Here is a 542402-nt window from a genome sequence, read left to right as displayed (position 1 = left end):
AAAAGGATCCAGGGGTCTTGGTGGACCACAAGCTGAACATGAGTCAGCTGTGTGTGATTGATCTAAATTACCATTATTAAACATCAACAAAATGTATCATGACTTATCAGTGGATATCGACAGATGACAGTCAATATAATACAGGTAAAAAGTTACAGGTAGGTAGCCGTGTTGGTCAGAGTCGAAGCAAAATAAAAAAATTCCTTCAGTAGCACCTTAAAGACCAACTCTTCCGAAGAAGTGTGCATGCACACGAAAGCTCATACCAAAATAAAAAAAACTTAGTTGGTCTTTAAGGTGCTACTGAAGGAATTTTTTTATTTTACAGGTAAAAAGGTAAAGGACCTCTGACAGTTAAGTCCAGTTCTGGGGAAAAGTCAATGCTCTTAAACTGGACATAATACCTGGACTCATTTATATCTTAAGAGAAGTTCCAATTCACATACCAAGCAAATAGTTTCACAATATTAAATCCATTTTTAGAAAATGCATTTGGGGCTCTTCAGTTCCAACAACATCTATTCAAAAAATGCAAATATTGATAAAAGGAGGATTTGGGTTCCCAGATTAAGAACTGTATCACCAAGCATATTTACAGTCAGGTACACAATTCTGGAGACCCACAATTGAAAATAACTGTCCAAATTGGGCTACCTTGGAATATTCCTATGTAGCACTGCAAGAACGTTGGGTGGCACTCAAGTCTAAATATGTTAATATTCAAGATACGATTGAAAAAATAACATTAATTCAAACGATATGGCATCACATGCTCAAAGAATATAAATTTGACCTTTTCTCCCACGGCAAAATGACTTTGTGGGAAAACACATCTTAAAAATCGGGAAATACTGTCATAGGTTAAGATCTGGTAAATAACAATAACAACTCTGTAAAGTATAGAGTTTGGGGGTTTTTTTCACCCCGTCCCCCCTTTACTTTGCCTTCTACACAGCTGCTGTTTCTCCTCCAAAATATGTCTCTAGAATATGACATTGCAAGGAAGCTCCGAGGACAAAACCATATGTGAATACGTTGCTAGAAAAACTAAGAAAGAATGTGCTTCATGTATTATTGGTAACTAAAATAAAAGATTATACTGCCTAAAAAACAACAACAAAACACTGCTTCAATGACTTTTGGGGAAAGTCGTTTGGAGTGTTAGGACACTGCATGCCAAAACACAATTTCTCTTTCCAGGTTTGTTTTAGTTTTCTAAGAAATACAGTTCATTGGGAAACATGGAGGGAGAAAACCAGGAGGTTTTGTCATGGTGGAGCTAGTGTGTTTTCCCAAATCCATAAACAGCCCAGGGGGTCATTTGGAGGAGGGAATTGAAATTAGGTGAGAGGTCTTTGCTTGGCTCATCACTCACCCTGATAGGGACCTACGATTCCAAATCCTCTTAAATGATCCACTTCAACTTCCAATATCTGATGAGAGAGTCTCAGTGGTTCCCTTTCACTGGGTAGCTATTTGGTAGGATCAGCTTGACCACACCTTCATGGACTCTATGAGGTCATGGGTATATTACCCTCTTTTGTGGACTGGCTTACCTGGTCCTCTGTGAGGTCACCCCCTCTGTACCTGCTGGGCTACTGACAGCCACCAGGCCTGAGAGGCTGGTAGGAAGATCAGGCCACAATATTTTAGAAATCTACAGGGGGCAAGCCTGATCTATTGTCACGTCGAGCAATGGGAATGCTCATCAGATTTGCAGATGGCACCAAACTGGGAGGGGTAGCTAATGCCACAGCAGAAAGAATAAGAATTTAGAGTTGCCATTTGTCCTCTTTTTCCAGGACACGTCCTCTTTTTCATGGGCAGAGTCGTCATAGCGATCCATAGTTAAAAGCAGAAGTTGGCAAATGTGCCCTCTTTTTTGCAACCCTACATTGAGCCCAAGCTAACAAAATGAATTTCAATAAGGACAAATGTCAGGTTCTGCACTTAGTCAGGAAGAACCAGGTGCACAAATATAGGATGGGGGACACCTGGCTTACTAGCAGTACATGTGAAAAGGATCTAGGGGTCTTGGTGGACCACAGGCTGAACATGAGTCAATAGTGTGATGCAGCAGCAAAGCTTATGCTATTGTTAAACCCTAAAGGTAAAGGTAAAGGGACCCCTGACCATTAGGTCCAGTCGTGACCGACTCTGGGGTTGCGCGCTCATCTCGCATTATTGGCCGAGGGAGCCGGCGTATAGCTTCCAGGTCATGTGGCCAGCATGACAAAGCCACTTCTGGCAAACCAGAGCAGCACATGGAAACGCCGTTTACCTTCCCGCTGTAGCGGTTCCTATTTATCTACTTGCATTTTGACGTGCTTTCGAACTGCTAGGTTGGCAGAAGCTGGGACCAAGCAACGGGAGCTCACCCCATCACAGGGATTCGAACCGCCGACCTGATCAGCAAGCCCTAGGCTCAGTGGTTTAATCACAGCGCCACCTGGGTCCCTTGTTAAACCCTAGGAATGAATAAAATCTAGGATTTTGATTAATTGGGATATGGATTAGATTAGGACGTAAACTGAAGAGCTGTTCCAGACAATGAATTCCTGAGCTGGCTTGTGCAAATTAACCTGGGTGACCTGTGGCTATCAAGAGTACAAATAGGGGTCATTAACAATGCAAGGGAACTTCCCTCTTACCCCTAGATGTGAACAAAGGCTGGGGATTTGGGAGGTTGCCAGGGTACCTGCTCTGGGGGAGGGGGAGGGCAAGGGGTTTGGGGGACGAAGGAAGTGCGGGGAGGAGAGATCCATCTTGGAGAAAGAGGCTTTCTGCCTGTACTGCTGCCTCTTGAACTGACCATGCCATAAGATCTGGACTCCCTCCATGCATAGCTGAATAAACCCTATTTCTTAAAGTACCACAATTTCCACCATGTCGTTTATTCTCCAAAGTGACTCTAGGCTACATCAACATAAATATAGTGTCCAGATCACAGGAAGTAACAAAGATAAAAGGTAAAGGACCCAAGAACGGTTAAGTCCAGTCGAATCTGACTCTGGGGTGTGGTGCACATCTCTGGGGTGTGGTGCACATCTCAGTCCGAGGGAGTCGGCATTTGACATCAGATAGCCCTGGTGGTGAGGCTGCATCCAGAGAATATTGAGAAGCAAAGCAGCTAGTAAGCCTGATATTTATTAACTGTTGCAACAGGGTGCTCCCCCGCACGCAGGACAGAGGAGGAGGACCCCAAGCCATGTGCACAAGCCATTATATAGACATTTTAAATTGCCCGCCCTGGAGTCCAAGACCACCCCCGAAACATCATACATACATCACAGAAAAGGCGGTCTACAACAGAAATCTGAGTGTGTTGTTTATCTCCTGTCTGGCAAGTTACCTGATTGCATTATCTGGGTTTGTCCAACTCTTCGTGACCCCATGGACCAGAGCATGCCAGCTACTCCTGTCTTCCGCTGCCTCCCGCAGTTTGGTCAGACTCATGTTGGTAGCTTCTAGAACGCTGCCCAACCATCTTGTCCTCTGTCGTCCCCTTCTCCTTGTGCCCTCCATCTTTCCCAACATCAGGGTCTTTTCCAGGCATGTTATTTTTTTGTTAGTTTGTTATTATAACTACTTAATTCCTGCATCTAGGTCACAGGTCACAGGCTCACACCCTGTTCATATCTTCAACGTGCCCTTAAGACAGGATTTGTGAGGACAGAATTTGTGAGGAAAGAGACAATGGGAAGGTTTCCCACTTTGTAGAGAAATATTTGAGGTGAATTTGTTCAGGACCTTTTCTGTGGGGCTTCAGACATGTGGTTTATATATACATACATATATATATATATATATATATATATATATATATATATATATATATATATATAGGACCCAGGTGGCACTGTGGTTAAACCACTGAGCCTAGGGCTTGCTGATCAGAAGGTCGGCGGTTCGAATCCCTGTGACGGGGTGAGCTCCCGTTGCTTGGTCCCAGCTCCTGCCAACCTTGCAGTTCGAAAGCACGTCAAAATGCAAGTAGATAAATAGGAACCGCTACAGCGGGAAGGTAAACGGCATTTCCATGTGCTGCTCTGGTTTGCCAGAAGTGGCTTTGTCATGCTGGCCACATGACCTGGAAGCTATACGCCGGCTCCCTTGGCCAATAATGCGAGATGAGCACGCAACCCCAGAGTCGGTCACGACTGGACCTAATGGTGAGGGCTCCCTTTACCTATATATATATATATATATATATATATATATATATATATATATAATTATTTATTATTTATACCCCGCCCATCTGGGCGGCTTCCAACAAAACACCAAAATACAGAAATCCATCAAACATTAAAAGCTTCCCTAAACAGGGCTGCCTTAAGATGCCTTCTAAAGGTCTGGTAATTGTTGTTCTCTTTGACCTCTGGTGGGAGGGTATTCCACAGGGTGGGTGCCACTACCGAGAAGGCCCTCTGCCTGGTTCCCTGTAACTCAGCTTCTTGTAGCGAGGGAACTGCCAGAAGGCCCTCGGCGCTGGACCTCAGTGTCCGGGCAGAACGATGGGGGAGGAGACGCTCCTTCAGGTATACTGGACCAAGGCCGTTTAGGGCTTTAAAGGTCCGCACCAACACTTTGAATTGTGCTCGGAAACGTACTGGGAGCCAATGTAGGTCTTTCAGGACCGCTGTTATGTGGTCTCGGTGGCCACTCCCAGTCACCAATTTAGCTGCCGCATTCTGGGTTAACTGTAGTTTCCGGGTCACCTTCAAAGGTAGCCCCACGTAGAGCGCATTGCAGTAGTCCAAGCGGGAGATAACTAGAGCATAACTCTCTCTCTCTCTCTCTCTCTGTCTCTCTGTCTCTCTCTCTCTCTCTCTCTCTCTCTCTCTCTCTCTCTCTCTCTCTCTCTCTCTATATATATATATATATATATATATATATATGACCTTAAAAGTCTTATAACACATCATACATTTAAAGCACACTGCTTCCCTCAAAGGATCCTGGGAACTGTAGCTTGCTCACACAGAGCTATGGTTTTGGTGTACGCCCTCCAGAAGCCCAGCAACAGCTGCAAAGTTTTCTCAGAGGCTACTCCCACAAAATACTTAGGACACAGGTCTGTGGCCCTGCAGACTCTCATCTGCCCCAGATCAGAAGAATCTTTATTTGCATCAGCTAGTAGCCATAGCAATAAAATAAAATAAAATAAATATACGTACATTTTGGAGGTTTACATTAATAATCAAATAACCAGCATGGCCAAAGGTCAACGATGATGGGAGTTGTAGTTGAAGAACACCTGAAATTGTGTTCAGGATTGTATGACAAACACTGTGGAGAAAGTTAGCTACTTTGGTGAACTAAAAGCGCCTTTAAAACATACATAGGAAGATGGGGCAGAAAATGTGCAATGCCTGAACTCAACAGCAGGTTGTAGCATGTAACCTTGAAGACTCCCAGCTGCAGAAAAGTCTTCTGTGCATAAAAATGACAAGACACTAGACTTTGTTCTGTTCTGTTCGGCAATGAGCCGCTCTCACGCTTTATTACGGCAACACATTGCAGGGCAAAGGCTCTCCACAATCACACGTGTCTAACTCTGGTTGCAACACTGACCAGTGAAAATTCTCTGGGACATTTAAGATCTTGCCCCTGATGAATCTCTCCTCTGTATATTCCTGCGTATAAGACTACTTTTTAACCCAGGAAAATCTTCTCAAAAGTCGGGGGTCGTCTTATACGCCGGGTCGTATTTCTTATAGGGCAAGTATATCCCAAATTCTATATTTTAACTGGAAAAGTTGGGGGTCGTCTTATAAACCCAGTCGTCTTATATGCCGGAATGTACGGTATTTTAAGGGAAAGTAGAAGAAAATATTTTAACGCAACATTCACAAGGGTTTCCATCTGCAAAGTGTTGTAACCTTAATAGAACGTTTTTGTTGTGTGTTTCGCTGGGTATTATAGAAATTACATTTGGCGACACTTTCAAATCAAAGTCCAACTTCGCCAAGCCTTTCTCTCCTGGCCATGCTAGGCACATCACAAGGGGGGGGGTTGTGAGATTGTGTACAATGTGCATATTACTAAATTGCCTTTATTTGGGGCATCTTCTGTTTCTGCACAAAGCGTGTGTTGCTGCCACCTGTGCACATATATGCGCATATCGCCCTAGCAAATCTATATTTAGCTAATCTTCTTTATGGTGTGTTTCATCTCCTTTTTTCTTTGTCATCTAGTGGAGGCCTGAGGTCTTAAGCATTCAGAATTCCCCCTCTTTGTCCAAACAAGTGCCAAGAGACCTTGGCTGTCCTCCTCATTTTCAACTTTGCTCCGATTATACTATGATCCTGGACGAAATAGAGTTGGGTGGAAAAGGTAGGCATATGCAGAAGGGGTTTTTCCTTCTGGTCGCGGCCGGACAGTCTATACCGTGGAATGGGGAAAATGACCCAAGCAAAAGCACAGATGCCTTCTCCCCACAGATGCCTTCTCCCCACAGATGCCTTCTCCTCACAGATGCCTTCTCCCCAGAGATGCATTCACGCACACTCCACTTGGCAATACCTCAGAACATTCTTTCCTCTCAAAACGTTCCAAGAGTTTTCTCACGCGATCCCATATTTCAAGGGCAGCTATACTTCCAGGGTAGCCAACTCCCAGTTTGAGAGCTTGATCTGGCCCACAGACCATTTTTTTTCCTGGCCCTTCAGAACCCTCCACTGTTTTTGGCAATGGCACATATCTATAAATAGTGGGTGAGGCTCAGCGCCCTGGTGGGATGTCCTGGGAGGGGCAGCTTGCACCCCCATCTATCTTTTGTTTTGTTTTTGTTTTTAAATGTCTTTATTAATTAAAAGTTAAAAAACACACAATTACAAACACACATATAAGACATAAACACAGCCAAATTCTCCATTTTGCTAACAATTCATATTAAACAATCACCAATAAACATATTTCATTTTAAGCTTCTAATCTATTATTTAAACTTTCAGCTGACCTCCAATTAGACTCGCTGTATTTTATCTACTATTGGAATATTTTCGCATGATTCATATACATATTACCTCCCCCCCCCCTTTTATCTCTTGGTCTTCTGTTACTCATTTGTAATAAAAATTGATGTTATACCAGGTTCAGTCTAGTTCTGCCAGAGGGGTTTCTTTTATGTCGTTACAGTGGTACCTCTACTTATGAATTTAATGCGTTCCGAACACACATTTGTAAGTCGAAGAAAATTGTAAGTCGAATCCCATAGGAATGCATTGGGAGAAAAAAATCGTAAGTCGAAGCAACCCTATCTAAAAATTCGTAAGTAGAAAAAATCCTATCTAAACTGCATCCAAGATGGCGGATGGAGCTCCATTTGTAAGTAGAAAAATTCGTAAGTAGAGTTATTTGTAAGTAGAGGTACCACTGTATTTTTAAAGTATTCTTTAAATACTCCCCATTCCTTGTTGACTTCTTGTTTCATCTGCCCTCTCACTCTACCTGTTGTTTTTGCATGAGTAGGGATGCAGTTGCCACCTCCACCTCAGCTGGTCTTTACTGCTCTGGTGAGGGGGGGGGGAGTTGTCTCTGTGCATGTCTGCCTGTGTGTGCACGCACGTAGGCATTCACACATGAGGGTGTGCAGTGCCCAATGGAAGGCAGAAGCCAGTGTGGTCCTCAAGACAGAAAATTCCACCAACTCCTGCCCACGATATGCGGGAACCCTTTGTCTCTCCCGATGTTGGACGAAAATGCCCATTAGAATCATGGTATTGCAGAGTTGGAAGGTGTCACAAGGGTCATCTAGTCCATGTTGGGATATCCCATTCCACCTTAAGAGCAGACGTGGGACGGTTGCCTGTCACATGTCTGCGTAACACACCAGGATTGTATGCTGGGAACTACCATTTGTGTATAGCTTACTGTTTTTACTTTGGACACGAAGGCGATCAGACATGTTTCTCTTTGTCCTGAATTACACTAAATAAACCTGCTTGTAAATATGCTCACACAAGCCTCTCGTGCCACTTCTGACGTGCAGTGCTCTCGGCAAGTTTAGTGTGCCCAGACTTCTGCAGTCTGGGTCACTGATTTATGCTGAACCAGGGATCGGAGATCGGCCAGCACTTCGGCCGGCAGGGCTGGAGCCAGCTAGGGGCCTGCCAGTTGCCCCCGTTTCCCTGGTCACGTGCCAACAGTCCAACCCACTTTAATGCAGGAATCTCAACTAAAGCATCCAAGACAGATGTCCATCCAATCTCTGCTGAAAAACCTCCAAGGACGGAGAATCCACCGCCTCCCAAGGGAGACCGTTCCACTGCTGAACAGCTCTTACTGTCAGAAAGTTATTGCTGATGTTTACTTTCTTGTGACTTGGAGCCATTGCTTTAAATTCTACCCTCCAGAGCAGGAGAAAGCAAGCATGCTCCCTTGATATGTTTGAAAATGGCTCTCATATCTCCCCCAGTCCCCTCTTTTCCAGAATAAAAATACCCAGCTCCTTCAACCACTCCTCATCAGGCTTGGTTTCCAGACCCTTGATCATCTTGGTTGCCCTCCTCTTCACACATTTTGAGATTCCAAGTAAGACTCACCCTCCTTCTCATTTGCAGAATACCCAGTTATTTCACAGTTTATTCAGAATTACATAACTTAAAGAGCAGGTAGTGAGTTTTTAAGGAATCAGATAAATGTCACACTGCCATCCTATATAATAATGTCCATGTTGTCCCTGCGTCCAGATGTCCCGTGTGTCCCTGGGTCACTGCGCATGTGCCCCAGGGATACAGGGATTGGACAGCAGAGACTGCGCGCGCGCACTCTCCCCCCACTCTGCCTCCTCCAACCGCCGCTCCCGCTGGGGTGGAGGCCGGCGAAGGCCTCCTCACAACCCTCCCTGGCCGTGAGGAGCGGCGGTTGGAGGAGGCGGGGGGGGAGAGTGCGCGCGTCCTTCCTGTCGGCGGCTGGGGGAGAGGAAGGAAGGAGGAGAAAGCGCCGCTTTCTCCTCCTCCGTTCCTGTCCCCCTGCCGCCGACAGCAAGGACGGGTCCCAGGGTTCGGAGAAGCGCTGCGCAAGCGCTTCTCCAAACCCTGGGATGTCTGCTTCCTGTCGGCGGCTGCGGGAGAGGAACGGAGAAGGAGAAAGCAGCGCTTTCTCCTCCTCCGTTCCTGTCCCCCTGCCGCCGACAGCAATGACAGGTCCCAGGGTTCGGAGAAGCGCTGCGCAAGCGCTTCTCCGAACCCTGGGATGTCTGCTTCCTGTCGGCGGCTGCGGGAGAGGAACGGAGAAGGAGAAAGCAGCGCTTTCTCCTCCTCCGTTCCTGTCCCCCTGCCGCCGACAGCAAGGACGGGTCCCAGGGTTCGGAGAAGCGCTGCGCAAGCGCTTCTCCGAACCCTGGGATGTCTGCTTCCTGTCGGCGGCTGCGGGAGAGGAACGGAGAAGGAGAAAGCAGCGCTTTCTCCTCCTCCGTTCCTGTCCCCCTGCCGCCGACAGCAAGGACGGGTCCCAGGGTTCGGAGAAGCGCTGCGCAAGCGCTTCTCCGAACCCTGGGATGTCTGCTTCCTGTCGGCGGCTGCGGGAGAGGAACGGAGAAGGAGAAAGCAGCGCTTTCTCCTCCTCCGTTCCTGTCCCCCTGCCGCCGACAGCAAGGACGGGTCCCAGGGTTCGGAGAAGCGCTGCGCAAGCGCTTCTCCGAACCCTGGGATGTCTGCTTCCTGTCGGCGGCTGCGGGAGAGGAACGGAGAAGGAGAAAGCAGCGCTTTCTCCTCCTCCGTTCCTGTCCCCCTGCCGCCGACAGCAAGGACAGGTCCCAGGGTTCGGAGAAGCGCTGCGCAAGCGCTTCTCCGAACCCCAGGATTCTAGCGCCCGTTATTGAACGGGCTGAAAACCACTAGTCCTATATAATAATGTCCATGTTGTCCCTGCGTCCAGATGTCCCGTGTGTCCCTGGGGTACTGCGCATGTCCCCCAGAGACACAGGGATTGGACGGAGGGACAACCAGGGACACAGGGATTGGACCCGTGCTCTCGGGACACAGGGAACAGCCAACTGCCGCTCCGCCAACCGCCGCTCCGAAGCCCAGTCTCATGCTGGAGGTGCGCGGTGAGGCGGCGGGGGAGAGAAGCGCTCCCCCCCCCCGGCAGCCTTGCCGCACACCTCCGGCATGGGACGGCGCTTCCTCGGGGAACCCGAGGAAGCCCAAGCGGCAGCGGGCGCGGAGGGAGGCCCGCTTTGGCTTGGCAGCGGCGGGAAGAAGGGGAGGAATTCCTCCCCTTTTTCCCGCCGCCGCCAAGCCAGTCCCGGAGCCGAATTGCGGCGCGGCGGGGTTTTTCGCCGTTTGCCTCCCCCTCGAGGGAAGGCAAACGGCGAAAAGCCCCCGCTGCGGCCTGGCTTGGCGGTGGCGGGAAGACCCGCCACCGCCAAGCCAGTCCCGGAGCCGATTTGCGGCGCGGCGGGGTTTTTCGCCGTTTGCCTCCCGGAGCCGATTTGCGGCGCGGCGGGGTTTTTCGCCGTTTGCCTCCCCCAGGGGAAGGCAAACGGCGAAAAACCCCCGCTGCGGACTGGCTTGGCGGTGGCGGGAAGACCCGCCACCGCCAAGCCAGTCCCGGAGCCGAATTGCGGCGCGGCGGGGTTTTTTGCCGTTTGCCTCCCCCAGGGGAAGGCAAACGGCGAAAAGCCCCCGCTGCGGACTGGCTTGGCGGTGGCGGGAACATCCCGCCACCGCCAAGCCAGTCCCGGAGCCGAATTGCGGCGCGGCGGGGTTTTTCGCTGTTTGCCTCCCCCAGGGGAAGGCAAACGGCGAAAACCCCCCGCTGCGGACTGGCTTGGCGGTGGCGGGAAGACCCGCCACCGCCAAGCCAGTCCCGGAGCCGATTTGCGGCGCGGCGGGGTTTTTCGCCGTTTGCCTCCCGGAGCCGATTTGCGGCGCGGCGGGGTTTTTCGCCGTTTGCCTCCCCCAGGGGAAGGCAAACGGCGAAAAACCCCCACTGCGGACTGGCTTGGCGGTGGCGGGAAGACCCGCCACCGCCAAGCCAGTCCCGGAGCCGATTTGCGGCGCGGCGGGGTTTTTCGCCGTTTGCCTCCCCCAGGGGAAGGCAAACGGCGAAAAACCCCCACTGCGGACTGGCTTGGCGGTGGCGGGAAGACCCGCCACCGCCAAGCCAGTCCCGGAGCCGATTTGCGGCGCGGCGGGGTTTTTCGCCGTTTGCCTCCCCCTCAGGGGAAGGCAAACGGCGAAAAGCCCCCGCTGCGAACTGGCTTGGTGGTGGCGGGAAGACCCGCCACCGCCAAGCCAGTCCCGGCAGCCCGCTTCCTCTAGCGCCCGTTTTTAAACGGGCTAAAATCCACTAGTATAATAATAAAAAGCTCAGCGGAAGTTCTTGAGTGCAACTGATTTTTATGTCAGTCTCCACCTGAATGCAATAAATTCTCCTCCAGTGGAAATCTAGCAGACTGACTCCTTTCGGGTGGTGTTATCTTCTCCGTTTACTCTTTTTCTTTTTTTTTGACCTTGCTTTTTGATCAGGTAGCAGTAATGATGACACCAGCTCAAACAACACAGTAATCCAGGCCAGACCAACGACAATCCAAATGGCTGCGATTTGCCGGTAGCCCACAAAATAGGTCCTGTCACGGTTCCTCCCTGGAGACACAGACAAAAGCAACAATAATGTGTGAAGAGGTGATTTAAAGGACCCGCCAACTCAGTTTATCTAAATTTCATTAGGTCATGTTCACATCATACATTTAAAACACATTTCTACCACTGAATTGTGGGAAGACGAACACAGGAAACTGCCAATGTCCTTATTATTGCCTATTTGTGATGGTTTGGGCTCATCTGCTTTGGGGTGGTTGCCCTACCACATTTCCAATCGGTGCACACCCTACAACTTCCTGCTTAATAATAATCATCATAATATTTGTACCCCACCCATCTGACTTGGTTTCCCCAGCCACTCTGAGAGGCGTCCAGAATATATCAAAACATTATAAAACATACAACATTTCGAACTTCCCTATACAGGGCTGCCTTCAGATGTCTTCTAAAGATTGTGTAGCTCTTTATCTCCTTGACATCTTCCTGGTTCCCTGTAACCTCACTTCTTGCAGTGAGGGACCCACCAGAAGACTCTCGGAGATGGACCTCAGTGTCTGGGCTGAACAATGGGGGTGCAGTTGCAGTTCCCACCAAGAGAATGGTGCAAAAATCACTGTCCAGGAAAAGGTACTGGGCATTTTCCTTTTCTTTCATGTTTGATGCATCTAGCCCAACCTTCTGCAATGCAGGAATCTCAGCTAAAGCATCCATGACAGATGGCCATCCAACCTCTGCTTAAAATCCCCCAGGGAAAGGGTCCACCACATCTCATTGGCCGAACAGATCTTACTGTCACAATTTCCCCCAAATGCTTAGTCGGGATCTTCTTTCTTGTAACTTGAAGCCATTTGTTTGAGTCCTACCTGTCAGGGATCTAGCCGGGTCAGATGGATGGGAGGGGGTCTGACTCGGACAGTGAGAGAACACAACCACAGGCAGGACAGGAGTGGGTTAACTTGACCCTCTTCCTTCTTAGTCTTACAATGCTGGCGGAGTAAGAGACTGAGACCTTAGGGAGAGACATATTGAGGTTACTAGGCAACCATGAAGGGAAGAGGGTTCAAGGGGAATCTTCAGCGGAGACCAAGAAGGGGGAGTGCCTATGGTCTCCTCACAGCAGGAGGGATGAGAGGGTGAGGATGCTATGTAAGGGTCAGAAGAGCAGGGACAGACGTTGTCCACCCTTGTGTTGTCTGAGGAACAGAAACTAAGACTGAGCACCTGATTACCACAGAATGGCTGGGGTGTGTCGGACTCTGTGTCTTTGACCTGTAAATAAACGTACACAAATCTCTCAGAGGCTTGTTACTGCATACTGGACCCGTCTGACTGCCTGAGATCATTACACTACTCTAAAGAGCAAGAGAAAACAAGCATGCTCCCTCTTCCATGTGACAGCCCTTGATATATTTGAAGATGGCTACCTTGTGATGTATGGAAGTGAGAGCTGGACCATAAAGAAGGCTGATCGCCGAAGAATTGATGCTTTTGAATTATGGTGCTGGAGGAGACTCTTGAGAGTCCCATGGACTGCAAGAAGATCAAACCTATCCATTCTGAAGGAAATCAGCCCTGAGTGCCCACTGGAAGGACAGATCGTGAAGCTGAGGCTCCAATACTTTGGCCACCTCATGAGAAGAGAAGAATCCTTGGAAAAGACCCTGGTGTTGGGAAAGATTGAGGGCACTAGGAGAAGGGGACGACAGAGGACGAGATGGTTGGACACTGTTCTCGAAGCTACGAACATGAGTTTGACCAAACTGTGGGAGGGAGTGTAAGACAGGAGTGCCTGGCGTGCTCTGGTCCATGGGGTCACGAAGGGTCGGACACGACTAAACAAGTAAACAACAACAACCTTGTCTCCGCTCAGTCTCTTCTTTTCCAGGCTAAACATTCCCAGCTCCTTCAACCATTCTTCATAAGGCTTGGTTTCCAGACCCTTGATCATCTTGGCTGCCCTTCTCTGCACATGTTCCAACTTGTCAAGAGCCTTCTTAAATTGCTGTGCCCAGAACTGGACACACTATTCCAGTTGTGGTCTGACCAAGGCAGAATAGAGTGGTATTGTTACTTCCCTTGATCTGGACACTAGACTTCTATTGATGCAGTCTAGAATAGCGTTAGCTTTTTTTTCTTCTTCAGCTGCTGCACCACACGGTTGACTCATGTTAAGATTGTGGTCCACCAAGACCCCTAGATCCTTTTCACATGTACTGCTAGTAAGCCAGGTGTCCCCCATCCTATATTTGTGCAGCTGGTTCTTCCTGACTAAGTGCAGAACCTTACATTTGTCCCTATTGAAATGCATTTTGTTAGCTTGTGTCCAGTTCTCCAATCTGTTAAGGTCATTATGAACTGTGATTCTATCTTCTGTGGCATTAGCTACCCCTCCGAGTTCGGTGTCATCTGTGCATTTGAGAAGCATCCTCTTAATTCATTCAACCAAGCATTTATAAAAATGTTGAAGAACAATAGGCCCAGAACAGAACTTTTTTTCCCAGGATGTTGAGGAACCATTAATGAGTACTCTTGGGGATTGCTTCTGTAAATCCGAAACTGTTCCTGGAAAATAGGGATACTTGGAGGGTCCGTACTTGAGAAACTTAAAATATGGTTTGGGTTCTAAAATATAATAATTGCAAACCATCATTTTGTACGAAACCTGAACTGAGCTTTCATATTCTTCACTGTACAACCAGTTAAGCCCACAATATCAAAGTATTTTGAAAGCCTTACCTATTAGATAGTCTCCAAAACCAATGGTGCTGAGCGTAATAAATGTAAAATAGATAGCTTCATAAAAAGTCCACTTCTCCATCAGTTGAAAGAAGATTGATGGCAAAATAAGAAACATTAGAAGTCCCAGAACCACAAACACGAAAAAGTATCTTGCTGATTTCTGAAAGATAAAGCAAGAAAAGAAAAAAGGCAGGTTTGATGCAACAGAGCACACTTCTCTCGACCTTCAGCCATGCACTGTGAATTTAGGCTGCATTAACAGATAAATAATAATAATTCCACCCTAGTTAAACTTCACCTGGAGCACAGTTCCTGGTGATGTCACAATTTATGGTGGTCGATCAGTATGGTGGTTTCTCTCATTCCTATTTGAAGGCAGGCAAGAGTTAATCTTCCTCAGTTAGAGGGCATAATGCACAAGTCTAATTTATTCCTGTCTTCCTCCTCTTATATGCATATGTATATGCAATATAATAGGTAGAAGAAGAGCCCTTTTGGATCAGGCAAGGGCCCATCTAGTCGAGGATCCTGTTCTCATCAAAGCTGACCAGATCCCCACAGGAATCCTGCAAACAGGACCTGAAGTGCAGCAGCAGTCTATGTCCTCAGTCTTGTGGCTGGTAAGATTAGATTAAAGTAACTGAATTACCGTCCTGCCTTTCCTCCTATACACTTTCGCTGCACAGCGTTCGAAGAGTCTTGAGACTAAAAAGCCAATATAGTTCAAGCAGATGAGGTTGAAGGGGATTCCAAAGAGAGCATAAATAACACAAAAGATCTGACCTTCTCTCGTTCGGGGACAGACGTTGCCATAGCCTGTTGAAAGAATAAGAACGGGTTGCAAAGGATGTCAGCAACTGTCAATTTGCCAATTGTCTAGAGAAGTTACAGAGCAGGGTCCCTATTAAGCATGGGCGTAGGCAGGGGGGCAGGAGGGGGCAATTGCCCCCCCTAGAAGCAAGGCTGCTGGCCAGCCTGCCCCGCTGCCCGCCCGGTGCCGTCTCCCTTCTCCCTGGCTGGCTGTGGGGCGGGCGGAGGGAAAGCCCCAGAGCCGCGCAAAGCGTTTGGCTGGCTTTCCCTCCGCCCGCCCCACAGCCAGCAAGGGAGAAGGGAGACGTCCCTTCTAGCCGGCTGGCTGTGGGGCGGGCGGAGGGAAAGCCAGCCAAACGCTTTGCGCAGCTCTGGGGCTTTCCCTCCGCCCGCCCCGGCGATCACAGAGGGGGAGGAGGGGATCAGAGCAGCCCGATTTCGGGCTGATCCTGGCGCCCCCTCGCCCCTGCCAATCGCGGAGGGGGAGGAGGGAGTCGGAGCAGCCTGATTTCAGGCTGATCCTGGCGCCCCCCTCGCCCCTGCCGTTCGAGGAGGGGGAGGAGGGGGTCGGAGCAGCCCGAAATCGTGCTGCTCCGATCCCCTCCTCCCCCTCCGTGATCGCCGGGGCGAGTGGAGGGAAAGCTGGCAAGGGAGAAGGGAGCTTTCCTTGCCCCGCTGTGGCCCCTCCCCCCGCCCTTGGCCCCGCCCCTTGGTCCCACCCCTTGCCCCCCCTAATTTTCATCCTGGCTACGCCACTGCTATGAAGGGTTGTTTCCAGTGGAGAGCTGCTTGTGCATTGAGACTGACTGCTCCTTCCTTTCCTCTCTCCTGTACAACCCCCAAATCTGCTCCAGAGGATCCCCATACTCTCTGGGGCAGACTTTGAGGGTGCTAAGAGGGGTGCAGGGAGGAGGAGAGGGATAAGTTTCATTGTGCAAGCAGAGGTCTGTGCATGACCAAAATGGCAGCCGTGGATACAACCCAATGTATTTATTTTATGTACTGCACTTATTGACTTCCTTTGTGCCAATGCACTTGGGGCAATTAACAGTTTCAAACAAAGAAACATCCTCCAGGCATAATTATGTGTGTGCTCCAAGTGTCTCCCTCCTGTTTCTTGGAGCAGACAGGCCCACTGTGGAAGAAGAGGCCAAGTGTGCAGGTATTACTTTGGAGACCTTGTGAAACATTGGGTGAAATGGAGACTCACCATGGCAACCCTTTAAAAAAACCCCCAAAAGATTGACAATATATTTGTCATGAAAATCTGGGCATCACTGCATTTTCATGATAATGAATAAAATGTAGGTTAATCTGCAGTGAAGAAAGAGCAGAGTTCCTCCATTCGTAACCATCATGGCTAAAATAAGTTGCAATTCCCAAGCACCTAAAAAGAATGCTCTAGAAATTTGATTACTCTCAACTTCAGTGTGACCTGGCCTGGCCTGTGAATTGGAACATGCTTAACCTTCAGATTTTTCGGTTCTTCAAAATTTGTGATACAGTTATTGGATAAAAAAATGAATTACAAAAACTTATTTATTTTGGGATAAATTTAGAAATGTATTTGATGATATGTCTTTGGTGATGAAATAGGGCATGCAAGGAGAGTCCGAGATAGAGGAACCACCATCGTGCCCAGAGGGGTTAATTAAGAGGCTGAAAAACAAAGCAAAAAGCTTATCTTAAATTATGGATGATCAATAATGTTTACCAATGGATAAGGATGATCTGGTTTGCTCAAAATCTTAATCATATATTACTTTTAACTTTCCATCCCGTCTCTGTGTTGCTGTTTATAAAAGTGAGATTGAATCCATTAGCATGGGAATAGTAATAATATAATTATAATTTATTATTTTTGTGTCGCCCATCTGACTGGGTTGCCCCAGCCACTCTGGGTGGCTTCCCCTGTCCCGCAGAAACAATACTTCAGTCTTGTCGGGATTCAACCTTTAGAACTGAATGCACTGTTTACTTAAAGGGACAGACACAAGTTTTCAAAGCAGAAGCTGCTAAGGGAGTGATGAACAGAACTCAATATGGCAAGGACACGGCTGAACACACCACTGATTGTTAGTATCATCCCACAATTATTGGATGAGCAATTGCAAGAGTTCAGAGATGAGATGCACAGAATGGTGAATGAAAATGGATCAGAGAAAAACCAGACTAAAGAATTTCACAGGACCTTTGAGGGAAAATATTGATCAACATATGGCAGAGATAGAGAGAAGATCTTGTGTACAGGTGGAAGTAAACTCAGAGGAAAAAGCCACCAAGCTTCTGGCAATTCATAGAGACATTGAATCGTAAAATTGCAGTTGGAAGGAACCCCAAGGGTAATCTAGTTCAGCCCTCTGCAATGCGGAATTTTCAACTAAAGCATCCATATCAGATGGCCATCCAACCTCTGCTTAAAAACCTCTAGTTAAGCAGAATCCACAACCTCGTGATGGAGTCTGTTCCATTGTCAAACAACCCTTATTATCAGAAAGCTCTTACTGTCAGAAAGTTTTTTCTGATGTTTAGTCAGAATCTCCTTTCTTGTCTTTTGAAGCCATTGCCTCGAGTCATACCCTCCAGAGCAGAAGAGAACAAGCATGCTCCCTCTCCCATGTGACAGCCCTTGAGATATTTGAAGATGGCTCTCATATTTCCTGTCAGTCTTTTCTTTTCCAAACTAAACATACCCAGCTCCTTCAACCATTTTTCATAAGGCTTGGTTTCCAGACCCTTGATCTTCCTGGCTGCCCTTCTCTGCAGATGTTCCAGCTTGCCAAAATCCTTCTCAAATTGTGGTGCCCCAAAAAGGACACAGTATTTCAGGTGTGGTCTGACCAAGACAAAATAGAGTGGTACTATTGCTTCCCTTGATCTGGATACAATACTTCAGGTGATGCAGCCACCAAAAACTCAGATCCTTTTCAAATGTAGTGCTAGTTACAGGTAGGTAGCCGTGTTGGTCTGACGCAGTCAAAATAAAAATAAAAAATCCTTCCAGTAGCACCTTAGAGACCAACTAAGTTTGTCATAGGTATGAGCTTTCGTGTGCTTGCACACTTCTTCGGAGTAGAATCCCGATGTCCCCCATCTTATATTTATGCATCTGATTCTTCCTGCCAAACCTTACATTTGTGCTTTTTGAAATGCATTTTGATAGCTGTGGCCCAGTTCTTCAATCTGTTGTTTTGAATCCCAATTCTTTCTTCTGCAGCATTAGCTACCCCTCCCAGTTTGGCGTCATCTGCAAATTTGATGAGCATCCTCTCAATTCATTCATCCAAGTCATTTATAAAGCCAAAACCCTCTGGCACCCCACTTGTCACTTTTCTGCAGGATGTCAAGGAACCATTAATGAATACTCTTTGGGTTCCATCAGTCAACCTACTACAAATACACCTTACGATTACCTTGTTCAACCCACATTTTACCTGCTTCCTCTTGAGAAAATCATGGAGTACTTTGTCAAAAGCCTTACCGAAATCAATATACATTATGTCCACAGCATTTCCCTAATCCACAAAATTTGTAATTCCACCAAAAAGAAAGAAAGAAATGAGAATGGTCTGGCATCACTTATTTTTGAAAAACCAGTGGTGGGTCTTAGTAATCCCAGCATCCTTTTCTAAGTGCAGGAAATGGGATTGGTATATATGGAATGGAGTACGAATTAATGACTATACAACAAGTAAATAATTGTTTATTGTTGCTCTAATCAGGGATGTTGGAATTTCTTGGAAATAAAGTCATCACACTGGGCTGGAGGAAGAATGTTCTTGACATTTATGCTAGTAACGATTGAAGAGCCCCTTTTTGACATTTTGTGCGGAAAAGAAAATGAATGAACTTGAGATGTTTGGGACTGAAGATTGGGAAAACACCACCTAGCTGAACATTATTCTGGAATACAGCTGGTTACCATCCTAGAGTAAATATTTGGAATATTCTGAATATTCAACATCTTTATCAATGACTTGGATGATGGGCTTGAGGGCATCGTGAGCAAGTTTGCAGATGACACCAAATTGGGAGGGGTGGCTAATACCCCAGAGGACAGGATCACACTTCAAAATGACCTTAACAGATTAGACAACTGGGCCAAAGCAAACAAGATGAATTTTAACAAGGAGAAATGTAAAGTACTACACTTGGGCAAAAAAATAAATAAAATGAAAGGCACAAATACAGGATGGGAGACACCTGGCTTGAGAGCAGTACATGTGAAAAGGATCTAGGAGTCTTGGTAGACCACAAACTTGACATGAGTCAACAGTGTGATGCAGCAGCTTAAAAAGCCAATGCAATTCTGGGCTGCATCAATAGGAGTATAGCATCTAGATCAAGGGAAGTAATAGTACCACTGTATTCTGCTCTGGTCAGACCTCACCTGGGGTACTGTGTCCAGTTCTGGGCACCACAGTTCAAGAAGGATACTGACAAGCTGGAACGTGTCCAGAGGAGGGCAACCAAAATGGTCAAAGGCTTGGAAACGATGCCTTATCAGGAACGGCTTAGGGAGCTGGGCATGTTTAGCCTGGAGAAGAGAAGGTTAAGGGGTGATATGATAGCATGTTCAAATATATTAAAGGATGCCATATAGAGGAGGGAGAAAGGTTGTTTTCTGCTGCTCCAGAGAAGCAGACATGGAGCAATGGATTCAAACTACAAGAAAGAAGATTCCACCTAAACATTAGGAAGAACTTCCTGACAGTAAGAGCTGTTCGGCAGTGGAATTTGCTACCAAGGAGTGTGGTGGAGTCTCCTTCTTTGGAAGTCTTTAAGCAGAGGCTTGACAAGGATATGTCAAGAATGCTTTGATGGTGTTTCCTGCTTGGCAGGGGGTTGGACTGGATGGCCCTCGTGGTCTCATCCAACTCTATGATTCTATGATTCTATAACTATTTATTTGGCAGAAAGGGGAAGACAAAGATGAGATGTGAAGGAGGATGAAAGAGCAAAAGCAAAGCCTGCAGTTTAACACAATTTATCTGAGTGAGAGCATTCGGGTTCCCTGCATATTATATTCGGGGAGAAGCCAGAATCAAATGACAGTACCTATTGTGGCTAACATAGTGCCCACGAAGAAGAAAGAATTAGCGAAATCCCAGGTGTTCTGTTGTTCAGAAGGATGGGTTCTTAATGGTTCTATTCCGATCTGAACAAAGTTTATCAGTTTCTGCAATTGAAGGCAAGACTCAGTTTGAATATTCCAACAATAAGAATAGCCCTCCTCTGATTTATCACCAGATACCGCTAACCAAATCACAATGCATTCAGAAGGGAAATTCTTCTGGATCAGTCCAGCATGTTCTTCCCCCAGCGGCCAGCCCAATGCTTATGGGAAGCCCACAAAAAAAGACGTGAGCACAACAGCCCTCCCCTCACTTGTCACCCCCAGAGACTGATAGGCATAGGGCTTATGCACACTTAACTCTTCCTCCACTCTTTCCAGGCAAAGGACCGCACTCCAAGGGGTGTTTGTTGTGGTTTGCACCAAGCTTTCCCAGTGAAAACTGTGATCTATGTTTGAGTTGTTGAGAAATACTGTCAGGAAATACTGTCCAGGGGAAAACATTCTTCATAGTGGTAGACTCCTACACCAAATGGCTGGAGGTCGCACTTGTATCGTCCACTTCTACAGCTGCAGCCATCCGGGTACTTCCTGACACCCTCGTCTCGGACAACGGAACTACATTTACGTCAGAAGAGTTCCAGACCTTCACAGCGCAGAACGCCATCCGCCACATCTGCTCGGTACCATTCCACCCTGCCACCAATGGCCAAGCAGAGCGCATGGTGCGGACCACCAAGGACAGCCTCCGCCACATGACACAAGGGGACTGGGAATACTGCCTCGTCACATTCCTTCTAGTACAGCACAGCACCCCCAGCACAATGAGTGGCTGGAGCCCAGCTGAACTACTAATGGGCTGGCACCTCACAATTAGACTGGACCGCCTTCACCCCGACACAGCTCAGGATGAGGTAGTGGCGGGGAAAGGCAGGAACCCCCGGACATTTGGGGCCCAGGACCCAGAGTATGCAAAGAATTCTGAGGCAGGCCCAGCATGGGTACCTGCCACAGTCACCAGGATGACCGGTCCCGTGTCGTACGAGGTGCTTATGGAAGGGGGGCAATGTTGGCGCCGTCATTGTGACCAGCTACAGCAACGATTCCCAGGAGAAAACCGGGAGGAGAGCGGGACAGAGGGGTCCCAAGGGGACAGCAGGGCAGTGAGGCCCATAGAGCGAGAAGGGTGGGCAGGGGAAGCAGAATCAGTAGGCACAGAGGGGCCAGAAGGACACCGGAGAGGGCCAGTTGCGCCAGACCAGACAGCCCCGTCACAGCCAGCAGCCTCGGAACATGAGACAGAACCAGAACCCCTGGCCAAGGAACACCCCAGGCCGCAACGCACACATAGGCAGCTGGCATACCTTGAGGACTACGATTGCAACCTCCCGGGCAGAACTGGAACTTAGAGGGAAGGGGTGTTACGTACTGCTGACTGGTCCGCAGGAGCCACCCAATCCAGCTCCAGGTGGAAGTGAATCAGCAACCTGATTGGCCTGCAGGAGCAGCCAATCAGGCTGCTGGCAGAAGTGAATCTGCAACCTGATTGGCCTGCAGAAGCAGCCAATCAGGCTGCTGGCAGAAGTCAATGCGCAACCTGATTGGCCCACAGGTGCAGCCCTGAAGTAGCCAATCACACAAGGCCCATTGTGTAAACAATGTATATAAGCAGACGTTTTGGGGAAAGAGCCATTCTTCTCTTCTTCTATTGCTACTATAAGCCGAATAAAGAGCATGAAATTCACTCTTGACTCCGAGTATATTTCAGACGGCAACACTATAACAAGCTGTATTGTTTATATATCAAGTTCAATACTAAGTGTTTCTCTCCCATGAGCCCAAGAGAGGGTTTGGTCTTCTTGCTCTCCCTTATTCTCAGTCAACAAAACAGCGGTGGTAAGACGACCCCATCTCCCACCCTGTTCTAAGGCACAAACACACTTCCAAGGTAGCTAACCAGGCAATAATTCACTTTTTCTGTGACTTTGAACAGAGTCACCTCTTTTGCAGCTACTACATGATGTATGTTCTCTTTTCCCCAATTTATTTTTATAAAATACGTTTCCCAACAAATACAGTACAGTCGTACCTTGGTTCTCGGACGCCTTGGTACTCGGACATTTTGGCTCCCAAATGCCGCAAACCCAGAAGTGTTTCGGTTTGTGAATGTTTTTCATAAGCTGAACATCTGACGCGGCTCCGGCAGCCAATTGGAAGCCGCACCTTGGTTTTCGATCCATTTCGGGAGTCGAATGGACTACCGGAATGGATTAAGTACAATAACCAAGGTTCGACTGTACAGATATTAACAACAACCCACACTTTATAGCTGAATTGGAGGAAACATAAATTTGGGTTTTCCGTGGCAATGATTCAGCTTTTCTGTGACCTTGAACAGAGTCACCTCTTTTGCAGCTGCTACATGACGTATGTTCTCCTTTGCCCAATTTATTCTTTGCAAAGTACGTCTCCCAACAAATACAGTACAATTACTAACAAAAACCTGTTCTTTGTAGATGGATCGGAGCAAACATCAATTTGGGTTTGCAATGGATTGCTGTTAACAAGCTGGTTTTCACGAGGAATGCCCCAGTGCAACGAAATGGTGCTCAGACGCGGAGCTTTAAATCATGGGCCATGCCTGGAAAGAGGGGAGGAAAGCTCAGTGTGCATAAGCCTCCAACAGTGTTGGCAGAACACAACCCTAATGGCTAGTAGTCATTCATTGTCTTATCCTCCATCAATTTGCCTAATCCTCCATGGGGATAACATTTCACACATGGAAGGAAGGCTGAGTCCTTATGGCTTATGCTGGCCATTGATTCTGTCCCCACCTCGATTCTCACCTCCTAAACTGTATTCCCCCCATATATACTTTCTGACCTCTTAGCCTCTGGTGTCATTCCACGGTCATCCCTTTTAGTCTTGCTGAAGTAATGACTTACCACTATGAATAACTCCACCTCTTCTGGCTTGAGAGAGGTGTAGTTCAAAAAAAATTCCTCTTTCACGTGATGCATGGCAATTTCCATATTTCTGTGGTGCTCACTCTCCAGAAGCTCGAAGACGAAGGCACCCATCACCATGTAAGTAATGAGGCCAGCCAGCAGTAGGGTGCCCTGTAACCTGTTCATATGCATGTTGTTCTGTGTGGGAATGAGGGCCAAGGAAGAAGCAGACACAAGAGCGAATATAGTTTAGTAAGCAAGTCCTTATTTGTTTTGACCCAGACTCAAGAGTACAGCTCCATAGCTGGGCACTCTCCATAGCTGGACCCAAGCTAACCAAATGAATTTCTATAGGGACAAATGCAAGATTCTGCACTTAGTCAGGAAGAACCAGATGCACAAATAGAAGATGGGGGGCACCTGGCTTACTAGCAGTACAAGCTAAAAGGATCCAGGGGTCTTGGTGAACCACAAGCTGAACATGAGAACTGTGTGTGATTAATACAAGATTGATCTAAATTAGCATTATTAAACATCAACCAAATGTATCATGACTTATCAATGGATATCGACAGATGGCAGTCATTGACCCTGTGAGGAAAAGTCAATGCTCTTACACTGAACTTAATACCTAGTTTATATCTTAAGAGAAATTCAAATTCACATACCAAGCAAATACTTTCAAAATATTAAATCTTTGTTTAGAAAATGTATTTGGGGCTCTTATCTATTCAAAAATGCAAATATTCATAAAGGAAGGAGGATTTTGGTTCCCAGATTAAGAACTGTACCACCAAGCATATTTACTGTCAGGTACACAATTCTGGAGACCCACAATTGAAAATAACTGTCCAAATTGGGCTACCTTGGAATATTCTTACGTACCGTAGCACTGCAAGAAAGATGGGTGGCACTTGGGTACGTTAATATTCGAGATACTATTGAAAAAATAACATCAGTTCGAATGATATGCATCACATGTTCAAAAAATATTAATTTGACCTTTTCTCCCATGACAAAATGACTTTGTAGAGAAACACGTCTTTAAAAATCAGGAAATACTGTCATAGGTTTAGATCTGGTGAATTACAATAACAGCTCTGAAGAAGTGTGCATGCACACAAAAGCTCATACCAATGACAAACTTAGTTGGTCTCTAAGGTGCTGCTGGAAGAAAAAAAAATATTTTGTTTCGACTACGTCAGACCAACACGGCTACCTACCTCTAACTAATAACAACTCTGTAAACTATAGTTTTGGGGGTGTTTTTTTTCACTCCATCCCCCCTTTACTTTACCTTCTACACGGGTCCTGTCCCCCCCCCAAAAAAGTCTCTAGAATATGACATTGCAAGGAAGCTCCGAGGACAAAACCATATGTGAATATGTTGCTAGAAAAACTAGGAAAAAATGTGCTTCATGTTGAATAGGTTTCTAAAAGGATTATATTGACTGTGGAAGAAACAACTGCTTCAATGACTTCTCGGGAAAGTCGTTCAGAGTGTTAGGGCACTGCATGTCAAAAAAACTTTCTCTTTCTGGGTTTGGTTTGGTTTCTTAAGAAATACAGTTCATTGGGAAACATGGAGGAAGAATACCAGGAAGCTTTGTCATGGAGGAGCTAATGTGTTTTCCCACATCCATAACCAGCCCAGGGGTCATTTGGAGGAGGGAATTGAAAGTAGGAGAGATGTCTTTGCTTGGCTCCTCACTCACCCTGACAGGGTCCTTCGAGTCCAATTATTAAATTATCCACTTCATCAACTCCCAGTATCTGATTGGAGAGTCTCAGTGGTTCCCTTTCACTTGGTAGCTATTTGGGAGGAGCATCCTGGGCTCCCTCCCATGGGCTCTATGAGGTCATGGGTACATTACCCTCTTTTGCTTACCTTGTCCTCTGTGAGGTCACCCCGTCTGTACCTGCTGGGCTGCTGATAGCCTCCAGGTCTGAAAGGCTGGTAGGAAGATCAGGCCACAATGTTTTAGAAATCTACAGGGAGCAAGCCTGATCTATTGTCACGTCGAGCAATGGGAATGCTCATCAGATTTGCAGATGGCACCAAACTGGGAGGGGTAGCTAATGCCACAGCAGAAAGAATAAGAATCTAGGGTTGCCATTTGTCCTCTTTTTCCAAGAAACGTCCTCTTTTTCATGGGCAGAGTCGTCATAGCGATCCATAGTTAAAAGCAGAAGTCGGCAAATGTGTCCTCCTTTTTGCAACCCTACATTGAGCCCCAGCTAACAAAATGAATTTCAACAAGGACAAATGTCAGGTTCTGCACTTAGTCAGGAAGAACCAGCTGCACAAATATAGGATGGGGGACATCTGGTTTACTAGCAGTACATGTCAAAAGGATCTAGGGGTCTTGGTGGACCACAGGCTGAACATGAGTTAATAGTGTGATGCAGCAGCAAAGCTTATGCTATTGTTAAACCCTAGGAATGAATAAAATCCCAAAATTTTGATTAATTGGGATATGGATTAGATTGGAATGTAAACTGCAGACCCACAGTTAACAAAATGAATTTCAATAAGGACAAATGTTAGGAAGGAAGAACAAGATGCACAAATATAGGATGTGGGAAACCTGGCTAACTAGTAGTACATGTGCAAAGGATCTAGGGGTTTTGGTGGACCACAGGTTGAACATGAGTCAATACTGCGATGCAGCAGCAAAGCTTATGCTATTGTTAAACCCATTAGTCGTTTAGTTGTGTCCGACTCTTCGTGACCCCATGGACCAGAGCACACCAGGCAATCATGTCTTCCACTGCTTCCCGCAGTTTAGTCAGACTCATGTTGGTGGCTTCGAGAACACTGTCGAACCATCTCATCCTCTGTCGTCTCCTTCTCCTTGTGCCTTCAATCGTTCCCAACATCAGCGTCTTTTCCACTGAGTCTTCTCTTCTCATGAGGTGGTCAAAGTATTGGAGCCTCAGCTTCACGATCTGTCCTTCCAGTGAGAATAATGGATAGGTTTGATCTTCTTGCAGTCCATGGGACTCTCAAGAGTCTCCTCCAGCACCATAATTCAAAAGCATCCATTCTTCGGCGATCAGCCTTCTTTATGGTCCAGCTCTCACTTCCACACATCACGACTGGGAAAACCATAGCTTTAACTATACAGACCACTGAAGAAGTGTGCATGCACACGAAAGCTCATACCTACGACAATCTTAGTTGGTCTCTAAGGTGCTACTGGAAGGATTTTCTTTTATTTTGTTTTGACTACGTCAGACCAACACGGCTACCTACCTATAACCATAGCTGCCAAGTTATCCCTTTTTTTAAGGGAAATTCCCTTATGCTGAATAGGCTTCCTCGTGAGAAAAGGGGAAACTTGGCAGCCATGCCTGTAACTATATGGACCTTTGTCAGCAAGGTGATGTCTCTGCTTTTTAAGATGCTGTCTAGGGTTGTCGTTGCTTTTCTCCTAAGAAGCAGGCGTCTTTTAATTTCGTGACAGCTGTCACCATCTGCAGTGATCATGGAACCCAAGAAAGTAAAATCTCTCACTGCCTCCATTTCTTCCCCTTCTATTTGCCAGGTCATGGGACCAGTGGCCATGATCTTATTTATTTTTTTGATGTTGAGCTTCAGACCATATCTTCACTCTAATTAAAAGGTTCTTTAATTCCTCCTCACTTTCTGCCATCAAAGTTGTGTCATCAACATATCTGAGGTTGTTGATATTCCGGCAATCTTAATTCCGGTTTGGGATGAATCCAGTCCAGCCTTTCGCATGATGAATTCTGCATATAAGTTAAATAAGCAGAGAGGCAATATACAGCCTTGTCGTACTCCTTTCCTAATTTTGAACCAATCAGTTATTCCATGCCCAGTTCTAACTGTAGCTTCTTATCCCACATAGAGATTTCTCAGGAGACAGATGAGGTGATCAGGCACTCCCATTTCTTTAAGAACTTTCCATAGTTTGCTGTGGTCGATACAGTCAAATGCTTTTGCGTAGTCAATGAAGTAGAAGTAGATGTTTTTCTGGAACTCTCTAGCTTTCTCCATAATCCAGCACATGTTTGCAATTTGGTCTCTGGTTCCTCTGCCCCTTCAAAATCCAGCTTGCACTTCTGGGAGTTCTCGGTCCACATACTGCTTAAGCCTGCCTTGTAGAATTTTAAACATAACCTTGCTAACGTGTCAAATGAGCGCAATTGTGCAGTAGTTGGAGCATTCTTTGGAACTGCCCTTCTTTGGGATTGGGATGTAGACTGATCTTCTCCAATCCTCTGGCCACTGCTGAGTTTTCCAAACTTGCCGGCATATTGAGTGTAGCACCTTAATAGCATCATCTTTTAAAATTTTAAATAGTTCAGCTGGAATACCATCACTTCCACTGGCCTTGTTATCAGCAGTGCTTTCTAAGACCCATTTGACTTCACTCTCCAAGATGTCTGGCTCAAGGTCAGCAACCACACTTACCTGAGGTGTACGAGACCTCCATATCTTTCTGGTAAAATTCCTCTGTGTATTCTTGCCACCTCTTCTTGATATCTTCTGCTTCTGTTAGGTCCTTTCCACCTTTGTCTTTTATGATGGTAATCTTTGTACAAAATGTGCTTGTTTAAGAAGGCCCTCTTGTCTCCCCTTGCTATATTTTGGAAATCTGCATTCAATTTCCTGTATCTTTCTCTATCTCCCTCGCATTTTCGCTGGCTTCTCTCCCTTGCTATTTGTAAGGCCTCATTGGACAGCCACTTGGCTATCTTGCATTTCCTTTTCATTGGGATGGTTTTCCTTGCTGCTCCTATTTAATGTTACGAGCCTCCATCCATAGTTCTTCAGGCACTCTGTCCACCAAATCTAAATCCTTAAACCTGTTCCTCACTTCCACTCTGTATTCATAAGGGATTTGATTTACATTGTGTCTTACTGGCCCAGTGGTTTTTCCTACTTCCTTCAGTTTAAGCTGGAATTTTGCTATAAGAACCTGATGATCTGAGCCACAGTCAGCTCCAGGTCTTATTTTTGCTGACTGTATAGAGCTTCTCCATCTTTGGCTGCAGATAATATAATCAACCTGATTCCGATGGTGCCCATCTGGTGATTTCCATGTGTAGAGTCTTCTCTTGTGTTGTTCGGAAAGTGTGTTTGTGATGACCAGCTTGTTCTCTTGACAGAACTTTGCCTTTGCTTTTGCCCTGCTTCGTTTTGAACTCCAAGGCCAAACTTGCCAGTTCTTCCTTTTATCTCTTGACTTTAGCATTCCAATCTCCTACCTATAATGAGAAGAACATACTTCTTTGGTGTCATTTCTAGAAGGTGTTGTAATTTCTCATAGAATTGGTCAATTTCAGTTTCTTCAGCACCGGTTGGTGCATAAACTTGGATTACTGTGATGTTATATATATTTTTAATAAAATATTATCTTTATTGAATTTTTAAAATAAGACATATACAACAATGATAGGAAAAAAGAAAAGGAAAAAAAGAACATACATAAATAATGGAAAAAGAATAAATAAGTAACATAGATAGACAAACAAATTAAACAATAATGGGTAAACTAAACTCAAATCTTAGTTTAATTTAACATAACATAACGTAATAAACATAACATAACATAGCATAACTTATTATAATATGACATATCAACTGTACCAACATCAAGAAAAAAAAGAAAAAAGAAAAAGAAAAGAAAAGAAAAAAAGGATCATGTCTAAAAAGAATTGAAAGGATATTTCAAATTACGCATTACTAAAATCTATTATTTTTTCCTTCCCCCCCCCTCCACCCTATCGTGACTTCCAGCCTCTCCTATATTCTGATTTAGATTTCTCTGATGTTTGCATACGCTTATCTAGTTTGGTTCTTTCTTCAGTTTACTTTGTCTTATTTGTGCCCCTCATAATTCCGCTATAAGTTCCGTCCTTTCCACTTGTTTCTGCAAGTATGATTTGAGTGGTTTCCAACCTTCTCCTGCTTTCTCTTCACTTAAACCTTTGGATATACCTACCCTAATTGCCAAATTTTGATAATTTATTAATTTGATCAGCCACTCTTCTTTACTCGGTATTTTTTCACTTTTCCAATTTCTGGCAATTAGGAGTCTGCCCGCTATAGTTGGATGCATCAGCACGCACCTGTCTTTTGCTTTGATCTCCTCGCTCAGCATGCTCAGAAGGAAGATTTCAGGTTCTTTTTTAAAGGAATATTTGACTATTTTTTTTTAATTCTTTGTATACTTCGTCCCAGAACTACTTAATTTCCCTACAGCACCACCATACGTGTATGAAGGTGCCCACTTCGTCCTTACACCTCCAGCAGGTATTGCTAATTCCTCTATACATCTTTGCCAGTTTTGATGGTGATACTGGAAATCAGTAATCCAGTTTTAATACACCATCAAAACTGGATTACTGTGATGTTAAAAGGTCTGCCTTGGATTCGTATCGAGATCATTCTATCATTTTTGAGATTGCATCCCACTACAGCTTTTGCCACTCTTTTGTTGACTATGAGGGCCACTCCATTTCTTTTACTGGATTCTTGCCCACAGTAGTAGATATGATAGTCACCCGAACTGAATTCGCCCATTCCCTTCCATTTTAGTTCACTGATGCCCAGGATGTCGATATTTATTCTTGTCATCTCATTTTTGACCACATCCAGCTTACCTCCATTCATGGTTCTTACATTCAAGGTTCCTATGCAATATTTTTCTTTACAGCATCGGACTTTCCTTTCGCTTCCAGGCATATCCGCAACTGAGCGTCCTTTCGGCTTTGGCCCAGCCGCTTCATCAGCTCTGAATCTACTTGTACTTGTCCTCCGCTCTTCCTCAGTAGCATGTTGGACGCCCTCCGACCTGAGAGGCTCATCTTCCAGCGTCATAACTTTTATATGCCTGTTGTCTTTGTCCATGGAGTTTTCTTGGCAGGGATACTGAAGTGGCTTGCCAGTTCCTTCTCCAGGTGGATCACGTTTAGTCAAAACTCTTCACTATCTTCACTATCACCATCTTGGGTGGCCCTGCATGGCATAGCTCATAGCTTCTCTGAGTTATTCAAGCCCCTTCGCCATGACAAGGCAGTGATCCATGAAGGAGTGTTAAACCCTAGGAATGTATAAATGCTAGGATTTTGATTAATTGGGATATGAATTAGATTAGAACGTAAACTGCAGAGCTGTTCCAGACAGGGAATTCCTGGGCTGATTTATGCAAATTAACCTGGGTGACCTGTGGCTATCAAGAGTACAATAGGGGTCATTAACAATGCAAGGGAACTTCCCTCTTGCCCTTAGGTGTGAACAAAGTCTAGGGATTTGGGAGGTTGCTAGGGTACCTGCTCTGGGGGGAGGAAAAAGGGGGGAGGAAATATCCATCTTGGAGATCGAGGCTGTCTGCCTGTACTGCTGACTCTTGAACTGACCATGCCTTAAGATCTGGACTCCCTCCATGCAGATCGAAGGTGTAAATAGCTGAATAAACCCTATTTCTTAAAGTACTTTTTCCACTATGTTTTCTATTCTCCAAAGTGACTCTAGGCTACGTCAACAGAAACATAGTGTCGAGATCACGGCAAGTGATAAAGGTAAAAGGTAAAGAACCCGAGGGTGGTTATGTCCAGCCGAATTTGACTTTGGGGTTGTGGCGCACATCTCTGCTTTCAGGCCGAGGGAGTCAGCGTTTGTCATCAGATAGCCCTGGTGCCATACATTTAAAGCACACTGCTTCCCTCAAAGGATCCTGGGAACTGTAGTTTGCCTCTCGCAGAGCTATAGTTTTGGTGTACACCAGGCATCCCCAAACTTCGGCCCTCCAGATGTTTTGGACTACAATTCCCATCTTCCCTGACCACTGGCCCTGTTAGCTAGGGATCATGGGAGTTGTAGGCCAAAACATCTGGAGGGCCGCAGTTTGGGGATGCCTGGTGTACACCCTCCAGAAGTCCTGCAAGGAGACTGAACAACAGAATTTTATAGCACAACTATTAATATTTACTCAGAAGGAAGCCTTCTTTGTTTATGCCCAAAGTAAATGTGCTGCACTGTTGACTCAGCAGCTACTCCCACAAAATACTTAGATCAGAAGAAACTTTATTTGCACTAGCCATAGCAATACAGTAAAATAAAATAAAATAAATGTACTGAAGATAGAGGTAAAAACTTAACTATATGAAATACAATTTGGAGGTTTACATAAATAATCAAATAACCAGCATGGCCAAAGGTCAATGATGTTGGGAGTTTTAGTCTACCTGAAGTTGTGTTCAGGACTGTATGGCAAACACTGTGGGGAAATTTAGCTACTTTGGTAAACTAAAAGCTCCTTTAAAACATACTGTGCATTGGCAGATGGGGCAGAGAATGTGTAATGCCTGAACTCAACAGCAGGTTGTAGCATTTTCCCAGTTACAGAAAAGCTTTCTGCTCATAAAAATGACAGACGCGAGACTTAGCACTTTGTTCTGTTCTGTTTGGCAATCAGCCACTGTCATGCTTTATTACGGCAACACCTTGCAGGGCAAAGGCTCTCCACAATCACACGTCTAGCTAGGGCTGCAACACTGACCAGTGAAAATTCTCCGGGACATTTAAGATCTTGCCCCTGATGAATCGGGCATTGCCTCCAAGCTAACCCACAAACCAGCTTGTTGAATTTGGAATCCCTTGTGGACCTGCTGGGGCAGAACTTGGTTGGCACAACCAGTTGCAGACAAACCTCAGTTGGACATGGGGACTTGCCACTCTCCTTTTCGGAGGCTTGGTTTAGCCAGCATTGAGTATACACCTCCAGAGTTAACACTAAATGCATTACTTCTGGCAAATGAGGCACCATAGCCGCTAGAGGGCCGTGACAATTTGTGTCCCAGGCTTCTTAGACTTGTCTGCCCGTATTTTTTCTGAAACCCAAGGGCCCCATTGGTTGCCATATGTGAAATATATTGGCATTATTTTCAGCTCTCCTACCTCACTATTATTCCTACAAAGAAATTAAGGAACATGATGGTCTTCGATCTATTAATTTCAGGTGGTTTAGAAAAAAATTAGTTGCCTACAGCCCCTTCTTCTTCTTCTTCTTCTTCTTCTTCTTCTTCTTCTTCTTCTTCTTCTTCTTCTTCTTCTTCTTCTTCTTCTTCTTCTTCCAGCTGTATGGGAGCCGAACATCCAGCCATCAGCATTGAGATGGAAGAATCTCCTTTCCCAAACTGAGTGGTAGAACATCTGCTTAGCAGGCAGCGAGTCCTGAGTTCAACCTCCACCATTTCCAAACTCCTGTTTGAAATTCTGAATTACTGCTTGCGGTCAGTCTAGACAGTATAGTGCCAAATGGCCCACTGGTCTGACTCTGTGTAAGGCAGCACCCTGTGTTCCTAAGCATTCTAAATGGAGTGTATTTGTTAAGGAAAGCAGACTCTCAATGTTTCCATCGCTGTTTCTGATATGGTCGTAATAATGTGGGATGTAACTCGCCCAAGTTCCCTCAATATTGTGGGCCAGTGTTCTTTGAATACTGTTGAAACAGAACATGGTCCCAATTCTGCATTGGTTGAGATGAAATCTCTCCTTACCTGGATAAACAAACTGTCCGCCCCCCCCCCAATAAATATTTTAAGGGAAAGAAGAAGAAACAATTTTAACGCAGCATTCACAAGGGCTTCCATCTGCAAAGTTTTGTAACCTTAATAGAATGTTTTTGTTGTGTGTTTCACTGGATATTATAGAAATTACATTTGGCGCCACTTTCAAATCAAAGTCCAACTTCACCAAGCCTTTCTCTCCTGGCCATGCTAGGCACATCACAAGTGTGTGTTGCTGCCACCTGTGCACATATATGTGCATATCTCCCTAGCAAAGCTGTATTTAGATTATCTTCTTTATGGTGTGTTTCATCTCCTTTTTACTTTGTCATCTAGTGGAGGCCTGAGGTCTTAAGCATTCAGAATTCCCCGCTCTTTGTCCAAACAAGGGCCAAGAGACCTTGGCTGTCCTCCTCATTTTCAACTTTGCTCCGATTATACTATGACCCTGGATGAAATAGAGTTGGGTGGAAAAGGTAAGCATATGCAGAAGGGGTTTTTCCTTCTGGTCGTGGCTGGACAGTCTATACCGTGGAACAGGAAAAGTGACCCAAGCAAAAGCACAGATGCCTTCTCCCCAGAGATGCCTTCTCCCCAGAGATGTCTTCTCCCCAGAGATGCCTTCTCCCCACAGATGCCTTCTCCCCACAGATGCATTCACACACACTCCACTTGGCAGTACCTCAGAACATTCTTTCCTATCAAAACGTTCCAAGAGTTTTCTCGTGCTTCCTACATGGCAGAATTTGTGGAAAATGCTAACCTCCTAGCAGACAGGTGAAGGGCCTAAGTCAGTGATGGCGAACCTATGACACGCGTGTCAGACGTGACACGCAGAGCCCTCACTACTGGCACGCGCCCCATCGGCCCATTCGCGCTATTGTTGTTGTTGTTGTGTTGTTTTGTTTCCCCCCCATTTGTTCTCCCGCTCCTCCTCACGCTACAGCTTGTACCCGCTGTTAAAACCCATTATCTCCGCTGTTAAAACCCAGATCCATTGTTGTTGTTGCTGCTGCTGGTAGCCAGAGATTGGTTTTTTAACCCTTTCTGTGCTGTTTTTCTGGTGGTTTGGCAGATGATTGGGTGTAACACCGTTCATTTTTTAACCCGTTCTGTGTTGGTTTTTTTGGCACTTTAGCAGACTATGTCGGTGCTTCGTGTTAGTTCCAGCGAAGGTATTATTCGTCATTTATTTCTGTTCTCTTTCGCCCCCAAAAAGCGCAGCAGCTTTGGGGCATCCCCCCCAAAAGCAAAGCAACTTTTGCATCCCCCCCAAAAAACCTCCAAAACTTTAGTCAGCAGCTCCCCCAAAAAAGCTCAACAACTCTGGGTACTTTGAGATAAATAAGGGGTTTTTTTGTTTGGTTTGGTTAAATAATTAGTTTTTGGTTTATTAAATACAGTTATATATTACAATTATACATTTTTGTTATTTAAACTATAAATATCGTGAAATTATGGTTTTTTTTCTCAAAGTGACACACCACCCGAGTTATGCTTGGTTTTTTGGTGAATTTTAACACACCAAGCTCAAAAGGTTGCCCATCACTGGCCTAAGTAAACCAAACAAAAATGGAAGAAAACATGTAAAAAAGTATACAGATGAATTTGGATATAAAAGCCAAAATAGAGAAAAGGCTGGAAGTCATCACAGGGTGGAGGGGGTGTAAGGGGTTCAGTGTTCTTTTTTTCTTTTTTTCCATGTTTATGTTGTTATTATTATTATTTTATTTTATTTTACATGTTGTACATAACGGATTTGTATTTATTTGAATTGGCATTTAATTTTTTGTAAAATTATTATTTCTCAAATAAAGAATATTTTCTGAGGGAATTTTTTTAAAAAGGGGGGGGAGACTTCTCATGCTTCCAACACACTCAGCACCTCGGGATCCATTGCTTAAGTCTAGCCAAGCCACTGTGGTGTTGTGGTCAGGGTGTTGGACTGGGACCTGAGTGGCCAGAGTTCAAATCCCTGCTCAACTCCAAAGCTCACTGGGTGACCTTGAGGTCAGTTGCAGGCTCTCAGTGTAGCCTGCCTCGCAGGGTTGTTGTGAGGATGAAATGTGGAGGAAGAGAACCATCACCTTGAGCTGCTGGGGGGAAAGGGGAGATGTAAATGAAAAAGATCAATAAATGAACGGCAGTTAGACTGTGATCTTATAACAATGGCCCTAAAGGAGCTACATTGCTCCCTGTATGTTTCCAAGCACAATTCAAAGTGTTGGTGTTGACCTTTAAAGCCTAAACCGTCTTGGCCCTGTATATCTGAGGGAGCATCTCCACCCCAATCATTCAGCCCAGACACTGAGCTCCAGCTCTGAGGGTCTTCTGGCAGTTACCTCACTACAAGAAATGATGTTAGAGGAAATCAAGAAGAGTCTGCCTCCGAGTTCAAGTTTCTCCCCATGGAAAACGGTGCCTAGCTGGCTGCAGAGTGGAGGAGGAAGAGGAGTCCGTAAGTGACCGTGGAGACCAATTCTGGATCCACATGTCCTTCCACTGTGGGGACATAGGTTTCCGGGCGGGAGTTAATCACGGTGAGGGTTTGCCAAACATGCCTTCCTCTTAGCACATTTCTCCCTTGTGTCCTGAATTCAAGCGTCTTCAAAACCTATGACACCTTTGGTAAAGGCTGTTCTCCAACTTGAGAGATCGCAGACCAGTGTTTCCCAATTGTTGGTGTTTATACTACATTTTTAAAGATTTGCCTTGAGAGAGTCTTTAAACCTCTTTTGTTGACCACCAGCATTACGCTTTCCATTTTTTAAGTTCGGAATAGAGTAGTTGCTTTGGAAGACGATAGGCATCCGAATGACATGACCAGTCCAGTGAAGTTGATGTTGAAGAATGTAATGCATGTGATGCCACTTGTCTGCATTGCAGCACTGGGCACCCACAATCCTGTGCGTGAGAAGGAATCTCTGGTGACCGCACACATGCATCGCACCGAACCGGGAAGTGACCCCCAAATGTCATAAAAGGGGGCAGAGCTGGGGCAGAACGAGGTGTTTGCAGGCTTTTTCAATGGGTGTTCTGATTGCACACGACTTCATGCAAGCGTGCAATGACTCAAAATGCAACCACCACGGAAACGGTCCCTTTGTGTCCCTGTGCTCCTCCAACCCAGCATTTCCCACATGAGGCAGCTGCTTAGAATCAAGGAATCACAGAATTGTAGAGTTGGAAAGGACCCCAAGGGTAATCTAGTCCAACCCCCTGCAATGCAGGAATCTCAACCAAAGCATCCGTGACAGATGGCCATCCCACCGCTGATAAAAAGCCTCCAAGGAGTCATTGAAGACAATACTGAACTAGATGGACCAATGGTTTGACTCTGTACAAGGCAGCTTCCTTATATTTCACACATCCATCCATATTCTGATTTCCTTTAATAAGACAAGCCTTGTGGGTGGGCAGATCTTTGCTCTGTTCTAGGGGGCAGGGATGTTTTGCAGGAATTATTCATAGGGAATAATTTGTTCTCTGTGGCCTTCTAGACACATCCAGTTAAAATCTACACCGCCACCCCCGCCAAGAATAATTTCAACCAATTAACTGTTGACAAGATGTAAAGTTGCAAATCTCAAGGGGTCTGTCCGCATGAGGAAATGCAAACTGCAGGGGGGGGGGTTCCCTCTTACTTTCTTCTCTCCAGCCCCCTCCCTGCTGCTCTTGCAATCTTGGGTGATCGGATGGAAACTATTCCTGTCTTGTTTAGCCGGGAAAGAGCTCTTTGCTAGAAACAAGGGAGACACACAGACAGAGGGGGGGGGGGAGAGAGAGAGTGGAAAGCAGGCATCCAAAAATAGGCCAGTCGTTCAATGGAAGAAGCCATCTGTAGTAGGTAGCACAAACAGATCAATCACTCGACATATGCTTGTCCCACGCTGCATTTAAAATGTCATGCACACACAAAGGAACTGATAAGGAGCAATGGAGACTCTTTTCTCTCTGCACATAATGAATTGTACATGCGGGACTGAATGGAGGGAAAACTGCCTCTCATCTATATTATAATCTATCCTCCTCCTTGGCCTCCTCATCAGACATCCTCCTCCTCCCTTTATTGAAATAGGCAATGTTTTCTTCTGGTCCCCGAAAGACTAATGGATCTATTAGGGCTTTGGGCTACGCTTTTACACAAAAGTTTATGCCCCTCAACATCCACTAGTCTTTCAGGGGCCACGAGAATCGTAGAATTGTAGAGTTGGAAGGGACAACGAGGGCCATCTGGTCCAACCTCCTGCGATGCGGGAATCTTTTGCCCAATGTGGGACTTGAACCCACGGCCATGGGTAGACTGTGTGAGAGAGAGGAAGCTCCTTGTCTGAGCACTGAGCGGCTTGTCAGGAGCCAACCGAGGGAAACCAAGGGAAACCTGGTAATCTCTGGACCTGAGTCCTGCTCAAAAGACTTCAAGGGCTGTGGTGTCCTCTATACCGGCAGCCTGTCTTATTTATTAAATGATTTCCATATTGTGTATTCTACATTGGGTGTATGGGGTGTTAGGGGGGGTAGTACCTCTGGTGGGTGATACATTGTACTTCTGGGGTAGTATTTCCATCTTTGGTCTCCACCCTGGACTCGGCTCTCACCTGTGGCTCCTAGAAGCTGTCAACATGTGACGGCGGCCACACCCCAAGAACGGTTTCGACTGGCTGGCTAAACCAAGCATAGCTGCCAAGTACCCCGTTTTCCCCGGGAAACCCCCATTTTTACTTACCTTTTCCCGGTGGTCCCCCGTATCACTTCGTCTCCCGTTTTTCTCCGTTATTTTCTCCTGCCGGCGGCTGTTTTTTTTCTTTCCGATTTGCCCTTCTATGGGCACAAAAAATGGCTGCCGCCGGCTTCAAAAGTCGCATCTACACATGTCCGGAAGTGCATAGACGCGACTTCCGGTGTCGGCGGCTGCCATTTTTGGTGCCCATAGAAGGGCAAAGCGACACCGAAAGTTACGTCGACGCAACTTCCGGTGTCACACAGCTGCCGGTCCCGGATTCTGCAGTCCGGGACTTGGAAGGTAAGAAACCAAGTGAGGGGAGCTGATGGGTCTCAAACCCTCAGTGAGCTAGGGGCCTCCCCTTCATGTGAAGACAGGCTCCAGCAGATTGAGCAAACGAGACCAAGAGTGGGTCCGATGGTCAAGAAGGAGGTTTCTGCACGTGCTGTAGAAGGAAGTAAGGGTCAGGTGGGGCTCGTCCACCTGGGAAGGGAGCCCATCTAGGAGAAGGAAAACTCTGATTCTAAACCTCTGCTGCCTTGCAGAATATCTTTGGGAGAAGAAAAGGCTCAGGAGCAAACCCTACACAAATCCGGAGTGGAGTCCCTAAGACGGTCCCTTGTAGCAGCCCCAAGCTCCTTTTTGTCGCAACATGTCTTTAGGTCTAAGCGATCATTGTTCTTCCTTGTTTTGTAAACAAATAAATAAAATAATAAGAATGGTTGAGCCAGCTTAGAGATTAACAAGCTCCAGCTGTTGCTCAATGATTAAATATAAGCACATTCTCGAACCCCCTAGCTCAGATTTTTATACTTCCATGTGTTTTTCCTTGACAGGGCCAGAAGAAATTAGGGGCGGTTTTGTGCGCAATGACACTCACACACAAACCACATGCACAGAGGGTTTCGGACTATTTTAAGCTGCTTATCTAAATTCGGCAAATATTTTTAGGTCAAAACCACTTCATTTTGGTTCGAAAGGAAACAGGCAAGCTGTTTGAACTAAAAAGGGCTGAAACTGGGCTGCACAGTTTTATTTGAAAAGGGTTAGTTCAACATATACCCCTCAATTGCTAAAAAAGAAGGGCAATTAAGCCTTTGTTGGGTTACTTTCTCTCTCTCCCCCCGCACCGATTCAATTGTGAAGTTATGAAAAACTGGTATAAACAGGGCTGGGAACATGTGAAGTTTTATTTTGTCCTTTGGAATCTAGGGATAAAAGCTGCTTTATACTGCGTCAGATCACTGCTCCATCTAGGCCATGCACACTTAATCCTAAAATGGGCATTTGGTACATATTACCCAGCCAGAGAACTGCATTACAAAATCTGGAAAGCTGCAAATTTCAAAGGGTGCCTATGTTTAGGTCCTTAATTAATTATTATTAATTACCGCATTTTCCCGTGTATAACACGCCCCCATGTATAAGACGACCCCTATTTTTTGAGACTTCAAATTAAGGGGGGAGAATGTCCAGAGCTGTTAAGCTTTTTTGGGAGGGGATTGCCCAGAGTTGTTGAGCTTTTTTGGGGGGGCGGACCACAGCTGCCAATCGCATGCCTCGCCAAAGCCAACAATCACCTGGTCGTCCCCGTCCCCCCGTGATATCCACGTATAAGAAGACCCCCAATTTTTATCCACGTATAAGAAGACCCCCAATTTTTATTTTTATTTTAGTAACAAAAAACTATTGTCTTATACACAGAAAACTATGGTAAATGTGTATGCTACCATTCATCGCCGAAGAATTGATGCTTTTGAATTGTGGTGCTGGAGGAGACTCTTGAGAGTCCCATGGACTGCAAGAAGATCAAACCTATCCATTCTTAAGGAAATCAGCCCTGAGTGCTCCCTGGAAGGACAGATCGTGAAGCTGAGGCTCCAATACTTTGGCCACCTCATGAGAAGAGAAGAATCCTTGGAAAAGACCCTGATGTTGGGAAAGATTGAGGGCACTAGGAGAAGGGGACGTCAGAGGACGAGATGGTTGGACAGTGTTCTCGAAGCTACGAACATGAGTTTGACCAAACTGCGGGAGGCAGTGCAAGACAGGAGTGCCTGGCGTGCTATGGTCCATGGGGTCACGAAGAGTCGGACACGACTAAACGACTAAACAACAACAACCATTCATCCAGAGATCTCAGGGTGGTTCATAGCATAACAATACAATATAGAGACACAAAATACATACCAGTAATGAGAACAAAACAAACCGATTATCCGCCTCTCACAACCACATTAAAAAGGATAAAAGGTGCTAGCCAGCCCCAAGCCTATTTGGAGAGGACCGTTTCCACCTGGCAACCAAAGGTGTCTACTGTAGGCGCTGAGCGAAACTCCCTGGGGAGAGGTTTCACATTTCAGTTTTAAAGTGGGTGCTAAGGACCTCCTAGGTAGTTGTGTTATTGCAGACGGGGAGGAAGGCAACACAGGAGGAAGCCAACAGCCAGTGCCAGCCGCCGGACTGTTTCTAAATAAGAAGGCAAGCAGCTGCCGGCTGGGTAAGGTTGCTGGGACGGAACCTATTTGCCTTAATGCAGACCTGCCTCCGTTGCGCTCCTTAAACGCAAGAGGATGGTAATTTAGCGTGAAAGGGGACCGTGCATTTTGTGACCCTGGCATACAGTCCTCGGTCTTGAATCTGTCTTCACTGGACTCTGATCTTTCTCAAGGTTAATCTTTAACGAGCTAATGGCGAGTGGACAAGGGCAGGCTTGCACCAGGAGTACTGCATGGAGTTGATGGGAGTTGTAGTCTGAGCTGTTCTATGCAGCAGTCGGACTGCAAGGATTTCTTCAACCTCTTTAGGCTGCTGCCCACAAAAGAACTACCAGTAACAGTATCCAATCTTAGCAGACAGAGGCGGAATCTGCACCCTTCCTAGCCACAGTCATGTTGATAAATAAGATCTGTAGATGGGCAGAGAATGCTCTCTCTCCCTAGTGTGTTCTGCCTGGCCCCATCATTAACATCCTTTGGGTGCCAAGGATAAAGCTCTCTCTTTCCCCAGGCATTTAGCGCGATGGTGATAAATATTCTGTTTCCTGAAAACTGTGTTGTGTTGTTTTTTGCTGCACCACTGCAATGGTTGTATTGCAATGCATTCTTTTTGGGTTTTACAATACGCTTTTGACGTGTAATTTTTGAAAGTCACTTAAGAGTCTCCTTTGCAGCAAGTAGCTAATAAATGATGATGATGTTGTTCTTGATGATGATGATATAGTTATAGGGTTTTTTTTGGGGGGGGGACCCCTAAACCCTAGAAATTAAAAGAAGGTAGGATTTTGATTGTTTGGGATGTGAAGGGAGAATAGAAGTTGCAGGTGCATTCCTGGGCTAGCCTATGCAAAATGACCTGGCCAAGCCAGGGCCATAAACAACAATACAGGACCATTGAAGGCCATTGGCAATACAAGAGAGATGCCCTCCCCCCCTCGCCCTGAGGTGTGATCAGAGACGGGGTTAAAGGTTGCCAGGGTAACTGGGTGTGGGTTGACAGGGGGGGAAAGAGTTTTTAGCAAGGTGTTCTTGGTAGAAGGGAGAACAAAGAATGGGGTCCATCTTGGGCAGGCTGGCTGCAGGCTGGCTGGGAGAGATGCCTTGGACTGTCCTGCTGTGGGGTACAAGCGCCTCTTGAAATGACCATGCTGTAAGATCTGGACTCCCTCCGTGCCGATTGAAGGTGTAAATAGGTGAAAAAAATCATATTTCTTAAAGCTAGGACAGTCTCCTCAGTGTCTCAATTCTCCAAAGAACCACAGACTCTGGGTGTGTGCCTGGAACCTCATGGGCTCTTGCCACTGCTTGGCAGAGAGAGGGGGAGGCACCCAACTTCTGTAACAACAACAGAATCCACATTGTAAGGCTATGATTTCACAATGTGGTTGTTTGAAATATGAGTGGGGGACATGTTCAATGTCTTCTTCTTTGGTAATCACTCATAGCCACTCATGAGTCAACAGTGTGATGCAGCAGCTAAAAAAGCCAATGCAATTCTGGGCTGCATCAATAGGAGTATAGCATCTAGATCAAGGGAAGTAATAGTACCACTGTATTCTGCTCTGGTCAGACCTCACCTGGAGTACTGTGTCCAGTTCTGGGCACCACAGTTCAAGAAGGATACTGACAAGCTGGAACGTGTCCAGAGGAGGGCAACCAAAATGGTCAAAGGCTTGGAAATGATGCCTTATGAGGAACAGCTTAGGGAGCTGGGTATGTTTAGCCTGGAGAAGAGAAGGTTAAGGGGTGATGTGATAGCCATGTTCAAATATATAAAAGGATGTCATATAGAGGAGGGAGAAAGGTTGTTTTCTGCTGCTCCAGAGAAGCGGACACGGAGCAATGGATTCAAACTACAAGAAAGAAGATTCCACCTAAACATTAGGAAGAACTTCCTGACAGTAAGAGCTGTTCGGCAGTGGAATTTGCTACCAAGGAGTGTGGTGGAGCCTCCTTCTTTGGAGGTCTTTAAGCGGAGGCTTGACAGCCATATGTCAAGAATGCTTTGATGGTGTTTCCTGCTTGGCAGGGGGTTGGACTGGATGGCCCTTGTGGTCTCAGCCAACTCTATGATTCTACGATTCTATGATTCTTAGCCAAGTAAGATTGTCTTCCATAAACATGGTTTTAAAAGTGAGTCCGTAAGTGACTGTGGAGGCCAATTCTGGATCCACATGTCCTTCCACAGTGGGGACATAGGTTTCCGGCAGGAGTTGATCATTGTGAGGGTTTGCCAAGCATGCCTACCTCTTAGCGCGTTTCTCCCTTTTGTCCCGAGTTCAAGCATCTTCAATGCCCATGACACCTTTGGTAAAGGCTGTTCTCCAACTGGAGCGCTTGCAGACCAGTGTTTCCCAGTTGTTGGTGTTTAAACTACATTTTTTTATATTTACCTTGAGAGAGTCTTTAAACCTCTTTTGTTGACCACCAACATTAGGCTTTCCATTTTTAAGTTCGGAATAGAGTAGTTGCTTTGGAAGACGATCACCAGGCATCCGCACAACATGACCAGTCCAGTGAAGTTGATGTTGAAGAATCATCGCTTCGACACTGGGGGTCTTTGCTTCTTCCAGTACACTGGCATTAGTTCGCCTGTCTTCCCAGGTGATGTGTAAAACTTTTCGGAGACACCGTTGATGGAATCTTTCAAGGAGTGGGACACATGTTCGATGTACAAGAAGCTGAGCAAGTGCAAATAGGAACAGAGCAGAAAGTCCCTCATACATTGTGGTTTTTTGAAGCAATATTTCCTGAGACCTTTCATGGGCACACTGGCACCTGCAGGGGATTCTTCCTTGAGGTAACCTAGCGTACAGTACATTCATCCCACTATCTCTTCCGATAAGAGAAGATCTCCAGGTTTCAGTGGTGTTGCATAATCCTGCTGAAGCTGTTTGGCCAGACGAAAGAAACATGGTACTTCCTAACTAGACCAAGGTTGTCTCTGTGACAAACCGCTTCCGGCTCTCTTAGGAGTTATCGCCTGCACCTTGCCTTGTGCCACACACTCTTCAGTGATTGAGTGATTGATTAGATTTCCTTGCCACCTTCCCCTGGAACGCTTTGCAAACAAAGAAGTGCAATTTTGAAAAGCGCCATAAAACAACCAATAAATGAGTGGAATAAAAGTGGCAATAAAACCAGACGATAACGCTCGACAAAGAGTGAGAAAATGAGGTCTTTGGGTGGGGTTAAAAGGACATTATAGGGACGGTAAACGGCGTTTCTGTGCGCTGCTCTGGTTCGCCAGAAGCAGCTTTGTCATGCTGGCCACATGACCTGGAAAATGTCTGTGGACAAACGCCGGCTCCCTCAGCCTATAGAGCGAGATGAGCGCTGCAGCCCCAGAGTAGGACACGACTGGACCTGATGGACATCAATGTGAGCTGGGCTTTCTAGAAAGAGGATGCCGCATCAGCAGGATGCCACAAGAGGAAAGGCTTCACGCCAGCTGCCACCAACCTTGGGTCAGATGGCAGAGGCAGCAGGAAGATCTCCAGAGCAGAAGTGGCCACAGGAAGTTGACTTTACTGAGACAAACCACTGGTCCACGTAGCTCAGCATTGCCTACACTGACTGGCAGAGACTCTCCAGGATTTCAGACTGGGGACATTCCCAGCTGGAGTAAAGATAGCAAAAACAGTGCTGAGAAGCTCAAATCATATATATGACTGATACCCTTCTTTGGAAATTAAACCAGAGTCCAGACTTTAATATTCAAAAACTTTACTTGAAGAAACATAGTTATAGATGAATTCAGTGCTTTTTTTTCTGGGGGTACGCATACCCCTAAACCAGGCAGAGGGTCTTCTCAGTAGTGGCGCCCGCCCTGTGGAACGCCCTCCCATCAAATGTCAAGGAAATAAACAACTATTTGACTTTTAGAAGACATCTGAAGGCAGCCCTGTGATGTTTCGTTGTGTTTTTAATATTTTGTTGGAAGCCGCCCAGATGGGTGGAATATAAATAAATTGTTGTTGTTGTTGTTAGAATTTAAGTTTGGCCTCATTGAATAGGAAAATTAGAGTACCCCTAAACATTTTTTTAAAGAAAAAAAGCACTGCATGAATTAAAACATAATGTTTACAGTCACATGCTTCTCTAAGCATGGGCTTACAGTCTCTTCTTCTAACTTCCAAGCAACTGCATTTTCCTCTCTTTCCAGAGCTCAGCATTTTTAGCCTTCTGTATCTCAGGCCATGACTTGCAGCTCCCCTGAGAGATTTCCACTTTTACCTTCTCCTGCTGCAGCTTTGCTTTCCTTCTTCCAAGCAGAGAAGAAGCTCCCTGACTTGGCAGCGTTCGCAATGGATTCTAAAACAGTCATCTCGCTTCACGTAAAATGAGGTCTCTCCTTCACGAGACACCTCCCATGTGACCGACATTAGCCAATCACGCCAGAACTGCTAGAGCTAGAACGCTAGAATTCAGTTACCAGCCAATCAAATTTAAACACATAGTGATGCGTACAAGCATTTACAATTTCAGCGAATTAAATTGCTATGCTGAACAGAGATACCAGAGATCAAACTTGGGCCTTCTGCGTGCAAAGCCCATGCTCTACCACTGAACAGACAGGTGATTCAAAGCAATGATGCTAGCAGGAAAGGCAACAATAGCTTTAGGTTGGAAAGATAGGGGAAAATGGACAGTAGAGGTCTGGACTAATTATTTGTTTGAATTTATTCAGTCAGACATCGTGGCAGTAACGTCACAGGAAATAACATGGAAGGCCAAGTCTACTGTGATAAGGACCAGATGGAACCCCTATCTTCAATGGATAACAACTACTGGACCAGAAGACATTCAGTGGAAATTAAAGACATTGTGCCCGTGGCTGAGGACAACTGTTTGAACCCTTCCAATGGATTATGGGTGGGAGAGGGGGTGGGAAGGGAAAGGAAAAATGGTAAGGGAAATTAAAAATTGGAAGGAGAGAATATAATGTATGCAAAAATTCCCGTACTTCAATAAAAATCTTTTTTAAAAAAAACACAAAACAGATAGGTGATTCAAAGGGGGAAATCCTTGCAGCAGGCATTGTTCAACTTGGGAGAATTCTCGTCTCCGGGATTGACAGTGTCTTGGTCAGACCATCCCATGCTTTGCCCTGTTGTTCTGATCTCAGAGACAGCAGGACTCAAGCCAGGGTCTGTTATTGCTGGCCGAGCTATCCGGGAGAGGTCGGAACAGAGAACCAGGTGGTGCTCCAAGGCGGCCATCACATGCGAGTGTGAACTGGGACAACCTTGGGCTCCAGCTGTGCAGCCCGTGTCTGGCTGGCAGCCTTCTGGTGTTAGGCAATATGGCATGTTGTATAATGTCTTTTTCCTCCCCTGTTAGATATGCATTCCTCCAGCAGAGCTCAGGCCAGTAGGGGAGTGCAAACGGTTTTAGAGAAGTGGCATCGGTCGTGGGAGCTTGTAAGGCTGCATTGGGCTATGTCTCATGCCTGCACATTGAGTAGTGGATAGAGTGTTGGATGGGGACCAGGGAGACCCGGGTTCAAAAACACCTCCCTCTGCCATGCAATTATACCTTCCAATATTTCTCTGATGGAAATAGGGACATCCTATTCATAGAATCATAGAGTTGGAAGAGACCACAAGGGCCATCCAGTCCAACCCCCTGCCAAGCAGGAAACACCATCAAAGCATTCTTGACATATGGCTGTCAAGCCTCTGCTTAAAGACCTCCAAAGAAGGAGACTCCACCACACTCCTTGGCAGCAAATTCCACTGCCGAACAGCTCTTACTGTCAGGAAGTTCTTCCTAATGTTTAGGTGGAATCTTCTTTCTTGTAGTTTGAATCCATTGCTCCGTGTCCGCTTCTCTGGAGCAGCAGAAAACAACCTTTCTCCCTCCTCTATATGGCATCTTTTAATCCTTTATTAATATTTGAACATGGCCACCTCATGAGAAGAGAAGACTCCTTGGAAAAGACCCTGATGTTGGGAAAGATGGAGGGCACTAGGAGAAGGGGACGACAGAGGGCAAGATGGCTGGACAGTCTTCTCGAAGCTACGAACATGAGTCTGACCAAACTGCGGGAGGCAGTGGAAGACAGGAGTGCCTGGTGTGCTCTGGTCCATGGGGTCACGAAGAGTCGGACACGACTAAACGACTAAACAACAACAACAAGGAAAAGAGGGGCTTTCCGAGATCAAATCAGAAACCAGGACGGCTTCTGTAAATCCGGGAATGTCCCCGGAAAATAGAGACAGTTGGAGGGTTCGTGCAACTGTGTGGATGGGCCTGAGCTAGTCAATCTCTCTCTCTTTCGGGGCGTAACCTGACTTCCCAGTTTATGGTGAGAAGAAAATGGAAGACATTGCACCCTGCATGTTTGCCACCTTGAGCTCCTGCTAGGTAGATACCTGTGCAAGTGAACTGGCAAAATCTGCAGCTCTGGCACTGTGTGATCCCATTGCACCATCTCTGTCATGCTGCCCACCTACTAGACCAATTCATGGAGGAAAGGCTGTCAATGGCAACTTGTAACAATGCCTAGGCTCTCCCTCCATGGTCAAAGGTACTATGCCTCTGAATGCCAGTTTCTGGGAATCGCAGGTGGGCAGATTGCTGCTGCACTCAGTAATTATTATTATTATTATTATTATTATTATTATTATTATTATTATTTATTTATACCCCACCCATCTGGCTGGGTTTCCCCAGCCACTCTGGGAGGCTTCCAACAGAAATATTAAAATACACTAATTTCTTAAAGATTAAAAGCTTCCCTAAACAGGGCTGCCTTCAGATGTCCTCTAAAAGTGTGGTAGTTATTTGACATCTGGTGGGAGGGCGTTCCACAGGGCGGGTGCCACTACCGAGAAGGCCCTCTGCCTGGTTCCCTGTAACTTGGCTTCTCGCAGCAAGGGAACCGCCAGAAGGCCCTCGGTGCTGGACCTCAGTGTCCGGGCAGAGCGATGGAGGTGGAGACGCTCCTTCAGGTATACTGGACCGAGGCTGTTTAGGGCTTTAAAGGTCAGCACCAACACTTTGAATTGTGCTCGGAAATGTACTGGGAGCCAATGCAGGTCTTTCAGGACCAGTGTTATGTGGTCTCGGCGGCTGCTCCTAGTCACCAGTCTAGCTACCGCATTCTGGATTAATTGTAGTTTCCGGGTCACCTTCAAAGGTAGCCCCACGTAGAGCGCATTGCAGTAGTCCAAGTGAGAGATAACTAGAGCATGCACCACTCTGGCGAGACAGTCTGCGGGCAGGTAGGGTCTCAGCGTACCAGATGGAGCTGATAAACAGCTGCCCTGGATACAGAATTAACCTGCGCCTCCATGGACAGCTGTGAGTCCAAAATGACTCAGGTCCTGCTTGTGGGTTTCCCATAGGTGCCAGGTTGGCCACTGTGAGAGGAAAATGCTTGACAAGACGGTCCATTGGCCAGATTCAGCTGGGCTTTTCTTGCAGTTCCTGGATCTCTGTTTTGGCTCCAAGAAGCTGATGTGGGCATCACACAACTCAGCAACAAAGCACATGTCACAACCTATTTTGTTGGTGATGATGCTTCTTCTCAAGCCTAATTTCAGTGGGAGGGCGGACCGGGGACTCCCCATGGAATAGGGAAGGTCTCTTCTTCATGCACTTGTATACTGACAGGCCCCATGTTGACCACCCCTGCCTTAATACACATCCCAGTTTTAGGCTGCAGAGCAAGGCAGGAGCAGTCAGAAGACCTTAGGTAGCTGCCCATTAATACCAGACCATTGGTCCTTCCAGGTCAGGACTGTTGACGCTGCCTGGCAGCAGCTCTCTCCGTGGTGGCTGAATGCAGGATTCTCTCCCAGCCTTTCCTGGAGATGCCAGGGATTGAACCAGGATGCAAAGCGTTTGGTCCACCAATCGGACAACCTGCCCCAGAGAAATTCCACAAGAAATTCAAGAGTGAGTCCTGCTCAGAGGGCAGCTTGTGTGACGTGCTATCATGGAAAGAGTAGACATTTTCGAAAGGTTGCTCATAGCTGACCTATTGATCACAATCTTCCCCAGGGCACTTAACTGGCTGACATTCCTCAGATTAGCCTAATCCGTCCAGCTGTTGCAAGGGTGCCTCCCTAGGCAGCAAGAAGAAAGCAGCAGCCAGTTAACTGGCAAAAGCCTCTTCCCAGGCTAGCGCAGTGGGAATTCTGCCAGCGGCTTTGGCAAGAGCAGGACCTCAGCCCTTTCCAAAGAAACATCTGCAGCACTTGGTCAGAGCTTAGCCTCTTGAATGAAGTGGCAGCAGTTGGCTTCTCTTGATCACAAAATATTATTTTAGCGTAAGCCAGAAACCTGGGTAACCACCGGCTTCTTGGTAGGCCGCTAACACATCCTTCCTATAAACCTGTGTAACCACCAGCTTCTTGCAGACCCTAATTCCCAATGGATTCAAGTTACAAGAAAGGAGATTCCGACTAAACATCAGGAAGAACTTTCTGACCCTAAGAGATGCCGCGGCAAGGCTCCTTACGGGGTCCCGGCCGCGGGATCACATTCATCCAGTGCTTTACCAGCTGCACTGGCTCCCAGTGGAGTACAGGATCAGGTTTAAGGTGCTGGTTTTGACCTTTAAAGCCCTATGTGGCTTGGGACCCCCGTACCTACGGGACCGCCTCTCCTGGTATGCCCCGCGGAGGACCTTAAGGTCCACAAACAACAATATTATGGAGATCCCGAGCCATAAGGTGGCTAGATTGGCCTCTACTAGAGCCAGGGCCTTTTCAGTATTGGCCCCAACTTGGTGGAACGCTCTTTCACAGGAGACCAGGGCCCTGCGGGATTTGTCATCTTTCCGCAGGGCCTGCAAGACAGAGCTGTTCCGCCTGGCCTTTGGGTTGGACTTAGCCTGACCCCTGTGTTTTCCTCCCTCATGGCTGGATTTATGGACTACTTAAAATGAGGCTGCATATTAAATTTTAATATTGTATTTTAATCTGTATTTTAATTAATTTTTATGTTTTATTGTAATTTTGTTGGTGTGAGCCGCCCTGAGCCTGGTTCTGACTGGGGAGGGCGGGGTATAAATTATTATTGTTATTATTATTATTATTATTATTATTATTATTATTATTATTATTATTATGTGTTTGGTAGTGGAGCTGTCTCCCTTAGGAGGTGGTGGGCTCTCCTTCCTTGGAGGTTTTTAAGCAGAGGTTGGATGGCCATCTGTCTTGGATGCTTTAGCTGAGATTCCTGCATCGCACGGGGGTTGGACTAGATAATCCTTGGGACCCCTTCCAGCTCTACAATTATTTCACTCCTTTGCGTTGGACACAAATTTAATAAACAAACATCAGATTCAGTCTTCATATCCCTTTATCTGCCCACTACATTGTAGGTAGCCCTGACAGCAAAAGGCAGGACGTAAATAAATATGTATTGTCTCCTAAAATGCATGGTGTGTTTTTTTTTGGGGGGGGTGGATGTTGAGTGCACTTTAAAGTATTATGGGATGGAGAGGATGACATTTGGCCTAACTTCAAATCTACACTCATGCGTGAAGCTCCCTGTGAGGGGAGGAGAGGGGGGGGGGTGTTTAGTAAATAAGTCTCAGCTTCTCAGTCTTGATTTACCTTAGAAGGCTTTTGTGCAGATGAATTAGATTAGAACGGGAACATCCCTTCCAATGCCACAGAAACGATGAATAATAATAGACCAATAAATGCTTTGAGAATAAGCTACTCTCAGAGGCGGGCAAAGCCATTGGTAGGCAACTCTCCTTTGTAACGTTTATGTAGCTTGAGTTATGCATAGCGATTCATGTATATTTATGGGGTTTCTCCTCAGATTCAGATGCTCTGAGGAGGCACAGTGGTACAGCCCTCCTGGGGCTGCCGACTCTTTAGGATGCAGGTTAGTATGTCAGAGGGAATTGCTGGCTGCACCACATGATTTTTCTAAATAACTTTAGCAGCCCTTAGATCGGAACGAGCTCTAAAGGCCGCAAGTGGCTGCCACCTAATTCGACAGCACAGCGTGGTGTCCTGTCCTGCCTTTGGTCCAATATTATCACCAATGATGCTGTGGGACAAGGATGGGATGAACATAGCTGCCAAGTTTTCCCTTTTCTCGCGAGGAAGCCTATTCAGCATAAGGGAATTTCCCTTTAATAAAGGGAGAACTTGGCAGCTATGGATGAAGCACCCCAACATCATCTCCCAGGGTGCTACATGACGGCCAGGAGAACATTGCCCAGCTGTGGGGCATGAAGGCCGCTCCCTGCAAGGCCCTTTCCACCTGGCCTAGGCTCACCAGCCCTACTATGTTAAATTTCTGTAGTTGACCTCCTTTGTAATGTTTTATTTTGAAATCTTTTCAGATAATATTTTAGTTTTCCGTTATGTTGCTTTGACTGTATGCTTTCTTCATATTGTTTCATCTATGTTTTTATTGATTTAATATGCTGTAAACCGCTTTGAGGTTTTTCTTTAAAATATAAAGCGGTATAGAAATTGCAAAAAATAAAATATAAATAAATAAATAAATATGCTAATCCTCTGCACCCCAAAGTAACCCGAGAGAGAAACTCACCAAATAGTTTTCCAGCCAAGTAGTGGGGTAGGAGAGCGGGCGGGAGGGGGGAGGGGGGAATCATATTTGTCAACCAATGTGCCCCTTTCGTTTCAGAGAGTACATGGGTAAAGGTAAAGGGACCCCTGACCGTTAAGATGACTCTGGGATTGCGGCGCTCATCTCGCTTAACTGGCCGAGGGAGCCGGTGTATACCTTTCCAGGTCACGTGGCCAGCATGACTAAGCCGCTTCCGGCGAAGCAGAGCAGCACACGGAAACGCCGTTTACCTTCCCGTCAGAGTGACACATATTTATCTACTTGCACTTGACGTGATTTCAAACTGCTACTGGTAGGTTGGCAGGAGCTGGGACCAAGCAACGGGAGCTTACCCCGTCGCGGGGATTCGAACCACCGACCTTCTGACTGACAAGCACAACTAGGCTCTGTGGTTTAGACCACAGCGCCACCCCCATAGAGGAGTCTAAAAAGCCTGGGACACAAATGTTCATGGCCGTCTACTGGCTACGGTGGCCCCTTTTCCAGAAGTCATGTTTTTGGAACTAACTCTGGAAGTGTATGCTTGATTCTGACCAAACAAAGGCTCCTATCTATATTTTGCTCTAGGAGGCTTAGTGTAAGAGATGCCCTGGCCTGGGTGACCTTTGGCCAGTCACCATCTCTTAGCCTGACCTACCTCACAGGGTTGTTGTGAGGTTGAAATGGGGACGAGGAGAGCCATATACACCATCTTGAGGTCCTTGGAAGATAAGGGTGGTATATAAAGGCAATAAAGAATAAAGCATAATATAGGAATGTGAGGAACTAACCACATAACACTCTGTCTCTCTCAAAACTGTCAGAGAAAGATTTGATCAGCTTATCATTCCAGGCATTTGAATGAATGAACTAAAGCGGACTTCCTGTTTGAATCATGGGTCTGGCAGGCAAACAGGAAGCAGCAGTTAGGATTTAATCCGTAGGCTGTGCGTATGTCATTATGGAAATGAAAGGAAGAAGACAGTGCTCACTCCACAGCCAAAGAAATTCTATCGACGGATACATTTGCCTTCACCCATAACAGTCTTGGGTTACCAGAGGGAACCAATGATCCAGAAACAGAAATCAGGCTTCAGAAGCCATATCCCTGAATGAAATGAGGTTAGTCTCCCTTAGCTGCCAAGTCTCCCGTATTCCCCGGGAAATCCCCGTTTTCCCAGCTGTTCCTGGCTGAAAAAACGTATTTCTTTGTTTTCCCCCGGTTTATTCTGGCGCAGTGGCCATTTTGAAACTGGGCGGAGCATGCTCAGAAGTGACTTTTGATGCTGCTCTGCCCAGTTCCAAAATGGCTGCAGTGCGACTTCTGGCGTGGCGGCCATTTTGGAACTGGGCAAAGCCGCATCAAAAGTCACTTCTGAGCATGCTCCACCCAGTTCCAAAATGGCGGCAGCGCTACTTCCGGTCTGCTACTCCCGGCCCAGTCCCTTATTTGTTGGACAGCAACTTGGCAGGTATGGTCTCTACACACAACAGATTTTGAGCGTGTAGATATCATATGGTCTCATCTGATTTGCATCTCAATTCTCTTTTAAAGCCATTCAAGTTGGTAGCCATCACTGCCTCCAGTGGGAGCGTGTTCCATAGTTTACGGTTTGAAATCACAAGGTTACATGATTGACATCGGTTAAATCATGTTACAGTCAGAAGAATAGGGCGGATCCTAAAACATATCTCTCAGGTGTCAACGGCCAGGGAGATGAGGTTTGTTGGCGGCATGTGCCCAAAAAACTATACAATGAAGGTGCCAGATGCACCCTGAATAATGAATTTTGTTTTAGGGTGAGTGAATTTAAAAAGTAGCCACAAGATCAGGGATGAATAATGGTTGTTGGACTCCAGCTCCCATCATCCCTGGGGGCTGAAGAGAGCTGTAGCGCAAAACACCTGCATACCCTCCAACATTTCTCCAATGAAAATAGGGACGTTGTTATGTACTGAGCTGAATCATAGAACAATAGGATCCAGAATCAGCAGTCTGATTGGTCCGCAGGAGCCACCCAATCCAACTCCAGGTGGAAGTGAATCCGCAACCTGATTGGCCTGCAGGAGCAGCCAATCAGGCTGCTGGCAGAAGTCACTCCACAAACTGACTGGCCCACAGGTGTAGCCCTGAAGTAACCAATCACGCAGAGCCCATTGTGTAAATAATGTATATAAGCAGATGGTTTTGGGAAAAGGGCATTCTTCTCTTCTTCTCCTTGATGACTAAGAGCTGAATAAAGAGCATGAAATTCACTCTCGACTCCGAGTATATTTCAGACGTCCTAAGGAAAAACGTGACACTCTGGGATCAAATCGGAAACCAGGATGGCATCTGTAAATCCAGGACTGTCCCTGGAAAATAGGGACACTTGGGGGGTCTTCATGTGAGGTGAGGGAAACAGGAGGGAAAGAGGCCTAGGGAGAAAAGGTGGCCGTGATTTCAAGCATAGTTGGGAGTGTGCTCTTCCCTCGAATGCAGTGATTGAACCGCACTTCAATGCCCGGCTGAGCTCTTCAAGAGAGTCTGAGGGGGTTCAGTCTCCTCTGATGATAATTGGAGTATATTTATGGAATTGGAGAGATTCTCTTTGGCTGTGCGCCAACAAAAAGAAAAAAGAAAAAACACTACCACCACAAAACCATTAACTCACATTGGGAGCGGCTTGGATCCTGAGTTAATATTCCTATTACTTCCTTCATTTTGCTGCACCGAACTCTAGGCTTCTAAACAAAATAAAAAAAATCCTTCCAGTAGCACCTTAGAGACCAACTTGCTTCATTTCCCTAGGGAGGCTCGCCTGGCACCTTCATTGTGCACCTTTAGCACCAGGCAAAAACGTTCCTCTTTAACCAGGCCTTTGGCTGAGTGGCAGTGGCATGCAATGCCTTTTTCAAATGTGCTGGGGAGGGGGGGTTATTGGGTTGTTTTGTTTTTGTTTTTATTGAGTCGTTTGTGTTTTTATATTGTGATTTTATGTTGTAATCGCCCTGAGGGTCCCTCGCTATGAGAAGCCAAGTTACAGGGAACCAGGCAGAGGGCCTTCTCGGTAGTGGCACCCACCTTGTGGAATACCCTCCCACCAGAGGTCAAAGAGAACAACAATTACCAGACCTTTAGAAGGCATCTTAAGGCAGCCCTGTTTAGGGAAGCTTTTAATGTTTGATGGATTTCTGTATTTCAATATTTTGTTGGAAGCCGCCCAGAGTGGCTGGGGGAACCTGGCCAGATGGGCGGGGTATAAATAATAAATGATGAGGATGATGATGATGATGATGATGATGCACTTGAGTCTAAGCAGACTGTGCTAAGTTTTATTCACAAAGCGAATGGGCTGGGAGGTTCCTGTTGCCGATTGTCATTTTGAGACACATCTCCGCTTCCGTCTGGGAAGCACTAATCAGAGACCATGAAAGTTTCCACCTTGGCTTATGTAGTGCCACAGCACAAGCCCATTTGTTTGGCGGCAGAGAACCCTCCGAGTCGTCTTGGCCTGAGAGAATGCCAAGAGACAACCGCGTCAAAGCATTGAGAAAAAGCCATTGAGACGGTTGGGCAGGCGCTTAAATCTCAGGTTATTAATGGCTTCCGATGTCATTAGCAAGGCAGTGAATTCCGTACATCCCATTATTGCTCCTCTGACTCATTTGGTCTCTGCAGGTTTAAGCTGTTTACAGAAAGGAAGCAGTAAAAATAATTGCACCACCGACAATGCCTGTGATGGACAGCACTCGTGTTCCATTCAGGCCCTCCAAAGTCCTTTACGTCAAATTCTGTTCCTGGATTTGCATCAAGAGAGCCCATGAAAAATGCAGAAGGGATCTAGCATCCCACAAAATTACGCTGATAGCGTGCTCCCTTTATCTCTGACACTTGACCTTTTGTTCAAAAGATTCAGCGGACTGATCTCTGGCTTTTCTCCACCCCACCTCCGTCTGTCCCAAAGCGAGAGTTTGCATTCTGGGATAAAAGTGTGTCAGAGACTGGGGCTGCAATAACATCTGGACCATGTGTCAGGTTGCAAGCCCTAGGGAACATTCATGGGACAAGGAGACCTGGGAAGGGCGGGGCCCAAGCATAGGTGCTGTCACAGAACCAGGTTCATGTGGACATGGGTTGTACTATGGTCTAAACCACTGAGCCTCTTGGGCTTGCCGATCAGAAGGTCGGCGGTTCAGATCCCCGCGATGGGGTGAGCTCCCGTTGCTCTGTCCCAGTTTCCTGCCAACCTAGCAGTTTGAAAGCACACCAGTGCAGGTAGATAAAGAGGTACCACTGCAGCAGGAAGGTAAATGGTGTTTCCGGGTGCTCTGGTTTCCACCACGGTGTTTCTGTTGCACCAGAAGTGGTTTAGTCCTGCTGGCCACATGACCTAGAAAGCTGTCTGTGGACAAACGCCAGCTCCCTCGGCTTGAAAGCAAGATGAGTTCCGCAACCCCATAGTCACCTTTGACTGGACTTAACCGTCCAGGGGTCCTTTACCTTTTTTTTTTATCTCATATGGACACCTAACTAAGGTTGGCTGACTCCAAGATGAGATGTAACCCAGGAAAGAAAGAACAAGGAGAGTTGAGGGTAAGCAGGTTCAAAGAAGGTCTTGCCATCAGACAGAAGGCAAGGAACCTTTTCCAGCCTGAGGGTAGCTTTCACTTCTGGGCAACTTTCTGGTACCCGCATGCCAATAGCACCTGCTATGGTTGTAAAGACCGACAATGCGGGAGACAGCAGTTACAAGTTACCGGTTTTTCCAGCCACAGCAGGCGCTGTGATTCCTCAGCACTTCGGCTTCACCCAAGAGGCACATGCCATTGTCTCTCGAGGCAGATGGATGCCAACATTTATTATTATTATTATTATTATTATTATTATTATTATTATTATTTGTATACCTCCCTATAACCGCATGTCTCAGGCCAGTTCACAGGACAAAATGAAATAACCACACCCACACTTATGGATGGCAGGAGCTAGATTGAAAGCAACACACTGAGGTTGAGCAAGATTGATTCGGCATTTGAGGGGAAACTATGTTTTTTGTGCTCCGAACAGGTGAGTTGATTAGCAAGCGATTGCCACCCACCTGAGAGAGAGAGATGATGGTTAGTTTCCCAGCTCTCCCAGGCTCAAACGTAAGTGAGCCGAAGGAAATTAAGAGACCCTTAATGTGAAACAAATATCTTCTCAGACAACCTTGCCGGCTAATTAGGAGTGGCAAAACATCTATCAATCAAGACACAAACTTCGTTTAACGCATTTCAGCCTCTTGGATTGTTTATACCTGTTTTGGAGGTTAATCGGAGGGTAATGGATACTGGAAGGTTGATAGATTTCCAGTTTTGTAGCCTCCAGCCGCCATCCTCTCTGGGGCTGATGAGAATGGGAAGCAAAATAATCTAGAGGGACCAGGTAGAGGGAGGCTGCTGCCCGCTAAAGAGCTAGTTGTACTGGGAACCAAGTTGCGGGCACATCTCAGACTGGTGAGCAGAGGGGTAGTAGCAGGCGGCAATTCACCCTGCGTTCTGCCACCTAACTGGGGCTAAGAGAGAGCACTGCAATAGCCTCTGTAATAAAAGGGTGGGGAATCTATGGCCCTGCAGATACTTCTCTCTCTCATATATATGAAAAATGATTTTCAGTTTTATACATTTCAATAATTTCACAATAATTTTAACATTTCAAAGCTTGACTTCCTTCCCCCCCTTTCTGCAGTTCCTTAAACCTATTTTTAATATTTTCTGCATATCCAAATTAACTTAATTTGCTCATTTATTCATCTACTTTAAATATATACTCTTATGAAACTGCCAATCCTACCAATGTTCTTATCTGTTTACAATTTCATAGAATCATAGAGTTGGAAGAGACCACAAGGGCCATCCAGTCCAACCCCCTGCCAAGCAGGAAACACCATCAAAGCATTCTTGACATATGCCTGTCAAGCCTCTGCTTAAAGACTTCCAAAGAAGGAGACTCCACCACACTCCTTGGTAGCAAATTCCACTGCCAAACAGCTCTTACTGTCAGGAAGTTCTTCCTAATGTTTAGGTGGAATCTTCTTTCTTGAAGTTTGAATCCATTGCTCCGTGTCCGCTTCTCTGGAGCAGCAGAAAACAACCTTTCTCCCTCCTCTATTCCATAAACCATTTCCATTATTTTATAAAAAGTATGTCATCTTGATTTCTTATTTTTCCAGTAAGTTTTGTCATTTCTGCATAGTCCATACGTTTTTGAATCCATTCTTCTTTTGTTGGGACTTCTTATTCTTTCCATTTTGGGGCAAGTAACATTCTTGCCGCTGTAGTCGCATACATAAATAAATTTCTATACACTTTGGGTAGTTCTGTCCCTATAATCCGCAAAAGGAAAGCTTCTGGGGGTTTTTTTACAAGCATTATTTTAAAACATCTTTTTCACTTCATTATATATCATTTCCCTGCAGATGTTTCTTGACTCCAGCTCCCATTAGCCTTAACCAGCAAGTTATTGGTTTACCCTCACTGCCTCCTCTACTGACTTTAATTGCAAGCAGAAGTTAGCGGTTGGTTGAACTTCTGCTACTTATTCCTTCTGGTCGCACGTTCCTACATTTTTAGTGTTATAGATTTTGGGGGGACCCCCCTAAACCCCAGGCATTAATAAATAGTAGGATTTTGATTTATTGGGATATGGATGTAAAAGGTAAAGGTAAAGGACCCCTGGACGGTTAAGTCCTGTCAAGGGTGACTATAGGGTTGTGGCGCTCATCTCGCTTTCAGGCCAAGGGAGCCGGCGTTTGTCCGCAGACTGCTTTCCGGGTCATGTGGCCAGCATGACTAAACCGCTTCTGGCTTGACAGAACACCGTAACGGAAACCAGAGCACACGAAAACGCCGTTTACCTTCCCGCCGCAGTGGTACCTATTTATCTACTTGCACTGGCGTGTTTTCGAACTGCTAGATTGGCAGGAGATGGGGCAGAACAACGGGAGCTCACCCCGTCATGGGGATCTGAACTGCCGACCTTCCAATCGGCAAGCCCAAGAGGCTCAGTGCTTTAGACCATAGCGCCACCTGCGTCCAAAAACCCGCTTGTACTTGGATGAAAGTACAAGCTGCAGAGCTGTGGCAGGCAGGGAATTCTTGGGCTGGCTTCTGCAAACCAGCCTGGCTCACTTAGTGAAGAGCAAATATGTTAACGTGACAAAAGGTGTTGATGGGCCACCGGGGAGAGGAATCCTTTAGCTTGGGGAGTGAGATGTTACCAAGATGAGGGGTGTGTGTTTGAGGGGACAGGAAAAGGAAGCTTTCCAGCAAGGGGTGCTGCTGGGAAGAAGAAGAAGAAGAAGAAGAAGAAGAAGAAGAAGAAGAAGAAGAAGAAGAAGAAGAAGAAGAAGAAGAAGAAGAAGAAGAAGAAGAAGAAGAAAGACTGGGATCCATATTGGAAAGGCTGGCCAATGACGTTACTGCCGAGGATGTTGGAAATCCAGTACACAGTCAAGAAGGTGGTGGACCAACAGCTGGCACCCTTGGGTCAAATCCAGCCTTCTGGAGGACACTGCCTGTCCCATTGCTGATCTAGAGGCAAAAGTGTGCGAGGAAGGAACAATGAGGGCAGCCATGGAACTTGACAGCTGTCCACCTTGGGTAGCTATGTGCCGGCTTGCCCTGCCAACTTAGACAATCAGCTCATTGGGGGAAACAGTTAATTCCGCTCTCTTAAGAAGCTGCAGGAAGGGAGGGCCTCTTCCTGCAGACTTCTTGGCCAAAGTTTCCTTAGTGTTTCCCTCCATGGCTTCCCCCAGCAAGGTGTCTCTGTTTAGTTCCATCACATCAATCTGCTCCTCCTACTGTGATGCAGCTTCATTAATGTGACCCCAAAATTCCAGATCGCCCCCCCAAACTGATGCCAAAGTTTAGTGCTAACTTGTGACCCTGATTTGCTGTGTCAGTTACTCAGTTTGCGGGGAAGTGGCATGAAACTTGGGGTTTGTGGTCTAAACTGGTACTAATTTTGGCATCAGTTGGGGGGGATCCGGAATTTTGGGGTCACCCATTAATGAAGCTTTCAGATACCCCAATAATATAATAATTCTGGGCTGCATCAATAGGAGTATAGCATCTAGATCAAGGGAAGTAATAGTACCACTGTATTCTGCTCTGGTCAGACCTCACCCGGAGTACTGTGTCCAGTTCTGGGCACCACAGTTCAAGAAGGATACTGACAAGCTGGAACGTGTCCAGAAGAGGGCAACAAAAATGGTCAAAGGCCTGGAAACGATGCCTTATGAGGAACGGCTTAGGGAGCTGGGTATGTTTAGCCCGGAGAAGAGAAGGTTAAGGGGTGATATGATAGCCATGTTCAAATATATGAAAGGATGTCATATAGAGGAGGGAGAAAGGTTGTTTTCTGCTGCTCCAGAGAAGCAGACAGGGAGCAATGGATTCAAACTTCAAGAAAGAAGATTCCACCTAAACATTAGGAAGAACTTCCTGACAGTAAGAGCTGTTCGGCAGTGGAATTTGCTACCAAGGAGTGTGGTGGAGTCTGCTTCTTTGGAGGTCTTTAAGCAGAGGCTTGACAGGCATATGTCAAGAATGCTTTGATGGTGTTTCCTGCTCGGCAGGGGGTTGGACTGGATGGCCCTTGTGGTCTCTTCCAACTCTACGATTCTATGATTCTAATAAGTTGTTGACGAGGGCTTTGGGGTCACCCCCAAAGCCTTGCCTTGACACAGACTGAAGCTGCGGACAGTTGCTTTGATCTTCAGAGCTTGGTTTGCTTTCAAGATACGTCATTAATTTCCCTGCATGGATGAAAGTGCCCATCCACACAGCCTTATCTTATCTAAATAGGTTGTTACAGCAAACGTTGCACTCTAGTCGCTTGGGATGGGGATGGGGGTTAGGAAAAAGGAGGAGGGAAAAGGCTGCTGACTTAAGCAAAACACACGGGAAAGAGCAATTTGCAAAATGCAGAGCGACAGGCGGAGAACATTGCAGGTTAAGGAAGCTGACTAGGGACACTTAAATCACCAAGCTGACAACCATTCCTCTCTAGGCCAGGGCTATAGGAAAGGTCTCAGCTTGTACCTACATTGGTTGGCATCCATCTGTCTCGGGAGACGATGGAAGGGTGCACCTTCAGGGATGAAGTCAAGCTCCTGTTGTGGCTGTAGAGACCAATACAGGAGAGACATGTTTTGTGGCAGCTGGGGCAGATGAAGGCATCCTGTTGGGCTGCTGCAGATGATGCACCACGGCATTTCTTCTCTCAGTGTTCCTCCCAGAGAGTTAGAGCTGGGAGATATATCAATATATAAGGGCCCCTTCCAACTCTGTGATTCTATGATAAAGGGCACATCGTGATTCTTGTAATTTGTCTCATCTCCAGACACACGGGAAAATGCAGCATATTTTTGTTCCATTTTTTTTAAAAAAGTGTTTTTAATAGTCAAAGACTCTTGCAGCAGGACCCAGATTTTTAAAAAAACTCTAGCGTGTCTTTGCAGCAGAGAGCAGCGGTGTTGGTTTTGTAGGTGGACGCCCCCTTTAGACTCATTTTCCATAGCAAGAAAGAGATGCTAATTCGAGCAAAGTTTTCAGCAATTAAGAGGAAAATGAGAACACCCCGCTGCCTGTGTGATTTAGAATGCAGTTATTACTACAACAGCTGACAGGCCTGTCTCCCTGACATGAGAAACTGCAAAGGCTGTGGGTTTCACTGTGTTATTTCTAGTGAATGGCCCTGTTATTTTGCCCGAATTAGCCTAGTGAACTGTGCACCATAGTTTGATCTAACCCCAAGTTTTACATTGTTGTCGTCGTCCTCGATTCTCCACCCCCCCCCCCAATTATGCAATAGACTAGGAGAGCTGGAGTGAGAAAGGGCTTTTCTTTTACAAGCCGTCCCTACTACTACAGTGGGTGCATAGTAAAATCCACCCTCTCTATCCACTGAGAGCAAATAGAGTGTAGGGTCCTGGTGATTTCTAAAATTCAGGTGCTTTTCACACAGAGAGAAACAATCTCCACTGCCATGTGTCTTCTAAAACTATACAACTTAAATGAATTTTGGACCAGTGCATCATAATAATAATAATAATAATAATAATAATAATAATAATATTTCTAGCCCACCCATCTGGCTGGGTTTCCCTAGGCTACTCACTTGCAGACATGAAAGGCTTGAATACCAAAACAGTTTCTCTCTCTCTCTCTCTCTCTCTCTCTCTCTCTCTCTCTCTCTCTCTCTCTCTCTCTCTCTCTCTCTCTCTGATATACACACCACACCAAACATCCATTCAGCCTACCTGATAGAAATCAAAACCTGGTTCCCAGTTTTGTGACAGTTTGGATAGTTACAGCAAAGGGACTTTGTGGATTTTTGCAAAATAAAGAAGTGGCAGTTCGACCCTTAGTTGTAGAATCGTGGAATTGTAGAGTTGGAAGGGATCCGCAAGGGTCATCTAGTCCAACCTCCTGTGGCAGGATTCAGAATCTTTTGTCCAACGTGGGGCTCGAATCCACAACCCCAAGAGTCTCAAGTTGCAACAACTGAGCTATTTATGCATATTAATAATGTCACCTACTGTACCTTTTCCTTTGCTTGTTCCCAGTATGTTTCTAAACACAGTTCAAAGTGTTGGTGCTGACCTTTAAAGCCCTAAATGACTTTGGCCCTGTATACCTGAATGAGCATCTCCGCCCCCATCATCCAGCCCGAACACTGAGGTCCAGCTCCAAGGGTCTTCTGGCGGTTCCCACACTGCGAGAAGTAAAGTTACAGGGAACCAGGCAGAGGGCCTTCTTGGTAGTGGCACCCACCCTGTGGAATGCCCTCCTGTCAAATGTCAGGGATATAAAGAATTACACAACACTTAGAAATCATATGAAGGCCGCCCTGTTCAGGGAAGTTTTTAATGTCTGACATTTTATTACTTTTTAATATTTTGCTGGAAGCCGCCCAGAGTGGCTGGGTGTGTGTGTGTGCGGTGCCATCCCCTTTGAGCAGCAGAGCGAAGGTCAGTGGCCAAAGTTTATATTTTCCCCCTGCAGCTAAAAAAAAAGCTGAACAACTCTGAGTGGGTGCTCCCCCTGATAAAAGGTCAACAAGTTCCGGCACCTCTTTTTCTAGAAAAGAAAAAAGCTCTGTTGGACACAGTATTCCAGTTGTGGTCTGAAATTCATTCTCTTAGCTCGGACCCAGGTCTCCGATCTGTTCGGGTCATCTGGGTTCCTGAACCTGTCTTCCGCGAAACTGATTACCCCTCCCAGTTTGGTGTCAACTCAAATCGCCTCTTTTGCTGACCGAAACGAAACTCCCCGTCTTGATTTTTTGGGGAAAGTCAGCCAAGCTCCAGCAGCAGCTGGTGCTTGGTGGAGAGGGAGGGAGGGAGGGAGGGAGGGAGAGCGCGCCGTGCTTCCTGGGAAACGTAGTCCTTCCCGGAGCGCCGCGCGTGCCCAAGGACCCCGGCCTCGGACTCCATCTCCCGGCGGCGCGCGGGGCGACAGGCAGGCGGGAGCGCGCGGGGGGGGGCGGGCCGTTTGGTAGGAGCGGCTTGCTCCGCGCGAGCCTCCCTTTACGCACCGCCGGAGACTCGCATTGTATCCTATCGGGCCAAAAGGGGATGATGTCACCTGCGGGCTGGTAAGGCGAAGGGAGGCAGGCGCTGCTGCCGTTGCTGGTGGCGGCGGCAGGAGGAGGAGGAGGAAACGAGACCGAGCCTGGTTCCCGGGCTCCTATTGTAAGCAGCCGGGGACAGAAGGAGCAGAAGAAACCGGAGTGGGCTTCGCCTCCTCCGGGATGGAGCGAGCGCCAGGTAAGCCTCTCCTGCGCCTCTCGCCATTCATCGGACGCGCCGCTCGCTTGGAGATCCGGGCCGGACTCTGCGTTTTTGCGCACGGGGCCGGAGGAAGCGGCGCTACCTTCCGGGGAGGGGGAAGCGCTGGGGGGGGAAGGAAGGTGAGCTCCGGAGCAGCGCTTTCCTTCTCCCTTTTCCGCAGGGGAGAAGGACCCCGAAGGAAACGGATTGTTTTGGGGGGTGGCGGCGGCGGCGGCATGGGGATGCGGTTGGTGTCCGGTCTGGCGAACAGGGGGCGGGTGGGGTGGGAAAGGGAAGCGCCCAAGCCTGCCAAGGGGGTGGCACGGGCTGGGAACGAGACCAGCCAAACTTTAAACTTCCAGGCTTTCCTTGGGGGGGGGGGGAATCTCTCCGGGCACTGGAGGCTCTGCATCTCTGGGAACAGCTGGGGGGGAGGCCGGGGGGGCGCCCTGGGTTTGTGCGGCTTCCCCGCTGCAGTTTGCGCCGGGAGGAGCGAGCCTGTGTGTGTGTGTACGTGTTTTTGTGCCTGTGTGTGGTTTTTTTTTTTTGGCTAACAAAAGGGGCAGATGCGGAGAGGGCGGGCGGAGGGAGGGCTTCGCTCGCTGCTCCCTTTCTTTTCGGCTGCGGCTTTCTTTTCCTTTCAATGGGACCGGCCGGGATGGGGTGGGGTGTCGGTTGGAGAGAGGGAGAGGTCGAGTAGAAAACCTCCTCCACGAGTTCTCTCTCTGTCTCTTTTTTGGGAGGGGTGTGTTAAAATGTGCTCTCACCGCACCCCTACCCCACCCCTAGGGTTCAAAGGTGCGCGGGGGGGGGGTTGGGGAAGGAGAATTTTTATTCCTGCGGATTTCTTGGGGTGGCTTCTCTCCATCCAGGGGGGAAGGAGGCGTGGATGTCTCCACTGGTTTTGGCAATACCGCAGTACGTATGGGAGCGTGTGTCTGCACGCGTGTTGCCACCTCGGGATCACAACACCTTTCCCCCGTTTTTTCTCCTTCTCAATTACCTTTCCTAAAGAGTTGAGTTTCACACTTGCAGAAGGTTTTTTTGGGGGGGAGGAGCAAGAACGCCTCCTGGTTGTGGACAGCTGCTCCCTCCCCCTCTGATGTTTCTTACAGTCGCTTTAAGAACATAATATCACCACCACCACCACCACTGGATCAGGCCATTGGCCCATGTCGCCCAGCATCCTGTCCTCATATTGACCAGCTGGATGCCCCCATGGGGAGCCTGCCAGCTGATATTAATGACTACGCTAATATTGAAATGCTAATACCCGGTGTCTAAGGAATCGGAATCCTTAACGATGAAGGAATTGGATGTCTAGGAGACAAAAGTTGCAAGGGATGCCATTCAGAAAAAAATTAGAGATTTCCATGTTTACGCATGCACAGATGCACTCCTCCTTTTAAAAAATACTGTTGCTTCACATTTTCAGGGCAGGAGCTGGATATGTCTCGATCTGTGCCCTCCCTGCGTTTTGATAAAGAGTAGCCCGGGTTCCAGATATCCAGCTATTTAAACCTATTTTCTCCAGGGGGAAAGACGGGCTAATCAGGTTTTTTTTCTCCCCTCCCCCGTGGAAGATGCAGAAACTGCTGTTGGCTGTTCCTGCCACCCGGTCTCTCTATCTTCCTTCCCTACTCCCCCCCCCCCATGCCCACCCCTCAGAGGATTTAGGGAGATGAGGCTTGCTTCCGTTCTTTGCCTTATTATAACTAGGTGGACCTTTAACATACCCACTGAGGGATCTGGGTGGTCTTTCCCTGCTCCCCAGATTCAGGGGAAATAAATCAGTTGCACAATTGCTTCGGGCGGCGCGCCGTGAGAAAACCAGTGGCCGGCTAGGTGAGGCAGGAATTGCCTGTGTGCATATAGATGTATCTGTTGAATTTCAGTTCCGTTTTCTCCTATGTGCGCTGCATCCTGTGTCTCCCCCCCCCCCCCCGCAGTAACAAAACCTCATCCGAGTTGAGGATTTTTGAAGGAGAAAGTGTCTGCAACAGGAGAGAGAAAGAGAGGGGAGGGGGCATTGGAAATCTGGTTGCTATGGTTACCCTTGCAGTTGGAATCATCGCACAGAGCCCCTTCCCCAGCAGATCTGGATCCTTCTCCACCCCTTTGCCTGGTAACTGGGAGGGTGTGGTCTCCCCCCCCCCACAAAAAAATAATCTCTCAAAATACAAAATTCAGATGAGCGTCTGCGGCCTTGAGTCTTGTGACGGCTGTGTTGCATTTTATGGTGAAAAGAAAAAATCGAGTGTCTGCCTGTAGCCGTTGCATAGCTTTATTTCATTTCATGGCGGCAGTGCAACCGAGAAGCCCATTTTGGGTCCCTCTCCTTGCTCTGTCCCTGTGTTAAAGCAGGGAATATGGGTGGTTTGGGCATGTGTTGTAAGACACGCTGTGAACAAGGAAAGCTGCCGGCTTTATTAGCAACGGGTGTGGGTGGGTTCCCCTGTTGCATTTGTGGAACAGCCTTGAGTACCTACTCATTTTCCAGAGCTGTCTCCGTGCAGATGCGTAGGCAGGCATCGCACACTCTTAATCCCACGGGGTGTTTCCCTCTCCTCCTCCTCGCCGACTCCACTCCACGGTGACACTGTTGCTGCTCAATGGAACTTGTTGCAAGACACAGCGGGGAGGAAGACGGTTCAGCTTTGTTCTTCTTGCACAAGCCCTGCGACATGGGGAGCATTGCAAAGCCTGGGTGGAGGCCGAGACTGTCGGAAGAAACTCTTGCACAGAGGGCGTTGTGAAATAGCTTCCTTGGTTACGTTTTCTTACATGAGTTATAGCTTGCTTTGCTTCCCGTCATGGAAGCCAGGGCTGTGTGTTAGAAACTCAGGTATATAAGCTAGGCGCCAAATGGCTCTTTAAACCAGTTGCCAAAGCAGAATGTCTAGTTGCCATTTTGGGGCAAGACAGCTCCAAAGTCTTATTTTGGATGGTGGCTAACAGTTTGAGGTTGAATCCTGACAAGACAGAAGTACTGTTCGTGGGGGACAGGAGGCGGGCAGGTGTGGAGGATTCCCTGGTTCTGAATGGGGTAACTGTGCCCCTGAAGGACCAGGTGCGCAGCCTGGGAGTCATTTTGGACTCACAGCTGTCCATGGAGGCACAGGTCAATTCTGTGCCCAGGGCAGCTGTCTATCAGCTCCATCTGGTATGCAGGCTGAGACCCTACCTGCCCGCAGACTGTCTCGCCAGAGTGGTGCATGCTCTAGTTATCTCTCGCTTGGACTACTGCAATGCACTCTACGTGGGGCTATCCTTGAAGGTGACTCGGAAACTACAACTAATCCAGAATGCAGCAGCTAGACTGGTGACTGGGAGCGGCCGCCAAGACCACATAACACCGGTCTTGAAAGATCTACATTGGCTCCCAGTACGTTTCCGAGCACAATTCAAAGTGTTGGTGCTTACCTTTAAAGCCCTGAATGGCCTCGGTCCAGTATACCTGAAGGAGCGTCTCCACCTCCATCATTCTGCCTGGACACTGAGGTCCAGCACCGAGGGCCTTCTGGCGGTTCCCTCGTTGCAAGAAGCCAAGTTGCAGGGAACCAGGCAGAGGGCCTTCTCGGTGGTGGCGCCTGCCCTGTGGAACGCCCTCCCAACAGATGTTAAAGAGGAAAACAACTACCAGACTTTTAGAAGACATCTGAAGGCAGCCCTGTTCAGGGAGGCTTTTAATGTTTAATAGATTATTGTGTTTTATTTTTCTGTTGGAAGCTGCCCAGAGTGGCTGGGGAAACCCAGCCAGATGGGCGGGGTATAAATAATAAATTATTATTATTATTATTATTATTATTATTATTATTATTATTCAAATGATGGACTGACTGTGATTGATTCTCAGTTAAACATCTGGCTAGCTCAGGTGACTACCTTGAGCTAGTTTGAGATCTTTGAGAACTTAAAGAAGAAAAGTCACTTGATCCAGGGACAGTCCACACATATATTGACCTATTCTGACCTCTTTTTCTTAACGTTGACACGGACCATTCATAATGTAAGAATATTCTTCACAACTGTGAGCAGGGCAGTGGAGTGGGGCAAGCGAAGACAAGTGACAACAGTTAGCTATAACATTTTTCACTGCTCCTGCTCAGGCGGCACAGGAAAAAAAGGCATTTTGGTTCCTGAAATTTATTCTGATGGTGCAGATAAAACATAACTGACAGAGTTCTACAGGATGGGGTGTTACTGTGAGAAAGCAGTCCAGATCCAGTGATCCCCCGATGGCGGAGGTGTCAGGCACCATCCTGGCACCCAGGCTTCACTTGTTCGCAAGTGGCTGATAGTCAGGTGCAAAATGCGCCTGGCGCCTGGCTAATTTCAAACACTGGTTATGTGTAGCTCTTGGGTGCACTCCCACCCAGGCACTGGCCAGATGTGGCCCTCTGTTTAGCTTAGGTGCCTTCATACCATCCTCTGGGATTGTCCTGGGTTTCTGTTCTGCAGCGATGTACACTAAGAATCTTGCTCTTCATTGTATCTGAATTTCACCCCTGCGCTAAAACTTGCTCTGTAATTTCATTTTCTCTGCAGGATCTGTGTAAATATATACAAATGCAAAGTCGTCTTTTTATGCTCAGTGTAAGGTGTGGTCATAGTTCAGCAGCAGAGGAAGTGTAGAAGGCAGAGGAGGAAGAAACCTCTGCCTGGGGCCTTGGATGTCGTCTGCCAGTGACAGTAGACAAAGCTGGCCAAGACAGACTTAACTTTCATAGTACAGACACTCTGTGTAAGTCATTGTTGTCGTTTAGTCGTTTAGTCGTGTCCGATTCTTCGTGACCCCGTGGACCAAAGCACGCCAGGCACTCCTGTCTTCCACTGCCTCCCGCAGTTTGGTCAAACAGACTCATGTTCGTGGCTTCGAGAAGACTGTCCAACCATCTCGTCCTCTGTCGTCCCCTTCTCCTAGTGCCCTCAATCTTTCCCAACATCAGGGTCTTTTCCAAGGATTCTTCTCTTCTCATGAGGTGGCCAAAGTATTGGAGCCTCAGCTTCAGGATCTGTCCTTCCAGTGAGCGCTCAGGGCTGATTTCCTTCAGAATGGATAGGTCTGATCTTCTTGCAGTCCATGGGACTCTCAAGAGCAGGCACCCCCAAACTTCAGCCCTCCAGATGTTTTGGACTACAATTCCCATCTTCCCCGACCAGTGGTCCTGTTAGCTAGGGATCATGGGAGTTGTAGGCCAAAACATGTGGAGGGCCGCAGTTTGGGGATGCCTGCTCAAGAGTCTCCTCCAGCACCATAATTCAAAAGCATCAGTTCTTCAGCGATCAGCCATCTTTATGGTCCAGCTCTCACTTCCATACATCACTACTGGGAAAACCATAGCTTTAACTATACGGACCTTTGTTGGCAAGGTGATGTCTCTCCTTTTTAAGTCATAGCCTCCCCCAAAGAATCTGGGAGATATGGTCTGTTAAGGGGGGGCAGGGTTCTTAGGAGAGACCCCTATATTCCCCTTGCAGAACTACAAATTCCATAGGGGACTCTGGGCATTGCTGTTCTGCAAGGGGAGTAAGGGTTTCCTTAACAACTCTCAGCTCCCTTAACAAACTGCAGTTCTCAGGATTCTCTGGGGAAACGCACGACCGTCTAAAGTGTTACGATATTGCTTTAAATACATAGTGCAGATGGGTCCCAAGTCTGAGCATAGGAAAAAGGAGAACAGTCTCTGACGCTCACCTTTGTGTCGTAGCTCTGTGCATTTCAGAAGAACGCTTCTTTCAGGATCACGGAAAGCTTGCAAGGCCTAGAAATTTGGGGACGGATCGTCCTTAAAATCTGACCGACTCGATGGCCAGCTTGAGAGAGTGGCAGACTCTCCTCCCTCCCCTGGTGTCTGATTCCAACATATAGGGCCGACAAGATTTGTATGCATGTCCATACCTGGATGTCAAATGGACATGTGGCTATGTCATTTGCACAAGATGTTGCCCAACAGTCAATAGCTTATCTCGGAAGCTTCAAGTGAGCAACATGTGTTTATAACCCTTATCTCTTTCGAGTCCAGTCACCCTGTGAATGACATGATGATGATTGCCTGCCTTTTTATGTAGGGAAGCGGAGTCCGGAATTGGTGGCTTAGCCTAGTCTCCTGTTGAGTTCAAAGACAAGCAGGGAGTTGAACTTGGGCTGTTGAGACCATCACACTACTTGATGCAGCTCCAGGCTGGACAGTAGATATTCTCACTCGGCTGATGTGTTGCCAATTTTGATGTAGCTGAATTGACGCTCAGTCCATGTTCAGGCCAAGGGACTGAGGCAACATTGATGTTAGTGGGAACTGACAGGCTTGAAACAACATCTCGGCGACAGGCCGTGTGGCATGGGGGAATAAGTCCCAAGTTTCTGCAGCAGTCAAACAATAGACCGTAAATCTTTTACTGGAAGGATTTTGCAGGGAGTGACATTTGCATTGAGATGTATCGCATTCAATTGTCAGCACGGTCTTCTTTTAACATTAGGGGGACAGAAAGAGCGTGATGGGAGTTGTAGGTGGGAGGATGATGGGAATTTCTTTTTATTAATTGCATTTATATCCCCTTTTTTCCTCCAAGGAACTCAAGGTGGTGTATATGGGTCTCCCTCTCCTCATTTTCGTCACATGAAACAATCCAGAATAAAATTCACGCTTCAAGGAGAGCATTTCAGATCCTTCGCTAAGCGCTTTCCCCATATTTATTTGCCTACTTAATTTATAGAGCTGCCCCATAGCAGAAGTACTTTAGGAAGCCATTGTGGTGTAATGGTTAAAACAGGGGTCGGCAAAGTTTACCTCGCCTGGGCCGGTTCACTCCCACAGAGATCGCTCCGTGGGTCGGATCGCATCTGCGCAGATGCGATTTCTGGTGTCTGCGCAGACACAATTCCTAGCGCTGCGGAAGCAAGTCTCCGCTCCACGCTGCGCTGGTTTAGCGCAGCATGCAGGGACTCACCAAGTGGGCGCCTCAGTTTGAGGGTGGCTCGTGGGCCTTTTAATTGACTCCTGTGGGCAGCTTGTGGTCCATGGGCCGCAGGTTGCCGACCCCTGGGTTAGGAGGAGGAGGAGGAGGAGGAGAGGAATTTGGACTTGATAACCCGCTTTTCACTCCCCTTAAGGAGTCTCAAAGCAGCTAACATTCTCCTTTCCCTTCCTCCCCCACAACAAACACTCTGTGAGGTGAGTGAGGCTGAGAGACTTCAGAGAAGTGTGACTAGCCCAAGGTCACCCAGCAGCTGCATGTGGAGGAGCAGGGAAGCAAACCTGGTTCACCAGATTATGAGTCCACCACTCTTAACCACCACACCATGTTGATGTTGGACTAGGACCTGGGAGATCAGGGTTCAAATCCCCACTTCACCCTGCCTAAACGGCGCCATCCTTTTCTGCCTCTGTCGAAATATAGGCCGGTTGCAAGCTCCTTGCAGGCAGGGACCTGTTCTCATATTGCTCCGACACGCCGTGTATATAGATATAGGTGGCGCTGTCTGTGATAGAACGATTGTGCCCACAGTCTTCCAGCATGGCCAAAAGGCCTGGGCGCCCTGCCAGCCAGTCACTGTCCTTTAAGCCTAGCCTGTCTTCCCAAGAGTGCTTTTGGCTTGCGTTGGGGTTTCCAACATCTTTGCAAAACCGCCTTTTCCACGCATTCCTTCCCAGCATCTTGGGCGATCTCTGCTTGCCTTGTTGAACTGGCTTTGCTTTAAACACAGATCAGGAGGCAGAGCTCCCCCCCCCTTTCTTTCTCTGTTTGCTGGTGGCTTGATTGCTAATTCTGCCATCTGTGTAAAGAGAGAGACTGCATAGCTCTAGGCAGGGGTGGAGACTGGGCTTTTTGCAAGAAATCCAGGGTGGTTTATTATTGATTACAGAGCTTGTTGCAAATCCGCAGATTTGCTCCCTGAAGAAACGCTAGCTTGGGTCGCTGCTAAGCTAGGACTGCATCCAAGTTGTATGGTACAGGTGGGGAACATCGGACATATTCTGTTGCCATGTTCAAGTTCCATGTCCTCCTGGATCAGATCAAGGGCATACTTTTGCACATTGTTCTCTTTTTAGCAGGGGCTAGCCAGATTTTTATGGGAAGCATACAGATAGCAAAAAGGCAACATGCCCCATTCCTGTCCCCTAGGAATAGATGCCCCCCATGGCCAATTGGAGGGCTGTAGAATTGGCATTTGAAGTGGAAGCCTGAATCCTAAAGGCTTACAGACGGAGATTCCTGCATTGCAGGGGGTTGGGCTAGATTTGTGGGTAGGCAAGCTGGGACCGAGCAAAGGGAGCTCACCCCGTCGTGGGGATTCGAACCGCTGACCTTCTGATCGGCAAGCCCTAGGCTCTGTGGTTTAACCCACAGCGCCACCCGCGTCCCTTGGATATAGGGCAGTATATAAATTGAATGAATAATAAAATAATAAAATAACAGTCTTTCCATGCTCCGGATCAGACTATGCTCTCCTAGACTGCTGTTCCTGTAGCTTCTCAGAATTTCTCATCTTCTGGGTCCCCCAAGTAGCTGAGCTATAAGCATGCAGCAGCCCAGAACTGGTCCGACCATGTGTTGGCAGGGTGGGAAAAAGGAAACTTGCCATGTGCTCAACACCTTGCTGGGTCAGGACCAACACTTTGCAGGTGTGTAGTTACTCAGTTATTTTACAAGCGATGCTCCCGAGTCTTTATTGCTATTTTTTTAAATGCCATGGGCTTCCAAGTTCAGAGGCTGCCTTTGAAACGACACACGGTGTTCTCCTTGAAGTAGTTTGTATTTATGGTCTGTGCACGGGAGTTATTGCCTCCCGCCTTTCTGGAAATGTGGTAACCTTTCTTTTTTTGATAGCGGGAGAAGCTCGGCTGGGAATGGGCTGGACCTTTCTGTCAAGCAGCGACTTAATCAGTTCTGCAGGGACTAAAAATAACTCTTCAATGCCACGGCTTATCACAGAAGTGAAAGCAAACCAGGTTCCCAAACTGGCCTTGTTTTGTGTGTGTGTGTGTGTGTGTGAGAGAGAGAGAGAGAGAAGAGAGAGTTTCAGGAGATCCTTTCTAAGCACTTGCATACGAGAACATACAACTTGCAAGAGAACAGCACTTGCATACGGAGAGATACAACTTGCAACATGTAGGACTGGAAGATGGCATGGAAGCAGTTGTGTCCACAGGGAAATATCCTATTTTGGGGGAAGAATGCTTGCGGACATCACATTCTCCCGAAAAACACAGTGCTGGCTAACACTCTGTGGCAGTTAATTTTTCTAATAGATGTGAACATAAGAGCAGCCCTGATGGGTCAGTCCAGCAACTCGCTCTCACAGCCCCACATCTTTTGCAAGCCCTCTAGCAGGACCCCTATGCACGACTGCACCCTAGAATCATAGAGTTGGAAGAGACCTCAAGGGCCATCCAGTCCAACCCCCTGCCAAGCAGGAAACACCATCAAAGCATTCCTGACAGATGGCTGTCAAGCCTCCGCTTAAAGACCTCCAAAGAAGGAGACTCCACCACACTCCTTGGTAGCAAATTCCACTGCCGAACAGCTCTTACTGTCAGGAAGTTCTTCCTAATGTTTAGGTGGAATTTTCTTTCTTGTAGCTTGAATCCCTTGCTCTGTGTCTGCTTCTCTGGAGCAGCGGAAAACAACCTTTCACCCTCCTCTATATGGCATCCTTTTATATATTTGAACATGGTTATCATATCACCCCTTAACCTTCTCTTCTCCAGGCTAAACATGCCCAGCTCCCTAAGCTGTTCCTCAGAAGGCATCGTTTCCAGGCCTTTGACCATTTTGGTTGCCCTCCTCTGGACACGTTCCAGCTTGTCAGTATCCGTCTTGAACTGAGGTGCCCAGAACCCTCCCCACTTGGGAATTGTAGAAACTGGTATTCAGAGTAGAGAGGGATGGATTTGTTCATCTTGACTCTCTTGGTTTCTCATCTTTCCTTTTGTAAATTCAGTTTCCACATTTCTGTGTTTGTTTTGGATTAAAAATTATCGTTATCATTATTTATTTGCATACCGCCCAAAGCTGCAGGTCTCAGGGCAGTTGCAACATAAAATCACAATATAAAGACACAAAATGCATAATAAAAACCAAAACAAAATCAAATCAATAATCCCCCCCAGCACATTTTAAATGTGCATTGGATGTCAACGGCCTGGTTAAAGAGGCCTAAAGGTGCAGAATGAGGGCACCAGCTGAGCCTCCCTGGGGAGAGCATCCCACAAATGGGGAGCCACTGCAGAAAAGGCCCGTTCTTGTGTTGCTGCCTTCTGGACCTCTTGTGAAAGAGGCACACAATATCAGTTAGGGATGGCTGTAGGAGCCGGTTCAAAGCCTACAGAGGTCCTGGCTTTTAGAGAATTGTGAGTTGCCTTCATTTCTTCCTGACTGTCAATAATGACCTGGAAACTCTAGGTTGAGTGCATTGCGGGGGGTTGGACTAGACGACCTTTGGGAGTCCCTTCCAATTCTACAGTTCTAGGAGTGTACGACTGCAGTGTGTACCCAGCAGCATGTGGCTGGAGCAGCCTTTGTATCCCCGTTTCCAGGAAACCCTTGTTCTCTGCTAGCGTACACAACTCCCCCCCCCCCCAAGCAGATGATTGCGTAGTGTTTTGCTTGTGCTGTTTTGGTCCCAGAAACCTACTTTGCATCTCCTAAGTAGGTTATGTTTATGTTTCGCTGGCTTCCCCCTCAGCCTGTCACTTTCTCTCTTTCTCCCCTCCCTTCTCCCCCCCATCTGCCAAGTGGTTTTTCCTGCTACAGCTCCTGGAGGTGTGAAAGAGATTTGCTGAAGGGCGGTCAGCCAAGGTGGCTCACCTGCTGTATCCTTCTCTTTGGGTTCCTGTCTCTGGGCGGAGGCCCTGGACAATCCTTTTCTCTCTCTCTCTCTCTCCCCCCCCCCCCCCGGCACCCCTCTTCCTGCACCAGACTTCCAGGTTTAAAAACTGCTGAAACATTTGCTCCTGCAAGGAAAGGGCTATGCTGGTCCCTCTTGCCTAGAAATCTGCATAGATTCAGAGCCCTGAACTCTGAGGTTTCGCCAGGCATTCTCCAGTGCATTTTGGGGAGAGGGGGGGAAAGCAATTCCTTATGGCCTAGAAACTTGATTTTTTTAAAAAAACACAACAACCTGAAATGAAATTAATTCATTCTGAAACAGATTCGAATCCCCGCAACGGGGTGAGCTCCCGTTGCTCGGTCCCAGCTCCTGTCAACCTAGCAGTTCGAAAGCACGGCCAAAAGTGCAAGTAGACAAATAGGTGGGAAGGTAAACGGCGTTTCCGTACGCTGCTCTGCTTTCAGTTTCCATTGCGCCAGAAGCGGCTTAGTCATCTTCTTCTTCCTCTTTGGCGATCACTCATAGCCGAGTAAGATTGTCTTCCATAAACACGATTTTAACAATGGGTCCGTAAGTGACTGTGGAGGCCAATTCTGGATCCGCACGTCTTTCCACAGTGGGGACATTGGTTTCCAGGCAGGAGTTGATCATGGTGTGGATTTGGCAAGCGTGCCTTCCTCTTAGCATGTTTCTCCCTTGCGTCCTGAGATCGAGTGTCTTCAAAGCCCATGACACCTTTGGTAAAGGCTGTTCTCCAACTGGAGCGCTCGCAGGCCAGTGTTTCCCAGTTGTCAGTGTTTATACTACATTTTTAAAAGATTTGCCTTGAGACAGTCTTTAAACCTCTTTTGTTGACCACCAGCATTACGCTTTCCATTTTTAAGTTCGGAATAGAGTAGCTGCTTTGGAAGACGATCATCAGGCATCCGCACAAGACCCGGAAAAACTGTCTGCGGACAAACGCCGGCTCCCTTGGCCTGTAAAGTGAGATGAGCGCCGCAACCACAGAGTCATCTTCAACCAAACTTAACTGTCAGGGGTCCTTTACTTTTTTACCTTTTCAAAAATACAATTTCATCAAAGCGGTTTCGCTAAGTCACCTGTAGTGCAGAACAGCGGGAATACTATATAGAGCCTCACTAGGAAAGTAAGTAAGTAGGCGGTGGAATCTAGCAAATTGGCATTCTGTTCTGACCTTGGGAATGTCTTAAAAGTAGCTGTGTAGCCTTATCTTTATGTATAAGAAGGCTGGGAACAAACACAGTTAGAAATGCATAAACATCCTAAAAATCTCGCTGGCTACAAAAGTCTTGCTGATCGTTCCTCCTCCCTTCTGGGAGAAGAAAGAAAGCAAAATGTTTCTTAGTTTCAGCAAGCCCAGGGGTGGATTACATCCAGCACCTCTCACAAATTAGGGTTTTTGCAATGTTTCTGGGTTTCTGTCTTGATATCTATAACCCACCCACCTTCTCTCTCTCTCAATATATATATAGTGCATTTTGCCAGTTTTACAGCTCACCAGGTTTAAGCAGACGGTGGTTTCTGTCTGGAAGTTGCACCTGATTTTAAAAGGAATGACTTAAAGTGTGGCGCTTAAAAAAACAAAACTTTGTTCATGCTGGAAAATCTACATGGGTTTGCTTCTGTAGCTGGATAAACGGTGCTAGTATCAAACCGCTTTTGCTGTTCTTAATAATGAAAAGGGCTTTGTATCAAGGCAGTTTCACTCTAGCTCGTGGTTTTGCATCTGAAAAACGTGGCTTCAAGCCTTTTGCTCAGCCTTGTGCTGCGAAAATGGTTAGTGGTACCTTGGATGCCTTTGCTGTCGAACATTTTGGCTCCCGAACGCCGCAAACCCGGGAGTGAGCGTTCTGGTTTGCGAGTGTCCTTTTGGAATCTGAACGTCCTGCAGCCAATTGGAAGCCGCGCCTTGGTTTCTGAATGTTTTGGAAGTCGAACGGACTTCTGGAACGGATTCTGTTTGATCACTATAATCAGAAGAGCTGGCGTCAAAGGATCCAAAAGCCACGTCTGTTATGAATAAGCCCAGTATTCCTGTGATAGCTGCTGACACCTCCTGCTTAAAACCCCAAAAGTCAGACAGGACGCGAGGCTCCGCTTTCACTATATTCATCCTGAAAATCAAGATCAAGTGAGGTTTCTGCCCCCCCCCCCAGCTTGCTTTAGGACTTGCATTACGTTTCAACAGGTGTACTACTAACCCCCCAGTCAGACTCCCTACCTGATGCAGTTCCTGTAGCAAGAACTGAGAGCCCCCCTTGGAACTCAGCCTTGCCCCCCCACCTCTCTGAGGAAGTGAAAGAACAAAAAGACTTTATATCTTTGTCTAGCTAGTCCCTAGTTAATTAGCACCATGCTGACGAATCCTCGTGGCATGTGATCTGTAGCCTAATTGTATCACGTGATTTTAAGCTGGTCTCTGCTGTTTGACATCCTCTGCTACATAACCATCCTTCTTCCTTTAGCCAAACATGACGGTGTAGAACAGGGGTCAGCAAAGTTTTTCAGCAGGGAGCCGGTCCACTGTCCCTCAGACCTTGTGGGGGGCCGGACTATATTTTGGATAAAAAAGAACTAATTCCTATGCCCCACAAATAACCCAGAGATGCTTTTAAATAATAGGGCACATTCTACTCATGTAAAAACATGCTGATTCCCGGACCTTCCGGGGGCCAGATTTAGAAGGTGATTGGGCCGCATCCGGCCCCCGGGCCTTAGTTTGGGGGACCCCTGGTGTAGAACAGGATTCCTCAACCTCGGCCCTCCAGACATTTTGAGACTACAATTCCCATCATCCCTGACCCAGGCATCCCCAAACTTCGGCCCTCCAGATGTTTTGGACTACAGTTCCCATCATCCCTGACCACTGGTCCTGCTAGCTAGGGATCATGGGAGTTGTAGGCCGAGGTTGAGGATGCCTGGTGTAGGAAGTGCATTAATCCATAACTTGATGGAGTTCTGGTAGTTTTTCATAGAATCATAGAGTTGTAGAGTTGGAAGGGACCCAAGGATCATCTAGTCCAGCCCCCTGCAATGCAGGAATCTCAGCTAAAGCATCCAAGACAGATGGCCACTCAACCCCTGCTAGCGTACAATAAATGTCAGCAACTGCGTCCGCTAGCTAGCTTCCTTTTTTTTATGAAATCATTTTTATTTGATTTTACAAATATAAAATTATAACAGTCCAAATGCTTCTCCATATATATAGTCCTCTTTGTTCCTGAACTTTCCAGTCAGCTTTGCCATTTCTGCATAGTCCATCAGCTTAGCTTGCCGTGGCTCCATGGTAGGGGTCTCTTTCTTCTTTCCATTCCTGGGCTAGTATTATTATTATTTATTATTTATACCCCGCCCATCTGGCTGGGTTTCCCCCGCCACTCTGGGCGGCTTCCAACAAATACCAAAATACATTAAAATTGTCGTCGTTTAGTCGTTTAGTCGTGTCCGATTCTTCGTGACCCCATGACTAAACAAAATAAAATATCACAGATTAAAAACTTCCCTAAACAGGGCTGCCTTTAGGTGTTTTCTAAATGTCAGGTAGTTGTTTATCTCCTTCACCTCCGATGGGAGAGCGTTCCACAGGGCAGGCGCCACTACCAAGAAGGCTCTCTGCCTGGTTCCCTGTAGCTTTGCTTCTCGCAGGGAGGGAACCACCAGAAGGCCCTCGTCAGTGTCCAGGCTGAATGATGGCGGTGGAGACGCTCCTTCAGGTATACTGGGCTGAGGCCGTTTAGGGCTTTCAAGGTCAGCACCAACACTTTGAATTGTGCTCGGAAACATACTGGGAGCCAATGTAGGTCTCTTAGGACCGGTGTTATGTGGTCTCGGCGGCCACTCCCAGTCACCAGTCTAGCTGCCACATTCTGGATTAATTGCAGTTTCCGGGTCACCTTCAAAGGTAGCCCCACGTAGAGCGCATTGCAGTAGTCCAAGCGAGAGATAACTAGAGCATGCACCACTGGTGAGACAGTCTGCAGGCAGGTAGGGTCTCAGCCTGAGTACCAGATGGAGGTGATAGACAGCTGCCCTGGACACAGAATTGACCTGCAGCTCCATGGACAGCTGTGAGTCCAGAATGACCCCCCAGGCTGCGCACCTGGTCCTTCAGGGGCACAGTGACCCCATTCAGGACCAGGGAGTCCCCCACACCCGCCCGCCCCCTGTCCCCCCAAAACAGTACTTCTGTCTTGTCAGAAGTATCTGTGTAGTAGTATCCGTGTAGTAGTAGCATCCATGCGGCTGTTGTCGCATACATAAAGAGACCTTTCTGGCACTTCTGTACCTATAATTCCTAATAGAAAAGCTTCTGGTTTTTTAACAAAAAATATTTCAAAACATTTTTTTCATTTCATTATATATCATTTCCCAGAAAGCTTTTATTACCTTACAAGTCCACCACATATGATAAAATGTACCTTCTTTTCCTTTACATTTCCACCAGATATTTTGTACTTGTTCTATACATTTTTGCTAACTTACTAGCTTCCAGGGAGGCAAATTGTTTTGCTTACCAAGAGGCACATTTGGAAGCTGCCTTATGCTGAGTGAGACCAGTGCTCCATTTTGCTCAGTATCGTCTGCACTGACTGGCAGCGGCTCTCTAGAATTTCTGGCAAGGTTCTGACCAATTACATGGAACAAGTCTTTAAAGCTCACACTGTATGCAGAAAAGTGCTGTGTAGATCCTTTTTGCAGGATGCGCCACCAGAAGCGTTCCCTTCATGCTGAAGGGTGGCCGTTATCTTTTGAGATCTGTGGGGTGGAGATCTGGAGTATGCAGAAGACGAGAAGGCAAAACAAAAATCTTAGGAATTCCAAAGCTTGATAACCATCTTCTCCATCTTGCCCGGTCCATCTCGTTTTTCCCGATCTGTGCAATTTGGAGCTAAAGTATTTGCTCCTTGAGAGGGGGAGAATGTCAGAATTTAACTAGTAAATGCTTGTAAAACTAAAATATTGACAGTTCTCTTTCCTGCCCCATCTTCTCTCTTGCTTGTATTCACTGGTCTGGATGACATGTAAACCATGGTTTGTTGTGAAAGTGTGGGCTGTAGGAGAAGCGATTGCATCCGCTTGGCTCCTTCCCAGGCATTTTGTTGCTGTGCCCTCTGAACCTAAGCCATGGTTTGGCCTGGCACATTGTCCAGGCTGGTGGTTTAGCTCTCTGCAGGCTAAGGTGTAACCAAGGTTTCTCCTATGGTTTGCAGCCCATGGTTTATCCAGGAGGCCTAAATCACAAGCCCTGGTTAGGTCAACATGCTAAGCCAAACCATAGTTTAGCTTTGCGTGGCACAGTGGGACGCTTGAATTCCATTCTCCATAGTTCTGCACTTGCGAACCTCTTTCTCTTTTCATGGCTTTCTAGTGGACATTTCCCCTAACACCTTTTTTAAATAAAATAGAAAAGTTCCTTCCAGTAGCACCTTAGAGACCAACTAAGTTTGCCATTGGTATGAGCTTTTGTGTGCATGCATAACACACGAAAGCTCATACCAATGACAAACTTAGTTGGTCTCTAAAGTGCTACTGGAAGGAATTTTTCTATTTTGTTCTTATTTTGTTTCGACGGCAGACCAACACACCTACCTGTAACTATTTTTTTAACGTAATTTTGCCTAACGTAGAATGCATTTCTGCATGTTGCTTGCGCTAGCATAATCATTTCCACGCACATTTCCCTTCCCTTTTGGTAGGAGATCTGCATTGCAGAATTTGGCACAGGGGGCCCCTGCTTCTACTTCCCAGGAGGGACCCCCCCCCCCAGCCTGAAGATATCCCCAAAGACAGCAGAGGTTTAGGATCAGCGTTTCCTTCCCCTGGATGGCTTACCTCCCCAGGTTGAGAAGCCTAATCTTCCCCCCACGGTGACAAACAGTATGGGCAGTCTCGAGCAGGTCGGCCGCCCTGGCGCTGAGGGGCGGAGATTGCTCCGGCGCCCCCGCCCTCGCAGGGCGCAGCATGGTTTCCGCGCGGCGCCCAGCCTACCGGCCCGGCGCCCTGCCACACCGCGCCACCGGGGGGTCTACCTAGAGCCGGCCCTGCAAACAGTTCTGTAATGGAAAAAACCCACACAATTAAAAATAAAATAAAAGCATACCTAAAACACGGAATCATTTAAAACAAGAAACTTTCTTCAGATGTTTAAATATGTTCCAAGACCAGGTGTAGCCAAGTCCCTGCGTTGGGATAGGCCTGCCGAAACACAAAAGTTTTCACCAGGCATTTTGAAAGAGTGCAGTGACTAACGTCAAGAGTCAGGGAGTTCCCCAGGACAGGCGTTGCCACACCTGTGGAATGACTGCTTACAAACGCGGCAAAGTGCTCGGAGTTCTTATGCGGGGAAAGTGCTTTAAAATTACTAAGCCTTGTTTTAACGGAGCTGGCTGTGCTCCTGGCAGCAAAGGCGTCTTCCGCGAAGGGCGGCCTCTTCGCTCTCGATAACCTTCCTCCAGAAGCACCGCTTGCAGAGTTCCCCGGGCGCTCTCTCTGCTGTCAGCTCCCACGCTGTGAAGGGCGAAACTCTTGCTCCCTCCGTGCGCTTTGATAGGCAAGTGTCTTCATGTTCCTTATCTCCCCAAAGGAATGTGCTGGGCAGTGCAGAGTGATGTGCAGTAAGGATGATCAGCTTAGTCACGTCCTCTCTCTGCATGGTTTTAAGAGCTTATGGTTGGGTGCCCTAAATATTTACTCTTTTCTTGCTTTTGCGGGGGGGGGGAGGTGTGTGAAGGAGAAGGAGAGCATAGAAGAGGTTCTGGAATGCCAGAGGAGGTGGGCACATCATGCTGCGAGCATGATGAAATTAATTTTATTTTATTTTTCAATCTGGGAGCGAGGTAAAGGATGCTGCCTGAGAACCAGTGTGGTGTAGTGGTTAGAGCAGGCACCCCCCAAACTGTGGCCCTCCAGATGTTTTGGCCTACAACTCCCATGATCCCTAGCTAAGAGGACCAGTGAGTCAGGGATGATGGGAACTGTAGTCCAAAACATCTGGAGGGCCGAAGTTTGGGGATGCCTGGGTTAGAGTGCCGGGCTAGTCCCTGAGAGACCAGGGTTCGAATCCCCACTCAGCCACAAAACTCGCCGGGTGACCTCGGGCCAGTCATTGCCTCTTAGACTTAACCTACTTTACAGGGTTGTTGTTGGGGGTGAAAGGAGAAGGGAGGAAAAACCATGTTCACCACCTTGAGCTCGTTGCTGGGGAGGTGGGGCATGGAAAGGTGGGATATAAATGCAATTAGTTAAATAAATTGTTGTCGTTTAGTCGTGTCCGACTCTTCGTGAGAGATCCTGTAAATTTATTATTATTTATTATTAATAATAATTTATTACAGTATTATTATTATTTATTAATAATAATTTATTATTTATATTATTTATTTATTTATTTATATATATACCGTTGCTGGGGAGGTGGGGCGTGGAAAGGTGGGATATAAATGCAATTAGTTAAATAAATTGTTGTTGTTGTTTAGTCGTTTAGTCGTGTCCGACTCTTCGTGAGGGATCCTGTAAATTTATTATTATTTATTATTATTATTTATTATTTATTATTTATTATTTATTTATTAATTAATTATTAATTAATTATTAATTATGAGAGATCCTGTAAATTTATTATTATTTATTAATAATAATAATTTATTACAGTATTATTATTATTTATTAATAATAATTTATTATTTATTTTATTTATTTATTTATTTATTTATATACCGTTGCTGGGGAGGTGGGGCGTGGAAAGGTGGGATATAAATGCAATTAGTTAAATAAATTGTTGTTGTTGTTGTTTAGTCGTTTAGTCGTGTCCGACTCTTCGTGAGGGATCCTGTAAATTTATTATTATTATTTATTATTATTAATAATTTATTATTATTATTATTATTTATTAATTTATATACCGCCTTATACCCAGGTGTCTTTGGGTGGTTCACAGAACATTAAACCAAATTAATGCAAGAACCTTTGTTCCTGTGTTTGAAATTTGGAGTATGTTGGCAGAAAATGCTATTCATGCTGCTGCTGCCCAGGGAAGTCTGACCTGCTGGGAGCTGGAGGGCCCCGTTCCTGCCTCTCTCCACCTGGCCCAGAGTGGGGCCTGACAGGCTTCATAAAACTGTTGCTGCTTCTGCTGCCCAGCAAGGGCTGGGGGTATTTTGGGGGGAAAGTTTTGTTGGGAGTTTTTGCTGTTACAGTCATACCTCGTGTTGCGTTCCGCTCTTGTTACGGACTTTCAGCTTACGAACGCGGCAAACCCGGAAGCGTTTCCTTCCGGGTTTGCTGCCCGTGCATGCACAGAAACGATCTGCACGCTTCGTGTATGCGGAGAGGCGCTCGATTGCGCCGCACACATGCGCAGAAGAGGCGCTCTAGTTGTGGAATTTTTGGGGTGCGAATGGCACCCTGAAATGGATTAAGTCCGCAACTAGAGGTACCCCCGTATTGATATTATTATTTTGTATCTTTATTTTGATGTGGAAATTGTTCAGTTTGGTTATGTAGTTTTTGACGTGTTTTATTTTTATGTCTACTTTGCTATGTTTGTAACTATGTCAATCTTTTCATATTGTAAGCCTCCTTGAGCATTGTTTTAACTGTGAAAAGGCAGCATACAAATAAAACGATGATGATGATGATGATGATATTGGCCAAATATTATTTTCTAATACAGTGGTACATCCAGTTGTGAACAGGATCCGTTCTGGAGCTCCGGTCGCATCCTGAGGAATTTGCAACCGGAGGTGCCGCTTCTGCGCATGCCCGCGGTGAAACCCAGGAAAATAATTCCGGGTTTGCTGCATACGTATCCCGAAGGATACGTAACCAGAGGTGAATGCAAGTAGAGGTACCGCTGTATTGATACTGCATTTGGGTGTGTCTGCCCATATGAAGTACAGTGGTACCTTGAGTTACAAACGCCTTAGGTTACAAACTCTGCTAACCTGGAAGAGTTACCTTGAGTTGAGATCTTTGCCCCAGCATGAGAACAAAAATTGTGTGCTGGCGGCAAGAGGCCCCATTAGCAAAAGCACGCCTCTAGCTAAGAACAGTTTCAGGTTAAGAACGGACCTCCGGAACGAATTAAGTTCGTAACTAGAGGTACCACTGTACCATAAAAGGTTATTAATTGAATCATAGAATTGCAGAGTGGGAAAAGGACCCTGTGGGTCATCTAGTCCAACCCCCTGCAATGCAGGAATCTCAGCTAAAGCATCCCTGACAGATGGCCGTCCAACCTCTGCTTAAAAACATCCAGTGAAGGAGAGTCTACTACCTCCCGAGGGAGTCCGGTCCACTGTCAAACAGCTCCTACCGTCAGAAAGTTATTCCCGTTTTCCCGTTGGAATCTCCTTCCTTGTAACTTGAATCCATTGGTTTGGGTCCAACCTTCTGGAGCAGGAGACAGCTAGCTTCAAAGATGGCAATATATACATAGCTGTCAACCCTCCCGTTTTTCGCGGGAAACCCCCGTATTTAAATCCGTTTCCCTGCTGTTAATCCCGAATTGCAAAATATCCCGTAAATCCCCCGGATTTATATGAAAGCAGCTCCTGCCGGCCAGCGAGGCTCCTCAGCTGCGTAAATGTCCTGACTCCCAGCTGGCTGCTCACTCACTTGCCGAGTGCTTCCAGAAATCGCCTCTGCGCATGCGCATGGACAGGCGCAGAACCAATTTCCGGTGCCGCTCTGCCCATGTCTGGGCACTGGAAATCGGGCAGAGCTGGCACTGGAAGTCTGGACATGCACAGAAGCAACTTCCGGTGCCGCGCCGCTGCTGATACCTTATTTTCCAATCCGGAAGTTGACAGCCATGTACATTGATTCTTTAAGGCAGGCATCCCCAAACTTCGGCCCTCCAGATGTTTTGGACTACAATTCCCATCTTCCCCGACCACTGGTCCTGTTAGCTAGGGATCATGGGAGTTGTAGGCCAAAACATCTGGAGGGCCGCAGTTTGGGGATGCCTGCTTTAAGGGTTAATGAGACGTTTGCATTCCTTGAGCCCAAGGGGGAAAGTTTTGAATATGAAAAGCTGATCTTTCAGGCTCTGGTAAACAGTATTGAGGGCAGCTTAAACTGCATAAATCCCAGAGGACTATGGAAAAACACTGTGCCTTTTGAATGTGTGTCCTGTGGTATGTGTGTTTAAAGAAAAGTTTGCATGGGAGATTTGCATACCAGGTGTTCAAATGCTTGTGTTTGGATTTGAAAGCCAAACAGGCTCTGTGGTTGGAGGTCGGCATCTAATCCTATGTGTACATTCCTCAACCAAAGGTTGTGTTTTTGTTTTGTTTTTAATAACTGAACTCCATGCGTTTGAGAGGGCCACATTTTCAAGCAGTATTTTCAGCCGAAAGGGATCTGAAAAGGAGGTTTTCTTCAACTGTCTTCCACACAACCAAGCAAGCCGTGCCTTGGTTCTCCAAAGTTTGGCCTGCAATATGAACCAAGGTCCGTAGGCAATGAAGTTGCCCTGATTGTGCAAAGACCTCCACTTGCACCTTCGGACTTGCCCTCCTGCTCTGTGCAGCATTCCAAATCTGTTTTGCAATTTTTTTTTGGGGGGGAGTCAATGGAGAGTCCTCTCGTGTAAGCAGAAGTCCTTGCAAGACTGGGGTGACTTAATTGGCTCCAACCCTGAGTTAACATTGATTGAGACTGTTGCAAGGTGTCATAGAACAGGGCCTTTTCTGTGTTGGCATCTTGGTTATGGAATGGCCTTCCTTCTGAGTTACAACCAGTGCCATTGTTACTATTTTTTTTTACTCACCGGTGCCAATTGAAGACTTTCCTTTTTTGCCCAGGCCTTTACTGTGGCACCATTCAAATTGTGGTCAACTGGAGATAACGGATTGTCTCCAGTTTTTATCATAACTATTGTTCTGGTTTTTAATTTGATGCTTAGTCTTCACGTTTGGTTTCTGCCCTGTGGTTTTGTTTTGTTTTTGGGTTTTTTTTTGTGGCTCACAATTTGCATTGTAAGCTCGCCCAGGCATGTAGGGTTGGCTAGAAATCGAAATCAATACCTTAAAGTGCTACCAATTCTCTATTTTCTCAGGTATTCCCTCTACCTGTACTGTTTAGGTGTAGCTTCATGGGTGAGAGCAGTCTTGCCCATATGCTACTTCTCTCCTTGGGTGGAAGCTGAGCATGCCTGAAGCGAGACTTTCCTGCATCTATTATGGGATAGAAATGCTCGTTTAAACTGGGCATGGACAACACTTCTGAAAGGGACCTGTTTGCTTAACCTTGCAAAGTTTCCAAGGGGTTTGATTTCTCCTCGTTTGGTTTACATGGTGATTCTGGTTGCATTGAAGGACCCGAGAAAAGCTTTGTCTCCTTCTGGAAGTATTAAATTCATAGCCGCTTCCTCCTGCGGAGGGGTGCCCTGGAGCATCTAATGACAGATTAAAAACTCTTATTTGCCGAATAACCCTTCCTTGTCCAGGTCTTGCTGAAGCCCAATTAAGTCTGCCTTGATCCCTAAATGAGATTTTTGCCCGCCGTCTTGTCCAGCTGAAGTGTTTTGCTTCCACTAGTAGCAAAGAGGATTAAATTAACGGAATGTCCTGACCAAATATAGAAGCACATTTCGTGGCGCTTAGTGGGTTTTCCTCTTGCGCGGTTTCTCAAAACTGTGAACCCCAGCCACTGTTCTCACATCTGTCCCTGCCTACATGAGCCTATTGCAAAAGGGCTGGCATAAAGGAATTAAAAGAATTCCTCGCTGCATCTGCTGGAGACAGCTCTTGTTGCCGCGAGTGAGCGGTGATCTTGCAAGTCTGGTGAGTTTTACCACGTATACAGGTGCCAGGGGTAATTCTCGAGCTGGCACTGCTCCATTTATATTTGATTTTAAATGGGAGTTACCTGCCGGGTGTTCCCTGCGTGTGCTTTTAAAAACCACGGCTGTGGAATATCTCTACAGAACACATTGTTTCACAGTTTTCACTTTGCTTTCCTTCTCACAACCGCCTCGTGGCCCCTTCCAGCTCTACAAGTCTTAAGTCCTGTACGGTATGTTAAGTTGTTTTGACGCCCCCCAGGCTTGGTGTTGTTGTTTTGGTTAAAAAATGAGGTGCCAGTACCTAAAGCTAGAGCAGAGATCGCCGCTGTCAAGGGGTGTTGTTGCGACTACTCTAGAGTAACGACGCTCCACATTCTTGTCTTTAGACAGTTTTATTTAGTGCAGTCTATTTACAGTGGAACTGGTGTGTAGAACATGTCTGCTTAGTCCGATGCAGAATCCGGTAATGGACCGCCCCTCGACTTCTTCCAGCATAAGAGTCTCGGGACGGCAAATCTCCTTCCCCTCCTTCTCTTGCGTAATTCCGGAACCGGGGGGAAAAAGGGTCTACGGTCCATGTTTTCCTTCTCCCCCCTTTCCCCCCTCTCTTTCTTCCTCCCTCACGTGTAGCAGGGGCTCTTCTGTGTTGCCGGAGCCCTGCACCCCTCTTCCTCCTTCCTCACTGGACTCCTCCCCCTCCCCGCTGGCATTGCTGCTATTGGAGGAGCTGCTCTTGATGATGGGAGGGGGATCTCTGTATTCTCTTCCCCTTACAGCCAACATGGTGCCTCTGGGCACAAAGAGGTTCCCCTGGAGCCTCAAATGTTTCTGAGCCCCTTTCCCTCATTGCCCCCTTGGTCATGCGTTGGTTAACGTCGTTACCTTTTTCTCCCCTGAGAAGTAAGGTAAAGGTATAGGGACCCCTGACCGTTAGGTCCAGATGCGGAAGACTCTGGGCTTGCGGTGCTCATCTCGCTTTACTGGCCGAGGGAGCCGGCGTACAGCTTCCAGGTCATGTGGCCAGCATGACTAAGCCGCTTCTGGTGAACCAGAGCAGCACACGGAAACGCCGTTTACCTTCCGGCCGGAGCGGTACCTATTTATCTACTTGCACTTTGACGTGCTTTTGAACTGCTAGGTTGGCAGGAGCTGGGACCGAGCAACGGGAGCTCACCCCCGTCACGGGGATTCGAACTGCCGACCTTCTGATCAGGAAGCCCTAGGCTCTGTGGTTTAACCCACAGCGCCACCCGCGTCCCTGAGAAGTAAGTGTAGCTGAAGAAGGAAGTTGGTAGAGGGACACTCTTTAATCTCTCTGTGCTTTTCAAGGTTCAGTTTAAGTCCACCAGATCTGGCTTTTCGTCCGACTACTTGGAAAAGCACAGTGTGCGTACATGTGTTCCTTTTATGGGGGGGTGGCCGGGAGGATGTTTCAGGGATAGGAGAGATGGGTCTGCTGTTCAGCACAAGAGTTTAGCACATGAAGCTGTCAAATACTGAGTTGGACTACAGTGGTACCTTGGTTCTCGAATGCCTTGGTACTCAAACAACTTGGAACCCAAACACTCTGCAAACCCGGAAGTAAGTGGTCCGGTTTGCAGACTTTTTTTTGAAGCCGAGCATGCTCCATTTTGAGTGTTACGCTGATGATTTGAGTATTACGCTGAGGTCTGTCTGTTTTTGCTATTTATTTTGCGTTTTTGTTTCTGCGGCTCTTTTTTGTTTTGTTTATGTGACTTTGTGGAACCCAGTTCAGCTACTGATTGATTGATTGATTGATTGTGTGACTGCAGTACATTGTTTATTGCTTTCTTTTTATGGATCAATGGTCCCGTTAGATAGTAAAATTCATGTTAAATTTCTGTTTTAGGGGTTGTTTTTAAAAGTCTGGAATGGATTCATCCATTTTTCATTACTTTCTATGGGAAAGTGTGCCTTGGTTTTGGAACGGGCTTCTGGAACGGACTAAGTTTGAGAACCAAGGTACCACTGTATTGGGCTATGTTAGGATTGCCATACATCCAGGAAAACATGGACATTTCCTCTTTTGGGGGGACCGACATGTCCCCCTGGGCGGATTTTTACATTTTAAAGGAAATGTCTGCGTTTTTTTGCTTGGGAGCATCTAGGGCTCAGGCTGCTCTGCACTCTGCGGCCGCTGCCAGCCCAAGCCAGGGAAAGAGGGGCACGGCGGCTGCCCTGCGTGCCTGCATGCCTCTTTCCCCAGCTCGGGCTGGCAGCGGCTTGGGCGGTCCTCTTTTTTGATCTTCAAGGTATGGCAACCCTAGCTGTCTTCACTGACTGACATCAGCTCTCCTGGGTTTGGAGAGATGCTGAGGATTGAACCGGGGGCTTTCTGCATGAAAAGCAGATCCTCTACCCCTGAGCTATGGCCTTTCCCAAGAAGAAGAAGAAGAGGAGGAGGAGGAAGAGGAGGAGTTTGGATTTGATATCCCGCTTTATCACTACCCGAAGGAGTCTCAATGTGGCTAACATTCTCCTTTCCCTTCCTCCCCCACAACAAACACTCTGTGAGGTGAGTGGGGCTGAGAGACTTCAGAGAAGTATGACTAGTCCAAGGTCACCCAGCAGCTGCATGTGGAGGAGCAGGGAATCGAACCCGGTTCCCCAGATTAGGAGTCTAACGCTCTTAACCACTACACCACACTGGCTGTGTGGTGTGAAAACAGTCCAGATCCAAGGATCCCCAGGCATGCACCTCCAGATGGTGGACGCACCAGGCGCCATCCTGGCACCCGGGCATCCTCACTTGGTTACAACTGGTCGATAGCCAGGAGCAAAATGCGCCTGGCAAATTTCAAACGCTGAGTGCCTGGTGAAATGACTGCCAGCTGGGGCGGAAAGGGGTTGAACAGGAGCACATGCAATCTGCATTGTGCTCTGCTTGTCCACATGAAATTGCACAAGCAAAAATATATTACATGCAACAGACGGGTCTCCCAGCTATTTTACACCTCTGAAAAGATAGCCTTTTGTACCTTTGTGGTTGCAGACAAACCATTTTATACGCACATCGTCGCGTTTCCAATGGCGCTTTTCGACTTACGAATTTTTCAACCTACGAAGGTCCCTTCGGAACGGATTAAATTCGTAAGTGGAGGCACCACTGTAGTTCAAAGCACCAGGAGCCTGATAGTTTTATGAGGTTATATCCATGTCTTCAGTCCCTCTTCTGCCCCAACTGGGCTAACAGGACGACTGGAGCACCTCCTGCTTCAATAAACAATGGATCTGCGGCAGAGGTTTTTAATCCTCTTTTATTACTTCAAGCTATTTACAAAATATATACATAGGCTGATACAAACAGCTCTCACTACAAACACACAGCATAACAGAGAGCCAGAGTACTCACAACAGCTACATAGCAATATAGCAATACCACGCCTTACTAAATTAGCTGAGTCAGGAAGGCAATTGAGTGAAGGAACAGTTCCCGCCCACTTCTCTCTCTGGAGACTTTCTGATTCTCACATTGGGAGGGGTGAAAATGCTAACATACTCCCCCTTTTCAAACCGACCTTTGAGAGAACTTTAACACAACTGTAATTTCTTAACATACACATCCAGTTGTTCCTTGTTCACAGCTTTAGTTAAAGCATCGGCAGGAATTTCTTTCCCTGGCACATAAGTAACTTTAACAACTCCTTCTTGAATACATTCTCTGGCGCGGTGCATTTTAATCTGTAAATGTTTTGTTTTCTGCTTGCACCCTTCTGATTGGATCAACGCTATGCAGGCTTTGTTGTCCTGATAAACTGGAATTGGACACGAAACCTTTATTCTCATATCTTGACATAGCTGCAATAACCACTCTACATTCATAAGCGATAGAGTTAGAGCATTGAGTTCCGCTTCACATGAACTCGTGCTCACTGTTGCTTGCTTTTTACAATTCCAATCAAACAAGCACTGATTGTACAGATAACACACGCCTGATGTACTCTTTCCATCCATTGAGTCACTGCCAAAACTGGCGTCTGCATAGATTTCAAGACCTCCTGATTTTTGGCTTGAAAGTCTTAACCGATAGTGCATAGTGCCCTTTAAATATCTAACTATGCGTTTTAAAGCTTTCCAGTCAGATACTGTGGGCTGATTAGCATATCTGCTGAGCAAATTCACACCAATGGCAATGTCTGGCCTGGTACACCTTGCTACAAAACTGAGCTTGCCTAACACACTCCGGAACAATGTGGTGTCAGAAAATGCCTCAGCATTTGTGTCATGTTGGAAACCTGTGACCATAGGGGTATCTACAGCATTTGCATCAGTCAGGTTTAACTTTTTCAGCAATTCATTGATTTTGCATGTTTGGTGCAGCAAAACATCACCCTTCTCATTTCTCTCCACTTCCAGAGAGAGATAATTACTGACTTCCCCTAGATCTTTCATGTCGAAATGCTTCTGCAACTTCCCAAGAGTGCTTTTGTAAATATTAATATCTTTCCACAGAAATAAGATATCATCAACGAAGCAAATACAAAATAGCTTTTGTTGATTACATTCTTTCACAAAAACACAAGAATCAGCCTTTCCTTGTTGGAATCCTAAAGAAAACAACACTTCAGTTAGTTTAGTGTGCCAGCAACGAGCACTTTGCTTCAAACCATATAGGGATTTTTTTAACTTGCACACCATTCCCTTTTTGACTTGCTCTCCATCTGGTGGCAGCATATAAATATTCTCATCAAGAATTCCGTACAAAAAGGCAGTATTTACGTCGTGATGCGATATAGTCATGCCTTCTTCAGCAGCAAGTTTCATTAAGAGTCTAACACTCTCAAATCTGACTGTTGGTGAGTACGTCTCATGGTAATCCTGGTCAGGTATCTGAGAAAAACCACGTGCCACTAACCTGGCTTTATATCTGGCAACTTTACCATGCTGGTCCGTTTTTACTTTGAAAATCCACCTGCTGTCTACAAATTTCATACCTGGTTCTTTTGGAACCAATTCCCATGTCTCATTTTGTTTCAGGGATTTTAACTCAGATTTCATGGCATTAAGCCAAGGTTCAGCATCCTTTGCGGACAAGTTTTGAACCTCTTTGTAGCTGGCTGGTTCAAACACTGTATCTGAGTCGCTAGTAATGACAGCTTTTGCAAACTCTTTGGAAAATCGCTTTGGCGGTTTCCCCTTGGTGGCTCTTTCGGACCTGCGCAAAATTCTCAGATCCTCTGGGTCCATTTCCTCCTTGGGAGAATGGTGACCCACTGTAAACAAAGGTTGTACATCTACATCAGTGTCTGATTCATCTGTCTGTTTAACTGAGGCTTTTGCACTCTGATAGTCTGTGTCAGTGTCAGATTCCTCACTAACGCTAGATTCATCAGCAGTAACAGGATCTGCCTCTTTCTTTTCTGGCTTTGTGTTATCATCACCAGAAATGGGGTAGCACTGAAAAATACCAACTTTGTCCCATTTTGGGTTACAATCCATACTTCTGGTCAACCTAATTGTTTTCGTGTCTGTCATTAGCACACGATATGAACCTTTCTCGTACCCTAGAAAGATGCCATGTTGACCACATTTACTCAGTTTGTCATTTTGCAAAGTATGCACCCACACTTCTGAACCAAAAATTTTCAAATGCTTCACAAATGGTTTTTTCCCAAACAGCATTTCATATGGGGTGCAACCAATGGCTGACTGATATCTTCTGTTATAAACATACGTAAAGCACGATAAAGCTTCCCCCCAAAAGGGATTGGGTAGGCCTGAATCGTGCAACAGAGTTTTAATACCTTGTTGCAAGGTTTGGTTTACTCTTTCACATAAACCATTCATCCATGGAGATCTGGGCGTGGCAGTCATGTGCTCTATACCCTGTGCAGCAAGAAAGCTTTCAAATTGCTCTGAACAAAACTCTCCACCTTTGTCACTGTAAAAGTGACGCACCTGCTCATTGTGCACATTTTTTAGCCATGCACAAAACTGTTTGAACCTTAAAAAGGCTTCAGACTGTTTCTGCAGTACATAAACCCAAACATATTTGGAATAAGAATCAATCAGAACCATGAAGTAACGTGAGTTGCCTCTAGAGAGCGCTAGAGGGCCAACCAAATCTGCATGCACCATCTCAAAAGGTTTTTTTACTTCCCTCCCAGATTTTCTACCTTTGGGAGCTTGTCTAATCTTATTCTCTGCACAAGAAACACATTTCATGTGGTAAGGACACTTTTGGACTTTCATGCCCTCAACCATATTTTGCATTTTTGCCACTGCTTGGAAATGCAAATGACCAAACAAACGGTGATAATCATGAATACAGTGGTTATGCATTTTCTCATTCTTATCTACTGATATGTTACAGCATGCCTTTTCAGTTTCTCTAGTTGCTTTAGCAGCTGCACCTGTAACAAAAGGCAATACATATAAACCATCAACACACTTGGCATAAAGAATGAGTTTGTTATCTCGAAGAATTTCGCACCGAGAGTTTTCAAACACCACTTTAAATCCTAGAGCGTCTAACTGAGAAACGCTTAGGAGATTATCCTGCAAATGAGGAGCATACATAACATTGCTAACTGTTGCATTTAGGCTCTGCAAAAACACAGTACCCTGAGCCAAACTCTTAATTGACGACCCGTCTGCTTGATGAATGGCTCCTCCCTGGTTCTCCAGATGAACAAAGAGGTCTTTATTATTGGCAACATGCCGGGTTGCTCCTGAGTCGACAATAAAAACAGAACGTTTGAGTTTTTTAGAGCAACGTGAGACCAAAGCTTTTGATGCAGCTGGTCCTTGGGGTTTTCGGCCTCCTCCCCCTCTGCCTTTGAAGTTGTCCTTTTGCTTTAAAGTCTTCCTACATCGATTCCTGTAATGCCCAAATTCACCACAAGAGTAGCAGCGTAGAGTTTTAAGAGCTTTAGCAGAAGTTTCACTTTCTCCTGCTGAAGGCTTGAAAACACTCTCAATAACTTTGCCTCGATTCTCTCTTGCCGTTTGTCTGCGATCCCATTCATTCATGAGCACAGCAGATACATGATCCTCTGTTAAACGATCATTAGGCAATGTGGATAGCTGAGTAGCAACTGCATCATACGACTCATCTAGGCTATTTATCATGAGCATTGCAAAAACAGCCTCTGACAAATTCAAGTCTCTCTGGGCAAGGTCCTGTCTGAGACGTTTTAATTGAGCCAGGTGGCTGGGCAAATCGCCATCTTTCTGCAGCTCCAGCCTACATAGTTTCTTAAAAAATAACACAGTTGAGCCTGCATTTTGACGTAGATGCATATCTTTAAGTTTATTCCAAACAGCCTTTGCAGTCTCCTCATTCTCTAAATTGACCAACAAATGGTCTGAGACACTCAAAACAATTGTCCCCCTGGCTCTCATGTCTGCCTCATGCCAGGCTGCCCAATCATCATCAGTCTCATCGGGGGCATCATCCTCTATGGTATGATAAAGCTTTTCTCTTTGTAAAAGTGCCTTCATTTTAACTTGCCAGGTAGGGTACGTTTCTGGCGTCAGGAGAGGAAAAGACAGGGCCATTTGGCTGATATGTGCAGAAGCCATGTCTGCGTTTTAAATTAACAGCAAGACACTTCCCTTCGTGCAACACAAAAAGCCTTGACTCTCCCAGCAACTTCACTCCCCCTTTCAGCACAATTAATTTAGGCAAACTGGAAAAGCGTCTCTTATCTTTTTGGCAGCTTTAAGCATGCCTCTCTGTAAACCAGCTTGAAATTAAACAGCTTACGACTTGGCAATGTGCAGCATCAGAACTCCGTCCAGCCAACAGCAGCAACAGCTCATCCAGGCCTGGAGACGATGTACAGCATCAGAGGAAAACTGGATCAGCAAAACCGTCCTACCTCTCAGCAGCCAAGCGACACAGCAAAGCACGCATCCACTGCGCAACTCATGCATCCGCACAAACCATCCTCTGCTACCATATGATAGTTTTATGAGGTTATATCCATGTCTTCAGTCCCTCTTCTGCCCCAACTGGGCTAACAGGACGACTGGAGCACCTCCTGCTTCAATAAACAATGGATCTGCGGCAGAGGTTTTTAATCCTCTTTTATTACTTCAAGCTATTTACAAAATATATACATAGGCTGATACAAACAGCTCTCACTACAAACACACAGCATAACAGAGAGCCAGAGTACTCACAACAGCTACATAGCAATATAGCAATACCACGCCTTACTAAATTAGCTGAGTCAGGAAGGCAATTGAGTGAAGGAACAGTTCCCGCCCACTTCTCTCTCTGGAGACTTTCTGATTCTCACATTGGGAGGGGTGAAAATGCTAACAGAGCCCACCAGGCTGAGGAAGGCTGGATTGAAGCCAGTGTGGTGGCAAAAACACTTTGCTTGGGGTGCAAGACTCCCTCGACTTTACATACATTTCGTTGCGAGGGGAGATCTTTGATCCCATCCTGCTCTGCCTGGGAACTTCCCATGGCTATACACTTGCCACAGTCAAGAGATACAAAATGCTAACATGTGTGCGTACACAGATACTAACAAAATGCTAACATGTGTGCGTACACAGAATGCTAACGTGTGTGCGTACACAGATACAAAATGCTAACATGTGTGCGTACACACACACACACACCAATGTGGTGTCCTCCAGATGTTGTTGAATCCAAACCAGGATCAACAACAGTCAGGGACAATGAATTAAGCATCATGGAGAGCCAGTGTGGTGTAGTGGTTAAGAGCAGTGGACTCATAATCTGGTGAACCGGGTTCGTGTCCCCGTTCCTCCACATGCAGCTGTGGTGGGGGGGGGGAGGGAAAGGAGAATGTGAGCCGCTTTTGAGACTCCTTCGGGTAGTGATAAAGCGAGATATCAAATCCAAATCCAAACTCTTCTACTAGCAACCTACCCTGTAGGTTATATTTTATCTGCACAATCAGAATGAATTTCAGGAACCCCAAAGTCATATTGAAAAATGGCAACTAGACATTCTGTTTTGGTGACTGTAACCCTGGTTGAAGGAGCCATTTGGCGCCTAGCTTATTTATCAGAATTTCTAACACTGTGGGCACTGTCCGTAGACTTTCAAGCAGCCTTAGGGACCTGAAACCTTTGTTGTATGGTGTGTGTGTGTGTGTTTTAAGGAAGACCTGGAATCCCATGGATGCTGGAATTGTGTCCAGGTACAATCATCTCTGTTGCACGGTACTGACGCTCTTGGCTTCCTTTCTCAAAGGAGGGGGAGGCTTGATGCTAAATTGCTTAGAGATGTGCTGCCATTCGAATGCTCAGCGTGGCCTGACAACGTCTCTCGAGAAGACGACTTCAACAGGAATAGACAGGGCAGCAGAGGTTTTGTAGGGCTTGTCACTTCTGCTACAGAAGATGAACTCTTGTCTTCCAGCTGCCCAGCAGGAAGGCAGTGTGTGACCCTTTAAATCAGGAGTCACCAAAGCATGTTTTGCAGGACTTGTTCACTTAAAAAAAGTCACTTATCCCTTGTAGTTGCAGAGGCAACATTGAAATTGTGACGGCAAAATTTGTTTGCTTTTTTTATTATTTTAAAGCCCTCTTAATTAAATTTATACTCTGCCCTCGGTCAAAAAGGCACAGGGTAGTTTCCAACGTAACAAACAACATAATGTATATACATAAATGCTTGTATAAATGCAATTCATAAGAATAAGCAATCCATAATACTGTATCAGATAAGGCATAATGAGCAATGCATAACAAGCAGTGCATAATAAGCAGCGATGTCAAATTACCCACAGTGTCGGCAATAAAATCTGCATCTCATCCCCTGCGAAATGCAAAAGTCTTTAATAAAACAAAAGTTGTTCTTATCTGCTCATCTTGGATCGCGGCTATAAAACATAATGCGTTTTTTAAAAAAACAAAACAAAACAGCAGTGTTATGAGAAATAAGGAGGAGTGAAAAACCGGCGGCAGTGCAGGGAAGCAGTGCACAAAGTCCTTTCCACCAGCTGTGTCTCTCTTTTCTCTTTGGCGATCACTTGTAGCCCAGTAAGATTGTCTTCCATAAACATGGTTTTAACAATGAGTCCGTAAGTGACTGTGGAGGCCAATTCTGGATCCACACATTCTTTCACAGTGGGGACATGGGTTTCTGGCAGGGGTTGATCATGGTGAGGGTTTGCCAAGCATGCCTTCCTCTTAGCACGTTTCTCCCTTGCGTCCTGAGTTCGAGTGTCTTCAAAGCACAGGACACTTTTGGTAAAGGCTGTTCTCCAACTGGAGCGCTTGAAGGCCAGTGTTTCCCGGTTGTCGGTGTTTATAGTACTTTTTAAAGATTTGCCTTGAGAGAGCCTTTAAACCTCTTTTGTTGACCACCAGCATTAGCATGTTTCCCCCTTTTTAAGACACTGTCTTATAACTCTTTTTCCTCAAAAAAACACAGAGTGGCTTACTTTCGGTGGGATGTCTTATTTTTTTTATTACCGGTATGGTTTTTACTGCTCAGGGCGCTGCTGGGCTCTCTTGAGTGCTCGGCACTGCAGCAGCTACCAGTTCTGGATGCGGGGCGGCAGGCGTCCTTGGCCGGGCCAGGCGGAGGCCGCTGGCTCAGGCGCTCCGCCCGCCGCTGCAGGGCGCTCGAAGCTCCTTGGCCAGGCCAGGCAAGGAAGAAGCAGTGAGCCCAGTGGTGGTGGCAAGCACGGAAGCGGCAGGGGCGGCGGTGGACGAGAAGGCGGAGCGCGATCAGCTGTGAAGCAGAGCTCTTGGAGCGCCGCTTCATGGCTGATCACGCTCCTGCAGTGCCGGCCGCATGGAGTGACTCTGTGAGTGGAGGTGCCTGTGGGGGTTGGTTTCCGCGGTGCGGAAGTATGGCTTATTTTTGGGGTATGTCTCATACCTGCCAAGTTGCTGTCCGAGAAATAAGGGACCGGGCGGAACCTTTAGAAGACATCTGAAGGCAGCTCTGTATAGGGAACTTTTAATATGTTCAGTGTTTTATTATGTTTTTATATACGTTGGAAGCTGCTCAGAGTGGCTGGGGCAACCCAGTCAGATGGGCAGGCTATGAATGAATGAATGAATGAATGAATGAATGAATGAATGAAATAGGATGTCCCCATTTTCACCCATTGGAGAAATGTTGAAGGGTATGCAGTTGCTCTCCTGAAGCCATACTGAAACATTGCTTAGGGGTGTGTGTGTCTGTGTGTGTAAATTTTGTTGTTGTTTAGTCGTGTCCGACTCTTCGTGACCCCATGGACCAGAGCACGCCAGGCACTCCTCTGTCTTCCACTGCCTCCCGCAGTTTGGTCAAACTCATGTTTGTAGCTTCGAGAACACTGTCCAACCATCTCGTCCTCTGTCGTCCCCTTCTCCTAGTGCCCTCAATCTTTCCCAACATCAGGGTCTTTCCCAAGGATTCTTCTCTTCTCATGAGGTGGCCAAAGTATTGGAGCCTCAGCTTCACGATCTGTCCTTCCAGTGAGCGCTCAGGGCTGATTTCCTTCAGAATGGATAGGTTTGAATCTTCTTGTAGTCCATGGGCCTCTCAAGAGTCTCCTCCAGCACCATAATTCAAAAGCATCAATTCATCATTCCATTATATTTTAATCTATTACAAAAAATTTCTCTCTCACAATTATTTTGTCATTTTTCTTCCACCGCTCTTATCTTGAATCCTGCCTGTGATTTCATTTGACACTGATAATATATATTTTTAGTAGTCATACCGTAGAATCATAGAGTTGGAAGAGACCACAAGGGCCATCCAGTCCAATCCCCTGCCAAGCAGGAAACACCATCAAAGCATGCCTGTCAAGCCTCTGCTTAAAGACCTCCAAAGAAGGAGACTCCACCACACTCCTTGGTAGCAAATTCCACTGCCGAACAGCTCTTATTGTCAGGAAGTTCTTCTTAATGTTTAGGTGGAATCTTCTTTCTTGTAGTTTGAATCCATAGTCCACGGAAGCCCTGCATTCTTCTACAAAAAAGTTCATCATTTGGATCTCTTAATTTCACTGTCAGCTTTGCCATTTCTGCATAGTCCATTTCTTTCAAAAGCAACTCCTCCTTTGTTGCAACCGGCTTTTCTTTCCATTTCTGTGCATATAATATTCTAGCTGCTATTGTCCAAACGCCTTTCAGGCACCAGTCTCCTAGAAAGTAAGGCTGCTACGTTTTCAGCTGCCTCAGAGTGCTGCTCTTTCAGATTCCCCCTAGTTCACTGCCTTCCTTTTGAAGGACTTCCTTTCTGAGGGCTCGGTGAAGGGATAAAATGTGTCTTGGCGAGTTGGTGTAATTGGTGCTGATCGATGGGCTTACCTTGGGCGCCTGTGTGTTCAACTGGGTGCATGGCGACTCTTTGCTGTGTTCAAAATGAAACCTTCGGATTGTTACTTTAGCTCCGGGTAGCGTTGGGAGATGGCCTGCCTTTCCTTCAACGTGAAACATTTCTGTGACTCTGGAAAATTTTCTGCACCTCTTATTTTTCCGCTTTCCGATTACAAGAAAAAACCCAACCCGTTCGTTTCTAACCCTGTGTCATTTCGTAAAATTAGCCTGGAGCTTGATGGATGAAAATAGCTGTCAAATTGCACAGCTTCCAAAGTTTTCAGTTTTAGTTGTCAGATAACCATACTTGGGGAAATATCTATATATCCAGTGCCTTCTAAATATTTATTCCAAGAGAAACTCTAGATTTGTTTGACTTGAACATTTAAACAGAATTAAGTGTGCTTAGTTCCCCTGCCCACCATCAATCACATATTTGTGTTCAGATAGAAATGTAGCATTGCCTTATACAGAATTGTGGTTTGTTACCCCATTTAACGCTATTGTCTTCACTCCAGGGTTCCTCCCTCCCAGCCTTTTTTTGGAGATGTTGGGGAATAGACAATAAGGTCTTATGCATGTGCTAAGCTGCAGCCCTCCTTGCTATTTGAGATTTTTATAGTACATAAAATTTCCCTTTGGTTTTTAGGCGCATTTCACAGTAAACAATTAAAGCCACTGGGGGAAGAAACCTTTCCTCTTTAAGTCTGGAAATTCTTCCAATTAAAATAAACTGGAAAATCCGCAGCATTGAAAGGAGGCATTTTTTTACATGCTCTAGAAACACCTGGTGGTGCCAACGAAGGGGAGCTACTTCCGGGTGGCTGAACCCTTTTGGCGCCCCCCCCTTATTTTGGGGGAGGGGGCCAGGGGGGCAGTGGAGGCCAAGCATGGAGCCGAGTGGCCAGCTTCAGTGGCCAGCATATTCTCCTCCTGCTGCCATGGAGATGGAGGAGGAGGAGTTTGGATTTGATATCCCGCTTTATCGCTACCCTAAGGAGTCCCAAAGCGGCTAACTTTCTCCTTTCCCTTCCTCCCCCACAACAAACACTCTGTGAGGTGAGTGGGGCTGAGAGACTTCAGAGAAGTGTGACTAGCCCAATGTGGAGGAGCGGAGACGCGAACCTGGTTCACCAGATTACGAGTCTCCCGCTCTTAACCACTACACCACACTGGCTCACTGGAGTGGGGAAGGGGTGCACCATCATGGGTGAAGTCAAACCGTTGCAGCGCCTGCTGTGGCCATAGATAGTAATGCAGGAGAGACATGTTTTGTTGCAGCTGGGGCAGAGGAAGGCGTAACAGTTGTGCTGCTGCAGATGCACCACGGCCTCTTATCTCTCCGTGCTCCTCTCGGAGGTCATTCCTCCTCCTCCTCCTCTGGCTAGATACAACATTTCGAATGGAAAATACAAAGAAATGCATCGGTAAGAATGGACAGGCCACGAGTGAAAACAGTAAATATCAGTGAATGACCAGATAGAAGAGATGAATCTAATGAACCTGGGAATGCCAGCTTGAAGAGATGGGACTTCAGGAGGTGTTTAATAAATAATAATAATAATAATAATAATAATAATAATAATAATAATAATATTTATACCCCGCCCATCTAGCTGGGTTTCCCCAGCCACTCTGGGCAGCTTACAGCATATAAAAATGGTAAATGAAAATTTAAAACTTCCCTAAACAGAGTTGTCTCCAGATGTCTTCTAAAAGTCAAATAGTTGTTTATTTCCTTGACATCTGATGAGAGGGCATTTAAAGCTTGCTGCTCTTTCTGCTGCATGAGCAACACGGATGGGTGTTTGACCTTTGGCTACATGGACTGTTGCAGATGAGAGCCCAGCTGGCCACAGGTCCCCCCTCCCAGGTTTAAAAAATAAACCTGGCAGCAGGATTTGGGGGGGGGGCTCTCAGGCCAAGCATGAAGGACGCTGTTGCAGTGAAACAGCTTGCATTGCTTTATATGTTTCCTTGGCGAGTGTTGTGCTATTTTGTTTTAAAAATTCCCTTGTAAATCTTAAGAGGGGCAGAGCAGGGCACCTGGCCCTTAGACCTGGGCTGAGGACACCAGGTAAAAGTGAGCGACTGGAACAGAACGGCAGAGGGTCGGGTGCTTTCATGCCCTGACGCCTCAGCTGTTTGGCGACGTCTGCGTCTGGTGGGAAGGGAAACGGCAGGCGTGACGGAGACATCTGTAACCCGCCCCTCCCTCACCCCCCCAATCCCTGCCGGTTGCGCTGCTACGACTTGGGGGAAAGCGTCCTGGCTTCCTCTTGCTTGGGAAGCTGTCTGTCATCTTGTCTGATTGGTGGGGGCCTGCCGAAAAGGAAACACCTGGGCCCTTTTCCGTTGGCTATCTCTTCCAGCGCGTTTGCAGCTTTTCGTCTCTCTTTGGACGGCCTCGGCAGGCTTTATCAGGGGACACAGACTCCAGGATTCAACCTCAGCTGCTGCCGGGGTCCTGGCCTGACTTCCCATGTATTAGAAGTGCATTTCGAGGTGGCTCAAGTGAGAAGTTGTGGCCTTTCCAAAACAGTCCAGCCTGCTGCCTTTGCTTGCCGCATTCAGCCCCTTAATTACAGATGGGCTTGTAACTTTTTTGTTAAAACGAGCCTACTCTGACATCTAGCATGCTGATATTTCATCTATTTTTTAGTTTATTGCTGATTTTTTTTTGGAATGTTCTAAATTACTTTGGTGGTTTTTATCAATAACTTTCGATAATTTTATTTTTGGGTAAACCACTCTGAAGGTTTGGGTGTTGTAATAAACGGGTTTGACGTGGTTGTAATCCAAAGCGGTTATAATCCAAAGCGGTTGCAAACCAAGGTACCAGTGTACCTGAAAAGACACTGCATTTACAATGCTTGGTGTGGACCAGTGGCTCTCAAAGGATGTGGCACGCCACCCTGGTGTGGCAAGAAAGGATGGCAAGTGTGGCAGGAAGAGCTGAGGATAATCACAGAAACATTTAAACATTTCTCTGTAGTATGTTGCTGTTGTTGCTGTTTAGTCGTTTAGTCGTGTCCGACTCTTCATGACCCCATGGACCATAGCACGCCAGGCACTCCTGTCTTCCACTGCCTCCCGCAGTTTGGTCAAACTCATGTTCATAGCTTTGAGAACACTGTCCAACCATCTCATCCTCTGTCGTCTCCTTCTCCTAGTGCCCTCCATCTTTCCCAATACCAGGGTCTTTTCCAGGGAGTCTTCTCTTCTCATGAGGTGGCCAAAGTATTGGAGCCTCAGCTTCAGAATCTGTCCTTCCAGTGAGCACTCAGGTCTGATTTCTTTTAAAAAGCTGCATAAAATGAGGTTTGATCTTCTTTCTCTGTAGTATAGTATCGGAATATTTTTATTTGGATATACAGTACAACCAGAAACTGTATCCACGCCTCTCTTCTAGAGCATTGGGTATTCTTCTGCCGTTCTCCACAACATATTGTTGTGAATGGGGATTTTCAACTCTGACAAATATGAAAGATCAGAAAAGAGAAAGGCTTTTTCGGGTTGATGAGAGGATGGGAGTTTGTCTTAAATTAGACCGAATATAAATGAGATTACCCGGCAAAAGCAAGCTCACCCCTCTTATTGAGCTTATATACATTCTTAAGGTACATACATAAGATGCTTGTTTAGAATTATATTTTGTGAATGATTTGTGTTCTTATGTAGGTGCACTGCTTTATACTTTCTGGATGTCCCACGATTATATTGCAAAGTGGTTGTAAATTAAGGCTTGCTAGGAGTTGTTTCACCTTCCATTGTATTTCTTACCAGTAAAACTTTTGGTATGCCAGCAAATTTTTATTCTGAAAATGTGGCTCAGAGAAAACATGGTTTGAGAAGCGCTGGTGCAGATGTGTGGTTAGTCTGTGGTCTTTGTTGCTCGGCCACATCTCCCATCATTCCTCTTGGCTGTGCTGGCTGGAACTGATTTGAGTTTTCGAAAACATTTAGATCATTTAGATGATGGGCTTGAGGGCATCCTGATCAAGTTTGCAGATGACACCAAATTGGTGGGAGGGGTGGCTAATACCCCAGAGGACAGGATCACACTTCAAAATGACCTTAACAGATTAGACAACTGGGCCAAAGCAAGCAAGATAAATTTTAACAGGGAGAAATGTAAAGTACTACACTTTGGGGGGGGGGAGGCACAAATACAGGATGGGTGACACCTGGCTGTGAAAAGGATCTAGGAGTCTTGGTAGACCACAAACTTGACATGAGTCAACAGTGTGATGCAGCAGCTAAAAAAGCCAATGCAATTCTGGGCTTCATCAATAGGAGTATAGCATCTAGATCAAGGGAAGTAATAGTACCACTGTATTCTGCTCTGGTCAGACCTCACCTGGAGTACTGTGTCCTGTTCTGGGCACCACAGTTCAAGAAGGATACTGACAAGCTGGAACGTGTCCAGAAGAGGGCAACCAAAATGGTCAAAGGCCTGGAAACGATGCCTTATGAGGAATGGCTTAGGGAGCTGGGTATGTTTAGCCTAGAGAAGAGAAGGTTAAGGGGTGATATGATAGCCATGTTCAAATATATGAAAGGATGTCATATGGAGGAGGGAGAAATATTGTTTTCTGCTGCTCCAGAGAAGCGGACACGGAGCAATGGATTCAAACTACAAGAAAGAAGCTTCCACCTAAACATTAGGAAGAACTTCCTGACAGTAAGAGCTGTTCGACAGTGGAATTTGCTGCCAAGGAGTGTGGTGGGGTCTCTTTCTTTGGAGGTCTTTAAGCGGAGGCTTGACAGCCATCTGTCAGGAATGCTTTGATGGTGTTTCCTGCTTGGCAGGGGGTTGGACTGGATGGCCCTTGTGGTCTCTTCCAACTCTATGATTCTAGGGGTCACCAAACTTTTTCAGCAGGGGGCCGGTCCACTGTCCCTCATACCTTGTGGGGGACCGGACTATATTTTGAAAAAAAGAAACAAAAAGAACGAATTCCTATGCCCCACAAATAACCCAGAGATGCATTTTAAATAAAAGGACGCATTCTACTCATGTAAAAACACGCTGATCCCCGAACCGTCCATGGGCCGGATTTATAAGGCGATTGGGCCGGATCCAGCCTACCCATGATTTAGATTGTTGGGGAGGTTGGACCTAGAGAGCCCATTTACCATGGGTTAGCCAGGAAACAGTTATGTGCAAGTTGCATTAAGAATGACAGAGGTGGAGACAGTTCAGATATTGAACGCATTGTAGGTCAGTTGACCCCACAGACACATACTGGTGAGTTAATGTCTGTTTCCTTTTTTTGACAGCGAAGGGCAATGACCTCTTTGACTTCGTGTTGCTCTATAGATAGTTTCTAGTAGGTCAACGCATCACAGACAGCATACCCTCATTTCGTCTCTCCTTGTTCATCCAATGTGAACTAATTTCTCAGGGCATTTTCCATGGATCAATGGTAAGCACTCATCAGTATTCATGCCTCGGGAGGTTGACTTGCCTTATATAACACCGTAGTGTGTGTGCTTGCTCTGCCCTGTTATGGAACTCTTTGATTCCAAAACCGAACAACAGAGATAATGTGTGATTTCCCAGGGAAAAGGCATTTGAAAAGTTGCATGTGCCGAGTTGGTTTGGTTAAGGCAAACTGGTCAGCAAACACCACTGTTTGAGATGCGCTTCTCAAACCAGCTTCAATCCAACTAGAAAAATCGAGCTGCATTCTCATTGTGCTTAAGAATGGTTTGTGCCTTTGAGGCAGGCATTTGGGCATGCTCAGATGACAACTTCACAAATTGAAGTTCTGGGCAGAGGGGGTTTGCAAGGGGGGAGGAAAGAAGGAAAGTCATGCATGTAGGGTGAAGAGATTCCTGCCCTCTCTCTGAGGTACAGATTCATCTTGAAACATGAAGCTGGGGGGCAGGGGAGACATAGAACTTAGTTACGTTTCATAGAATCATAGAATTGTAGAGTTGGAATGGACCATGAGAGTCGCCTAGTCCAGGGGCGTAGCGAGGCGTCGTGACACCCGGGGCGGCAAATTGCCATGCGCCTGGGGGGGGCATGGCGTCGCTACGTAATGACGTGTGCGTGTTATGTAACGATGCATGTGTCGCTACATGGCGGGGCATCGCTGCCCCCCCGCGCCTCCAAAGCCGCGCGCTCCAGCTACAAACTCCAGGTAGAAAGCCCACTCAGCGCGGTGCACCCGCCACACCGAGCGGGCTTTTTACTTGGAGTTTTGTAGCTGGAGGCTCGCGGCTTTAGAGGCACGGGGGAGGGGCGATATCCCGCTACGCAACACGCATGCGCAGCATCCCACTTGGCACGGACTTTACCGGGAGGCTGGAGGCTCGGCTTGGGAGTCGCGGGGGTGGGGGCGCCAAGTGGCACCCGCCCCCGAGTGGAACCCAGGGGCGAACCGCCCCCATCCCCCCCCCATTGTGGCGCCCCTGGCCTAGTCCATCTTTTGCTCCATGTGGGGCTGGAACCCACAACTCGGAGATTAAAGCGTCTCATGCTCTACCAACTGAGCTTTCTCGACTATGTTTTAAGCAGATAATGTGAACCTACCCGTAGAAACCTGTGTAGCGAGTTTAGGAATTGTTGGAACCCCAGCAATAATTAACAGTTTTGCAAAGTTCTCGCCTTTTGCCAAGGCCTAATTTTAGCAAAGGTTGACAGAATCTCCTGCGCTAGTTATAAAAATACCTTTTGTAGCTCTCTAGCCTATTAAGATAAGAATGAAGCAAAAATATGTGCAGGTGAAGGATGCAAAGTATCTGATCGGAGAGCATACCAAAAAAAAGTCACATTTTGTTCCCAGTGTTGTTGAGTAATTCCAGTTTGTGTGTGTTTTCTAAGTCCTCAAAAGCCTTGTTGGGATAATGATTGACTGTCTACATTTTTGGTCTTCCCTCCCCTCTAGAACTTCCAAAGGGCGTATTTACCTTCCTGGCTGTTTTTGTCTGAAACCTGCTTAATCAGCGGAGACAGTGTCTGATCTTTTCACGCACTCGCCCTCCTTATATAACTTCTAGCTTCGGGAGTGTGTGTGGAAAGACCTGGCAGATGTGATTGGCACATGGTGCGCTGCTACATGAATCGAGCTTGGAAGGTTTTTTTATTTTATTTTCATGTTGCTGAACTTCAAAAAGGCACACGATCCTGATTTTCGCGTCTGATTTTTACAAGCGAGGAGGGCATCTAGCTTTGCCTCTTACATGTAACCGGACACCCAGGATCAGAGTCCTGCCTTTTTATTTAAATAAAAGCTGGAAATCCTGTCTGGGGAATTGGATGAAAAAGATCACAGCATGTGTGCTTCCTCCAGAAGAACATGATCCAATAAGTTGGTGTGCTTGTTCTTTTTGACTGTCAGGTGTTGTTTTCTTTACAAACTAATAGTTTTGTTTGTTTTTACTGAGTTTTCCAAAAAGAAGCATAAACAAATACAACCAAACAATGCAAAGTAAAACATAATGAATCAGGACATGTTCTGTGTATACAAATAATGCAGGGACGGTGAAGTGCCATTTATAATCAAACTTCTTTTCTTGGGCTTTATTTTTGCCCTGTGTTTGGTTGAAGATTTGTGGATAGGCCTGTGCACATTGATGCGCCTATGCCTCCAATCCTAGCTTAAATAGAACCTGTGTCTTGCTTGCTTTTCTCTGACCTGTGGTCTGAACCCAAATGCATCTCTGAGACCAGGGGTCCCCAAACTTACCCAGCTTTGGGCCAGATGCCCGCCGCGCCAATTGTGTGGTGGGCTGGAGGGTGGAGGAGCGCGCGCTGTGCGCGCCCATGCGCAAACACTATTTCTGGCACACTCCTGACCTGGAAAGCGCCGGAAATAGCTTGTGCGCATGTGCAGAAGCCTCCTCCGACCTGGAAGTACACCGGAAATGACGCATGCGCACAAGCTATTTCCGTCGCTTTTCTGGGTCACAAGTCGGTAGCCGCACCGCGCCAGTAAGAGCGGGCGGTGGTAGCAGATGGCGGGGGTCCCCGGGGGCCGCATAAAAGAGCCTCGGGGCCGTATGTGGCCCTCGGGCCATAGTCTGGGGACCCCTGCCTAAGACTCTCCAGTTACGGTTGGAAGCAAGTCACTTACAGTAGTCTCAAACCTGGCCATGTAGTCTGGTTTGCGAGACCTCCCATTCCCGACAAAACTGTTCTTTAATTAAACTATTGTGTTGCACAATATTAATAACACAGTTAGCATTTGTACACATGAACACTCCTCTTTACAATGAAGCGAAGGCGTTATTTTAATACACTACAAAAGGATCTTCAATTTCCCCACCCCACCCTACAGACTTTTTGACTGTGCAATACTAGCTCGACAAGTGAGGCGCAGGGGGCCACATTGATTTTTACTCACAAGTTCAGGGAAAACTCGCCTTCTTTTACAGCCAAGTAGATGCAGCTGCTTCGGAAGATGCGTCCCGTTTTTTATTAGCTGCAAATTTGCACGCCAGAAACCAGTTAGAAAGTCGACAAACGGTTCTTATGTCATATTGCTCCTAAGCTGAAGGGAACAGTTCTGAATGTGATAAGCTAGAAGAACTTTACTTCACTCCTGCATTTAAAACACACACACACACACACACACACACCTAATTTGAAGCATGTTTTAGAGACAAAAGCCTATGATGTGGCGTGCTTTACTGAATTTACCTTGAGTTAAGAATCTAAGCATTGATTTTACAGCTTTGCCTAGAGCTGGAAAAGAATTACCCTCTTAGTGCATTCTTGTTGCGCATCTCTAAAAGGCTTGCACTCCAGTGACATAGCTCCAGGCAAAGCAGCGATTTATCCAACCTCCTTTCGGCACATAATATATTGCAGAAGTATATTTGTGGAGTGAAATTGTTATTAAGATATCGGATGCTAAAATGGCAAATGTTAGCATCAGAAGAGCCTGCTAGACTTGTGCCCTGTTCTCATCAGTGGCCACCCAGATTCCTTTGGGAAACCCGCAAGCAGGATCCAAGCACAAGAGCCCTCTCCCCTCCTGCGGTTTCCAGCAACTGGGATTCAGAAGCGTGGCTGCCTTCAGCTGTGGAGGCAACAGAGCACATACAGCCTTCATGGCTAGTGGCCATCAATAGCCCTCTCCTCCATGAAATTGTCTACTGATAATTTTATAATTTGTACCATGCCCATCTGACTGGTTCGCCCCAGCCACTCTGGGCAGCTTCCAACAAATATAAAAGCGTGGCAAAACATCAAACATTAAAAACGGCCCTACACAGGACTGCCTTCAGATATCTTCTAAAAGTTGTATTCCATGCAGGTTGGTGGCCATCATTGCATCCTGTGGAAGTGAGTTCCATAGTTTAACTGATTTCTTTTGATCTGTTCTGAATCTTCCAGCCTGCTGCTTCATTGGACGTCCATGAGTTTTATTGTTAACTAGTCTCATTCAGCCCGTTAAGAAAACGGGCGCTAGAGGCGCGACGGAAACGCAATTAAACAAAGCGCTCTCCCGTCGTGTCCCGCGGCCGAGTGCAGAGAGGGAGGGAAGGCCGCGGCCCCGCCGCTCCTCCCACGGGCCAGGTAGGGTTGTCAGGAGGAGGAGGCGGTGGACCAAGATGGTGGCATCGGGCTCTGGGGCGGCAACGGGGGGAGCCGGACCGGGCTTCCGCCGCCGCGGCCCCAGAGCCCGATGCCGCCATCTTGGTCCGCCGCCGCAGGGGAACGGGAGGCAGAGGGTTGAGGGGGGGGAGAGCGTGCGCGTGTGTTCGTCCCGCCTCTTCGTCCACTTCGGACACAGGGACACAGGGACTGGACGCAGAGACACAGGGACTTTATTATATAGGATAAGAGAGGAGGGCAAACTTTAAAGTTGTATCTCAGTTGGGAATGAAATCTTTCAGTCAAGATTAAAACAGTTTCTGAAGATTGGGGTCCAATTTATTTCTTTTTACAGTGTTTCTCTGCTGCTCAGAACATCCAGGAACATCCGAGGGGTTCTAGAAACCAAGCCTTATGAGGAACAGTTGAGGGAACCGGGCATGTTTAGCCTGGAAAAGAGGAGACACGAGAGGAGTTGGGATAGCCATATTCAAATATCTCAAGGGCTGTCACATGGAAGAGGGGAACAAGCTTGCTTTCTCCTGCTCTGGAGGGTAGGATTCAAACCAATGGCTTCAAGTTACAGGAAAGGAGATTCTGACATGTTTAGCCTGGAGAAGAGAAGGCTAAGGGGTGATATGATAGCCATGTTCAAATATATAAAAGGATGTCATATAGAGGAGGGAGAAAGGTTGTTTTCTGCTGCTCCAGAGAAGCGGACACGGAGCAATGGGTTCAAACTACAAGAAAGAAGATTCCACCTCAACATTAGGAAGAACTTCCTGACAGTAAGAGCTGTTCGGCAGTGGAATTTGCTACCAAGGAGTGTGGTGGAGTCTCCTTCTTTGGAGGTCTTTAAGCAGAGGCTTGGCAGCCACCTGTCAGGGATGCTTTGATGGTGTTTCCTGCTTGGCAGGGGGTTGGACTGGATGGCCCTTGTGGTCTCTTCCAATTCAATGATTCTATGACACAACACCAGGAAGAACCTTCTGACAGTGAGAGCTGTTTGTCAGTGGAACGGTCTCCTTTGGGAGGTGGTGGAGTCTCCTTCCTTGGAGGTTTTCAAGCAGAGGTTGGATGCCCACCTGTCATGGATGCTTTAGCTGAGATTCCTGAATTGCAGGGGTTGGACTAGATGATCCTTGGCGTCCCTTCCAACTCAGCGCTGCACTGGATGGAACAATTATCTCTTGCTGTGCAAGGCATCCTTCCCCACCCCGCTGCCCTCCAGATGTTTGGAACGGCAGCTGCCATCACCCCTGGCCATTGGCCATGCTGGCTGAGTCTGTTGGGATTGGTAGTCCAACATCTGGAGGACACAGATTCCCCAGCTCTGCTCTGTGCATTCTTGAGTTCTTTCATCAGTAGATAAGGAGAGGTGGAAGGCAGCTTTCGATGATAATGAGGGGCGAGTTGCTGGCTGAACAGAAACGGAAAATGCTGTTGGAGGAAATAAGTGCTTCTCAATACCAGTTGCTGTTGAGCTCTGGTCTTGATAGTTTGCTTTCCGGAGGCTCCAAGTTTGAACCCTGGTAAGCAAAAGACGCTGAACCCAAGCATGGGAAGAAAAAGCAGCTCCTGTTCTTCAACATGGGAAAGGGCTTCCTCTCCACGCCCCACCCGCATTATCTTGCTGAGCTTTGCCTTCTCCTGTTCCGTGACGTGAGGGTTTACGGTCTGTGTTCCTGTCTCTGCTGGCTTAATAAACCTAGAAATGCAAGCTACCTGTACGTGACAGATTAAACCTTGGAGAGTGTAGAGAAAAAGAACAAGCTCTGGCCTGGTTTGAATTTTGGGAGGGAGTTTAAAGGCTGCACACATGGCAGCGAAGATTCCAGATGGACTTCAAATGGGAGGTGAGAGCTTTGATCATGGAAGCCATAGATCAGGAGAAGCCCTTTCAGTTTCATTGGGTCAGAAACGAGCTACGTTGCAGTGTGTATAGCTCTTGGGCAGACACAGGCAATAAAGACTTTGATCTAAGACTTATTGGAAAGTTGAAATGAAGGGCAATGTGTGCATTCATCGACGCCTTGGGGGAATCTCCCCCCTTGAATTATCATATAGTCAGTTTTTATTTTATAAAACTTGCTACCTCCACCATGTTTAAACCTTTAAACTGTTGTAAAAATTTTGCAGAGCTACACGGCCCTAGAATTAAGTGGATCCTCGACCCAGGAAGAGTCCAGGTATCCTGGCAAGCAGACAAAGTTTAAGCGTCTCCTGCCCACCAAATAACAGAGACCAAACCAGGACGTGCGAAGCAAGGCACTTTTATTTTTGCTGTTGCAACAGGGTCCTTCCTCTCACACAGGAGAACAAGGAAGGAACCCCAAACAAAGATGTCTTGTCCTTAAAAAGAGATTTGAAATTGGTTTCAGCCCACCCCCCAGAAGCATCATCCATATGTCACAGAAGGGGTGTAGCCCAAGACCCCTCTCCCTAGATTCATCATAGGTACATCATGAAAGGGGAGGTCTGGTGGCAGTAATCTGAGCATCCTGGACCCTGCCCCCTGCCCCCAAAACCTAATCAACAAAATTGAGAGATATTTACATTTCCCTGTTTCCCAGCCAAGTTAATCACACCCTTTTGTCTGGCAGTCAGGTATCAGGATGCCAGGGATTATCACTTTAATTCCTGAGACAATGAGAAGGTTCCCCCCACCCCACTTCTTCCTTGCAGAGGAACACCTGGTCAGAGAGAGTCAAAATGGTGTCAGTCAGGCCTGTTTTCCTGTGCTGCTTCAGACATGTTTCTGTACATTCATGTACATGTTTTATGAACAATTATTATATATATATATATGACCTCAAAATTCTTATAACAAAACAAACCCAGTTCCTTTAATATGCTTAGCAATTTTTGTCATATCCTCCTCCTCCTAAAAATGAGGGAGCTTAAGTAAAAATATATATACATAAATGATACCCCAAATGTTGAAAAGCTACAAAACCCACCTGGGAGTAATTGCAGTGACAGCAACTCATATTTTGATTTCTTGATCTACCTTCCTAAAGATGTAACAAAAAAACAAAAAAATGTTGGCAGTTTGCAGAGGTGAGCCTTGTCTGTTTCCTGAAAAATGCAGGCCTGTCCTCTGGTAATCCCCCCCCCCCCAGGTTATGATAAAGGACCCAAATCTTCCACGCTGCTATCAAAAGTTGTGTGGGAAGTTCTTTGTAGGGAAGATTGGCTATAGTTGTTTCTTTTTATCCTGTGATGGAAAGCCCAAACCTTCACCAAATGTTTTAGATAATTAGACGATTAACAGGGTATTTTTTCCTTCAAATAACTACAACCCATGAAACAAGCCCAGATTTAAATATGGATAACTGTAATAAAAAATGAGAAACAGCTTGAAGGAATAAAGGTTTTAGGGCCCGTATCAAAGAAATGATTTCCTGGAGAAAGAAGTTCCAAAGATGAGGAGTTATTACTTAAAGCCCCTGTCCCTGGGATATGCTAACTCAGGCTTCCTCAACCTCGGCCCGCCAGATGTTTTGAGACTACAATTCCCATCATCCCCAACCACTGGTCCTGCTAGCTAGGGATCATGGGAGTTGTAGGCCAAAACATCTGGAGGGCCGAGGTTGAGGACGCCTGTGCTAACTTGATCTTTTCTTAGGGGGAAATGACAAGCTTCACCCAACCCCTCCGTAGCCGCAAATATATATGAAAAGCCCTCAGTTCGAGACTTAATTGCTTGGCTCCTGATGGTTTTCTGAAGACCATGCGCCGACAGCAGCTATTTCATTCATACACACTGTGGGCAGTCAGTGCTCCCTTGTTTAGGCTCTGCTTTTAAAATGCTGCATTCTTTAGAAACTATATCCACACACTTTAGCAGGATGGAACCGAGAACAGTTGCCAGTAATCTGTGGGGGAAGAAAAACATTTGAGCTTGGAGGCTTTTCAAATCCTCTATTTCCCTTCACCCCCGGTTCGTTCTCGTTCTCTTTTATCCATCTGGTGGTGAAAAGTCATTTTTTGGGAATACTGAATGATGCCCCCACCCCCACCCCTACTACTGCTAGAAAGCCTAATTTCACCTCACTGGACTTCTAATATTTGTGTTTTGGGTAGACGGCCTCTAAATTAGACATGAATGAAGCTTTCTTGGGTCTCGCTGGGGTGAAATACCTCCTTGGCCCAAATGGGTTTAGGGAAACTCCCTAGAGTCTGAACTGATTGCCTTCAGGAATTTTTGGACCACAGCTCCCTTAACCCATAGCCAGCCAGCTTGGCTCAACAGATACCAGGACGCACAAGACTGCTCTAAATGGTGCTATTGGTTTTCTTTTGAAAATTGCATTGCTTTTATTTTCAGATGAGGTGGAGTAGATAACCACGGGAGATATTTCTGTGGCTTGGAAGATGTATATAAAACTGATAAGGCTCCCCCGCCTCACCAGCACATTTTATTGATTTCGCTGATTTAAACAAGAAGCGGCAATCAATATTCAACCATCCCGCCCACTCCTTGCAGAAGCACCAAATACCAACCCTGTAGTTGACAGTTGTGATATATGATTAACAGGAGATCTGTTTCCACTGCCATTTCCGTTCTCCTACTCCTGTGGTAGCATTTTGAACATTGCAACAGGATCTTCTGAAAAGCAGAGAAATTTCTGTCCTAGAATCATAGAATCGGAAGAGACCACAAGGGCCATCCAGTCCAACCCCCTGCCAAGCAGGAAACACCATCAAAGCATTCTTGACATATGGCTGTCAAGCCTCTGCTTAAAGACCTCCAAAGAAGGAGACTCCACCACACTTCTTGGCAGCAAATTCCACTGTCGAACAGCTCTTACTGTCAGCTCTTACTATCCTGTTCAGTGTGAGAAACTCAGGCATATCAACTAAATGCCAAATACCACCTTAAACCTAGGTTGTAGTCACTGGGCACCTTTTGTGGTGATTTTTTTCTTCTTTTTTGCAATGAGATGTTATATTTTCATTTTTATACTGCTTCATATTTTAAAGAAAAAAAACCCCAAAGCAGTTTGCAACACATTAAAACATCAAATAAAACAATCAAGAATAAAACAAATATTTCAGATCCTTCGCTAAGCGCTTTCCCCATATTTATTTACCTACTTAATTTATAGAACCGCCACATTGCAGAAGTGCTCTAGGAAGCTAGTGTGCTGTCCTGAGTTAGAGTGTCAGATCCAGACCTGGGAGATCAGGGTTCAAATCCCCACTCAGTCATGAAGCTTATTGGGTGAGCTTGGAATCGGTCACAGACAGTCCCACAACCTACCTCACAGGATCGTTGTAGGGATTAACTGAGGAGGGGGTGAGCCACGTATTCCTTGGAGAAAAGGGTGGGATTTAAATGCAGTAAATTAGCTCTTCTGCTTGCCTGCTTAAAGAAAGCTGGAGAGGCCAGCCAGATGGAGACGTCAGTTGACAACCTGCCATCCAGAGATCTCCACATGGTCGCAATTGGACCCACGCCAGTCACAAAACGTGCCTGGCACCTGGGAAATTTCTGACACTGATCCTGCTGTAGTATTATGAAGCAGATTCATGGACTTTTCCGCAAAGGGTAGGATTGTCAGTATGCCAGAATCCACTGCAAGCTTTAGGGTTTGATGCACGCAGGCGTCAAATTTCAGTTGGTGTTGGTCCTCTGTGCCCCTGAACTCTGGCACTGGACCTACCCAGGAGAAATTTGAGGAACAACTTAGGGAGCTGGGTATGTTTAGTCTGGAGAAGAGAAGGTTAAGGGGTGATATGATAGCCATGTTCAAATATATGAAAGGATGTCATATGGAGGAGGGAGAAAGATTGTTTTCTGCTGCTCCAGAGACACAGAGCAATGGATTCAAACTTCAAGAAAGAAGATCCCACCTAAACATTAGGAAGAACTTCCTGACAGTAAGAGCTGTTCGGCAGTGGAATTTGCTGCCAAGGAGTGTGGTGGAGTCTCCTTCTTTGGAGGTCTTTAAGCAGAGGCTTGACAGGCATATGTCAAGAATGCTTTGATGGTGTTTCCTGCTTGGCAGGGGGTTGGACTGGATGGCCCTTGTGGTCTCTTCCAACTCTATGATTCTATGAAATTTGGGCTTCCAGGCTGTGAAGTATTTGGAGTAGGTGCAGAAAACATTGACAGCTACTGAAAGTGCTTTTTGGCAGGCAAAACTTGCTGACCAGCTTAAATCGGGGTGTTCCTTTTGTGTTCTTTTCAATGTAACCCAAAGTGTTACAAATTTAACAACATCTACATGCCACTTGGTTGTAATAAAGCCTCTGAGTGGTTTACAAGAACTATTAAAGTAATCAGAGTGAAGAACTATGAGCAATCTTGGGTTCCTTTGAGCAGTGGTTCCCAACAACAGGGATGGTGAACTGTGGTCCACAAGATGCTGTTGGACTTGGGGCCTCCACCCCGCATGGCCAGTGTTTGGGGTGATGGAATATGTAGTCCAGAGAGCCACAGGTTCTCCATCGCCGTTCTGAAAGATCCACAAAAATGGATCTTGACTGCCTGGGCAAGATCCATAATGCGCTTGCCAGGGTTGATCTACCGGCATTTTTCAGTGCATGCATCCTATTCAGTGGAGGGAAGCTAAAACGGACCGCGATACCTTGGCTTATTTGACTTCTGAAATCTGAGAACAGATTGTGGGTCCGTTCTCTTCATGTGCCAGATGTGGTTTAATGCAGAAATAGCTGCAGCTGTTCCTCATACAAGGGGCAGAACATCTTTCACCAGACTCTAAGCCCAGAGGTCACCGATGTGGTGCTTGTGGGAGCTGTGGTGATCCCAAGTGGGTCTCTTCTGGCGCCTGAAAACCCACCGAGGCACCCACGCACTGCCCTCTTGGTCATGCGGTAGCGAGGGCCATTCCTTACTTCTCCCTGGAAAAAAACCATAGATCTGAAGTTGGAAGAGTGACTCTCATTTCCTCTTACAACTCTATGGGCTTCCCATGGCTCAAGATTTTGTTGGCTGCTTTGGACCCTGAGCCCTTGGAAAAGCGAGATTTAAGGGTGGATGGAGATGAATAACTTGTGTGCATGAGAGAGAGAGAGAGACCCTCAATCAAAAATCCAAATATGCCCGCTGATCTGAAAAGGTTGGCAGCAACTGATCTCAGAAGTGCAGAATCACTGCTCAGTCTTGTGACACACTGACTTCACATCAGAAATAGGGGGTGATCTTCAATTAATGAAACCTGAAAGAAGGGCTTAGGGCTGCCACACACACCCCATTTCCCCCCAAACGTGGAGAAATTCTTGTTTGTAAAGTGGTCCCTTATAACTGAATACAGATTCCTCTTTCTCTCTCACCCCCCATGCCCCCCGGAAGCTGTATTTAAACTGGGCACATGCTTCCTTTTATCTGAGAGTAAATAAAACTGGTTAGTGCGTTTGGCTGAAACGGGGTGGGTGGCCTTTCAATCAAACCCAGCGCCCGCACTGTGAACAGCCAAGAAAAACTCAGTCGGGAGCTGACTTTCCCGAGGCAAACGCTAACTATTGAATTGGATTGGTCGACTCCCAAACCCCACAAGGTGGTAACGGGCATTTTCAGCCCAACTGCAACCAGCTTCCTTGCATACATTTGGATTCTGAGAAGCTCTGGTCATAGGTTGTACCCACAGCACACACTGAAAGCAAATACTGTAGCTTCCCCCAAAGATTCCCGGGAAGGGCAGTTTACCCCTCCCAGAGCCTCAGCTCTCATCGTCGTTAACAAACTACAGTTCCCAGGACCCCGAATGCCGTCATTTGCCTGCTCCTGGTGGGTCCGGACTAAATATTTGAGCCCCTCTGCAATCTGAAATAAGCACTGCATTAACTCTGCGCTGTGTACAGATTCGCCCTGGACAAAGCTCCAAATGTGAAAGAGATGTTGCAGGAGCGATCTTGACTCACCAGGCACCGAGAGAGAGAAAAGTAGGGCAAAACTCTCGGTGGCACAGAAGCTCGTCTTCATGTCCCCAGCTTTGCAGGTCAGTAATTTTGACATTCCTGGATTGCGGCAGGAAATACCGCATCTTGCAAGCGGTAGAGCCCCCTCCGTGTACTGCTGATCCAGGCGCGTAGCAAGGCACCGCGACACCCGGGGTGGCAAATTGCCATGCACCCGGGTGGGCGCGGCGTCGCTATGTAACAACGCGTGCGTGTTACATAATGACACATGCATCGTTACGTGGTGGGGTATCGCCGCTCCCCCACACACCTCCAAAGCCGCGTGCCTCGCTCCAGCTACAAATTCCAGGTAAAAAGCCCGCTCAGCGTGGTGCACCACTGCGCATGCGTGTTACGTAGCAAGGTATCGCCGCCGCCCCCCGCAAGCCGCGTGCCTCCAGCTACAAAACTCCGGGCTTTTTACCTGGAGTTTGTAGCTGGAGCGAGGCGCGTGGCTTTGGAGGCGCCGATCGTGGGGCGGGAGCGCGGCCCCGAGTGACACCCCTGTGCAAATCAGTTCCTTTTGGACAACTCCCACCTTTGCACCCTTAAATTTAATTTGCTTTAAGGATTTATAAACCATTTAATATAGAACATCTAGTCAGGGGACAAGTGTGCATAAATAAAATGCACAGTATAAAGTTATTTGTTCCATTGATAGCTCACCTTTCCTACAACAAGTTGAAAGTGGCATACATCATTCTCCCTTTGCTCATTTTTTTTTAAAAAATCCTCACAACAACCCTGTGAGGTAGGTGAGACTGAAAGGCAGTGACCGGCCCAAGGTCACCCAGTGTGCTTTGTAGCCAAGTGTGGATTTGAACCCTGGTCTCCCAGATCCTAGTTTGACACTCTAACCTAGGGGTCGGCAAAGTTTTTGTAGCTTGGGCTGGTTCACTGTCCCGCGGATGCCGCGGTGGGCAGAGTGCGCACGCATGCGCAAATTCTATTTCTGGCGCTCCTTCCGGCGCAGAGGAGGCATGTGCAGCTTCCCATTGGCTGCAGGAGCTTCTTGCAGCCAATGGGAAGCCGGACAGTGTCACGGAAGGCAGTCCCTGCTCTGTTCCGCACACGGGAGCCGACTGAGCGGGCGGCGGGGGTCCATGGGCCGGTTAAACTACCCCCATGGGCCGCAGGTTGCCTTGCTCTAACTGCTGCGCCAAACTGAAGGAACAGTGCAATTGGCAAGCCAGTTTCGACTCTATTCTGCTCTTTTCAAGTGCATTTCAGTCACCTTGTCTGTCTGCTGTGGTGACTCAATAAAAGGGGTTGAGCTGCGTGTTGACTTTGATCTAAAGATAGGCATTTAAAAGTCAAGCACATCATTAGCTGCCGGAGAAGCACTTCCTTGTAAACAACTTTTTGGTGACTCATAATAAAAAATGCTGAAAACTGAGTTGACGGGGATTTGGCATGTGTCCTTTTCCCCCTACTCCTCCCAAAGTAGGGATGCTGACACGCCAGAACTTCCTGGCTTGGTGCCAATGTGTTAGGAAACATTTTTTGGGTTCCATAAGCATTTTTCCTTGTTTACAGTAACTTCTGAAGTTCCTGATAGAGGCTTTCAAGGTTTGGCAGGCGCTGCCGCCTTTCAGTACAGATCCTGCAAATCTCGTTCTTCCTTGCACATGTGCCTTCAGCTGCCTGGCATGTTGGGCTCCCGAACAAAACGTGTGTGTTTGCCTTGTGTTAAGAATCTGGGGAATGCGGCGACTTGAGTGTGGTAAAGCAGGCTAAAATTTTGGGGTACAGGGAGATTTAAGACACAGCAACTGTGAGAAGAGGCCAAGCAAAGCTCAGAGCTGCAAAAGCACTATGGTGTGTGTGTGTGTGTGTGTGTGTGTGTGTGTGTGTGTATACATGCACATTGCATTGCATTGCTTTTCTTGCATTTATATCCCATCATTTTCTCCAATGAGCTCAACAGAAGCGGTACAGAAGTTGTATTTTCCAAATACAGTGGGACCTCGACTTGCGAATTTAATCCGTTCCGAATGCACACTCGCAGGTCGAAAACTTCGTAAGTCGAGTTTCCCATAGGAAAAGCGGTTTCCCATAGGAATGCATTGGAAACGGAGAAGTTCGTAAGTCGAGGAAACCGCATCTAAAAATTCGTAAGTTGAGGAAACCGCATCTAGCCGCAAACGGGTTTTCCGTTCGGATGTCGAAAAAATCGTAATCGCGCAACCACTTTTTCCGCTCATAAGTCGAACACGTCAGATGTAGAGTACTTCGTAAGTCGAGGTCCCACTGTAAATAGAAGTTGTCTCTTGCAAGTAAATCTCCTTCTCTTGATATCACGAACAATAAAAACATGTATTAAGCAATTGCATATAGAGTTTGACACCGCCACCACCCCGAATCTCCCCTTTCTAAAGCCATTCCAAGCTGGCGCTCCTTGAGGAAGTAAATCTCATAATTAGCCAGCTTCCTTTTACCTGCCCTGAACCTCTTGCCAATCTGCTTCGCCTCTCTAAGAAGGAAGCCATCCACCAGAGAAAAAGAGTTGCGCCTGCAGTGTTAGAAGCTCAAATATACACGTTTTATCATATGTAGTGGACTTATAAAAGGGTAAAAGAGAAACAAATCCCCAGGTGTCAAAAAAGGCTATTTATGGACACTATTACCGTGGCCCGTGTTTTGTTAGCCCCAGAATGGAAAATGAGTGAGGTCCCAACTAAAGAAGAATGGCAACTTAAACTGATGGAATACGCACAGCTTGCAGACTTAACTTACAGAATAAGAGAACAAGAAGAACAAGCATTTAAAGAATGGATTTTTTTTTGCTGAATATATAGGTGAAAATTGTTTATTTAAAAACACTGGTAGCATTAAGATAAATTCAACAGTGTAAATGAGTTTTGATGGATGTAACAATGGATTACTGAATGGTTTCCTTCATGTAAAATCTGCAGGGGTGTATGGTATGCAAAATGAACCACCGAAGGAGAAGAAGGGAAGTTGTTGATTTAAGGTTGTTTGAATATTTTGAAATGTAATTTAGAACATTTAATAAAAAGTATATAAAACAGAAGCTTAGATATATAAGCTAGGTGCCAATTCTGTTTTGGTTGCAGTCACCAAAACAGAATGTCTAGTTGCCATTTTGGGGCAAGACGGTTCTGAAGTCTTATTTTTCAAAAGACGAACTGTCTGTGATTGATACTCAGTTAAACATCTGGCTAGTTCAGGTGACAACCTTGAGCTTTGAGAACTTAAAGAAAGAAAAGTCACGTGATCCAGGGACAGTCCACATATATATTGGCCTATTCCGACCTCTTTTTCTTAATGTTGACACGGACCCTCCATAACAAGAGAGTATTCTTCACAGCTGTGAGCAGGGCAGTGGGGTACAAGTGAAGACAAGCGACACCAATTCACTATCACGTCATTCACTGCTCCTGCTCAGGCTGCACAGAAAAACTATTTTGGTTCCTGATACTCATTCCGATTGGGGAGATAAAATACAATGGATGCAATTCTACAAGATGTGGTCTTGGTGTGTGAAAACAGTTCAGATCCAATGATCCCCAGGCAAGCATCTCCAGATGGTGGAGATGTCGGGTGCCATCCTGGGGCGCAGACCTCTTCACTTGGTCGCAAGTGGTGGATAGACAGGTGCAAAACGCACCTAGCGCCTGGCTAATTTGGATCACTGTAGCCTGGGATCTGGAAGAGGTCTTTAGCTCACTGGTAGAGCATCAGTTTGCACGCACGCTCATGCAGGTAAGAACTGAGAGAGGCATCCTGAGTATTATTGATGATTTCAACCAGGCACCCCCAAACTTCAGCCCTCCAGATGTTTTGGACTACAATTCCCACCTTCCCTGACCATTGGCCCTGCTAGCTAGGGATCATGGGAGTTGTAGGCCAAAACATCTGGAGGGCCGCAGTTTGGGGGATGCCTGGTTTAAACCAAAAACATGCACATTAGGACCACTTGCCTTTGTGGCGGCAGGGGAAGGGTAGTCTATAAAATGCAGGGATGTTAACGGCCTAATTCCTGGGTCTGTTAATACGGGGGTGGGGGTGGAATAAGCACCGTGAATTGTTTCCACTCCATTCTGCCAGATAGATAAAATGATAGACAATCTCTGCTTCCCTTGGGGTTTTTGTTTGTTTGTTTTTTGTCGTGGCAGCTCTCTTAATTACTTTTTCTCGTGTGTGCGCGCCAACCATTGTTTGCCAAGTACAAAGCCCCGTTTGCTGGGCATTCCTTTTTGACGCCCGCCACTCCATTGTTGATTCCCGGGGCGCGACAAATTGGAAGCCTTCGCGGCGAGCTCTGTGTGTAGGCTTTCCCCATCTTAAGCCTCTTATCCGGCAGCCGGATCAGAATTTCCGAACGGTTCTGCGCCGAGCCTTTTGGTGCTGCGCACAGATGCAGAGCCATTGGTCCTGTGCGGGAGTCATGGCAACGGGCCGCTATGGTCTCCGGCACCGTGTCAATTGGGTGGCTGCAAAACTGCATTTTTGAGATTTTCATATTATAACAGGTTTAAAACACAAACAAAGCCCACACACCTCCTGGCAGCTGTTGCTTGTGTTGAGGGAGCTTGTGGGTTTGTTTTTGTTTTTGCTTAATTTAATTAAGTTAGTAGAATTGTGTCTTAATTCAACAGAGGCGGTCACCGTTTTTAAACACTATCGAGCAGCCTTCACCGGAAGCTTTTAATGTATCTTGCGTTGTTTTATATTTTGTTGGAAGCTGACCAGAGTGGCCAGGACTTTGTAGTCAGGTGGGTGGGATACAAGTAAGTAAATAATAATAATAATAATTCACCAACCCCTAGTACAAGCTGTATACTACCAGTTCCTGGGAACTGCAGATGAGCAGAATGCTATTGTACCCATTTCCACCTTGCGGACATCCCTTTGAGGCATCTGGTTGGCTACAGACTATCTCCCCAGAGTGGTGCATGCTCTAGTTATCTCCCGCTTGGACTACTGCAAAGCGCTCTGCATGGGGCTACCTTTGAAGGTGACCCGGAAACTGCAATTAATCCAGAATGCGGCAGCTAGACTGGTGACTGGGAGTGGCCGCGGAGGCCATATAACACCAGTCTTGAAAGACCTACACTGGCTCCCAGTACATTTCTGAGCACAATTCAAAGTGTTGGTGCTGACCTTCGAAGCCCGAAACGGCCTTGGCCCAGTATACCTGAAGGAGCGTCTCCACCCCCATCATTCAGCCCGGACACTGAGGTCCAGCTCTGAGGGCCTTCTGGCGGTTCCCTCCCTGCGAGAAGTGAGGTTGCAGGGAACCAGGCAGAGGGCCTTCTTGGTAGTGGCACCCGCCCATCAGATGTCAAGGAAATAAACAACTATCTGACTTTTAGAAGACATCTGAAGGCAGTCCTCTTTAGGGAAACTTTTAATGTTGGATGTTTTATCGTGTTTTTAAGAGAGCCAGTGTGGTGTAGTGGTTAAGAGCGGTAGACTCGTAATCTGGTGAACCGGGTTCGATTCCCCGCTCCTCCACATGCAGCTGCTGGGTGACCTTGGGCTAGTCACGCTTCTCTGAAGTCTCTCAGCCCCACTCACCTCACAGAGTGTTTGTTGTTGGGAGAGGAAGGGAACAGAGAATGTTAGCCGCTTTGAGACTCCTTCGGGTAGTGATAAAGTGGGATATCAAATCCAAACTCTACTTCTTCTTCTTTAATATTCTATTGGGAGCCTCCCGGAGTGCCTGGGGAAACCCAGACAGATGGGCGGGGATAAATATTATTACTATTATTATTATTATTATTATTATTATTATTATTATTAGAACGTAATGTTGGATCAGGTGGGCTCCCTTTGGCCTGATCTGGCAGGCTCTTTTTATGCTGTTTCATGTTTTTGACTACAGCCTCCACTGTCCTATAGGCACCTCTGGACAAAGCCCACAGCATTGGTTCAGTCTAGATCCAGGTTATGGACTGCTGTAACGAGGTCCCTTTGAAAAGGTATTGCTTGGTGGTTTTGATTGTTGGCTGCTTTTGATAGCCTATTGAGTAGAGTTCCACTGAACTTGCTTTGACCTTGTCGCTAACGTCTAATCTGTTCCTTGTCAATGGCCTCCTGTGTCCTGCCTCGGGGGTCTCCTCCAGCCAGTCCACCATGAGAAATTGTGTTAGAAAATCAGATCTATAAGCTCATTGCCAAATGACACCTGAAACCTAGGCTTCGGTCGCCACAACGGAATGTCGCGGCGCCTTTTGCTTGGCAATAGAAATTAATTATTATTATTTCTATACCGTTTTCTATTTTAAAGAAATATTCTAAAATCAAATAAAGGCCCAGGAGATTTCCTTGGCAGGGAGGCCGTAGATCAGCGTTGGAGCAGGTACTTGCATGCAGAAGGTCTCGGGTTCAATATTGCCTTATTGTAATACTTTGCAACAACTCCATAAAGTAGGCAAGAAGTAAGCCTTGTATTGCACAGGTGTGCCCATCACTTACTGGCAATGGCTCTTCTGGGTTTTAGCCGGGGCTCCTTTCTCAGTGAGAGATTTTACTTTCTTGGGCTCCTTGATCACTACAGATGGTGACAGCAGTCACGAAATCAAAAGACGCCTGCTTCTTGGGAGAAAAGCAATGACAAACCTAGACAGCACCTTAAAAAGCAGAGACATCACCTTGCCGACAAAGGTCCGTATAGTTAAAGCTATGGTTTTCACAGTAGTGATGTATGGAAGTGAGAGCTGGACCATAAAGAAGGCTGATCGCCGAAGAATTGATGCTTTTGAATTATGGTGCTGGAGGAGACTCTTGAGAGTCCCATGGACTGCAAGAAGATCAAACCTATCCATTCTTAAGGAAATCAGCCCTGAGTGCTCCCTGGAAGGACAGATCGTGAAGCTGAGGCTCCAATACTTTGGCCACCTCATGAGAAGAGAAGACTCCCTGGAAAAGACCCTGATGTTGGGAAAGATTGAGGGCACTAGGAGAAGGGGACGACAGAGGACAAGATGGTTGGACAGTGTTCTTGAAGCTACGAACATGAGTTTGACCAAACTGCGGGAGGCAGTGCAAGACAGGAGTGCCTGGCGTGCTCTGGTCCATGGGGTCACGAAGAGTCAGACACGACTAAACGACTAAACAACAACAACCTTTCTCAGCCCACTTGAGAAGTAAGTGATGGGCACACCTGTGCAATGCAAGGCTTATTTCGTGCCTACTTTATGGAGTTGCTGCAAAATATTACAGTAAGGCAATGTATGTAAAGCCCTTTGAACACTTTAAAAAGAATGCTAAGCGAATGCTGGGCTAATAATATGGTAGCAACCTTGTAAATAAGCCCACAAAGGCAAAAGCATCATCATCACCATCCTGCTGTCGATTGGCAGGAATACTCACATATTACAGATAATGGGCAGTAAGCATATTAACAAGAACTGGTCCTGTCTTTCAGGAGCGTTGAAGGGATCGTAGGATATGTATTTGATGTTATAACTTGTTGGAAGCCGCCCAGAGTGCCTGGGGCAACCCAGTCAGATGGGTGGCATATAAATAATAATAATAATAATAATAATAATAATAATAATAATATTGTCGAGATTTCTGCGTTGGGCATGAAAGAGAGGGAGCTTCTGACTTGGTTGCTGTGCTGGGTGCAGAAGAGGTGTGGAGCACTCCATTCTCTCCCTGGGCCATAGCTGCCAAGTTATCCCTTTTTTAAAGGGATTTTCCCTTATGCTGAATAGGCTTCCTTGCGAGAAAAGGGAAAACTTGGCAGCTATGCCTTGGGCAGCCCATACACAATGCCTTATTACCTTGTTGCTTACCGCTGTGAGGCTAGTACTTAATTACAAGGCTCTATAGCCTGGTGTCAAAGTGCAAGGGTCAAAGAATCATTGAGTTAGCAGGGAGTGAGGCCCAGTTCCGTTTTTGTACTGGTTGAAATCATTTTGGCTGTGGGCGTACCCCATGCAAACACAATGGCATTTCTTGTTTGTGGACCCGTGTTTGTGTGTGTGTGGTATAACAGTGCCGAAAGGCACACGAGTCTTGGTGGATTGGTTCCAGCCTCTACCTTGAGAAGCTTTCCTGCGTCTGTAAGTCCCCGTATAAATGTCTTTGCCAGCCTACTTTTGAAAACCCTGCTTCTGGGCCGTTGAGAGGCGGAGGGCAGGAACGCGGCACAGCCTAGCCAGACTGCATGAGCAACTTTTGTGCTGTCTAAGCTGGCATCTGCCTCGAGGGCATTGTGCAACGCTGGGTGGGATTTCTGTGGAAAGTCCGTGGCAGCGTGTTGGCAGAACGCCTTCCTTTTCGTGGAAACACTGGCGGAGCTGAGGAATGGAACTGGGCTTCTGCCAAAAGCGGGTGATGAGGAAGCCCTGTGTGATCTTCACATGCAATGCAGCATGGATCATGGGACTTGCTTGAGTCTTGCTGCTGTTGGGAGGTAGATTGTCCAGGCTGCTGGGAACTTGTTTCCAGTCCGTTGCCAAAAGAAACTTCCCCGTTGCCTTAAAAAAAACACACAAAAAAAACCATTTACAATAACCAAACCAACAGGTGTCGTTGTGTGACACTGCCTATTTGACCATTTAGATCTAGGCTGTTGGCTCTGAGTGGCAGCACCTCTCCAGCTTGCCGGGATGAGATCTTCCTTATAGGGCTGGGCAATACTTGGTTTTCAACATTGCAATACAGTGGTACCTCGGTTTACAAACACAATTGGTTCCAGAAGTCCATACTTAACCTGAAGCAAACTTTCTCATTGAAAGTAATGGAAAGTGGAGTACTCCGTTCTAGACGGTCCGTCGAGTACTTAAACTGAAGCGTACTTAACCTGAGGTATGAGTGTAATTGGTTCCGGAAGTCTGTACTTAACCTGAAGCATACTTAACCTGAAGCAAACTTTCCCATTGAAAGTAATGGAAAGTGGATTAATCCATTCCAGATGGGTCTGCAGAGTACTTAAACTGAAAATACTCAAACCGAGGTGTACTTAAACCGATGTATGACTGTATACCACCAGCTAAATATCAGCAATACAGTGGTACCTCTACTTACGAATTTAATGCGTTCCGAACGCACATTTGTAAGTCGAAAAAAATTGTAAGTCGAATCCCATAGGAATGCATTGGGAGAAAAAATTCGTAAGTAGAAAAAATCCTATCTAAACCGCATCCAAGATGGCGGACAGAGCTCCATTCGTAAGTAGAAACATTTGTAAGTAGAGTTATTCGTAAGTAGAGGTACCACTGTATATCAGAATATATGATGATGTCTGAAATAAGGATGCAACTTTATAGAGGCAAACAGTAGGGCCGGGTGATATCTGGTTTTCAACATCATGACATATCACCAGCTAAACATTGTAACATACTGATATGTCTGAAATAGCGGTGGAGCTCTGCAGAGGCGTTGGTTGGCTTCACAGTTTTCCCCACGTTGCGATTTTTGCATAGCAAACACACACACACACACACACACACACACACACACACACCTCATGATTCACAATATATTACCAGGTCAAAGATTATGTAACCACTGTCACGATATGGACTTCAAAGTGGTTTCGGAGGATATATCAATATATCGCCCAGCCCTACTTCCCTATTGCCTATTACCTCTCATTATTAAAAACTGGCGGTTCCAGAATGGAATGTGGGGTGTTCTGCATGTAAGGCACAGCCTGCTCCACCAAGCCACAGACTTTCCCCATAAATGCAATCACGTCGCACCATTTGCCTACGTGAACTAGATGTTGCCAGCATAGTTTTCTAGATGTCACACGACAACACATTTATTATTATTATTATTATTATTATTATTATTATTATTATTATTATTATTAAATTTGTATACCGCCCTTCATCCAAAGATCACAGGGTGGTTCCCTGGTAGCAATACTAGTGTCTCCTTCTGAGAAGCTCCATTTCTAAGCAATCCTGCTTCTTAACACATCCCTTACTGCAAGCATGAAGGTTCGGCTGTGATCAAATAACAACAAGCGTTGGCGTGCCTATTATCTCTTAGTAATAGAGAAAACAATGTAAATTGCTAATTCCAGGCTTTTTGCAGCAGACATGCTCCCTGAGAGCGAGCCTGTTAGACAGACGCTGAACTCTTAGGTTTGCCTATTTAAAGATGAGTTCTGCTCTGTGTCTCTTTGGGGGGGGGGAGAGTTGTTGTTGTTTCTGTTTTGCTTTAGCCTCTTATGAGTTTAATGACTGGGGAAGCAGGGAGTGTTGTTGGATGAACAGGAGCTCACCGAGAAGCAACTAGTACTTTGTGGCTTTCTCCGATCAACTCTGCAGACCAGCTGGCAGAAGAACTGAAGGAGGGGAGGGGGGAAAGAGATGATGACATCCTTCTGAGCACTGGGCTTCCCGCTTCCAGAAGTTTCCAAGCGGCACCCATCTCCCTGCAAAACTCGGAGGCATGGGCACAATTGCTTTAAAAGGCCGGAGGAGAAAAATAATGTTATATGCTGAACAAGGGAAATAAACAGCAGGGATTAACAAGGGTCCAGTCACAGCGAGGGGATTTGAACCCTCGTCTCCCAGGTCCTAGGCCAACACTCTATAACCACTGCACCACACTGTCTCTGGGATTATCACCTATCCAGTACACCTGCAATGACCATTGGTGCACTCGATACTCCCATACCGTTAAAAAGCATGGCAGCAGCTTGGTCAGGTCCTGCCAGTGAGCGGTTTATACTTCCAGGATGATGGTGTTCGGGCCAAAGGCCCACTAGGAAGACCCAGTGTGGTGTAGTGGTTAAGAGCGGTAGACTCATAATCTGGTGAACCAGGTTCGTGTCTCCGCTCCTCCACATGCAGCTGCTGGGTGACCTTGGGCTAGCCACACTTCTCTGAAGTCTCTCAGCCTCACTCACCTCACAGAGTGTTTGTTGTGGGGGAGGAAGGGAAAGGAGAATGTTAGCCACTTTGAGACTCCTTAGGGTAGTGATAAAGCGGGATATCAAATCCAAACTCCTCCTCCTCCTCCTCCTCCTCCTCCTCCTCCTCCTCCTCCTCCTCCTCCTCCTCCTCCTCTTCTTCTTCTTCTTCTTCTTCTTCTTCTTCTTCTTCTTCTTCTTCTTCTTCTTCTTCTTCTTCTTCTTCTTCTTCTTCTTCTTCCTCCTCCTCCTCCTCCTCCTCCTCCTCCTCCTCCTCCCAGTCGGAATGATGTAATCTGGGGGCTACTTATTGAAGAACAGGGCTTCAAAAAGAGGCGGGCAGCAGAATCTGGGCTTGGTAAAAGGAGAATACTGTAGTGCTGGCGTAGCCCAGCTCAGCTGCTAGCCCAAACTGTTTAACACGTTCTCCTCTTCCCCCCTTTGTAGGGTTTAGCATCTAGGAAGGCGAACCAGGAGAACTCCAGCCATGGCCCCACGGAAAAGGAGCGGGCGAGGGATCTCGTTTATCTTCTGCTGCTTCCGGAGTAATGACCACCCAGAGATCACTTACCGGCTGCGGAATGACAGCCCTTTTGCCCTGCAGACGATGGAGCCCTCCTTGCCCATGCCTCCGGTGGAAGAGCTGGACGTTATGTTCAGCGAGCTTGTGGTGAGTGATTGCCCCACGCTTGTCTGTATTGCTTCGTTCATTTATTTCTGTTAAAAATGTATTTATTATTCATTGGAAAGAGCAGTAAAATCAGACCTTAAGCAAAATGATGAAAACCTGGATTAAGTCCGCTGTTTTTATTTTTTTAATGTACAGTGGTGCCTCGATAGACGAATTTAATTCGTTCCACAGGTCTTTTCTTATAACGAAAAATTCGTCTAGCGAATCCCATAGGAATGCATTGAAATTTTTTTTGAATTTTTTTTTTTTGCCCATAGGAACGCATTAATTGAATTTCAATGCATTTCTATGGGAAACCGCGATTCGCTAGACAATTTTTTTGTAAAACGCATTCGTCTAGCGAGGCAACCTCCGCTAGAAAAAACCTTTCGTTAAGCGGAAATTTCGTTAAGCAGGGCATTCGTTAAGCGAGGCACCACTGTACAGGCAGGGTTTTTCCCCCTCCCGTTCCCGCCCCCTGTGTGCATTGATGGAGCATGCATAAGCCCGCCCCGTTCTGCGTTTTGGGAAGGGTGTTGAAAGCAATACAATGGAGGTGCCTGATTAATGTCAATAGGCAGGGAGTTCCAAAGATTGTGTGCTGGCACACATATAATTATCACGTGCTTGTAAAAGTGTCAGTCCCCGCATATTGAAGTGGTCGAGTGGGAACATGGGGGCTAAGGTCGCATTGTTTGGCTATTTCACCATAGCTGGAAAAGCAGCCTAATAGATGGAGAAACAGAATAGGCGAGAGACTTGTCTTTCCTAGGGCTCCCATCCACCTGAGGCCTTACTATAACTTCAGGTTGACTTATGGCAGAGGTTTTCAACCTCTTGAAGTCCACGGCTCCCTTGACCAACTACATTCTTTCTGCGGCCCCCCTGTGGGGCTCAGGAGCCCAGTTATGCCACCCCTTGCCTGCAGAGCTGGCAGCCCCTCACCCCTTTTTAAACACCCTCCCTTGTGGAGGGTTCCCTCAGCCTCCTCTCCTTGGGAGTCCTCTGGGCAGCCACTGCCCGAAAGAGAGGTGCCTCCTCACACTGCCCCACAGGGGCCTGGGACTGGTCTGTCCATTCCCAACAGCAAGGGCTGGTGGACTAGAATCATAGAATCATAGAGTTGGAAGAGACCACAAGGGCCATCCAGTCCAACCAGCCAAGCAGGAAACGCCATCAAAGCATTCTTGACATATGCCTGTCAAGCCTCTGCTTAAAGACCTCCAAAGAAGGAGACTCCACCACACTCCTTGGTAGCAAATTCCACTGCCGAACAACTCTTACTGTCAAGAAGTTCTTCCTAATGTTTAGGTGGAATCTTCTTTCTTGAAGTTTGAATCCATTGCTCCGTGTCCGCTTCTCTGGAGCAGCAGAAAACAATCTTTCTCCCTCCTCCATATGACATAGCTGGCTGTGCTCCCTAGCCTGCTTCCTAGCTTGCTTGCTTGCTTGCTTACTTGCTTGCTTACTCTGAGGCCGCCTCAGCTCCTGGCACCCAGCGCCCCCTGGCCAGCCCCAGAGGCACCATTCGCCTAGACTACTTGTAGCCAATGTTACTGCAACCAACAGCTGTGTAAGCCTTTGGAAGGGCATCAGAGGAGGGAGGGAGGGAAGGAAGGAAAGAAGGACAGAGGCCAGTGTTGCCCGCACCACCTCTGACCACTTTTCAAGGCACCCCAGGGTGCCACGGCAGACTGGTTGAAAACAACTGACTTATGGGATGATGTACCTAATAAATCGAGGAGCGAGTTTTTAATCAGAGACTTGGTGCAGAATGTGTCCTTTGGAAGAACAGAGGATAAAACAAAGAACCTATAACAATATGTTTTATTACGTGTTGTTTGCCACTCTGGGCTCCTTTGGGAGAAAGGGCGGGAGATAAATTTTAATAACAATTATCGATCGATCTATCTATCTTTATCCATCTTATAGATGCACAAGCCATCCTTCAGTATAGAACTCCCAGTAAGATTGTGCAGGATGAAGCTTGTGTTTCAATTTTCTCGCAGGCGAGGGGCCGCCAACCTTTTTAGGGACATTGGGATTTTTGAGGGAGTGCTGTAGGGGCCACCCCACCTGATCAGCCCCCCACCCGCAGAGAGACACCTATAACATGCGCACAGGGTTCACTTTCCCAATTGATCTGGGTGAAATCCACCCCCGGCGGACTTGACCTATAGAACTGAAGGAGGAAGTGGGGACGAGTGTCGTTTTTTTTCAACTTCCTCCTCCTGCTCTGTGCGCCTTTCAAGGGAGGAGAGGATAACATCCCTCACTGCCCAGTCAAGACCAAAGGGGCACTAAACGTATTTGTTGGGTTGGGGGCTCAGAGGTTTCATAGGTGACAAAGAAAGACCTCAAGGGCACCATTGTGCCCGTGGGCACTGTGTTAATGACCCCTGCTATAGATCCCCCAAACCATTTGCCATTTCCAGTGCCGGACAAGCAAAACTGAATCCAAGCATGCCAACGCCAGCTGTGTCTTTGGCTGGCATGTTGGCTTCTCCCTTGTGCCAAGGCCCTTACACAAGAATGGCTGCATGCTTGGGCATTGTAAGATGAAGGCGAGCCGCTTGTCTCGCTGCCTGTCAGGGCTTTGCCTGCTTTTTCCGCCACACACACAAGGAGAGAGGGGCTTGTGGGGGGAAAGAGGCTCTCACAAAAGGGCAGCCAGCCCTGGCTTTGCTTTTTTTGATGGGATGCAGTTTCACAGCTGCTTGGGAATGGCTGGGGTTGCCGAAGCAACCTGCGAGGCTTCCTCAGATTGGTGATTTTTTTTTGGGGGGGGGGGACATGCCTTGTTGACTTCCAGTGTTTCAGCTTTTTCTCTTCTCCTGGGTTAACACTATCTTAAGGCTTCGGGGAAGAATAGGAGAGGGAGCAGCAGGGTCATTGAAAAGGGATGTGCGGCAGGTGGGTGGGCAAAGCCCGTGACTATGGGATCTTTGGACAATTACCAAGTGAATACCTTTGGTGCTTGCTGGACCAGAAGGTCAAATTCTTCCAGGCTCTTGTCCTGCTCCCACCCCCCAAATCTCTTTGTGCTCCAGCCCCATCTGGCAGCAGCTGTTGCATAATCCCACCAATTCATCTGTCCATCAAGACATTGAGCATTTCTGGGATGTTTGCAGTGGGGGGAAAAAAACCCAGGCACTTGTTGGGAGGGTAAGCAGTTCATGCAGATAGGACTTGTTCGGTCGATCCCAGATCATAAAACCATAGAATACTGCAGTTGGAAGGGGTCCCAAGGGTCATCCAGTCCAACCCCCTGCAGTGCAGGGATCTCAGTTAAAAGCATCCATGACAGATGACCATCCAAACTCTGCTCAAAATCCTCCAAGGAAGGAGAGTCCACAGCCTCCCAAGGGAATCCGTTCCACCGTCAAACAGCTCTTCTGACAGTTCTTCCTGATGTTTAGTCTCCTCTCTTGTAACTTGAAGCCTTTGGTTCAAGTCCTGCCCTCCGGAGCAGGAGAGAGCAAGCTTGTTCCCTCTTCCATGGGACAGCCCTTGAGATATTTGAAGAAGGCTATCGCATCTCCTTTCAGTTTTTTCTTCTCCAAGATAAACATCCCAGCTCCTTCAACCATTCCTCATAAGGCTTGGTTTCCAGTTCTTTGATCATCTTGCTTGCCCTCCTCTGCGCATGTTCCAGCTTGTCAATATCCGTCTTAAATTGTGGTGCCTAGAACTGGACGCAGTATTCTGGAGTCTGACCAAGGCACAATACAGTGATATTATCATTTCCCTTGATCCGGACGCTAGACCTCTGTTGATGCACCCTAGTTTAGCCTTAGCTGCTGCTTCTGATGCATCACCATGTTGGCTCATGTGGTCCACTAAAACCCCTAGATCCTTTTCACACATACTGTACTGCCAGTGAGTTACGTGTCCTCCATCTTCTGTTTCTGGTGAGGCAGACTGGAAAACAAGTCTTGTTGCTTCCATTAACGGAAGATGGATTCGTGCCTTTTAACAGTGGTGTTAGAGGTCGAAAATTGGGGAGTGCACCTTTTCTCCTTGCTGCATATTTCCATGGCAGAGGAAATGTAGCTGTTGCCTTCTCCTGCACCTTTTAACGGTGTCGCCTCTGCCTTTAGAAATGATGGGGCCCGATCCCCTATGAGAATCAGGATTACAAGAAGGAAAAAGCTTGACATCCTGATTGCTGGGGTGCATTTGAAAGCGTTTGAGCCGCACTGAGGTACCTGAAATCTTGGAAGTTTGATTGGGATGGGTAGAGCCGAGTTGGGTTTTTCTAGAGGAGCAGTCACGAAATTAAAAGACGCCTGCTTCTTGGGAGAAAAGCAATGACAAAACCTAGACAGCATCTTAAAAAGCAGAGACATCACCTTGCCGACAAAGGGTCCGTATAGTTAAAGCTATGGTTTTCACAGTAGTGATGTATGTAAGTGAGAGCTGGACCATAAAGAAGGCTGATCGCCGAAGAATTGATGCTTTTGAATTATGGTGCTGGAGGAGACTCTTGAGAGTCCCATGGACTGCAAGAAGATCAAACCTATCCATTCTGAAGGAAATCAGCCCTGAGTGCTCACTGGAAGGACAGATTGTGAAGCTGAGGCTCCAATACTTTGGCCACCTCATGAGAAGAGAAGACTCCCTGGAAAAGACCCTGATGTTGGGAAAGATGGAGGGCACTAGGAGAAGGGGACGACAGAGGACGAGATGGTTGGACAGTGTTCTCGAAGCTACGAACATGAGTTTGACCAAACTGCGGGAGGCAGTGGAAGACAGGAGTGCCTGGCGTGCTCTGGTCCATGGGGTCACGAAGAGTCAGACACGACTAAACGACTAAACAACAACAACAACAAGAGGAGCAGCGAAAAAGCAGCTAGGTATTTGCTCATCAGTGCAATGGGCGTAATTTGTACAGTTTTTGGCATGCCTCTTTTTGGGGATGCAGAATTCTCATTTCCATTCGTCAGGGCGCACATGCTCCCAGCAACATAACTGAAGCACTTTAGTATTCAGAGTGCAATGGAATTGATATCCCTATAATATGGTATAATCCTCAGGGGGCGCAAATGGACCTCGTTGCAGTTAAAAGGCACGGAGCAAGCATAGCTCTGGGGCAGATTAACCCAGTTGGTTTGGGAGGGCGCTTAAGCCTTCCGTGTCATCGGCAGCCATTACAGGTGCAGAGCAATTTTAATCATTAGATCATGCATAATGGATCGTGCTTGCTATCTGAATGGGGGAGGCAGCGCTGGAGGCAAAGGTGATCCAAGCCTGAGACAATGACTTTCAGGACAGGTGCGTTGCTGAGCAGCCTTAAGTGATACTATCTAGAAGGGAATAAGTGCCAACTTTCCAGTTGTTGTGTAGTGGGTCTTCAGAGATTTCAGCTCTCTTGACAAAACATGCTGGAGACAGTTCTCTAGTAACAGCTCTTTATTAAAGTGAACAAGACTGAAGACTGAGGAGAGCAAAGCTACATTTATAGGGACAGGGGACTAGCTAGGAAGGGATACATTTTGGAGGGAACAATATCAAGCAATCACAGTGCTGCCTTTTGGAGGAAACCAATAAGACAGAGGATCCAAATACAGCAGCTTAAATGAACCAATAGTAGCTGTACCCTCTGGAACCAAAAGGCAGTTACTTTATCCTAATGCAAATACAGACAATAATAATACAGATATAAAATCCTTTGACTCAATACACAACACCAGTAATCTGTGGGTTTCCCCTCCAGTGGGTGTAAGAGAGAGAGAGAGAGAGATCATCTTATGCTTATCTCTCTTGGCATAGATACTAGTCATGGACTCTGAAGAGCCAGGATGAGGGGTAGGAGCCACCCAAAGATTTATTTATTTATGAAAATATTTGTATACTTCTATCATACACAGCGGTACCTCGGGTTGCAAACACTTCAGGTCTGCCGTCCCCTTCTCCTTGTGCCCTCCATCTTTCCCAACATCAGGGACTTTTCCCCGGGAGTCTTCTCTTCTCATGAGGTGGCCAAAGTATTGGAGCCTCAGCTCCTTCCAGTGAGCACTCGGGGCTGATTTCCTTTAAAAAGCTGCATAAAATTAGCATTCTGTATGTGTTGGCTTTTTCGTCCCCCACAGCCCACCTGCCCCAAATTAAGCATGTCTTCAGGTGGTAATATATTTCTGGAGGGCTTCTGCTTGTTTCTTTTATCAAATGAATTAAGTGCCACCAACTAATAATAAAGAGGTGGGGAGTCTGAATACCTGCCAGATGTTTCTCCACCTTCTAGTTGGAGATAACTGTCTGGTCTGGGTGGAGGCTCTTCCTTCTTCCTGCCTGCCTGCCTTTTCCAAAACTTCAAGCGGTGCCAGCGCCATTTACAGCGACGCTATCTTATAAATTAACCACCAGCTGAGATCGCTTACTTCATTTGATCCCCTGAATTGTTAAACTGACGGGGCACTTCAGGGCTGCTTGAAACTCACAGGATTCCTGAGGGTGTGTGTGTGTGTGTGTGTGTGTGTGTGTGTGTGTATATATATATATATATATATATATATATATATATATATATATATATATATATATAGCAACGGTGAGCTGAAGTATCTGCATTGCACACAACAGGTTCTGGATTCAATCCCCGGCATCTCCAGGTCGGGCTGGGATAGTTCCCTGTGTGAAAACAGAGACGGGAGCTGTCATTGCAGACGACACCATTGCCAGAACTCCCTGGGAATAGGGATTGTGTGTTAAACAGCTCTGGGTCTGGTAGCTCTGTGAGGGAACTTCCATGTAACCCACTGCTGAAGCGTGGTCTCCTCCTCTGCTTCCACATGCTATATTTGCGTTTAGAATTGTAGAGTCGGAAGGGACCCCGAGGGTCATCCAGTCCAACCCATGCAGTGCAAGGCAACTGTCCCGTAACTGGGATCGAACCTGCAACCTTGGCGTTATCAGCGCCACACTCTAACCTATTGAGCTGTCCCATTTTCTTCTCGCCAAAGCTGATTTCGCATCTGTTGAGCTTTGCCCGCCCCTCCCCAGCACTCACATTTCCCCACCCAGATGCGAATGACACACTTAGAAGCGCTCGACGCTGCTGATGCAAGGAAAACAACCCGGCAATAAAAATCGGGCTGTGAAGTGGTAGCAGCCTTCTGAATCATTGCGTCTTAAAAAACGAGCATCGAGTGCTGCTCTGCCTCGGTGGTGACGCCCGGGGTGTTTAATGGTTGCTGTGTACGAAGCTCACCTGTGCTATGCCTTTAAAGCAGCGTCATACCACAGGCATGGCTTCCACCCCAGAGCATCCTGGGAACTGTAGTTTGCCAAGGGTCTCCCTCCACGGTTGCTAATGCCGCTTGCCGGTTCCCCATTAAGCAGCCTAGTTGGCCGTTGTAAGAATAGGATGCTGGACTCGATGGGCCATTGGCCTGATCCAGCAGATTCTTCTGGTGTCTTTAGATCACAAGTCTTCATCTAATAAGCAGAGGGAAGCTGGGAGGGGAGCGTCACTCTTTCCAACAGCCTCTCCCTTGTTTATTCCTGCTTATTAGTCAGAGGTGTCTGCCTTCAGCTTCTGGTCTAAGTCTAAAGAAGGCGCGAATTTGTTTTCTTGGTAATGAGCCATTTAGCACAAGCCAGCTGAAGAAATGTCAGGCAAAGCTTTTATGTTAAAAGGTTTAAGCGTAACCCGACGCCGGAAAAGTCAAGGTGCTATGAGTAACCAACCTGCCTTTCTCTTTGAGTGTGGATTACATTCTTTAGTTCCGACAGGTGCCTGCCTGTTCTTGGAGATTTTCATCCGAGGGAGTGCGAATAGGTGCATATTATTTATTCAGTTTATATCCCAAAGGAGCCCAGAGGGTTCCGTAGGTCCCCGCTCCTGTCATTCCCCTACAAAACAGAATTGCACAGTGCTCTGCATGCTAAAGCACAAAAATAAATTGAAATTATGCAGAACGATGTATTGGCATCCTGTTCTCAAAAGTAGCTAGCCAGATGCCCACAGGGAAGCACACAGTCAGGACCAGAAGGTAAAAGCTCTCCCCTGTTTCATCTTCCAAGATATTCATAGATACAATGCCTCTGAAGCTGGAGGTTCTATTTAGCTACCTAGCCTTTGAAAAACAGCCCTCCATAAATTGGCTTAACTCAGGGGCCATTGCAATATCTTGTGGTAGCAAGTTATTCAATGTATTGGGGGGGGGGGAGTGCTTCCTCTTATTCTCCTTGCCCCTATTGCCCATCAGTAAGCAGGAGACACACAGACTAGTGTCTTTATACAGTCTGGTCACCAGGGGGCTTCGGACTTAGTTGTGACAGGGTGGAGCTGGGAGTTGCCTGTTCTTTTATTGTCTAGCCTCCCAGCTTGTATGTCCTCTAAGGCTTCCTGCCAACCCGTTTGCTAATTAGGCCTCTTTATTATGGCCTAATTGGATTCATGCAAACTAGAACTACAATCAATTTGCTTGCTCTTAACTTTTAATTTTATTGCATCCTAAATGTTCGGTTGGCTTTTTGCAGTTTTAATCCTACCTTGAGCTGCGTTTTGAAAACCTTTTTATTGAATTGCGGGAAATAAATTCTGGAGAATGGGTGATATTGCAAAGCATATCTCTCTCTAAACTATCTTTGGGGGAATTTACAGAATATTACCTGTAGTGATGTATGGAAGTGAGAGCTGGACCATAAAGAAGGCTGATCGCCGAAGGATGGATGCTTTTGAATTATGGTGCTGGAGGAGACTCTTGAGAATCCCATGGACTGCAAGAAGATCAAACTTATCCATTCTGAAGGAAATCAGCCCTGAGTGCTCCCTGGAAGGACAGATCGTGAAGCTGAGGCTCCAATACTTTGGCCACCTCATGAGAAGAGAAGAATCCTTCGAAAAGACCCTGATGTTGGGAAAGATGGAGGGCACTAGGAGAAGAAAACGACAGAGGACGAGATGGTTGGACAGTGTTCTCGAAGCTACGAACATGAGTTTGACCAAACTGTGGGAGGCAGTGGAAGACAGGAGTGCCTGGCGTACTCTGGTCCATAGGATCACGAAGAGTCAGACACGACTAAACAACAACAGAATATTACAGTGGTACCTCTACTTACGTTCACTGCCAGTTACGTATCTTGTGGTATACACATATGGCAAACCTGGAAGTATTTTTCCAGGTTTCACTGCGCATGCGCAGAAGCACTCTTCCATGCTGCGTGCATGTGCAGAACAGGCACCTCCAGTTGCGGAAACCTCGGGATCTGAGCAGAGCTCCGGAACGGATCCCATCCGCAACCGGAAGTACCACTGTACTTTTCTAGTAATGCCAGAACCAAGTGCCTTTCAAAAACTGGGACACACTCGTATCCATTTGGTACCATAGAAATCTAGATTTAAGAGCCGCTTGACATAACACTGTCAGCTTCAGTTTCCTGAGATGGTCTTATTGTTTTTGCCCTGGAATTAAAACATTCCTGCCAGGTACGGGATGCAAGCAGAAGGGAACATCCATTTCTCTCTCTGTCAAATTTGAAACAGGAAACTAGCATGGATCCTTGTTGGGTACTTCAATCTAGGGCACCCCATTGATCTGTCTGGGGCATTGTAAAGAAACAAATAAATCTGTGATTACACTGTAGCTGATCTACCGCTGTTAAATGGATTAGAGCTAGCACTCCTAACAAACATTTGTTTGGGAGAAGCTCGTTGAATGTTGTGGCCTGGGAAGGAGCCGACAATCTGTGACGAAATGCCGCACAAACCGATGTGAGCACAGAGAGATGCTTAATCTTGCAGTGCAGCCAAAAGCCCTTGATCCAGCTATATGAGAAATAAGGGACGGAGAAGCCGTGTTCATATCTGACGACTCTGCGTGTGTGTAACTGTGTGGTGCAAACAGGGTGTGCACACACCCTGAATGTTGACTTTTCCTCGTTATTTTCTGGGCGATTCGAAATGGAAATGTAGCCTTACGTTTCAAAGGATGTTGGCACACCCATCAAACCGGGTTTTGGATGACATCAACGAAGGATTAAAAATGGGTTGGTTGGTACCAAGTATTTTTAGAGAGAGCAGACTACACCCAGTTTGACAGGCTTTATGAATTGAAATTAATAACTCGGACGGTATGTTGGAAGCAGGAAAAATTATTATTATTTATTTATTTATTTATTATTATTTTATTTCTATACTGCCCTATATATGTCTGTGAGCACCTAGAAAGGAATGCTGTGATCACTAAAAGTCAGCATGGGTTTCTGAAAAATAAGTCATGTCAGACTAATCTGATCTCATTTTTTGACACACAAGCCTGGTAGATGAAGGGAACGCTGTGGATGTAGCCTCTCTTGATTTCAGCAAGGCCTTTGAGGGGCCCCATGATGTTCATGTAAAGAAGCTGGTAAAATGTGGGCTAGACAATGCTACCATTCAGTGGATTTGTAACTGGCTGACTGACCAGGGTGCTCATCAATGGCTCCTCCTCATCCTGGAGAGTAATGACTAGTGGGGTGCCACAGGGTTCTGTCTTGGGCCCAGTCTTATTCAGCATCTTTATCAATGACTTGGATGATGGGCTTGAGGGCATCCTGAGCAAGTTTGCAGATGACACCAAATTGGGAGGGGTGGTTAATACCCCAGAGGACAGGATCACACTTCAAAATGACCTTAACAGATTAGACAACTGGGCCAAAGCAAACAAGATGAATTTTAACAGGGAGAAATGTTGGGCAAAAAGAATGAAAGGCACAAATACAGGATGGGTGACACCTGGCTTGAGAGCAGTACATGTGAAAAGGATCTAGGAGTCCTGGTAGACCACAAATTTGACATGAGTCAACAGTGTGATGCAGCAGCTTAAAAAGCCAATGCAATTCTGGGCTGCATCAATAGGAGTATAGCATCTAGATCAAGGGAAGTAATAGTAACACTGTACAGAGCTCACCTGTCAGACCTCACCTGGAATACTGTGTTCTGGGCACCACAGTTCAAGAAGGATACTGACAAGCTGGAACGTGTCCAGAAGAGGGCAACCAAAATGGTCAAAGGCCTGGAAACAATGCCTTATGAGGAACGGCTTAGGGAGCTGGGCATGTTTAGCCTGGAGAAGAGAAGGTTAAGGGGTGATATGATAGCCATGTTCAAATATATTAAAGGATGTCATATAGAGGAGGGAGAAAGCTTGTTTTCTGCTGCTCCAGAGAAGCGGACACGAAACAATGGATTCAAACTACAAGAAAGAAGATTCCACCTAAACATTAGGAAGAACTTCCTGACAGTAAGAGCTGTTCGACAGTGGAATTTGCTGCCAAGAAGTGTGGTGGAGTCTCCTTCTTTGGAGGTCTTTAAGCTATGATGGTGTTTCCTGCTTGGCAGGGGGTTGGACTGGATGGCTCTTGTGGTCTCTTCCAACTCTATGATTCTATACACGAAGGTCTCAGGGCGGTTCACATAAAATGTCAAATACATAAAATCAAAACAAAACTAGCAACCCAATTAAAAAAAAAAACCCAAAAGAGCCCTCATTTTAAAAAAGAATACAGTGGTACCTTGGGTTACAAACACTTTGGGTTACAGACTCCACTAACCCGGAAGTTGTACCTCGGGTTAAGAACTTTACCTCAGGATGAGAACAGAAATCGTGCGGTATCAGCGGGAGGTCCCATTAGCTAAAGTGATACCTCAGGTTAAGAATGGACTTCCGGAATGAATTAAATTCATAATCAGAGGTACCAATGTATAGGACATTAGTAGGCAAACTAAGGCCTGGGGGCCAGATTCGGCCCAATCTCCTTCTAAATCCAGCCTGCAGACGGTCCGGGAATCAACGTGTTTTTACCTGAGTTTACCTTTTATTTTAAATGCATCTCTGGGTTATTTGTGGGGCATAGGAATTCGTTCATTCCCCCCCCCCTTCAAAATATAGTCCGGCCCCCCCACAAGGTCTGAGGGACAGTGGACTGGCCCCCTGCTGAAAAAGTTTGCTGACCCCTTGGTATAGGATGTAGATCAAGTCAGGCAAAGGCCTGGTTGAAAAGGAACGTTTTTGCCCGGCGCTTAAAGGTGTATAGTGAAGGCACCAGCCGAAATATTGCTTCTTGCCCTGAAAGCATTGCTAACACACAGGGAAGACAGTATTCTAGCTATCAGCATTTGCTCTCAGAGATGCACACGCTCCCTTTTCGACGCTGTGCTCAGCTGGCAAACTGGTTTTGCAGGAATCACGACTCCCTCTAGAAGCATGAGCAGCACTCCTGCAATCCATGCTTGCCTTTTGTTTACTGCATTTCTTCCTCTCCTGGCCTCCACGGCACTCAGGGTGGCACACATAGTTCTCTACCCACCCCATTTTTATCCTTGCATCAGTCTTGTGAGGTCAGGGAAGGGCTGTAGCTCAGTGGCTGCGTGTATACTCTGCAAACAAAAGGTCTCTGGTTCAATCCCCAACATTTCTAAGTAGGATTGTGAATGCCCCCATCTGAAATCCGCTGCCCCGTCAGCCTAGAGCCTGATGAGACTGCTCAATGGCTACTAGCCACAAGGGCTCAAACAATTTATATAGCACATATACTTTTTTTTAAGAACTCTTAAGTGCTTTGTTTGACCTCCACTGTCAAAGGGAATGTGTGCATCTGAATGCCCCTTGGTCAGAAACGCAGGTGGTGCTGTTGTATTTGACTTAGCCACTGAGAACAGAACGCTGGACTAGATGGTAGAATTGTAGAGTTGGAAGGGCCCCCAAGAGTCATCCAGTCCAACCCCCTGCAATCTTCTTCTTCTTCTTCTTCTTCGATCACTCGTAGCCGAGTAAGATTGTCTTCCATAAACATAGTTTTAACAATGAGTCCGTAAGTGACTGTGGAGGCCAATTCTGGACCCACACATCCTTCCACAGTGGGGACATTGGTTCCCGGGTGGGAGTTGATCACGGTGTGGATTTGCCGAGCGTGCCTTCCTCTTAGCACGTTTCTCCCTTGCGTTCTGAATTCGAGTGTCTTCAAATTCCATGACACTTTTGGTAAAGGCTGTTCTCCAAGTGGAGCGCTCGCAGGCCAGTGTTTCCCAGTTGTTGGTGTTTATACTACATTTTTTTAAGATTTGCCTTGAGACAGTCTTTAAACCTCTTTTGTTGACCACCAGCAGCATTACGCTTTCCATTTTTTTGGTTCGGAATAGAGTAGTTGCTTTGGAAGAAGGTAATCAGATGTAGGAAACTCAGCTAAAGTATCAGTGACAGGTGGCCATCCAACCTCTGCTTTAAAAACCTCCAAGGAAGGAGAGAGAGTCCACCGCCTTCCAAGGCAGACCGTTCCATTGCCGAACAGCTCTTACTGTCAGAAAGTTCTTCCTGATGTTTAGTTGGAATCTCTTTTCTTGTAAATTGAAGCCATGGGTTCGAGTCCTACCCTCCAGAGCAGGAGAAAGCAAGCTTGTTCCCTCTCTTATGTGAGAGCCCTTTAGATGGCTCTCCTATCCTCTCAGTCTCCTCTTTTCCAGGCTAAACATGCCCAGCTCCTTCAACGGTCCCTCAGAAACTCAGCTAGGCTTAAACCTATGTTGCAGTCGTCAGAACAGAATGTCTATTTGCCAGGGGGTTGGACACTACAGTTCAAGGATTCTACGACCTCCATTGCTTGACTGTAGCTTGCTCCGACAACAAATTTACTTGCTCCAGTGTGCAAGAAGGAGAAAGACGCACAGTCAAAATGGAAATGAACTAAGGCAGAGGCTTTTAAACTGTGGTGTGTGCGTTCCTTTTGGGTGGCCAAATTATTCTTACTTTTAAAGGAGCCAAAATTAAAACGACATGAGCATGCACGAGGCCTGTGCAGAGACAATTGATTTGAAAAGATAACAAGATTGGTTCTTAAAAAATACTGAGATTTGGAAATACTGAATGGAGGCTTCTCCTGCTTGCATTTGAGATTCCAGCTGGACTTGTGGTCGTTCAGCAACATGGTTTTTATCACTCTTTCCCTGCCCCACTGCCCCATTTCTAGCTACCTGATAAGCAGGCTCCATTCATGCCCAAGCGGACAAATGCAGATGGGCTGTGAAGCTAATTGCCAATTGGCATCTCCTGCTTACTAATTAGTCTGCTTCGTGATTGTTAATTGAAACTGCTTGGGATGAAGCTTGTGTGCAGATTGCTAGAGGGATTTCGTGGCAGGATTTCAAGCGATGAAGGCAGCGTTCTGTCATTGCTGCAATGCCTTCCTCTTAGAAAAGCATCCTTTCCCTCATTTGGACTGATTTTAAGGGGCCAATTTTCTGTTCCTTTATATCCAGTTTGTGAGTGTGGCTGGCGGCAGCTTTGAATTCTTGCCTGCTTCAGCCGCCTCCTGACTCGGCGCCTGTCGGACCTGCTGGGTCCAAAACTTTTGGGTGTTCTTGTGCACCCCTCCAAAAGCTGGCGGTTCCCTCATTGCGAGAAGCCAAGTTGCAGGGAACCAGGCAGAGGGCCTTCTCGGTGGTGGCGCCCGCCCTGTGGAACGCCCTCCCATCAGATGTCAAAGAGGAAAACAGCTACCTGATTTTTAGAAGACATCTGAAGGCAGCCCTGTTTAGGGAGGCTTTTAATGTTTAATAGATTACTGTACTTTATTTTTCTGTTGGAAGCCGCCCAGAGTGGCTGGGGAAACCCAGCCAGATAGGCGGGGTATAAATAATAAATTATTATTATTATTATTGCTAGCTAGCCAGTATTCTTCATAGTTCGCAAATGTGCCGTGGTGACCCCATGTGCTGATAACCTCAAGAAGATCATTATCACCATTAATATTAATTCATTTTATTTACCACCCTCCATCCAAAGATCACAGGGTAGTTTACAATGTAAAAACACAAAAATACATAGTACAGTGGTACCTCTGAATGCGAACAGGATCTGTTCCAGAGCCCCGTACGCACCCAGAGCAGTACTTAACCCGAAGCGCCGAATCTGCGCATGCTCCCCGTGCTATTCTGCGCATGCGTGTGACGTCATTGGCCGCATCTACGCATGCGCGAATCGCCGAACCCGGAAGTAACCCGTTCCGTTACTTCCGGGTTCGGCGCGTACGTAACCCATGTTGTACGCAACCCACAGCATTCGTATCTAGAGGTATGACTGTATAGTAACAAACAGAAATCACAAACCCTACCCACAGTTTAAAAGGCCATGGCATACACCCAGGATCCCTGGTTTTTCCTGTGAGAGCACGGCGGCCATTTTTGTTGTCATGTTCTCGTGCGATTTTGCCCCCCCCCCAGTGCTTTTGGGCGCCATGATCTCGTGTGGCACTCAAATGCACACTTTGGGGCACCGTAAGAACACACCAAAAAAAGTGCCTTTTGAGCCCCGTGATCTTGCACGGGAGCACAGATGGGAAGAACCTGGTTTTGGAACTCAACATGTTGGAGGATATGCCATAGATTGTTTCATTAGCCAAAGGCCAGGGAGAAGAGGAATGGCTTTACCTGGAGTCTTAACGGTGTATAATGAAGGTGCCAGGCGAGCTTCTCTAGGGAGAGCACTCCACAAATGGGGAGCCACTGCAGAGAAGGCCCCTTCTTGCATTGCCATCCTCCGGACCTCTTGCAAAGCTGGCACACAAGGAAGAGCATCAGATGATGATAGCAGGGTCCAAGTCAGTTCATATGGGGAGAGGCAATCCTTGATGATCATTGTAATGTGCTCTTTGTGGGGCTGCCCTTGAATCTGACCTAGAAACTGCAGCTGTTGAAGATCCCACTCTGGCTAGGCTCCTGCTGGGGGAAGCTTAGCATGAGCATAAAAGGCCCATAAGATTTCTCAACTATGATACCTCCCAATTTGAAACGGCGCTTCCTGCTGGCATAGGAGTGGTGTAGATTTTGCAAAGCTTTGGGTGTTGTTTAAAGACACAGTTGTTCACCTAGGCCTCTGCTGGAGATTAATTAATCAGGCTGTTTGGTTACCTATCAGATGCAGTTGTAATTTAGAGTGTGTTAAAAATATTTTCAAAAAAAAATAATGGGATGGGGTTAGGGAGATGGGATAATACTCATGTGCATCGTGGATATTTTTGGTGGGCTTTTTTTCTGAAAGCTAAATGAGTATTCCCTTAGCTTTCCACGTTGAGAGGAGCTGGCTATACTAAATTGTTTGGGGTTGCTAAAACAAAAAGAGATTGTGAAGAGCTCTGAAGGGGGTGACAGAATTTACCCTTCACCTTATTTATTGCATGCGACTCTTAGTAACTTGTCTCAATATTCAGCGAACCATCTACAGATTGACCTGAGTTTTGGAGATCAATTTGGCTAATTAATCCCCTGGTGACCCATGGCGGTGGCGGCTTGTCTTGTAGATCACCTCTAATCCAAAGACATGCTTATCCTTTCCCCATAAATTTCAGTAGCTGTGAAATTCCCCATCTTGGTGCCTGCTGTCAGCGAAGGTCCTACAAACTCTCCCTTCTGCATAGCTGTTGGGCAGCCTCCCCCAGCCTCTTGCCAGAGGTCTAGGATTCCCAACTAGCATCAGTCCCAGGCGGCATGGCCATTGCTTAGGGATGATGGGAGTTGGGAGTCCAGCATCATTTGGATGGACCCAGGTGGCGCTGTGGGTTAAACCACAGAGCCTAGGGCTTGCTGATCAGAAGGTCGGCAGTTCGAATCCCTGTGACGGGGTGAGCTCCCGTTGCTTGGTCCCAGCTCCTGCCAACCTAGCAGTTCGAAAGCACATCAAAATGCAAGTAGATAAATAGGAACCACTATAGCGAGACAGTAAGAGCTGTTCGGCAGTGGAATTTGCTGCCAAGGAGTGTGGTGGAGTCTCCTTCTTTGGAGGTCTTTAAGCAGAGGCTTGACAGCCATCTGTCAGGAATGCTTTGATGGTGTTTCCTGCTTGGCAGGGGGTTGGACTGGATGGCCCTTGTGGTCTCTTCCAACTCTATGATTCTATGATTCTATGAGAAGGTAAACGGCGTTTCCATGTGCTGCTCTGGTTTGCCAGAAGTGGCTTTGCCATGCTGGCCACATGACCTGGAAGCTATACGCCGGCTCCCTCGGCCAATAATGCGAGATGAGCGCGCAACCCCAGAGTCGGTCACGACTGGACCTAATGGTCAGGGGTCCCTTTACCTTTAGGCCAGCGTACAGGGTGCAGGATAAAGCTCTTCAGAGGCCTCCAAAATAACTCTGTCGACAGGCTGAGCCAGATCTTCTTCCAGGAGCTCTTTCTGCTGTGGGCTGGAGAAGGAAAGGGAACCTCACCCAGAGATTGCAAACCCTCTTGTGGGAATCACCCAAGCGTCTTAGACGCTTGTGAGCTGCAGAAATGATAGGTGTGTGGGCATGGAGATGAATGACCCACCAGATATGATTGCCCAAACCTGGACGGTTGGAGGCAGTAACGCTTCTGAATATGAGTCGCTGGAGACCGCAGGAGAAAAGAGTGCTCTCGCACCCGGGTCCTGTTTGCAGGTTTCTCGTAGGCATCTGCTTGATGGCTGTCACAGTCCGGTTGGCGGGCTGTTGAAGCCCTGACTGAGGACGTCAGGACCAGAGGCAAGATGGTGATGTAGAAGCAGGAACAGGTGCAGGGCTGAGGGTCCAGCAGCAGGCAGTCGCAGGGTCAAGGAGCAAGGCGGAGGCGAAGGTCTGGGAGTCAAGGAGCAAGGCGTCGACAAGGCAAAGGTCCAAGGGTCGAGGAGCAAGGCATCAGCAGGGCGAAGGTCCAAGGGTCGAGGATCAAGGTGTCAGCAAGGCAAGGGTCCAAGGAGCAAGGCGTCGGCAAGGCAAGGGTCCAAGGAGCAAGAGGCCAGAGGCAACCAGGCAGGGATAGCGTTGCTGTGGCAAAGAGCTGAAGGGAAATCCTGAGCTTTTATCCCTCCCAGCTCCTGCCACCAGGTGCAGTGAGGTATCAAGTGGCCTCACCTGAGTGACCACTCCTTGCCTCTCCAGCACAAGCTGAGGTCTCACCTGAGTGGCCACTCCCTGTTTCTCCAGCACAAGCTGAGGCAGGCCCCAGTCCTGCAAAGCACTACAAATCCCAGAGCCTGACTCCTGCCCATACTTCTGAAAACGGCTGTGAGAAGAGGAGGGTGGACTGGGTGGGCCATTGCCTGATCCAGCAGCAACCGCGTAGTGTGCATTGGCAGTGCCGAGGACAAGGCAACGATTTGGCCCCCTAACCTCCTTGTGTGCGTGTGCGTCAGGAGGCAGACCTTGCTCGCTGTGCCTCTGCAGTGGCCGCTTCTCACAGAGGTTGCCTGCCGGCTGCCGCACGTGCCCTCGGTGAGCTCCCAGCAGCCAGTGCTCCTTGGCGGGCTTGGCAGCATCCCAGCAGTGCCAGTGTTGCAGCAGGCAATGGAGAGCAGGCCAAGGTGCCAAGCGCAGCCCTTTCCCGGCCACCTCTCCTTGGCTGTGTGTACTGGGTGAGCGGGCGACTCTCACCTCCGTGCTCCTGCTGCAGGGCACATGCTGGAAGGGAGGACCCTGGGAAGGACCGGGGCGGGCTGAGAAAAGTCCAGTCTCCGGCTCAGCCGCAATGAGAAGGAGGTGCCACTGCAGCCGCAACGGCCCAGCCTGGGCTCAGCTCACCTCGCCACGGCTCCAGAAGGTGGCAGCCACACAGCCTCAGCAAGGAAGCCTGTCATGGGGGCGCCGGGTTGTGGCCCCTCAGAATTATGTGCCTGAGGGGGGGCCAGGGCTCCCCTCATCATCACTGACCAGCAGGGCTTATGAGGGTTTCTCCCCTTCTCCTTCACAAGTTGTTAATGCTAATCTCTGCAATAAATTGGATGTTTTCATGACGTATGGCATCTCTCTCTCTCCTTAGGATGAACTCGACCTTTCAGATAAGCATCGAGAAGCCATGTTTGCTCTTCCAGCAGAAAAGAAATGGCAGATCTACTGCAGCAAGAAAAAGGTAAGAGAATGATTTTAAAAAGTACGATCATACTGACTGCCTCCGCGGCTCTTTTGCTTTCTCTTCTGCGGGACAAGTTTGGGAAACAAAGAAGAGAATCTTGCAGGATGTGTTGGGTCTGTTTTGAGGAACCCCTAAAGGCAATACAGTTGTACTTTGGTTTTTGAACAGCTTAGTTCCCAAACGCTTTGGCTCCCAAACGCCACAAACCGAGAAGTGACTGTTCCGGTTTGCGAACGACTGTATTTTTGGAAGCTGAACCGACCGCTGGGGCTTCCGCTACTTCCAAGCCACACTTTGGTTTACGGACGTTTTGGAAGTCGAATGGACTTCCAGAATGGATTCTGTTCGACTTCCAAGGCACGACCGTATCCTAAATCAGGAGTTCCCAAAATGTGATCTGTAAGCTTTATTCAGGTGGTCCGCACATCTGTGGATTTACAGTTGAAGACAGGAGACAGGCACATCCATCACACTGAACGTGCATGTTGACATTTGATTGTATTTTTATAGCTGCTTTTATTTAAAATATAGCATTCTATTGAATTACAGTTTGAATTCTTTGCCAACCATGCCACATCTACTGTGATTCCTGCACTGGTTGAACTAATTTACTCTTGGGGGGGGTCCCTTCCAACTCCACAATCCTATGACCTTAGCACAGTGCGTTTCGATTGCTACAGTAGACTGAGAAATCATTAAGTGATCCACCAGCAGCTGTTTTCAAGTGTGGGGCGTTTGGGAACCTCCTCTCTAAATCTGTAACTGAGGAAAAGGCAGATCACATATCTTCTGTGTACATCGCAAAGGCAGATCTGCCTCCATGCGCAAGGCGAAGCTGGAAATTGCAATGAAACAACTAAAATCTTAAGAAGCCCACTTAAAACAAAAGCAGCAATTAACTCGCCAACTGAAAACAAGTATTGGCACTGACACCAGCAGAGGGTGGGTGCAGAGTGCGAGCCTTCTCCTCGTACACAGGAACACTTTCAGCCCTCAATATTTCCCTTCTGCACTAAAGAGTCTTCTGCAGAGGATTCCGCTGTTTCTGGCCTGAGCCTAGAGACCAGATGAATCTTCTATACCGTATTTTTCCATGTATAAGACTAGGTGTTTTTTTAACAAAAAAAAGTTTAAAATTGGGGCTCGTATTATACATGGGTAGTGCTGAGGGGTGTTTCTTAATTTGGAGCCCCCCAAAACAGGGGGCGTCTTATACACAGAAAAATACGGTAATTTCATGGGATACAAAGGATGCCCTCAAAGCATCTTAATACAACTCAGGTAACGAAAAGGCAAGGCTTGGAAAATACAACCCTGCAAAGGCCTTTTTGGGGGGGGGGGAATTTGCCTACTTGCCCATTTTCATCGCCCGTTAGATTTGCATGCGCCTGGTAGACTCCCATGTTGAATTGTGGCCTCGTTTAAGGCAAAATTTACGCCTAGCTAGCAGGCAGCCTTACAAGCCATCAGCATGAGGACGTGTTTGGTTTAGAAAGCACCGAGTGCGAAAGCAGCATCGCTGCGTTTATGGCGGCAAGCCATCTGGGTGATCAGCGGTGTGTGGGGGGGAAGCAAACGGGGCTTGGAAGGAATGAGGCGTATCTAGAGAAAAGATGCAGCGAGGCGGAGATGGCTCTTTTCATAGAGTTGTAGCATTGGAAGGGAACCAAGAGGTCATCCAGTCCAACCCCGTGCAATGCAGTAATTTTAAAGTAGGGTCCCAAAACTGTGGTCTGTGGACCACCGGTAGCCCATGAACTTCATACAGGTGGCCTGCAAACAAAACTTATAGTTTGAATTCGGCGGAATTGACATTGGTATCCATCCGTCTTGAGAGACAATGGAGTGTGCCTCCGGGGGTGAAGTCACACTGCTGTGCTTGCAGCACCAAAGTGTCCTCACTGGGGTGCAATCCTGGCCAGCGTGTATGGGGGTCCTGTGCTGCCCAGATGACAAGAGCCTACTTTCGGCCTCGCTGCTGTGGTCCAGTGGAAAGCAGAGCCAGACGTTTGTTTTATTTATTTTTTATTACTTATTTATTTTTTGAATTTATATACCGCCCCATACCCAGAGGTCTCAGAGCGGTTCGCAGAATAAAATCAAAATATAAAACCACAAAATGCGTAATCAAAATAAAAACAACATCCCAAAAGCTCCTTCTCCCCGCCTGCTTGGCTGCAGGAGTTGCTGGAAGGCATACAAGGCGCTAGCTTAGGAACTCCACTCCGAATTTGTGTAGGGTTTATGCCAGGGGTCAGCAAACTTTTTCAGCAGGGGGCCGTTCCACTGTCAACATGCATGTCCCTCAGGGCCGGACTATATTTTGCAAAAAATAATAATGAATGAATTCCTATGCCCCACAAATAACCCAGAGATGCATTTTAAGTAAAAGCACACATTCAACTCCTGTAAAAACACGCTGATTCCCGGACCGTCCGCGGGCCAGATTTAGAAGGCGATTGGGCCGGATCCGGCCCCCAGGCCTTAGTTTGCCTACGCATGGTTTATGCCTTTTCTTATCCTGAAAATGTCCCGCATAGCAGTGGAGTTTTAGGATCAGTTTTAGGATATTTAGATGCTGCCCACCTGACAGCATTGCTCCAGGCACTCTGGGCAGCTTCCAACAGACTAAACAGATTAAGCACAGTAACACATCAAACATTAAAAACTTCCCTGTACACAAGATATAGGGAAGATACTCCACAAGGCAGCAGAGGTTTAAGATCAGAGTTTTCAGTCTCCTAGGTGGGCTGGCTTCCCAGGTGGACGAGCGCCACCTGCTCCTCACTTCCCTCTCCAGCACGGGCAGAAACTGCCTTTTTGACCAGTGGACCTGCTCTTGGTCTCGTCTGCTCAATCTGCCAGAGCCTGTCCTTACACACAGTGGTATAACAGTGCTTTAAATGTTAAAAAGAAAAAGATAAAATGTAAAGGACCCCTGGACGGTTAAGTCCAGTCAAAGGCGACTATGGGGTTGCGGGGCTTCATCTCGCTTTCAGGCCGAGGGAACCGGCGTTTATCCACAGACAGCTTTCCAGGTCATGTGGCCAGCAGGACTAAACCGCTTCTGGCGCAACGGAACACCGTGACGGAAACCAGAGCGCATGGGAACGCCGTTTGCCTTCCTGCCGCAGCGGTACCTATTTATCTACTCGCATTGCTGTGCTTTCAGACTGCTAGGTTGGCAGGAGCTGGGACAGAGCAACGGGAGCTCACCCCGTCGTGGGGATTCGAACCGCCAACCATCTGATAAATAAGTTGAGGGCATCCTGAGCAAGTTTGCAGATGACACCAAATTGGGAGCGGTGGCTAATACCCCAGAGGACAGGATCACACTGCAAAATGACCTTAACAGATTAGACAACTGGGCCAAAGCAAACAAGATGAATTTTAACAAGGAGAAATGTAAGGTACTACACTTGGGCAAAAAAAAAAATGAAAGGCACAAATACAGGATGGGTGACACCTGGCTTGAGAGCAGTACATGTGAAAAGGATCTAGGAGTCCTGGTAGACCACAGACTTGACATGAGTCAGCAGTGTGATGCAGCAGCTAAAAGAGCCAATGCAATTCTGGGCTGCATCAACAAGAGTATAGCATCTAGATCTAGGGAAGTAATAGTACCACTGTATTCTGCTCTGGTCAGACCTCACCTGGAGTACTGCGTCCAGTTCTGGGCACCACAGTTCAAGAAGGATACTGACAAGCTGGAACGTGTCCAGAGGAGGGCAGCCAAAATGGTCAAAGGCCTGGAAACAATGCCTTATGAGGAACGGTTTAGGGAGCTGGGTATGTTTAGCCTGGAGAAGAGAAGGTTAAGGGGTGATATGATAGCCATGTTCAAATATATGAAAGGATGTCATATGGAGGAGGGAGAAAGATTGTTTTCTGCTGCTCCAGAGAAGCGGACACGGAGCAATGGATTCAAACTTCAAGAAAGAAGATTCCACCTAAACATTAGGAAGAACTTCCTGTCAGTAAGAGCTGTTCGACAGTGGAATTTGCTACCAAGGAGTGTGGTGGAGTCTCCTTCTTTGGAGGTCTTTAAGCAGAGGCTTGACAGGCATATGTCAAGAATGCTTTGATGGTGTTTCCTGCTCGGCAGGGGGTTGGACTGGATGGCCCTTGTGGTCTCTTCCAACTCTACGATTCTATGATTCTATGGTATAACAGTGCTTTAAATGTTTTTTTAAAAAAGATAAAATGTAAAGGACCCCTGGACGGTTAAGTCCAGTCAAAGGTGACTATGGGGTTGCAGTGCTCATCTCGCAGTGCTCTGCAGTGTTTTCAGGCCGAGGGAACCGGCGTTTATCCACAGACAGCTTTCCAGGTCATGTGGTCAGCATGACTAAACTGCTTCTGGCGCAACGGAAGACCGTGACAGAAACCAGAGCGCATGGAAACGCCGTTTACCTTCCTGCCGCAGCGGTACCTATTTATCTACTCGCATTGCTGTGCTTTCAGACTGCTAGGTTGGCAGGAGCTGGGACAGAGCAACGGGAGCTCACCCTATCGTGGGGATTCGAACCGCCAACCTTCTGATAAGTAAGCCCAAGAGACTCAGTGGTTTAGACCAGTGTTTCCCAACCTTGTGCCTCCAGATGTTTTGGGACTACAACTCCCATCATTCCTGACAACTGGTCTTGCGAGCTAGGGATGATGGGAGTTGTAGTCCCAAAACATCTGGAGGCACAAGGTTGGGAAACACTGGTTTAGACCACAGTGCCACCCGCTTCCCTTTGATTTGAATGTATGGGGTGAACATACCCAAAGAATACCGTAGTAGAGGGAGCCAGTCCTTTATGCCTCCATTCACTATTAGACTGAGAAAATGGCTTGGCGGGGGCCTTCGGTGAGTGCCAAGACTCCACAGGCGTTTGATGGTGTGTTTTCAGTACATCATGAATGCCTAAGCTGCGTGGTGGTGCCGGAACGAGGACCCCTAGATCTCTCCAAGGGTGCCCCCTCTTCCCACACTGCTTGCATCCCATCTGCGGAGGAGTCTGGTCTCCCACTTGAATAGAGTCTGCCTTTTCCCTTCTCATTTGCCTGCCCCACCCGTCCTTCCCTTTCTCCCCATGGCTGCCAAATGGTTGTGTAGAAGCCTGTGCCGTGCGAGCGATCAAGGGGACTCCAAAGCCGGGAGGAACAAAAGCAATCCTCATTGAAGAGGATCTGGATTTATTGCATAATGGCTGCGGCGAGAGATGAGGCTGGCTTGACTGCTTTCGAAAAGGGAGGCAGAACGAGAGACGAGTGAAGCTGCGGAGCAGTAATAGAAAGTCCCTGGGCAGTGACCCCAAGAAAGGAATGCAGCGCACATGAAACAGTGCAGCCCAAGCGATGACTCCGCTCAGGGGAGGGATTTTCGGATTACGATAGAAAAGGCCTTTGAAGTTCATTTGGATTTTGTGAGTTTGTGTGTTTTAAGGCCAGTGGATGGGTGTAATAAGAAAGGGAAATCAGGATACTGAGTTCTCCTTCTCAGACGGATATAGGGTGTTTAAATATGAAGCAGTACTTTACAGGAGCAGGTGGCAGTACGGTTAAACCCAGATGCAACGATTCTTCAACATCAACTTCGTTGGAGTGGTCATGTTGTGCGGATGCCTGATGATCGTCTTCCAAAGCATCTACTCTATTCCGAACTTAAAAATGGAAAGCGTAATGCTGGTGGTCGACAAAAGAGGTTTAAAGACTCACTCAAGGCAAATCTATTTTTTAAAAATGTAGTATAAACACTGACAACTGAGAAACACTGGCCTGCGAGTACTCCAGTTGGAGAACAGCCTTTACCAAAGGTGTCATGGGCTTTAAAGACATTTGAACTCAGGACGAAAGGGAGAAACGTGCTAAGAGGAAGGCACGCTTGGCAAATCCACACCGTGATCAACTCCCGCCTGGGAACCAATGTCCCCACTGTGGAAGGATGTATGGATCCAGAATTGGCCTCCACACTCACTTACGGACTCACTGCTAAAACTGTGTTTATGGAAGACAATCTTACTCGGCTACAAGTGATCGCAGAAGAAGAAGAAGAAGAAGAAGAAGAAGAAGAAGAAGAAGAAGAAGAAGAAGAAGAAGAAGAAGAAGAAGAAGAAGAAGAAGAAGAAGAAGAAGAAGAAGAAGAAGAAGAAGAAGAAGAAGAAGAAATATCTATTGATGCTGCCCTGCAAATGCCAATAGCAGTTTCTGTTGGAACTCTTCTCTCCTTGGATATTGCTGTGCCCTCAGTGCTAACATGGCAAAAAGAGAAATAGTGGAATTAACAGACTCCGGAGCATTGATTGCACTTGATGGCCACTGGCGATCCTTCAGTTGTGTGTATTTAAAGAAAGAAATGAAGCTGTGCGCACAAGTGTAAACTGAGAACAGGGAGTGAGGGAAGAATGTGGAATAATAACCCGAGACCGGGTTCGAGCCAGATTAAAGGCATATTTCAATAGCTTAGTGCAAACAGCCAGATGGAGATCACTGAAACTATTCAGCGGGCGATTTGAGAGACTGAAAACTGTTGCCTTCTTAAGTCAAAAGCAGCTTCCCCCAACCCAGTGCTCTTCTGGTATTTTGGACCACAGCTTCGTTCAGCGTCCCTGCCATCTGATGAGAATGTTATGCTCTGAAGCGTATGAAAGGGAGCCCCAGGTTGTGGGAAGCTGATATGATGTTTCCTGAATCCTGAGAAGGGCTTTTGCTAAATTGCCAGAGAAAGATTTGCACAGTCCAAAGCTGTTGAGGCATTGAGGAGTACCAGTAGCTTGTTTAAAGTCTGGTTTCCAGGCTTTGGTAATTAACCAAGAACAGGCAGTAAGCTTTTCCTTTGAGCTGTGAAATCAGCAACTTTATATCATTAAAAAAAAAAAAAACCAGCAGCAGCATCACCTTCATTCAAACACAACCTGTCTCCCTCAGGTATTTAAACTCTTACCTTTGTGGATAGAAATTCCAGTCACCAGACAGCCTGTGATAAAAATCGCAGGCGGCTAGCAAGAATGACTGCTTTGTGTAGATTGAGAACAGCATCGGCCACCTTGATACCTTGCAGTTGGTACCTCTTTGGATTTGCTATTTTGCTGCAGGTTGCAAGCTTTTTGCAGGTGCAGCGTTAGATGTCTCTGTGCAGCAGAATGAACAGCAGTCCACTGTATTATAGTGACTGTTGGCACAGTGGTGTTTTTTTTGGTGTGTTTTTTAAGGAACAAATGCACGGGGCAATTCAATACACAGGAAGCTGCATTAAACAGAGTCAGACCACTGGTCTTATCTATCTCATTTTGTATTGTATTATGTTGTGCCCTGTGGTTTGCTGTTGTTTTATTGGTTGGAGTTTAGAAATTACTTATTGCAACTGTAAAGAGTGGATTTCTGTTTAATTTTGAAATGCTGATATCTAATATTAATCTATATTATTTTAATGAATGTTGAATGTTATTTTATTTGCATGTTGTATATTGTATTGTGCATATTGTCTTATTTATATGATGTTAGCCGCTCTGGGCCTGCCTTTGGCCGGGGAGGGCAGGATACAAATTATTATTATTATTATTATTATTATTATTATTATTATTATTATTATTATCACCATCATCATCTCTATATTGGCTACATTGACTGGCAGCAGCTAGCCAGAGTTACATCCCAGGCATCTTTTCCCAAACTTACCAGGAGCAGCTAGGAACCAAACCTTGGGCATTCTGCATGCAACACACCTGCTCTGCCATTGAGCCACAAGCTCCAGGGCTCATTGATGTCTGGGGCCATGGAACCCCCCCCCCCTCCCCAGGTACCAGTTTCTCGGGGGCCAACAATGAATGAAGACTGGTGTGCTTCCGTCCTTCCTGGAGAGACACCTCTTTGGCCAATGCTGGAAATCCTTTAGTGATATATGGAAGTGGAACCTTGAAATACTGTAATCCCCCCCCTTTTAAATACCTGCTCTTGTTTCTCACCCCACCCCACCCCCGTCTTCCCGTCTGAAGCCCAGAAAGGCATCTGTTAGCAATCTTTAGGGTTTTTAACTGAAGCTTTTTAAACAATGAGCCGTTTGACAATGAAAGTTAATGCTGTATTTGCTTATTATGTGGGGGTGGGGGTGGGGGTGGGGAATGGATGGATGAACAGAGAACCTGGGAAATACAAGCCTTTGGTTTTTTTTGGGGGGGGGGCGTGTGAAGCAAAGAAAGGCCATTACATACCCTCTAACATTTCTCCCATGAAAATAGGGACATACTGTCGGTACAGTAGATTTGCAAGGTCAATGTTGATCTGAATCCTTTCCTGAGCGGTCAGCAAGAAATGCTGTTAGATTACAGCCTGTCCAGGGACTCATCGTCCCACAAGGGAGGAGCTGTGGCCCAGTGGTTAGAGCACCTGCCCTGCATGCAGAAGAAGGCTCTGGGTTCAATTCCTGTCAATTCCAGGCAGGGCTGAGAGCGACCTCTCTCTGAAACCCTGAACAGCCACTGCCACTCAGGGTAAGACAATGCTAAGCCAGATGGCCTGGTTCTGTGTCAGGGAGCTCCTTATCTCGTCTGGAGAACAGCTGCACAAAACTTAGGCAGTTTCTCAAAGGCCTAGGGAAAGAGTTATGCTCGAAAACGCCTTTTCGCTTCGCAGTGGAACAGACTCCCACGAGAGGCGGTGGACTCTCCTTCCTTGGAGATTTTAAAGCAGAGGTTGGATGGCCATCTGCCCTGGATGCTTTAGCCGAAATTCCTGCATTGCAGGGGGTTGGACTAGATGACCCTTGGGTCCCTTCCAACTCTTTAAGATTCCATGATTCTATGATACCTCCGAGAGGGGCAGCGCTTCTTTACCGCAAGACTCAAAAGCAACAAACCAACCAACATCCAAACTCTTTAGGGGCCAAGAGTGGATCATATCATTTGGAGAGCTGGCGCAGCTCCCCGAATTTTAATGGAGTCATTCCAGTATTTATTAATATAGGGAATCTCTTGTTGGATTCCTCTTCTCTCTCTCTCTCTCTCTCTCTCTCTCTCTCTCTCTCTCTCTCTCTCTCTCCACCCCCTCCCTTCCCAGACTTATCCATTGTTTTCGGGAGCCTTGAGGCTGACAGGCGCGATTGCTGAAGTGAGCAGAGAAGCTAGATTGTGCCTCCAACCTAGGCTGCAGCCTGGGCGTGCCCGTATATGTGCGCATCCCAGCTATCACAACTTGGTCTTCCTCCAGGGCTTCCTGGCCCCTTCCCAGCCAGCTCTCATTTCCTAAAGAGAGAAAAGTTGCGTTCTTTGCCCCGATTGCATTTGTCGAGATACAAGGAGGAAACCAAATTGTATTTTATTTATTCAATAAATGTAATAAACGTCTCCTCCCAGTGCTTTGAACCATGAGTCCAAAGCTGCTGGAATAAACTGATGATGAAAGCAATCGGATTAATATGTAATATGATTTTTAAAAGCTAAAGGTAAAGGGACCCCTGACCATTAGGTCCAGTCGTGACTGACTCTGGGGTTGCGTGCTCATCTCGCATTATTGGCCGAGGGAGCCGGTGTATAGCTTCCAGGTCATGTGGCCAGAATGACAAAGCCGCTTCTGGCAAACCAGAGCAGCACATGGAACCGCCGTTTACCTTCCCACTGCAGGAGCTGGGACCAAGCAACGGGAGCTCACCCCGTCACAAGGATTCGAACCGCCGACCTTCTGATCAGCAAGCCCTAGGCTCAGTGGTTTAACCCACAGCGCCACCTGGGTCCCTACAATATGATTTTTAAAAAATATTTAATAGGATTGCTTTTTGGCTTTCCAATGCAAGTAGGAACACAGGGAGCTAGCTGCCTTTAAAAGCGTCAAACTATTGGTCCATTACCTCAGTACTGTCGGCACTGACTGGCAGCAGCTCTCCAGGGTATCTTTAGGAGTCTTCCCACCCCACCTCCAGCCTTACCAGGAGACATCGGGGATTCAACCCGGAGCCCTTTTCATGCAACCCCCTGAACTATGTTTCTTCCTTCTTTAAGGTGATTCACACAAGGCCATCTGCAGATAAAATAGCTTAGACACAAGGACTTGTATGCTAGGAAAGAGAGAATTCATGGTGTTTGTTTCTTTAACCTAATTATAAGCTACTTGAGAAGCTCTTAGGGTACCTGAATGTAGGTTTTTGCTGTTCTGCTTGGCCATCATTCCCAGGCTTGCACCCATTGGGGCCCTCGATGACAAGATTTCTGGCTACAAGCTCAGCAACCCTACCAATGATATCTTCAAATATCTCAAGGGCTGGAAGAGGGAACAAGCTTGTTTTCTCTTGCTCTGGAGGGTAGGACTCGAACCGGTGTCTTCGAGTTACAAGAAAGGAGATTCCGACTAAACATATGGAAGAACTTTCTGATGGTGAGAGCTGTTTGACGGTGGAACGGTCTCCCTCGGAAGGTGGTGGCTCTCCTTCCTTGGAGGCTTTTAAGCAGAGGCTGGATGGCCATCTGTCATGGATGCTTGAGCTGAGATTCCTGCATTGCAGGGGGTTGGACTAGATGATCCTTGGTACCCCTTCTAACTCTACGATTCTATGAAGTGCATGCACAATATCAGAGTCTTCTGCCTTCAATGGGATATTTCAGTCTCATTTGCCACTTTGCCCCAGGGCGCTGGTGACCACTGAAATTGGCTCGCCCTTTTGTGTGTGTGTGTGACTGGTAGGGGTAGCAATTTACTCTTTTACCCTCCCAGCGATGGTGTGAAATGAGCACATTAGCGCATCTGTCCGTTTCAGTGCTCTAGGAAGAAGCTGACATTTCTGGCACACATTTTTGAATCCTCTTCGTTCCCTCTGGCCAGATCTTTGGAGAGGAGGAAACCTCCAAAGGAAATGAAAGCAGGGGAGGCAGGAGGAGAGAGACCACATTGGGTCAACCTGTTCTATAGTGATGGGGATATTCTGGCTGCACATGGCAAAATGTTCTTTCTCTAGCATAGGTGGGTGTGGAGTATAAGCCTTTGGAGCTGTCTTGTCCAGGCTCCACATGTTGTTGGACCGCTGCCCCAGCATGGCGCAGTGGCAAGGGCTGATGGGAGTTGTAGTTCAGCATTATCTAGGGCAGTGGTCCTCAACCTTGGGCCTCCAGATATTTTGAGACTACAATTCCCATCATCCCTGACTACTGGTCCTGCTAGCTAGGGATCATGGGAGTTGTAGGCCAAAAACATCTGGAGGCCCAAGGTTGAGGACCACTGATCTAGGGCACCCACGGTTGGGGAAGATTGCATCAGAGGAGGTGGCCGTTGTTAATCTCCCACCACCTCTCAGGGACAACTTTAGCTGGTGGGCGGGATGGGCTGGCTGCCGCTCCTGTGATATCATAATGACACAGAGTGATGGACAGGTGGGTGATCCACCTACCAAAATTGGCATACAGGGTGGGGTGGGGGGAAGTGGGTGAGTGACTGAGCAGGGTCAGACCCTCATCTGCCAGCAAGAGTCGAATCCCGCTTGCTCTGTGAGGAATTAGCATACATAGCTGAACCAAGCAGGGTTGAACCCCATCCCTTAAGAACTTGGATCCAGGAGACTTCAGGTCCCCCATGGCTCATACGCACCTGGAGCCGGGAGTTCTACATTACGAGCTCAGTTTCAAGGAAACCCCTTCCAGTTTCAGTCAGACAAGCCGCCCTCCCTGTTGAACTTCTGGTGGCTACAGAAGACGTTTAATTCCAGCAGGCAATTTGAACCAAGTTCTGATTTGATAGCTTTTTAACTGTTATCTATATTCTTGGTTGTACACCACGAGACGGTTGTCATTAAGAGGTATGTAGATCCCAAACTTGGGTCTCCTGCTGTTTTCGGACTACAGTTCCCATCATCCCTGACCACTGGCCTTGCTAGCCAGGGATGATGAGAGTTTTGTAGTCCAACAACAGCTGGAGACCCAAGTTTGGGAAACACTGGTATGGAATGTTGAAATAAACAGAGCAATAACCCATCTTTTAGCCCTATCCGCAGCATAGATCAGGGGCGGAGAGAGAGAGAGAGAGAGAAGGAGCCTTCAGCCCTTCAGATGCTGTTAGATTCCAACTCCTATCATCCCCAACCAGGATGGCCACCATGTGCACCAACTCTCCGGAGGCAAGGTGTCTTTGGCCCCCCTCAATATCTGCTGGTGGGGGATTGGGCCCTCTCAATGCTGAGGGGGCAGAGGACACCAAACATGGCATGTGAAATATACTCAGAGTTGAGAGTGAATTTCATGCTCTTTATTCAGCTCTTAGTCATCAAAGAGAAGAAGAGAAGAATGCCCTTTTCCCAAAACCATCTGCTTGTATACATTATTTACACAATGGGCTTTGCATGATTGGCTACTTCAGGGCTACACCTGTGGGCCAATCAGTTTGTGGATTGACTTCTGCCAGCAGCCTGATTGGCTGCTCCTGCAGGCCAATCAGGTTGCGGATTCACTTCCCCCTGGAGTTGGATTGGGTGGCTCCTGCGGACCAATCAGACTGCTGATTCTGGATCCTATTGTTCTATGATTCAGCTCAGTACATAACAGCGTGGGTTCCTCCTGAGCATGCGAGAGGTGCTACGCCACGCCGGGCTCTGTGACCGGTCTCCCTGCCAATGATGTTTTGCATGGCGTGCCCCTCAATCTTGGGCGCAAGATGGTGCCTCTATTGGGCACTGAGAAGAGGCAATAAGATCTAGCAGCCAGCAGCTCCTCAAGTGCCACAGCTTCCTCATCCCCGGACCAGAAAGAACATTTTTAGTACATTTTGTGACTTGCACCTCTCCCCACCCCCTTGTTTTACTTAAACCCTTGTTTTTATTAAACAGAACTTCCCAGCCTACAGTCGTGTGAGGACTTCTCTGCCTCTTGTTACCCAGCCAGAAGGTCACGTACCCATATGCTCCATAACAGGAACAGGGCTGGGCTGAGTCTGGGAATCCTTCCTCGCAGCTGTTTACCTTCCCCTATAAAATGGGGGCAGCTATAATAAACAGACAATCCCATTATTATTATTATTATTATTATTATTATTATTATTATTATTATTATTATTTATTTATACCCCACCCTCCCCAGTCAAAACCGGGCTCAGGGCGGCTAACACCAATAAAAGTACAATAAGACATAAAAGAAAAGAAAACAATTAAAATTCAGATTTAAATACAATATTAAAATTTAAAATGCAGCCTCATTTTAAGTAGCCCATAAATCAAAACCATGAGGTTTTGTGACCCCCCCTTTTTTACCATGAGGTTTTGTGACCCCCCCTTTAAAAAGAAAAAAGAAAAAAGGCTGAACTTTTGAGTGGAGCAAGATTGCAGAACTGCAACTTGGGATTCTTTGCAGCCCTCATGACTTGCCAAATTGTTTGAGACGCAACAGCATAATAAATGAAATAATAATAATAATAATGTTTTTTGTGTTGCCGTGGTGTTTTGAAAAAGGTGGTATATACATTCAGTAATATAATGAGCTTCTGTATGGTGTTTTCACTAGTATATGCAGTTTTAGGCAGACTAATATAATGCATCTAAATTCACGTTAATTTTTTTTCAGAGGGATTACACTACAAAATGTTGGGATAACTGCGTTTCAATTCTTGTGCTGCCTTGGGAAGTACGACAGGGAGAGGTTCGCATGAAAACGGGAATCTGAACTGTGTGGCTTACTCCTGTGTAACGCGTTTTAAAGATTGGCCTTGAGGGAAAGATGAGAACGGCAGCGTCCTTCCGCTGTTTCGCTGCCCGCAGATATCTGCCCCAGGTTTTGTTTCCTCCGTTGGGTTTCTGTTGTGCTTAACTGAGAAGGCTCTTGCAAAGCATCCTCTCCCAGAGGAGGAAATGATTGCTCTGGGAGGTGAGGAAAGAGGAAATCTCTATCTCAGCTACATAATTCTGACCCGGCGCTGCTATATTTTAGCTTCTTTCACTTGCCACTCTTCCTTTCAGAGACCTTTCCCCTCCCCACTTCCTGCTCCCTTGTTTCCGTCTTTGGGCTAAACACGGCTTGGTCACCTGGCTTTCTCCTTCACAACCTGACCCCAGACAGGGATGTCACGGGGCTGTGTCCTGCCTTGTCTGCAAATCAGCAAAATTCAGGAAGCTGCTGTGAGCCTACGGCTGGGATTAAGCCACAGGTGCAGAGATAAGGAGGTTTCTTCCTTCCCACCCACCCCAACAAGTTGCACAGCCAATGGTCCGTTTTTGAGCTAGAGCTGAGTTTCAGCCTTCGTGTTAAAATCCATATGTTCAGTGTGGCAGGACCTTTGACCGAGCAGCTGAGCAAACTGCATGGGAAGCGTTTTTCTGCAATTCATCAAAGAGCCTGTGTGCTACTCGGAGCTCAGCAGCTGTGCAAAAGCAGCCAAAGTGGGAAATTCTGCAATCCTTGAAGGAGCGCGCAGCTCAAAGGGGTTCCTGAGCCTTGGGAGGAAGGGAGATTTGTAACTCTGCTGCTTGCTTGATCAGGTTTAAAGCCTTTTCTGCAATGGCTCCCCGTTTGTGGAATGCTCTCCCCAGAGAGGCTCGTCTGGCGCCTTCATTGAAGACACAGTGACACATGGATTTGAGTTAATGGGTAAAATAAGGCCACAACTTTATTGGTTAGAGCAAGTGAGAGGTATTGGCTTAGGCATTGGACACCCTAGCAAGCATGACCCCACCCCACTCTGCGGGGGGTGATATCAGGTTAACACCCCGAGGGAGGAGCCTGTTGATGCAAATACAACTGAAAGCTCCCCCTGGCGACACCGGGGGTCGTGCCATGGCCCTAGCCTCAGCAGGGCATCGAACAGGATCCACGACCGCCGGATCCCTTAAGGGGATACCCCTATAAGAGGAGGGTTGGATGATGGCCACAAGCAGTCCTCAAACACACCAGACGCTCCATATTCCAATGCCTAACCGCCAAATACCGAAAGTAAGTTGTGGCGAATTGCTACGAGGTAGGCGAAAAAACCAAGAGGCCGGTGCCAATTAGCCAAATGGATAAAAAACTCCTACCAGGCCCCTTGGGCAACCAAGGCAACCAACCGAAGTCCATAGCAAGGTCAAAGCACACGCACAAATGGAAGACCTAAAGGGAGGGTGGGCGGGAGATCCGTCGGGATGCCGAAGGAGAAGGAGGATTCCCCTGCTGCCGCGCTGATTTAAACGTCTGCAAAGCCCGCCCCCCGGCCGGCCCTATTGGCCAGCCAGAGGCTTGGTGCAGCAACAGGGATTGGCTGCAGCAGGGGGGCGATACACGCCCCCCTGTTTGCCGCGCGGAGCGTGTCCCGCCCGCAAAGTCTCCCCTCGTGGAGGAGGAGAGATCTTGTCGTCTGATGCCCTTTTAAAATGGAAACCAGGCTCCAGCGACATCCACAGGGGCAGAACTCCTGGCTCCTTTCTCGAGGCCCTGCCTGCCACCATCCTCTGGCTCAGACTCCCCTGCAGTTCCTCTTCCAGAGGCTATAAGGCAGGCTTCCCCAACCTTGGCCCTCCAGTTGTTTTGAAACTACAATTCCCATCATCCCTGACCACTGGTCCTGCTAGCTAGGGATCATGGGAGTTGTAGGCCAAAAACATCTGGAGGGCCGAGGTTGAGGAAGCCTGCTATAAGGCAAGCACCCTTAGACAGACAGCCAGACAGCATCTCCAGGTAGATAGAGCCTACCACACTTCAGCCTTGACCAGCCTCCGTAAGGCTCCAGCTGGCTCCACCTCCCTGTAGAAACACCTTCTCTTGTAGCTGTCCAAGGTCCTACATGCTCTCTGCTTGACTTGGGGCTTTGTGACCCAACAACGCCTGCTTCATCTGTGGGCCTCAAGTGCCCAGGAATGCTTTAGGCACAGTCCCTCTATATTGTTCAGTTAAGGGCATTAAGATCCACAGATGGGGCCTCATTAGTTTTGCTGTGGCCTAACGATGATCACAGAGGTGGGCTTTCCCCGCCGTGGGCTCTTGCGCCATGGAATGCTCTCCCTGCTGAAATCCAAGGGGCCCCATCAGTATTGGCATTCCGCCGGCTGTGGAAGACACACCTGTTCAGAAAAGCGTTCCCGTGGTCTTCTGTCTTGAGAACTTCCTGTTTAATGATTAGGCTGTTTTAAGGGGCTTGTTTTGTTGCATCTCTTAACTGGTTGCCTATTTTGGTGTTTTGACGGAATTGTTTCATTTCGTGTTTTAATTATTTGCATTTCCATTTTTTTGCAATTGGTTTTATGCTTGTCAACCACTCAGAAGCCACTTTGGCAGTTAAACTATGATGTTGTTGTTGTGTTGTTGTTGTTGTTGTTGTTATACTCTGTAAACCCTTCTCCCAACCCATGTGACTGGTTGCGACTCAGCCCTGCCTAATAAGGTTTGGCCATTTTGCGGGCATCCTAAAGTTGCAGGCTGCCTAGCATTTCTTTCTGCTCTGAATTGCTACCTAGGGAGCGTAGGATGCTAACCAGCTCTGTATTCTGACTGTCAGTGGCTGTCCAGAATTTCCCATTCCTAGCTGAAGATTCCAAGGGTTGAACCCTGACTTCTGTTAGGGCACACACATGCGAAGTGTGTGCCCTACCATTGAACCGCAGCTCTTCCACTGATTGAACATGATTTCACCGCCACAGAGGAACTGGAAAATCTGGACTCTGCCCAATTCTGTTGTGATCCTGGTAGTATTTTTGAGATCGCAATTCAGAATTTCTCTTCCCTAGGCAGCATCAGCAGTGTGTGTGTGTGTGTGTGTGTGTGTGAAAAGCCATACCTTGTAACTTTTGCCAGATACAATTAGGTCCCCTTGCTCTATGCATCATGAATACGATTTTCATCAGAGAGTGCAAGGCAAGCGATAAGTACAGGATGGTTCTATTGGGCCCAATTTGCTGGCATGAATTTTCAACTGCTGGGAGTTGAAATTGCTTTAAAATTGCCTTAAGGTGCCTGCTTTATGATAGATGCCTTTAATTGATTTTAATGTTTACCTTGGAACGAATTGTTTTACAGTATTATCTTTTCTAAACTGCTTTGAGAGACGTCCTCAAAATGTGAGATAAGGGTTCTAGAAACGAACATATTCTTAGTGGACATATTTGTTTATAACCTCTCTAAAATATCCACTTCCCTAGCATCCAGAAAACTCACACATCTATTGTAGGGAGTATGTCTCTGAATGCCAGTTTCCTTAGTAGTTCCCGTGTTCATTGGCACCTCCCATTATTGTATCAATTTAATAAAAGCACCTGAATTTATTTGGGGTTGTTTTTTTTTAGAAACTGCAAAGGTGAAACTGGGCAATCATGTCTTTAGACTACTTGTCCAAAATGTTCCTTGGCACATGACTCCTCTCCCTTGAGGGGATGTAAAATTAATCATGGATAGATATGCAAAAATGCTTCTGCTGATTTTGCTTCTTAAACAAGCCTCAGGTCTTATGCCCATCCGATATGGGGCAGGTTCCAGGATCAATAATAATAGATCAAAATCTCCCTCCCTCCCTCCCCCCTGCCCTGCCCTTTGGCAGTGCTTTAGGATTTCCTAGTCTCCCAGGAAATCTGCTCATTTAACCTTTCTTCTCCCCCCCAGGCACAAGCCGGCAGATGGGAGGAAGGGGATGTTGGGTCAGGGTCAGGCTAATAGCCTATTGCCTTCGGTGACACTTCCTATGTAGTCAATGAAGCATCTTCTGTTTTCACCCCTTCCTTGCTGATTAACATCCTGTAATCAAAATGAGTGGCCTGCTTTTGGGGGCTGATGAGATCTGGCCTCTGTATAGCCTGGTCCCGTTATGTTCCTTGGGGAACTGGAGTGAGAAGCAGAGATTTCCCACTGGATCTATGCTCTTTGTAATGTTGGGTGGTTCCAGTATGGTTGGTATACAAGTGTGTAGGGGTGGGGATAAGTTGAGATACAGCACTTGTAATGAACAGCTGAAATATTGCAGCTGAGTTTAATATCGGCAGTGTTAGAAACTCAGATATATAACCTAGGTGCCAAATGTAAACCAAGGTTACAGCCCTGGAAATGGAATGTCTAGTTGCCATTTTTGAGGAAGATGGCTTTCAAGTCTTTTATTTTTCAAATCACGGGATGCCTATCAGTTCAACATCTTGCTTGTTTAGATGACAACCTTAAGCTAGGTTAAGAACTTTGAGAACTTAAATGACGAAAAGTCACTCGATCCAAGTACAGTCCACATATATATTGACCTATTCCGACCTCTCTTTCTTAATGGTGAAACGGACCATTCATAACGTGAAAATATTCTTCACAGCCGTGAGGAGTATTAGGAAAACATTATTTAAGCAACAGGTAAAAAAGTTCCTGGAAGCTTTGAGGAGAGATCCAGAATTTTTCTTAGCCAGAGGTGCAAATAAAGGGAGGAAGTTGCAGGCTGCAATTTCTGCACAAGGAAAGCACACACACACACACACTGTCAGCACGCACACTGACCACAAGGTTGGAAGTAAGACAATGTGTGCTGCTGATACTGCATGTTGCTGTGTCAGGATTGTTAATTACTGGACTGAGATTATACCGTGCTGGAGAGATAAAGAAGGATGTAAATAGCTTGCACATAATAGTAACAGAAATGCTTGTGCAACCGGACAAGCAATAAAGAAGCTCTTGACTGTGAATTTGAGGATGACTCCTGTTCTTGTCCTCTGCCTCCGGGGAAAACTCTGCTACAAACAGTAAGAAGTGATTTTACTGAGGTGACACCACACGAGCAGGAAAGCTCAGCAGAAGTGTGTGGGCGGTAACCTCTAATAAGCAGGGCAAGTGGGGTGGGGTAAGTGAAGACAAGGGACAACAATTCAGTATAATATTGTTCACTGCTCCTGCTCAGGCTGCGCAGAAATTCCTGAAATTCATTCTGATGGTTCAGATAAAACATAACCAAAAGAGCTCTACAGGATGTGGTATTAGTATGTGAAAACTGTCAAGATCAGATGATCCCCAAGCTTGCACCTCCAGATAGTGGAGAGGTCAGGTGGTTTTTAGGTAACATTAAAACAAACACCTTCCAAGGGAAATCTGCAGAGCTTGAAAAACTCTATCTTCATTTGAGTGGAAGACCCACTTTTGACAGTCCCTTGTGTGACTATTTTAAGAATCTCTGCCGTTGTCCCTCCTGAAACTTCATGCTTTGTTGCGCGTTCTGCTTCCTCGTGGCGGCACAACAACCTTCCCTCGAACCCCAGTGGCGACTGAATGGCATTCCTTGGCTTGAGCTGTAGGTGTTGAATTTCTTGACAGTTGTGGAAGCCTCTTTCTTACGGTGAATGGATGACTTCAGTAAGCCAAACCAAGTCTTGGCAGGCAGAGATTTTAATGCGTGCTGGTAAACGGGGCCAGAAATGGAACGGAGATTGGCAGCTATAAACATGTAAGATCCCTTGTGGTTACTTGAAGAAGGGGGAGGGGGAATCGCAGCGCTGCATTTGCTTTCCAAAAGAGACAAAACTTTTCTAGTAAGCAAACTCGCTCCTTTCACTTGACATTCATGCTTGGGCCAGCGTAGCACTCGTTCGATTTTTAATCAAGTGTGCACATTCTCTGCAAGAAGAGTGAAGATATATATCGAGTCGACTAGGGGGATTGTACTTTTTGCTGCGTACGCTTCAATCTCTCTCTCTTTCTCGACGTGTTTCGTTTGGTCTGCCGTGTTGATGTTTCGTGTTTGGTCTGGAGATGCTCTGAGGTTTTGAGAGTTAGGCCAGGCCTGCAGGGAAAGAGAGAAGAGCAGGAAACGTTTTATTGCTGAGCTAATTTCTCCTGGCTTTTTCCAAATGCGACTCCATTTCCTGGGGCAGTGGGTGGGTGGAAATGACCAACATCCTTTCATATAGAAATGTAGCATTAAAATATAACTAGATGTGGTCAGTGGGGGTGTAAAGGGGTTAAGGCAGGGTAGTGTGAATTGTGCCACTCCACTGTGAGATGGTTTGCATTTCTGATTAAAAGCGGAAAGGCTGGTCCGGGTTGTGAATCCATGTCTCCCCAGCCAAATCATGAGTCTCCCATAATCAACTCACTATTCTATGACTGGGCTAATCCTAACAAACAGGGACATTGTGTTGATTCCCTGTGTGAGTGAGCAAATGTGTGTGTGTGTGTGTGTGTGTGTGTGTGAGTGTGTGTGTGTGTGTGTGTGTGTGTGTGTGTGTGTGTGTGTGTTGGATCAAGCTACCTGCAATTTTTGAACTTGGGACTGTGACAGTCTTCTGGCCAAGAGATGATGGGGAACCTCTGTCCTCGGACCCTTCTGAAGGTGATGGACTCCCACCAGCCTCACCTGGCATGGTTAGTGAGGGGGGGGTTGTTGTCCAGCAGCACCCGCAAGGCCACAGTTCCCTCATCTCTGTGTTCATTCATTTCCTTGTCTTTAAGTGAACCCATCTATGCGAGAGGAAATTACAGAGACATTCTCTGCTCATTTCTTGGCAGCAGTGGCTGGAGCTGCTCTTGGTGGAGATTTTAATTGCAGTGGAGGAATCGGGGAGGTCAGCATCATAAACTTTTCGCTGGGAGCTGAATAGCTAGAAAGCCAGGACATGTTTGAGACCTCTTCGAAAGCAGTGATCCTGAATTATCCTGAGTGAGCAAAACTGCCTCGTTCCAGAGCAGAAAACCGATTTGCTAGCGCTCAAAACCTTTTCGTGCTCATTAACTGCAGGAAGAGGAAACTCTACAATTGGAAAATCCCACTCTCTCATAGATGTTACTGGGGGAAGCAGAGAGTGGGGATTGATATGAAAGGGCCATCTTGGGATAGGGATCCAAATAGCCACTGATATCCTACAAGTAAGTTCAACAGAAGTATAACATTTTTTAAAGCTCTCCTCCTCCTCCTCCTCCTCCTCCTCCTCCTCCTCCTCCTCCTTCTTCTTCTTCTATCATCATCATCATCACAGGGCGGTTCACAACAGTTTCTTGGTGTCTGATCGACTAAACAGAATTTATTAATAATAGAATTAATAGGAAATAATAGAATAATAGGAAATCAGTCCTGAGTGCCCACTGGAAGGACAGATCCTGAAGCTGAGGCTCCAATACTTTGGCCACCTCATGAGAAGACTCCCTGGAAAAGACCCTGATGTTGGGAAAGATTGAGGGCACAAGGAGAAGGGGATGACAGAGGACGAGATGGTTGGACAGTGTTCTCAAAGCTACGAACATGAGTCTGACCAAACTGCAGGAGGCAGTGGAAGACAGGAGTGCCTGGCGTGCTATGGTCCATGGGGTCACAAAGAGTCGGACACGACTAAACAACAACAATAATAGAATTTATTTTTGAACCAACTGGATGCTTATGGCAACCCTGCAAGCAGGACATGAACGCAGCAGCTGCCGTTTTCTGCAACTAGTATTGAGGCAAACAGCCTCTGGTGGCAGAGTTTTACCCACAGAAATTACTATAACTAAGCTGGAAGATGGAGCAAGCTTGTTTTCTCCTGCTCTGGAGGGAAGGAACCAATGGCTTCAAGCTACAAGAAAGGAGATTCTGACACAACGCCAAGAAGAACCTTCTGACAGTGAGAGCTGTTTGACAGTGGAATGGTCTCCCTCAGGAGGTGGTGGACTCTCCTTCCTTGGAGGTTTTTCAGCAGAGGTTGGATGGCCATCTGTCATGCATGCTTCAGTTGAGATTCCTGCACTGCAGGGGGTTGGCCTAGATGACCCTCTGTGTCCCTTCCAACTCTATGATTCTATAAGTCCATGATTCTGCTTCCCGGCCTACCCTTGTGCATTAAACAAAATAGTAAGCAACAATGCCAGATATTCTAATATTACTTAGTAAAAGAGAAAAGAGAAAAAAATACTCTGAGGTATTCGCTAACCGGTCACCCCATTTTAGATTTCTCATAATGATATTAAGGAAGATATATCCTACTTGCTCTATACATTTCTATAGGGGTTGAAATCACTAAGCATTTCATGATCCCACCTCCAGTGGCGATGGGGCAAGTTCTGAAGCATAGCTGTCAAGTTATCCCTTTTTTTAAAGGGAAATTCCCTTATGCTGAATAGGCTTCCTCGCGAGAAAAGGGAAAACTTGGCAGCTATGTTCTGAAGTGCCATGGCAACCCTCACTGTCACAGTCCCATGTTCAAAAATTGCAGGTAGCTTGATCCAACACACACACACACACACACACACACACTCATTTGCTCACTTTTAGTTTAAGTACTCCACGGACCCGTCTGGAACGGATTAATCCACTTTCCATTACTTTCAATGGGAAAGTTCGCTTCAGGTTAAGTACGCTTCAGTTTAAGTACTCCGCGGACCTGTCTGGAACGGATTAATCCACTTTCCATTACTTTCCATGGGAAAGTACGCTTCAGGTTAAGTACAGACGTCCGGAACCAGTTGTGTACTTAAACCGAGGTATCACTATAATGGGGTCCAGTATATTCTAAATATTATTTTTTGTTGTTAAAGTCCAGAGACACCCTTGTTATAACAGGCAGAAAGACTTCACCTTTTCCTGTCATGTCTGCTGGAGGAGTTGGAAGGACCACGTTAGCTGGGAGGCCTCCGTCTTGCAGTCCTTGGTCAGTTATGGATGGTCCCCTGAATGGGGACCCTGTTGCAGCGGTGAAGTCTGAGATGAACCGAGAGGGGGATCTGCACGTTGACTACAAGTAGAAGCTACTTATCCCATACATTGGTCCACCAAGTTCAGTATTGTCTACATTGACTAGCAGAGACTCATCAGGGTTTCAGGAAAGGGACATTCCCAGCCCTACCTGGAGAAGCCAGGGATTGAACCTGAACCCTTGGCATGCAAGGCAAAGGCTCTACCACTGAGCTATGGCCTTTCCCCTAAGTGAATTGCCTTGGGCTGCAGGACCTATCTGAAGTATCTGTGTCAACAGGGTGACGCAGCAGCAAAAGAAAGCTAATGCTCGAAAATGTTGTCTGTAAGAATGAAAGAAAATTATTATAAATTAGTTTGGTGTTGGTATTTAACACCATTCAGATTAAATCAAATAAACAAAGAATATTCGGTATTAGGTTGGAGGGGATGCATGTGGAAGATGGAGTAAGCAACTCTATGAAGATGGAGTAAGCGACTCTACGATTCTAAGTTTGTGTTGTTGTTGTTTAGTCGTTTAGTCGTGTCCGACTCTTCGTGACCCCATGGACCATAGCACGCCAGGCACTCCTGTCTTGCACTGCCTCCCGCAGTTTGGTCAAACTCATGTTCGTAGCTTCGAGAACACTGTCCAACCATCTCGTCTTCTGACGTCCCCTTCTCCTAGTGCCCTCAATCTTTCCCAACATTAGGGTCTTTTCCAAGGATTCTTCTCTTCTCATGAGGTGGCCAAAGTATTGGAGCCTCAGCTTCACGATCTGTCCTTCCAGGGAGAACTCAGGGCTGATTTCCTTCAGAATGGATAGGTTTGATCTTCTTGCAGACCATGGGACTCTCAAGAGTCTCCTCCAGCACCACAATTCAAAAGCATCGATTCTTCGGCGATCAGCCTTCTTTATGGTCCAGCTCTCACTTCCATACATCACAAGTGAATTGCCTTGGGCTGCAGGACCTATCTGAAGTATCTGTGTCAACAGGGTGACGCAGCAGCAAAAGAAAGCTAATGCTCGAAAATGTTGTCTGTAAGAATGAAAGAAAATTATTATAAATTAGTTTGGCGATGGTATTTAACACCATTCAGATTAAATCAAATAAACAAAGAATATTCGGTATTACGTTGGAGGGGATGCATGTGGAAGATGGAGTAAGCAACTATGAAGATGGAGCAAGCGACTCTACGCTTCTAAGTTAGTCATGCCCAATAATTTCAATGGGTATAAACTTAGATGCAACTCTCAATGTTTTGGGTTAGGCCCCTGCTTTCCTCACATCCTGATCCCTGGGCAGCACTCTCTCGGAGCAACACCACAATTAATCCACCGTTGGGCTTGAGCTTGCAACGTGAAAGCAGAGCTGTTTTCTTCTTCTTCCTGTGAACTCGTCGCTCCAGCCCTTGGCTGTTTGCCAGCCGAGTGAACGGTTTTGTCTATGAGTGACCTAATTCTCCTGCAGTGGATTGTTTAGTGATACCCAGCGCTCGAGGCAGCTGGTCCTCCCCGCCCTCCCCGGGGACGGGGAGAAATGACCGTGAATCTGCCAGCTTTTCGTAAGCAGGGATAACTGGTTCACTGGCAGCAAACTTGGTTTTCTTATCAGATTCCACACCTCTCTTTTCCCGTGGTTCCTCATTTATAAGAAATTGCCTGTCACTTGGAAGGGTGACTTGAGAAACATGGGCCAGGACAGCGAGGCCTACTTAAAACATGACGTTCCTTTTGACACACGAGCATAGCTTTCTCCGTGTTTGGTTCATTTAGGGCAATGTTAGAAACTCAGATATACAGTGGTACCTCTACCTACAAATGTAATGCGTTCCGAATGCACATTCGTAAGTCGAATTTTTTTTTAAGTCGAATCCCATAGGAATGCATTGGGAGAGAAAATTCGCAAGTAGAAAAAATCCTATCTAAACCGCATCCAAGATGGCGGACGGAGCTCCGTTCGTAAGTAGAAACATTCGTAAGTAGAGTTATTCGTAAGTAGAGGTACCATTGTATAAGCTAATTGCCAAATGGCATCTTTAAACTAGATTTCAGTACCCACAACGGGATGTCTAGGTGCCTTGTTTTCCCTTCAAGAAAGTTGTTATTCTTATTTGTTTCATTTCTATACCACTTTATATTTTAAAGGGAGGGGATCTCAGTTTACAACACATTAAAACATCAAATGAAACAATCTAGAAAGAAAGAAATTCAGGCTTCCAGGAAGATATTTCAGAGCCTTCTCTAAGTGACATTTGGCTTTCCCCATATTTATTTACCTACCTCATTTATAGAGCTGCCCCATAGTAGAAGGACTCTAGGAAGCCGTTGTGGTGTGGTGGTTAGAGTGTCGGACTAGGGCCTGGGAGATCAGGGTTCAAATCCCCACTCTGCCCTGAAGCTCGCTGGGGTGACCTCGGGAGTCAGTCACAGCCTCCTAACCTCCCTCACAGGGTCATTGTAGGGATTAATAGAGGAAGAGGGTGAACCATGAACTCCTTGGAGGAGATGGTAGGAGATAAATGCAACAAATAAGCCAGTGATGGGCAACCTTTTGAGCTTGGTGTGTCAAAATTTGCCAAAAAACCAAGCATAACTCGGGTGGTGTGTCACTTCGAGGAAAAAAAACCATAATTTCACAATATTTATAGTTTAAATAACAAAAATGTATAATTGTTCCCCCTTTAAAAAAAGAAAAGGGGGAGGGGGAAATGGTTAAAGTATTTTTAAAAAAAATTTTAAAAAGGGAAAAAAATAAGGCAAAACCCAGAGGTCTTTCCCAGTGGGACTCTGGGCTCAGGCCTTCCTCCAACGGGTCTGCCGCTGGGGAGGTGGGCTCGGGTTGGGCCTGTGCCTCCTCGTGGCCCTCTTCAGCCCACCTCTCCCCTCACTTGGCTATGCTTCCGTGGCGGCGGGGCAACAGGGAAGGGGTTTCACCTTACTTGGGTGTCTCTCTCTTCCTGGGATGGCGGCGAGGTGGTGGCGGTGGCAGCAGTGAGGTCGGGGTCAGGGTTATTCTCCCCCCCCCTCCAAGGGCCCCCTCCTCTCCCTTGAGGCGGGGGCGACAGGGATGGCAATGGAGCGAGCGGACCCCTGTTCTCCTTTGCCTTGTTTTTCCTTCTTTTCTCCCTCCTTTCTGTGGGCTTCCTTTTTCCTCCTCTGGCCTCCGGAGTGCCTCGAAACGAGGTCTTGGCATGCGGCCGCGTGTCACCGAAAATGGCTAGGCGTGTCAGTGCTGACACGCGTGTCGTAGGTTCGCCATCACTGAAATAAGCTCTTCTGCTTGGCTGCTTAAGAAAGCTGGAGGAGCCAGAGAGATGGAAATGTCAGTCGCCAGAGATCTGGCATCCAGAGATCTGCATGTGCTTGCAAAGTTGCCAGTTGCAAAGTACACCTGGGGGATTTCTAATGCTGGTTTAGGGGCAGTTGACGTGAAGCCCCCCCCCCCAAAAAAAATGTCCAAAGGCTTGTGGGCTTCTCATAGTCATCTGGTTGGCTACTCTCTGCAAAGGATGCTGGGCAGGAAGGGAATGAGTTCCTTGATTTAAAATAGGTTGTCCACTTCTGCTGTGTACACCAAAAGAATGACCTGCAGCTCGTAATTTTCTTCTCACCCGAGAAGCATTTTTCTGCAAGAGAATAAACTCTTCCCCATTTAGTACCTCTTTTTTAAAAAATGTCATGTCTCAAGACTTTCCAGTTATAATCTGAACTATTTTGGTAACTTTTATCAGCATGTTTCAAAGAGGGTGGATCATTGTGTACCAAATTGTGACAAATTGAAGCACTTTTAAAATGTTTATTTCTGCCTGGCTGGCAAAGAGTTAACCCACCTCCAGCCTGACTGACATAGAACTCTGACGGGGGCGGGACTGTGCCCGGTTTGAAAGGAGGGAGTGTAGGTTTGGTCAGTTAGGAGGGAGAGGGAGGAAGGTGTGGTGTGAGGTGATGTGATGTGGTGGCTTGTATGAAGAAAGTGAAGAGGCTAGGAAAACTTAAAGTTAAATGTTCGACTGAGTTTTTTCTTGTACAACTGGAACTGGTCAAATAAATAAATGACACGTTAAAGAAACACTTATGCTTTTAACACAATAAAACTTCATCTCTGTTTTGCCAAAAAGGTCCGTCTTTATTTTTCCAGCGAGGTACCAGGACTCACAGCCGTGGTGGCTCAAGAGAGGGCAAAGCTCACCTCAGGCAGGGAGGTGGCAGTTTGTGTCCTGGACTTACACGGGGGAGGCTTTGTAGGGTAACCTGAGGCGCCAAGAAGTTGCCAGAGTGAAAAGGGCAAACTTTTACAGTGGGGAATCCAACTGAGGGAGACCCTTTACTGTAGGCAAGAGGTTATTCCATCGGACAGCCTAGAGTTTCCTAAGGTACCAGGCCACGCAAGCTGGAAGGCTCTCCTTACTAAGAAACCCATTAGTAAAAGGGGTTTATTTTTGAGGCGGCAGGAGAAGAGGGTGGGTGTTTTCCCCTCTGGTTTCCTGTGCCGCAGTGATAGTAAGAGAGAGTGGGACACGGGTCGTCACACAAATCATCTGTCTAGGGAGCGGCTGTGAGTTGCTTGGGGTAATGCAAAGCCAGCGTTGTGTTTTCTGACATGGTTCCCTTTGTCTCTTTGTTTCAGGACCAAGAAGAAAATAAAGGAGCCACGAGCTGGCCAGAGTTCTACATTGATCAGCTTAACTCCATGGCTGCTGTAAGTGGAGGATTCAGAAAAATTTGCTTTCTGGCTTCGTTAAACAGAAGAATGGTTCTGAGAACTAAAACCAGGGCTGTGTTGCAGGAACCCTAGAAAGTGGTTGATCTTAGCAACGGTTAGTGAAAGCAAGCCAGCTTCATAAACCGTGGGTTGAAGTTTGGCATTGTTTCAACTAACCATAGTTTAGTTTAATCACAGCCTTCTGGGTTTGGACAGCACTGCCAGCCTCTGTTAATCAGAACATAAGTAATGCCTTCTGAACTCACTTTGCAGGCTACACCGTGGGGGGGGGGAGTGGGGAGGCTCCGAGTCCACGTAGCCTGGGTTCATTCTCATAACACAAAACTATGGTTTAGCACAGTCAATGTGGTGCCTTCCAGGGGTTGACACCAACTCTATTATTATTATTATTATTATTATTATTATTATTATTATTATTAATTATTCCCTGCCCAACTGTGCACATATAACACGTACTGGAAACCAGCGTAGGTCTTTGCGGCCATTCCCAGTCACCAGTCTAGCTGCCACATTCTGGATTAGTTGCAGTTTCCGGGTCACCTTCAAAGGTAGCCCCACATAGAGCGCATTGCAGTAATCCAAGTGGGAGATAACTAGAACATGCGCCACTCTGGCGAGACAGTCTGTGGGCAAGGAGGGTCTCAGCCTGCGTACCAGATGAAGCTGGTGGACAGCTGCCCTGGACACAGAATTGACCTGCGCCTCCAACGGGTGGGCTTATAGAAGGGACCCTAAAGTTGGAAGAGATCCTGGTGATCACCTAGTCCAGGCATCCCCAAACTGCGGCCCTTTAGATGTTTTGGCCTACAACTCCCATGATCCCTAGCTAACAGGACCAGTGGTCGGGGAAGATGGGAATTGTAGTCCAAAACATCTGGAGGGCCGACGTTTGGGGATGCCTGACCTAGTACAACCCCCTGCAATGCAGGGATATGGAGTTATCTCATTCAGGGATCAGATCTGCAAGTGTGGCATTAAGAGCTCCACGCTCAAACCAGATGAGCTATCCAGGCGTGCTATAACATGGGAAGAAATAGGCAAACAAAAATGGCAGCTTCCCTGGTAGCTGTTGGGAAAGGGCTGCACATATCCAGTGTTCCCAGACCCCCCGCAATCCCTCCACAGGTCACAGCTCCTGCCCTGGATCTGCAGTTGCTGCGGTTGCAAAAAAGAAGAAGAGGCCTCTATTAGCCCTTGGTAAGAATTCCAGCCCCCTCTGCTTGCTCTTGTTGGCGGAACGAGGCAACACTTGCCCAAAGGGCCTATAAATCAGCTCACTTAAAAGACAAGCCGGGTCTGTTTTCTTTGATCAAGGGGCTCTTGTTGAAGTCATTAGAGAGTTTGTAGAAACAAACCTTCCCCGCTTTTGCAAACACGCACGTGGCACGATGCCACCGCAGTTGCTTGGACAGCTGCAGGCAGGGCAGGGCGTCGCTTGACGTCTCCTGCGCAACCTTCACCTCTGCTGTATCTGATCAGTCTAGCCTCTCTTTCTCTCTCTCTGGCCATAGCAGGCTAAGCCAAATGCCACCCACAGCTCCTGGCACCCAGAAGCACCTGTGAGTGCAGGAGAGAGAGCTCCTTACAGAGCACGCTCCAAGTGGAAAGACCTGCGGAAAAGTCTGATTCTGCACAGAAGCAGAAGTTAATTGGGAAACCGAGCTGCTGGACGAAAAATGTTGCACACAGAGGGCCTTGGTTAGGGATGTGAGCTTGCGATTCTGCAGAAGAGATGTTATCTCGGCGGACGTTGTTAAAAAGCAAGCTTTTCGTCCGTATAGCAGCCAACCCATGCTTGAAAGTGGGCTGGTTGGGATGAGTGGCTTAACCAGGGATAGCCCAACACGGAACTCGCCTGATTTTACTAGACTATAACTACCCAGCTCTACCTCTCCTTTAAATCAGAACCAGTGAGAGTGGCAAATGTTCAGTTTGAGTGTCTGGAGGAGGTTGGTAAATGGGTGGTGGTGAACGGATTGAGGTTGAATCCCGACAACACAGAAGTTGGGGGGTGGGCAGGTGTGGGGGAGTCCTGTGCCCCCGAAGGACCAGGTGCTCAGCCTGGGAGTCATTTTGGACTCACAGATATCCAGGGCAGCTGTACCAGTTCCATCTGGTACTCCAGCTGAGACCCTACCTGCCCGCGGACTGTCGCCAGAGTGGTGCATGCCCTGGTTATCTCCTGCTTGGACTACTGCAATGCACTCTATGTGGGGCTACCTTTGAAGGTGACTTGGAAACTACAACTAATCTAGAATGAGGCAGCTAGAATGGTGGCTGGGAGTGGCTGCCAGGACCATTTAACACCAGTCCCAAAGGATCTACACTGGCTCCTGATATGTTTCCAAGCCCCAAACGGCCTCAGTCCAGTATCCCTGAAGGAGCGTCTTCACCTCCATCGCTCTGCCCGGGCACTGAGGTCCAGTGCCAAGGGCCTTCTGCCAGTTCCCTCACTGCAAGAAGCGAGGTTGCAGGGAACCCGGCAGAGGGCCTTCTCGGTGGTGGCGCCTGCCCTGTGGAACGCCCTCCCTTCAGATGTCAAGGAAATAAACAACTATCTGACTTTTAGAAGACATCAGATGGCAGCCCTGTTTAGGGAAGATTTTAATGTTTTAACATAGAATCATAGAACTGTTGAGTTGGAAGGGGGCCTGGGGTTCATCTAGTCCAGGCACGTCCAACAGGTAGACTGTGATCTACCAGTAGATCACTGGATGTCTGTGGTAGATCACTGCTAGATCACTGGCACCCCTAAAAAAAGCTCACCCAAAATTTTCCTCCTCCCTAAAAAAAGCTGAACTATGACCTGAAGCCCTAAACAAAAATGGGCCTCCCTTCCTCCTAAAAGAAGCTCAACAAGTTTGACCTAAACTCAAAAAAACAGGGCTTCCCTTCCTTAAAAAAACTCAACAGCTTTGACCTGAACCCCCCAAAAGGGGGTAGATCACTCCCAGTTTTTAACTCTGTGAGTAGATCAGAGTCTCTTGGGAGGTGGCCACCCCTGATCTAGTCCAACCCCCTGCAATGCATAGGGTCCAGCTTTCTATGTTACTAGATCTTTCGGGAAAGGACCCCAACTTAGTAAAAGAGCAGCTGTTTTGCATGCAGATGGTCCCCGGGTTCAATTCTTGGCATCCCCAGGTAGGGAATGTCTGGAATTCTGGAGAGCTGCTGCCAGTCAGTGTTGACAATATTGACCCAATGGCCTGATTCGGTGTGTGCTCCTACTGGTCCCAGGACAAGCTACGACAGAGTTATCAACCCCTCCAATACAGAGCAGCACTAAAATATTACAAATAAAAACATTAAAAAAAACACGAACCACGTTTCTAAAGGGGGGTGGGAACCTGGGGTAGTCCTATTTCAGACAAATGAGTTGATTCTCATTTAAACCAGAGGCAGCTTGAAAGCTTTCTACCTTGTGCTGATCTCTCCAAATCCTTTTGGATGCAAGCAGTCTCGACTGTGGGCCACTAAACTTGTGAAATACATGAGTGTGTGTGTGTGTGTGTGTGTGTGTGTGTGTGTGTGTGTGATTTTTCTTCACTTGTGGTGAGATCTAGCGTTCTGGACATAGCTGCAGATTTTCAGCTTCTCAGATGTGGGCACTTCTCTGCTCGAACCATAAAATGCCTTGCAAATGTTCAGTGTCCCCATTGCACATAAAACACTTCGGCTCCACTTAAGAGAAAAACCTTATCCCCTTGGATTTTTACGGTGAATTGCTGCCATGAAAGGATGACATCATTGGTTAAACATTTCTGCAGGGCAGCTTCCTCCCCTAACATCCCGGTGACAGCTGTCGGATTGCATCACCACCTCCAAGACGGCTTTAGAGGAAATGTTAACAACTTTTTATATAGACACACACAATATCTACCCATCCCAGTTTCATTATGCACAGATGGCTGGACCACATCTCTTCTTGCTGGCACTGTGAAACCAAATCCATGTGGCTACTGGGACAGGAGAGATGATCTAAGGACTTGGTGGGTTTTGGTGTTCACCTGGCCCACCCACTCAGCATATGGGAAGAGACGGTAGCTCATTGGTGCAGGACACATGATTGGCACACAGAATGTCCCAGTTTCAATCCCCAGCATACCTGTGTGGGTTTTTTTAAAAAAAAGGTTTGGGAAGCAGGAGACAGGGAGGATATATCCTCCATCACAACCAAACTTACTAAAGAAGCCAGACTATCCTCTACAAGGGCCAGGGCCTTTTCAGTGATGGCACCGACCTGGTGGAATGCTCTGTCCCATGAGACTAGGGCCCTGCGGGACTTGATCTCCTTCCGCAGGGCCTGTAACACAGTGTTATTCCACCTGGCCTTCAATTTAGCCTGATCTGTCATCCCTTTCCCCTTTCCTTTTTTTTAATGAAGAAACCCTTCTGGGTCCCCACATCAAAAATTTTCCCTGGTCTCCTTGCTGGCCTTAGCAGGACTAACTTGGCCAGTGTCCCTGGTGATGCTATATTGATGTGTCTTTTACGTTGTTTTTAAGTTGTTTTGTATTTGTTGTTAGCTGCCCTGAGCCCGGTTTCTAAACCGGGAAGGGCGGGGTATAAATTATTATTATTATTATTTTATTATTATTATTTCTACACGAGAGGATCTGTCCGTGTCATGACCCTCAGGTGGAAAGCCTTCTACATATGGTTTTTCATTGTAATCTTTACGTCGACCTTCATCAACAATTCCTGGACCGGCTCGGCATCCCCAGAAGGAGACCAGAGCGGGAAATCTTACAATTCCTTTTGCTGGGGAAGGACCAGGTCCTCACCAAGATGGTGGCTCAATATCTTAATTTACTATTTTCTCGTCATTGTACTCTGCAGTCGTCTGAATTATTAGAAGCCCCATTGTCATGAAAGCGGATAGCGGATTATTCCCTTCTCTCTCTTAACACAGCGTTTGCCACAGTGACAGTTTTAATCTGTTATTATTTTGTCTGCGAGTTTGTTTGATGCCAATAAAGGTTTTACTTACTTAATTATTTCTACACAGCATTTGCTGAACAGAGAGAAAAATGAGAAAAAGCAGTGACTATAGCAAAAGGCAATAGCTTCCTGACTCCCCTTCCACAGTGCAGTCTATATAATCTCAGGAATGTGGGAAACATCCTTGATGATTCCAGGAGAAGAAAACCACACATGCACTAGGGTTCGACCACCTCACAGTCAAGAGCTGAGTGCGGGAGGAAATCAGCTCAGTAATGCCAGGACATACCATGAGGCGGGGGGATAACAGCTTCAAGAGGGACTTTAAGCAGGGTCTCCCAACTGAGTGTGGTGGAGGCCAGTTAATACTTATGGACAACTAGAATCATAGAGTTGGAAGGGACCCCCCAAGGGTCACCTAGCCCAACCCCCTGCAATGCAGGGATTTTTTTGCCCAACGTGGGGCTCAAACCCACAGCCATGAGTTTAAGAGTCTTGCACCCTACCAACTGAGCTATAAAAGCAGGAAAACATTTTGGGAGCAGAAGTCACAGTCTGAAGGGCAGAAAGTGCTGCCAGTCCGTGTCGGCTAAGATAGATAGACCCAGTGGCGCAGGACATCTTTTTAGGGAAAGGACTGTATAGCTCAGTGGGCAGAGCATCTGCTTTGCATGCAGAAGGTCCCAGGTTCAATCCCTGGCATCTCCAAGTAGGGCTGGGAGAGACTCCCTGCCTGGAACACTGGAGAGTTGCTGCCAGTCAGAGCAGATGGTACTGAGCTAGGTTGACCAGTGGGTCTGACTTCCTTTGTGCATACAGGCAGCTTTCTCCATCCCCCCCCCAAAAAAAAAGAGGGAGGGAAAGAAGAGGCTGAGTAAACATTAGAAAAGAATTCCTTTCTTAGATGTCCCTGGCAATGGAGCAAAGGCTTGGAGGCAGCTTATAGAATCCTTCCTTGGACTCTTCCACTTGCCATGGGCACAAGATAATGTGCTCTTGATTAGATCCCTTATGAAACTCTCTGATGTTGAAGTGCTCTGCAGAATGCCTGGGCAGCTTTGAATATCAGCAGGTGGTGTGCATGTGTGCGTGTTTCTGTTTGGTAACTTGGCAATGCCACCAGGAGCTCCTCTTTGCAGTGTCCCCTTTACAGCAAACATGGGATGCAGATGACAAAGTCAAGAGGGAACGGGGCCATTGCGGCTAGAGATTGCATATTGTTGCACGACACCCCAATCTCCAAGCAGTGCAAGATTCCAGGGGTTCCAAGTGCTCCCCCAGGGCTTGTTTCCTTTTGCAAATGAGGCACAACAGAGACTGTGGTGTCTTTAGGATATGTTTTGTCTTGTTTAGTCGTTTAGTCGTGTCCGACTCGTCGTGACCCCATGGACCATAGCACGCCAGGCACTCCTGTCTTGCACTGCCTCCCGCAGTTTGGTCAGACTCATGTTCGTAGCTTCGAGAACACTGTCCAATCATCTCGTCCTCTGTCGTCCCCTTCTCCTAGTGCCCTCCATCTTTCCCAACATCAGGGTCTTTTCCAGGGAGTCTTCTCTTCTCATGAGGTGGCCAAAGTATTGGAGCCTCAGCTTCATGATCTGTCCTTCCAGGGAGCACTCAGGGCTGATTTCCTTAAGAATGGATCGGTTTTATCTTCTTGCAGTCCATGGGACTCTCAAGAGTCTCCTCCAGCACCACAATTCAAAAGCATCAATTCTTCGGCGATCAGCCTTCTTTATGGTCCAGCTCTCACTTCCATAGATGTGGTTTATTTCCACAGGTTTATTTCCACCTATATGCAACCTGAGCATACGATGGAGGGATTCACAACATCAGCACGCCAAAGGGTCTTGCTTCTCCCATAGCCTTGGACTCTAGCAGAAATCAAAACATCCTCCTTTGCCCCTCTGGCTTTTCAGCCTGCAACTTTTTACTTCTGGGTCACATTACATGCACTCTTCAACTCTAAACTCTGGCTTTTGTCCGTCTCACTATCTGTGAGCTGGAGGAGGGGACTCGCCTATTGGTGTTCTGGCACAGAGTTCCCTCTCTTTTGCTCTCTTAATGGCCCCATCACCTCTCCTTCGTTTTCTTAATGGCCCTTCGCCCAGGCAATCACCCCCTGAGGAAATTAGCCTGGTTTATTTTATAACCCTTGAGATCAGTCTACATCCCAATCCCAAAGAAGGGCAGTGCCAAATAATGCTCCAACTACCGCACAATTGTGCTCATTTCACACGCTAGCAAGGTTATGCTTACCGGTAAAATTCTACAAGGCAGGCTTAGGCAGTATGTGGACCGAGAACTCCCAGAAGTGCAAGCTGGATTTCGAAGGGGAAGAGAAACCAGAGACCAAATAGCAAATGTGCTGGATTATGGAGAAAGCTAGAGAGTTCCAGAAAGACGTCTACTTCTGCTTCATCGACTATGCAAAAGCCTTTGACTGTGTCGACCACAGCAAACTATGGCAAGTTCTTAAAGAAATGGGCGTGCCTGATCACCTCATCTGTCTCCTGAGAAATCTCTATGTGGGACAAGAAGCTACAGTTAGAACTGGATATGGAACAACTGGTTGGTTCAAAATTGGGAAAGGAGTACGACAAGGCTGTATATTGTCTCGCTGCTTATTTAACTTATATGCAGAATTCATCATGCGAAAGGCTGGACTGGATGAATCCCAAGCCGGAATTAAGAATGTCGGAAGAAATATCAACAACCTCAGATATACTGATGACACAACCTTGATGGCAGAAAGTGAGGAGGAATTAAAGAACCTTTTAATGAGGGTGAAAGAGGAGAGTGCAAAATATGGCCTGAAGCTCAACATCAAAAAACCGATATCATGGCCACTGGTCCCATCACCTCATGGCAAATAGAAGGGGAAGAAATGGAGGCAGTGAGAGATTTTACTTTCTTGGGTTCCATGATCACTGCAGGTGGTGACAGCAGTCACGAAATTTTATTAAAAGACGCCTGCTTCTTGGGAGAAAAGCAATGACAAACTTAGACAGCACCTTAAAAAGCAGAGACATCACCTTGCCAACAAAGGCCCGTATAGTTAAAGCTATGGTTTTCCCAGTAGTGATGTATGGAAGTGAGAGCTGGACCATAAAGAAGGCTGATCGCCGAAGTGCTGGAGGAGACTCTTGAGAGTCCCAGGGACTGCAAGAAGATCAAACCGATCCATTCTGAAGGAAATCAGCCCTAAGTGCTCACTGGAAGGACAGATCCTGAAGCTGAGGCTCCAATACTTTGGCCACCTCATGAGAAGAGAGGACTCCCTGGAAAAGACCCTGATGTTGGGAAAGATGGAGGGCACAAGGAGAAGGGGACGACAGAGGACGAGATGATTGGACAGTGTTCTCAAAGCTACGAACATGAGTTTGAGCAAACTGCGGGAGGCAGTGGAAGACAGGAGTGCCTGGCGTGCTCTGGTCCATGGGGTGACAAAGCGCCGGACACAACTGAACGACTAAACAACAACAACAACAAGGAATAGCGGGGCTTTCTGAGATCAAATCAGAAACCATTTGATCTCCTGTGTCCATTTAGACTCATGTACTAGGCACAATAGAGGCCATTTGGGCTATAAGCAGGCACTATGCTAATAATGCTATATTGCTAAATGAAATTAAATATGGCTTAATTGCTAGTGTGCCGTTAAATGCTTCTCTGCCCTTGCTCCTTGTCCTCTGTGATTTCTCTTCTGTTTCATTAGCATTAACTTCCTACAGAATCGGTTGCTGTGGGGCTGAATATATTTCAGCTCGGTATGAATTGTTGCATATTAAACAGGGTGTCACAAAGCAACGGAAATGCAAGCATATGAATCTGCTTTTAGATCACGCCTGCACAGACTTTAGGCTCACAGGATCAATTTGCTCCACCACCACCTGCCGTTGAGGTCCACCAGTCAGAGCCTGGTGCAAACCAGTGACTTGCAGTGGTAGAGCAACATACTCCTGGAAGTAAAGAATAGGGGCCCTCTGTGCACATGCTTAGCTTAGGAATCAGTGCTAGAACTGAGCACCCAGTCCCGTCACACAAAAATCCACTCCTGGTTTTCCCCGCAAGCTTTCTGAAATTAGTAGGGTAATTTACAGGGCACCGGAGTCTCTTTTTGTTATTAGTGTTACTAAACAATTGGGAGTCTGCCTTTTTTGCTGATCTACTGCAAATCTCTCAGATGCGCCAGTAGATCCTGATTACCCTCTGCTTTTGGATCATTGGTCTAACCAGCCCAGTACAATCCAATGTCCAGCAGCAGCTCTCCAGGATCTCAGAAAGGGGTCTTTTCCAATCCACTTCTGCTACTTGAGATACTCAAAACTCAAGGGTGGCTAACCTTTTTTGGGTTGAGGGCCACATTTGGCCCATGGTCAAATCTTCGAGGGTCACAGGTCAATGTAGGCATGTATTAAGCCGGAGAGATTCCCGTTATGGTTAAACTGACGTATACTGGTAGGTTTTGTGGTGCTCCCTTAAATCTTTGACACATTTTAAATTAGCTTTTACTTGCTGACCTGTCAAACTTCACTTTGTGCTGGGATGTTTATTGTGAGTTATTATGGCTTCCGTGCAAAATGCGGTATGCAAATAAGCTGGCTGTGCCTCATTTATTTCTTGTGGTGATTTTCTTTTTAACTTTTGCAGAGAAAATCGTTGATTGCTTTGGAAAAAGAAGATGAAGAAGAGCGCAGCAAAACCATCGAGAGTTTGAAGACGGCGCTGAGGACCAAACCAATGAGGCAAATGATTTCCCTTGCTTTGCTGCCCAACTCCTTGCTTTCCTATTGGTTCAACTGCTTGCTTTCCTATTGGTTCTCTAGCAAAAGGGTTCCTGGAATTGATTCTCTAGCCAAAGAACTCTTAATGTTAATCTCATAAGGTTCTGGTCAGTCATTGCCAAGTTTGCCGAAAGGAGCTGAGTAGACATCACTAGGCCAGAGACAGATGTTACTGGGTTATAACTCTGGCCGGCACTTTTTTTTCTTGAACAAAAAGTGCCGGGACTCACCAACCTAGACGCTGCTGCCGCTGCCCTCTTGAAGCAAAAACCATGCGACTAGATTCTGGGCTGCACCACCTTATAGGGAGCTGTGCCTCTTGTCCATAGTGATAGACTCACTCTGACCCTGCAGGTTCCACTGAGCCGTCGTCGCTAGTAGCCTCAACCACTCCTGGCAAAGGTGTTTCCCTGGGGGTGCTATGTCAAGCCCACCCACCTGCCTATGCACGCCTCCCATTCTCTCTTCATCCCCCGCCAGCCCCCTTTCCATGAGGGAAAGGGAGAAGGAAGAGGGGCAGCCAGTGGAACAGCGTACACCCACACATGTGTTACTGTCGCCTGAGCCCAAACCAGAGGCGCATTCCCAGTCAAAGGCGACACGCACACAGCCGGGCCGGCACACAGCCTCCCGGAGGAGGAGGAGGAGGAGCCAGAAACTGTGGCTGAGGGCCGGTGTCCTCGAGGCTCAGACTTGCCGTGACCTCTCTGTCATAGAATTTTACTCAATATTGATCCAGAACAGAACTCCAATGCATAGTTAGCAGAGTAAAAACTTAAAACACGTTGCGGGATTCCCCAAAAATAGACCAGAGGCAATTGTGTTTCATTCAGCCGAGTTTACTACTGCTACTGAAGGCAAATGAGAATAATGGTCACAAATCCAATACATTCAGGATTGGCCCTGACCATATGAAATCCAGTTGCAGCAAACTTAACTTAAACTTACAATAACTTATAATAAGTCTAAACCAGGCATCCCCAAACTTCGGCCCTCCAGATGTTTTGGACTACAATTCCCATCATCCCTGACCACTGGTCCTGTTAGCTAGGGATCATGGGAGTTGTAGGCCAAAACATCTGGAGGGCCGCAGTTTGGGGATGCCTGGTCTAAACTTTAGCACTATAGCATACTATGTACAGAACACCACACCAGAAGGAAGAGAGATAGAAAGAGAAAAGTGAAACCCAGGCTCCTTCTGGCCCTACTTTTATAGTCAGCATGACCTTGACAGAAAGAGATAAGGGAACCAGTTTAAGCCAGCTGTACCCAAACATCATGAACCTTCTGCTTGTTTCTTTCACACAGAGAAGCTTCCGGAACCCCCTTGAATTAAGCAGAATAGCAAAGATCTCTACACATCAGATCAATACTTTCTGTACCAATAAATGCAAACTGACACTTGTTTAAGCTTTTACTCTGCTAACCATACATTGGAATCTACTCTGGAACAATACTGAGTAGAATTTCACGACACTCTCCCCAGCCTCCCATCCTGTCTGCTTCCCCTTTCCCACTCTGGCAACTGGTGGCAGCAGAAGACAGCAGGACCATGTCCAGTATACCTGAAGGAGCATCTCCTCCCCCATCGTTCTGCCCGGACACTGAGGTCACGCGCCAAGGGCCTTCTGCGGTTCCCTCACTACGAGAAGCCAAGTTACAGGGAACCAGGCAGAGGGCCTTCTCGGTAGTGGCACCCACCCTGTGGAACGCCCTCCCACCAGAGGTCAAAGAGAATAACAATTACCAGACCTTTAGAAGGCATCTCAAGGCAGCCTTGTTTAGGGAAGCTCTTAATGTTTGATGGATTTCTGTATTTTAATGTTTTGTTGGAAGCCGCCCAGAGTGGCTGGGGGAACCCGGTCAGATGGGCGGGGTATAAATTATTATTATTATTATTATTATTATTATTATTATTATTATTATTATTATTATGTCAGGAAGCCCACCCCACAATGCCACCCACCACCTGAGAGGTGCCGGAACTGCACTCGGGCTGAAAAAAAGCCCTGACTCCAGTGATTTCTGACCATTGGCCATTTGGGGAGCTGGAATCCAACAGCTTCTGGAGGTTAAAGCATCCAGGACAGATGACCATCCAACCTCTGCTTAATGTAATTTGTAATTTGCGTTGTGTGTGTGTTTTTTCCCCCCTGACGAACCCTCTTGTATTCATGGCGATCTGTTTCTGGCAGGTTTGTGACCAGGTTTATCGACCTGGATGGCTTGACGTGCATTCTGAACTTCCTGAAGAGCATGGACTACGAGACCTCCGAGTCTCGGATACATACCTCTCTCATCGGGTGCATCAAAGCTCTGATGAACAACTCTCTGGGGAGAGCTCATGTCCTGGCCCACTTGGAGAGCATCAATGTGATAGCTCAGAGCTTGAGCACGGAAAACATTAAGACCAAGGTGGCCGTGCTAGAAATCATGGGTGCTGTGTGCCTGGTCCCTGGAGGTCACAAGAAGGTGCTGGAAGCCATGGTGCACTACCAAAAATACGCCAGCGAAAGAACTCGCTTTCAGGTACGGACTGGCCTCTTGCCACTTAAGTCGGTTGTACGTTGGGAGAGAATGAAGGCAGTTGGAGAGACCTTTTTCCCCCTTTCCACGGAGTATCAGGGCTTCTTTTGCCCCACAGATTATATCTGATCAAAAAGGGCTTACAGTTTTTGAAACCACGCAATGCAGCAGTTGGACAAGCAACCTCTGCTTCCACCAACCCTTTAAAGCAGGGATCAACAAACTTTTTCAGCAGGGGGCCGGTCCAATGTCCCTCAGACCTTGTGGGGGGCCGGACTAAATTTTTTTTGGGGGGGGGGGAATTGAACGAATTCCTATGCCCCACAAATAACCCAGTGATGCACTTTAAATAAAAGGACACATTCTACTCATGTAAAAACACAATGATTCCCAGACCGTCCGCAGGCTGGATTTAGAAGGTGATTGGGCTGGATCCAGCCCCCGGGGCCTTAGTTTGCCTACCCATGCTTTAAAACTTATCCTCTGTGTCCAGTATTAACTTTTACATAGTGTGTTGAGTTCTACAGTGGTGCCTCGCTTAACGAATGCCCTGCTTAATGAAATTTCCGCTTAATGAAAGGTTTTTCCTAGTGGAGGTTGCCTCGCTAGACGAATTTGTTTTACGAAAAATTCGTCTAGCGAATCGCGGTTTCCCATAGGAATGCATTGAAATTCAATTAATGCGTTCCTATGGGCAAAAAAAAATCAAAAAAAATTTCAATGCATTCCTATGGGATTCGCTAGACGAATTTTTCGTTATAAGAAAAGACTCGTGGAACGAATTAAATTCGTCACATCAGTTTTCGCAATATTTGGATTTATTTTTTAATACTGTCTGGGGTCATCTCAAACTGGCTCCCCGTTTGTGGAACGCTCTCCCCAGGGAGACTCGCCTGGCTCCTTCATTATATACCTTTAGGTGCCAGGTGATAATGTTCCTCTTTAACCAGGCATTTGGCTCACTGACTTCCAGTGCCCTTTTAAAATGTGTTTTGGGGGGTTGTTGGGCTGTTTTTGTTTTTATTATGAATTTTGTGTTTTTATATTGTGATTTTAGGTTGTGAACTGCCCTGAGAACTGCAGGTATAGGACTGTATACGAATTATTATTATAATTATAATTATTATTACTGCATTATTTCAGCGGCATCATCTGCCCTTCACCTTAAGGTCCCAGGGCAGGTTGCAACAATTTAAAACACAATATCAAAATGCATGGTCACAAGAATAGGGTGGTTGTTTGATTGACACCTGAGAAAACCGCTTGGAAGCTACCATATATCAACAGGGTTGAGGGGGGAGGGTTATTGGTTTGCTCTTTCGCTCTTGTTTTTACATTGTATTTTTATGCTGTGAACCATCGTGAGATCTACGGATGAAGAGCAGTATACAAATTCAATAAAGAACAATAACAGTATTGATTCTTGCACTTAGTTAATGGATGCTTAACTCAGAGACTCTGTGGTTCTGTCAAAATATGCAAAAGCTATCTCCAGCCAGTTTGTTAGCATGGACAGGTAATTCCAACCCAGCCTTCCCCAAGGTTTGTCCTACAGATGTTTTGTCTCACAGATGTTTTGGCAGCACCTGGGAGCTGCCCAAAACACCTGGAACACTCCACAGTGGGGGAAGCTGTATGGGTGGGCCATTTTATTTATTTTATTTTTTTGTGATCCTCAGCATAAAAAAACTAGTTCTTTTTTCCTTAATGCAATGGGTTTGCATTCGTGGCATATTGCCCCTGTACTTCTGCACCTGTAGACATCATTAATTTAAAACCTTGCACCCCGCAGACACTAATAAATGACCTGGACCGAAGCACAGGCCGATACCGGGACGAAGTGAGCCTCAAGACGGCTATTATGTCCTTCATCAACGCAGTTCTAAGCCAAGGGGCTGGAGTGGTAAGTTTGGGGGCTGGAGGGATATGTTTCAACCACGGAGGCTGTCGACCACTTTGGCTGGTGGGGTGGAGGTCCAACAGGAGGTGGCGCCAGAGGCAATGGCCGGCAGAGCCAGCTAATCCTAGTTTTGCCCCTATTCTCCTCCATGCTATAAGGGGCAGTACTGAGATGGGGGGGGGAGCTGGCAAGGAGTGACGCCTCCTGAGCTCTTGTAAGTAGGAAGGCAGGCAGGTGGAGGTTGTCTAAGGTTGATCCTCCTCTCCTTTCCTTCCTTCCATCCATCCTTTCATTTTCTTTCTTTCTTTCTTTCTCCCTCTCCCTCCTTCTCTCTTCCCCTTCCCCTCAACAGAGTTCCTGAGAAAGCTTAGGTGCATGATAGAGGCTGGTAATTTTGCACAGCCTTACTTCTGGGAACACATGAAGGGTACCTTGCCAGAGGAACCCCAAAATTCCATTGGGGGGCAGGAAGCCCAAGTGCTTAGCGTTTGATTCCGACCCTCTTTCCTGGTGTGTCTAAAATAAGATTGGCTCGTTTCTGCCGCCTCTTCCCTTCTGGCCGGGGGATGGTGGGAGTTGTAGTCGAGAACAGCAGGAAGACACCAGGTTGGCATCTAAAAGGATATTCAAATCAGGTCTCCTCTTTTCCAGGAAAGCCTGGACTTCAGACTCCACCTTCGATATGAATTCCTCATGCTTGGGATTCAGCCTGTGATTGACAAATTAAGAGAACATGAAAACTCCACATTAGATAGGTAAGTGTATTTGACTGGTTTGTAGCCTGTGAGGTCCCGCCCCCCCCCCCCCAAAAATATTGCCTCCTTCTTCATTCTTGCTGGATTTTGTGTTTGTATCCAACTTCAGGCTGAAGCATTCCAATTACAAGTTCAAATGGTAGCTGAATATTTCTTGAAACATGCCTAATGCCAGCAGTACTTAAGAGCAGTTGCCAGCCAAATTTATGCCATATTATTAGTTTGCAAAATGCTTTACAATCTCCCCTCACCCCCCTTGCAATTTTGTTTTACTTTGTTGAACTCGTGCACTTATTGGTCTTTTCTCAGGCAACTGGGCAATGTTGTTGTTGTTGTTAATTCAATTTACATACCGCCCATTATCAAAAGATCCCAGGGCGGTGTACAACATTAAAAACACATTACAGAACACCAATGATAAAAACGTCATAAAAAGCATACTGGCAGACAGCCTAATAATAAAACAGTCTTCTCTAGAGATGTACACCTCTGCGGTCCCTAACCCCTTACTTACTGGCAGGTATGTTTGGCTGCCTAAAATCCCACACACAAATTTGAGCAAGAATCGGAAGCCTTGCGTTGTTGTTAAGAGGATGGATTATGTAAGGGCTTCAAACTCTACTGGATGAAATGTCAATAAATGGCTTGCCTGCTCTAGAAATTCCTAAATAGGAATACAGTAGTAGTATAAGCCTTTTTTTTTTTTTGCAAGATCGATTAAATAGCCCATTACAATAAATGTGTGTTGACTCTTATCTCCTCCCCAGGCATTTAGACTTTTTTGAAATGCTCAGAAATGAAGATGAATTGGAGTTTGCCAAAAGATTTGAACTGGTATGTATGCATCCATCCATCCTAACTACTCTGGCGCTGGATGTTGTTGTTGTTTTGTTTTGTTCTTTCTGGTTGTAAGAATAAAAAAGGATAGAATTCTACCTGCTGCGAATCACTGTAAGAACTACCGTAAATCCCTTTGCAGTGACCCCTGAAAATGGGGTGGGCACGCGGGGTGCTTTTAAATGAGCATTTTCACAACACCCCCCATCCCAAATGCGCTCAGCACCGCTATAAGTGAATCTCACTCCTGAGCACTGTATGAATTTTACAGCGAATGTCGAAATTTACATAAAAATGGAAGCGAGGGGAAATCCCACGATAGTGGCTTGAAAGTCATAATGCTTTCACCATGACTTGGACATAGAGTGGTGGTGATTGCCGCGTCTTACCAAACATCAGCACTCACATCTGTTTGACAGCGGAATGGACTACCTTGGGAAATGGTGGACTCACCTTTGTCGTCGGTTTTTGAACAGAGGTTGGGTGGCCATATCTCGGGGTTTCTTTAGCTGTGATTCCTGCATTTCAGGAGATTGGACTGGGTGACACTTCCAACGCTACAATTCTATATTCCGTGTCAAGAGTACTTGTAGACCTGGAGAATCTTGACTGGGATTGTGAACATGCACATGTGCAAAATTTTGAACATTCATGGGGGTGGGGGGAGAGAAATGTGTGTGCACACCTGCCCCCACCTATATATGGGACCGCCTCTCCTGGTATGCCCCACGGAGGACCTTAAGGTCCACAAACAACAATACTTTGGAGATCCCGAGCCATAAGGCGGCTAGATTGGCCTCTACTAGAGCCAGGGCCTATTCAGTATTGGCCCCAACTTGGTGGAACGCTCTTTCCCAGGAGACCAGGGCCCTGCGGGATTTGTCATCTTTCCGCAGGGCCTGCAAGACAGAGCTGTTCCTCCTGGCCTTTGGGTTGGACTTAGCCTGACCCCTGTGCTTTCCTCCCTCATGGCCTGGATTTATGGACTACTTGAAATGAGGCTGCATTTTAAACTATAATACTGTATTTTAATCTGTATTTTAATTAATTGTTTTTATGTTTTATTGTGGTTTTGTTGGTGTGAGCCGCCCTGAGCCCGGTTTTTGACTGGGGAGGGCGGGGTATAAATAAAATTTATTATTATTATTATTATTATTATTATTATTATTATTATTATATAGTAAAGACCTGATCTGAAGACAGATTGTTCTGGGTTTAGTGCAATTGAGGGCAGCAACTTTTGACTCCCTGTGCCAATGTCAAGCCACACTTGGGGCGTGGAAATACGAAACGTAACCTTCTGCCTATCCTAACACAGGTCCATATAGATACGAAAAGTGCAACCCAGATGTTTGAGCTCACGAGGAAGCGGCTGACCCATACAGAAGCGTACCCACACTTCATGTCTATCCTACATCACTGTCTCCAAATGCCTTGTGAGTAAATATATAGAGATGTATTTTTGTATCTGTACATGGAAAGCAGGCTGTGGGTGGTTTCGGGGCCCTTGTTTTCTGTTGACTGAAGTTGGAAGTGTTGTATCTACAATGTGTTCCATAAGGGTTATTAGAACGGGTTGCTTAAATCTTCAATGTTCTGCGAAAGCAGCAACATCTATAGGCTATGTATCACATTATTTCGAAGGACTGTTTGTGTCTATGCTCATTTCAGCCCCTCTCTACGGAAGTGGATGAATGGGCTGCTGTCCTCATGATGAATGGAATAGTGTCCTCTTGATCAGAAATGGGAAATATGGCTTGCAATCAAAGTAGCGCTAAGGGGGACATTGAATCATCTCAAGGATTTCTACTTGCGCAGCAGAACATTCTCCCTTTTTCTTGTCGCTGTGCACCCTTTAAAACTGTTCTGAGACAGAATTGGGGATGGCGGGGGGGAGAGATAGGTGGGCAGTTGCCTTGCTCAAGCCGAACTCGTTCTGGTTGCGCAGTTAATTAGTTCAATTGTTGTTGTTTAGTCGTTTAGTCGTGTCCGACTCTTCGTGACCCCATGGACCATAGCACGCCAGGCACTCCTGTCTTCTTTCTTCAGCTCCGGTAGTTGGTGCATAAACTTGGATTACTGTGATGTTAAAAGGTCTGCCTTGGATTCGTATCGAGATCATTCTGTCATTTTTGAGATTGCATCCCATTACAGCTTTTGCCATTCTTTGGTTGACTATGAGGGCCACTCCATTTCTACTACAGGATTCCTGCCCACAGTAGTAGATACGATAGTCACCCGAACTGAATTCGCCCATTCCCTTCCATTTTAGTTCACTGATGCCCAGGATGTCTATATTTATTCTTGTCATCTCATTTTTGACCACATCCAGCTTACCTCCACTCATGGTTCTTACATTCCAGGTTCCTATGCAATATTTTTCTTTACAGCATCGGACTTTCCTTTCGCTTCCAGGCATATCCGCAACTGAGCGTCCTTTCGGCTTTGGCCCAGCCGCTTCATCAGCTCTGAATCTACTTGTACTTGTCCTCCGCTCTTCCTCAGTAGCATGTTGGACGCCTTCCGACCTGAGGGGCTCATCTTCCAGCGTCATAACTTTTATATGCCTGTTGTCTTTGTCCATGGAGTTTTCTTGGCAGGGATACTGGAGTGGCTTGCCAGTTCCTTCTCCAGTTCAATACTGCCCCCTTGAATTAGTTCAATACTGCCCCCAAAATTTTAAGGACAACCTCATCTGCCCCAAAGGGCGCGGAGAAGGCTTCTTAATCCTGGCAAGAGAAGACAAAATGACAAGACTGGATTCGTAGCATTTATTTAAAAAACTGGGATGAGTGCTTGCAATGGGAGGAGAGGGACGGGGTGCAGCTTGGACTGCAAGATTGAAGGAAAGTAGGGTCTCCTCGTGAGTTGGTCCCTTTTTCTGCTCGTGAGTTGGTCCCTTTTTTGCTAGATACAACCCCTAATTATCCCCCCCCCAAAAAACACCTTCTGCCCTCCTCTACACTATCTTGCATACACCAGCATGAATATATGTTAAAATCTGCAAAGTCAAAACTTTGGCGCTCCTCATTTGCAATGAAAACGCAATCTAGCAAAGCCTCTTCCCACTGAAGGAAGTGGGGGGCTGGAGGCGATTTATGCTCCATTTCCCCCTTCCCTCCTGCAGCCGCTTCCTGTGCTGTTCTAGAGGATTCCCCCCCCCCTCCCCAACTCCCTGGAACAGGTTTTCAAGGGGCTATGGGGTGGGGGTGGGGAGGAGAAATCCTTGAAAAACACCCCCCCCCCCTGCTCATGTCAGCATGAGCGAAGTTCCGCTCATGGGAACACAATGGAAGCCGCTGAGTTCTCTGACAACGTAAGAGGTAGCTTAAATTGATTGTGTGCCATTCCTCTTCCCTCGAACAACAACAGCTGCTATCCCAAACAACAGCAACAAATTTTATAAACAATGGATTTTGGGTGTTTTTTATATATATATACACACCCCCTGGAGCATCCAGGAAAAACGTTCAAGCTCTGTTGTCACTGCAATCATCTGCACGGAAGATTTTCTCAATTACATCCAGTTGCTCTGGATTTGCCTTAGTTTTCCTAGACGTCCCATATCTAGCTCAGCTTCCCTGATATTTGATTCAAAAGTTGTGTGCTGGGTAATCCCATAGACTCTTAAATATTATTACAGTGGTGCCCCGCTAGACGAATTTAATTCGTTCCACGGGTCTATTCTTATAACGAAAAATTCGTCTAGCGAATGCCATAGGAATGCATTGGTTTTCTTTGAATTTTTTTTTTTTGCCCATAGGAACACATTAATTGAATTTCAATGCATTCCTATGGGAAACCGCGATTCGCTCGATGAATTTTTTGTAAAACAAATTCGTCTAGTGAGGCAACCTCCGCTAGAAAAATCCTTTCTTTAAGCGAAAATTTCGTCTTATAGGGCGTTCGTTAAGCGAGGCACCACTGTATTTTTATTTACAGTGGTACCTCGGTTTATGAACACAATTGGTTCCGGAAGTCTGTTCATAAACTGAAGCGTTCATAAACTGAAGCGAACTTTCCCATTGAAAGTAATGGAAAGTGGATTAATCCGTTCCAGACAGTCCGCGGAGTACTTAAACTGAAGCGTTCATAAACTGAAGCAAACTTTCCCATTGAAAGTAATGGAAAGTGGATTAATCCGTTCCAGACGGGACCGCGGAGTACTTAAACTGAAATGTTCATAAACTGAAGCATGGGTGTAATTGGTTTCCGGAAGTCTGTTCATAAACTGAAGCGTTCATAAACTGAAGCGAACTTTCCCATTGAAAGTAATGGAAAATGAATTAATCCGTTCCAGATGGGTCCGCGGCGTTCATAAACCGAAAATTCATAAACCGAGGTGTTCATAAACCGAGGTTCCACTGTATTTAAATCCCATGTGTTTCCACGATGTCACTTGCTACTTTTTATCCTGTCTGACGCACACAGAGACAAACACCCCAACAAACCACCTTTCCCTCCCCAGCTCACCTGAATTTAATGGTTGCCCAGATCCACACTCGTATGCAAGCGTCTGCCTTAATTGCAGGAGCATTTTGAAAGATGCCAAGCTCTCCCAAGGCCTCTCCGCCCTTGCCAAAAGGGGTCCCTTGAGAGCTGCTTCCTTAAATGTTTTGCATAGCTGCCTCTACCGTCTTGGAATGGTTTTTGCGTTTGAAATGTGGAAGCAGCAGGAATCTCAGCAAAAACCGCTCGGTCTCTGCTGCGGGAGCCTAGCATGCATTCTCCCGCGTGAAAGTCATTGCTAATCGCTATCTCTCCTCCGCCTCCTTTAGATAAGAGAAATGGCAACACGGTCCATTACTGGTTGCTGCTCGACCGCATCATACAACAAATAGTTATTCAGAACGACAAAGGGCAGGATCCAGACTCAACACCCCTGGAGAACTTTAATATTAAGAACGTTGTTCGAATGTAAGACCCTATTTCCCCCTCCTTCTGAACCAAATGCTAAATTAGAAGACTTTCTTTCGCTCTTTCTTTCCTGGTCTTATTCTGTATTTTGTGTGTGTTTCGCTTTTTGGACATCTTTTTTTTAAAAAGGCACGTGCTTGCAAGTTGGGGGGTTGAGCTGGATGATCTTTAGAGATCCCATCCAACTGCGATTCTATGGACTACATAAGTCTAAAATGGGGGTGGGGTTTTTCTCCGTCCTCCATCCTCTGTTGGGGGCGAGGCATTCAGTGTTAATCCTTTGTGTTTGCCCCAGATAACTGTGAACATATGTTCCCTATGATCACAAATACAGGCAGCGACCAATTTATGCTTGTCTGAAATCTGTATGGACACACATGCACACACCAGACCAAACCTGGAAGTGACCCAAAAAATGCCACCAAAATGGGGCAGCCTTATGCATGCCCTGCCAGCGTGCACAGGGATCCGGAATGTAACATCTGTGAAAATCGGTCCCTGCCTGTACAAACCGTGTTTCAAGAGCATGAGGCTCTGTGGTGTAAAGTTAAGGAGGTAAGAAGAGACCTGCTGAATTGGGTCCAAAAAGTCCATCTAGACCTGTTCTCCATAGCTGCCAACAAGATGGCTCCAGGATGCCCATATGTTATACATGAAGTCAGTAGTACAACACCTCTCCACACTGTTGCCCCTGACCAACCAGCAATAAATAGCATGCAACCTCTGGATCAATAGAAGCTGGTCTTCCTCTCAACCAGCTTCTCGCACCCTGCCTTCTTGCTTACAACCAGTTGAGGGGTGGGGGGCACTGCCAGTTAACTTCCTCCTCCTTGGTCTCAGTGTTGCCTTTGTAACCTCTGCAGGGAGGCCGATGGAGACAAAACTCGCATTGGTTCTCCCTGCCTGCCATTGCCTCTAGCGCCACCTGCTGTTGGACTCCCTGTTTCCTGCCCTACCACTTTCTGCTACTGCTCTGAACCCTGGAAAGTCCATTTTTAGCCACCATGGGTGATAGGCCACCCATGAATTTATCCGGAGCGGACTCTAGCACAGGGCTAAATGAATGTTTTCCCCCGCATGGATTTCTGTTTGGGTCACAGAATATTATCCCCCTATGCACCCCATAAATCTGTTCTAAGGTTTCCCCCAAATTTGTGGAAATCCTCACATTGATGAGACAGGTTGGTTGAGTGCTTCTTCTGATCTCCTTTTTGAGCAGTTAATTCCAAATGTTATCCATGCATTGATACTTCCCATGGCCCTTGTTACATTCAGAAAAGGCAATTCTTATTTTTCGTGCTCCCAGCCCGCTTCATCCATTTAGCATAACCTGTTTCTAATCCTGTAAGAGAATGGCCGCCTTGAAAGGTTTTCAAACACCTTTATTGCCTATCAAGAGTCTGCTTTCGTTTGCCAACATTTCATAGCTGATAGCCTCATCCCATAAGGTAGGGTTGCCATATTTCAAAAAGGAAAAACCAGGACACCCTGAAAGTTAAAAAAAAAAATCCTTCCAGTAGCACCTTAGAGACCAACTAAGTTTGTCATAGGTATGAGCTTTCGTGTGCATGCACACTTCTTCAGATACTTTCAGATACTTCAGATATTTTCGTGCATGCACACAAAAGCTCATACCTAGGACAAACTTAGTTGGTCTCTAAGGTGCTACTGGAAGGAATTTATTATTATTTTTTTACTATGTCAGACCAACACGGCTACCTACCTGTAACTAGTACCCTGAAAGTTGTTGAGCTTTCTTTAGGAAGACTCCAAAATTGTTAAGCTTTTGCAAAAACATGATTTCTCGATAGATCCAGGACTATTTCAGAAAGGGGATGTCAATTCTGCCTTTGAAATCCCAGTAATGTCTGGGGAAATCCGGACGTTTGGCAGCCCTACCATAAGGAGTAGTGTTGGTAAAGATTCCATAGCATTGCAGTGGTTCAGACAGTGTCTAGAAAGTGTCTAGATTTCCTCCTAATCTCTTAAATGCCCCTGGAAAATAACCTGGCAATACCGAGTGAGCCCAGCCTTAGGACTAGCGACCCGAATGCAAAACATTGCCATTGTAAAAGCTTTTGTGGGAGGGAAATGGACTAATTGAGCCAAAGAATATGGGTGAAACCCTCAGGCTTTCATTCATCCTCGTTTCCTATTGTATGTGGTGCTTATTGTTTTCATGGTTTGTTTTCTTGTCCAGGCTGGTTAATGAAAATGAAGTGAAGCAATGGAAAGAGCAAGCGGAAAAGATGAGAAAAGGTGACTGATGAAAAATAAACATTCCGGCCTAAACCAGAAGGATAGGTGTACGGTAAAGCATATCAAGGAGTCCAGCAGCAGGGCCTTGCGTTCCCCATCCATCCTTGAAGGGTTACCATGACAACCAGGCCTTTGGTGAAGCATACCATGTAGGAGAAAGGACCAGGGGGGGGGAATGGTGGAGTGGCTTGCTTAAGACGCCAGGTTCAAAGGATCTTGGGCAGCTAGGACTCAGGTGGGAGAAACAATCTGCCCGAAGTTTTGGAGAGCCAATCTCAGTTGGCGTTCTAAGCTAGATGCAGCTGTGGCCTCACTCTGGTTAAGGCAAATCGTTGCATATTGTGGTCGTGAGAGGAAGTGACATCATGGAGGCGGGAGGCCCAGACTCCTCCTAGCCATGTGGACAGGAGTCAGAACAGGTTAAGTAGTAAGCCTGAGCTTTGAGGGTCGTGGGGGGGGGGGTAGTCTATAAACATTGGGGTTGAGGAGCACGGAAGCTAGAACCTCTATAGTGTGGAGTTGGAGGCAATTGCTTAGTTAACACAAGTTTATTCCCTTTGGCCGCAATCCAGACATCTGCTACACAGACAAACAGTTTCACCTTCCTTGAGCATTCCTCGGAGGGAGTGGGCTTTTTGTGGGTGGGAGGAACCTAACAATTTAATCTCCCGTCCCTTTTTCTTATCATAAAGAACATCATGAGCTCCAGCAGAAGCTGGAAAAGAAAGAGCGGGAATGTGATGTCAAGACCCAGGAGAAAGAGGAGATGATGCAGACCTTGAATAAGATGAAGGAGAAGCTGGAAAAAGAACTCTCGGAGCATAAACTAGTCAAGCAGCAAGTGGCAGACCTCACGGCGCAGATCCACGAACTGAGCAGGGTGAGGCCATCTAACGTGGGATTGGGCCAGATCTCGCCTTTAGCTAGTGTCGCACACAATCCCAGTCTCTGAGCAGCAAGAGACTCCAGAGGTTCCCATGTTTTGCCCGGGTTCAGTTTCCTTGGAACGAAGGTCAATGGAGACTGTGGTGTCTTTAGGGCATATGGTTTTATTTACACATATACAAAACCTGAGTGTAGGAGGGAGGGCTTCACTGCATTAACACGCCAGCAGATCTTGCCTCCCCGTTAGGTTTCCAGGGAAATTTGGGTCCAGGACAGAGCATTACAGGCCTCTGTGTCTCCATCATCAGCCCAACTCATAGATGCACAGATCACCTATTGTTCCCCATCCTAGGATGTCCTGGCATCTAGCCAGGTGAGGTGGGAAGACACCTGTCCATTTGCCTCTATGGCAACAGAGCTGACTTTTTAAGATGCTGAGGGCGGGTAGGTAATTAGCTGAGCGGCTACTTGCATTACCTTAACAAAGAAACTGGTTTGACTGGTTTAGCATGTTTCCTCTTGTTAATGCTAACCTCACAGATACAGGACCACTTGTGGGCATTGTCTAGACTGGCCCCCTGGACCTATAAGACTGGTTTTATGAAAGAAAAGGTTCAGCTACAGAACTTGATTCAGACAGGTCAAAGACCTTTCTCATCACTGAGAGGAGGAAGAGGCCCAATTCAGGTGCTGGTATCTTTGCCTGAGTGAAACTCCAGTTAAGACCTTACTCTCTCAGAGGAGAATATAAGATGGCGGCACTACCTTGAATAGTCTGGGATAACCCAGTTTTGTAGAGTTGCTGAAGATAAGCATGGGTGGATTTTGATGAGAGTCAACAAAGAGCACAATATAAGCTGCTCTAAGCTTTGCAACAGTCTTCAACCTTGAGTCCTCAGATGTTGACAACTCTTGCCAACCCTTAGCATTGGTTAAGCTGCCTGGGGATGATAGAAGTTGTAGTCCAACAACATCTAGAGGCCCTAAGTTGAACTCTTCTGCGAAGGAGAAGGTGGCACATAGGTATAAGTAATCCCTTTGTGTCGTTGGGCATCCAGTATATTTCAGAAATATCAACTGATTGTGGAGCAATCAGCCAAGGTTGTGGGTTGTGGAGCAGTCAGCCAAGGTTCTGGGACCCAAGTTTGCCTCTGGGTGCTGTGCCATGGGCAGAGAAGCTAAGACAGGGGTCAGCAACCTAAGGCCCATGGGCCGGAAGCGACCCAGGGAGGTCGTTTGACCGGCCCCCGGTCCCTGGTCTCCTTGCTGGCCTTAGCAGGACTAACTTGGGCAGTTAGCCCTGGCGATGCTACATTGATGTCATATTTTATCCTGTTTTTAAGCTGTTTTTTTTAAAAGTCGTTTTCAATCAGTGTTTTATATTTGTTGTTAGCCGCCCTAAGGCCGGTTTCTAAACCGGGAAGGGCGGGGAATAAATAAAAATTTATTACTCTTTATATTATTATGTTTTTTCAGGTTCCTTGCAGTGACCATATATTCTCTCTCCCCTCTTTTTCTTCCAGAGAGCAATATGTGCTCCTGTCCCAGGGGGGCCCCCTCTGCCACCGGGTGCTCCTGGGGGTCCCTTACCAACAGCTTCCATAGGTTCTCTTCTCCCGGTCCCTCCACCGCCACCACCACCTCCTGGCGGGGTCCTCCCACCACCGCCCCCGCCTCCGCCACCTCCCGGTGGACCGCCTCCTCCACCAGGGCCACCTCCGCTCGGCGGCCTCACCCCAGCCCCGGGAGCACCCTTGGGATCAGGGCTCAAGAGGAAAAACATCCCGCAGCCCACAAATGCTCTCAAGTCCTTCAACTGGTCCAAGCTGCCTGAGGTAAGGAGCCCCTTCCATGGTGTGTGGATAAGTGCTTCTGGCTGTGCCGTCCCCCCGCTGTGTAATAGAACGGCCCTCGTCAACTTGTAGTTTGGCTGGTGGCCTCCAGATGTTTCAGTCGGCCCTAGCCAAGCACGGTCATGTTGGCGGTGGAAGCTGTGGTCCATCTTGCAGGCTTCCCACAGGGATCTTGGCAGCCATGGTGAGAATAGGATGCTGGACTAGTTGGGCTTTGGGGCCGCCATCTACCCTCTGGCATCCTGCTTTCTTCTGCTGGAAGCAGAATTGTAGACTAAATGAACTATTCTGGGGAGAGAGAGAAAGAGAGAGGGGGGGGGGAGAGGGAGAGGTCACTTGCCATTTTATCCCTCTCTGGAAAATCCTCCAAAATTTGTGTGTTAAGGCAAGGGTTACCTTGACAAGGGACTCTGTTCCCATAGCATAATAGCATATGGTTTCTATATATATGTGTGTGTGTGTGTGTACACTTTTCAGATATATACCCTGTTTCTCCAAAAATAAGACGTAGCCATAAAATAGGCCGTAGCAGGATTTTTAAGTATTCAAGGAAGATTTTTAAGTATTCAAGGAATATAAGCCATACCCTGAAAATAAGACATAGTGATAGGCGCAGCAGCAATGCCGGCCACGGCAGGAGGAGGAGAGAAAAAATAAGACATCCCCTGAAAATAAGCCATAGTGTGGTTTTTTGAGGAAAAATAAATATAAGACGGTGTCTTATTTTCGGATTCTACAGTCACTTTGACATTTTAAAACTTGGCGTCCTTCCCCCTCTTTCTGCAGTTCCTTAAATTTATTTTTAATATCTTCTGCATATCCAAATTAGCTGAACTTACTCATTTATTTATCTTCTTTAAATATTTGCTCCTTTGTAGCTGCAGGTTATTACAATAATCCTGCCAGCGTTTTTAATCTGTTTACAGTTTGTCCGTAAATATTCAATAAACCATTTCCATTCTTTTATAAAAAAAAGTTTGTTCTTATTCTTCCGGTAAGTTCTGCCACTTCTGCATATTCCATAAGTTTACAGCGTATGGTTTCCATTTACAGTTGTATGGGTTAAGTGGTGCTTACCCCCCCCCCCTCACCCTCTTCTCTTCTTCCCAGAACAAGCTGGAAGGCACCGTATGGGCTAGCATTGATGACGCAAAGGTGTTCAAGGTGCTAGATCTCGAAGACCTTGAGAGGACATTCTCTGCTTACCAAAGGCAGCAGGTAGAGTACTGTCAACGTGTGTTTTGTAAGGTCGTCCAAAACCGCCTCCGTCGGGTTGATCGTTGGAATGCACCATTTTGGCTTTTATTTTTGCCATCCTTCATTTACTTGTGTAACACCATTTTAGTTCGTCCTGTCAGCTGAACGCCTCTGGGCATGTCCGTGTTGGTGATATTGATGGTTGGCGCTTAGCCTGGCAGAGGAGGTCTTGGGAGAAGTGTGTGACTGCATTTTGAGAGGCAATGCATGCTCTGCTCAAGTGACAAGTAACAACATTGCTGGGAATGGCTAAAAACTAACCACAGGTTTAACTGCATGGGAATAATCACGCACACCCCTAATTTCGAGAATACGTTTTCAGTTGTGTATCTGAATGACAACTTTATTCTCTTAGCTGTTGGTAATTTCTCTGAACTACGGTATTTGCGATGGAACTTGTTTGGGGCGTCCTACTTTGTAGAAAAGGAAAACAAGAAGAGATTTGATAGAGTTGTCTAAAATTATGTATCGTCTAGAGCAGGCACGTCCAACAGGTAGATCGTGATCTACTGGTAGATCACTGGATGTCTGCGGTAGATCACTGGTAGATCACTGGCTCCCCCAACAACTTTGGCTCCCCTAAAAAAAGCTCAACATTTTTGCCCTGCACACCCCAAAAATGTGGCTTTCCTCCCTAAAAAAAAGCTCAACAACCTTGACCTGAACCCCCAAAGAGGGGGTAGATCACTGCCAATTTTTAACTCTGTGAGTAGATCGCAGTCTCTTGGGAGTTGGCCACCCCTGGTGTAGAGAAAGAGGAGAACACTGGGCCCAAGCATAGAAGGTGAATGTTGGAAGATTCACAGCAGATAAAAGGAAGCATTTCTTCACGCAGTGCATGGTTAAACTGTGGAACTCACTGCTGCAGGAAGTTGTGATGACCACCATTTTGGATGGTGTTTAGGGAAGTTTTTAATGTTTGATGCTGTATTGTTTTTAATATTCTGGTGGAAGCTGCGCAGAGTGGCTGGGGAAACCCAGCCAGATGGGCGGGGTATAAATAATAAATTAGTGTTGTTGTTGTTGTTGTTGTTGTTATGGCTTTAAAAGAGGATTGGGCAAAGGCATGGAGGACGAGACTATTCACTGGATACTAGCCACAATGACTAAGTTCTACCCCAGGCACCCCCAAACTGCGGCCCTCCAGATGTTTTGGCCTACAACTCCCATGATAGGACCAGTGGTCAGGGAAGATGGGAATTGTAGTCCAAAACATCTGGAGGGCCGAAGTTTGGGGATGCCTGTTCTACCCCCTCTGTCAGAGAGGAGGTATGGTTCTGGATTCCACTTGCTGGAAACCACAGGAGGAGAGGGGTCTGTTGCCCCCAAGTCCTACTTGGATTCCCATAGGCATCTGGTTGGCCACTTGAAAACAGGCTCATCTTAACGCTTCTTAAATAGCGATTATTACAAGGCGTTCGTAGTAGAAACGAGGGCGGTGAGCCCTTTTCGTTACAGAAATACATGACGTTATCCTGGCCTACCAGTTTTTAATATCACAAAATCTTTGAGTTGGAAGGGACCCAAGGGTCATCTAGTCCAACCCCCCTGCCATGCAGGAATCTCAGCTAAAGCATCCATGACAGGTGGCCATCCAACCTCTGCTTAGAAAGCTCCAAGAAAGGAGAGTCAGGTAGACCGTTCCACTGTCTGACAGCTCTGCACACAAGAATCATTCTGCAAAGGAGTTGCTGATTAAACCAGGAAGTCAAGAACGAGCAGAGACTGCTCTGCCATCTCAACCTGCCCACAGTCGCCAAATTTCCCAGTTGTAAGCCCCCAAGCCCCCTCTCCTGCTCTGCATGTATACATCACACAAACACAGTTCACGAAATCCACATTTCCAAATGCACCCTCTCGCACATTTTGCTACATATAAAGCACTTTTCACGCTGGACAAACCATACACGCAGTCGTGTGTACACGTGGCAATTGTGGAAACATGTATTTCATGTGAATGCATCAAGTGAAATAGGTATGGAAGCTGCCATGTGGGCCTGTCCACTTCTTCTGAGCAGGAAATGCTTTCTTTTTCCCCAATGCAAGTGTCCCCAGCGACTGCCCCCTGGGCTCTTCTCTCACATTCTCAGGCAGCCGCAGGGAACAGCGTTTCTCCTTTTTCCTATTGAAGACTAATCCTAATAGCTGTTCAGGAGGCTATTTATATTCTCCTTCAGGACACACCTGGGCAATGCACACTTTGCGTCGCAAGTAGGTCTCTGCGTACACTGTTGTTGCCAGCTTGTAAACACAGGAGGGTGCTGCGACAGGGAGCTGCGAAGGATCAAAGCTCCTTAGAGAACCTTTGCTGCGTGCCTCTCCCAACGCAGTGTTTGCAAACCGGTGTCTCCATTTGGTACGTCGCAGTGCTGACTTCTCACGTGACGTCTGAACTGAACCAACCCAATAACACAAGCGGCGTTGCTTCGATCCACCTGCTTTTTTCCTGTGCAAGTCAAAACACTCACCTAAAAGAAAAGAAAAAGAAGAGTCGTGTGCATCCGCCTGCCATATAAGTGCACACAAATGCTTTAAAAATTAAGCAAAATATCCGCAGCACACTAGTAATAATAATAATAATAATAATAATAATAATAATAATAATAATAATTTATTATTTATTCCCCGCCCATCTGGCTGGGTTTCCCCAGCCACTCTGGGCGGCTTACAACAGAAACATTAAAATACCCTAATTTCTTAAACATTAAAAGCCTCCCTAAACAGGGCTGCCTTCAGATGTCTTCTAAAAATCTGGTAGCTGTTTTCCTTTTTGACATCTGATGGGAGGGTGTTCCACAGGGCAGGCGCCACCACCAAGAAGGCCCTCTGTCTGGTTTCCTGCAACTTGGCTTCTCGCAATGAGGGAACCGCAAGAAGGCCCTCGGAGCTGGACCTCGGTGTCCGGGCAGAACGATGGGGGTGGAGACGCTCCTTTAGGTATACTGGACCGAGGCTGTTTAGGGCTTTAAAGGTCAGCACCAACACTTTGAATTGTGCTCGGAAACGTACTAGGAGCCAATGTAGATCTTTCAAGACCGGTGTTATGTGGTCTCGGCGGCCGCTCCCAGTCACCACTCTAGCTGCCGCATTCTGGATTAGTTGTAGTTTCCGAGTCACCTTCAAAGTTAGCCCCACGTAGAGCACATTGCAGTAGTCCAAGTGGGAGATAACTACAGGAAGTTGTATAGATTTTCTCTCAGGTTTGCATTTGCAGGTTGACTTGCACTCTATACTGGTTTGCTACCTGCTTGCTTGTTTCGTTTCCTTGCTTAGGAATCCATGTGCACAGACCAGACTGTTGGTTTGGATTTCTTTTAAATCAGAGGTGGAGCATTTGTGGACCTCCGGGTGTTGCTGGACTGCAGCTCCCATGAGCCTCTGCAGCCAGTATGCCCAAAGGCTCTGGGGATGATGGGAGTTGTAGTCCAGCAGTATCTCAAGGCGCCACAGGCTCCCCAGCCTAGTTTTGAAGAGAGGGTTTCATTCCTTGAATCTGAAGCGTAGATAAGGAAGTGTCTCTCTGCGTGTAAGTAAAAGAATTCGGAGTATAGAGGAGGAGCTGTTGCTAATGTGAAGAATAATCAGCTTTGTCCAGTCTGGTGGAATAATCCCTTGGCGCTCTGAAGGTTGAAGACTCAGACACAGTTTCAGGGAAGAAGCAGCGTGGTCAACCAGTAAGCTCTTTAGAAGGTGCAAGTTTAATCTCTTCCTGATGCTAATCTAGGGAAGGATGACTCACCATCTTAGGAGCAAGATCAGATGTCAAGAGTTACCAAGCACTGAAGTCCAAAAGAGCAACTTTCGGTCTTCCATCGCTCTTGATCAGCCTGCACCAACCTGGTGATCTTGGGATCTTCTGGGTCCGGGCGTGATGGGGGACTGTAGTTCAAAGGTGCCAGGTTGAGGGAGTGGAGAAATTGTTACAGGTATGAAGCCGTTGAGGAGTGTTTGGCAAAAGATAAAGTGCAGGTACAAGGCTGCCTTTATACTTGGCGGCTTCCAAGAAGGTGGGTTGAAATATATTTAGCACAGAAGCAGATGTGCAATGCGGGTTTCCTAATTTGTTGTCACCTGTCCCCAAATTTCAGCCTCTTGCCATTACCAGTTTTCATTCTGCAAATGAAAATCACCTTGAGCAAAGAACAAAAACCCTCACCCTACAGAATCTGTTGATATTTGTAATTGGGGTTCTCCCCCCCCCCCCCCCCGCTGCCCTCAGTATTAATATAATGGGGTAAAAAATGGCCCCTGCTCTCCCATGTTGCCTACAGACACCAGAAAGATAGGGGGATACTGGTTCTAGGATTGTAAAATTGTGGAGTTGGAAGGTACCCCCGAGTGTCATCTAGTCCAACCCCCTGCAATGCAGGAATCGCCACTGAAGCATCCATGACAGATGTCCATCCAACCTCTACTTAAAAATATCTAGTGAAGGAGAGTCCACCACCTTCCAAGTGAGATTGTTCCACTGTCAGAGAGATCTCACTGTCAGAAAGTTTTTCCTGATGGACTCTCCTTTTTTTGTAACTTGAAGCCATTGGTTCGAGACCTAGCAGAAGAAAACAAAGTTGCTCCATCTTCTATGTCAGTTATGGCCAAACTTGCCCCTCCAGCTGTTTTTGGACTACAACTCCCATCATCCCTATCTATCAGGATCAGTGGTCAGGGATGATGGGAATTGTAGTCCCAAAACAGGTTTGGCCATCACTGTTCTATGTGATATTTGAAGGTGGCTCTCATATCTCAATCTCCTCTTATCCAGGCTAAACACCTATATCCCTCAACTGTTCCTCATGTGGCTTGGTTTTCAGCCTCTTGATCCATTTGGTCACCCTCCTCTGCACACCTTCCAGCTTGTCAATACCCTTCTTAAATTGGGGTGCCCAGAACAGGACACAGGACTCCAGGTGTGGTCTGACCAAGGCAGAACAGATCAGTTCTTTGACATCCCTGGATCATGTCTGAACTTAGCATCCCATCCCTTCCTCCTGCCGTGCTTTTACGCAACTCAGTTATATTGTTTAAGAAGCACTTCCAGCGGACTCTGGCAGAATTCCAGTCCCTGAGCTGAATTCTAATGCCCTGGGTTGCTTTGATTGCTTAAATTCCCCCAATAATTTCAACTTGAAATATTTATAGTACATAGTCATGATTTAAGCACACATACACCCGGTGGGGGGTGGAGAGAAGAGTGTGTTTCAGCTCCTGTTGCAAACTAATGACTCACTGACTACTGCAACAGAAAGCAACCTTTGAAAGCAGTGCTTTCCGTTGCCTCTGCAGTCAAAATATTTGGCTCCAACATCTTGACATCCAAATCTAGGTGGATCCGTAGACGTATACGTAACTAGGCTCTCTTTATTCTCCTGGTAATCTAAGAATTCTGGCAAAGAGGAGGAATGCAAATGTGTGGTATTCGTGGACTCAGAAACGGCTCCAAAGTGAGACGAGGCAGCTGCCTCTGAGCAGAGGATTTCCAGTGCTGTGTTGGGGATGGGTGTGGGATATAGCTATGAATGACAAATTAACATGTGCTAGTAAGGTAAGGCGGGGAATATGCAGGAAAAATGATTTTGAGGAGATCTTTGTAGAATTTGTACTGTACTATTAAAATGGAAAGGGGTCAAACCATCCATCGCAAGAGGTGCTGAAATTTTGGGAGGTTGGATAGTTATAATGGAATGGTCTCGGCGGTGGGGTGCACATTTTTATTCTTATTACTTTGTAGTTTATTTTTTATTTTTGTTTTTTGCCAGTTATTGTTTAGTCGTTTAGTCGTGTCCAACTCTTAGTAACCCCATGGACCAGAGCACGCCAGGCACTCCTGTCTTCCACTGCCTCCCACAGTTTGGTCAGACTCATGTTAGTAGCTTCGAGAACACTGTCCAACCATCTCGTCCTCTGTTGTCCCCTTCTCCTTGTGCCCTCCATCTTTCCCAACATCAGGGTCTTTTCCAGGGAGCCAAAGTATTGGAGCCTCAGCTTCACGATCTGTCCTTCCAGGGAGCACTCAGGGCTGATTTCCTTCAGAATAGATAGGTTTGATCTTCTTGCAGTCCATGGGACTCTCAAGAGTCTCCTCCAGCACCATAATTCAAAAGCATCAATTCTTCGGCGATCAGCCTTCTTTATGGTCCAGCTCTCACTTCCATACATCACTACTGGGAAAACCATAGCTTTAACTATACGGACCTTTGTCGGCAAGGTGATGTCTCTGCTTTTTAAGATGCTGTCTAGGTTTGTCATTGCTTTTCTCCCAAGAAGCAGGCGTCTTTTAATTTCGTGACTGCTTTCACCATCTGCAGTGATCAAGGAGCCCAAGAAAGTAAAATCTCTCACTGCCTCCATTTCTTCCCCTTCTATTTGCCAGGAGGTGATGGGACCAGTGGCCATGATCTTGGTTTTTTTGATGTTGAGCTTCAGACCATATTTTGCACTCTACTCTTTCACCCTCATTAAAAGGTTCTTTAATTCCTCCTCACTTTCTGCCATCAAGGTTGTGTCATCAGCATATCTGAGGTTGTTGATATTTCTTCCAGCAATGTTAATTCTGGCTTGGGATTCATCTAGTCCAGCCTTTCGCATGATGAATTCTGCATATAAGTTAAATAAGCAGGGAGACAATATACAAGCTTGTAGTACTCCTTTCCCAATTTTGAACCAATCAGTTGTTCCATATCCAGTTCTAACTGTAGCTTCTTGTCCCACATAGAGATTTCTCAGGAGACAGATGAGGTGATCAGGCAGTAGTCTTCGTAAATATCATTTCCGGGAGGAAGGATATAGATCTTTTAAATAAATGAATGGGGCCCTTTGCTTACGCACTTCTGGTAGGTGGCCTGCCCCCTGCAAATTAGTTTGGGGTGGGTCTCATATTGCCTTTCCGCCTGAGCCAGAACCCGGGCGAATCAAGTCCTTTCACCCCTGAATTTGTAAATATTTGCATAGGGAAGATTGCCATGAGCATCAGAAAAGGACTGTTGCACTTGTAATAACAAATACATCCATGCTTGCTTATTTACAGGGCTGGAGAGGGGCTGGGGAGGTTTTGGCCCTGAGCCACTTTTTGTCCACAAAAATCTGTCCTCATAGCAAGAGTGAAGGAAAGAACAGCCTCTTCCATATAGCTTTTGAACTCGAAAGGCATTAACATTCCTGGCCGTGCATCGTTAGGGATTAATAATAATAATAATAATAATAATAATAATTTATTTTTATTCCTGTTTACTCGTTGAATTTATATACTGCCCTATACCTGCAGGTCTCAGGGCAGTTCACAGAATAAAATCAAAATATAAATCCACAAAATACCTAATCAAAATAAAAACAACAACAATAAGCCTCAACTGTGTGATTCCGTTGCCTTGACTGTTCTTATCAGAACTTATAATGTTCTTCATTTATGTAAGCTTAACAGCACCCATTCTAAGGGAAGGCAATAATATAGCAAATAATAATAATAATAATAATAATAATAATAATAATATTATTATTATTATAACACAGCAGAACAGCATCAGACCAATAAAACATGCCTGCTTTCAATGACGCCGTAGCTGAAATGCGTCCGTTTCTCTCACAATTCACCAACACCACGTATACTGCGTGTGGTCGCGATCCATCCAAACTGAACCACTTCCAGGTGCAGTGAATCCCAATGCAGGGAGTTGCTCCTCTGCTCTTGCTTAACTTTGGGTTCATAGTGCTCCTATCACAATTAAGCAATGCAAGTGAAACAAATGGGGAAAATTGGAAAGCATAAGAAACAACAGTGGCTGCCAGCCGGTTAAATATGAGCTGCACGGCAAATCTGGAAGCCTTGGGATAAGGGCCACTTTCAGACATGCTCACCTTTCTGAGTCATTGTTTGCATTCTGCCCTTGTACTGAGAGGGCATCTGTTCGTGCCCCTCTTTGGAACCTCACCCTTGAAGCAGAGAAGAAAACATGAGTCATTTGTGCTGCTTTTAATTTCCTAAGCAGCACTAAAGCAGGTGGATTCCCTGACAGGAGGGGCCACCCCAGAAAAGACCCTGCTGTGTTTATATGAAACGAACCTGTGGCCTTCCAGGTTCTTTTGTCCTCTTATCTCCCATTGCAGGGGGTTGGACTAGATGACCCTTGGGATCCCTTCCAACTCTATGATTCTGTGATCACTGGCCAAGCAGACTGGGGTTGATGGGAGCTGAAGCCCAATACCACCCCGGGGTGGGCACAAGTTTTTTTTCCCCCCTGCTGAACTGCCTTGCCACGATCTCTTCCTCCCCCAGAAAAATGTGGTAATAAAAAGCAAGCACAGCAAGTACCGTAGCAGTTGTTGGTGAAGGTGCAATATTAAAAGAGCAACAATTCTGTTTCAGTGCAATTGTTAGCAACCCAATGTAGCCTGGAAGGGGGGCAGAGGGAATCGGTAACATATACGTTTCTCCTTGGTGGTTTTTTGTTGTTGTTTTTACGGGCTGAATGATGCCAAGCGCATCTCACTTTCATTAGGCTGCCTCCCTGCACAATGCATATATTTGAAGATCCTCTCTTCTGACACTGCAAAAGCAATAAAGCTTCCGGCTCCGTGGAACTGAATTTATGAGCTGTGCTTTGACCCGCTATTCCCGACGAGCACCTTCCTTTTTCTTCTCCCTCCAGGATCCCGGCGCAGTCGGGTGGATGCAAAGTGTTTTGCCCCCGAACCATCCGCTAATGAGAAATGGGACGAGGGCTGGCATCCATCTTCTGTGGCATTTCAAGCTAATGGCGCAATTAAAGGCCACTTTCCGCTTACGATAGTATAGTTTGCTAAGAAACGGGTCCCTAGTTCCAAGGGTTTGCAAGCTGAGACTCAGAGCGCGGGAGACGGTGGGATGCTTTGCAGACTCCCGTTTGAGGCATCATGGTGGCCCCTGCAATATTAGGATGCTGGACCTGAAGGACCCAGTGGCCTGATCCTCCCAAAATCTATTTTATTGTCTTAATCATCACACAAATAACCTCTGCATGGTGGTTCTCTGATACTGAAAACAGGCCCCTCTAAATATGGGGATGCTGTGTAAACTGCAATAGAAAACCGTCCATGGTTTTGTTTTCCTGCAGTGATTACTCAGCCGCACAAGTTGTTAAAGTAATCCCCTGGGTATTGGGACAAAATCCAAACTTACTTTGGTGGTTTGAAAAACTCTTTGTAACCCAAACTCGTTTACCCTCCTATAATCTCGCATAATGGCCTTAACAATAACTAACATTCTGCTCCGTCGCAGTTCTGTAAAGGGTATTTACCTAACCTTGGAAATGTTGGCATATCTCAGCAAAGTTCAGTGTTTGGGGGGGTGGAGAGCTGCCAAGACCCATATACAGAGAAAACCTAAGATGGCAGCTCAATCCTGGGAGCCAGCTCTTCTAGGACGCTGCAGAATTTGGCTTGGACAGAGGGGCCTTTATGCAGCTCCTGTTTGTTTCAGTGGGACTTGCGCAAGAGAACTTCCCAGTGGGATCATGCCCAGTGAAAGTGGGCAGAGCCATTTGAGTTGTCTGCCTTGGGTAGGAAAATGTCTTGCGCTGCCCGCAACTCAGGTGCACCCCAGATGGGGCCAGTGCAGTGGGCATATCATGTTTGTGAGCTGTGAGCAGCTTTCGTATCCAGTGGACCAGAGAAACTGCTCATCTGGTCTCCATACTCATCCCTCCGGAGCTGCCAAGGTCAGCAAGACCTTGGTTTATCTGCCAGATTGAAAGCCAAATGTACAAAGATTAGGGCCGCCAAGGGCCTGTTTCCTTTCTTTTCAAATACTCTGAAAACGCAGTGAGGGGGCAGTGTTTTTGTGCCTTAACCATTGCCTGCATTCTGAAAACCTCTGTGACCTCCTTCTCGTGACCCGGCTCTAGTCAACGAGCGCCAGGTCACCGTGAGGAGAAGAATGCAGAGAGCTTCCTAAAGATGGCAAGCCTCCCGCCTGGCCACAGGGTAGGGGGCGTTGGTAGCCAAGCGGAAAGGGGGCCAGGTGATCTGTGATCTGTGTGTCGACTCTGGTCCCCCTGCGCTCCGCACCAAAGGAGCGTGTGCTCCTCCTCTCAGAATCCTCAGGGACACAGGAGCAGGGGATTCTGGGAGCCCCTCTCATTCAGGCCACGGCAAAATTGGATGCAGCTTGCAGCCTTGGCAGGCTCTGCCTGAAGTGGGATGTACCACGGAGTCCCCTCGGGGCGGCAGAGGGGACTGTGGTGGGTTGCCTAGGGGTCTCGCGTGGTGGTTCCAGCACGTGGCTACGCGACGGAGTCGGCTGCCTTTTGAAGAGGTGGCAGCCGCCAACTTTTAAGACAGCTTTTGCAGGGGATTGAGCAGATTAGGCCACCGGTCATGATGGCTGCATGCTACTTCCATGGCGCTTCTACGTGATGCTTGCCGTTCTGATATCACTGCAAGCAGCAGCAACTTCCCTGCCCTCGTAGCATAAGAACCAACCCAGAATCCAGCTCGAACGCCATGAAATAATGAATCCGCAGCAACCTCGGGCCATCTCCCTTGGCGTTGACGAGCCCCGGGGGGGGGGGGGATCGAATAATTGCTTCTTCACTTTCATGTGCGGGTTCCATTCTCCGCCCTGCGTTGGCGCAAATATGCATGGCCGGTGAAATGAAACGGCGTCTTCCTAACAAGCAGCCTTGCCTTGCCTGTTTGCCTGCTCCCAACTCTGCATGCCTGTCTGCTTTGGTGCCCCCTTTCTGCTAATCTCTGTTTACTTTGCCATGTCTCCTGGTCTGCATTATCGGGGCCGCAGCTGGTCTATCCAGAGAGCTGTGGGAGTTTGTTGGCTTCTTGTTTCGTTTTGCAATGGAGGGGGGGGTGGGGTTGAGAAGAAGGGGGTGAAAAAGAGCACCGCTGAATTATATAAATATACCCTTTCCCAACTGTACTGTTGACTCTTCTCTTTTGTGGTTGTTCCTTTTGTTTGTTTATTTTTTTTGCTGTGACCACTGAACTGCTCGCTTTTTCCCCGCCTATCCCATGCTTCTGCTCTGGCTGTAGGACTTCTTTGTGAACAATAACTCCAGACAGGTAAGTGTGCTTCTGGGCCCCCCCACCCCCCACTCCCCAAACACCCACCTTCCGTTGAACGAGGGAGTTCCGATGAATTCCCTTGAGCAATAAAACGCTGGACTCCCAAATTTTATTGGTTTTATTTCAAAGGGAGAGAAGCTTAGGTGGGGTTGGGGAGCTCTGGTGCTTTGAAGGAAAAACAAAACAAAAACCCTACACCCTGTTTGCATCTGCTTGCAAGGGGGCTGTTAATGTAGCCTTGGGTGTGTTTTAAATTCATTAAAATAACTTCCTCGCCTCAGAGCGGCAGTAGCTGGAGAGGAATGGGCACCAGCTCATGAGTCTCTCTGTTTTTCAGCAGATCCCGCACAGCTGAATTTGGGCTTTTCCTTCATGGTCAGTAGTTGTTGGCAGAGCAGCTAAATTGCAGCTCAGAAGCCAAATCATGTGCGATACCGACTCTTTTTTTGAAATTAAAAACAATGTCCAAACACTTGTTAAAACATTCAAAATCTTTTCCTTGCAGAACATACAGCTAACGAAGGATACATGCAAAGTATTTACATTCACATGCTTATCCAAGCACGGGCTTAGTTTTTCTTAGTTGAAGTTTACAGCTTCTTCCTTAAACTTTCAAACAAGCTGTGTCTTTCTCTCTTTCCAGTACTTGCACTCATGACCCAGCCGGGCCATGCAGATCCTTCTGAGAGGTTTCCACTTTCTCCTTCCAGCAGACTTCTGCTTACTGCTTCTTTGGGAGAATATCAACTTCCATACTTCTTTCTAGGACTCAGCTATACAGCTGCCAATATAACGTTTTAAGTGTGCTTTAAGTGCATTAGAGAAATGTGGCACTAGATGGCGCCGATGAGCTAATGGCAAATTCCATATATATTTTACAACTTTTTTTAAAGGGATTTTCACAGCGTTTTTTTTATATCTGTGTAGATTCAGCCACAGTTATCTAACACTGTCTCTTCTTCAGTGTTCATGGAGATGCAGCCATTGCAGTCAAGTCACTTACACACACAAAAACAAACAAAATCGAGACTGTAATAAGATACCTCCCATGCGACCAGATTTAACCAATTGCACGAGGGTTACTGGGGAGCGTTCCAGAATTAAGCACAATAATGCATTTAAGCATTCCCAAGTTCATTAAATTAAATGACTATGCTTAACAACAGTGACTTATTCCTTGCTTCTCTAATCCTTACGTGCTTGTTTCGCACTCGGCCTATGCTGTGTCTTGTTGCAGAGAGGCCGCAGGTCACTCAAGCGCTGGAAAGTGTGTGCATATGTGTTGGCAGAACGAACCTCTCTTTGTTTTATGTTACTTGTTTGTATTTATGTGCAAGGTTACTGGACTTCCTTCATCTTGTTTCAGCAATCCCAGGGCATTTTTCCATATTTGCGCATTTCGAGGTATGACATCCAAGGTTCAAGACAGCTGTTGTCATTTGATGTTATTGATGGCAATGATTCAGTTTATATCCCACCCTTCCTCCCAGAGGAGTCCGGAGCAGCAAACACATCAAAAACAAGATAAATAGATACAGTATTTCTCTCAGTCGGTGATTTCAGGATCACCAGAAATTGTGCTTTTCAGCCATCAAATTCAGTTTTTAGATTCCTTCCAAAAGCCAATAAGGAGGGAGACAGGGAGACCACACCAGGGAAGGCATTCCACAAATGGGGAGCCATCCCTGAAAAGGCTCTGTCAAGTGCGGGGGGTCAGCGCCAAGTAGGCAGCCCCCAGTAATGGCACAGCCACCAATACTTCACCTGCCGTTTTGGAGGGGGGGGAATATTGCTCTTCCTAGACCAGTGCTGTCTACTCTGGCTGGCAGGAATCTTTCCAATCCCAGTTTGTCTAGCGATGCCAAGGATTTGAACCTCTGGCACTGATCTGGGGCTGTAAGGTAAAAGGTAAAGGACCCCTGGACGGTTAAGTCCAGTCAAAAGCGATTATGGGGTTGCGGCGCTCATCTTGCTTTCAGGCCAAAGGAGCCAGCGTTTGTCCACAGCCAGCTTTCTGTATCATGTGGCCAGCAGGACTAAACTGCTTTTGGCGCAAAGGAACACTGTGACGGAAGCCACAGTACACCGAAACGCTGTTTACCTTCCCACCGTAGCGGTACCTATTTATCTACTCGCACTGGTATGCTTTAGAACTGCTAGGTTGGCAGAAGCTAGGACAGAGCAATGGGAGCTCACCCCGTTGCGGGGATTCAAACCGCCGACCTGATCGGCAAGCCCAAGAGGCTCAGTGGTTTAGACCACAGTGCCACCCCTTCAAAAAACGAAACGGGGCTTTGAAACTCCTGAACAGAGCTCTGCAGTCTTGCCAGCTGCTAGGCAAACAGTTCCAAATAGAATATCGTAATTTGTGTGCGCGAGGAAAGCCTTTACATGATCCCCACTGTCCGCACACTTGCGGGTTCTTAAATCTTTCCATCTGGATAAATATTTATACACTTGTAACCAATAGCTTTTTTTCCCCCTCTCCCTTTCCCCAAAAGAACATTCTGGTTTATGAAACAGCTGATTGTATTTCAGTTGCAGGCTCCGGGTTTTTCTCGTCTGCCGCGGTAAAGGTTCTTGATTGATGTACGGGATGCTGGCATGCGCCGGAAGTTCTGAAATGTTGATGTGCGCATGTGCTTATTAATGGATTCTTTTCATGCTTCCTGCAGAAAGAAGATTCTCTGGACGACACCCTCAGTTCGCGGCATAAAGTCAAGGAGCTTTCAGTTATAGACGGGCGGAGGGCTCAGAACTGCAATATTCTCCTCTCCAGGTACCTCTTCCATTCTTTTCCCTTTGTAAACGCCTTAAGGTGAAGCGAATCTGGCAAATATCTCAGCTGAATGGTTTTCTATAGCTGGAACCGTAATTGCGTAAAACAATACAGCAGTTGCTCACTAACCACAACAGTAATTTGTTTTAGAAGAAGAAGAAGAAGAGTTTGGATTTGATATCCCGCTTTATCACTACCGTAAGGAGTCTTCAGAGAAGTGTGACTAGCCCAAGGTCACCCAGCAGCTGCATGTGGAGGAGCGGGGAAGCGAACCTGGTTCCCCACATTACGAGTCCACTGCTCTTAACCACTACACCACACTGGCTCTCACGAGTGGCATAGTCATCGTCCCAAACTTTATTATACCAGCCAAAGGGCATGGCATCATCCAATAACAATTGCTACATATGCAATAAAACCACCGTCCAAACTGGGTTTTTGCTAATTGGTGTGCTAAAATTCTTCACTACATAGGATAAGAGGTAATTCTCACATAAAATATACAAATTTAATCTCTGAGTGAGTGGCATAGTATACTAAGGTTACCAGACGTTCCCGTTTCCTGGGGACAGTCCCCAGATTTACAAATTAGTCCCCTGACAAAATCCATCTATTTATTAGGAAGTTGAAAAATGTCCCCGGGTTCATTGAAAAAAATCTGGTAACCTTATAGTAGACAGGGTGCTGGGTCCATTCCCCTCAGTTTTGAAGCTAACTGGGTGGTCCTACCCCAGTGGCTTCCTCTAAGCCTGGCCTGCCTGGGAGGGTTGTTGTCCTTGAGGATGACCTTGACCTCTGGATGCTCTTGCGGTCAACAAAACAATCCTGCAGTTCTTTTGCCTAGGAAGGCTGTGAGCCACATTTCACAGCTTTAGGATTCCTTTAGGATTCAGTAAGAGCTGTTTGGCAGTGGAATTTGCTGCCAAGGAGTGTGGTGAAGTCTCCTTCTTTGGGGGTCTTTAAGCTTGACAGGCATATGTCAAGAATGCTTTGATGGTGCTTGGCAGGGGGTTGGACTGGATGGCCCCTTGTGGTCTCTTCCAACTCTATGATTCTATGATTCCAATGCCATTATTTGCTGCATTTCTCCTCGCACCCTGGAGCTGACGAAGGACCTCTGCATGCAAGCAGGCTCCTTATTTATCCTAGACGTTCATAAAGCAAACCAGATATTGTCTGGCATGCAGCAAAGAGAGAGGTTCTGTCTTGCGAGATATTTTATCTCTCTGCGCCTGGCTCTGGGGAGAACGATTGCAGGGTGAGGTCATGTTAGATTTCACCTTGTGCAGGCGAGTATTTTTGCCGTTCTGGTTTTCTCCCAGTGCCCCCTTCCTGCAAGCGCCGCATGGCCACCTAATGGCTTCTGCGCCTGGGGGCTCAAATTGCGCTGGACCAGGCTAGATATACCTGTTCCTTGCATCCAGGACAGGTGTGCTTCTGTAAGCCTCCTTGCCCTGTTGGGTTTCATTAGGAGGCCAGTGGGGGAACCGATATAGAAGCAGAGGAAGCTACCTTTATGGACCCTCTAGCTCAGTACTGCCTGCAATGACTGGCAGCAGAACCTCAGGTTTTCAGGTAGAGGCCTCTCCCAGTTGTACCTGGCGATGCTGAGGATTGAACACAGTCCTTCCGCTCGCAAGGCAGAGGCTCTGCCACTGAGCTATGAAATGGAGAATCTGTCACCATTTCACCTTCAATCTGTGCCAAGCAGACTCCCCCTTTCCATCTTTTTCTCTCTTGCATGCTAAATCATTCCCTCCCACTGCTCCAAAGCTGCCATGCAGAATCATCAAACTGTCGACTTGGAAGGGACCTGAGAATCATTTAGTCCAATGTTTCCTGGCGAGAGCCAGTGGGTGTGGTGGTTAAGAGCGGTAGACTCGTAATCTGGGGAACCGGGTTCGCGTCTCCGCTCCTCCACATGCAGCTGCTGGGTGACCTTGGGCTAGTCACACTTCTCTGAAGTCTCTCAGCCCCACTCACCTCACAGAGTGTTTGTTGTGGGGGAGGAAGGGAAAGGAGAATGTTAGACGCTTTGAGACTCCTTAGGGCAGTGATAAAGCGGGATATCAAATCCAAACTCTTCTTCTTCTTCCCAAACTTGGATTTCCTTCCTACCCATCCTCTTTTTCTGAATTTTATTTATATTCTTTTCATTATTACAATTTCCAAAACCACAGTCACATTAAAATCAACATTTCCCCTCATTCCTATCTTACTTTATAATAAAATGGTCATTTGCGACCTTCCTCCTTCTCCTTCCCTGGTTCCTTTGATTTTCCCACCATTCCTGCATATTCTTATATATGCATTTAGTTCTCTTTCCCCTTTATTCTTCCTTTATTTTATATTATGCTGCTGCTGAATTTACCTTAATGCTGCTAATGTTTTCACGTGATTACAATTATTTGCCAAATACTCCACAGAAGTTTTTCCATTCGTCTTTATATACAGTGGTACCTCTGGATACGCACATCTCTGGTTGCGTATCCTTCGGGATGTGAACGTGGCAAACCCGGAAGTGTTTTTCCGGGTTTTGCCACGCGCGCAGGCGCAAAAGCACTCTACTGTGCGCATGCACAGAAGCGGCACCTCCGGTTGTGAATTCTTCGGGGCCCGACCGGAGCTCCGGAACGGATCCTGTGCACAACCGGAGGTACCACCGTACTTGATCTCCTTGCTCTCTTATTTTACTAGTTAAACCCGCTAGCTCTGCATATTCTATCATTTTTAATTGCCAATCCTCCTTATTAGGGACCTCACTAACCTGCCATTTCTGCGCTAACAAGATCCCAGCTGCAGTTGTGGCATGCCTAAATACGTTTTCCTAACACCTGGGTACCATAGCTGTCAAGTTCTGCCTTTTTTTAAAGGGAAATTCCCTTATGCTAAATAGGCTTCCTCGCGAGAAAAGGGAAAACTTGACAGCTATGCTGGGTACTTCCATCTGTACAGTTCCTATGCTTGACCACTGGTCCTGCTAGCTAGGAATGATGGGAGTTGTAGTACACAAAAACAGCTAGAGACCCTTGTATGGGAAACACTGATCTAGTCCAGCCCTGCTTATTTGGTTATTATTATCTTTCTCCTTGTCCTGACCATCCCCCTGAGGCCATATTCACAATCTTTCAATTTGGCTGGGCCCAACACTTAACTGGCCTGGAACATAGCTGCCAAGTTTTCCCTTTTCTCGCGAGGAAGCCTATTCAGCATAAGGGAAAATCCCTTAAAAAAAGGGATAACTTGGCAGCTATGGCCTGGAACTTCATCAGCAGCCGTTAACAGCCATCCACAGGTTTACCACTCCCATCAGCCCATCACTCATTCCCACCCACCCCCACCACCCTCTGTATATATATATAAGGGTCTGACACTTCTGTTTCCAGTGTATCTGAAGAAGTGTGCATGCACACGAAAGCTCATACCAAAATAAAAACTTAGTTGGTCTTTAAGGTGCTACTGAAGGAATTTTTTTATTAGGTTTTATTGGTAACCATATATGTAATGTATTTTTGTTAGTGTTTGTCCTTTTCATGCTATGGCCTGTCGGCCATGCAAATAAAGTTTGATTTGATTTGATCTAGTCCAGCCCCCTGCAATGCAGGGGAAAAAACCCTGAGATCTATGGGTATAGGGGGGGTATACAAATTAAAATAATAATAAAAATAAGGAATATGCAGCTGTCCCACACAGGGATCAAACCTGCAACCCTGGCACTACCAGTTCCATGCTCTAACCAACTGAGCTATCCAGGCACGTAGGAGAATATCGGAAGCATTTCCAGGGAGAGGAGTTAAAGAGTTAAGGGGTGGCTGTGCAGGGTGACTGTGCTTGATTGTTATTTTATTTTCCACCCCCTAAAAAAAGAAAAAGTACGCAGGCAAGACTGAGACAGAGGCTCTTGATGCCTCCTCCTGGCCTGTGAGGGTCTGGGGTGGGCTTTCTATTCCTGGAACACAGGAATAGATACAAAGCCAGAATCCAGTGTTCCATCTAGTACAGTATTGTGTACACTGAGCGGACACGGGTGCTGCTGTGGTCTAAACCACTGAGCCTCTTGGGCTTGCCGATCAGAAGGTCAGCGGTTCGAACCCCTGCAACTTCGGTTCCTCTGCCCCAGCTCCTGCCAACCTAGCAGTTCGAAAGCACATCAAAGTGCAAGCAGATAAATAGGTACCACTGCGGCAGGAAGGTAAACACCGTTTCCGTGTGCTCTGGTTTCCGTCACAGTGTTCTGTTGCACCAGAAGCGGTTTAGTCCTGCTGGCCACATGACCTGGAAAGCTGGCCAAACGTCAGCTCCCTCAGCCTGAAAGCGAGCACCGCACCCCATAGTCGCCTTTGACTGGACATAACTGTCCAGGGGTCCTTTACCGTTTACCTTTTTACACTGACCGGCAGCGATTCTCCAGGGTTTCAAGCATGGAGGAGGGAGAAAGATTGTTTTCTGCTGCTCCAGAGAAGCGGACACGGAGCAATGGAGTCAAACTTCAAGAAAGAAGATTCCACCTAAACATTAGGAAGAACTTCCTGACAGTAAGAGCTGTTCGGCAGTGGAATTTGCTGCCAAGGAGTGTGGTGGAGTCTCCTTCTTTGGAGGTCTTTAAGCAGAGGCTTGACAGGCATATGTCAAGAATGCTCTGATGGTGTTTCCTGCTTGGCAGGGGGTTGGACTGGATGGCCCTTGTGGTCTCTTCCAACTCTATGATTCTATGGTACATTCCCAGTCCTAACGGGAGATGCCAGGGATTTGAACCCAGGACCTTCTGCATGCAAGGCAGCTGCTCTCCCTTCCCCAAAAATCCCCATTCGTGCAGTAGGTGCCATCCAGGGCTGATCGAGATGGAAACACAGGAAGCACCCTTAGCCAGAGCCAGACCATTGGGCCATCAAGCTTAGTATTACCTACACTGGCTGGCAGCAGATCGCCAGGGTTTCAAGCAGCGGGCATTCCCAGGAGATGCAAGGGATTAAATCCATTACCTTCTGCATGCCAGGCAAGTTCTCTACCACTGAGCCACAGCTCTTCCCCAGTGAAGTAAATTTCTGTTCCACCTCCCTGGTGCCCAGGGCATGGCTGCCCCCAATGGCAGTACCCCACAACCCATAAAAAATGGAGATGCCCAAACCATAGAATCCTAGAGTTGGAAGAGACCACAAGGGCCATCCAGTCCAACCCCCTGCCAAGCAGGAAACACCATCAAAGCATTCCTGACAGATGGCTGTCAAGCCTCTGCTTAAAGACCTCCAAAGAAGGAGACTCCACCACACTCCTTGGTAGCAAATTCCACTGCCAAACAGCTCTTACTGTCAGGAAGTTTTTCCTAATGTTTAGGTGGAATCTTCTTTCTTGTAGTTTGAATCCATTGCTCCGTGTCCGCTTCTCTGGAGCAGCAGAAAACAATCTTTCTCCCTCCTCCATATGACATCCTTTCATATATTTGAACATGGCTATCATATCACACCTTAACCTTCTCTTCTCCAGCCCCCCCCCCCCAAAAAAAAAATTAAGCTGCCCATGCAACTCTGATTTCTTGGGTTTGCTAGCATGTTTCTGCCTTGGTGTTGCTCCTCTTCAAGCAGCTAAAAGGAGCCTGGATGAGGCCAAAGGGGGAATGACAGTCCCCTCTCTTCACAGATGCCCCTCTGGGAAGCCCCTGAGTGTTTGTTTCTCACCCCCTTTTCCCAAGCTGCCAAACTCCCCTCCAGACCGACTTGTTGGGCTGCGGAAGGAGGGTCCCCCCTCTCCCTCCACCCCCTTCCCTGTGTGTTTGGCTCTCTGCCCTCTCCCCCACCCCTCTGCCACTTTCTCCTCCGCAAAGCTTGTCATTTTGTCTGGGCAGAAACTGCCCACAGCAGCAGCAGCCTGCTAAGCTGACGCATCCCATTGACAAAGTTCGGGGCTTAAATCCTTGCGGTGGCCGACACCGTGACCCAGTTCCACCCGCTGCCCGTCTGCGCCCGGCAGCTGTTGCCAACAAAAGATAATTATTGTGTGTTTGGGCTGGGGGGGGGCTTCCCCTCCTCCCTACCCTCAGTTATCAGCTTATAGCTTTTTTTGGCTGGCCTCTTTCCCATGATAATTGTCGGAGCTGAGGCTATTCTGTTTGGCACCAGGAGACGTCTCCTTCCCCCGCTGGCATTCAAAGAGCTTTTAAGGGCACTTTCATGCAGAGGTTTTCTGTTTTCCTGGACCCACAGGGCTGGTTTTGAGCCTATCCTGTACCGCAAAAGCCCCACCAAGGTCTTGCTGACACCGAGTTGATCCTTTTTGCTAGTCCACACAGCGGACAGGGCCCATGCCCAGGAAAGATGTACAAAACCTCTTGAGAAATGTGCGGTTCCATCATGGTTACCAAATCGAATCAAATTCCTATCCTGCCCCTTCCCCTAATGCTATGCCCCTTCCCCTAAAGCAGTATTTCCGAAACTTGGGTCTCCAGCTGTTTTCAGACTACAACTCCCATCTTCCCTAGATAGCAGAACCAGTTGTCAGGGATGATGGGAATTATAGTCCAAAAACAGCTAGAGGGCCAAGTTTTGGAAAACCTTGCCCTACAGCTTCCTGCATTCCAGCAAACCTCTTATTCTTGTCATCACTTAGCATGCAAATATTCCTTCCGTTGTCTCCTTTTTTCCCCTTCCCCCTTTCCCTCTTGACTGCCTTTTCAGGCTGTGATCGTAAGAAGGGTTCAATGAGACAAAAAATAAAACCGGGGTGGGGGGAGGTAAAGGTAAGGGACCCCTGACAGTTAAGTCCAGTCGCGAATAACTCTGGGGTTGCGGCGCTCATCTCGCTTTAAAGGTCAAGGGAGCCAGCGTTTGTCCGCAGACAGTTTTTCCAGGTCATGTGGCCAGCATGACTAAGCCGCTTCTGGTGAAACCAGAGCAGCGCACGGAAACGCCGTTTACCTTCCCGCTGTAGCGGTCCCTATTTATCTATTTGCACTTTGACGTGCTTTCGAACTGCTAGGTTGGCAGGAGCTGGGACCAAGCAATGAGAACTCACCCCCTGACCTTCCAATCAGCAAGCCCTAGGCTCAGTGGTTTAGACCACAGTGCCTCCTTCCCTTCTAAAACTTGAAAAAGTGCATCCTTAAAGAGATTCCCCTCCCCCCAATTCACCCTAAACATATGTACAAAATAATATAACCATACAAACAATATGGGAACCATGCATAGAGCATATGCAGTATAAAAACATTGAGATGCAGTTACATATAATAAAGGTTACAGGTAGGTAGCCGTGTTGGTCTGAGTCGAAGCAAAATAAAAAAAATTCCTTCAGTAGCACCTTAAAGACCAACTAAGTTTTTATTTTGGTATGAGCTTTCGTGTGCATGCACACTTCGTCAGATACACTGAAACAGAATCCACCAGACCCTTATGTATATTCAGAGGGTGGGGGGTGGGAGTGATGGGAATGGGTGATGGGCTGATGGGAGTGGTAAACCTGTAGATTGCTGCCATCTACAGGTTCACCACTCCCATCAGCCCATCACCCATTCCCACCCACCCCCACCACCCTCTGTATATACATAAGGGTCTGACTCTTCTGTTTCAAGTGTATCTGAAGAAGTGTGCATGCACACGAAAGCTCATTCCAAAATAAAAACTTAGTTGGTCTTTAAGGTGCTACTGAAGGAATTTTTTTATATAATAAAGGTGTTTGTTTGTTTGTTTAAAAAAAGATTATTAACATTCTATAGCCTTTTTAAGGTGTCTGTGGGAGGGGGTTTATTGGTTTGCTTTGCTTTTGTCTTTATTATGCGTTTTGTGTTCTCATTTTGTGTTTCTGTGTTGTCAAGCAACCTGTGATCTCCTGATGAAGGGCAGTATACAAACTTCTTCTTCTTCTTCTTCTTCTTCTTCTTCTTCTTCTTCTTCTTCTTCTTCTTCTTCTTCTTCTTCTTCTTCTTCTTCATTAAGTTTATATACCACCCTAAACCCAGAGGTCTGTTAACAAGAGTTACAGTAGTAACAATAATCACAAGAATAATAATGTTTTTATTTGTATGCCACCCATCTGACTGGGTTGCCATCTACTCTGGGCTGCTTCGAACATATATAAAAACATAATAAAGCATTAAACATAAAAAAACCCCTTCCCTATACAGGGCTGCCTTCATTCATCTTCTTAAGGTTCTATAGTTACTCATCTCCTTGACAACCCAGTCAGATGGGCAGGGTACAAATAATAACATCATTATTATTATTATTATTATTATTATTATTATTATTATTATTATTATCATCATCATCATTATCATTATCATTGAAAACATCTGACGGAGCTGGACCTCAGTGTCTGGGCTGAACAACCGCAGTGAGGATTGGCCCAGGATTCCTCTCCTACATAACCAGAAATGTAGGCTGTTTACATGTGTTTTGATCCGTTTTTTTAGCTTGCCAAACGTTCTGATATTTTAATTAATGTCTCAGTGTTTTAAAGAGCGGTCTTCAGCTGTTTATAGTGGTAGTTTTATTCTTTTCGTAAATCGCTTTTGAAGGTTGGGTTTTTGCAATCAATCTGTATATGAGTTGTATGAACTACATGAATAAAACCATAGGTGGCATGGACAGTTTGGGCGAACACCCTTATTGCCTTCCATATACAATTCCACGTACGAGACTGGGCTTGTCTGGGACCAAAGCTGCAACTGAGCCTCAAGATTTTGGATACTTGTCCGGTCTGCCTGCCACGTGTGCCTAACAGGGTGTCCCGTTGTTGCTTTTCCAGGCTAAAATTGTCCAACGACGAAATCAAACGTGCCATCTTATCAATGGATGAACAAGAGGACCTGCCAAAAGATATGCTAGAACAGGTGAGGCCACTTGGAATCACTTAAAAGAGCTGCAGTTTTTTTAAAAATGAGAATATGTTTAACAAAACACTTGGAAACCTGGGCCCCACTTCTGTGGGTCTTATGTGCCTTTCCTCCTCCGTCAATTGCTGCACAGCCGTTATTCCACCCTTCTCACACAACCCCAACCACATTCTCTATCTTTATAGATTTTTTTAAAAAAAATCTAAATTCTACAAATTCCTCCAATTCCGTTTTGGGGAAGTTTGGAGAATCCAGTTGCTCACTTCTAAACTGCAGGTTGAGGGCAGTGCCGGATTTACATATAAGCTAAACAAGCTATAGCTTAGGGCCCCGCTCTCTTGGGGGGGGGGGAATTAAAGGAAAAATAACTGGATGTACATTTCCAAAATATAAGATAAAAAACAAAATAAAACCTACATACAGCAACAGTGCTTTGTGTTGTGTAGGCTCCTATGATGTAAGTCATGGGCCCTACCTGCTAGCCTGCTCCCTAAAATATCACTGGTTTGCTCCTTTCTATATATAGGGTGCACATAAATTGCTATATAGCATGTATTTAACACACACAAAACCAGCAACAATTTGTTGTTGACAAAGGACAGCTGGACATTACCTTCAGTAGCTTAGGGCCTCATCAAACCTAAATCTGGCCCTGGGTGGGGGCCTCCCCTTCAAGTTAAGTAGGAATGGCCCTCTTTGCAAGCAGCCATTCCATAATTGGTTGACTGGATCCAGATGAGGGTGAGTCTCCTACAAGGTACCCACGGGATGATGGGAGTTGTAGTCCAAAACATCTGCAGGACACCAGATTGGCGGAGGCCCTGTTAGAGGACCTTGGGCCAGTTTCACAGCTGCCCTTTGGCCGTCCCACTCAAGGAAGATGCTGACCACACAGGAGAGGGGCAAGTGTGTTTTAAAGTGTTATCTCTCTCCCTACCACCACCACCCCAAAACCGTCCCTTTCTCAGCTTCTAAAATTCGTTCCGGAAAAAGCTGACATCGACCTGCTGGAGGAGCACAAGCACGAGTTGGACCGAATGGCGAAGGCGGACAGGTTCCTCTTCGAAATGAGCAGGTGATTTTCGGCAGGAAAACACAGTTGCCCTCTGGGCCAAAAGCGCAGGCCGTGTCAGACTGCGGCCCCTTCTCAGGCGGTTTGCAAAAATATAATAGGCAATAATTGGAAAAAAATAGCAACAATTATTGTGAATTGCCATCCGGAGTCGCCAAGATGGTGCCTGTGGAGGTCATTGTGGCCAGTGGGACCTCCTATGGCACCTGTGAAAGGTCCCAGCAAATATCCCCTCAAAAATCCACAATACACGAGGCACTGTTCGTTCTTCCTGCTCAGTTCCCATTTGCACTGGCTACGCCGCTCCTACACTGAACACCCCCTCCCCTTAAGCATTCCCATATTCCTTTGGATTCCAAGACGGGGCACACACACTCAATGGAAGAGAGAGGTGGTGTGAAGCAGTGACGGAATCTGGGCTCTCAAATTTCAGCAGCTAAAATTTGGAGCCCCTGCCTCTGGGGCTCCATTCTGCAGCATGGTTGTGGTGGCCCCAGCAGCGTGGTGCCCGGCCTCTGTGCAAAGAGCTTCTGGGCTGAACAGGTTGGCGATCTCTGCGTTATGTAACTAGCAACGCCAATACATATGACTTAAACCACTGGACTCTTAAAAGTCTGGCAAAAATGGCAGGTCTTTATCTAAAAGTGTCCAAGGCAATATAAGGTTGGGTTGAGGGTTGGGGGGGGGGGTCATTCTCCAGACATGGAGCCACCACCCTGGCTGTAGCCAGTGGAACAATGGAGTCTGGGTGGTGGTTTTAGCTCCTAGGAAAGCTCAGAGATCCTTGCAGTAAACACCATTGAAAGTTGTGCTTAGTCAAGGGCAGGTGTCCCCAAACTTACCCGGCTTCGGGCCAGTGCCTGCTGAGCTGGGGAGCGTGCATGCATGCTATTTCCGACACACGTCCGGGTGGGAGGAGTGCCAGGAATAGCTTGTGTGCATGCGCATGCGCACAAGCGTCCTCCGACCCAGAAGTGCACCAGAAATGACGCTAGCGCATGCGCGCAAGCTATTTCCAGCGTACATCCGACCTGGAAGTGGGCAGCCGTGCCGTGCCGTGGCGCTAAGAGCGGGCGGCAGGGGTCATTGCGGGCCGGATAAAAGATGCCTTCGGGCCGTATCCAGCCTGCGGGCCTTAGTCTGGGGGCCCCTGGTCAAGGGCATGGAGGTGTCTTCTGCAAATGGTTGGCTTTGGCAATCCAGACTTCAGCAGGCACTATCATGTTGGAAAAACACCCTGGGGTGGCCCCTTCTGCAACCCCCGAACGCCAAGCATCCTCCGGTATGCACAGCTCTGGAAAAGGCATTTCCCTTCTTCTCCAGGGCACTTCAGCAACATATATCAAATGATATATGCACACTAATCTTCTAGCATAACACAGCAAGAAGCGTGAGACATCGTAGAGCTAATCTACGTATATATTTACACACTATGTATAGACAAAGGAGTCATAGCGTCTTCTCTCTCCAGCTCCGAGAGAAGAAGAGGCAGAAGTAAAAGCAAAAGTAGAGTACATAGTACCGTACATATAGCGAAAGAGACAGACAGGCATGTGATTTACACCAATCTCATCTGCAGCATCAGAGGCTTGAAATACTAACATCCTCCTCCATTTCAGGTAACCAAAGCTGCATAGGCCAAAGCAGCAGTAAGTCAAGTAAACATACAGTTGTCATACGCATAGTATACCCCTGGGGTACCTGTTCCACATTTGGAACTACCTGTAACTGGACTGGTCTCGTGCCTGACCACCTTGCACTTCTGGTTACCTTCCTTCCATGGGACTAGAGCAGGCACCCCCAAACGGCGGCCCTCCAGATGTTTTGGCCTACAACTCCCATGATCCCTAGCTAAGAGGACCAGTGGTCAGGGATGATGGGGATTGTAGTCCCAAAACATCTGGAGGGCCGAAGTTTGGGGGTGCCTGGACTAGAGCCTTAGCTCTGTTCCTGTCTGAGGAAACAGTGTTGACCCTTGGTTTTGTGTCCTTTGAGGACAAACTCTGTACCCCTTGCAAGTCCTCAGGTTTCAAAACCTGTTTTGAGCTACTAGCCACAGCTATATATATCAACCCGAGACACAGCTCTTTCCCGCCAGATCTTTTACTAGTTGCCAACTCAAGGTTTGTTCTTTCTGTCTCTTGCAGGATAAACCATTACCAGCAAAGGCTGCAGTCCTTGTATTTTAAAAAGAAGTTTGCTGAGCGAGTTGCTGAAGTTAAGCCTAAAGTGGAAGGTAAGTCTTGTGTTATAAGGGGGGGAGAGAGATGCTTTTTAAATCCCTGGGTGTTTTGGCTCGGATCTTCCTAAACAAAGCAAAAATTTTCGACTTTTTAAAAAAATTACTTTCAACAAAATGGTAGAGATGTAGGGATAAAGATCACATTCCAGTACAATTACTGTTACCCTGCACCCTGAACTCTCCTTCCTTCCATGAACATATGAAAGACTTCTACAGTATATGAAGGATTAAGTTGTTTTCTAATGCTGGTGCAGGAAGTCTTATTTCGTCGCTGTACATACCACTTGCTCAAAGAAAAGTCTTCACGCACAAAATATGCCAGGTGCCTGTTAGCTGCACAGAAAAAAAATATTGAAGCATCTTCATTCCAGCAGGTTTTCCCAGCTAGATGAAAGGGTCTGTGCCATGGGAGCCCATTTTGTTTTTGTTTTTAATATTCATTCATTCATTCATTCAATTCATATACTGCCATTTATCAAAAGATCACAGGGTGGTGTGCAACATTAAAAAGACATTACAGATCATCAGTTATAAAAAGCGCAACGAAAGCGTAATATAAAGCAAACTGCATATCTGCTGATTGTGTTTTTAACTGTTTTCTTTAACAGTTTTCTGCTGTACATCTCCTTGGGGGCGACTGTGTGGGATTCATAAATCAATGATAACGACGATGATAATAATATTGCTAACAAAATATTTCCCCCTTTGCAGCCATTCGCACCGCTTCAACAGAGACGTTCCAGAGCAAAAGCCTGAAGCAGCTCCTGGAGGTGGTTTTGGCCTTTGGGAACTACATGAACAAAGGCCAACGGGGAAATGCGTACGGGTTCAAAATCGCCAGCCTCAACAAGATTGCGGACACCAAATCCAGCATTGACAAGTAAGCCAAAGCCGCTTCTGCCTCGAGAGCGTGAGAAGGGGATGGAGGAGGAATCTCTTTTTGTGGGAGCAGTTCGAAAGCACGTCAAAGTGCAAGTAGATAAATAGGTACCGCTCTGGTGGGAAGCTAAACGGCATTTCCGTGCGCTGCTCTGGTTCGCTAGAAGCGGCTTAGTCATGCTTGCCGCATGGCCTGGAAAAACTGTCTGCGGACAAATGCCAGCTCCCTCGGCCTGTAGAACGAGATGAGCACCACAACCCCAGAGTCATCCGCGACTGGACTTAACAGTCCATTAACCATTACCTTTTTTTACGTAATGCCCACAAGGAACAGCTGCAGAAACACTTTTTTGAGATTCAGCCCAGGTTTACGTTGAAACCCTTCATATCACCTAAACTTTGCCTGCTTCTACCTTGCTGGCCTGTGTTCAGGACCTTTATCCGCTAAGGGGTTCTCATAACGGAACGGTTGCTTTGCAAATGAATTCTCACCCCACCATTATTATGTCAGGCACCCTCATTCAAGGCGATGTGTCTGATGTCTGGAGCCTGGCTGTTTAGTTCATATCCTAAAAGAGTTCAGCTTCTTGTAAAACAATCAACTATCCTGACAGTGAATAATTTCAAGGTTGCCAGGGAAAATTAGGAGACACCTGAAGGCAGCCCCGCATAAGGAAGTTTTTAAATGTTTAATGTTTTGTTAAGTTTTTTTGAGATGGAAGAAATCTACTGGGCTGTTAAGCTGCACAGAGTGACTGGGGCAACCCAATCAGATGGGCGGGGTATAAATAAAAAAATATGTTGTTATCCTTCAGCCAGCAAATGCTTGGGTAAATAGGAATGCTTTGGATTCCTCCTGAAAATTAATAAAAATACAACACACCATGGAGCATAGCTGCCAAGTTATCCCTTTTTTAAAGGGATTTTCCCTTATGCTGAATAGGCTTCCTCGCGAGAAAAGGGAAAACTTGGCAGCTATGCCATGGAGGGCATTCCACAAATGGGGAGCCACCACCAAGAAGGCCGTATCATGGATAAAACTGTGACTGCGCAGCACCCAGCAGTGGCACCGCCATTTCTTATGACTGCCTGTCTTGCTGTTGCACCTTAGTAAAGGTCTGTTTCCCAGAAGACCTTCCTCTTGCACCCCCGCTTCTGTACTGTGTTTGCCCTGTGCAACGAGCCCCTTTTCACAGTAACTTTTCAGAATCCTGTTGCTTCCTCCGAAACAATTCTATCCTTCACAAATAGGCAATTTTTGCAGCTGAATACAGGAGCCACAAACCTTTGTTGCATCCCTATATATCAATCACTGCCCTTCTTGTGTTGTAGGAACATTACCCTGCTGCATTATCTCATCACCATCGTAGAAAAGAAGTACCCCAAAGTTCTCAACCTGCACGAAGAACTGAGGGATGTCCCCCAGGCTGCCAAAGTAAAGTGAGTGTCGTACAATTGGCTCGACGCCTGGGATTGCGGGAAGCCAACAGTGTTCATGATTTTTAGCACGTTTCTATCCAGAGCTGAGCCCTAAGCAAAGCGCAATGAGGACATTGCTGGGAGGGTTCTCCCCATGCTGAAGAGGGTTTGGATGAGGCCAAGGTGTCCCTCCACCCAGAAGTTGCCCCACTGCACCTGCCCAAATAGAAGTAAACACCCAGCTGCCATAAACACACACACAGACCCTCCAAAAAAACCACCAGCTTTATTTAGCTGCAAGCCAAGGTGGTTTAATTGTGAGCCAATTAGCGTGCACTCATGTTCAAGAAATCCATGGTTGCAAAGATGGGGTATTTGGTTTTTAAATCAGATACTTGCTCTCTCCCTCCGCTTTCTTCCTTGCTGATTTTAATCAACACACTTTGAGGGATTTCATTTCATCATTAATTGGTATGTGCAGGTAGCTTCGTAAAGGAGTTTGAAGTGAATTAAGGAGAAGCAAGCAGGTCTTTCTTGGGTTTATAGGGAGGCCCTGCAACAAGTGGAGCAAGAGGACACAATGATCAACTCTAAAATAAATGCACCTGTAGTTCGCGGGAGTCGAAAGCCAGGTGCCAGTTTGTGAGCTTGATTGTTTGTGCAAAAGGTGAGCGGAGGCAGAAAGGTCAGTCTGGGTCCAGGGCATGCAGGCCTCTTTCCTGCAATGCAGGAGATGTTCAGCGCCAGTGCTGCAGTTTCAGAATTTCCACCCTGGGTTTAGTGGTGCATCGGGGATCCCACCACACTCCTCGGCTGCAAGATGTGTTACTCCACTTGATTCGAAACATGCCGAGCCATCCCTGTGGTGTTTAGGGGACATTCTGCTCACTCTGTTGTGCGGGGCCTAGACACCTGCCCCATAGTTCTCGCAGTCAGAAGGTTCTTCCTTATGCCGAGTCAGAATCTCCTTCCTTGCGACTTGAAGCCATGGGTTCGAGTCCTACCCTCCAGAGTAGGAGAAAACAAGCTTGCTCCCTCTCCCATGTGTCAGCCCTTGCGATATTTGAAGATGGCTATCCCCTCTCGTCTCAGACTCCTCTTTTGCAGGCTGTGAATGTCATAATTCATAGACTTGTCAATAAGAGAATTTGAATTTTACACGATGCGCATTGCTACGGCCACTTTGACTCTTAACACACATCGCCCGAAATTATTTGTTTGTTTGCATGTCAGACAAATGCCTTCTCTAGCATCTTTTTGGTACCTATTGAAGATCTTATCCTGTTTTTCAACAAGCCTTTTAAGTGGAAGTTATTATTCCCAGTTTGCTTTTGCAATGTATTTGAAATCGGACAGAAGGACGGACAGATGAGGCAGGCAAACAAATGTTCTTTTTGTTGATAAAGTTATGGTTACGTACGATCAATTAAAAAACAAGGCAGTCCCTTGTCTCTTGAAGTCTAAAAGACAGGGCACAAAAGGAAATAGCCACGAGGAGGGGAAGCCAAATTCTGGTACCAGCTTTTAAAGAAGATGCTGGTGCGAGGTTTGCTGCACACGATAGCATAACCCAAAAGCAGGAGGAAATGCAAACTATATATTTTATTTGTCTTTTTTTTTCAATGGGAGACATGCGGGCGGCTTCAGAGCTGCGTTTCTGGAAATCTGCTTGAAAATGTAACTCTCTTCCTTTATTTCTGGCAGCATGACTGAGCTCGAGAAGGAAATTGGCACCTTGAGGAGTGGGCTGAGGGCTGTGGAGACAGTAAGTATTGTTCACCCACTTAATGGTCCCCCTGCTTTTTTTTTTAAGCATCCGTCCTTAAGAGAGGAAGGAGGCAAAGGCGAATGGAGCTGCTTTTATCTCCCTTCCCAGAGGCCGTTCTCCTTCTCCTCCTTCCTGACCTGCAGCTCATTACTGCTCATTATGGTTTTATAGAACTCTTAAGGACCTGAGTCGCTTGCCTTTGTCGCTTTAATTATAAGATTTTTTATTTTTAAAAAAAGTTTGTTTTGGGATAGGCACAGCTGATGCAGATGAAACCTTCCTGCCAATTTTTGCCAACCTGGTTCCCTGCATATGTTCTGGATCACAACTTCTGTTAGACCCCGGCCAGCTGTGCTGGAGAAGACCTGATACTGTATGCTTGGAAGTCTTGGCGTTTTAGAAGAGTTTTTGCTGATGGGGCTTAATCAGGCATCCCCAAACTGCGGCCCTCCAGATGTCTTGGCCTACAACTCCCATGATCCCTAGCTAACAGGACCCGTGGTCGGGGAAGATGGGAATTGTAGTCCAAAACATCTGGAGGGCCGAAGTTTGGGGATGCCTGGGCTTAATATTCTTAGACTCAGCCTGACTGATCTTGTTATATGCTGCCGTGGTTGTGTTTGCTTGTGTGTGTGTGTGTGTGTGTGTGTGTGTGTGTGTGTGTAATTATTATAGTTTGTATGTTCATTTGCTACTGCTGTTTATTTTCTTTGCAAAGCTATTCTTTCTTTTTTAAAGTATCTTTTATGTTATATTGATTTAAAAAAACAACAACAACCAACAATGTAAATGTAAACTGATTTGATAAAGAAAAGTAGAATACAAATGAATGGGGGGATTGTGGATAAGAGATGAGGTTGTAGGTTGCACACACAAATTCCCTCAGATTTAATCTGGTTCATTATAACTCGCCAGTCATCAGGAAGGTCTATGAGCAGGTCGCAGCAATATAAAATATAGCATTAAAACAGTTTAATCGTAGAATTGTAGAGTTGGAAGGGACACCAAAGGTCCTCTAGTCCACCCCCCTGCGATGCAGGAATCTCAGCTGAAGCATCCATGATAGATGGCCACCCAACCTCTGCTTAAAACCTCCAAGGATGGAGGGAGGTTTTATGATGATACCTGACTGGGAGGGAGGATAATTCTTGGGTTGGATAGACCCAAGGGTGGCAGCTCAAGGTAGGATATCTGCTTGGCATGCAGAAAGTTCCATCCCGAGCATCTCCAGGTAGGGCTAAGGATGCGCCTGGCTCACTATAGGGCAGCTTTCTGCGTTCCTGTGATCCACACCATAATCCCTACGCCCATGTGGGTCCCATGTGGGTGCAGTAGTCAACACATGTACCTTAAATGCATGAAATAGTGCCGCATGAAAGCTGCTCTCACACTGGGTGAGCACGTGTTGAGCATTGGGTTTCTGCCATTCAGGTCTTTGTGGATCCCAGCTAACACCTGGGTGGATGACTGCCATGGTTCCTCTCCTTGAACTCCCAATAACCAAAATGAATTTCTCTCTCTCTCTCTCTCTCTCTCTCTCTCTCTCCCCTCTCCTCTCTCCAAAGGAACTGGCGTACCAGAAATCTCAGCCTTCCCACCCGGAAGACAAGTTTGTTTCCGTCGTCAGCCAGTTCATCACGCTGGCCAGCTTTAGCTTCTCGGATGTGGAAGATCTCCTGGCAGAGGCCAAAGAACTGGTAAGAAAGTGAAGCCTCCGGAGGCCCCTGGCGCTCCAAGCCTCTCTGCTTTGTAGGGATTAGGGCCCTCATCCTCAGTTCCAGGGGATATAAGCCCCTCACCAAAGGCAGTTGCCAACATGCGCAGGGCTACAGTTGCATCACAGTCCAAACAAGCCAAGTCAAGCACAGAGAATCAGTCTTAAGTCCAAAATGTGACCCGGAAGCGAAGTCATGAAACAGTCCAAAGTCTGGGACAGCCGCAAAGAGGAGTAACTAGAATGACAGAGAGCCACTGGAAGGCTCAAGAAGGCCTTATATTATCTGGCTTACCAGACCACACCCTACTCATAGTTCTTAACAGTAGAGGAGTCTCAGGAATTGCTTACTCATGAGTAGACCCTTCACGCAAGAGCCGTTCCACTACTCTGGGTCCATAGATTCATGTTATGTTGCTACACATCAGCCTGAACCTTTAGGTGCTGGGATTCTTGAGGGCGGTTTTCATCTCCTCCTCTGACTGTTCCAAGGCTTCTTAAGCAGGACTTGGGGCTCCTCAGAGCTGGTTCCAGGAGACCCTGCCTGCTCATTTGCCCCAAGGTCCTCAGCTTGTGGAGTGTCTGGTTCATCCTCCAAAGACACAATGCCTGTCACCAAATCAGGGCTAGGCATGGCAGTCCGTGGTTTGGGTCATGATTGCATATTCCCATTTTACAGCTGGGTAACTGAGGGAATGTGGCTTGCCCGAGGCAACCCATTGAATGGGTGACTAAACCAGAACCTTGAACTCCCAAGTTCCGTCGCAGACCTACAATTAGGCAACCAATCCCTCTTCACAGGGAACTCTGTGAATTGGAGCTGTGTGACAGGGAAAGGGGTCTCCTAGCAACTCTCAGCACCCTTAACAAACTACAGTTCCCGGAATTCATTTTTTTGGATGTCCACAACTATTTCTCTAATTCTTTTCTTAAAACCATCTAAAGCCAGTGACCCTAAAGGACCACCAAGAAGCCCCTTGGAATCTGTTTGTGTTTCTTTATTTTACAAACCCTTGACATTGCACGAGCAATTTTTATCTGCTTGCGAATTTTATCTGCTTTGCGCGCTTCTGTAGATTGCACAGACTTTGTGCTTTTGGATGGGCAAAGTTTCATTTTTGAAAAAAGAGGGAGGGGTGGGGGGTGGGGACACCTCCTTTCCAAAAGCTTCAATGGCACATTTGGTTCTAATGCTGAAGCATGTGGCAACAATAAATAAAATACAAGCGCAAACCTTCAAAGAGAAGTTGAAAATGCGAGTTTGCCCCTCTCCCTGTTGTGCGTTTGAGTTTTATTATCTTCTCTGCTGCAGTGTTGTGCCCCTTTGGTTTTATTGCTCCTGAGTTAATAATACTAATAATGAAAAAAAGAGGAGGTAGAGGATAAAGGGCATTAATTAAAAGCAGAGGTGTGACTTCCTTGATGTCTTCAGAATGGCAGAAGCAGTTCCGAAGGGGGAGGCAGAACAGATCATTGGAAAGGGAGGTTTGTTGAGGCACTCTAGCCACCAGAATTCGGATTTGGGGGCAAGGAATGGTGTAATGGGGCAAAGCAGAGCAAGGCCTTGGCTTGCACTCTCCAGATATGAAAGGGATTAAGGATTTGCATCATGAGCTGAACTGGCCAAAGTCTGACCTAACGCTTGTTGTTTGGGGCCCGGTGAAATTAGGAAACAAATGTGTTTAGATTTCAGAATTATTTGCATTGCATTGCATTGCACTCCACCCTGCCCATTGCATTACCCCCAGCCACTCTGGGTGGCTTCCAGCATATGCATTCTTGACATCTGATGGGAGGGCATTTCATAGGGCGGGTGCCACCACTGAGAAGGCCCTCTGCCTGATTCCCTGTAACCTCACTTCTCGCAGGGAGGGAACTGCCAGAAGGCCCTCAGAGCTGGACCTCAGTATCAGGGCTGAATGATGGTGGTGGAGACACTCCTTCAGTTATACTGGGCCAAGGCTGTTCAGGGCTTTAAAGGTCAACATTAACACTTTGAATTGTGCTCAGAAACGTACTAAGAGCCAATGTAGGTCTTTCAGGACCGGTGTTATATGGTTTCATCAGCCTCTCCCAGTCACCTGCCTAGCTGCTGCATTCTAGATGAGTCGTAGTTTCCAAATAGTTTTTGCCTCCTTCTTTAGTTATTATATTTTTACACACACACCCCAAATTTCCCTCCAATCAGCTTGTGTGATTCTTCACAACCTCACCTCCCAACACAACACAACACAACAACCCTGTGGTGCAGGTTAGGCCGAGGGAAGAGGACGGGGTTGAGGTCACTCAGTGATCTTCATGGCCAAGTGGGGATACGGCCTAAAGAAGCATACAAAACAGGTTTGCAGAGAAAATCTCCTTCCTGAATCAGCAACTGATTTAGACCAAAGAGGCTCACTTTGAGAGGGTTGCTTTGGGCCAGTGAGTCCCCACAAAGAAAACAACATGAGTATTTTCTTTCTCTAGTTTGCCAAGGCAGTGAAGCATTTTGGCGAAGAGGCTGGCAAAATGCAACCGGACGAGTTCTTCGGGATCTTCGACCAGTTCCTGCAGGCTGTGACCGAAGCCAAACAGGAGAATGAGAACATGAGGAAGAAGAAGGAGGAAGAGGAGCGGCGGGCGCGCATGGAAGCCCAGGTGGGGATAATCGTGTAGGTTGGGGGTCCCTCGGATGTCCTTGGCAGCCTATAGCTGAAGGGGGGGGAGCAGGTGGCTCGATGCACCCATGGTTTTGACTCCCATTTCAGACAGCTGCTTCGCAAACAACGCAAGCTATGCTAGTCAAGCTGTCGGTGCATCTAGTCGTTGGGGTGTTAAGTTGCCATGCGTCTGTCTTGGGATAACATGAGGGGTAGAAAAATAGCAATAAAAATGTGTGCACAAATGAAAACCAATAAAAATGATTGGGGGGGGGGAATGCATACATTAACACAAATGCACATGGACAAATCTACATGTAGGCTTAAAAAATATATCAGAAGGTGATGCAGAAACAGGGCACAATCAGCTCAAAGATGGAAAATCTGTCGGTTTTGGTTTATCGCTTTCCCAATGTTTTAATTACGGGTAGGTAGCTGTGTTGGTCTGATGCAGTCAAAACAAAATAAAAAAATCCTTCCAGTAGCACCTTAGAGACCAACTAAGTTTGTCATAGGTATGAGCTTTCGTGTGCATGCACACGAAAGCTCATACCTATGACAAAACTTAGTTGGTCCCCAATGTTTTAAGTTACAGTGTGTTGCTCGTAGGGTGTGCCAAATCCCTCCCCGTTAACCCTTCCTTTTCCCCTTCCCATTAGCTCAAAGAGCAGCGAGAGAGGGAGCGCAAGGCAAGGAAGGCGAAAGAAAACAGCGAGGAGGGCGGGGAGTTCGACGACCTCGTCTCGGCCTTGCGGTCCGGCGAAGTCTTTGACAAAGATCTGTCCAAACTCAAGCGGAACCGCAAGCGTATCACCAACCAGCTGGCGGATAGCAGCCGCGAGAGGCCGGTCACGAAACTCAACTTCTGAGCGTGCCTGCATATATATATATATATATATATATATATATATATATATATATATATATATATACTGTTTCAGAAGAAAACTCTAAACCAACCAACAATCGTCTTGGAGGACCCCAGGTCTTTTTACCTTCTGCCTTGCCTGCCAGCCCATCAATAGCCCTCCTTCCCTCATCTTGTCCTGCCTGTGCATGAATGTTTTCAAGGGGAGCATGAGCGCAGGTGCGCTGCGCCCAAAGAGCCTGGTGGTGCGGCTGGGATTCAGAACTGTGTGCATGCGCGAGCGCGGGCGTCAACATGCACAGGCACTGCTACCTGGATGAGTCCCCCCTTTTCTATCGGGGGCGGGGGGCAGCGTCGTCGCAAAAAAGTAGCTTTCATGCTGTCTAAGCACAAGTGTCGGTGAGCGAGGGAGAAAGAGAGGGGGAGGCGAAAATATCCTCCCCCCCAACCACGGAAATGAGAGAGGCTGGTGGGCGATACCACTTGGGTCCGTTCTGGGGGGGTCCTTTTATTTTGATATAAAGTTGGGGTGGGGAAAACAGCTTGGAGTTAAGGGGGGGGGAGAAGTGCTGCTATTGCACTACGTAGCGCAAGGGCCTTTTGACGTGGCCAGGCCAGCCTCCGGAGAACCTGTTGCCATTGAGGCTACAGGTGGCGGGAGACGTCCGTTAGAAACAGCTCTTGTTCAATCTGAACGTAGCATTGTCAGGGGAAAGCAGAGATTATTTTTGTTTGTTTCTGTTTTCACTCAGAACCTGAACATCCCTTGTGGCCGTTGTGCTGGCTCCTTTGTGTTCCGTAACCCCCTTTTTTTTGGGGGGGGGGAGTTGTGCTTCTGTTCCTTTCGAACGAGATACACCTCTCTCTTCGGGAGCCTTTGGGGAACCAGCTGAAGGCGACCCGAAGGATGTTCTCATTGCTGTAATGACACCAATGTAGAATTCACTCGTGTGTTTTTTTTCTGCCTGAGACCAATGGGTGGGGTGGGGGTGGGGATTTGGGGGAGGGGGCTGGGTCTCTTCTTAACTTTTCGTTTTAATGGAAGAAAGCACCTGTGTATTCATTATAGTCCGTTTCCCATTCCCCGTCCAGACAGGACAAACTGTATTCTCTGTAAACGTAGCTGAGAATTGGCTTTGTTCCGGCCAGTTTCACTGTAATGCACCCGGCCGATGCAGGATAAAACTCCAGGAGCACCTTGGGCATAATGTGCAAACATTGGCCCCGATCCTGTGCATGGCAAAGGTTGGCTAATGAACTCTCGAGTATTCATAGCTGGGCTTTCCATTATGCAGCTTGTCCCTCTTCTCCCTTTTCCACCAGAAAGACTGCCCTCTTAAGGCCGCCTCTGTTTACAGATCTGTGCCAGAATGAGGAGCATGGATCTTGGAAGGGCAACCATGCTTGCCGGGGGCGTTGTGCTCCAGGGTTTCCCTTTCCCTCGAAAGAGGTTAGTAGGGAGTAGCTTCTCTAAAGGTTTCTGCAAAGCAGGGGTCTGGGATATTTTAGGGACCTAATGTATAGCGCGAGGGTAGCAGGAAAAAGGCCGCGGAAATTCTTGTTTCTTGCAAACGGGCTTTGCTGTTTATAGTGTTTTTCTCCTTGCAGATTTGTAAGAGACTTGTCAAGTTCTCAATCCGAAATCTCCTTAAACCCAGATTGCTCAGGGAGTAATTAATAATTTAAAAAAGAAACAGTAATACAAAATAAATAAATAAAATTGGAAAAGTTAAAAAAAAAAGAGCCAATCTTATAGCATGGCTTAATATCCTTAAATTATAGAGAATATAGAGGACTGTTACTTTCTTTCTTTTTTGCTTTTATTTATTTGCGGGTTTTTCTCTTTAAGTGATTTTTATACCATCCACATCATGATCCAAAACCGAACGGGGATTTTTGTGTGTTGTTGATGTTGTCGTTGTTGTTGTTTTCTCTTCTTTCCTGTGGAGGTTTTGCTTGTTGTTTTTTTCTGTTGCACTAGATAGCTGATGCTGTTTTTAATTGATTTGTTTTGCTTTGCTATTGTAAAGGATGTTAACTGGTGGGGGAGCCGGGGGGGGGGCTGTTCTCTGCCCCCGCCCCTTCCCCCAGTTGTGTACTGTACAGCAAATGTGCGGATTTATATAGAAACGAGTTTGTACAAAATGCAGTTCCTGTTGCCGGGAATCCCTAAATCCCGATGCAACACGAAAGCTGTGAAGATCACACCAGCGAGATCTGTGAAAGAGCTCTCTGTGTGTGCGTAAGTATAAGGGTGACCCCTTGCCTCTTTCCCCCTTGTTCTTACGATTTAGTTTTTCTTCATCACAACTTTTTTGAAGGACCCACGTGTACTGATGGCTCTTCAAGTAGCTTGTCAACGGTAAGAATGCCCGATACTCTGGAGCTCTGCAGAGTGCAAGGCGTGCAAAGGCAGCACTTTGCTCGAAAAGTAAAATAAAAAACCAAGTTGTTCATTACTGTTACTTAAACTAAAGTGCCTCTATTTTATATATTTTTTTATTTGTAGCTGGGAGAAAATTTGGTCGGATATGGTATTGTTAGGGAGTTGACTTTCAAAATGGAGGGTGGGAGAGAGTTCAGACTGGTCAAAAGGTTGCATTAAAATGATTTGAGATTGGGGGGGAGAAAAACAATGCAGCGTGCTTTGGAATAGGAAAGCGCAGAAAGGGTGCCGTCGTTCAGTCTAGTCAAGAGATCTGCTCTGCAGCCTAACAGATTTAGAGGGGCATCTAAAAATTCATCAGGTTCTTGATCTGCAGGATAAGTCCTGGGGAAAGGAAGGTGCCTTTTTTCCCCCAGTGGCGTAGCATGGGTTGCCAGTGCCTGGGGCCACACGGGGGGGGGGGGGAGAGAGCGGGAAACGGATGGAGTACGCTTGAGCATTCAACTGCCCAGTGGCATCCGCGTCACCCAGGAGACCACAGCCACAGAGATAAGAAAAGAAGAGTTGTTCCGTTATCTGGGGAGGTCACTTCCTGGTTTGCACGAAGAAGCCAAGCCCTGTGACAAAAGCACACAGTTGGCAGCACCGAGTGTTGAAATTTTGCACCTGGAGCAACCTGTTTTTGCACCTGGAGCACCTGTGGGGGCTCCCTACGCTATGCCACTGGGTTTTTTTTTTTAACCTCTAGGACAAACTGATCTTTTGTTGGAGGAAGCAGGTTGTGTGGAACACCTTTGAGCAACAGCCATGTGTCCTAGCACAGACCACCATGATGGACTTGAGACACCCTGCAGTTGTTTGTTGCATTATGAGAATCAAGACCCCCGATCTATTATTTCTGATTCTCCCAGTGGGCTCATCCAGAAGTGCGTCAAATGCTGGAAAACCCAGCATTCCCCAGTGTGGGTGTAGTGGTTAAGAGCGGTAGACTCGTAATCTGGGGAACTGGGTTCACTTCCCTGCTCCTCCACATGCAGCTGCTGGGTGACCTTGGGCTAGTCACACTTCTCTGAAGTCTCTCAGCCCCACTCACCTCACAGAGTGTTTGTTGTGGGGGAGGAAGGGAAAGGAGAATGTTAGCCGCTTTGAGACTCCTTTGGGTAGTGGTAAGCGGGATATCAAATCCAAACTCTTCTTCTTCTTCCCCACTTTTGTCACGGGGGAGGGGGTGATTTGTGCAGTTTGCAACTGTGCCCCCCGCCTACACACTGCAAAATGGCTTCCTGTAGCTGAACCTCAAACTTCTGCTTGGAATAAGAACCACCTCATGCAAGCTTTCTTTGGGAGGGAGTTCAGTTGGGTCCGGCTCAATCAGAAGGAAAGTGCAATGAAACAATTTTGCCAAGTGCCTCCACCACTACACAGCTGTTTCGCCATCCCACTGGAAGCGAGGTCATTGGGGATGTGGCCACAGGAAAGGGGCATGCAAAGTGACTGTGGTCGCAACTGCTAGCACCATGTTCCCATTTAGGCTCAGAGTAGACGTGGGCTCAGTAGTTGAATCCATCATGATGACCCGTTGCAAAGTTGGGACTGTGAAGTCCTCTGGCGTTTAATGCATTAAAAGCCACCCTTTCAGCCGGATCTCGACGGACTCTTGTCTGCGCTGTACAAAACATTGAAAGGCGAGTTTGTGTCTGTTATGCAGCCTGGGTTGCTGGATATCTTCCGGGATTTCCAGGGATCCACGCTGAACTGATTGCAGATCGGGGGAAGCAAGGGCACCGGTGGGAAATATTTCCTTGTGCTTCCAAAAACCATTCTTGCTTTGCAACAAGCCCTGCTTGTTGGGCTACACTTGCCATTTCTTCTCGAGTTCTCATTTCCTAAACCATCTGCGTGCAGATGAAAATTCCATGTGCCATTTGTTGCAAACTTAACATGTAGACTGGTGCTGGTGGACGTAGCCACTCTTGTGTTCTTGTTTTTCGTTTTATTTCCTCTCTGTGTCTCTCTCCTGGGTGTGTCATTCTAAAGATTTTTTTTCCCCAATTCATGCCAAAAAAAGAAAAGAGACAAAAAAGTGATAGTTTGTAAACTGAAGTATACTAATGTAGCTTAGTGGTAGCAAACTGTTTAGTGATTCCTAGGTGCAAGGATGTTTTTTAGCTAGCAGGAAATGCTGTGTATGTTATGAGACTGTACATTTTTCTTAAAAAAAGAAGAAGACGGCGATATGCAATAAAGAGTGTACATAACAATATGCGCATGGAGGCTTATTTCTGGAGTGTATGGTTAAAATTTATAATAGGGTTGGGGAATAGATGTTGTTGAACTACAAATCCCATCAGCCCCAGGCAGCCTGGCCGAAGGGCAGGGGTCATGAGAACATCTGGAAGGCCACAAGCTCTGCCCCTCCCATTCTAGGGAAGAGCATGTCTAATAAAATTCCCAGTGGTCATTGAGAAGTAGGGAGATAAAGCACAATCCCAGGACTGATCTAGTGTGGAAAGAAGGATTTGGGACCATTTAGTCCAAGTGTCATGGAATGGACACAGAGGAAAGGTGGGAGGAACCAGCTGGGGAACCCTCAAAGGAAGAAGGCTTAGAGCAGGCATCCCCAAACTGCAGCCCTCCAGGTGTTTTGGCCTACAATTCCCATGATCCCTAGCTAAGAGGACCAGTGGTCAGGGATGATGGGAATTGTAGTCCAAAACATCTGGAGGGCCGAAGTTTGGGGATGCCTGGCTTATAGCCAGAGAAGTAGTGATGGACAATGAGGAGTGGTCAGAGGGAGGAGAGAGAGAAGACTGGGAAGAGGAGGTGTCAGAAGCTGAAGAGGTAACAGGTCTTAGTGAGCTGGGAGAGTCTGTGGCAGAGGACAGTACAAAAGCAGAGGCTAGAAAGGAGAGTGGCCAAGAGGCAGAGATGAGGCAGGCTAGTGAAGAGGCACGGGTGTCTCCACCTCCTGCTGCAACAAGCCCCCTTCCTCCGACTCCCAGATCCAGAAGAGGCATGAAAAGAGCGGAGGATAAGTTAACTTCATGCAGGTGCAGTCTCAGATTGTCTGGGGAAAGCCTTGAGGAGGAGAGGACTTGTGGGAAGGCAAGGACCTTCAGTCTCCACAGCTGCTTCATAGGGGCAAGACCTACTGAAGGAGAATGGTTGTTCTCATGAGGACTGACACTCCTAGCAGACCCTGCTTCTTCTTCTAATAAAGAGTTCACTCCACTTCATTTGATTTACTGCTGGCTCGTTCCCGACACCTAGTCTTCAGTGCACGTGTGTGACCATCCTTCCCTTACAAAGGTAAAATGCTTGTGGATGGTCATCTGTCATGGATACTTTGGTTGAGATTCCTGCATTTCAGGGCTTTGGACTAGATCACCCTCAGAGTCCCTTCCAACTCTATGATTGCCAGTCCCATGATGGGACGCACACAAACAAACACACAAACAGGAGCAGATGATACATCAATATACCATAGATCAGTGGTTCCCAACAGGTGGTCCGGGGACCCCCAGGGGTCCACAAGATGCTATTAGAATAAAAAATATATATTAAATATATTTCGTATAATAACAGATTTTTTGTTTTGGCCGCTTCCTGCATGAGCAGAGTCTAGCACAAAACTAGAATTAGATAGAGGCAGTAGTTCTGCTGTATGCCGTTAGGTGGCGCTTTACAAACACTACTGTTTTGCAAAGAGGCAGCGCGCGCATTCTACTAACACTCACCTCCCCAAGATGCTTTGCGCGCGTCGGCTTCATTTGTGTGCTACTGCGCAGGTACCCTGTCTTCTCCATTCCCCTCCCTCCTCCCTGGCGCGAGCTGCTGTTTTTCGCGGAAGCTACAGTTCACGTAGTTAAAAATGGACCGTTGGTTTAAAAAGTGGTTCGTTAAAACGACAAAGGCCTACAGATGAAGAGGAAGAACTGTAAAAAATGTATAAATATAAAATACAAAAAGACTCTTAATTTGGCTCTCACTTTTTAATTTTAGGATTAGGAATTAATGGGGGTCCTTGTCACAATAGCGGCTCGATGAGGGGTCCTCGAAAAAATTTTGTTGGGAACCCCTGCCATAGATGAACTAACAATCATAACTACCCTCCAACCCAATCTGGATCCATATGCCCAGCATTTAGGCTGAGTCATCCAACATTATGCTGAGTAAACTAGCAGCCCACAAATGGCTGGGCGAATTGGTACACCGTGTGAGTCAGCGCTGAAAAGCAAATGCAAGCGTCCCAGCCATACCTTGAGGGCGTTCCACAAACGATGCCACCCACCGCCAAGTATTTTACACGGTGATCACCGTTGTGTGGAAAAAACAAGTGAGGATGTAAAGTGTGAGTTGCCAACCTTTGAGGAACCAATGGGCAAAGTTGGAGGTTCTGTGTCTGCCAGTCATGAAAGGAGGGCTGCCATGACGGTGTGGCAGGAGGGACTCTATGTTGGTGAGGCTGTGTCAGTGCAAACAGAAACTAAGGTGGAACAGCAAACACACACGCACTGTGAAATTACGAGGGGATTGTTACCTGATGTCAGGGATCGTGCTGAGGAGGGCTGCGCTGAGGAGGAATGGTAGGAGCCTCCCCCTCCCCCTGATCCTGATTCTTCCCAGGAGCAGGAGGACAGCATAGATTTGGAACAGTGGTTTGCAGAGGGGCATAGTTCAGAATGCAGAAGCTGGGAAGTACTGGATGGGGGAACAGCTAGCAGAAGAAACACTGGAAGAGAGAGAGTTAAAAGATTCACAATCTCTGGATAGCATTCATTCCCTCCTCCCCCTCCAAAGTCACAGAGAGCTCAGAAAGTCTCAGAACAGAAAGCGCAGAAGGTGCAAGCACAGATAACAAGACATAGGGGTGACGTAGATTAATAGGGACGGGGTGTGTGTGAGCCTTAATTGGGAGCACTGCCATTCTGAGTTGACACTTTATTTTGTCCTTCGCTGTGTTTATTAAAGAAACCAACTGGTAAGAACTCCTTTCATTTGATTGCTCATTTACGGCCACGGGGGAGGAAACTGATTCCCCAAAGCCTGACACCTGAGACCTTTTTATAGACTCCACGGGAGGTATTGGCGGAGCCACTGGTGCCCACAGATGCCATGTTGGCAACCCCCGGAAAATCTGAATGTGCGGCTTGCATCCTTAACCACCTGTGCTCAACAAAATGGTGCATCCAGCCCCTAGAGGCTCAGCTGCTGCTGAAGATGAATTGCCCACGAAAGGGAACCTGTGTGAAACTGCCCTGCACATTTCAGGACAGCCGCAGATGGTTTCAGGCAGGCGAAACTTGCCTACGATGGGAGCTTTCTAAAGTACTCCTGGAAGGCTTGCAACAGGCTTTGGTGACGTCTGCTCCCAGCTGCAGCCCCTTCAGATTTTTATGTCTTCCGCCGGAAGCTGTTTAGTCCTTGCATTGTAAAGCTAACCAGTTTAAGATGTCTTCTTTATTTTCCCTTCCGCCCCTTTGTGACCTTGCACAGTCGCACTGCGAGGGCTGCTAATTTGATTCAGCCCCTGGATTGTCTCACGGGAACCTATATTCGCTGTGGGGGGGCAGTGATATTGCTGGTTTGCAGGATGCATGATCCCTGCTGTTTCACAGGTCAGTTGGCAACCTTCTCCCATGCTTTGGGTCTGCATTTCACTCAGGAATCCATGATGTCAATGAGCCAGGAACAATTTCCTCCTCCTTTTGAGTGTGCACACGCGGGCACATCAAACGACTCGATCCCTGGGAACACAGGAAACTTCCTTGCCCTGCCACTGGTCCAGGTAAACTCACTCTTGTTTGCTGCAGGGCAACTGGATCTGTTTGGAGGGGAAGATCAAATGTTCAAATATATGAAAGGATGTCATATGGAGGAGGGAGAAAGATTGTTTTCTGCTGCTCCAGAGAAGCGGACACGGAGCAATGGATTCAAACTTCAAGAAAGAAGATTCCACCTAAACATTAGGAAGAACTTCCTGACAGTAAGAGCTGTTCGGCAGTGGAATTTGCTGCCAAGGAGTGTGGTGGAGTCTCCTTCTTTGGAGGTCTTTAAGCAGAGGCTTGACGGGCATATGCCAAGAATGCTTTGATGGTGTTTCCTGCTTGGCAGGGGGTGGGGTTGGACTGGATGGCCCTTGTGGTCTCTTCCAACTCTATGATTCTATGATCCTCCTCTCACTTGCGCCATGGGCCAAATCTGACAGGTGGGCAGAGCAATCCATTTATCCGCTAGGGTAGCCTTAGAAGCCATTGGGCTTGGGAATGGGTTTTATTTCCTCTTTGGCTTTGCAAGCAGCCACAATCTAACCTGTATGGCCATAAATTCATCATACGCAGCCCCTGCCAAATCTGCACCCCCCCCCCCAAGGCCCTTCCAGGAGAATTATTGTGTTTCTCCCAAGCGCAGACTCAGAAGAAGGTGTACTGTACATTAAAATATGAGAGGATTTCCTCCACAACTTCCTTTAATTTCTCGGGAGAATCCTCCGTGTTGGTTGTAGAGCATGGGAAGATTCCTTGACCACCCGCTTTCTTTTCTTTCTTCTTAAAAAAAAAACTAATTTAATCAAGATTGCGCAGAGATTCCTCCTACTGCATGGAGTGAAAAGCAGCAGCTCCATCTACTGGTTCAAAGTCTCTTCCCTCCGGCACCTTCACCTGTGCCGCTTGCATCTTTCTGGCGGTTGCTACATCGGAGTCCCTTTAATACCGTAATACCGAACAAATGTCTTAACAAATCAGTGTGGCTCTCACTTTACAGATTAACATATGCAAAACAACAATACAACACACCGCCCCAAAGAAAATTTAGACGTTGGAGTAAGTGGCAACGTGGCTGTGGGTAGTAATTTTTTTGTTTTCTATGAGAAATGGAAGTGAGAGCTGGACCATCAAGAAGGCTGATCGCCAAAGAATGGATGCTTTTGAATTATGGTGCTGGAGGAGACTCTTGAGAGTCCCATGGACTGCAAGAAGATCAAACTTATTCATTCTGAAGGAAATCAGCCCTGAGTGCTCACTGGAAGGACAGATCCTGAAGCTGAAGCTCCAATAATTTGGCCACCTCATGAGAAGAGAAGAATCCTTGGAAAAGACCCTGATGTTGGGAAAGATTGAGGGCACTAGGAGAAGGGGACGACAGAGGACAAGATGGTTGGACAGTGTTCTCGAAGCTACGAACATGAGTTTGACCAAACTGCGGGAGGCAGTGCAAGACAGGAGTGCCTGGCGTGCTATGGTCCATGGGGTCACGAAGAGTCGGACACGACTAAACGGCTAAACAACAACATGAGAAATGTTGTGGCTCAGTGCTTAGGGCATCTGCTTTAGGTTTTGCATGCAGACAGCTGCAGGTTCAAACCCTGGCATCTCCAGGTAGAGCTTCTTCCTGAAACCTTGGGCGGTTGCTGCCAGTCAGTGCAGGCAATATTGAGCTAAAAGGCAACTTCTAATGATACTTGGAAGCAGAGCAAGTTACTCAAAACAGGCAGGCGGTTGACTTCACATGTTATCCTAAGGCAGAACTTCTGTAATAGTGTGACAATTACTGTCTGGGACAAAAATGGCAAACACAGGAAAGACCAGCAAATTTTAAGCAGGGGGGGGGGGTTTGTTTGTTTTTTTTAAAAGACACTTTAATAGATCCTTGCTGGTCAGGCACCCAAAAACATTTGGGAAACTCCTGCAAAAAAATAAAGGAGTAAAAGCTTTGTATTGTATTCAGCACTGCATGAGCAGTGGTCCAGCTTCGAGGGCCTTCTGGCAGTTCCCCCTCTGCAAGAAGTGAAGTTACACAGGGCCTTCTCAGCATCCCTGTGGAATGCCCTCCCATCACATGTCAAGGAGATAAGTAACTATACAGTACAACATTCTGAAGATATATTAAGGCAGCCCTGTATTAGGAAGTTTTTAATGCTTGATGTTTAGTTGTGTTTTTATATTATGTTGGAAGTCGCCTGGAGTGGCTGGGGCAATCCAATCAGATGGGCATGGTATAAATAATAAAGTATCATCGTCTTAAATGCTTCCTTAATAATGAGCATCAGGCAGGCATCGGGCATGATCTCCCAGTTTAGGGTGCATTTTGTATTTGTGTTATGAATACAAATTTTCTGCTTTAATGCTGCTTGCCCCCATGGTAGCAATGGTGATACAGATATAGGTCAATAGTGTGTTGTAGCAGCAAAAAAGAAACGCTAGCGCTATTCTAGGCTTCATCAACTGAAGTCTAGTGCCCCGATCACGGGAAGTAATAGCACCACTATATTCTGCCTTGGTCAGACCACAACTGGAATACTGTGTCCAGTTCTGGGCACCACAGCTTAAGAAAGAAATTGAAGGTGTCCAGGGTCTGTTGACCATGTGTCCAGATAATAAAAATACCGTCAATGTATCGCAGGTACAAGAGAGGTTTGGGTGGGTAGGAGTTTAGGAAACGTTCTATATCTGAAGTTAGGGACAGCAGGCTTTGCTAACAAATTCTGCCATTTTGTCCTTACCCACAACAACTTCAAATTTGGGGATGTTCCTCCAGATCAGCGGCACAGCAATGGGCACCCACATGGCACCACAGTATGCCAACATCTTCATGGCAGATTTAGAACGTTTCCTAAACTCCTACAGGATGGGTGTATAGACACCACCTTATACCGTAAACCAACTGACCGATATCTACCTGCTTCTAGCTACCATCCCAAACATGCCAAACAATCCATTGTATATAGCCAGGCCCTACGTTACAGCCACATCTGTTCCAACACTACAGACAGAGAATCTCACCTAAGAGATCTACAGCAAACCTTTCTAGAACTAAAATATCCACCTTATGAAGTTAAACAACAGATCAACAGAGCCAGACTGATACCCAGAGAGAACTTGCTGCAAGACAGACCCCAAAAAAGAAAATAACAGAACACCACTAGTAATCACATACAGCTCCTAAGTTAAAACGGTTCAGCGCATCATCAGAGATCTACAACCTCTCCTAGACAATGACAGTTCTCTTTTTCAAGCTCTGGGAGGAAGACCTTTCATTGCCTACAGACAGCCACCCAATCTTAAACAACTCCTCACCCACAAAAATAAATAAACCACCAGACTTAACATGGACACTGGTACCAGAGCCTGCAATAAACCCAGATGCCAACTTTGCTGCCACATACACCCGGACAACATCATTACTGGCCCCAACAACATCCAACATACCATCTCAGGACTATTTAATTGCTAATCTTCTAACATTGTGTATGCCATCAAATGCCAACAGTGCCCTTCAGCTCTCTATATTGGACAAACAGGCCAAACCCTACGCCAAAGGATAAATGACATAAATCTGACATCAGGAATCAAAAGACAGAGAAACCAGTAGGAGAACACTTCAATCTCCCAGGAAATTCTTTACAAGATCTCAAAGTAGCTGTCATATTACAAAATAATTTCAGAAATAGACTGGAACAAGAAGTTACTGAATAGCAACTTATTACCAAACTTAAAACCATGGAGAGACCTGGTCTGAATAGAGACATTGGATTCTTATCTCATTATACATGATAAAGCTTTCTTTAGCCATCTCACCCCTTGATTTTTTCCTGTAAGACCAATTGCAGTCGTTAACAGTCGTCAACAGGTTTACCACACCTATCTGTCAATCACCCATTCCCACCACCCTTCTGAGTAATATCCCTCCCCACCATCTCACTATATATAAGGGTCTGGTGACTTCTGTTTCAGTGTATCTAAAGAAGTGTGCATGCACACGAAAGCTCATACCAATGACAAACTTAGTTGGTCTCTAAGGTGCTACTGGAAGGAATTTTTTCATTTTGTTTCAACTACACGGCTACCTACCTGTAAGGTGATCATAAAATCGTAGTATTGGAAGGGACGCCAAGGATCATCTAGTCCAACCCCTGCAATGCAGGAATCTCAACTAAAGCATCCATGACAGATGGCCAGCCAACCTCTGCTTAAAAACCTCCAAAGAAGGAGAGTCCATCACCTTCCAAGGGTGACCGTTCCACCGTCAAACAGTTTTTACTGTTCAATAGGAGTATAGCATCTAGATCAAGGGAAGTAATAGTACCACTGTATTCTGCTCTGGTCAGACCTCACCTGGAGTACTGTGTCCAGTTCTGGCCACCACAGTTCAAGAAGGATACTGACAAACTTGAACGTGTCCAGAAGAGGGCAACCAAAATGGTCAAAGGCCTGGAAACGATGCCTTATGAGGAACGGCTTAGGGAGCTGGGTATGTTTAGCCTGGAGAAGAGATGGTTAAGGGGTGATATGATAGCCATGTTCAAATATATAAAAGGATGTCATATAGAGGAGGGAGAAAGGTTGTTTTCTGCCGCTCCAGAGAAGCGGACACGGAGCAATGGATTCAAACTACAAGAAAGAAGATTCCACCTAAACATTAGGAAGAACTTCCTGACAGTAAGAGCTGTTCGGCAGTGGAATTTGCTGCCAAGGAGTGTGGTGGAGTCTCCTTCTTTGGAGGTCTTTAAGCAGAGGCTTGACAGGCATGTCAAGAATGCTTTGATGGTGTTTCCTGCTTGGCAGGGGGTTGGACTGGATGGCCCTTGTGGTCTCTTCCAACTCTACGATTCTATGATTCTACTGTCAGAAAGTTTTTCTGAATGTTTAATTGGAATCTCCTTTCTTGAAACTTGAAGCCAGTGGTTTGAGTCCTACCCTCCAGAGCAGGAGAAAACAAGCTTGTTCCATCTTCCATGTGTCAGCCCTTAAGATATCTGAAGATGGCTCTCATGTCTCCTCTCAATCTCCTCTTTTCCTGGCTAAACATACCCAGCTCCTTCAAGCGCTACTTGTAAGGCTTAGTTTCCAAGCACTTAATCATCTTGGTTGCTCTCCTCTGCACATGTTCCAGCTTGTCAACATATGAGAGCCAGTTGTCATATGGAGGATGGAGCAAGCTTGTTTCTGCTGCTCCAGAGGGTAGGACCTGAACCAAAGGCTTCAGATAACAAGGAGATTCCAACTAAATATTAGGAAGAACATTCTGATAGTAAAAGGTAAAGTACCCCTGGATGGTTAAGTCCAGTCAAAGGCGACTATGTGGTTGCGACCCTCATCTCACTTCAGGCCAAGGGAGCCGGTGTTTGTCCACAGACAGATTTCCGGGTCATGTGGCCAGCAGGACTAAACCGCTTCTGGCCCAATGGGAAACCGTGACGGAAACCAGAGCGCACAGAAACTCCATTTACCTTCCCGCCACAGCAGTACCTAATTATCTACTTGCGTTGGTATGCTTTCGAACTGCTAGGTTGGCAGGAGCTGGGACAGAGCAACAGAAGCTCACCCCGTCAAGGGGATTCAAACCACTGACTTTCTGATCAGCAAGCGCAAGAGGCTCAGTGGTTTAGACCACAATGCCACCCGCTAGTGTACACTAGCTAGTGTATACTAGCTTATTGCACAAACAAATAATCACATTGTTTTACCTACTTTTGTTTCTGATTCCATCGACCGCTGGTATATGTGGCCCTCAAAATCTTTTCCAGAGAGGAAAGTGGCCCCCAGGATGGAAATTGTTCCCTACTCCCTGCCTAAAGGAAATACTTTGTGCTCCTTTGCGGGGGACGACGACCCCCCCCCAAGCACCTGCTTTATTTCTTCTCTCACAAAATAAGGTAACATCACACTTACAAAAGATGATATATACATAGAGGGTCTTTGCATTTGTAAAAATTTCACACAGAGTAGCACAAACAATTCAGTGAAGGCCTCTGGGGAACACATGGAAATAACTTCTCCACCAGCTGTGTCCTTGGAGCCACGGCACTGGCAGAATGGATCATGGGCTTTGGAGTCCCAGCTTTCACCTGAACCACAGCAACACACACCTAGGCTCACCTGGCTGCAATACAGATCCGCCCCCTTCTTTTAAAATTCCCCCCCAAAAAATGTTCAGGGGTCACAGCTGGGGCTCCTGTTTTTCTCCTAAGTGTGCTGAATATTGTGAGAGCCCTGCTGTTTGAGGCCAAGAGCCCAGCACTTGATTCTTATGGCTTTCCGGGGGGGGGGGGTTACAGGAAGCTTGCAAGCAAGACCTGATTGCAACAGCACACTGCCCACCTGCAATTCCCAGCAGCTGGTCTTGAGAGTCATATTGCCTCCAACGGTGGCATGGGGACATAGAGCCATTGTAGCTAGCAGCCAGGGGTAGCCTCATCATCCATGGAAGGGGGATGCAAAAGGTTCATGTTTTTCGTGGGGGGGGGGGGGAAGGAGGTGATAAGCACTGAAAGAGGTCAGTTGTGGCGAGAATGGGGAATCCTGCACAAGTCGCAAGTGGCAACCTCACCTGCTAATGCAGCAAAGGACAACAGCAGAGCTGCTGGCCTCGACACCTAGTGCCTCTTGTGATTGCAAAAAATTGGGGGGGGGGGGGGTTTGCAGAGACTGCCACAGAGGACCCCTAAGGAGCATCAGAGCAGCCCAGGAGGGAACCACCCCCTCTGCAATGCTTTGCTTTCTGGTCTTTTTAATGTAAGGCAGGCATCCCCAAACTTCGGCCCTCCAGATGTTTTGGACTACAATTCCCATCATCCCTGACCACTGGTCCTGATAGCTAGGGATCATGGGAGTTGTAGGCCAAAACATCTGGAGGGCCGCAGTTTGGGGATGCCTGATGTAAGGTGTTTTAATGTGTCAAGTTGGGAGAGGCTGTGCTCAAACCTTCCATGCTTGCTATCCAAACAGCTTGGTGCTCTCTCTCATTGCTGGGGTGGGGCTGGGGGGGGTCTAGCCAGGTTTTTTTGTCCCATGTGATGCCTCCTGAGGGTCGGCCTTGAGGCTCCCAGCCTATGTGTTTGTGTACACAAATGTGCATGGTGGGGAAGAGCCAAATGGCTTATTTGACCTGGGTGAAATAAAGCCTCGTTTCGCCCCTGCGCACAAACACACACCCCTTTTCCAACCACTCTGGGCAGCTCCCAAACAGAATATTAAACAGAATAAAACATCAAACATTAAAAAACTTCCCTAAACACCTTCACACTCATCAAGGACCTGCCTCACCCAGGGAGAAGGACTCGATGACGTGCCGCAGCAAGGTCAGCGAGGGGCATAGCTTCCTGAGCTGAGGGCCAGGAGAGTGGCATGTGGCCCTTGGTTCCTCACCTCTGCCCTCAAGCAACCTCTGCTCACTTTTCTCCCATATCCCAAGGACACAGAAAGAAGCAGCACCCACATCCCCTCTCTTGCAACAGCTGCAGTGATTCTGCAGATCTGCCAAGGGAATAGTTGGGCTTGTCCAGACTCCCTCTTGTCCTGCTGCTTCTCCCACCTGCTTCCGGGGGCGGGGGGGGGGGGAACACTCTTTAGAGTGAAGTCGGAGCAAATGGCAATTTGGGCTTTATCCAGATGGATGTTTGCCCAGGCCCATGCCTAGAAATCTGTTCGGACCCATGTTTTCTAGGCACAGGGCAAGCGAAAGAGGGGATGAGCCCAGAGACTGATTGGGAAAGTCCTGGGTTTCAGAAAAAGACACAGGATTCACAGTGGCCCCTTTGATTCACAGCACATCCTTCCAGTCTCCGTAAAAATGTTCCGGTTGTGATGATGAGGCTTCTGAGCGCTTGGCTTTCCCGGCCTCGCCATTAGGCCAGGCTCTGGTCCACCCCTGATATTGTTTCACAGGCTGGTATCGGCAGCACCCCTTTTTCCTTGCTTCAAGCCTCCTTCGGAAGCCGTGTCCGGCCACCCATCCCGGCAGAAGAGCAGCGCTGGGTTCTTGCAGGCCCACACCCCCAATTCCCCTCCGCTGGCCGGGCTGGAGGAGGTGAGGGTGCTCCCCACAGTGCCTCCGCTCCCATGGCTGGCGTACCGCTCTGCCCGGCTCTTGCCCTCCAGGCGGCGGCCTTGGGTGGCAGCCAATGCCACCGCAGCCACATTGCCTCTCGTTCTGTACCCCCCTTCCCGGTTGCGCCCAAGCAGCATGGCGATGTTGGGGTTCCGGGCGGCGTAGATGAGGGGGTTGATGGCTCCGTTGGCCCAGGCCATCCAGCAGGCCACAGTGTCCACAGCAGGCGAGAAGGAGACGTGCCCTGTGGCGGCGGCCAGGCCCAGGATGCAGTAGGGCCCCCAGCAACAGATGATGGAGACGATCATGATAAGGACCGTGGTGGCTGTCCGCATCTCGCCGTAGAAGCGCAGCAGGTGCCCGTAGGAGGTGAGGGGGCGCACCCTGCTCTCCGAGCGCCGTACTGCACGGCAGATGTTGTAGTGGCAGAAGCACATGAGGGCGAAGGGCAGCAGGTAGCACAGGACAATCAGTGTGGCGCTGTAGGGGGGCCCTAGGCGCGAGGACCCCCAGGGCAGGGCATACATGCAGTGGTAGGCCTCGGGCCCCGCTTCTTCCTCTTCTTCCTCGTCCTCCCTCCGGCCCAGCAGGTACCAGGGCCCCGAGAAGCCTAGCGCGGCTAGCCAGACGGCGGCCAGGAGCTGCGCGGCCCTCCGACGGCCCATTTTGCGCCTCGGCTGGCGGACGATGGCGCAGTAGCGGTCGAAGGAGAGCAGCGCCATGGTGAGAGTGGCGGCGATGCCCAGGCCGGCGTGCGCGGCGGCGCTGGCCAGGCACAGGCGCGGCCCAAAGAGCCAAGCCCCGTGGGGGCGCCCACTGAGCAGGCTGACCAAGGCGGGCGGCAGGCACAGCGCGGCGCCCAGCAGCTCCGACAGCGACAGCGACAGCACGAAGGCGTTGGTGACCGTGCGCAGAGGCCGGTGCCGCGCGATCACCACCACCACGGCGCCGTTGCCCAGGGCGGACAGCGCGAAGATCAGCAGCAGCAGCAGCGCCTGCGACGCCAGCGACGCCCCGGACCAGCCCCACGCCGCCTCCGCCTCCGCCGGGGCCTCCGGCACAGACACTTGGCCGCCGCCGCTCTCATTGCGCCCCGGCGCCGAGCCGTTGACCAGGAGCAGCAGCGCGGATCCCTCCATGGCCAGGCGCCTTCCTGGCCCCGAGAGGGAGGCCGGCGGCTCCGTGGAGCGGGAGAGGCGCGCTCGGGCCGGCCCCGAGGTCCCGGGGGTGGCCTAAGTCGGACTTGGAGTGCCCCGGGCGCAAAGCTCCATCTGGGGACTCTGCCCTCTGCTCCTCACCGGCGCGTCTGGTCTGACCACCGGCGCGAAAGGCAGCTGGAGGCGCCGGCGTTTGGGATCGTTGCCCGGCCTCCTAGTCGGAGGGGAAGGGTGCGCCTGGCGGGGACGCGGCGGCGGCGGCGGCGGCTCCTTGGGTGGCGCAGCCGCCGCTTGCCGCAAAGGCGCGAGATTGCCTCGGCGCTCGCTGCGCGCCGGGCACATCTCTCAGTCTCTTCCGCGTGGCAGAGAAACCTTCGGGGGCTTGAGGAGTCGCTGACGTCTCCGCAGTCGGTTGCCCCGGGAAACCACGATGGCGCACACGCTCGAGAAGCAGGCAGCCGCGACGACCCCAGTTCTCTCCCCCGCCCCTTTTTTTTCTCCCCCGCCCGCCCCAAACGTCCTTCTGGTCCCTTCTATTCTGCCGAGAAAGGAGAGGTCGCCGTGCGGAGTCGGACGGGTCCATGCACTTCTTCCTGGACGGCTACCTCCTTCAAGAGCTTCTTCGCGGCAGCACAGCTTCTCACTCATTGCGGCATCTTTTTGGATTTCCGCGCATCACGAGGGAGGGGGCGTTTGCATGCTGTGCCAGGCAAGCACGCAGGGGTCAAGTGTGCAGATCCTTGCGGATGGGCGAGAAAGGAGACGTTTGCAAGATCGGGCAGCAGGCAGGGCAGCGATTTTAAAGGGCTCCTGCACTGTTTCGAGTTGCCACCTGTTAGAGGCTCAGGAATACAAACAGCGCCCGACACACGGAAAAGGAGGGAAGCCTCGCCATCAGGTTCCCTCTCTGCCATTCCTTCTTGCAGACCTTGGAGACAGGTACATGCAAGAACTAGATGGAGCAAGGCCATTGGTTCATCCAAGTCAGCAGAAGCAGCTTTTCCATTCCCTTCAATAACCATGCCAGGGAGGGATGGGGGCAGACCAAGGGATGTGATTCCTACGTTTGTTCAGACTCTAACAAATAGCTTTTGTTCAGTAGGCTAGGCCAAGTCCAGCCAGACATTGAGGTCTTCATGCACGCACACTCATTTATTTGTCCAGTAAAGCAAGAGGCATGTCATAGTTCACAGTCTACAGCAACCCAAAAAAGCACTTGAGTGCAGAGCATGGCCCACAAAGGGTGCAGTCTGGGGAGAGGATGGAGGCTGCCAACAGTCCCAATGGCCAGATACAGAGGAGTGAAGGGACACATTTGGGCCTCCAGGCCTGGGGTTCACCACTGCTGCAGCCCAGTCTCCACTCAGCCCTGGGTGACCAAATGCAGGATTTTGTGAAGAGGCAAGTTAAAACAGTGCAGCTTTTTTTCTTACCTTTGCACAAACTGGAACTGCCAGTCTCTGTGCGCAGTTTGCCAGGCCCCCCCCCATTTTTCCATGCAGACAACAGCTAGACTTTTACTTGCCATGGCACACAGCTCAGAAATGCAATGATGGTCATAAGGACATGTGGCTGAGCAAGTTTGCTATTAATTAAACAGGGCTCTGAGGTCAATGAAACTATTCCAATACTTTGGGTAGAAAGGCTTTTCTCAAGCCGAAGACTTCAAAGTGTTCTGAATAATTCATGCAACCCACACTTGGGAAGATGCTATCCTGATATGAGGTACCAAACAGTGCAATGATAGCGGTATATGTCTCAGCTGTTCCTTCTTAAACAGGTTTTTGGGGTATTCAGAGAAACCTGCAAAAAATCAGTTGCCCTTGACAACTCTTAAGGAGGGGATGTTTAAATCTTTATTATAGATAGAAAGCATAGTACCATGACATAATTCTTTAATTTTATTTGACAAGGTGGGGTTGCAGCATGCTTAGTATTCCACTTAAAATCAAAAAGCTCTAAGTGGTTTTACATAAGACAATATAAAATATTAACTAAAATACTGATAAATTTAAATGTTAAACTAAAGCATACTTTAAATGAAGCTTGTGGTGCGGAAGTCATACCTTCTTCCTCTTTTGAGAATCACGATTCCAGAGCTTGATTTATTGCTAGTCTGTTACAGGGAATTACTTATATGTTCTTTAATCAGGAGCCTGTTGATATCCCAGCAACTTCACACAAAGAAGGGAAGTGTTAAAGTATTGCGTTCACACATGCACTGCAGCATTACAGTAAAAGGTTAAAGAAGTCCAGCAATGAAAGCAGCATGAAGAGACATAACTGCCATCAAAAAGGTCCAAGAAATGTAACATACAAATTCTGTAGCACTTTGAATATAAAAATGGCCCCTGCAGGGGTTATTTCGCAGTCTTGTTCATTAGGGTACTGCATTCAATTCTTTATCAGACCAGACCAGGTGAGTGAGCCTGTGGGGTTGGAGAAAGGGGAAGAAACCTCCATCCCTTACCTGCTTATCAATCTTGACCAGCCTACTGCTAGAAACAGGAACAAGCATTTATATATGTATCTTGGTAATCTTTACAACAACTTTGTAAAGCATATCCGTATTATCATCTCGCTACTGAAGATGGGGAGGGCGTAGACTTAGTAGGGCAATCAAATGAATCTGCTACTTCACAGTTCAGTCTTAAGTCATACTGCTACACTAACTTCTATTACATTTTATGTATGGACAAGGAGCTTCAGAAAACCCTTAATTTTTTTTTAAAAAAAGAACCACTTTGGTGAAACTGAATGAGAGCCTTAATCACCAGTAAGATAGAGGGTAATGCCAACATTTGAAAGAAAGCAAAATACACATATCAAAGTAAACAGGGTTACTGGAAGCAGTATAGTAGCACAGTCACTTAAGAAAGAAACCGTATTTCAGTGGGTCTTCCTCCTCAAAAGTGAAGGTTGACATTCCAGTATAAAAAGATTCTCCAGAGACTTCTACAATAACAGCATTGTGGTCACCACATTTGGTTTCCTGGGTCAAAAGAAAATGCTTCAGTTTAACTAGGAAAAATACACTGGTTTACTTACAGCACAAACTTTTGTAGGCAGCATCTGAATACATGTGATGATGTATACAGTGGTACCTCGACTTACGAAGGCGCTCTTCAGAAGTCGAAAATTTCGGAAGTCGAAGCGTCCATTTTGCGCATGCGTAAAGCGCGATTTTGCGCATGTGCAGACCGTGCGTGCCGCTTCTGTGCATGCGCAGAATGCACACACGGCGAAAATACTTCCGGGTTAGTGGACCGGAAGTAAAAACCTTTGGAAGTCGAGGCACTCGTAAGTCGAGGTACCACTGTACATCTAAACTAAAGTGAGAATGAAAGAACAGAACAGAATATAAAGCCAGTATTTAAGGCTTAAATTGTTTACATTATGTTTTAAGCAAAAGTGAGACAATTTACTAATTAATCATTTGGTCCTAATTAATATACAATGGTATCATGATGTTATAACAAAATCAGTTTTTCTTGGCTTGCTGAGAGCATTTGATCCACAATTGAAGTAACCCTGCTCACTTGTGAATGTTGGAAAAATTGAAGCTATCTGACTAAACAAGATCCATGGCACAGCAAAGCCACCAGTCCATCAGATACTTTTAATTTTTCTGAATTACACAAAGATAAATGTTTGGAGCTTACCTTTATTGCTTTTCCAGTGAACAGGGAACCAGTTGTTATGCTTCTGAAGGTCCTGGTCTGGTTCAGCTGAATGAGTCCTTTATGGTATTGTAGAGCAATGCGAGCCGTCACACCCGACCCGGTAGGACTTCGGTCAACCTAGTTTGGAGAGAAGCAGACATGTTTTAGCTGCATCATTCAGAAATGCAACAAATGTAATTAATGACTTTTACTTTATTTAATGGTGCACATGCTTTTATCCCTGAATTATGCTAGAGAGAAAGTGGGGATGTGCACCCAGAAACTTAAAAGCTATCTAGAACAGATTTTCCTAACCTTTTTCCAACTGTGGCCCCCTTCTGACTTTCTTTCCTGTCGCTCCCCATGGGCGTAGCCAGGTGGTACGGGACAGTTGCCCTCCCTCAATAATTAAAAATCATTACAAATCTGAGGTTCTGCCCCCCCCCCTAACAAAAACCTGCCCCCCTAACAAACAAAAATCCTGTCTATGCCCATGCCCTCTCCCCGTCCTATTGGTAGAAAGGTAGCTATTTAAATATTTTGTTTATAAATGGAACATGTTTTATTTATAATTTATACAAAATACAATCACATAGAATGATAGGAACATAATGAAATATTGTTGAAGCAGAAAAACATAGAATCATGGAGTTGGAAGGGACCCCAAGGGTCATCTTTCTAGTGCAACCCCCTACAATGAAGGAAACTCAGCTAAAGCATCCATGACAGATGGTCATCCAACCTCTGCTTAGAAAACTCCAAGGAAGAGTACAGAACCTCCTGAGGGAGATCCATCTTCCATGTGCTATAAAAAGTAAACAACACTTATTTGACCCATTATTTGACACAGAGGGGGAAACCTACAGATACAGTCCAAAAGGTACATGGGGAATTCTGTATATATGGGAGGATTTTAAAAAGCAAGTGATCCTCACTGACCTCGTGCAAAAAGATCTTGTCACCAGGCTGCCTAGATAAAACACTATAGCCCCCCCCTTACCTGGGAGTAAGACCCACTGAACTCAGTGCGGCTTTCTTCTTAGTAGACAGTTATTTACTAGATGCAAGTCAGCAGCACCAGACGACCCCGCTCAGATGCACCCTGCACCCGGTAGTCAGGTCCAGGCTGCCACCGGGCCCAGCACTGGCAGCAGCAACAAGCAGCTCCAGCTCACCCAGCCCTACTCATTGCTACCTACCACCGCACTTACCTGACCTAGGGATTTTGGATTGCAGGCTCCACTGGTCAAAACAGGAGCCTCAGCGCCTCTCCCACCGGAAATAATCCAGGACTGCTCCAAGAAAAAGCACATGGCAAAAAGGAGCTTTTGATCCTGGTGGGCTGTCCCCTTACCTACCGTACTTGTGATTGGCCAAGCAGATAACAGCCAATCAGGTTTTATTTTTATTTTGCCAGGCTGGGAAACATTTTGTTTCTTTCTTGAGTCACTTAATTTGTCAATCCGATCTTGGACTTTGTTGCTCAGTTCTATGTTCCTAGCTCTATACAGCTCCTAGAGTCTCTCAGAATTTAAGAGCTGTATAGAGCAAGGACTGCAAAATTGAGCATCCTACATATATGCTGCCTTTTCCTTTTCTCTACAGTACTACAAATATAAATTGGGAACCCCTGTGATAAAAAGGGGCGAGGTGAAACTTCTCTTGCACATTATTCTCTACCTGTGCATCTGCAAACACACATATGTTGCTTGTTGGTTCATCACTAAATGCATCTTTTCCATCTGTCAGGATAGTCCCATAAATGAAAGCCGTGTCTTCAATCTCAGGATGGTGAACTTTGAACTAGAAAAAGGAAACAGAAAATGCCATCAGATAAATGCAACAAAATAGCAATAATATAATAAGTACCTCACAGACTATGTGCACATCTAGTATTATTAATAGGATATGCAGCTCAGTAGAAGGAATTGACAGACTCTTTGTAGTACCGGTACTGAAACCATGTGCTTAAAGATCATCTAGGTCCCATTGCCCCTAGCTAGCAAAGCCAATGGTCAACGATGATCATAATTGCAGTCCAAAACATCTAAAGGGTGCCATGTTGGCTCCCCCTTGTCCAGGTCCTTACAATATGCCTTGAGGCCAAGTTTGTACAGATGTTAGGAGGCTGCTGCTCTTATTTTTAGTACCCTCCCAATGAGAAATCAGCAGCTGACATGGAATTATCATTGAGGATATCACAGTTCAGTTTCCGCTGGAGACTTTTCTTGGATCCCCCCCTGCATTCTCCCTAGCAGTGAACACTCCAGTTCCCACTCCCAACTTCTCCAAAGCATCTCACTATGAACAGTAAATCACTTTTAGACACTCAAGAGTGTACAAGACTGCATAAATCTGCTTCTAAGACAAAGCTAGCCAAAGTGATTTCTGTCTAACAAAATAATGTATACCTTATATTGACAGGATTATGGAAAAAGATTGGTTGCCCACAAACAGGACTTTGATACTTTTTAACAATCAATGCATGATTTGCTTCAACTTCATTTGGAAGAGAGAAACCTCATTCACAATATTATGCAGTCTGCCAATCAGGCTTGTAAACAGTAACTTGGTAATCTATGGCAAGGAAGACTTGCTTCCAAATGAACTTGCAGAGAGGCATAACAACACTGCTTTTCCTTTGTTTTACATTACAAATAACTAATATAGGCAATATATGACCAAGTAGATTAGTATTTAAAAGACATTTAACTCATAGATTTATTTTAAAAAATATAAATAATTTAGTTATATTGTACAATACAGAAAAATCTGACTATACCTGAGCCTTTACTGCTTCAGTTACTGCAGATGCTGCATCTACTAGATCCCTAATCCTTGAAGAAGAAAGATCAAGTCCCAACCGATCAGCACTGACAAATGCATAGAAAGTGCCGCCATATCCAACATCCACAACTACTTTTCCATAGCCAGGAACATCAACTGTTAAATCTAATAATCAAGAAAAGGACAAGGCATAAGTGCAAATAAGTCACATTTCCCCTCTGTAATTTGTTCTGACATCCGCTCACCCCAAACAATAGTGCCTATCTACCTTTTATGGTGACAGTAATATCAGTTAAGAATGCTGAAAAGCAGTCTGGTAACTAAAGACTAAGGGAGCAATGCAAACCCCAGATCTGCTGGGATGAGCGAGGTATCTGGTTCAACCAGCCTATGCTGGCACAAGGACATTCCAGCTCAGCCTGAGAGATGCCAGCATAACTCCCTCAGGACAGCACAGCTGGCTGAGACCTATGGCAGCAGAAACCCTGAAGAATGGGTGTTCTGGGGGAGTGACTGGACAGGCGAACTTATATCAGGGGGACTGATCCTAATCTGGCAACCAGCAGAATTTACACTGGAAAAATGGTGAAATAGGTCAATCTCTATAAAAGTTTGTTTTTCCTCTACCAGGCTTAGGCCAATTCAGGCAGTTAGTAGCTTTGTTAGTGAACAGCTTGGAAGAGGGGTGATTTATGCCATCTTAGTTTAAACTGGTTTAAATTCTGGCTTCCTATACAGTAGTTAGGTCTGCTCCTTAAGAGTAATTAATTGAGCACCAGTCATCAGAACATTTTTACCATCCTGCAAATTAACATAAGACTTCTTTTTCAGGCAGCACAACAGACACAGAAACAATTAGGATCCCCCAGTAACTTAAAGACTATTATTTGAAACAAATGGAACAACATCATGCTATTACAATTGTTCTGTCTGTGCAAGCATTATTGCTTGCTATATGGAATGATGTCCCCTCCCCCCCTGTGTTGTTCTGGGGTTCTCCCTACCCGCAAGAGCTGATGGGGACACAGAGGGCATGCAGAGAAGGGGGAAGCCCCATTGTGCTAAGATGAGTTGTGCTGGTTCCTAGTAGCATGACTATTTAGTTGAATCTGGCCCAATATATCCTTGCCTCCTAACAGGAGAGCTCCTGTTCAAGGTTCCAGCCAGCTACTCTCTTCTATAATAATAATAATAATAATAATAATAATAATAATAATAATAATAATAATAATTTATTATTTATACCCCGCCCATCTGGCCGGGTCTCCCCAGCCACTCTGGGCGGCTTCCAACAGAAGAATAAAACACAATAATCTATTAAACATTAAAAGCCTCCCTGAACAGGGCTGCCTTCAGATGTCTTCTAAAAGTCTGGTAGTTGTTTTCCTTTCTGACATCTGTTGGGAGGGCGTTCCACAGGGTAGGCGCCACCACCGAGAAGGCCCTCTGCCTAGTTCCCTGCAACTTGGCTTCTCGCAACGAGGGAACCGCCAGAAGGCCCTCGGTGCTGGACCTCAGTGTCTGGGCAGAATGATGGAGGTGGAGATGCTCCTTCAGGTATACTGGACCGAGGCCATTTAGGGCTTTAAAGGTCAGCACCAACACTTTGAATTGTGCTCGGAAACGTACTGGGAGCTGTTTAGCAAAGTCCATTTCATTCCTCTCCCTTTTCTTTTCCAACCAATGATCAACATTGCATGACTACAGAGCATGATTTCATTGAGCATGCAGTGGGCATATGGGGGGGGGAATGTTATTTATTTTAAAAAATAAACTGCAAATTTAGTGCCTCAGACAACAAAACGTACAGCTCACTAGAACATTCACGAAATGAAGTGTCGTGCAGATAGGTGTTCTTTCCAAGATGCAAAGTTAGAGCCTGGGGAATAGCAGAAAAGAAGGTTAGTCATATTTGTCGATTATCTACCATGCAGGGTCAGAATAAAAAGCATATTCCTCCACATCTGACCTGACACCTACTTTTTGTGCAAATCTACACATTTATGAGCCTTGTTATCAGTTTAAATTGAACTACGGTATCGTGGTTTCCCAAAAAGGATCCTAGGAATTTTAACTTTAGAGAGGATACCAATAATTATATTAGAGGTTCCTGCCCACACCCACCTTCACAGAACTATAGCTTTCAAGATTCCTTGGGGAAACCAAACTTTTATTTGAAGTCTTAGTCATTTGCTACTGCGGAACTATTCAGACCATGAAAGAATTCATGACTTCATTTAGATTCTTCCCACACCTGGGAACTAAATATGAAGTTCATTCTAATTTTCTCCTACTAGTTATGGGATTGTACAGTCAGAATTTAGGAGAAAATGTGGTTTTTAAAAAAGGATCCCATTAAATTAAAGCTAACTGTCATTTTATGAATTGTGCTATTAACTTGCTGCTTCCTGCAAGAAGAAAATGATACTGGATCTCCATCTCCACTCAGTGTGATAAAAAAGCAGTTAAGTGCTTCATGCCACCCAGGGCTCCTTTGGCACAGAGGGTGGGCTATAAATTTACGGTAATAAATAAATAAAACAAGTAACACTAGTGAACAAAATATATCTGAAACCACAGCAAGGCAATTATGTATAGAAACAGAGAAGCCCACCTTAGGTAGAAAGTAGAGCATGATGTACCTGTAGCTGTAACAGTGGAATGAGAAAATTATCTGCCTTGCAAGTCAAGGAAAGCCACACAATGGCTTTCTGGGACTACATGATAATGGTGGCTCCCAGAGAAGATCTCACATCCACTTTGCTTCTCATCAGGTCCTGTAGCTCAGTGCAGTGCAAATCAAGGTTTGGCTTAGCATGTTGGCCAAACCCAGGATTGTGGATAAGCTCTCTCTTCTATAGCAGGCATCCCCAAACTTTGGCCCTCCAGATGTTTTGGACTACAATTCCCATCTCCCCCTACCACTGGTCCTGTTAGGTAGTTAGCCTGGTTTAGTGCAAACACATTGGTTCCCAGGTAAGAGCTCACTTTTCCCCTCCTCAGTTGTTTGGATCTTGGTTAAACTCTCTCCTTGAGGTTTGTTCTTGGCTTTAGATCAGGCATCCCCAAACTGCGGCCCTCCAGATGTTTTGGCCTACAACTCCCATGATCCCTAGCTAACAGGACCAGTGGTCAGGGATGATGGGAATTGTAGTCCAAAACATCTGAAGGGCCGAAGTTTGGGGATGCCTGCACTAAACCATAGTTTGGTTTGGTTATGTGAAAATGTGGCCAATGCAGATGTAGCTAGTAGCCAATAAATATGACAGAACAAATGGCTAAAAGACATTTGATTGACCTACAAACGAGGACAGCAAAACAAAGCACAATAATGAAGTAGGAAGCTTTGCAACTCAGTGGTGCTTACTCATAGAATCATAGTTGGAAGGGACTCCCAAGGATCATTTACTTCTGAGTAAATGAATCCAGGATTAATACTACACAACTTCTGTATGGCAGCAAGAGTAGGCAAAAGTGACATAGGAGAGAGATGGAAAGTGTACAGAAGCTACAGGGACATGCTCTGGTACCTACAGGTATGGGCATGAATGTGCATAAGTGAGGAAAGAAAGGGTATCAGGGACATGTGTGTAGCAGTAATTTATGAAAGCACACTGCAGAAGTAAACGGCCTTTAGTATTATTATAGACAGAACTATAACTACTTTGTGGCAGTAATGTTTGGCAGGTACCAGTGGAAAAAGACAGCTATCTTGCAAGCAATGCGTGTTATGTCTGTTTGCCCCACTGTTTACAACTGCTTCCTCCATATCCTATCCTAATGTATGTTCACATATAATTTGTAAACTGAGGATTCCACTTCATGCATCTGACTATAGTCCACAAAGGTTCATGCCACAACTCTGTTAGCCTTTACGGTGTGGCCCACACTCTTTTGTGAAGTTTTACTATAACCACCCTAGACCATTAACAATTTGCCTGACGAAGAAACTGCATGTCAGCAGCCACATCAATAAACCACCATGACTGCCTGCAAAATAGGCTAGGAAAATATCATCTTATTGGTCACAGAACTGAAAAAGCCACAAAAAGTAAAACTGATTTATTTGGTTGGTATATTAAAAAATCATTTTCTTTATTATTATGTCTTTGGTAGGCATGCGTCTTTCCCCTGGTGGCATTGCCACCTTTGTTCTAGCCAAATACAGGGTAGGGCAGGATTATTATTTTTTCATCTGGTGCTGAAGTGACTTCAAAGCAATTCATTACAATCTATTGCAGCCTAACAGAATGTCCCTCTAAAATTTGTCACACACGCAAAGATTTGTAAATCTGTCTGTGTTCGGCTACCCAGAGCTTAAATACAAGAGGGAACAAGCTTGTTATCTCCTGCTCTGAAGGGCAGGACTTGAACCGATGGCTTCAAGTTACAAGAAAGGAGATTCCGACTAAACATCAGAAGAACTTTCTTACAGTAAGGTAAAAGGTAAATGACCCCTGGACAGTGAAATCCAGTCAAGGGCAACTATGAGGTGTGGTGCTCATCTCTCTTTCAGGCCGAGGAAGCTGGCGTTTGTCCAGACAGCTTTCTGGGTCATGTGGCCAGCAGGACTAAACCGCTTCTGGAGCAACAGGACGTGATGAATGCCAGAGCGCACGGAAATGCCATTTGCCTTCCCACCAAAGCTGTACCTATTTATCTACTCGTACTGGTGTGCTTTCAAAGTGCTAGGTTGGCAGGAGCTGGGACTGTAAGAGCTGCTCAGCAGTCGAACAGACTGCATCCAAAGGTGGTGGACTCTCCTTTCTTGGAGGCTTTTAAGCAGAGGTGGGGTGGCCACCTGTCATGGATGATTTAGTTGAGATTCCTGCATGGCAGCGGGTTGGGCTAGATGACCCTTGCGTCCCTTCCAACTCTAAGATTCTAGGATATTAAAAACTGGTAGGCCATGATAACATCGTGTTATTTCTGTAATGAAAAGGGCATTGTACTTCTGCTCACCTCTCTCATTTCTATAATTGCTATTTAAGAAACTTAAGAAGCCAACCAGATAGCCTACCCTACGGGAAGCCCTCTCTCCTCCTGTGGTTTCTAGCAAGTGGCCCCTGGGCAGGGCTGGATTTAGGTTTGATGAGGCCCTAAGCTACTGAAGGTAATGGGACCCTTTATAAGTCCAACTGTCCTTTGTCAACAATAAATTGTTGCTGTTTTTTGTGTTGAATATATGCTATATGGTAATTTATGGACCTAATAGGTATCTAAAGTCATTTGCCACTGTTCTTGTATGTAGGTTTTACTTTTTTTTTATCTTATATTTTGGAAATGTACATCCATTTTTTCCCTCCTTTTTGGGGCTCCCAAGAGAGTGGGGCCCTAAGCTATAGCTTGTTTAGCTTGCAAGTAAATCTGGCCCTGCCCCTGGGCAGTAAGATCCTATGATTCTGTTTCACACACATGCCTTTGGAGAGGATCCCTAACTTGGCAGAGAGAGATGCCCTGAAACACAGGACGCAGCGTTTGACATCGGAAAGCAAGGACAGTCCAGATGGCAACGCTGCCCCCTACCGGAGGCGGCGGCGAAGGCGGCGACGCTGTGGAAGCGGACTCGGCTGCCGCTGCGCTGGCCATCCCAGCTGGCGAAGGCGGTGACGGGCCCGCAGGGGCAGTGGATGACGACGGCGGCGGCCTCGTCGGGTCCCGGAGGCGTCGGGCAGAGGCCGTAGTCGAGGGCGAAGCGGGCGAGGCACAGGACGGCGTGGCCGCACATGGCGCTGCCGCCTTCGTTGTGCACGAAGAGAGCCCCGAAGGCGGCGCCCGGCAGCTCGCTGGGCACCAGCGCCGCCCCGTACATGTCGCGGTGCCCGCGGGGCTCGTGCATCAGCAGCCGCCGGGCCGCGTCCAGCTCCGGGAGCTCCAGGAGGAGGCGGCGGCGGGCCAGCAGGGGAAGGTCCCGGGGGGGCTCCAAGGGCCCCAGGCCGCCCGGAGGAACCACGCGTAGCGGCTCCCCGCCCGCGTGCATCTCCACCGTGACGAAAACGTGGGAGCCGGGCGCGCGGGGAGGGAGAGACCGGGAAGCCCCGACTTGGGCCTCAGGCGACGCCATGGCCTAACGGTTTTTTATCTCACGGTCGCGGCCAGTGAGGGAGCTGGTTTGTAACAGACGCCACCCGCCGAGGCCCCGCCCTACGAGCAGGCATTGGCTGAGGGAGAGAGAGGAAGGGCGGGAAGAGCCTGTCCGTTATGCGCCGTTGGCCCAGCCTGTCAGAGTTGCACGCTCGGGATTGGTGAGAGAAGGCGACCGTCACCCCCCCCCACTGACGCACACCGAACGGGCATTGACTGAGGGGTGTGCCCGCTTAAAGCCTATTGGGACGGGCTGGTCAGGTTCGCCTGTCCAGCATTGGTCAGAAAACCTTAAAAAAAAACCACCTCTCCCTCAAGAGGCATGGGTCGCAAAACGGCAGGCGGCGTAAATATAGAGATACGTATATTGTAGAGTTACACACACCTCATTGAATTTTTTGTCACTTCCGGGTTCGCTTCCATGTGCTTCGCCCATTTTTCTTCTGACGCAGTGGCGTCTATTTATTTATTTGAAAAAGATTATATCTTGGTTTTTAAAAAAAATATTACTACAGCTGGGCTCCTTAAACAGCTTATAAATTAAGAATTTAACAAGGATCTAGGACCTGACTGCTTCATCTTAAGGCATGCGCCTCTCTTTATTTTTCTAGCTATACTATGAAAAAAAGCCGAATATAATAGACCACGCCCCCTCCCCGTTCAGTCTCAGTGCCCAATGAAGAGAGGAACTTAGTCCAAGCCACGCCCCACTCGCCACCGAGAGGAGGTACCGAACGCGACCGCCACGCCTATCGGGGGCGTGGCTAGGTGAAGCCGACAAACCAATCAACGAGAACTAGACGAGCCCGAGAGGAAGTGACGCAAAGCCAGCTGCTGTCGCTGCCCGGTTAGCTGTCAAGAACCCGGATGATTTTTTGGGTGAATAGGTGGAGATGGGTGAGTTTTGTGTGCTGTTTGTTACCTTTTCCCAGGTGATAGGTGCTGTTTCTTCCTGCTGGGCAGCTGACCAGGCGGTGCAGGCCGGTTTCTTAGCTGCAAAAGCAAGCAGTCTTGCAGTATCCTAAAAGCATAGACAGGTAGATAATATAGTAAATATAATTCTTCCTAGGGGAGGGAGGGTGGGGAGGGTGGAGAAGAGATATTTGTTGCATCTCAGCTTTCGTGGGCTAACATGCCTTCGTGGGCTAAGGAAGCGTTGCCCTCAACAGGAGAGAGGTGTTACAACTCCCATCATCCCTCGGGGAACCGAGGTTGGGACAGGCTGAGTTCTAAGTTACTGGAGGGAAACCTGTGTGGCTTTTTAAATTTAGCATTCCAACTCGTCAGCTGGCACACTGAATGGCTGTGGATGATGGGAGTTGCAGTTCAGCAACATTGAGGGGGGGGCTGCTCTTGCAGCAACAGGAATAGTAATAATTGATGGTGGTGATAATGATGACTACTACTACAACAACAACAACAACAACAAATGAGCCTATAAGAACCCCTAAGGCTGCAAAGAAACATCTTTTATGACCCAGGCTTCTCTCCCCTTTCCTGTAGACCCCCTCCCAATGATGTCAGATTTTCTGTGTCAGATGACAGCACTTCTAAACATTCCCTTTCTCTGAGCTCTCTGATGTTGGAATAGTTTTAATGTGGAAGCTGTTGCATGTTTACCTGGTTCTGCGTTCCGTGATTAGGGGGCAAAAGCTAACTGAAAGCTAGTAAAGCAAGATGTTTGAAGGTATTTGTGTGCAAACTCTTATTTTTTATTTTTTTTAATGTATTTTTATTGAAGATTTCTTGGTTTACAAAAGTATGTGCAATGTCTCTTTTTTCAAGTTTGCAAACTGTTATTAGCTTACAAGTATCTGCCACTCTTTTGGCCTTTTTATCTTTTGTATAAGTTGTAGATATTCAGCCAGATTGCCTCGGGCTTTATTGTGGAAGAACAGCGGAATTTATAAATGGGACTGAAATCCATGGCGATTGTGGGGTAAGTAGAGGATCATGAAAAGGCACTTGAGTATTTGAAGCTGGTGCAGTATAATGTTTTAACTGCTATTATTCAACCATTAGTGGGTTTGGCTGGGAAAAAGATGGCCTAAACACATTTTGGGCTCAATGAAACTGCTTGTCCCTCAAATGCAGAACATTATTCAGTCCTGTTCCTTTTTCTGTATCCCTTTCCCAAGCAATTTTGTGTGTGTGTACAAAACGTTAATAGATCTTTTAATAAAGCAATATGTGATTAAACTCTCCAGGTGTGTCCAAGAGGGCAAAGGACAGATGCTCACAAAATCTGTCGGCCATGTATGGGGTCTCCAGAACGATACGATTGGCTTTACCTTGGCTTTATGGCAATGCTTCCTCTAATTTTGCATTGGTTCTTCATTGAATGGTATTCAGGGAAAAAGAGGTAAATGTTTCCTGTTTCAAAAAAAAGAAACCAAATGTAACTTTTGAATCTAAATATGCACTTAGGCGCTTGGGGGGGGGGGAACCAGCTACCCTGCAAGTTCGATGACTGCTTACCCAGCTTTGGGAAGGCAGCACAAGGGCTCTGGGATGCTGACAGAGCCCTCACGCCTCCTTCCCTAATCTGGGTGTCTTGCTTACCTGGCTTTGGGAAGGTGGTGGGAGGGCTCCAGGATGCTACCAGAGCCTTTGTGCTGGGTATACCCACAATCAGAGTTTTGCATGGGTGAGACGGTGGGAATAAATAAATGGAGAGTGGGTTTCTTCTGCTGCTCTTTCCTTTATTCTCTCCCACCCACTCAAAGCTACAATTGCACAAGTCTAATAAGTATAAGATGCAAATTACCTGTACTGATTTTGATTCCTTCTTTCCCCCCTTTCCAGCTCCAGTGCTCTGTTCCAGCACATCACTGCTTTAATTGAATGCAGCGTGGCAGCCATCGTTACTCTGCTTGTGAGCGACCCCCTGGGCTCCCTGCATATCCGCTCCTGCAAGGTGGTGATGCTTTCTGACTGGTACACCATGCTCTACAACCCGAGTCCTGATTACATTACCACTATTCATTGTACCCACGAAGCAGTCTACCCTCTGTGAGTATCTTGTCCCATAGCCCCTTGGCTTATCTGCGAGATTGCAATTGTTTTGTAAAAATCCCCACCTCTTAACAGCTGTTCCCAAACAGGTAATCTTGGTGTCTTGATCCTGTGTTATCTACGCATGCTTACTTACAAGCAAGCCCCATTGATGGGGATTACTCCCAGCCTTATATAGTTGCAGTGGTTTTTTTTTACTACTCTGCCCATATTTGCTAGGTCAAACCATGGCTTAGAATGAACGCATCGGCTTCTGGGAGGAAATTGCATCTGCTTTGCTCCTCCTTGGTCATTTTAGCTCCATGCTGCAACTAAGCCAAGGTCCGGGTTAGCATGTCATCTGAACCTGGGATCATGCTCAGAGGAATCATGGAATTGTACAGCTGGAAGGGATCCCAATAATCATCTAGTTCAACCCCCAATTGTTCCCGAAACCCAAGACTGAACCAGGGACCTTTAGAGCTTCAGTCTAATGCCCTCCCAACTGTGGTTAAGTTCTCCCCCCACATAACCACAACCTGTAGCCAAAGTTTGTTCTTGGCTTAGCTGCTGTGCCACGCTGAGCTAAAGGGACCAGGAAAAGAACAAAGCAAGTGTGATCTGCTCTCTGGGAGCACACTCATTTAAGCTGTCCCAGTAAGCCATACTTTGACATGGTGAACATGCCTATGACCAAGAGGCATGGTTAAGCCCCTCCCTCCCTGTCACTCATGCCTCATATGTCTCTCCAGGGCAGTGGGGAAAAATGAAGGGGAATAAGACTCTACTGTGCATTTGTGCTGGAGGGAGAATAAGGATAAGAAATGAGATAAAAGCGGAGATTATGCAGATTGCCATGACTTGGGGTACAAGATCTCCAGGGCCTGGATTTGTGGGCCAGGAGGGCGTAAGAAAGTAGGAGACAGTGCTGAAGTGAAGAAACAGCATCGTAGCAAGGATTTTGCATAATTGGGGCTGGGGCAGATATAGAACTTGTGGCATATATGTGTCTTGTGTTTGTTGGGCATATCAAGAGTAAGGTGTGAGGTTTTTGGCACTACTGTGCTCTGATATAAACAATTCTCTCTTCCAGCTACACCATTGTATTTATATACTATGCCTTTTGTTTGGTGTTGATGATGATGCTTCGACCCCTTTTGGTGAAGAAGATTGCTTGTGGGCTAGGGAAGTCTGATCGATTTAAGAGCATTTATGCAGCTCTCTACTTCTTCCCGATCCTAACTGTGCTTCAAGCGGTTGGAGGCGGCTTGCTCTGTAAGTCACCTTTATTTTCCACCACCACCACCCACTTCCCCCTCTGCACAACCAGTGGAACAAACCAGGTAGTTGCACCTAACATGCAAACCAAGAACTATGGTTAATGGCTTCCAAACAAGCCACATTTGGAAGCTAACTTTCAGTTTAATCTGGCATGTTTGGATGTTAACCATACTTCCTGCCTATCCTGGATTATTAAAGCAGGATTTGAGTGACTGAGTGTGGCAGCTGCTTAAGAGTTCATACCACTCACTTTTGGTTACTACAAGGATACAGAATTTTATTATATCTATTTCTATCCAACCTTTCCCCCCACTCTGGCACTGGGTAAAGTCAGGTTGATAGAACTCAGTGGGACTTAGTTTTGAGTAGGCATGCTCAGGATTGCACCCCATAACAACTATAGCTTCTGCATGACTGGTGCGGTAAAATTGTGTTGGTGTGTCAATGTAACGTACAACTGTTTTCTTCCAGACTATGCTTTCCCTTACATCATCATAGTGTTATCTCTCGTCACCCTGGTTGTGTATCTGTCAGCTTCCGAAGTAGATGTAAGTAAAATACTGTTTCATTTTAAAATATATACTTTTCAAAAAGTGACCTATAACGGAAGGGATAAAATGGAAAATGGAGAAAATGGTCGGGAATAAGTGACTGAAATTCCTTGCGCAATTCCGCAGGGGATTACCCCACCCCACCCCCACTCCAGGTGTCTATCCTGCCATTCTTTAATTGTTTTGGCCCACTCGTGCTAGAGACAGCTGAAGTCTTTGGCTTTGTTCACACTTCCCACACTGGAGAGGGAGATAACCTCTCTGTTTGTTTTGATTTGTGGGGGGCTCTGATCAGCATTCTGAACAGTCAGAATATCAGGAGAAGCTTAAGAACTAGCTGGTTACCATCTCATACAGTCCCTCAAGACCGAGGAGGAAAAGCAGCCGTAGCTATTGCATAAGAATCCTTCCTCGTTAGTATTATTGCCTGGCTTTTCAAAGAAGCTGTTCCCTGCCTGATGTCACCCGACTATTTTAATCTTTAGCCAAGGATTTCTGGGTGGGGTTGCACCAATTATTAAAATAGCAAATGCAAATAAAGAGTGAACGACAAAATAATAAATCATCTTACACATGGTGCCAATATAAAAACAGGGTTGGTATCAGGTGGGTCTCTTGAGGAATGAGCATTCCACAAACAGGATGCTGCTAGGGAGAAGGGCTTAAGCAAAGGCATCTGTAACTGCTGCAACTGCTAAGTGGCTTCTTTTAAAGGAGAGCAGCAACTAGGGTTGCCAGACTCAATAGAGGACAGGACTTCTGTGCCTTTAATTGCCCTGCTCTCTTTTGAGTCTGGAAACCTTAAAGAGAAACCAGCAGACCCTTTGCTTGGAAATTAAACAAAGGGTCTGCTGGTTTCTCTTTAAGGTTTCCAGACTCAAAAGAGAGCAGGGCAATTAAAGGCACAGAAGTCCTGTCCTCTATTGAGTCTGGCAACCCTAGCAGCAACTGTTAGTGCTAAAGAGCAGTGTTTCCCAACCTTGTGCCTCCAGATGTTTTGGGACTACAACTCCCATCATCCCTAGCTAGCAAGACCAGTGGTCAGGAATGATGGGAATTGTAGTCCCAAAACAGCTGGAGGCACAAGGTTGGGGAACACTGCTAAAGAGGATGGTTTGATATTGTGGAATGTGTGTGCTTGCTTTCCCTCCAGAGAGAATAATGAACAGTGGACCCTCTCCTGCCTTTCCAGTTAGGGGTTTGTTTGTTTCATAAAATTTGTACACCACTTGACTGTCAAAAGAAAATCCTCAAAGCAGTTCACGGAAAAAGATAAAAATAAAATTATCAGTATGAAAAATTAATAATGATCTAAAACTTTTTAAAAGTTAAAATAGCAATGGATTAAAACTTGTGCCAACTTTCTAAAGACGTGGGCAGGCTTGTCTGGATGAAAATATTTTTAGCAGGTTCCAAATGGAGCACAGTGAAGGGGCCTGCCTGATTTCAATAGGCAGGGAGTTCCAAAGTGTAGGTGCTACCACACGAAAAGACCAAGTTATTACAAATGTGGAACGGGTATTATGTGGCACCTGCAATTGTGCCATTCCCTTCCTCAGTGCTCTCCCAAAAATATGATAAAGAGAGAAACTAAGAACAGCTTAGTTCAGATACTCTCTCCACCGAGAGACAAGATAAAAAGGAGAGGCTTCAAATGGCACCTTGATTTCATTCTGCCCCCTTCTGAAATCTCTGCTTAGCCTCAGGCAACATCTATGTAAAAACTAATGGCAACATCTTGTCTCCTGTTTTACAAGACTTTCAAGGACCTCCTTGTCAGGAAGAAAAGGCTCATTGTTCTATTCAGCCACTGGCTCCTGCACGCCTACGGGATCATCTCCATCTCAAAGCTGAACAACGTCTACCAAGACTTGCCCCTTCTGGCTTTGGTGCCAGCACCTGCTCTCTTTTACTTGCTTACTGCAAAGTACACAGATCCTTCCCGGATACTCTCTGATGGAGCAAATGGACGTTGAGCCAATAATCCAGCATTGTAGGCTGAGGTTCTCTGGGGCCCACCCACCCTTCCCCTCTTATAGGAAGCTGCCAGTTCTCTTATCAGCCAGCTTTCAGGTAAAGTTTCTTTTCTCATTAAGATCAAGGCTTAGCGCCCCCCCCCCATCAGCTAGATTCTATCCTCCTAAGCAACGTTTGTTCGCACCTGTGCACGTAATGCCTTAGAAGTGTTCCATCAGCCACAGGAGCCAGAGTCCCCGTCGCTGTTCATTGTGAAGGGTCAAGGCCCGGCCCCTGTAAACATGTTTATTATTTGCCCATGATGTGCGAACTTGAAACATTTTGTACAGCGTATCTGGAAACAGTGTAACTTTTATTTCTGAGTGCAGTATTTCATCACGTCTTGGAAGAATGGTATGTAGAAGAATAAAGCTCAGTGTTCCGACTTCAGTCCACAGGTCTTGCGGTCTCTTCATTTCTAGATAAGAGGTTTGGGAGAACAATGCAGTTATTATTTTTATTAATATCTGTTTGTAACAACAATCAATGATTTTTAAAAAATCAGTTTTTAAAAAAAAATCAATTGGACTTTAAAAAAATGCTTTTGGGGGAAATCTTTCTAAAGATAGTCTTCTATTTATGTTACATTATAGTTCAAAGGCTATTCATCAGAAAATAAGGATTTTAAGTTTTTCATGTGTACTAAAACTCAGTCTAAGTTTTGGTTTTTTTTAATTGTTTCACCACATCAGTTAACGAACATGGACATGTATGCTATAATGTTATTGCTTTAGTTAAATACATTTTTAAAATTGTTATTAAGGAAATGATTGTTTTCCTCCTTCCAATAAAGTACAGCAGAAAAGTTGTCCAAATTTAAACAGCATCAAACAGCATTATTAAACCTCACAATAATGTCATAATTATTGGTCTATGCATTTCTAATAATATAACCAAATCAATAATTTTTCATATAACTGTAAAAACAACTCTGAAAATTTATTATTCCAAAGAATGAGTCTTTCTGTAAAAAAAAAAAAAGATTTAAATCAAGTCTTACGAACTAGTGATTTCGCGATTTTAATCGACTTGATTTAAATCAAATCCACCCTGCTGTGATGATTAGGAAAATCTCCCAATTCATGTCAGCCAATTTTGCAGAGGAAACATTTTTGTGGGGGAGCATGCTCTTTCAAGCACCTACCAGGTTTTGCACCTTGCTTTCCCAGAATAAATGTTCTACCTTTCACCAGAGCAGAAGTTCTCTGATAGAGCCATTTACATCACCTATTAAAATTCTATGTCCAGGTCATCCAAATTTTGCGACAGGGAAACTTGAAATCTGCAATCCCTGTATTATGTGCTTCTCCTACCTGAGACCATTCACAAATAGGTACTGTCAGTCTTGGGCTTCCTGCTGCAGGAAAGGTAGGATAAGAAAGAAGGATAAATGTGGTAGCAGGGCCTTTGTGATTACTGTTCAGATTCCTCCCCCTAGCAAAAAGAAAGAAAAAAAAGAATGGAAAATTAAAGCTCTTTTGGTGTGTTTACTTTTCCTTTCTAAGCAAGTGAAAGGTTGTTTTCTGCTGCTCCAGAGAAGAGGACACGGAGCAATGGATTCAAACTACAAGAAAGAAGATTCCACCTGAACATTAGGAAGAACTTCCTGACAGTAAGAGCTGTTCGACAGTGGAATTTGCTGCCAAGAAGTGTGGTGGAGTCTCCTTCTTTGGAGGTCTTTAAGCAGAGGCTTGACAGCCATATGTCAAGAATGCTTTGATGGTGTTTCCTGCTTGGCAGGGGGTTGGACTGGATGGCCCTTGTGGTCTCTTCCAACTCTATGATTCTAAGTTTATTAGGGAGTGGGAACAGAGAGAACCGTGTTGGAGTACTGTGGATATCAAAGAGTTATCACTCTGTGCTAAGCAGAAATGCTGACTCAGCAGCATAAAGAGATATGATTGAGGCCCCCACGCTGGCTTCTCCCCTCCTGTGTGTGCTGATTCCTGGATGTAAGAAGCCTGCTTTATGATGATGCAAGACTGCAACCGGAAGAAAGCCCTACTTGAAATACAGCTTGACTCCTGAATGCCTCAAGTGGGGTTTCTGTACATCGCAACAAATGGCACCTGTCCTGAGCGACTGAAAATTGGAAGTGCTGCCAGAATATATTGTTCCAGATCTTCCCCGGCCGCCTTGTGCGTGGTATATTTCTGTTGCCAAGAATCTGCTTCACGGAGTGTAAGTTCTGCTGTTTCTGCAGAGTGAACTCACCTTGTCACCTGGGTCCGATTTGCTTTCTAACAGAGACTCCATTGCCATATAGTTTAGCTGCAGCCCGTCGTAAACATAGTCAAGCTTGTCGTTTCTTTTCCGGTTCTTCCTTATGTACTCATCCAGAATAATCATGACGTCTTTCTGGTACCTCAAGAAAAACTGCAGCGAAATAAAAATGGTTCACCTTCAAGTTGGGCTGTTAAATTTTCTAGTGCAAGAGGCTGGTTAGGGTTGCCCCAGCTTTTCTTGAATACCCACATTCAAATGTGTAACCATCATTTCCATCGAAAATCTGTCCGTAACTTAGGTGTTACACAGATGGCAGCAATAGTTTACAGTCGTACCTTGGAAATCAAACGGAATCCATTCCGGAAGTCCGTTTGATTACTAAAGCGTGGCTTCTGATTGGCTGCGGAAAGCTCCTGCAGCCAATCGTAAGCCCCGCCGGACGTTCGGCTTCCAAAAATAGTTCGCAAACCCGAACAGTTTACGACGTTCGGGAGCCAAAACGTTCGGGAACTAAGCTGTTCGACTTTCAAAGTAAGACTGTGTATAGTTTTGTTACAGTACAATCACATCTCATGTGGGACTTCTGTTCCAAAGGTTCTGCATATACACAAATATCATGTATACCCAAAGCTTTGGAGCTGCCCCTAAGGCTAGCGGGTGAAGCGGAGAGAGGGAGAATCACCTCTCCTCCCAGAGCCCACACATCCAGTAAGCCTTGCCCACCAAGCAAGGCTGAGAGCATGAAAAGCTCTTTTCTGGCGCAAAAAGAGCTTTTGCTTGGATTTCTCACGGAATTTCAACTATCCTACCTTCAATAGTTGAAACTGCACAAATTAAATGCATGTAAGATGCAATTGTACTGTATTTGAATCTTTTTTTTAAAGTACAAGTGGAACTTCAGTTTCAAAAGCAAGATACCCGCACGAGCTATTTCATCCAGGGGCTAAGGCAAAAGTAGTCAAAAGCCTATTTGTTATGCAATTCAAGTCCAATATGCAATATATATTTATTTTTTCCAGCCTGACAGCCAGTCCTGTATAAGCTACTCTCTCTATCGAGGGAGATGACACAGGAGAAAACCCCAGGGCACTGTGTCCCCAAAGTTGTTCTTAAACCAATACTGCGCCATACCTGTTGAAGCTTGGTGTCCTTTATCCACTTCTTGACAAAAAGTCCTAAAAGAAATTAAGACATTTTAGAGCGTGTAGGGAAATATGTGTGCCAAAAAGCCGAACTTTAAAAATGCTCCATTTAAAAGTGATTTTTATACTAAATAGAAAATCCAGACAGCAACTGACCAAATAAAATACTTTTATCAAAAGCGTTGGGTACCTGGTGCATCTAGAGTGCCAGTTAGCTTAATAAAATATCTTTCTGTTATAAACAAAAGCATCAAGAACACAATCCAACCGCTGAAAACCCGCAGCTACGTAGGAGGAGGGTTTGGTCCCAGTGGTTGGTGGCAGGGGCAGGTTTAAATTCCACTCCAGGGCAAATGACCCCTCATTCCTGCAGGGGAAAGGGAAGTTACACTGGCGATGTTTCTGTGGAGAAAGCAACCTGTCCTACTCCTCTGAAATTGAGTAGCTAATAGGGATCTCATTGTGGTTGTTGGCACTCTTCTCTCTCAATAATGGGAACACTGCAAATGCAAGAATAAAACAAAAAACTGCCCTATGTATTGTACACAGGGTGTCAATCCAGGGAGCAGTTTAAGATACATTGTTATCATTCGTACATACCTTTCTTTCTGTATGTCTGTGTGTGCATGAATACACACAGATTTCCCCTCTGACTGGCACCTCTGTTTCCACCTGGCCTTTTATGCTGATCTATGTATGGCAGCCCCAAAGAATCCCCCGGGGCATGCATTGTCTTCAGCCAGGCTTCCTCAACCTCGGCCCTCCAAATGTTTTTTGGCCTACAACTCCCATGATCCCTAGCTAGCCGGACCAGCGGTCAGGGATGATGGGAATTGTAGGCTCAAAACATCTGGAGGGCCGAGGTTGAGGAAGCCTAGTCTTCAGCGATAATGCAGCTTAGAATCATAGAAATGTAGAGTTGGAAAGGACCCTTGTGGGTCATCTAGATTCCTGCATTGCAGAGGGTTGGACTAGATGACCCTTGGGGGTACCCTTCCGACTCTACAATTCTGTGAACCTCCTGCAATGCAGGAATGGGAAGCTGCCCTGCAGTCAGAGCACTGGTCCGTCTGGCCTTTCTCTACACTGACAATGGTTCTCCAGGCTTTCAAGAGGGGGCAGCCTTCCCCAGTCCTCTCTGCGTATGCCATGGACCGGAGACCTTCTGCATTAAAAGCAGCTCCTCTGCTACCCCTTGGGCTATAGCCCTTCCCTAGAATCTCATACTGCAGCACTGCAAACGTGGGTCTGTGGCTGCTGAGTGCAGTGTGTACATTCTGGCTGAGCACCAGCTCGGAGTCACAATTCAGAGAAGACAGTTTTGATTGCTCAGCATGGCGGACCAGCCATGAGGAAAGGCAGCCATAAAGCCACAGACCTAAAATGCTTCTTGGGGAAGCCAGCCACAGCCCATATCAGTGCAGATATGTGATGACCAGTTTACTGAAAATTCATTCTGATTTGTCTGTACTGATTTGTCTGTTACGTCAAGCAATTGTTACCCCATGCTTTGCGGTGGTTTTTTCGGGGGGGGGGGGGAGGTGGTTAAGTAGGTTTGTTGTGCAAGAGTGCCAAATCCGATTTAATTGTGTGACCTGAGTCTGCAGCTATGTGATTGATTCCCAACTACGAAACAGCAGCGGTCTGGAAGCAACCTCCCAATGCAGGGCTTTTGTATTGCAGCAATCAACTTCATGCCACACGTCACTCACCATGAAGCTCTTTTATAGCTTTCTGGGTTTCTTGCCTCTCTGACTGAAAGAGTTTTGCCTCACTTTCGATTTCAGCGATATCTTCTTTGAGAAAGGCAATGCCCTGGCGGGGTAAAAACATTCCCAGTGTCAGCATCTGATGTGTCCTTGTTAATGATATACAACAAGCCTATCATTTCTTAAGACGCACCTTGTTTTTCTTGTGGGAGATTGCAGTCAAATACGACTAGCAGGCATAGGGCTAGTTAGTGCACGAAGTGGTAAAGGACCACAGAGTTCTATTGCTAGATAGGCTCAGCTAGGTCACACCCCCTAGAGGGAGGAAGTGAAGCCTTTTGCTCTTCCTTTCTCTCTCTGCATCATGTAACCCACTGAAGGAAGACATGTCTAGGCTTGCTCCCAAGCTTAAATCACATGTTTGGAACTATATTCTGTATTTTCTACACAAGAGTATTTTGCATACGTTATCCTTGCTGATGAATGGAACAATGCAGGATTGAGATCCTGAATTTGTAAGTAAACCATTTTAAACTTACTTAAGATTGTGCAGTCTGTGTTGGCATTTCACCCCTCCCATTGCAAGAATCGCCTGATCTTTTGTTTTGCTCTCATGTTATGAGAAAGGAGGGGGCGGAAGCTGCTCTTTGCTTCTTCCGTCTCTGATACTGAAAAGTTTTCGCTCTTATCTCTGTATAGATAAGATGGCTGCATGGGAACTGCTCTTCTCATGTATGTCTGTCCATTACTCTGCTGCATTTGAGGTGTTCACAATGAGCAGATGTGAGTCCATTGCACCAGGACCTGTTCTCCGGGAACGCTGTGTCTACGTTCCTGTGATCGAAAGGTCGGTGAAGGTGCTCTAGTCCCCTAGCCCATGCACATGCTTAAGACATGGGCTGAACAGGGCATACTGACAGTCTGCTCATTGCACGGGAGTAAAAACAGGTCAGCTGCTGTGTACAGCTGGAGGAGATTTAAAAGGTCTAACAACCTATATTCCTAACGCTTTACTGTGCTGCTTATTTTTGTGAGTTTAATACTCTGCTACTGGGGCTCACTGTGTGCTAGACCTGTGATTTGAGTCCTTGTAAGTACCTGAAAGTACCCTTGCACACTCATTAAACCACCCAACGTTTACCCCTTCGATTCCGGTTCTATTTAGAAATTTCCTGTGACCTAAGAAGGTTTGGATGAAAACATACAAATTTTACAGTGAATATGACACCTCTCCATTCACTTCTATATGCCTCTTTCACACATGTCTGGACCTTGTGTACTCTGCTCCAAGGAAATCTAAATTCCATGGGCAGGATTGACTATTTAAAATTTGCATAATTACTGAATTTCCCCAAGCTATCTTGAAATTGCACACCAGCAATTTTTCTGTAAACCGCAGTGATTTAAGAAGGAAGCCTGGGTTGGGGCAGCTGGTGATGTACAAACTTTAAGAAAATGGAGGGATGGCAGAGATTTGGTTTATGGGCCACATTTCAGGGGGAAAGGCATAGCAGCTCCCCCCAAGTTCTGTGTGGAAGGGTCATAGTTCGGTGGTTTGTATACAGAAGGCCCCCGGTTCAATCTCTGGCATCTTCCAAGAAGGGCTGGGAGAGATCAGGGTCTGAAATCTTGGTGTGCATATGCAGTGAATGGTCATATAGCAGCTGAATGGCAGACAAGTAAGTTTTCATGGGCCAGGAAGCCCATGAAATGCATGACAGAGGCTCCTAAGTGGGTTGGCACAGAGGTAGAGAAAAAGAGGGGGAATATTACAAAGTGAGGCCAAAGGCAAGAGAGAGCAAGAAATGGGATCAATCACTGTACTGGGAATCCACAACCCAGTCAAATGAGCAACCACAGTGAGCATGACACCCTCCCTGCAGCTAGCAGCTGCCAGAGACAAACAGGCAGAGCAAGATCACCAGGATAAAATAACGCCTTAGAATGGCTTCCTGCAGTGGGGCAGCCATTTCTAGGGTTTTCAGGGACCAAACTGCACAATGCCAACTTTTCCCCGTTTGGCAGCTTCCTGTTTTGGTGCACCCAGAATACATGCATTCCTCGCTACAACAAAAATATCCAAAAAGTAATAATGAAGTACAATAAACAACATTTTCTTCCTGGTCCTTGTATTGGTTTGTGTGCCACGCTATTGCGATAGGTTATCTTCCACTTGCTGAAGGTGTGGGCTGTGGTGCTTGATGTGCCAGAGGCAGACTTGGACTACTCACTGCTCTTAATCTGTCGTTTTCTCCATTCAAAATGTACAGCCTCCTATTAATCTCATAGATGTCTCTCTCAAGGTACTTCAGAGAATGTGTGAAGCTTTGCAGCTGCTTTAATGCTTTCTCCCTGTTGTCCTTTATTACGTTCTTTGCGTAAGACTGTGAGGAAAGGTTAGTTAGTTAGTTAGGGAGCACTTACAGTCTAATAGAGGCTATATAAAAAGGATGGGGAGGAGGCAGGAAAACAAAGTAGGGCACTAATTCTTCCTAAATTCAGGGCTGCTGCTCATGCTACTCTAGCTGTGACATCCCTTGTTTCCATGTGCAAATGAATCGCCATGGGGCAGTCTCCCCCGATACAGCTTCCATTCTGCCCAGTGTCAACTCAAACAGCACCACACGTAGACCTCCCAGTGCTTGTGCCAACCAAGGCAGAAGGGAAAAACACTCTTTTGCTGCAACGGCTCCCAGGCTGGCACCAAGAAGAGGCCTGGATTCTGCCCACTGTTGTCACGTGATGGCTGCAGGGTCTACACTGAATCCATCAGATCCTACACCAGCCCAGCCCCTTCCTGAAACTCCCTTTTGGCTACCACTGGTAGTAGCTTCTCTGCCTGCACACCTTTTGGCCGGGTGCTCTTTGCTAGCAGGACTTCCCCACCAATAGAAGAGGTCATCCGAGGGAGGGGCAGCTGCACCCCATCCAACGGGTGGGAGTTTGGATTGCTCTGTTATTTATCCAGCAACGCCTTGGGCCTCTCTATTTGGCTCCTAGGATTCTCCCCAGGCCACACCCTCCCCCCAGCCACACCCCTCACTGGCCCTCTTTCCCATCTTGGGGTGTTTGTGCCCAGCTGGAATTAAGCCTTTTCGCCAGCCTGGACGGAAGGCAGAGAGGGATGTGTGAGGGGTTGTAGGAACAAGTCTACTATACAATGGTAAAATCCTACAAACTGCACAAATATTTTGTATGTTTTAAAGTAGGGTTGTAATCTTTTTACTGGCTTTACCGTTTTATTGTTTGTAAACCACCTTTAGGTTGTTGTTTTCCTCTACAATCTAGCAATGTATAAATTTTATGTAATAAATAAAATAATGAAATTGTCAAATTTGTTATTCTGCCCATCACTGATATGCACACACACCCCTGCCTGGAAGTTGGAACGCAGTCTTTTTTTAAGTAATAATTTTTATTTGTTTTCAATTAAATGCTCTAGTTATCTCCCGCTTGGACTACTGCAATGCGCTCTACGTGGGGCTACCTTTGAAGGTGACTCGGAAACTACAACTAATCCAGAATGCGGCAGCTAGACTGGTGACTAGGAGCGGCCGCCGAGACCACATAACACCGGTCTTGAAAGATCTACATTGGCTCCCAGTACGTTTCCGAGCACAATTCAAAGTGTTGGTGCTGACCTTTAAAGCCCTAAATGGCCTCGGTCCAGTATACCTGAAGGAGCGTCTCCACCTCCATTATTCTGCCCGGACACTGAGGTCCAGCACCGAGGGCCTTCTCGGTGGTGGCGCCTGCCCTGTGGAATGCCCTCCCAACAGATGTCAAAAAGGAAAACAACTACCACACTTTTAGAAGACATCTGAAGGCAGCCCTGTTCAGGGAGGCTTTTAATGTTTAATAGATATTGTGTTTTATTCTTCTGTTGGAAGCCGCCCAGAGTGGCTGGGGAGACCCGGCCAGATGGGCGGGGTATAAATAATATATTATTATTATTATTATTATTATTATTATTATTATTATTATTAATTATTATTATTACAATAATCCAATAATAGCCTCATTATAACAATGCCTAATTATAAACATAATTCCTAATACAAATGATTCAAATACCAAATTATACAATTTAGGTTTCCCATCCCCACCGCCCCACCCCCACCCCCATGTGCTAGAATCGATGGTTTGATAATTTACATTATTTGTGAAATTCTGTCTTTGGGCCAAAAAAGGTTTTCCTTATCTTCAGTTTAGCTAATGGCCACATTCTGCAGTGGAGCCAGCCATCCCATAACCCAGACCTGAGGAAGAGGCCGTTATTGTGTGGCCTCCTTGTGTGACCTATTTAAATAAGCTGCATGCTGGTCAGTGCCACTTCTCCAGGAAACTTGTCCTTCTCACCTTAAAGTTCCCAAGTGACCAGCTTAACTCCATCAGCAAAATAACAAGGAGATGATAGTCAGCATGTGGTGTGGTTGTCTAGCAAAGTAGTGTACTAGCTGTATTTAAACCAGGCACCCCCAAAACTTCGGCCCTCCAGATGTTTTGGACTACAATTCCCATCTTCCCCAACCACTGGTCCTGTTAGCTAGGGATCATGGGAGTTGTAGGCCAAAACATCTGGACGGCCGCAGTTTGGGGATGCCTGGTTTAAACATTAGGATTAGGAAGCTTTTGGACTTCTGCTTGGGCGCGACGGATGGCGGCCGAACATTCCACCGCTCCGACCGTCCAGGGGCTCAGAGGCTGTTGTGGGAGTAAAGCAGCCTCCCAAATGCTTCCCGGGGGAGGGAAGATGCAGTCTCACCCGCGGCTGCCCATTACCCGGTCCCAAATTCGGAAGGAAGGAGGGGCCGGGGGGCATTGGGTGGAAAGCCCCCTGGATGGCTCGGCACTCCCGGACACTGTCTCCGCCTGCGTGCCAAGTTCCATGATTTAAGAAGAATAATTGGAATTAAATTTATGGACATGCTTCAAACGATGGGGAGGAAGACACTGCCAGAAAATTCAGCCACTGAGAGATAAGAGAGTTGAGGAAACATCGCGTTAAAGATAGCGGTATGTCGGACGGAACAGAAAGGGGAGTGAGACTCTTTTATTTTTATGTTTCAAGATTACACTTAACACCTTCCCTGGAAGAACCGTCTAAAATACTTAGAACAAGCGAGAAATTATAAAATATAAACTGTGTGGATATTGAAATATATATAACGGACGATGTATTTGTATTTGCTTTGATAAGCTTGTAAGATCAAAGCTTTCCTAATGTGGTTACATCAGCAGCTGGAGTTTGTTAAAATTCTTTGTGGACAGTTTTAATAAGATTTATGGCTTGTGACGTAGTTATAATTGAGCCCACCAAAATGGAGGCCGGGTAGCGGAAGAGCATTCAAAGGGTGAGGGAGCCATTGGTTTGTTATTAGATGTGTTTAATATCTGGACTTGACTGACCCTTGCCTGGAAAGACTGTAAATCTGCAACCGGAGAAATTAATGAGCAGAAGCAGAAGCTCGGACATGATTTATTGGATTTTCAAGATGGCGACTGCTCATGATAAACTGTTGGTGGGACCTGGTAAACATTCCAGTCTGGAAAGAGAATCTGTAAGGATTTATGGGGAAGCTGGACATAAAATTCACACAGAAACAGAGACTCTTTGTTAAATCTCGCTCGAAAACATCTCAGAGGCTGTGAGAAGATAGAAGGAGAATAATAAATAGAACTGTTGGAAAAGATCTGGATTATGTTGGACTATAATGATTGGAAAGGATTTGGAATTTTGATTAGAAAGGCAGTAATTATCGATGTATAGAATCCTCAGAATTTGAAGCATGGGAAGTCAAGAAATTTTATAATTTGGCATAATATTGGGATTAATGGATATGCATTTGTATAATTTGGAATAATTGGTATGGTATGATTGGTTTGTAAGTGAAAATTTTTAATAAAAATTTATTTTAAAAAAAAAGGATTAGGAAGCTTTTACTGGTCTGCAGCTTCAAGTTGTGTGCATATTTACCTCTGGGGTGCTTGGATAAGGGACCAACCACCACAGAAGCCGGACTGCCAGAAATGTGATGCCCGCAAAGCACAGAGTCATACCAGAGTGATTACCTTTAGCCTGGTGAGTTTGGCAGTCTCCTTTGTTGACTTGTCTATGCACTTATTTAGTGTGAGCATTTCTTCCCGGAGTTCTAGAAGCAAAATAGGAGGAGGAAAGACTCCATTTACTTAAGCTAATATAAGCCACAACAGCAGCCAAATAGCCCAGTAGGATCTCCCTAATAGAGACCAGAGAGGCGCAGAAGCCTTTCAGTACACACAAGTTCAGACCTGCCTGCTCTGTCTTAATTCCCGTATCTGGAGAATGGCTCTAGTCCTTAACATTTTCTGCAACTGCTTATGGCAGGCATAGGCAAACTCGGCCCTCCAGATGTTTTGGGACTACAATTTCCATCATCCCTGAGCACTGGTCCTGTTAGCTATCCCAAAACATCTGGAGGGCCGAGTTTGCCTATGCCTGGCCTATGGATTTTCCTCTTCTGAGGCAGCAGGGCCCACAGGCAGTCAGGAAGGCAGGGGGTCCAGCCAGCTGTCAGGGCAAGAACCAGGATCAAGGAGGGCAGTCCATTATATTGGGAGGCAAGGAGGCAGACAATACAGATCCAGGGTTCAAAAGAAGAGGATCAAATACAAGGCCTGCAGGACCATGGACAGGTAACTGAGTGCTAGAAACGTGCTCCACCCACATGGTTTAAGTTCCTCAAAAGTAGTTGGCTCTGTTCCTAGCACTCTGACCCTTTCCCCCGATTTGCTGAAAGTTTTGAAAGTTAGCTGTTTTTACCCAAATCCATCTCAAATCTAGCCAAGGGAGTGGAGAGCTCACTGACCTCTAACTGTGCCTCAGAAGAAAAGATTTAAAACCTGGCCTACTGAACAGTCTTTTGGTGGCTAACCTGCTGGTGGATTTCTTTTAATAGATTTCTTCTTAATGGCTGTGTTTTTTTTAAGGTTGTGGGCTACATTTATAGTTGTTTGTATTGTGTTTTGATGTTATGAGCTGCTTTGATAACCCAAAGGGGTTTAAAAGCAGTAGTTGTGTCTTGACCTATGTCCCCTGACTCCTGTCTGCAGAATACAATATAATAATAAGGTTTGGGGGAAGAGGAAACCTGTGCTGCCTTGAGCTCATTATCACTCTATGATGCCATGGAATGGACAAAGTTTAGAAACAGGCAAGAGAAAAAGCTGCTATCCTATGGAAACTACTCAAGGCATACCTTCATACAAGTCCTTCCGGATGGTATATTCAGCATTTAGTTCCTCCAATTCCACTCTCAACTGCTCCGAAAGTGGGATATTAACTTTCAGTTGTTCTTCCTTTTCCGCTGTAAGTTTTGTTACATTATGATATTCGTTCTTTAGAGAAAATGAATAAACATACACAAGGAATGAACAAAGAGGCAATGGGCTTCCTAAATGGTCTGATGCATTAAACAGCTGGCCTGTCCAAAGTGTTTGCGATTCTCAAAACAGTGCAGTTAAGCCGATGGGTCTCAAACCCTCGGTGAGTTAGGGACTTTCCCTGCACGTGAAGACAGGCTGTGGCGGATGGAGCGGATGAAACCAATTGTGGGTCCAACAGTTAGGAAGGCAGTTTCTGCAAATGCTGTAGAGGGAATTGAGGGGCAAATGGAGCTCATCAGCAGGGGAAGGTAGCCCATCTAGGAGAAGGAAAGCTCTTGTGCTAAACCTTCATGGCCTTGCAAGATATCATTGGGAGAAGAAAAGGATAAGGAGTAAACCCGACACAAATCTGGAGTTGGATCCCTAAAGTGGTTGTGTGGCAACTTTTACGCCTCCTTCTGGCAACTCCTGCAGCCAAGGTGGTGCCAAATGTACTGCTTTGCTTTGCTTTGGACCTCATCAGCAAAGCCAAGAGGTGGGTTTTGTTGTCTGGCCAGCCCAGGACCTCCATACACACTGCCCAGGAATGCACAATAGGGAGGTCACTTCAGTGCTGCAAGCACAGCAGTCTGACTTCACCCCCGGAGGCACACTCCATTGTCTCTTGAGACAGACAGATGCTAACAACAGTCAAGCAATAGTGACATATTCAGATGGGTTGCTGGGCCAAACTTTACAACTGCTAGATGACCGGAGGTCATAGCTATAATATTTTGTACCAGCTTTGATTAAGGAGGGGGCTGATAGGGAAACCATTTAATACAGTATATATATATATATATATCCCATTGTGCGTGCCCTCCATGCCCAGTCAGGTATCTCCCATCATCTTGATGCACAGGCATCTTTGCTGCAGACCAGAGGTCAATATTCCTTCCTGGCCGCAGGTTTAGCACACTTCTTCTGACCCCCTCACACGTGCAGCAGTAATTTATATAGAATGGGTGGTGTTGAGGCATGCCATAGCAGAAGGGCCCTTAACCCTACCAGGGCCATGTCTTCCTACTCCTCAACAGGTCAGTATCTGGTGCCGAGTGTGGTGGAGACTCTATGGGCGACACTTGAAACCTCTAAAGTTGGGAGAATCTCTGCTATGCAGGCCCAATTGGGCCCACTAGGCCTCTGAATTTGGCTCACAAAACACACCCATGATGTCAGTCATCTGACATCATACTATGTCAGGCACAGGGATCTGTCCTCTCTGATCTCAGCACTAAATCACAGAAAGGGGACATGTTGCATACAATACGCTTATGCTACATAACAAAAAGATGGCTCTCTTGCCTCAAGCTTAGTGATTTCCGCCTCCACTTTGGCAGTATGTTTTTTGTAGTAAGCTTGCCTTTTAATCAGTTTGCTGGCGAGTTGCTTGGCCAAGTCTTGGGTCCTCAATAGTTCTGCCGAGAGTTCTTCATTCTAGTCACAGGGAATAAAAGCAAGGGCGGAGATCATTTCTGCTATTCTTGGCCCTCAAGAGACTGGGAGGCACAATTTGACCAGACTGAAACGGAACTCTGGGCTTCTGTATATTCTTGCATTTTCTGCTGGGAGCTGCCCATATGTAAGAAGTGTGTGTTTGGGGGGCAGAGGAGAGTCCCATTTAAAGAGGGAAAAGACACATGGGAGGGGAGCACCTAACTCACAGATCTGGTGCCATCACATCTAGTCTGGCTCTAAGCACGATGCGGTTTTGACTGGCAATTTCAGTCAATTTCCATGGAAGAATTGATGAGAAAGCAGGTTCTGCTCCACAGCTGGGCTGAGAGATCCTTTGGCTCCGCCCATCCCTAAGCATGCTTGCTTTCTTGAACCAATGGCTTCAGGTTACAAGAAAGGAGATTCCGACTAAACATTCAAAAAAACTTTCCGACAGTAAGAGCTGTTCAGCAGTGGAGCAGACTCCAACGAGAGGTGGTGGACTCTTCTTCCTTGGACATGGGCGTAGGCAGGGGGGGCAGGAGGGGGCAGCTGCCCCCCCTAGAAGCAAAAAATTAATGTATTTTACAGACCATAACCAGCACTTTTCCCCTCCAAAAACTGAAGTTGAAAGGGCTTTGCTTTAGCAAGAGCAGCTAAGTCTCTGCTTGCTGGGGGGGGCACAGCTGTAACAAAAACACATCAAATAAATAAAGCAAAGTGGCTACCAGTAGTTAAGCAGTTAAGACAATGGAGCATATATCCCCAGGCAAGATTCGATAGCTGACCATTTCACCCTATTGTTCTTAAGTGGGAGTTGTTAATGAGCATTCAGGAGCATTAAGAGTTCTATTGGCGATTTAATGAGGGTGCAGACTCTGAGGATTCAATTTGACTAAGGTGGCTCTGCAAGGCTAAAAGGAAGTGAATAAGAAAGGGGGGCTGTAGCTTTGACAGACACAGTGATGTTTATAAAAAGCAGTGGTGTTCCAGTCTGCCCCTCCTCCTGCATCTGTATACTGTAAATCAGGGGTGGCCACCTCCCAAGAGACTCTGATCTACTCACAGAGTTTAAAACTGGGGGTGATCTACCCCCTTTTGGGGGGTTCTGGTCAAAGCTGTTGAGTTTTTTTAAGGAAGGGAAGCCCTGTTTTTTGGGGTTTAGGTCAAACTTGTTGAGCTTCTTTTAGGAGGGAGGGAGGCCCATTTTTTGTTTAGGGCTTCAGGTCATAGTTCAACTTTTTTTAGGGAGGAGGAAAATTTTGGGTGAGCTTTTTTTAGGGGTGCCAGTGACCTACCAGTGATCTACCACAGACATCCAGTGATCTACTGGTAGATCACAATCTACCTGTTGGACGTGCCTGCTGTAAATCAAGCAGAGAGAAAGCTGCTTACAAGGCTCCTGTACATGCAGAGTTCCAGCATCACAGCGTCACCCAGAGGCACCCACAAATATGAGTTATCCCTCTCTCTATTTCTTCCTTCCTTCCCTCCCTCTTCCATCCTTAATAAAATACGGGGGGGCAGATAAGCCCCACATAGAAAGCCCATCAACATGGGGGGATGACTCTTTCAAATACGGTATTTACCAGTAATTGGGGGGGGGAGAGGCACCTAGGCCTCTAGGAGTTGGCTGCTATGCCTAGGAGTAGGACAATTCAAGAAAGCAGAATGATGCATATGCTATGGTAATATATCAATAGAATCATAGAATTGTAGTCGGAAGGGACCACAAGGGTCATCTAGTCCAACCCCCTGCAATGCAGGAATTTTTTCCTAACGTGGGGCTTGAACCATGGTTGAAATATTATGCTGATATGCAGCAACACCTCGGAGCCGTCGTGGCTGCGGCCGTGCCTCGCCTCGCCCTCCCTGCCACCCCCTCTCGCCTGCCCGACCCTCCCGTCCTCTCCAGCCAAGCAGGGTAGCCGCCAACGCTGCCAGCCCCAGAAGCACAAGGTGGCCGCTGCCGCCGCCGCCATGATGTCATCAGGCCCGCTGGCCCTGTAGCCCCGCCCACATTCCCACTTCGTGGCCCCTCCCCTCCCGTGCCTTGGCCCCGCCCCTGGACGACCATGGCTTGCCCCCCCCCCCTAGTTTTGATCCTGGCTACGCCCCTGTCCTTGGAGGTTTTTAAACAGAGGTTGGATGGCCATCTTGTCATGGATGCTTTAGCTGAGATTCCTGCATTGCAGGGGGTTGAACTAGAAGACCCTTGGGTCCCTTCCAACTCTACGATTCTATGAACTGCTTCCATTCAAGCTGCCCATTGTAAGGACAATGTAACTTAAGGACTGGTCCTTGAGTTTATTTCCCTCTTCCTGCCCTATCCCTTTTTCCTTTTGTGCTGTGCCCTAAGATTGTAAATATTTGAGCATGGTTGGTCCTGTCTTTAATCTGTGTACAGTCTAGGAAGCTGTTGAATACTGAGTCAAACCATTGGTCTGTCTAGCTCAGTAAAGTTTGCACTGATTTATGGTGGCTCTTTTGCACCATATGCCATATGTAGAAAGCATGAACATTCTACACTTATGATGTTTTGCGGCTAAGCTGAACCCGCTGACAATGTCGCTAAATTAGACTATTTGAAATGGCTTGAAATAAAGACTCCTGAGAAATACAGCACAGATATACTGCATGTTTCTGTGAGAAATCAATGCACCCCAAATGCTGAGTGACAGTGATAATTACTATTCCTGTGAAATAATGGAGGGGGGGGAGCTGATGGAGAATGTGTGTATTTAAATGTTAACCAGGGAGAGCACAAGTCTAGGAGTCTAGGTTATGAAACCCTGCTATATCCCAGGTTTCACTTTACCTGTAGAAAATGCACGTGACCCTGTGATTTGGTTTCAGGCACGTAGTGGGTATCTGACAGGAGCGGGTCAGCAATAAATCACACCAAGTGGGTGGAGTTAACTCTTCACCAGAAGGAACAAAGTATGCTCAGGAGTGCCAGGTCTCATGAACACAGCAACTCTTTTTGGTAGATCTTGCCTCTATGAGGCAGTTGTGGAGACTAAATGTCCCCACCTTCCCACAGCTGCTTAAGGCTTCTCCTCTCCTGGGTCCTTACCAAGCAATCGGAGATTCCACTGGCAAGTCTATCTTTGCTCCTCCTGCTTCATGCCTCTCCTGGTCCTGCAAAACTTGCATCAGCCTGACTCATCTCTGCCTCTTGGCCTCCCTCCTCCCCTGCTTCAGCTTCTGATCCTGGACTTCTCTCTGCCACAGACTCCTCCTGTTCACCAAGCCCTGTTACCCTTTCAGCTTCAGACACCTCCTCCTCCCAATCTCCCCTTTCCGACCACTCACTGTAGTCCCAACACCAATCCCTGGGCTCTGAGTCTTTGACCTTTGGGGGTTCCCCAGCTGGTGCCACCCACCATTCCGTCGCATCAAGCCAGTCCAAGACGGTATCATACCTGCTTTGTTATGGTATTAAGCTGCATTTTACCAGAGTCTGACTTTTCCTTTGAAGTGGCCAGTAACGCTTCCTGATCACTCACAATTTTCTCATACTTGGCCGTCATTTCAGCAAGTTGGTTCTGAAGCGTTTCTCTAGCAGGAAGAGAGCCACACATATTAACCATCACAGTGTCAAATTGAATGGTCAATTAGAACAGTGATGTTGGATTCAGTCACCTTTCTTGTACAAAGGATCTCCTGATGCTGATAATGTTTTTGGTGATGGTAACAACAACACAGCAGTTGCAAATGTTCAAAGTGCTTCTTCGTACACGGTAACTCGGAGATCAAGAGTTATTTCTTAAAATAAAGCCGCTGAAGAGACAGTTTTGAAAGGTATCTCCAACATTTCATCATTTTAAGAACAACAAGAACCACAGTCCCAGAAAAGAACAGGATATTTGGAGCAGAGAAAGCTTTCCAGAAAAAGAGAGCACTAATTTAGTCTAATTAATTTACTTGTGCTTAAATATATATACTGCCCAAAGGAGCCCAAGGAGGCAAACAACAAGAAATAATATGCAGGCTGAGAAAGATCTCTATACAGGGGATGCCAAACTCGTTGGACTAGTGGGGACATTCTGAATTTGGGGAGAGTGCTGGGGGCACCAGTCACAAAATGGCTCCTATGGGAGAGTGTGTGGCAGAAAATTATTCCTGATGTCACAATCTCCTTTCTTGTAACTTGAATCCACTGGCTTGAGTCCCACCCTCTGGAGCAGAAGAAAACAAACTTGCCCCACCTTCCATGGGGCAGTCCTTGAGATATTTGAATATGGCTATCCTATCTCCTCTCAGTCTCCTCTTTTCCAGGCTAATCATCCCCAACTCCCTCAACCATTCATCATAAATCTTGGTTTCCAAGACCACTGATCATCTTGGTTGCCCTCCTCTGCACACCACCTTCCAGCTTGTCAATATTGCTCTTAAATCGTGGTACTCAGAATAGTTTTCCAGGTGTGGTCTGACCAAGGCAGAGGTTCCCAATCTATATCCTAAGTGCTCTTGCAATTATTAAGCCTTCTGCATACCCACTGCCTTAAATCAACTGCACTTTTCCATTTCTGACCAGGATTTCCATTTGGCTAATGGAGAATTCTGTGATCCTCAATGGTTCAAATTCTGCAAGTTGCACAGGGGATTTTGCATCTTGGTGAGGGTGTGCTTGTAGGTTTGGTGGGGCTAAGGCTGATAGAGAGAAAAGGAAAACAAAGCCTGACCCAATAGGCACAGAAAATCTAGCACTTGTACCCGTGTTTACATTACACAATTCTATGAATAGGGAAAGGGTAGTTTGATATCCAGACCTAAATAACAGTGTTACTTCTGGTTACGAACTTAATTCGTTCCGGAGGTCCATTCTTAACCTGAGGCGCACTTTCGCTAATGGGGCCTCCCGCTGCCGCACAACTTCCACTCGCATCCCGGGGTAAAGTTCGCTACCAGGAGCAACTACTTCCAGGTTAGCGGAGCTCATTACCCGAAGCATTTGTAAGGAGGATGGTACATAACCAGAGGTTCCACTGTAACAGCATTTATTTGGCAGCATCAAAGGAATGGCAGGTGTATGTTTATGAATCTGACACAAACATCCTGCAAGCCTTTAGTGCAATATTTTACTTTCAGATAATATTTTACCTTCTCTCGGCTTCTTTGTTTAATAGTACCTCTAAACTTCCTAACTCTCTGTCATAGCCGATCTGTGAGGATCTGAAACGAGAAGTGTGATACTGAATAATCAATTTTTCTATGATCTCCTCCCAAAGCAGAGTTCTGAGGAGCATTCTCCAGCTACTACCACCAAGCTGTGGTAGTGACCCTAGACAGTCAAAATCTTGGGGGTAATCTAGTGGGATAACATTGAACTAAGGAGGCTTGGTTGTAATTTTCTTCGAAGACTAAAACAATATTATTTTGATCCATTGTCGCGGGGCCCGTAAGAGGTGTGGGGCCCATAGGCCGGTGCCTACTCTGCAGTAATCTGGGATGTAGATCAGGCCACACCCCCATTTAGTCCAGCATCCCATTCTCACGGTGGCCAACCACAGAGGCCTAGTGTGGGCGGGGCTGGGGGGCATTGCCCTGGGCACATTTTTTTAGGGGGCACCTGGTTGTGCCCCCATGGCAGGTTCTTCCTCTAGTCCGAAGCTGCAGGGAGAGAAGCTGGGCCCAGGCTGAGCCTTTGGGGCTGAGGTAGCGGCAGCATCTCCTCCTCCTCAAGACCAGCGAAGGGATGTCCGAGCGTGTCCCACCCCTGGGCGCCTCTCCTCCGCTGGACTCTGGCTCCAAGGAGGTTCCTTGCACAACAACCCAGCACCGCCCTGCTGGAGCTCCACTCCTGAGTCAGGCCTGAACTGGGGGCAGGCGAGGATGAGAGTCAGTGGCAGCATCTCTGTATCTCTCCTCTGCTGGGCTCTGGCTTGCAAGTAAGTTCGTTGCTCGGCAGCCCAGCACCACTAGGCTGCCCACTCCACCGGGAGCGCCTCGCTTACCCCGCCCCGGGCGCCAGCAGCTGACGCTACGCCACTGGCCAACCAGATGCCTCTGGCAAGCCCACAAGCGAGACCTGAATGAGATGGCGCTCCCAGAGCTTGCAATTCCAAGCAACCGTTATTCGGAGGCATGCTGCCTCCCGCAATGGATGTGAAGCATTTCTATCAGGGCCAGCAGCCACTGATGGTCTATGAACCGGTAAGCACTCAGAATGGAACTTACTCATAAATGTTCTGCAGGCGTTCCGTCTCATCTTCTATGTCTCTCAACTCCACTAAGCGCTTTGCCACGAGGTCAAGCTTTTCGGTGAGCTTGTTGGACAACTTCTCAAATCTATCAAGGGAAGGGCAAGCGAAGAGCCGGTTACACATTTGACCATGTGCAATTTATTTATTTCTCTTTATTAAAAGATTACTTTAAGAAAATATTATGGTTGCAAGGGTATTCAATTGCAACCATCTGCAATGCAGGAAACCTTTGCCCAAAATGGGGCTCATACTCTACCAACCGAGCTACCCTAGCTCATAATAATAACCATAATAATATATACTCAGGAGACAGAATCAAGAGTACCAGTAGTTTGTTTACATAAGGATGATAACAAAGGAAGGCCTGAACCGCCCTGAGACCTCTGGGTATAGGGCAGTAAAGGTAAAGGTAAAGGGACCCCTGACCATTAGGTCCAGTCGTGACCGACTCTGGGGTTGTGCGCTCATCTCGCATTATTGGCCGAGGGAGCTGGCGTATAGCTTCCAGGTCATGTGGCCAGCATGACAAAGCTGCTTCTGGCAAACCAGAGCAGCACATGGAAATGCCGTTTACCTTCCCGCTGTAGCGGTTCCTATTTATCTACTTGCATTTTGATGTGCTTTCAAACTGCTAGGTTGGCAGGAGCTGGGACCAAGCAACGGGAGCTCACCCCGTCACAGGGATTCGAACCACCGACCTTCTGATCAGCAAGCCCTAGGCTCAGTGGTTTAACCACAGCGCCACCTGGGCAGTAAATAAATTCTAATAATAATAACAATGCTTTCCCCCCAAACACCACTTTTAACCTAGGGTGAAATTACAGCACCAGACATGCCACAGGATCCCAATTACATTGGTGTCCAATTACTTCAAAGAGCATTTCTGCCTAATTCACACGGGATGTTCTGAAATGCACTTCCCCGTTCCCTTATGGGACTGCAGAGAAGAGGCCAGAAGCAGCCACAAATTCCAGACATGGGTGAGCAACTTTCTTCCAGCTCAAGGGATACACTGACTCACAGGTAACAGTCTAGGGTCTGCATGCTGGTGGCAAACAGGGATGGAGGCAGAAGTGAATGGCGTGACAATATGACTTTTAAATAGTAGGCCACATTCAAGGCATGCAAAGGTCAGAGGTTTTTCTAACATATGCCTCTCTCCGCTCAGGCAAGCAGGAGGCATGATCTCAGTTCAGGGACATATTGCAGCCAGGCAAAATCACACAACAGGCCTGGGGCAGAGAACTGACTGGAGAGCGTTATGGAAGCTGCACTGAAAGGCCTGAGGGCCCCAAGTATGAGGCGCCACGCCCCTAATTTAGTAGGATCAACCTATTACATATGGTGGTGATGTAATTACTAGATTAGTGGCTGCGAGTGGCCGCTGAGACCATATAACACCAATCCTAAAGGATCTACATTGGCTTTCAGTACATTTCCAAACACAATTCAGAGTGTCGGTGGCTGACTTTAAAGCCTTAAACGGCCTAGGCCCTATATAGCTGAAGGAGCATCTCCACCCACATCATCCAGCCCGGGCACTAGAGTCCAGCTTCAAGGGTTTTCTGGTGGTTCCCTCACTGCGAGAAGTGAAGTTACAGGGAACCAGGCAGAGGGCCTTCTCGGTAGTGGCACCCGCTCTGTGGAACGCCCTCCCATCAGAGGTCAAGGAAATAAACAACTATCAGATTTTTAGAAGACATCTGAAGGCAGCCCTATATAGCCTTGGTGCTTTCTTGTGTTTTTAATATTCTGTTGGGAGCCGCCCAGAGTGACTGGGGCAACCCAGTCAGATGAGCAGCATTTAAGTAATAAAATTTATTATTATTAGTAGTAGTGTAGTAGTAGTACTTCCGTTCCTGCTTCAGGGGTTTATTGTTGTGGTGGCACGATGTTTCTGTTTTCTATGACAACCCCTGGGCTAGCAACCATCAGCACTGGGGAATGGGTAGTTTGAAACTGGCCAGCATTCTGCTTCATTTAACAAATCTCCTGCAGACCCGTTCATTTACAAGCAGCCCACCCTGAAAGCTTTATTTGATTTCAGTGGGTTGTATTCAACTAGCCCCACTGAAATTAGTGGCGACGACTAGCTTCAGTGGGTGAGGTGCTTTACAGAGTACAAGAGAGTATGTCCCTGCTCCAAAATTTGATATGGGGAGAACCAGAAGAACTGGAGAGAAATGGAGGCAGGGGTAAATACAGAAGCAATATACAGTTGTTTCAATTTCACGTGCTTAGGCTTAGTTACATACTCATTAACAGTAGGGCATGGGAACTAGGAGGACATCTCTGCCCAATTCACACAAGACATCCCTATAGCGACTTACAAACTGTAATAAAGGACCACTTTTGAATTTTTAACATCCTCTGCCCTTGCATTTGATTAACACATTCTTAAGTGAAGTGTAATTCAATGTACTATGGAGAGTTTTCTTCTCCACAGAAGAAATCTCATTCAAAGAGCTGGGTTCCTTATCATGGAGCACTACAATAGAACCTTGTACTTCTAGTAGCATTCAACAAGTCACAAAAAGTCACCGTACTGTTCTGCAAGCTGGTCTCTTTGAGCACAGGCCTGATCTTCCTCTTCAGATAAAATATTAAACTGTGTGCTGAGAGCATCGTTTTCGTTTTTTAGATTTTTATAGGTTCGCTTAATCGTTGCCAGCTTCTCTTCAGCCTAGAAACAAATTGCAGTGCTGGTTAATTTTACTCAACAAAACCATTGTCGAAAGGTTATACTTTCAGAGGACCACAGAATGTAAGAATAGACCTCATCGGGTCTGGTTCTCAATGTGGCCAATCTATTATTTAACTGAATGAAATAATGGGACTGACAGCTATTCCTGGGAGTTAGGAGAAATCCCTTGGCAAACAGGGACCTGCATGGCAATTCTCTATTTTTTACACCACTGCAGCTGCTTCAAGGGTGGAACAAAATCTGGACTTAATCCTGCCCCAGCACAGTTAGAGCCTTTTTTTAAAGGGAACTGTGCACATGAAGAGTGACCACTGTTAGACTGGGGCCAATAGTCCCTGCTTTATAATACTTCTCGAGTCAGAAGAACAGCTTGTCAAAGGATACATATCCTTGTCTTCATACCTCCTCTAGCTGTCGTCGCAGCGCTTCTGCTTCCTCATCAAAGTCTGTACCCGTTTTGGCTGCCTCATGTGTAAGATCAGACCTGAAGAAGAACGTAGAAAAATTAAGGCAAGCTATTTCTGTGCAAAGGAAGGAACTGCCATCCATTGGATGTTGCATGCTGTCATTTTAAGAGCACTGCAGTATCAGAATTATCAGCAATACATAAAAATGAGAGTCAGGTATTGGCCTTGCAGCTGGAAGGCTAACAAATCAATCATACTCGCTGGATCATCACCTTGTCGTGGTGAGTGGGCTTGCACATTCCTATGACCCTTCTGAGCGAAGCCGACAACTGGGGAACGCTGGCCTGTGGACGCTCCAATTGGAGAACAGCCTTGACCAAAGGTGCCATGGGCTTTGAAGACACTCGAACTCAAGAAGAAAGGGAGAAATGTGCTAAGAGGAAGGCACGTTTGGCAAACCCTCACCGTGATCAACTTCCACCGGGAAACTTATGTCGCCACTGTGAGAGGATGTGTGGATCCAGAATTGGCCTCCACAGTCACTTATGGACTCACTGTTAAGACTGTGTTCATGGAAGGCAATCTTACTTGGCTACGAGTGATCGAAGAAGAAGAAGAAGAAGAAGAAGAAGAAGAAGAAGAAGAAGAAGAAGAAGAAGAAGAAGAAAGCAATCCTATACAGTATCTGCTTACTCACTAGAAATAAGTCCTTTTGTGTTTAATGGAGTATATGCCCAAGTAAGCATGCCCAGGGCTGCTGCCTAACCTTCCCCCCGCTTCCCTGTGCAGCATGGTACTTTGTCTCCCCACCCTGCACCCCACTTTAATGTGGATGATTATTATTGTTGTTGTTATTCAACCCCACCCACTTGCACAAAAGAGGTGCTGGAGCTCATCAGCAGAGTGCAGGCTCAGCTTGAAGATTCAGCCTCTGGGATTTCCCATTAAAAAGGAGCAGGCAACAGGTCATGAGAAAGGCCTTTCTCCATCTGAATTCCTGGGCAGCCGTCACTAGTCAAAGCAGAAAGCGCTGACCAGGATGCATGTATAGTCTGATCCGGTATAATAAGGCAGCTTCTGTTGTGCCTTGAAACCTATGGATTGGGAAAATAATATATGCAGCATATCTTGTTTCATACCAGACCAATTGTTTGGCCTTTTAAAATAAATAGAAAAAGTTTACATTAAAAAAACCATATAAAAATGTAAGAAAGCAGCCCTTGTTGCTCACTTTTTTTTGATGAGATCCTCCTTCTCTGCCTTTTTTGCTTCATATACTTTAATTAGTTGTCTGATGTACTTGAAAATGTCTGTCAGCTCATCCCTCTGAGAACTATGGAGCTACCAAATGCAAAAGCAAAATTCAGAACTGCTAACACTCCTATTAAAGCATTGTGTCATTGCATTAAGAGCGATGTGCTTCTCTTCAGGCATTAACAGCCTGATTATTTAGATTTGTATTTGGAATTATGGTTGCAATCCAAACAAGCTCGGGGTGGTTTTAGCATTAAAACCAGGCTTGGCACACTGGTCCTAGAATCATATAGAATCATATTAACTGTAGAGATGGAAGGGAGCCTGAGGGACATCTAGTCCAACCCTCTGCAATGCGGGAATCTCAACTAAAGCATCCATGACAGATGGCCACCCAACCTCTGCTTTAAAACCTCCAAGGAAGGAGAGTGTACCACTTTCAGAGGGAGACCGTTCTACTGTCAAACTGTTCTTGCCATCAGAAAGTTCTTCCTGATCAGGCAAATATTCTAAATTGACTGCCCAACCTTTTCGTTGCTGGCATCTCTCTGTGTCAAGAGACAATGAAGTGTGCCTCTAGGGGTGAAGTCAAACCACTGCATTAGCAGTGAACTTCGCAGGGGGCAAGCCTGGGCAGTATGTATGGAGGTCCTGAGCTGCCCAGACGAGACCCACCCCTCCCCTTCACAGCCTCACTGATGTGGTCCAAAGGAAAGCAGAGCAATAGGTCTGGCACCAGCTTGGCTACAAGAGTTGCCAGAAGGAGGACTACAAAGGGCCACCCAACCATCGTAGGGACTCCACTCTGGATTCGTGAAGGGTTTACTGACTCCTTAGCCTTTCCTTTGCTGAAAGATGTTCCATAAGGCAGCAGAGGCTTAAGATCAGAGTTTTCCTTCTCCTAAATGGGCTCTCTTCCCAGGTTGACAAGCTCCACCTGCCCCTCACTTCCCTCTACAGCACATGTGGAAACCACCTTCTTGACTGCTGGACCCACTATTGGTCTCGTCCGCTCAACCCGCTGGAGCCTGTCTTTCAATGCAGGGAAGTCCCTAACTCACCGAAGGTTTGAGACCCATTGACTAGTACCCTCACCTGGTTTAGCCAACCAAAAGCACTGTCGCATGCTGACAGCTTCTAGGAGCCACAGGTGAGAGCTAAGTGCAGGGTGAGGACCAAAGGTGGGCAAACTACCCCAGAAGGAGCACGACCTGTCCCCCACCAGAGGTACTACCCCTCCCCTAACACCCACCTCCTCACAGCTCGATTACACAACTTCCGAGTACACTGTGTTCAAGCACAGATTGGGTGGCCACCTGAGATCCTGGCCACTGCACACAGCCCTTTAAATATCAGAGCTCTCCCTGCCCATCCCTTTGCAGCACTGTGATCCACCATCTGTAGTCCTGCTTGCCGCAGCAAGTGAAGCAGATTCCGAACAACAGGGAGGGACTGAGCAGGGAAACCTGTGGCTGCTCTGCCTATCACCTTAAGACAAGACGTTGGCAATCCAATGCCAAAGCCCACAACGAAATTAGGAGCTCGGTTCCCAATTTACTAGGATACAAATCCACCAAGCAATGCTCCTGTGTGCAACCCCAATTCATTCTACGCTGCACAAAAATCAAGCGCCCATTGGATCCTGTCTGTCCTCCATTCTGTCAAGGAATTAAATTATGCTTCTTTTACCAAATATCCCATTACCCAAATACATCATTACCTTCTGAAGCTCAACAATTTCCTTCTGCATATCTCTCCATACGTTATACAATGCTATATATTCTTCCTTCTTCTGTGCACCTTCAGCCCTCTTGGCCGCAAGCCTACTTCTGATTTCTTCAATCTACAGTCAGAACAATTTTAATTTAAGCAGAGCAGCTCTCCATGTATTGTTTAGGGGTGTCTTTCTTTCTAACTGTGTCCACCTATTTGGGGAAGGGGGAGATGCCTCTTTCGTATTCTAAATAAAAGCAGACCAGCTTGCTGTTGATTTGTTAACATTCAGGGGTGTTATATCATATGTTGTTGTTTTTAAAAATAGGTGCAGAATTGTTCATTGCCATGAGGTAATGGCTACTAGGAAACTTGTTTTTAAAAGCTGGATAAATTTACTAAGGTTAAACATTAACTTAAATGGTTAATGTTTGACCGCCAACCAGGGCAATTTGTTTCTTTATCATTGAGACAGTAGGTAGGGAGATAGGCCAGCTTTTATGGCATGGGGGCATCAAAGCTACATAATGACCTAACAAAAAGAATCATCCTTAAATTGTAAGGTGCTTTCCACGTGTGAGGTCACATAAACTGTCCAGGCATTGCCTGTTTAAGGTAACCCAGGTACCTGTTTGATTCTGTGGACAGCTGCGCCAATACTGGACCAGACAGCCCAATGGTCTGATACTGGCCGAGCAAGGCAGCGCCTCTATATGGGACTGCAATTCCAGAAAACATACCTGTGCATATAGCCACTCTTTCTTTGCTTTAAACTCACAGGCCTCTTGAGCCATTATTTGCTTCAGCTCTTGGATGGCACTCTCTCGCCTGCCAATTTCTTCCTGCTCATATTTTTTCAAATTGTGAAGCTCATTTATCTCAATGTTGACTAAATGTTTTGCTTCCATCTTCTCGTTCAACAGTTCAACAGCTTCTTCCTGCTCAGCCGCCAACTCCTTTTCCTCCTCGCTGTTAAAAAGAATGGCATGGGATATGTTGAGACATCAAGCTTGCTTCATGGTGACAGAGAACAGCAGAAACGTACTATTAACTGCCATCACCTTATTGCAACTTTATCTTATGCTATGCAGCCCAGAAAAGGGCAAGAGTCTTATTGATTGATTGATTGAGGATAGGGCAGGGATACAAGGAGCTGTATCCAATGCAGTATACATGCAATTATGCTTAAGCAAGGAGAATGTGCCACTTCCTTCTTTCCCACTGTAGTCCCCTAAGACAGTGTTTCTCAACCTTTTTTGGGCCACGGCACACTTGTTCCGTGAAAAAAATCACAAGGCACACCACCATTAAAAAAGTTAAAAAATTTAACTCTGTGCCGCCCTATATTATAATTATGACTGTAAGAAACACTTGCCAAATATTGCTTTCCGGCGGGGCAGTTTTGTTTATTGGCGGCCGCCAGGCTCGTTTGCACTGAGCTTTGGGAAAGAGGAGAAATATTGCTTTCCGGCGGGTAAGTGTTGACTATTGGCGGCCGCCAGGCACGTGACAATGCAAATCGCCCTTCTCGTTGCCGCACGTCGCGGCACACCAGCCAGCGTCTCGCAGCACACTAGTGTGCCGCGGAACAGCGGTTGAGAAACGCTGCCCTAAGATGCCTCCCCTGAGGGTTAGGAACATCAGGAAAGGCAGGCCCTGGGAAACATGATGGATCTCTGCGCAAGCAGCTGCCACCTGATTCCCCTCACTTCTCTCCTACCAGTGAAATCTCACCCCAGGCTTTTCCTGGGGGGGCCCTTGACCCCCAGGAGTGGCTTTGCAAAGGACACAAGGTGTTGCAGTGGGAAGGGGGAATTGTGTGAGCATCGTTGGACACAAGCCAATGGGCTGTAGGCAATGTAGCAATAAAGTGAATGTTCCGTTCACACTTAAAAAAAATAAAAAATTCTATACCACCATTCATCTGAGGATCACAGGCTGGTTTGCAATATAAAAACATAAAAGCAAAGTAACAACCAAAACAATACCCAACTGCAAGGATTCTCCTTGAGCAATGGAACGTTCTCACCCAGCCACACCCAGCGTTCACCCTAAAACTGTTCTAGAGGTTTTCCCAACCCTCTGGAGCAGATTTGGGAACAGCACAAGGTACATGCGGGGGGGGGGGGGAATCCCATTTCTCTAGTGCTAATCCTTGCACAAGCACAACTATTTAGTTGCACACTGCCCAATGTGTATAAATAAGAGAGTAGCAGTTTTAGGTTAAACATTAAGATAGAGCTTATTATTAGCAGTTTTGTGATGGACCAACATTATCTAGTCATGTTCTAGAATCTCCTTTCTTGGGGGCTTTCAAGACACCTAGCAGGGATGATTTCAGCACAGGACAATTTGGGCTGGACAATTTCCCAAGGCTATGATTTTGGTTGAACAAATCATGCCTACCACAGTTGAGCGTTTTGGTCTTTAGAGACAGCCTGCTTTGAATATGCCGATTCTATTGCATTGGAGATTTCGTTTATGGACGTCTCAGCCTCATTTATCTTGATAAAACGATAGCGATGAGCAGCAGCCACGAGTTCTGGAACAAGAAATGTAAGACAGGGTTACAAATATGCACGCACAAGAGCGCGCGCACACACACATCATTAAAACTCCCTGTGTGATGTTTCTGTCTGGCTTCCCGACTTTGTGTAGCTGCTCTGACACTCATCCCATGGGAGCAACATCAGTTTTTTCTTTAAAGTATTATTATTGTCATGTCCCTGCTCCCTTGAGAAAAGCAATATCCCATCTTCTGTGGTCCAAAGTTTAAATTCTGCCACTAAATTAAACTACCTAAGTACAATCAATCATGCTTTAAATGAATGGTTATACACGCTACAACTACATTATATCTGCTGCTACAGTACATGCTATTAGCTGCCCAGAGTGGCTGGGGAAACCCAGCCAGATGGGCGGGGTATAAACAATAAATAAATAAATAAATAAATAAATAAATAAATAAATAATAATACCATAACTCTAAAATACCTTCAAACTCCTTCATTACAAGCTCTGGGAACCCTTTGATTTGGACACGGAGATTGCTGTTTTTGATGGTCTCCTCTTCCCACAGTTCAAGAGTATGTTTCCTCTCCTCTTCCTAGAAATGGATACATGGTCGAAAAATGAAATTCAGCATGATACACCTGCTCTAATTTAAATACCACTCCAGTTGTATTTGAGAGCAGATATACAGAAACCAGGATCTCTAGCTCTGGAAAGCACATTCACCATGGTACTGTCCTGCATGCAATATTATATTTAGGACTGAGCTCAGGTGGGGTGGGGGTGGGTGGGGATTCTGCCAGTTGGATTATGCAGAAGGGGCTGGTGCAGACTGCTGCTTCCAGGTCATGTGGCCAGCATGACTAAGCCGCTTCTAGCAAAACCAGAGCAGCACACGGAAACGCCATATACCTTCCTGCTAGAGCAGTACCTATTTATCTACTTGCACTTTGACGTGCTTTCGAACTGCCAGGAGCTGGGACCGAGCAACAGGAGCTCACCCCGTCGCGGGGATTCGAACCACAACCTTCCGATCAGCAAGCCCTAGGCTCTGTGGTTTAACCCACAGCGCCACCCGCATTCCTAGGCAGCTGACTGCACCCCAAATAACCAGCTGTAAATCCAATGCAACTCATTTGATCAGGTCCAAGTTTGGTAATCAGAGAAATGCACACAGTTCCCTATTTTTTATGTGTCCCAAAGCTTTGCTCGTTTACGTTCTGACATTACCAGTTTCTTGATGGACTTAATAGCATCTTCAAAGTGCTGCACAGTTTCCTTGTTGAACACAAGCCCTTCATTATGAAGCTGTTTTTCTAAAGAAAATTTGGGGAGACAAACAAATCTTAAATCTTCATAATATGCTGCAGCTTTCAGATTTACTTATTATTATATCCCACCCTTCATCTCTTTCACGATCCCAGAGTAGACAACAAAACATTACTAAATTGAAAAGAACAATTTGCAAATTTACAGTAAACCCAATATAATACAGCAGCCAGCAATATTATTCAAAGCCTACTTGTCAATATCCAGCAGCAAATGCCAAAACCATCCCCAGCATTACAACAGCGGCTCCATCCAGCAAAATATCGCCCATCAATCTCCACTAAAAGTCTAGGAGAATTAAAATGTTTTCAATTGGCTTTTAAAGAAGGCCAGCGATGAAACCAATTGTATTTCAGAACCCTACCGGCCTGGCTTGCATGTCCCACTAATCCGAACTTTGTCATAGTGTAAATGTGTGTGTGTGTGTTGGCACCCAGAAAGGAGCTCACAGTTGCTTTACTTCTGCCTTTCCATTTTGCTGGCACACTGAGCTAAGCTAAGTTTTGGCTACAACAGTGGCAAGAGTCTTGTTAGCACAAAGATGGAAGAATGAGGAAATTCCAACGAAAGAACAATGGCAAGAAAAATTGATGAGTTATGCGGAGTTGGCAAAGTTGACATATAAACTACGTGAGAAGGACAACTGTGACTTCAAAGAATGGGAACTTTTTACAAACTATTTAAAAAGACAACAAAAGGATCTGGACTCCTTGGCAGGTTTTGAATAAACATCCACAATTTATTAGTAGAACGTATGATAGATAAGGCAATGCTATGTACAATTTTAAAACATGCAGAAAACAATATGCACGAACAAATCAGAGAGGGGAGCTGAGGGAAGTCCTTAGAGGGTGGGAGAGGGAGGAATGGAAGGGGGGAAAGGGGGGAATTGTAATTGGCTATGTTGTTGGTAATTTGTATTGTTTAAAAAATTCATTTCTTCAATAATTTTTTTTTAAAAAAACAAACCAACTCTTCCATTCCTCCTATAACAGACCTCTAATCTGGATTTGGTATGCTCCGGATGTGAGATTTGTGTACCCAAAGATGTTTTTGTACAGCTGGCATTACTCTTACTTACTGTACTTTGGAGCAATAATGACATGGTTTAGCAACAAGATTGTGGTAGTTCTTGCAATAGCATTATTATTAATAATAGCATAGTTATTAATAGCATACTTATTCCAAGGGGGGATAATTAGTCCTTAAGGTTTTTAATTATGTTTTTAATACAAATTTGGATTCTCAAAGTTTTCAGCGCTTGTTGTTTTAATATTATTGTTAATAAGCACAGGGGACATCAGGACACATCAAAAATATTCATTTGCTTGTGATTTTGAATAATTCTGAGGTCAACTGAGCATTTTCCTGTCACTTTCCTTATTGCAAAGAGGTCCAGTTTTGGAAGGAAGTGGGCTCCAAGCAGACCTCCAAACCAACTTTAGCGATGCAACTTAAATTCATTGCTATGTGTCTGAGGCAAGCTTTACCTACTACGGAAGTAAAAAATGCGGAAGATTTAGGGCGGTTCCAAATGGTTTCTGTTTTCAGATGGGAGATTCAACCACATTCCAGCAAATTCAGGTTGGGCAATTAAAGCCGATTTGGAGATCTGGCTCATCAAACCTGCTCCCCCAAAGTGAAAAGGGAACTTCGTTTATGGAACTTCGTCTAATCTCCCCACTTGCAAACAAATTCAAAAAAACGCTCAATAAAAACACGTCAGCTTCATCTAACCTTCCTGCAATGAAGGCTCAATAAGCAGGACGTGGGAAAGCGCCTTCGATTTAACTTTCTGCATCAAGAGTGCTCTTATAAACACAACAGCAAGCAGGGCTAATAAGGGCGAAAAGGACAATAAAAAAGGGGGCTAAGCTTCTGTATTTTGTCTTACACCACAAAGCACAGAGAGGTTGGGTGGCCATCTGTCAGGGGTGCTTTTGTTGAGATTCCTACGTTGCAGGGGGGGTCAGACTAGAAGACTTTCAGGATCCCTTCCAACTTGTATGATTTATGTGGAAATTGTTCAATCATGGGCTGCCCTATGTCTGGAATTTCCCAGACATAGTTGGGATTTGGCACTCGGAGACCCTCCAGGTGGGAAATTGAAGAATTGCCTGCAAAAATCGGGACATATGGCAACCCATGTAGATTTTGGCAAATTTTTGTATCCTGATTTTCACTCTTTGAACGTGGCAACCCTATTATGACAGGGTACTTCTCAATGCGCATTGGGCTGGACTAGATGACCCTGGGGGGTCCCTGCCAATTCTACACTCCTATTATTCTACTTATGGTTTATGACTACTTCTACTTCTCAATTTGTATTGTATTATTTTATGTACGTATTGTGGCTTGCCGTTGTTTTATTGATTATAGTTTAGAAATAATTTATTGTAACTGTTGAGTAGATTTCTGCTTAACTTTTATATGTTGGTATTATTTTATACTATTCTGATAATTGTTGAATGTTACTCTTTGATGCAGGTTGCTTATTTTAAAGTTTTGTTTATTATCACATTTTTGTGTTGTATTAGATTGCTATGCCTGTTGTCTTTGTCCATGGAGTTTTCTTGGCAGGGATACTGGAGTGGCTTGCCAGTTCCTTCTCCAGGTGGATCACGTTTAGTCAAAACTCTCCACTATGACCTGTCCATCTTGGGTAGCCCTGCATGGCATAGCTCATAGCTTCTCTGAGTTATTCTTGGGAGAAAAGCAATGACAAACCTAGACAGCATCTTAAAAAGCAGAGACATCACCTTGCCTACAAAGGTCCGTATAGTTAAAGCTATGGTTTTCCCAGTAGTGATGTATGGAAGTGAGAGCTGGACCATAAAGAAGGCTGATCGCCGAAGAATTGATGCTTTTGAATTATGGTGCTGGAGGAGACTCTTGAGCAGGCTTCCCCTGCTCAAGAGCTAGGGATCGTGGGAGTTGTAGGCCAAAACATCTGGAGGACCGCAGTTTGGGGATGCCTGCTCTTGAGAGTCCCATGGACTGCTAGAAGATCAAACCTATCCATTCTGAAGGAAATCAGCCCTGAGTGCTCCCTGGAAGGACAGATCGTGAAGCTGAGGCTCCAATACTTTGGCCACCTCATGAGAAGAGAAGAATCCTTGGAAAAGACCCTGATGTTGGGAAAGATGGAGGGCACAAGGAGAAGGGGACGACAGAGGACGAGATGGTTGGACAGTGTTCTCGAAGCTACGAACATGACTTTGACCAAACTGCGGGAGGCAGTGCAAGACAGGAGTGCCTGGCGTGCTATGGTCCATGGGGTCACGAAGAGTCGGATACGACTAAACGACTAAACGACAACAAAGATTGCTATAAGATGTACAGTACTCTTTTCTTTTCTTTTGTTTCTTCAGCTTGTAAACCGCCTTGAGTATTGTAACATAGAAAGACGGTATACAAATTAAAAATGATGATGATGATCATGATGATGATGATGACTACTTCTGTGATGTTTGATTAATAATAATAATAATAATAATAATAATAATAATAATATTTGAGCATGGCTCTAACGATGGGAAGGCGGTGTGCAGATTAAATGATGGCGAGATCTAAATTTAAGAAAGAAAGAAAGAAAGACAGACAGACAGAAGGTGGGCTGGAGGGGGTGGGGAAGAATAATGTCTCCCCACTCCAGCTCAGAAAGCAGCACCAGTTGTGCGCCTTCACCAACCCACGAGGGAAAACACCCCGCGCCGAAACAAAAAAAGCCAAAATTGGGGTTTCCCCTCATTCTTCTCCCTCCCCCGCCCCGCCCCCCCAAAAAAACTGATCCCTGTGAACCCCCAGGAAGGAAAGTGCTCCCGCGGGGCGGAGGAGGGAAAGCAGCTCACCCACGCTGCCCAAGTGGCCCAGAGCCGTCGCCGCCGCCGTGGACTCGAGTCGGTTGGGGGCCGGAGGCCGGGGATCCATCGCGTCGGAAAGCGAGGCTAGGCCGCGCGGTTGCCACGGCAACGGGGCGAGAGGCCTGCCTAGTGCGCGGGCCGGGATCCTCCTACGCGCGCCTGCCTGCCTGCCTGGGAGCAAGAAGCATGGAACCCGGTGGGGTTTACCGTTTACCTCCGAGGAGGCCTGCGGGGAGCAGGCGCTTCAAATGCTCTGCTCGTGCTTTAAAAACAACGAACAGAACCTCTCTCCCTATTTTTGTTTGTTGCTTTCATTGATTTTATTTAAAGGGGGTGCTTTTAAAATACATTATTATTATTATTATTATTATTAACCCCGTCCATGTGGCTGGGTTTCCCCAGCCACTCTGGGCAGCTCCCAACAGATTATTAAAAACATGATAAATCATTAAGCATTAAAAACTTCCCCAAACAGCGTGTGCACTTGCATGTACGATAATGCGCCAACCTTCCCCTCCCTGTTTAATGATCACGTCTAACTAATCATTACATCCTAAGTACAATGAATTGATCATTAGTAGCCTCCCCCCCCCCAAGGTGCTACACCCAATATGCCAGCAAGTTTGGAAAACTCAGCAATGGCCAGAGGATTGGAGAAGATCAGTCTACATCCCAATTCCAAAGAAGGGCAGTGCCAAAGAATGCTCCAACTACCGCACAATTGCGCTCATTTCACACGCTAGCAAGGTTATGCTCAAAATTCTACAAGGCAGGCTTAGGCAGTATGTGGACCGAGAACTCCCAGAAGTGCAAGCTGGATTTCGAAAGGGCAGAGGAACCAGAGACCAAATTGCAAACATGCACTGGATTATGGAGAAAGCTAGAGAGTTCCAGAAAAACGTCTACTTCTGCTTCATTGACTATGCAAAAGCCTTTGACTGTGTCGACCACAGCAAACTATGGCAAGTTCTTAAAGAAATGGGAGTGCCTGATCACCTCATCTGTCTCCTGAGAAATCTCTATGTGGGACAAGAAGCTACAGTTAGAACTGGATATGGAACAACTGAGTGGTTCAAAATTGGGAAAGGAGTACGACAAGGTTGTATATTGTCTCCCTGCTTATTTAACTTATATGCAGAATTCATCATGCGAAAGGCTGGACTAGATGAATCCCAAGCCGGAATTAAGATTGCCGGAAGAAATATCAACAACCTCAGATATGCAGATGACACAACCTTGATGGCAGAAAGTGGGGAGGAATTAAAGAACCTTTTAATGAGGGTGAAAGAGGAGAGCGCAAAATATCGTCTGAAGCTCAACATCAAAAAAACCAAGATCATGGCCACCAGTCCCATCACCTCCTGGCAAATAGAAGGGGAAGAAATGGAGGCAGTGAGAGATTTTACTTTCTTGGGCTCCTTGATCACTGCAGATGGTGACAGCAGTCACGAAATTAAAAGACGCCTGCTTCTTGGGAGAAAAGCAATGACAAACCTAGACAGCATCTTAAAAAGCAGAGACATCACCTTGCCGACAAAGGTCCGTATAGTTAAAGCTATGGTTTTCCCAGTAGTGATGTATGGAAGTGAGAGCTGGACCATAAAGAAGGCTGATCGCCAAAGAATTGATGCTTTTGAATTATGGTGCTGGAGGAGACTCTTGAGAGTCCCATGGACTGCTAGAAGATCAAACCTATCCATTCTTAAGGAAATCAGCCCTGAGTGCTCCCTGGAGGGACAGATCGTGAAGCTGAGGCTCCAATACTTTGGCCACCTCATGAGAAGAGAAGAATCCTTGGAAAAGACCCTGATGTTGGGAAAGATTGAGGGCACTAGGAGAAGGGGACGACAGAGGACAAGATGGTTGGACAGTGTTCTCGAAGCTACGAACATGAGTTTGACCAAACTGCGGGAGGCAGTGGAAGACAGGAGTGCCTGGCGTGCTATGGTCCATGGGGTCACGAAGAGTCGGACACGACTAAACGACTAAACAACAACAAGCCTCCCCCCCCCCACCTTTCAGTTCACATGACGACTGACGTAGAAGGGGAAAGAACATATATATTTTTAAATTATTTGTTTGTTTCATAAAATGTACTGTAAAATGTACCGCCAGATTGTAAAAAAGGGAAAAAAGAGAGAAAGAAAAACAACAGCCCTCAAAGTGGTTTGTTTAAGAGCGATATGAAAAGGTCCTAAAACTACGCATGGTGTTTACAGGTGAAACTCGGAAAATTAGAATATCGCCGAAAAGTGCATTTATTTCAGTAATGCAACTTTTTATTTTTTTATTTTTACAAATGCTTTCTTTTGGAAATTCCACAGTAATAAAACAAATAGTTACAATAATACAAAAATAAACATCGCTAGTACATTTCATTAATTACATTCCATTTATAATTGACCCACCTAATGACAAATAATTACAATTACAACAAATAAAGGCTTGACATATCTTGCTTTGCATGTCATGCATCTATCTCATATATTGGTTTCACCTTTTAAGTTGCATTACTGAAATAAATGCACTTTTCAACGATATTCTAATTTTCCGAGTTTCACCTGTGTCACCTATGCAGGGCAAACTATTTGATTTAAAAATAACACTTGTGGTTTAGCCTACAGACTCTTCTGGCCCCAAGACAACACTCCTCTCCACAATGTTTTCCTTGCAAAATGTGCCCCCCCCCCAACAGAGTTTATATATTATATGTTTCTTTTAAAATATATTTTTTTATTAAAGATTTTCTTGAATTACAAAAATACATACAGTGTAACAGAATGCATTATAAGCTGGTGCATGGTGTTCTGTGTACAAATGCGAAAATATGTAGCATCCGAGCTGCTAGCCTCTTGAATTATGCCCAAGAACCATGAGGATGAGAGAAAAATGAAAATTGAAATATGTGTAAACTTTCCGTGATGTAGTTCTCCCTCGGAGACTCGAGTTTCATTGCAGGTATATATATTCTGCAGCGTCTACTTAACGGTGGAGTTATTCTGCTTTTTGAATTGTTCTGCAGTGCCAAGGCTACCACATTATTGCTATCTGGAGGGACTATACCACAACAAAAGTGGGGCAACCTCCCCCGCCCCCCCCCAAAAAAGTCCAATTGTGGTTTGAAAAGTTACAGGGTTCAGAAAAGAAGTTACAGGATATTCACTGAAACAGCAAGACCACCCTAAAACTTCTGCAGGTGGAAATAGTATTGAAAGCAGGATTGCAAATGGCTACCCTAAATGTCATGTGCACAAATCCTCGTGAACAGACAATATAAAGAATGGAGAAGTCAGTAGAGCAGGCACCCCCAAACTTTGGCCCTCCAGATTTTTTGGACTACAATTCCCATCTCCCTGACCACTGGTCCTGTTAGCTAGGGATCATGGGAGTTGTAGGCCAAAACATCTGGAGGGCCGCAGTTTGGGGGTGCCTGCAGTAGAGGGACATTTCTGGTTGATTATAACCATAACAGTTCAAGAGTGAGTTCTTCGTGTGCAGTGCAAATCCAGCTTCATAAATTGCCTTATAGATTTACATCCCAGAAAGTCAAATGCTGGATCAGTCGTCAGCTTTACTCCTCTCCTTATGTGCTAGCTGGGATATCTGCCTTTTCATTTTTTTAAAGCAGCATGTATACAGTTACTGTATACCAGTGATGGCGAACCTATGACACGCGTGTCAGACGTGACACGCAGAGACCTCACTGCTGGCACATGCCCCATCGGCCCATTCACGCTGTTGTTGTTGTTCCCCCCCCCCATTTGTTCTCCCGCTCCTCCTACAGCTTGTCTCTGCTAGAGCTTGTCTCCGCTGTTAAAACCCGGATCCTTTTTTGTTGTTGTTGTTGCTGGTAGCCAGAGATTGGTTTTTTAAACCCTTTCTGTGCTGTTTTTTTTCTGGTGCTTTGGCAGACTATGATTGGGTGTAACAGCGTTTATTTTTTAACCCGTTCTGTGCTGGGTTTTTTGGCGCTTTGGCAGACTATGTCAGTGCTGCATGTTAGTTCCAGTGAAGGTATTATTTGTCATTTATTTCTGTTCTCTTTCCCCCCCAAAAAAGTGCAGCAGCTTTGGGGCATCCCACCCAAAAAAGCAAAGCAACTTTTGCACTCCCCCCCAAAAAAAACCCAAAACTTTGATCAGCAGCTCCCCCCAAAAAACTTAACAACTCTGGGCACTTTGTGATAAAAAAGGGGGGTTTGGTTTGGTTTGGTTAAATAATTAGTTTTTGGTTTATTAAATACAGTTATATATTACAATTATACATTTTTGTTATTTAAACTATAAATATCGTGAAATTGTGGTTTTTTTTCCTCGAAGTGACACACCACCCGAGTTATGCTTGGTTTTTTGGCGAATTTTGACACACCAATCTCAAAAGGTTGCCCATCACTGCTGTATACAGTACTCCCATCCTCCTTGACCTATCACAAAAGATCTTTTTTTTATATAGTTACAGAATTGTTTCACAGATTGGAAGAGATAGGTATATTGCTGGCATCATTAGCTAGTTGCTAATAAACACTGCTCCCAAACACATCCCCATCCCCTGCTTCTTGATGTAAATTAGCCATCTGGAAAACTTGCAGTATGTGTTTTGTAGAGCTCATCCTGGGGCAGAAAAGAAAGATGTTTGGATGTGACACCGCACATGCATTCATATCCACATATAAAGCACACGGCTTCCCTCAAAGAATTCTGAAGATTGTAATATGTTAAGGGCGCTGGGAATTGCAACCATTTTCAAACCACTATTGTCCCCGTCCTAAAAAAAAAACTTATATGTATCTTCAGCATTGAACACATCTGGAGATGGAGAAACTAGGCAGCCAAGCCAAGTATGGAGTGCATCACCAGTGAGCCATGCAGAGAATATACATTTCCCTCTTCTTAGCGGGCCCAGGAGTTCAAGATACCAAAATTGCTCCCTACACTTTCCGTCGGAGCGAGATCCTTACCAAAAACACTACAAACCATTCAGAAACAAACGCTCCTAAATGTGGGGAAAGCTTTAATCTGGGTGAGATCGTTGTTCAGAATGCATACAGAGGAGGAAGTAGGTAGATCAGGCATAGGCAAACTCGGCCCTCCATATGTTTTTCACCTACAACTCCCATGATCTCTAGCTAGCAGGACCAATGGTCAGGGAAGATGGGGAATTGTAGTCCCAAAACATCTGGAGGGCTGAGTTTGCCTATGCCTGAGGTTCAGTCTGCTGGCAAAGCTCTAGGGATAAATCAGGCCATGTTTGGCATTGGATTTGATACAGGGGAGGAGCCATATAAATGTTCCACTGTGAGAAGAGCCTCAACAAGTGTAATATTTCCCTCAGAATCTCCTGGTTCCTTCTGCTCCATTTCCAGTCTTCCCTGTACTTAAAAGAACCATAAGTTGCCACTTCATTGCAGCCAAAAACCTCCAGAACTATTTGGCTTTTAAGGCATGCAGAATGTACAATGTTTCCAGGGAATTTAAAGGTAGTGACTGCAGGTACGATCCTGCAGTCCAAGATCATTTTGAATCTTGGGGATTACCGGTAGAAGCAAAAGCATAGTGAGTTCCTGGGACTCTGGGAGCCTGCACTGATTCTGCCTTGAGTACCGTCAAAGACTGCATTTGCACGTAACACTAAACCATGGTTTAGTGCCACAAAAATGAGCCTCCATGAGCAAGCCCTCAGCTTGTGCAATGCCTTCTCCTTGTGCGCAGGACTTCAGCAGAGTTCAGTTTGATTTTAAATAATCTTGGCACAGTGTTACGTATTAGTCAGGTGTAGCAGTGGTCAGCTGCTAAACAAGTCAACTGTAAACCATGGTTTAACTAACCACTGCTTGTTTTAAACCAGGATCCCTGGTTCTACTTCATGCTGCGATTATTTGAAAAGCAGAATTAAACATGGCAGAAGCCTGTGTCTTGACCACATAGGAGGGGGAGAAATGGAGCACAGGAGCCAGAGGTTTCGCTCAAGCTCATAGAGGCTCATCTCTGGAGCACTAAACCATAGTTTTAGCAATTCATGGAAACCAGGTCATGAATTTATGGTAGAATTTATGGTAGCTGCTGGCACTGTTTATAGTTTCCCTACCACTGCTTCCTATATAACAGAAAGCTGATTTTTCTGAAAGATATTATCCAGTTCCAGTGCTGCCAAGATGAACTTACAACCTGTTGAGGCTATTGAAGAGCCATTTCTCGGAGAGAACCTAAGCAGTGATGTGAAGTGTGAAGTGGAAGGCATTGCTGCAGAGTCATATTATTATGAGGACCTTTTGCTACATACGCAGTACATAGCTGCCAAGTACCCCGTTTTCCCCGGGAAACCCCCGTTTTTACTTACCTTTTCCCAGTGGTCCCCCGTATCACTTCATCTCCCGTTTTTCTCCGTTATTTTCTCCTGCCGGCGGCCATTTTTTCTGATTTGCCCTTCTATGGGCACCAAAAATGGCTTCAAAAGTCGCATCTATGCATGACGTGACTTGCGGTGTCGGCGCGGCCATTTTTGGTGCCCATAGAGGGGCGGGGCGACACCGGAAGTTGCGGCGCCGCACTTCCGGTCATGCGTAGAAGCTACTTTTGAAGCCGGCGGCGGCCATTTTTGGTGCCCATAGAAGGGCAAAGCGACACCGGAAGTTACGTCGACGCAACTTCCGGTGTCACACGGCTGCTGGTCCCGGATTCTGCAGTCCGGGACTTGGAAGGTAAGACGCAGTATGAAACTATGATGATAGCTGAGATTAAAATGGCAAAGAGGACCTCTTTTTTTAACATTTAGTAACATTTATTTCTGCATTCGGTATCAAGTACATAAGTGCAAATATTCAGAGTCCATAATTAAGTCCTACAGAGAACGTCATACAAATTTGTGATACATGTTACAAGCTGGAAGTCTTCAGTTCCCATACATGTTGATCAGCCTGTTGATCCCTTAAGAACAAAAAAAAAAAAGGACTGGGTGGGTTGGTTTTGCTTGATTCTTTTTTCTTTCCCCCCTCCCTTTTTTTAGAGAGTTATACAAAACGGCTTAAACCATATCATTACCGGTTTCTCTTTCGTTTTTCATTACTTGTGCTGGAAAAAAAACAACAACACTTAAGGACGTCTGTCTACGATTCTAGATAGTTAGTAAAGATAAACCCAACCAGCAAACCCAGTGGACATAGAAGCAAAACCGCATCAGTGCACTAAGCAGGAAAGCCCTAGCGACATGTAACATTAAAAGTTATCGAAGCAATGCCAATAGGAGGAGGAGGAAGAAGAAGTAGTAGTAAGAGAAGCACTAGGAAATAAAAAATAGAAAGTTCAATAGTATTTTTAGGCTCTCACCATCATGCACTTGAGAAGCAACACAATAACCACACTTAGAACACTTTTTCTCTTTACTATACTTTAGTGCTTGACACACGTGATTGCAAATAGTCTAAGAGAGTACAGAAACAGCGGGAGAGGAGAAAAAACAGCTGCTCCGTTGTTTCACATCTCTGAGATCATGGTGTTTGAAAGAGAGAGGGGTGAAGGCAGATGTACTGTATCATGTTGAGAGCGGAGGAGACCTCCGGCGGCCACCTCGGCTGCATCCAGTCCAAACGTCCCTTTCCTTTCCAGGGTCGAGCTCTGGGTTCCACCCCCCAAAAAATGACCCTGAATTGTTTAAATTTTATTGACATGGATGCTATATTTATGTTGTATTTTTACGCTGTTTTTTAAGTCGCTTTTAATTAATGTTTCATATTTGCTGTTAGCCCGGTTTTCAAATCAGGAAGGGTGGGGTATAAAAAGAAAATATTATTATTATTATGGGGGGAAAGAGTTCTGCAATTCTGAAGCAGGAGCTGGCTGTGCGCAGTGCCGATTGGCTGGCTCCCTATGATGTCACCTAGACACTCGTCCCTCCCCATCCCCGGAGTACTTCTGCACTTAAAAAAAAAAGAAATTAAGAAGGCAATAAAAAACCCCCAAAGTGCCTGAAAATTGAAGTGAAGTTCTCGTTTTTATTTTTAAAAAAGAAAAAGCTGGACAGCCAACCTGAAGCAAGAGGGGCTGGGGGAGGAGAGTCAGAAAGCCGGTTGAACCAGTGTTCAATTCACTCTTGTGTGTGCCTGCCATTTTAATTGTGATGAAGCCAGAAGGAAATTAGGCTCACACTGCAGCTGAGGGACACTCTGTAAGCAATCTTTCTATTTTACGTCTGCCTTCACCCAGAGAGAGAGAGAAAGAGAGAGAGAGACGAACAATAAATTATAAGTAAAAAGTAAGAACAGAGCTGTTTTCATCCCAGACCCCCTCATCATTCACGCCTGTAGGTGAGGAATTCTTGCTGCTGTTTCTACTCAGCCTTCCTCTTTGCGCCTGGGATTTTTGCTTGAATCCTGGAGATGAAAAGGGGAGATTAAAAAGAGAGAATTAAACACTGATTCAGACAAGCCGCTCCAGGGCGTGTTTCATTTTCTCTGCTAGACAGCGCTCATATGGTACAGCTCCGTTCACTTAGAAACATTTTCAGCTAGGCTGCGCTCACTGCATGAAAAGAGACAGTGTTTTTTTGTATCTTCCTTTCTATTTAACCTAATTTGTACACCGATTAATTGCAGGAACCTCTCAGTGGTTTGCGTAAAACATAAAGGGCGCTTTAAAATTATTAATAAAAGTCGGAAGTTAAAAAGAAGTTGACTGAAAATATTTAAATACAAATAAAACCAGCAGTTAAAATACACCCCCCCTCTCCCCCTACACACACAAATGTGCGTGTCGACTTTGCATACTTCGGTAGGCTTGCTTAAACAAAAACACTATTACCAGGTGCCAAAAATAGGACAGTGGTTTGCCTGATTAAATCTCTTAAAGTCCCTCACCGCATGCCCAGTGAGAAGCTCCGCAGAGATTTGGAGAGACCAGATCAGGGCATGAAAAAGCTAAGCGAGTGTGTTTGGCTAGGACTGGAATTCACATTAATCACATGAAGAGGGGTCTGATTCTGCCTTTTAAAAACCCCGACAGGCCCATTTCAGAAAAGCTGCCTTGATATGCAGGGAAGGGGACTCAAGGTAGGATTTGCAATGCAGAATCATAGAGGGGAGGAACCTTTCCCCCCCCATAGCTGATATAAATAAATTGGTATTGTTAATATTATTTCGATTTCTCACCCTGCCCTTCATCGTAAGGTCCCAGGGCAGGTTACAACAACATAAAGAAAGGTAATATTAAAATCAGTTCAAACAATTCACACCAGAAGAATTGGGGTTTGTATTTGTGTGAGAGGTGTCAAAGACCAGGGTAAAGAGGTATGTCTTCAGAATACAGTGGTGCCTCGCTAGACGGATTTAATTTGTTCCACGGGTCTTTTCTTATAACGAAAAATTCGTCTAGCGAATCCCATAGGAATGCATTGTGTTTTTTTGCCCATAGGAACGCATTAATTGAATTTCAATGCATTCCTATGGGAAACCGCGATTCGCTAGACGAATTTTTCATGAAACGAATTTGTCTAACGAGGCAACCTCCGCTCGAAAAATCCTTTCGTTAAGCGGAAATTTCGTTAAGCAGGGCATTCGTTAAGCGAGGCACCACTGTACTGCAAAAGCTGTACAATGAAGGTGCCAGACAGACCCCAGCAGGGCGGGAATTCCACAGTTTAGGGGCTGGCCTAGCAAATCCCATCTCTCTGGCTGCCTCCCCCAAAATGTCCAAGGGCAGTGTAACTAACTATAGGGCTCTCTCTGCTGATCTGAACCCTCCACAAGGTCTGTGGGGAAGAAGGCGGTCTCTTGCAATACGAGAATCTTCCCTAACAATAGAAAGGGAGAGGATCAGCTAAGATTAATCCTTTGTAAGATTCTGCCACCTGAAAAATACGTAACTGTGAGGAGTAAAATTGGAGAGGCGAGCTGCAGGCTGTTTGGACACACACACACACACCCCAGGGAAGGTTTGACCCTTCTGCCCATAGCTGCCAAGTTCCGGCCTGAGAAATAAGGGACTGGACCGGAAATAGCAGACCGGAAGTAGTGCTGCCGCCATTTTGGAACTGGGCGGAGCATGCTCAGAAGCGACTTTTGATGCTGCTCTGCCCTGTTCCAAAATGGCCACCGCACTAGAAGTCGCGCTGCAGCCATTTTGGAACTGGGCAAAGCAGCATCTAAAGTCACTTCTGAGCATGCTCCACCCAGTTCCCAAATGGCCGTCGCGCCAGAATAAACTGGGGGAAAACAAAAAAAAAATCCGATTTTTCAGCTGGGAACAGCTGGAAAAACGGGGGTTTCCCGCGGAATACGGGAGACTTGGCAGCTATGCTTCTGCCCTGAACCATCCCTACTGTATAGTTGTAAGTAACTTGACCCTCTAGGAAAACATTGGGTTAGGTGACTCACTTCGCCACGACAGTATTTATGTGGGTCCTCAGAAGCCCCAAGTATTGGTCAATCTGTGCCTGAAAAGAGAGGAGGATGGGGAAAGAAATCAGTGAGGCATCAACATGGAAGAATCACAGAAGAGTTGGAAGGGACCCTGAGGATCATCTAGTCCAACCCCCTGCAATGCAGGAATCTTTCGCCCAACGTGGGACTCGAATCCATGACCCTGGGATTAAGAGAATAATCTATACATTTGACAGAGGTAGTTCTTCAGAGCTGATGAAGCTAAATCATCATCATTTCATTATTTATACCCCGCCCATCTGGCTGGGTTTCCCCAGCCACTCTGGGCGGCTTACAGCTCTCAACAAACACGCACTTTGGTCATAATCCCCGAGTGAAAAAATTCTTCCATACTTTATAGTCATATTGCCCATTTGCCCACAGTCCATTTTGTAATAATTTGTGTGCAATTGGGGACAAAATAATTAGTTAAAAAAATAAGGGGAACCGGTGGGGGGAGGGGAAACTCCCCCACTGCCAAGAATAACTTCTCCCTGAGACCTATAGATTGCATTAGGAAAAACAGAGCCAAGTGTGCTAAGTGGCTCTCAAGGTGGTGGGATGCAATGGGGCCAGGACAGAGGAGGGCAGGATCTGGTGTTGGAATACTGCAACAAAACTTGTTTAAGCCGTTTTCCCAAGCTTGGGGAGTGAGGCATTTGGGCTCCGCTTCAGACAGCAAAATGTCTTTGGCCTTTGTAGATTGTGCAAAATAAATAAATATATAATCTTTTTCTTTCTTTTTTTAAAAGAAAGAAACCCACACCAAATGGCTAGCGGCCAGCACTTTCTCCAAACTCACCAGTGCATCTCATCGCTTCCCTATCTTTGCAAAACAGATTTTTTGTTTTGTAAAAAAAAAAAGATCTAGAAAAGCCCCAAGTGTGTATTCAAAATAAAGAATACGGACTGAGAAGTAAAGAGAAATTATCTGTCTATTTATTTATCTGTCTGTCTGTCTGTCTGTCTATCATCATCTCTCTATTTCTCTATCTTTCTATCTGCACAATGGATTCGGAGAGCTGCCTGCAACAATCCTTAGTTTGAGGCCACTTTGCACATGACAGCCACCATATGGCGACCCTTCTGAATCACTCCACCGAGTGGGTGTTGCTTCATGGGGAGCTATTCATGTCCAGCATGCAAACCATGCAGTTGAACTTTTCTCCATCCCGCCCACCACAAAGTACTGGAAAAGGAAAATAGGCGAGGGAGAGAACAAAACTACCTGAACCCCGAGAGTGAGCTCCAGCACGCAAACAGCTTCCACACATGAATAGCTGCGACATGGAAGGATTCACTGGATTGGCTTTCACCTGGTGGCCCCTGACATGTACACCGCCCCATGGCTTCTCTTTGATCAAACCTTCAGCGATCTACAGAACGGGCCTGATGGCTGCTCAGGCCCCCAACCTTCTGCCACAGCCCTGCTGCATATAGCTCCACCAGCAGAGTTGATTAGGATTGCACCCTAAAATGGCAACCCAGGGCTGGATCAAGACCTTTAGAGGCCCTAAGCCAGGCATAGGAAAACTTGGCCCTCCAGATGTTTTGGGACTACAACTCCCATCATCCCTAGCTAACAGGACCAGTGCTCAGGGATGATGGGAGTTGTAGTCCCAAAACATCTGGAGGGCTGAGTTTGCCTAAGCCTGCCCTAAGAACTTAAAAGATTTCCATAGGATCATAGAATTGTAGAGTCGGAAGGGATTCTGGGAATCTTCTAGTCCAACCATACGCAGCTGTCCCAAACAGGGATCGAACCTGCAACCTTGGCGTTATCAGTACCATGCTCTAACCAACTGAGCTATCCGTGTTTTGGTGTCCCCATATAGATCTAATTCAAAATATAAACAATAATATGCTGTAAAATAACTTTTTATTCTTCGCAATGAAACGAAACCTACAGTAAGATGGGAGGTAATGGTTTTTTTTCCGTATTCTTCTACTTTATTCTTTATTGCTACGAACAAGTTAATTACTAGCTTACAGCTGAATCTTGTGCTTTCGTGCTTTAATTAATATACAGTGGTGCCTCGACTTACGAATTTAATCCGTTCCGAAGGCACCTTCGTAAGTCGAAAAATTCGTAAGTCGAAGCAGCCCCATCTAAAAATTTGCAAGCTGAAAAATCCCTATCTAAAACCGCCGCGGTTTTCCCCCGGATGTTGAGACATTCGTAAGCACGCAGCCATTACCCCCATCCGTAAGTCGAAAAATTCGGTTGTCGAGTCGTTCGTAAGTCGAGGTACCACTGTAGATACAATTTTGTCTCAGAATTTGTAAACTGAAAAGTTACAGGTAGGTAGCCGTGTTGGTCTGCCGCAGTTGAAACAAAATTTTAAAAATCCTTCCAGTAGCACCTTAGAGACTTCAGGTATCTGAAGAAGTGTGCATGCACACAAAAGCTCATACCAATGACAAACTTAGTTGGTCTCTAAGGTGCTACTGGAAGGAATTTATTTTATTTTGTAAACTGAAAAGTAGAGTTGCTGATCCATGGTAAATCCGGCAATGGAAAATTTCTATGGTGCCTCCCTTTTCTTGATGCCCTAAGCATGTGCTTATTTTGCTTAATGGTTAATCCAGCCGTGTGGCAGCCCTTCTGGGAACTGTTCCATTCATTTCTTGTCTCTAATCGAATGACTTTTATGGTGTTTGAGGCACAATAGGAAACTGAACAACTTGTTTGTCAGTAGATATAATAGATATCTCTATAATAGAGATCATCACACCATCCACGCTCTGAAAAAACTGCCCACCACAGCTTCCTTCATGGTGGCTGAAAGGTCTCCAAGAAACTACACAATCTCCAACTGTTCATGAACCCCATGGCTGTTGGGTAAAGGACTACTGCCTTTCAACATTTCTTTAACAGCCACTTGATTCCTCTTTTGGAGGTCAACCTCCCTTACTGGGCTTTATGGATTAAGGAAAACAGCTGCAAAATGGGGCTTCTACGTACCTGGTACTTGTCGTATACGACAGGTAGAGTAAACATTGAGACCACAGCTAGAGAGAAGGAAAAAAGAAAGAGCATTATACCCCCAGAGTTAATAGTCTTTTTTTCCTTCTTCTTTTCCGAAACATTTGTATTAAATAAAGTTTTCCAAGCACTGATACATTTCTCAGGGAGACCATATAATAGGAACAAAAGTTTAGGAAGGCTTGTCATCTCTATGGCTGCAAGACTTTCTCGTGCCTAGAACTCACTGTGAATTGTGTTCCTGATTGAAAGAAGAGGCAGAAGAAGTGAAAGTGAAGAGAGAGAGAGAGAGAGAGAAGAGAGGGGGGAGAGGGAGAGAGAGAGAGAGAGAGAGAGAACAAATTTATTCAGGCAATTTGCTTTCTGTGTTAAACCTACATGCAAACAGGAGGAACAGAGATGACATTGCTAAGTTCAACCACACCCGTCACCCTCCAGCTTTTGGAGGATAAAGGTCTAAAGCAGGAAGCCTCATTTACACATTGAAGTTCCTCGCCTGATTTAGAACCCGTTACAAAGGTTGGGTTTTGCACATGAGCATGCTAGAGGCAAAGGACAAAATGGGTGTGAGCCAGAGGGCCCATGTTCTGTCACTTTCCACAAGGTGGCACTTGAGGCTGACACCCTGGGCAGGTTCTTACAATAACTGAGATACTTCATCTCAATACGTAGTTGGAAAAAAAGGACCATCAGAAGCTTCCTTATATCAGATAAGACTACATAACTGTCAGAGGTTCTTGTGACTACTCTAGAGTAACGACGCTCCGCATGCTTGTCTTTCAGCCGTTTTTATTAGTGCAGGCTATTTACAGTGAGCTGGGTATGTACAACATGCCTGCTCAGTCCGATGCAGAATCCGGCACTGAACCGCCCCTTGACTTCCTCCAACATAAGAGTCTTGGGACAGCAAACCTCCTTCCCCTCCTTCTCCTGCGTAATTCCGGAACCGGAGGAAAGGGTCTACGCTCCATGTTTTCCTTCTCCCCCCTTTTCCCCCCTCTCTTCCTCCCTCCTGTGTAGCAGGGGCTCTCCTGTGCTGCCAGAGCCCTGGCCCTCTCTCCCCACTTCCTGACTGCTTTCCTCAGCGTCCTCGCTGCCATTGCTGCTTGGGGAGGAACTGCTTCTGATGATAGGGGGAGGTTCTCTATACTCTTTTCCCCTTACAATAACTGTATAGCCCAGTCAGGGCACCATGGTGGAGCGGCAGCACTTACCAGACCTCCCAACAGCCGTGCCACTGATGTTTACTGGGACTGGGAGGGGCAAAGCAGCAGGGAGGTTGGCATGGTTTTCTGAATGAGAACTTAAATAGTCTTTATAGGACTACCAGCCAAGAAGTTATCATTGGTCTGATTCACGCATAACACTAATCCATGGTTTACTGAAGTGTGCTTTAGTAAACCATGATTTAGCATTATGTGCAAATCCTGCCCAATGGCTAAACTCTGGTTTGTTTACAAATTAAACCATAATTTGAAGTCATGGTTGTTGTTGTCTTACCAACCTTGGTTTAACTATTATGTGTGAACTCAGCTTTGTTTGGCTATCGCCGCAAGTTACAAAGACATGAGGCCAGAGCAGCTTGAAAACAAAACAAGCTTTGGGGAAACAAGCTGTGGTTTGTTTGATTGTCTTTGAGAGAACTTATGGTTAACTCATGGTTTGTTTTTGAAATGGATTAAAACAAACCACGGCTTAGCATTCTGTGCGAACCAGGCTGGAAGGAATAGTCTTGAAAGTAACATGATATGTCAAATAAAAGTATGCTAGGAAAGGAGGCAGGAAACAATTGACACTGTAAGGAGAACACATTTCAATGGAGTTGATGAAGCTGTTTTGTCCCAAGAGATACTGCTGCCTAATTTCAAAAAAGATATCTTAAAATAAATGATTGACCTTACCCATTATCAGAAGAGTTAGGCCATTGAAGAGGGCTCCAACGTAAGTCAATAGCCACATTAGTACTGCAAACTAAATTGGAAAGACAGTAATTACATCTCCCACAAGCACACTATACTGACAATAGAAAAGTGAGAGCAGATCCAACACACATTTAAAGCACATAACTTACCCAAACAATCCTGGGAACTGTAGTTTTCCTTTGCATAGCTGTGTTTTCAAGCATCCTTAGTAAACTGCAGTTCCAAGGTTTCTTTGGAGGAAGTGATGTACTTTAAATGCACACTTAATGTGCTTTAAATGTATGGTACAGAAAACTCTGAAAAACTTTATTATTTCAGTTTCCTGATCATTATCCCCCTAGATTTATTTAGCTATGGTAAATCTGGGCTAAAATGTCATATTATATTATACAACTAAGAGTGAATTGAGGAAAATAAGCAAATATATGACTATCATTTATTTACAAGTAGGTAGCCGTGTTAGTCTGATGCAGTCAAAAAAAATAATCCTTCCAGTAGCACCTTAGAGACCAACGAAGTTTTTCATAGGTATGAGCTTTCGTGTGCATGCACACGAAAGCTCATACCTATGGCAAACTTAGTTGGTCTCTAAGGTGCTACTGGAAGGATTTTTTAAATATCATTTATTTGTACAGGCTGCAGAACTGAGTTTCTACTTGGCACAGAACTGGGCTTTCTCTTAATGCAAAACATATCTTATTTTATTAAAAAAACTTTTATTATAAGAAACAAATAATATTCCTAATAACATACACAGCAAAAACACAACTAAACAATATAGACATGCAGAACAGTGTGTGAAAACATCAAATCCCATAGGCAGATGAGGAGTAGGATGTCTATGTTATATGTTTGTGTTTCTTTGACATTTAGGTCATTTCTGGGACTACCCTTAAAACAAAACCCCCAAAGTGTTGTTACAAATTTGAATGCATATTTTATGAGTTCCATATCTGCGTATCCCTGACTGGGATATGTGTCTCACCATCTTCCTCAGAACATTAAAAATAAAAATAAAACCACAAAAAGCCCAACCAAACCACAGACTGCATGCAGCTGTATCTATACTATCTTTTGTTTCAATTAATCGATTTACGGAGGCCCTTTTCCCATGGATTACTTTTAATTCTACACTGCCTTGGAAGAAATCAATAAGTAATTAGCTCACATGGGCACATTCCCAAAATACATGTGTGCAATGCACTCAGGGTTTCAAAGCATCCCCTACTCCACCACTGTTATGGGTTAAACCACAGAGCCTAGGGCTTGCAGATCAGAAGGTCGGTGGTTCGGATCCCCGTGACGGGGTGAGCTCCCGTTGCTCGGTCCCAGCTCCTGCCAACCTAGCAGTTCAAAAGCACGCCAAAGTGCAACCTCTGACTCCTCTCTCTCTCTGAATCTGTGCCCACACTGTGAAACTCAGTCTTTAAGCCTGTCTTGGGAGGGCCTCCTTCTCCTGACCCCTTCCCCTTGTTCGCTCAACCCCCCTGCTTCTAGCACCTCCGTTCTTATATCTACCATAAAGTCAACGTATTCGTCAAAGAGATCTTGTGAAATGAGGATGTAATCGATGACGGAGTGCCTTAGACCCGACCAATAAGTAAATTGACCAGGGCAGTCTCCCAGTGAGATGCCACTTAAAATGACAAGATCTAGCCTAAGTGCCATTTGAAAGAGGCATGCACCAGCAAAGTTGGCAACTGGATCTAGTGATCGTCGTCTAAAAAGAGGCCAGGTTTCAGCATTCACATTTGGGCCACCTATTCCACATTCATTGATCTAGCACCTCTCCAGTTTGTCCCTTCTGCAGACTGCTCTTCAGTGTCCCTGCTCTTCAGTGTCCCACCACCAGGATCCGGAATCTAAGTCATCTTCTTCTGTGCTCTCCCTGGGGGGCTTTTGGGTGGCCGGCACCCACCACTCTCCCTCATCCGGCCAGTCCCTGATACCTGGCTTGGCCAAAGCAGCCTCACGGGCCAGGTGGCGAAGCCTGGGGTGCTTCGTTACACAAGAAGAGCCTGCTGGATCAGCCCAGGGGCCCCATCTAGTCCAGCATCCTGTTCTCGCAGTAGTCAAGGAGGTTCCCACCCCAGAAGCAGTAAATTCCGTATGTGAATTATGTCTTGCACAAAGGAGTTACAGGTGAAACTTGGAAAATTAGAATATCGTTGAAAAGTGCATTTATTTCAGTAATGCAACTTACTGTTTTTTATTTCTCTTTTAATTTTTACAAATGCTTTCTTTTGGAAATTCCACAGTAATAGAACAAATACAGTGGTACCTCGCAAGACGAAAATAATTCGTTCTGTGGGTCGCTTCGTCTAGCGAGGTTTTCGTCTTGTGGAAACAAACGGCAGATGGCAAAAAAAAAGCGGCCAAAAAAAATCGGTCTTGCGAGACGCGGCCGTAGAAAGCTTTGTCTTGCGAGGCAACAAAGAATCGCCAGACACTTTCGTCTAGTGAGTTTTTCATTGCGCGAGGCATTCATCTTGCGAGGTACCACTGTACCGTAGTTACAATAATACAAAAATAAACAAGAATAAACATCGCTATTACATTTCATTAACTACATTCCATTTATATTGACCTGCCTAATGACAAATAATTACAACAAATAAAGGCTTGACATATCTTGCTTTGCACGTCATGCATCTATCTCATATACTGGTTTCACCTTTTAAGTTGCATTACTGAAATAAATGCACTTTTCAACGATATTCTAATTTCCCGACCTTCACCTATATTTTGCCTGCTCTGAACCGGTCCATTTCATTGGGTGACCCTGTGTTCTGGTGTCATGAGAGAAGGAAGAATAAAACCGGGCAATGCCCTCTCCCCTCCATTTGTAATAGCAGGAATCGCCATTTCGGAAGCCTCCCAAGCCATTGATCTGGAAACCGAGAGGACCCAAGTTTGGCTCGCCTCTGTTTTTGCCGCCCACGTACTTTTAAGGAATCCACCAGGTCCTGGACCAGGAAAAGCCGCCTGAGTTCTTTGACTGTGCAGTTCACGTACGACTGGAGGCAATCTGTGTATTTCTGAATCTGTTCCTGGGAGAGCGACATTTCCAGTTCCAAGTAGCTTCTGTCAAAAAAGTGTAACTTAGATCATGAAAACACCAGTGTTAATGCCAAGGAGTTTCCCCCACTGGGCTCTTCTCCCCCCCCCTTCCTTGCATATCTTTGGACTGCAGACAGAAACATGCAGACTATATGGGGCACATGCAGAGCATAATATAGCTTTCTCCTAAGGGTGGAGAATTCTGTCCATTTCAATTTATGTATTTCAGTTTCTCACTTTTCCAATCCTCAGTTCACCACATTTCCACATAATTAATTTCCCAACATCTTATCGGGCGTTTCTCGTAAGGTACACAATTTTGCCTAACGTGCAAGTTATTTGTTTATTTCATTAAATTTATACACCACTTGATGGTTGTTGTTGCTTTTTTTTTAAAAAAAAACACACATTCAAAGCAGTTTACAAAAGGATTAAACAATAAAATAAAGAAAAAATTACTACCCTACTTCAAAAGATAACATTAACATAGTAAATACGTTTGTGCAAGCAGTTTTTCCTAATGGTGAAAATAACAGAAAATGCATTCTAATTTATATACTTTTGTTTGGAGACTTTCCCTTAATATATGAATTTTTCTCATACATTTCTGGAAATGCACTGCAAAATTTGGATAAGAATTTATGAAGGATAGCTTGTGTTTTGGTTTGCAAACTGTTTTGAGAAATCTGTCACAACCTGAAGTTGCCCCCATGCCCCACCTCCCACTGGACCCAATTCACCGCCTCACTGTTCCTCCAGACCAAAAGCCTATTTGTCTTGCGTTCTCCAACCGCCAGAACCTACCCACAGCGGGTGGCATTGTGGTCTAAACCACTGAGCCTCTTGGGCTTGCCAATCAGAAGGTTGGCGGTTCGAATCCGCGCAACGGGGTGAGCTCCCGTTGCTCTGTCCCAGCTTCTGCCAACTGAGCAGTTGGAAAGCACGCCAGTGCAAGTAGATAAATAGGTACCACTGCGGTGGGAAGGTAAACGGCGTTTCTGTTGCGCTCTGGCACTCATCACGGTCTTCTGTTGCGCCAGAAGCAGTTTGGTCCTGCTGGCCACATGACCCAGAAAGCTGTCTGTGGACAAACGCCGGTTCCCTCGGCCTGAAAGCGAGATGAGCGCCGCAACCCCATAGTCGCCTTTGACTGGACTTAACCATCCAGGGGTCCTTTACCTTACCTTTACTTTTACCCACAGCCTTTCTATAAACTCTAATGATGCCACTGTTGCTTCTTTGACAGAAGCACCTTGTCCACTTGCCTCCCCAAGAGTTGGCCTTGAGAAACAGGAAGAGGACTAAGGGGAGGGGGTAAGGTGCAGGTAAGATGGTGGAAATTGTGTCCATGGGGAGAAACAGCCTTGATAATCTGTCAAGTTGCTTGCATTGCTTGGTTGTCTGCACACCTGTGCAGGAGCTACTATGCGTTTAGCAGATTCTCCGCCCTGCTTTTCTGGTAGCGTGCTCAAAGCACGACATATACACCAAGGGCCACATGCTCACGAAGTGACACAAGGCAAGCAGCCCCACAGGTGGTGTCCAGACACCTGGATTTAGCAAGCAGGGTGTTGCTCTTGTTGTTTTACTGGCAAAATCAAGTGCCCTGGGTAATAACTGCAGAGCAACTCACTTGAATGGGTGGCCTTCATCGGTTTTCTGCACAGCCTGTAGGACTGACTTGTAGATTCTGAAGCTGATGGTGGCCGAGAGAGCCGCTAGCGCCAGGTACGCAATCACACTGACGACGCTGAACTGGGTCAGGGAGAACAGCAACAGCAGGACGCTCCCAAACGAGATGCCTGTCTGCTTGATGTCACGCCAGTATAACAGGTCGATAGCTGGGAAGAGAAAGAAAGGAGGGGGGGGGGAGAGGCAAATCGTTAAAACCAGACTCTGGAATGGTGACAACGAAGCCTGCCACTGCAAATGCAAGAGTAATGAGCTCTTTGGCATAGTTGCAACTGGAGTAAATAATTACAGTTGTGTAAACAGAGCCGAACAAGCCCAGGCTAGCAAAGCTCCATTGAAATTCATTCAGTGTAGTTTACTGGTTGCCTAACTGCCTTTATAACCCAGGGGTCGCCAAGGTTTACCTCACCTGGGCCAGTTCACTCCAGCAGAGATCCCTCTGTGGGCTGGATTGCGTGCGCGCGCGAGTGTGCACGCCTGCGATTTCCGGCGTCTGCGCAGACACAATTTCCGGCCTCTGCGTCTGCGCAGACACGGTTTTCACTGTCATAGAAACATAGAGTTGGAAGAGACCACAAGGGCCATCCAGTCCAACCCCCTGCCGTGCAGGAAACACCATCAAAGCATTCCTGACAGATGGCTGTCAAGCCTCTGCTTAAAGACCTCCAAAGAAGGAGACTCCACCACACTCCTTGGTAGCAAATTCCACTGTCGAACAGCTCTTACTGTCAGGAAGTTCTTCCTAATGTTTAGGTGGAATCTTCTTTCTGGAAGTTTGAATCCATTGCTCCGTGTCCGCTTCTCTGGAGCAGCAGAAAACAATCTTTCTCCCTCCTCCATTTGACATCCTTTCATATATTTGAACAGGGCTATCATATCACCCCTTAACCTTCTCTTCTCCAGGCTAAACATACCCAGCTCCCTAAGCCGTTCCTCATAAGGTATCGTTTCCAGGCCATTGACCATTTTGGTTGCCCTCTTCTGGACATGTTCCAGCTTGTCAGTATCCTTCTTGAACTGTGGTGCCCAGAACTGGACACAGTACTCCAGGTGAGGTCTGACCAGAGCGGAATACAGTGGTACTATTACTTCCCTTGATCTAGATGCTATACTCCTATTGATGCAGCCCATGCACATGCAGAGATGCGATTTCCAGCGTCGCCGAAGCGAGTCCCCGCGCCACGTTGTGCTAGATTAGCACAGCGCGCAGGGACTCACCAAGCGGGCAGCTTGGTTCGGGCGGCGGCTTGTGGGCCGGTTAAACAACCCCCGTGGGCCGCTTGTGGCCCATGGGCCTTAGGTTGCCTACCCCTGCTTTAACCCTTTGCCCTTATTGATGGGCTTACGGTGCACCTGTCTTGCCGGAATTAGGTGGTTAGTCGGATGAATTGGAGTGTTTCCAGCCACACTTGCTCTGGACAAGCGTCTTTATAGACAGGTATCCCCCCCCCCCCACACACACTTACGCCCATTCTGCTTGGGCACAACTGCATATACGTGCCATGCCTGGAAACAATTAAATAAATAGAATCATCATCAAGAGAACTGCCGAGTCCGAAGAGGACGTCAGTGAGAGCAGAGGACGCCCCAAAGAGACCTGAGGCTCAGCTAGGCTTTGTTTAGGCTGCTCAGCCTCCCTGTCTAGCAGCTGATGTGTGGGTATCCTCCAGCCTCCAGAGCTTCAACTCCAGATATTTTTGTCTGAATTGAAGAGAGAGCTGGGGAGCGGGGGAAATTAGGCATTTAGTGGCTTTTTAAAGGGTGCTCCCCACTTGCCCACACAAACCACTTATCTCTGTTCAGGGAACAAGCGCTTCTGGAACACACATTACCAGCGGGAATAGAACTCCAACATGCTTGGAGAACTGCTTCCGCTATAGCCCTGTCCCTATCCTGTAAGCTTAAGTCTAGTTAAGACTGCTCTTGGACAATATTGGAAACTTTCGCCGGGGGGGGGGGGGCAGCAACGGGTCTCGCCGGGGCTTTGCGGGGCTCATCACAAGCTGAGAGTTACAAAGTGCAGCCTTTCCCAGAGTTTCCCCCAAGCTATTGAGCACAAAATGGACATGTGAGTATCTGTCGAATGGGGTTTCGATTCCTAACCCCTTTTGATCCAAACAGACCCCCAAGGTAGCATACATGAATCTCAGGTAACTATAAAATTTTAAAACAAAAATCTAAAATATGCCCAAATCTCAACATCTATAAAATGCTGCTACTGCTGCTTTTGTAATCCGTATTATTAATTTTAAAACTGAGCTATAAGAGAAAGATTTAAAAGCCCTAGCAACACAAAAGTTTATTGTGAACCAATCTGTTGCAAATTAAATTAGAGCAAGCCTTGTGAGCCACCACCAAACAACCCCTGCTCCTTGTAAGCCTCAGGTGGCAATTGACTAATGAGTTTACTTAGGAGTTACTACTACTACTACTACTACTACTGCCCAGTTTCGAATCTTCTGTATCTGGGTAAGGTAATTGAGAGAGCGGTTGCTGAACAGCTTGGCAGGTTTCTGGAGGAAACATCGGCTTTAGATCCATTTCAGTCCGGTTTCCGTTCTGGTTTCGGGACCGAGACGACTCTGGTCACCCTAATGGTCAGAGCTCACCTGGAGTACTGTGTCCAGTTCTGGGCACCACAGTTCAAGAAGGATACTGACAAGCTGGAACGTGTCCAGAAGAGGGCAACCAAAATGGTCAAAGGCCTGGAAACAATGCCTTATGAGGAACGGCTTAGGGAGCTGGGTATGTTTAGCCTGGAGAAGAGAAGGTTAAGGGGTGATATGATAGCCATGTTCAAATATATAAAAGCATGTCATATAGAAGAGGGTGAAAGGTTGTTTTCTGCTGCTCCAGAGAAGCGGACACGGAGCAATGGATTCAAACTACAAGAAAGAAGCTTCCACCTAAACATTAGGAAGAACTTCCTGACAGTAAGAGCAGTTAGGCAGTGGAATTTGCTGCCAAGGAGTGTGGTGGAGTCTCCTTCTTTGGAGGTATTTAAGCAGAGGCTTGACAGCCATCTGTCAGGAATGCTTTGATGGTGTTTCCTGCTTGGCAGGGGGTTGGACTGGATGGCCCTTGTGGTCTCTTCCAACTCTATGATTCTATGATTCTAATGTATGATCTAAGTAGACAACTGGATCAAGGCGGGTCAGAACTGCTGATTCTCTTAGATTTGTCAGCAGCCTTTGGTATGGTCGATCATGATCTTCTGGACCACTGCCTCGCCGACGTGGGGATACAGGGCACAGCCCAACAATGGCTCAATCCAAATCCAACTCTTCACATACCCACACAGAGTAGATTGGTTTCTACATACATAGACAAGCAAGAGTCCAAGGGCACATTCCAGCCAGGCAAAAACATTTGGGGACATTGAGCAGTGTGGCTGGGTGAATTCTGAGCACAGATGTAAGAGTCCTGAAGAGCTGCGTTCTTGGTCCAATGTAGGAAATCTACCACTCAGCTCACAAAAGCACCCCAAATAGCCCAGCTTTTAAACAGCTGCCTACCCAGATGACACAGCAACACATAGATCTTCCCACCACCCGCTGTCAGAATTCTTGTTTCGTGGCATTAATCCAATAATAATTGGCTAATTATATAATGACCCATTAGCATTTATTTTGACTCAGAAGCTCCCATTTGCCATCTTATCACTGACACTTTCCCCCTTTCTTCTGAAGATGCCTTTCCCTCTTTGAAGCGGGGGAAACATGGTGTGCGTTTGTTTGAAGGAAGAGAAGAAAGGGATGACTGTTAATTCAGGTGCATCAGCAAAGATCCGACAAGGAATCAAAACCCGTGGCTGGGAGGTGTATGCACAGGAGGTGTGAAGGAGAAGCTGTTGACATCATCTGCCAGCCAAATGAATGAATAATGAATAGCTTTTGTACGCCTCAAGCATCTATCCCCGTGTAGGTCTGCAGAATTTCTTATTGATCCTGGCAATTTCTCCATGTAAGGAGTTTGTTGTCATCTACCTTCTTTAATTTTTTTGCCTTGCTTCATCTCCCTCTTTTAATTCCTTAGTGTCTCTGACTCAGGGAAGACCAGCGGCGCCTAGAACTCCCCAGAGACAATTTCCTAGCCTTATTAAAGCTCTTTTCATCTTCCCCTGAAATTCCTCAGAGGTTTGTCTGTCCATGGATGAAATGACAAATTGGCCAAATTGGGTTCTGCTTTAGGCAAACGTGGCAAAATTCAGTGACAAACTCATGATGTGCCACCTCCTGCCACCCATGGAAAACTTAGAATCATAGAATCCTAGAGTTGGAAGAGACCACAAGGGCCATCCAGTCCAACCCCCTGCCAAGCAGGAAACACCATCAAAGCATTCCTGACAGATGGCTGTCAAGCCTCTGCTTAAAGACCTCCAAAGAAGGAGACTCCACCACACTCCTTGGCAGCAAATTCCACTGCCGAACAGCTCTTACTGTCAGGAAGTTCTTCCTAATGTTTAGGTGGAATTTTCTTTCTTGTAGTTTGAATCCGTTGCTCCGTGTCCGCTTCTCTGGAGCAGCAGAAAACAACCTTTCTCCCTCCTCTATATGACATCTTTTTATATATTTGAACATGGTTATCATATCACCCCTTAACCTTCTCTTCTCCAGGCTAAACATACCCAGCTCCCTAAGCCGTTCCTCATAAGGTATCGTTTCCAGGCCTTTGACCATTTTGGTTGCCCTCTTCTGGACACGTTCCAGCTTATCAGTATCCTTCTTGAACTGTGGTGCCCAGAACTGGACACAGTACTCCAGGTGAGGTCTGACCAGAGCAGAATACAGTGGTACTATTACTTCCCTAGATCTAGATGCTATACTCCTATTGATGCAGCCCAGAATTGCATTGGCCTTTTTAGCTGCTGCATCACACTGCTGACTCATGTCAAGTTTGTGGTCTACCAAGACTCCTAGATCCTTTTCACTTATAAACGCCATCTCCAACTGCTCTCAAGCCAGGTGTCTCCCATCCTGTATTTGTGCCTTTCATTTTGATGCAGCCCTTGGCTGGTCCTAAAACAGTTGCTTCTTACTTCGAAATTTCTCAAATGTTTCCCTCCGGATTTGTTTCGGATTTGACTTTGGGTAAAACTTCCATGTCTAATCTAGTCAGAGTTCTATCATTAAATCCTTCGAGGCCAGGACCACGAGGTCTTTACATGCTGATTCTGTATTATTATTATTATTTATTGAATATATGCACTGCCCTATACCTGGGGGTCTCGGGGCAGCTCACAGAATAAAAACTCTGTAGAGCTGCAGAATTCAGCCGAATAATCCACTGGAAACATTTTGATGGCCCAAAACCCTAATCAGTTAGCAGAATTTTAAAATAGCAGAATTTGTAAAAATTGCAGATAGAAAGCTTTTTATGTAGCTACTTCAGAAATATAAGAAGAGGTGGCTTGTAAGGATAAACATGCACAGAGTGGTTGGGGAAACACAGCCATTATTATTATTATTATTATTATTATTATTATTATTATTATTATTATTATCCCCCCACCCCATCAATGTTACTCCTTTCTCCTCCATGCAGCATCTTTATTTTGTAAGCCATCTTTCCTTATTCGCTCATTTGAATTGTGCTGAGCCCTGACCTGGCACCAGAAACTGAGTTCTCCGAGAATGAACCAGGCACCCTGCAGCCTGAGGACCTTGCAGAGCAGGCAGGGGCCCCAGGAAGCGCAGCCGAGGATCCGCTTGAGGAACCCTCTGGAGGGAGAGCTACTGAAGAACACCTCGAGCTGTCAGGGGAAGGAGATGGGGCCACCCCCAGGCCTTGGGAATGCTAGTGCCGAAAGGTCCCGGTCGAAGAGGCAGCAGCTTGTGTCTACAGACCTGGAGTCGTCATGCAGCCACTGAGAAATAAACATGCAACCACTGGAAATGCAAAATATAGCTGCTCACTGGATAGATCAGGGTCCCCAGACTACGACCCCGAGGCTCTTTTATGCGGCCCCCCGGGGACCCCCGCCGCCCGCTGCTACCACCGCGGTGCGACACGGCTGCCGACTTCCGACCCAGAAAAGTGACGGAAATAGCTTGTGCACGCGCGCGTCATTTCCGGTGTACTTCCGGGTCGGAGGAGGCTTCTGCACATGCACACAAGCTATTTCCGGCGCTTTCCAGGTCGGGGAGTGTGCCAGAAATAGCATGCACTCCTGCGCCCCCACCCTCTGGCCCACCACGCAATCGGCACAGCAGGCATCCCGCCCAAAGTCGGGTAAGTTTGGGGACCCCTGGGATAGAGCATGAGGCTCTTTATCTAAGGATTGTGATTTTGAGCCCCTGGTTGGGCAAAATATTCCTTTGGGCAAAAGATGACCCTTGTGGTCCCTCCCAATTCTACAGTATGATTCTACGTTTAAGCCGGAGGCTTTTTAAAAAAATCAAAAGCTGAAAAGCGTGCTTTTGTGGCCAACCTCTGCAGTCCCCAAGAGCTGTCCAGGGTCCTGAATCTGAAGACGGACCTGCTCCCCGTTACTCACTACAACATTCTGCTGCCTACTGTTGGTTGTTTTCTGCTCTGAGCCGGTCCTCCAGATTGTTACCAACACCCTTGCTAGGAGGAGGTCTGCAGCTCACAGGGAAAACATGCATGTCTTGCATGCAAAGGGTCCAAGGCATCATTGGGTCTGATCCAGTGAACTCTTCTTATGTTCATGCGGAGTATCTGGCATTCCTAAATGCAGCTGGGAAATACTCTTGTCTGAAGCCCTAAAGATCTGCCACTTGTCAGGGGAGATCCTTCTGAGCTAGATCAATCACAGCCTGATGTATGCTATATGTTTCTGTTGGCTTTCAACCCAGCCAGGGGAAGAGAGGCGGTGGGAAGCCCTGTTGCACCAGCAGAAGTCCAGGCATGGCCTTCTAAGGAAAGTGAATCGCAGCACAGTGAGACACTATGCAAGATCCACAGCTCTCCAGTGGATTTATGCTTCTTGCTTTTTTTTAAGGCAGGGGGAAATCTCTGCTCGGGACAAATAAATGAAAGCGCTTACTTATGGATGTAACCGTTGCTGATAGGGATTCATTTTTTGACAGCACTACTGGAAAACAAGGGAAAGGGCTGGCTCGTTAGGAGATTGACCCTGCACAAACAAGCAGATTCATCACCTGGCAAAAGCTGTAAACCGAGGGGTGGCAGCAGCTCTGAGGCCGAAACGGCTGCAGCTCAGTGTCAGAGCATCTGCTTTGCATGCAGAAGGAGCCTGAGTCAAATGCTGGCATCTCCAGGTGGGGCTGGGAATGTCCGATGTCTGTAAACTTGGAAAGCTGCTGCCAGTCAGTGTAGACATTACTGAGCTAAATGGCCCAATGGTCTAACTCAGGCATCCCCAAACATTGGCCCTCCAGATGTTTTGGACTACAATTCCCATCTTCCCTGACCACTGGTCCTGCTAGCTAGGGATCATGGGAGTTGTAGGCCAAAACATCCGGAGGGCCGCAGTTTGGAGGTGCCTAGTCTAACTCTATATAAAGAGACCCCCTGTCTTCCAATGCAACAGTCTCTCATCGCTCACTGTCAGTGCCAACATTCACCAGCAAAAGATGAGGCAACCTGAATTCACATCTGAAAACAGGCGCAGATCACATTAAAAATGCCTCTTATCTCATTTCCTTGATGCATACTATATGCCAGGCAGCGTTTCTTTCCAGAGCCTTCTAACAATGCCTACTAACAAGTAAAAAAAAAAAAATAACAATTTTTTTTGCAAAACAAATAATTTGAAAAGCATATTGTTGACAACACTGAAGCAAAGAATAAATAAAAAAATCTTTAAATAGCACCAGTCAAGGGGGTGGATGAAGTGTTAGGGCAGGGAAACTGCAGAGAAGCCATATGATTTCTTTGCATCAGTCTTCGATGCAGGAGATGTTGGGAGGATGGTGGCTAACAGATTGAGGTTGAATCCTGACAAGATAGAAGTACTGTTCGTGGGGGACAGGAGGCGGGCAGGTGTGGAGGATTCCCTGGTTCTGAATGGGGTAACTGTGCCCCTGAAGGGCCAGGTGCGCAGCCTGGGAGTCATTTTGGTTTACCATAGCAGTGGTAGGTGGGGCCAGAGGCAAGTGCCTTGGGGAGAAGGGGCGTGGCCTAGGAGCATCCCACAGGTCAGACAGAGAGGACCCCAGGGCTGCATTTTGCCCCTGACCCTGAGGTCCCCCACCTCTGACATAAGCTGTGATTGCTAAATGAACCATGTTAGGAGGCAGTATATACAGGGGCGGAGCAAGCAGGGAGCGGGGGGCGGTCCGCCCCAAGCGACGCCCGGGGGGGGGGGTGACAGACACTCGGCCTCCCTGGCCTCCGCCCGCAAATGCGAAGTCCGTTTGGGGTGCCACTGGCGTGTGGCGCCGCCACAGTGTTCCACCGCAGGCCAGCAGCACCCTGATCGGACTGCGCAAGCACCGGATCTAGCGCGTGCGCAGTCAGCACAGGGTCACGGTGACGTCACTGTGCTGACTGCACACGCGCTGGATCCGGCGCTATGTAACAACGCATGCGTCGTTACGTAACACGCATGTGTCATTACGTAGCGACGCTGCGCCCCCGGGTGCATGGCAATTTGCCGCCCCGGGTGCCGCGGCATCTCCCTACGCCCCTGATATATATATATTTCTCTCTATATGAATATCATCTCCTGTGCTGCCTTCAAGCCCTTTGCTTCACAGCACTCTTGGAAATAATATTCAGGATCAGACAGACCCTTTGACCCATCCATCAGGGTTTTCCGTACATGTGCTGTGCAGGCCAAGGCCTTAGCAATAGCAAAAAGCCTTGTTTTAGACCAGTGTAGTAGTGGTGCCAGAACGGATTTACCTCACAGGTGACTCTAACACCTGAGGAAAAAAACATTTTAAGTACCTGTATCAGTACTGACACATAGTCAACACTGTTGTTGTTTTCTCCACCCCACCCCCAACCTTCATTGGCAAAATTTACACGGTAAGCTGCATGGGGCAGAGACCTGCCCATTTGCTTTCTGCTACTGATATGGATATGGATGGCACTATATAGCCAAATCAACTTCCTCATTCTGATCTTTTCTTGCAACACATGGGGTGAGGGATCATCATATTACTAGGTACCAGGCGCCATACTAGATACTTCTGAAGAAAGTCTAATTTCTACAGTACCCACAATCCTTCAGCTAAAATGAGGAATTGTTAATCATTCCGATGCGGAATCGGCCATTTCAAACACATCACAAGCACAAAAAACCCTGGTGCTCTTAGAAAGGCAATGGGTTGGATCCCAAAGTCTACTACAAAGAGTTTCATATGTTGGAGAAAGAATACAATAGACAACCACCGCCCCTCCTTCCTAGGGCAGATTTAGACATCATGCCAAACCATGGTTTCTAAAACCACAGTTTGGAGTTATGCTTGAATCTACATCCACACACAGTGGTACCTCGGTTTAAGAACACCCCTGTTTACGAACTATTTGGTGTACAAACTCCGCAAAACCAGAAGTAGTGTCCCGGTTTTGCGAACTTTACCTCGGTCTAAGGACAGAATCTGAACGGTGGAAGGGCACTGGCGGTGGGAGGCCTCATTAGGGAAAGCGCACCTCGGTTTAAGAACGGTTTCCATTTAAGAACGGACTTCCTGAACGGATTAAGTTCGTAAACCGAGGTACCACTGTATATACACCATGACTTGGGAGGGCTGCCATCCAAGAAATTAAACCATGGTTTGGAGCTGGTTTTCAAACCCAGTTAAGTGGGATTTGCTGTTATGTCTGAATCCACAAACCATTAGGAAGCCACAGAACTATGGCTTCTCTTCATGAGGCTGTTATGTCATGGAGACGGGGAATTGTTCTGCCTTAAGAGGCTGCAGTTGCACCATGGAGACAAGGCTGAACTTATGAACCTGAGTGTTGAGCCGAAGGAAAATGATAGCAAACGAACAAAACCCTGTTCTGCCTAATGTACAGCAGGAAGGTCAAACCATTGTGTGGGCTCTTCAACTGTGGTTAACAAAAACCACAGTTTGAGGTGGAGCTTGAACTGAGAAGGGGAGCTTTAATAATGGTCATTTTATCTTTTATAAATTGCGGCTTCCTATTTCTAGAGGAGGGTGAGTTAATACACCTACATTTTAACGATCTCTCTCAACAAGCTAGGAAGATGGAACTTAGCCCATCTATAGATGGATACCTATAGGAAGGAATGGAGAAAATGGCAGACTTTTCTACTTAGAAACGGGAGGTTAGTTTGAGGCACGGCAGAAATTTCACAGAGGGCCTAGAAACAGGGCCAAACACAGGGCACAGAAGCAGAGCTGATACAAACCGAGAAGACTGTGCTGGAAAAGTTCTGGCAACACAGACCACGAAGCAGAGGAGCAATTTACTAATAGAGTGGACGCTCGGGTTGTGAACATGATCCGTGTGGGAGGCACGTTTGCAACCCGCAGCGTTTGCAACCCGCAGTGCCGCATCTGTGCATGTCGCGATTCGGCGCTTCTGTGCATGCACAAAGCGTGATTTAGTGTTTTTGCGCATGCGTGAGTGCCGAAACCCGGAGATAACCTGTTCCGGGACTTCCGGGTTCAGCGCGGTGCGTAACCTGAAGCAGCCGTAACCCAAGGTATGACTGTAGAAAGGTAACAAAATGTAAGGTTCTGCACTTTGGCAGGAAGAACCAGCTGCACAGATATAAGATAGGGGACACCTGGCCTGCCAGTAGTACATGTGAAAAGAATGTAGGGGTCTTAATAGACCAGAAGCTTAACGCGAGTCAACAGTGTGATGCAGCAGCAAAAAAAGCGAAAGCTATACTAGGCTGCATCAATGTAAGTATAGTGTCCTGATTTAGGGAAATAATAGTACTGCTCCATTCTGTTGTGGTCAGATCAAACTTGGAATACTGTGTCCAGTTCTGGGCATCACAATTTAAGAAGGCTATTGACAAACTAGAACATGTGCAGGGGAGGGCGACCAAGATGATCAAGGGTCTGGAAACCAAGCCTTATGAGGAACGGTTGAGGGAGTTGGGTATGGAATTTAGCCAGGAAAAGAGGAGACTGAGAGGAGATAGGATAGCCAACCACAAACTCCAGCTTTTCTCATGGATTTAAGTCCCAAGAAAGGAGATTCTGAATAAGCAACAGGAAGAGCTTTCTGACGGTAAGAGCTGTTCAACAGTGGAATGGACTCTTTCAGGAGGTTGTGGGCTCTCCTTCCTTGGAGGTTTTTAAGCAGAGGTTGGGTGGTCATCTGTCATGGATGCTTTAGCTGAGATTCCTGCATTAAAGGGGGTTGGACTGGATGACCCCCAGGTTTCCTTCCAACTCTACAATTCTATGATTCTATGAACAGCAACCATAAACACATTTACTGCATTTACTTGAATGTAATGTGCACCTTTTTTGGCCAAATTACATCGTGAAAATGAGGGTGCGCATTAGATTTGATGGCATCGGCAAGTACTTTGCTCGTTTCAAAGTTTTGAAAATCAAGGTGCACGTTAGATTCACGTAACTAGGGTATTTAGCATTGAATCCTTCTGTAAAAGCTCAATATTTTACACAAATAGTATCACAGAGACAGTGCTTCCAGAGAGATTGTACTGTATTGCAATTTTATGTTGTGAACTGCCCTGAGATCTACGGATGAAAGGCTGTATACAAATGTAATAAATTGTTGTTGTTGTTGTTACTACCGGTACTACTACTATGGGTGGGATTCAAGCACATACCAGCAAACTGTTGTGCAACTGACGTTGATTGCTGCTCTTGTGCAACAAAGTCCCAACATCAGACTTTTTGTGACATAAATACCTTTCCGAATTCTCAAAGCTTGGAGAGTCTACTGTGGAAGAAACCAATCCTGTTGGCCTTGAGAGTGCCCAGATGGGGAGATCCCTGGGAAGCCATGTAAGCAGCTCTGGACTTGCTAAGGGAACAGAATAAAGGTAAAGGGACCCCTGACCGTTAGGTCCAGTCGCGGACGACTCTGAGGTTGCGGCGCTCATCTTGCTTTATTGGCCGAGGGAGCCGGCGTACAGCTTCTGGGTCATGTGGCCAGCATGACTAAGCCGCTTCTGGCGAACCAGAGCAGCACGCGGAAACGCCATTTACCTTCCCACTAGAGCAGTACCTACTTATCTACTTGCACTGTGTGCTTTCGAACTGCTAGGTGGGAACAGAATAGGATGGAAGAATTACCAATGAATAAAATGACCAATGGCGGGGAGGAAGCACCACCCTAAGAACAAAAGAAGATGAGTCCTGCTGGAACTGGCCAACTACTCATCTAGTCCAGCATCCTGTTCTCACAGGGGCCAATCAGATGCCTGTGGGAAACCAGGGAGCAGGATTCGAGTGGAGTAACAACTCCTCCCTCCTGTGGTTTCCAGCAACCAGTGTTCGGAATCATTGCTGCCACTAACTATGGAAGCAAAGCACGGCCCTTATGGGTAGTAGGCATCAACAGTCCTCTTCTCCATGAAATCAGACCAATCCTCTTTTAAAGCCATCCAAGTTGGTGGCCATCACTCCCTCCTGTGGCAGGGAGTGCCACAGTTTAACTATGCGCTACGTTTATGCAGATGGTGGCAGCAGTCACGAAATTAAAAGGCGCCTGCTTCTTGGGAGAAAAGCAATGACAAACCTAGACAGCATCTTAAAATGCAGACACATCACCTTGCCGACAAAGGTCCGTATAGCTAAAGCTATGGTTTTCCCAGTAGTGATGTATGGAAGTGAGAGCTGGACCATAAAGAAGGCTGATCGCCAAAGAATTGATGCTTTTGAATTATGGTGCTGGAGGAGACTCTTGAGCAGGCTTCCCCAAACTTTGGCCCTCCAGATGTTTTGGACTACAATTCCAATCTTCCCCGCCCACTGGTCCTGTTAGCTAGGGATCGTGGGAGTTGTAGGCCAAAACATCTGGAGGACCGCAGTTTGGGGATGCCTGCTCTTGAGAGTCCCATGGACTGCAAGAAGATCAAACCTATCCATTCTGAAGGAAATCAGCCCTGAGTGCTCACTGGAAGGACAGATCCTGAAGCTGAGGCTCCAATACTTTGGCCACCTCATGAGAAGAGAAGACTCCCTGGAAAAGACCCTGATGTTGTGGGGAAAATGGAGGGCACAAGGAGAAGGGGGCGGCAGAGGACGAGATGGTTGGACAGTGTTCTTGAAGCTACTAACATGAGTTTGACCAAACTGCGGGAGGCAGTGGAAGACAGGAGTGCCTGGCATGCTCTGGTCCATGGGGTCACGAAGGGTCGGACAAGACTAAACGACTAAACAACAACAACGTTTATGCAAGACAGGGATGGCGAACACGTGGTCCTCCAGTTGTTGCTGGATTCCCACCAGTAATATTAATACAGGCCAGGTGTGAGAAACCGGGTGGCCTCCATCTCTTTCTGAACTGCTGCTCCCTATTGAACATGTTTTGTGGTGCTGATGGGAGAAGCAAGAACATCTGGAGGGCCACAGGTAGGGACGAGCGGAGCTGTCACTTTCAGCTTCTCATTTTTCCAACCTTCAGGTCTGTTCTCCACATTTCCACATCAGTTTGCGAATCATGTTTGAAAAATGCCCTTGTGAAGATCCATCAGCATTTCAATGTGATTTTCTCCTCTGCGCATGTCCGTATGCAAATTTGCCTAACATATACGTTGTTTTGCAGAGCAATTTCTCCTAATATAATGCAGAATTGCATGCTGTTCTTGGGGTTCCGGTTTCCGCCGGCAGGAATGGCGGACCTGTTTTCCATCTCTCTGACCTTCGTAAGGAATTTGGCGGTTGCTAGGGGAGTAAATGGCAACCCCCTACCCTCTCCGGGGGTTACGGAGAGGGGCCGCTGGCCCGCGATGCCCCCTGACCCACTCCGACTGTTTTTGGAGTGGGGGGAGCTTGGGCTGAGCACTTACGAGGGCCAGGACTCCCGGACGCTAATCTGCATGGCGGGGATTTCCATGGTTAAAGAAGATAATTAGGCTTAAATCTATGGACATACTTCAGAAGGAGGGGAAGAAGCGCTGTTTACTGCTGAGAAATTTATGTTGCTGAGGGAGAGGAGTCAAAGATTGTACTGCATCTGGAAGAAGGATTGATGGGGACGGAGCGATAAGGGAAGCGAGTTTTTATTTTTTTTCCCTTCATATTGTTGCCTCGTACCTTCCCGGACGCGATGTCCTGGCTTGTTTGGAGTGAAAGAGAAGCAAAAGACTGTGTGAGTTGAACTTTATAACTGTTGTTACTGAGCATATTTTTTTAAAGATGTGGAGTTGCCGATGAGAAAAGCCCCCCCCTAGTCAGACAGAAGGAGTTCTGGACGCGCTCGGAGGATTTATGAGCTGTGACGCACTTTAAATTGGAGCAGCGACCTGAGGCTAAGTTCAGCTATAGGGCAAGGAGATCCATTAATTTACCAAGAGTTTATGGTTTGATGTTTGGGTCTCCTGCCTGAAAAAGCTGTAAATTCTATAATGATCGTAAATCTTCATGGCTATGAGAGAAAGCGAAAGTGATTTGAGCTTTTCAAGATGGCGCTGCTTCGGCTGCTTCGACGCAACAGGGAGCTCCATTAAGAAGATTTATGGGGAGGCTGGACTGATTAACTCACACAGGAGAAAGAACATCTGTGAAACTTTGTTTGATATTTATCTCAGCAACTGGGAAACAATCGGATGAAAGTGGAAAACATCTATGTGACTGTAAGGGGAAGATCTGGATTATTATGAACTTGGAGGACGATTTGAACTTTAGAAAAAAGGCGGCAGTGGACAGTTGCGAGGAATTCCCAATTTCTTGAAGCATGGGAACCCAAATAAAAAATTCTTTAGATGATTTGGCATAACATTCGGTTTGATTGATATATATATGTGTATAATTTGAAATACTGAATGTGATATAATTGGTTGTAATTGGAAAATTAATAAAAATATTTTTTTTAAAAAAAAAGAATTGCATGCTGTTCTTCACATATATGTGCATGTTTACACACAACCTCCCCTATTACTTGGCTGGAGAAGCACACTGCAAAAATTCAGGGCGGAAAAAAGAACCATGGCTGTGCTTTGTCTCTCGTATTGCTTCAAAAATTGTGAATTAGGTAGGATTGCAAGGTGAATCAACTCTCTCCCCCTTCTATAGCCTCAGCTTCCCCATCTCCGCTCCATGCCCACAAACCCACCAGAATAAATTTGGTTTGCAGGGTGAGGAACAGGAACATCATAACTTGACAAAGGTAAAAATAAAAGCCTCTCTGCACATTACATTTATTAGGTAAATGCAACTTATGAATTGCTCTGCAAGGTGTTGCAAATCGTGTTATCAAATAGGCACATTTGCAAAAATATATATCCAGGATTGGCCCCCTTTTGAGGTGTGCTTTTACAGCAAACCATCTTGGCTGTGAGCCCTGGAAGACCTCCTCCCTGACTTACAGGCCTTTCCCCCCCACCTGGCCTGGGAGGGTGGGGTCCGGACTGACTCCAGCTACAAAAGCCAAGGCTGCTGAAGAGGCCAGAGAACATCTTGGCTGCCTGCTAGTGCAGACCCAGGTCAATGAGCCTGAGCTTCCACAGCCGCCATGCAGCAAAGTTAACAAAGAAAAAAAATTATCTTAAACATTTCAAAAGAAAACATTGCTAAGGTCAAATATAATACCGTGTTTCTCATATTATAAGACATGTCTTATATTTATTTTTTTCCTCAAAAAACACACTATGGCTTATTTTCAAGGGATGTCTTATTTTTTCCCTACTCCTCCTGCCGCGGCCGGCATTGCTGCTGCGCCTATCACTATGTCTTATTTTCGGGGTATGGCTTATATTCCTTGAATGCTTAAAAATCCTGCTATGGCTTATTTTATGGGTATGTCTTAAAATATGAGAAACAGGGTATGCACATTTAAATCAGAATAGCAAGAGAATAAAATATTATCATAAGCACAGAACATATCTATTGCTGTTGCTGCGTTAAATGGGCATTCTGTTGTTGACCTCCTTTGTAACGTTTTTAAATCTTCAAGATGTTTTAGTTTCCTGATAATTAAGTTGCTTTATATCTGACTTTCTTCAGGAACGTTTTATTCTGGGTCGCTTTATTTGATGTTTTAATGTAGGCTGTACACCGCTTTAATGTATTTTTCTTAAAAATATAAATCAGTATAGAAATGAAATGAAGAATAGTAGGTAGAAGAAAAAACTCTGATTTGTTTCTGTGGGAATAGGTGAAACAGCCCTCTAATACCCCCCCCCCGAATTTTGAAGCTCACTGTAGATTTCTGCCATGGTGATCTTCAGCCAATTTCAATCACCACATGATGTTTACAAAAAGCATGTGGTAAGGCTGGGCATTTCAAAGCTCGTTTAGTTGATCAGCTTTTGCCTGAAACCTTTGCATATGAAAATGCTGTTATGATTGAGAAGCCTAGTTTGCTGGTCATTTTTAAACCCACAATATTTTTCGCTCCGTCCATATATTCATCCACCTCTCAAGGCACCATTCTATTTCCCTTTTAATCTAATCCCCGTATCCGTGTCTAATTCCCTCTATGATTTTCGCACATTTCTATTAAATGACCAATTAAATGTCTAGACTTTCTTAGGAAATAAAAATTTCTTTTTTGCTCCCCCCCAATGGTGATCGATTCCCCCCTCCAACATAACAACTTAACTAATATGGCTTTTGGAGTGTTACACCTGCAGATTACATGGCTTATTCAGAAATAATTTTATTACACTTGCCCTACCTGCAATAAGCAAATGCTGAGGATTTGTTCCAGCTCTGTAGATTTCTATTGAAACATGGTGTTCCAGTCTATTTTAAGCAATATTTGTTATTGATTTCAAAACAGATGAGGTGGAAATAAATGACACCACATGACATCTATAGCGGTAGGGTTTTTTGTTTTGTTTTTAAGAGACATGTTTTCTACAAACAACCCACAAATTTGACTTTAAGACTGCAATCCTATACACTTACATGGGAGTAAACCTCATTGACTTCAACAGGGCTTACTTCTGAACAGATATGCACAGCATTGTGTCATGTGAAGGTTAATTCAACAGCTTCACTTAGCAAACATGTCTTTCCCCAAAAAAAGTGAGTGGATGGAATCTTCTATCTAACAATTCATCAGAAAAGTAATAATAATAATACTGGGGTAATTTCATTCCTGCAAACACATCTGTCTTTTTTGAAATCCTACGTAGCCTTCAAATCTTCTTACAAGATCAGATGATATTATAGACCATTTGATAAACGGTAGGAACATCTATTTTACATTCTACACAGAAGCATCGTTTTGAAAAATCCATTTGGAACCTTTGAGCCAGTTTCCATTAAGGAATTTCAATTTCAACACACCCTATTCATATCTCATTCGTCAAAACAACAACATCCCAATTCAACAAAGGACTTTCAAATCACATTTGAGTTAACAAGGCGGTCTGTTTTCTTTTTCTTTCTTGCGGTGTTCTGAAATTACATCTGAACACAGACACACACACACACAGGCCCTTTCAGTTAGACACAGCTTGAATGTAAACCTCACACTCCAGGGGGACGCAAACAATGCTGTTTCTACACCGATGGGCAAGATGTGCCTTGGCAAAACGAAGGAGCCTTTCAAAATGAAATACAGTAAGGTGACAAAACAAATGGTCGGTAAAATTCGTAACAGATCGCTGTGCAGGGAAACAGAGTTGTTTCTCCCACAACAAAGGAAGGTTGCAAAGAGCCGCAAAGTCTGCATAAAAATGGCTGAAAAGCAGTGTTAAGGCAAGGAGAAGGTAGACTGCCACACCCAGTGGGACGGCGTTCAAAATAAATCTCTTGTGACGGAAGGGTAGCACCTTATTCCATTCGCCTTCCTTTCCTCAACAGATGACCATGACCGTGAACTATTTTGGGAATATGATGGACTTTAAATAAATAAGGTAATGGTTCATTTCAGCGGTACACTGAGATTTCGCAAAGCCCAAATCCTTGGCTGTGGGAAAAACCAAAGTTAGGTGATAGGAAAAAGGCTGGTAATAAGATGGCTTGAGCAACGGGCTCTCAGGACCAAGTTTAAATGCCGCCCGAGTTGCAACGGTCTCACCAGAGCTTTCACAATGGGTGTGTCCCTTGACAAAAGCAAAACAAAACCGATGCACTAAGCTCTTTCCAAAACACAACCACCACTGAGCAGCCGAAACAGCCGAAGACAGAACCCCCCCCCCCAGGTTCCTGATCGCCTCTCCCAAGCACTTGGCTGAGCGATCACACTAATTTAAGGGCAGCCGTACTCAAAAACCCAGGAATAGGCAAGGCGAACCTTCTAAGCAAGAAGGAAAGATGATGTTGCATTTAAATAATAATAATAATAATGGAAACACATGGGAGTGGGGAATAAAAGACCCTGTTAAAAGACCACCGCCAGCCTGGGATGCCTCTCTTGTTTCGGTTCTCAAGAGAGCAGTGATTCCAAACAGAAATGTGTAGAAAACATTAAAAGCATGCAAGGGCCCTGGAGATGTTGATGGTAAAGAAGCAGCCGTAGTAATAATAATGGGATGCAAAACACACTCCGTGACGAGTCTCTCCCATGCAATCTTTTCCAAGCATGCAAAGAAGATGGAAAAGAACCAGAGCTGAAGAATTGTGTAAAAAATATACCCTGGCCTTTCCAGTTGCTCCAGAGGCATTCCATCTTCGTAGAATCGGCGCTGGCTTGCATCTTGCTAGGGGAGAGGAAGGGAACGGCTGGGTACCTTTCCTTCGGGCTCAGAGTCAGGCGCTGCCTTTTCCTACCACTCAAGCATTCCAAGGCAGGAAGAGGTGAGTGGCTGCTGCTGCCGCTGCTTCTCTCTCTCCCTCTCTCTCTCTCTCCCCCTCTCCCCCCCCCCTTCCTCTTGCACTGGCTACGGAGGGATGCTGTTAAGCAGAACAGAGGAAGATGGGGGGAGGGCACAGTGTAAGCGCTGCAGTCGCCACTGCAGCAAATCAGCAAAAAGGATGCTGCGATTGCCCTGGGGACCAGTCCCTTTTGTAAAAAAAAAAAAGGGGGGGGGAGATGCTGCAATTGCTTTGCAAGCAATAGTAATGGTGGTGATTTATTTTTAATTTTTAATTTTTATTTTTTGTAAGAGGAGACACTTAATGATGTTAAGCTGGCGGAACAGTTAACCAAACCTGACAGTGAAGGAACAAAAACAAATTGGGTGTGGATGGGGAAAGGGGGAGAGGAGGGAGAAATGGTGGGGAGGGGGAGAGGGCGAGAGAAAGAGAATAAGGGTGTGGCTTGCTATGTGTTTACAGCCAGCAGACACTCGGTCCTCTTCCAGAAATTTCTTGATAATTTCAAGAAATCCAGTGTTTTTCTTGGGATTTGTATGGCAAAGGCTGCCAGTTCTGCCTCTCTTCTCCAGCCCATCTGGTCTCTCCTAATCCTGCTTTCCCAGACATATATGCCAACACCACCACTGAACGGCAGGGTAGGAAGCAGAGATCAAGACCCAGCACCAAATCACAAACTGTGCTTATCTGTGCATGCCGGAGAGTCTTAGGTTGCATTTGCCATGCTCACTGGCACCCTTCCAGCATAATCCATACTGGGGGTATGTATGTAAAACCAGCAAAATCAACACACTGCCACCATCCAACAGACCTTACACAACTAGGCACCGTTTCCATGCTAACGTAGCTAATTCACACTTTTTGAATCAATATGCAAACCAAAACACAGGGCCACGGTTTGAAATTCACACCATTCCAAATTTTGCAACACCAAGTAATGTGTGCAAAAAAATGCACATATTAAAGAAAACAGCGTATAAAATGCATTCCATTAGGGGAAATAGCTTGCAAAAAATCTGTACAGCAGGCAAAACTGCACACAAACGTGCGTATAAGGAAAGGTCTGCACTATGGCGCTAAATAATTCCAAAGCCTGGACTTTGAAGTCATCTTATTTTATTTGTTATTTGTATTACATTTACTGTTTCTAATTAGGTTTTGTAATTCTGGATTATGTGGAATGCTTTATCTGAGTGGATGTAGCAACCGAGTAATTTTGTTGTTCCCGCAAGGGGACAATGACAATAAAGATATCTTCTCTCATCTTAATTTTGGGGGACTTTTTCGAATGAAATCACAACCTGATGCAGAAATGTGGAAAGCCAAGCTTAAGAATGGAAAAGTGAGACACCAACAGAAATCGACAGGTTCACCCAGAATCACCCACACAGCCACAGCTCACATCTGTCTCATGTTAGGCTCCAGAGGTTAGCTAGACTTGGGTTTCAGGATGACTTCACAGGCCCTTCTCTGACATGGAGATTTCTTCCATGCCACCTAATACAAGGATGGCAATCTGGGTACCCATAAGTAACATTGGCTTTCTCCACCCCCTTCTGTGATTGGGTAGAAGAGCAAGGTCCCCCTTCTGAACTAGAGGCTCCCGCAAAGGCATCTTCACTGGGGAACTGAGATATCATTGGAACATAGGAAGTTGTCTGATACCAAGTCAAACCATTGTTCCCACTAGCTTGATACAGCCTAATTATAATAATTTATTATTTATACCCTGCCAATCTGGCTGGGTTTCCCCAGCCACTCTGGGCAGCTCCCAACAGAATATTTAAAACACGATAAAACATCAAACATTAAAAACTTCCATAAACAGGGTTGCCTTCAGATGTCTTCTAAAGGTCAGATAGTTCTTTATTTCCTTGGCATCTGATGGGAGGGCATTCCGCAGGGTGGGCGCCACTACCAAGAAGGCCCTCTGCCTGGTTCCCTGTGACCTCACTTCTCACAGTGAGGGAACTGCCAGAAGGCCCTCGGAGGTAGACCTCAGTGTCCAGGCTGAACGATGGGGGTGGAGACGCTCCTTCAGGTACACTGGGCCGAGGCTGTTTAGGGCTTTCAAGGTCAGCACCAACACTGTGAATTGTGCTCGGAAACGTACTGGGAGCCAATGTAGGTCTTTCAGGACCAGTGTTATATGGTCTCGGCATCCACTCCCACTCACCAGTCTAGCTGCCGCATTCTGGAACAATTGTAGTTCCCGGGTCACACTAACTGGCAGAGCCTCTGCAGGGTTTCGAACAGAGGTGTCTCCCATTTCCTACCTGGAGATGGCAGGGATTGAACCTGGGACCTTCCCGGTGTAAGACAGATGTGCTACCACTGAGCTACGACCTTTGCCCTCAGGTAGAGTCCCAGAACCCCAGGCCTTCTTCAGGCCTGAGGGGACACTGGAGAAAGAGAGGGGCTATCTTTTCTGTTGGCCGGCCTTGGTGCGGTCACTTGGCAGCTGAAACAGTCTCCAAGCAACCTTGGGTGACTATAACATGCCATCTCGGTTTCTGACAATGCTCCAGAGCAAGGCTATGTTGGAGGCATTGTGGGGAATTAAAGAGCTGGGATAAGCCAAAGGCAATGCGGAAAATGCGGACTTTGGGAAGCAATTTGACAGAAGGTAGAGACAAAGCACTGTAGAGAACCTTGGCAGAGACACATGCCCGGCTGGCATGTTCTCTCCCTCTTGGTAGATTGTTCGGGAGCTTTACAAGCTTTCTCTAGCCCGAACATCACAGCGACTGGTGCCAACTGACATCAGCACACTTACGGGATCCACAGAGGTTTGCGCAGTTGTGTAACAGAACTCAGTAGCACAGCATTTGGCTAATCTATTTTATTTACATATAAACACACGGAGCACTGCAACATGGTGGATGGCGGTTAACAGATTGAGGTTGAATGCTGACAAGACTGAAGTACTGTTTCTGGGGGACAGGGGGCGGGCGGGTGTGGGGGACTCCCTGGTCCTGAATGGGGTAACTGTGCCCCTGAAGGACCAGGTGCGCAGCCTTTGGAGTCATTTTGGACTCACAGCTGTCCATGGAGGCGCAGGTTAATTCAGTGTCCAGGGCGGTTGTCTACCAGCTCCATCTGGTACTCCAGCTGAGACCCTACCCGCCCGCAGACTGTCTCACCAGAGTAGTGCATGCTCTGGTTATCTCCCGCTTGGACTACTGCAATGCGCTCTACGTGGGGCTACCCTTGAAGGTGACCCAGAAACTGCAATTAATCCAGAATGCGGCAGCCAGACTGGTGACTGGGAGTGGCCGCCGGGACCACATAACACAGGTCCTGGGAGATCTACATTGGCTCCCAGTACGTTTCCAAGATCCGTTGGTGCTGACTTTTAAAGCCCTAAACGGCCTCGGTCCAGTATACCTGAAGGAGCGTCTCCACCTCCATCGTTCTGCCCGGACACTGAGGTCCAGCTCCGAGGGCCTTCTGGCGGTTCCCTCATTACGAGAAGCCAAGTTACAGGGAACCAGGCAGAGGGCCTTCTCGGTAGTGGCACCCGCCCTGTGGAACGCCCTCCCATCAGAGGTCAGAGAGATAAACAACTACCTGACATTTAGAAAATACCTAAAGGCAGCCCTGTTTAGGGAAGTTTTTAATCTGTGATATTTTAATGTGTGTTGGAAGCCGCCCAGAGTGGCGGGGGGGGACGACCCGGCCAGATGGGCGGGGTATAAATAATAATTATTATTATTATGGCTCCCTCTCTCTCTAGCAGGAGCTGCAACTGCTATCTTCCAGCTTCCAAGTTGTGGGGCATCTCCCCATACAAACTCCTTGGCAGGGTCGATTGGGAGGGCTCCGAATGCTGTGCCCAGGAGGAGTCAGTAGTGCTGTGTTTCTCCTTTCCATCAAATGGCTCATCCAAACCTGCCTTTACTCCCTTACAGTCCAATCCTAACAATGTATACTCAAAAGCAAATGCTTTTGAATTATTATAAATTCAGTTAAGTAAGTAGGTTGGTATACTGCCCTATACTCGCAGGTCTCAGGGCAGGTCACAACATAAAATCACAACATAAAAACACAAAATACAGTCATACCTTGGATCTTGAATGTCTTGCAAGTCGAATGTTTTGGCTCCCGAACGCCGCAAACCCGGAAGTGAGTGTTCCGGTTTCTTTAATGTTCTTTTGGAAACCAGACATCCAACGCGGCTTACGCGGCTTCCGATTGGCTGCAGGAGCTTCCTGCAGCCAACTGGAAGCAACGCCTTGGTTTCCAAATGTTTTGGAAGTTGAACGGATTTCCGGAACGGATTCCGTTAGACTTCCAAGGTACCACTGTACATCACAAAAATAAAAACAAGAAGAGCCCAATAATAATAATACAGTAAGAGCTGTTCGACAGTGGAATTTGCTGCCAAGGAGTGTGGTGGAGTCTCCTTCTTTGGAGGTCTTTAAGCAGAGGCTTGACAGGCATATGTCAAGAATGCTTTGATGGTGTTTCCTGCTTGGCAGGGGGTTAGACTGGATGGCCCTCCTGGTCTCTTTCAACTCTATGATTCTATAATTCCCCCACTCCCCGACACATTTTAAAAGGGCATTGGATGTCAGTCAGCCAAAAGGCCTGGTTGAAGAGGAACATTTTTGTCTGGCGCCTAAAGGTGTATAATGAAGGCGCCAGCCGAACTTCCCTAGGGAGAGCATTCCACAAACAGGAAGCCACTGCAGAAAAGGCCTGTTCTCATGTTGCCTCCCTCCAGACCGCTCATGGAGGAGGCACATGAAGAAGGGCTTCCGAGGATGGTCTCAGGGTCTGGGTAGGTTCATATGGAGAGAGGCAGACTATGAGGTTCTTGGGCTTACTCCCAGGTGAGTTTAGGATCACAGCCTTAGTCCTCATTCCCCACTTTAAGGAAGCTCTGAGTAGATGTAAGGGCATTTGCCCAAAATCTTCTTTCCCCACCCCAACCGCTCTCCTCTCTCATTGTCTATTTTGGATTGTAATCTCCTTGACAGCAGCGGCCTGTCAGTGTGGCACAAAGCACAATGACAGTGTGTGGTGGAAATAACAACCAAAAAAAACTAGAAAAAGGCTATCGGTGACGTAGGGAGTGAATGCTGCGTGCTTTTCGCTCTGTGTACGGGGACCAGGCTTAGTGTATGAGTGCCCCCAGACTGGCATTGCTTGCAGGGAAGATTCAAGCACATGGCATAGATTTAGCTTTGTGTAGATTAAAGCGCTATTTTCCCCTAGCACAACAAATCCACTTTAAAAAAGAAAAAGATGAAGACTCACGTGGGGTTCTTTTTGGTAGGATTTTTCTGTAACAGTAGTGCAGAAGTGGTAGATTTTATACTGGACACATTGCCCCACTTTATTAGTTGTTTTGTAATGCCTCCCCAATGTTTCCGCATTGCTGCCACCCTTGTACTATAATGCAACAAATGTGGGACGAAAAACAGACACACACCCAGGGCTGTCCTAAGCGTATCTGGTGCCATGGTGCAAAGCTCCCTCCGCCCCACCCCCCCAATTTCCCAGTGTTTTAGGGAGGACAATGCTGCCAGTGGGGCTGGAGGAGGCGGGCAGCGGCTGGAGGGCGGCTCCTCTGGCAGGGAAGAGGCGGAGGCTGGACGTGGCGCCTTCTGGCTCAGCCGGACGCTTCATGCCACGGTGGCCACGGCGTGCGGAGGCTGCAGGTGCAGCGCTGCTTTGGCGCCATTGCATGGCGGAGGCGGGCAAGGGAGGTGAGCTGATGCCGGGAGGCGCCACGTCCAGCCTCCGCCTCTTCCCTGGCGCCCTCCAGAACTTGGCGCCCTGCGCCACTAGCCTCTATGGGTAAGACGCTTAGGAAGAACTTCCTGACAGTAAGAGCTGTTCGGCAGTGGAATTTGCTACCAAGGAGTGTGGTGGAGTCTCCTTCTTTGGAGGTCTTTAAGCAGAGGCTTGACAGGCATATGTCAAGAATGCTTTGATGGTGTTTCCTGCTTGGCAGGGGGTTGGACTGGATGGCCCTTGTGGTCTCTTCCAACTCTACGATTCTATGATTCTATGATTCACACCCTGGAACATTTGTGGTGTAAAAATTTACAGGGTTTCAGCAGGAAGCTGTGGGACATACACTGGTTGGAAACAAAGCAGCATGTCTACCCTGAAACTTTCACAGGCAATTGAAACCAGGACTGTGTCTAACTGCCCCACGATCATCACGAGAACAATTCATCACGGATGCACGATAAAATGGACGCCTGGAAGGACCCTCCAGATAAGGTTACAGGTAGGTAGCCGTGTTGGTCTGGGTCGAAGTAAAATAAAAAAATTCCTTCAGTAGCACCTTAAAGACCAACTAAGTTTTTATTTTGGTATGAGCTTTCGTGTGCATGCACACTTCTTCAGCTTTGTGCAAGCAAATGTTCAATAGGCAGGTCGTCTGGAAAAGCCCCAAGTGAAGCAAAACAGCTGCAGCAGCAAAATAAGAGAGAAACCAGCTCGTTAATTAGTTCACTCATCTGCCATCGGTAACACACTTCCCCAACTCTGAGATTAATCACAATGTGAAATAAGCAGAACGGCGACATGCAAGCAGACACGAAGATAAATAGGGCAGCTGCAGTGTTTGAAGAGCCCACCTCACCAGGACACAGGGCCTCATAATAAGCCCTGTGCCAAGCTCCACCTGGAGAGCCTGAGCATTGAAACGGGGACCTTTCACATGCAAGTCGTGTGCTCTTAACCACCGAGCGAAGGCCCAGGGGGGACACAAGGATCTGTCCTATACTTAGCGCTGCTAGACATAAAAAGCAGCTCTGGTTGCCAGTTTGTTCTGGGCTCCGTCCAAAGTGCTACAGCCCCCCCCCAAACAGTTAACGGATTAAAATCAGGACACCCTTGCGTATTTGGAAACACTCCACTCAACGCACCAGGGAGCACCAAGAGAGCTTCCCGCCACTGATGATTAAACCCTGAAGGGCTTTCTCTTCCAGCTCTGCATTGTAGAATAGAATAAGGTGAGCCCTGTTGGATCAGGCCAATGGCCCATCTAATCCAGCTTCCTGTTCTCACAGGGGCCGACCGGATAGAATCATAGAGTTGGAAGAGACCACAAGGGCCATCCAGTCCAACCCCCTGCCAAGCAGGAAACACCATCAAAGCATTCTTGACATATGGCTGTCAAGCCTCCGCTTAAAGACCTCCAAAGGAGGAGACTCCACCACACTTCTTGGCAGCAAATTCCACTGTCGAACAGCTCTTACTGTCGGTTGCTTGTGGGAAACCCACAAACCAGACTCAACAACAAGAGCCCTCTCCCCTGCTGTGATTTCCAGCAACAGGTAATCAAAAGCATTGCTGCCTCTGGCTGTGGAGGTAGAACATAGCCGTGAGGACTAGTAGCCATTGATGCCCCTCTCTGCCACAAATTTGCCTGATCCTCTTTTGAAGCCGTCCACTGTGCCAGTGAGTTCCACAGTCACCACAGATTTGTATAATGGTGTTGTTTTCTCAACAAGTTTTATTTTCAATCCCTTTCTTCTTGATCCACAGCATGGAATCTGCTCCTTTTTTTGCAGCTACTGCTGCTGCACACCCAGTCAATGTTATCATGGAGCTATCTCCTAGGACCCCAAGGTCTCATTCCTGGTCAGTCACCACCAGCTCAGACCCTCTAACTGTGTATGTGAAATTAAGTTGTTTTGCCCCAGCGTGCAAGGAAGTTTTAAAACAGCAACAAATATCTAGGATAGGACAGCCAGAGCTGCCACCAACATCTGGTTTTAAGAACTTTTTCTTGAGCTTGCTTTTTCCTCCTCCCTCCCATTCCCTTTTCCTTCTGTGTCATGTCTTTTTAGTTTATCAGCCTGAGGTCATGGACCACCTTAGTACAGTGGTGCCTCGCGAGATGAATTCAATTCGTTCCGCGAGTCAATTCGTTTTGCAAAAAATCCGTCTTGCAAATCGCGGTTTCCCATAGGAATGCATTGAAATTTCTTTTTTTTCTTTTTTTGCCCATAGGAACGCATTAATTAAATTCCAATGCATTCCTATGGGAAACTGTGATTCGCAAGATGAATTTTTCGCAAAACGAATTCGTCTTGCGAGTCGCCATCAGATCGCAAGACGCATTCGTCTTGCGAAAAATTCGTCTTGCAGGGCATTTGTCTTGCGAGGTACCACTGTACTGATTTTTGTAAGCCTCTCTGGGAGACTTATTGGCCCAAGGGCAAGGTCTTAAGGCTGTAAATAACAATTCAATAAAATACAGGCCATAAGGAATATGCTGTAGTTCTAAGGCGATTTTATGATATTGCGTTGTCAAGGGGAAAACGCTGAATCGTAAAACGTGGTGGATGATAATTGGCTAGCGATGAATGAATTCTGAAGACCAGGTTTCCCAGAGCTTGGCTTCCAAAACCAGGACCAGATTTGAAATACATGCACACAGTGTGTGCAATTACAATAATCAAGTCCTACTTTGGCACAGAAACAATGAGCAGATTTTCCCAACCTGCTGATTCTGTTGTGCCTCCCATGGTCTGCTTCTCCTCTCCCACTCCCAAGATTGACACTCAGAATGAAGAGGGACCAAAAGTCAGGTTTACGTTTAATCCAAGTGTGTTATCTTTGGCAGACCTCGTTGCCCTACACATACCTTTATATAAGTTTTTAAAAGAACAAAGAAAGATGTGCTGTGCTAATACAGAAAGCTCAGTATCGCGTGCGCATCTGCTCTACAGGTGTGCATCCATAGGAGTGACTTTCAAGTCTGCAGAACCCCCTCCCTTTTGGCGCAGTCACATCTTTACCTGCCCCACACCTGACAGGCGAAGGGCTGGAGGGGGTGGCTTGACCAAAATGGCTTTGCAGGCCAAACAACGGGAGCTGGTGGGCCTAATTAATTTGTAATCCGCTTTGATGGTTTTTCTACAATCAAATTTTGTTGTTGCTTAGTCGTTTAGTCGTGTCTGACTCTTCGTGACCCCATGGACCATGGACCATAGCACACCAGGCACTCCTGTCTTGCACTGCCTCCCGCAGTTTGGTCAAACTCATGTTCGTAGCTTCGAGAATACTGTCCAACCATCTCATCCTCTGTTGTCCCCTTCTCCTTGTGCCCTCCATCTTTCCCAACATCAGGGTCTTTTCCAAGGATTCTTCTCTTCTCATGAGGTGGCCAAAGTATTCTCCAATCTGTTGAGGTCATTTTGAATTCTGATTCTGTCTTCTGCGGCATTAGCTACCCCTCCCAGTTGGGTGTCATCTGTGAATTTGATGAGCATCCCCTCAATTCCTGAATCCAAGTCATTTATAAAGAAGTTGAGATTCTTGCATTGCAGACTCTTGGGTCCCCTTCCAATTCTTCAATTCTACGATTCCATGAATAACGTAATGACAACGTACTTTATGGAATAAATTGTGTAAGGTTCATAGAAAGCAAAGACGCATAACATTGTTTGGGGCGGAAATGAACTGCAGCAGAAAGAAAACAGCGGTGCATGCAACGGCTATAGCACAGGATGGAAAACAATGCCTTCTTACATCCCTAGGCAATGAGCACAATCACCAGCTCCTCTGTCACTGCGTTGGAAAAGAATTGGCACGAGACAGCACAGAACTGACTCCCAAAGCATCCAATTTATTTGCTGCTGACAAACGTCTGGCATCCCTGATAGCTCATCATTTGATTATTCATCAGCTCATGAGTTGTAGCCAGGGACAGGGGGTGAATTTGACTCAGTTCACATTTACAGGCAAATCTACCTGATTCACGCTTTCTGAAACAATACATGAACCAAATCACAGCCAGGCTGCAGAATCTGCAGTACGGTTCTCTAGCCCAGCAGCACACATTTGCAAATTTAAAACGGGAAAGATGAGAAACAGAGGGAACCAAAATTTGAAGATGCATCCATTCCTATGAATGTGACTTGATAGCTCATCATTTGATTATTCATCAGTTTGCGAGTAGTAGCTTCCTCTGCTGATCAGATGCTGTGTCTCTGAATCTTGCCTATTCCCAACAGGATGGATGCTCAGTAAATAGGTCACCCAGGTTGGGGAGCGTATTTGGGAATGGAGTGGGGAGGATTATTGATATTGATATTATTATTATTATTATCATTATCATTATTATTATTATTATTATTATTTTCTACTTCTTACCTGCCCTTCATCATCAGTACCCAGGACAGGTGACATTAATTTAAAACTCAGTATTTAAAACAGTATAAACAAATCACAGAAACAGGAATAGGGACTTCTGTGTGAATGTGTGGCTTTCTGATGTTGCAGAGCAAAAATTATGCAGGCAGGATTGCAAAGAGCTCCAAAAGGACCTCCCCAAACTGGGTGAAGGGGCACAAAAATGGGAAATGCAGTTCCATGTAAATAAAACGTTAATAGGGGGGGAAATATTTTCTAACTTCACATTTGAGTTTTGAACTGGCAGTGACTGACCAGGAAAGAGATCTTGGGATTGTGCTGGACAGTTCACTTAAAATGTCCACTTAATGTACGGCAACCGCGAAAAGGGCAGATTTCATGTTAGGAATAAATATGAAAGAGACTGAAAATGAAACTGCTACTATAGTAATGTCTTTCGACAAACCTATGGTGTGACCACCATAGCTGCCAAGTTTTCCCTTTTCTCGCGAGGAAGCCTATTCAGCATAAGGGAAAATCCCTTAAAAAAAGGGATAACTTGGCAGCTATGGCGACCACACATTGGACACTATGCACGGTTCCAGTTGCTGCACCTCACAAAGGGTATTGTAGAGCCGGGGAAAGTATAGGAAAGGGCAACCATAGGGACATAGAAAGCTGCTGAGTCAGACCACTGGTCCATCTGGGTCAGGATTCCCTCCTCCCCCAAGGAGACTCCACCACTGCCATCAACCCTGGGGAGTCTTCAGGCCCAGATTTTTACATCACTGCTCCAGAGGTTTCCCATACCAATTACACAGACACCTTGGAAACAACTGGCACGCCATCTCCAGGACCATGGAAACCAAGGAAATGGCAAGTTTGAAGGAGCTTAATAAGAAGTGCCTTATTAGCTGCATCCCAAGCCTCCTCTGGAAGAGGAAGAAGCTAGTAGCCTGGGCTTCAATGCTGACCATGCAGGAGCAAGTATCCCCTCCTCCACACCCAGTCTAGAAACACAGGGTACTTACTTGCCTTTTAGCATGATAGTGGGACCCAGGTGGCGCTGTGGGTTAAACCACAGAGTCTAGGGCTTGCTGATCAGAAGGTCGGCGGTTCGAATCCCTGCAATGGGGTGAGTTCCCGTTGCTCGGTCCCAGCTCCTGCCCACCTAGCAGTTCGAAAGCACATTAAAGTGCAAGTAGATAAATAGGGACCGCTCCGGCGGGAAGGTAAACGGCGTTTCCGTGCACTGCTCTGGTTCGCCAGAAGCAGCTTTGTCATGCTGGCCACATGACCCGGAAGCTGTCTGCGGACAAACGCCGGCTCCCTCGGCATATAGAGCGAGATGAGCGCCGCAACCCCAGAGTCGGACACGACTGGACCTGATGGTCAGGGGCTCTTTACCTTTTTAAAAAACATGCGGGTGGCGCTGTGGTCTAAACCACAGAGCCTAGGGCTTGCCAATCGGAAGGTCGGTGGTTCAAATCCCCGCAGCGGGGTGAGCTCCCATTGCTTGGTCCCAGCTCCTGCCCACCTAGCAGTTCGAAAGCACATCAAAGTGCAAGTAGATAAATAGGGACCGCTCTGGCGGGAAGGTAAATGGCGTTTCCGTGCGCTGCTCTGGTTCGCCAGAAGCAGCTTTGTCATGCTGGCCACATGACCCGGAAGCTGTCTGTGGACAAACACAAACTCCCTTGGCCTATAGAGCGAGACGAGTGCACAACCCCAGAGTCATCTGTGACTGGACCTAATGGTCAGGGGTACCTTTACCTTTACCTAAAAAACAATAATAAGCCTTTTTTGGAGGGTGCAAGCTACTGACTTTCATGGTCCTATTTACAAGGCTGGTCTGTAATGTAAAAGCAGTCCAGCACTTAGCAAATGGTTTATAACTTTGACCCTGTAAGTGTGTGAGCAGCGCTGAATAATTTACATGCACAAAATCACTTGCAAAGCCTTCCCTTGTTGTTGTTGTTTTTGCCATCGCAGTCACCATGCACAGGTCATTTGTCGAGGGTAAACAACAGTGGAGCCACCGCCTGAGGCCATCCATTAAGTGCACCACTCAAAGGGACAGGCTTTCTTAGGTCTGCATCTGAAAACTCTCTCCACTGCCTTATAATCAGCCCAGTGTAGGATCTGGAGCTGGGTTTTTTGTTTAATCTCTGGCACCGAATCTGGATTATGGCAATTAACCATTCTTTTAGGAATGCTCACCCGGAGCAAACAGCTCAGCAATTAGTATTTAGGGGCAACTTTGTTAAGATCAGGACGGGCGGATCGCTGCTGGGTGGATGGGATTATCTGGGGCGGCACTTGGTTTCTTCAGCATTCCAGAGGGAGGCATCAATCTACTTCTTCTTGTAAATCCCTCAAAGAGCCACTTTGTCAAACACCCTGCATAGAGTCACTGGGCTCTACAAGGCCAATCTCTTGGGAACAGCAGGCCTAATGCATTGGGAAAAGTCAACTGGGGGGCACATTGAGAGCTACTTAATGTTAGAGACATTTCCATTGACATTTATTGTTTGCAGGATAATGAAATAATAATAATAGTAAAGTAAGAAAGACATCCTTGTCATAAACCTAGTCAATAAAAATTTTAAGAATAATAATTTTATTATTTGTACCCTGCCCATCTGACTGGGTTGCCCTAGCCACTCTGGGGCAGTTATTGACTTCCCCAGCCCAATACTATTTTTCTCCGTGAAATACTTTTGATATTTTTTAAAAAAACTAGATGCCTAATAGGATGTGTGAGGGACGGAAAGAGTACAGAGAGCCCCCTCCCATCCTGAGGAGCAGTTCCTCCACCAGCAGCGGAGCCAGCGGGGAGGGGGAAGAGTCCAGTGGGGAAGGAGGAAGTAGGAGACGGGGCTCTGGCAGGATAGCAGAGCCTCTGCTACACGTGGGAGAGGAAGAGAGGGGGGGAAGGGGGAGAAGGAAAACATGGAAAGGAGACCCTTTTTCCCTCCGGTTCCGGAATTACCCAGAAGGAAATGCGGAAGGAGATTTGGGGTGCCCAGACTCTTATGTTGGAAGAAAACGCGGGAAGCGCCATTCCAGGGTTCTGGGTCAGACTGAGAACATGCATCCTGTACAGCTCTAGCACTGTAAAAAGCCTGCACTCAATAAAAGCATGAAAAGGCAAAGGTCTGGAGAGTCGTTACTCTAGAGTAGTCGCAACACAGCCCCTGTGACAGGATGCAATAGCAATAATTCTTCCATAGGTAAAATAGAATTAGGAATGCAAAGGCAGATTAATACACCCATTCTTGACCTGATGAAGTCTACAAATGTAGGGTTACCAGGCTAGTTTTGTTTGTGTACTTGTGTGTTGAAATTGATGGGGGTGCCCAACACCAAGGAGAAGGATGATGGCCCCAGCAAGGGAAGAGCCAAGGTTCCTGGTTGCGCCAGCACCTTGGAGAGAGTCCATGGTGTGAGTTCAGGACCATGGACAGCACTCCTGCAGCCAAAGCCAAACACCCAAGTTCTCTCGGCAAGATCCTGAAACAGCCACTTGAGGTTTAGAACAGCAGCCAGAAACATCATAACCAGACACTGGAGAGACCTGTCAGGAGTAAGCATGGACCAATGGTACCAAATAATATGGGAAACAGCCTTACTACTAGAAAAAACTAACCAATAAGCTGAAACTGACACGGGGACAAACAGAAGAGGACACCTTCACCCCGGTATGGCTCCCCTTTATCACATATCACAGCCCAACAAGACAATGACAAAAATCTACCGACAGCATACAAATCAGTATGGCTAATCCAGGGGTCCCCAAACTTACCCAGCTTCGGGCCGGATGCCCGCCGCGCCAATCACGCGGCGGGCCAGAGGGCGGAGGAGCGCGCAGCCGTGCTCGCCCATACGCATGCATAAACGCTATTTCTGGCACACTCCCAACTTGGAAAGTGCCGGAAATAGCTTGTGCGCATGTGCAGAAGCCTCCTCCGACCCGGAAGTACACTGGAAATGACGCTTGCATGTGCGCACAAGCTATTTCGGTGCTTTTCCGGGTTGGAAGTGGGCAGTTGCGCCACGCTAGTAAGAGCGGGCGGCGGGGGTCCCCGGGGGCCGCATAAAAGAGCCTTGTGGGCCGTATGTAGCCCCCGGGCCGTAGTTTGGGGACCCCTGGGCTAACCTGATCCAAAACACCCGCCCACCCCACTCACACATGAAGACAAAGACCATCACAGCCAACCACAAATGAACAACCACACCCTAGGCCAACCCCAATCTCTCTCACCACCAAAAGAACACAAGCGGATAAGAGAACCTGCACAAGCAACGCTGACATCAAACCCTTCATATATTAAGCAAAATAGAAACATCGCCGGATGTAAGGGGGAAAGAGTATGGAGAACCTCCCCCTATCATCAGAAGCAGTTCCTCCCCAAGCAGCAATGGCAGCGAGGACGCTGAGGAAAGCAGTCAGGAAGTGGGGAGAGAGGGCCATGGCTCTGGCAGCACAGGAGAGCCCCTGCTACACAGGAGGGAGGAGAGAGAGGGGGAAAGGGGGGCGAAAGAAAACATGGAGCATAGACCCTTTCCTCTGGTTCCGGAATTACGCAGGAGAAGGAGGTTTGCTGTCCCAATACTCTTATGTTGGAGGAAGTCAAGGGGCGGTTCACTGCCGGATTCTGCATCAGACTGAGCAGGCATGTTGTACATACCCAGCTCACTGTAAATAGCTTGCACTAATAAAAAGCTGTTTAAAGACAAGCATGCGGAGAGTCGTTACTCTAGAGTAGTCGCAAGAACCTCTGACACCACCCGACCCCCCACCCACCCACCCACCTCATTCCCCCTCTTTCTTCCCAGTGTCTCAACAAATGAAACTGATTGGCAAAAATGATACATGTAAAAATATGAGAGAGAGAGAGAGACTGTACATACCTTTGTAAATCAAGAAATCTTTAATAAAATTTTTTTTTTTAAAAAAAGAACACAGCGGTGTAGTCACTGCCCTATTGCCCCTGCCCCCACTCCTAGCTCTTTGCCACATCAAGACGGGAAAACCTGATCTCCTCCTCCTGGATTAACGTCCCAACTAAAATGCAGCTGTTCCTGAGCGTAGTGCACGTGCGTGTTGTCACGTGCACAACACGCAACGCACGTTGCAGGTCCAGTGGCCGGCTCCTCCAGAGCGCTCAGCTTCATTCAATGCGTGCAACTCAAGGCGCACATGCAATCACTCACGTGCAGTGTGCACCACGCCCGCCCCCCATCTTGTGGGAACCTGGCACCTCTGCTGGGCGCTGGGCACACATTTGTTCAGATTGTTGATTTCTGCTTCTAGATGCTGGATCATGACATCATCTGGCCCAACCTCTGCCATGAAGGAAGCAGAGCTCAAGCACCCATGGCAGATGCTTAAAAACCTCCAAGGAGGAGAGTCCACCACCTCCCGAGGGAGACCGTTCCACTGTTGAACAGCGCTCAGATGAATTTTAGGTGGGGCAGAAATTTATCCGGCGCTGTGACAGCTGTTCTACGCTATTTTTCTCAAAGCGCTGACCCTAATACGTAGCTTTTTGCCCTCTGCCATCTCCTGTGTTGCACCCTCCTTGACCAGGCAACCAGCAAAAGCATAAAACTCCTTTTGCTGAAAGCAGACAAGATGGGACTCCTAAAGTGCCACTCCTGTAAATGTGGTGGGGTGGGTTGAGCTGAAATAACAACAACAATAACAACAACAACTTAGAATGACACTGATGAATTTTAGCAGTGCGTTTCTTTCAAAGCTAAAACACAGCTCTGCTTGGAATAATCAGAAGCCACATCAGCCAGCCACACAAAAAAACAAGCTCAGAACTGCAGCCATCACTTGTCAATTCCCTCTTCTGCTTCCATGGAAACATGGCTGGAAATTAATCAAGAGTTCAGATGGGTGTCATGTGCATCCACTCGGAAGGCGTCCCCTTCTTTTAAGGAGCTTTTCTTTTATTCCAGGCCACAAATGGAACAAAATGTCTTAGATTCAGAGATCTTGTGCTAGTGGGCCTCTCTGTTTACTTCGCTGGAGTGGGCGCCCCTCCTTCAGCCTCCCTTGGTTACGAGCAAAGCCATCTCTTCCTTAAAGTGAATAGAGGACCACTAACAGCAGGCAGGGAGCCTTCCTATCTGCAGGGAACAAGGAATCTGGTCTAGTGGAGCTCCAGGCGCATTTTCTCCCCAAATGGAAACCTGTACTGTTCATCGCTCCTTCTTTGCTCAAGTGGTAGGGAGGCCCAGAGCAGTTTCACAGACTCTATCTCCTTACTGAATAGAGCAGGTGTGGGGAACCAGGGATGATGGGAGTTGTAGTCCAGCAACATCTGGAAAGCTGCAGGTTCCCATCTCAGCTTCCCATCAAGCACACGTCCAGTGTTGTCAGGAATAATAATAATAATAATAATAATAATAATAATAATAATAATAATAATATATTATTTATACCCCGCCCATCTGGTCAGGTTCCCCCAGCCACTCTGGGCGGCTTCCAACTAAATATTAAAATACAGAAATCCATCAAACATTAAAAGCTTCCCTAAACAGGGCTGCCTTAAGATGCCTTCTAAAGTTCTGGTAATTGTTGTTCTCTTTGACCTCTGGTGGGAGGGTATTCCACAGGGTGGGTGCCACTACCAAGAAGGCCCTCTGCCTGGTTCCCTGTAACTTGGCTTCTCGTAGTGAGGGAACCACCAGAAGGCCCTCGGCGCTGGACCTCAGTGTCCAGGCAGAATGATGGGGGTGGAGACGCTCCTTCAGGTATACTGGACCGAGGCCGTTTAGGGCTTTAAAGGTCAGCACCAACACTTTGAATTGTGCTCGGAAACGTACTGGGAGCCAATGTAGGTCTTTCAGAACCGGTGTTATGTGGTCTCGACGGCCGCTCCCAGTCACCAGTCTGGCTGCCGCATTCTGGGTTAGCTATAGTTTCTGGGTCACCTTCAAAGGTTGCCCCACATAGAGCGCATTGCAGTAGTCCAAGCGAGAGATAACTAGAGCATGCACCACTCTGGTGATACAGTCCGCGGGCAGGTAGGGTCTCAGCCTGCGTACCAGATGGAGCTGATAAACAGCTGCCCTGGACGCACACATACACACACACACACACACCTTTTGATTTAGCTGTTATGTACAGATAAGTCACAGATATCCTCTTTTCCCTTTGACTACCCCTCATTGTCCCACCCCCACCCCCTGGCTCTGAGCCCTCTTCCCTTTGGGGTTCCCCAAATGGTTTCTCCCACCCTTCCTCAGCGTCCAACCAGTCCCTGACATGGTCACTGGGGAAGGATGTTCTACACAAACACAACATCACAATTTGGGGCTTTTAGTACGCTTCCACACTGCTGAAATTTTAGGGGATGTGATTCAATTACATACTGGCAAATTCAGGCGGAACAATTATAGCCAACTGGGAGGTTTTGAGCTTCTCCAAAACATCAAAAATTTTGCAACAAGGGCACTTATGGGAAACTGCACGGGAAAAGCACTGGGTAACGCTTGCTTTGACACAACATCATCGAACCTCCCCGTAAATAAAACCACAACAAACGCTCATTCACGTTGTTTAATTTCCTTGCAAACTGATCAGGCTGAATGCTCAATAAATAGGTTGTTCTGGAAGCACCCTTAGAATGATTCCATGCCGTGATTTGAGCAGAGGGCTAGCTCCCTACAAAGAGACAATTTTGACCAATAATAATAATAATAATAATAATAATTTATTATTTATACCCCGCCCATCTGGCCGGGTCTCCCCAGCCACTCTGGGCGGCTTCCAACAGAAGAATAAAACATAATAATCTGTTAAACATTTAAAGCCTCCCTGAACAGGGCTGCCTTCAGATGTCTTCTAAAAGTCTGGTAGTTGTTTTCCTTTTTGACATCTGTTGGGAGGGCGTTCCACAGGGCAGGCGCCACCACCGAGAAGGCCCTCTGCCTAGTTCCCTGCAACTTGGCTTCTCGCAACGAGGGAACCGCCAGAAGGCCCTCGGTGCTGGACCTCAGTGTCCGGGCAGAATGATGGAGGTGGAGACGCTCCTTCAGGTATACTGGACTGAGGCCATTTAGGGCTGCAACCCACAGCCATTACTGCAACCCACAGCCATTGACAAGGTGTAGCCACAATGCAGTGGGGGAAGGCAATGGTTCAGAGCAGCCTTCCCAAGCTGGTGCATTTCAGATGCTTTGGACTACAATTACCATCAGTTCTACTCAGCATGGCCAAGGGTCAGGGATTATGGGAATTGTACACCAGGAACATCAAGGCAGCACCAAGTTGGGGAAAGAAAGAAAACCAAAGCAGCTCAACAGTAGCTGTGTGGCAAAGAGAGAAAAACAATGAGAAGAAAAGGAAGGGGGTTCTTAATATTTAGAGGGTCACGTCTATTTTAGTTTGCGCTGATGAAATGACCTTGGAGACGAAGCCATTATCTAACGGCCCAAGTTGCAGAAGTAAGCACAGGAGGAAAAAAATTAATTACAAATGATAGATTAGGCTTATGGTCTGATAAGCAGCTCACGGAATTCAGCGAAGAGAAGTTTTGAAATGAGATTAAGCAGCAGAACTGGCGTTTAAAAGGATGTGTGAAACGGAATGCAAACTAGGGCATAAAAAAATAAAAGATTCAGGGACAAATTGGAGTTACATGTCTAAAGGCATCCATGCACGTATTTTTTGGGTGGGGGGGGGGAGGATACCATGCTACAGAGTGCGTTTCAGATGATTAATAACATTGGAGTTATAGTTAAGTAACTGGGTTATTTTGGTGTAATGACCTGAATCGTTTGGAAGGCTACCATATGGAGTTTTCTAAGTCATCACCGTGTAGATGCAAGGGCCTAACATGAGTCAGAGAACTGCAGTGGGTGACAAATGAAACTGTAATGCTAAGGAGTGGAAGCCAGAACTTGGTAGGGTATTAGGGGAGGGTTAGTACCTCGGGGGGGGGAACACATGGTGCTCCTTCTGGGGTAATTTGTCCTCTTTTGGTCCCCAAGCTGCACTCACCTCTCACCTGTGGCTCCTAGAAGCAGCCACACCCCAGGAAACAGCTTTGACTGGCCAGCTAAACCAGGTGAGGGTAGCCGATGGATCTCAAACCCTCAGTGAATTAGGGAGTTTCCCTTTCCGGTGGATTGAATGGACGAAACCAAGAGTATAGGAGTATAGTATCTAGATCAAGGGAAATAATAGTACCACTGTATTCTGCTCTGGTCAGACCTCACCTGGAATACTGTGTCCAGTTCTGGGCACCACAGTTCAAGAAGGATACTGACAAGCTGGAACGTGTCCAGAGGAGGGCAACCAAAATGGTCAAAGGCCTGGAAACGATGCCTTATGAGAAATGGCTTAGGGAGCTGGGTATGCTTAGCCTGGAGAAGAGAAGGTTAAGGGGTGATATGATAGCCATGTTCAAATATATGAAAGGATGTCAAATGGAGGAGGGAGAAAGATTGTTTTCTGCTGCCCCAGAGAAGCGGACACGGAGCAATGGATTCAAACTTCAAGAAAGAAGATTCCACCTAAACATTAGGAAGAACTTCCTGACAGTAAGAGCTGTTCAACAGTGGAATTTGCTACCAAGGAGTGTGGTGGAGTCTCCTTCTTTGGAGGTCTTTAAGCAGAGGCTTGACAGCCATATGAGCCATATGTCAAGAATGCTTTGATGGTGTTTCCTGCTTGGCAGGGGTTGGACTGGATGGCCCTTGTGGTCTCTTCCAACTCTATGATTCTATTATTCTAAGAGTGGTCAAGAAGGCGGTTTCTGCACATGCTATAAACAGAAGTGAGGGGCAGGTAGGGCTTGTCCCACCTGGGAAGGTAACCAACCTAGAAGGAAGGAAGGAAAACTCTGATCCTAAACCTCCTCTGCCTCACAGGACATCTTCAGGAGGAAAAAAAGGCTAAGGAGTAAGCCCTACACAAATATGGAGTGGAGTCTGTATGGTGGGATGGTGCCTTGTATGCCTTCTTCCAGCAATTCCTGCAGCCAAGCTAGGGTCAATCGTATTGTTCTGCTTTCCTTTGGATGACATCAGCAAGGCCAAGGTCTAAGTCATCTGGGCAGCCCAGAACCTCCACACACACTGCCCAGGCTTGCAACCAAGGGCGATCACTTCGTTAACGCAGCAGTTTGACTTCTCCCCCGGAGGTGCACTCCATTGTCTCTCGAGGCAGACGGAGGCTAACAAGAATCATAGAATCATAGAGTTGGAAGAGACCACAAGGGCCATCCAGTCCAACCCCCTGCCAAGCAGGAAACACCATCAAAGCATTCCTGACAGATGCCTGTCAAGCCTCTGCTTAAAGACCTCCAAAGAAGGAGACTCCACCACACTCCTTGGTAGCAAATTCCACTGCCGAACAGCTCTTACTGTCAGGAAGTTCTTCCTAATGTTTAGGTGGAATCTTCTTTCTTGAAGTTTGAATCCATTGCTCCGTGTCCGCTTCTCTGGAGCAGCAGAAAACAACCTTTCTCCCTCCTCTATACGACATCCTTTCATATATTTGAACATGACTATCATATCACCCCTTAGCCTTCTCTTCTCCAGGCTAAACATACGCAGCTCCCTAAGCCATTCCTAAGAAGACTTCCAGCACGTTCCTAAGAAGACTTCCAGCACTTCTCCCTAAGAAGACTTCCAGCACTTAAGGTAGTCTGCAGCCACCACACAGCTAGTGGTCTCTGACAGTCTTATCACCCATGAATTTGTCTAAACGCTGAAAAAGGCATAAACTGAAAAATTGTATACTGAAAAGCACACATAATACTATAAGCAAGCATTTAGTGGTGGATATACAAAGTAAATAATACGGAGCCTGTTTGGCCAGGAATCCTGTTAATTAGGGGGGGGGGAGGAGGCTGGATTGCTTTCAGACCACCTAAAGTAATTGGCTGCCAGGATTACTGCATTCGTATTGATTTCCTTCCTTCCTTTCTTTTTACAAGCACTCTGGCAGCCTATATGAATTTCTCCCAGTCACTCCTCAAAACAATCCAATTAGGGGCAGGTTTGTAGAGATAAGTGGAGGTTTTGAGCGAGGACTTAAAATGATGCGTCTCCCAGGGTTTCTGCCTTGCCTTTGGGCTGACCTTTCCTCCGTGCTGTCTCAAAACCAAGAGCACCGCTTAAAAAGCTAAGGGACTCTTAGGATGCATAAACTGAAGCAAAGTGTCCAGGTCACAAGAAAAACAACAGCTCCATGCAGCACCGACCAGAGGCCACAGCGACAGTACTGTGTCCAGCTCTGAAGGCCACATTTTAAGAATGACATTGACAAAGTAGACCACAGTGTGTCCAGAGAGGGTGTTTTAAGGGAAGAGGTTCTAAGTAAGAGGAAGAGCTGAGTGTAAGAATTGGAAAATCTATCCATCTGTGTTTCTCTGTTTGCCAGTCTTATGTTCAGCTCTCTGCACCTTCCACATCACTTTGCAATTAAAAAAAAAACTTATCATGAAAATTAATCAGTGTTTCAGTATAAATTTTTGCTAATGTACACATTCACATGCATTTCTGCCTAATATACACATTTTTGCAAAGCAATTTCCCCCCAAAACACTGAATTTTACATGTTATTTATGGACACTTTAGCCCAGAATACCCAGTTTCATACCTGTTACTTGGCTGGAAACTTCAAAGACATGTGAATTTAGAAAGATGGCTGTCTTTCGGTTTGTGTGTTGCTTCAGAAAGTGCAAATCAAGTAGGGTCACCTTTAAATGAAATCTGAATTCAGTTTCTCCCCCTAACCCTCGCTGAGAGGTAAACAGAAGACAGCCATCTCCATGTTTTAGTAGCTGAACCAAGAGATGGAGCACATTCAAATTCATTTCCAGTTCACTAGCTGGTCTTATTTCGATTGCGTCAGCTCAACCAGCAAATTTATTGAACAGCTCACCAGGGTATGAAATGCACTTCTCTCTCCCTCCCTCTACACACACAATAGATCACACAGTATGTTTTGCCTCTTTGCTGGCCAAACTTGGCCCTCCAACTGTTTTGGGGCTACAATTCCCATCTGTTTGGGGACTACAATTCCCATCATCCCTGACCACTGGTCCTGTTAGCTAGGGATGATGGGAATTGCAGTCCCAAAACAGCTGGAGGACCAAGTTTGGCCATGCCTGACCTAGGAAAACAAGGTCAGGTATCTGAAGAAGTGTGCATGCACACGAAAGCTCATACCAAAATAAAAACTTAGTTGGTCTTTAAGGTGCTACTGAAGGAATTTTTTTATTTTACTAGGAAAACAAGTCTGCTGCCTTGGGCTTCACAGCAGAAGAAGGGAAAGATACAAATATAAGAAACAAATCAAAACAGCACAGAATCCTGTGGCACCTTAAAGAGTAACAGGTTGATTGTAGCATGACCCTTTTCTTAAACTAGGGCTGGTATGGGAAACCAATTGTCAGATGGGCAAATGGTTACGGATGATGGATTTGTAGTCATAGAATCATATAATTGTACAATTGGATGGGACCACAAGAATGATCTAGTCCAGGGTTTCCAAAACTTGGGTATCCAGCTGTTTTTTGGACTAAAGTTCCCATCATCCCTGATCACTGGTCCTGCTAGCTAGGGATGATGGGAATTGTAGTCCAACAATAGCTGGAAACCCAAGTTAGGGACCCAGGTGGCGTAGTGGTTAAACCACTGAGCCTAGGGCTTGCTGATCAGAAGGTCGGCGGTTCGAATCCCTGTGACGGGGTGAGCTCCCGTTGCTTGGTCCCAGCTCCTGCCAACCTAGCAGTTCGAAAGCACGTCAAAATGCAAGTAGATAAATAGGAACCGCTACAGCGGGAAGGTAAACGGCGTTTCCATGTGCTGCTCTGGTTTGCCAGAAGCGGCTTTGTCATGCTGGCCACATGACCTGGAAGCTATACGCCGGCTCCCTCGGCCAATAATGCGAGATGAGCGCGCAACCCCAGAGTCGGTCACGATCAGGGGTCCCTTTACCTTTACCTTACAAGTTTGGGGAACCCTGATCTAGTCCATCAAAGCAACATCTTGAGGGCTATTCAAGTCCCCCATCCCTGCTGTAAACGGCAAGTGGTCTCTGCATTTCAGAGATGAAAGTAGGGACATCACACGCCTAGTCTCGTACTGAAGATCACTCGCTGCCACACAATTAAATATCGCTGAAGGCTCTTCGGGGCTTGCTGCTTTCATTTACTCTCCAATAATCTGTACTGCACTGATTCAAAAGCCAAGTAGCTGTTATGTAGCAGAAAAACACAACTGTCACGCATTACCAGCAATTCAAATGAAACTTCTATCACCAGATTTACACCACATGCTGCCTTGGTGTTCATGCGCATACATTTACACACATGTGCACTCACACACACACACACACCCCATCTCATCTCCAATAGGGTGCTTATGATGGCAATCATGGCATTAACTGGTCCTATTTGTTGTCCCTCTTCTCCTTGGGATTCCTGGTTGATCTGCATCCGGCGACGTGTCTCTTAATCATGAGAAAGGGGGAGACAAGATTGTTTAGGAGCGAAGCTGCAGTTGAAACTGGCAGCCAACATTACTTTCAAAATGAATAAATGACCTGCCCTTCAGCGACATCAGATAAAGCGCGATGCTTTGTCACACATCAGCCTGAAGGCCAGCAGGGACAATCGCGAGATCTCCAGTTTGCAGGATATATTTTAAGTGCAATTGTTCCTCGGAGACACACAGCGATGCGGGAAAAATTACTTTCCTCCCTTTTAAAAATGGACTGACGTGTGTGCTTTGTGGCTAAGGGTTGCTAAACAGGAAAACAATGCCCTGGGAACAAATATGTTCTTTCAAGAGACATCAGCACCTTCCCCTGTAGCTCAAGCTGGAGAGACACCTGCCATTTCCATCCCCAACTGTGGCGAGTGTGACTGTACTGATGTTGTGATAGGTGTGCCTCCCTGGCCTTCACACCTGACCCCTGCCACCTCCAGAGTCCAGTCCCAGGTGTGTAGGGTCTGGCTGAGAGGGAAGGCACTCTGTGTATGCTCAGAACCACTCTCAACTTGGCTTATGCCACCGGCCCTCGGTCCTGTATACCTGAAGGAGCGTCTCTACCCCCATCGTTCTGCCCAGACACTGAGGTTCAGTGCCAAGGGCCTTCTGGTGGTTCCCTTGCTGCGAGAAGCCAAGTTACAGGGAACCAGGCAGAGGGTCTTCTCGGTAGTGGCACCCGCCCTGTGGAACGCCCTCCCACCAGATGTCAAAGAGAAAAACAGCTACCAGACTTTTAGGAGACATCTGAAGGCAGCCCTGTTTAGGGAAGCTTTTAATGTTTAATCAATTATTTTATTTCATTTTTCTGTTGGAAGCCGCCCAGAGTTATAAATTTATTATTTATAAATAAATAATAATAATAATAATAATATATTATTATTATTATTATTATTATTATTATTATTATTAATGTTTTGTTGGAAGCTGCCCAGAGTGGCTGAGGAAACTCAGCCAGATGGGCGAGGTATAAATAATAATAATATATTATTATTATTATTATTAGTTCCAGATTAGAGTGCCGACATTCAAAACTGACCGTCCACAACCAATACAGAGATGCGTAGGTTTGGTCCATGTGCAAAGGCCAGGGACCATGCCTTGACCTTGCATGCCAGTTGTTCCTGAGCCAATGTGGTGTAGTGTTAGAGACTAAGACCAGGGAGACCAAGGTTCAAATTCCCACCCAGCTGTCAAGCTCAATGAGTGACCTTGGACCCGTCACTGCCTCTTAGCCTAACCTACCTCACAGGGTTGTTGTGATAAAACGGAGAGTAGGAAAGCTAGGCATCCCACATATAGCTCCCGGGAGAAAAGGGTGGGATGCGATTAATTGTCGTCATCATTTGGAGAAGGTGGTCCGCCAGGGATCCCTTTGCTGGAGGTTCCCTCAAACCTGGAGGGAGGGGGTCAGAGGAGGTGCATGAGCTGGAGGCAGTCCTGATGGAGAAACTATGACACTGGGATAGGATCCTCTTTCTTCAAGGGGGTGAGATTGAGGACTCTAAGTCAAAACCTCAAATGAATGAGAGTCCAACACCTCCTAAGGGAGACCTTTCCACTGTCGAATAGCTCTTACCATAAGGAAGTTCTTCCTGATGCTTAGTCAGAAAGTCCTTTCTTGCAACTTGTAGCCATTTGTCTGGATCCTACCCTCCGGAGCAGTAGAAAACATCCCCATGTGAGAGCCCTTTAGATATTTGAAGTTGCTATCACATCTCCTCTCAGTCTCCTCTTTCCCAGGCTAAATATACCCAACTCCCTCAATAATGATGATGATGATGATAGTAATTTATTTGTACCCTGCCCATCTGACTGAGTCTCGCTAGCCACTCTGGATGGCTCCCAATCGAGTGTTAAAACAATACAGCATTAAATATTAAAAACTTTTAAAAATAGGATAGCTGCTTATTTCCTTGACATCTGATGGAAGGGCGTTCCACAGGGCTGGTGCCACTACCGAGAAGGCCCTCCGTCTGGTTCCCTGTAACCTCACTTCTCGCAATGAGGGAACCACCAGAAGGCCCTCAGCGCTGGACCTCAGTGTCCGGGCAGAACGATGGGGGTGGAGACGCTCCTTCAGGTATACAGGACCGAGGCCGTTTAGGGATTTAAACTGTCCTTCATAAGGAATGCTTGTTTTCCGGACCCTTAATCATCTTGGTCACCCTCCTCTGCATACCTTCTAGCTTGTCAATATCCTTCTTAAACTGTGGTGCTCAGAACTCCAGATGTGGTCTGACAAAGGAAGAAAAGAGTGATACCATGACTTCCCTTGACCTGGACACTAGACTTCTGTTGATGCAGCCTTGAACAGCATTAGCCCTTTTTGCTACTGCGTCACACCGTTGACTCATGTTAAACTTGAGGTCCATTAAGACCCCTAGATCCTTTTCGCATGTACTACTGGCAGTCCAGGTGTTCCCCATCTTCTATTTGTGCAGCGGGTTCTTCCTGCCTAAGTCCAGAACCTGACATTTGTCCCTACTGAAATCCATTTTGTTAGCTTGGGGCCAGTTCTCCAATCTGTTAAGGTCTTACAACAGCCTGAGACCCGTGTAAGGCCTCACATCAGAGGCCTATTTGCGAACTGAGTCATAATATTTAGCATGGTGGCTTTCAAACTGTGATCTGTGGGAGCCCCTAACATAATGGCAACTCGATCCATGAGAAGAACAGTAGAGATCAATACATTTCCTTTGAGAACCGGCATGCCCACTACTGCCATTCCCCCCTCCTGAGTAGACCTTTTGGTACATTTGTGGGGCAACAGAGCATGAGTCCTTAGCAAGACAATGCAGGCACTGCGGCATAGCTGCCAAGTTTTCCCTTTTCTCGCAAGGAAGCCTATTCAGCATAAGGGAATTTCCCTTAAAAAAGGGAGAACTTGGCAGCTATGCACTGCGGCTGACCCAACGCTCCCCAAATTCTCTGCAATGCACAGGATCAATGTGTGAGAAGCCCAGGGGTTCCTCAGCAGCCAGGATGACCCGGAAATGGTTTCCTTTGAAGGAAACCACCTCAAACAAAGAGGGGGTTCCTCTCCGCTATAGTTATTCAAGCGCTATAAAAAGCAAACCAGATGGGGCCAGAATGCAGGAGCTCTCGCAGCAGATGGCTCCGAAATATTAAGCTAAGCATCCCTTCTGCTCTGAGCTCGGTTGCAGCGTTGCTGCCGATTACAAAGCCAGCCTACTTAGCAAAACACGCAGACGACGGAATCCAGCCTCACGTGTGTGTGTTTGCTCAAATATCCTAGCAAAACATCCCATTCTCCCATTCTGCACCCCACAAATTCTTATTTGTCAGGAGAGATGCTGGTATTGTTCAGGCACGATTGTAGCAAACAAAGCCACTCCTGCGAAAAATGAACTCTCAGGCAACCTCTGCAAAACAGGCTGCACCGTGAAGCTTCAAAATCCCGCTTCTCCATGGTAACAGCAGCAACCTCTAGGAAGGCAAGTTATCTATAAACAGACATATATACAAGCTTTGCCGCCCTCCTTTTCCAATATCTCTATTCCGAGGTTATAGGTGTTTTCAATCTTTTTTTTCTAATGTTTTGCTCCCCTGTTTGCCCTCCTAGGCTCCTTTGGGAGAAAGTGCGGGCCAGAAATTTAATAAATAATAACAGTGAGTGGAAAGAAAGGAAATAAAATCTTTGGGGTGGGCTGGCTCTTGAGAATTCCCCCTGGGGGGAAAGGATGCATGAGCTCATTGTGCACCGTTATGAAAGCCGGCACAAATAAAAGATAAAAGAAATGGGTAAGAATCAAGGTCTGAATGCTGCAAATCAAAGCAGCTCTTTCCCTCAACTTCCAGACTCAGACCCGAAATCCAAATCATAAAGCTCAGTAAAGCAGTAAGTCTAGATTTGGGCAAATTCTCTGCGTGCCTCCACCCCTTTTTAAGCACCTTCCCAAGTTTCAGAAACACAAGGCAGTTGCTTTTTATCGAGTCGCATCGTACTTCATACGACTAGATCAGTATTGTCTCTACAATGACTGGCAGGGTTTAAGTAGAAGGCGGCAAATGTGTCCTCTCTTATGCACTTCAAAATACGGCAACCCTAGATCTTTGTTTGCGGTTGTAAGGTATACCTTAAAATTAAGGTGCCAATGTGATCAACAGATGTTTGCATGCAGGGAACTGCGACGGACCACACCTGAGTGTGCCTTTGTTTAAAATGGAGAAGTGTAGTACATTTCAAACTGGTGCCAATGTTCCCTTCAACCGTGCATTTTTTATCTTGCGAAAAGAAGTGGAGTTGTTCCTCTTCTACCAGATTCTGCCAGGATAATATGGCAATAAACAGAATGTCTATTCTTTCCGATTGTTGTTTTTTTCCTTTTCGAACTGCTGTGCAGTGCTTGCCGCCTCTGGTTTTGAATCTTTCTTTTCTTTTCTTCTTCGCATTTCTTTATTTTTCAATTGTACGTTTTATCTTTTTTTGTTTGTGCATTTGTGTTGTTTGCCTTCAGGAAAATGCTAGTTAATAGAAGGCGCAGGAAAGAAAATTGTTTTAAAAGGAATTACCAATAAGGAGAAATTCCCCAAGCAATAGAACATGTTGGTCCTTTTCCATTTTTGGCAGCTGTTTATTTTTTGCTTGTTTGTTTGTTTGCAGAGGGGCTAACAAACCTCAGATAGCAGTCGCCATTGTTCACTTTTGCCCGACAGAGGAACTGTGCTTTTAACAGCTCAATGGCAAGCAGATATTCATCAGGAACAGCATTCCCCATTTCATCTCCATCCTGGGGAAACTGCACCAGTTGAATTCCTGTCCATTGTGCTGCTGCTAAAAAGCCCAGAGTCTCTGTCAAGGAAACAAAGTAGGTATACTAGTGATATTGTGCAGAATGCCACGGCGAGACTCCTTACGGGGCCCTCGCCGTGAGATCACATTCATCCAGGGCTTTACCAGCTGCACTGGCTCCCGGTGGAGTACAGGGTCAGGTTTAAGGTGCTGATTTTGACCTTTAAAGCCTTATGCAGCTTAGGACCCTCGTACCTACGGGACCGCCTCTCCCAGTATGCCCCGCAGAGGACATTAAGATCCACAAATAATAACATACTGGAGATCCCGAGTCACAAGGTGGTTAGACTGGCCTCGACCAGGACCAGGGCCTTCTCAGTTCTAGCCCCGACCTGGTAGAACGCTCTCTCTCAGGAGACTAGAGCCCAGCAGGAGTTGTCATCTTTTCGTAGGGCCTGCAAGATGGAGCTGTTCCGCTTGGCCTTTGGACTGACTCAGTCTGACCCCGGTGTTACCCTCCCCTAAGGCTTTATCCTACAGATATTTACATGAGGTTGCACTTGTAGATTCCTAATTTTAAAATTGAATTTTAACATGGTATTTAATCTGCATTTTAATTGAATTGTTTCTTTTATGCTTGCTTTGACATTCTTGTTAGCCGCCCTGAGCCCGGTCTTGACTGGGAAGGGCGGGGTATAAATAAAATAATAATAATAATAATAATTAATATTATTATACTTTACATGGGCTACAGGCTCTCTGGGGAGTGGTATAACAAAAGCTTCCCCCAAAATAAGTCCAATTTGGTTATTGTAGGCACAGCCAGGGTGTAGCTTAAGGATGACAACTCATGAAAGCAAGATTGTTTTCTCCTGCTCTAGAAGGTAGGAATCCAACTGTTGGCTTCAAGTTACAAGAAAGGAGATTCCGACTACACATCAGGAAGAACTTTCTGAGGCACAGGATATAGGTCATAATATACAATTTGAAGATTGGATAAAACTATGGAAAACAAATTTGAAATTTATGCATTATATTTTGTTGAGAGGGAACTATATGAAGATGATGTATAGATGTATGTATAGATGTATGTATACAACATATATGTATACAACTATATGAAGATGATGTATACAACACCAATTAAATTGGCAAAAAATGTATAAAGATGAAAAGAAAGAATGTTGGAGATGTGAAGCAGAGGGTTTGTTCTATCATGTGTGGTGGGATTGCGAAAAGGTAAAATTGTACTGGGAAATGATATATACATTTGTTAAACAACCAGAGGCTTTCTTGTTAGGCATTTTAGGCCAAGATCTACCGAAAGAGAAGAGGACGCTATTTATTAGGAAGAACTTCCTGACAGTAAGAGCTGTTCGACCGTGGAATTTGCTGCCAAGGAGTGTGGTGGAGTCTCCTTCTTTGGAGGTCTTTAAGCGGAGGCTTGACAGCCATCTGTCAGGGATGCTTTGATGGTGTTTCCTGCTTGGCAGGGGGTTGGACTGGATGGCCCTTGTGGTCACTTCCAACTCTATGATTCTATGATCTATTATTCTATGTATGCCACTACAGCGGCGAGAATGTTGATAGCACAAAATTGGAAGACTGGAGAAGTACCAACTAAAGAACAATGGCAAGAAAAACTGATGAGCTATGCAGAAATGGCGAAACTGACGGACAGACTACGGGAAAAAGACAACAGTGACTTTGAAAGAGAATGGGAACCATTCATTGTATATTTGCAGAAACAAAGAAAGACTATTAACTTGGTGGCAGGATTTAAATAAACACTCACACTTTCAGTAAAAAAATATGTAGAAAACAAGGAAATAATACAATGTATTTTTTTTTAAGAGATAGCAGTGTGTAATAGGGGGGAAATAAATCAGAAGTGGAAGTTGGGGGGAGCCCAGGAGGGGGTGGGAAGAGGGAAGGTAATATGAATGTTATGGATATGTGATATTTGTAATAATTGAAAAAGAAACTGGAATGAAAGTTTAATTTAAAAAAGGAAGAACTTTCTGAAAGAGCTGTTCTACAGTAGAACGGTCTCCCTTGGAAGGTGCCAGATCCTTCCTTGGAGGTTTTCAAGCAGATGTTGGAGGGCCACCTGTCGTGGATGCTTTAGTTGGGATTCCTGCATTGCAGGGGGTTGGACTGGATGACCCTCAGGGTCCCTTCCAACTCTACAATTCTAGATAGAAGTCTGATAGATGGGCTGGACCATGAAGGCAGAAGCCACAAAACACTTTTTTGCTCATCTGCAGCAAAGCCGAGCTATTCTATGTGTTAGCAAAGCTCTTGACAGCAAGCAATATACCCACTCATCATACCAGGCCGACACAGATCAACCTATCACAACCCAGACCCCAGTACAGATCAGCCAATCACAATCCCCGCCAATACCAATCAATCTTTCACAATGCTAGCAGCAACACAGACCGCATCGGTGCCATACATTAAAGCAGCAGCATGCCACTTTAACCAGTCATGGCTTCCCCAAAGGAATTCTGGGGACTGTAGTTTCTTAAAGGTGCTGCGAAATGTTAGATGAGACCCTGTGTTCCCCTCGCAGAGGTACATCTCTGAAGCAAAATATCCAAGTTCTCCATATTTATTCCTTAGTACTATTTTGTGCCTTGACCCTTGACACTCCCCCCCTCTCTCTTGTTTGCTTCCAAGCCAGAATTTGAAACGATGGTTCGAACTGGATTCTGAATTAAGGTTTCCAGCCTAACTACCCTATTTTTTGTGCATTGTAACAAAAGAAGCAAGGAAGAGAATTAGAATATGGAAAGGGAGGACTGGGGAAGAGTGTTAAGTCCTGGAGGCTAAACCATGGTTTGGCTGTGAGATCTGAACCAGTCGAAACTATACAGGACTTTAGTGCCTTTGCCTCAGAACAACAGCCAAAACCATTTGCCCAGGTAAACATCTACTTGGAGATGCCCTGTTCCAGCGAAACTCATTTTTGAGAATCCAGACTATAGGTTATTATGATAAAGGAATAGCTCTGCTTCTTAACTGACATATGTACACTTCTCTAATACAACCTTGGCTGTGAGTCCTAAAAACCCACTCCCTGCCTTGCAGACCTTTCCCCACCTAGCGGGGTTAGGACTGACTCCATCTACAAAAGCTGAGGCTACTGAAGGGGCCAGATAGCATCTTGGTTGCCTCTTAGCGCAGACTGAGGTCATCAAGCCTGAGCTTCCACCTGCCATGAACCACCATTGGCAGCAACAGCAGCAGACGTGTTCCTATGCTTAAGATAATAGTTTTTTGTCTCTTGCCAATTGTGCTGTTTTAAAACGTGCATTCTATATTTGACTTCCTTTAGCAATGTTGTCTTCTGAAATGTTTAAGGTTTTTTTTGTTAAAATTGCTGCATTGAATGTGCATATTATTACAGTGGAACCTCGGTTTATGAAAACCTCGGTTTACAAATTTTCGGTTTACGAACGCCGCGGACCCATTTGGAACGGATTAATTCACTTTCCATTACCTTCAATGGGAAAGTTCACTTCAGTTTACGAACACTTCAGTTTATGAACAGACTTCCGGAACCAATTACACCCATGCTTCGGGTTAAGTACGCTTCAGGTTGAGTACTCCGCGGACCCGTCTGGAACGGATCAATCCACTTTCCATTACTTTCAATGGGAAAGTTTGCTTCAGTTTATGAATGCTTCAGTTTATGAACAGACTTCCGGAACCAATTGTGTTCATATACCGAGGTACAACTGTATTATTATTATTCCCCACCCATCTGGCTGGTTTTCCCAGCCACTCTGGGCAACTTACAGCATACATTAAAACATAATCAAACATCAAAACTTCCTGATATAGGGCTTCCTTCAGATGTCGTCTAAAAGTTGCATAGTTCTTTATCTCCTTGACATCTGAAGGGAGGGTGTTCCACAGGGAGGGTGCCACGACCAAGAAAGCCCTCTGCCTGTAGTTGACCCCCTTTGCAGTATTTTATTTTGAAATTTATAAGATGATATTTGAGCTTTGTGTTCATTACGTTGCTTTGAATGTATACTTTATATTTGACTTCCTTCCGGAATGTTTTATTCTGGATCGTTTGGGTTTGATGTTTTAATGCATGTTGTAAACGACTTTTAGATTCTTTTCCCTTAAAAAAACATAAAGCAATATACAAATGATAACAATAATAAAATAAGAATAGAGTTTTAGACAGTATGAGAGTTCAGTTCTGTGCTTTTTCATCATTGCCACTGGATGGCAACAAATGCTCAAAAGAAAGAACTAGCTCCGCTGCAAATCTCTGATCTGTTTCCATCTCACAATCACGTTTCGGGGCCTGCGGAAGCAAAACTCATAATAAGGTCACACTGCAAAGAGACCGGGAGCAAAAAAGGAGACGATGAGCAGCAGTCAGAAAAACAGAGGCAGCTTTCAAAGCTCTGTGCGATGCAACCTCCCCAAATGAGGACATCAGTGGTGTCATAGCTAACATTCTGTTTTACACTTCCACATTTTAATCTGGACTTGCTTAGGCCTCAAGAACAGGAGTGCCAACGGCTAGGCATTTTAATGCATCTTCTTTGCTGAATAACAGAACACTCGATAGTAAACAGGCTGATTAAATATCTAAGAGTTGGCAACCCTGCTCTCAAGTCTTGAGCAAGCCATATTAAATTCAGATTAAATTTTGAAGATGCAAAACAACACAAATACACACAGAGGGAGGGAGGGAGGGAGAGAAGGAGAGGGAAAGAGACGCCTCTTGTTTCACCAGCGTTCACCTCTGGCTTCACCCTCACCCATCAGATATTTTCGAAAATAATTAATTGTTAACCTGACTCAAGAATGCCCATATAATCTTGCAAACTGACACCACTGTATTCACTACTATTATGCTGATACCCTTTCTGCCTATACTGTGGAGGCAACATAAAATGTCATTCATATTGTTTGGAGGAAAGTACAAACTGGCTTGGTTTTGAACCACTCTGCCATGGCTGCCTTGCCCCCAAAGAATTCTGGGAACTGTAGTTTAGTGAGAGTTCTGAAGATTCTCTGTTCCATAAAACCACTCTCCCTACCAGAACTACAGTTCCTAACATGTGCAAGTCCCAAACTTGTCATAGACTCTCCCAGGTGTCCCAGCCACCCTCTCTTACAGCCTATCCTATCTTACAAGGCTGGCATGATAAAATGAGGGAACCCCTAACTGTACTGTCTTGAGTTCAATAGAGGAACAGTAGGATTTTAAGAGATGAATAAGGCAGGTAGGCAGGTGAGTATTACTCAGTGCTCCTGACTAGTAAATTGGCCAAAGCTGAAATTATCTAACGAAGCTTGAAGTAGTTTACAACAGGAGTGAATTTAGCTCTATTTTTCTCTTTTTATGGGCAAACATAATGGTTTTCATCTTGGCTATGTATCAAGAAAAGCTGACAAATGGCACTGTCGATAACAGCAAAAGCTCCCAGAGTATATTAGGAAATAATGAACAGAACCTCCGGGGAAATCTATCGCAGCTGCTGCTTTTATTATTATTATTTTTAAAAATCACTGTTTATGGACCAGCCAACTCTGAACAATCATCGTTGTGGGTTTGGTACATTTCGTAGCTTTCTATTTAAACAGAACCCAAGAGAAACAAGATACGTGCAGCAGAAATTCAACAGAAGTGCACTTTTGGCCAAGGGGGTCCATGTGGGAAGGAAGCTTTCGCCACCTTTCTACATGCCTGCTGGGGGAACTGTCCTGAGTAAGGAAAGGTTGGATCTTCCCATCCATTGTGCATGAGATGAGCAACAGGCTATCAATGGCTACCAACTACAATGGTTATGTACTCGCTTGAAGGAATCAAGAGGCCATGGAGAGTGCTATGACACTTGTGATCTGCTTGTGGGAATCTCAACAGACACCTGGTTGGCCCCTGTGAGAACAGGATGCTGGGTTACATGGGCCAATGGCCTGATCCCGCAGGGCTGTCTTTCTGTTAATGCAGCAGTTTATGCAACGTGGCAGTTTGTGCATTTAGCTAATAATATTAAGAGGCGATTTCCCGAAAGGGAACACCATTTGTGGTAAGCATGGGGGATGTCTGAAAGTATCTGAGAACATGCGCAAAGTGGATTGTTTTTATGCTGCAAAGGCAAGTGGCCAAACCAAAAGGAGCTTGGATGCAGGCTACATTGAAGACAACACCCATAGTTCCATCTCAGTCGTAATCAACTCTGTTTAAGAACTTCTCCCTCCCGGCACATGAATGTACTTACCTTGAAGGGAAGACAAGGGAAGGGAAGACTCCTAATTCCTCCTGTTTCTGCTACGTTGGGTAGCTCCAACCTGCCACACCCATGACAAACTTTTAACCCAAAAATGCCTCCAGGAACTCATTTCTTAATCTTTTATCATACAATTGCACAATGGTAGTGGTGCTCCTTTTGCAACCCACCTTGGATCAGGCCACAATCCACTAGTGAGGGCCAGTGTACTCAGTAGTGTAATGTGGGGAAGGGAACACAGGGACAGTTGCCCCAGGTGCAAAATTGTTAGGGGCAAAACATTTTAGCGCCCTGTGTGATGCCTCAATACGGCTGCACACTTCCATTGCTGGGCTCCATTTAAAACAGCTTCTCCACCCAAACCCGGAATTGACCTCTCCAGACAACGGAACGGCTCTTCTTTTCTCATCTCTGTGGCTGTGATCTCCTGGGTGATGCAGACACCATTAGGCAGCTGGATGTGTGTGCATACTCCATCCATTTCCCTCTCACCCACCCTTTCTGCACAGCCCTGGACACTGGCAAACCATGCTATGCCACTGAGCGTACCAGACAAAGCTAGCTCCCACCAGCCCGTTTCATATTCTGGCCAACGTGCATTCATTTAGAGGATGAACGAACGGACATACAAAATTACCTTTCTGCTTATTTAGAAACGGGAGCGGTGGGGAAGGCCAGGGACTCCTTGCCGCTGGGTCTTTGGACGATGGTTTGTTTGCGGCAACAGCTGCTGCCGCCTCGGCCGATTTCTTCTCTGCTACTTTGTCCTTTGTCTCTTCATCGCCAACAGCCGAAGCAGGCGTTGGGTCAGGGTTCGCTTTGGGCGAGGTGAAGGAGCACTTCAGGTAGGCGGCAGAATCCGCGAGATTCTCCCTGTTCATCCTGCTCTCCTGCGAGCTGCTTACGTGGTAATTTGAAGCCCTGCTGTTCTCGTTCCTCGAGTGGCTCTCCTCTTGGATGATGTCCATAATGACGGGCTTCATCAGGGGCGAGTCGTGCTCCCGCTTCGGGCTCTCCTCAGAGGCCGACGAGGCGTCGCATGACTCGATGATGAGCTCGCTGTCCAGTTCGGCCTCACGCTCCTCTCTCAGGATGCTGTACTGTATTGAAGGAGAAGCCGGGGAGGGAGGAGGGCCCCCGGCGTGGCTGAAGGTCATGTAATTGGAGTGGAGGACCTCCTCGGCGGCCAGGGGGTCTTCTGAGACCAGCTCTATCTCGGAGTCGCCAGACTCGGCGCTGCTCCCTTCGTTGTCTCCAGGAGGGCCGCCGGCTGCAAATTCCGGAACCTTCTTTTTAGGACCTTGCTTGTCTGGCGCAACAGCTGGAGACCTCTGGCCTTCTGGGCGTTCGTGGGGAAAGCCCTTTGCTTCTTTAATGGCACTGATAAGCTCGTCTTCAGACAGGCTTCCCTTACCTTGGGCCTCTGCGCCAGAAGCTTCTGGGGTTTCAACGGAGATCACCGGGTGGCGGGAGGGGAGAGGAGGGGGGGGAAGTGAAGGAGAGCCAAGAAGCAGGGAGGGGAGAAAACGAGGCAGAATAAAAGAGGAAAAGGGAAGGAGAAAACATTAGCAAAAATCGTATTTTGTCTGTTAAGGAAACAAAGAGCACCTGATAAATATTCTTCTGAAGAAATCTGTGCTGCAGAAGTTTGAGCATTTCCTCAATCTGGTGCCTTCCAAATGTTTTGGACTACAGCTCTTATCAGGTCCAGCCAGCACAGCTGCGCTCAAATTATAAAGCAGCCTGTTTTGTGCGTAGATAAGAACGACTGTTCATTCCGACAATACTGCAAGTAGGAAGCAGGGTTTCAAAATATGTTTAGAGATGGGGACAGAAGCATTCAAAGACGGGTGCTTGAATCTGTGAGACAACTGAGGTGGGCACAGCACTCCACAGGCGGGCCGTTTTGCCTCGATTCTTCTCAAACCCTAAACCTCCTCTCAGTGGCGGAGCTTCATGCTCCAGCACCGGGGGGGGGGCGGAGAGCAGGCGTGGGCGTGGCTGGTGACACGGTGTCCAGTGCGGGCGGAGAGCAGCCATGATGGCACCCCACCGGGATCGCACTGCCAGGGGGGTACGCTCCCCCCCACTCCTCTTACTCTGCCAGTGCCTCCTCTTCACACCTAAGGCTGCTGGAGCCCCCCCCCCAAAGTCCTTCAGTGGTGAATTCAATGCAGGTGAACTCACTTCTTGACCCAAAGGGTCTTCAGTGATGGGGGTGGCTGTTTGCTTCATTCTAGCCATTTTTGGACCTTCATGGTGTGCCTGCTCAAATCCACACACAACTCTGCTTGAACAGGCAGAGTTGAAGATAGAAACTTTGAAAACAGCTAACAGGGCGAGCAACCATTTCTCCCACGCTTGCAAAATCTCTTGAGCTTTTGCAAGTACTGAAAGAAAGCACTTAAAAACAACAACCCGAAGATACCAGTTGTTTTTAATGTTCATGCATCCCTAATGACATGTGATACAGATCCCATCTGTACCATATATTTAAAGGTTATCCCCCCAAATTATCCTGGGGACTGTTAGTTTGTTGAGCATGTGGAGAGTTGTTAGGAGAACCCCCTTGCAGAGCTACTGCGGGTATAGGGCAGTATATAAATTGAAAAAATAATAATAATCAGTGCTACTTTCTAGAAAAAGAGGTGCTGGAACTCAATATGAACACCTCCTTTGTTCTCTTATGATGGCAATGGCGCTCACTTGCGAGATGCCAGAACTCAGTTCCGGTGAGTTCCAGCTGAAAAAAGTCATGATAATAAAAACAACAACACAGTTGTTGTTGTTGTTGTTGTTGTTGTTGTTAGTATTTATATACCGCCCTATACCCACACGTCTCAGGGCGGTTCACAGGATAAAATCAGAATATAAAACCACAAAATACATAATCAAATAACAACAACATCAACAACCCAACCCCATTCCCAGCCCCCTTACAAATTACAGTTCCCAAGAATCTTTATAGCACTCGTGTGCCACAACTGTTAAAATGGCATACGAGTGCTATGAAGGTATGGTACGGGTGCAACCAGAGTTTGATTCTTCCCTGCTTCTGAGCTGTATGAAGTCCAGAGCAATCCTGACCCAGGAGAGAGCACTGGACATTCACCCTGCCTTTGTTACAGCTTGCCGATGTACAATTCCACAGGTATCAATGCGTGCGTAGAAGAAAGCACCCAGGGAGGCTGTTGTAGTCCCGAAGGAACACCAGGCCCTTGGGATACAAAAGCATCTCTCTGCCCCAAAATCTCTGTTTTGTTTTAACTATTTATTTTGTGCTCTTATCCTGGGTTTTTATGTTGTGAACAAGAAATTTTAACAATGCTGCCAAACCAGGCAGGCTTCGGTCCAGAGTACCAGAAGGTGGCTGTGATTCAACCATGCCCCGGGTGAGTTTCTTGAGGCTGCCAACTGCCAATTGGTGTCCTCCGTCAATGACAACGCTACGCCAAATCTAGGGCTGTGCGATGTATCGATATATTGTCCCAAACCAGCGTGAAGTCTGGATCGTGATATCATGTTCATAATTTTTGATCTGGCAATACATATTGTGAACCATGGTGTGTGTGTGTGTGTGTGTGTGTGTGTGCGCGCGCGCTATGCAAAAATCACACTGTGGGGAAAACCATGAAGCTAGCCAATGCTGCTCTCGATTCCTGCAGCCCCTGTTAGCCCTTCTGACTCAGCTCTCCCTTATCTCATCACAAGAGCAGGCGCCGGCAAAAATCACGATGCAGGGAAAACCAGAAAGGCAGTCAATGCCTCCACATAACTCCATCCTTATTTCAGACATTGTGGTATGTCGTGATGTTTAAAAAGGTAAAGGGATCCCTGACCATTAGGTCCAGTCGCGGACGACTCTGGGGTTGCAGCGCTCATCTCACTCTATTGGTCAAGGGAGCCGGCGTACAGCCTCTGGATCATGTGGCCAGCATGACTAAGCCGCTTCTGGCGAGCCAGAGCAGCACACGGAAACGCTGTTTACCTTCCCGCCAGAGCGGTGCCTATTTATCTACTTGCACTTTGACGTGTTTTCAAACTGCTAGGTTGGCAGGAGCTGGGACCGAGCAACGGGAGCTCACCCCGTCACGGGGATTCGAACCGCCGACCTTCTGATCGGCAAGCCCTAGGCTCTGTGGTTTAACCCACAGCGCCACCCGCATCCCTTATTTCAGACATTGTGATGTGATGTTTAGCTGGTAATATATCACAAGGCTGAAAGCCAGATATTGCCCAGCCCTACTGTTTGCCTCTGCACAGCTCCATCCTTATTTCGGACACTGTGATATATCGTGATGTTTAGCTGGTGATATAGCGTGATGCTGAAAACCAGATATCGCCCACCTCTCGCCAAAGCCCAAAGGGAAGGCTAGAAGTGCATTCTCAAGACCCTTTAGTTCTCACGCTTGAGTCTTCACAGCCCACTCAGAAGCATCTGCGACAATGATGCAAATGGCCTTAATTCCATGCACGCTTCAGCCCCAGAAAAAACTCCCACATGGGGATCAGTGCTTAATTTATATACCACAAAGCCACACGGACCACAATTGCTTCACACCGTAACAAATAATCCCCACATAAAGATGCATTTATATCCATGCTACCAGGTACAAGCAGTCTTTACCTGCCCCTGAAGAAGGTGGTGTAATAGAGCCCGGGCTATCGTCTTCTGGCTCGGACACCGTCACCGTGGGGACCACTTCGTGGCTTGGTTTGAGGCCTGCCTCTTGCTTTTCTGGTGTTTTCTCCTTTGCAACAGGCCCCTCTAAGGTTTCTATCTCAGTCAGCGTAATCTTGACGGGCGCTGTTACAGTGGGGTGGCGTTGCTGGCCGACAAACGTCTCAGATGGAAAAGTTGACCCCTCAAACAAACCTGGCTCTTTGGCCCAAGGTTTTCCCTCAAAAACTGTCCCTTTAGGTCCAGCAATATCCTCCAGGCATTTGTTATTCAAGCTCGGAGGCCCCACATCTCCCAAGCCTGTGTCACACCTCTCTTGACATTTGATCTCTTCCGATCGACTGATGTCCATGTATTTATAAGCGTCCGACTTCATCTGCTCCATGGGGTCAGCAAAGGTTTTGGTGACGTCGCTGGATTCTGCCGGGGTCATCTCTATCCCCGAATCGGAGCTGAACAGGCCGCGGGACTCGAACGCAGCCCCGTCCTGGGTGTGAAATCCTTCCGTGCTGTCTGAAGTCGTAACCTGGCTGCCCGCTTTGGGCAGGTTGCTGGTGAAGTAAGAGGAATCCTGAGATGCATAGAAGTCATCGGAAATCAGGGAAGTGTAAAAGGAGCCATTGCCCCTTTCTGATGTCTTGGAAGAACTATAATCATAGAAGTGAGAAGCCGCCATGCCTCCTAAAACAAACACAGAAATAAGGTTTAGTGTGGGAACCTGCTACCCTCCCTGTAAAGACTAACCATATATGTGTGTGTATTTATAATTTTTATTAAATTTTCTGTTTTACAATTTAAAGTACTCATTTTACACCCTTAAGATATCAGTGACTTCTCTTCTCCTCTTTCCATAGTTCATTTTACATATCATAAATCCCTGCATATTTTACAAAAACTATACTAATCGGTATTCCGTTACTGCATCCATCAAAACTTATTTATCTTAATGCAGCCAGCGTTTTCAGCTGTACGCAATTATTTCCCATATATTCAATAAACGTTTTCCAATTTTCTCTAAACGCATGTCCGTCCTGTTTGCTTATTCTATAAGTTGTGCATATTCCGTCAACTTAAGTTGCCATTCTTCTTTGGCTGGGACCTCACTCGTTTTCCATTTTGGGGCTAACAAAACAAGGGCCACAGTTGTAGCATACATAAATAACCTTTTCTGACACCTGGGAATTTCAGTCTGAATTATCCCCAACAGAAAGGACTCTTGGTTTTTTGGGGGAAGTACTTTTAAACATTTTAAAAGTTTTATTTTTTACAATACAAAAAATATATATGTAAAGACTAACCCTTCTTCACCATCATGTCAATGGATGAGTTCGAACATCATGGTCAGCCGGAGTTACTGTCTTACCATGGTTTACTGAACAGCGTGCTGGTCCACGGTGCATGATGGCTTCCCTGCCACTCCTCCCCTTGTGCGAGTGGGAGAAACCTCACTTAAGCTTGATTTCCTGTGATGTCCCAAGCCACGATTCTCATCTGTCATTCCTTAAAATGCCAGGATTCAAAAGCTAACAATAAACCGTGGTTGAAGGCTAGCTAGCGATTCTGGCTTGTTAGGGTGCCACAAACCAGGATCCCAGGTTCAGACGTAACAGGCAACCGAGCTCAATTGCGGCTTCTTGGTTTATTTCTTCCACTTACACCAGGGAAGGAGCAAAGCAGGAAGAATCAGGAGGCGTGCACCACCAGCATGCTGATAATTCCCACGAAACATGTCAGCACGCTCAACATTTCCAATAATCTCCATGCTGGTTAATAATAATAATAATAATAATAATAATAATAATAATAATTTATTTATACCCCGCCCATCTGGCTGGGTTTCCCCAGCCACTCTGGGCGGCTTACAACAGAAAAATGAAATAAAACAATTAAACATTAAAAGCCTTCAGATGTCTTCTAATGGGAGGGCGTTCCACAGGACAGGCGCCACCACCGAGAAGGCCCTCTGCCTGGTTCCCTGCAACTTGGCTTCTCGCAACGAGGGAACCGTCAGAAGGCCCTCGGTACTGGACCTCAGCAGAATGATGGGGGTGGAGACGCTCCTTCACAGGGGAAGGCCATGCCAAAACCAACCAACCAACCGGAAAAGAGCTGGTTTTCTCAAGAAGGTATCCACTTAGCTCACGGGAGTCTGAGGGTTAAATCTTTGCCCATTGCTCTATGGTGGCCACAACCTGGTGCCTCCACATGTCGAACTACAAGTACTTTCCCTCTCTTTCTTTGTGGCAGCACCACTGCCAAAAGGCAGAGCTTTTTAGAAAACTCAAGACAGAAAGATCTCCTTTGATAACCCTGCTCAGCACAATGGCAGGGCTGTATAAGGAGTTGGTAGAACTAAAATACACATGAACCATAGCTGCCAAGTTATCCCTTTTTTTAAGGGATTTTCCCTTATGCTGAATAGGCTTCCTCGCGAGAAAAGGGAAAACTTGGCAGCTATGACATGAACAAAGCTCATGCCTACGGGCCAATGGCGGCCAATTAGCCTCTTACGTGGCTACCAAGTCTTTCTTTCTGAGCCATGCGTATTTTGGCTACTGGAGACTGCACGTTCAGTCCCCTTGCCTACCCCAGCTGTACCAAAACTCCCCAAAGTCATTACTACTAGCCTCTAGCATGCCTTTCAAGAAACAGAAGTCCCATCTTCCATGGCTGGGGTTCCTGGGAGTTCAAAACCTCTGGAGGGTACCAGTCTGATGAATACTGGGTTAGAAAATGCAAGCAGTTTATTGGGCTTACGGGTTTAAGAAAGAAATCAACTTTATATGCTGCTGTGCCCCAGTAGATGGTCTCTTAGTCGTGGCTCAATGGTTGGAAGGGGGGGGGGAACCAGTGCAGGTATGCACTAGTCATACACCTGCCTGAAACGCTTGCCTCAGCAGAGAGCTCTCTGTTGTAGCCGTCAGGGTACAAACAGGCCCCGATATGCGAAAATGATAACCACGTTGAGATTTTAAATCTGGGAATTGTTCTGAACTGATGAGCCTGAAGAAAGGAGAGTGGGGTGCATGTATGCGCTTGTTCACACTTCCTTTTGTGCCACAATTCTAGGCACGGATCCGGCGACAGGAGCGAGCCGAGCCGGCAGTACCTTGCACTGAGCAAGTGGAGTTAACTCTTTCTCAGCAAAACCAGGATCTGCATGGGAGTGTCAGGCCTAATCAGCGCAACAACTCGTCTCCGGCAGGTCTTAGAATCATAGAGTTGGAAGAGACCACAAGGGCCATCCAGTCCAACCCCCTGCCAAGCAGTTGCTGAGGCTGAAAGTCCTTGCAACCGCACAGCTGCCTAAGTCCCCTCCTCTCCAGGGTTCCGCCACACACAAATCCCCAAGCAAGTGGAAACTGGGTGGCACCAACCTCTCCTCCACCCTCTCCTGGTTCTGGGAGACAGATGGGAATGGGAGCTCATGTTTTCATACAGAAAACATATATATTTAAATCTTTCTCTGTTTTTTTCTTAAAACTTCAGTGAATAGATTATGGATAAATAAGGCAGATTAAAATATCTACATTAGATAATAATGTTAGAAAGTTATACTAAAGTAATCAGGATAAGATAAAGCGGGATAAAATAAAATCTTAAAAAGGAAAGTGATGTTTAAACAATAGGAAGTTAATTTTTTTAAAAAATTCTTTTTGTGCTTTTCTTTTTCTTTTTTCTCTTTGCATTTTTTTGATATATTTGTATCCTATTTCTTTTTTCTCTTTGTATATGATTTGCTTTGTAACTTTGTATCTTTTAAGTTTCTTGGTATTCCCATCTTTGTATGATTTTTGGATTTCTTTTTGTAATTTTTAAAGTACGCAAATAAAGATTACTTTAAAAAAAAAGATGGGAATGGGAGCTCATCACAGCAGTAGGGGAAATCACAATTCTTCACCAGTCTGATTCACCTCTGCCTCTTGACCTCTCTCATCCCACCCTCCTGCTTCAGCTTCTTCCTCTGATTCCGCACTTCTCTCTGCCACAGCCTCTTCCTGCTCACTAAGTCCTGTTACCTCTTCAGCTTCTGACACCTCCTCTTCCCAGTCTTCTCCCTCTGACCACTCATCATTGTCCAACTACCACTCCCCGGGCTCTGAGCCGCCTTCCCTTGGGGGTTTCCCAGCTGGTTCCTCCCACCCACCTCTCTGCGTCCAACCAGCCCATGACACCAACCCAATACCATTCACACAAAGCGCCCAACACGGCCATATAAATTGTTCCGAACTGGGAACCAATGAAGCAGACCACTATTTTTAAGTGATCCCTGTTGCACTATTTTGCAAATGAAGTACCCTGTCTTGGAAGCAGCAGCACCAGCAACAACATTTTCTGGCTGCATAGTCAGAGCTCATCCCTAACAAGGACAAAAATAAGGAGCCAGGATTACCGAGCGGAGATTACAGACTGTGATTCAGCAATCACCCCTCGCACACAGCTGGCTCACAGAGGGCCTGCAGGCTTTCTTCTACAGCAGACAGCCGAGAAGGAGGCAAAATAGTTGTTAGTCCTCAAAGTCAAATGATTGCATAAGTTTCTTCAACCCTTTTTTTAAAAATATCATTTTTATTAATTTCTTTTTTAACACAGTATTTCAGCATACCAATAACAAAACAAATTCTTTGCTCTACTGAGCTCGTGACTTCCCTCCATCCCTTCAACCGGTTTTTAATTTTCTAATCGTTGTGTCGCACTTTATATCCTCGACTTCAGACCTTTATATCCTTATGATCAACCTCTGTCTCAATGGTCTATAAAGTTTTGAGATTTACAGTATTTTCGTTGCAGAATTTATATCAATCCTGCTAGTGTCTTCACATTTTTACAATAATTATTCATATACCCTAAAAATTAACTCCAATCTTTTTGAAACTTTTGGTCATCTTGGTTCCGGATCCTGCCTGTCAATTTGGCCAATTCCACATAGTCCATCATCTTCATCTGCCACTCCTCAATCGTTGGCAATTCCTGCAATTTCCATCTTTGGGCTAATAAAGTTCTTGCCGCTGTTGTGGCGTACATAAATAGTCTTTGGTCTATCTTTGCAATTTCATCTCCCATCAAACCCGGCAGAAAAGCCTCAGGTTTGGGGGGGAAGGTATATCTAAACATCTTTTTTTAGTTCATTGTAGACCAATTCCCAAAATACTTTTGCTTTATCACATTCCCAAAACACATGACAAAAATCTCCATCTTTCTCTCCACACTTCCAACATAGTTTGTTCCTCATCCTATACTTTTTGGACAATTTCACCGGTGTTAAGTACCACCTATACATCATTTTCATTACATTCTCTTTTAAGGCCAAACAAGCGGTAAATTTTAAAGTTTCATTCCACAATTTTGACCAAGATTCGTATTCAATATTATGCCCGAAGTCAATAGCCCGTTTCTTCAACCCTTTAAGCTTCTCCACATACAAAAGGACCAAACTACCGTGTTTCTCCTAAAATAAGACACGTCTTATATTTATTTTTCCTCAAAAAAACACACATCACGGCTTATTTTCAGGGGATGTCTTATTTTTTTATTAAGTATGGTACAGCATTATTAAGTATGGTACGGGGCTTTCTTGTGCTGCCCGCTGAGCCTGCTGCCGGGTCCCAGGGCTTCACGCGGCACGGCTGAGGCTGCTGCCGGGTCCTGCAGCTTCACGCGCCGCCCGCTGCTGGGTCCTGGGGCTTCACGCAGCGCAGCACGGCTGAGGCTGCTGCGGCTTCGCGCGCCGCCCGCTGCCGGGTCCTGGGGCTTCATACAGCGTGGCGCGGCTGAAGCTGCTGCTGGCTCCTGCCGGGTCCTGCGGCTTCGTGCGCCGCCCGCTGAGCCCGCTGCCGGGTCCCTGGGCTTCACGCGGCATGGCACGGCTGAGGCTGGTGCCGGGTCCTGCGGCTTCGCACGCCGCCTGCTGCCGGGTCCTGCCGGGTCCTGCGGCTTCGCACAGCGTGCGCCAAAGCTCCTGCTGGGGCTTCGCGTGGCACACGTTGAGGCTCCTGCCGGGTCCCAGGGCTTCACCTCTCTCTGGGTCCTGCTGGGTCGGGGCTTCGCGCTGCACCAACAGGCATCTTCCTTTTCCTCTTACTAATGGAAGTGCCATCCGGACCTGCTCCCACCACTACCTGGTACGGCTAATTTTTGGGGTATGTCTTATATTTTTTAAACTCAAAAAAATCCTGCCATGGCTTATTTTGTAGGCACGTCTTATTTTATGAGAAACACGGTAGGTGGGTAGATCCTGCACATACACAGGTTCTCTGCTTAAGCACCTCCTTTGCTTTAGAGGGCAAGGAGCATCGCTCTGTGGCAAAGGACATGCTGTCCGTGCTGAAGATCTCACACTAGGTTAGGAACCTAGGAAGCTGTCTTACACCAGACCATCTAGCTCAGTATTGTCTACACTGACTGGCAGCAGCTCTCCAGGATTTTGGGAAGGATCTGCTCTGCATCTCATTTCCTTCTGAACTCAGGTTGCAAGATACACCGTGCATATAAAGCACAATGAAAGCACCCACTCACCCAGGAATCTTGAGAAATTTTGTTTTAAGGGTGCTGGGAATTGCAACTCTGTGAGGGGGTGAACTACAGCTCCCAAGCTTCTGTGTGTGTGTGTGCTATAAATTCCATTCAGTTCAATTTATTGTACATAGCCAAAGGCCTTCACAATGAACAACAGAGGGCAAAAAGCAACACATTCCTCTAAAATCACACAACATTAGTCTATAAAAGCCTACAGCACAAAATGTTTAAAATTATAATGCATTAATACAACTAGAGCGAAGCTTCTTAGCTGCCAGAGCAAATTTGGCTACCAGATGTGTAACTTGTGCGTGTTTTTTGGCTAAGAGGTCAACTATCACTTCCTGGAGTGATTGATCCAAGAACCATTAAATAATAGGAGATTTTAAAATATATATATAAAGGGCAAATCAACATCAGTGCACGATATCCTCAACCTGGTTACATCCATAAATGCATTTCCGTTCCATTGGAGCTATTCCAAGGTATTTCCCCGCTAAGTACATTGAGGGCATCTGCTGAAACCTACATTCCACAAAGGCCCCACGTAATTATGGAAATGTCAGTGTCTCAAGGAGGCGAGGCCTTGAATGGTTGCCCTTAATTTACATATGCCAGTACGTGGATCAATTCTGGCTACCAGGTGCTTTAAATGTATGGTGTGTACACACAGCCTCATTATTTACAACCCTCCCCAATCATGTATATATGAATCTGCAGCTCAAGATAACACGCTGTGTATAAGATTTAAGCTACCGCAAGGTTCCTTTTGCTGCAAGAGATTAACACAGCAGCTCACCCGGAAATTGCTCTCAACGGAAGAATGAAGAATTACCAACAGTGGATGAATGGCAGAAGAAGATGATAGAATATATGGAATTGGCGGAGCTAACCGGGAGACTCCGGGATCAGAGGGAAGAAGCGGTGGAAGAAGAGTGGAAGAAATTTAAAGTTTATTTAAAGAATAAGCATAATATTGGATAGGATTAATTGAAGTGAAGGAGGTACAGAGAGGTTGTAGAAAGATAAAATGTAGAGGAGTAAATATATTTAGATGTAGTTATAAGTTTGGAAAAGGATTTGAAATATATGTTAAGATACAATAATATAATATAAAAAAGGCTTAGTTAAAATGGAAAACTAGTTTAAGGTCAAGATGTAGAAATTGCTAAAGATGATTTACAATGTAGCGCAGTTGGAGGAGGAATGAGGAAGTCAACAGTGTTAGATTTGAACTAAGATATAGAAAGTTGGAATTTTATTTTTGTGTTTTTTTGTATTTTGTATTCTGTGTGTTTGTGTTTTTCTTTTTCTTTGTTATAAAATCAATAAATATATTATTTTAAAAAAAATTAAAGAAAAAGAAATTGCTCTCAAATTGCTGATCCCCTCCATGAGAGCTAGAAGCATGAACTGCCAGCAAAGAAAGCACACACACGAAGTGGCTTTGCAAAGAAAGCTGTCCCGGAGCCAGCGACAGCAAGCCTCAGCTGTGCTGATGCGACACTCAGCCCCTAGACTGCAGCCACAGCTTGCGGTTGCTGTTTTGAAAGCACGGGTTTAGATTCCCAGGATGCCACGAGTCATTCTAGCCGCAAACTCAGAAAACAGCTCATCGCCTTGATAACAAGGCTTCGGGCTTTGTAGGGAAACCGAACCGACACACCTTCTGAATAGGCATGGGGAATAGATAGGCATTGGGGGCGGCGGCAGCAGAGAGGAGGGAGCTAGTGGTTTAGAAAAATAGCATAGTGTAAGGTATTTGTCATATGGATACCCTGTTTCTCATATTTTAAGACATACCCATAAAATAAGCCATAGCAGGATTTTTAAGCATTCAAGGAATATAAGCCATACCCCGAAAATAGGACATAGTGATAGGCACAGCAGCAATACCGGCCATGGCAGGAGGAGGAGGAGGAAAAATATAAGACATCCCCTGAAAATAAGCCATAGTGTGTTTTTTTGAGGAAAAAATAAATATAAGACATGTCTTATAATATGAGAAACACGGTAATAACAACGCTGTCAGCAGCAAGGGCACTGTGTGCCTCGGGGATATTCAGCTATCTCTCTGAAGGTTCTTATCTTGAAAGAGTTGTGTGGGTGAGACTCCCTGTTTTATTTGCAAGCAGGAATGGAAGTAAATTCGGTGTTTTGCCAGAGCCGGAGGTAAAATCCATCAACCGCGTCACCTTGATGTTCAACACCTATTGGCAACCGCCTGTCTTTATAAGATGACGGATTTACGGCTTTCCTCGGAGCGACAGTGGGGACAAAAGTTGCACCTACACTGTTGTTGTTTAGTCATTTAGTCGTGTCCGACTCTTCGTGACCCCATGGACCAGAGCACACCAGGCACTCCTGTCTTCCACTGCCTCCCGCAGTTTGGTCAAACTCATGTTCGTAGCTTCGAGAACACTGTCCAACCACCTCGTCCTCTGTCGTCCCCTTCTCCTAGTGCCCTCAATCTTTCCCAACATCAGGGTCTTTTCCAGGGAGTCTTCTCTTCTCGTGAGGTGGCCAAAGTATTGGAGCCTCAGCTTCAGGATCTGTCCTTCCAGTGAGCACTCAGGGCTGATTTCCTTCAGAATGGATAGGGTTGATCTTCTTGCAGTCCATGGGACTCTCAAGAGTCTCCCCCAGCACCATAATTCAAAAGCATCCATTCTTCAGCGATCAACCTTCTTTATGGTCCAGCTCTCACTTCCATACATCACTACTGGGAAAACCATAGCTTTAACTATACGTATACCTACATATAGGTATACTATACTATACCTACACTACGGGCAGCTTAATTAATAACAACAACCACAACAACAACAACAACAACAACTCTGGGCGGCTTCCAACAAAGATAGCCACTCCGTACCTCCAGGGGCACCCTAGGAATTATAGTTCTGTTAGGAGTGCGGCGGAGGACCTGTAAGAGAAAAAATGTAAACGCCTTTGCCAAACTATGACTCCTAGCATTCCTGGGGTGAGTGTGTGTTTGTGTGTAAGGTGACCGTATGTCCAGTTTTACAGAGGGCAGTATCCCCTGGTGAAGTCCTCTGTTTCAAGGGGCAAGAGGCATTTTCACAGAAAATCCTGAGGCTTTTTTATTAGATATTTTCTACTGGCCCAGAGATGGAAAGAAGATAAAGTCCTGACTGGAGACAAATGGTTGATGATGAAGATGATGGACTACGCCGAAATGGCGGAATTGACCGGGAAAATCAGAAACCAGGAAGATAAGAACTTTAAGAAAGAATGGGGAAAATTTACAGTGTATTTAAGAGAACACTGTAAACAACTAAAAACTTTGACAGGATTTGAGTAATGCTTGTAATGTACTAAAAACAATGGTGAAAATGGATTATTAGTTTTAAAATAGAGAAAATAAGTGAAAAGAAGATTGATAACAGTAACCATGGAAGGGCAGAGGGGAGTCGAACGATTCAGGGAATCCTAAATGATGATGTTGATGTTCAATGTTTGAATTTCAATTTGCAATGTAGAACTCAGTAAAAAAGATTTGACAAAGAAAAGAGAGCAATTGTCACAGTACTGGGAGACATCTAGGCAAAAAACACTTGATTTGCTTCAAGTAAGCAAAAGCTTCCACGAGTTGAACTAAGAGATTAGGTTGTCGGAAGTGTATCAGAGGCAAGTTGACGTCGGAAATTGGTTATGACTTGAAGGCAGAGTCACAACAAGACATCTTCCATGTGACAGCCCTTCGGATATTTGAAGGTGGCTATTGTATCAGTTCTCTCTCTTCTCTTCTCCAGGCTAAACATATCCAGCTCCCTCAATGGTTCTTCATCAGGCTTGGTTTCCAGACCCTTGGTAATCTTGGTCCTTTATCAACTCGATGCATCCATCTTTCACACCTTCCAAATTCATGAGAACCACCCCTGCAGAGTACAACCTCCTGGCATTATGTCTTTGAGGCAGTGCCGGATTTACGTATAAGCTAAACAAGCTACAGCTTAGGGCCCCATTGTCTTGAGCCCCCCCCCCAAAAAAAAAAATTAAAGGGAAAAAAACTGGATGCACATTTCCAAAATACAAGATAAAAAGCAAATAAAATAAAACCCACATGCAAAAACAGTGTTTTGTGTTGTGTAGGCTCCTATGATGTAAGTCAGGCATCCCCAAACTGCGCCCCTCCAGATGTTTTGGCCTACAACTCCCATGATCCCTAGCTAACAGGACCAGTGGTCGGGGAAGATGGGAATTGTAGTCCAAAATATCTGGCAGGCCGAAGTTTGGGGATGCCTGATGTAAGTCATGGGCCTCGCCTGCTAGCCTGCTCCCTAAAATATCACTGGTTTGCTCATTTCTATATATAGGGTACCTACATTCTGCATGTGAAATGGCTTTAGACACCTATTAGGTCCATAAATTACCATATAGCATATATTCAACACAAAAAACAGCGACAATTTGTTGTTGACAAAGGACAGCTGGACATATAAAGGGCCCCATTACCTTCAGTAGCTTAGGGCCTCATCAAACCTAAATCTGGCCCTGCCGGGTTTTTGGGTGTATTTATTATTATTATTATTATTATTATTATTATTATTATTATTATACACATGCCAACTTCCTGCTACGCTCGGCTCACTCAGCACCGGCCAAAGCGTCCAAACCCTTCTCAAGGGCAGCCCCACGTAGAATTCACATTGCAGAACGTCCCTTTTCTTGGCACAGGATCTGCACTACATAGGCATCGAAACGCAAGTGTTGGGCCTACTATTTCCTCTTAAAAAAGCAAGGGGATGCATAGCTATGGTCACGATCTACCACGCACCATCAAATAAAGAGCGCCTGCGCCGAAACAACAATCGGTCTTCCACGGAGCATCTTGGACAGCGTAGCAGTTATTCACTAAAGCATTTCACCGGAGCCTGTAATTTCCAGGAGTGTTTGTTATTAAAATAGGTCAGGGGCAACAGCTTGCCATCACGCCTGAAAAACAAAATAGATTCCTACAGCCCCGCCACAACCTTTACTACGAGCAAAATGCAGATTTTTTACGGGCTGCTGCAAATAAAAGAAATAAATGGAAGAGGTAATAACAGGAGGAATGATTGCCCGTTTTGAAATGGAGGCTTTAACGGGTGCATTTCCCCTCAGGAGTGGGAATCTTAAAGCATTACAGAGTCAGCTGAACAGCGAAGCAGGGAAGCTGCGGTGGCATTATTCATAAAACTTGCTGCAAACCAGGATTCCAGGGTCCGTTATGAGAATTTGCACGCATGCATTTCCTTATTCAATACTGCTTTGTGGGGGTGTGCGGGTGGAGTTCTCTGTGTAAGGCACAGGTTTATTGGGGAGTAATCCATCAAGTGATTTACCACAGGACCACAGGACCACTGGCGCCAGCCTGTCTGTTTACACATCTTCCTTGTTTGCATGAGTCATGTATAGGTTAAAAGGTTAATGTTTTTTACAAGGAAAGGATCCATAATAAAGGAGCTGAGGCTGAGAGGCAGGCAGCACTTCGCTCAGCACTCTGCTCATGCTCTCTATCTGAAACTCTTGACTCTCGTCTCATGATTTCCTCGCACCTAAGAGTCGGCTGGTTCTCCGACAAGTGGTGCCCCGTGTGAGGCTAAAAAGTTCTACGCCATTGTTGAAAGGACGCACGTCGTGGTCCTGCATCAGCTACTCACCCGCCCGGCAAGGGTTCAGACGTCTACCTCATCTTCGGATCCCCGGTGAGTTTGGCTCCCAGCTATTGCTTATCTTTCTCTTCCTGCATTTACAATGGGCACTTCGCTTTCCGTGCCACAGAAACGTTTTCTTAAAGACTTAAAATACCTGCTGACTTCTAACAATCAGCATGCCTCAGAAGACGATCTTATTGCTTTTATTCATACTGCTTATGAGCACTGTCCATGGTTTCCGGAGGATGGAACTTGGGAATTAGATTTTTGGGACAAACTAGGTGAACATTTTCATGCTCATCCCAGCATTGGAGTACGTGTCTTAAATACGTGGGGGAAAATAAGAGCATGCTTGGCACTAGTGACGCCAAAGAATATCTTTCTGGCAGCTGCTTCAAGCCTCCCCTCTGCACCGCCCGCATGCACGCCTCCCCCACTGAAGCCTTCTGTTTATCCAGCATTGCCTGCCCCCATGCTTCCTGGTCCGGACCCACCTAATTTAACTCCGCCAGGAAAACAGCAACTTTCTTTGTCTGCCACCCCACCCCCTCCAGCCTATGTCTCTCAGGTTTTGCCTGCATTTCAAAGTACCATGCCCACTGTGAAGCAGGAGGGGGGGAATACTACAAAGCTCCAGGAATCTCTTAAAGCAGCAGCTCCTTTGCTGGCTTTTGATTCTACTGAAATGTCAGCTGCTTATCCTGTGATTGTGCCTGGGGGTGGGGCACCACGGCACGAGCAATTTGAACTCCGATACATCAAAGAATTGTATCAGTCAGTAAGAGACAATGGATTGCATTCCCCGTATACTCTTGGTCTCTTTGGCACTATTTTTCAACAGCAATTATTGCCAGAGGATATTAAATTACTGGCTAGAACAGTGCTCAAACCAAATCAAATGATGGTTTTTATGCAAAGTTGGACCTGGGCTTGTCAACGCCGAGTCCATGATATCCAAACATATTTGAATAATGCTACACTGGCAGCACATGCCAATGCCTTTGCAGCTCTGGCAGCAGGCGCACCTCCCCCTGTCCTGTTAACACCTGCAGACGTCCTGGATGGTCTCACAGGAGCTGGGAATTTTTTAACAACTGCGCAGCAATTGGCTCTGGATCCTCAGTACTGGGACTCCACAATTTCAGCTGCCCAGGAGGCTTTGATGTCTGTTCCTCCTGAGAAGTTAGGAAAAGGGGGGCGATGGGGGAGCATGCAGCAAGGACCCACTGAACCTTATGGCGCTTTCATAAATAGACTGTACAATACCCTTAAACGCCAGGTTCAAGATACAGCAGCACAAGAAGTAATCATCAGACAATTAGCTTTTGATAATGCCAATGATGACTGTAAACAAGCTTTGCGCCCGCTGGTAGCTACACCTAATGTGGCAATAGCCGACATGTTAAAAGCCTGTCAATCAATCGGCTCTGAATCCCACACAGCAAAATTGCTTGCCGCTAAAGACATTCCTGAAACATGGGTGCACCAGCTGACAGAGGATCTCACCTCTGCAGGGCTTAAAATCGCCCCGGAAAAAATTCAACGCACCCTGCTTATCACATACCTGGAACACAAGGATACGCAACAAGCAGCACCCCCCCTGATACTGCAGCTGCATTTTCCAGCGGTACTCTGGCTGGTGGATCTACAACTGCTGTTAGGACATTCGAATTGGGCAAAATCATACATAGACTTACCAATGTGTGTACTATCACCTTTGTACAATGCCCTGAAAGGACACAAGCAATCGGCAGACATCACACCGGTAACCCAGGATATGCCTGGCAACGAATCAGCCCTGGCAACGATTAATCACCATTTGCAAAAATCTATGGTGGATCGCCTGGATTCCACAGGACTATTGTCATTGGCTGTTTTTGCCACAAAATTGCTGCCCACAGCTGTTCTCTACCGGCCTGCAGAATTTTTTCAGTCTCGCGTCTGCCTAGTTGAATGGCTACACCTGCCCCATACACCACTGCGAAATGTCTATACTTCTCCAGCAGCTGTTATGGACGTTGTTATCAAGGGAAGACAATGTGCTGTGGCATTGATCTTTCTTTCCTCTGTCTCCTATTCCCTCCGTTCCCTGTGCTCCCCCTCCCCTATCCCCTTTGCTCTCACCCTCTTCACAGATGGGACAAAGATGAGGGGGGTGGTTGTGTGGAGGGAGGAGGGGGCCTGGAAGACAAGATTTACAACGGAGCAGAAATCCGCTCAGCGTTCTGAATTGGCTGTGGTGATTTTGGCATTTGATCCATTTCAGAATGTGAAGTTTAACCTGACTGTTGATATTCAGTATGTCTTCAGATTTTTAACATTCTTGTCAGTGGCATACATTTCCCTGCTCTGGATGATGATTTTGTTGCAATTGTCTCTCTCTTTGAAGCAAGAGCAGGTCTTTTCTTTGTTTTTTGACCCTCTGCTGAGCCATGCCACCTTTCATCAATCTGCCAAGGTTCTAGCCAAGTCTTTTCCAATGCCAATTTCTCAGGCACGAGACATTATCTCGCAATGTTCTTCTTGTTCTAAAGCCCCTACCATGTTTCCTTTTGATGCTGTCAATCCCAGAGGGATTGCCCCTCTCTCAATTTGGCAAATGGATGTCACTCTCACCCCGTTGTTAGCCTCTTTTTTCAAGACTGCACCTCACGGTGGACACGTCTTTGGGCTTCATCTGGGCGACGCCCTTAAAAGGGGAGACAGCCAGGCACGTAATACAGCACACTCTGCGCTGTTTTTCGGTCATGGGAAAGCCTAGCAGCATCAAAACGGATAATGGCCCAGCGTACATTTCTAAGCGATTTTCTGATTTCTGTACATTGTGGAATGTGAAATTAACTCATGGTATTCCTTTTACTTCTACAGGACAAGCAATTGTTGATCATTCAACTTTTAAATCTCTGCTTTTTCCACAACTCAGGGGAAAGAACGCTCCTATTGCTGAAATATCTTATATTGTGCCTCAAGTGCTTTTTAATCTTTTATATCCACATAATAAGCAGCTTCCTCCAGCAGAATTACATTTTAGAAAAGAGGAGGAGCTGCCTCGCCCCCTTGTGTCTTTCAGGAAACATCCGGATCCAGCATGGCGTGGCCCTGTACCGCTGATTACCTGGGGACGCGGATACGCCGCGGTAGATATCGATGGGGACCCTCTGTGGGTGCCAGCACGCTGTGTACGACCCTGGCGATCATCTACAGTTTCTTCTTCAGCCCATTCAGTCGCAGATGCCGCTGAGGGAGGAGGCAGACCTTTCTACACTCTTTCTGGAGGACAGCACCTGTCACCCGGTCTGACACACCATTGCACCTGGCGGCATCGTGCTCTAAATATGGCTGCACTCCATCAAGATCACCTTCCATTTATTCGATCTGCAAGCCATAATCGCTCTAGGCGTGCTGCCATTTTACAGAAGTATCAAAGACATGACTCTTATCATTCCATATGGAATAATAATACCTATGTACAGGATATTTCTCAGTTTGCGAAATTGCTTAACTATTCTGATTGTTGGATTTGCTTACATATTCCCTCACAGTCAAGTCATTCAGGGGATATTACTGCATGGTATTCCTATTAATGATTCTTTTAGAATTAGTAATAATATGAGAGATAATCGTATTAGTTCACCCCCTGTTATATTATCATTATTAGAAGTAGCTCCACGATGTTTTCGTTTTAATCACGATAGTAGCAGATTTTTAGGTCATTATCCTTATTGTAATTGGACTTATGAGTATGTTAATGGTAGCTCTTGTTTTCTTAACGTCACTACCCAAAGCGGCAGGCCCAAGGTAACAATTAATAATGTTACCAGATACATGACATATTACCAACAGGCTACATGCCGTGATTTTCATTCATGGTTTGATTGGATGAAGAAGAGTTGGAGATCCACATGCGTGTTACAATCAAATCTGTGGCTTTTGTGTGGTAAGAAAGCATACAAAGAGATTCCCTCTGCTTTTTCAGGGACTTGCACTCTAGGGGTAGTGATACCACTGGTGTATAAGTTAGATGCTCTTCCTCACACCCGCTTGCGCAATAAACACGAAGTCAATGCCCCTATAACACAATATATTGATACTCAGATAGCTCGTAGTATTTTGCCATTATTAGGAGTAGCAAAATGAATTATAGAGATTTGCATCACTTAGCTAACTGGACAGAGGCTTTGTTCAATGACACAGTTAAAGGCATGAAATTGATCAATACAGAATTACAGGATGTGATTTTAGCCTCGAAAAGAGGCGTATGTGCCTTAATACATAGTCATTGTTGCATGTATGTGCAAGATAATGGTCCTAACATTACTCATACTATACAAGGAAAGGAGAACTTGGTGGCTGCACGGCCCTTGCAACCTGCCGTGGGTTTTGATCCATGGGAATGGCTGCTGTCTTGGTTGCCTAACGGTGCCTGGATCAGGAAAACACTTTTGACGGTTATAGGATTAGCCTGTGGCTTGGTTATGTTATGTTGCTGCATTCAATGTTTACCCTCCCTCTTTGGTCAATGTATGACCTGGTTTCAGGCTGCACGCCCCTCCACTGGAATTTCACGTGGAGCCTTCATTGCGAGGTATCAGCGACTCCCTATCAGGCTTCCCACGTGTTAATTTACCCTGTTGCTTAAAAATAAACAGAAAGAGGTAATGTGGGGGTGTGCGGGTGGAGTTCTCTGTGTAAGGCACAGGTTTATTGGGGAGTAATCCATCAAGTGATTTACCACAGGACCACAGGACCACTGGCGCCAGCCTGTCTGTTTACACATCTTCCTTGTTTGCATGAGTCATGTATAGGTTAAAAGGTTAATGTTTTTTACAAGGAAAGGATCCATAATAAAGGAGCTGAGGCTGAGAGGCAGGCAGCACTTCGCTCAGCACTCTGCTCATGCTCTCTATCTGAAACTCTTGACTCTCGTCTCATGATTTCCTCGCACCTAAGAGTCGGCTGGTTCTCCGACACTGCTTCAAACCCTGAGGTAATCTGCAAGGACTGTTGTGGGCGGGTGGGCAGAAAGGAAAACAGGATTAGAAAGCTCAGGGCAATATTTGAATTTTTATATACATATATATATATATATATATATATATATATATATATATATATATATAATGTAGTTGTTTAGTCGTGTCCGACCCCATGGACCATAGCACGCCAGGCACTCCTGTCTTCCACTGCCTCCCGCAGTTTGGTCTCTTTGGGGCAAACATTATTATTATTATTATTATTATTATTATTATTATTATTATTATTATTTTATTACGACTACTACTATTACTACTACTACTATTATATATTTATATCCTGCCTTTTTCCCAGTCCAGGTCTCAAGGCGGCTTACACAGGTAATAATGGTGACGATTATGATAATTTATTACAGATAACATAAAGGTAAAGGGACCCCTGACCATTAGGTCCAGTCGTGACCAACTCTGGGGTTGCGGCACTCATCTCGCGTTATTGGCCGAGGGAGCCAGTGTACAGCTTCCAGGTCATGTGGCCAGGATGACAAAGCCGCTTCTGGCGAACCAGAGCAGCACACGGAAACGGCGTTTACCTTCCCACTGTAGCGGTACCTATTTATCTACTTGCACTTTGACGTGCTTTCGAACTGCTAGGTTGGCAGGAGCTGGGACCGAGCAGCGGGAGCTCACCCCCGTCGCAGAGATTCGAACCGCCGACCTTCTGATCAGCAAGCTCTAGGCTTCTGTGTTTTAACCCACAGCGCCACCCGCTTCCCACAGATAACATAGAACAAGCTAAAAACAGAAAAGATGACCATTAAAATAAAGAGATTCCTGCATTGCAGGGGGTTGGACTAGATAACCCTCGGGTTCCCTTCCACCTATACGATTCTTTGATTCTACATAAACACATCAGTACAAATAAATAGGTAACTGCAAATAAATAAATAAATAAAAATAGGGAAAGTCAGGGAAAACGGGTGGTTTTACCCAGAGAAGACCCATTGAAATTCATGGATGTGACTTACGGCTGCAAGCCTAATCACGTCTATTCACAAGTAAGTGCCATTGAATTCAGTGGGGCTTACTCCCAGGTGAGTGGGGTTAGGTACTGAAGCCTATGTTTTAGGTAAAGGTAATCTACCGTGTTTCTCATATTATAAGACATGTCTTATATTTATTTTTTCCTCAAAAAAACACACTATGGCTTATTTTCAAGGGATGTCTTATTTTTTTCCTCCTCCTCCTGCCGCGGCCGGCATTGCTGCTGCGCCTATCACTATGTCTTATTTTCGGGGTATGGCTTATATTCCTTGAATGCTTAAAAATCCTGCTATGGCTTATTTTATGGGTATGTCTTAAAATATGAGAAACAGGGTAAAGGGGCCCCTGACCATCAGGTCCAGTTGTGTCCGACTCTAGGGTTGCAGCGCTCATCTCGCTCTATAGGCCAAGGGAGCCGGCGTTTGTCCGCAGACAGCTTCCGGGTCATGTGGCCAGCATGACAAAGCTGCTTCTGGCGAACCAGAGCAGCGCACGGAAACGCCGTTTACCTTCCCGCCGGAGCAGTCCCTATTTATCTACTTGCACTTTGATGTGCTTTCGAACTGCTAGGTTGGCAGGAGCTGGGACCGAGCAACAGGAGCTTACCCCGTTGCAGGGATTCGAACCGCCGACCTTCTGATCAGCAAGCCCTAGGCTCTGTGGTTTAACCCACAGCGCCACCTGGGTCACCTGTTTTAGGTCCACCAATTTCAACAGGTCTACTCTGAATAAAAACTTAGTTGAATCAGTGTGTGGCATGCAAACCTTCATTGATACGGTAGATACTGTACGTCCCATTGAAATCCATGGGACTGAGACCACTGAGGATCGGCAGCTAGAAGACCTGGGCCCTGGACACACCTCTCTTCCCTCTGAGTTGACAACAAGCAGGCTGCCAACTCAAGGAACTTCTGGACAACCTGTTTACTCATCCCAATGAGACAGTGCTGGGTATTTAATGTACATTTGTTCTCGTATGTTTGCGGGGAGGTTAGACAGCATTGTGCCAAAGCAGGTAATGTACCACATTTTCCGGTGCGTTTCCATTTTCACTTTCTTTATCACAGAAGCCCAATCTTTTGGGAGGAAGTGGGTTTTGTGGCACGAGACCTCCCAATTCCACTATAATTGCACAAACTGAATTTGCCAGTATGTGACTGAATCCCACCTGAAAAGAGTGGTGGTCTGGACGCCTCTTCAGAGAGGAGAGAAGTGTGTGGATGCAGCAAGGGGATAAGAGGGGAGACCTGGCCTGCTCGCTCCCTATCCTATCCCCCCAAAGTGCTCCTCTCTTACCTTTTATTAAAATGTGAAGTCGTAAACTTTTTTTAAAAAAGGAGAGTTGAGAAATTTCCTTGCCAAATTCTGCCATAAATGATATTTAATGGAGGCCAGAGGCCGCCGTAGGTTAATGGTAACTCCTTTGTTGTCTAAAAGGCACCACTCCACAGCTCTAAAGGCAGACTTTTCTTGTGCTAGTCCTAGTTTCACCTTCCGCCCCTGCCCTGGACAAGTATCGCCTTCTCGGTGGTGGCACCCTCCCATCAGATGTCAATGAAATAAGCAACTATTTAATTTTTAGAAGACATCTTCTAGGGAAGTTTTTAATGTTTGGTGTCTAACTGTGCATTGCCTCTCTATCAGGGATTGTATTTCACCACAGATACTCACAACCACTTTCTGAGGCAGAAAGAGCAAGAAGTGTCTCGTGACACCTTGAAGCCCCAACTATGACATTCATTGCAACTGTAGCTTTTGCGCACTAGAGTCAGATGCAAGGAAGCTCATGCCTTGAAAAATTTGTTAGCCTTTTAGATTGCCATGAGAAACTTAGTTGCTTTGACTGCAACAGGCTTACACAGTTAGGCCACTCTTGTGCCCATTTCACAGGTAAGAACAGAGTCTGAGAAAAACTAGCTTGGCCAAGGCTACTGATTACGGAGGCTGAACAGCAGTAGCCTCAGTCCAGGTCCAAAACACCAACAATGAATGAGTGTGTAATTATGATGTGAAAGGGGTTGATTTGGTTAAGCTCCATGGATACGGGCAGCTACAAATCAAATACTGTAGCAAAATCTGCATTTGAGTAGGAAAGGAACATTTTCTGTAGTGGATGCGGCCACCTAAACACACGAGCGAGCGCGAGGAGGAATTTGGCACATACGCCATTAGCTGCAACGTTGCAACAATTTGGGCCACTGCAGGTTGTGAGGAGGCAATTAAAATACGAAGCGGTCGGCAAGAGATTTTGGCCTAGATACTAAATTTGTTGCCACTTGGGGCTTCTATTTTTAGACTGCTCAGCTTAGCACAGTGGCCAGAGAATACAGCTGTCCACACCTCCCCTTTGCACACCAATGTTCTACGAATACGCCGAATCGCTACCATGCATATAATCAGCCACACACACACACACACACACACACACACACACACCGCCAAAGAGGAGGGATAGGACTGTGTAAAAGCATGAGGACGAACAAAGAACTGCTATTACTGATGCTAATGGAATTTGGAAATAGGTGGCGCTGTGGGTTAAACCACTGAGCCTAGGGCTTGCTGATCAGAAGGTCAGCGGTTCGAATCCCTGTGACGGGGTGAGCTCCCGTTGCTCGGTCCCAGCTCCTACCAACCTAGCAGTTCGAAAGCACGTCAAAATGCAAGTAGATAAATAGGAACCGCTCCGACGGGAAGGTAAACAGCGTTTCCATGTGCTGCTCTGGTTCGCCAGAAGTGGCTTTGTCATGCTGGCCACATGACCTGGAAGCTATACGCCGGCTCCCTCGGCCAATAATGCGAGATGAGCATGCAACTCCAGAGTCAGTCACGACTGGACCTAATGGTCAGGGGTCCCTTTACCCTTTACCTTTTTAATGTGAACACAATCATTGCAGACAAAGCATGCAATTCCACAGCTTAGCTATTTTATTTTAAATGTGCCAGGTCAGTTGAGGGGAACCTCGAGTTTGGAAGCCAAATGAGGCTCTCAATTTCTCTCCAGGCCATACCACTCAATGACACCACTTTGCGCCGAGAGTATTTTTGCCTGGCTTGAATTCTGCCAATGTCCCTTCATCAAGATGGAGGGCAGAGAGGGGTATGTGTAGAAACCAGCTTGCTGCAAAATTGGCATTTGTTGCTCCACTCACTTGCACCTCTGGTTTCTCACAGTGGCCCTTGGGGAGTTGCCCAGAAATGAATGCGGCCCTCAGGTGGGGGAGGGGGAGCTTCCCCACTATCCGGGCACCTGAGATAATCTTCTAAGGCCCTCCTTCTTCATGTGCCTCTTCCATGAGAGGTCCGGACAGTGGCAACAAGAGAACAGGTCTTTTCTGCAGTGGCTCCCCATCTGTGGAATGCTCTCCCCAGGTAGGTTCGCCTGGCACCTTCATTATACACCTTTAGGGTGCTAGCCAGAAACATTCCTCTTTAAACAGGCCTTTGACTTATTGACCTACAATGCCATTTTAAGTTGGGAGGATTAGTGGGTGGAGGTTGTTGTTGTTGTTGTGCATTTAGTGCTTTTATGTTGTGATTTTATCTTGTGAACTGCACTGAGACCTGTGGGTCGAGAGAGGTACAGTCAAACCTTGGTTGTCAAACATAATCCGTTCCGGAAGACCGTTCCGACTTCCGAAACATTTTACAACCAAGGCACGGCTTCTGATTGGTTGCAACAACTTCTTGCACTAAAGCAGAAGTCAAGTCGGACGTTCGAGTTCCAAAAAAACGTTCAAAAACCGGAACATTTACTTCTGGGTTTTTGGCATTCGGGAGACAAAACATTAGAAAACAGAGCCGTTTGAGAACCTAGGTTTGACTGTATACAATTGTATGTAGGTAGGTAGGTAGGTAGGTAGGTAGGTAGGTAGGTAGGTAGGTATACTGGGATGCCTGACTCAGCTTAATTTGGAACATGCAATTGCATTTGCAGCTTTTGGAGGGCGGGTGCAAAGATTTGGGATCAGCAGTGCAGCAAGGAGGGCTGTGGAGGGGCTGTTGGTGATGGGAGCACTTTAGTGCATAAGCTATTATCAATCCCAAAGTGTGCTGCATAAGAATAAAAAGTGTACTGAGATAGAAAAACCACACTTAATATAGCACAAATGTGTGAGAATAAGCCACAGAGGGACACACTTAGGCAGATTCATTTATGCTACGGTGGGGAAAGACTCCAGGGCAATGAGAGCACAGTTTATAATGCCCCAAAGGTGTCAATATAAATGAAGGAAGGGAATTAGTCACCGTCTCAGAAGGTGGAAGGCTTGCGCTGCCAGGAATGCAGCCAAGGAAAGGAAATTAGGCTAGGGAGGCTGGAAATCAAAATAAGCGAGGGAGGTATCTTCTCTCAGAGACTGGGAAGGGAGATTTCACAGGAGCACCCTCCTCCCAAAATTTGTTCCAGGGGGCTGAGAGACCCTTTAGAATAGTTAGGGAGATACTATGGGAGCTATAGCTGGTTGAGCATCTGTTTTGCAGGCAGAAGGTCCCAGGTAAAAAAACCCAGCATTTCCAGGTAAGGCTGGGAATTCTCCTGTCTAAACAGCTCAGTCGGTAGAGCATGAGAATCTTAATCTCTGACAGTAAGAGCTGTTTCGACAGTGGAACCGTCTCCCTCAGGAGGTGGTGGTTTCTCTCTCTCTCTCATTTTTATTAAATTTTGTTTTACAATTTAGAATACTCATTTAAACATCCTAAAAATATCAATAACTTCCCTTCTTCTATTTCCATGGTTCATTCTGCATATAATAAATCCTTGCATATTTTACATAAATTAAACCATTCAGTTTCCATTATTACATCCATTAAAACTTATTTACACTGTTGAATTTATCTTAATGTTGCCAACGTTTTCAAGTGTACACAATTTTTTTTCTGTTGGGGATAATTCAGAGGGAAATTTCCCCCCATATATTCAATAAACATTTTCCAATCTTCTCTAAGCGTATGTTCATCTTGTTCTCTTATTCCAGGGGTCAGCAAACTTTTTCAGCAGGGGGCTGGTCCACTGTCCCTCAGCCCTTGTGGGGGGCCGGACTATATTTTGAAAAAATATATGAATGAATTCCTATGCCCCACAAATAACCCAGAGATGCATTTTAAATAAAAGGACACATTCTACTCATGTAAAAACACTAGGCAGGCCCCACAAATAACCCAGAGATGCATTTTAAATAAAAGCGCACATTCTACTCATGTAAAAACATGCTGATTCACAGACCGTCCGCGGACCGGATTTAGAAGGCGATTGGGCTTAGTTTGGGGATCCCTGTCTTATTCTGTATGTTAAGTCTGCAAACTGCGCATATTCCGTCAACTTAAGTTGCCATTCTTCTTTAGCTGGGACCTCGCTCGTTTTCCATTTCTGGGCTAACAAAACACAGGCCACAGTACTAGCATACATAAATAACCTTTCTTGACACATGGGAATTTCAGTCTGAATTATCCCCAACAGAAAGGACTTTTAAACGTGTCCCCCCCCCCAATTCTTTATGGATCATTTCCCAATACTCTTTTACCCTTTTACAAGTTCACCACATATGAAAGAATGAGGTTGTGGACTCCCCTGGAGGTTTTTAAGCAGAGGTTGGATGGCCACCTGCCATGGATGCTTTTAGCTGAGATCCCTGCATTGCAGGGGGTTGGACTAGATGACTCTAGGGGTCCCTTCCAACTCTACAATTCCATGAAAATCCTGGAGGGCTGCTGCCAGCCAGTGTAGTCAATACTGAGCCAGAGGGACCAGGGGTCCTCAGTATAAGACGCTGTATACCAAGCCAGGTCATTAGTGCATCGAGTTTAGTGCTGTCCACATTGACTGCCAGGGATGCTCCAGGATGTTTTCAGAGAGGGGACATTCCAGCCCAACCTGGAAAAACCCAAGCAGGTTTTCGACCACTGAGCTACAGCCCTGCCTCACCTGCATAATAGGCGCTGGACTTCAATGGGGTTGCTGGGCCCTGTATAACCCTCATCGTTCAGCCCAGTCACAGAGGTCCATCTTCAAGGGCCTTCTGGCGGTTCCCTTACTGCGAGAAGTGAGGTTACAGGGAACCAGGCAGAGGGCCTTCTCAGTGGTGGTGTCTGCCCTGTGGAACGCCCTCCCATCAGATGTCAAGGAAATAAACAACTATCTTACTTTTAGAAGACATCTGAAGGGAAGTTTTTAATGCTTATTGTTTTATCGTGTTTTAATATTATGTTGGGAGCCGTCCAGATGGGCGGGGTATAAATAAGTTGTTGTTGTTGTTGTTGTTACTACTACTACTGTTTTGTTTGGAGTTTTTTGCTTTTTGTTTAAAGGATTAATTGTACTGTTACCAGGGCCAGATTTAGGCAGAGGGCCTTCTCAGTGGTGGCGCCCTCCCTGTGGAACGCCCTCCCGTCAGAGATCAAGGAAATGAGTAACTATATAACCTTTAGAAGACATCTGAAGGGAGCCTTGTTTAGGGAAGCTTCTTAAGGTTTAAAGTTATATTATGTTTTTATATATGCAGGAAGGCACCCAGAGTGACTGTGGCAACCTCATCAGATGGGTGGGGTGGCAATAAATAATAATAATAATAATAATAATAATAATAATAATAATAATAATGCCATTCAAATGGGGGGTGCGCTGCGTCTTGTGATCAATTATGTCGGACAGAGCTTGCCTGCCCCACCCCACCCCCAGCAATATTTTGTTCAAGTTGGCAACCCTGAAAGAGGTTAAGGCAAATTCATGGAGGATAAGGTTTTATGCAGCTACCTGCTGCAATGGCTGTGTGCTCTCCCCAAGGTCTGAGGCTGTGTGCATCTAAACAGCATGTGGTGGACTTGCCCCAAAATAAGAGACTTCTGGGAAAGGATTTATAATGAATTGAAGAAAGTGTTTAAAAACACTTTTATAAAGAAACCAGAGGCCTTTTTATTGGGGATAGTCAGGAAAGAAATACCCCAAAAGGATATCACATTCTTTTTATATGCCACAACAGCAGCTAGAATTTTGATAGCAAAATATTGGAAGACTCAAGAAATACCGACGGTGGAAGAGTGACAGATGAAAATGCTGGAATATATGGAATTAGCTGATCTGACTGGGAGGCTTCGCGACCAGGGAGAAAAATCGGTGGAAGACGATTGGAAGAGTTTTAAAGTTTATTTGAAGAAGAATAGTATTGTAATTAAATAGAAAGAAATGAACTTTGATGTATATACAAAGTTGTAGTTTAAGATTTGGCTTGGTGGTGAAGGAAAATATGAAATATGATAGACAATGGTTTTGTTTGGAATTAAGAAAAAGCATAATTTAAATAAGGATAAAAGGATTATGAAGTAGAAATTGCTAAAGTGGACTAGCAGTGAATCGCAGTAAGGAGGATTCAAGGAAGTCGCAGTACAATGATTAGATGAGAGGTTAAGAACATGAAATTGTGTATGTCTTGTTTTGTTGGTGTTTGTGTTTTTTGGTTGTTGTTATTTGTAGTGTTTTGTTTTTATTAGATGTTTAAAAAATTTGGAAAAAGAAACAAACAAACAAACAAACAGCAGTTGCTGGGAACCCTGCTACGCTCATGCCCAGCTTGCAGGCTTCCCGCTCTAGATGGTCTAGGGCTCTTTTATGTATTTATGTCAGAGGACAACCCCCTGTTTGAAGGTGCTCTCTGTGGCTCTGTGCTAGACTCCCCTCGTCTTTCCCTCCCTGTGAGGTCTGGAGTACCAGCAACCTCCTGCAAAAGCGTTCGTTGTGCCCCGTCCTCCTCGCAGCAGATTGCCAAGAGCGGGCGATGCACTCCGATGACATACCGAGAGCTGCCTCATCTGCTCGCAAACACAGAAGGGAAGGAATGTGTCGAGCTCAGCCATCAGTGACCTAGAAAACAAAGCTTAGGTCCCAGTAGGGAAGAAAGGGTGGAATCCACGGCGTTCCCTGCTGCTCAGTCACTTTCTCTAGCAAGAACCTGGCCTTGCCTATCACGAGCCAAGCGGGCGACTATTGCAATAAAATACAAGTAAGTCGGCTCGGTAATAGTTCCGCCAATGAAATAGGGAGAGATACTCCAACAACAATGAAGTGACCTTGCATCAAGAAATGACCTTCATCCAGAAGAATGCTCAGGGCCAGGGTTGGAGCAGATCCAGGAAAGAATTATCATCTTTTTGTTTTCTTGTTTTTTTAAAAAAAAATTCTATTGCACAGAGGAGGGACGCTCGTGGAAAATGATGACAAGACTGCTATTTTGTCAGAATCAACCCTCACTCCCCCTGTGCTGAAGAAAGTATAATATTTCCTGGCTGCATTATTTGTTTTAATTGCTATTTTCAAGGCGTGATACTCCATTTCATTTATTAACACTCTGCTCTAGTGTCATCCTTAATCCTAAACAGATGGGCAGGGACAATTTGGCTAAAATTCAGAGCAGCAGCAAACTGAAATGAACGGAGGGGGCAGTATTATACCACTGATTCACAGAATCAGAGAGCTGGAAGGGACCCCGTCAGAATTCGTCCAGTCCAGGCACCCCCAAACTCGGCCCTCCAGATGTTTTTGGGACTACAACTCCCATCACCCCTGACCACTGGGTCCTGTTAGCTAAGAATGATGGGATTTGTAGTCCCAAAACATCTGGAGGGCTGAGTTTGGGGGTGCGTTGTCTAGTCCAGTGGTTCCCAACAGGTGGTCCGACCTATGCCAGAGGGGTCTGCAAGATGCTATTAGAATAAAAAATATATTAAATATATTTCGTATGATAACAGATTTTTTGTTTTAGCCGCTTCCTGCATGAGCAGAGTCTAGCGCAAAACTAGAATTAGATAGAGGCAGTAGTTCTGCTGTATGCCGTTAGGTGGCGCTTTACAAACACTACTGTTTTGCAAAGAGGCAGCGCGCGCATTCTACTAACGCTCACCTCCCCAAGATGCTTTGCGCGCGTCGGCTTCATTTGTGCGCTACTGCGCAGGTACCCTGTCTTCTCCATTCCCCTCCCTCCTCCCTGGACTCTTATAAAAAGACTCTTAATTTGGCTCTCACTTTTTAATTTTAGGATTAGGAATTAATGGGGGTCCTTGTCACAATAGCGGCTCGATGAGGGGTCCTCGAGAAAATTTTGTTGGGAACCCCTGGTCTAGTCCAACCCCTTGCAATGCAGGAATGTTTTTGCTCAACACGGGGCTTGAATCCATGGACCTGAGTCAGACCAATTGGTCCATCTAGCTCAGCAGTGTCTGCACTGACTGGCAGTAGCTCTCCAGGGTTTTAGATGGTCTGGAGGGGCACACATTGATGGAGGAACTGAGGAATAAAGCAGCGAACAGTGGGCATGCTTTTTAAAGGGAAATAATCTGTCTTGGGCACCAGAGAGGGGCTGTGACCAGCAGAATCTTCCACGCAGATGCTGTTTGCAGCCACAATCTAATATGGAGGAGGAAGCCTGCAATGGATCGGTTCTTTGCTTCAAAGTGCACTTCAAGTGTCCAGATCTGTTCAGGATCTATTGGAAGCGTCAGAAGAACTAATTAGTCAAATCCGTCTTTGGGGTTTTGTGTCACAGAAAGGGAAAGAAACACCCTAAAACAGGGGTCAGCAAACTTTTTCAGCAGGGGGCCAGTGCACTGTCCCTCAGACCTTGTGGGGGGGGCGGACTATATTTGGAGGGGGGGATGAACAAATTCCTATGCCCCACAAATAACCCAGAGATGCATTTTAAAGAAAAGCACACATTCTACTCATGTAAAAACATGCTGATTCCCGGACCGTCCTCGGGCTGGATTTAGAAAGCGATTGGGCTGAATCTGGCCCCTGGGCCTTAGTTTGCCTACCCATGCCCTAAAATGCGAAAAACATCCTTCCAGTATTTCAAGCTTCCTGGATGGATAGAGATCCTGAGGCAGGTGATCGAGACACTAAGAGGACCGGACTGATGTAGCTGGCAGGAGAGGGGTCTGGACCTGTGCAACTAGTCACACAGGAGGTGAGAGAAGCGGCAGCGGCTGAAATTCTCTCTTCCACAGTGCTGCTAAAGGAAGAAGCATTCTCTCGACCCTGGCATCTGCTCACCTCATTTTTAGCCAGTCAGGTTTCATTGAGCAGCCGAATCTGCCACAGTTTTACAAACACGATTGCTCAAAAAGGACACAGGTGGGGACTGCAACAAAATGTTGCAGTGTAGACTGTTTCTGTTCCAGCCAGCCAAGTCCTCTTCTAAAACACTCCATTCCATTCCCCCTCTTGGTTTTCTGTTGTCACCCCACACACCTCAAGCCTGCTGTTATCTCCCTCCTGTGCACAGGTAGCGCTGTTTTGGCCATGTAAGAATGTGCGCGTGGAGAACTGAGTTTGTTACTTGACATTTATTTTATTTATGTATTAATAATCCATGCTTTCGTTTTTTTAAAAAAAAAACAAGAACAACACACATATAAGAACAAAACCAGCAACCAGATGCTGATGGAAAGGACATACGAAGAACCAGTCTTTGCCCTTAACAGAATTTGTTACCAAAGGTTGTGGTGGCCACCAGCGGAGCTTTTGGGTGGCCTTGAAAGAGGATTGGGCAGATGGAGGAGAGGGCAAGCAACAGCCGTTAGCCATGACACCTGAACGGAACATCCATGTTCAAGAGCAGTATACCCGCATATTGCTGCTTTAGGTGCAGCTTGTGGCTACAACCCTTCCCTTTCCCTCATCCTGCCTGAGCAACACACAGGCGCGCACACCTCAATTGGGATCAAGGCATGGGATCAAGACCACTGGTCCCGTTTGGAAATAATGCCTGGATCTCTCCTCTCCCTCCTCTCCTCCATTTTCTCATTTGTTGATTAAACAGCACGCTCTTTTGAGCTTCAAAGCAAAGGGAGGCGAATATGGCCATGAATTAAGTGTTTTTACCAGCACGGTGCCAAGGATAAATGAACGCGAACCGAGTGCCCGAGGAGGAGAAGGTACACAGAGTGTTTGCAAAGAGGCCTCCCAAGCCATTTTATGATTAATAAAGCAGGAAGCTCAGGGAGGTTCATTTTGAAGTGAACAGATGCGCCTCCTGCGCTGTAGTCAGAAGTCTATCTATCTCTGGGTTTCAAATCATTGCGTGGAAACAAGAGTTTGCCATCCTGCTTCATCTGAAAATGAATGAAGCCTGTCCACTGGCTAATAAATTTCCTTCAATCAGGAAATAATCCATTTTAGATGGTGAGGCTTATAATAATTCATGGTAGGGATGGGGGCAGAATTTGATTTGCTTTTCTATTGGGCACAATGCAGTTTATTGCTGTGATTTTCTTTGCATTTGAGAAACTACCTAGTTCAGGCTTCTTCTCCACAAACCGCAACACAGCTATCCGAATTTCTCTGAAATTTGCAATACAGTTCTCCAAATGACCACTGCATACAAAAATGTCTCAATTGTGCATACAAATACACACATTGCTGAAAATATTTATTCACCCCACCACCACCCTTATTTGTGACACTCAAAACCCGCTATCCAAGGGCGGCATTCTGTGCTGGGAGGGGATTTGACGCTGCCCAGTTCGGCACAAAGCCAGCTCTTCCTCTTGGCTGCGAGATTGCAAGGATTGTGCTGAACAGCAGACAGCGCAGCAGGAAACCCTTGGGAAACCAAAAAGTTGCCCTCTCAGCTTCAAAGGTCTCTCTCTCCCTCCCTCCCTCCCCCTCTGTAATGTATTGCTTGTTAATCTGCATGGAAGGAACTCACCAGCCAAAGAGTCTCCCTGCCGAACCCAAAGTCCTCCTGTAACAATAATTTTAACAGCACATCTCCCCTCCCCACCCCGGACACATTCTAGTTCCCGCCTCTGCTAGTGCTTCTCTTTGTCTCCGTTTCACCAGGCCTCCCGTTCGGATGGCAACAGCATCCCCACGCAGACGCCAAAAGGAGCCTCTCTCCAAACAGCACCCACAGGCGGGAGGAGAAAGTGGCACAGCAAACACCGACTCTGCATTTTCCCTGGCGCTGCAGCGTGCCAAGCTCCCCACATCACCGCGGGCTTATTTGCAAGCTGCGTCGCGGCAATTCTTATCTGCACAAAGGAAAGCAGCACTTCAGGGGGCTGGGGTGAAGAAAAAAGCTCCCTGTGTCAACCAGCACTGGCAGGGCTGTCCAAAGTAGGCAGGAGGATTTCAAAAAACAAACCAACGGGGCTTTTCCCACAAGCACTGATGTTTGGGACAACGAAAGCAGGTTTTGCAAGCCCTTATGGTCACTAAGGGACTTATACTTTTGAGCCTCAAAGGATAATGAACACCCACTGTCAGAGGGTCGTCGTGGCTACTCTAGAGTAACTCTGCTTGAGTCCAGTTTGTCTTTAAAGACTTTTATTGTGCAAAGTATTTACAGTGTAGAGACAGCTTAAAACATGACCTCTCGTTCCGAATCAGAATCTGGCAATGGCGTACGTCTGTTCGGACGCCAGCAAAGGCACCCCAAAACGCCTCCCCCTTGACCTGCGTCGCGGTGCTCTCCTTAACTCTTGCGCCGGAAGGAGCGATGCCCTCTCAGCCTCCTCCCGTTCAAGGCGGTGGAAGGGCTCTCCAGCATCCTGGAGCCCTTGCCTACATCTCTCCTCCTCTGAGCTTTCCCATTGTTCCACACGCTGGCTTCTCTCTCCCTCCGAGTCTTTCCCCTTCCCCCTGGCTGCTTCAGACCCACTGCTGCTCCCTGTGCTTGGCGAGGTGGACGTTAGGATGATGGGGGCTGGCTCCCTGTAGGGAGTCACCCTTACACCCACCATCCATTGTGCGTTGGTCGGAGGACCTCACCACCCCAGCTGCATTGGAACAATTCTCATCATCCCTGATCCCTGGCCATTCTGGCAGGAGCTGATGGGAGTTTCAGTTCAACAACTTTTGGAGGACATCACAACGGCTTCCTCTGGTGGGGCTACTAGGCTGTGTGTGGATTTGGGGCTCACGCGTGTGTGGGAGAGACCGACTGGTCACAACTTACTGTAAGCCACCTTGAGGACCATCGATTGAAAGGCAGGATGAAAATCCTCCAAATAAATGCACAACCGCACAAAGCATTAGTATTTGAGGAACGCAGGCTACGGTGTTACTTTAATTATGGCACATAGAAAATCAAAAAGCGAAGCAGCTCTTGTAGAAGATACCTGCCTGGTGGCGACTATTACTCACCACAGGCGATCATCGCTAGCTGTTTGCAAGATTATATATATGGTATATATGGCTCTCAACCAGAAAGCTCAGCTGATGAGAATATTAACCTATTCAGTAAACTTTCACATGAATAAAAGTGTTTTCGAATGATGCCCACATGTGTTGCAGCAGGCGATTGTAGAAAAGGCATTCCATTCCCTTTGGAGATAACAGAGACTGTTTTACAGTTTCCCCACAACAAAATCAAATGCTTTTTCAAAAGCGTTGGCTACATTTGAATGCGGCACTAAACCATAAAACACGGTTAAGCAAATTAGTCTGTACACAAGCTCGAGCTCTCCCAATTTGCTCCTCTCTTCCTCCAGCAGGGAAACAAACCCGATTCCCTCAACCGTTCCTCATCAGGCTTGGTTCCCAGGCCCTTGGTCATCTTGGCTGCCCTCCTCTGCACACTTTCCAGCTTGCTCTGCTACCAACAGGCTTTTGGAAATCATTTTGCAACTTCATTTTAAACAAAATATGGTACCCTACTAACTGGGGACATCTTTTTCATCGGTCAGTAGTTTTTACCTCTTGCTCTGATGGATGCAACCCCATACACAGAATCAAGTCCCAGTGGGCCTTTCTCCCAGGGTACAGGGTGGCAACCTTCATATTGCAGTTCTTTGATAAAATACAGACACACATTTTGGATGCTATTTCCTTAATCTTCAGGAGATTACCTTTAGCGCATCAGAGCCCCTAGAAGCTGTCTATGTAAACAGATAGCCTGCTGGATGTTTAACAAACCCCGCCATACTTAAGTATCAGATCTGATTGCAAACTTCCATGCTAAATGATTATTTTCCAAATTGGAATTGTTAACAGCCTCCTGTTAATGCCTGCTGACTCAATCCCAGGCTCCTAACTGACTCAATCCCATACTGTTTTAATGAGCTCCTTCTTGCAAGCACTGGGGGCTATTGCTGTGTTGTCAAAAAATGTGCCTTGCCTTAATGAGGGCCTGCTGCTCACTCAGCTTTTGCAAGAGGCGTCTCGAAGGAAGCCAAGGAAAAAGGGAAGCCCTTAGCGCTGGCGTGGCTCTGCAATCCGCCACAAGGTTCTGTGCAGGTTCTAGCCATTCGGGCAAAAACCCACAGAAGAAACCCAGAGCAGTAGAAGGAAAAGGGAATCCCATACGAAGAACACTGAAGGGATTCTTTACATTTGTTCTGGTTGCATCCAGCCAAAACGGTAATGGCCTGGGGTCATAGGAGTCAAAGTCCTGTTACCTTTTCCTTAGACGATGCTGGATTTTGGCATCGATGTCAGCCTTGTGGAAATATAACTGCCCAGGTAGGAAAGCAGTCACGAAATTAAAAGACGCCTGCTTCTTGGGAGAAAAGCAATGACAAACCTAGACAGCATCTTAAAAAGCAGAGACATCACCTTGCCAACAAAGGTTTGTATAGTTAAAGCTATGGTTTTCCCAGTAGTGATGTATGGAAGTGAGAGCTGGACCATAAAGAAGGCTGATCGCTGAAGAATTGATGCTTTTGAATTATGGTGCTGGAGGAGACTCTTGAGAGTCCCATGGACTGCAAGAAGATGAAATGTATCCATTCTGAAGGAAATCAGCCCTGAGTGCTCACTGGAAGGACAGATCGTGAAGCTGAGGCTCCAATACTTTGGCCACCTCATGAGAAGAGAAGAATCCTTGGAAAAGACCCTGATGTTGGGAAAGATGGAGGGCACTAGGAGAAGGGGACGACAGAGGACAAGATGGTTGGACAGTGTTCTCGAAGCTACGAACATGAGTTTGACCAAACTGCGGGGGGCAGTGCAAGACAGGAGTGCCTGGTTTGCTCTGGTCCATGGGGTCACGAAGAGTCGGACACGACTAAACGACTAAACAACAACAACAACAACAACAGGTAGGAAAAGTGATTGGCATTTTCCAACTTAAGAATGGAAAGTGAAATACAGTGGTACCTTGCAAGACGAAGTACTGGTACAGTCAAACCTCGGTTCTTGAACACCTCTGTTTTTGAACGTTTCAGCTCCCGAACGCCAAAAACCCAGAAGTAAATGCTCCAGTTTTTGAACATTTTTCGGAAGCCAAACGTCTGACCCGGCTTCTGCTTGAGTGCAAGAAGCTCTTGCAACTAATCAGAAGCCGCGCCTCGGTTGTCAAACGTTTTGGAAGCCAAACGGGTTTCCGGAACGGATTACGTTCAACAACCGAGGTTTGACTGTAGACAACAAAAGAGGTTTAAAGATGCTCTCAAGGCAAATCTTTTGAAATGTAGTAAAAACAACGACAACTGGGAAACACAGGCCTGCTAGCAATTGGAGAACAGCCTTTACCAAAGGCGTCATGGGCTTTGAAGATGCTCAAACTCAGGACGAAAGGGAGAAATCTGCTAAGACGAAGGCACACTTGGCAAATCCACACCGTGATCAACTCCCACCCAGAAACTAATGTCCCCACTGTGGAAGGACGTGTGGATCCAGAACTGGCCTCCATGGTCACTTACGGACACAACACTAAGACTGTGTTCATGGAAGGCAATCTTACTTGGCTACGAGTAATCGCCAAAGAATAAGATGCCCCCTTTCCTCAGTGGGGTTCCCTGTCTCCTGAATCCTAGAGTCGCTCAGTGAGCATGAAAGGGGAGCTTTTTCACCACCATAAAAAATAAGCTAAGTGCACTGAAAACGCAAGGTTTCAAGAGAAGAGTGTGCAAGTTCTTTTACATACAATGCAACTACATGGGAAACATGACTTAAATCACTCCTGTATATGCACCGAAAACAGCAGCTCTAGCTGAAAGGCAGCACGTGAGAGATCTGCACTCACTGCTGCAATGTTTGAGGACCGGAACATCTGCAGGGAAACCAAAATGCTTGTTTACAAAGCTATTGTACTATCAACCTTACTATATGCTTGTGAAACATGGACCACTTATAGAATCATAGAATCATAGAGTTGGAAGAGACCACAAGGGCCAAGCAGGAAACACCATCAAAGCATTATTGACATATGGCTGTCAAGCCTCTGCTTAAAGACCTCCAAAGAAGGAGACTCCACCACACTTCTTGGGAGCAAATTCCACTGTCAAACAGCTCTTACTGTCAGGAAGTTCTTCCTAATGTTTAGGTGGAAGCTTCTTTCTTGTAGTTTGAATCCATTGCTCCGTGTCCGCTTCTCTGGAGCAGCAGAAAGAAAACAACCTTTCACCCTCCTCTATATGACATCTTTTTATATATTTGAACATGGCTATCATATCACCCTTAACCTTCTCTTCTCCAGGCTAAACATACCCAGCTCCCTAAGCCGTTCCTCATAAGGTATTGTTTCCAAGCCTTTGACCATTTTGGCTGCCTTCTTCTGGACACGTTCCAGCTTGTCAGTATCCTTCTTGAACTGTGGTGCCCAGAACTGGACACAGTACTCCAGGTGAGGTCTGACCAGAGCCGAATACAGTGGTACTATTACTTCCCTTGATCTAGATGCTGTACTCCTATTGATGCAGCCCAGAATTGCATTGGCTTTTTTAGTTGCTGCATCACACTGTTGACTCATGTCAAGTTTGTGGTCTACCAGGACTCCTAGATCCTTTTCACTTATAAACGCCATCTCCAACTCCTCAAAAGATTCCATCAACGGTGTCTCCAAAATTTTTTACACATCACTTGGGAAGACAGGCGAACTAATACCAGTGTACTGGCAGAAGCAAAGATCACCAGTGTTGAAGCAATGATTCTTCAACATCAACTTCGTTGGACTGGTCATGTTGTGCGGATGCCTGATGATCATCTTCCAAAACAACTACTCTATTCCAAACTTAAAAATGGAAAGTGTAATGCTGGTGGTCAACAAAAGAGGTTTAAAGACTGTCTCAAGGCAAATCTTTAAAAATGTAGTATAAACACTGACAACTGGGAAACACTGGCCTGCGAGCGCTCCAGTTGGAGAACAGCCTTTACCAAAAGTGTCATGGGTTTTGAAGACACTCAAACTAAGAATGCAAGGGAGAAACGTGCTAAGAGGAAGGCACGCTTGGCAAATCCACACCGTGATCAACTCCCATCCAGAAAACAATGTCCCCACTGTGGAAGGACGTATGGATCCAGAATTGGCCTCCACAGTCACTTACAGACCCATTGTTAAAACCGTGTTTATGGAAGACAATCTTACTCGGCTACGAGTGATAGAAGAAGAAGAAGAAGAAGAAGAAGAAGAAGAAGAAGAAGAAGAAGAAGAAGAAGAAGAAGATAATCTCAATTGCTGAAGGCATTTCTGTTAAGCGCTCTCTCTCCCCGCCCCCTCTTCTTTTAACTTTCTAACTTCTTACAATTTTACTGCCTGGTTTTGTGTTCCATCAGGCACCTCCTGCCCCTGAGCTGGCCAGCTGGTCTTTATAGGAACAACTGTTTAGAAACTGGCGCCTGAGTTTTGATTCTTCCTCTTCCTTCCCTGCCCGCTTTCCCTCGTGTGCCGTGGCATTTCAGACTGTAAGGAAGAACTGACTGACAGTAAGAGCTGTTCGGCAGTGGAACAGACTCCCTCAGGAGGTGGCGGGCCCTCCTTCCTTGGGAGGTTTTTAAGCAGAGGTTGGATGGCCATCTGTCAGGGATGCTTGAGTTGAGATAATCTGCATTGCCGAGGGTTGGACTAGATGACCCCTGGGTCCCTTTCCAACGATTCTATGGTTCCATGAATCCTCTTGAAGCAGGCCACATTGAGACTGCCCCAAGGCCACCTAGTAATGAAAAGGATCTCTCTCAAGTTTGAAATCCACTGCCTTTTGCTTTTAATTGTATTGCATTGTTGTTGTTTCATAACGGGGGGGGGGGGCATTTTCCACATCCCCACCTTTCTCTTCTGCGTGGCAAATTTCACCGCCTGCCTGCCTGCCCCCCAGCAAAGCAAAGGGCGGGCAGAGCAAGCAGCCATTGCCTAATAAAACACAGGCGGTTCGCTGAGCAAACAGACTTCAGTGGAGTCGTCTCTTTTCCCAAATCTCTCTCTCCCCCCTCCTCCCCACTAATTAATCATTTAAGAGCCCACATTGCAAAGAGTGATTATGTAGCTAAAATAGATGTGCAACAAGTAATCCCTAGTAAAGGCCTTTGGGCAGCTGTGCTGCCTGTGTTTCAAATGGGCCTTTCCATGATTTCCCTCATATATATTCCTTTTATTTTCTTGCACGCTCTCCCAGCAGGATCCGGTTGCTAACAAGACATGGCCATCACAATTCCAAGTGGGGAAACGAGTCTTGGAATTCAAACCATAAAGCTTTGGGCACCTCAGCAAAGATGACAAGGGGGATGCAGCGATAAAGGGCTCTCTCCCTGCCAGAGTCCATTACATCGTATTTATTTCTCCTTGAACGATGCTTTGTATATCCCGCTTTGCACACATTTTAAGCCAGAAGTGGGGAATTTCTTACTGTACCCTGACGCACCATAAACATGCATTTATTTATTGACCGGTGGAAAATGCCTGGAAATGCTTGGGAATTCTAAGCAACCCCAAAACCAGAGCAGCTTTGGAACCAGTGATTAAAATCACTGCTGTTTTGGAAAGGTTCAGCCCACCTCCTGGATTCAAAATAGCATCCAATTGTATCTGAACATAAAAGAAAACCTGATCCTTCATCTCAGGAGTCCTAATAATAATTGTTGTTTAGTCGTTTAGTCGTGTCCGACTCTTCGTGACCCCATGGACCATAGCACGCCAGGCACTCCTGTCTCGCACTGCCTCCCGCAGTTTGGTCAAACTCATGTTCGTAGCTTCGAGAACACTGTCCAACCATCTTGTCCTCTGTCGTCCCCTTCTCCTAGTGCCCTCAATCTTTCCCAACATCAGGGTCTTTTCCAAGGATTCTTCTCTTCTCATGAGGTGGCCAAAGTATTGGAGCCTCAGCTTCACGATCTGTCCTTCCAGGGAGCACTCAGGGCTGATTTCCTTAAGAATGGATAGGTTTGATCTTCTTGCAGTCCATGGGACTCTCAAGAGTCTCCTCCAGCACCATAATTCAAAAGCATCAATTCTTCGGCGATCAGCCTTCTTTATGGTCCAACTCTCACTTCCATAATAATAATAATAATAATAATAATAATAATAATAATAATAATAATATATTTATTTATACCCCGCCCATCTGGCAGGGTCTCCCCAGCCACTCTGGGCGGCCTCCAACAGAAGAATAAAACACAACAATCTATTAAACATTAAAAGCCTCCCTGAACTGGGCTGCCTTCAGATGTCTTCTAAAAGTCTGGTAGTTGTTTTCCTCTTTGACATCTGTTGGGAGGGCGTTCCACAGGGCAGGCGCCACCACCGAGAAGGCCCTCTGCCTAGTTCCCTGCAACTTGGCTTCTTGCAACGAGGGAACCGCCAAGCAGACTTTGCCTACGGTATCTTAGAATTTGGTTAAAATCAGGTTGGTTTTGAAAAGTTCAGCCCTCTGCCTTGATTCAAAACGGCAGCCAACCGGATTCAAACTTGGACACACACAAAAAGCTGCGACTTCGTCTCTGGAACTATCATGCAAATTAAGCAGTGTCTAAATGCAGAAAGGACAGGGAAACTTCCCAAAATATACAGTAGATTATTTATCCTATCAAGTTATAAGCCACTTCACAGCTAGAGACAATCAAAGTACATTGGTACCTCTGGATATGTCCCTGATCTGTTCCGGGGTGCCGTTTGCACCCCAAAAAGTACGCATCCAGAGCGGTGCTTTTGAGCATGCGCGAAGCGCCGATAGAGCACTTCTGCGCATGCATGCCCAGCAAAACCCGGAAGTAAACGCGGGTCCGCCACGTTCTTAAGTTGAAAATACGCAACCCGCAGCTAATGCAACCCGAGGTATGACTGTATAAGATACGGTAAATATTTCATAAATGGCAGAATCACACTTCAGGGGAAAACTTCTTCAGCAGAGAGCCTGGGGGCACCCGCCTAATTTTGGCTGGCAATGCATTCCAGGGGCCTGGAGCTGCATCACTAAAAGCCCAGTTTCTCGTGCAAACTAAGTGCATCACTGGGTATAGATACAGGTAGGTAGCCGTGTTGGTCTGAGTCGAAGCAAAATAGAAAAAAATTCCTTCAGTAGCACCTTAAAGACCAACTAAGTTTTTATTTTGGTATGAGCTTTCGTGTGCATACACTTCTTCTTGTGTATCTGAAGAAGTGTGCATGCACACAAAAGCTCATACCAAAATAAAAACTTAGTTGGTCTTTAAGGTGCTACTGAAGGATTTTTTTTCCTATTTTACTGGGTATAGAGTACTCTATAAACAATGTCCCATTTGAGGCCTACTGTAAATGTGGTGGTGTAAATCATTAGCACAAGCCACCACAAATGCACAATAAAGAGGAAATCCTGGGAGACACCCCCCGCCCAAGTCCCACCTTGCACAGAAACACATTAGGCAGCCTCGGGTGGGGTGGGGGGGGGACATCTTCTCTCAGCTTCATACATGGAGCACTCTCTGAGCAATTGAGAGTTGTGCCACGTAAATGCACACAAGCCTAATTACTATTTTATGCCCTTCGTTCTTCTGCGAAGGCAAGCAAAGTCAGTACGTGCAGAATGTGAATATATTTGCAGGAATTGATCTACTCAATTAGAATCATAGAGTTGGAAGAGACCACAAGGGCCATCCAGTCCAACCCCCTGCCAAGCCGGAAACACCATCAAAGCATTCTTGGCATATGGCTGTCAAGCCTCTGCTTAAAGACCTTCAAAGAAGGAGACTCCACCACACTCCTTGGTAGCAAATTCCACTGTCGAACAGCTCTTACTGTCAGGATTGAGGATCCCCTCCTGCTCCTGCCCCAGAAGGAGAAGGAAAAAGCCTCTCTGTTGGCTGCGCACTTGCCGTTCCACCATTTGAAGCCAGCACCCAGGAACTCAATGCCTGAAAACCCTACCTCCCCCTTAGTGATGAATTTTGGGCTCGTGGTAATTAAGAGGCTCTTTTAAGTATCCTATGGTAGGTGGCTTTCAAGTGACTCAGTTTTATGCTCTGAAAAGAACACATGAGTTTCCAGCCCCTTTGGAGCTATTTATAAATCACCTGCCATGCAGAATCCACAGAGGAGCACAAACCAGAGAAATATGTGTTCACGTCTTAAGAATCAAAGAATCGTAGAGCTGGAAGGGACCCCAAACCTCCTACAATGCAGGAATCTCAACTAAAGCATCCTTGTCACATATCCATCCAGCCTCTGCTTAAAAACCTCCAAGGAAGGAGAGTCCACAACCTCCCGAGGGAGACCGTTCCACTGCTGAACAGCTCTTACTGTCAGAAAGTTCCCCCTGATGTTTAGTCGGAATCTCCTTTCTTGCAACTTGAAGCCATCGGTTCAAGGCGTACCTTCCGGAGCAGGAGAAAACAAGCTTGCTCCCTCTTCCATGGGGCAGCCCTTAAGATATTTGAAGATGGCTATCCTGTCTCCTCTGTCACCTCTTTTCGAAGCTAAACATACCCAGCTTCTTCAACCATTACTAACCAGCTTCTTCAACATAACCCGCTTCTTCAACAGAAGAGCCAATGCAATTCTGGGCTGCATCAATAGGAGTATAGCATCTAGATCTAGGGAAGTAATAGTACCACTGTATTCTGCTCTGGTCAGACCTCACCTGGAGTACTGTGTCCAGTTCTGGGCACCACAGTTCAAGAAGGATACTGACAAGCTGGAACGTGTCCAGAAGAGGGCAACCAAAATGGTCAAAGGCCTGGAAACGATGCCTTATGAGGAATGGCTTAGGGAACTGGGTATGTTTAGCCTGGAGAAGAGAAGGTTAAGGGGTGATATGATAGCCATGTTCAAATATATGAAAGGATGTCATATGGAGGAGGGAGAAAGATTGTTTTCTGCTGCTCCAGAGAAGCGGATACGGAGGAATGGATTCAAACTTCAAGAAAGAAGATTCCACCTAAACATTAGGAAGAACTTCCTGACAGTAAGAGCTGTTCGACAGTGGAATTTGCTACCAAGGAGTGTGGTGGAGTCTCCTTCTTTGGAGGTCTTTAAGCAGAGGCTTGACAGGCATATGTCAAGAATGCTTTGATGGTGTTTCCTGCTTGGCAGGGGGTTGGACTGGATGGCCCTTGTGGTCTCTTCCAACTCTGATTCCTCATAAGGCTTGGTTTCCAGACACTTGATCATATTGGTTGCCCTCCTCTGCACACTTTGCAGCTTGTAAACATCCTTCTTAAATTGTGGGTACCCAAAACTGGACGCAGTACTGTATTCCAGGTGTGGTCTGACCAAGGCAGAATAATATTGGTACTATTACTTCCATTGATCTGAGCAGGAGGTAAAGGAAATGAGAAGGTAAGGACCACTGCAGGCTGGTCTAGGAAAAACAGTCATGTGCTTCTTAGGCTTTTGAAGCCCTTATTCACTTTTGGAGCTCTCCTGTTGTACAGCCCCTTCAGTCTCTCCGTGCTGCCCTGGGCAAGATAAAGCAATGGATAAATCTAATTAACAAATAAAATAAAAGTATAAGAGGCTCCAGAGAGGGAGGAAGAGTCTACAGGTAAATACATCCGCCCAAGGGCTGGACTCCTGTGCTGAGAGAGGAGGTGTCAGAAGCAGAAGAAGAGGCGGCAGGGTTTAGTGAGCAGGAAGAGGCTGTGGCAGAGAGCAGTCCAGACTCAGAGGCAGAAGCGGGAGCTGGAGAGGGGTGGCCCCAGGAGGTAGAGAGGCAGGATGCAGAAGAAGCCAGAGAGTTTCCCCTCCTGCTGCAATCAGCTCTCCCCCCCCCCCGAGTCTCCTAGTACCAGGGCCATCTTACCCATAGGGTGCGGGGCGCCGGGCTCTCAGGGGCGCCAGGCCGAGAGTCCAGGGCCCAAGACTTGGAGTCCGGGGAAGAGCCCACCCATCGGCCAGAGCACTGCGGTGGGCTCTTCTGCTGCGGGTGGCTCTGTGCCACAAGTTCGGGGGCGACCGAGCCAGCGAGATGCTGAGGCAGGCAGGCAGGCAGCCAGCTCCGCACTCCTGCACACCTGGGACTGGGCAACCGGGGGTGGGCGCCGGGTGGATCTTTGCACCCCAGCACCACATATGCTTAAGACAGCCCTGCCTAGAACATGCAGAAAAATGCACTCCATTGTGTCTCAAGACAGGCGGATGCGAACTACAATATTAAAGAAAAGAAAAAACCCCTTTGCTTAAAACCACCACAACTGGAATCTCAGTAACAGCTAAGCCATTCCCACCTCTCTTCAAATAAATTACTTTTTCACACCTTTCTTTAAAACATTTTCTCAAAACAGGGTGACCGTCTCATCATTTTATTGACCTTTCTTTCGCTAATTTGCTGGGTTTCCAGTAGACCAATCTACCTGCCTCTGGCATATAAAAGAGGAAATCCTTCATCTTTTGCAATTACTGGTTTCTTATCTCCAACCCGTAAGAAGTATTGGTTCCTATTCCCAACTTATTTCTCCCTTTTGATGTTAACGAAAAGGTGGCTGGAGAGCACTAGAAAAGGAGAAATGGCAGATTCTAACCCACAGATTCTCCCCTGCAAATTTCCACACACCCTAAGAGAGACAGATACATACCGTAGATTAACAAAAAAATACATTTCTCAGTGGTGAGGGGAAATTGTTTTAGGATTTATCCCTAAATCAAATATCCAATATCTATTGAAAGATTGATGATGAGTGTTGGAAATGTGAACAGGAAGAGGAGGGATTTAATCATTGCTGGTACACCTGCAACAGTATAAATGGGTTCTGATTACAGGCAAAATATATTATTGGAGAAGAAATTCCATTTTGTTTGCATTTTAATAAGGAACTTGCTAATCTGCATTTTTTTAACCAATACGCAAACCAAAACAGAATTATCCTTGAGAATTCCTCTCTCTCTTAATGTTTGCAATGCAGTTCTCAAATCAAAGAGTGTGCAGAAAGTCTGTATTAAAATAGGCATGTATTGGTGAAATTAACACACAAAACTGCATCATATATGGGGAAATTGCTTGGAAAAAATGTCAAATTTGTACACAAAAATGTATTTATCGGGGAGGGGGGAATCACACTAAATTGTCATGAGGATTTTTACTTGATGCAAATTGCTGTGGAAAGGCTGGAGAATTGAATCTAAAGTTGGGAAAGCAAGAAACAGAGAAAAACCAAATTTGAGAGATCCATTCATCCCTAATAAAACCCTAAAAAGACTAAAATTGGTCTTTGATCCTAAAATTTTATTGCTGACATATTCGAAAGGTGCAGTATAATCTCCTTTCTCTACCTCTGGACTTCCTACATTCCATTTGTCTTGTTCTTCCATCTGTCGTGGGTGCTTTAGTTGGGATTCCTGCCTCGCAGGGGGCTGGACTAGATGACCCTTGGAGTTCCCTTCCAGCTCTACAATTCTCACTGTTTTAGGCAGCTTCAACCACCACCACCTTCCTGAGCTTGCTTTGAAGGGAGCAGGTTTGGGGCATCAAAATGGAGGTTGGAGATTTTTTTGGGGGGAAACCCCAAAAAACCAAAGTCAATTTCATCCTTATACATAAAAAAGGCAAAGGGGCCCCTGACCATCAGGTCCAGTCGTGTCCGACTCTGGGGTTGCGGCACTCATCTCGCTCTATAGGCCGAGGGAACCAGCATTTGTCCACAGACAGCTTCCGGGTCGTGTGGCCAGCATGATAAAGCCGCTTCTGGCGAACCAGAGCAGCACACGGAAACGCCGTTTACCTTCCCGCTGGAGCGGTCCCTATTTATCTACTTGCACTTTGATGTGCTTTCGAACTGCTAGGTGGGCAGGAGCTGGGACCGAGCAACGGGAGCTCACCCCGTTGCAGGGATTCGAACCGCCGACCTTCTGATCAGCAAGCTCTAGACTCTGTGGTTTAACCCACAGTGTCACCTGGGTCCCTTATACATATTTGGCCCTAAATCCTTATCAGAAACTGGTTAGCTGCTGGGAGTTGTTGTTTGATGCAGCCACCCACTTCGACAGCAGAAAGAGCGTGATTCAGGGCTGCGCAGAGAGATTCCAACACACCCTCTCCCGTCGCCCTTTTGCAATTCCCCAAGGATGGCTATTTTGTCCTGGCGCATTTAAAAAGGCATATAACTTTGCACCGAGGTGCCAGCTGTTTTTAAATCAGGCGACAATAAGGAAATCTCCAACTATAAAAGGGAACAGATGGCGAGCCAATATAAAAGAGGAGTGCCGTCTATTTATTCCCACTGACATACGAAAAATAAGAAGAAGAAAACAATGAGAAACCTTGCCTCTTACAGGAATAGGGACATAAATATTGCACAAGCCATAACAGCAACTGGCTGGCAAGACCGTGTTGCCCCTCCAACTTTCCTTGAGCAGATCGCTCTGTCAAGCTGATCTCTTCTGACGGGTAAATGGAGCCCACACTTCACTGAACCTTCAACCTACAGAAAAGGGCTCTCTTGGCAACAGAATGTGCGCATAAACTTAATTTTCTCCGTTCCTGCAGAACATCCACTCATGCGCCAGAAGCTTGTCGAGGCTTTGGTTTTTTGCCTTTTTGCTTCCTCTGGTACCTCTGTGTTCAGATTGGAGAATATGCTTTGAGAAACGCAGGTTTCTGGCAAATCTGTCTCTTGAGTATATGGGCTGTGGCAGACCTAATGCGCCTCCTAATGGGCTGTGGCAGACCTAATGCGCAGGATCAAGCCACAAGACAGCGAAGTACCTCTTTTCCCTGGAGAGAGTTCGAATTCCCCCACTCTCACCTTGGGGCAGTTAAGGGATGTGTCAGCAATGACGCTACCCTTTGGGATGGGCTGACCAGCTTCACCAGAATTTTACAGCCACAATGTTTTTAATATTCTGTTGGGGGGGCGGCCAGAGTGGCTGGGGAAACCCAGCCAGATGGGTGGGGTATTATTATCCTCCTTTCGAGGAGAGGAAGAGCCATAAACCACTACTGTGCTCTCTCAGAATACTCTGCATTGATGTGAGGCACTGCAATATTATTCCAGCTGGCCATTCCAAGGACTGTTTAATTAAGGGGCAGTGTGTGAGTTTCTTCCCCCACCTCCCCTCCAAACCTTTCTTCCTTTTGTGCCATGCACGCCTGGGGGCAGAGACTGTCATACTGCTGGCATCTGAAAGCCTCTTTCGGATACTTTTTTTTTTTTTAGAGGGGGATTTTACAGAAAACAAGGTTTAAATAAATGAAGAAACTGTGGGGGGGGGGGAGCCAATTCACTCCAGGAGTGCAATGCAGGAATCGCAGCTAAAGCATCCATGACAGATGGCCATGCAAACACTGCTTAAAAACCTGCAAGGAAAGAGAGTCTACCACCTTGCAAGGGAATGCAAAGCGGTGGAATTTGCTGCCAAGGAGTGTGGTGGAGTCTCCTTCTTTGGAGGTCTTTAAGCGGAGGCTTGACAGGCATATGTCAAGAATGCTTTGATGGTGTTTCCTGCTTGGCAGGGGGTTGGACTAGATGGCCCTTGTGGTCTCTTCCAGCTCTATGGTTCTATGAATCCATTCCACTTTGTACATAAGAGATCAGGATCGCCCTCCCTGCCCCTAAGAAGACATGCATGCCAAATTTTCGCAGTACAGTACATGATTAGTCTCAGCCAATCAACACTTTCCACAGCTCTGGTCTGCTGCAAGTTTCTGCAAACCCGCACATCAGAATTCACGGGGGGGGGGGGTGTTCCTGGATTGATCTGCCACATTTCGAGATGTTCTTATGTTTTAATTATTTTTTTAATATGCCCTTAAAATTTATTTGTAATTGTATCACATTTAACCAGGAATATACAAATAGAGGGAACAGCTATTTATACGGAGTCAGTGGCTCTCCAAGGTTCCAGAAAAGGGAGACTTTCCTAGCCCTATCTGGAAATGCCAGGGATTAGAATCATAGAACTGCAGAGCTGGAGGGGATCCCCAAAGGTCAACTAGTCCATCCCCCTGCAATGCAGGAACTGGGAGCCTTCTGAATGCAAAGCAGATGCCCTAACACTGAGCTAGCTACCTGTGGTAGGGCTGCCATACGTCCGGGATTAATCTATTGGGTGGAATTTCCAAAAACCGGTTACAATGTTCAGGAAAACCCAGGCGTATGGCAACCCATGTCGGAAGTGTTGGTTTTTTGGTGAATTTCCTTTAAAATAGCTTTAGAACTTCAGGTTTTTTTGTCCGGATTTTCACTTTTTGAAACATGGCAACCCTAACTCTACGCCCCTCCCCTCCTTGGGTGCTGGCTGCCTTGGGCTCCTTTGGAAGGAAGATGGGTGCTAGGAATTTTATAAACAAGCAGACGGATAAAAGGGGTTCGTATGTAAAATTGAGCATGGCCACCCTTTCTCCCCGCCTCCTCTCCTCTCCGAGCACCAGCCTGGTTTCACGCTTTCACCTCCCTTCCCAGCACTCATCTTATTACAGTATTTTTTATTATTTTGTTTCATAATGAAGGGCTGCGTGGAACAGATTCCCAATTTGCAGATTAAAAGAAAGGTCAGATGCAGATTAATCGCCACGTGTGGCAGGTCAGGGAGGATGGCGGCTGCCAGAACTGTGTGAAATGATATACTGGGCGCAGCGGAGCCTGCTCTGCTTGCCGTGCCTTCGAGCCAAATAAAGCACAAAAGAGCTTGTTCTGGTTTGGGGGTTGTTGTTTTTTTAAGGGGACAACTGTGCTTGAAAAGAGACAGCCAGCCAGACAGACAGGGATGCATTAGAGAAGAAACAGCAGCATGCATATCTGAATACACAAGAGCCAATGTGGCATAGTGGTTAGTGTTGGGCTAGGGGTCGAGAGACCAGGGTTCGAATCCCCCTTCGGCCAAGCAGCTCACTGGGTGGCCTTAGGCCAGTTGCTGCCTCTCAGCCTAACCCTACCTTCACAAGGTTGTTGTTTGTTTTAGGGATTAAATGGGGAGGGGAGAGAACCATGCACACACCCCTTTTGAGCTCCTTGGGGGGGAAAGGTGGAGAGCAGATGCAATAAATAAAAAATACGATCTAGCCCCAGGTAGGAGCTGTTTCCTGGCTCCTACCAGAGCCAGCGATGGCCACCAGCTTGGATGGCTTTAGAAGAAGAATAGACCAATTCATAGTTGGGAGGGATCCTGAGAGTCAACCCCTTGCGATGCAGGAATATGTGCCTGTCCAGGGATCAAACCTGCAACCTTGGCATTATCAGCATCACGGTCTAGCAAACTGAGCTATCCAAAGCGACTAGTCCTCATGGAGGCTATGCCCTGCCTGAATCCCAGTTGCTGGAAAATGCAGGAGGTTGGGAGTGATCTTGCCTTTGGATCCTGCCAGCGAGTTCCCCAGGACCACTGTGAGGTTGCTGGACTACATGGCCATTGGCCTAATCCAGCTCTCCTTATGTCAGGGGTCGGCAAACTAAGGCCTGCGGGCCGGATCAAGCCCAATTGCCTTCAGGATCCGTCCCACGGACTGTCCGTGTATTGGCGTGGGGATTCTGTTCGTTCGGGCTGCACCATTTTTTCCCTACGCCATTCCATTGCACGCACACACACACACACACATACACACACACACACACCGTGGCGGCACCTCCTCCCTCCCTCCTCCTGGCTTCTCCCTGCCCTGCCTAGAGGAGGAAGGGGGCTGGGCTGAGCTGGCTGAGCGCCATTTTAAGCAGCCCCTCTCCAGAGCCAGCCCTTTCGCGCTGGGGGTGGGGAGGAGGATTACTTGCCCCCCCTGCCTCTTCTTCCAGCTACCCCCCCCCGGGGGGGGCTACTTCTCCGGCCCACCACAAGGTCTGAGGGACAGTGGACCGGCCCATGGCTTAAAAAAAATATTGCTGACCCCTGCCTTATGCCCTTAACTTCCTTTTCCTGAACAGACCAGATTGCCCAGCTCTCCCTCCCCTCTCCAGTTCTTGGGGAATTCTGGAAGAAACTTGGGAATGATCAGCATGGAATACTGAAGTGGGGGGGGACCCTCCATCCCATGGGTTCGGTATAAAGTCTGGCATGCATCCCATTTAGCCCACAAGGCCATTCCTCATAAACCACCCCCAGCTGACATCCTTCGGCTACAACAGAAAGTGGAGCTTGAAGTCAAGCTTCTGCTTGTTCCTTTGCAAGCAAACCACTTCCAATCAGACCCCACCAGGAGTACTGTGTCTGAGCTCCACCGTTTAAGGAAGATATTGAAAAGCTGGATCATGTTCAGATCTCCCCTTAAAAAGTTTTTCTTTCTAGAAGGGAGGAAAAACTGAAAGGTGATATGGTAGCCATCTTCAAATACCTGAAAGACTGCTGCATGGAAAACAGAGCAAGCTTGTTTTCTTCTGCTCTGGAGGGCAGCTCAGAACCAAGGGATTCAAGTTACACGGAAGGAGATTCTGACTAAATACCAGGGAAAACTTTCCGAGCTGTTTGACAGTGGAATGGACTCCCTCGGAAGGCGGTGGGCTCTCTCTCCTTTTCCTTGGGAGGTTTTTAAGCAGAGATTGGATGTTTATCTGTCATGGAAGCTGTAGCTGAGATTCCTGCAATGCAGGGGGTGGAATAGATGACTCTCGGGATCCCTTCCAACTCTACCATTCTTTGATTCTCCTATGAGGGGAGTGAAGGCATTGCACGGTTTGGGAAGGAAGCACTCCCCTTTCTCATTTGTTCTGCCGGACTCTGCTGCCTCCCCCAGCTGAGATCCAGCTGTTAAATAAAAACCTAGGCTAAAAGAGCAGATTTGCTCTGCCACCAATGCCTCCTCTTCCCCCAGTAGGATGGAGGGAAACAGCACTGGTCAGCCCTAGCAACAGCGCTTCGGGGAAGCTATTATTATGCCCCAAACATAGGAAACCGTCTCATGCCAGCTCAGACTAATTGCTCAGCTATCCCAGTACAGTCTGCTCTGTCTGACAGCCTCTCTCCGGGGCTTCAGACTGAGATTAATCGTTTGCATTACTTGCCACCCGAGATGTTTTAAACGGGATATGCCAGGGAACGAACTTTAGGACATTTCGCATGCAAAGCATGCCCCCCTCCGCCGCCGAGCGACTGCCTCTCCCGCCTCCTTGAGTATCTGAAAAAGCGCCAGCGCTGTGTTTGAGAATGCGCAAGGGTTATTTAATCGATTAATCAGTGCACCAGTAAATAAATCCCAGAGATAAATGGTGCTATGGATTTAGCTCCCGTAAGATGCGGTGGCGACAGGGACGAATTCGCGGAGGAGTGGGGACGAGCCATGATGGCTATCTTCTGCCCACCACCCACCCCCGTCAGAGGCTGAATGTCCCACTATACTGCTTGCCAGGGATCTCCAAATGGAGACAGCACTGTTGCGTTCACAGGTATCTGGTCGGCAAACAGGACACTGGAGTGGCTGGGAACATAAGGAGAGCGAGATTTAATGCTAGCCACCTGCTTTGCCCCACCTTCGAGCCCTAGGAGTCTTCTGAACGGAGGTGCTGCCAGGGGCATTACGTGCACAGGCAACGCAGCGGTTGCACTCCTGGCCCTGTGCATGTCTGCGGAGTGCGCATGAGTCCCATGCATGATGCCCCATTTTGGGGGGCCACTTCTGGGTCTGTAGCTATGAGAGAGACAGACAGACAGACAGAGAGAGAGAGAGTGTTTGTGCACATCAAGCAGACACACTTAAAATCGTCGCTGCTTGTATGTGTCTTCTGATGAACTGAGTGGAAGATTATGAGTTATGGGGTGGGGGGAGAGAGAGAGAGAGAGCATGTGGATTCAAAAGGGCTTAGTTTGCTCTGGGTTGCTAGTTTGTTAATGTTGGTACAGTGGTGCCTCGCTTAACGAATGCCCTGCTTAACGAAATTTCCGCTTAATGAAAGGAATTTTCAAGCGGAGGTTGCCTCGCTAGACGAATTCGTTTTATGAAAAATTCGTCTAGCGAATCGCAGTTTCCCATAGGAATGCATTGAAATTCAATTAATGCGTTCCTATGGGCAAAAAAAATTTCAAAAAAAATTCAATGCATTCCTATGGGATTCGCTAGACGAATTTTTCGTTATAAGAAAAGACCCGTGGAACGAATTAAATTCGTCTAGCGAGGCACAACTGTACTACCGTTTTGTGGATTATGAGTGCTGTAGTTTTCTGTGAATCTCCTCACACGACTTCTGTCGTGGTTGTGCTGTTTAGCTTTCTTTTCAGTTGATCAGTTAATAGCGTTACACAGAATACCGTTGCTTCGCTGATTTGCAATGGTTTTACTGGTGATTTGTTAATGGTTCTACGCGATTTATGTTGCATTCGTGATGTTCTATTATGTTATTGTTATTTGTTGTTTCTGAGCTGCTTTGTGAAATATTCATTCATTCAAAGATCTGGATGCTACATCAGGCCAAGGGGCCGTCTAGTTCACAATCCTGTTCTCACAGTGGCCAATGAGATGCAAGCGGGAGTCAAGCACAAGAGAACTCGCCCCTGTTCTGTGGTTCCCAGGAACTGGTCTAATAGTCACCGATAGCCCTCTTCTCCATGAATTTGTCTAAACCCCTTTCAAAGCCATCCAAGTTGGTGGCCATCACTGCCTCCTGTGGGAGGGAGTTCCACAGGTTAACTATGTGATATGTAAAGGAGGACTTTCTTTTACCTATCCAGAATCTCCCAACATTCAGCAACACTGGATGTACCTGTGTTTTAAGAGAAGGGAAAGGGAGGAAAACTCTCTATCCAATTTCTCCATTCCATGTATAATTTTATAAATTTCTCCATCGTGCCGCCTCTTGGTCGCTTTTTTCTACCAACTAAGAAGTTCCAAACACTGCAAACCTTTCCTTACGCAGTTTTTTCTAGAAAAAGAACTCGTTCTCTAAGAATGGCAATGGCACCCACTTAAGAAGTGCTGGAAGTGAGTTCCAGCTGGAAAAAAACCCTATTATTGTAGTTACCCTTAATTTCCACACAGTCACATAATATAGACGAACAAGGAAATAAATCCCCCCCCCAAAAAACCCAAAAGTGTAGGAAAAAGATTGGATTCAAAAAAATAGTTGCGAACTAATATAGATATATATGATATGTGCAGAATAATGCAATGAAACTAATAACAGTGAGAAACAAGCAATACGTATCCTAAAGAAAAACACAGTGAGCGTTAGCCAAATATCAACAAACTGAACAAATGTAGCCCATAAGGTATCACCGCAGAGCACAAAAATGTCCAACGACCCCAAAATGTCAATATGTACATCAAAAAGAAACGGTAGCGATTTTGGGGCTATTCATAACAATGTTTACCTGGCCTTTGAGTGATACATGCACACATATATCGTCCAATCAGGTGGGTCCTAAAGAAGTAAAAGCTGCCCTTCCAAATTAATCCATCGCAGGGGGATGGACTAGATGACCCTGGGGGGGGGACCTTCCAACTCTATGATATGCAGCAAATATCTTAAAATAATTGGGCTATTTGAAGATGGCTATCATATCTCCTCACGGTCTCCTCTTTTCCAGGCTAAACATACCCAGCTCCCTCAACCATTCCTCTGCACACATTCCGGCAGTATTTTATGTGTGGCCTGACCAAAGCAGAAGAGGAGAAGAGAACAAACTATTCAGAGCACAAGAAGGGAGGAGAAGCCCACAGGAGGATCCTGCGATGACCCACCAGGCTACTCTGAAGCAAGGGTGCTCTGGGATTGGGGGGGGGGGGGCGTGTTAGATGAGAGAACACGCCATTGTGAAACGTAACACTGAACTTTATTTTTTATTTTAAAAAATACCCTAGCCAGTATCCCATTGCCAAGGATCCTGCAAACATCCTCCTTAAACATTTATGTGATTTCCCTATTACAATGCTAAACATCATGTTTTATGTTTTATTTATGATTAATATGGACTCTCCCTCCTCCCCACTTTCGTTCTGCATTCCTCGGGGGACTCTGATGCTCAGAAGAATTCTATTTTGAGCAAATAAACAAGGCTGCAGATTATATTTAGTGAAGAGTAAATCAATAGGATTAGAGAGGGGGGGAAATGCTTCCAAGGACCTATTAAGGACAACAACAACAATGTCCAGATACAGCTATAGGTGATATAGATATAAATATAGCTACCATATATATATACACATAAACATATCAATCTATCTATCTATCTCCCTAGCTAATTCTGGATAGCAATCATATTCTGCCAGAGAGCAATGGGGTATCAGTTTTATTTACCCTGATTTGTCCATGATAGGATTTATAAGCCTAACGTAACAGACCCTTCCCCACCATTCCACATTATCTCACCCCAACTGTTTAGCATCTTAAAGCTGATTAGTATGAAAACAGCTGGCTATGTTAAGGGTCCACATGGGAGAGAGTTTCGTAATAGCCTATTGGGGTTTACAGACTTTCCAAGGATCTGGGACCTCAGGACTGATGTGGAAAAAATCGGTTACCGATGCCATAGCAGTGGCTTCTGCAAAAAAAAAAAAAAGGAAAAATAGCACTGCCCATATACCTGGTATAAACGGTCAGGAAAGTGTTTTGTTTTATTATCATTAGGTATTCATTTGTGCATGTTTTTAACCCCTTGCTTGATTTGCAATGATCCTTTTGTGACAATCATCTCCGGTTGAAACAAATACATTGGCTAACTAATGTTAAAATATTTCCCGAAGAATTCTGGATAAGTGGCAGACTCTCATTTTATTTACCCATGACATCTCCAATCCTTGCACTGCAACTCCCATCCTCCCTGAAAGGTCTGGGCGATATATTGATATATCGAGAAACAAGTTGCAACCGGGTGCTGGAGGCAAAGGGACCTCGTATATAACGGTGGTTACATCACCAATATACCACTGAAAGAAACCACCATCGTGGTTGGTCCCTCATGCCAGCAGAGAGAGAGAAACAAGCTCTTGTTCCTCCCTCTGCGTCTTTAAACTGCTTGGCTGAGGAGAGCACTGGTGTCTTCCAGACATCACCCCATCAGCCCGAGCCAGCATGACTAATGGTCAGAGATGATTGGAGCTGAAATCCAACAACATCTGGAGCAAATGGAGGAACGTGACACATGGGGGCCATTGCTGGAGGCGACTTATTAATGTATTATTATTATTACCGTATTATTATTATTATTATTATTATTATTATTATTATTATTATTTGTACCCACTGCCCTATACCCGCAGGTCTCAGGGCAGTTCCCAACATAAAGTCACAATATGAAAACACAAAACACATAATAAAAATAAAAACAAGAACAACCCAATAACATCCCCCTTCCCTCTTAATAATAATAATAATAATTTTTATTATTTATACCCCGCCCATCTGGCTGGGATTCCCCAGTCACTCTGGGCGGCTTCCAGTAGAATACAAAAAATATAATAAAAGGTCAAACGTAAAAAATTTCCCAATACAGCCGCTGCCTTCAGATGTTTTCTAAAAGTTGTGTAGTTCTTTATCTGTTTGACATCTGATGGGAGGGCGTTCCACAGGGAGGGCGCCACTACCGAGAAGGCCCTGTGCACACAAAAGCTCATACCAATGACAAACTTAGTTGGTCTCTAAGGTGCTACTGGAAGGAATTTTTTTTATTTTCTTTCACTTCTTGCAGCGAGGGAACCGCCAGAAGGCCCTCAGATCTGGACGTCAGTATCCAGGCTAAATGATGGGGGTGGAGACGTTCCCCCAGGTACACAGGGCCGAGGCCATTTAGGGCTTTAAAGGTTGGCACCAACACTCTGAATTGTACTGGGAGCCAGTGAAGATCCTTTAGGACCAGTGAAACATGGTCCCAGTGGCCACTCCCAGTCACCAGTCTAGGTGCCACATTCAGGATTAGTTGCAGTTTCTTAATGTGATTTGGAACAAGAACTTCTGCCCTTTGCCAACCTTGGACTCAATTCTGTTGCCCTTGGACGTGACCTCCCTTCGCTTCTTGGCAGCTGAAGTGAAAATAGCAATACTGAATCGCACCAGTCGGCATCTTGCGAGCATCTTGTCATGCAGTGGTGCGCGCACAGCTTAGATGGGAGCTGCCTCACCAGCACGGCAACATGCTGCAACACCCGACACACCAGAGCTTCATTGCTTCCCGAGCAACAGCTTTGTCACCATGCTGAGAGCCCCACAGAAGAGCTGAGAAGGCTGATCTCGTCCAAGCAGAGGTGGCTATGATGGAGAGGCTGCCGTCTGAGGAATATCACCTCCAGAGTTTAACATTAGACGTGCGTGTTGGTCGGTTTCTGTCGCAAGAGGAAGGGTGCCAAAGTTCAAGAAGGGTTGTGCCACAGTTTTTGAGCAGGGACATCAATTGCATTTGGTGCGGCTCTGCCGGAGTGTTCCCGGAAAGGAATCCCTGTGGGTCAACTTTTATACGTCAAAACTGGCCTGTGGGGTTAGGGTAGGTATGAAATGGTTCCCTATTCCTGCTGTAAGGACTAAACAGGCCAAACCCTACGCCAAAGGATAAATGGACATAAATCTGACATCAGGAACCACAAGACAGAGAAACCAGTAGGAGAACACTTCAATCTCCCAGGACATTCTATACAAGATCTCAAAGCATCTGTTTTATTACAGAAAATTTTCAGAAACAGACTGGAAAGGGAAGTTGCTGAATTGGAACTCATTACCAAGCTTAAAACCATGGAACCACCTGGGATGAACAAAGACATTGGATTCTTATCTCATTATGCATGATCAAGCTTTCTTTAGTGCCTCAGCCCTTGCTTTTCCCCCGCAGGACCAAGTGCAGTGATCAGCAGTCGTTAACAGCCATCTACAGGTTTACCACTCCCATCAGCCCATCACCCATTCCCACCCCACCACCACCACCCTCTGTATATACATAAGGGTCTGACTTCTGTTTCAAGTGTATCTGAAGAAGTGTGAACTGTGTACACAGCCACAACACAGAGGGCACATTGTGAGTGCTCCCACACTATAACTGCATTATCTATCTATCTATCTATCACTATCGCAGGATGGCATTCACGCTCTTCCACTCCCTGCTGGGTCAGGCGCCAGGCAAAAACTTGCCTCTATAACTATAATAAAGTTAATAAATATTATAAAGTTAATAAATATATAGAGGAGGGAGAAAAGTTGTTTTCTGCTGCTCCAGAGAAGCGGACACGGAGCAATGGATTCCAACTACAAGAAAGAAGATTCCACCTAAACATTAGGAAGAACTTCCTGACAGTAAGAGCTGTTCGGCAGTGGAATTTGCTACGAAGGAGTGTGGTGGAGTCTCCTTCTTTGGAGGTCTTTAAGCAGAGGCTTGACAGGCATATGTCAAGAATGCTTTGATGGTGTTTCCTGCTTGGCAGGGGGTTGGACTGGATGGCCCTTGTGGTCTCTTCCAACTCTATGATTCTATGAACTAGGCCTTTAACTACCTGTGTGTGTGGCTCCAATACTTTGGCCACCTCATGAGAAGAGAAGACTCCCTGGAAAAGACCCTGATGATGGGAAAGATGAAGGGCACAAGGAGAAGGGGACGACAGAGGACGAGATGGTTGGACAGTGTTCTCGAAGCTACAAACATGAGTCTGACCAAACTGCGGGAGGCAGTGGAAGACAGGAGTGCCTGGCGTGCTCTGGTCCATGGGGTCACAAAGAGTCGGACACAACTAAATGACAACAAAGTTCTTTTTCTTTTCACCAAACCTTTTAGATAGCTCACATAGTCTGATCCTCTCAGTCTGTAAATATGAAAGGCTTTGAGATTGCTGTGATTCTTGTTTACCTTGTATTTAGGTTGGGTTTCGATTTTATGGCCCGTTCTGCATTTTAATTTGTTGTTTATACCAATTTATTATAAGCTGCTCAGAGGACTTTGCGTCACGAGCTGGCGTACGGATATAATAAATAAATAAATAAAGCAATGCAATATTGCTTATGTATGCCGCAGCATACATACATGGGATGCAAACCCGAATGAGCTCCAATGAGCCTATCACCCTTCTGTGTTAGATTTGATTCACCGCCGCTCACCAGACGTCCTCAGACTTCTCCAATTGCCTTGAAATGTTTTAATGGAGACTTTATGTTATCTTGTTTTGCTTCCTTCCGAGCTTGTAAAACCAAACGGCTCATGGAAATGTAAGATACTAAGAAATAATATCCAGCATTATCTCCCCCCCCCCCCCTTTCTAGAGCTAACACCCCCATAGAAGTTATTTTCAGTAGCTGCTCCAGTAAATAACTCTGCTTGATTTGATCAGGTATATTCACCCAACAGTGCTGTTCCATGTACAGTAATGAACTGGCAGGCATGTGGATAAAACACAGGTTTTGACTCCCTTACCAGCCCATTAGGCATCATACAACATGAAAGGAATAAACCATCGCTTTGCTGTTGTGGTTTAAAATGTAGCACGAATACTTAAAACTCTCCAGATAAGAACGCAAGAGGGTCTGCTTAATTTCAGCAGTGCAGACTTGTCTTTCTAGCCTGAGGATAGGAAACCTGCGGTTTTCCTGCAGTTGTTGTCAGACTACATCTCCCATCAGCTCCTGCCATTGCAGCCAGTGATCAGGGATGATGGGAACTGTAGTCCACCAGTGTCTGCCTGAGGGCCACAGGTTCCTTATCCCCCGTTTAGACAACACTCAGCTAGATGGATCCATGGTCTGGCTTCGTGCAGTCAAACCACGGTTCCCAAACGGCTCCGTTTTCGAACGTTTCGGCTCCTGAACGCCGGAAACCCAGAAGTAAATGCTCCAGTTTTCGAACACTTTTTTCGGAAGCCGAATGTCCGACGCGGCTTCCGCTTGAGTGCAGGAAGCTCTTGCAACCAATCAGAAGCTGCGGCTCGGTTGTCGAATGTTTCGGAAGCCAAACGGGCTTCTGGAATGGATTGCGTTCGACTGTGTTTGTATTTGCCTGCCCAAACCACCTCTTCTGTACAGCCATCCAAGGTTGAAGAGCCTTTTTTTTTTACAATGCATCACCCACCCACCCACCCACATAAGCATGGGGGTTCTCTCTGTGCGTTTTGTTTCCTGAGCAAGGTTCCTGCCATTGGTCACTCAGAGTGAATGGAGTCATTAGGTGTTTCCAACATGGCGGGTGCTCGGCGCATTAGACATGACAGGAAAGTTCCCAATAAAAAAGAAAAGAAAAAAGAATGTCACACATTGTTTTTTTGCAACTAATTTGACCTCGCTGTCAGGGCAGTGGGAGGTAGGCTATTTCAAAACTGGGGCAGGGCTTCTTCCCCCCCCCCCCTCAACTAGAACTTTCTGGAACTCAGGTCTGGCCCCTCTCAGGTGGGCGGCATTCTAAGAGAACCACCAAAGAAACACAAGCGAATAGCAGAGAACCTACACAAGCGCCGCTGACAAAAAAACACACCACATATACTAAGCAAATTGGAATATTGCCACCCAACCCCTCCCCCACCTACCTCTTTTTCCCTTTTCTTCCCAATGTCTCCACAAATGAAACTGATTTGTAAAAACGTTACGAGAGACATTGCATATATTTTTGTAAATCAAGAGAATCTTTAATAATACAGTGGTACCTCTACTTACGAATAACTCTACTTACGAATGTTTCTACTTACGAACGGAGCTCCGTCTGCCATCTTGGATGCGGTTTAGATAGGATTTTTTCTACTTACGAATTTTTAGATAGGGTTGCTTCAACTTACGAATTTTTTCTCCCAATGCATTCCTATGGGATTCGACTTACAATTTTTTTTGACTTACAAATGTGCGTTCGGAACGCATTAAATTCGTAAGTAGAGGTACCACTGTAATAATAAAAAGCCTGTTGCATGAAGAATCAAAGAACCAGTTCCCAAGGCAGACGATGGAAGCATCTCTCTGCACAATGGGTGCAGAAAGCACCATGCCTAACTACTCCAAAGATAGTGCTTGAGAACAGTTACCGTGCAAATCCAGTTGCGGTACAATCGCCGCAGAGAAGGAATTGCTCCCAGCCTTTGGTTTTATGTGGGGAGGGGTTGCTACTCACGGCAGCAAAGGATGCAGAGGCTGATGTAGGGAGACCACCGGCAAGGCACCTTGCGAAGCTGAATTAACAATTCCCTGTTATCCAGGTCAGCAGGCGCAGTCCCCTTGTCTGCCAAGATTATCTGCCAGGATAATCTTTGCAGTGCCTCTGTGCAGGGTGGGAGGAAAGAGACACTGTGGGGGTCAAAGCACCAGGGTGGATTTGATTTAAATCAAACTGATTTAAATCACGATTTAAATCACTAGTCAGTAAGGCTTGATTTAAATCATAGTTTTCTACATAAAGACTAATTCTTGCTGGTATAACTTTAATATGCAAGTAGATGAAGATTTTTAGAATAACAACTTTTCATATTAGTTTTTTATCCCCAGTTTAATAGGTTAATCGTTCATATTTGGACAACTTTACTGTTGTACTTAGGAAGGAGAAAAATAATCATTACCTTAATACGGTAATAACAATTTCAATAGATTTATTCAACTGAAACAATAACATTACAGCATATGTTATTTGCTTAAACAAACATCCATGTTTGTTAACTAATTTGGCTAAACAAAAACAAAATATATATATTTTAAGAAACTTAGACTGTCGGCCCAGCCTACACATGAAAAACTTAAATACTGTCCACTCCAAACAATCAGAAAAATATTGTTTCTATTCTATTCACTGAACTTCTTGAAACTTAGCACTGAAGGGATTGTTTCTGTATTCATAGGTTTGTAGAACAATAGGATTAAGGTCTTTTTCTCAACTCTGTTCGTGTTATAACATTTTTGCTGTGAAGAAGAGGCATGTGATCTCTGTTGAGTCAAATTCAGTTTTGAGAACTGCAAAAGTAAACCAAGCATCTGTGATAATATCTTGTAGGCAGAGAAACTGCCCAATAATCTTACAAAAACCTCTGGAAGAGCATGACATTGTGAATGGATTAATGGAATTTATTTACCCAAAAAATTAAACATATACAACCTTATTCTACATAATTAAAAAACTAATCTTTATTTCATGATGGAACAACCTTTGGATGGTAATATATTTCCCTCAAAAAGCATTTTATTTTTAAAAAAATCGGATTTAAATCAAAAAATCGATTTAAATCAAAAAAATCCGATTTAAATAAAAAAATCCGATTTTTTTTATTTTTTTAAAAAAATCATTGATTTTTATCCACCCTGCAAAGCACACACAGGAATAATTGCATCCTCAGCCTGCAGCCGTAGCCATCAAGTTTGGGAGGCAGACCTCCTGAGTAGAGGAATCGGAAGCAAAGGAGGATGGGTTACTTGGACCTTTTAATATTTGCACAGAATCTGAAAAGGTGCATCTTCTTCCCTCCTTTTGCCCTGACATACCGGTATGTCAAGCTGCACCTGCAGAAATGCACCACTGTTAAGTACGCAGAATGCTTTCCCATCCAATTATAATATACGTGGGTGGTTAGTATCTTGATAGATCTGCCCATCATCAATGAAACACTGTGGGGATGGTTTGTTTTTGCGTAAACATGAATGAACACTGTGGTGTCCCCTCTCTCTTTGCACTGACTGCTTTAATGTTATATTCTCCTTTCATAGAAACTGTGGTTTGCCATTACACCTGAAATCAGTAAACTGTGGTTTATGTGAGCTATAAAAACCTGTGGTTTATGTGAGCCCAACCTACCTCGCAGGGTTGTTGTGAGGATAAACTGGGGGGGAGGAAAACCATGCACAACACCACCTTGAGCTTCTTGGTGGAAAACATGGTAAATAAATGTATTTTTAAAAATAATTAAATGCTTTGAACTGTCCTGAGCTCTACGGAGAAAGGGGGGAATATACCATTTTAATGAATAATTATCTAGTTCCCTACTGCCAACACCAACTGGGAGAGGGTCTTTAGGGCTTCGGGCCAGAGGATTTTCCAGCCCTGCCTGGCGATGACGGGGACTGAACCTGGAAATTTCTGCCAATGTTCTATGGCGCCTTCCTTTGCCATACTGAATTTTACACAGTTGCCGCTGACACAGCAGCTTGCTATTGAGCCAGGATTAAGGAATCTCCGGAGGGGCTGTGGATAATAACGGTATTGTTGTAAAATGATAAATTAAGCCTTCCTACATGGGCCGGGGTGGGGGTGGGGGTGGGGAAGGAACACGAGCTATAGCTTAAGTCCCCATGGAGATTGTCTGCAGCAGTTTGCAGGCCCAGAGAGCATCACTAAGGTGACAGCCCTGGGCTTTCTAATGTCTATGCATGCCAAGTTGGAAGTGCTTACTTCTGAGTAAACAATGCCCTGGGTTGCACGGTTGAGCACAGCAAAACCTTCTCATAAAGCTGAGGGAGGCAGATGTTTCAAGTTTTGGATGTTGCAACAGGTAAGAAATGGTTAGTTGTTCAATTAAGCATTTTATTTCTTTTGGGAATAATTTTCATTTGATTTCACAAGTGTAGAATTATAACAAGGTAAAGTACATCTCCCCATTTAGAGATTTCTATGAATCTTGAGACTTCCCACCCTCCCCTCCATGGCTCCTATTGTCAACCTTTTCAACTGCATACAGGTGAAACTCGGAAAATTTGAATGTCGTCGAAAAGTGCATTTATTTCAGTAGCGCAACTTAAAAGGGGAAACCAATAGATAGATAGATAGATGCATGACATGCAAAGCAAGATATGCCAAGCCTTTCGTTGTTGTTATTGTAATTATTTGTCATTAGGCGGGTCAATTATAAATGGAATGGGATTAATGAAATGTAATAGCGATGTGGTTTTTATTATTATTGTAACTATTTGTTTTATTACTGTGGAATTTCCAAAAGAAAGCATTTGTAAAAATTAAAGGAAAAATAAAAAATTATAAGTTGCGTTACTGAAATAAATGCACTTTTCGACGATATTCTAATTTTCCGAGTTTCACCTGTATTTTTTCATAATCCATATTATATTTCTCTCCATATTGTCCATGGTATTTGTTACTTTACAAGTGTTATTAGAAGTCTGCTAATGGTTTCATCTGCCAACAGTGGTCTCCTAGATAAAAAATGGTTTTTTAAAATAACTTATTAAAGTTTTTGTCTTCTTGGTTGCTGAGCTTTCCGGTCAAGTTTGCCGTTTAAAGCATTGTTGTATTTCTACAGCCAGGAGCGGGACTCGTGGGATTGCCTACGACAGGGGTCAAAATTATTATTTTAGTAATATTATTTATTATGTCTGTAAGTCGCCTTATGGGTGGGAAGTCTCTGAAAGAGAGGCTTAAGATAAAATGCAAAAGAACAATTAAAACCAGAGCACTTAAAACAACGTACAACATCAAACAGCTAAAATTGTTAACTAGACCGGCTTCCGGAACTATTTATTTATTTAACAGGACTTAATATACCGCTCAATAATCAAAATCTCTAAGTGTATAATATAAAACACTACACTAAAAAGAATAGCGTAAAATACTATGCACATTGTTTTGGGAGCTGGGGGTGGGTCCATGTGCTGTTCCTGCCCCCCAAGGAAGGAGCAATGGGGGACATGCGCACTGGTTGAAAGGCTTGTTCATATTGATCACTAAGAGCAGGGGTCAGCAAACGTTTTCAGCAGGGGGCCGGTCCACTGTCCCTCAGACCCTGTGGGGGGCCAGACTATATTCTGGGGGGGGGGGTATAATGAACAAATTCCTATGCCCCACAAAATAACCCAGAGATGCATTTTAAATAAAAGCACACATTCTACTCATGTAAAAACACGCTGATTCCTGGACCGTCCGTGGGCCGGATCGAGAAGGCAATTGGGCCAGATTCGGCTCCCAGGCCTTAGTTTGCCTACCCATGCCTAAGAGAGACCAGAAATTATTTAGGTATGCAACTACAGAAGCAAGGACTTTATTAGCCCAGAAATGGAAGCAACAGGAATTGCCAACAATTGAAGAGCGGCAGACAAAGAGGATGGAATATGCAGAGCTGGCGAAGCTGACTGGGGAAATCCGAAACCAGCGTGATCAAGCTTTCCAGAAAGACTGGGGTAAATTTATACAATATTTGAAGGGCAATTGTAAACAATTAACAGCGCTAGCAGGACTGACTTAAGAAGACTTGTTATGATGACAACTCTACCGTACCTTTTTACATATTCTTTAAAATGTGTAATTGAAAATGGTGTAACGTAATCAGGAAGAAAGGGGAACGCGACGAGAAAATAAAAAATCAAAGTAACCCTGAGACCCCCCGGGGGGGGGGGGAGTCGACTAGCTCACAGGAGCAAAAACAAAGTGAAAAGGAGGATGTATTTATATATTGTAAAATGAAAACATAATAAAAGATATTATAAAAAATAGAGAGATGACTTTCAAAAAAGAAAGGCTTGTTCATATCATGGGCTGGGTAAAGGGCAGTAAATAAGTGTATTATCATCATCATCATCATTTCACAATGACGGGCACTGAGGTCCAGCTCCAAGGGCCTTCTGGCCGTTCCCTCACTACGATAAGTGAAGTTACAGGAAACCAGGCAGAGGGCCTTCTCGGTAGTGGTGCCCTCCCATCAGATGTCAAGGAAATAAACAACTACCTGACTTTTAGAAGACATCTGAAGGTAGACCTGTATGGGGAAAATTTTAACGTGTGATGTTTCACTATGTTTTTTACATTTTGCTGGCAGCCGCCCAGAGTGGCTGGACCAACCCAGTCAGATGGGGGGCATATAAATAAGAACATTGTTGTTGTTGTTGTTTTGAGGCCAGGAACGTGTCCTTTGCTGCCTGTCATAAAAGTTGCAAAAGTTCTGTTGCTGTTCAGAAACCAAGATGGTTGTGGAAAGCCTTGGATGTGTCAATCCAGAGACACTGGAAGTCCTTACGAATTTACGCCAGGAAATGAATTCCAGGGAACAGCATTAATATTTGTGGCAACATTGTTTTTAACCATCCCTGTATAAAAATAAATAACAGAATCCAGGTCCAGATGGTGTGCTGGGTGGCATGAACACAGAGAACGCGCTCCAGCATCGCTCTTGCTCGTGAATAATCCTCATGAATTTATTGAATCTGCCTCAGACTACTTCTTATTCATCGCCTTCCCGCCAAACAGAAAACCCTTTCATTATATTATTATTAAGAATAATTTTTGACAAGCTGAACTGCCACTCTCTGAGAAAGGGGCCACACATCAGACAGAAGCCGTGGTGTTTTGCTATCTGTTTAAATTTGACGGCTGCTAGGATGAGATGCCCTCTTAACCATTTTTGCAACGGGCCATACGTAGGGAACGGGTGTGAACTCTTTTCGCAGCTCAGATTCTCGACTGAAATATTTAAGTGCCTACGCATTAAATCAAATGTTCCCTCTGGTTTGCGATGCAGTGCCCATCACAGAGCTTAGGATAGGAGTAGAATAAATGTGCAGTGGGGGGGAGGGCGAGTCTAACACTGCAGGGCTTGCTGCTCCCCATCCTCATATAAACCCATTTTACTCCTAATGAATTTCAGTAAATACACACACTGGCAAAATTGAAACAGTGCATATACCGAATTGCATGTGGTGATTTACGCAAATGTATGCAAATTTAGTATCAGTCACTGGCTTCCTGCAAGGATGCACTGGGAGGGCTGTCAGAATATTTGACAGCATCCTCTATCTGAAAGGCTGTCTGGTTTAAAAGGTACAGAACCCCAGGAAGGGAGAGCCCCAGAGTCCATAAAATGGAATCCCATACATATCTACTCAGAAGTAAGCCCCATTTAATTCAATGGGACTCACTCCCAGGACTGCAGCCTTAAAATGGTCTGCCTCATGACAAGGAAGAGAGCCAGTGTGGTGTAGTGGTTAAGAGCAGTAGACTCGTAATCTGGGGAACCGGGTTCGCGTCTCCACTCCTCCACATGCAGCTGCTGGGTGACCTTGGGCTAGTCACACTTCTTTGAAGTCCCTCAGCCTCACTCACCTCGCAGAGTGTTTGTTGTGGAGGAGGAAGGGAAAGGAGAATGTTAGGCCGCTTCGAGACTCCTTAGGGTAGTGATAAAGCGGGATATCAAATCCAAACTCTTCTTCTTGTGGTGCCTTAAAGACTAACAAATCTATTATAGCACAAGGCCCTAACAAAACATAGAATTGCAGAGTTTGAAAGGAGCACAAGGGTCATCTAGCTCAACCTCCTGCAATAAAGGAATCTTTTGCCCAAAGTGGGACTTGAACCCACAACCCCGAGATCAAGAGTCGCATGCTCTGCTGACGGAACAACCAAGGTGGATAATGGGTGTTACTATTTTGTATCACTAGTTTTTATACTTTGAAAACCACTTAGCAGCCTACATAAATCGATAAATGACGCTGAGTTCAATGGGTCTACTTTTGAATATGACTTAGCTGGATGCAGCCTAATAGCAACGGTGAGATTTTCACAACAAGAGTTCCTTGACCTCTGTAAGCAGCAAACAATCACACAGAACCACATGTATAATAATGATGATATTGCGTGCCCACGGGGACTGCTCTTAGATGCTACAGCGCAGGCATGAAGGAGATCCAGCATCCCAGGGGGTGCCAATTTCAGATGCACCCCCATGCAGGTGCGCCAGGGGGCTGGATCTTTGATGCTAAGCATTTCATGTACACATCACTTTATACCAATGCTAAATATATCAGCAGAACAGTCAAAATGAAAGCATGCAAAATATACAGGCAGCGCAGTCCATTCTATCTATGTTACACAAAGCAGGATCTTGTGACAGTCAGCTCCGCCGATTCTCTCTCTCTCTCCCTACCCCCCAGTGAAATAATCTATTTTACTGAGGCTGCCAACTTGAACTGGAAAGCAAGCATCACTGAAGTCTGCGGGGGTTACTTCCCAATAAACATGCTTGGGATCGTGTCTGTACACATACACTGCTTGGGGGTCCAGTCACGCATGTGAGTAAGGGATGCAGAAAATCACTTCATGAACAGTAGACCCAGCCCGTTTTCAAAGCACTGAAAGTTCACAATATGATACTACCGGCTGCATGTGAAACGCTGCACATTTATTTCATGGACTAAAGGAAAGGTAAACACAGGTACTTCCTCCAGCGACAGGAAGCAACAGGAGTGCTCATCTGCATACTTCGAACTGCCGAATCAATAAGAGAGGGGTGGGAGTGGAACAAGGCAACACCCTGAATCTAATGTAGCCCTTGCCGGTTTCAGTGGTACTTAATTTTCAAGCAAATGGGAAAGATGGAGTTTGTTTTTTTCAGATGCAATGATACTGGGTACTGCTGCATTTAGGAAATAACATCCCTTTCCAATGAACAATCAAACCATTATGCTTTTGTCAGCTCTTTTGAACTCTGGTCCAGCCGCATGAAGGAAGCATCAGAAAATCACAAGCCCTGCCTCTTTCTTCTCAGGCTTCCAGATTTAGCCAGCATAAAAGTAAAGGCGTTGCTTTTCTTTCTTTCAAAAAAAGGGGGGGGGAGGGAGACCTTTGGAGAGGATTCCAAAAGAAAAGTAAAAGAAATCTCTTTCCAGTGCCCCCTTCCCAGCCTTGTTTAACTGCTGATTTCCTGCAATCCATTTAGAAAGTTTGAATGAGGTGGATAAATGCACTCATTTTTAAATCAGGCAATAGATTTTTTTAAAAAACATAGTAGAAATGAATGGTTGCATTAGAAAAACTACTCTTCTTTGTTCCTGAGAATGTCTGTCCCTTGAGACTGGCTCAGCTTTCTTGCCACAAGGGACTACGCAGCAGATTTCTTGGGAGTGGGGGGTGGGGTGTATTCCCTCTTGAAATTATAACCTTCAGGGAAATCCATCCTTCCCCTTTTGCACTCACACATGCACCGTGTATTCCTCAACATTTGCCTTTCTTTTTCCATGCAAAGCCACTTTTTTTACCAGTGAAAAGGTCTGAAAACAAAAACATTTATTAATTCTAAATCCATGGCACACAAAAAAGCAGGTTGGTTTGGCAGCTTGCATTTTGATTCAAAGCCTACACAAAAGGCTGAGCATTTACCTGTGTCAACACAAAGGCATTTGCGGTAGGTTCTATTTCACAACAAAAGAACAGACACAGCAAAGTCAATGTGTGTGGTGGTGGGAACTGTTCAAAAATAATGTGTTGTGCCTGCACCAGACACACACACACACACACACACACACACACACACACATACAGCACAGCAAGCTGCAAATAACCCTGGACAGTATCCTGCTCAGAGCAGCTTGTGCAGGAGAGAACCCAGGAGATCAGAGAGGGAGGAGAGCCCAGCCCAGCAACAATGCAGAGGCTCCTGCTACAGACAGCTACGGGTGTCCTGTTGCATAACTGGGACCCATCTTTTCTTCCCATCCACTCCCACTCCCCAACTTGTTCCACACAAGTTTAATACTGCAAGATTGCATAACGGGGACACAGATCTGTTCCTTGGCAGGTGGGAATTAAAACTAGAGCAGGCAACCTCTTCAGTCGCAGGAGATGAAAGGATGGAAAAATCCTTTCTTTCCAAACTCCACCCGCCCCCAAAACTATTATCTCAGAAGCTGAAGCCTCTTCAATTCCACAAGCAGTGTGGGCACACACAGAGAGTCCTGAAAATAACTACTATCTCCAACCTACCACCACCCAAAAAAAGTGAGTGGGGGATTAGCTTGTTGAAACTGAAAGTACAGGCTGCATGTGCTGTAAAAGCAAACCAATGTTTACTTCATTTCATTAGTTTGCTATCTTGCTCTTCCTCCGAAAGGGGTCCAGCAAAGTAGCAAAAAGAGTACAACTAAAATGAAATGGAAAGACGTTTCAAAAAATTGAGAGCATTGGAAAACATTAAGAGCACTGAAGAGCATTTAAAACCAGATGTGGTGCCACCCCAATGGAGAGGAGAGTGTCCCAAATGCCCTCTTCCAAGGAGCCTCTCAGGCAAATTAATCAAGGCTGGACACTGGAATTTATTAGAAAGAGACTAAAGGGCAGATTATGATGCAAGCTGACCCAAAGGTCTGGGCAATGACTTCTGCCCCGCCAGAGGATTTACATACAGTCGGAGGGTGTGTGTATGAAGGATTGCGGGGTGGGGGGAGCAAACAAATGCCACCCATTACATGCTTCCCCATAGCCACGCACGGAAACTCCACAGTACAGGCCAAAGAGCGCATATAAGGATGAACCCCAAAAAGCCTTGTGGAACTTTGGAAGGAAGCCGGGTCCCTTTTCCATCTCCAACGGCCCCTTTCATTTCATTCCAGGGCCTTTATTTCTCACCACGCCCCCCCCCCCGAAAACCGGCCATGACCACCTCCGGGAGGCCAGAGCTGCCGCGAGAGGCGCGCCGCAACGTGGCGAAGGCCCTTTGTGGAGCATCTCCGAGTACCTCGCCTTTTCTTTTTCTCTTTACCTGTGGATGCAGTCGCCATGGAAACGGGCGGGGGTTCCTTGGAGAAGCCGAGCGCCGCCGCTGCTCCTGCGCCTTCGCCATCGCCGCGCCTCGCCGGAGCTCCGGCAGCCGCGCTCTCGTCCTCGGCGCCGTCGCCAACCCAGTGCTCCCCGGAGGAGCTGGGGCGACCCGGCGGCGAAGACATCCCGGCTGGGCTCTCTCCGTGGGTCGGAGGATGGGCGAGGAAAGGAGGCGGCAGCGGCGGCAGGAGGGAGAAGAAAGGGCGGCGTCCGCGGGGAGCCTCTCTCGGGTCGGCTGCTGCTGCTGCTCAGGCTCCGCTTGCGCCTCTTACGCAGGTGCAAATGGCTTGTGGAGCTGGAGTCTGCCAGCCTTTGCGTCACCCTGTGGTTGGCATATCACAGGGCGGCTGGAGGGGGGGGGGAGCTGCCTGCCTGCCTGCCTGCCTGGCCCCTTTAACTGCTTCCACTCCCTGAGCAATCACCTGCGACGAGTTAAAAGGAGGAAAATGGAGGAACAGGAAGGCAAGGAGGAGGCCGGGAAAAAGGCGCACGCACGCGCGCAAAGGAAAAGGGGGTGCCTTCAGATCCGGGCAGTGATGGCCACCAACTTGGGTGTCCTTAAAAGAGGACTGGGCAAGTTCCATTCCACTCAGGAGGCGGCACCCAGTTTATGGTGAATGTGTGTGCTCTGCCTCCACGGTTGGACCACAGCTGGGGAGAGGTGGTTTCCCGCTCCAATCCTGCTTGCTGGTTTCCCAGTGGGGCATCTGGGAAAACAGGGTGCTGGATTGCTAGATGGGCAGTTGGCCAGATCCAGCAGGCTCTTCTTGGGTGGTTCTTATGCTTGTTTGCTTGGTTGTTCAACAACACTCTCTTGAGGCAATAGTAGCGTGTTAGAGGCGGATTTATTCCATTGTAGGCGGCATGCCCAGGGCAGATTACTGCATTTTCATGACTTTCCCCCAGCTGTTAAGTTCTGTGTTATACTTAAAGGTAAAGGGACCCCTGACCATTAGGTCCAGTCGTGACCGACTCTGGGGTTGCGCGCTCATCTCGCATTATTGGCCGAGGGAGCCGGCGTATAGCTTTCAGGTCATGTAGCCAGCATGACAAAGCCGCTTCTGGCAAACCAGAGCAGCACATGGAAACGCCGTTTACCTTCCCGCTATAGCAGTTCCTATTTATCTACTTGCATTTTGATGTGCTTTCGAACTGCTAGGTTGGCAGGAGCTGGGACCAAGCAACGGGAGCTCACCCCGTCACAGGGATTCGAACCGCCGACCTTCTGATCAGCAAGCCCTAGGCTCAGTGGTTTAGCCCACAGCACCACCTGGGTCCCTTTTGTGTTATACTTAAGCGATGTAAAAACCAATTCCGGAACTGTAGTGGAATATAGCACAAGTTTGGCACTCATTTCCATCTTAGTTGTGAATGGATTCATCTGCCCCATCTGCAACGAAACATGTCTCTCCCGCATCAGTCTCTACATCCACAGCAGGTGCTGCAACTGCCAACCGTTTGACTTCACCCCCAAAGGCACACTCCTCCATTGTCTCCAGAGACAGACAGATGCCAACATTCATAATGGTCAAACCAGACAGAGCATATTTTCCAAATAGTCTTTTAAAGAAATGTTTAAAAGGTATGCAGGAACTCCTGCCCCCAAACTGAAAGAAGTGGCCTTATGCTGACCGTTATTCCACTTAGCTCAATATACTGATTTTGTAGCTGTGCAAAATTTTAGACAGGGTCTTTCCCAGCCCTGCCTGGAGGTGTCCGAGATTGAATCTGGGACATTCTGCATGCTAAGCATGTGCTCTGCCAATGTGCTATGGTGTTATTCTGATGCTGGTGTTCTGCATCAAGTCACTTTCACTGCTGCTTCTTGGGGGAAGAGCTGTAGAAGGAAGTGGCTCTCTCTGTTGAAGGAAGCTGTTGTTTGTTTGTTTGTTTGTTTGTTTGTTGTATTTATACCCCCCCCCAATTTGGCTGGGTTTCCCCAGCCACTCTGAGCGGCTTCCAGCAAAATATAAAACCATAATAAAACGTCAAACATTAAAAACTTCCCAATGCAGGGCTGCCTTCAGATGTCTTCTAAAAGTTGTGTATAGTTCTTAATCTCCTTGACATCTGATGGGAGGATGTTCTAAATGGAGGACACCACTGCTGAGAAGGCCCTCTGCCTGGTTCCCCGTAACTTCACTTCTTGCAGCAAGGGAACATACCCTCCAGCATTTTTCAGATGAAAATAGGGACACATTGAGCCAATTGCAACCTCTCTGCTAAACCTACCTCACAGGATTGTTGTAAAGGAAAAAAATGTGTGAGGGAAGGGATCATGTACAACACCTTCCACAGATAAATGGAATGAAATAAGATTTTAGCTGCAATCTTCCTTGAGTCTCTGTCAGGGGGGGAAAGGCAGGATATAATCAGCATAAGAATATAATGGAAACTGTGAGAATGATCAGGAACATACCAGAGAATAAATCATATTGAACTCAGCAGGACTTGCTTCTGAGTAAAAATGTTTAGGGCTGCTCAGTCTTTACCCAGTTACCTGTGAGTAAGCTCCATTGAATACAGCGGGACTTGCTTCTGAGTAGATAGTGTCAGGTTCCTTTTCCAATAAAGGAATCAATACTCCCCGTGAATAAATGGCTGGCTGCTGAAGCATTGCAGTCAAAGAATTTAAAGTGGATTGGTGACCTTTTCCTTCAAAATTGTAGGAAGGGTGCAGGGATTTTATTTTCTGTATAAACAGGACTCAGTTTTTGCACCAACACCCCCCCTCAATATTGTGTACCTGGGGCCACCCCACCCCCACACTATGCCCCTGAGATTAAGACCTCCTGGTCAGGATATCTAGAGGTTATGGGGTGGGGTGTCGTTTAGTTTTGTGGGAATCAAGATCCAGTTTTGAAGAGGCATTCTTTTTTGCTATTATTAAGATTATATCTTTGTATTTTTATTATAAGACATTGTTTTGACTTGTAATGTTTATTATACATTTACTGAGGTGTTTTCATTCATTTATTGTTCATTTACATTTTGTTATATTTTTGAAAGAGTTAGAGCAAATAGTGTCATTTTGCCGAGCATGTTGAACATGGTTTAACGATGTGAACACAGCATGCAGATGAAATGATGGTGGTGATTTGCTTTTGAAGCAATGCAGATGGAGGGAGACTTCTTGATGCAAAGAGCAGAAGGGAGTGGGGAGGGGTTGGTTGGTGGAAAAGCAATCTGGGCAGCAGTTTATGACATTTTCCTTTAAAAAAAAAAATCAATTCCTGTTTGTTCAGATGAGGGAGTTGTTCTCCAGAAAAACAACAACATTGTTGCCTGGATTTTTGCATTGGCTGCCAAGCCCATTGCACACTTGTCTAGTCATTTTGGCTACTGTTCCCTTTATGTAGAATTCACATTTCAAAAAACAAAAAGGATGCGAATTGGACCTAGATATGAGATTGTCCGGATACTTCTCCCACTCACAGAACTGGTAGCAAAACCAACATTCTGGCAGTACAATATGGTTTGGCGTCTCAGCCAGGCAAAACAAACGGCAACAAATAATTAAGCCATTTATACCAATCATCCTGATCTCACATACTGTCGTTTGGGATTAGACTGCATATCCTACTGCAAGGGGATGAATGTCCCAGACTGGAGATCATTTATTTAATAAGAGTTTGGCATTGTGCTATGTTAGCTCCTTCTCAAGTTATGCTAAGAGAATGGGGGTGGCTGTTTCTATTGCTTCCTGTGAGGTAGGTCATCAAATAGCTGCTTCAAAGTCACATTGCCCTGTTCTAAAGCAGTCATCTAAGTTGTCTGGATGGCAGAGGAGACCAAGGCTGCTCCAAATTCCTGAGAGGCACAGCAGGATAGGTATAACTGCAATCCTTGCATCACCAACATGGTACTTGTGGGCTCAAGGGGAACCTTGAGAACATCTCCTGGCACATGCAAAGCCTCTGAGCCCACCTCTAGGCTTGCTTGCACCATTTGTCAAGGGGTGCTGAGGTTGGTTAATTTTTTTCGCTTCCTTGAAGAGGAGAAGGAGGAAGTTGCGAGAGTGGCACTCTGTCCCAGCTCTGTGTGTTTCTCAAAGCTCAGACTGGTACCTGAGAAGCTGCATAGAAAGTGAGTGACCAAGGACTCAGCTTTTGTTGTTGTTGTTTAGTCGTTTAGTCGTGTCCGACTCTTCGTGACCCCATGGACCAGAGCACGCCAGACACTCCTGTCTTGCACTGCCTCCCGCAGTTTGGTCAAACTCATGTTCGTAGCTTCGAGAACACTGTCCAACCATCTCGTCCTCTGTCATCCCCTTCTCCTAGTGCCCTCAATCTTTCCCAACATCAGGGTCTTTTCGAAGGATTCTTCTCTTCTCATGAGGTGGCCAAAGTATTACAACTGCAAATAAGATGCTTTAAATATGATGTGAAGTGCAATATACAAACGTGACACTAGGTGGTGACAGTGAGCTATGCCAAATTCAATGTATTTTTCAAAACGTTTTTTAAAAAAGCATTTTCACAGCATTTTTTTAATATGTGTGTCGATTCCACCCAAGAGGGCAGAAAGGGAAAGGGAGCTAGGAGGGAATCTGGGAGAATCATAGAAGGGACCTTCAAGGGTCATCTAGTCCAGCCCCCTGCAATGCAGGAATCTCAGTGAAAGCATCCAGGCCAGATGGACACCCAACCTCTGCTTTAAAATCTCCAATGAAGGAGAGTCCACAACCTCACAAGTGTGTCCATTCCACTATCAAACAGTTCTTACTGTCAGAAAGTTCTTCCTGAAGCTTAGTCAGAGTTTCCTTTCTTGTAACTTGAAGCCATTGGTTCGAATCCTAACCTCCAGAGCACGAGAAGACAACCAGGTGTCTGGTAGCTACTGGTGGCCTTATTTTCATGGATTTGACTTATCTTTTAAAGCCATGAAAGTTTTTGGCCATCACCTCTTTGCTAGGCAAGTCTCCTCTAGGATGCCTAATTAGCTGATCAAATATCCTGGAAGTGATCAAAGCATTTCATACAGTGCTTTGGTAGGGCCCTCATAAACAGCGTCCTGGCAGAAATCGCTGAGAAAAAGCTGAACAAGTTTTGTGTCCGAATTTTCACTTTTGAAATTTGGCAACCCTAGCTTATGCTCCGATAAGAAGTGAGAAAATGATGATGAACAAGAGGAGGGCACATCAAAAGGAACTCTTTGGGGATGTGAAAAACTGCTCTGAGAAGTTTCTTTAGCGCACTCAAACTTTTTTTTTTAACCTCTCAAAATTATTTGGCCGCCAGCTAAGGTGGCTTTTAAAAGGGACTCAACACATTTGTGGAGGATGAGGTTGTCAATAACTATTAACGATGAGTAGCTACATAGAATCATAGAATCATAGAGTTGGAAGAGACCACAAGGGTCATCCAGTCCAACCCCCTGCCAAGCAGGAAACACCATCAAAGCATTCTTGACATATGCCTGTCAAGCCTCTGCTTAAAGACCTCCAAAGAAGGAGACTCCACCACACTCATTGGCGGCAAATTCCACTGTCGAACAGCTCTTACTGTCAGGCAGTTCTTCTTAATGTTTAGGTGGAATCTTCTTTCTTGTAGCTTGAATCCATTGCTCCGTGTCCGCTTCTCTGGAGCAGCAGAAAACAACCTTTCACCCTCTTCTATATGACATCATTTTATATATTTGAACATGACTATTATATCACCCCTTAACCTTCTCTTCTCCAGGCTAAACATACCCAGCTCCCTAAGCCGTTCCTCATAAGGCATCGTTTCCCGGCCTTTGACCATTTTGGTTGCCCTCCTCTGGACACGTTCCAGCTTGTCAGTATCCTTCTTGAACTGTGGTGCCCAGAACTGGACACAGTACTCCAGGTGAGGTCTGACCAGAGCAGAATACAGTGGTACTATTACTTCCCTTGATCTAGAGGCTATACTCCTATTGATGCAGCCCAGAATTGCATTGGCTTTTTTAGCTGCTGCATCACACTGCTGACTCATGTCAAGTTTGTGGTCTACCAAGACATCCTAGATCCTTTTCACATGTACTGCTCTCAAGCCAGGTGTCTCCCATAGAACACATAGAACATCCATGTACAGAGTCAACATACCTTTGGATATTAGATGTTGCAAATAAATGACGGGAATGCCTAGGCTGGTGCTGGAAACAGAATATTTATGAGGAACCACAACATTTGTTTTGAATTACTTAAGGCAGGGCTGGGGAACTTGTGGCCCTCCAGATATTGCTGAACTACAACTCCCATCATCCCTGACTATCAGCCATGCTTGGCGGGGCTATTGGGAGATGGGGTTCAACAACAACATCTGGAGAGCATCAGATTCCCTGCGGTGTAACTCGCATGATAAATCAGAGGGGTACAGAAGTGTCTGGATAAATTTTCCCAGCCCGGCTGTTTCAATATGTCGCTTTGGGCAAGTTTTTCATTCCAGCTCCTGAACTTCCTATTCCATCTGCCTTCTCCCCCCACTATGTACCGGTTTTGTAGCCCAGCCAAAAAGCAATCAATTCTGCAGACCACTCTGCAACCATCTTGCAGCAACCTTTTACCGTAAACGTTGTTAGTGGATGATAGCAGGAAGAAAGCCTCTCGGAGGAGGCATGGTTATAGCTGGATCTTTCTTCCCTGCACAGACAAGTCGATTAAGATCCTGTTTCATCTGAGAAACCTGAGTGCAGAGTCCCACGCCAGACGGCCTCTTCTTGTTGTTTCATCTTCAAAAGAGATCGAGACCTGCCAAAGGGAACTCTGAACAGGGAAGAAATAAGAAGGCCCAAATAGTTTGCAAGCGGTGGATTTTTAAGGGAAGCTGCCCTGGCCTCATTACCTTGACCCTTTAAATTTGTTTAATCAATGCATAGACAATTAAAAAAAAACAATTCAAACTCTGTCCACAAAGTAAACCTTTTTGCGGCCAGTGCACTGTCTCACAGGACCTGAATATCTATGTCAAGAAGCAGGAGAGTTTGCAGTTTGTTCCTGTGGTCAGCTGTGCAGGGCAAAAAAAAAAAAGAGTGCATGGTAACTTCCGGTCTGCGTCCAGCGCTGATTGGCGAGGAATCCTCGAGCTCTGAGGTTCCTGGCACTGTGAGGGAGGGGGGAGCCGCGAGAGCACCACAGACTCCCAATAAAAAAACCCAGACTGAGCTTTCTGGGGACGTGACAGCTCGGCTGTGCCCAAAGGTGACTCCTGGTTTTTGTTTTTGTGATTGAAATGTTTGAAAATCAATTTTTTAAAAATGGGGGGGGGGGAGAGTGCATGGATCACTGAACTGGGTTATTGCAATGCACTCTGCATGGGGCTGCCCTTGAAGATGTCCCAGAAACTTCAACTGGTTCAAAATGCAGTGGTCATTTGGGATCAACCTAAGTCTTGTTTTGAAACAGCTGCACTGGTAGCATCCCTGAAATGGAGACCTAAAGTAAAAGAAGTGTGCATGCACACAAAAGCTCATACCAATATCTAACTTAGTTGGTCTCTAAGGTGCTACTGGAAGGAATTTTTTTATTTTGTTTTGACTACGGCAGACCAACACGGCTACCTACCTGTAACTAAATTACAGCGATGAGCTTGCTTCTTCTCAGGACTAATGCAGAATGGAACTTAATGGATGTGACATCTTTCATTGATGGAAGTGGGCATCAATAATGCTGGCAGGGCTTACCTTCCTCTTTTCTCTCTTTTAAATTGGTCTTACTGCTGTTTTCTGCTGACAGTGTGCCACTGTGTTTCTGAGCCCCTATATAACACTGAACTGTGTTTTAAATTTGTATGCTCTTAACCAGCAGGCCAAAGAAGCAAAATCAGTGGCTGATTTGCACCTTGATTTATTCTAGGAGGCCCCTAAAATCTGAGCAATCTTTTCAGTTAGGGCTAATCTGTTACGACACTGTTCCCCAAAGTGTGGTGCATGTGCCCCCAGGATACATGAAAGGGTTTCAAAGGATATATAGCAGAATTTCTGTATTTTACTTTATCATAGGTTTTTTTTTAGCTGCAGAAAACAATTCTGATATAAAATAGTACAGTATTAATAAAACTAACCCCAAATTATCTTTGAATCATAGAATTGTAGCCCCATTTGGACTTTTTGTGTAAAAAGGGAAACAAATTAATCTATTTGGGAAAATATTGCCTAACAAAAAGTAGAACAGTTTGATGTCATTCTAGAGTGAATATTTTGAATAATTTCTTTTATGCAGCCAACAGATGGAAAAATCAGAAATCCCTTTTATTTTTATTTTCTTACTTTCTTCTATTTGTTTCCTTTTCTCTTGGTGCTTTCTTTTCTGTTTAATTTCATTTCATTTCTGTTTCTGTTTCATTCTCAGATTTTATTAAGATCGTTCTCTTTTATCATATGGCATTATGATAATGGCATTATTCTGGGCACTGTGGTGCCCAGAACTGGACACAGTATTCCAGGCTGCACCAATAGGAGTATAGCATCTAGATCAAGGGAAGTAATAGTACCACTGTATTCCGCTCTGGTCAGACCTCACCTGGAATACTGTGTCCAGTACTGGGCACCGCAGTTCAAGAAGGATACTGACAAGCTGGAACGTGTCCAGAAGAGGGCAACCAAAATGGTCAAAGGCCGGGAAACGATGCCTTATGAGGAACGGCTTAGGGAGCTGGGTATGTTTAGCCTGGAGAAGAGAAGGTTAAGGGGTGATATAATAGTCATGTTCAAATATATAAAATGATGTCATATAGAAGAGGGTGAAAGGTTGTTTTCTGCTGCTCCAGAGAAGTGAACACGGAGCAATGGATTCAAGCTACAAGAAAGAAGATTCCACCTAAACATTAAGAAGAACTTCCTGACAGTAAGAGCTGTTCGACAGTGGAATTTGCCGCCAAGGAGTGTGGTGGAGTCTCCTTCTTTGGAGGTCTTTAAGCGGAGGCTTGACAGCCATCTGTCAGGAATGCTTTGATGGTGTTTCCTGTTTGGCAGGGGGTTGGACTGGATGGCCCTTGTGGTCTCTTCCAACTCTATGATTCTATGATTCTATTATGAAAAAGTTTTAATAAAATTTCGTTTAAAATAAATTTTAAAAGAATTGTAGCATTGGGAAGGCTCCCAAGGGTCATCTAGTCCAACCCCTTGTAACAGGTAAGCCTAAACTGTATGGAACATGTTGATTCCCACCATTGTCTCATTCATCTGCGCCAACCTTTGCCAACCTGGTGCCCTCCACTTATTTTGGACCTCAACTCCCATCAGCCCCAGGCCAGCACAATGCTAGCACAGTGACACCCCAAGAATGACCAGATGCAAAGTGGACAGGCCCCCTGCTTTAATGGCTGCATAGGAGGGGGAATATTGGCAGGTGTAGCTTCTCATATAGGGATGAGGAATGATGCTCCTGCCCGGGGACAACATCAGCACCTGGAATCCTGGGCAACTCTGAGGATCTCATTGTCCTTGTAGGGTTCACTGCAAATGCCTGCTTTGGCTGCCCTCGCCTCGCCTTAAAAGCTTGTCTTTTTCCCCTCGCTCAGCACTAAGTGGCTGGATCTTTTAATTGCCCACAATGCTCTTGATCTAGCAGCGGTGCCAACTTGAGTAAATATTGCCAGGGGGGGGTGGCAGCAAGTAAGCACAACTGATCACACGACACGGTGCATGCACACTATTTGAATGGCAATGCCCATCAACTTTGGGGGGGAGGTCCCCTCAAATATCCTATTGGGGGGCGATGGGACCTCGCCCCCTAGGGAGTTGGCCCAGACCCTAGGGAGTTGGCACCTATGTGATCTAGCCCCATTCTGGGGCCCTGTGTGACACACAAAAAAAGATATTATTAATTATTATAATATAATAATAGTGTGGAGCAGTGGGATAATAAAGTGGAACATTGGAATTATAAGAATACTGTATAATAACAGAGTGGAATGGTCTGCCCTGGGATTGTGGACTCTCCTTCCTTGGAGGCTTTTAAGCAGAAGTTGAATGGCCATCTGTCATGGCTGTGTTAGCTGAGATTCCCACATTGCAGGGGGTTGGACTAGATGGTCCTTGAGGTCCCTTCCAACCCTATGATTCTATGGCTGGGAGCACATGAGCAGTGCATGCTAAGGCAAAGCATTTATTGTGCACTTCTAATTTAGTACGAGCACAATAAAGGATTTACTGATAAGGGATAGAGGAACTTGCAAGGCAAATCACGAAAATGGACAGGAGATGCAATGTGTGAATAACAGTGACATCTGGCGATGTGTAAAAGTACTGCTGGGCAATGTGCGGGTTAGCTTCGCTTCTCACATCTGAAGGGAGGAAGAACTCCTGATGAGCATGTCCTTTTGTCTGAGCAGCCTTCCCCAAGCTGGTGCCCTTCAGATATTTTGGAAAGCAGCTCCCACCAGCCCAAAAACCATGCACACTTACTCAGAGTAAACCCTATGGACTTAAGCAGGGCATGCTCACACCTAAGTGACCAGAACTTGCCTTGGTAAGGATATTGTAGAGTTGGAAAAGATTCAGGAAAGGGCAACCAAAATCGATCAATGGGATGAAGTTAGGAAAGGTTGCAGTGGTTGGGACCTTTTAATTGGGGGGGGGGAGAGAGAGATGTATAAAAGGGAACATGACAGAGGTGTGTAAGATGGTGCATGGTGTGAATAAAGTGGGTAGAGAGACGTTTTTATTCATAATACAGTGGTACCTTGACTCTCAAACTGAATCCGTTCTGGAAGTCCATTCCAAAACCAAGGTGTTCCAAAACCAAAGCGCGCTTTCCCATAGAAATTAATGCAACATGGCTTAATCCATTCCAGACTTTTAAAAACAACCCGTAAAACAGCAATCTAACAAGACCACTGATCCATAAAATGAAAGCAATAAACGATGTACTGCCGTCACACAATCAATCAGTACCTGAACTGGGTTCCACACAGTCACAAAAACAAAACAAAAAGCCGCAAAAACAGAAACGCAAAATAAATAGCAAAAACAGACAGACCTCAGCATAACATTAAAAACGGAAGTGTGGCACTCAAATCGGAAGCATAACACTCAAAACGGAGCACGTTTGGCTTCCGAAAAAAGTCCGCAAACCATAACACTTACTTCTGGGTTTGCAGTGTTTGGGTTCCAAGTTGTTTGAGTACCAAGGCATTTGAGAACCAAGGTACCACTGTACTACAATTCAGGGTCATCCCATGAAGCAGGATGTTGCGAGATTCAGGACAGACAGAATTAATTATGTGCTGTGTGGAGAAGTATTTTAACAATGGAATTTGCTCCCGTGGCAGGCAGTGATGATGCGCACCAACTTGGACACCTGTAAAAGAGAATAACACAAATTCATGGAGGAGAATAAGGCTATCGGTGGCTGTCAGAGGCAGTATGGAAGGTGCAAGGCTGGCAAAGGCCACCACTGCTGGCTTCTGTTCTCATCACTTTGTCCTCTTTGTAAACCACTTTGAGTTTTGTGGTTTATTCTTAACAACCAATTTTATGCAACAAAAATAAAATGGAAAAAAATTGCCAGAGGCTGCCTGAGATTTTATTGATTTATGCAGTTTTAATTATATTAATGCTTGCTTGTTTTTTTGTTTTTATGGCTGTTTTTCATAGCTGCCAAGTTTTCGCTTTTCTCGCGAGGAAGCCTATTCAGCATAAGGGAAAATCCCTGTAAAAAAGGGATAACTTGGCAGCTATGCTGTTTTTTAGCGAGTCTTGCTTTTGCTTTTGCCTGGAAGCCGCCTTGAGTCCCGTCGGCTCAAAGACGGTGTATAAACAAAGATGATAATAATAATAATAATAATAATAATAATAATAATAATAATAATTTTACCTCTGGGAGCAAAAACAAAACAAACGCCTCAAACAAACCCCATTGCAACCTGCCTGCATTTCCCTTCTAATGAACCTGCTCCAGTCCTTCAAACCCACTTGTCCGGAACACCTGTCCCATAGGATTCAGGTAAAACCGCGCCCTTTCGGACGAGAGCGGCAAGGGAGGTTGAATGGAAGCTCCTCCCCGCCGCTCCATTCATTCCTTCCAGTCTGTGCGTGGAACCCTGTGACGCCACACACGCCCCTGCCTCCCCGTCGACGCTGGTTGGCTGCTGCTAGGCAGCGGGCGGGGAGAGAGGAGGAGTGTTGCCTAGGCGACGGCAGGGCCCGCTCACTATACACAGCCCGGCCTGGCTTCAGCCAGCATCTCTTCGGGCTCCAGGTAGGTTGAGCGGCCGCCAGGGAGGAGGAGTGGGTTACCTGCCGTTGCTAGGCAACTGCCTTGCACCTCCTTCCTCCCCCATATCTGGCACCCCGCCCGAGAGAGGGAAGGGACTCACTTCGCTGTTACCCTCTTTCTATTTCCTCCTCCCATGGGGTAGCTGCGTTGCACATCCTCTTCCTTGCCCTATGCAAAGAGGGGTTGCTTCTCCCCGGAACTTAGGAGAGCATGCATGAAGTCTCTTACCCCGGATTAGTTACCCCGCTTTAGCCCACTGTTTCTTTTTTTAAAAAAAACCAAAACAAAACTGAGATGCTGCAGCATAATCCTGGCCATGTGGGGTTACTGCCTTGTTTTGCTTTTGCTGTGTTGCATATTTTCTGTTTTCTTTATGTTTTGTGAACTTCCGACGAAGGGCAGCGTACAGATGTAATAAATAAGTATAATAAACTTTAAAATGTCTACTCCGAGGCAAGCCCTTTTGATTTAAGTGGATGTTACTGCTGGGTAGGTGGGGTTAGTATTGCAGCTGTTGTAGAAAAGAAGGTGGGCATTTTTGCTGCACTTTGGGGGCATGTTTTTGGGGGTTGTTTTTTTTTTTAGTGTCCCCTGAAACCGGATTTCCACACCTGCATCCATAACTCATTTTATTTCTGTTGCTGCCTTTCCATGGTTGCAACTGTGCTCAAGGTGGCTTACACCGCGCAGAAAGCTTTACATGAATACAAGCATAAGTAGCAATAAACAATAAATAAAATGCATTGAAAAGCACACAGCCAAACTGAACCATTTCCACATAAATTGTAACAGATTTAAAAATAAAGGTACAAAAAGAAAATAAAAACCACATCAAAAAGTACACAAGGCATGGAGCAGAGGTTTTCCAGGATTCGCAGCCAAGATGGGATTTAGTTTGCTGCTTAAAAGAATTTGTAATGGCCTTATAAAATATAAAACAAAACCCTCAGGTTTGAGGTGGCTAGAAGGAGGCGGAAGGGGACGGAATGAATGGAGAGCGTGATCCATGTCAGTGATTGTAAGTGTGGAATCATAATATATTGTTAAAGAATGCTCCTTTGTTTTCGATTGTTTAATGGAAGTTCTTTTGGAATATTGTTGTTTTAAAGTTCTCGCCAGGTTTGCCATATACTGCAAATTTTAGCTTTATTAATAATAGTGATAGCATGCAGCCTTTTGGGTGTGTCACTGTTATTTCTGTATTGCAGATTTCTTTGGTGGGTGGGGCAAGGGAAAGTAGTTGTGTGCCTGAGGTCACCAGGTGTTTTTGTGTGTGACATTTCGGTGAGGAATTTTGCATCTCACATCCTTAGACGCTGTGCTAGTTGTTTCACAGTGTCTTTGAATCCACTGGAAGCAAACTGGAAGGAAATATAGAGCCTTCTCTGTGGCAGCGCCTAAGCTGTGCAACTCCCTCCCCAAAGAGGTGTATCTGATGCCTTAGAGTCAGAGAATTGTAGAACTGGAGGGGAGCCCAAGGGCCATCTAGTCCAACCCCCTGTGTTTGAACTCGCTCCTGTTTTTCATTAAATCGTTCTTATGCTGCTTTTTGTTCCCCATGGTCCCCAAAGTTGTGAATACTCGGAATATAATAAAAAACAGTAAAACACAATGCAAATAATCAAAATCTCTGTATATGCACACACAGAGAAATATTTAACAGTGAGGAGGATACACATAATAGCCTAGTTTTTGGGGGGGGGGGAACTGTATGAAAAAGTCTGATCATCAAAATACAGCGATAGAAGAGACAGATGCACTTTATGAGGTGGAGAATTCCAGAGGTTGGGGGCTGCTATGGAGTCCTGCGTATTCATTTATTTTAACTATTGTTTTACGGCTTAATATTTAAAAAATGGAGGGGGGAGCCATGTGCTTTAAATGTATGGTGCCTATGTGACCTTAGACTGAGGAAATAGAATAGGGTGGAAATGTTAACACCCCTACCTCTGCCTGATCCAATTTGAGTGGCCCTGCAGCTCTTTCCAACTAAATGTAGAAATACCAGGAGATTCAGTGGAAATGGTTCATCTGTTTGGGGCCTGCAGGAAGCTGGCCCAGAGGCACCCCTCTCCAGATGCAAATAAGGATGGTGTGGCAATATATACTACATGGTCCTTCTCCTTCCCATCCTTTCCCTATACCACCTCCCGCACCACCCAGGGGATGGGAAAGCTGGGAATCAACTCTCCACATGAACAGAGCTCCCTGCATGTAGAAAGGTAGCTGCTTGGTCCTCTCTGACACATGTAGGGTGCCTGGAGATCATCCCCCATCCCCTGAGTGCACTCAGGTGAAGCAGAACCACAGGACTTGTGGAAGTTTGAGCCACAACTGTTCCGTTCTGTTCCCTTCCCAGTTATTCTTCCACACTGATTCCCCACTGTATTTGAATCACAGGCTCTGCTAGCTTCTTAAACTGGAGCTGAGAACACGTGAACTGGTGCAAAATCGGATGGGACAGGAGGGGAGGGGAGATTCTCCCCCTTGTCCCCACTTTTGTGTTATCCAAGGAAACAGGCATTCCCAAACCTGAAATACATAATTTTTCTCTTGGTTCTGTAGCCTGTTTCATGTGGGCCTATCAAGGTGATGGCTCTGGAAGTTAACATTCTTGAGCACTGTCTCTCCCATTTATTCTAAGATCAGTGGCTTTGACATTTATGTGTCTGGTTTCTCAGCAGATAATTATTTTGCTGTTCTCCTGTCTAGATCCTGTGCTATGACCTTTAAGCTGCAATGCTCAGAAGATGATCCAAAGTGATAATCAAAACCAGATTGCTTCCACTGAAATAGTTAAAGAGCTGGTAACTCTTTGATTTATTATTGCAACTGATTGTATAGTTGATCGTATTTTATTTGACAATGTTTTTTTCCTGAGGTCCAGGGTACTTTGACCTTCATCTAAGAAACATGAGAAGTGCCCTTTTGGCTCAGACTAAAACTTCCTGATACAGGGCTGCCTTCAGATGTCTTCTAAAAGTTGTATACCATAGTTCCTTATCTCCTTGACATCCACAGGGAAGGCGCCACTACCGAGAAAGCCCGAGAGAGCCAGTGTGGTGTAGTGGTTAAGAGCGGTAGACTCGTAATCTGGGGAACTGGGTTCGCGTCTCCGCTCCTCCACATGCAGCTGCTGGGTGACCTTGGGCTAGTCACACTTCTCTGAAGTCTCTCAGCCCCACCCACCTCACAGGGTGTCTGTTGTGGGGGAGGAAGGGAAAGGAGATTGTTAGCCGCTTTGAGACTCCTTCGGGTAGTGATAAAGCAGGATATCAAATCCAAACTCCTCCTCCTCCTCCTCCTCCTCCTCCTCCTCCTCCTCCTCCTCCTCCTCCTCTTCTTCTTCTTCTTCTTCTCTGCCTGGTTCCCTTTAACTTTGCTTCTTGCAGTGAGGGAACCAGCAGAAGACCCTCTGAGGAGGACCTCAGTGTCCAGCCTAAGTGCTGAGGTTGGAGACGCTCCTTCAGGTATACTGGGCCAAGGCCATTTAGGACTTCAAAGGCCAGCACCAACACTTTGAATTGTGCTCGGAAAGATACCGGGAGCCAGTAAAGATTCTTTAGGACTGGTGTTATATGCTCCTGGTGGCCACTCCCAGTCACCAGTCTAGCTGCTGTATTCTGGATTAGTTATGGTTTCCAAGTCACCTTCAAAGGTAGCCCCACATAGAGCACATTGCAGTAGTCCAAACGGGAGATAACCAGAGCATGCACCACTCTGGCGAGACAGTCTGTGGGCAGGAAGGCACAAACATGCTCCTTCCTCAGATGTTTATGTGTGTTCAGTAGGTGGCAACCTATGCCCAAAAAATTGTACCTAAAAGGCAGAGAGCCAACTTGACAGAAGCTGCCTGTGATATCCACTCAATACTGCCCACTCTTATAAACAGTGTAAACTTTGATTTGAACTCACACCAGCTCTGTGTGAACTGCTTTACCAGAAGTCCTCTTACATTGCACTGTTGGGATGGCCCATCACATGGGAATTTTTTCATGCTTATGTGTGTGTTTGTGGTCTCCAAGGAAGGTGCGACAGGTCCTCACACATGGCTCCCCTAGAATTAAGCACAAGTTAAATTCAGCCTTAGCTGCTAATTCCCATTGGACTCCATCTGTCTGACACACAAGGTTTGTGAGCAGCTGAGGAGCATCATGGGAGAAAGATGGCAGAACATCACTTGTTGCTCACGCAATTAAAGGGCTGCTAAGCCTTTTGATTGACTCCGCTTCGGGAGAAAAGTGGCTGAGATGCTTAAGAGCGGTGGGAGGTCATTCGTGATCACATTATATTATTTAATTCGTTTGTATACCGCCCTTCATCTGTAGATCTCAGGGCGGTTCACCATGATACAGTGGTACCTCGGTTTAAGTACACAATTGGTTCCGGAAGTCTGTACTTAACCTGAAGCCTACTTAACCTGAAGCGTACTTAACCTGAAGCGAACTTTTCCATTGAAAGTAATGGAAAGTGGATTAATCCGTTCCAGACAGTTCCACGGAGTACTTAAACTGAAAGTACTCAAACCGAAGCATACTTAATATGACTGTATTCTGATGTGTGAAGGCCAGGTTGGGCTGCCCGTGGCCAATCCTAGCATAAAAGACCAGAAAACTAGATGGCTTCAGAGCTCCCTGCCCTCAGTTACTGATTAGCCTATAATGAGTAGCTGGTGTAAGTTTGTTGTGATCCGAAGAAAGTTGGCGCTAGAAACATAGCCAACAATAGCAATCACACATTTTGGCTTGTGCTTGACTTAACATCATGTAGAAGGAGGTCAATAACAGTGGTTGTGTCTCTCTCTCTCTTCTTCCAGTGTACCTGTAATGGACTGTCTTACGACAGAATTGACCTAGAGGGATCTTCGGTGAGGAGCCTGGAGATGTTTTTCTCCGGCTACCCCAGAATAGTAGGCCTGTCACATTTCCCCAATTTAACGAGGCTGGTTCTCGTCAGACAGGCCATCCAAGAGATTTCTGATCTGCAGTACTGTATGGTACTTAAAGAGCTATGGGTGGCCGAATGCTGCTTGACAGTAAGTGGGCTTAATAGGCTTTTATTTTAGCCTTTTATTTTCCAGTGGGCAAGGAAGGGTGGCTTGACCAGCTGGCTTTCCCTCTCATTTTTAAGTCCAGGAGTGTGTGGGGGGGGGAGAGACTGAGGGGGTGAAAGGGGTAAGGCAGGGGTGTCAAACTCAAATTCATCGGGGGCCGCATCAGCAGTTTGGTCACCCTCAAAGGGCCGGTTGTGTCTGTAGGACTATGTGTCCACTCTTTATTATCATAAATTATTGTCACTGCATTCAATTATTACTGTTTTTTGTAATAATGTAAGCTCATTCCTGCCCCCACGCGGATCACATTCCTGCGTCGTGGCGCGTGTGTGGGAGGGGATGTAAACAAGGGAAATTTGAACAAAAGGTGGGGGTCGACGGCTTCCGGGGGGGGGGGGCTCAACTAAACCTTCGGCAGGAAGGAGAAAGCCACTTCTGGGATTAAAAACCTGCAGATGGAAAGAGGGCTTCCCTCTCCCGCCCTGCGCACACCCAAACCCCGCTAGGCAGGATGCCACACGCTGCAACCAACCCCATGCTTTGGAGAGGGGCAGGAACATGCGGTGCAGCGCCAACTCCCTGCTTTGCTTTTGCATCCTCCCTCCTCAGCGCCAGAGTCCCTTCCCCTAGCGCTGAGGGAGGGCAGCGGATTTCCCGAGGAGGAAGGCGGCGGCAGCCCCAGCGGACGTGCATCTTCGCCTCAGAGCTGCTCTTCCCCCCACCCACGCTGTTGTCGTCTTCGCCACCGCCTCTCCCTACCGGGACTGCAGGCAGAGGAGGCTTGAAAACCCCCCCCCCCCAAAAAAATTCCCCTCCCACCTACTCAAACCGCGAGGCGACTCCATCTGGAGCCCTACATCACGAGGGGCTGAGAGGAGGCGGCGGCAGAGCGGGAAGAGCAGGAACCCGTGCCGTCATCGCCGCCTCCCTCCCGGCCGCCCCCCGGGGAGCAGCTCTGCCGGAACTGAGAAGCCAAAGGGCGGCTCGGGGGTGGGGGGCAGAGCAAAAGCCAGGCACCCTCCCGAGTGTCTATGAGGAGAAAATGGGGGAAGAGGGAATCAAGAGAGCGACTGTTGCGCTTCGCCTACTTCCCCCTCAGGCTCACTCCGCGTCCCTTTCGCCCGCTCGCTCGTCCACCTCCCGGATGCAGCCGAGGAGAGGAAGGGAAACGGCGGGCGGCGGCTCCCCAGTGCCGCCTCACTCACTCTCGGAGACAACAGCAAAGCCCGCCAAAAAAACCCCAGCGCTGCTCCATCCCGGCACCAACTTTGCCGGCGGCGCCTGTAGGGCTTTCCTACCTCCTCGGCGGGCTTCCTCCTCCTCCTCCTGCAGCTCACTTCCCCGTCTGGCCGCTGTGCCACTGCCTCCCTCAGCCTCATTCGAAATTGAAATTCCCTGGCCAAGGCCGTCAGCGCGGCTCCAGCGCCACGCCCTCTGCCTGCAGCCCCGCCCCCGGTTTTGACACTCGGCTAATCGCAGGCTCCAGAACTACTGTCAGCGGTTATTGTTGGTGGCGGCTACGCGGGCCACATGACGAGGTCTGGCGGGCCGGATTAGGCCCCCGGGCCTTGTGTTTGACACCCGTGGGGTAAGGGAACTGAGTTTCCTGGAAAAGAACATGTCTGATTGGCTGGCTGGAACATCTTTTGTGGGCCTGTGATTGGTGGGATTTCCCCCGACAAGGTAATTTTACTCAAGTGTGCACTTATCTCCCCTTTTTGGTTGGTGCTTAAAAATGACGCACGCTGCCTTCTTTTCAGAAGATCGATGGTTTGCAAAGATGTGCTTTGTTGCAAAAGCTTTACCTCTACTGCAACATGATTTCAACTATTGAGAATCTGGAGAAGCTAACAAAGCTGGAAGTTGTTTGGCTTAATGGGAACCAGATTAGAGAAATAGAGGTGAGCTTGGGGTTTTGTTTGTTTGTTTGTTTTGGCCATTAATTCCTGTCTGACTCTTCTGGTTGGGGCAGGACAATTTGTGCATGTTATCACAGTGATGCCACAAGCACCTTCGAATAGGTGTCCTTGAGAGCCAGGGCAGTAGAGTGTTTAGAGTTTGGACCAGGACCAGAGAGGTAAAGGTAAAGGGACCCCTGACCATTAGGTCCAGTCGTGACCGACTCTGGGGTTGCGCGCTCATCTCGCATTATTGGCCGAGGGAGCCGGCGTATAGCTTCCAGGTCATGTGGCCAGCATGACAAAGCCGCTTCTGGCAAACCAGAGCAGCACATGGAAACGCCGTTTACCTTCCCGCTGTAGCGGTTCCTATTTATCCACTTGCATTTTGATGTGCTTTCAAACTGCTAGGTTGGCAGGAGCTGGGACCAAGCAACGGGAGCTCACTCCGTCACAGGGATTCGAACTGCCGACCTTCTGATCAGCAAGCCCTAGGCTCAGTGGTTTAATCACAGTGCCACCTGGGTCCCTGAGACCAGTGTTCAAATACCTGAGACCAGTGTTCAAATACCCACTTGGCCATGAACCTCACTGCATGACCTTGGGCCAGTCACTAGGTTCTAAGGATTAAATGAGGAAGGAGGGAACCCCGCACACTAGGGCTGGGCAATACCTGGTTTTCAGCATCACGATATATCACCAGCTGAACATTGTGATATATCACAATGTCTGATATAAGGTTGGAGCTCTGTAGAGGCTTTGGTTGGCTTCACGGTTCCCCCCACATTGTGATATTTGCAAATCACCAACCCCGCCCACACCATATATTTCCAGGTCAAAAATTATGCAACTAATACAGTGGTACCTCGGTTTATGAACACAATTGATTCCGGAAGTCTGTTCATAAACTGAAGCGTTCATAAACTGAAGCGAACTTTCCCATTGAAAGTAATGGAAAGTGGATTAATCTGTTCCAGACGGTCCGCGGAGTACTTGAACTGAAGCGTTCATAAACTGAAGCGAACTTTCCCATTGAAAGTAATGGAAAGTGGATTAATCCATTCCAGACGGGTCTGCGGAGTACTCAACCTGAAGCGTACTTAACCCGAAGCATGGATGTAATTGGTTCCGGAAGTCTGTTCATAAACTGAAGCGTTCATAAACTGAAGCGAACTTTCCCATTGAAAGTAATGGAAAGTGAATTAATCCATTACAGATGGGTCCGCGGCGTTCGTAAACCGAAAATTCATAAACCGAGGTGTTCATAAACCGAGGTTCCACTGTATCACGATACAGACTTCAAACCGGTTTTGGACAATATATCGAGAAATCACCCAGGCCTAATGCACACCATCTTGAGCTCCTTGGGTGAAAGGAAGGGATAGAAATCCAATAAATTCAATTCATTAGTACAGGGATGGCCCAGCCAACATTCATTTCCTGTGTCCTGTTTGCCCAGGTAGTGTTGAGAAGCTTCATTTCAGTTGTAGGTATGCTAATTGATTTGGAACTTGCTGAGCAAAGCGTGTGACAGCTGCATATGGTCACTGCATAGCAATGCAATCTTGGCTAGACACAGAACAGTTTAAAGCCTCTTGGGCTTGGCTTGCCGATCAAAAGGTTGGCGGTTCGAATCCCCGCGACGGGGTGAGCTCCCGTTGCTCGGTCCCAGCTCCTGGTCAACCTAGCAGTTTGAAAGCACGAAGTGCAAGTAGATAAATAAGTACCGCTCTGGCGGGAAGGTAAACGGTGTTTCCGTGCGCTGCTCTGGTTCGCCAGAAGTGGCTAAGTCATGCTGGTCGCATGACCCGGAAAAACTGTCTGCAAACAAACGTCGGCTCCCTCGGCCAGTAAAGCGAGATGATCGCCGCAACCCCAGAGTTGTCTGCGACTGGACTTAACTGTCAGGGGTCCTCTACCTTTTTACTCTTGAGAGAGGCTTTGCCTCATTTCTGCCACTGTCATCTCTGGATCAGAGAAGCTTTCCAGGTTGTTGAAATAATATCAGGCCTGCTTACCAGAGGCAGAAGCTTGGACATGTGTATATTACAAACCTCAATCTTCTTTTCGATTCTGGGGGGCCCAGGAGTGGAGAAATCCATGGTCTGTGTTCAGTCAGTGTGGGGGGGAAGCACACCCCGAGAGAATGTTTTTCACTTAAGGAGGCTTATTCAGATTGCGGCCATGTAGTTTACAGACTCTCAGGGTACGGTCTGAAGGCACATGGGGCCACCACTTTGCTTAAGCTAAGGAGTCCTGGGTCTGGTTTGTGCTTTGGATGAGTGGCTTTCCATGAACCACAAATAGATTGCCTTAGGTTCCATGATGGAAGAAAAGGTGCCATATAAATGCAACATGTAATATAAATGCAATAAAATCACATACACAATTACCTTGGAGTAAGTCCCATTCAGTTGAATGGTGCTTACTTCTGAGGTCAGCGGTTCCAATCCCTGTGATGGGGTGAGCTCCCGTTGTTCGGTCCCAGCTCCTGCCAACCTTGCAGTTCAAAAGCATACCACTGCAAGTAGATAAATAGGTACCGCTGTGGCGGGAAGGTAAACAGTGTTTCCGTGCGCTCTGGTTTCTGTCTTGGTTTCCGTTGCGCCAGAAGCGGTTTAGTCCTGCTGGCCACGTGACCCAGAAAGCTGTCTGTGGAAAAATGCCGGCTCCCTCGGCCTGAAAGCGAGATGAGCGCTGCAACACCAGAGTCGCCTTTGACTGGACTTAACTGTCCAGGGGTCCTTTACTTTTACTTCTGGGTAGACATATATACAATTGTACCGTTCAGCTGATTTTTAAAATTGTCATTCTGTCTTTCCGGAGTTCAGTAGCAGGTTCAGTAGCAGGGGGAGACTATGGGCCTAGAACTGAGGATTCTCACACCCAGGAATCTTTTAAGGAAAGCCATTAGACTAAATTTAAGCCCAAGAAACTGCCCAAGATGGTTGAGCGCTAGTGAAGAGGTAGAGAACCACCTAAACTCTTTGTTTTCCCTCTGAAAGTTGTTATCAAAGAGCCCACTTTCTACTTTTCGAAGTGCCACAGAATGTATTTATCACGGCATATTAGATGTGCAGTTTGATGTTAACATTTCCAAAAGCGTTTGTTCTGCTAACGTAAGTTGGCACATGTCATGTCTGAAGAACTAAACTTGATTGATTAAAAACCTCACCATTCCGTGATCAGCACTGTCCCCCGACAGGAATAACCCTACATTTATTAAAGCTTCGAGGTATTCCGTGACCCTGAAGACTGTTCCTTACAAATGTTTACAGGGGCTGAGTACGCTGCAGAAGTTGAAGGATGTCAATCTCGCAGGGAATTTAATTGGCAAGATTGGTAGGTGATGCTTTTAAATTGTCGAGTCACGTTTCTGCACAGCTGTTTTCAAAATTCTATATACGTAGTTGCGGAAAGTATAGAGGACAAATCTTGGGGAGGGAATGTGGGCAGTTTTCTAAATGATTCTGGGGGAGAAGAGGAAAACTGCTGTGCTCTAGAGCCATTGAGGCATAGCCAATAAGAGACTGGGAATTCCCCAAAGCCCACTCAGCAGTTTCTGCACTGATGTTTGGTGCTCAGACTAAAGATAGAATGCATGCGGCTTTCTTTGTTTTAGTGTATATAGGCTTTAAAGGGCTGCGTAATACTCTTCTGAATTCTTCTTACCAAACGTTGCTGGACTCCTGTCTCTCACCGGCTCTAGTCAAAGTGGCCAGGTGATGGGAGCTTTAGTTCAACAACATCCAGCTCCCTAACCCTGCCTTAAAAGAATGAGAAGCTGGCGCATTCTCCGTCCCAGCGGAAATAACGGGAGGGACGTTTCTCAAGCTGGATATGAAAAGAAAGTTGCATACTTCACACTCCTCCTGCTTTGGAAGTGTCTGTGGCTAGTTCTGCCCTGGTCTTGCTGGCACCTTGAAGACTCACAACTGCCTTATGGCAGGGGTGTCAAACACAAATTCATCGGGGGCCGCATCAGCAGTTTGGTTTACCCTCAAAGGGCCGGTTGTATCTGTAGGACTATGTGTCCACTCTTTATTATCATAAATTATTGCCACTGCATTCAATTATTACTGTTTTTTGTAATAATGTAAGTAATAACTAACTCTGAAAGCAGAAACATAGTCAGAATAATGGCAAGTAGACATTCAAATGTACAATTATTGTACAATTTATTGAAAAATGATTTTTGGTAACTGCACTGGGTGGTGGAGGCTCGCTAGGGTTTCATGCAGGACCTTTGCAGAGCTACTAGTACCTGGAGATGCTGGGGTCCTTCTGCATGCAGGACAGATGTTTTGCCAGTGAGCCACCACCCTTCACCAAAGGGACTGGCTGAGGTTGACTCACTGGAGCTGCTCTCCTGGTTCCAGGGTTTAAGGGCCAGAAGTATAAAGCAGCATCCTATGTTTCTGAGGAGAGGGAGAGGGAGGGGAAGGGAGGGGAGGGGAGGAAGGAAGGAAGGAAGAAAGAAAGAAAGAAAAGAGGGAGTGGGAGGGAGAGAGGAAGGAAGGAAGGAAAGAGGGGAGAGAAAGAAGAGTAGGAAATAAGGAAGAGAATAAAGAAGGAAAGAAAAAGAAAGAGGGAGAGAAGACGGAAAGGGAGAAAGAAGGAAGGAAGTAGAGGGAAAGAAAGAATAAGAATGAGGGAGAGGAAGAAAGTTGGGAAGGACGGAAGGAAGGAAGGAAGGAAGAAAGAAAGAAAAGAGGGAGCAGGAGGGAGAGAGGAAGGAAAGAGGTGAGAGAAAGAAGAGTAGGAAAGAAGGAATAAAGAAGGAAAGAAAAAGAAAGGGAGAGAAGACAGAGATAAAGAAGGAAGGAGAGGGGAAGAAAGAATAAGAACGAGAGAGAGGAAGAAAGAAAGGGAAGGGGGGGGTTGCCACCTTGATTCAGCGCCAGAAAAGAGCGCGAAGGGACCCAGGGGCAAAAAGTATTTTCCCGGCCCCAGCTGTTTGTCGGCGCTTTCTTGGTGCGGCGCTTCAGCAGCAAGGTCCCACTGCTGGGTCCCGCTGGCTGGGGCGCTCGGCGGGCCACATGACGAGGTCTGGCGGGCCGGATTTGGCCCCCGGGCCTTGTGTTTGACACCCGTGCCTTATGGCATAAGACAATTTATGGATGAGAGTCCACTTTATATGGCATTGTGGTGTGATTCTCGGCTGCAGGTACTAAGCAGTGCACTTAAATGCATCCAGCGAACCGCCCTGAGACCTGCAGGTATAGGGGTGGTATATGAATTCAACAAATAGATGAATTTTTAAAAATCCAATAAAGAGGATTCTGGTTCACGAAAACTTAAGTAATAATTTGTGAGTCTTTAATCTGCGACAAGACTCGTATTTGCGGCAACACGGGCAAACACAGCTACTCTTCTCAGAGCTGGATGCGACAGTCGCACAAACATCAGGCATGTACCTGTTAGGTATTGTTTGAGTACATCAGCACAGGCCTTTCCGTAGGGCAGATCCACACCCTATAGCTAAAGTGCCTCTCTTCTCCCAAAGAATCCTGGGAACTGTAGTTCCACGCTCGGGAAGCTACAGTGCCCAGCATCCTTGACAGACTACAGTTCCCAGGATTATTTGGGGGGAAGCCATTGGTGTTGAATGTGCTTTAAATGGATGGTGTAGATCTGCCCATAATACAATTGGCCGGGAACAGGAACAAGCCCTGGCACACGTTATTTTCTTCCATTGTTTTCTTTTTAGGATATCGCTTGGATCCCAGTGCAAATATAGAAAAATTGAACCTGTCCGGCAACCGAATATCATCCTTTAAGGTCTGTGCTGGATTCTCGCTGCCAGGGCAGCAAACATCAACATATTTAAAAAATGAAATTTAAACTAAAATCAAAAGATATTTTAGCCATTAAAAAAAAATTACAAATATTTTGAGTACCTAAAAACATTTAAAGGCAATCGGGTACCATCAAGGTTGCTAATATTAAGTTTGCCATGGCCACTATAAAACTACCCTGCACTGAGCTCTCACCTGTGGCTCCTAGAAGCTGTCAGCATGCGATGGTGGCCACACCCCAGGAAATGGCTCCAACTGGGTTCCGGTTTCCGCCTGCAGGAATGGCGGACCTGTTTTCCATCCCTCTGACCTTCGTAAGGAATTTGGCGGTTGCTAGGGGAGTAAATGGCAACCCCCTGCCCTCTCCGGGGGTTACGGAGAGGGGCCGCTGGCCCGCGATGCCCCCAGACCCACTCCGACTGTTAATGGAGTGGGGGGAGCTTGGGCTCAAGCTCTTACGACGGCCAGGACTCCCGGACGCTAATCTGCACGGCGGGGATTTCCATGATTAAAGAAGACAATTAGGTTTAAATCTATGGACATACTTCAGAAGGAGGGGCAGAAGCGCTGTTTACTGCCGAGAAATATATGCTGCTGAGGGTGAGGAGTTAAAGGCTGTATATCATCTGGAAGAAGGATTGATGGGGACAGAGCGATAAGGGAAGTGAGTCTTTTTTTATTTTTATTTTCATATGAGTTACTTCGTACCTTCCCAGACGTGATGTCCTGGCTTGTTTGGAGTGAAAGAGAAGCAAAAGACTGTGTGAGTTGAACTTTATAAACTTGTTATTGAGCATATTTTTTGAAGATGAGGAGTTGCTGACGAGAAAAGCCCCCCTCTAGCTGGACGGAAGGAGTGCCTGGACGCATTCGGAGGATTTATGAGTTGTGACGCACTTTGAATTGGAGCAGCGACCTGAAGCTAAGTTCAGCTATAGGGCAAGGAGATCCATTAATTTACCAAGAGTCAATGCATGGTGTGAGATCTGGCTCTTCTGCCCGGAAAAGCTGTAAATTTTATAAAGATCGTTTAATCTACATGGTTATGAGAGAAAACGAAAGTGATTTGAGTTTTTTTAAGATGGCGCTGCTTCGTGTTGAGAGCCGACGCAATGACCAAGAAGATTTATGGGGTGGCTGGACTGATTAACTCACACAGGAGAAAGAACATTTGTGAAACTTTGTTTGACATTTATCTCAGCAGCTGGGAAATAATCGGTTGAAAGAGGAAAACATCTATGTGACTGTAAAGGGAAAGATCTGGATTATTATGGATTTGGAGAGACGATTTGAACTTTAGAAAAAAGACGACAGTGGACGGTTGCGAGGAATCCCCAATTTCTTGAAGTATGGGAACCCTAAAAAATTCTTTTTAGATGATTTGGCATAACATTCGGTTTGATTGATATATATGTGTATAATTTGAAATAATGAATGTGATATAATTGGTTTTAATTGGAAAAATTAATAAAAATATATTAAAAAAAAAAAAAAAGGAAATGGCTCCAACTGGCTGCCTAACCAAGGTGAGGGGAGCTGATGGATCTCAAACCCTCAGTGAATTAGGGATTTCCTCTGCATGTGAAGACAGGCTCTGGCAGATTGAGCAGACGAGACCATGAGTGGGTCCAGCGGTCAAGAAGGCAGTTTCTGCACATAGCTGCCAAGTACCCCGTTTTGCCCGGGAAACCCCGTATTTTCTTACCGTTTCCTGCTGGTCTCCCGAATGGATTTATCTCCCGTAAATCCCCCGGAAAGCAGCTCCTGCCATGTTTCTGGTGCTGCTCTGCCCATTTCCATAATGGCTGCGCCGCCAGAAGTCGCTTCTACGCATGTCCGGAAGTGTGTAGAAGCGACTTCCGGCGCTGCGGCCATTTTGGAAATGGGCAGAGCGGCACCAGAAGTTGCTTCTACGCATGTCCGGAAGTCGCGTAGCCGCTGCTGGTCCCAGATTTTTCGATCTGGAACTTGGCAGCTATGTTTCTGCACGTGCTGTAGAGGGAAGTGAGGGTCAGGTGGGGCTTGTCCACCTGGGAAGTCAGCCCATCTAGGAGAAGGAAAACTGATCCTAAAACTCCACTGCCTTGGGAGACACCTTTGAGAGAAGAAAGGGCTCTAAAACGTAAACATACGCAAATCCAGAGTGGAGTCCCTAAGACTGTTGGATGGTGCCTTGTACTCCTGCAGCCAAGGTGGGTGTCAAACATACCGTATTGCTCTGCTTTCCTTTGGACCACCTCAACCAGGCCGAGAGGGAGGGCCTTGACACCTGTGTAGCCCTGTCCAGGCTTGTGTCCCGGGTAGGTCACTTCGCTGCTGCTAACGCAGAGGTTCGACATCACCCCTGGAGATGCACTCCTTTGTCTCTCAAGACAGATGGATGCTAATAATAATAATAATAATAATAATAATAATAATAATAATAATTTATTACTTACACCCCGCCCATCTGGTTGGGTTTCCCCAGCCACTCTGGGTGGTTTCCAACAAGAAATAAAAAATACAGTACATTAAAACGTCAGTCATTACAAACTTCCCTAAACAGGGCTGCCTTCAGACGTCTTCTAAATGTCAGATAGTTGTTTATTTCTTTGACACCTGGTCATAGAATAATAGAATCCTAGAGTTGGAAGAGACCACAAGGGCCATCCAGTCCAACCCCCTGCCAAGCAGGAAACACCACCAAAGCATTCTTGACATATGCCTGTCAAGCCTCTGCTTAAAGACCTCCAAAGAAGGAGACTCCACCACACTCCTTGGTAGCACATTCCACTGCCGAACAGCTCTTACTGTCAGGAAGTTCTTCCTAATGTTTAGGTGGAATCTTCTTTCTTGAAGTTTGAATCCATTGCTCCGTGTGGGAGGGCAGGCACCACCACCGAGAAGGCCCTCTGCCTGGTTCCCTGTAACTTCACTTCTTGCAGTGAGAGAACCACCAGAAGGCCCTCGGAGCTGGACCTCAGTGTCCAGGCAAAACGATGGGGGTGGAGACGCTCCTTCAGGTACCAGTTCACGTGGATTGGCACCTGCTTCCCTGGGTCCCAACCGGAGATGCCAGGGTTTTAATGTGGAACCTTCTGTTTTTAATACACTGCACCACACCAGTGTGGTAGCTCCGTGACAAAGTTGTTTTAAAAGGCTTAATGCTGAACAGGGTCAGCAAGACTTGATTTAAATCATATATTTTTTACAGAAAGACTCATTCCCGCTGGTGTAATCTTAATATTTACAACCAGATGAAGGTTTCATTTTTTGAATAATAAATTTTCAGAGTAGTTTTTAAAGTTATATCAAAAATTACTGATTTGGTTATACATTACTATTAGAAATACATAGACTGATAATTTTGAAATTGTTGTGAGGTTTAATACCGTGTTTCTCATATTATAAGACACGTCTTATATTTATTTTTTCCTCAAAAAACACACTATGGCTTATTTTCAAGGGATGTCTTATTTTTTTCCTCCTCCTCCTGCTGCGGCCGGCATTCCTGTTTCTCATATTTTAAGACATACCCATAAAATAAGCCATAGCAGGATTTTTAAGCATTCAAGGAATATAAGCCATACCCCGAAAATAAGACATAGTGATAGGCGCAGCAGCAATGCCGGCCGCAGCAGCAGGAGGAGGAAAAAAATAAGACATCCCTTGAAAATAAGCCATAGTGTGTTTTTCTGAGGAAAAAATAAATATAAGACGTGTCTTATAATATGAGAAACACGGTAATTTCTTAATGATAATAATTTTTTAATGATGGTGTTTCCTGCTTGGCAGGGAGTTGAATTGGATGGCCCTTGTGGTCTCTTCCAACTCTATAATTTAACTGTTTATATTTGGACAACTTTTCTGCTGTACTTTATTGGAAGGAGAAAAATAATCCTTCATAACAATTTAAACAATTTATTTAACTAAAGCAATAACATTATACCATATGTATCCATGTTTATTAACTGATGTGGTTAACCAATTTTTTAAAAAAACAACTTAGACTGAGTTTTAGCACACGTGAAAAACTTTATCAAATCCTTATTTCCTGATGAATAGCATTTGGACTATAATGTCACTTAAATAGAAAACTATCTTTGGAAAGATTTTTCCTCCAAAAGCATTTTATTTTAAAAATCCAAGTTAAATTAAAAAAGAATCTGATTTTAAAAAATTAAAATCTGATATATATTTTTTTTAAAAATCTGATATATATATATTTTAAAATCTGATTTCTTAAATTTATTTTTTTAAAATCATGGATTTTTATCCACCTTGATGCTGAAGGCATCCTCCTGCCCCTTCAAGATTTCTCTGGCAGATAAAACGCACGGGACAATATCCAACACAGTGTGACAAAGTGCAAAGGCTTCTCCTCCTGCGGCGCCCCATGCACCGCCACCGCTGAGCAGGTTTTGTGGGGCTGGAAGCGTGAGATGGCGTGAGAAGCAGATTTCTGTCACAAGCGTGAGTCAACATGGTTGGATCTCGCCCAGAATATCTCAGGGATATCTCAGGGATGCGCTAGGAGGGATTCGATCTTGTTTGTCGCCGCTTTTCTTAACAGGAAATAACCAATTTGGCCAGGCTGCCTCGTTTAGTCGATCTCTGCCTGAACGACCCCCAGTACAACCCCAATCCGGTTTGCCTTCTTTGCAATTATGCGACGCACGTCCTGTACCACATCCCTCAGCTTCAGAGGCTCGACACGTACGATGTATCGTCCAAACAAATCAAGGAGCTGGCAGAGGTCAGTGGAGACTCCCTAACGTCTTTATTAGGCATAGGATCCCCTGGTTGACATGTCCGACAGTAATACACCTGTGTGATTTGGGGAGGGGGGGAGTTTGCTTTGATTCACAGTGATAGGCCTCCTCAAATGCGGCTCTTCCAGTACGACCGGTGGTAGTGCCATCAGAGCAGGATTTTGAGGTGGAGCTCCAGGGCCTGAACTAACCAAAATGAGATGGAGGGACGTCAAACACAGCTAGGCTAGCCTGCCACATCTACAAGTAATATACATTCCCATCGAAAGTGGGCAATGGTGGCTGCAAGACCATCACGTCTAGAGCCTTAAGATCACCTCATTACATAATAATAATAATAATAATAATAATAATAATAATAATAATAATAATAATTTATTATTTATACCCCGCCCATCTGGCCGGGTCTCCCCAGCCACATAGATTTTAACCTCTGGGAAAAGCTCTGGAAAAGTGATGTGAAGTTTGAAGCATGTTATTCTTTGAAGGAGAACGACCTAAAAATGATTCACAGGTGGCATTTAACTCTGAGTAGGCTTGCTAACAAGGGGCGCAGGTGGCGCTGTGGGTTAAACCACTGAGCCTAGGGCTTGCCGATCAGAAGGTCGGCAGTTCGAATCCCCGCAACGGGGTGAGCTCCCGTTGCTCGGTAACAGCTCCTGCCAACCTAGCAGTTTGAAAGCACGTCAAAGGGCAAGTAGATAAATAGGTACCGCTACAGCGGGAAGGTAAACGGAGTTTCTGTGTGCTGCTCTGGTTCACCCTAAGCGGCTTTGTCATGCTGGCCGCATGACCTGGAAGCTGTACGCCGGCTCCCTCGGCCAATAACGCGAGATGAGCGCTGCAACCCCAGAGTCGGTCACGACTGGACCTAATGGTCAGGGGTCCCTTTACCTTTAAACTTGCTAAGATGTATAAGACTGGATCAGATAAGTGCTGGAGATGCAATGAGGTGGAGGGAGCGTTCTTTCATATGTGGCGGACCTGTAAAAGGGTAAAAGAGTATTGGGAAATGATCCATAATGAATTGAAAAAAATGTTTAAAAATACATGTACTTTCAGTCAACCGTGGTAAGACAGCAACTCTGGCTGACCATGATGTTCAAACCCATCCATTGACATGATGGTGCCCATTATGATGTAAAGACCATTAGTCTTTGCATTTATTTATTTTTGTTTTTTTAAAAAAGTTTAAAAGTACTTCCAGAGTCCTTTCTGTTGGGGATAATTCAGACTGAAATTCCCAGGTGTCAGAAAAGGTTATTTATGTATGCTACAACTGTGGCCCATGTTTCGTTAGCCCAAAAAGGGGAAACGAATGAGGTTCCAACCAAAGAAAAATGGCAACTAAAGTTGACAGAATGTGCACAACTTGCAGACTTAACATATAGAATAAGCGAACAAGAAGAACAAACGTTTAAAGAAGATTGGAAAACTTTTATTGAATATATGGGAAATAATTGTGTACAGCTGAAAACGCTGGCAGCATTAAGATAAATTCAACAGAGTACTGTAAATAAGTTTTGATGGATGCAATAATGGAAAACCGATTGGTATAGTTTTTGTAAAATATGCAGGAATATAAGTTATATAAAATGAACCAATGAGTTATGTAAAATGAACCATGGAAAGAGAAGATGGAAAGTTAGTGATATCTTAAGGATGTAAAAATGAGTACTTTAAATTGTAAAACAGAAAATTTTATAATCTATATCTATACACAGTGGTACCTCTACCACAGGTGGCACTGTGGGTTAAACCACAGAGCCTAGGGCTTGCAAATCAGAAGGTAAGCGGTTCGAATCCCTGCGATGGGGTGAGCTCCCGTTGCTCAGTCCCAGCTCCTGCCAACCTAGAAGTTTGAAAGCACGTCAAATTGCAAGTACAGTGGTACCTCTACTTACGAATAACTCTACTTACGAATGTTTCTACTTATGAATGGAGCTCCGTCCGCCATCTTGGATGCGGTTTAGATAGGATCTTTTCTACTTACGAATCTTTAGATAGGGTTGCTTCTACTTACGAATTTTTTCTCCCAATGCATTCCTATGGGATTCGACTTACAATTTTTTTCGACTTATGAATGTGCGTTCGGAACGCATTAAATTCGTAAGTAGAGGTACCACTGTAGATAAATAGGTACCGCTCCAAGCGGGAAGGTAAACAGCGTTTCCGTGTGTTGCTCTGGTTCGCCAGAAGTGGCTTTGTCATGCTGGCCACATGACCTGGAAGCTGTACACCGGCTCCCTCGGCCAATAACGCGAGATGAGCGCCGTAACCCCAGAGTCGGTCATGACGGGACCTAATGGTCAGGGGTCCCTTTACCTTTACCTCTACTTAAGGACGCGGTCCATTTTGGGGTGCTGTTCACACCCGAAAAGTCTGTAAGTAGAGCAGCGCTACTGTGTGCGCGCAAAGCGCACAGATCGCTTCTACGCATGCGTGTGCGGCTAAACCCAAAAGCATACACTTCCGGGTCAACCTGAATATCTGCAACATTAAGTAAACGCAACCTGAGGTATGACTGTATATATATATCACCTCACTGCACCTCTTAGTGTGACAATAGCAAACTCAGTCTTGCGGTGGTGGAGAAGTGGGAAGCTTTATTCTGCCTTCCTGCGAGATGTCACTCCATGCCCTGCCCTGCTTGTGCAGGACTGCAGTTCTAATGGGCCTACTTAAATGTGGTTGAATCATGGAATCAGAACCGTAGAGTTGGAAGAGACTCTGAGGGTCTTCTAGTCCAACCCCCTGCAATGCAGGAATCTCAACTAAAGCATCCATGACCGATGGCCATCCAAACTCTACTTAAAAACCTCCAAGGAAGGAGAGTCCACCACCTTTTGAAGGAGTCCATTTCACCGTCCAGCTGCTCTTGCTATTTAGTCAGAATTTCCTTTCTCGTAACTTGAATCCATTGGTTTGAGTCTCCTAGACTCCAGAGCAGGAGAAAGCAAGCTCGCTCCATCTTCCATGTGACAGCCCTTTAAGTATTTGAAGTTGGCTGTCCTATCTCCTCTCAGTCTCTTCTCCAAGCTATTAACACACCCAACTCCCTCAACCGTTCCTCATAAGGCTTGGTTCTCAGATCCTTGACCACCTTGGTTGTCATGGTTTGTTTTTGTGACATTGCGCAATGACTGTTCCCTCCACATCCCCCTGCCCCGGTTTGGTTTCCCTTTTCTCTTTCAAAGACCATGGTGATGAAAAAGGTCATGTTCTACAACATGCGCATCAAGAGCGCCCAGCGGCAGCTTAATGAGGAGCTCGAGAAGCTAAAGGAGAGGAAGCACAAGCTGCAGAAGTTGCCGGAAGACCGCATAAAGCATTTCAGCTACAACATCAAGAATGTAAGCAAAGCCGTTGGCAGCGTCAGCCAAGTGTGTCTGGGTTGGGCCCTGCTTCTGGGACTGGCGGTTTTAGCTGCGGTGAGCTTGGATTTTAGGTGTGGTCACATTGCCGCCTTGGAGGGCGCAGGGGCGTTGTCTCCCCCCTGCACCCCAGCCATGCATTTCACAGACCTCCCACCCACCCACCCCGTTCAGGTCAGCATGGCTTCGGTTAAGTTTCTGTTTGTGTGCGTACACCCCCAGGGAGAAGTGACAGAGCAGGGGGTGCCTTTAACATGTGCAAAGCTGTTTGCACTGGTTAGAAATTTTGGGACTCCAAGTCGTGTGACACTGGTTTGAGAAACCAGCATCAAACAGTATCTACAAAGCTTTGGGTCATGTTGTGAGATTGAAAACCCGGCACTGGAAATACAGTGATTGCACAGCAAACAGGAGTGTGAGCACAGATTTTTGTCTCCAAGTGGCTTTGATCCTGTCAGTTCCCACCTAGTTTTTAGGGTGGTTGAACAAAAGCATCACCCACCCCAGAATGAACATTTGAGCCAGTCCACTGAAATTTCCCCACCTTTTCTCAAAGACGAAGGCCATCTCAAAGAGATGGGCTTTGTGGTTCTTCTGAAAGCTGCTCAGTCTTTTGACTTGGGAAATCAAAGGCCAAACTGCATATTATGTTAAGCACACTTTCTTTTTTAAAAGAAGCCTGCTTAGCGTGGGCCACCTGATAGTTCTGGAAAAAACCAGCGGGGGGGGGGGGAGTCCAGAAGAAGACAACAGTGCAAGAAAGAGGCAGTGTTAACTCTTTCCTTCCAACACTTTCCCCCACTGATCTCTCTCCCCCCTCCCTCCAGTTTGCTATTTGCTCTCAAAGGTACTGCTTGTTTCAGAGAGAAAAAGAAGAGCAGACTTTTCAATAGGAGAATTTTGTGGAGATGTGTGTTTTGGTATCAATCTGGATTGAGCCAATGTGCAGTTGCTGCTTCTAAAAGGAAAAAAAACAAACACCACAGTGTTTAGTGCTTTGTATGGTTTTAAATATAAAACTAGCTGGCCCGGCCACGCATTGCTGTAGCTCATCCCTGTGATTCCCCCCACCCTGTCCCGATCCATGACATATCCCAGCCCCTCTTCCCCCCACCCCCGGGTCATCCCTGTGAGTGGCCCCACCGTGTCCCGACCCATGAACTTTCCCGCCCCTCCTCCCCCCACCCCGGCTCATCTCTGTGATTCCCCCCACCTTGTCCCAATCCATGACGTATCCCACCCCCTCCTCCCCCCAACCCCCACCCAGGTGAGTCCCCACTTCCATTCGGCCGAGTCTGTAAAGGCGAGCCAAGGTGCTGTGGAGAGGGAAGGTTTTCTAGCTGCAGTACCAGTGTAGCCGCTGCTAGAGGGCGATGTTTTGTAACCTGGTTCTTTTCCCAGCATGCTCGACAGGGTCTCCTGGCTGTCCTTTTAGGTCCTAAAAATGGGGTTTTACCTTGTTGAGGTGTGACATTTGTATACCCCATGTAGCTAGGAACACTCCCATAGTGGCATGTGACGTTGTGTCCAAATTTCATCACTATTGCTCAAGCGGTTTTGATGAAAGGTGGGAACCAACGGACATGCCCAGTTTACATTTATATATAGAGATAAAATAAAAGACATGCTTAACGTAAAGCGCAGTGCAGCCCTAAAGATTGGAGCGTTTTCATGTCCTTCTTTTCATCGTTTCCTTTTTCAACAGCTGGAACGTGAACTGGTGGACCTGCAGGCCTCTGGCAAGATACAGGCGAGCAAAGCTATTTCGAGCCAAAACTTAAGCTGCGAAAAATCCGACGAGGAAGCTGAGAGTCCGGATGAGACCCCAGAGGAATCGAGCCTTGAGCAGTGGTTTATGCATAAACTGGAGGCCCTCAAAAGAAGAGTGAATTTCTGGAGCAAAAAGCTAGAGGAGTACGTGCGTTTCAGGAAATGTTCAAGGGCTGCTGTTTGAGTAGGCTTTGGGTTTGGAGGTCTTGTGCTCACTGCCTACACCTGGGGTGAAATGCACGGTGGGGTTTCTCTCCCCCCTTAATCCTCCCTCAGCTCCTCCTTCACTTCCCTTGCGACTTGAAGATGCCTCTTATGAAATGGCTCCTAGCATTACGCAAACCTGCGTGTCATAGAAAAACACAACTAACCATCGAGCATAAAAAAACTTTCCTATACAGGGCTGCCTTCAGCTGTCTTCTAAATTTCTTATATAGTGGTACCTCGACTTACGAAGGCGATCCGTTCCATGGTCGTAAGTTGAATCCTTCGGTTGTCAAAGCGTCCATTTTGTGCATGTGCGAAGCGCGATTTTGTGCTTCTGCGCATGCGACAAACGCGTGCATGGCGAAACGACTTCCGGGTTTGCCGACTTCGTAAGTCGAAACCTTCGGAAGTTGAGTCATTCAGATGTCAAGGTGCCACTGTAGTTGTTTACTGTATTTCTCTCTCCATAAGATGTACCTGACCATAGGACGCACCTAGTTTTTTAGAGGAGGAAAACAAGAAAAAAATATTTTGCTTTCTTGAATTGTCCTAGGCATAGCAGCCAACTCCTAGAGGCCCAGGTGCCTTTGCCCCCCCCCCTAAATATTTGAGGAAGTTGTCCTCCCCATGTTGATGGGCATTGTCATTCATATAGTGTGCATGCACTTTGTCTTGAGATCAATTGCTGCAGTTCTCAACCTGTGGGTCCCCAGATGTTGGACTACAACTCCCATCATCCCTCAACTCCCACCATCCCCTGAGCTCTGGCCTTTCTAGCAAGGGGTGATGGGAGTTGTTGTTCAACAACATCTGGGGACCCACAGGATGAGAAAGGCTGATACGGTATGTGAGGTGGGGCTTACCTCCCCCCCCCAATATTTTATTCAAGTTGGAAGAGGGAGGGAAGGAAGGGGTGAAAGAGAGAGAGGAAGAGAGGGGGAAGGAAGGAGGGAGGGAAGGGGTGAGAGAGAAATAAAGGGAGGGAGGGGTGAAAGAGAGGGGGAGGAAAGAGGGAAGGAAGGAAGGAAGGAGTGAGAGAAAGAAAGGGAGGGAGGGAGGGAGGGAAGAGAGAGAGAAGGAAGGAAGGACAGACAGATGGAAGGGGTGAGAGAGAAAGAAAGAGAGGGGGGAAGGATGGAAGCTGGGAAGAGGGGCGGAAGTGGCTCCCTTCTGTCTCTCCTCGGTCGCTGTCACAGAAGCATCCTGAGAGTTGGTTTCCTGCTGTGCCCGGCTCTGGCTCTGGTTCTCACCTTTGTGGCTCTGGCGCGGGATCTGGCTCTGGCCCTCGCATTCACTCCATGGGACGCACGAACTTTCCCCCTTCCTTTTTGGGAGGGAAAAAGTGTGTCTTATGGAGCAAAAAATATGGTAATTCCTTGACTCTGATGGGAGGGCGTTCCACGGGGGGAGGGGGGCCACTACCGATAAGGCCCTCTGCCTGGTTCCCTGTAACCTCGCAGTGAGGGAACCACCAGAAGGCCCTTGGAGCCGGATCCCATTGTACTGGGCTGGACAATGCGGGTGGAGACGTTCCTTCAGGTATACAGGGCCAAAGCCGTTTAGGGCTTGAAAGGTCAGCACCAACACTTTTAATGGTGCTTGGAAACGTACCGAGAGCCAATGTAGATCTTTTAGGACCAGCTGGTATTTATTGTGGTCCTTCCAACCAAGACAGATCCTGCTCCTTTCGTTGCAGAGTTGAAGCAGTTTATCAGGGAGAAGTCAAGAAAAAGAAGAAAGCCAGTAGTTTGGCTGTGCAGTTTTTGCTGACTGAACTGGAAACAGTGGGAAACATCCGTTTTGAAGAGGGCTCCCCCAGTGATGCCTGGTACAGCTGTTTTGAGATACTGTATTTCGAAACCTTGATATATATTTTTTAAAAAGGTTAATTCTTACACCTCTTCATATTTCCACATAAGTCTCGTAAGTATACACAGAGAAGATAAAGGAATTAAAACATCTAGAAACACTAAAAAAAAATTCTGCTACAGATGGGAGGATTAGACAAAATGAAAGACAAAGCCCATATTCTTCATTCATTCATTTTTATTTCTGTTTGTGAAATGGCTTCCTACGAAGCCTCTAAAAACGACAATCAGAAATCTATCAAAATAAATCAAGATGCATCAAAATGTAGCTAAATTACAGCATATCACAAAACAACACATGATTCAGTCATCAAAACCATTCACTAATGTGCCTCAATCTATTCCAACGTTAATTTCCAATTTCATCCAATATTTTCTGTTCTGTTGCAATTGGCTTATTGTGCACAAGTCTTTCTTCTTTTTTGCCATCCACTGATGTACAAACTGACATTTTTTAAAAAATTGTATTATAGTGCACAATTGATGCACATACCTCAGCCGTCAACAGCCTCAAGGTCTTCTGTTTTCTTAAACTGTTTTTTTTATTTACTGTTTTTAATTAGGTTTTGTAATTTTGGATTATGCGGAATGCTTTATCTGAGTGGATGTAGCAACCGAGTAATTTCGTTGTTCCCGCAAGGGGACAATGACAATAAAGATATCTTATCTTATCTTAAACTCAGGTTTAATTCCTGCTATGAATTGATTCTATCCCGATTTTGCGCCTTGGACTTCAAAACCCATGGCATCACAGGAGTGAAAGTGAATCGCGTCATCAGGGTGCACAACCGGATTCTGAGGCTGAAATTTGAAGAGAAGTTTCAACACTTTTTGGACAAAGAAGATTTAAATGAGTTTTTGTAAGTGGGTTTTTCTTTTTCTTTTAATTATAGACAAATAAGACAGCAAGATAGCGAATTCTGGCCAAATGTGAGGTGCCCTTGTTATAGCCAGAGTTTTTAAACCGGAGTTCAAAGTTGGTTTGCATCCTTTGGCTACGGGGAAATCTGGTTAGTGTTAATGTTACGCCACAAATTAATGTTCTGCCTTGGTTTAAAGCGAACCAAGTAAAGGAGGAGGGACTTGCAGATGACAAATGGGGACAGGGAATGTTCAAAACTCACAGCACGCTTCCTATTTCCTCACCATAGTTAGGGAACAAAGAGGAAACTAGATACAGTGGTGCCTCGCAAGACGAATAAAATTCGTTCCGTGAGTCAATTCATTTTGTGAAAAATTCGTCTTGCGAATCGCGGTTGAAATTTCTTTTTTTTTGCCCATAGGAACGTATTAATTAAATTTCAATGCATTCCTTTAGGAAACCGTGATTCGCAAGACGAATTTTTCACAAAAAGAATTCGTCTCGCGAGTCACCATCAGATCGCAAGACGCATTCGCCTTGCGAAAAATTTGTCTTGCAGGGCATTCGTCTTGCGAGGTACCACTGTACTAAAGATGGATCCCTATTACAGCACAACGTCAGAAAATGAGCAGCATAAATAACCCGCAAGGATGCCATCAACTATCAGATGATACTATCAGATGATAACTCTGATACCAGTTTACGCAGAGTAGACCCACTAAAGCCGATGGATTTGTTTGTTGCTTTCAATTGGTCTGTGCCGCCTAACAAAAGGCGCAACAAAAATCCTGGCTAACAAACAAAAATCCTGGCCAACAAAAATCCTGGCTACGCCCATGGGCTGAGGCGGGGAGGGGGAGTTAATTGGGGGAGCTGTGGGTTCAAATAAAAAGCCAGCGATCGATTTTGCGGAAGATCCTTGATGTGCAGCTAATGTACTGAACAAGTGAGTTGAGGGCAAGTTCAACCTCCCGACGGATAGCTGGATCGGCTACTGAAACGTTTTGAAGGATTTACGTGTGATGTCCCCCATGATCCTGGAATTAAAACCTGTGAGCTTATTCTTGACCATGTGCTCTATGGATGAAGCACTATGGTATCAGCTTTAGGGAGGGCTCAGAGGGGAGCAGACCAGAATGCAGAAATTGGGGGGGGGCATTAATAACCTGTTCAAAAGGAAAATAAAAAAATTCATTCAGTAGCACCTTAAAGACCAACTAAGTTTTTATTTTGGTATGAGCTTCCGTGTGCATGCACACTTCGTCAGATACACTGAAACAGAATCAACCAGACCCTTATGTATATTCAGAGGATGGGTGGGTGGGTGGGAATGGGTGATGGGCTGATAGGAGTGGTGAACCTGTTGATGGCTGTTAACGACTGCTGATGACTGCAATTGGTTCTGCGGGGGGGGGGGAGCAAGGGCTGAGGCACAAAAGAAAGCTAGATCATGCATAATGAGATAAGAATCCGATGTCTCTGTTCATCCCAGGTGAACATAAAAACTTAGTTGGTCTTTAAGGTGCTACTGAAGGAATTTTTTAAAATTTTGCTTCGACTGAGACCAACACGGCTACCTACCTGTAACTGTTCAAAAGGAATAGCCCAGATGTGAAGGGAGGGGGGGGATAGCACCATATGTGAAGGATGTGCACACTTATGAAGAGATCCATGACTTGGAGCACGGAAGGCAGATTGAGAGCATATGGATAAAAAATGTAGGAGAGAGAAACCACAGTGACCTTACTTCCGGGGGGGGGGGGGTCTACTGTAGACCTCCAAGTCAGGCTGAAGACTTGGATGATGACTTCTAAAGCAGAAGGTCAAAAGTATGTACTGTATGAGACAAATGGTGATTTGTCAGGGATGCTTTAGCGGAGATTCCTGCATTGCAGGGGGTTGGGCTGTGGGTGACCTTCAGGGTCCTTTGCAACTCTGCAATTCCACGATTCTATGTATTTTTGCTGCATCTTGAACCCGGTGCACGAGGCAGCCACTTTGGGGAGGGGGATTTTGATTGGAAAGATGCCATGCAGGTAAAGGAGTAAGCAGCCCCGCGTGCGAATTTCCTGCTCAAAATAACCCCTTGCCAAAGATGTTTTTCTTTATAAACACCCACGGTGTTGATGCTCTGTCACATGTCGGGTTTCAACATACCACGTCACTCCCACAAGATGAGGAGTGTTTTGCCAGCCACTATTGGCCACGGTAAAGTTAAAGGTAAAGGAACCTGGACGGTTAAGTCCAGTGAAAGGTGACTATGGGATATGGCGCTCACCTCGCTTCTCAGGCCGAGGGAGCCGGCATTTGTCCGCAGACAGCTTTTCCGGGTCATGTGGCCAGCATGACTAAGCTGCTACTGGCGCAACAGGACACCGTGACGGAAACCAGAGCGTATGGAAACACTATTTACCTTCCCGCCGCAGTGGTACCTATTTATCTACTTGCACCAACGTGCTTTCGAACTGCTAGGTTGGCAGGAGCTGGGACCGAGCAATGGGAGATCACCCCATCATGGGGATTTCAACTGCTGAGGTTCTGATCGGCAAGCCCAAGAGGCTCAGTGGTTTAGACCACAGCGCCACCCGCTAAGTTGGAGACAGGAGAGTGGGGGAAATTGTCTCATGAGCAGGCGCTTTAGCAGCAAGCTCCATATCTCATGCCTCTTTGCCCCTCTCTTTTAAAACTTGGTTTTCAAAAAGTATGTTGGTTGCAAGTGCATTGCTGCTGGGACAACATCCAGCTTCTTTGTTAGTTTCCCAAAAGCATTCATTTCATATGCAAATCATATGCAAACGTGTGTGGTGTGTCCGGTACCCAGAGACATTTAACGCCCCTGAGCATTCTTGTGCCCAGTACTAGAGGTGTTCTCCCCCCCTCTTATTCCCACCTTCCCAATCTAGAAACTACAGGAAGATGCTGGAATATCTCTTCTATGTATCTCCCCCAGACGTACCCTTGAAGAAACAGCAGTTGGTCCAAATCCTAGAGGATGGCTTCCAGGAAGTAAAAAAGGTAACCAAAAGTTTATTTTATTTTATTTTTTTGAAATAGTTTTTATTTGCTTTTACAAGTATATTACAAAACAACAACAACAACAACAACAAATTATTATTATTTATACCCCGCCCATTCACATCCACATTTACAGATTCCTCCGAATCTCTGGACTTCTCCCCTCCCCTCTATGGGTCCTTCTTATTAAACCTTTTCTACTGCATCTTTTCCAATAATCTATATTTTATATAACTTCACTGTCTTCATAGTGCTTGCTACATTACAAGTGTTATTGCAATCCTGCTAATGTTTGCATCTGCTTACACAGGTCTCCAAGATAAATTATAATTCTTTCCTCATTCTTTATTAAAGTTTGGTCTTCTTGGTAACCAAAAGTTTAAATTGAGACCTCTTGTGTCTCTCTGGCTTCAGAGTGTTTGGTCTGAATCATTGCCTTTGTTAACTCACTTTTAAAAGTGAGCACGTCTGTGTCTTAGTTAGTGGTAGGAAGGTTGGGACTTGAAGGCTGGGACTTGCCGTTGTTTTTCTGACTGTGGAGACTCCAAGAACCCGCCACCCAGAGGAGTTGGAGAGGACAGACAAGCTACAATTTATACATTGCTTCAAATGATTTTTGGAAGCAAGAAGACCCTCTCTTGGGCTCAAGAGAGTGAAACGCATTGCATTGGACTTAGTACATATGTATGACGCTGCTTGCAATAGTTGCCATCCTGCAAGCAAAGAGTCGTCTTCAAAGTCTTGAGTGCAGAGTCTACTTCATCTACTTCGAGGGTGAAACCGCTTCGTCACTCTGCATGACTCAGAAAAATAGCCAACAGAGACAAGGGAGAGCTGAGCTGGAAGGGTTTTGCTTAGCATGGTAGCTTTCCATAGGAAGGAAGGGGTTTGTTGTAGTTGGGAGAGCATTTAAGGGTCAATCTGATCTGCCATCTCAGACTTGCTTTGTTGCTCTTTGCAGCCTGGAAGCGAAGGAGGCGTTCAGCTCTCCAACAGTCTCAGTATCTGCGAATGTCCAAGAATTGAATATTTGCAAAAGCAAGCCAGAAGCAAGGGGGACTCCGATGATACATTCAGGCGTGGTAAATAAAGAGCGGTTGCTCTAAACACCCATGAATAATTTTTAGAGCCCTTGTCACATAAAAAAAAAGCCTTTTCAGCTGGAAAAGCCGCAGAGGCCTTGCAATAAATGCAGCGGGTTGTGGCGAGAGGGACAGAGCCTTGGGTGCAAGCGGGATGGTCCATCAGTCGTAGATGAGACTGGAATCCAAATAATATTGCTGTGACAAGGTGAGGAACTGTCAGAGAGGAAAGCAGCTTGCACTGGAGACAAAGAAGAAATACGTCCAGTCTGGTTTTTTATTTTATTTTATGCAGACCTGTATCTCAGCTGGTTAGAGCACGGTGCTGATCATGCCAATGTTGCAGGTTAGATCCCTGTATGGGGCAGCTGCATAGTCCTGCATTGCAGAGGCTTGGACTGGATGATTCTCAAAAGTACCCTTCCAATTTCTGCGATTCTATGATTATACCAAATTCGCCCTTCTCATACCAGTGCTTCAAAATCTGCTTCAAAATCCACACATCCCTCAAAGGCTGCCATGCAGTTTCCCAATTAATGAATACAAAAATGGGTATATTATTTGTTTGTGTGTTTGTTTGCTTGTTTAGCTATTTACTTAAACCATTTTAGTCCCTCTTGTTCAGCTGGAAAGGCTTTCAGAGTGGTGGGCAGATCACTTATTTATTTATTTTTAAAGTACACAAAAGATACACACGTTAGTGAGAATAACATGCAAAAACGTGTTCCGCAAGGGGGGGGGAATTCGGCATTTTGTAGGACAGCGCATCAGGGCACCTCCAAAGAAAAATCTTGACAGCCGCTTCACCTCTGTTTGGATGGCACCCAGGGGACTGACCTCTGATGACGCCCTTAATGCGTGGGCAGATCCGGGCAAGATCAATCACCCATTGTGTGTGCGACTTGGTTCATTTTTGCTTCCATCGTTTGGGGCTCTCCTCTGGGGTTTTGATGCCTTGTGTTCTTGTAAGTGAGGCGTTCTCTTCTCTTCTCCTTTCTCAGGGAAACTCATCATTGCAAAAGTCTTCCTTGGGCAGAGCACCCCGGCTCATGACGGAGAGCCAATCGTCCAGGCCAGGTATCCCAACGCCAATTCCGTCTACAGGTCTGGCAAGACCTCCCAGAACACCCCCAGTACTACAGCCAGCAGTGGGGTTGTGGATCAGCAAGAGAAATCTAAGTGTAAGTTAGTGTCTCTAACTGGAGTTTTGTCATATTGTCTTCCTGGGATTTCATTGGGGAAATTTGATCCTGGGATTTTTATTATTTTTTAAAAATGTTAACAGTACCCAATAAGGGTCCCTATATGGAATCGACAATATGTGTAATGTACCCCAACAACCAAACATATCCAAAAGGACAATGCACAGTAGTACAAGTAAGGAGATAATAGAATTAAGGGACCCCCAGGGGTCATCGAGCCCAGCCCCCTGCAATGCAGCAATCTCAACCAAACCATCCAGGGCAGATAGTTACCCAACTTAAAAACCTCCAGGGAAGGAGAATCCACCACCTCCCAAAGGAGTCCGTTCCACTGGCGAACATCTCTTACTGTCAGAAAGTTATTCATTTTTTATAACTTGAATCCATTGGTTTGGATCCTACCCTCCAGAGCAGGAGAAAACAATCTTGCTCCCTCTTCCATGTATTTGAAGATGGCTCTCATATCTCCTCTCAGTCTCCTCTTTTCCAAGCTAAACATACCCAGCTCCTTCAACCGTTCCTCACAAGGCTTGGTTTCCAGACCCTTGATCATCTTGGCTGCCGTTCCAGCTTGTCAACATTCTTCTTACCACTGAGCCTAGGGCTTGCTGATCAGAAGGTCGGCGGTTCGAATCCCTGTGACGGGGTGAGCTCCCGTTGCTTGGTCCCAGCTCCTGCCAACCTAGCAGTTCGAAAGCACGTCAAAATGCAAGTAGATAAATAGGAACCGCTACAGCGGGAAGGTAAACGGCGTTTCCATGTGCTGCTCTGGTTTGCCAGAAGCGGCTTTGTCATGCTGGCCACATGACCTGGAAGCTGTACGCCGGCTCCCTCGGCCAATAATGCGAGATGAGCGCGCAACCCCAGAGTCGGTCACGACTGGACCTAATGGTCAGGGGTCCCTTTACCTTTACCTTACCAGTAAACCAGGTGTGTGGTCGCCTGCCAGGGGTTATTTAGCTGAGATTCTTGCATTGCAGAGGGTTGGACCAGATGACCCTCGGTGTCCCTTCCCACTCTACAATTCTGTGATTCCCAGTTCTTGCGGAACGACTGGTTATAGATGTGTTTTGACCATTCAGTCTGTTTCAGATACGTCCCAATTAGTTCTAAGTCATTTGGAAAGCTTTTGTAAGCTATTTGGGGACACACGCACAGCCCGCAAAGAATGGAAGTCTCCATCTGTCTGAGGAGTCCGGTGCAGAGGGCCAGAGAGGGCCTGGAAAAAGCTCAGGAGAGAGCAGATTTTTCCGCACACCCAGTGCTACCGGAAGAAAATAGCAAGGCAGCGAGTATCCTCTAGAGGGAGCTCCAGCCCCACACATGAAGCCTCTGCATTTATTTGAAACCTTTGGGTTCTTTTTCTGCTTTGGTGTGCGCCAAAAGCTGCGATCTGCCCTAGCTCGGAGAAAGCGGGAAGATGGAAGTTAGCGCCACACCTGTGCTCGGGATGGTGTGGCTCATAGCGATGGTGGCGACGTTCTGCCTCCGCTGTCGGGGGAGATATGCCTCTGAATACGAGCCGCTGGGAATCCCAAGCGGGGCGAAAGGGCTGTTGTGCCTGGGCTTCTCTTGCACGCTTCCCATGGGCATTCGGCTGGCGAATGTTAGAACGGGATGCTGGACTAGATGGGCCTGAGTCCTGTTCCAGCAGGGCTCTTGTGACAACCGCTGATCCTCCTGGGGCAGCCTGGGTAGCTAGGTTGCCTAGAGCATGGTGCTGACGACGCCAAGGTTTCAGGTTCGATCCCCACACGGGGCAGCTGCATATTCCTGTATTGCAAGGGGATGGGCTGAACTCTATTTTTCTCGAAAGCATACGTAGGATGGGGTGTGGGGTGTGTTAAGGGAGAGGCAGTACCTCTGGTGGGAGACATGTTGTATAGTTTTTTTCCATCTTTGGTCTCTGCCCTGCACTCACCTGTAGCTCCCAGAAGCTGTCAACATGCAGCGGCAGCCACACCCCGGAAATGGCTTCGACTGGTCTTAAATCCTCAGGGAGTTAGGGACTTCCCCCGCATGCAAAGACAGGCTGCAACGGGAAAACAGGCCTTCCCCGCAGTGGCTCCCCGTTTGTGGGATGCTCTCCCCAGGGAGACTCGCCTGGCGCCTTCATTATACACCTTTAGGCACCAGGCGGAAACGTTCCTCTTCAACCAGGTCTTTGGCTGATTAACGCTCTGCAGCCTTATAAAATGTTTCTGCAGGAAGGGAGGTGGGTGGGTGATTGTTTTTGCTCCTTTGTTTTTAATGACTTCCTCGTTTTCATCCTGGGTTTTATTCGGTGAGCCGTCCTGAGATCTTACGATGAAGGGCGGCATATAAAGCTAATAAACAACCAGAAGGTGGTTTCTGCACATGCTGTGCAGGGGCAAATGGGGGCCGTCCACCTGGGCAGGCAGCTTATCTAAGTGGAGAAAAACTCTGGTCCTAAACCTCCGCTGTTGTGTGGGGCAGAGGTCTATTGATGGCTGGTAGCCATGGTGGAGCTGCAGGCAGCATAAAAAAATTCCTTCCAATAGCACCTTGAGACCAACTAAGTTTGTCATTGGTATTAGTATAGTATAAAAGTAAATAAAGAATTTTATAATATGAATTAAATGAAGAAGTATGTTTAAGGCAGAAATATAATATGTAAGGGAAAAGGAGTATGATGTTGTCATAGATGATAAATATGTAATCTATAATGACAAGGATAATTATAGAATTTTGGTGTAAAATTTAAAAGGTATAAACATGTTTAAGATAGAAAGAAACAATGTTAAGATGATGATTATGAAATTGCCAAAGAGAGTATAAGATGAACCACAGTAAGGGGGGCTGAGGAGGTCAACCTACAATGTCAGAAAAGATGAATGGTTTTTGAACTATATATGCATGTTTTTGTTTTTATTATGTTTTTTATTTTAGGTAATGCCGGGGTTGGTGTGTGGGTGATGTATGTTTTGCTGTTATATGTCAAAAAATCAATAAAAAATATTTTTTTAAAAAAAAAAGTTTGTCATTGGTATGAGGTTTTGTGGGCATGCACACTTCTTCAGATACTGAAGAATCTGAAGAAGTGTGCATGCACACGAAAGCTCATACCAATGACAAACTTACTTGGTCTCTAAGGGGCTACTGGAAGGAATTTTTTAATTTTGTTTCGACTACGTCAGACCAACACGGCTACCTACCTGTAACTCCAGGCAGCAATGCTTCTGAATACCAATTGCTGGAAACCACAGGAGTGGAGAGTGTTGCTCTTGTGCTCAGCTCCTTGTGCGTTTCCCATGGGCACCTGGTTGGCCACTGTGAGAAGAGGATGCTCTACTAGATGGGCCATTGGCCTGATCCAGCAGGCTCTTTTTCTCTCCTCTCTTTCTTATTTTCCTTCTGCAAATGTCTCCTGTTCTTACAATTTCAAAACTTCAGTAACCATTATACGGAGGGGTGGGGAATCCGTAAGAGAATCTGCCATTCCTGCTCTTGCCTTTTAGCTTCAGAAGTCTGCTCTTCCCTGGACTCCAAGAACTGCGACTGCAACCTGCGACAGTGCGAGTGGTTTGTGTTCGATCACGAGCTGGTTCTGCCGGAGTACATCGTAGAGTTTGAGTACATCACGTTGGTACGCACTTCCTGCTCCCTAGCAATGTGTTCAGCGTGGAGGGTCTAGGGTAGAGATCCCCTTTGCTAATGTGCCTGGGCTTGCCGATCGGAAGGTCGGCGGTTCGAATCCCCGCAACGGGGTGAGCTCCCGTTGCTCTGTCCCAGCTCCTGCCAACCTAGCAGTTCGAAAGCACGTCAGTGCAAGTAGATAAATAGGTACCACTGCGGCGGGAAGGTAAACGGCATTTCCGTGTGCTCTGGTTTCCATCACAGTGTTCCATTGCATCAGAAGCAGTTTAGTCATGCTGGCCACATGACCTGGAAAGTTGTCTGTGGACAAACACTGGCTCCCTCGGCCTGAAGCGAGATGAGCGCCACACCCCGTAGTCGCCTTTGACTGGACTTAACTGTCCAGGGGTCCTTTACCATTTTTACCTTTTACCTACAGAAGAGCTGCTGCCATTTAGTCAGGGCCGGCCCACCCATGAGGCAAGGTGACCTGACTGCCTCTGGCTCTAGGATCTACAGGCAGGGGCATAGGAAGGAGGGCAGAGGGGGGCGGGTGTCACTCTGGGGTGTGTGACAAGATGGCCTCTGCCTCCCCCCACCAGCTGTAGAGCGGCCGAGGTGCGCACAGTCTGTATGGGCGCCGTTCATGCGCAGTCCGTGTGGGCTGCCGCACATGTGCACTCTGTACGGGTTGCCGCACATGAGCAGTCCATACAGGATGCCGCAGATGTGCACTCCATACGGGCTGCCCTGCCCCGGGTGCCGGAGAGGGTTCCTCCACCACTGTCTACAGGGGCAGTAGACAGTGTCCCACAAGGAATGCACTGCTTGCTGTTGCTGCCGCTGTTGCCGCCACAGTGGCGATGCTAGCTGTGGTACAGGCTCGGCAGCTTGCCCCTGCAATTAAAGGGGCCACACGACGGAAAAGCACGCCACACCGCAGTAAGAGCTGTTTGGCTGTGGAACAGGCTCCTTCAGAAGGTGATGGAGGCTGTTAAGCAGAGGTTGGATGGCCATCTGTCAGGGATCCTTGAGTCGAGATTCCTGCAATGCAAGGGGTAGGACTAGATGACCGCTGGGGGTCCCTTCCAAGTCTACGAAACCTGAAATTGACAGATAGCACACACTCATTCCGCCACCTATGCATGGCCACATCTTTCTCAATTAGCAAGCTCTCCCTTTAATTAAAGGGGCTCACCCCCACTTCAGCAGTTGGTAAAGGTAAAGGTAAAGGGACCCCTGACCATTAGGTCCAGTCGTGGCGAACTCTGGGGTTGCGGCACTCATCTCGCATTATTGGCCGAGGGAGCCGGCGTATAGCTTCCAGGTCATGTGGCCAGCATGACAAAGCCACTTCTGGCGAACTAGAGCAGCACACGGAAACGCCGTTTACCTTCCCGCTATAGTGGTTCCTATTTATCTACTTGCATTTTGACGTGCTTTCGAACTGCTAGGTTGGCAGGAGCTGGGACCAAGCAACGGGAGCTCACCCCGTCACAGGGATTCGAACCGCCGACCTTCTGATCAGCAAGCCCTAGGCTCAGTGGTTTAGCCCACAGCGCCACCTGGGTCCCTGGGAGCCCAAGCTAATTTGCAAAGAGTCAAATCCATGGAAGTGCAGATCCAGGCTTTTTTTTGGGGGGGCGTCCTGCTAAGTCAGGAGCTGGGAACCTTTGGCCCTCCAGATGTTGGATGATGAAAGCTATAGCCCAAGGATGCCTGGAGAATCACAGGCTCCCCACCCACACCCACCCTTTGTGCTGAGTGGTGCACTGAAGCATCTTTAAGACTCTCTGTTAGCTCATTTATATACCTGTTTAGTTAAACAAAGGAAATGCAGTAACAAGCTGTGGCCAAAAGAGAAACCTCTGGGTCTCCTGCCTAGGTCAAAGTGGAGCCTCTGTTCTCGTCGCTCAGCAACGTGACCGGGGAGGAAGGAAGGAGAAACTCGGCGGGATTCGTGCTTTCCCGGGATCTCCAACGGGACGACGAAGTTCTAAGCATGAAGCCTATCATTAAGCCCAAGCCCAAAATAGTTTGCTTGGATGAAAAGACGGTGCTGGCCGTAGCCAAGGCGAACATCTACAGTCAGATCATGGTGAGCAGGTTCTGTTACACGATGTTCTTGCAGAATCCAAGCAACACGGTGCTGTTTCCAAAGGAGACCGCAAACTCTTCCCGTTCCATGAAGTTGGGGGGTCTCTAAGGTGCTAAGTGACCCAGGTGGGCGCTGTGGGCTAAACCACTGAGCCTAGGGCTTGCTGATCAGAAGGTCGGCGGTTCGAATCCCTGCAATGGGGTGAGCTCCCGTTGCTTGGTCCCAGCTCCTGCCAACCTAGCAGTTCGAAAGCACGTCAAAGTGCAAGTAGATAAATAGGTACCGCTCCGGCGGGAAGGTAAACGGCGTTTCCGTGTGCTGCTCTGGTTCGCCAGAAGCAGCTTTGTCAGGCTGGCCACATGACCTGGAAGCTATACGCCGGCTCCCTCGGCCAATAATGCGAGATGAGTGCGCAACCCCAGAGTCGGTCACGACTGGACCTAATGGTCAGGGGTCCCTTTACCTTTAAGGTGCTACTGGAAGAAATTTTTTATTTTCTTTCAACTACGTCAGACCAACACAGCTACCTACCTGTAACTTGAACCATTGTTGTTAATTTTTTACCTTGTGCACTTCTAATTTTATATTGGGTTCAAAATTCTCTCCCCCCTAAAGAATCCTATATAATAATGTCCATGTTGTCCCTGCGTCCAGATGTCCCGTGTGTCCCTGGGTCACTGCGCATGTGCCCCAGGGATACAGGGATTGGACAGCAGAGACTGCGCGCGCGCACTCTCCCCCCACTCTGCCTCCTCCAACCGCCGCTCCCGCCGGGGTGGAGGCCGGCGAAGGCCTCCTCACAACCCTCCCTGGCCGTGAGGAGCGGCGGTTGGAGGAGGCGGGGGGGGGGAGAGTGCGCGCGTCCTTCCTGTCGGCGGCTGGGGGAGAGGAAGGAAGGAGGAGAAAGCGCCGCTTTCTCCTCCTCCGTTCCTGTCCCCCTGCCGCCGACAGTAAGGACGGGTCCCAGGGTTCGGAGAAGCGCTGCGCAAGCGCTTCTCCGAACCCCGGGATGTCTGCTTCCTGTCGGCGGCTGGGAGAGAGGAACGGAGGAGGAGAAAGCAGCGCTTTCTCCTCCTCCGTTCCTGTCCCCCTGCCGCCGACAGTAAGGACGGGTCCCAGGGTTCGGAGAAGCGCTGCGCAAGCGCTTCTCCGAACCCCGGGATGTCTGCTTCCTGTCGGCGGCTGGGAGAGAGGAACGGAGGAGGAGAAAGCAGCGCTTTCTCCTCCTCCGTTCCTGTCCCCCTGCCGCCGACAGTAAGGACAGGTCCCAGGGTTCGGAGAAGCGCTGCGCAAGCGCTTCTCCAAACCCCAGGATGTCTCCTTGCTGTCGGCGGCTGGGAGAGAGGAACGGAGGAGGAGAAAGCAGCGCTTTCTCCTCCTCCGTTCCTGTCCCCCTGCCGCCGACAGCAAGGACAGGTCCCAGGGTTCGGAGAAGCGCTGCACAAGCGCTTCTCCAAACCCCAGGATGTCTCCTTGCTGTCGGCGGCTGGGAGAGAGGAACGGAGGAGGAGAAAGCAGCGCTTTCTCCTCCTCCGTTCCTGTCCCCCTGCCGCCGACAGTAAGGACAGGTCCCAGGGTTCGGAGAAGCGCTGCGCAAGCGCTTCTCCAAACCCCAGGATGTCTCCTTGCTGTCGGCGGCTGGGAGAGAGGAACGGAGGAGGAGAAAGCAGCGCTTTCTCCTCCTCCGTTCCTGTCCCCCTGCCGCCGACAGCAAGGACAGGTCCCAGGGTTCGGAGAAGCGCTGCGCAAGCGCTTCTCCGAACCCCGGGATGTCTGCTTCCTGTCGGCGGCTGGGAGAGAGGAACGGAGGAGGAGAAAGCAGCGCTTTCTCCTCCTCCGTTCCTGTCCCCCTGCCGCCGACAGTAAGGACAGGTCCCAGGGTTCGGAGAAGCGCTGCGCAAGCGCTTCTCCAAACCCCAGGATGTCTCCTTGCTGTCGGCGGCTGGGAGAGAGGAACGGAGGAGGAGAAAGCAGCGCTTTCTCCTCCTCCGTTCCTGTCCCCCTGCCGCCGACAGCAAGGACAGGTCCCAGGGTTCGGAGAAGCGCTGCACAAGCGCTTCTCCAAACCCCAGGATGTCTCCTTGCTGTCGGCGGCTGGGAGAGAGGAACGGAGGAGGAGAAAGCAGCGCTTTCTCCTCCTCCGTTCCTGTCCCCCTGCCGCCGACAGTAAGGACAGGTCCCAGGGTTCGGAGAAGCGCTGCGCAAGCGCTTCTCCAAACCCCAGGATGTCTCCTTGCTGTCGGCGGCTGGGAGAGAGGAACGGAGGAGGAGAAAGCAGCGCTTTCTCCTCCTCCGTTCCTGTCCCCCTGCCGCCGACAGCAAGGACAGGTCCCAGGGTTCGGAGAAGCGCTGCACAAGCGCTTCTCCAAACCCCAGGATGTCTCCTTGCTGTCGGCGGCTGGGAGAGAGGAACGGAGGAGGAGAAAGCAGCGCTTTCTCCTCCTCCGTTCCTGTCCCCCTGCCGCCGACAGTAAGGACAGGTCCCAGGGTTCGGAGAAGCGCTGCGCAAGCGCTTCTCCAAACCCCAGGATGTTCTAGCGCCCGTTATTGAACGGGCTGAAATACACTAGTAAGAACAATAAAAAACCACCACAGTCTCCTTGCACCTTTCTAGACAGGTCAAGATTTCACAGATGGATGATGGTAGGGAGGCAGATTGAAGAACCACAACTGGCAATGGAGGTGGAAGGAGAAGAGAACATGTAGCTTCAACGTCTTTTAATGTATTGTTGCATTTATATCTCACATTTCCTCAAACAAGCACGTGTGGTTCTTCGCCCCCCCTCCCCCGGCCTCCATTTTATCCTGACAACATCCCTGGGAGGTAGGTCACGCCAAGACATAGTGACTAGCCATGGTCACCCAGCAAGCTTACTGGGGATATGAACCCCTGGCCTCCCGCTCTAGCCACTAGGCCACACTGCCTCTCCATTGCAATGGTGAAGAGGGGAGAGTTTTTCCAGCAAAGCTTTTAGGGCCGAATGTGACTAAGCACGGAACTGTCCCAATTATATTGAAAAGGGGCAGAGCTTGGCTTTTTTCTTTTTCTTTTTAAGAAAGCAAAAGGACCAATTCAGCAGAACAATGCAGAAGCCCAAATCCATAATAAAATTTTCAATCCCAATATGATACCCTCCAGATGTTGTTGTGGCTCAGTGGCAGGGTAGCAGCTGGCTTGCATGCAGAAGATCATTCAATCCCCTCTTCTCTTTCAATGTAGATTCTGAATCTGCATGGAAACAGGCTGAGCAAACTCCGAGACATCTCCAAGCTCACCGGGCTTCGCAAACTCATTATTAGTTTTAACGAATTCACCTGTTTAGATGACGTTTACCACTTGGTAAGAGTAATGCAACTATCTCTTTTCTCATTAGAGTGGGTATGTTCATAAAAATTAAATTTAAGGTTGAATTTAAGGCACAAAGTGAAAAAGCCCTGGAGTGAAGGGAGCTTTTCATGGGGAAATGCAAGTCTTTGGACATCATTGGATATAATATTTATCTGCTTAAAACCTTTTATGTGACTTCATAGACCATAGAATTGAAGAGTTGGAAGGGACCCCAAAGGCCATCTAGTCCACGGGTGTCAAACACAAGGCCCGGGGGCCTAATCCGGCCCGTCAGACCTCGTCATGTGGCCCGCGTAGCCGCCACCAACAATAACCGCTGACAGTAGTTCTGGAGCCTGCGATTAGCCGAGGGTCAAAACCGGAGGCGGGGCTGCAGGCAGAGGGCGTGGCGCTGGAGCCGCGCTGACGGCCTTGGCCAGGGAATTTCAATTTCGAATGAGGCTGAGGGAGGCAGTGGCACAGCAGCCAGACGGGGAAGTGAGATGCAGGAGGAGGAGGAGGAAGCCCGCCGAGGAGGTAGGAAAGCCCTACAGGCGCCGCCGGCAAAGTTGGTGCCGGGATGGAGCAGTGCTGGGGTTTTTTTTGGCGGGCTTTGCTGTTGTCTCCGAGAGTGAGTGAGGCGGCACTGGGGAGCCGCCGCCCGCCGTTTCCCTTCCTCCCTTCGGCTGCATCCGGGAGGTGGACGAGCGAGCGGGCGAAAGGGATGCGGAGTGAGCCTGAGGGGGAAGTAGGCGAAGCGCAACAGTCGCTCTCTTGATTCCCTCTTCCCCCGTTTTCTCCTCATAGACACTCGGGAGGGTGCCTGGCTTTTGCTCTGCCCCCCACCCCCGAGCCGCCCTTTGGCTTCTCAGTTCCGGCAGAGCTGTTCCCCGGGGGGCGGCCGGGAGGGAGGCGGCGACGACGGCACGGGTTCCTGCTCTTCCCGTTCTGCCGCCGCCTCCTCTCAGCCCCTCGTGATGTAGGGCTCCAGATGGAGTCGCCTCGCGGTTTGAGTAGGTGGGAGGGGAATTTTTTTTTGGGGGGGGAGGTTTTCAAGCCTCCTCTGCCTGCAGTCCCGGTAGGGAGAGGCGGTGGCGAAGACGACAACAGCGTGGGTGGGGGGAAGAGCAGCTCTGAGGCGAAGATGCACGTCCGCTGGGGCTGCCGCTGCCGTCCTCCTCGGGAAATCCGCTGCCCTCCCTCAGCGCGAGGGGAAGGGACTCTGGCGCTGAGGAGGGAGGATGCAAAAGCAAAGCAGGGAGTTGGCGCTGCACCGCATGTTCCTGCCCCTCTCCAAAGCATGGGGTTGGTTGCAGCGTGTGGCATCCTGCCTAGCGGGGTTTGGGTGTGCGCAGGGCGGGAGAGGGAAGCCCTCTTTCCATCTGCAGGTTTTTAATCCCAGAAGTGGCTTTCTCCTTCCTGCCGAAGGTTTAGTTGAGCCCCCCCCCGGAAGCCGTCGACCCCCACCTTTTGTTCAAATTTCCCTTGTTTACATCCCCTCCCACACACGCGCCACGACGCAGGAATGTGATCCGCGTGGGGGCAGGAATGAGCTTACATTATTACAAAAAACAGTAATAATTGAATGCAGTGACAATAATTTATGATAATAAAGAGTGGACACATAGTCCTACAGACACAACCGGCCCTTTGAGGGTGACCAAACTGCTGATGCGGCCCCCGATGAATTTGAGTTTGACACCCCTGATCTAGTCAAACCCCCTGCAATGTAGGAATCTCAGCTAAAGCATCCCTGGCATACAGCCATCCATCCAACCTCTGCTGAAAAACCTCCAAGGAAGGAGAGACTACCACTTTCCGAGGGAGACTGTGGCATAAAATTCTACTTAATATTGATCCAGAGCAGAACTCTTGACGTATAGTTAGCAGAGTAAAAACTTAAACATGTTGCAGGATTCCCAAGAAATAGACCAGAGGCGGTTGTATTTCATCCAGCGAAGCTTTACTGCTACTGAAGGCAAATGAGCACAATGGCCACAAATCCAATACATTCAGGATTGGCACTGTCCATAAGAAATCCAGTTGCAGCAGACTTAACTTAAATTTGCAATAACTTATAATAAGTCTAAACCTTAACACTAAAATGTGATCTTCTTTTGTGCAATCTGTAGCACAGCCAAATTCAGAGCACATAATGATTTCACATTTGCAATTGAGAATGTCTTTTTTTTAATTTTAAATAAATATTATTAATTATAACAATCAATACAATCCATCTTATACATTAAGCAATTGAGAATGTCAAAGAGCTTGTCAAGTTTTGAAGCAAAGGCTTCTTTAATATCTAACTTGCCCCTTCCAAGAGATATGTTTTTTGCTTGCTCCCAACTTTCTTGAATCTTTGCTAATACTGTAACTCTTGAATTCACAACAGGGAAAACAAAAGAACAGTTTGCTCGATCCCATTTTTCAAGTACTTTAGGATATATGTCTTTTGCAACACTGGCAGCTGGATAGTTTCTCATATCCTCACTACTTTGTTCTCTCAGCAACAGTCCATATCTTAACACGTCTCGCAAAGTGGGTAATTCAGAAGGCAACATGCCTCTTCCACTTCCAATAAGGTTGCTCATATGTGTGAATGTTCCCTGTCTTGTTCTCTTCTTTGTAGTCATAGTGAAGCAGTTATCACTGGTTGTAGAAAGCAAAAAAGATATCACATACCGTTGTATAATATTAATAGTACAGATAACTACAATACATATATAAGAGAACTACAATATCTTGTAATCAATTTTAGGCACTTATCAACATCTCTTTTCATGAAAATTTGGGAATAACCTATATGTTTAAATGACAGAATTTTTTTTAAAAATGTTAAAAAGTAGGAACTTTTCACATAGATATTTACCAAGCAAGACCTAAATATTTACAAGTAACCAAAATATATTTCAAATTACCTAATCATACCACAACTTTTTATCACCCCTCAAATCAGGATTTTTAAAGATGAAAAATTCAACACGCCCTACTAAGTATACTATGTACAGAACACCACACCAGAAGGAAGAGAGATAGAAAGAGAAAGTGAAACCAGGCTCCTTCTGGCCTGTTATTATATCCAGTGGTAGCTCGCAAGACGAATTTTTCGCAAGACGAGTGCGTCTTGCGATCTGATGATGACTTGCAAGACGAATTCGTTTTGCAAAGAATTCGTCTTGCGAATCGCGGTTTCCCATAGGAATGCATTGAAATTTAATTAATGCGTTCCTATGGGCAAAAAAAGAAATGTCAATGCATTCCTATGGGAAACCGCGATTCACAAGACGAATTTTTCGCGGAACGAATTGACTCGCAGAACGAATGAAATTCATCTTGCGAGACACCACTGCAGTCAGTATGACCTTGACAGAAGAGATAAGAGAAGCAGTTTAAGCCAGCTGTGCTCAGCTTCTCTGAAGGAACAACCGAAACATCATGAACCTTCTGCTTGCTTCTTTCACACAGAGAAGCTTCCAGAACCCTCTTGAATTAAGTAGAATAGGAAAGATCTCTACACATCAGATCAATACTTTCTGCACCAAGAAATGCAAACTGACAGACAGTTCCACTGACAAACCACCCAGTGCAATCATAATACCATGCACATTGTTCTGCAAACGAATTAGTTTCCTAGCTGCCTGCTTTTCAAGTCATCCTCACACATCTTACTTCTGCTGCAGCCGAACCTGGAATATTTTGACGCCAGCCATAACCACGTCATCACCCTGGAGGGCATCAGAGGCCTGAACAAACTGAAGTATTTGGACTTGAGCTGGAACCAGCTGAAGAAGGCCGGGGAGGAAATTGGCGTCTTACGGAAACATACCCCCATGGTGCTCAGTCTCGATATCCGCCATAACCCATGGCATAAGGTATATCTCCTCCTGAACTTGCAACGAAACAAACAAACAAAAAAAGACACAGGGGCCTTTTTTTTACTTCAGTGCGACCTTTCAAGTAAGCCCCATTGGCACTGCTCTTTGTTAATGCTAATAGGACTATTCCCTGTTTCTGCTGTGAGGGCTGTTATAGGATGGCAGCGATGGGGAGCCTCTGGCCTGCAGATGTTGCCAGAGGTTCCCCACACCCTGCAGCTACTTCTGTGTTGGATATGAGGCTGCCGCAGGAGCTACTTCCCCCTCCTGCCATAGTAGTGCGGTAGAGAAGGCCGTGCTGAATTTCATTTGCTGTCCCTTTCATTCGCTGTCCGTTCACTTGCCTCGTTTATACGTTGCTTTCCCTATAAGATGGGCCAAAGCGAGGAGTAAACAGCAAAACATAAATAAGAACTAATAAAACAAAAACAAAAAAAGCAATGTCACCACAAGGCAGGACTAAATCTGGTAGCGATCAATAACTTGCAAACAGCGTCACAGGTTTCCTCCATCCCTACGCCTTGGTAAACACAAATGTTCTTAAGTTGTGTGTGGAAGGTGAACAATGCAGGACCTGGCAGCCTTTCTCCCTGGGTTAACTTACACTTTGGGGTAGGTGCCACCACCTGTGGGAATGTTGGGGCAAGTAGGAGAGGATATATTGATTAAATATTATCCCTCCTCACGCTAGTGAGCAAGCAGCAGCAGAGCACATTCCCTTGCAGATTGCTGGAAGCAAGTTGATGGGTTCGTTAGAATCATTTAAATCAAGCAATCCAATCTGGCTTGTCCAGACTGGCTTGTTCCTGGTAAGTTTCCCCTTTTGTTTCCCTCTTAAAATAATAATTTCACGACAGTCTTCTTTAAAAGTACAGTGGAACCTCGGTTTATGAACACCTCGGTTTACGAATTTTCAGTTTATGAATGCTGCAGACCCATCTGGAACGGATTAATCCACTTTCCATTACTTTCAATGGGAAAGTTCGCTTCAGTTTATGAACGCTTCAGTTTATGAACAGATTTCCGGAACCAATTACACCCATGCTTCGGGTTAAGTATGCTTCAGTTTGGGTACTCCGCGGACCCGTCTGGAACGGATTAATCCACTTTCCATTACTTTCAATGGGAAAGTTCGCTTCAGTTTATGAACGCTTCAGTTTATGAACAGACTTCCGGAACCAATTGTGTTCATAAACCGAGGTACCACTGTAAAAGTTTACTTACATTCAGTTCACAGCAGTAATCTGAAGGCAGGGTTTATCATGTGGTTACAGTTACATTTGTAGAGAAAATAAGTCTGAGCTAGACCTCAGGCTTTCTACCTTGCGGCTCCCATCCTCTGTAAGGATGAGCCATGCGCTGCTAAGAGCCAGGAGAGGAGGTCCAAGAGAGAAGCTTGAAAGGAGAAAATGGAAAAAAGGGGAGATGGCTGCAGGGTCAGCTAGGGTCATGCCCATCTACCCGGTGACACACAATGACAGGAAGTCCTCCCTGTCTGGAGCCACATTCACCAGTGTGTCCAGGCAACAGGAAAACGTTGTATCTGACTGCTTCAGTGAAGATACATCCCACACCACCAAACGCTTCCGTCCAAGAGAAACGTCACCCCACTCTTGTTTTTCTCCTCCCTGCCGCCAGCCAGCCTCCGTACGCTTGAGTGTGATTGGCCAGCTGAGGGCTCTGACCCACCTTGACGGACTTCTGATCACTGAGGACGAGGCAGCAGCTGCCATCCAGTTCATGGCAGACTCGAAAATCACGCAGGTTAGATAGCCCGGGTTTGTTTGCTCATTTAAGGCAGCGGCAAGGAAGAGTTCTCAGCCCGAGTGGGGCATCTCCTCGTGGGCAAACCTTTGGAGGGAGGGGAGCAAGGTGTAGTGGGGTCAGCGCTGTCTTTAGCATATGCACCACTGGGGTGCAAAGATCCTCTCAGCACCCCCAAATTTCATGTGCATGGCGCCGTTGTGAATGACAAGCGCCGCCACTGGCGCGGTGGCGCATGTTTGGTCAATAAGCGCACAAAGTCGAAAGTCCTTTAGTGAAACAGTAGGTATACATTTCGGTAATACCTAGGTATATATGTATTTTGTTTTTCTAGCTCGATCAACATTATTTATTATTTCTTAACAGGTAGATAGTTAAGAGCTTAGGGGGCTTCAGCAGCGGGTACCTGGCGCCCCCCCCAGAATTTGGCGCCCGGGTGCCTTGCACCCCTTGCACCCCCTGGTAAAGACGGCCCTGAGTGGGGTAGCAGAACTGGAAATAATGCCAATATATTTCACGCCTGACAATGCATGTGCCCTTTGAGTTTCAGATAGTACATGGGTAGACGAGTCGAAGAAGCCCAGGACACAAATTTTCAAGGCCCTCTAGCGGCTAGGGCGGCTCATTTGCCAGGATTTAGCATTACCTCTGGAAGTGTCTGCTCAATTCTGACCAGACTTTGTTTTGTGGGCATTCCCAAGAGGGAATGCTCGAAGGATATGCAGCAGGAGATCCATTTGGGTCCTGTACGTATGTCTACCAGGATTTCCACAATCACCCCATGCTCTGAGCTGTAGACCCACATACTGCAGGAAGAGCTTTTTGTTTTAGAGGGTCCATAAACAGAGCAGGGGAGAATGATCAGTTTGGTTGGGTTTTGGGAAGCCTCCGCATGCTATTGGACTCCATCTCCCATCAGTCTCAGCCAGCATGGGCCAATGGCGAGGGATGATGGGAGTTGCAGTCCAGTTACAGGTTCCCCACCCCTCGAGGTAGGCAGACTTGGTTTTCTGTTAAGCTGATAGTCTCTCCACCAGTGAGTTTCTTCATCCACCTTGCAGGCATTTTATAAAGCCGAAAGTATGCTTGGCCTAACCAGAAATGAGCCTGCTCTAGCAAGGTTGGGAGGGGGGGAATCCCCCCTCTCTCACACATTTGCTTTAGAAATGTCTCCAAGGGTGATTTTATTGGGTTGCGACGCTGCACGTTCGTTTGCTGTTTGCCTTCATTCTGGTGGTTTCGTTCCTCCAGGTGTCTCTGGTGGAGAATTCTCGGACGGACCAAGACAGACTTCGCATACTGAGCATCCTTCCTCAGGCTGTGATCCTGACCCAGATTAGCCAGAACAAAGTGGACGTGTTTCAGAACAACTGGCCTTCTCGGGTAAGGGGAAAACCTTATCAAATACCACGTGCTTGTAAAATCAGATCTCCTGAAATTTTGGGAGCAGGTCGACCACTTCTGGGACCTGCTGTGCCACTCCCATTGCCTCTTAGAACCAGCATAGGAGAAAAAAATAGCTGGGTCTCTTTAACGCTGTGGCTCTTTAACGTACAGTGGGCAGTAGGATGATCTAGGGGGGTGCTGGAGGCAAGGGGGCTGCTGGAGGTGTAGCCGGCTGTCAGACTTTGGAAGGCTGACATCACTGCATCAAGTTCATAAAGTTTTGTTGAATTAAATAAACTAGTTTTAATTAATGAGCTGTTACTTTTTTGGAATTTTATTGGGTCATTATCTTGCCTTAGTGGCTCGTGGAAACTACCATTCTGAATAAGGGTAGGGGGGCACTGGGAATGAATTTTTGGAACGAAGCAGGTGGAACGGAAAAGTTTGCGTTCGACAGATAAGATAAAAGCAGACTGTTCCAAAAAAAAAAACCCACCTTCTGTGGCTCCATCGGTGCCTCAGAGTAAGCACTTCATGGTTATAATGGAGCCGTCTTACTCTAACCACTAAGGCTAATGGTCCATTGAGCTGACTGATAGGCAGCCATTTCCCAAGCTCTCCGGACAAACCTCAGGTCCAGCTCCTTTCAACGTACACATGGGCACAATTCTCATTCTCCCTCCTAAATGACCACCCACCGTTTATAGTCCGTTCCACAAAATAAGGACATTGGACAAGGCAGTCCAGGGAGATCCTCGGGCACCTCATCCTGTCATAGTCTGTGTTGCGGCCCATCATCCAGAATCATGTTAATTTGCCATGTAGAAAAGGTTAAAAGCTCCTCTGTCAGTTCGATTTGTTGTGCGGCGCATAGCATAGCTAGAGGAGAACACATTTGGGCAGATGAGCATAGCGTTCTGCTCTTTGTACATTAAGGGAAGCACATTCACAGACGCTGCCAAGAGAGGCGGATGTTTCAGCCCATGGTGTCAACATTACACTGTGTGACATCAGTGCCAAAGGTGATTCGTATCGGGGGAAAGGACGCATTTTTGCTGAAAACATATATGCATTGCAACAAGAGGCAAGAAGAGAAATCTCTGGGGTTCTCGGGGTGGTACTTACTGGGTTTCAGAAAGATGGGTCCAAAACACACCTCAGTTACCTGTCCACTGGAGAATCTTTTGAAAGCCACTGTCTCGCTGCCTCAGTATCCATCTCTGTAAAATGGGAATCCTGGGAAGCTAGATTCCCACATTATTGTGAGGATGAAAGAAAGTAATGAGATACAAATCAGCGCGGCAGCACTGCGTTTTGTGGTTTATCTTTTTTTAAAGTGTCAATAAGAAATTTTAAAATGTTGACGATCAGTCGGAATTTCCGCAGGTATTAGACTCTGCACATTGTTCTTAAAATGCAGCACCCAATGTACGCACGCACTCACAGAAACTGAAATATAGAAATTGTGATTATTATTATTTATTACAATTGTTAGTCACTTTATACAGAAAGAAAAGACTTGGTGAAATTCAATGAGATAAAATATGCTCCTGTCTGTCGTTGAGTGTAGGATAGACCTTGCACCAAACATCATATGCACTAATGATTCTCATGCCTAAACTCCTGAATTCATTGGTTCGGCGTAGTGATACAGTGAGGATTGTGTTTTATTCTCGCCCCCCTCCCTCTGCCCCGACAGATTACGGTATTAAACCTTGACGGGCAACATCTCAGCAGAATCAGTGGCTTGGAGAAACTGGAGAATTTGCGGTGGGCATCCTTTAGCAACAACAATCTCACTAAAATAGAAGGACTGGATACTTGCCAAAATCTGGAGGAGCTCACAGTAGACGGAAACTGCATCACAACCCTCGAGGGTAAGGTATTTTGCATGCTCCGTTCCGAATGTCCACAGCTTTGGGCGTTCCTGGGCTTGGCTCTGCTCCCAGGGAGGGGGCCGAGGCCAGGAGCACTTCCTTACAGTGGCAGCTTTTGCAAGAGCTTTGCCTGGAGGAGACAGGCGTCGCATGGTCGTCCGCCTTGGAGAAGCGGCGCTCAGAAAGTTCAGCTGGTGCGGAACGCTTTCTGTTCAGGGCTTTTGATACTCGATGGCGCTGGCTTCTGAATTGTTTCTGGGTCCATGGGCGTAGGCAGGATTCAGGCAGATTCAGAATGAAGTGTCTCAACAACAGTTGTTGTTATTATTATTATTAATTTTACTTTGTCAAAGTAATTGTTGTTTAGTCGTTTAGTCGTGTCCGACTCTTTGTGCCCCCATGGACCATAGCATGCCAGGCACTCTTGTCTTCCACTGTCAAAGTAATAATCATACATATATAAGAATAAAAATGTGCACCCCACCACTGAGACCATTCCATTGTAACCATCCAACCTCCCAAAATTTCAACATCTCTTGCAATGGTTTGACCCCTTTCCGTTTTAAAAGTCCAAATACTACAAACACCCTCCATATCTTCTCAAAATCATTTCTCCTGAGTATTCCCTGTCTTACCCGAATGGCACATGTTAATTTATCATTAATAGCTAGATCCCATACCTCTTTATACCATTCTTCCATTTTATATTCTGTTTGCCCCTTCCACTTCCTAGCTATACTTCTTCTTCTTCTTTGGCGATCACTCGTAGCTGAGTAAGATTGTCTTCCATAAACACGGTTTTAACAATGAGTCTGTAAGTGACAGTGGAGGCCAATTCTGGACCCACACGTCCTTCCACAGTGGGGACATTGGTTTCCAGGCGGGAGTTGATCACGGTGTGGATTTGCCAAGTGTGCCTTCCTCTTAGCATGTTTCTCCCTTGCGTCCTGAGATCAAGTTTCTTCAAAGCCCATGACACCTTTGGTAAAGGCTGTTCTCCAACTGGAGCGCTCACAGGCCAGTGTTTCCCAGTTGTCGGTGTTTATACTACATTTTTTTAGATTTGCCTTGAGACAGTTTTTAAACCTCTTTTGTTGACCACCAGTATTACGCTTTCCATTTTTAAGTTCGGAATAGAGTAGTTGCTTTGGAAGACGATCATTGGGCATCTGCACAACATGACCAGTCCAACAAAGTTGATGTTGAAGAATCCTTGCTTCAACACTGGTGATCTTTGCTTCATCCAGTACACTGATATTAGTTCACCTGTCTTCCTAACTGATGTGTAAGATAATTCGCGCAGCTCTCAATAAATTTGTGAGCAAGTCCTTCATAGCTGGTGAGCCTTCCACCCCATCGTAAACTGATAATAATGCTACCTCTGGACTTTTGGTCAGCTTTAACCCAGTGATTTCTCCAGTTATCTCCTTAAACACTTTGCTAGAAAAATTGTACATATTTACACTCTTGCCACATGTGAACATAATTCCTGGTTTCCCGGGAACAACAGTTGTTTTAAATTACTTTCTTTTGGCCACCAGTGCTCTGAGAAATCTGTCAAAACCTTTAGTCATTTTAAAACTTTGTTTTTTTTTAGTCTTTTAGTCGTGTCCGACTCTTCGTGACCCCATGGACCATAGCACGCCAGGCACTCCTGTCTTGCACTGCCTCCCGCAGTTTGGTCAAACTCATGTTCGTAGCTTCGAGAACACTGTCCAACCATCTCGTCCTCTGTCGTCCCCTTCTCCTTGTGCCCTCAATCTTTCCCAACATCAGGGTCTTTTCCAGGGAGCCTTCTCTTCTCATGAGGTGGCCAAAATATGGGAGCCTCAGCTTCACGATCTGTCCTTCCAGTGAGCACTCAGGGCTGATTTCCTTCAGAATAGATAGGTTTGATCTTCTTGCAATCCATGGCAGTCCATTTTAAAACTAGGAAGTTAAATTTTTAAAAATTAACACCAGGGTGTACCTTTCATGCGGTTAACGAATATATTTTGCAAAATTACAAAGAACGCACCTTTTTTCATCTTTTTTTAAAAAAACTTAACTTTTCTTGGATTTGCTGAAAAATATGAGAAGCTTCCAGAACCGAGCTCCCTGCGATGTGATTGGTCAATTCGTGGAAGCCACGCCTATTGCTCAGTTGGGTTGCCAGTTGTGTCGCTAGAATGTGCCACAACATCGTCCATGTGACCTCAGCGAGCATTTCAAATATTCTTATTATCTCTATTTTTTACTTATTTACTTAATTTGCGGGGGGAGGCAGACAATTTTGTCCCTTTGCTTTGCTTTCTCTTTCTCCTCTTGAAGAAGTGTGCATGCACACGAAAGCTCATACCAAAATAAAAACTTAGTTGGTCTTTAAGGTGCTACTGAAGGAATTTTTTTATTCCTCTTGAGAAATTATCGTTGTTGTTGGTTTATTTAGTTATTTAATGTACCAAACTTAAATATACAGTGGTAACTCGAAGTCGAACAGAATCCGTTCTGGAAGTCCATTTGACCTCCAAAATGTTTGGGAACCAAGGCACTGCTTCCGATTGGCTGCAGGAAGCTCCTGCAGCCAATTGGAAGCCACGGAAGTCGCAACATTTTTTTATTTTGTTCTGGGTTTGCAGCATTCATGAGCCAAAAGGTTCATCTCACAAGGCGTTCGATTTCTCAGGGGTACGACTGTACCGCCTTTTCCCCAAGCCAGGATTCAAGGTGGCTTCCAACGTCTACAAAACATTGTTCTCAAATGCAAAGTAATAGTGAAAAACTGAGCAATGGTTCTGGTTAGTTGAGATTCTTGCCTTGCAGGGAGTTGGGCTGGATGACCCTTGGGACCCCTTCCGACTCCACATTTCTAGGAAGAGTTAAAATACACCAAAATACATTTAGAACCAGCCTTGACGGCAGCCCAGTAATCAGCACTTTGGTTTTCAAAGACCTGTCTGAACAGGAAGGACTTGGCCTTCATCATCGTTGTTGTTGTTGTTGTTGTTGTTGTTGTTGTTGTTGTTGTTGTTGTTAAGGGAGGGAGTTCCACAATAAGGAGGCAGCCACGGAGAAAGCTCTCTCCCTTGTGTCACAGCTCTTGTAAGAAATGTTCTTGCTTCCCCTTCCCCAGGCATTTCGAAGCTCTGCAAGCTCACAAGACTGAGTGCCAACAACAATCACCTCACCAGCCTGGAGAGGAATATTTTTGATAACTTGTCTCACCTCCATTATCTCTCTCTGGAGAACAACCGGATCACTTCCTTGGCGGGCTTGCAAAAAGCCTATGCGCTCATTGAGCTCTACATAAGCAACAACTACGTTTCCTCCAACCAAGAAATATATCAGCTGAAGGTAAAGGGGGTGGAGTGGGGGGGGGACATTGCCACTTTAAAAGCGTGAATGAAAGTCAATCACCCATCTCCTACTATGCTCCTGAGGAAAAACCCACCCCACCCCACCCTCCCACTATATTATAAGGGTCTGGTGACTTCTGTTTCAGAGTATCTCAAAAAGTGTGCATGCACACAAAAGCTCATACCAATAACAAACTTAGTTGGTCTCTAAGGTGCTACTGGACCATTTTTTATATATATTTCGACTGCGTCAGACCAACACGGCTACCTACCTGGATGAAACTCTTGTGAATGTGTAGCGTCATGCCAAAGAGAAGGGATTGTGAACCACTGAGTCTGTTACCCCCTCGAAAGGAAATACAGCTATTCTTTGCAATTCTTGTTTTTGGTATTTGGTTAAATATACAATATGGCAGTGTTATAAAAATAGAATTCTCTGGATGCCTAGATCCAGGCTTGGGGCAAGTGCTCTTTGGTGAGAGAGCCCCAGTAGAGATTTAAAATCACAAAATATACAGCAAAGTAAAGCGTGGAAATATAAGCTGTTAGACCTATAAGATATCCCCTTCTAAGTTGCTTCCAAAGTTCCCCTTCCCTTAGCATAGAAAGAAATCACACGTCTGGTAGGTTAAAAGTGGTTTACTTGCAGACTCTTCAAAGGTCAGATTCATGTGCTTTTCCATACAGCAGTAAGAAAACACAGGCAGTAAGACTTAGTTTCTAACATGGTGAGAGTTTCTAAATTGTATAGAAATACAAAGATGGCTTGCTTAAGCCATGCGGTCGAAGCTTGGAGCATTCAACTCCTTACTGGTAGGGTTCACACAGTGAAATGGTGGAAAGTGGGAGAACCAGGCAATTGATAACACCAGCCTCCTTTTCCAGGGTCTAAACAATCTGGTCATCCTGGACATGTATGGAAACCTGATCGTTTGGAAGCAGGATAACTACCGCCTCTTTGTAATTTTCCATATCGCATCTCTGAAAGCCTTGGATGGCACTGCAGTGGTGAGCTCCTTTCCTACATAAAGGATATGTATAAAACTTTTATGTCTTATAAGCAAAGAAGGGAGCCAGCCCCAAGCAAAGAATACAGAATCAATGTGGAATATTGTGCTTTATTGAATATTGTGTTTAATACAGTGGACGCTCGGGATGTGAACATGATCCATGCGGGAGGCATGTTTGCAACCCGCAGCGTTTGCAACCCGCGTCTGCGCACGCGTGGGTCGCGATTCGGCGCTTCTGCGCATGCGCAAAGCACAATTTAGTGCTTCAGCGCATGCACGCGCACCGAAACCCAGAGGTAACCCCATTCAGCAGCAGGGAGTCCTCCACACGCACCCATCTCCTTTCCCCCCAAAACAGTACTTCTGTCTTGTCAAGATTCAACCTCAATCTGTTAGCCACCATCCATCCGCCAACTGCCTCCAGACACTCACACAGGACCTTCACTGGTTCCGATTTAAAAGAGAGGTAGAGCTGGGTATCATCCGCCTACTGATGGAACACCCAGCCCAAACCCCCTGATGATCTCCCCCAGCGGCTTCATATAGATATTAAAAAGCATGGGGGAGAGGACAGAGCCCTGAGGCACCCCACAAGTGAGAGCCCAGGGGTCCGAACACTCATCCCCCCACCACCACTTTCTGAACAAGGCCCAGGAGGAAGACGCGGAACACAGATGTGCTGTGTATACTCTGCGAATAACTACTTTCTTCTTATCTCTGTCCTGAATCTCCCAACATCCAGCTTCAATCTTCCAAGTTTCATTTTGGCTCTTGGTTAAATATATATATATATTAATGTCCTCAATACAGGAAGCAGCTGAAACTGAAAACGCTAAAGATTTATTTGGGGGCAAACTTAATGCGGATATGGTTGCGGAAAGACTGGGCCATTCTAACTTCAGCAAAATGCAAGAATTAAATTGGACGGCTTCTATGATCAGGTCAGTAATATTTTTTAACACGAGTGACAAGGACTGTGGGCAGATGGCCAGCTCTGTTTGTAGAAACTGGAGTTCTTGGTGAAGTCCAGAAATAAACAGTAAATTGCAAGAACTCGGGTCAGGAGGAAGATGAATTTCGAGTAAGTCTTCAAAAGGTTTTATTTATGTAATGATGAATTCAAATAGGAATCAATTCCAGTATGATAGTGAGGCAATTCTTCATCGGCAATGTTTGCATACTTGGTACACTCTGACCATTAAAACATTGCTGATGAAGAATTGTCGAAACAGGGCCTTGTCCTGGGATTTTTTCCACGGGAATTTATTTTTATTTGCCTCACTATCATACTGGAATTGATTCCTATTTGAATTCATCATTACATAAATAAAACCTTTTGAAGACTTACTGCAAATTCATCTTCCTCCTGGCCTGAGTTCTTGCAATTTACTGTTTATTTCCAGCTCTGTTTGTCAGCAGAGTTCCTAAAACCACACATCGGCGCTCCCTGAATCCCTTTTAAAAGTACAGCTCCCGTCATGCCTGGCTAGGGATGGGAAACTCCCTAGAGAAGCCAAACTCCTTGCTGTCCTTCCACTGGTATGTGAATAAGACCTTCAGGATTTTGGGAACTGGCTGCTTTTCATGAAAGGGCTGGTGTCTTTATTTGTGTGTGTATGAAACATGCAGTGGTTGGGACTGGTATAAGCTGGACTTGCATGCAGGGGCGGAGCGAGGTGGATGCAATCCGCCCCGGGTGTCACTTATGAGGGGGGTGACAAAATGCGTGGCACTCAACGCCTGTGAGAGACGCTGTGGCTTTGGCACACGCAGGCTTCCTGCTGCCAAAGCGGTCCGCCCGCCGGCTCCCCCTCAGCTGTAGAATGGCAGATAGTCTGCTCGTCACAAGGCACGCAATCTCCACAAAAAAAGCTCTCCCCCCCCAATATGAAATAAAGACAAACCATTTTTGCAGGCAAAAAATTTGAAAATAATTCAATGTGAGGGAGGGTGGCAATAAATTTTCTGCACCGGGTACCACCTGACCTTGCTACACCACTGCTTCCATGCATGGAGAGGGAGTGTAGCTCAGTGGCAGAGCACAGCCTTTGCACACACAAGGTCCTAGGTTCCATCCCCACCATCTCCAGGTAAATAGATAATGAGTAGAAGACATGGGAAGCCTCTGTCTGAGACTCTGGAGAGCGGCAGCTGCTGCTACTGCCAGTCAGAGAAGACAATATGGAGCTAGATGGACCAATTGGTCTGACCTGGAGTAAGAAGGCTTCCTATGTTCCTAGACCAATGTTGTTGTTTTTCCCCTCTCTCTCTTTAATTTTTATTTATACTTTTCAGGTTTATACATTTCCTTAATTTTACAATCATTTTAACATTTCAAAACTTGACTTCCTTCCCCCTCTTTCTGCAGTTCCTTAAAGCTATTATCGTTTTTTATATCTTCTGCATATCCAAATTCATTTAATTTGCTCACTTGTTTGTCTACTTTAAATATCTACTCTTGTTAAAACTGCTAATGTTTTTATCTGTTTGCAGTTTATCTGTAAATATTCAACAAACCATTTCCATTCTTTTATTAAAAAGTTTGTTATCTTGATTTCTTGTTCTTCCTGTAAGTTTCACCATTTCTGCATATTCCATAAGTTTTTGTATCCATTTTTCCTTTGTTGGGACTTCTGCTTATTTCCATTTTGGGGCGAGTAACATTCTTGCTGCTGTAGTAGCACACATAAATAAATTTCTACACGATTTAAGTAGTTCTGTCCCTGTAATTCCCAAAATGTTTTCCACTTGCTTTGAAAAGGGAAAGAAAAACCCTGTCGGTGATTCCTTAGAGCATGCCTCAGGGCGGGAAACAGCATCAAGTTTTATTTACCTTCCGCCCTCTCTAAATGTCTTCTTTCTTTCCTTCCTTTGTCTGACGCAGAATGGTGGATCTTGCGCCAGCAGACCAATTTAAGAACATCACCAGCGTGAATTTGCAGAACAACAACCTCACCTCCTTCAGTGGTCTGATCTATCTCCCTAACATCAAGGTGAGTCATCCATGCTTCCTATTCTTCCCCTCTTGTTCACAGGGAATAGAGTGCAGATATAGATGGCCCTGGTGTGGGTGTGCGAGGGCTATTTCAGACTTACCGAATATTCCGGCACATAAGACGACCCCCAACTTTTCCAGTTAAAATATAGAGTTTGGGATACAGTGGTACCTCTACTTACGCATTTAATGCGTTCCGAACGCACATTCGTAAGTCGGAAAAAAATTGTAAGTCGAATCCCATAGGAATGCATTGGGAGAAAAAAAATTGTAAGTCGAAGCAACCCTATCTAAAAATTCGTAAGTAGAAAAAATCCTTTCTAAACCGCATCCAAGATGGCGGACGGAGCTCCGTTCGTAAGTAGAAACATTCGTAAGTAGAGTTATTCGTAAGTAGAGGTACCACTGTATACTCGCCATATAAGAAATACAACCCAGCGTATGAGACGACCCCCGACTTTTGAGAAGATTTTCCTGGGTTAAAAAGTAGTCTTAGACGCAGGAATATACAGTACTTTTTTTAAAAAAATTACCATTTACTACAACTATGCCCCAGTTTTCAGTCCTCCGTCTCAGTCTTCTTTCTCTCCTCCTCCTGAGATTACAGTGGAACCTCGGTTTATGAACACCTTGGTTTATGAATTTTCAGTTTATGAACGCCGCGGACCCATCTGGAACGGATTAATTCATTTTCCATTACTTTCAATGTGAAAGTTTGCTTCAGTTTATGAACGCTTCAGTTTATGAACAGACTTCCGGAACCAATTACACCCATGCTTCAGTTTATGAACGCTTCAGTTTAAGTACTCCGCGGACCCATCTGGAATGGATTAATCCACTTTCCATTACTTTCAATGTGAAAGTTTGCTTCAGTTTATGAACGCTTCAGTTTATGAACAGACTTCCGGAACCAATTACACCCATGCTTCAGTTTATGAACGCTTCAGTTTAAGTACTCCGCGGACCCATCTGGAATGGATTAATCCACTTTCCATTACTTTCAATGGGAAAGTTTGCTTCAGTTTATGAACGCTTCAGTTTATGAACAGACTTCCGGAACCAATTACACCCATGCTTCAGTTTATGAACGCTTCAGTTTAAGTACTCTCTCTCCTCCTCCTGAGATTACAGTGGAACCTCGGTTTATGAACACCTTGGTTTATGAATTTTCAGTTTATGAACGCCGCGGACCCATCTGGAACGGATTAATTCATTTTCCATTACTTTCAATGTGAAAGTTTGCTTCAGTTTATGAACGCTTCAGTTTATGAACAGACTTCCGGAACCAATTACACCCATGCTTCAGTTTATGAACGCTTCAGTTTAAGTACTCCGCGGACCCATCTGGAATGGATTAATCCACTTTCCATTACTTTCAATGTGAAAGTTTGCTTCAGTTTATGAACGCTTCAGTTTATGAACAGACTTCCGGAACCAATTACACCCATGCTTCAGTTTATGAACGCTTCAGTTTAAGTACTCCGCGGACCCATCTGGAATGGATTAATCCACTTTCCATTACTTTCAATGGGAAAGTTTGCTTCAGTTTATGAACGCTTCAGTTTATGAACAGACTTCCGGAACCAATTACACCCATGCTTCAGTTTATGAACGCTTCAGTTTAAGTACTCCGCGGACCCATCTGGAATGGATTAATCCACTTTCCATTACTTTCAATGGGAAAGTTCGCTTCAGTTTATGAACGCTTCAGTTTATGAACAGACTTCCGGAACCAATTGTGTTCATAAACCGAGGTACCACTGTATTATGAGAGTGAATGCTATGAAGCTCATACATTGCTTTGCAATATCAAGTATAGTAGCAGCCAGTGGTAGTAGCCTCAGAAGTTCTAGAGAAGGGATGAGGGACCTGCAGCCCTGCAAATGTTCTTGGATTCCCAAGTCCCATCAGCTCCAGCCAGCCTGGACCAGTGGCCAGTGATGGTGGGAGTTGAAATCAGAGGGCCACAGGTTTCCCATCCCTGCTCAAAAGGCTGCTGTTAGGAGCGAGGCAGCAGTAAATCACACTGTGCAAGTTAACTCTTTATTAGCCAAAACGTGATCGGCAGACCTAATGAAGCAGTTGCTGAGACTGAAGGGCCCTGCCTCCTCACAGCTGCCTAAGTCCCCTCTTCAGAGATGCGGGTGGCACTGTGGTCTAAACCACCGAGCCTCTTGAGCTTGCTGGTCGTAAGGTCAGCAGTTCGAATCTGCGCAACGGAGTGAGCTTCCGTTGCTCTGTCCCAGTTCCTGCCAACCGAGCAGTTCAAAAGCATACCAGTGCGAATAGATAAAGAGGTACCATTGCAGCGGGAAGGTAAACTGTGTTTATGTGCGCTCTGGTTTCCATCACAGTGTTCCCTTGCACCAGAAGTGGTTTAGTCCTGCTGGCCACATGACCCAGAAAGCTTTTCCGTGTGCTCTGGCTTCTGTCACAGTGTTAGTCATGCTGTCTGTGGACGAACACCAGCTCCCTTGGCCTGAAAGCGGAGATGAGGGCCACACACTATAGTCAAATTCAACTGGACTTAACTGTCCAGGAGTCCTTTACCTTTACCAAGTCTCCTCCACTCCATGATTTTCCCCAAGCAATTGGAGACTGTGCCTGCATGTCCCTTCTCCACCCTTTTCCTGCCTCTTCTGGTTCTGGGAGACCTTCTCCCTCTGCCCCCTCATCATTGTCCCACCACCACTCCCCAGGTTCTGAGTCTTCTTCCGTTGGGGGTTCCCCAGCTGGTCACTCTCACCACGACATCCTAGGGACTAAGCAGGTCAGAACTGTAGATCTGTCTTTATTCCCTCTTTGCGCTACTTGACCCATCCTACATCATACAATCATAGAAAATTATAGAGTTCAAAGAGATCCCAAGGGTCATCTGCTCCAACCCATTGCAGAGGGTCAATTCTGGGTCCTTTTTACATGGCCAAACTGAATTCACCTGATATCCTCTTTTTTATGCAGGTCCTCTGCCTCAACTACAATCACATCGAGTCGATCGTTCCCAGGCAGAAGGTTTCAAATCACTTAACCAACAGGCAGCTGCTGTACCAGAAAGTGACATCCAGCGGCTACGGACAGTCTTCTAAAGGCAATAAGTATGTCGTAGATAAGTCCAGCAGGAGCTGCTGAAGACGGCTGGGTGTTCTGAGTCCGATCTAGAAGCATCGTTGCTTTGTGAAACCCAGATGGATGATGCTTCCCCTTCAGGAGGCTGGTCTCTGGAGGGAGAACCAGTTCTACGCATTTGCAGTGGAGGCTGCCTGCTACCCAAGTCAGACGCCATGGGTCCTCCTAGTCATGGGTCCTCCATTTGGAGCCTTTTCTGGGTCACATTCTGATGGGGGTGCAGAGGAGGGGAACTGGTGTGTGAACGACCCAGACTGGTAAATGAAGGCCTTGAGATACAGTGGTACCTCGGTTTATGAACACAATTGGTTCCGGAAGTCTGTTCATAAACTGAAGCGTTCATAAACTGAAGCGAACTTTCCCATTGAAAGTAATGGAAAGTGAATTAATCCGTTCCAGACGGTCCGCGGAGTAAGCGTTCATAAACTGAAGCAAACTTTCCCATTGAAAGTAATGGAAAGTGGATTAATCCATTCCAGATGGGTCCGCGGAGTACTTAAACTGAAGCGTTCATAAACTGAAGCATGGGTGTAATTGGTTCCGGAAGTCTGTTCATAAACTGAAGCGTTCATAAACTGAAGCAAACTTTCCCATTGAAAGTAATGGAAAATGAATTAATCCGTTCCAGATGGGTCCACGGCGTTCATAAACTGAAAATTCATAAACCGAGGTGTTCATAAACCGAGGTTCCACTGTACTGTGGACAAGTTCCTGGCAGAGGCATAGAGAGAAAACAAATGGTATCTCTCCCTTGCATCTCGGCCTTTTGTTCCAGACATGTGAGCCCCTTATATCTGCTTAATCTATGAAAATCAGACTGCTTTGTCCAGCCTTCTCTTTGGTCAGTTGGGTCCAGGTGTACGGTGAGGCTTTTGTGCTTTTCTCAGAAACATCTGGCAAAAGATATGTGTGGGTTTTGCAGGTCTGATATCTCCGAAAGACCTTAATCAGGCTTATCAGTCGGGATATTAAGTCCTTTAATTAATTAAAGGCTGCTTAATTCCACTGTCTGATTCGTATCAGTACGACCTTTCCTTCTTAAGGCAATTAAGTCCTCCTTTTCAGCCTGCTTTCAGTAATCATCTCAGGCCTCTTCTGTGTATGAGTATTCTCATAGCAATGGCCACCAGAAGTGTTTGCTCTTTGTGCTTCACAGCTCAGACAGTCCGCCCGTGAGGGGGGATGAGGCGGCCGCCTCGGGTGGCACCTCTTAAGGGGCATGATTTGCCCTCCCTCCATGCAGACTGAAGGTGTAAATGGGTGAATAAACCATATTTCTTAAAGCTATGACAGATTGATGCTTTTGAATTCTGGTGCTGGAGGAGACTCTTGAGAGTCCCATGGACTGCAAGAAGATCAAACCTATCCATTCTTAAGGAAATCAGCCCTGAGTGCTCCCTGGAAGGACAGATCGTGAAGCTCCAATACTTTGGCCACCTCATGAGAAGAGAAGAATCCTTGGGAAAGACCCTGATGTTGGGAAAGATTGAGGGCACTAGGAGAAGGGGACGACAGAGGATGAGATGGTTGGACAGTGTTCTCGAAGCTACGAACATGAGTTTGACCAAACTGCGGGAGGCAGTGCAAGACAGGAGTGCCTGGCGTGCTCTGGTCCATGGGGTCACGAAGAGTCGGACACGACTAAACAACAACAACATGACAGTCCCTGCTACATCTTCAGTTCTCCAAAGGAACAAAAACCCTGGGACCTCATAGTCTCTTGCCACCACTTGGCAGAGAGCGGGGGTGGCACCCAACTTTTGTAACAATATACCTAAAAATGCGATGTAGGAATATGACCAGTGGGTTTGCAAACAAATGTGTGCGTTTTCCAGGTATGCCTGTCAAGGGGCCAGGAATGGCTGTAGCTTCCTGTCACCCAGGAACAACCCCCTGGGTGCGCTGCTGTGTAATGTCTCAAATGCCCCCCCCTAACTTAACCTGGCATGCCAGACCTGTAAAGAGGAAGCGTGCCGAAACCTCAGAAGAAACCTCCATTTGGCCGAGCCCTGACTTTTCCTATGCAGAGCGGCAGAAGTGTTGCGTTCAGATGCCTTGCCCTGGCAGCAAAGGGCTGTTGCCAAGGGGTCGTCATAAAACTTTTACTAAATAGAAGCAAACAGCGGTTTCCAGCTGTTCCACTTTTCCTCCTGCCAGGCATTTGGCTGGGGGAAGAGTGGATTTCCATGTTAATGCCCGAAGTCCATGGTGGGGGTTCCAGCAGCGCTGTTTTTAACAGCAGCGGGGTGTCCTCGCCCACCCCTGCTTCAAAGCTCTAGCAAAACTCTGCAGTGGTGGTGGTGGTGGTGGGAGCTGTATGTAAATTTCTTTCTTGGCAGTTGGCGGCTGAGCTCTGTCCCCTGACATGGTCCCTGTGTTGTTTCAGGGACACGGGAGGCAATGAAAGCTTGGCTCCGATAATGGAGAGCTTAGAAGTCCTCCATCTGGGCTACAATGGGATTGCCAGTTTGGCCTCGCTGCAGATTAGCAGGCTAAAAAACCTGAAGTTCCTGTTCTTACAGGGTAAGTAACAACAGTAGTATAAACAGCCATTATCACGTATTCATATAATACCTTTTGGGGGGTGGGAGCACTGGCGTATGGAGGGGAGTGGGGGGGGGAGCGCACCGCACTGGGTACCATTTGGGGAAAGGGTGCTGAAATATACTCGGAGTCAAGAGTGAATTTCATGCTCTTTATTCAGCTCATAGTCATCAAGGAGGAGAAGAGAAGACGAATGGCTCTTTTCCCAAAACCATCTGCTTATATACATTATTTACACAATGGGCCTTGCGTGATTGGCTACTTCAGGGCTACACCTGTGGGCCAATTATATTGTGGATTGACTTTTGCCTGCAGCCTGATTGGCTGCTCCTACAGGCCAATCAGGTAGCAGATTCACTTCTGCCAGCCGCCTGATTGGCTGCTCCAGCAGGCCAATCAGGTTGCGGATTCACTTCCACCTGGAGTTGGATTGGGTAGCTCCCGCTGATTCTGAATCCTATTGTTCTAGGATTCAGCTCAGTACATAACAGGTGCCATCGCCGTCCCGGGACACACGGCTGGTGTAACATCAGGGCCGGCCCTACAGCCAGGCTGGGTGGCACAGGGCACCACGGTGCCGGCCCGCCAGGAGGGCGCCACGAGCTGCGCCCGCCCGCTCCGCCGGTTTGCCACGCAGCTGCGCCCACGGCAACCGCGCTGTGCCTGCGTGCTGGGAAACGGGGCGGGGGGCGCCGGAGGGATCCGTTGCTCCACGGCGCCAGGGGCGCTTAAGATGGCCCTGTGTAACATCCCCCTTTGTGTCCACTCTGGGCAAACAGGAAGTGTTGTACTTGGCTGCTTATGGTACAGCCCACATCCTTTGCTCTTGCCGTTGCAGGCAACGAGATCAGCCAGATCGAGGGGCTTGATGGCCTGCAGCTTCTACAGGAATTGGTGCTGGATCATAACAGACTCAAAGCAATCCATGAGAATTCGTTTGCTAAGCAGAGCTGCCTGGTGGCGCTTCACCTGGAGGAGAACCGCCTGAGAGAACTGAACAATTTGCATTGCTTGGTGAAGCTGCAGAAGCTTTTCCTTGGCCTCAATAGAATTCAGGTACAGTGGATCTGATGGGAGAGAGCGGAGCAAGCCTCCCCCAACCTGGTGCCCTCCAGATGTCGAGGAGCTGCAGTCCAAAACAGCTGGGGGGCACCAGCTTGGGGAAGGCTGGATGCAAAAGGTTCTTGTGCTGAATTCTGCACTCAGCTTGTCTTGTTGCCGTTATGATTAGGTAAGAGAAAATCCATCAATTTTGGTTTCTCTCCATTTCTCATTTTTCCAAAGTACAGTTCTCCAATTTCTGCATCAGTTTGCAAACTCTTGTTTTAAAAGGTCCCATTGAAGATTCATCAGCAAATTCGCCCTGATGATCACATATTTGTATCCAGTTTTGCCTAGAACACACATTTTTTTGCAAATGAATTTTCCCTAATGCAATGCATGCTTCTATGTTATGTGAACATTTGATTGCATACTTCACCTTGGTATATTGCTTTTGGTACACTTGGCTGGAGAACTGCACTGCAAAAATCTGGAGAAGTGCAGATTTGAAAAGATGGTTGTATTTCGATTGACTTACTGTTTGGGGAAGGGCAAATTAGGTAGGCTTGCCTTTAAATGGGGGCTGAAATAAATTTCTGCCCCATCCCTAATTGCAGTGGATCTTGTGCTGCTGTCTCTTAGGATCAGTCAAGAAACAATTGAGCCAACAACTGGTCAACTGGGAATTAGCGGTCCTGATTTGAATAGGCTGGAATAGGACTGGGAAATCTGCAGCCCTCCAGATTTTGGACCACTACTCCCATCATCCCTGGCCATTCCCCAGGCTGGCTAGGGCTGATGGCAGTTGCAGTCCTTCAATAGTTGGAGGGGCACAGGGTCCCCATTCCTGCCCAAAGTGATCCCTGAAGCATGGGCGTACCCAGGATCAAAACTAGGGGGGGGGCACACCAGCCACGCCCCCCAGCCACACACCCCAGCCACCCAATTGGCTAGCTGGCAATGATGTGGCCAGGATCCCCCCAGGAGGCATGGTCAACATCCACACACCCCAGAGGAAAGGGGGCTGTTTGCAATGCAGCACATGGAGCCACCCGCGCTTGCACTCCTGCCTCGCCCGCTCCTTTAATGGCAGCGGTGACTAAAAAGAGGCAGGAGCAGCAAAGCTGCCTCCGTTGAAGGAAACCTGGACCTGGACCTGGGCCACACTCCTTCAAGTCACAGCGAGCACAGCACAGAAAGTGCTGCCCCACAATGCTCCACGGCACTTCATTTGCATGTATGTCCAGGTCCAGGTTTCCTTTAACGGAAGCAGCTTTGCTGCCGCTGCTGCCGTTTCACTTCAGCCAAGCGTCCCTGCCTGTCCTCTCCAGCTGCCCTGCTTCTGGGGAGCAGCTGCCCCCCCCGCCCCATGCTGGGTACGCCCATGCCCTGAGGGACTCCATAGCAAAGCTGTATGAAGATTCCTGCATAAGAGTGTCAGTGCTTGCATTCCGCAGAAAAGCTTTCAATGGCTCTTGAATACAACCTTTTTAATCTTGGGACAGGAGTTGTCAGAACTTGAAAAGCTTGATTGTCTTCCATGCATTAAAGAGCTCTCGATATACGGAAATCCGGTGAGTAAAGCTGAGGTTTACCTTCATCTCATTAATTATCCACAATCTAGTAAGTGCTTTACAGGATGCTGGGTTAAGACTGAGGCGCTCACAAAGAGGCCTGGCATGCTTTAGTTGTGATACCTGCATTGCAGGGGGGCTGGACTAGATAACCCTTGGGGTACCTTCCAGCTCTACAGTTCTGTGATTCTATGATCTCATTCTGGAATATTCGGAACTCATTTTCATGATGTAACGTACAGTGTTTTTTGTGTGTGTTTTGGTATGCCCAAACAGGTCATATACCAGGCATCCCCAAACTTCGGCCCTCCAGATGTTTTGGACTACAATTCCCATCTTCCCCGACCACTGGCCCTGTTAGCTAGGGATCATGGGAGTTGTAGGCCAAAACATCTGGAGGGCCGCAGTTTGGGGATGCCTGTCATATACCATTTGACAGTAAATATATCAATGAGAAAGCCTGGAAATGTTTTGAGTGCAGGACAGTAGTCATTAAATTGTATATGTGCCTCTGCTAAAATGATGCCTTTTAGAAAGCACAGTGGGAGGGACAAGACTTGAAAGCAGATCCAGAGTTTGTTTTGGACATATGCGTGTGCATATGGCAAGTTTAGAACCAAGATTTCCTTCCATGGGTGCTTACTGTTATGTATGTTACATCTGTCTTCGCTGTGTTGTGTTACATCTGTCTTCACTGTGTTATGTTACATCTGTCTTCGCTGTGTTGTGTTACATCTGTCTTCACTGTGTTATGTTACATCTGTTAGCTAACTGTAGGGCCGAAACCTGAACCTGAAACTCTGGAAGGGATGAGAGCAAAATGCACTTGATTTAACACCTGGGTTTCACCACTGTCTTCTTTCCTCTCCACATCCCAGGTGTCCCGCAAGATTTGCCACCGCCCGCTCCTTGTATTCCACTTACCTAACCTTCAGGTGCTGGATGGAGTAACAGTCACTCCGGAAGAGAGGGCAAGGGCTGAAGTCCATTTGCTAGAACAGCAAGTAAAGTACAATTATTATAATTAAGATCTGCTTAGGCCTCTTACCGTTTTGGGGGAGGACCGAGGAAGACATGATTCTGTCAGCTCAGAAATTGCCTTTGGTGTCTTCTTTTCCTCTTCCATCCTTTTTTTAAAAATCCAGCATGTTTTTGAGTCGCATTCAGGGGCAGTCATGTTTGGGTGCTGGTATCCATGACAGTTCAGTAATGAGGGCTCTTTAGCTCCATATCTTGAGCTACCGTTAAGTCCCAAAGGTGGCATATACTACTCCTGAGTCCTGTTACCTGCCCGGAATGATAATCCTTGTGCACCCAAAGAACCAAAATAACACTTTCTGACGGGGCTTGCAAAGTCAGTTCATTCCTCTCTTTATTTCTTTTTTAAAAAACCACCTTCCTGCAGCACCAAATGACATTGAACGTATGATTGCCATTCACTTTTTATTCTGGGTGAACCATCCCCACTGCCACCCTCGTTATTGGGGGACAGTCAAATTCGTCCCCACCAACCTTGTTGTTGTTGTTTAGTCGTTTAGTCGTGTCCGACTCTTCGTGACCCCATGGACCAGAGCACGCCAGGCACTCCTGTCTTCGACTGCGTCCCGCAGTTTGGGCAGACTCAGGTTGGTGGCTTAGAGAACACTGTCCAACCATCTCGTCCTCTGTCGTCCCCTTCTCCTAGTGCCCTCAATCTTTCCCAACATCAGGGTCTTTTTCCAGGGAGTCTTCTCTTCTCGTGAGGTGGCCAAAGTATTGGAGCCTCAGCTTCAGGATCTGTCCTTCCAGTGAGCACTCGGGGCTGATTTCCTTCAGAATGGATAGGTTTGATCTTCTTGCAGTCCATGGGACTCTCAAGAGTCTCCTCCAGCACCATAATTCAAAAGCATCAATTCTTCGGCGATCAGCCTTCTTTATGGTCCAGCTCTCACTTCCATGCATCGACCTTATTTGACATATAGTTGGGTACAGCCAAGAAGTGATTTCTGGCAGAGATTTTGGGAGGGTGAATTGAATGTGGCTGGGCAAAGGATGGGGTTCGGAAGAAGGAGGATGAAGGAGGATGGCAGAGGAGGGATGAAGGAGGAAGAAGGAGGATGGCGGACTGGTTTATGCGATCGATCGAGTGAGGCTTTGAGAGGTAAGACTGAATGATGTGCGGTACAAGCTTCTCCTTGCCGCTTTCAGTGTAAGGTCAAATCCTCACACTTGCTTGCGGGAGGTTTGTATGCTTGTGTGACATAAACAAGACCACACCAGATTTTTAAGCTGTTGTGATTCCAATACGTGCGTCAGGAAGTGCATGCAATATACCGGTAATTACACTGTCCGTCCCTGAGTACGCTGCAATGCGCTTCCAGAGCTTCTATGGGTGTGCATGTGTGTTTACACAAGAAGTTGTATATATGCAAGCAGTTAATTTCAGACCAGCGATGGGGAGCCTGTGGCCTTGCAGCCTTGTAGCTGAGCTACAACCCCCATCATGGTAGAACCATGCATTGACCTTGCTGGCTGGGGGTTGGTAGGAGTTGGAGCCCATTGACACCTGCAAGGCCACAGGCTCCCATCCTTATTTTAGACTCTTGAGCTTAAGGGCCTTACACCCCTCTTCCTTCATTGCATGGGATTGGACTAGATAAGCTTTGGGGTCCTTTCCAACTCTACAATTCTGTGATTCTAGCACCCCTTTGTAGGAGGAGTACCATTCCGCAATACTGTACATGTTTGTGCATATGTAATTTGACCACAACACTATTGGTAGCCTTTTTTATTAAATTTCGGGGTGTAATTTAGGAGTGTCCACCCACAGTCTCTAGCTCAGCTTTCGCCAACCTGGTGCCCTCAATGTTTTCAACCACGACTCCCAAATCCGGCTGGAGCTGATGGGAGTTGTACTTCAACTTCAACTTCAACACCTTTATTGGCATATATATAAAATATAAAAACAAAGACAAAACATATAAAACATATAGGTCATTAGTATAAATAGTAACTCTACGTCGTACAGAAATAATGGTGAGCAGGAGGAGGAAGAGGCACACAAGGGATCCCCAGCTATCATTGTTGAAGGCTAGATGTATTGATTTTAATTACATAAATTCTGGACAAGTAGTGGGCCATAATTCTGGTAATTTCGGGGAAGTCATCCCTCAGCAAGAGCTGGACCACTGTTTCCTTGTTGGGGAGGGTTCCAGGTCTCATAAAGGATAAGAGGGGGCCAAAATAAAAAAAAAATTAGAAAGGGGACAGTCCAGAATCATGTGGGCCATAGAGTCTACCTCTTTCTGGCCACAAGGACATAATCTATTCCAGTAAGGGATGCCTTTGAGTCTTCCGGCTAACACAGAGGATGGAAAAGCATTTAGGCGGGCCAACATAAATACTCTGCGATAAAAAGGAGATACCAGGTCATATAAATAATTAGGTATCAATCCTTGGTGCGGCGGCAGCCCCAAGAAGGCAGGCGAGCATACTAGAGGTTGGGCAGGGTGAAGTTTCTGGAATTCAATATCAAGCAGTCTCTGCTTAATAAGAGTAAAGATGTATGAGTCCTCATATGTCAAGAGGGAATCCACTGAAAGGCCTAGTTGCCCAAGTTTGTTGGAATTATTAGAGAACCACATAAAGCTGTGGCTATCTTTCAGAAGATAGGATATCAGGCTATCTGGATCGGTATTAAAATGAATTTTTAGCCAATATTTAAAAGTAATGATCCACCCTCTTGTCTCAAGAAGGTGTTGGCCCAATTCTGCACAGATAGCCAGGTATGGCACACATTTTGGTACTCCAAGGATTTGCCGAAAGAAGGATGATTGGACTCCTTCTACTTTGTTGTTAAAGCTGGATATCCATAAGGGGATCCCGTATAGAAGCTGGGAGGCGGATTTTGCCTTATAGGCAGCAATTGCTGCAGGTACAAATTGATTCCCACCAAGAAAATGAAAGCGCTTGATTTGTGCAACCGAGCATCTTGCTAAATTAATTGTTCTGTTGCGATGGGTCACCCATTTTAAGTTATAGTGAAAGGTGACACCCAAGTATTTATAGCATTTAACTTGCTCCATTTTTTGGGTTCCAATCAACCAATTGAATGGACACCAACTTTTAGAAAAAAACAAGAATCTTTGACTTGGAGTAGTTAATTGCTAGGTGATTCACTTCACAGTAATTGGAGAATGCTCTTAAATATCTTTGTAGCCCAACTCTGGAATAGGAGAGGAGAGCAGTATCGTCTGCGTACAAGAGGGTAGGGATTGCTTTGGTATCTAATCTGGGAGGGTGGCCATTTACAGCAGATAAATGTTGTTTCATATCATTCAAGAATAGGTTAAACAAGTGTGGAGCAAGTATACAACCTTGTTTAACCCCTTTAGTGATTGTGAAGCTGGTAGATAAATGATCATCAAGGGAAAACTTCACCTGACCTTTAGTGTTGGAATGTAGCTTTTTAATCAGAAAAAGTAAGCGGGTTTCCATCCCGGAAGTTTTCAATTTATCCCGTAATAGACCTCTTGGAATTGAATCGAAAGCGCACTTTAAATCGATAAAGGCCACATATAGCTTCCCCTTGTCCGATTTCGTGTATTTTTCAGCTAGGGATGCCAATAATAGACAATGATCTACTGTCGATTTATGTTTTGTAAAGCCAATCTGTTCAGGACCAATAATTATTTTCTTTTTCATCCAATCTAATAAGTATCTCTCTAGATGTTTTGAGTAGAGTTTACATATAGTAGATAATAAACTAATAGGTCGATAATTACATGGCTGCTCAGGGTCACCTTTTTTATATATTGGAAATATTATAGAGGTCAGCCAAGAGTTCGGTACTATTCCTGTTTTATCAATAAGCGTGAACAGATTAGCAAGTGGAGGTGCCCACCAATTGACATACTTTTTCAGGATCTCAACAGGGATTAGATGGGAGTTGTAGTCCAGAACATCTGGAGGGCACCTGGTTGGTGAAGGCTGCTCTAATCCGTGTGAAAATTCGCTCAGTTCATGATGCCCCAAGCCCCAGTCCGACAAACACATTAGGCGACATCTTTGCCATGTTTACAGAATCAGAAGCAGCGCCTGCCTCTTTGTAGAGCCAAGAGCTCAGCGGGTTCCCTTGCAAAAATGAACACTGGTGCATGTGTGTGTTTTGCTGCTTGAAGATGTGGTGCTTTGTATACAAGGCTTCTAAGTGCTGTGAAGCGAATTGCAGCACGTTGTAAATGCCTTTATTTCCAAACTGACCTATGCTTTTTATACGTTGGACATCACTTAAAAATAAAAAACATGGCCGTATTAGTGCAGCTGCCGAAAGAGTGCTAAGGCCTCCCCTCTCTTAGGAGAGAGAGATTTCTGGGTTTTTCAGAAAGCTTCAGTGAAGATGCTCTGCCTCGTTAGCTAGAACAGAACTGAGGCATTATCTCATTAGGCCACCGAAGTGGAACAACAAACGGTTTCTCGGTTTCCTTCCCGACATCAAAGCTGTTCTCTCCTAAGTGCTTGTTAGAAAGTTGAGAAGCAAGGTCTTCTGCCGTTTCTCTTTGAAAAATATGCTTTTGGTGTTAAATGTCGCAGGAAATTTCGCACAGGAGAAAGCATCTTAATCAGCGCCTTGTTTTCTTTCGAGGTGCTCCGGAAACATTTTGGAAATGGTAGCAGAAAACCAAAACATTAGCCCTCATCCAAACCCCTCCATGAGGGTAAAAACGCTAGAATGATGAGCCAAATAACATACAGATTGTTCCCAAAATCCCCTGAATCGGTCCAAAGGCCTTGATTGCCATCTTTCCTTGGTGGCAAACTTTTACTGCCGAATGCATTTCTTGGGCCTCCCTGACCCTTTTATAAGCCGGAGGCACCCCTAGTTTATGGCATCCCTTGGAGAACCAAAGATGGGCTGGTGAAACGGGGCGGGACATGGTGACGTCACGCGGGAGAATATCGGTCTTTTGCTCCTCTTCTTGCAAGCTTTGCCTGCCTACAAGTGCATATCCAATTCAAGCTTTGGGTTGAAGTCCTAGCAAGTATGGTGGTAATAATAATAATAATAATAATAATAATAATAATAATAATAATAATAATAATTTATTTATACCCCGCCCATCTGGCTGGGTTTCCCCAGCCACTCTGGGCGGCTTCCAATAGAATATTAAAATACAATAATCTATTAAACATTAAAAGCTTCCCTAAACAGGGCTGCCTTCAGATGTCTTCTAAAAATCTGGTAGTTGTTTTTCTCTTTGACATCTGGTGGGAGGGCATTCCACAGGGCGGGTGCCACTACCGAGAAGGCCCTCTGCCTGGTTCCCTGTAACTTGGCTTCTTGCCAAGTTACCTTGGTACCTTGGTTCTCGAGCTCAATCTGTTCTGGAAGTCCGTTCAACTTCCAAAGCGTTCAAAATCCAACGGCTTCTGATCGGCTGATTGACCCCAGAAACAATGCCGACAGCCGAAACGGACGTTTGGCTTCCGTAAAACGTTCGCAAACCGGAACACTTACTTCCGGGTCTGCGGCGTTCGGGAGCCGATTTGTTCGACAACTAAGCCGTTCGCGAACCAAGGTATGACTGTATTCCAGTCCCACCCCACTGCTCCTGGAACCAAGGTTCTATTGACAAGGTTCTATAGACAAAGTTCTATAGACAAGGTTCCCCCACAAACACAAACACGCTCCTGATTCTATGGGGCCTGTTGTATTTTCCTCATTCCTTCAGCCCTACCTCTATGAGTCACGAACAGGCCGTGCTTCTGTGTCGAATATTCAAGAAGCACATAAAAACGGTATCGGCAAGAGTGGGAATGAATTTTAAGCCCTGCAGTCGAAGGTGGAGAAGGAAGCACTGGCGTTAAACACAATCGACGTAAAGTGGTGACAGTTTCAGAAAGGGATGCATCTGTAGTTTCTTGGGCTCAGGCCCAGAAGCAAGCTGTAGGTGCCTAGTCATGCTTGGCTCAATGGACAGAGGGAGCATTAAAAAAAATATTGTGGCTCACCCTTGCTTCCCTTACCAGGGAAACAGCTGCGGAGGACAGTGGAAGCAGCCCCGAACTGCATGCAACAGGGCGCCTCCTGCTCAGAAGGATCCCATTCATCTCTTTGCTTTGCTGTTTGCAGAGGCAGCGCCCAGAAAATATTAGCGGGGGATCCTTATGGGCCAATCTACTTCCTCCTTGGAGGGAAATATAGCTCAGCTCATTTGCAAACCAATTTTATGCGATCGTGGGGGGAGCTCACCTGGGGGAAGGGGGATGTACCAGTTCTCAAATCTCCTGTCAGTTTTTAGGGCTTGTATTTCAACTGGGTTTTAGCTGGGCTTATTGGTCTTTTGGTCACAGTCTAAAGGTGGGGTTCACTTTAAGAGGCCCATCAGCAAAAAGCCCTGCATGAGGACTTCCATTTGCACAATGGGGCTTCGTCTTCCTTCCTGCAAAACAGCCTGCAAAACAGCACACGGTGCGGGACGAGGGGGAATCGTTCCGTCTGGCAAGCCAAAATGCTTGCGCAAGTGGGAAGTTTGTCGTAGTGCGACATTTAATTCCACCCTGTGATCTTTCACAAAAAGGCAGAGCGTGATGGAAACTTGGGGATTGACAATGCAACCATGTTTTACTCAAGAGTAGACCCACTGACATTAATGAGCATGAGTAAGTTGGGCTTCAGCTCATGCTACAGCAAAACCAACATAATCCACTGAACTTTGCAGGAAAATCCAACAGGGAAAGGCAGAAACATGCTGGGAAGTGCTTTTATTTTATTTTTTACAGAGGGCACTGAGGCAAACACGTAGCCCTTGCCCCTTGCCGGTGGAATCTTGTGAGAGAGGAGAGGAGCAAAGCCTGATGGGGGTTGTAGTTTTGCAGGCTGTACTGTATTGAATTGTGAAAGGGAGGGAAATGGAGTCAAGGCAGGTCTCTTTGGAACAAGAGCTTGGGGGAAATGGGTGAGTGCGCTAACCAGCAGCAATAAAATTGTCACGGCCTCAGACTGGACACTGGGAGGAAACTTCAGAATTGTAAGGCAGTCTCGCACATAGTAGAATGTTTTTCTAAGGAGAATGGAAATGTATCCTGCTTTGAAATGAGAGCAGGACTGAGGAACCCTTTTTAGCCCACCCAAGGGATTAGCTTTTGGGGGGCCCACATGACCATAGTAGTTGGGGTAAGTAACTTTCCCTCCCTGTTTCTTTGCGGCATTTCTGAGCCTGAGAGACGAGACTTACTAATACCCCTGATGTCGTCTCACCATGTAGGTCTTTCCTCTTGCCAACTCTCCAATAGACTGTGGATTCCCCGTACTGCAGACTACTTTCCCCAAACCTTGTCCCCTGAAGATAGCCAACGTGAACCTGAACGCGGGTATCAGCTATTTATATGGGGGCGACTTTATTGTCCCTCATTCTGTGGATGAGCTGGTTGGGAGTGAGTCCGTCAAAGGTGAGTGTGAATTGGCCATGGTGGCCTTTATTTTTCTCTGGTTTAAGTCTCAGGTCTTCCACTTGGCTGGTTTAAGATGGCACAACAGGGTCCCCTACAGGTCTCTGGTCCAATACATAAGCACCCCCACAAATGTCAAGGTGAGTCTAGATGAACTTAAGAACATGAAAAGAGCCTGCTGGATCAGGCCCACGGACCACCTAGTCCAGCATCCTCTTTTCGCAGTGGACAACCAGAATCCTTCAAGCAGGATTAGAGCACAAGAAAAATTCCCCCTGTGGTTTCCAGCAACTGGCATTCAGAAGCATTGCTGCCTCTGACTCTGCAGGCACAGCAAAGCCATCAGGGCCATCGATAGCCCCCTCCACCATGAATTTGTAGGGACATGGGGGGCGCTGTGGTCTAAACCACTGAGCCTCTTGGGCTTGCCGATTGGAAGTCGGTGGTTCAAATCCCTGCGACGGGGTGAGCTCCCATTGCTCTGTCCCAGCTCCTGACAACCTAGCAGTTCGAACCTAGCAGTTCGAAAGCACGCCAGTGCAAGTAGATAAATAGGTACCACTGCGGTGGGAAGGTAAACGGCATTTCTTTGCGCTCTGGTTTCCGTCATGGTGTTCTGTTGCGCCGGAAGCGGTTTAGTCATGCTGGTCACATGACCTAGAAAGCTGTCTGTGGACAAACGCCGGCTCCCTCGGCCTGAAAGCGAGATGAGCGCTGCAACCCCATAGTCGCCTTTGACTGGGCTTAACCATCCAGGGGTCCTTTACATTTCAGGTAAAGGTAAAGGGACCCCTGACCATTAGGTCCAGTCGTGACTGACTCTGGGGTTGCAGCGCTCATCTTGCTTTACTGGCCGAGGGAACTGGCGTACAGCTTCCAGGTCATGTGGCCAGCATGACAAAGCCGTTTCTGGCGAACCAGAGCAGCACACAGAAATTCCATTTACCTTCCCGCTGTAGCGGTACCTATTTATCTACTTGCCCTTTGACGTGCTTTCAAACTGCTAGGTTGGCAGGAGCTGGGACCGAGCAACGGGAGCTCACCCTATCGTGGGGATTCGAACCGCCGACCTTCTGATCGGCAAGCCCTAGGCTCTGTGGTTTAAACCACAGCGCCACCCGCATGCTTACATTTACCTTACCCTAAATTTGTCTAATCCCCTTTTAAAGCCATCCCATATGGGGGCCATCCCAGCCTCCTGTGGGAGGGAGTTCCGCAGTTTTAACGATGCGCTGCAATATTGCTCAAACACACAGCCTGGTTCAGTTAGCTGCCTGCAGCATTGTTTTCCCTGTAATAAACTTGACTCCTCTTGCTTGGTGTAAAACAGGGGTCGGCAAGGCTTACCGGGCATGGGCCGGATCACTCCTGCAGAGATTCTCCATGGGCTGGGCCAGCGTAGTGCAATGCCAGAAATCGCATCTGCGCATGCCCAGACCCCGAAAATCGCGCCTGCGCAGAAGCGATTATCAGCGCCGCAGACATGCACAGATGCAATTTCTGGAACTGTAGAAGAGAGTTCCTGGACCACACTGTGCCGTGCCGGTTTAGCACAGCCGCGGGGACTTGCCAAGTGGGCTGCTCTGTTCAGGGGCGGCTCATGGGCCAGTTAAGTTAAGCGACCGTCATGGGCCGCTTCCAGCCCATGGGCCTTAGGTTGCCGACCTCTGGTGTAAAACAATGGCGACCCTAAGTTTGAAAAGTGCCGATTTTACAGTTCCGCTTTCAGGTAAGAAGTCCAAGAACTCCGCACAGGGCGTGTGTAACCCTCGTAGCATCCATGCAGAGGTCGCCATCAGGCAAGTCAGAGCAGCCTCAGCCAACCTTCCAGCCCACGGGGCACCACAGAGCGGCCCCTCTCGAACCACGTAAACCTGCCACACCAGCAAGGAGAGTGCAGGTATGCGACTGATCACCAGTCTTTCTCTTTCTCTTGGTGTGAGCTACGTTTTGGAAACTCTCGTATGTCAGTTGTCTGGCTGAAAATAAAGAATACATGTATCGCAGGGGAAGACGACTTCTAAAGAGCCAAGGATAGCTCTCCATTTTTTGCCTGGGTTTTAGTGGTTTTATCACAGCTGTCCTCCTAAGTTAAGGTTGCCTAACCTGTGGCCAGGGGTGCCGACTTGAATAAAATATTGGGGGGACGGGACAGGTAAGCCTCAGTCCACATAATCAATCACAGGATGTGCTGGTCCCGTGGGTAATCCAGGCGAGGTCCAGGTCCAGTCCGAGGTCCAAAGAGTCAATGTAGCCAAAGCAGGGTGCAGGGCAGGAACAGGAACACAGGCAGAATCTGGCAAACAGCAATGTTGCTCCCACAAACTGGGGCGGGGTCTGACCGCCTTTTATCTCTGACAGGGTAATGGCCGGTCCAGATCCCCTGATGACTCACCACCCTGTCTCGCCCAAAGACGAGCACTCCTCCTGCGAGTACTCAGCTCTCTCCTTCTCTCAGACCTGAGTCTCTGCAGCTCGGGAGACGCTGGTGGGTTACTAGACCCAGGAGCCGCCTCAGCCTCTCCTGACTCAGCCGGTAGTGTTTCAGCTGTCGGTGATGAGCCAGCTGACGGCAACGAGGTTTTCCCCACATCTGGAGCCAGGACAGGCTCAGGCCCCTGACTCGGCTCAGCTGGTGCTTGTTGCAGGGGAATCTGTGCAGACTGAGGCTCCTCACAATCAGGCCCCAGACTTGGTGCAGACTGAGACTCCTCTGGTTCCGAGTCCGAGCCCCGAGTCCCAGGCCATCACACAGGACCACGATCACATGCACACCATCCGAATGGCAATGTCCATCAACTTTGAGGGGGGCCAGCTCCCTCAAATATTTTATTGGGGGTGAGGCTAAAGGGACCTCAGCCCATGGGAGAAGACTCCTGTGCCTGTGGCCCTCCAAATGGAGCGTGACTCCCAACTCCCATCAACCCCAGTCGGTCTAGCCAATGGTCGGGGTGATGGGGGCTGCAGTCAAGCCCTATTCTAAGGGCTTAGTGCAGGCATCCCCAGACTTCGGCCCTCCAGATGTTTTGGACTACAGTTCCCATCATCCCTGACCACTGGTCCTGTTAGCTAGGGATCATGGGAGTTGTAGGCCAACACATTTGGAGGGCCGCAGTTTGGGGGATGCCTGGCTTAGTGTGCTATGTGCGGTTCTTTTCCTCCCCTTTTAGGCTGTGAGGTTGGCAAGACAGAGAGGGCAACTAGCCAAAGGTTGCCCAATGAACTCCATGGCTAAGTGCCGATTTGAAACTGGGTCGGCCGGGCACTCTAACCAACACATTGATCTGGCACTGTGTCAATTCCATATTTTTGCACTCAGTTCATTGATACGAGGTGTTAAAAGTGGCTCTGGGTTCCTCCTTTTTTCCTCCATGCATGACAGGAATGAAGTGAATTCTTAGTGAATTCGGCCCTTGGCATCGTTGATTTTTGTTGTTGTTAAGTTGTGTTGCTTAGATGGGAGAATAAAAATTCTTTTCTTCTCTGTGTTATTCTATAAAACCAATAAAAATTATTTTTTTAAAAAAGAGAATAAAAATTTAATGGGTAGATGGCAAGAATTATCTTGTAGGCAATCAGTTCTGGAAACCTGGGACATAGTCTGAGATTCATGATGGGGAAGAAATTTAGTTTTGTTTGAGTTTTAATGATAAATTATCTAATTGATATGTGAACTCAAACAGCTTTCCCTTGAAATTTGCATCCCTCCAGATTTTGTGATGGGAGTTCTCCAAGCAACCAGTGTGTGTAAAAAATATATGAGGGGTAATTGCTCTGTATATTATATGTGCAGATTAGACAAAACTGCATACCAAAATGCGATTATTAGAAGTTTGCATTAAAATGCTGGTGAATTTTCATGAGGATTTCATTTTAAATAATGTCTGATTGCTATGGAAATGTGAAGAACAGAGTTTAAGATTAGAAAAATGAGAAATGGAGGGAATCCAAAAAAGACAGATTTGCCTATTTCTATTGGAGGCTTCATAATGTAGCCACCTTCCATAAGCTAAAGAGGTTTGGGTGGGTCTGGTCGGAGCCTTGTATACACTGCCTTCAGTTACAGAAGATTAGTGAAATAATATGTACCAAATAAATAAATAAAGTCACCTGTTCATCACCTGTGTCACAGAAACTCCTGTAGCATCCCTGTTTTGAATTAATATAACCCTTCTCATGTGACTTCCTTTATTTTCCTTTCAGAAACGGTGCAGTTCCACTTTCGGATCGAATGAATTGTAAATAGCCGCAAGAGGAACGAACACTAGTTTTGACACTGATCTACATTTGTATCCAGATGTTTGCTTTCCCAAACTTGAGTTACACTCCAGGAGAATTTGTTCCATAATTTCACATTTTATATCTTCGATCAGAGACTGAAATGAATGAACTGATTTAAGTTTCTTAAGGTTGATGAAGCATGCCTGATTTTTTTCCCCTCCAGATCCAGGACTGAGTAGGATACTCTGGACCAAATGGGACTCTTGGGCTCCAGTTAACATGTGACTATTGGCAGTGCAATCAGTTCTGCCCATAAAAAAACAGCAACAACCAGAATGTAAAGCAGCCTTTGGGGAGGCCATTAACAGCTGGAAGAATGGCAGGGAGAGGGGCTGCTTAACCCTCTCCCTTTCTTTCATTTGCCTGCTCAAAAGCGCCTCCCTCCCCAGACTGCTTTTCCACTTGTGTCAGAAAATAGCCAGCAGCAGACGGTGGCGGGATGGGAGTGGTGATGCTCACCTGACCTCCCAACAGCTGCGTTGCTGCTGCTTACCCAGAGACAGAGAAGTCGCAGGAACGTCAGTGTGATGCAGATAGAGCAGCGGAGCTAATCCCGTGCTCCTGCTGGCCTGTTTGCACTGAGCCAACCTCCTGGTGCTTCACCCTTCTCCGTCCTGATGAGCAGCACTGACTCAGTGGTCAGGAGGTCTGGTGAGCGCTACCGCTACACCACGCTTCCCCCTTCTGGAAACTATGAAAGGCACAAATACAGGATGGGTGACACCTGGCTTGAGAGCAGTACAAGTGAAAAGGATCTAGGAGTCTTGGTAGACCACAAACTTGACATGAGTCAGCAGTGTGATGCAGCAGCTAAAAAAGCCAATGCAATTCTGGGCTGCATCAATAGGAGTATAGCATCTAGATAAAGGGAAGTAATAGTACCACTGTATTCTGCTCTGGACAGACCTCACCTGGAGTACTGTGTCCAGTTCTGGGCACCACAGTTCAAGAAGGATACTGACAAGCTGGAACGTGTCCAGAGGAGGGCAACGAAAATGGTCAAAGGCCTGGAAACGATGCCTTATGAGGAATGGCTTAGGGAGCTGGGTATGTTTAGCCTGGAGAAGAGAAGGTTAAGGGGTGATATGATAGCCATGTTCAAATATATGAAAGGATGTCATATGGAGGAGGGAGAAAGGTTGTTTTCTGCTGCTCCAGAGAAGCGGACACGGAGCAATGGATTCAAACTACAAGAAAGAAGATTCCACCTAAACATTAGGAATAACTTCCTGACAGTAAGAGCTGTTCGGCAGTGGAATTTGCTGCCAAGGAGTGTGGTGGAGTCTCCTTCATTGGAGGTCTTTAAGCAGAGGCTTGACAGCCATCTGTCAGGAATGCTTTGATGGTGTTTCCTGCTTGGCCGGGGGTTGGACTGGATGGCCCTTGTGGTCTCTTCCAACTCTATGATTCTATTCTATGAATTCCCCTATATTTTCGCTCCCCAGAGATACATCTTGAGGAGATGGACAAACAACAGGAAGGAAAACAGAGTTAACAGCTCCTCTGACACTTTCACTCCTCTGCCCAGGCTGATTTGGAATTTATACCTTTATGAAAGCAACCACACAATTGACCTCCATGTGTAGTTTTAGCCTCAGCACTGTTGTACTGCAAATCAGGGGTGTGCCTTAGCTATCAATGGAAAAGATGGGAGCCCATGTTTATTCCAGATTTAATACATAACTGTTGACGGATTGTGGATTGATAACCATACTAGCATTCGTCCCCTTAACCTGACTTTATGGTGCTGTTCCATTTTAATTAGACTTGGGGTTGAGTACAAGATGTAACTGTTACGGTCGCATAAGGGTTTTCTGATGGAAGTATTGTTGGCAGGGGCAGCTTTGGAGAAAAGATAATAGCAAGGAATAAATTGATGTTGACATCCATTCCTAAAATATGTCGGCTAAGGATATGGAATTCATAGGGGAGACTGTCCTTGTAACAAGTGATGAATGAAAATAATGTAATCGGGGAGCAGAAAATGTGAGTTGGTGATTATAGAGTTGGAAGGGACCCCAAGGGTCTAATAAATAATAATAATAATAATAATAATAATAATAATAATAATAATAATTTATTTATTTATATACTACCCATTTGGCTTGGTTTCCCCAGATACTCTGGGCGGCTCCCAACAGAATTAATGTAAATAATAATTTAAAAAGCGATAAAACATCAGACGTTAAAAGCTTCCCTAAACAGGGCTGCCTTCTAAGTCCAACCCCCAGCAATGCAGGAATCTTTTGCCCAATGTGGGGCTCAAACCCACAACTCTGAGATTAAGAGTCTCATGCTCTGCCAACTGAGCTCCAAACATAACTTCCTCCAAACACTTTAAACCCTCTGGCATTCCGCAAAAGAAAAACAAGAAGTACTCTTCCAGTGGAACTGAAGAAATATATATATATATTGGGGGGAATCAGGTGTGGTACTCCTCACAAGCGGGGCACAGCATGGCAACACAGTGGAACCATAGAAGCTGGCAAATTTGGGGGTTGCCACATTGGAAATGGCCCTGGCACATAGTAGGAGAGTGTATGGAATGTGCATGGCCATCTGAAATAGGGGGGGGGGGCAGGTTGAAGAGCCCTGCTTTGTGGCCATTAACCAGCTGACCCTCTGTCTTCGGGGCAGGGAACCTGCAGCCCCCCAGATTATAGACTCCATCTCACATCAGCCCCAGCCAGCATGGCCCAATGGTCAGGGATGATGGGAATTTTGGTCCAGCGATATCAGGAGAGGAGAGCAATGGTTGCCCTTCCCTGCACTACCCAACTGTGCTAGAGTTCTGCACTACCCAGCTGCGTTGGGGTCTTTGGAGCTGCTGCCCCTCGTGAGGCTATGGGTGCTGAGTGTGTTGAGGTGCTCTTTTAAAAGGAGGCATCGGCAGAGCATCCTTGAGGGCGCAAAGCAACCAGCCAAGCTGACTTGGGTGTGTCAGGAAATGTTAAAGCCGTGTGCAGCCATACCTGAGAGACCACTGCTGGAGTGTTTGCGATCCAGCCAGGGGACCCCGGGGGGCGGCATTTACCGGACCTCCCCTCACTGTGGCTGAAATGTTTCTTATTTAATACCTCTGAGAAAAAGTGTGCAAACCTTCACACTTTTAAAAGACTAGTGACAGCATTCTCCATTTGAATGGTGCAACAATTTTTTTTTTAAAAAATGTAGGATTTGGATGCATATAATT

The 542402-nt window shown here is 46.4% G+C and overlaps 8 protein-coding genes and 1 pseudogene across 29 annotated transcripts; 4 read left to right on the top strand and 5 right to left on the bottom strand.

Moving 5' to 3' along the window:
• Positions 1–11311: 11311 nt before the first annotated feature.
• Positions 11312–23320, bottom strand: LOC148687753 (potassium channel, subfamily K, member 16-like). The gene is made up of 5 exons (XM_088674044.1): positions 23124–23320; positions 20163–20283; positions 14944–15110; positions 14292–14454; positions 11312–11597 (listed from the first exon to the last, which is right to left on the bottom strand). The coding sequence occupies exons 1-5, from the start codon at positions 23316–23318 to the stop codon at positions 11428–11430; spliced, it is 816 nt and encodes a 271-aa protein (XP_088530170.1). The 5' UTR covers positions 23319–23320; the 3' UTR covers positions 11312–11427.
• Positions 23321–61805: 38485 nt separating this feature from the next.
• DAAM1 (dishevelled associated activator of morphogenesis 1) lies at positions 61806–234485 on the top strand. 2 transcript variants are annotated; one of them, XM_060271207.2, is made up of 26 exons: positions 61806–62233; positions 125922–126144; positions 144897–144986; positions 172131–172202; positions 181821–181915; positions 184150–184483; positions 186273–186383; positions 187032–187135; positions 187903–187969; positions 189291–189408; positions 192751–192889; positions 195090–195148; positions 195841–196028; positions 197557–197868; positions 198997–199104; positions 210160–210189; positions 212868–212971; positions 221711–221795; positions 222767–222873; positions 225018–225106; positions 225824–225992; positions 227324–227431; positions 229115–229175; positions 230744–230875; positions 233359–233529; positions 234191–234485. In XM_060271207.2, exons 2-26 carry the CDS (start codon positions 125962–125964, stop codon positions 234398–234400), a joined length of 3246 nt encoding a protein of 1081 aa, XP_060127190.2. In that variant the 5' UTR covers positions 61806–62233; positions 125922–125961; the 3' UTR covers positions 234401–234485. The 2 variants fall into 2 exon arrangements, with proteins under 2 accessions (XP_060127190.2, XP_034959926.3); XM_035104035.3 differs by lacking the exon at positions 210160–210189 and having other exon boundaries at positions 234191–234482.
• A 15837-nt stretch (positions 234486–250322) lies between these two features.
• Positions 250323–253611, bottom strand: GPR135 (G protein-coupled receptor 135). Its single transcript, XM_035141195.2, has one exon. The coding sequence runs from the start codon at positions 251752–251754 to the stop codon at positions 250447–250449; it is 1308 nt and encodes a 435-aa protein (XP_034997086.2). The 5' UTR covers positions 251755–253611; the 3' UTR covers positions 250323–250446.
• Positions 253606–264375, bottom strand: L3HYPDH (trans-L-3-hydroxyproline dehydratase). The gene is made up of 5 exons (XM_035104047.3): positions 263748–264375; positions 258217–258386; positions 257115–257237; positions 255435–255572; positions 253606–254764 (listed from the first exon to the last, which is right to left on the bottom strand). Exons 1-5 carry the CDS (start codon positions 264283–264285, stop codon positions 254639–254641), a joined length of 1095 nt encoding a protein of 364 aa, XP_034959938.3. The 5' UTR covers positions 264286–264375; the 3' UTR covers positions 253606–254638.
• A 738-nt stretch (positions 264376–265113) lies between these two features.
• JKAMP (JNK1/MAPK8 associated membrane protein) lies at positions 265114–271537 on the top strand. 7 transcript variants are annotated; one of them, XM_088674321.1, is made up of 8 exons: positions 265114–265202; positions 265809–265992; positions 266162–266244; positions 266513–266667; positions 267111–267317; positions 268393–268574; positions 269052–269128; positions 270889–271537. In XM_088674321.1, the coding sequence occupies exons 2-8, from the start codon at positions 265983–265985 to the stop codon at positions 271105–271107; spliced, it is 933 nt and encodes a 310-aa protein (XP_088530447.1). In that variant the 5' UTR covers positions 265114–265202; positions 265809–265982; the 3' UTR covers positions 271108–271537. The 7 variants fall into 7 exon arrangements, with proteins under 7 accessions (XP_088530447.1, XP_034959951.1, XP_088530452.1 ...); XM_035104060.3 differs by having other exon boundaries at positions 266156–266244; XM_088674326.1 differs by having other exon boundaries at positions 265114–265342.
• Positions 271442–305203, bottom strand: CCDC175 (coiled-coil domain containing 175). Of its 6 annotated transcripts, none has more exons than XM_088674244.1 (21): positions 305044–305203; positions 301094–301179; positions 300347–300458; positions 299759–299894; positions 298093–298321; positions 297360–297482; positions 295617–295726; positions 294381–294462; positions 293821–293957; positions 291249–291359; positions 290172–290243; positions 288491–288626; positions 284934–285065; positions 283463–283601; positions 282297–282376; positions 278456–278608; positions 276228–276330; positions 274505–274548; positions 273362–273523; positions 272461–272581; positions 271442–271565 (listed from the first exon to the last, which is right to left on the bottom strand). In XM_088674244.1, exons 1-20 carry the CDS (start codon positions 305120–305122, stop codon positions 272561–272563), a joined length of 2247 nt encoding a protein of 748 aa, XP_088530370.1. In that variant the 5' UTR covers positions 305123–305203; the 3' UTR covers positions 271442–271565; positions 272461–272560. The 6 variants fall into 6 exon arrangements, with proteins under 6 accessions (XP_088530370.1, XP_088530376.1, XP_060127203.1 ...); XM_088674250.1 differs by having other exon boundaries at positions 272461–272504; XM_060271220.2 differs by lacking the exon at positions 272461–272581.
• A 6607-nt stretch (positions 305204–311810) lies between these two features.
• RTN1 (reticulon 1) lies at positions 311811–450343 on the bottom strand. Of its 10 annotated transcripts, none has more exons than XR_015951075.1 (11): positions 449829–450343; positions 383222–383956; positions 379232–380032; positions 325065–325272; positions 323317–323455; positions 320351–320420; positions 318429–318475; positions 315419–315477; positions 313332–313420; positions 312093–312122; positions 311811–311978 (listed from the first exon to the last, which is right to left on the bottom strand). XR_015951075.1 is itself a non-coding variant. In XM_035104128.3 (9 exons), exons 1-9 carry the CDS (start codon positions 450010–450012, stop codon positions 313378–313380), a joined length of 2286 nt encoding a protein of 761 aa, XP_034960019.3. In that variant the 5' UTR covers positions 450013–450343; the 3' UTR covers positions 311811–313377. The 10 variants fall into 10 exon arrangements, 3 of the variants coding, with proteins under 3 accessions (XP_034960019.3, XP_060127175.2, XP_034960031.3); XR_015951077.1 differs by having other exon boundaries at positions 313347–313420; XR_015951079.1 differs by having other exon boundaries at positions 313347–313420; positions 323317–323452.
• LOC148687752 (endogenous retrovirus group PABLB member 1 Env polyprotein-like) lies at positions 397393–400357 on the top strand (annotated as a pseudogene).
• An 11627-nt stretch (positions 450344–461970) lies between the features above and the next one.
• On the top strand, positions 461971–539336 carry LRRC9 (leucine rich repeat containing 9). The gene is made up of 33 exons (XM_060271210.2): positions 461971–462047; positions 464778–464872; positions 466882–467100; positions 468879–469019; positions 472295–472358; positions 474727–474797; positions 479367–479549; positions 482763–482918; positions 484645–484853; positions 486613–486744; positions 487468–487644; positions 490550–490661; positions 491623–491743; positions 492745–492924; positions 496425–496552; positions 498428–498640; positions 501861–501980; positions 505652–505843; positions 507485–507610; positions 508862–508993; positions 510696–510873; positions 513986–514206; positions 515094–515216; positions 516029–516159; positions 518103–518211; positions 521175–521308; positions 523726–523862; positions 524722–524939; positions 526430–526498; positions 527377–527502; positions 534745–534928; positions 536646–536828; positions 539132–539336. The coding sequence occupies exons 2-32, from the start codon at positions 464816–464818 to the stop codon at positions 536798–536800; spliced, it is 4518 nt and encodes a 1505-aa protein (XP_060127193.2). The 5' UTR covers positions 461971–462047; positions 464778–464815; the 3' UTR covers positions 536801–536828; positions 539132–539336.
• The last annotated feature ends 3066 nt before the right edge of the window (positions 539337–542402 follow it).

The sequence above is a fragment of the Zootoca vivipara genome, chromosome 1 (assembly GCF_965207765.1).
Source record: "Zootoca vivipara chromosome 1, rZooViv2.hap1.1, whole genome shotgun sequence".
NCBI classification, from domain to species: Eukaryota; Metazoa; Chordata; class Lepidosauria; order Squamata; family Lacertidae; genus Zootoca; species Zootoca vivipara.
Note: the sequence above shows the minus strand (reverse complement) of the source record. Positions and strands in the feature narration are given on the sequence as shown.

Excerpts from the sequence above, each read along its gene's own strand:
- L3HYPDH (XM_035104047.3), bottom strand. The coding sequence starts at position 264,285 with ATGGCGTCGCCTGAGGCCCAAGTCGGGGCTTCCCGGTCTCTCCCTCCC. Across the intron at positions 258,387-263,747 it reads CGCCTTCGCCGCCGCCTCCG|ATTTAACAGTTGATGTTCCT; the intron begins GTAGGGGGCAGC and ends CTTGATTATTAG. Across the intron at positions 255,573-257,114 it reads GTGTGTTTGCAGATGCACAG|GTTGACCGAAGTCCTACCGG; the intron begins GTAGAGAATAAT and ends TCTCCAAACTAG.
- LRRC9 (XM_060271210.2), top strand. The coding sequence starts at position 464,816 with ATGATCCAAAGTGATAATCAAAACCAGATTGCTTCCACTGAAATAGTT. Across the intron at positions 472,359-474,726 it reads GAATTTAATTGGCAAGATTG|GATATCGCTTGGATCCCAGT; the intron begins GTAGGTGATGCT and ends TTTTCTTTTTAG. Across the intron at positions 484,854-486,612 it reads TGGAGCAAAAAGCTAGAGGA|AGTTGAAGCAGTTTATCAGG; the intron begins GTACGTGCGTTT and ends CTTTCGTTGCAG.
- DAAM1 (XM_060271207.2), top strand. The coding sequence starts at position 125,962 with ATGGCCCCACGGAAAAGGAGCGGGCGAGGGATCTCGTTTATCTTCTGC. Across the intron at positions 172,203-181,820 it reads AGCTTAACTCCATGGCTGCT|AGAAAATCGTTGATTGCTTT; the intron begins GTAAGTGGAGGA and ends TAACTTTTGCAG. Across the intron at positions 230,876-233,358 it reads TGGCAGAGGCCAAAGAACTG|TTTGCCAAGGCAGTGAAGCA; the intron begins GTAAGAAAGTGA and ends TTCTTTCTCTAG.
- GPR135 (XM_035141195.2), bottom strand. The coding sequence starts at position 251,754 with ATGGAGGGATCCGCGCTGCTGCTCCTGGTCAACGGCTCGGCGCCGGGG.
- LOC148687753 (XM_088674044.1), bottom strand. The coding sequence starts at position 23,318 with ATGCATATGAACAGGTTACAGGGCACCCTACTGCTGGCTGGCCTCATT. Across the intron at positions 15,111-20,162 it reads CACTATGTTAGCCACAATAG|GCTATGGCAACGTCTGTCCC; the intron begins GTACTGTCATTT and ends TTCTTTCAACAG. Across the intron at positions 14,455-14,943 it reads ATAGGAGGAAAGGCAGGACG|AAATCAGCAAGATACTTTTT; the intron begins GTAATTCAGTTA and ends TTTATCTTTCAG.
- JKAMP (XM_035104060.3), top strand. Across the intron at positions 266,245-266,512 it reads AAATCCATGGCGATTGTGGG|GTGTGTCCAAGAGGGCAAAG; the intron begins GTAAGTAGAGGA and ends TAAACTCTCCAG. Across the intron at positions 268,575-269,051 it reads GGTTGGAGGCGGCTTGCTCT|ACTATGCTTTCCCTTACATC; the intron begins GTAAGTCACCTT and ends GTTTTCTTCCAG.
- RTN1 (XM_035104128.3), bottom strand. The coding sequence starts at position 450,012 with ATGTCTTCGCCGCCGGGTCGCCCCAGCTCCTCCGGGGAGCACTGGGTT. Across the intron at positions 320,421-323,316 it reads ACCTGGTGGATTCCTTAAAA|TTTGCAGTACTAATGTGGCT; the intron begins GTACGTGGGCGG and ends TTTCCAATTTAG. Across the intron at positions 313,421-315,418 it reads ATAAATACTGTCGTGGCGAA|GATTCAAGCAAAAATCCCAG; the intron begins GTGAGTCACCTA and ends TTTCATCTCCAG.
- CCDC175 (XM_088674244.1), bottom strand. The coding sequence starts at position 305,122 with ATGGATCCCCGGCCTCCGGCCCCCAACCGACTCGAGTCCACGGCGGCG. Across the intron at positions 285,066-288,490 it reads TTAATACCATAACAAAGCAG|AATGAAGAACTCTCGGCAGA; the intron begins GTATGATACCGT and ends CCCTGTGACTAG. Across the intron at positions 283,602-284,933 it reads CGGAAATCACTAAGCTTGAG|AACGAATATCATAATGTAAC; the intron begins GCAAGAGAGCCA and ends TTTTCTCTAAAG.